The sequence below is a fragment of the Ochotona curzoniae genome, unplaced genomic scaffold (assembly GCF_017591425.1).
Source record: "Ochotona curzoniae isolate NIBS_2020 unplaced genomic scaffold, NIBS_Ocur_1.0 scaffold_4701, whole genome shotgun sequence".
NCBI classification, from domain to species: domain Eukaryota; kingdom Metazoa; phylum Chordata; class Mammalia; order Lagomorpha; family Ochotonidae; genus Ochotona; species Ochotona curzoniae.
This window is the reverse complement of record NW_024467122.1, coordinates 50,474,079-51,004,607: the sequence shown is the minus strand read 5'-3', so window position 1 is coordinate 51,004,607 and position 530,529 is coordinate 50,474,079. Positions and strand designations below refer to the sequence as shown.

The window sequence follows — 530,529 nt, the reverse complement described above, 5'->3', positions numbered from 1 at the left end:
TTGCCAGTATTTATGCCAATTTAAATCTAGTAAGTGCATTTTGGATACTTTGAAATGAAAGACATTAATCTCGGCAGAAAACAGAAAGAACCATAAGGAATTAAAATATTGTTTATTACTTTAGGAGCTTTAGACAGAGATACAACTAATACATGTAATATGAGAATATGCTGTTTACCACTATGGGCTTCACATTTTTCTTAAGATTTATCTACTTGTTGTTTGAAAGGCAAAGTGACAGAGGGGGAGACAGAGAGAGATCTCCCATCTGTTGGTTTACTTCCCAAATATTTGCAATTTTTAGGGCTGGACTGGCCAAAGCCAGGAACTGGGGGAATCCATCCCTGTCTCTCACAGGAATAATGGACCCAAGTAATTCAACTATCCTGTGCTACCTTCCCAAGCTCTTTAGTACAAAGTTAGAGCCGCTGGAACTGAAGCTGCCACTCCTAGATGGTTCACAGGTAGTTTCAAGCAGTGACTTAACCACCTGTGGCATACTTCAAGCTCCTGTAAATTTATTTTTTTAATTCCTTTTTTCCATGATCTTTTTGAAGCGTTTTCATTAAAAGGCTGAGGGAATGTTAAAATCAGGAAAGATTATATCTTTGGAAAAGAATGAAAAAAATGCTTAAGGAAGTATCATATAAAGGAAGTGTTGTGTTGCTGGCTGGTGGAAACTTTGAATTGTGGTAAAGGGAAGCCCTGTCTTTCTTTCAGAGCCTAGCTACGTGAACTAATGCATTAAGGTGAGAAAGTACAGGGCCTGTGGAAGAGATGGTGAATATTTCAGATTGCCTGCGCCTAGCTTTGTGCCTAGAAGAATGGCCTAACTGGACAAGACCCTTGGCTTGAGCCACATTTTAAAATGCCTCTGTAAATATTAAAAAATGAAGACAGCAAGCTTCGCTTTGGCAAGATGGATCTGGCAGCCGCACAGACAGAGTAGAGGTGTGACAGAATCCTGTTGGGAGGAGACTGTTATGATACAAGTGTTACCAAGGCCCAGAGCGTGATAATCTGAGAGTGTGACATTGAGATTAGAAAGGATCAAATGTAAAAACCGTTAAGACAGAGACCACAGAACTTGATGGTTGATTGGATATTCAAGGGGAAAGGGGAACATTATTCAACATTGGTGCCAAAATGCAGAACCCTAGTGGCTGAGAGCCAGAGTATGTGTGGAGACAGCATAGCCCTTAGCAATGCAGTATTTTTCATTTTGCTTGATGCACCACAGGAAAAATTTGGGTGGGTATTTTCAAGTCAAAACTGAAAGATACAATAGAGATGACCTCATTTAAAACACAGGCAGTGGGATATAGGCAAAATGCATTTGGAAAGACTTTTGAGGAGACAGATAAAAAATTTTTTTGGAAATGTAGTACGAGAGATTCTGCCATAAGTGGTAGGGATAGACACATGATTAAGGTATTCTAGACAGGACAAACAGGGGTTAACACTACCCAGGCCAGCACTCTACTGCTGCCGAGCACTTCCTTCATGGCACTCAAAGTGAGTAGAGGCAGAGGATTTGTTTAAGGGGAATTAATGATTTTCAAAGGAAATACTGCTTTGACCAGCTGTGTACTGAACTGCAGTTCAGTGTAATCCATGTCTCCCAGGTCCTGACAGACAGTGATGAATGGATTTCTAGTTTCCTCGGAAGAAGTGTTAGTGGAAGCAGAGTGTTCCTTCGGGATGGTGCTAAGTAATCACCGCAAGCTGGAGCTGCTCAGACGAAAGGTTTCTGTGTGATCAATAAGACAATAGGGAAGAAAAGTTCCCTAAGAAAAGTGCTTGCCTGACACTGATGCTGAACTCTATGCTTGGTATATGCTTGCAATGAAGGAATCTCAACTGAACTTACACTGTGGTTATGCAACAAGGTGGAGGAATCTACCATGGGGGGAGGGTTTGGGGAGGGGTGGGGGGAATCCCAGTGCCTATAAAACGGTGTAACATAATGCAATGTAATTAATTAAATTAAAAAAAAAAAAGAAAGAAAAGTGCTTGCCTGAGAACAGTGTGCTAGAGCTTTTACAGTGAGGACCAAAGTCCAAAGCCTTGGGACCCTAAACCAGCATGGAAGATCTAGGAGAGGCTCCTGGCTTCTGGCTGCAGATTGACTCAGCTCTGGCTGTTGCCAGCAAATGGGGGATCTTTCTCTCTGTCTCTCTCCCTCTCTGTAGATCTGCCTTCCCAATAAAAAGAAATTAAAAAGAAATAAACCTTTAAAACACAAAGTGCAAAGAAAAAAATAGTTTTGGGTGTTCTGGAACATCCTCTGAAAAACAAACTGAAGCTGAAAGACTGAAACCAGTACGCTACACTATCCTAAATATTTTTCTTTTTTTTTTTTTTTAAAGATCTACTTATTTTTATTGGAAAGGCAGATTTACAGAGAGAAGAAGAAACAGAGAGAAAGATCTTCCATGTGCTGATTCATTCCCCAAGTGACTGCAATGGCTGAAGCCGAGCTGATTCAAAGCCAGGAGCCAGGAACTTCCTCCAGGTCTCCCATGCAGGTGCAGGGTCCCAAGGCTTTGGGCCGTCCTCAACTGCTTTCCCAGGCCACATGCAGGGAGCTGGTTGGGAAGTGGGGAAGACAGAACATGAATCTGCGCTCATATGGGATCCCAGTGCATGCAAGCTGAGGACTTTAGCCACTAGGCTACTGCCCTGGGCCCCCTTGCCTAAATCATACCCTCTTGATTGCACAAGCTAGCAGAAATTTCCCAGGAAACCCAACTCACCCTTGAACTAAAGTCAAGGGAGAATTTATCACTTGGACATTAAACGTTAGAGCCAAAAGTTTGGTTTGTGATTTTCAAAAGCATAAGATGTAGCGGGTTGGGCCCAGCGCGGTGGCGCAAGTGGGTAAGTCCTCGCCTTGCATGCCCGGGATCCCATATGGGCGCCGGTTCTAATCCCGGCAGCCCCGCTTTCCATCCAGCTCCCTGCCTGTGGCCCGGGAAGGCAGTCGAGGACGGCCCAAAGCTTTGGGACCCTGCACCCGCGTGGGAGACCCAGAAGAGGCTCCTGGCTTCAGATCGGCATAGTATCAGTCGTTGCACTCACTTGGGGAGTGAATCATCAGACGGAAGATCTTCCTCTCTGTCTCTCCTTTCTGTATATCCGCCTTTCCAATGAAAAAATAATAAAAATAAATCTTAAAATATATATATGTATATATTTTATTTTTATTAGAAAGTCAGATATACATATTGGAGAAGAGACAGAAAAAAGATCTTCCGTCCAAAGATTCACTCCCCAAGTAGCTGCAACAGCTGGTGCTATGCTGATCTGAAGCCAGGATCCAGGAACTTTCTCCAGGTTTCCCACATGGGTGCAGGGTCCCAAGGCTTTGGACCATCTTCAATTGCTTTCCCAGGCCACAAGCAGGGAGCTGGATGGGAAGTGGAGCTGCTGGGGTTAAAACTGACATCCATATGGGATCCCGGGCATTCAAGGCAAGGACTTTAGCCGCTAGGCCATGGTGCCACTGAGCACCGTAAATTCTTGTGCAAAAATCTACATGGAAGTTACCTTCTTAGGCATTTTAAAGGATCCAGTTAGATGGCACACAGTAGTCATACTGTCTTGGCAACTGTCACCAGCATCTCCAGAACTCATCATCTGAAACTGAAACTCTGTAGCCATTAAACATGAACCCTCCATCCTTCCCACACCCCTCCCAGGCCCTAATGAGCACCATTGTACTTTCTGTTTCTGGGACTTTGACTCCAGATAGTCAGATATGATTCATGGAATCATGCAACTTCTGCTCTTTACATCTGGCTTGTTTCACTTACCCTAATGTCCTTGAGGTTCATCCACATTGTACCACATGCATTCCAATACATGCTTGGGGCCCTGGCCACAGCCACTGCTACCACATGGTTTGTGAGTCCTAGGCGGGCAGTGTGCCAGTTGGTGCCAGGCTCCTCCTGCTGGCTGCCCAGTGCAAGCTCTGGGGTCTTGGGGATGTATTTTTGCTGCCTTGGTACATTTATGAATGAAGCTACTGTGTGTGTTGCTGAGGAATCAATCCTGTGGGACTCTCAAAGACAGGGTAACTTTACTTGAAGGTAAGTGAGGGTAGTGAGACCGTGAGGGTAGTGAGACCTGGTGGTTTGGAGGAGAGAGTCCGGATGATCTGTATGGGTCAAACTGATATACCAGCTTACATGTGAGTCCTGTGTAGGACTTGTTACCACTGAACAATGCTGACCACCACATGCCAGTCCATGCAGAAGCTAAGACTGGGGGCTCGTCTAGTAGGGCTAGATTCTAGTACCTGGCAAAATGTTGGATCAGGGAAGGTTCACATTAGGCAGGGTCATGCAACTAACATGGAAGAACAAGGTTGGGGGATAGATTCTGTGGGGGATATTTGGGCCCAACCCTTTGGAAATACAAGTTCCGCTGGTTAGCTCAAGACTTGGGATGGTGATGGGCTGAGTTAGGTGTGACCATGGAACCTTCCATCACTCACGGGTAAGGGGACTGACAACAGTCTGGGCAGGTCCAGTCAGCAGCACCTGCATGTGCATCCAAAAACAGGGTATGGGGCTGGCAGGGCCGCAATGTTCACCAGTTCATACAAGGCCAAGATGGAACAGCAGGCTATGCCTAACACTGGCCTAACACCTGCTGGCATCTATGAGATTTGGGTCTGGGAATGGATCAATTGGGGGAACTTGGGAAACTCCCCTCATTGGTCATAACTCACTGACGATCACATGGTCTAGGCCTGGGGGTTGGGCAAGCTGGGCAAAGTAGCTCTAACTGTTGGCTATTATGTGGGTTAATTGTGGAAGGAGATGGACCAAGCAAACCTTAACTCACCAGCAAGAACAAAAATCAGGCTGCAGTACAGGTCATGCTGAGCTAGGCAATTACACCTACTGGTTTACATAAACCAGGGATGGAAATAGACTGAGCAAGGCCAGGTTCCATCACCCACAAGTGAGTATCAGGACTGGGGACAGGCTGGGTCAGGCTAGGTTACAGCATCTAAGGCAAAAGCCAAGACAGGTGAGGGGCTATGCCAAGCTGGGTCAGAGCAACCACTGGCACATGCACGATCTATGGCTGGGAACAGGCCCAGTTGGGGAGCTAAGGGGATACCCTGGCTGGGTTGGGGTTCCCACTGACAAGTGCGGGTGCCAGAGTGGGAACTGTGTTCTGGTCTAGATGTGGCTGCAGTGGCCCTTGGCACAAGTGTGGACTGGGCTGTGGTGCACTGAACTGGGCTAGACTCCAGTGCCAAAAGGTGCCCTGGAGGACCAGGGTAGGTGTAGGACAAGCTAGGCTAGGTCTCTATCCCCACTGAGCCATGTGTGAGCTATGTCTGGGTGTTGACCAGCCTTGGCTGGGCTGAAACATCCAACAGTAAGAACCAGAATGGATTGAAGGCTAGTCAGGAAAGGACACTGTTCCTGCCAGGAGAGGAGGTGGATAAAGTAGGGCTGGCCCATGGACCCACCGGTATGTGCGAGATGTGGAATAGGGAGAGGTTCTGAAGAGGAGCTTGGGAAACTCCTCTGTTAGGACACAGTCCCTGCAGATGAGCGCAAGAACCAAGAAGGGGAGCCACTCAGCCAGGCCAAGGAACAGTACCCACCAGCATACATCTGGCACGGGTCAGGGGTGGACCAGGCTGTACTGTTCACATCACCCACTGATGAATCTGAGTACCAGAACAGAGTGTGGTTGAGCCAGGCATGGTCGCAACACATACCAGTACATGTTACAGCTGAGACTGGGTGCCTGCTTGGCTGGGCTAGGCCATAACACCCACCAGTGGGAGCTGGAATTGGGAGTAGGCTGGGCTGGTCCGGGTCAGGCCAAGCTACAGCACCCACTGGCAAATGCTGAGGTGAGGTGGGTCATACCAGACTGAACCTCAGCATCCAACCAGCACACGTGAGAACCAGGGAGGGAGGGGACAAAGCTGGTAGGGGGAATGCAGAGGGCTCCCTTGCTGGACCACTACTCCTACAGAAAAACATGAGTTAGGATGGGGATAGACCAAACCAGTCACAGCTACAACACCTGTGAGCCTCATGTGAGCTAAATCAGAGAAAATTCAGGTTGGATTGACTGTTCCTACTGGTGCAAGCATAGATCAGAATGAGTGAGGGTTGGCAAGGCTTTGCCATAGCATTAGCTGGCAGATGCTGGCACAGGGGTCTAATTCTGTTAAGTCAAACTGCAGAACTACCTGGAGAGTGTATGATCTGGGAGTGAGAGCGGGCCCAGTAGGGAAATAGTGGGCCCCTCCCTCTTGGGTTACCACTCCCACTGGACAGCGTGAAAACCAGGGCTGGGGCAGGCATGCCTGGACAGAACGGCACCCACCAGCATGTGGGTGAGATGGATAGTGGGGCTGGTTGGGCTGAACTAGGTTTCTGTGCCCATTGACATGTATGAGAGCTGAATGGGATGTGGGAGAGACTAGACCAGTCTATGGTACATAGTGGCAAGCATGGGAACGAGGGAAGGGGGTGAGCCTGGGGGGGGGTTATTGGGAGTCACCCCAATTAAGCTACAGCTCCCACTGGTTTGCATGGCCAAGTGTGTGGCGGACAGGATTGGGTTGGGCTCCAACACCCATTGGTTCATGTGGAAGACAGGGCTGGAAACAGAACTGAGCCAGCAATTGCAACCACCAGCATATGCATAAACAGATTGGGGTGACGGACTGCACTGGACTCTGTACTGGCAAGCACACACAAGAATCAGGTCTGGGATCACCTCAGATGAACTTTCTTTGGGGATCCCTCCAGCTGAAATGCTGATCTCAGAACCCTAACCATGAAGAGAAGTGCGGGTTCCATGGTCTGACCATGGAGTGCATTTGTCAAAACTGAGCCTCCTCAGAGGCTCAGACAGAGCAGTGGACAGCATATCCAGGTGCACATGGAGGCTATGGCAGATCATAGAAACCTGCAGAGGACACCTAGTACCAAAACAGAGGATGGAAAACAAAACAAATCGATCATCTATCCCAGCCATGTGTTGGCAGTGAAAATCTGGACAAACAGAGACTGTAAGATAGACTATGTCAGTCAGTGGATTCTGGAGAGATTTCATTGTGCTAGGAATGGCGAGATCGGCAGCAATTCAGAACTGTTGAATTATCAAAACCACTTGAGCGGTGCCTTCAGAGCATGCCCCACGTCAGGGACGTTGGGATGGTTGGGAGGTCGGGTCGGTTTTCTCCCTTTTTCTACCCCCTTACCCCAGATACAGAAAACGGAGAGAGAGGGAGGAAGAAAGAGAGAGAGAGAGAGAGAGAGAGAATGACCTTCCCACTTTCCTGCAGCCCTTGACCCTTTGTGCTCTAAACAACTATGTAAAGATTATCAAAATATAATGATAAAAAAGGACAGAACATTTCTTGCCTCCTGGGAGGCAAGAAACCAATATAGAGCTCCCTTATGGGTGGCTAGAACCCCACTTTTTTTTGGCAAAGACAGATATACAGAGAGAAGGAGAGACAGAGAGAAAGATCTCTGTCTATTGGTTCACTCCCAAAGTGGCCACAACAGTCGGAACTGAGTCCATCAGCAGCTAGGAGACAGGAGCTTCTTTCAGGTCTTCCATGTGGGTTTCGGGTCCCAAGGTTTTCGGCTATGCTCTACTGTTTGCCCATGCCACAAGCACGGAGGTGGATGGGAAGTAAAACACCTGATAAATGATCCGGCGCCCATATAGTATGCAGGTGGATACAAAGCAAGGACTTAGCCACTGGGCCATTGTTCCAGACCCATTGAATCCCACTTCTATTTTTTTTATTTTTATAATTTTTATTGGGAAGTCAAATATACAGAGAGAGGCAAAGACAGAGCAGATCTTCTCTCTGATGACTCACTCCCCAAGTGGCAGCAATAGCCAGAGCTGAGCTGATCTGAAGCCAGGAGCCTCTTCCGGGTATTCCACGCAAGTGCAGTGTCCCAAAACTTTGGACCATCCTTGACTGCCTTCCCAGGCCACAAGCAGAGAGCTGGATGGTAAGCAGGGCTGCCAGGAGTATAACTGAAGCCCATATGGGATCTTGGTGCATGCAAGGCAAGGACTTTAGGCACTAGGCTACCATGCTGGGCCTGAGACTCCACTTTTTAAAATAATATTTATTTTTTAATATTTATTTATTTTTATTATAAAGTCAGATATACAGAGAGAATGAGAGATAGAGAGAAATATCTTCTGTCCAATGTTTCACTCCCCAAGTGATTGCAACTGCCAGTGCTACATTGATCCAAAGCCAGGATCCAGGAACTTCTTCTGGGTCTCCCATGTGGGTGCAGGGTCCCAAGGCCTTGGACCGTCCTCCATTGCTTTTCCAGGCCACAAGCAGGGAGCTAGATGGGAAGTGGAGCTGCCGGGATTAGAACCGGTGCCCATATGGGACCTCGGCGTGTTAAAGACGAGGACTTTAGCCATTAGGCCACCGCGCTGGGCCCAGATTTATTTATTTTTATTGCAAAGTCAGATATACAGACAGGAGGAGAGACAGGGAGGAAAACCTTCCGTGCAATGATTCACTCTCCAAGTGAGCGCAACGGCCTGTATGTGAATTGTGTTAGGGGGCAAGCCAGGCTGGGCTAAGCAACCATATCCACTGGTACAGGCATGAACCAGAGCAAGTGCAGGCTGGTTGGGCTTTGCTTCAGCATCAGCAGGCAGGTGCTGGGACTGGTGGCAAATACTGTCAATCTAGATTGCAGGACACCTGGAAAGTGCAAGATCTGGCACTGGGAGTGAACCCAATAGGGAAATTATGGGTACCAGAGTTGGGGGTGGGCCCTGGTTAGACAGGTGGTAGCATTGAGTGTGGGCTGTGCAGTGGGATTGGTTGTGTTGAGCTAGGTTTCAAAGCCCATTGAGATGTGCAAGAGCTGAATGGGATGTGAGACAGACTAGACCAGTCTGCTGCACATACTGTCAGGGTCGGGTGTGGGCCTAGTGGGGGTTATTGGGTATTTCTACAACTAGGCTGCAACTCCTGCTAATGTAATGAAGGCCAAGTGTGTAGTGGACAGGCTTGAGCTCATCCATTGGCTTACATAAGAGACATGGCTGGAATCAGAACTGACTCAGCAATTGCAACTACTAGTATAGTGTAAGTTGATGAGGTTGATGGATACAGCCAAGCCCATTATGAGGAAGCAAACACAAGAATCAGGTCTGGAATCATTTCAGACAAGTTACCTTTGGGGATACTCCAAACTGAATCACAGTACTCAGATATCCAACCATAGAGAGAACTGCAGGACTGGTGGACTGAATGTAGACTGCATGTCTACATTGGGCCTCCTCAGTGGTTTAAACAGAGCAGTGGATGGCATGCCCAGATGTACATGTACAGACTCTGTGGGGACTGCTCATTGCTTAACTGTCTGTCTCCAGCAATGGCATAATGTCTGGCAAAGAGTAGGCACTCAGGTAAAATTTAAATAAATTTAAAAGGATCTCCACAGGTCCATTGGAGCCTGCAGAGAACATGTTACCATAGCAAAGGAAGGAGGGCAGAACAAATCGGATAACTACCCCAGCCAAACATTGACAGCAAGCATCTGGGCAAATGGAGATTCTAAGGTGGACTATGTCAGCCAATGGCCCTTGGAAGGATTTCCTCATCCTTGGATCAATGAGATTAACAGCATTTCAGAACTATTGGAATCATCAGAGCAGAACCCCCAGAATATGCTCCACATCAAAGACCCTGGGATGATATTGGGTAACTGTTCCCTCATCCCTGAGTATGGAGGCACTTGGGAGGCTGGGTGTGGCTTCTCTCCTTGTCTCCTCACTTCCCCCAGATACAGGACGAAGAAAGTTTGAAAGCAATGGTCTCACCCATTTTCCCCTAACCCTCCTCCGTTCCCACCCTTATCAACTATATAAACATCATTGGGCCTGGTACGATGGCCTAGTAGCTAAAGTCCTCGCCTTGAACATGCCAGGATCCCATATGGGTGCTGGTTCTAATTCGGCAGTTCCACTTCTCCTGGAGGAAGAGAAACAGAGACCAATGATTCACTCCCCAAGTGAGCACAATGGCCACAACTGTGCCAAACTGAAGCCAGGAGCCAGGAACTTTCTCCAGGTCTCCCATGCGGGTGCAGGGCCCCAAGGCTTTGGGTCGTCTTCAACTGCCTTCCCAGGCCACAAGCAGGGAGCTGGATGGGAAGTGGAGCTGCCAGGATTAGAACTGGTGCCCATATGGGATCCCAGCATGTTCAAGGCAAGGCCTTTAGCTGTTAGGGCACTGTGCTGGGCCCTGACTCTATTTTTGCATTTTCAGTACCCACTTGTGGAGATGGCACAAGTGTTGCCTTACAATGTTATGACCACTGCAATGTTCCAAGAGATAGAATCTTTTACCCGCAATATTTTCTTGGGACTACTGTTGAATATTTGGTCCATCATTGACTAGATACCATGCAGTGTATGACATCTTTATAAAATATTTAGCACAAAAATTTTAGGTGAATCATTTAACATGACAAATATGAACTTTGTTAACATATAAAAATATTAAAGTACACATTTTCTTTGACCTTTTAGATTTATTTGTTTGTATTGGAGAGGGAGATATACAGAGAGGAGACACAGAGAGGAAGATTTTCCATCTGTTGCTTCACTCCCTAAGTGGTTACAACAGCTGGAGCTAAGCGAATCCAAAGCCAGGAGCTTCTTTCGTTTCTCCCACGGCAGCGCAGGATCCCAAGGACTTGGACCATCCTCCACTGCTTTCCTGCCATAGCAGGAAGCTAGGTGGAAAGTGGAGTAGCTGGAACATGAACCAGCCCCCATTTGGAACCTGCAAGGTCGAGGATTAGCCAATCAAACCATCACATGGGCCCAACATGTGATTTTTCTTAGAAAAGCTTATCTCAAGGACAGTTGTTGTGGCACAGTGGTTCACATGACCAGACATATTTCAGAACAATGATGTCAGGACACCAAGAGGGTGAATTCAAGGGAGAGAGTTCAGACTTCTTTAGGAAGGTTGCTCTTCTCCAGGTGGGATAAGAAACAATGAGGATTTGTAGGCTACATAGGCACTGCCTTTATCTACCCAACAAGAAAACCTCCCAGAGAATATGGGCATTTGAAATGTAATTACCCAGGGGTTCTCACTGTGACCTTATTAGGATCACTTGGGAGAAGTTTAAAAAAAAAAAACCTACTCAGACCACACTATTTTCTAATGAAATAATAATCACTACAGTGAAGCCTGGCATTGGAATTAAAAAACAAACACACACAGAAAAACTTGCCACACAATCCTAATGTCCTAATGTGCTGAAAACCTTCATCACAATCCTTAAGTGAGAACCTAAGATGACCTGAGTTTGGAGTATGGCTGCCCCGACGGAAGGGTACTCTGGGAGAGCAAGTAAACTAACTTAGCTACTTCATTTGTTAATAATGCTTCACACTGGCCATTGCCATGGCTCAGTCCCATATGGGTGTGTTTGTGTCCCAGCTGTTTTCACTTCCACGCAGTTCCCTCCTTATGTCCTATAAAAGACTGGCTCATTTATGGCAGTTGTGGCCACTTGATGAGTGAACCAGCAGATGTCTCTCCTGGCCCCTGTAACTCTGCCTTTGAAGTAACATTACAAAAAAAATAGTGCTTCAAACAATAAGGTGTCACCCACCTCACTAAAACTACCAAAGACTAAAGGTGATTTTTTAAAAAAAGATTTATAATTTTTATTGGAAAGGCAGATATACAGAGAGGAGAGACAGAGAAGAAGATATTCTGGCCGATCCGAAGCTAGGAGCCTCTAAAAAGTACATCTTTGGGGCCCGGTGCGGTGCAAGTGGTTAAAGGTCCTCGCCTTGCACGCCCGGGATCCCATATGGGCCGGTTCTAATCCCGGCAGCCCTGCTTCCCTTCCAGCTCCCTGCCTGTGGCCTGGGAAAGCAGTCGAGGACGGCCCAAAGCTTTGGGACCTTGCACCCGCGTGGGAGACCCGGAAGAGGCTCCTGGCTTCGGATCGGCATAGTATCAGCCGTTGTGCTCACTTGGGGAGTGAATCATCGGATGGAAGATCTTCCTCTCTGCCTCTCCTCTCTGTATATCCGCCTTTCCAATAAAAAAATAATAATAAAAATAAATCTTTAAAAAAAAAAAGTACATCTTTGCATAAGAACCAATGAAATTTGCAATGGTACTCTAAATTAGGCCGAGCTGTAACCTACCCCAGACTGTCAGCCTGCTTCCCAGTGTTCAATGAATACACCAGAAGGAGCTGTGACCCAAGACAATTCAGGTGCAGCCAATAAGGAAAACAGAGGGAATTATTCCTAAACCTGTGACTCCACAAGCAGGGGGCCAACAGGCTATTTTTTTTGTCTGAGGGCTAAAGGAGTACACAAGAGCGAGAATTCTTGTCATCACATGCAGGAGTGGATACAAGTTCGCACAAGATCAGCCCAGGAGTATGTTAGGACACAGGATGAGTGTTATTAGTAACAAGGTCCCTGCAGGGAGCTTCGTATGCAGTTGACGCAAACACTGTCCTAGGGATACTTTTTAACTCATCTCTGCCCGGGCCTTGGGACAGGTTGACTGCCTTCCTCCCTGAAACCTTATCAGGTTGCTCACAGGGTCTTTAGAAATAAGTCACAAAGATTTTCGACATATCTTCCTTCTACCGACCAGAATGACTAGGCTGCCAATCCCTTATGGCGTTGTATACCCCTTCCCCCTTTGCCCCTCAAATAGCAATAAAAACAAAACTGAGACTTGGGGCTTTCTGGTGTCTGCCTGTGCCAGTGCCACGGACTCGGCTCTCGTACCTCGTGGGTGCAACAGACTGGTACCGAAACAGGACCTACCCGCGGCATCACGACAGACACAGACACACACATACAAAAACACACACGCACAGGCGAAAACCCCCAACCTCTGCAAGTCGGAGACGCCCGCTTCCGGGAAGTAGACCGGAAGCCGCGCTCGATTCGGCGTCCGACGCGATCTCAGGGGCCGTCGTAAAAGTGTCGCCCTTCGCCTTTCGGACTTGGCCACAGGTTTCCGCTCGCCTCCCGCCGCCGGGGGTCGAGCACTGCGGGCGTCAGTTTCCCTCAAGATGGCGGACGAAGAAGTCGGTGGTGCGGAGAGGATGGAAGTCAGTACCGACTTGCCCCCGACCCCTCAGCGACTGGCATGTGTAAGTCCTTCCGACAAGTTCTTTTTGTCTTCCTTCCCCCCAGCCTCCGGTCGCTCCCTGCTGCTCCGTGAGGCTTCAGCTCTTGGAGAGGCTCTGGGGGAAGATGGGAGGGGGCTGTTCATGATTGATCTGGAAGGAAGACACAGAATAAAAGTTGGTCGTCACCCGCATTTCCTGCCAGCTGACTCTCCTGCGTGGCATGACTTTGCCATTTATAAGTCTTGACGTGCACAAGCGTGCGTTTCTTTTAAATTAAAGTAGAAAGGACTGTTAATGTCCTTACATGGTGAAGTGTGGGGGCTGTGGAGGGCTTGGCGAAAGCCATTTTCCGGTAAGATGCAGTGCTAGCCCCCCTCTTGGGGCAAAGGAAGGCAAGATGCAGCACCTGCTGGTGTGTGGCACAGCTGTCCAACTTGGAGCCCCAGGGTGGAAAGGGAGAAGCTGGCCCCTATCGAGCCCTGTCAAGCCTTGTGGTCCTTCATCCTAGCACACTTTGAGGACCCCAGGTGTGGACCTCTTTGGGTGGGGGGTGAAACCTGCCCTCTGACTCTGCTTTTTAGATCTTTGGCAGGGTTTGCTTCTGCATTTTGAGATTGCCAAGGCAGAGATCGCGAGCAAAAGTGAGGCTACAGGACAAAGCTACCTCTGGAAGATAAGGAGCAGAGTACTGTGTTAGGGAATGTTCTGGGTGCCTCTTGAGCATCTGGAGGAGAGCTGTGTAGGAAATATTCCAATGTCTGTCGCTGCAGGATCCCTTATCTGCCCTTGCAGCTGTTGCATAGAAAAAAGCATGAGAGGTTTTCCTCTTTGAGATACTTCTTTGGTTTTAGTTTCAGTAAAAGCCTTCTTGAAGTACTTTAACCTTGCAGACACTTTAGCCTTGCTTTATGAGCCACAGAAATGAGTCAGTATTCAGGGACTGGCGAGACTGGCTTGGAGACAGGGAGTTGGGATAAGGGTTTGGCCACCCACTAGGTCAGTGCTTGCAGTCTTTCTCCATCCAAAATAGCAGTTCAAACTCTCTTCACTGTTGGAACTGAAGGAGGATGTATGTGTGAGTGCTTGACATGACAAGGAACTATGATAAAGGTAGGATGATTTTAGAACCAGCTCATTTTCATGGTAGCTTGTGCTTTTTTACATGTTGAAAGGGAGATGGACTGGTGGCGTCTAGTTAGTAAGGCTGTGTCTGTCATGACAGCGTTCCATATGGGTGCTAGTCTTTGTCTTGACTGCTCCACTATCAATCCAGATACCTGCGAATGATCTAGAAAGCAGTGGAAGATGGTCCAAGTGATTGAGTCCCTGCCACATATATGGGAGACTCGGAGGAAGCTGGCTGTTGCAGCCTCTTGGGGAGTGAACCATTGGATGAAGATCATCTCTCTGTAGCTTTCAAATAAGTAAATAAATCTTTAGGAGAAATGGAGAAACTGTGTGTGGTGATCAGAAAAGTTGTTTTCATTTTGTATTGCAAAAGATGACTGAGATTTATTTAAAGCTTTGGTGTATTCTTTCCAGATGGTACAAACTGTCATTCTAGTCTACTCATTTGGGATTACAGATAATGGTACTGGAATTTTTAGAAATATTACAGCTTGAGTGCCTCTGATCTGAAAACTTAAATGAAGAACTTTAAAATCCAGCACTTTTGAGCACTGGCATGATATCATAGATAGAAAATTCCACACCTAACCTCATGTGTTGGGTCATGATCCAAAAGCAAGTGCATGAAGCATATTGTATGAAGTTACTTTTAGGCTGTGTGTGTTAGGTATGTATGTTATCTGGCCAGCAGAGCCAGTCACGTGGACAGGGAGAGGGTCTGGGGATGAAGCACAGACAGGAGACCAGTGATGATTGAAATCTCTGGGAAGTCTCTCTTTATTGCTCCTTCACCTCTCCTTATATACTCTTCCCCCCCAAGTCCTAATTTAGCCAGGAAGTTGGATACAGATGAGTCCAATTATTCTAGGTGGTTTTAGTCACAAGCCCAATTCCTGTTCCTGCCCATCCCAATGCTAATCAACTCCTTAGCCCACAACATATATGGACATAAATGAATGTCCCGTTTAGATTGCAGTACTGTCCCGATATGTTTTTTGATGTGTGTGCAAGTGTTCCAGAATCCAAAAAAGTTTTACATTTGAAATACTTCTTGTTCCAACAATTTTGAATAAGGGATGCATGACCTGCATTAGGTATCTTTGGGCAAGGCTTTGGGATTTTGCAACTAGCAGGCTGATGGTGTAATGTAGCCTCAGGGAACTACATTCTGATGGCACAGATAAAACTAGTGCTCAAAGAATTTTTTAAATAAATTTTTTTTGTATGTGAAAGGCAGAGGAGCATAGGGAGAAAGAGGAAGGATCTAAATTGTGGTTTAGTGCCCAAATGGCCACAGCAGGTGGTGCTGGGCCAAGCCAAAGCCAGGAGCCAGGAACTAAGAATTCCATCTGGGTTTCAGATGTGGGTGGTAGGAAACAAAACCCCCGACTGTCTTCTGCTGCTTTTCCATGTGTGTTAGCAGTGAACGGAACTGAATGTGAAGCAGTCCAGTCCAAAACTGACAGTTGATATGGGATGCCTGTATCCCAAGCAGCAGTTTAACGCACTACATACTGCTAACTCTTAGTGTCCAAGGAATTTTAACTCAAGATAGGGTCACGAAAGAGTCACTGTTAAACCTCATAACCACTCTTGTTGGATCTCTTGATCTAGTGGAGGATCCCAGAAATCATCCTACCTTACTTTTTAAAACTATTGGGTTCAGTTTAATTCTGGGGCTGGAGTAAAATAGTTTCCAGTACTACTTCTTTGCTGTTAAAATAAGTTCAGTTTTTTTTCCTTTTCATTGAATGATTCATATTTTAAATTAGCATTGGAGACAGAGAATAAAATAATAAAAGCAGAATAATTATGGAGATTTGAGAAGTTTTATTGGTCCAAATAAAGTCTTATCCTTGGTTATAGTTTTTGATTTTTTTTATGATTTATTTGTTTATTGGAAAGTCAGATATACAGAGAGGTGGAAAGACAGAGAGGAAGATCTTCCGTCCTATGATTCACTCCCAAAGTGAGCGCAACGGCCAGTGCTACGCTGGTCCGAAGCCAGGATCCAGGAACTTCTTCCGGGTCTCCCATGCGGGTGCAGGGTCCCAAAGCTTTGGGCCGTCCTCGACTGCTTTTCCAGGCCACAAGCAGGGATCTAGATGGGAAATGGAGCTGCCAGGATTGGAACCAGCACCCATAGGGGATCCCAGCACGTTCAAGGCAAGGACTTTAGCTGCTAGGCCACGCCACCAGGCCCTAGTTTTTTATTTTCTTAAATCAGGTTAGCTTCTTGGATTCTAGGTATTTTTCTGTCACACTGCTGTCACTGAGCATGAAGACTGTCATATTCGCAAATATCACCAATGTGCAATAAGAGTGAAATAATAGGTATTAATTATTGGACATTTTCAAAAGTTATTGCTCAGAATAACCAAGGGAGTTCTGTAGATTTAGAATGAAGTTTAGACATCTGTGTTTTCACATCATGCAATGCTGATTCTGAAATCATGCTTCATGGAACACACTTTGAATAACATTTAGGTTGATATTTGGAAATTCTAAGTGCAGAATTGACAGTTGTGGTTGTAGGAATGGGTAAGAGCCCTGAGGAGGAAAATGTATGTGTCTTGTAATTTTCTGTTTTTTTTTTTTTTTTTTTTTTTTCCTGTCGTTGATTGTGGTTTTTCATTTAAGGGGATGTATAGTAACTGTGTAATGGAGACTGTCATATCCAGATGTGAGGATACAATACAGTATACATCTTTACTTTCAGATCAAAGATGGACTCCCAATGAAACCGTTTACTGTATCTTGACAACAGAATGCTGGACTCTCTGCCACTGTCTATGCCTGCAATGATGGACATATGATTGTTTATGATGAACTGTAGTAATAATATGGGGGAGCTCAGTGGAGGGGGAAAAAGGGACTTGGGGAGAGGGTAAGGAAAATCCCAGGGGGAACTGTAACATAAAATGATAATGGTAAAAAAAAAATAAGAGTTGAAAGGATGGGGATGGGTGTGAACTTCTTTAAGGAAAAAGACACACAATTTTTAAAATACAAATAGGTATGAGTTGAAAAAAATCACAATAAATTATAAATAAAATATATTAACATCAATTAAAAAATGTATGTGTCACAGGGGGACAGTAACACACACACACACACATACACATGCACACATATAGAATGAGGAAGTGGACAGATGACTCAGTTTCAGTTGTGGGAAAAGGAAGAGAGGAGGTAAGGACCTTTAGAAATGGACCAGCCAAGCAGGTGGGAGGTGCGTAGTTTTGAAGGTGCTTTGTTGGGTCCATGGGAGTGAAGATGGGACGACAAGATTGTAGTGACAGCAAGCAGTGGAGTGCGTAGTTTGAAGTGCTTGTTGGGTCCATGGGAGTGAAGATGGGGACGAACAAGATTTGTAGTGACCTAGGGATTTCTACTGATGGAAGATAGAAGAAGGCAGGAGGCAGTGAGGGAGTGCATTAGCTGTATCTCCAGGACCTAGCACATTGCTTCAGAATTTTTAATGAACAAGCTAAAAAGACCATCAGAAATGGGATTAAGTAGATGTAATAGCAGTTGAAGAGATTAAAAGATAGGCTAAAAATTTGTTTAGGGAGAATTAAAACTTAACTTTGTTGAGGTATAATTCATACAGAATAAAATGTGGCTATTTCATACATTGACTCCGTAAATTTTTTTTTAAAATATTCTCAGCAACTATCTTTTTTTTTTAAAAGATTTATTTTTATTTTTATTGGAAAGGCGGATATACAGAGAGGAGAGACAGAGAGGAAGATCTTCCGTCCAATGATTCACTCCCCAAGTGAGCACAATGGCTGATGCTATGCCAGTCCGAAGCCAGGAGCCTCTTCTGGGTCTCCCACACGGGTACAGGGTCCCAAAGCCTTGGGCCGTCTTCAACTGCTTTCCCGGGCCACAGGCAGGGAGTTGGATGGGAAGCGGGGCTGCTGGGATTAGAACCGGCACCCATAGGGGATCCCGGGCGTGCAAGGCGAGGACCTTAACCACTTGCGCACTGTGCCGGGCCCGGCTGGGTAAATTTTGATAAATGTATACACTTGTGTGACTAACACCAAATCAGGATTTATAGCATTTGCATTACTGCCCAAAGTTGTGTTACGCCTAAATTGAGGGGTTATTATTATTTTTTTTTGTCAAGGAGAACATAATTTTAAAAAGTTTGGTGTTTGTTATAATGAGTAAAAGATCTTGAAAAGATAATGTGTTTTGATGAATAACCTTTAAGCATTGAGACACAGAAGCTGTGAGAAAAGGTTCATGACTTCATTCTAGGTGATTTCCCTTAAGGAGCACAGCTTTCCAGTGCTTTGTACACACTTTATAGTTACGAAGTTAGGTATCTTGCATACTAGCTGCAAGGGCTTTGTTACCAGATCTTAGGGCTAATTTTAGCCAGGGCCCCTTGTTTTTCATCATTTTAATTTCTCGGTGGGCAGTTGGGGGAATTCTGATTTTCAGTATTAGATTCTGTACAATTACCTGTGAAGTTAGATTTTGAAGCCTCTGGTTAAAGCGGTTTAGTCTGACTGCTTGGAAGAGGCTAGGACAGGGACAGTTGTTGAATATCTGAAACTGTCTTGTGTTTAATGGCAGACATCATCCTGGAGATAAAGAGCTCTTGTCCTCGATGCCAGCTAGGGAATTAGTCTGGATAGATATTTGTGTGAGACAGTAGGATGAGCCTCAGATTTCTCTTGCCAACACCCTATCCATTTCTGCATCTGGATTGTCAGATGCCATACTCTGAAATCATTTCCCTGAAGCTTTTAATCCATTGCCTTAGATGTTAACACAAAGACTAAGACCTCTTTAGTTCCGGGCAGTTTATTATGAACTCTTATGTGCCCCTCCAGGGCATTCTGAGTTAAGGTGCTTCTTTTTGAAGAAAAAAAGAAATAGTAGTTACTTAATGTGTGTTTATTTCCTTTCCCCCCACCAAAACATTTGGTATGGTTTGTTTCGGTTTGGTTAAAAGTTATACTCCTGGCTGCCACTGTGGCTCAACTGACTAATCCTCTACCTTCAAGCGCTGGCATCCCACCTGGGTCCTGGTTCATGTCCTGGCTGCTACACTTCCAAACCAGCTCCCTGCTTATGCTCTGAGAAACCAGTAGGTGATGGAACAGGACTTTTGGACTCTGCAGCCATGTGGGACACCCAAAGAAATTTCTGGGTCCTAGCTTTGGATCAGCCCAGCTCCAGCCATTGTGGCCACTTGGAGAGTAAACCAGCAAATGGAGGCTCTTTCTCTGCATTTCCTTCTCTCTGTAAATCTGTCTTTTTCAATAAAAATAAATAATCTCTTTTTTGAAGGTGATATTATACTCCTGTAATGAGGTGAGAGCTTATGGGAATACGTAGTACTGAACATTACTGAGTGACTCTGGATGAGTTACTGTTTTGCCCTAAGTACTCAGTACTGGCACAGTGACATAGGTTCTGTCTGCAGTGAAGTTACTCATGTGAATATCGGTTTTCTGCCAACGGTTTACTAGTTACTAGTCTTCAGAATAAAGTCTATTTAATTGTTTATTTGGAAGAATGAGGCTGTAACCATTTAATGTGTCTTTATGGGCTATTTTAAAATGCTTTTGAGCTTTTACTATTTGTAGATAAGCCAGAAATGACTTTAGCCACATGCAGCATATGTTGATTTAGCTATTGATTTTTAAAAAAATCCACGCATATGCTTTGCCTTGTTTAAAAAAAAAAAGGAATTTCAATTGCTTTACAAATACATATGTCACACAGCAAAAAGAGACAATGAAGTTTGTACCCTGAAGTTCAGGAGAGCCCAGAAACTTGGAGTGTCACCTATGACCAGTGATGAAAATGGAAGAGCATAGCTTAGGAACAGAATACTTGCAGAAACTAAGTTCTGACAGCATGCTTATACATAATCTCAATAGTAAAAGAGGCCTTGCTTATCATGTAGCTCTATATTTAACCCTATTATTTAATCATTAATCAACCTGCTTATCTAATCATTGCAGAAAAGACAGAGAAAACTTACTTTTCGTGTTTATAAATAGCATAAGGCTGAAAAGGATAACAAACACAGTATATGATGAAAAAAATAGACTGAATATTGCACTAAAGATATTGAGGTGAAACTTAATTGAGATCAAAGTAACGTCCTCTGTGTAGTTTCATTTGTATGCAGGACTGGGTCGCATGTGATTTAGTTGTCTGCATGTTCACCAACTTACAAGTGTGATGTGACTGCCAAAAATACTTTTTTTTTCAAGATTTATTTATTTTTATTACAAAGTCAGTATACAGAGAGGAGGAGAGAGAGGAAGATCTTCCATCTAATGATTCACTCCCTAAGTGACTACAATGGCTGGTTGCCCTAATCTGAAGCTGGGAGCCAGGAACCTCCTCCAGGTCTCCCATGAGGGTGCAGAGTCCCAAAGCTTTGGGCCATCCTCGACTGCTTTCCCAGGCCATAGCAAGGAGCTGGATGGGAAGCAGTGCCCACATGGGATCCCAGGGCGTTCAAGGCGAGGACTTTAACCACTACACTATCGCACTGGGCCCTGTTTTGTTTTTTAACAGCAGTTTAGTGGCTAAGATAAGGAAGGTAGTAAAGTGGTCTCAGTCCTCAATATAAGGTCATATTATGTATGTTTCATAACAGAGTAATTATTGTGGAGAGTGGTCTGGATAACCTGTCATTAGCGATAGGCAGAGTTCTGTGGACTCTTCATTCCAGTTTTCCTGAATGAGGAAAATAATGAAAGATAATAATTACCTTCACCTAACTGAAAGGCTGGTTGGTGGTGCAGATTTATTATCGGTACTGTAGGATAGGAATAGCAGGGGGGTAGACTGTGTATTCATTTTTTGCAGTAACAATGGCAATTGGCTGTAAGTATTCAGGTAGGTTTAAGTAGTTTACCACGAGAAATGATACAGAGGTATTTTGTTCTTTTTTGTTTGTTTTGTGGTAAGCAGGTAAATTAGAGTTGTCTTTTTTTTTTTTTTTTTAAGATTTATTTATTCTTATTGGAAAGGCAGATATACAGAGAGGAGGAGAGACAGACAGGAAGATCTTTGTCTGATGATTCACTCCCCAAGTGGCCTCCATAGCCAGAGCTGAGCCAATCCGAGGAGCCAGGAGCTTCTTCTGGGTCTCCCACGCGGGTGCAGGGTCCCAAGGCTTTGGGCCGTCCTCGACTACTTTCCCAGGCCACAAGCAGGGAGTTGTATGGGAAACAGGGCTGCCAAGTTACAACCTGGCGTTCAAGGCCAGGACTTTAGCTACTAGGTTACTGCACCAGGCCTGGACTGGAGTTGTCTTTTTAAACTTTGAATCTATCAAGTGGGATTATGAGAAAACATTGTATAGTCAAAGATTTCTTGGTGTCCGAAGTTGTGAAAATTTCTAGGGCCTTCAGATTTTGTTACCACTTTGAATAAAGAGCAATTAAGAAAGTAATTACAAGGATTCTAAAGTCTGTAGAGGTTCAGCAGTTGTCTATGCAAGGATATGTTCTGATTTGAAGAAAGAATCTCACATACCTACGTAAGTTTTGTTTTCAGAGTGATGTTCCCAGACAGGCATCCAACTTCCTGGGTCAGAGCTGTGAGCATATCTTTTAGTCTCTGTGGAGATGAAGAAAATGTTTGGAATGTTTGGGAATTGAAATGTTGTGGGGATTTTTTCCCAGAGCAGTCAATTAGGAAATGTTGACAAAAAAATTCTTTTTTAAATAGACATTGAAATTAGAAGTTTTTTTTTTTAAAAAGACATATATGTTTTTATTGGAAAGGCACATTTCCTGAGAGGAGAGACAGAGATAGATCTTCCACCTGCTGATTCACTCCTCAAATGGCTGCATCGGCTGGAGCTGAGGAGTTAGAAGTTTTTTCCAGGTCTCCCACGCAAGTGCAGGGTCCCAAGGATTTGGGCCATCCTCGACTGCTTTCCCAGGGCACAAGCAGGGAGCTGGATGGGAAGCAGAGCAGCTGGGCCATGAACCATGTCCATATAGGATATCTACAGTTGCAAGATGAGGATTTAGCCACTGAGCCATTGCCCTGGGCCCTCAATTTTCTTTATAATCACAAGCTTAAGCATCCACTAAAAAAAGAATTCAGCAAATATTAAATAGAAAAAAACCGCCACTGTTTCTCAAGAGTATAAGCAAGGACTATAAACAGTCTAAAAATAGCAACTTTACACATCTACGTGACATTTCATTGTCCTCTCTGTATTACCACAAATCATAAAACGTATTTGTCTAGTGCAGATAATAAAGGAAAAAATAGACAAATAGGTTAATATTAAGGTAAAAATGCTTCTGCATAGCAAAGGGGGCACTAATTAAGTGAAGAGGCAACCAACAGAATGGGAGAAAATAATTGCAAACTAGGCAACTAATAAAGGATTAGCATCTAGGACATATGAGGGTCTGAAAAACTCAATCCAGTTAAGAAATGGGCTAAGGATATGTACAGGTATTTTTTTTTAAAGATTTATTTTTATTATGTTTTTATTGGAAAGGCGGATATACAGAGAGGAGAGACAAAGAGGAAGATCTTCCATCCGATGATTCACTGCCCAAGTGAGCGCAACGGCCGATACTATGCCGATCTGAATCCAGGAGCCTCTTCTGGGCCTCCCACGCGGGTGCAGGGTCCCAAAGCTTTGGGCCGTCCTCGACTGCTTTCCCAGGCCACAGGCAGGGAGCTGGAAGGGAAGCGGGGCTGCCGGGACTAGAACCGGCGCCCATATGGGATCCCGGGCGTGCTAGGTGAGGACCTTAACCACTTGCGCCACTGCGCAGGGCCCTGTACAGGTATTTTTTTTTTTTCTTTCTTTCTTTTTTTTTTTTTTTTATTGTTGCTTACATTGTATTATGTAGTACAGTTTTATAGGCGCTGGGGATTCCCCCCACCCCTCCCATACCCCTCCCCCCATGGTGGATTCCTCCACCTTGTTGCATAACCATAGTTCAAGTTCAGTTGAGATTCATTGCTTGCAAACACATGCCTAGCATAAAGTTCAGCGTCTTGTTGTCCAGATAAGTTCAGTGGCCTCTTGGGGAGACCTTCTATGGTCTGAAGATAGGTCTAACAGAGTAAAGATCCGGTCAGTTAAAAGGCCCAACAAGGTCTCAGTATCAATATCCTGTACAGGTATTTTTAAAAAAGATTTATTTATTCTTATTGGAAAGTCAGATATGCAGAGAAGAGGAAAGACAGAGAGGAAGATCCTTCTGTTTAGTCACTCCCCAAGTGACCGCAATGGCCAGAGCTGAGCTGATCTGAAGCCAGGAGCCTCTTCTGGGTTTCCTGTGTGGGTGCAGGGCCCAAGGCTTTGGGCTGTCCTCGACTACTTTCCCAGGCCACAAGCAGAGAGCTGGATGGGAAGTGGTGCCAAAGGAACTAGAACCTATGCCCGTGTGGGCGTGCAAGGCGAGGGCATTAGCTAGGTTACCAGACCCTGTACAGGCCTTTTTACATTTAAGTTTTCGTATTGTTTACCTAGATGAAAGGGATATATGCCATGACTCAGCCATGCCATTCCTGGGATTTGCCCTAAGGAAATGAAATCAATATATGAAAGTTATCTTTTCTCCAATGTTTATAGCAACCCAATTCACAATGGTAAAGTTAAAAATTTTTAATTTCATTCCCATCTGAAATGGGGGAAAATGTTAAATGTAATTAAAAAAAAAAAAATCAAATCCACTCCAATCACCAATTGTAATTCCTGAATGTGTTATCCAGTAAAATAAATGTGTAGTTTTTCTTACCTGTTAAAAAGAAAAGCAGCCTATAAAACTGTACTACATAATACAATGTAAGCAACAATTAAAAAAAAAAATAAGAAAAAAAAAAAAAAGCAAAAGAAGGTTTAGTTGAAAAAATTTCCAAAGTTGTGGCAATAATGGAAAATCTTTTGAAAGAGTATAATTATGTTCTATTTCTTGTAAGAATTCTTAAACAAAGGTGCAGAAGGCTTCACAGTGCCAATTTTCATTTTGTGCCCTCAAGCAAGAACAAAATAACATTTTAGCAGTTACCAAGAACTTTAGTTGTATACCTATCCCAAGCCTATAGGAAAACTAGGCTTTTAAACACAAAGTTTCTCCCTTTATGGTACTTACTATATAGTGAGGAAACTTGTTGGATACTTTTATCTATTTTAACTTTAATTTTATTTATTAGAAAAATAGAGAAACTAAAATCTTTATCTACTGAGTCACCCTCCAGATGCTTGCAACGAGAATAACAAAAGGATCCAGTGCAATGGCTTAGTGGCTAAATTCTAATTGCACTCCCAGGACCCCATATGGGCCCTGGTTCATGTCCAGCTACTCTTCTTCCCAAAGAGTAGAAAAAAAGTTCAACACAAAAGGGGCATGTTGATCTTAGTGCCTTTGTCAAAGGCTTCCTGATATCAATGATTTCTTTCTTTTTTTGTTTGTTTTAAGATTTATTTATTTTTATTGGAAAGTCAGATATACAGAGAAGAGGAGAGACAAAGGAAGAATTTCTTTCTGATGATTCACTCTCCAAGTCACTGCAATAGCTGGAGCTGATCAATCTGAAGCCAGGAGCCGGGAACCTCTTCTGGGTCTCCCACGTGGGTACAGGGTCCCAAAGCTTTGGGCCGTCCTCGACTGCTTTCTCAGGCCACAAGCAGGGAACTGGATGGGAAGTGGGGCCGCCGGGATTAGAACTGGTGCCCATCTGGGGTTCTAGCATGTGCAAGGTGGAAACTTTAACTGCTAGGCTACTTCACTGGCCCCCATCTTCTTTTTCAAAAAGAAATATGCATATGCAATGTTTGACCACTTAATATAGCTTTTGAAAAGCACAGAGAGAAATCCCATATGCTGGCTTATTCCCTAATTTTGTAGAGCTCAATCTGACTGTGGTACTTAGGTTGTAGGGACCCAAGTACCTGAGATAAAACTTGCTGCCTCCTTGGGTGCATATTAGCAATAAGCTGGAATCACAAAAATTGCCAAGATTTGAACCAGGTGTTCTGACCTAGGGTGGGGCATTCCAAGCGAAGTCTTAACCATATGCCTACTTCTTCCTGCTTCTTTTTTGTTGTTGTTGTTGTTTCTTATTATTGGTGATATTCAATAGGTAACTGCAGGATTTCTCTGCTTTAACTGCTTTAATGTTAACTTCCATTCTTATAAAAGTTACTGTCTTGGGCCGGGCGGCGTGGCCTAGTCGCTAAAGTCCTTGCCTTGATCGCGCCAGGATCCCATATGGGCTCCAGTTCTAATCCCGGCACCTCCACTTCCCATCCAGCTCCCTGCTTGTGGCCTGGGAAAGTAGTCAAGGATGGTCCAAGGCCTTGGGACCCTGCACCTGCGTGGGAAACTGGGAAGAGGTTCCTGGTTCCCGGCTTCAGATTGGCGCAGCATTGGCCATTGCGGTCACTTGGGGAGTGAATCATCGGACAGAAGATCTTCCTCTCTGTCTCTCCTCCTCTCTGCATATCTGACTCTGTAATAAAAATAAATAAATCTTTTTTAAAAAAAGTTACTATCTTGGAGGATTTGCTTTGATACTAAATAGCATCATCTTAAATGTACATAGTATGTAGGTTTTTAAAAGTTCTTCTAATTGCAAAAGTATTGACATGTTTCTAACAGTCAAACAGGATAACATTGTTTCAATTAAAATGTGAAAATACCTAGAGTCTCTTCATAGTCCCTTTTAACACTCTCATTCGTTGGTTGTTTCTCCTTGTAGAACCTAGTCCTCATTAGGAAAGCATATATTCAGAGTTGTAGTTGTACATGTGTTGAATTGCAAAATTCAAATTTTAAAGTTTTAGAAGCATGTATAATTTTAACACTTATACAAATGAAATTTAAACCCTGACAGTGGCTCTTGCAGTGTTTGACATACCTCCGTAGGCTTTCCTACAACACAGCCTCCATCAAAACTCCAACAAAACCAGACTGACCAAACTTCTGGGAACAGAAATGTGTACTTTTACACCAAGAAGTTTGGGCAGGCAGCAGAATCTGCCGACTGAGAAGGGTTCGTGCTGCAAGATGTGAAGTACTGATGAGGTTTATCTAAGACAAAAAAACATGTCAGTAGGGCCTGTGGTGGCTTCTTGTGTGCGAAATGAGTGTGTCAGGATCAAGAGGGCTTTCTTTGCTAAAGAGCAGAAAATTGGTGTCAAAGTGCTTAAGGCACAAGCACAAAGTCAGAAAACTTTCGAGTAATTAAAAATTAAAAAAAAATTTTTAAACTCACTTTTTCTACTTAGCAATTTTATGATATTCTAGCCATGTAGAATGGTTTGGTTATACAATACTGCTTATAATTATCTGCAAATTGCCTTTTAGAAAGAATGGGCTATTTTAATTCCTATAGTAATATCTAATTCAACATATTTTTCTGCAAAGTATTATTAAGTTAATTTGTAGATGGAATATTAAGCTTTGTAAAAGCAAACTGAAAAAAAAACAATGAAACACCTACCACTTTTCTTTAGAGGCCTAAGATGGAATCATATCTAAAATGTTTTTAAAATATTTATTTGAAAGATAAAATTATAGAGTGGGAGGGACGGAGGAAGAGAGAGTAAGTGAGTGTTTTAGTCACTGATTCCCTCCCCCAAATGCCCATAACACTTGGTGCAAGGCCAAACTAAAGTTGAAGAGCCAGGAATTCCATCCAGAAACCCACTTGAGTAGCGATCCGTTGCTTTCCTGGCTGCATTAACAGGGAGCAGGACCAGAAGCAGAAGAGCTGACACTCCAGCCAAGCGTCCTGCTCTGGGATCTAGGATTCCCAAGTAACTTAACTTACCCATCAGCCATGCCAGTATCTAAAACTCTGAATCCAGTTATATCAGCAGTTTATAAATTTTTTTGGATGAGTGCTAGAAATTTGTTATGGTTAAGTAACATTCTAATTTCTAATTTCTAATTTCTCTTTGCCCTGAAAAAAAAATTTTTTTTTAACATTCCAAGGGGGGATTTGCTTACTTTGTCTAAACTTTGTGTGATTTTATAAATATTGTTCATTTCTGTTTTTAAGATTTGTTTTATTAAAAAAATTTATTTTTCTATTGGAAAGGCAGATTACAGAGAGAAGGAGAAACAGAGAAAAATCTTTCTTCCACTGGTTCACTCCCCAAGTGGCTGCAATGGCCAAAGCTGAGCCAATCCAGAGCCAGGAGCCAGGAGCTTCCTCCACGTCCCCCCGCAGGTGCAGGGTCCCAAGGCTTTGAGCCATCCTCCACTACTTTTCCAGGCCACAAAGCAGGGATGGAGCAGCTGGGATATGAACCAGCTTGCGTATGGCTTCCCAGCAATGCAAGGCAAGGACTTACCTTGCCTTCTCTTCTTCTTCTTCTTCTTTTAATAGATTGAAGAGTTCTCATTTTCTGTCTGTCACTTTTTATAGGATTCCTTTAATCCCTTGATGATTTGCTTTAACCTATATAATACTTCCCAAGGGCTCTGAGCAGTCAGCATGATAGGACATACAGCTCGAGTCACAGGTTTTCTTTGGCTAAAAGGGCCTGTGCTTCATAGACGGCTTGCATGTGTTTGCCATTGTTGAGTAGGGTTAGCATATTGGTTGTCTCTGCTCTTCCTTTTCACAAGTGTTGTTGCACCCATAGAATTAAGAAATAATAATAAGAAAAAAAGATTTAAGTAGCAGAGACAAGTCCATTTTAATATACATAAATTCATAATATACATAAAGTTCACCTTGATTATTTGGTTGAACGAAAAATTTGAGAAAGGCTCTGTGGAGTAGAATTGGATATTACTTACTCATGTTTGTTTTGAAGAACAAAAGTTTTAAAATTCTGTGTAAATCCAGTGTATCCATTTTTTTTTATGATTAATGCTTTTAGTGCACTGTCTAGGAAATTATTCTCCCCCAAGAATATTAGGCATTTCCTTCATAATGTTTTATAGTGTGGCTTTTATACATAGGTTTGTAGCCTGTTTCAATTTTTCGTGTGTATGAGTGTGTGAGGGTCTGGATTCTTTTATTTATTTTTTTGAGATTTATTTATTTCTATTGGAAGGACAGATATACAGAGAGGAGGAGAGACAGAGAGGATGATCTATCCGATGATTCACTCTCTAAGTGACTCAAACGGCTGGAGCTGAGCCAATTCAAAGGCAGGAGCCAGGAGCTTCTTCTGGGTCTCCCACACTGGTGCAGGAACCCAAGGCTTTGGGCCGTCCTCGACTGCTTCCCCAGGCCACAAGCAGGGAGCTGAATGGGAAGTAGGGCCACCAAGATTAGAACCGGCGCCCATATGGGATCCTGGCACATTCAAGGCAGGGACATTAACAGCTACACTATCATGTCTGGCCCTGAGTCTGGATTCTGTTTCCGATTCCAGCATCCCACTAATGTGTACCCGGGGGAAGTAACAGGTGATGGTTCAAGTACTTGGGCCACTGCCACTTTCATAGGTGACTCAGAGTTCTAGGCTCCCAGCTTTGACCTATCCCAGCTGTAGCTATTGTGGCCATTTAGGGGGTGGGATAGGGAAAGAACTTCCTCAAATGCCTGCCTAATCTGGAGGTAGGCCATGTTGAAGCTAGGATCAGGAACTCCAAGAGATAGCCCTTGTGGGTGGCAGAAACACAGTTGGGGCATCCTCCCTTGTCTTCCCATGCATATTAGCAAGAAGTTGGGCCAGAAGCAGAACAGTAGGGACCTGAACTGGCACTCTAGTATGGGATACTGGGACATCACAAGCAAAGACTTACTCTATTGTCCTGTAATGTGTGCCCCTTAAACTCACGTGTTATGCTTAGTGGTCACAGGAGAGAAACTACCCTCACCCACTGCCTTCCCCTGCCTCCCATCCACCCTCTCCATCCTAATTGAAATCAAAGACCCACTTGGGTCTGTAACACATTTCAGATCAAGTGTTAATTGAATTTAATTGGAAGGATCTTATTTGCAACTAAATTTCCAGTGGCTAGATAGTAGACAACCATGTCTGTTTCCCTTGCCTCTGTTTGCTAGAGCCTGCTTGCAGATTGACATTAGTAATAGTAGCTTGCTTGGGTGATTTGGGAACATTCAAACCTAATATTTAAGCCTGAACTGCCATTGGGTAATTTTCAGTTACTTAATTTTATTCAAAAGGTTTATTTATTTTTATTTAAAAGACTTACAGAGAGGAGAGAGAGAGAGACAGAGACAGACAGAAAGAGGTCTTCCATTTTCTGGTTCATTCCCCAAATAGCCACAATAGCCAGAACTGAGCCAATCTGAAGCCAGGAGGCAGGAGTTTCCCCCAGATCTCCCACGAAGGTGCAGGGTCCCAAGACCTTGGGCTGTCCTCCACCGCTTTCTCAGGCCATAAGCAGGGAGCTGGATTGAAAGTAGAATGACTGAGACTTGAACTGACATATGGGATGCCAGTGCTGTAGATGGAGGATTAGCCTGTGGAGCCACTGTGTTGACTCCTTAAATATATTTTTTTAAGGTTTATATGCTTTTATTGGAAAGGTAAATTTACAAAGAGAAGGAGAGACAGAGATAAAGAGCTTCCAGCTACTGGTTCACTCCTCAAGTGGCTGCAATAGACAGAGCTGAACTAATTTGAAGCTAGGATGCTGGAGCTTCTTCTGGGTCTCCCATGTAGGTGCAAGATCTTAAGGCTTTGGGCCATCTTCTACTGCTTTCCCATGCTACAAATAAGGAGGTGGGTGGGAAATGTAGCAGCTGGGACATGAACTGGTGCCCATTTGGGATCCCAATATGCAGAAGGTGAGGATTTAGCTGCTGAACCATTGCATTGAGCCCTCTTCAAATATTTATTTTTATAAAGCAATACTTGATACCTGGAAAGCTGCTTTTTAAAATTGAAGAGTGAATGATGATGTTAATGAAATTTGCATGAAGTATTAAACCCACTTATTGTGGGACGCAGAAATTTGATACAAGCAGACATAGGCTTTCCTTGATTTTAATGCCTTCTACATCATTCCAACTGGTAAAATGCCTTTAGTTTGACTTTTTCCATAATGGCTCATTTTGAGATTATCCATGATGTTGTTGTAATAGCAGTTCATTCCTGTTATTGCTAAGCAGTATTCCATGGTTGCTTATTCCACAGTTTATTAATTTGCCAGTTGAAAGGAAATTGGATTGTCTTCAGTTTTGAGTGATTATAGATACTATAACATTTGTGTCTTAAGCTTTAGTGTGAATGTAAAATTTTATATCTTGGGTAAATACCTAGTAGTTTGATTGCTGGTCATATGCTAAGTGTTAAATTTTGCTTTGTAAGAAAATGTCATTCATGTAAAGGGACCTTACTGTTTTGAGTTTCTGCCAACAGCTTCCTTTCACGGATTTTTCTGTATCCTTGTTGACTTTGACTTTTTTCTTTTCTTTTTTTTTTTCCTTTTTCCTTTTTTTTTTCCCCCTTGGAGAGGGAGAGGGTGAAGGGAAAAAAAGGGAGGAACAAGCACACTTCCCAACTTCCTGTAGAACTAGCAGGGACTGGCCCGGGGCTGTAGTGGGAAGCTGGGAGTTCCCACATGCATGGTGGGAACCAGTTATTCCAGCCATCACTGCTATCTCCCAGGATCTACATTAGGGAGTAGCTGGAGTCAGGAGCAAGAGACAGAAGTTTCACCCCAGTACTCATATGGGGACATGGGTATCTTAATGGCTAGGCCAAATATCTACCCTTTTTGGCATTTGAAATTGCTTTTATTTTCTCTCTCTCTTTTTTTTAAATTTTGGTCAGTTGTACAGAGGTATCTCTTTGTCATTTCAGTTTATATTTCCCTGATCACTAATGACGTTGAAGCCATTTGTAACCATTTCTTTTGAAGAATGCATGATATTGCTTTTGGTGAGGTCTACTTATTTTTGTATATATGTTCACACACAAGATATATGAATATATATGTGTATATATATGTATGTATATGTATAAATACATATATGTATATATATGTATAAATACATATATATATACACACATATTTGTTATCTAGTTTAGCAGGATGGTTCCTTGAAACAGTTAAAGTTAGAGGAAAAGTTTTGTACAACCTAAGATGATTGTGGAATCACTTAGCAAGAAGTGCTGATTCCAGAATGGAAGGGTAATTCAAAAGTGGAGAGACAACTGCTATGATTGTTTTTTCCAGTTTTCTGTGATATATGCACAATTGCTTATATGTTTTTGAAATACCCACTTTCTTTTGGAATTATTGAAATATAAAATATAGTGTAATCACTTTGGAAATATTATGCTATTGCTTGTGCCTCTAAATCATTCAGAAGGAACTTGTAGGAAAGTCTAATCTTCATCTTCATTTTTTTTTTCAGTGGTGGGATCAACATATTGATTTTTATACTGCTTTTATGCAACATTTGGCACAGTTGGTACCAGAAATTTATTTTGCTGAAATGGACCCAGACTTGGAAAAGCAGGAAGAGAATGTACAAATGTCAGTATTCACTCCCCTGGAGTGGTACTTGTTTGGAGAAGATCCAGATATTTGCTTAGAGAAATTGAAGCACAGTGGAGCATTTCAACTTTGTGGGAAGGTTTTCAAAAGTGGAGAGACAACATACTCTTGTAGGTAAGAGTTAGAAATTCTAGGATTGATTATAATTATGGATTTGTTCTTTTGTACCAATTTCATGATTTACTTTTCCTTATTTACAATATGTTTAATCCTACATAACTTCCTTTTATTATACATTTTTAAATCTGTTTTTGCAAGTACAGCTGTTTTTTGAATGTGTAATTCCTAATTAAATAGTACTTTAGTCTTTGCTTACTGTCCTTCAAAAGCTAAGTTGTTTATAATATAGTCAACATACTTTTGTGTGTAACCCTAGGGTCAAGATTCTAGAATCAGAGTTATTTATTAATATCAAGTGAGATTTGGTACCAAGGACTTACAAATACAAAAGCTTTTGTCACAGGACATTTTGGATATCAGAATTGTGTATCAGGGATTATGGACTGGAAGGAATAGGCATAATTTAGTTGAATACAAGAGGATGGATGAAGGGAAACTAGGAGCAGTTTTAGGATTTTTTTTTCTGTAAATCAGTTGCCTTAAATGTGGTGGCACAGAGAACTTCTTTAATTTTTAACCGTGCTTGAAATTTCTATCTTAGCTCTCAGCAGCACTTCTCATTATCTTGCTTTATTCAAGGTAGCTTAAGTTAAGATTGTGCATTTTTTTTTAAAGATTTATTTTTATTATTTTTTTTTATTGGAAAGGCAGATATACAGAGAGGAGAGACAGAGAGGAAGATGTTCCGTCCGATGATTCACTCCCTAAGTGAGCGCAATGGCCGATGCTATGCCGATCCGAAGCTAGAGCCTCTTCCAGGTCTCCCACACGGGTGCAGGGTTCCAAAGCTTTGGGCCGTCCTCGACTGCTTTCCCGGGCCACAGGCAGGGAGCTGGAAGGGAAGCAGGGCTGCCGGGATAGAACCGGTGCCCATGTGGGATCCCGGGCGTGCAAGGCGAGGACCTTAACCACTTGCGCCACCACGCCGGGCCCAAGATTGTGCATTTTTGAAAAAAAATTTATTTATTTTTTATTGGAAAGGCAGATTTACAGAGAGAAGGAGAAACAGAGAGAAAGATCCTTTCATCTGCTGATTCACTTCCCAAGGGGCCGCAACACTGGAGATGAGCTCATCCAAAACCAGGAGCCAGGAGCTTCCTCTGGTCTCCCACACAGGTGCAGGATCTCAAGGCTTTGGGCCATCCTCTACTGTTTTCCCAGGCCATGAGCAAAAAGCTGGATTGAAAGTGGAGCAGCCAGGAGGCGAACTGGTGTCTATATGGGATCCTAGTGGTAGAAGGGCAAGGCTTTAGCCACTGTACTGGATCCAAAAGTTCAATTTTTAAACTTTAGAAATATGGAGAAATGCTTTTGTTTCACTATTATTCCTGGCTTCACTGATTTCTGTATCACTAGTTGTTGTTAAGAATGTAAATTTTTTTAAAGATTTTTATTTATTTATTGGAAAGCCAGATATACAGAGAGGAGGAGAGACAGAGAGGAAGATCTTCCGTCCAATGAATCACTCCCCAAGTGAGTGCAACGGCCGATGCTATGCCAATCCGAAGCCAGGATCCAGGAACTTCTTCTGGGTATCCCACAGGGGTGCAGGGTCCCAAAGCTTTGGCCTGTCCTCAACTGCTTTCCCAGGCCACAAGCAGGGAGCTGGATGGGAAGTGGAGCTGCCGGGATTAGAACCGGGACCCATATGGGATCCCGATGTGTTCAAGGAGAGGACTTTAGCCGCTAGACCACGCCACTGGGCCCTGTAATTTTTTTTTGTCCTGTTCTTTTCTCTGGTGAAAAATTGTTCCCATGTTTTATGTACTATTTTGTTATACAACATAATGAAGCTTATTTAGCCTCTCCCATATTTTCAGCTAAGCTCTAATCAACTTCAACTAAAGTATAGGAACCTTTTGTAAACCTCATGTATCCAAAAGTTTCATGGAGACAGTTTTCATTGTTACAACTAGGGACTGGTACTAGCATCTAGTGGGTAGAAGTTGAGGTTGTTGTATGGCCATACCACCCTGAATGCTCCTAATCTTGGAAGCTAAGTTGGGTTGAGCTAGGCTATTACTTGGATGGGAAAAGACAAGCTTACTGCTAGATATCCTGCAATGAATAGGACAGTTCCTTGTACCCCTATAAAGTAATTAACTGGTTCAAAATGTCTGTAGTATTTGTAAGTATTGTCCTAAAAAGTTCAAAAGTCATATGTATTTTAAAGAATATTATTAACCAAACTTTCCTGTTAACTAGCCTTTTTAACATTTATTTCAAAAATTTCTCAATGTTATGTGTTCATCTTGAACAACTTGAAAAGTTAATCTTGTAGTTTGTGCTAATTTGTATTGCTCTGAATATTTCCCTGGATATGTTAAATCATATACTTAAAAAGTTACTAGTAATGAAAAAAAGTAAGAGAGATGAATTTTTTTGTCATTCATTTGATAAACAATAACCACTGTGTGCCAGGCACTTTTTGAGGAGTTTGGGTTTCTAATGAATTTTGTCTTTATTCAAGCAACATTTGATCAAGAAAATTGTCTTTATAAAGTATGTTTACAAATTTGATAGAATAAGATAAATGAACAAAATTGAATCTTTTCATAAAATTGATTTTGAGTTATAATTTAACAGTGTGAAGACATGTGAAGGCTAGACTTAGGAAATACCAAATATATAAATTTGCAACTAAAATGTATTTGAAGTGAAGCTGAATTTATGCACAATGTTGTCTTTATTTAAAAACATTTTTAGAATTCTGCTTTTGAAGCACTGTCATGTTCAGTTTGTATGCCATACAGGAAACTTACTCACTTGATATTATTGTCATATCGTGAGTATCAGCAGAGTCTTCTAAATTTGCAATCTGATTGTCAATCTATTTCAGAGACTGTGCAATCGATCCAACATGTGTACTCTGTATGGACTGCTTCCAGAATAGTGTTCATAAAAATCATCGCTACAAGGTATGAAAATATATTCATTAGGATCCTGATAACCATCTAGTCCAAATTCTTGACCAATACTTGACTTCCTGCTGTAACAGAGCTTTGATGCATGGACTTTTTAGCTTCTATTTAAGCATATCACGTGATAGAACATCTACTATTTCAAGAGATAGCCCTCACAAATTTTTGGTGAGCTTTATCTTTTTATTTTTAAGAGCAGAGTTGGAAGCTATTTTTTTAAATCTATTTTATTTATTTTTCTAAAGACAGTGTTACAGAAAGAGAGACAGAGACAGATTTTCTATCCACTGGTTCATTCTCCTAATGTCATAACAGCTGCAACTGAGCCAATTTGAAGCAAGAGTCAGGAATTTTTTTTTTGGGTCTCTCACATGGGTGTTCGAGCCCAAGGACTTGAGCCATCCTCTGTTGCTTTTGCAGGTTGTAAGCAGAGGGCTGGATGCATATGGTCAGCCAGGGCACACACTGGTGCCCATATGGGATACTCGCACCACAGGCAGAGGCTTAAGCTACTTTGCTATGGCACAAGTCCCAATATATAATTTTTTTTAACAAAATATTGTATAACAACTGTGAAATAAGCACTTGCATAATAGATACTCAGGCTGGGAAATAACATTGCCAAATCTTAGAGTCTCTCCCATCCCGAACTTGTAACGCTTCTGGATTACAGTTGCAGCTTCTCTCCTGTATCTGTGATAGTGATACCCTTGATTTTTATCTTTATATGGTCTGCAACCTAAGTCATAGTAAATGGTTTTTATCTGTTTTGGAACTTGTAATTATATTATATAGGTGGTGTACTATGATGCGTGTATAGTATAAAATTATAATTTTTTGATTGTTTAGTAGCATAATATATGTAGGTATAATTTATTAGCTTTTATAATAACCCTTATCTTCATTCATTTTCCTAAAAATGGGTATATAAGATTGCTTCTAATGTTACATTTTGGTACACATGTAAGGGAGTTTCTCCTAGGTACATATTTAAAATAGAATTGCTGAGTTCTAGGGTATATATTGATAATATATTTCATAATGTCAGATTTTTTGTAACATGATTATATTAATTAGCAGCTTTTCAGTTACATATGAAAGTTATCTTGAGTTTAGATATATTTTTCAAATATAGTGCTGGTTCTGTATTCTAGGTCTTAACCAGACAAGATGGTTGATGTTTCTCTGTATGTACGAGTGTAGCATACCTAAAGCCCTGTGTAAATGGAAATAATATATTGAAGCTATGCAGACCATTGAAGTTGCATAAAAGTTGTTTTAGTAGTTTTGGGCTGATCTCAATATTAATTTATCCATCTGAGGAGGTGATAGGCTGTAAGTTCAGATTATAGGTATCGTTATGCACAAGAAAAAAGGAGATTGGAAACTTAAGAGAAGTTAAAATGTTCCAAGATTGCAAAGCTAGCCCATCACGATGGCTAAGTAGCTAGATCCTCACCTTGTAGGTGTTGCGATCCTGTATGAGCATGAGTTTGTGTCTGGCTATTCTGCTTCCCTTTCATCTATCTCCCTGCTTGTGGCCTGGGAAAGCAGTAGAGGATGGTCCAAAGCCTTGGGACTCTGAGTCCATGTGGGAGATCCAGAAGAAGCTCTGGCTCCTGGCATCGGATAGGCTCAGCTCCAGCTATTATGGCCATTAGGGCAGTACACCAATGGATGCAGAATTTTTTTTTCTCTCTCTCCATCTCTTTGTAAATATTATCTATATTTCCTATAAAAACAAATAAATATTTTTTAAAAGATTGCAAAGCTAATTATTAATAGAATTCACAAAGTTTGTTGTTAGCGATATTCTATATTTCCTGATCATTTCTGTGAGTTGTAATTTTCTTGTGCTGGAGAAATTCAGAAATAATGCTAGAAATAGAGACAAGCAAAAGGTTAATAATTTTGTCTTATTTCTGCTTTGGGAGACTAAAGAGAAGAAATGCTGAAGGCTCAACATCAAATTCCTTAGATATAAAGACTCCTAAACATATGTTTCCCAAGCTTTGGGATATTATGGGACAATTTCAGAAAACTCTTGAGTAATACCTAAGGGACTTTGAACTTTTTATCAACCAACGAAGTTGAATTTTAGTTTAAAAAATGAGGACAAGAGGAGAGGAAAATGAACAGTAGCTTAAAAAATTGTGCCATCTGATATGTAATAAAGGAAAACATATTTTAATCCCGAGAAAGTATTATAACCTCAGAATAAAGAGTAAGCCCTTTGAATACATGCAACACTACAAAAGAGCTTACCATATTGTCACCCCCTTCTTTTTTTCTCATCTAATTTGTGTTAGTTTCAGGAACCCCTTCATTAACTGCCTTCATTTATTTAAATTTATCGGTCTCCATCTCTACCACAAAGCGACCTTAGGTTTCCTATGTTTAGATTGTTGCAGTGCCCTCCTTATTACTTAGACAGCCTGTGCATGAATCAATACTCATTAGAAAAATGAGCCATTGTGTGGAATCTGAAAAAAATTATATTTATAAATTTAAAAAGTATTACTCATCAGAAATGTGTGTGAAGAAAATGGAACATTTTTGGTAGGTGAGTTAAGTTGATATGAGTGTGCATGTGTGAGTTTTGGAGGAAAATGAAGGAGTGATTCCTAAGTGAATAGGTAACCTCGGAGGCCGTGTGTCGGACTCTGGGTGTCCACACTGATAAGCATCTTCAGCAGTGTCGGTCACTCTCTCAGTTTGGCTACTGGGTTCATGGGTGTTTATTGTATTGTTATTATATCTTGTAACTTACCTATATGTTATATTCTCTCATTTGTATAATAAAACACTCATAAGAGAAAAAATTGAAGTTATTAATAAAAATTAAGAGATAGGAAAGTATTTGTGTTGCTTCAGAGAAAGGTGGAAAAGATTATAATAGCATTGGGAAATTCAAAATTGGATATTCTATAAGAAAGGACCAAGAAAAACCTTTAGTAGCAAAATGATTCAGTGAACCTTTTTTTTCCCGTTTCTAAAGATGCATTTCTTTATTTGAAAACCGGACAGAGAGAGAAAGGGAAATTTACTAGTTTACTCTCCAAATGATCTTAACTGCCAGGGTTTGGCCAGGCCCAAGCCAGAAGCTTCTTCCAGGTCTCCCACGTGGGTGCAGGGACCCAAGGGCTTAGGCCATACTCCATGGCTTTCCCCAGGCACATTAAGTAGGGAACTGGAAAAGAAATGGATCAGCCAGGACACCAGGACACAAACCGGTATCCATATGAGTTGCAGCCATTGCAAGTGATAATACAAAGTACAAAGTATCTAAAAGCACATGCAGGTGTTTAGCCATTAAAGTGCCAGATTTTGATGCCTGTGAATGGCTCCCAATTCCAGCTTGCTGCTAGCTCAGACCCTGGGAGGCAGTGGTGATGGCTCAAATATTTGGGTTCCTGCCATCTGGGTTGAATTTCTGGTTCCTGTCTTTGCCTTCATCCATTAACAACTGTTGCAGACATTTGGGGAATGGCTAGTAGATGGGAGCTCTCTGTTTTTTTCGTTTGTTTTTGTCTTTTAAGCTATAAGCTCCAAACCCACTCTTAAAGATTATTGGATTATTTTTTCTGTGTGCATAAATGTCTTTAATGTGCTATTAAGTGAGAAAAATGAGTTATAAAAAATATATTCAATTAGTGATCTATTCAGAAAAAATTAATTTTAAAATGAAATTTCAGTTATAGAAGTTATACTATAAACAAAAACATAAAATTATGCATTTTTGGTGTTTTTTTAAAACATGACTGTGCTATTTAATCATAATTTATGTTCACATTTTTCTGTTAGTGGGAGACTTTGAGTTTCAGTTTTCTTAAAATGCTAAATTGTTATAGTAAGCATCATTATATGTACATCATTTTTGTATATGTAGGATTTTTCCTTTGGATAGAATCAAAAGGAATTACTAGATTAGAAGTATAGAACTTTAAGAGAAGTCAGGTTGCGCGTTGAATGTTTTTAAGATTTATTTTGTTTATCTGAAAGGCAGAGCTACAGACAGAAGGGGAATGATAGAGAGAACTTTGTTCTGCTGGTATCCTCTCCAAATGGCTACAGAGACTAGAACTGGGCCAGGCCAAAGGCAGAGGCTTCTTCTGGGTCTCCCATGTGGTTACAGGAGAACAAGGACTTGGGTCATCTCTTGTTGCTTACAGTGCATATTAACAGTGGATTTGAAGTGGAGTAGCCAGGACTCAGACCAGTGCTCATTTGGGCTGTCGGCAAGGCAAACCTTGGCTTAACCAGGTTAACCTGTTATGTCACAATGCTGACCATGTGATTTTTAAAAAATCTTTAAAGTCTGCTAGTTTTACTGGAATATTTTGTAATCATACTGTTTACTTATTTATTTTAAAGATTTATTATTATTTGTTGGTATTATTGGAAAGACAGATTTACAGAGAAGGAGCGACAGAGGGAAAGATCTTCCATCCACTGGTTCACTCCCGAAGTGGCTGCATTTTTTTCTGATTCTGCTTCTTCATCTCATTTGTGTTCTCATAAAAGCTTGTCCTGCTATGTTCCAATATTAACTTTTCATTTGTATCTGGTACATCTTGTAATTTGGAATTCATTTCTCATGTGTTATTTTTCATTTCTTTTTATTTTTTCCCTAAGTTCAATTGAATCTTTGTCTTTTGTGCATTTCTGTTCTGTTTTTTTTTTGCCAAGTAAAGGTGTTTTAGTCCAATTAAATTTTTTTGATATCCCCAATTGCAGGTTTTGAGGCTGTGTGATTTAGTTTGGAACATCATGTTACAGTTTTCTAAAGTGTTATTTGTGTTTTGACTACTATTACCCTGTTTTGTCTGTTGTCATTGTTACAGTATTTATGTGAAGATGGTCTGCTTTTTTTTCTTTTCTTGTTCATTTCCTGGAGCTGAGTCACAAATGCTGTCTGTCAGTTCTGATCCCTCTGTGTAGCAGTGATTGGAGGGGAGCGTTTGGCGTGTATTACTTCTCTCACGTTCCTTAATTTTCCCTTGTTTATTTTCTTTTTTTTTTTTTTTAAGTAAATATGGGGATCAGAACATTTTGGATCTATTTGCTTTTCCCCTAAAGAGAGCATTTCTCTGAGGCTGCCACTTCTGGTCCTCCTCATTCCTATGAGCCTCGTGTCCCAGCCTGTGTTTAGATTTTTATCTTCGTTTTAGGTTTTCCCATTTTGTCTGTTTCTCTGTACTTCATTTAAATCCTCTGTCTCCCTTACTTTTTTTTCATGGAGTAGCTTCACTCTCAGATTTGAAATGATAATTAATGGGAACTTTGTTGGAATAATTTCTATGAAAGGTTGTGGTATTTCTATTTTGTCACTTATTACAGTAGAAATCTTGGATCATCTGATTCAGTCTTTATTGTATGGTTTAAAGGAAGAAATTTTGGGGAGGATTAAAAATATCAGACTGCTGGGCCTGGCGTGATAGCCTAGTGGTCCTCACCTTACATGCGCCAGGACTCCATATGGGTGCTGGTTTGTATAAGCTGCTCCACTTCCCATTCATCTTCCTGCTTGTGGCCTGGGAAAGCAGTAGAGATTGGCCCAAAGCCATGGGATCTGAAAGAGGCTCCTGGCTCCGGGCGCCTGTGTCAGATCGACACAGTTCCAGCCATTGCAGCTGCCACTTTAGGAGTAAATCAATGGATGGAAGATCTTCCTCTGTGTTTCTCCTCTTTGTGTATCTGACTTTCTAATAAAAATAAAATAAATCTTAAGAAGATTTTTTTGGAGTGACCCAAATCATTTTTGGGTTTCAGTTTCTATTATACTAAAGGCAATTAAAATTGAAGTATTAGTTAAACAATTGTTATCTGAGTCATTTTTGTCTTTCTTGCTTTCTTTGAAATCGAGACAAACTCATTTTTTGTTTATCAGATGCATACCTCTACTGGAGGAGGATTCTGTGACTGTGGAGACACGGAGGCCTGGAAAACTGGCCCTTTTTGCTTAAATCATGAGCCTGGAAGAGCAGGTACTGCAAAGGAGGTAAGAATGTTGTTTTTAAGAGACAGCTAGGTATTTTAACCTTGTTGAAATGGGATGATAATACATGTTACGTGTATGGATTATGTTCAGTATCATTTAGAATTTTAGTATTTTTGTTTTAATGTTTTGTGTAAGGAGTTTTTTCCTCCTTCAAAGAAGTTAAAGATTTGATAATTTCTTAAAAGAGGTGATTAATTCACAGAGAAAAATGGATATCCAGGCTCCTTTTTAAAGTATCAACTTGATAAGCACAAATGAATAAAGGAAAATAACTGTAAGCAGGTATGAGAATTAGGAAACAGTATAATTGGCACATAAATTCAGTAACTGCAGTTCTTAAAGAAAAAAGTCAAATTTATTAAATAGATACATGCTAATCAAGAAGAAAATTACAAATGAGAATAGGTGAATAACCTATGGAGCCATAGAAACAAAGAAATAAAAACAATAATAAAAGACTGAATGAATGTGTAAGTATATTTGAAAACGGATTGCTTTGTTATGATGAAGCAACAAAATTTATTCAAGAGCAGAAAAGTTGGGAGGTAATCATTCAAGAAATTAGAAAATTGTCAAAAAAAAAAATTTCCTCCAAAATGCCATATTCAAATAGTTTCACAGGTAAATCCTTCAAAATTTAAGACTTACGTAGTTTTTATTCTCTTTAAATTGTTCCAGATTCCCTAATAACAGTGAGTACCGCTGGGTCCCAGGTGTTGATCTCTTATGTATCATTTCCCACTAAAAAAATAAGGCTTTTGCTGACTTAGTTGGATAATTGGAGCATTATCACTGCAGGATTAAATCACAGTGACCATGTAAACACCAGGCGTTTCTAATAGGACTTAATGAGAGTTAAGTAAAGCAAAACTTCTGTGTCACCATGCCAGTACATAGTATATCAGTTCCTTGGTAGTTAAAAATTGGTGACTAAATGGAATGAAATAAGCTTTTATTCTGCCTTTTTTGTAAGAATTGTTTTTCATTGTAACTAGGTATTCTGTTTTACCAGGAAACTTCTATCAGGAGTAACGTTAACTAAAGAAGGAAAAATAGAGTTAAAAAAATTTTGTTTTAAAAGATTTATTTATTTTTATTGGAAAGGCAGAGAGGAGGAGAGACAGAAAGGAAGATCTCTCTGATGGTTCACTCCCAAAGTGACCGCAAAGGCCATTGCTGCACCAATCCAAAGCCAGAAGCCAGGAACTTCCTCTGGATCTCCCGTGCGGGTTCAGGGTCCCAAAACTTTCTGGCAGTCCTTGGCTGCTTTCCCAGGCCACAGACAGGGAGCTGGATGGGAAGCGAGGCTGCCGGGATCAGAACTGGAAACCCATATGGGATCCCGGCGTGTTCAAGGTGAGGACTTCAGCAGCTACGCTATCGCGCAGGGCCCAAAAATCCTTTTTTTTTTTTTTTTTAAGATTTATTTCTTTTTATTGGAAAGGCAGATTTACAGAAATAAGGAAAGACAGAGAAAGTTCTTTCATGCACTCGTTTACTCCCCATGTGGCTGGAGATGAGCCAATCTGGAGCCAGGAGTCAGAAGCTTGAAGTCTCCTCAGGTCTTCCATGCAGGTCCCAAGGCTTTAGGCCAACCTCTGCTGGTTTTCTATGCCACAATCTTGGAGCATGTGGCAAATAGAGCAACCAGGACATGAACCAGTGTCCCATGGGATTCTGGCACTTTTAGGTAGGCAGAGGATTAGCCAATGAACTATCATACTATCCCTGAGAGTTTGAGAATTCTTTTTGTTTTTTAAAGATTTATTTTATTTTTATTGGAAAGGCAGATATACAGAGAGGAGAGACAGAGAGGAAGATCTTCCGTCCGATGATTCACTCCCCAAGTGAGCGCAACGGCCAATGCTATGCCGATCCAAAGCCAGGAGCCTCTTCTGGGTCTCCCACGTGGGCGCAGGGTCCCAAAGCTTTGGCCTGTCCTTGACTGCTTTCCCAGGCCACAAGCAGGGAGCTGGAAGGGAAGTGGAGCTGCTGGGATTAGAACCGGCGCCCATATGGGATCCCGGGCATGCAAGGCTAGGACCTTAACCACTATGCCATCGCGCCGGGCCCGAGTTTGAGAATTTTAAGGAAACATTTGATTCAGACAAGGATCACTAATGGATGCTAAAACTGTTCAGGCTTCAGTTGCTGAGAAGCAATATTCATATGGTTCTTATTTGCTGGCTTTTGAGCTAAAAAAATGAAACTTTAACACAAAAATATTCTCCTATCACATCAAACTGTCATAAATAAACTCCTTATATGATATAAAATGAATTATTGCTTTTGGTATCCCTTATCCAAAATATTTCTGAAACAAAAATGTTTCAGGTTTTGAAGTTTTTCAGATTTTTAGAATATTCGTGTTGACTTTACAGGTTGTACATTTCTTCCATGCATTAAATATTTCAGAATGTTTGGGGTTTTGACTTTTTGGATTAGGGTTGTTCAACCTATAAATAGTCTTAACTCTTGAAAATTTATCAGTGTCATATACCATACAAGTAGAATCAAAGACAAAACCAGATTGTGATCTCATCAGATGCAGCAAAGGCCTTAAAACATTCAGTAGACTCAAGAACAGCAGAGGCTCCTCAACCTGGTGAAGGTTATCTTTATTCATCAGTGTTTTTTGTCACAACTAAATACGTAAGATAACAACACTTTCAAAGGAGAGAGGTTTATTTTGACTCATGGTTTTTGGAGTGTCACAAGGTTCAGTGAGCCCCATTGTTTTTGCTGATCTAGTGGGATTAGAGGATGGCGTTGATGAAGCATGTGCAAAGAAATGATCATGTGGCAAACTAGAGAGCCAAGAAATACAGAACATACTTACATCTATGCATTCTTACCTTTTCATTTTTCATTTTACACCTTACACCTAGAGATGGCTCCCCACCATAATACCTAACCGTCTAAGGCAAACATGCGTGTTCATCCCGTCCAGTGCATTCAATATTGTTTGATTCTTTTTTCTTTTCTTTTTTTTTTTTTTATTAGAAAGGCAGGTCAGATATACGGAGAGACAGGAGACAGAAAGATCTTCTGTCTGCTAGTTCACTCTCCAACTAGATGCAACGGCTGGAGCTGAGCTGATCCGAAGCCTGGAGCCCAGAGCCCGGAACCTCTTCCAGGTCTCTCAGATGGGTGCAGGGTCCCAAGGCCTTGGGCCATCCTCTACTGCTTCCTTAGGTCACAAGTAAGGAGATAGAATGGAAATAGAGCAGCCAGGTCATGAACTGGTGCCCCATGGGATTCCAACACTTGTAAGGTGAGGCTTGCCATTGAGCCATCACACTGGCCCAATATGTTCAATATCTTACTAGAGATTCTGCCAGACCAGTTAATTAAGAAGAAGTAGCTAAGGCTGCCTAGATTAAAAAGGAAGAAGCAAAACTACCTCTTTGGTTGGCATGATTTGATATATGGAAAATCCTAAGGAATGTGTAAAAAAATTACTGAGACTAATAAAGTAACTTGGCAAGATTGAGGATACAAGCGAATTAAACAGAACTTACTTGTGTTTCTACGAAAAGCACAAGAATGAAATAAGAAAATAGATCTTTAATATCAAAAAAGCAAACTATTTACAAATAAATTTAACCAAAGAAGTATAAACTTTTTTCTCTGAAAAGTATAAATCACTATTGAAAGAAATTAAAGAAGATCCAAATAGATGTCAACACATCCTGTTTCTGGATCAGAAGCTTAATATTAACATGGTAATGCTTCCCAAATTGATGTATAGATTCAATCCAATTCCTGTTAGAATCCCAGATGAGATTTTTTTTTGTTGTTGAAAATTAACAGTTATTCTGAAATTTATGTCCAGTTACCAAGGACCAAAAGTCGCTACAATAATCTTGAAAAAAGAACATAGTCAAAGAACTCATATTTCCCTGTTTTAAAACAAAAGAAAACAGAAGTGATCAAGACAGAGTGGAACTGGTATTATAATAGACATAAGTTGATGGGATAGAATTGAGAATCTAGAAATAAACCGATTTATCTGTAAGTAACTAATTTTCAATAAGGGTATCAAGACCAATGAATGGTGAAGGAGTACTGTTTTCTCCAAATGTCGCTGGGTCAATTGAATATCCACATATATATATTAAAAATAATAATAATATGATAATAGGGCCCATTACAGTAGCCTAGTGGCTAAAGTCCTCGTTTTACACATGCTGGGATTCTGTTGGGGTGCCAGTTGGTGTCCTCACTACTCCATTTCCCATCCAGCTACTTGCTGGTAGCCTGGGTAAGCAGTAGAGGGTGGCCCAAATCCTTGGGACCCTGCACCCATGTGGGAGACCTAGAAGAGATTCTGGGTTCCTGGCTTTGTATTGACTCAGCTCTGGCTGTTGCAGCTACTTGGGGGAATGAACCACCAGACAAAAAATCTTTTTCTTTGTATATCTGTCTTTCCAATAAAAAAATAAACCTTAAATATATATTTACATATGTGTGTATGTGTGTGTGTAAGCAGCCGATAAACTCACTATTGTCATCAAGAAAATGTGAATATAAAGCACGGTGCGCTATGTCCTCCCACCAAATGGGCTCTGTAGTCAAAAAGATAACAAAGAAATGTTGGCATGGATATAACAAAATTAGAACCTTTGTACACTGCAGTAGTGTACATGTTGCAGCTACATTGGTAAATGAAGCAATGTGTCAAAACAGTCAAATGTAGAGTTACTACGGAACTCAGCAGTCCCACCCCTACATGGGAGGATATTTCAAAAGTTCAGTGACAATAGAATTAAAAGACAAGTTTATCTTGACACAAAAGACTTGGAAAGCCTTGCATTGTAGGGTCTTCAAAAAGCATATTGTGAAAAAGCTATGCATGGATTTAAAAATTGTAGGCCCTACAGGAAACTTGTTTTAATTCCCTTTTCCATGAACTTTTTCAAGTACACTCACATACTCTCAGTTTTATATAGGTATTCATATGTTAGGACACAAATGTTCATAACGATATTATTTATGATAGCCAAGAATGTGGAAGCAACCAAAATGTCCAAATGATAGATAACTATACAACCTATGTTATATGCATATAGTGGAATGTTCTTTGGATAAGCACACAAACTTTGAAAACATGGTGAGTGGGCCTGGCACCATAGCCTAGTGGCTAACGTCTTCGCCTTGCATGCACCAGGATCCCATATGGCCGCTGGTTCTAATCCTGGCTGTCCCATTTCCCATCTAGCTCCCTGCTTGTGGCTTGAGAAAGAAGTTGAAGATGGGCCAAAATCTTGCAATCCTGCACCCACACAGGAGATCTGGAAGAGGCTGTGGCCTCCTGGCTTTGGATTGGCTCAGCTCCAGCTGTTGTAGCCACTTGGGGAGTGAATCATTGGATGGAATATCTTCCTCTCTGTTTCCTCCTCCTCTCTGTATATCTGACTTTGTAATAAGAATAGAATAAACCTTAAAAAAAAAAAACAACCACATGGTGAGTAAATGAGCCCTTTGCAAAAGATATAACATAATTAGATAATCCACAGGCATAAGATTAGTGTGACCCTGAAATGTAGGCCTTTTAACAGAAAGACTGTTGTTTCTATCATTAAGAATAAAAGGCTAAGGGTAAAACTGAGCTATATATACTTAGATGTAAATAATTCAAGACATGCAAGTAAAATGCAGTATGTGAGATGGGGGTGCTGTTTGCACTTAGCAGTAAGCATTTGGCCTCATGTTTAAGACTCCTAGATTCTCACCTCGTATCATAGTCCTTTTTTGGGGGTCCAACTGCTAGCTCAGCTCCCAGTTTCAGTCTAGTGCTAATATGTAGAATCCTTGAGGGCAGCAGTGCTGGCCTGGTCCAAACATAGGTGATACAGCCATTTGAAAAGTGAGTCAGCAGATGGAAAATCTCTCCAATTCTCTGCTCCCCCAACTCTACTCCCCATCTTAGATCCACTCTCCAAGGAACTAAATCTTTTAAAAAAAAATCTTTACATTGCATTTTAAATTTTTTCATTTGCTTTTTTTATTTGGGAGGTGGAAAGACAAGATGAGAGACGGAGTGTTCTCACACGCTGCTTCACAGGCCAAATAACCTCAACAGCCGGTGCTGGGCTTGGCTGGATCTAGGGGCTGAGAGTTCAATCTAGGATTCCCGCATAGGTAGCAGTAACTTAATTATTTGAATTGTTACTGCTGCCCCCTAAAGGTGCACATTAGGAGGAAGCTGGAATTGGGACAGAGGTGGGAGTCAAACTAGAACCCAGGTACTACAATATGGGGCACTACAATGAGAGTCCTAAACACTAGGCCAAATGCCTGTCCCCATTAAGTCACTTAAATCATTTACATACAAATATATTTCCTATTTCCACTCTCCTCTTTTATTCTTTTTATTTTTAAGATTTTTAAATTTTTATTTATTTATTTAATTGCTATTTAAGATTTATTTATTTTTACTGCAAAGTCAGATATACTGAGAGGAGGAGAGACAAAGAAGATGTTCCATCTGCTGGCCCACTCTCCCCAAGGGACCGCATTGCCAGTGCTGTGCCAATCCAGTCAGGAGCCAGGAACCTCCTCCAGGTCTCCCGTGTGGGTGCAGGGTTCCAAGGCTTTGGGCCGTCCTCCACTGCTTTCTCAGGCCACAAGCAGGGAGCTGGATGGGAAGCAGGGCTGCTGGGATTAGAACCATCACCCATATGGGGATCCTGGCGTGTTCAGGGTGAGGACTTTAGTTGCTAGGACACTGCACCAGGCCTTCTGCCTTTTTTTCTTAGTGATAGATATAAGACAGTATTTCTTTTAAAGATCTTGTATTCTAAATTTACTTTTTTTAAAAAAGATTTATTTTTATTATTTTTTTATTGGAAAGGCGGATATACAGAGAGGAGAGACAGAGAGGAAGATCCTCCGTCTGATGATTCACTCCCCAAGTGAGCGCAACGGCCGATGCTATGCCGATCCAAAGCCAGGATCCAGGAACTTCTTCCCGGTTTCCCACATGGGTGCAGGGTCCCAAAGCTTTGGGCTGTCCACGACTGCTTTCCCAGGCCACAGGCAGGGAGCTGGAAGGGAAGCGGGGCTGCCGGGATAGAACCGGTGCCCATATGGGATCCCAGGCGTGCAAGGCGAGGACCTTAACCACTGAGCCATCGCGCCGGGCCCTAAATTTACTTTTAAAATGTTTTAAAATATTTTCATTTATTTGAGAGTGATGTCTGCAATGACGAGGGCTGGGCCAGGCCTAAAGTTTGGAGCCAAGAATTCCTCTTACCCTGTCAACCTGGATTGAGTTTCTTGCACCTGGTTTTGGCTTGGCCCAGCCCAGGCTTTTGTGGGCATTTGATGAATGAAGTTGCAGTTAGGAGATCTCTGTCTCTTGATTTCTCTGCCTTTCAAATTAATAAATAAGTATTTTATTAAGATGCTTTACTTGAAAATATACATAGTCAATATAACTCCACCTAAGAACCCTGCTATTGATACAATATGGAAATGGTGTTTTTAACTCTTCAGGCTCTTTTTATGAAGAGGCTAAAGGAAACTTTGAACCAAGAGTGGAGTTTGTAAGGGGATGTGTAGTTAACAGACGTCTGAGCAAAATCTCCAGAAGAAACTGTTAGTTGAAGGAGTAAAAACTACAGTTGTAAAACTTTGTGTAAGGAGGCAAAATAGGTGATCGAGAGTAATTGAATGTGTTAGTGATTTTGTGATCACAGAATGGAACAAAGTTCATTAGCTCGTTCTATAAAAGTTAAGTTAAAATATAACATTTGGGCCTGGCAGTGTGATGGCTTAGCACCTAAAGTCCTCGCCTTTAATGCACCCGGCTCTCATATGGGCACCAGTTCTAATCCCAGCAGCCCTGCTTCCCATCCAGCTCCCTGCTTGTGGCCTGGGAAAGCAGCCGAGGATGGCCCAAAGCCTTGAGACCCTGTACCCGCGTGGGAGACCCAGAAGAGCTCCTGGCTCCTGGCTTCGGATTGGCTCAGCTCTGGCTATTGAAGTTACTTGGGGAGTGGGCCAGCAGATGGAAGATCTTCCTCTCTGTCTCTCCTCCTCTCTGTATGTCTGACTTTCCAATAAAAATAAATAAATCTTTTTAAAAAATTTAACATTAAAAGCCTTGTACACCATTTTATTGAATTTTATAAAATATTTATTTTTGTCGGAAAGTTTACAGAGAGCGAGAGACAGAGAAAAGATTTTTGTTTTAAAGATTTTACATTTTTATTGGATAGGCAGATTTACAGAAAGAAGAAGAGACAGAGAAAGATTTTCTATCTGCTAGTGCCTTCCCCAAATGGCTGCAAGAGCCTGAGTTGAGCCAGTCTGAAGCCAGGAGCTTCCCTGCGTCTCCTGAGTCATTAGAACTTGCACTCAAATGGGATCCCGGTGCTTTCAAGGCGAGCAATTAAGCTGCTGGGCTACCATTGCCTGGCCCAGACATTTTTTTTTCCTATTTTGGTTCTTGTGCACTGTTCTGCTACAAACATTTATATAAAATTTTATATAAATTTAGTGTGAATGCATGTTTTTATTATTCTTCAATTTATACCTAAAAGTGAAATTGCTATGAAGTATTATTAACTGTGATTAATATTTTATTTTAAAACTATTTATGTATTTTCAAAAGATTTATTTATATATTTGAAAGACAAAGAGAGAGAGAGAGAGAGATCTTCCTTCTACTAGTTCACTGCCTAAATGGTCATTAAGTTTGGGACTGGTCAGGCCAGGCTAGGAACCTGAATTCCATCTGGATCTCCCACATGGGTGGCAGGGACCTAAGCACTTGGTCCACCTTCCGCTGCTTTCCTAGGTGTATCAACAGGGATTTGGATTGCAAACGCAGCTGTTGGGACTGGAACCAGTGCCCAAATAGGATCAGCTGTACCTAGCTGTGCCACAGTACCTACTTCTGTGCCTAACATTTTAAGAAATTGTTTACTTGGGAGGCAAGGAGATATCACTTATCCACTGATCCACTCTGCAAATGTGTATAGCAGCTAGGGCTGCCAGGCCAAAGGCAGAACTCAATTGGTTTTCTAGCTATAGACAAAGGGCTGAATGAGTAAAATGTCATGCATTGTTTGTGAAACAAAATTTTCAAAAAAATTTATTTGATTATTTAAAAGGCAGAGTGACAGAGAAGGAAAGTTGGAGGTGGGGTGGGGGGTGGGGGAATCTTTCATTTGTTGTTTCAATCCTCAAAGGCCAGCTGGGACTGGACCAGGCCAAAGCCAGGAGCCAGAAACTCCATCCAGGTCTCCCACATGGGTGGTAAGGATCCAGGTACTCTGCCTTTTAAATAATCAGATACATTTTTTTTTGAAAATTTTGTTTCACAAACAATGCATGACATTGAATTTGCTGTATTAGTTATTTTGTGGGTGCATTTTGGTATTGTAAGTATGCATTTACCTTGAGTGTAGCAGGTCCCAAGGACATTTTACTCATTCAGTGCTTCATCTATTCCCACTAAACACTAATTCCCCCTCCTTTAAACCCTTGGCAGTCAACCTTCTTCTTTCCTTTCTGTAATTTGAGTGAGTTGCTTGAAGGGAACAGAATCATGGGATTTTGTCCATTTATGACTGGCGGAGTTCCGTATCTTTTAAGTGGCATTGATATCTGTTCTCCTTTCTTTTGGAGTAGCCATAAGGATCTGCTGAAATAAATTACCAGAGAAGTTTTTATAAACTATAAAACAAAAGCAGTTGTGAGGATCTGGTTGTGCGCTCCAAAAGGCAGAGGAAACATCCAGAAGGGTTCTCCTTGGTTCTGTCTTTTTTCCTGTTATCTGTAAAACAAATTTGGCCATGAGGGTAACCAACAGTGAAGGGAATAGCAGTTCTCTTGAATTCAGCCATGAATCAACTCCTGGAGGGTTTTGTAATGAACTCAGTAAGATGATTATTTCAAGTTTACAACATTATCTTCCTCATCCATTTTTATATACAGTCTTGGTTAGTATAGTATGTTTTTCTCTACTCTATTACAGAATTCACATTGTCCGTTGAATGAAGAAGTAATTGCCCAAGCCAGAAAAATATTCCCTTCAATTATAAAATACATTGTAGAAATGACTATATGGGAAGAGGAAAAAGAACTGCCTCCTGAACTCCAGATAAGGTGGGGATATTGTCAAAATGGATGTGTGATAGTGATGAATATTCATATTGCAAAATAAGTGTTTGATAGCTTTTTTGTTATCTACTGGCTAATATTATTCTGAAAAATTTAAAGGGAATTATATTTTGAGAACATTTATTTAGTTAATTTTTAAGGCAAAATTATACAGAGAGAAAGAGAGGGAAAGAAAAAGACATCTTTCATCTGCTAATTTACTCTGAAAATGGCCACAATGGCCAGGGTTGGGCCATGCTGAAGCCAGGAGCCAGAAATTTCATTGAGGTCTCCTAAATGGGTAGAGGGGCCCCAAGAATTGTATCAACTTCTGCTGCTTTCCCCAGGCCATTAGCCAGGAGCTGGATTGGAAGTAGAGAAGCCAGGACTTGAACTGTTACCCATATTGGATGTCACATCAGATATCAGTTTTTTAGGCTCTGACCTACCCTACTTTGTCACAAGGCTGATCCTTCTTGGGAATGTTTTTTAAACTGTACGCTAGATACTATGAGTATGGAAATTAGGCCAGAAGAGGAGCCTGTCAGGAGCTTTTGACTTTCTTGATATCCTTTTTTTAAATTTTTATTTTTAATATTTAATTATTATTATTGGAAAGTCAGATTTTATATAGAGAGGGAAACACAGAGAGAAAGTTTTTTGTCTGCTGGTTCACTCCCCAAGTGGCTGCAACAGCAGGAGCTGAGCCGATCCAAAGCCAGGAGCCAGGAGCTTCTTCCAGGTCTCCTGTGTGGGTGAGGCAACCCAAGGCTTTAGGCCGTCCTCCACTGCTTTCCCAGGCCACAAGCAGGGAGCTGGATGGAAAGTGGAACAGCCAGGTTAAAACCTGGTACCCATATGGGATCCTGGCACATGCAAGGTGAGGACTTAAGCCACTAAGCTACCGTGTGCTGGGCCTCATACACCATGGGCATTTGTTGAGTGAAATAGTTGGTGAGAGTTTTTTCTCTCTTTCAAATAAATGTGTTAAAAATCATATTAAAACCAATGAAAGACAGCCTGGTGCGATGGCCTTGTGGCTGAATCCTTGCCTTGCATCCACAGGGATCCTATATAGGTGCTAGTTCATGTCCCAGTTGCTCCACTCCCCATCCAGCTCCCTGCCTGTGGCCTGGGAAAGCAGTGGTGTTTTGCCCAAAGTTTTGGGACCCTGTGCCCATATGGGAGACCCAGAGAAAGCTTCTGGCTCCTGGATTTAGTGGTTGTGAACATTTAGGTAATGAGCCAGCAGATGGGAGATCTTTCTCTCTGTCTCTCCTTCTCTGTAAATCTGCCTTTCCAATAAACAAACAAACAAGCAAACAGATAAATAAATGTAATTTTAAAAAATAATAAAAGCAGTTAAGTTACCTGAGTTCCTGTAGCTATAGTGGGAAATTCTGACAGCTTTTCAACTCTGTACCTACTATTTTCTTTAAAATTTAAATATATCTTGATAGCAATATTACTTAAAATAAATAATATATGGGGTTCAGGTTGATGACTCATTGACTAATTGTCTACATGCAAGCACTAGCATCCTGTCCGGGCACAGATTCATGTCCTGGGTGTCTCACTTCCCATCCAGCTCCCTGCTTGTGGCCTGGGAAAGTAGTGGAGGACAGCCCAAAGTCTTGGGAGCCTGCTCCTGTGTGGGAGACCTGGTTGGAAGCTCCTGGCTCCTGGCTTTGGATTGGCTCAGCTCCAGCCATTGCAGTGATTTGGGGAATGAACCAGTGGATGGAAGATCTCTCTCTCTGTGTCTTTCCTTCTCTCTATAAAATCTGCCTTCTCAATGAAAAAAAAATCTGAAGAAAAAAATTAGTATATAGACATGAAAATCAGTTTGTTAAAAACTAAATGTTAATAAAATCTGATTATCCTTGCTCACCTGAAGAATCTGAATATGTGGCTTATCTCCGCTTGTCAAAATGGGAGATGAGTATTAAGCATATTGTTAAGAACATACTGCTTCTAGGCTGCAATTGAAAGTAATTGTAAAAATTGGAAGTAAAACCTAGAGAAGGTCATACTTGTTTCAGTATTTTAAAATTCTCTGGCACTGTACTATTTGGAATCTTTTCTTGTGTCAGTATTTCAGTGTTGTTTTCTCAAATCTAGGAAGCTGCATGGTACTGTTCCAGTACAGATGTTGTATATTGTTTTTGTTGTTTTCATTTTAAAATTTTATTTGTTGCAGTGTCTGAATATATCTTTCTTTTCAAAACAGGGAGAAAAATGAAAGATACTATTGTGTTCTTTTCAATGATGAACACCATTCATATGATCATGTCATATACAGCCTGCAAAGAGCTCTTGACTGTGAACTTGCAGAGGCCCAGTCGCACACCACTGCCATAGACAAAGAGGTATGTGGTCTCCAACTGACTTACGCTGTTGTCCAAGCATCAACTTCCTTGACTGTAGGCTGTTGACCCAAGTACCTGTCAAGTGACTGAGTACATGTTAGGTTCAGCCATACTCTCCAATTTTTCCCTGTATCCTAGGTAAATTAGCTAGGATTCTGATTTTGTTTGTGTGTATTTCACAGGTATAGATAGCTATAGATTTTGTCTTTTATTCTAAATAATTAGAAAGGTAATGGATATATTTTACAAAGTATAGTAAGACTGTCAGCTCAAGTTTAAGCTTTCCTCATTGTCATTTAATGAATGTGTGAATTGTTATCAGATTTTTTATTTATAAGTTTTTAGCATAGTTTATTTAGAATATTTCCAGAATAATGTTAATCTATCATTGAGCTTTTATTTAATCTCCAACCAAAGCAAAATTAATTATTCAGGTGAATACAGGTCCCTGTGTTTCTTTTTTTTTTTTTTTTATTGGAAAGGCACATGTACAGAGAGGAGGAGAGACAGAGAGGAAGATCTTCCGTCCGATGATTCACTCCCCAAGTGGCTGCAACAGCCGGTGCTGCGCCGATCCGAAGCCAAGAGCCAGGAATTTCTTTCCTGGTCTCCCATGCTGGTACAGAGTCCCAAGGCTTTGGTCCATCCTCAACTGCTTTCCCAGACCACAAGCTGGGAGTTGGATGGGAAGTGGAGCTGCCGGGATTAGAACCGGTGCCTATATGGGATCCTGGTGCATTGAAGGCGAGGACCTTAACCATTACACAATTGCGCCAGGCCCAGTCCCTGTGTTTCTTATGGATGTCTTAAATAATTACAAATTGTTGTTTTGAAGGGTATTTATTTATTTGAAAGTTGGAGCTATAGAGAGAGGTCTTCTGTCCACTGGTTTACTCCCTAAGTGGCCATAATAGCTAGGGCAGAGGCAGGCCAAAGCCAGAAACCTAGAGCTTCATTCATGTCTCCCCGTGGGTACAAAATCTCAGTGATTTGATCCATCTTACAGTGCTATCTCAGGCACATTAGCAGGGAGCTGGATGGGAAGTGGAGTAGCTGGGACTTAAACCAGCCCCCATATGGGATACTGGCATTGTAGGTAGTGGTTTTACCTGTTAAGCCATAATGCCGCCTCCAGAAAATTAGTAGATTTTTTTTACAAGGATAAAGGGATGAATTACCAGGAAATCCTCTTGGTACCTACTTGGCCACCTCCGGGCTGAAGGAATTAGTAGCCTGATTATACCCTCAACACATTAGTGGATCACAAAAATGTTGCAGAACACATTGAATGTACTAAACCACATAGCAGCAATTTAGTAAACAAATCTAAATTATTATCTGAAATAAATACAAAGTCCACCACAATAAATAAAGAATTGGCATCCTTATTAGACAAGAAAGTTGATATCCTAAATTAGAGCAGTTGTTTCCTACAGGTACTGAATATTTTGAGGCTGCATAAAGGTATTTAGTATATATGTGTGTCTGCTAGGTACTGTCCTAGAGTCTTAGAATTTTTAGATAGTCAACTGTTGATTTAGTATTGAGAGTTCATTAGGACTTTGGGATATTAAGAATGTTGTTAAGGACTTGCTGCCTGTTGTTATTTACTGATTGTGGTTATTGTTCCATTACCTAATTCTTATCTTTTTCTTATATCAGGGTCGTCGAGCTGTTAAAGCAGGTGCTTATTCTGTTTGTCAGGAAGCAAAAGAAGACATCAAGGTAATATTACAGGTTATGAGGGACAAAAAGATAGTTGAAAGGCCAAGTTACAGAGAGAGATGGAGAGAGAGAATTCTTCATTCCTTCTGCTGGTTTGTTCTTTAAATAGCTGCAGCAGCCACGGATGGGCCAGGCCAAAGCCAGGAGCTGTGAATCCTACTCTGGTCTCCCGTATGGGTGGCAGGTGCCCCAGGTATTATACCATCTTCTGCTTTCCCAGGCAGATTAGCAGGGAGCTAGATTCACAGTGGAGTAGCTGGGACTTAAACTGGCACTCATGAGATGCCAGCATTGCAGGCAGAGGCCTAACTTGATGTGTCACAACACTGGGTCCAAAGAGAGTTTTAAGAAATATGTACATGAACAGGCCTGGCGTGGTAGCCTAGTGGCTAAAATCTTCACCTTGCATGTGCTGGGATCACATATCTGTGCCATTTTGTGTCCTGGCTGCTTCGCCTCCCTTCCAGTTCCCTGACTGTGACCTGGGAAAGCAGTAGAAGATGGCCTAAAGCCTTGGAACCCTGCACCCGTATGGGAGACCTGGAAGAAGCACTTTCATTTTTGCCTCTAACTTGCTCAGCTCTCGTGGTTGCAGCCACTTGGGGAGTGTGCCAGCAGATAGAAGACCTTTTCTCTGTCTCTCCTTCTTTCTATAAATCTTACTTTCCAGTAACAAACCAATCTTTAAAATAAGAGAGATAAATGTGTACATATGGAAGCTTATGTAGAAGGATTAGAATGATCATCTTGTTGAAGTAGTTTGACATCCTAAAGATAGGATTAAAATAGATTCAGGGAGTTAGAACTGACATGGTTATATGATTTCTTTCTTTGTTTTTCAGAGATCATTTAGTTAAAAGTAAAATTGAAATACTAATTTTGTTTTTAACGTCTGTCATTTGTAGAGTCATTCAGAAAATGTTTCTCAGCATCCACTTCATGTAGAAGTATTACACTCTGATGTCATGGCTCATCAGAAATTTGCTTTGCGTCTTGGCTCCTGGATGAACAAAATTATGAGCTATTCAAGTAAGCATGTAATTTATTTTTAGTATTTCTCATCAAAACTATGATTTTGTAGCAAAATTTAAAAATGTTAGTGTGCATAAATCAAAATTTCTTTTTTTGCTTTATTTGGATCAATATTCAGGATTAGATTTAAATATACATATTATCGAATCATTGTTATTTGCCTCAAGTTTACTATGTTGTTAGAATTATTCTTGACATTAAGCATTGGAGAGTTAGTTTTGATTTTTTAGTATGCTATTGCAAAACAGGTATTTTTAGAAGAGTTTACTTCTTGTGTTTGTAGGTGATTTTAGGCAGATCTTTTGCCAAACATGCCTTAGAGAAGAACCTGGCTCTGAGAATCCATGTCTCATAAGCAGATTAATGCTTTGGGATGCAAAGCTTTATAAAGGTGAGTAGATGTTTGCTTATGCTGCTTGCCAGGAATCAAAAGATTATAACCTTCTTGTAGAACTGTGCCTTCTTCCTTTATAAACTAATGACATATCTGTGATCTTGATTGATATAATACTATATGTGAGGCTTAAGTTAAATAGTCAGCAAGTATTCTACCTTTTAATTTCACTTAGGTTCCGTTAGAAGAGTATGTATGTATTCATGGATTATTGCTGTTATTAAAGCTATGCTAGCTTTTGCTTTAAAATCTAAATGAGCAATAAGTAAAAGAAAGATTAAAGCGTATAGAGAAGAAAATAACAGTCTTAGAATAGTTTTAAGTGGAATAGAATGAAAACAAATAAGGGTTGTGGGAGGGTAAAATTAAGGACGACTACGTGGCAGGAAGGATACAAAAAGAGGGAAAAGGCAATTGAATGTATGGATTTAGAATGCTACCTATTAAATGTTAATGCAATACATGCTGTTTCTATTTTAGAGTCCTTGAAGTATATTAGCATGTAAAATGTTTTCATGGTATCTTGCCTTGCGTAACAGCTGGTATTTTGTTTTTTTCTTGATGCTGCCTCCCTCATTCAAAATGATGTGTAGGTGCCCGTAAGATCCTTCATGAATTGATCTTCAGCAGTTTTTTTATGGAGATGGAGTATAAAAAATTCTTTGCCATGGAGTTTGTGAAGGTAATTGCTTTGTATAAATAAATAAAAAAGTAGAAATGAAAACCAGTTTTTTTTTAAAAAAATATTTATTTATTTATTTTGTTGGATTGTCAAATTGACAGAATGAAGTAGAAAAATCCTCTATCTGCTGATTCACTCCCCACGTGGCTTCTCCTACCTGTGTGCAGGGTCCCAAGGGTTTGGACCACCTTATAACTGCTTTCCCAGGCCACAAGCAGGGAGCTGGATGGGAAGTGGAACAGTCAGGACACCATCCAGTACCCATATGTGATCCCAGCACATACAAGGCAAGGACTTTATAGCTACTAGGCTACTATGCTGGGCCCAGGAAACACTTTTTATTAGTGGAATAATCATGAAGACAAGGGATAATTATGAAGCAAAATAATTGGATTTTATGAGTAATTTCTTTATCCAAAGTCTATTATTTTGAGACCAATGTGGTACAATGGATAAAGCCATCACTTGCAATACCAGTGTCCCATATGGCACAAGTTCATGTCTCAAAATGCTCTGCTTCGGATCTAGCTCCCTGCTAGTAGCCTGAGAAAGCAGCAGAAAATGGACCAAATGTTGGGGCTCCTGTCATGGGAGACCCTCACCAAGCTGGCTTCAGCCTGGCGCAGCGCTGGCTTGCTGCAGCCATTTGGGGAGTGAAGGAGCAGATGAACCGTCTCTCTTCCTCTAACTTTCCCTCTCTTTAACTCTGAATTCCAAATAAATACATCTGTTGAAAAAAGAAGTCCATTATTTGTTTTACATAAAGGCTTTCACAAGCAGCTCTGGTTAATGTAGGAACTATCAGTCTTAGGAAATGTGTAGAAGAGGACATGTTCACCCAGCATAGAGAAAAGGTAGATTGTCACGTTCACAAAAGTGTTCATTCTTTCTAATTATTTGCCAGTTATTCAAATTGTAATGAGTAGAAATGCTTAACTGAAAGGCCTAGCAGGAAGCAGAGTTAGATACCCCAGCTAAAGGAACATAGAAATTAGGTAGAGGTAGTCAAGAGTTATATTTACTTGATTATATTGTTAAAAACATGAAGTTAAATCTTAAAGAAAAAGTACTGTTTTGTTGTGTGGTATGCCCGTTATGTTTTTGTGTCTTTTTGTCTGTGTCACAAGTTAGATTGCTGGTTACAACATGATGAGGATTTCTTTGAATCTTCCACTTTGCCTCATACAAAATATCCAGTAAATACAAGGGTATTCCAGAAAATTGATTGAAGGACTGACATTGTGGCAGTAGTAAATTAAGCCATACTACCTGCCATGTCAGCATCCCATATGAATACTAGTTTGATTCCCTAATGTTCCACTTCCCATCCTACTCCCTGCTAATCTGCCTGGGAAAGCAGGGAAAGATGCACAAATACTTGAACTCCTGCCATCTTCATGGGAGACTCAGAAGGAGTTTTAAGCTTCTGGATTCTGTCTGGCCCATCCCTAGCTTTTGTGGCCATTTGGGAAGTGAACCAGCAAACAGGGGAAAAAAAAAAAGAAGAAGAAAAATACAAAAGAAAGGAAGTTTGTAGAAAATAGAATTCAAAGTTATATTCATTGTAGTGCAAAAAATTTTGAATCTATGCATGTTGAGGCATCTTTGAAAAATTTGTGAAACATGCATATTATGAAAAAACTTCATTGGTGGACCTAAAATAATTTCTTAAACTAAGATAAACTTAACTTTTTGTTTTGTTTTCCAAAAACCTGTTGACCTTGTACTTGTTGGGTTCCTCTGACTGAGTCATAGGAGATGTGTCAGATATAAGACTGGGCAGAGATGGGTGCCAGGATACAATTAGAGGCAGAGAGAGAGCAATGCTTGTTACCGGCCTGGAACACAATGGGCTGAAATACCTACAGCCCCTGAACTTTGTAAGCAGATTACTAAAAGTAACATTTGCAACATATGTGGTGCTGGCAATTCATAATGTCAACTGTTCTCTGACTCTTCAGAAATAGAATATTGGGCCATATGTATGATCTAGTACAGAATTAATTATGTTTTCTTATGCAAAAGCTATATGCCTTTAGATTTTATTTATTTGGCTTTTTTCCTTAGTTTGTGTACCATGGTTTCCTCTTAGACTCTGAGAATTGTGCACAGTAAAATTAGATACAAGTGTCCAGTGCTGCTTATACAGAATAAATATTTCCAACATCTATTTTTGTTATTTTTGTTCTGCTAACATATCAGGCTTGCTTTTCATTTAACTTTGTTCCAGCATAAATAAGTGACTAGAGAAAGAATGAACTGCATTTTGTGATTTTTACCTGTGTTTTCAGTTAACTTTCTCTTTAGAGTTCCACAAACTTGACTGGATCAGGCAGCTGAATTTATATTTGGTCTAATCTGTTACTCTTTCTAGGATATTTCTGTTGACAATGATATCTTCCTTTAATTGGATTTTTGTTACTATATAACAAATATAAGCATTTTACAAATATAAGGAGACTTGAAGTTACTAAAACTAGACTTTAGAAGTTATGAGCAATAATTTGTGGTTGACTTTCATGTGTGTCTTTCAGTATTATAAACAGCTGCAGAAAGAATATATCAGTGATGACCACGACAGGAGTATCTCTGTGACTGCACTCTCAGTTCAGATGTTCACTGTTCCTACTCTGGTAAGCGTCAGGTATTTCCTTTCAGTCTTTCTAAGTAAGACTTAAAAATTTCACTTAAAGATTGATCAAGCAATAATTGAGCACTCTCTGCATGAGAACAATACTTTGATGCCTAAAGGACTAGATAATTAGGTGTTACTTTTGTCTAAAGGTCCCAATCCTTACAGCTTACATCCACTGTTCTCACTTTCTGGCTCCACTTTTTTCACATCAAAGCTTAAAAAACAAGCAAACCCCAAACTGTCCTGTTGTTCTTTATTTATTGTTGCTGGAGGGCAGCGGGGATCAGTAACATAAGATAAAATTAAGAAGGGACTGCTGTGCCTTTCAAGCATCTGTGTGAGATGGTGCTGCACAGGTCTGTAAGAAGAGAGCGGGGGTTTCTTTTTCCCTTTGTTTTTTTTTTAACTGCTTTTTGATATTTATTCTGGACAATTTGATAAAGTGCTTCTCCTTCCCCTTTTCCATATGTGAGAGAAATGATGAGAAGGGAAATTGGTTGAGGATGAGAAGGAGAGGCTAAGAAAGATAGTATGTTATGGAAATCTTTCTTTGTTTTTCCTTGCATATATTATGATTATGATGATAAACATTTACTAAATAAGCTGTATAGTCTGGATATGGGGTATCCAGGCACAAGATTTTTTTTTTACTTACTGAAAAGGACAGAGTTTTTCCCTTTAGAAAGTGACTATTTAGTAGTTGATATTTTGTGAGACTAAGCACTGTTTAATGCTCATTAAATATTTATTAGTAGATACCTACTGCCAGTCAGATGAATAAATAAATAAAGTTGATAGTATAATGTGTCAATCCTTAAAAATAATGTTCTTGGAATATTCTACAGGCTCGACATCTTATTGAAGAGCAGAACGTTATCTCTGTCATTACTGAAACACTGCTGGAAGTTTTACCTGAGTACTTGGACAGGAACAATAAATTCAATTTCCAGGGTTATAGCCAGGACAAACTTGGAAGAGTATATGCAGTCATATGTGATCTAAAGTAAGTTGTTGGAGTCAAAAGTGAGGGCACCCGTTTAACGGTGTGCTTATTTCAATTCAGAGTAAACCTTGTAAGTGAGTGAAGAATGATGATTGTTTAATGTTTTATTTCATTGCCTCTTCGAATCCGCAGTCTGCTTCCATGGATCAAAAATATTTGGAAAAAAGAATTGCATCTGTACTAAATATGTACAGACTTTTTGTTCCTGTTCTTCCTGGAATAGTACAATAAAACAACTATTTATATAACATTTACAATGTATTAGGTGTAATAAGTAGTTTAGAGCTGATTTAAAGTGTATAGGATAAGGTGGGCATTTTGCATAGCATTTAAGACACTGTTTGGGATGACTGCATATTGTCTCAAAGTGCTGGTTTTGGGTCTAGACTATAAGTAAAACAGTAGGATATACATAGTTTATATGTAACTGCTTAGAAACACAGCTCAGGCATCCTAGAACCAATCCCCACAGATACTAAATGGTACTGCATATGTGTTAAGGGAAGAATTCTTACTGAGTTATAAAAGTCAACTTAATAAGGAAGATAATGAGGGTGCCTTCAAAGAACTATGAAAAAAATGTGCATAGACTCAATATTTTCATACCAAAACACACTTCTTTTAATTTTTCTGTGAATTAAAAATCTTTTTAAATTTTACGTAAATCGGAGGACTAGGTTTCACCTACTTTTTCACTCTCCAAATGCTTGTAATGTCTGGCCAAATCAAAGCTTAGTGTCAGAAAATCAGATTTAAGCCAGGAACCCAGTCATTTAAGCCATCATCACTGCCGCCTGCAGGAAGCTAGAGCTGGGAGTTGGAGCTGGGTGTCTAACCCAGGTTCTTTGATGTTTGTCACAGGCATTGTAACTGCTTGGCTAAATGCCCGAAGCTTCTAAGGTATATTTGTAGATACCTTTTGTGACATGAACATGGGGACACCAAAGTATTCTGAGCAACCACTCAGTAGATACCATATAATTCAGTCTCATAAAGATGCCATGGAATTTTTGGGTGGGCTGCTGTAGGCCGCAGAGTCTTGCTTATTTTATCTCATTTAAGTCTTGATTATAAGGTAGGTGTTAAAATATTGATTTGTAGGTTATAATTACTGAAAAGTCATAAAAATAAGGGCAGAACTGGAATTTGTGCCCGGGGACTATTTGCCTGTCAAATTCATAATCCTTTTATAATACTTAAGGTAACCCTCACAGAAGACATAGGAGTGTACTCTGAAATATAGCCTGAAAATTTGTCAGAAATACCTTTGTTTAGCAAATAATTATTGGGCCCTATTTTATTGTTTTGTAGAAACTTTGCAGTCACATCTCATTTTTCTCTAATCACTTCTCTCATTGACTATTTCTTCTTGAAAACTAATTTAAGGGCCCAGTGTGATAGTGTAGTGGTTGAAGTCCTCGCTGTGCATGTGCCAGGATCCCAAATGGGTGCCAGTTCTAATCCCGGTGGCCCTGTTTCCCCTCCAACTCCTTCCTTGTGCCCTGGGAATGCAGTCAAGGACAGTCCAAGGCCATGGGACCCTGAAACCTGTATGAGAGACCCAGAAGAACTCCTGGCTCCTGGCTTCAGATCGGCTCAGCTCCAGCCGTTGCGGTCATTTGGGGAGTGAATCATCAGGCGGAAGATCTTCCTCTCTGTCTCTCCTCCTCTTTGTGTATCTGCCTTTCCAATAAAAATTAAAAAAAAAAAAAAGTAAACTAATTTACGCAAGTTCACAATCACCACTAATGCTTACTGTATTTTAGACTTCATAGTTTTCTGTAGTCAGCCATCTATTCTACTTCTCTGAATTGACTATATCTCTACAGGAGATATGTTTGTTGGTACTAGCTTATATTCTACCAGGAGACTCAGAGGAAGCTACTAGCTCCAGCCTGACCGAATCTTCCTGGCTGTTGTGGCCATTTGGGGAGTGAGCAGGTAAAGGATAGAGAAAGGGGGCAAACAGAGAAAGACTCTAGTTTTTCTTTCAAATAAATAAATAAATAAACTTTTAAAGTAACTCTCTTTCTATATATATATAATTTTTTTTTTTAATTGGGAAGGCGGATATACAGAGAGGAGAAGATAGAGAGGAAGATCTTCCATCCGATGGTTCATTCCCCAAGCTGCCATAATGGTTCGAGCTGAGCCAATCCGAAGCCAGGAGCCTCTTCCGGGTCTCCCACGCGGGCGCAGGGTCCCAAAGTCTTGTGCCGTCCTCGACTGCTTTCCCAGGTCACAGGCAGGGAGCTGGATGGGAAGGAGGGCTACTGGGATTAGAACCGGCCACCATTTGGGATCCTGGCACATGCAAGGGGAGGACTTTAGCTGCTAGGCTACCATACCCGGCCCGTAACAATATATTTCTAACACTCTAACCAGTTCCTGTGTCCCATTTGTGAAAAGTATGTGTTTTCTAAACCAAATTGCTCCTTTACATTCCCTCTGGGACTTAACCATATGCCTTTCTTACAGACTTTAGTGCTTGGCATTTGATTTCAGTGTCCACAATAGGTGTCTGTTTTCTCTGCTACACTTGGAAATTCAAGCACAGAATGAATCTTGTGCTTGTTTATGTTCTCAATATCTTATATAAGAGCCAAGTATTTTGATTGACTACAAATTAATTTTTCATAATTGTTAATGAATGCTTCCTAAGAAACAATCCCATGATAAACATTAGATGTGAAACCAGTCATTGTTTTTTTGGCCAAAAGAAATATTGATCTTGGGTGTCTCTCCCTCCTTTTTCAAGAGGCACCTCACCTCCTGGCTTTCCCTCCGGAGGTGCTTCCCCTTCCCTCTCCCTTCCCTGCTCACCTGGTCCCTTCGAAAATAAACTTTACTGTCTGCAACAGAAAAAAAAAATATTGATCTTATAAGTTGTAAGCTGAAATGAGTCTGTTTATCCTCTGAAGCTAGTATAGCCTGATGTGCAAGCCAGGGTGACATAGTTGTTTAGATCCTTCCAGGTACAGAGTCATGAGAGCCTGGAGGTAGGAAACTGATTCCAAACCCAGGGCTGGAAGAACTTGAGCTGGGCCTTTGAATGATGGGAAGTCTGCACTGTGATTTCCATGATTAGCTATGACAAGATGGGTTAGTTTTGGGTTCATTTTATCAAGCTAACTTCCGAGAACATAATGTGTAAGGAAATCAGGCTTAGCTTTGGTGTCTATTCCTTGTAAACCATTCACATTTTGTTGTTTATTTAAAGTAAAATAGACCAAAGGATTCTAACTCTGCCCAGAGAGTCCTAAGAAATTAGAATTTGTAATTTTGATAAATTAGCATTGTCTGTAACCTGGGAATCTTAAAATTACCTCAAAATAATGGAAGTGTTTCATTCTTTCTTGAAATAATAGATATATACTGATCAGCAAGCCCACAATATGGACAGAAACACTAAGACTGCAGTTCCTTGAAGGTTTTCGTTCTTTTCTGAAGATTCTTACTTGTATGCAGGTATGATAATTCTATATCAGTGAGAAAAATTTATTTTGAAAAATTCAAACCTGGTCCTTTAAATCCTTTAAGCCCATTGTATGAGCTTTATGTTATTTATTATACATGCCCACCTGTCACAGCAGTGTCAGTATTGGAACTTAGGCTGTGTAGAGAATGATAGCATTTGTGTTTTATGAACTGGTTGTTGCTCTGACGTTGGCCCTGGCCTCCCCATCGCCTTCCTGATGCCCAGTGTTTGGGAGGAGGCTGGCCATGACCTCCTTCCTGTGATAGAACCTCTTGTGTCCCTCCTTGGAGTATTTGAGGCAGTTTGTTGGTGCCTGGATCTCTTTGCCTAAGCAGTGTTGCAGTGTGGTTGGGAGACCAGTGCCTCCAACTGTCCGACCCAGCAAGACTACCTGTACTTCTCATGTGGGATGGCAGAGTCTGTCTCTCTGGACCTTGGAAGCTGCCTGCCCGCCTGGGCTCTTACATTCGTTTTCTTGGTTTGGAGGTCATGTGTGTGCCAACATTGCCTTGGCCCTCCAGTCTGTCCTGCTGTGTGATGAGGAGCCCCCCAGCCCTTGCATGCTGTATCATAGTGTCCGTTTCATGCCTCTGAGCAGTGAAGCTTTCTGCACACGGTGTCCTAAAGCTGTGTACATGAACCTGTGGAAGCGCAAATGCCGTGTATAGGTTTCCTAAGCTGTTTGTCATGGTGAATGCATTTTGTAACTCAAATGATGTTGTAGACTTGCAGTCTTTTATTTATTTTGTACCAGTTTATTTGTAAATTCTGTAGTTGTTTTTAAACTGTTTTGTTTGTTCTATTGAGATAAATTATCTTTCTGCTCAAAAAAAAGTTTAAACCTGGTCTTCTTTGAAATCTTCTTTTGAAAACAAGTAGGTTTTTTGTATGAGGAAGAATTTATCAAGCAAAGCAGAAATAAGATTGAAACACTGACCTGCAGCTGCTTTCATGTATTTTCCATATATTTTAGTTTACTACTGCTGTTTATGTGTCAAATGCTCACATGTGATTAGGATGTACCAAGCATTTTACATGCGTTTTCACTCTTGATCTTTTATGGCAACCTTATTCTAGTTATGGTTATTATTCCCTTTTTACTTACAAGGGAACTAGAGCTTAGATGTATTTCACAGAAATAGCTAGAAATTCCAGCTGGGAATTGCGATCAGATGTTCTACTCCTGAGCTGTACCCCTGAGAGCTGGGAATTAAATTCTGGGAATTAAATTCTACATATTCTGACCTGATGAAACAGCCATGTTTAAATACTTTGTATATGTAAATGTGAATCCTGGCAGTTTTGCATATTGTCAGTAGAAAAGTAAAGAAAATGGGCCATATGCATTCGTGTTGACTAATCTTTTCTTGTAGGGAATGGAAGAAATCAGAAGACAGGTTGGACAACACATTGAAGTGGATCCTGACTGGGAGGCTGCCATTGCTATACAGATGCAACTGAAGAATATTTTACTCATGTTCCAAGAGTGGTGTGCTTGTGATGTAAGAATTTGTTGATGGGATTGGTGCCTTTTAAATGCTGTAATAGTTTTTATAATATAATTTTATGTTGTGGCTTCTTTCATGAAAACTTTTATTTATACAGTCTCATATTTAAAGCTAGTCTTATCTGATTTTTAGGCAGAAAATCTAATTTCCTATACCTAATTAAAAGTAATGTGTCTCGCAGTAATTTTGCTTATTTTGAGGAATTGGTCTGAGTTAAAATAAAAACATGTTTATAGTCACATGCACATTTGTTTCTTGGAAAATGAATATTAATAATTATTAATGGAAGTACATGGACTTTTAAATATTTGAAGAATGGAGAGGAATAGATACATATTGAGTCAATAGCTTTGTTATATTGTCAATCCATTGAGGAAATTAATTTCAAAATACAGAAGTAGCAGTGGACCTTTCATGTAGTGATTAAGACACAAGTTAGGATAAGATGCTCATGTCCCATGATACAGGGTCTGGGTTTGCTACTGGATCAACTCTTGACTCTAGTTCTCTGCTAATGTGGGACCTGGCAGGGAGCAGTAGTGGTTCCTGCTACCCGTGTGGGAGACCTGGCTTCAGTTCCTAGCTATTTTTTTTGGCCCTAGCTGGGGACTGTTGGCAGACGTTTGGAGGATGAACCAGTGGATTGAAGTTCTTTCTTTCTTTCTTTCTTTCTTTCTTTCTTTCTTTCTTTCTTTCTTTCTTTCTTTCTTTCTTTCTTTCTTTCTTTCTTTCTTTCTTTCTTTTCTTTCTTTCTTTCTTTCTTTCTTTCTTTCTTTCTTTCTTTCTCTCTCTCTCTCTCTCTCTCTCTCAACTAAACAAAGGTTTTTAATGTATTTCCTTGAGTAGTTATTTTAGACCATAACTCTCTAAACATAATCTCACTTCAGCTTCCCTTTTGAGAAGGTGATCTCATTAATTTTGTTTTACAGAAAATTAAGATGATCTGAGTGAAATTCCTTTTAGATTCTCTGTACCTGGACCATAATCTGTTCATTGACTATGTTCCTCTGTCCTTAAGTGTTGGTCTCGTTTTTGTGTCTTTCTAGCACAGCATCTGCCTAGACTCTTGGTTCAGCTGTCACTATGCTTTTCTTGTACTCTGCCTCCTTAATTGTCTTCACTTAGGTTTCCTATAAATGCACAGAATTCCTCTTTCCTTAAAACACCCGTCACAAAGCTTCCTTCCTTTATCATCTGTGAACTGTCTTCTCTCTCTTTTTCCATCCCCTTCTGCTTTGCCACCAGCAGTCAGTCACAGATTCAGAGTGGTAGTCTGACAGGTGCAATGTGCTTGAAAGAAAGATTGTCTAGTGATTACAGTATGTGTTTTTTCCTTCCCTTCACCCTTGTTAGGGACACACATAATTGCTGGAAGAGGGGATGAAGTGTTTATTGTTCATATGCACATCTCCTAAAGCTTCTCAAGTCATTTACATTTACTGTCTTCACTCACTAGCTCCGAATATTTCTTTAGTGTCTGATTCTGCCCTTAGTGATTGACAAATTATGTTTCCAAAAGAATCTCAAGGGATCCATTTAATAGCCGATTTTTTTTTCATTCTTGTATTTGACTTTCTGTAGCCTTGCGTTCAGTAAAATACATTCACCTTCTTAAACCCTTTTCCCCTTTAATTGTGACAAATCTGCATTATCCTAATCTATCAATGGTTAGCCATTTCAGTCAGTAATGCTTCCCCATTCTTCGTGCTTGCCAAGTAAGACATTTCTTTAATATTCTTTTCCTTACAGATCTTTTGTTTCTTGCACTAAGTGAAGTCTTCAAGAAATGACTCTTCTAAGCTGTAGTATTACTTCTGTTTGTAGTCCTACTCAGCTCTTAAACTAATTTTTCAACCTCAGAATGTCTTAAATTGATTTGCTCCCATTTCCTTTCATTTCCAATTTGTATTTTCTCATTGACTTCCATTGTTCTAATGATACTATTATTAATACATCTATTCATACAGGAAATCTTAAAGCTGCAATGTTTTGTATTTGATATCAATAGAAGTTTTGAGAGGAAAAAATTTCTTGTAAGGTTGGGAAATTTAGGATTGAACAAAACAGAATCTTTCTAGGCCACTATATTTTAAGTCCTTTAATTAGTGTGATAATTCTAAGGAGAATGTTCCAACATGTATTTGAACCTGGGATTCTTTTTCAAGGTAAAAACCAGTGTGAAGAATAATTTTCTCAAGAGAGTGATTTTTTTTTTAAGAGAGATTTTATTTTTGTTTGAAAGGTAGCGTTTCTGAGAGAGAGAGAGAGAGAGAGAGAGAGAGCGCGCACGCGCGCGTGCGCTTTGTATCTGCTGGTCTACCTCTCTAAATGGTCTCAATGGCCTGAACTGGGCTGGTCTGAAGCTAGGAGCCAGAGTCTGTTCCAAGTCTCCTGTGTGGGTGTAGTGGCTGAAACACTTACGCCGTCCTCTGCTACTTTCCCAGACCATGAGCAGGGAACTGATTTGGAAATGAAGCTGCTGGGACTCCAACGCAGTGTCCATATGGAATGCTGGTGCTGCAGGTGGAGGATTAGCGTGCTACCACACTGCACCGGTTCAGAGAGTGACCTTTGACTCTTCTTTCTTCTGTCATACTTACCCAAGTGTGATACTTCTTAAACCAAAACTTACTTTATAATCCTAATTTATTTTCTGTGAACTCATTAGTTACTATCCTAATTGTTTCACTCTAGTTTTGAGTTTTAGCCCTCACATGTACATTTTATAGTAGAGTTCTATAGATTTCCTATCTTCTAACTTCAAACACATTTTTGAAAAAGTGTGTTGACTGTATTATCACGTTAGACACCATCTGTGTACTCATATCACAATTCCAAAGAAATATTTCTACGTTAATTGCTGCTTAATTCTATCCCTAAATTCTACAACTTACCTAGATTTTATTCTTTCTACTGCCTGATCAGGAGTTGTGGTTTTTCTTATTTTTAGCTTTTTTCTACACATCTACTTTGCTGTAGTGCTACCTTTTTCTTGTCTTTCCCTGACCTGAACTTCAATTATGTATATTTTTTAGAACCCACTCAAAAGCTACTGAAACATTTTTCTAATTGTTTGTGATCCTTTTCTTTATCTTGTTAAGGCAATTAGTTTATGCTATTTAAACAATACAAAATTTTACATTGATTATATGTGTATGTTTCTTATATTTCCTGTTGCTTTGCAGATCCTATCAAGGTAGCCCTAGCTTTATGTAGAATAATTTTGTGCTCATATTTAGTAAGTATTGAATAATCAGTGGTAAAGTAGGTAACTTGTTCTCTTTTATTTTTCCTTTTTTTTTTTTTTTTTGCCTTTTTTATTTTCCTTTTAGGAAGAACTGTTACTAGTGGCTTATAAAGAATGTCACAGAGCTGTGATGAGGTGCAGTACAAGTTTCCTGTCAGGTAGCAAGACAGTAGTGCAATTATGTGGTCATACTTTGGAAACTAAGTCCTACAGAGTGTCTGAGGATCTTGTAAGCATACACCTGCCACTCTCTAGGACTCTTGCTGGTGAGTTTTATTTTTTGCTTTGTGTGTATTTCTGGTTGCTTTGTTTTCCACATATTCTGAGTGGTAAAATCACTTCTGTTCTGGTTCTGTGCTTACTTTGTGCAGACATGCTTATTCCAGGCAGAAAACTGTAGTTGCAGCTGCCACCATCCTAATAGCTGTCACCAGATGGCTGTCTAAGGATGCTTGTGCACCTAAAACTTTTTAGTCTGGTCCGCTAATGGATCGTTACAGTCTGCACTTTAGGACTAATGTAGTAACTCATCTCTCACTCAGGATTAACTGATCAAACCTTGTGACTAGATTCTGATCCTGCTTCCTACCTAGTGTATTGTCTGTGTCACTGTTTCTTCATCATTAAAAGAATGAAATCATTGATTTTCTTTAGGCATTTGAATTTCCATATTAGTTGATCCTTCATCTGTTGGTCTTTCTTTTTTTTTAAATAACCTTATTGAATGAAGTATTTTTAATGGTAAAATATATATAACAAAAATTACCTATTCATCTCTTGAGCCTTTTCATCTTCCAAAAATGAAACTTGTAAATCTTAAATATATTATTATTAGTAATAATAACGATACCCTGCTCCTCCAGTGTACACACACCACCTGTGGCAACTAACATTCTATTTTCTGTCTAAAGATTTGACTACTGCAGTACCTATTACAAATTACCTATTACTTATTACTTTTTTTTAACCTTAGTTCACTTAGCATAGCATTCTCAGCTCTGGTTTATGTTGTTGTATGCGTATTAGAATTCTCTTTTTAAGGCTGATAATATTCCAGTGTATCTATATGCTACATATTGTTCCTTCATCAATTGATGGACACGAGTCATTTCCACAATTTGGCCATTGGGAATAATACTGCTAATTTAATTCCTTTGGATGTGCATCCAGAAATACAATTGTAGAATCATATGGGAATTCTCCTATTTTATGGATTGCCTTTTTACTATACTATGTTGGTGATATTCTGTGATGCACAATAATGTTTGAAGTGGTCCAATTATTGCCTATGTGTTTGATCTAAGATATCATTATGAAATTTAATGTCATAAAGCTTTTTCCTTTGTGCTTTAAGAGTTCTATAGTTTTGGCTCCAGTTTTTACATCTTTTATCTATTTTTTTTAATATATTTTTATTTTGATATCTGAAATATGTGGTACACTTTTATGTAGGCTGAGATTCCCCGTTTTTTTTTTTATTATCTATAATTGCTATTATGACTTTTGTGTTGCTTCTATTTTTATTTAAAAAAATCTTAGATTTCATTTATCTTGATTCTTAAGAGCAAAGTAAGCATATTTTAATGGTGGAATTTTTTTTTAAGATTTATTTTATTTTTATTGGAAAGACGGATATTCAGAGATGAGAGACCGGTAAGATCTTCCATCCGATGATTCACTCCCCAGGCGGCCGCAACTGGCCACAATAGCTGGAGCTGAGCCAGTCCGAAGTCAGGAGCCTCTTCTGGGTCTGCCATGCGGGTGCAGGGTCCCAAAGCCTTGGGCCGTCCTCGACTGCTTTCCCAGGCCACAGGCAGGGAGCTGGATGGGAAGCGGGGCTGCTGGGATTAGAACCGGCGCCCATATGGGATCCCGGGCGTGCAAGACAAGGACCTTAACCACTGCACCATCACGCCGGGCCTTTTTTTTTTTAATATTATTTTTATATAATATGACCATACCTGGCACAATGTAAGATTTTAAATATTAGGAGATTTCAAAAGAAGGAGCTGGTGGTGTTTGGCAGAGCATCTTGGAGTGTCCACGTCCCATATGAAGTGTCTGGACTGTAGTCCCGCCTCTGCTGCTCATTCCAGTTTTTTGCTAATACATACCCTGCAAAGCAGCAAGCTCAAGTCGTCGGATTGTGTCCTTCACGTGGGAGACATAGATTGAGTTCCATGCTGCAGGCCTGAGCCTGGCCCAACCCAGCTTTGGCTATTCCAGGCCTTTGGGGATAATGTAGCAGATGGAAAATCTCTCTCAGTCTCTGATTTTCAGAGGAAAATAAGTTTTAAAGTTCATGGATAAAATAAGGAGTTAAATTTATTTTCATCAAAAAAATTTTTTAATATCCCTGGATAGTTTTTTCTCTTCATATGCATTCTTGGTGAACATTTTTTAAAAAAACAAAAACCTGTTTTCATCTTCTTGGGAAGGAGAATGACAGAGAAAGATGAAAAAAGAACTCGTCCATCCTCTGATTTCACTCCCCAAAAGACTGCAATTGCCAGGGATAGGTCTAAGTATGCATTTAGAAGGAAGATGAATCAGAAACAGAGCAGCCATGATGCAAAGCAGCATTCTGATAGGGAATGCAGGTGTGTAGAGTCACAGCCTAACCTGCTATGCCACAATCACAACTTACTTCCACCCCCTCCAAACACAAACTTTTTGAACACCCCTTGTAGATTGGTAATATATTTCTAAATCAGGTGTCATTAATTTTGCATTTTAGAATGTCATATCATATATTCAAATCACTCAAGTTGTCATATTTGTTCACTACTAAATTGAGTAAGTTTAAATGTTTTCTCATGTTTTCCTTTTTGAATTTAGGTCTTCATGTACGATTAAGCAGGCTGGGTGCTGTTTCAAGACTACATGAATTTGTGCCTTTTGTAAGTGATTCTGCTAATTGCTGATTTGCTTTAACTCTGTTTCTGAGTACTTCTTAGTTGATGACTGGGAAAGAAAATATTCTGAAACTCGCTGAGTAATTGTCTTTTGCATTTTCTAGTCTATCTCAATTATAACTGCATATGATACATTGAGCTTTGAGTCCCAAGGACTTGGAAGACATTTAGGTCAAGCCCTTCAATTTTATAGAGGAGGAAACTAGGAAATATGTGCTGGGGTAACTGAGACACACCCAAGTTCTGTAAGAAATGATGAAGTTGGCCTCACTCTGTTTCAGGAGGACTTCCAAGTAGAGGTACTAGTGGAATATCCTTTGCGTTGCTTGGTGTTGGTTGCTCAGGTTGTTGCTGAGATGTGGCGAAGAAATGGACTGTCTCTCATCAGCCAGGTATACTAAGGTCTACTGTTTATATTTGTCAGTGTGTTTTGTCATTTCCTAAACATTTTAGATGTAATTTTACCCTGAAAGCATTTTGCTAAGAATTTATTTCTGTTCTTTAGAATAAATTTTTAGATGTAAAAATTCTGGGGATCCTATAGCCATTTCTCCTTTTAACCTATTCACTTGAAGGTCTTTACTCTTCCCATGTAACTCAGTCAGATGCTGGCTTACAATTTTTTGTCAGAGCTTTTCTCAATAGGTAGAAAAGCAGAACCTGTAAATTACTACTTAGAGCAAAAATGGTGTTAAGAATTAATATAGAATATTACTTACTTTTTATTGGGAAGTATTTTAAATAAATACTTAAATAAATAAAATAGGAGTAAATAATTCCCTTAGGTTCTCATCTTTCTCATCTACCTTTTATTTTATAGGTGTTTTATTACCAAGATGTTAAGTGCAGGGAAGAAATGTATGATAAAGATATCATCATGCTTCAGGTACCCCATCAAGTTACATTAAAATACTCTTTTTTTTTTTAATTAATTAATTTTTATTGGAAAGGCAGATATATAAAGAGGAGGAGAGACAGAGAGAGGAACATCTTCACTCCCCAAGTGACCACAACGGCTTATCGGCTGGAGCTAAGGCAATCCAAAGCCAGGAGCCAGGAGCTCTTCTGGGTCTCCTACGTTAGGTGTAGGGTCCCAAGGCTTTGGACCATCCTTGACTGCTTTTCCAGGCCACAAGCAGGGAGTTGGATGGGAAGCAGGGCCACCGGGATTAGAACCAGCGACCATATGGGATCCTAGCTTGTGCCAAGGCGAGGACTTTAACTACTACACTATTGCCCTGGGCCCTGAAATATTCTTTGTAATAAGAGAGGATATTGTATTAATTTTTATATGAAATTTTCTTTCCATTAAACTGAAAATATGAGATGCAGTACTACTATATTATCTTCTGAAAATTTATTACTAATTTTCTTGCAGTGTTAACAGAGGCAAAATGTGTCTTCATTTAGTACATAGAAAAAGTGATGCAGTATTTTTTTTAAACAGATTGGTGCCTCTTTAATGGATCCCAACAGATTCTTGCTATTGTTACTTCAGAGGTATGAACTTGCAGAGGTTTTTAACAAGACCATATCCACAAAAGATCAGGTAAGCAACAGAGATTTATAGGCAAATTAATTCCAAAAGAAGTGTTAAAGTTTGTTTAGTAAACTTCTAAAAAGCATACAAATGTTGTAGGCATTGTGGCATACCCGGTTAAGCCACTGCCAAGGGCTCCCCACATCTTAAACCAGACTGTCTTTTCAAGTCTTGGCTGCCCTGCTTCCAATGCAGATTCCTGTTAACGTGTCCTGCGGTGCAGCTGTTGGCTCTCAAGGGCTTGTGTCCTTGCTACCCACATGGAAAATCTAGACGAGGTTCTAGGCCGCTGGCTTTGGCCTGGTGCAGCCCCAACTGTGGTAGGAATTCCTTTCTGTCTCTCTTTCTTCCTCTCTCTCTGCACTTGTAATAGATGAAAAAATAAATTTCTGAAACCTCATATATACTGTATCATGGATATTTTAAATATGTACACACATTTTTTATACTATAAAATTAAAATATGTAAGTTAACAGAGAGGAAAAGAAAAAATTACATAAATACTCTTTAAAAATAATCACATTTCCAAGTTGCTGTCTTTTTTTTAAGCAGGTAATTTTTTTTAAGGTTTATTTTTATTAGCAACATTGACAGAGAGAAGGAGAGACAGGAAGCAGGTTCCATCCGATGGTTCACTCCCCACATGACTGCAGCAGCTGGAGGTGAGCCCATCCAAAGCCAGGAATGAAGAGCTTCTTCGTGTCTCCCACATGTGTGCAAGGTCCCCAGGCCTTTGAGCCGTCCTCTACTGCTTTCCCAGGCCATAAGCAGGGAGCTGGTTGGGAAGTGGAGCAACCGGGATACAAACTGGTGCCCATGTGGGAACCTGAGACTTTCAAGGGAGAGGATTAACTAATGAGTCATCATGCCGGGCTTGTTGTGTATTATTCTGTGTATACTATTTTGTAATCTGCTTTTTGTACAGAATTCAGATTCACAAATTACAGATTCACAGAATATTGTCATGGGTTTCTTTTAGTCATTAAGTAAGTATTTTTTGCTTTTTTTCTAAAAATACAGAAGTCTTATTTTAATTATTATTTATTGATTATTTGAAAGAGTTACAAAGAGAGAAGGAGACAGAGGACAAGATCTTCCATTAGTTGGTTCACTCCTCACATGACTGCAGTGGCCAAAACTGAGTCCGACCAGAGCCAGGAGCCCAGAACTTCTTCCAGGTCTCTCACATGGATGCAGGGGCTCAGGCTTTTGAGCCATCTTCTGCTGCTTTTCCAGGAGCACTGGCAGGGAATTGACCGGAAATGGACCAGTTGGGACTGCCACAATGCTGACCCCAGCATCATTATTTTTACGACTATTATGTGCTAGTCTACTATTGCTGAAGATTTCTCTTAATTTGGTCATTATATGATTATCTGTACCTTATGGTTTTTTTTATTTTTAAGATAAATTGTTAGATTAATTGGGTAAAACAGCATGTTCTCATTTATGGCTGTCAATACATATAATCTAATTGTTTTCAGGAAAGTTATTTCTGTTTAACCTCTCTTTATGCTGTGTGTCCATCTGTAAGAACATGGTATTTTTAATCTTTTGATCTAACAAAAATAATATGTTAGCAGTTTATTATTAATGAAGTTAATCATGTTTTCATTATCAGGCTAATTTTTTTCCCCCTGTTGTCATTAATCATGTGTTCATGTTCCTTACTTTTTTCTGGTTTTGGAAAAACGTCTTTTTTTTTAAGACTTATTTATTTTTTTTGGAAATTCAGATATACAGAGAGGACGATCTTCCATCTGATGATTCACTCCCCAAGTCGCTGCAACAGCCAGTGCTGCACCGATCCAAAGCCAGGAGCCAAGAACTTCATCCAGGTCTCCCATGCAGGTGCAGGGTCCCAAGGCTTTGGGCCGTCCTTGACTGCCTTCCCAAGCCACAAGCAGGGAGATGGTTGGGAAGCAGGGCTGCCGGAATTAGAACTTGTGCCCATATGGGATACCAGCATGTTCAAGGCAAGGACTTTAGTTGCTAGGCCTCAGCACCAGGCCTGGAAAAACTTCATCTTTAGAAAGGATACTAACTCTATACTTAACTGCATTTGTTAATTTTTTTACAACTTGTGATTTGTTTCATGATAATGGTTTTATTTGTTTTAAAGATTTTATTTATTTATTTGAAAGGCATGGAGACAGAGAGATGAATAAGTAGAGAGAAAGAAATGTTTCTGCTGAATCATTTCCCAAATGGTCAAAACCACTGGAACTGGGCCAGGGGAAACCTAGGAGACTGAACCTCCATTCAGTTCTCTCACATGTGTCGCCGTGCTGCGACACTAAAATGACAAGGAATCTCGAGGCCTGGAACCGCCACCACAAACGGCACACACACACTGAACGAACACTCGAACTGGATAGGCCGGTAGAATCGCTAGCCTATCCCTGTGACTTCCTGTTTACCTGCTGGGAAGACAAATCCCACATCCTGGCCCTCAGCCAGGCGCCATCTTGCTGCGGCCCCTCATACACGTGGGGTCAGATGCTCCCCACAACATGGATACCAGGAACCCAGTGCTTTCCCAGGTGTTTCAGCAGAGAGCTAGATTGGAAGTGCAGCAACCGGAACTGGAACTGGTGCTCTAATGTGGAAGACTATGGTTGCAGACAGTGGCTATAACCTGCTGGACCAAAAAATCTGCCCCTGTTTTAATATCTAAAATACCAGCCTAGGGTCCGGCACAGTGGTCTAGCTAAAATCCTCACCTTGAACATGCTGGGATCCTATATGGGTCACCGGTTCTAATCCCGGCAGCCCTGCTTCCCATCCAGCTCCCTGCTTGTGGCCTGGGAAAGCAGTCAAGGACAGCCGAAAGCCTTGGGACCCTGCACTTACGTGGGAGACCTAGAAGAGCTCCTGGCTTCGGATTGGAGCAGCACAGCGCAGCACCGGCCGTTACAATCACTTGGGGAGTGAATCATCGGATGGAAGATCCTCCTCCCCCTCTTTCCTACTCGCTATATATATCTGACTTTGCAATAAAAATAAATAAATAAATCTTTAAGAAAATACCAGCCTATAAAGTAGGTTTTTAACCTGTGAAGTCACATTACCGTTTTAGACTAGAAGCTACCAAATAAAGACCAAAAATCAAAATGAAATAGAAGCTAAATTTTAATTTTAATCCTTAGTGAAATTAGTGAAATTGAATATCTGATACGATAAAGCACTTAGATATGTGTTAGGGGTCAGTACTGTATTTGAAGTTAGTTTCTCACTAACTCAGGTAAGAGGGAAGCCAGCAGCAGAGGAAGAGTTAGAAATTAGAATTAGTTTATTGGCTTAAGACAAGTGTGTGGTGAAGAGTGAATACAAATACAATGACAGCATGTGCTGTTTATTGCTGAGTTCTTACAGTGTGTTAGGTATTGTAAATTTTGTTGGGTTTGATGTCAAAAAAGAAAGCTATCATATAACTATCTATTGCTGTTATGAAAGAAAGTCCTGGACTGGATGGACCACGAGTATGATCCAGAAATGCATGATTTATGAAAGCTTTTAGTTCTTATGTAACTAATTTTTTCTTTTTCAATTCTATAGGATTTGATTAAACAATATAATACGTTAATAGAAGAAATGCTTCAGGTCCTCATCTATGTTGTAGGTAAGATTAAAGCAAAGAAAATGTTTTGAAACAGTACATGGGTTATTCTTTATAGAGAACCTTAATAGTTACATAATTAATAGTTTTGTTCCTATTTCACATACAGCATAGAATACTAGTTAGAGGTTAATGTGATAGATAAAATTAAAACTTAGCCAGATCTTACATCTTTATTTTTTGTTACTTGATTTGTAACTTTTGGACTTATTTGGAGATCTGGTATTTAATTATCTCAGACAGAAATGTGTATTTTAAGAGATTTCATTTAGTGCTAAAAATTTTATGTATGTTTGAAATTTAAACATAGCAGTTCTAAGGAAAATGTATCTCCAGTGTGTCATTGTTAAATTACTTGTCCATTCTTAGCTTAATGATTACTTAGAAAAAGGAAAAAAGAATGTTCGTTGCCAAAAAGATTTTTCCTAAGTTACTTATGGCATTGCCCATTAGACATATGTTTTACAATTCAGGTGAAATTAAGTGTTTATTGAAGAAACAGATTCTAATGTATTGTGTCCCAATATACACCATATAATAGCATCTAATGATTTTATCTGCTGGGCATAATCTTTTTTTGCCATCATATGTTCTCAGCTTCTCATTCTTGTTTTTGTTATTTACTTTACTGAACCAGACATTTGTTTTAATTCCTAGTAAGGATTTTACCCATTATCTAAATCTGTAAAGATTTATTCATTTTATTTTATGTTCATTAGAGACATTTTTTATTTACTACCTGCTAATTTAGGAGAAAGTATAGTAAGTCTTTATTGCTGTGTGAGACAAAATTTCCAGGCTGTTAGTTCTTTCTGTCAGAATGTTCTAGTAGGAAACTGAAGGGGAAAAGATGGATATTTTTAAAATATGTGGAAATTTTTAATGCTGATTGTATACTTTATTGAAATATAAAAAATAGAGAACTTTTATGTTTCTCCTTAGGAAATTATATGAAGAGTTTCCAATTGTACTTTAATTTTACTGTTTTTACTTTTTTTTTAAATTCATTTTATTGGAAAGTCAGATATACAGAAAAGAGAAGAGACAGAGAGGAAAATCTCCCTTCCAATGATTCACTCCCCAAGCAGCCACAATGCCTGTAGTTGAGCCAATCCAAAGCCAGGATCCTGGAGCCTCTTCTGGGTCTCCCACATGGGTATAGGGTCCCAAAGATTGGGTCATGCTCAACTGCTTTCACAGACTACAAGCAGGGAGCTGGATGGGAAGTGGAACTGCTGGGATTAAAACTGGCACCCATATGGGATCCCAGTGCATCCAAGTGAGGACTTCAGCTGCTAGGCTACAGTGCCGAGTCCAACTGTTTTACTTTTTGCTATCTTACTATGGCTACTATTATTTTACTATTTTTGGGTGTCTTCCATATGGTTTGATTTTTTTCTTTTTAGTTAACATTTGGTAGATTTCAGTGTAAGTTCAGATTTGTCTAAAAGAATTTTAATATATGATTTTTTAAAAAAGATTTTATTTATTTTTATTGGAAAATCAGATTTATAGAGAGAAGGAGAGATGGAAAGAAAAGTTTTTCATCCATTGGTTCATTCCCCAAGTGGCTGAAATGGCTGGAGCTGAGCCAATCTGAAGCCAAGAGCCAGGAGCTTCTTTTGGGTCTTCCACATGGTTGCAGGGTCCAAAGGCCTTGGGCCATCCTGCACTGCCTTCCCAGGCCAGAACAGGAAGCTGGATGTGAAGTAGAGCAGACGGGATAGAAACTAATGCCCATGTGCAATCCCAGTGCAAGCAGGGTGAGGACTTTAGGTAGTAAGCTATTGCACTGGGCCCTAATATCTGATTTTATAATGGTAAAGACATTAAGTAGAAAAAAATTTAGATTAGGAATTAAGATCTAGTCTTGGCCATGTTGTCACTATCAAGAACATATGCCACTTGAACTGTTTGAGCTTTAGATTCCTGATTTATAAAATGTAGGTGTAATCTACATAGTCCCTAAGATCCTTCCAGCACTGAAATTCTAGTAAATACTGCTTCTGACCCAAGAAAAAGCTATTGCAAAGTACTGTACAAATATAAACATGAGTCTTGGAAACAAGGTCATTTAACTACATGATTATTTGACAGATTAGTACTATCAGTGAAGTCTCTTACGCAAGGAGTTTCTTTGTAACCTGCTCGTAAATATCATAGGTGTTTGTACAAATGTTGTAGGATTGAGTCAACATAAAGCCAGGTGTTGTATTCCTTCTCGAGGCACTGAGAATTAGGTGATGTCACCACTAAAATTCCCTAAATAATGATTTGTTTCCTAACTTCATTTGACAGTTTATTATTATGATTTTTTAAAGAAAATGAAAACTTGACCATAATAGGCAATTTGGCAGCACTATTCCATCCCGATACATATGACTGTTTTGATATTTAACCCATAAGGACATTTTTTCAGTAATTTGTTTTTTAGTTTTCATTTTGTTTGTTAGAAAACAAGTAGAGACATAATTGAAAAAGATCTTGAAAGGAAAGTTATTAAGTGATGGCCATTGCTCATCAGATGCTATCTGTATTGCTTCTGGATTAGGAAGGAGCACATGCTAATTTAGTCGAGAGGCCTTGTCTGTAATATCTGAGCATGTGTATGTGTTTATAAGTAAGACATGGAATCTTTCTCAGGTCAATTCAGCATTCTCCTTTTGTCTGTCAGCAGATAAGTTCTTATTCAGATTTAGGAACATGTCTAAATACTTTTCCATCTCCTCTCATAGACTTAATTTACTGCACTGTTCTGTATATGTATATTCCTGGTGGGAAGATGTTTAAATAGAAAACAATTTCTTTTTCTTTCCATTGTTTGTATTAGGTGAGCGTTATGTGCCTGGGGTTGGAAATGTCACTAAAGAAGAAGTCACAATGAGAGAAATTATTCACTTGCTTTGCATTGAACCCATGCCACACAGTGCCATTGCCAAAAATTTACCAGAGAATGTGAGTCCTGTGTTATTTTTTCTTTATTCACCCTGAGATGGCATGGTTTTTTCCTTAACTGGAAGATGCTTCAGATTTCTGACAGAGTTTGTCTAACCGAAATCCCTATGTTGCTACCTTGTAGATGTAATGCAATTACCTTCATCCTGTAGTCATATAAGATTTTTTTCTGAGTGAAACTTCTTTACTTTTTATATTCTTAAACTAAGATTTCTCCAAAGAAGCAGAGTGCTGCATGAAATAATGAGATTGTACATATAGTGCATTAATCTGGGTGTTTTGAGAAGAAGATCTCATGGTTAAAGCATTAAAATTTTATTAGAGAAAATTATGGGACAATAGGGAAACCTATGGTAATGAAAATACTGTTGAAGTTCAAGTCCTGGTGAAACAGGGGTGATTAAATGGAAGTGTTTCAGACTGTTGGACATTGGCAGTTTCCTCTGTCATGCTGCGTGAGCCTATATTTTATCTGGGTGTAGCCCTTAAGAAGATTGGCCTGGGGCCCAGCGTATTGCCTCAGATGACTAATCCTTCACCTCTAAGCACTGGGATCCCATATGGAGGCTGGCTTGTGTCCTGGCTGCTCTGCTTCCCTTGCAGCTCCTTGTTTATGGCCTGGGAAGGAAGTAGGGGTTACCCAAAGCTTTGGAACCCAACACTTACATGGGAGACCTGGAAGAACTCCTAGCTCCTGGTTTTGAATGGGCTCAGCTCCAGCCAGCCCAGCCATTTGGGAAGTGAACCAGCAGATGGATACTGCTTCCTCTCTCTCCCCACTGTAAATCTGATCTTCCTTTCAAAAATAATAATTGTTTTTTAATATTTAACTTTTTCAAGATTTATTTATTTTTATTGGAAAGTCAGATATACAGAGAGGAGAGACAGGGAGGAAGATCCTCCATCCGATGATTCACTCCCCAAGTGGCTGCAATGGCTGGAGCTGAGCCAGTCCGAAGCCAGGAGTCCCCTCCAGGTCTCCTAAATAGGTACAGTGTCCCAAAGTCCTGGGCTGTCCTCGACTGCTTTCCCAGGCCACAAGCAGGGAGCTGGATGGGAAGCAGGGCTGCCGGGATTAGAATCTGTGCCCATATGGGATCCTGGGAGTGCAAGGGGAGGACTTTAACCATTACATTACCACACCAGGCCCAAAAATAATAAATCTTTAAAAAAAAAAAAAAGATTGGCCTCATTGTCACCAGAGCACAGCTAATGGCACATGGTAATTTACTTTCCCAATGAGAAACTACAAGGTGGATTGTTATTTTCTTTTAGTGATTTAGTTATTTTTATTGCAAAATCAGATATATGGAGAGGAGTAAGACAGAGAAGATCTTCCATCCGCTGATTCACTCCCCATGTGGATGCAACGGCCAGAACTGAAGAGCTCTTTGGTCTGAAGCCAGGAGCCAGGAACTTCCTCTGGGTCTCCCAAACAGGTGCAGGGTCCCAAGGTTTTGGGCTGTCCTCTACTACTTCCCTAGGCCACAAGCAGGGAGCTGGTGGGAAGTGGGGAAGACAGAACATGTACTGGTGCCCATATGGGATCCCGGTACGTGCAAGGAACCAGGGCTGGCACAAAGTTGACTCTAATAGCCAGCACATATAGTATTTGTTTTTATATATGAATACTGAAGTGATAGGCCTGAAGATTTGCCTCTTGTTTTATTTGAAAGACAGAGTTACAAGGAGAGATAGAGATATATCTGCCCTCTGTTGTTCCCTTATCAAATGGCTACAGTTGCCAGAGTTGGTCCCTATCAAAACCATTGGTCTCAAAATTCTTCTGGTCTCTGATGTAGGTAGCAGGGGCCCAAGCACTCCATTCATTTTCCAGTTCTTTCCCAGGTCCATTATCAGGGAGCTGCATTGGAAATAGAGCAACTGATATTCAAACTGGTATTCATCTAGGATGCTATCATTGCAGCAGTAGCTTAGCCCACTGTGCTACAATGCCTGCCCAGTCCTAACAATTTTTTGCATCTCATGTTTTAAACTTGAAATTTGGGTATGAATTAGAAAGTTTTATTTTGTAGGGAAACAATTACACTGCTGTTGTTAAGGCATTTCAGAAAGCTGAAATAGATATATGCTGTAACTTCTGGTCATATCTGTCTATTCCTAGATTATTTTTGTCTTTTTCCAGTTTAACTGTTAGTAATTCTCAATTTATAGTCATTTGGCATATCACCTTTGTAATGTTTGCTTAGCCATCTCACACATTATAAACAAGGCCTCTCAACTAAATTAGGTTTTCATTACCAATTACATATTTCCCAGCATAGCTATGGAGTAATAATCTAATTTTTTTGATAATACACATAAAAACAAACTAATTGTTAAAAACGTTTAATAAGTGTGACTTTGAGATTCCTAAAACAGTTTCACATATGACTGATGATATGTATATCATACTATGCAAAAAACAAACCCCACCAAAAAGTATTAGAGTATACTCAAACTTTTGTTGCTTACCTTGTGTCTGCTATTTTAAAAAGGTGGTTAAATTTCCTAATTTTTGCAAGACTATTACATATCTATCAGCTTACTCTAACTTTCATCCTGTTGTCAACTTTGCTTCATGGCTTTGTATTTAAAGGAATGTATAGTAACTGCGTAATAAGGACTATCATATCAAGATGTGAGGATGCAGAACACTATGTATCTCAACTTCTAAATCAAAGAGGGACTCCCAGTGTGACTGTTAAATGTATCTTGACAGTGGACTCTGCTATTGTCTGTACCTACAATGTCATCATCTACTTAAATGGCAGAATGCTGGACTTATGAATGTTCATAAAGGACTATGCATCGGGCCCGGCGTGGTGGCGCAGTGGTTAAGGTCCTCGCCTTGCACGCCCGGGATCCCATATGGGTGCCAGTTCTATCCTGGCAGCCCCTCTTCCCTTCCAGCTCCCTGCCTGTGGCTCAGGAAAGCAGTCGAGGACGGCCCAAAGCTTTGGGACCCTGCACCCACGTGGGAGACCTGGAAGAGGCTCCTGGCTTCGGATTGGCATAGGATCAGCTGTTGCGCTCACTTGAGGAGTGAATCATCGGACGGAAGATCTTCCTCTCTGTCTCTCCTCTCTGTATATCCGCCTTTCCAATAAAAAAAATAATAATAAAAATAAATCTTTAAAAAAAAAAGGACTATGCATCATGATGAAAGAGGAGAAGTCAGTGGGGGTGAAGGGACTTGGTGGGGGAGGGGGACTCACAGAGCTTATGGAACTGTATCATAAAATAATTTTTAAAAAGATAATTGATGACATAAATGACAAATTTATAACAATGTGTTGTGCGGGGGGGTGGGGGGGGGGAGGGAAACTCCAGCATGATAGCCAAAAAAGAATCTAGGCTTACTCTAGTAGCTTGACTAGGTTCTTATCCTAATTAAATTACCTCATAAAAAAATGTTATTTGGTCTTCAAGGAAAAAATCAAGTCAGTCACAAAGAAAAATACATGAGAATATCTATGGATATGTTTTGCCATAGATTACTATTTGAATCCTGTTTTGAGTTATGTGAGTTTTAAGGGTTAACTCAGAATGTGCATGTCCTTAAATAAGGTGCATGGTGAGCATGCTGCATGAATACTTTGCTTTAAACTGTTGGTAATGCTCCAGAAGCTGTTGGGTAGGGGAGGGTTATAGACAAACATGAAAGCAAATTTAGATTATGTTTCCTTCTTGGGCAGTTTTACTTTGGTCTTTTCTCTTAAGAAATGAGTCCCTCAAAATATACCTGCTTTGATGTAGACATGATTTAATACTAGAATGTTTTTTTGTTGTTGTTGTTGCTATTGTACAAAAAATTTCAGAGATGAAGTTGAAACTGTATTTTAGTTTGCTTAAAGAGAAAGTTATTATGAAGGCAAAAATAACAAAAATATTGTTTCAACAGGAAAACAATGAAACAGGCTTAGAGAATGTCATAAACAAAGTTGCCATCTTTAAGTAAGTGCCTACTACTTCTGTTTATTCTAAAGTAGATGATTGTTGTCTTTTATTTGGGTAATTTTTGAAAGCTCTGAATTTCTTGCCAGAATTACCAAGAATAGGAAATGAGTACAGGTTAGAGAGAGTATGGGTGAAGGGAAACTTAGTAGGCCCTTAGCACACATTAGTTGAATATATGAATTTTTCAGATAAGAAAATGAGAAATATCCATTTGTAATAGTAGATGAGTTACATAATAAGTAACTCTTCCCAGCAGTCTTTTTTCATTAGTTCAGAGCCATGACTTCCTGTATTCTGTAGCATTTACTTCATGTGCCAATTTTAGCTGTGTGAGTCTGAAAAGGAATTATTTTATAATCCTTTCTTTGAGACATAGATTGCAATGAGATTTTAATTGGATTTAACTTTCAAGATTTGAAAAGTTAATACAGTGATAAATTTCTATTTCTGATAGTACTTTATTAATAGAGAAATCATTAGTTTAAGTAACAAAGTGGTGTGTAGCTTACATTCTGACAATGTTGAGTGTAATATTTGACAAAAAAAAAGGATCAGATTTTTTAAAGATTTATTTATTTATTTATTGGGAAGGCAGATTTACAGAGAGAAGGAGAGATAGAGCAGGTTGTCCATCTGCTTGTTCACTGCCCACGTGGCCCCAACGCCCAGAGCTGAGCTGATCTGAAGCTGGGAGCCCAGCAACTCTTCCAGGTTTCCCACATTGGGTACAGGTCTAGGACTTAGGCCATCCTTCATTGCTGTCCCTGGCCATCAGTGGGGAGCCGGATCAGAAGTAGAGCAGCCAGGATACGCACTGGTGCCCATATGGGATGCTGGCTCCACAGGGTGAAAAATCAGCATGTTGAGCTATGGTATCAACCCCCAAAATCTTTTGAATGTTTAGAACAAATCCAGTGTACTCTTGACGCTTTTCTTTTTTCTTTTTATGATTTGCTTATTTATTTGAATGACAGAGTTAACAGAGAAAGAGAGATGTTCCATCCACTGGTTTACTCCCCAGGTGGTCAAAAATATGTAGCTAGTCCAGTTCAAAGCCAAGACCCAGGAACTTCTGGAGCTCCCACACAGATGCAGGCACCCACATGAGAAGCTAGCACTGCTGATGGGGGTTTTACTCACTATACCACGGTAGCAACCTCGATCATTTTAGTAGGCTAAGCCTCCACCTGCTGTGCTGGCATCCCATATGGGCCCTGATTCGAGTCCCAGTCCCTTCCTTCAATCCAGTTCCCCGCTAATGCACCTCAGAAAGCAGTGGATGCTGACCCAACTCTGGGCCTTTGCACCCACATGGAAGACTGCAGAAAGCGTGTGCTCCCAGCTTTGGACTGGTCCTCTCTGGCCTTTGTGGCCATTTGGAGAGTGAACTAGTAGATGGAAGATTCTCTCTGCCTGTCCTTCTCTCTGTGAAAATATGCATTTCAAATAAAAATGAATAAATCTGTTAAATAAGAAAATAGAAATTGGATTTAAAAAATACTTCCATCTTTTAAAAATGCTATATTTTTCATTCAGAACTTGCTGAGGATACGATCTCTTACTGCCTTTTTAGACTAGACCTTGTACAGTGTAGTGTGCTGTAAAAGAAGTCTTAGGATTTAAGTAGTAGGGGAGGTGTTAGATCTAAGTTGTATAAAATGAACCTCCTCAGATTTGTTTTTCATAGATTTTATGAAATGTAGCTGAATGTTATCAGAACTTTGCATTTACAGTGCAGCTTTTCAGTTTTACTATTTTAATGAAATTTATCACTTTAATTTAAGAAAAGCTTAGAGTTTTAGGTTTATGATTTGTTTTTATTCTGTATTTCAAAAACGCTCATCTGTGTATTTTCCCCCTGCTTAGGAAACCAGGTGTATCAGGTCATGGAGTTTATGAACTGAAAGATGAATCATTAAAAGACTTCAACATGTATTTTTATCATTACTCCAAAACACAGCATAGCAAGGTAGGAAAAAGTATCTTCTTCAGTAAATAGTGTTAAAATGCTTTATCCTAACTTGTGCCATAGAAAAGTTCTTTATTCTTGTGTATTTTCACACTGGTTCTTACTGGTGGGAGGAGGACATTATCATAGTCAAGGAGTAGAATCAATAATGTTTTATGTAGGCAAAAATCAGATGTTTCCAATAACATCAAAATGTCCCTTTTAGCCACCTTTGGAGGAATAGGTTACAATCATACAACTTTAACTTACTAATCAAATGTATTGTTTGCTTGTCGTGTTTCTGTAGGTTCTTTATTTTAGGATAATTCTTTTTTGGTTTTTTTGTTTTTAAGACTTATTTATTTTTATTGGAAAGTCAGATATACAGAGAGGAGGAGAAATAGAGAGAAAGATCCTGTCAAATGATTCACTCCCCAAGTGGCCACAACAGCCGGTGCTGTGCTGATCCAAAGCCAGGAGCCAGGAACTTCCTCTAGGTCTCCCTCATGGGTGCAGGGCCTCAAGGCTTTGGGCTATCCTTGACTGCTTTCCTAGGCCACAGGCAGAGAGCTAGATGGGAAGCAGGGCTGCTGGAATTAGAACCAGCACCCATATGGGATGCCAGCGTGTTCAAGACGAGGACTTTAGCTACTAGGCCACCACACTGGACCCTAGGATAAATCTTTTCCTAAGGTGACAATGATGTTTCTAGGACAGGGCTGCATTCTAAATATATACTACTGTATATAAAGTCTTTATAGATGGCTGATTCTTTCTTGACTTCATTTGTTTCAAGATTTCTGAATAGTCTATTTAATGCTTTTTTTAATAGGCCGAACATATGCAGAAGAAAAAGAGAAAACAAGAAAACAAAGATGAAGGTAAAATGTGAGATTCTGAATTGACTCATTTTGACTTTTTTTTTTTTTTTGAAGGGCAGAGTTACAGAGAGAGAGACACACAGAGAGGTCTTGCATCCTCTGTTTCACCTGCATATGACTGAAATGGCAAGAGCTGAGCCCATCCAAAGCTGGAAGCCAAGAGCTTCTTCCTGGGTCTCCCATGTGTATAGGGCCCAAAGACTTGGGACAGCTGCTGCTGCTTTCCCAAACAATAACAGGAAATTGGATAAGAAGTACAGCAGCCAGGACTGGAGCTGGTGCCATATGGAATGCCAGTGCCACAGGCAGAGGCTCAGCTTACTATTCCAAGACACCAGCCTCTCATTTTGACTGTTGTATCTGGTTTTGTGTCAGTACAGCATATACTGGTTTGTTTTTGTTGGATTTTTTAGAGTAGAGAACTAAAAGGAAATGCACAAAGCCTTTTGCTGCTCCACATATTAAAATATGGCCTACATCAGTGACGATGAGATTTTATAATTAATAGCAAATGGAGTTTGAGCAACTGACAGTAAAATAAAAATATAACTGCTAATTTTCTTTTCCCATCCATTCTATGCCACTGTAGCATTGCCACCACCATCACCTCCTGAATTCTGCCCTGCTTTCAGCAAAGTAATTAACCTTCTCAACTGTGATATCATGATGTACATCCTCAGGACCATATTTGAACGGGCAGTAGATCCAGATTCTAATTTGTGGACTGAAGGGATGCTGCAAATGGTATGTTTATGTGGAATATTTTCTCTACATGGATTCCTACAGTTCTTGGGGACCTAGAGAAGATCTTCACTCTAACATTAGTTGGAACTTATCTAGAATACCCGTGTCTGGTACTGATTTCTTTAAGTGGCACATTATCCTGGTGCCATTATTCTTATGCTTGTGACCCATCCATGTATCTATTTTTAAAAACATTTATGTGTTTATTTGAAAGCGCAACAGAAAGAGAAGGGAAGACAGAGAGAAAGGGATCTTTCATCTGCTAGTTCACTCCCTAAATGAGCCAATGGTTAGGAACCAGGCCACAGCCAGGAGCCAGGAGCTTCTTCCGGGTCTCCCGTGTCAGTGGCAGGGACCCAAATGCTTTCCCAGGTGCGTTAGCAGTGAGTTAATTTAACTTGAAAGGCAGAGTTACAGAGAAAAGGAGAGACAGAGAGGTCTTCCAGTCGCTGGTTTACCCCCAAAATAGCTGAAATGACAAGAGCTGAGCCCACTCAAAGCTGAAGCTGACAGCCAAGAGTTTCTTCTGGGTCTCCCATGTGTGTGCAGGGGCCCAAAGGCCTGGGACAGCTTCTGCTGCTTTCCCAGGCCAATAACAGGGAACTGGATCAAAACTGTTTGGAAATGGATCAACTGGGAATTGAATCGGCATCCATGTGGGATGCCAACATCACAGGTGGTGCCTCTGGCCACAGCGCCACAGTGCCTATCCCAAAACCATTCATGTTTTTTTTGAAAAACTCACAAAAGCAAGGGAAGATCCAATGATGCTAATGAAAAGCTGTCATATCATTATTGTATCATGATTTTTCATATTATATTTCATATTAACATAAAAAATGTGGTAAAGACTTAATGGTGAGTCTGGGACCTGTAAGTTCTCCCACTTCTACTTATACAAAGTAACAATTTACTCATCAGTAAAAGGCTATGAGAATTATTTCATAGAGTTGTTATGAGAATTAGCTTGTGGACGCAATTGTTTTTCTTTACACTGCTGTAAATAAATTACTTCATGTTAATACTTTTAGTATCTATTACTGGTTATTTATTTAACAACTGCCTAACCAAATTATCTTTTTTCCCTTGGATATTGTTATTCTGGATGTGTACTTTTTGTTATAACCCTAGTAAATACAACACATGCAGTATTAAAATGTAAAATCAGCTGTATTTGAAATCATGTTGAACTTTTTCTTTGTTCTTTGAGTGGCCTGCATAGCGGATAAACACTATTGCACTTTTTTTATATTATAGATATCATTCAACAGTAGCAATCGCTATCTACTCTATTCCACTGTATGATACTATAATGTATTTATTTAGTCTAATAATGGACATTCAGGTTGTTCCTAGGACTTTGCTGAAATGTTAGAGCAGGAAGATGAACATCCTTGTACAAATAACCTTGTGAATTTAAGTGAATATATTTGTCATTCATTCTTGGTGCTGGCTGTATCATTTTATGCTTTTAATAGATTTTTCTGATCGACCTCCAAAAACGTTAACACTAGTTTGTTTCCCCATTACCAGTGTGGCAAGGAGTGCCACTTTCGAATACCTTTGTCAGTTCTGTATTTTACTAACCTTGAAAATGTTTCACACCAGTAAGTGAAAAATTGGTTAATCTTATTTCAGATCACATTTCTTTACCTGATCATTTTTCCTATCTAGATTCATTTCCACTTCTGTGAAATACATATTTTTAACCTTTACATAATTTTACCTACTCAGTTGTTTATTTTCATACCTCCATTTGAAGTATATTTAAATGAAGAAGCACAGTTTTAAAGGTCTCATATTTTTTTGTGCAGGCATTTCATCTTCTGGCATTGGGTTTGCTAGAGGAGAAGGAGCAGCTTCAGAAAGCTCCTGAAGAAGAAGTGGCATTTGATTTTTATCATAAGGCTTCAAGTATGTTTGAATTTCTGTTTGCACGCTGTTCTGTCTGGCTACGCATTTGTAATTGAAAGTTCAGCTCTTAATAGAGTTTTAATCTGATAGTCCTTAAAATGTAGAGTCTGGAAAAAATTTTTTCTAGCATTGTTAGTTTTTAGTGTTTCCCAGTGGACATATGCAAATGTGTTTTTCAAAAGCAAGAACTGTTTTGTTGATTCCAAGATTTAATCAGTTCTGAGTCTGACCGTTGTTTTATTGCCACCCTTCTCTTCCTAACCACCAAGTATAGATCTGACTCTCAATTTGGGGAGATTTTGCACTGCAAGGACATTTGGCAATGTGTAGAAACATTTTTATTTGCCACAACCCAGGAGAAGAATACAGAGTGAGCATCTCTAATCCAAAATTACAAAGTTGGAAATATATAAAATCCAAGGCTTTTGAGAGCTGAGATGGCACCACAGTTGGAAAATTACGCACTGTAAAATTTTCCCATGCACCAAATAATTATTATTTTAAAAAAGCTATTATTATTTCTTATTGGAAAATCAGATATACAGAGAAGAGGAGAGCCAGAGAGGAAGATCTTCCATGTGTTGATTCACTCCCCAAGCGGCTGCAATGGCCGGAGCTGAGCCAATCCAAAGCCAGGATCCAGGAGTTTCTTCTGGGTCTCCCACATGAGTACAGGGTCTCAAAGCTTTGGGCCATCCTCGGCTGCTTTCCCAGGCCACAAGCAGGGAGCTGGATGGGAAGTGGAGCTGCCAGGATTAGAACTGGCACCACATGGGATCCCAGTGTGTTCAAGGCGAGGCCTTTAGCTGCTAGTAGTTTTAGTAGTGGTTAGTAGTGTTGCTAGTGGTAACTGTGTGAGAGAGCGAAAATAATTCAAGAGTTTCTCACACCATTTTAAAATGTAGCCCTTAATAAATATATTGTAACTCAGTATTTTATGTAATTGTGATTTTGTTGAAAAAATAATGTGGTTAAAGGATTCTCCAAAAATTAGGTATAACGTGAATAATACAAATGTTAATTTCTGCATCATTATGAAGGCATTTGTATTTATTTTATGTAATTTTGTGTTTTAAAAAAGGATTGGGAAGTTCAGCCATGAATGCTCAGAATATACAAATGCTTTTGGAAAGGCTCAAAGGAATTCCTCAGCTAGAAGGCCAAAAAGATATGATAACGTGGATACTCCAGGTAAATGAGCACAGGAAACCATATCCTGATTTTAGTACAGGCATCTGTTGCTTAATGAATTCCATCATTAAGTGATTTTGTCATTCTTTGAATATCAGATTATACAAAACTAGATGAGATAGTTCAACACAGATGTAGTCAAGAGACACTGTAAATGTTTGATGTCTGAGAATGTTACTGATATAACATTATGTAATACTTTACAAAGAAGTTTTTAAAAACTATTTCTTTTGTTGTCCTAACGTTAAGCTTTTGTGTTTTATTTTTGTTTTTATATTCACTTATTTCTATGCAAAAGACAAAGATACCAGGGCATGCAGAGGTACTCGATCAGCTGGTTAATTCCCCAAATGCATGCTACTGCTTCTAGGAGCTAGGAACTCAATTTGGTTCTGAAGTATTGGTAGCAGGGACCCAAGTACTTGAGCCATCCCCTGGTGCCCTCTGCACATTAGCAGGAAGAGACAGGAAAAAGCAAAGCTAAGACTCAAACACAGGAAGCCCAGTATGGTATGCAGGAATTCTGTCAAATGCTTCAGTTGCTGTGTCAAATGCCCATCTCAACTTTTTAAATAAGTAATAAGAATATAGTGTAAAATAATAAATTATAGTAGAACAAGTATATAAAATATTAAGTTTTTACTTATCAAATATTATGTATTACACATAATCATACATGCTGTTTGTGTCATATCTATAATGTTGAAATGATTTATGTCAAAGACATTTGGAGACATAATGAGCAAATCAGATGAGTAATTTTTAGTGATCCTTTTAAGTTTAACCAAATCTTTTAGCATTTCATTTTTTTTTTTCATAGATGTTTGACACAGTAAAGCGATTAAGAGAAAAATCTTATTTTATTGTAGCTACTACATCGGGTTTGGAATCCATTAAGAATGATGAGGTAATAACTGAAATAACTGTGATATTAATCTCTAACTTTGATGAAGCTTGTTGATTTAAGGAAGTTGCTGCTTTTTGTTAAAAGGAGCCTGTTTATTTTAAAGCATGTGATATCAGTCCTTTTCATTATGCTTTTGTACTAGGAACTAATAGTACTTGACAAACAGTTATTTAGTATAACTTGTATGTTTTACAAAGACAGAGGAAATTGATATACAGTGGTCCTCTATTGGAAATATCATATTTTATTCATTTTTAAGATATCTTACTGTCTGAAATTGGAATGTGTTCCACCACCTACTAATTTCCATAATATACTGAATCATTTTGATAACTTGGTATTGCAACTATTTTTCCTGGAGGAACAATACAATGCACTGAAAAAAATATCAGTAACATTGTTGAAATTCCCAGTGTTAGGAATAAATTTATTAGTCTTAGAAATTAAGTTGGTTTAAATTGTTTGTTGCTAATTAAGCAATTGAAAAATTATTTTAAATTTTCTTGTATGAACTTTTTGCTGTATCTGCACTGTGTATGAAAAGTAGTTTATTTGGTATTTATAGTGCTTGGCCTTTTGCATAAGTAATTGGGATAATCAGAGGGAGCACAATTAGTTGTGTGATGTGATGCAGCTTTTAAAGCTAATTTGAAACATTAAATTGAATCTAGGCATTATGTGATCATCAAGTTTTTCAGACTTTCACTTTAGGAGATTTTCCAATTGAACAATATACAAATAAGCATCCTTAAAAAATCAAGACTGGCAATGCTGTGGAATTTGAAACTGATTACTTATGCAATTGTTCCTAAATCCAAGATCTGAAACAGTTTTGGTTCCAACAGTTTCGGATAAGAGCTGTTTGACCTGTAAGTATGTTTTTAGCAACATATCTTCCCTCATGTTGTGGTTTCTTCATAACCCAGATTACTCATGATAAAGAAAAAGCGGAACGGAAAAGAAAAGCTGAAGCTGCTAGGTTACATCGTCAGAAGATCATGGCTCAGATGTCTGCCTTACAGAAAAACTTTATTGAAACTCATAAACTGATGTATGACAATACATCTGAAATGTCTGGGAAAGAGGACTCTGCTATGGAGGAAGAGAGGTAAAGCCAAAACCTAAACCAAACCGGAAACTAGCAGCTTAGTTTTTGAAGGAAAAATGTTTACTTTATTATTTTTTTTCTAAAACATTTTATAAGAGAAATTAAAGGTCAGAATGAAGATTCCAAGGTGAAGTTATTGAAAATATAGTTTTGTTTGATAAGTGGTTCAAGTATACAGTAAAGTTGTGTTGGGAACCATTATGCTCAAAAATATATAAGGATAGACAGATGAAAGCCATGAAGATAGAAACCCTCCCATTATTTTAGATTGAATGCATGCTTTTGGGTACTCATGCATCCCAGTTCATGTATTCTGCAGCATTTTTATGATGTCAATGAAAAATGACTCAGTTTCTGCAGATTGAAAACAAATTCGTGGGCCCAGCATTGCAGCCTGCTGGATGGGAAGTGGGGTCACCAGGATTAGAACTGGTGCCCATATGAGATCCTGGTGCATGCAAGGCGAGGACGTTAGCTGCTAGGCTACCGTGCCAGGCCTATAATTGGGTGTTTTTAATACTTAGCAGTACAGAATCTAGTTTTTAGTAGTGAATTTTCTGATAAAAGCCTGAGAGGACAAGGGGAGCATTAAGCTAATATTGCTATGAATATTATAATTTTTATTGCGAAAATTCTTACCTATAATTAAGAATTACCAAAATATAAAAAAATAATGAAAATATGTGTCTTTATTTCTGTTCGTTTGTTTTGGTAGCATCCCAACAAGCAGTGACTACTCTAAAATTGCTTTGGGTCCTAAACGGGGTCCATCTGTTACTGAAAAGGAAGTGCTGACATGCATCCTTTGCCAAGAGGAGCAAGAGGTGAAAATAGAAAATAATGCCATGGTTTTATCGGCTTGTGTCCAGAAATCTACTGCCTTAACCCAGCATAGGGGAAAACCCATAGAACTCTCAGGGGGTATGTATTGTGAACATATTGTTTCATACCTATGTACTAAAGAAATTTACTATTTGGAAGAAGTTTGGAAGTGAGGTTGAATTTATTCTCATTAAGTCAGATCACAATTTGCCCATATATAAGATAGATCTAGATATTTACGTGCCATTTCAGATTTTTTAAAATTTTTATTTCATTACTCATTCTCTTTTTCATTTTTTCTTCCTGAACAATACAGTAAAGTGTAAGCATCATGATGTTTCAGCCCTAAAATTTCACACATGCATTTTTTTTTTTGCATTTAAGAAAATTAATAATAGTTTAGGAATATCATCTGTTTTAAAATTCATGTGTACATAGTGGTTCTCAAAATTGCTTTAATAACTGACCTTTTTTTTTATAAAAAGCTGAATCCAATCATATTTCATGTGTTGCTTTAATTATGTTTTTTCTAGTCTGTTTTAATCTAAAGAAATTCCTTGCCTGTTTTTGTTGTTGTTGTTGTTATTGTTGTAGTTTTGTGGAATTTTTTTTTCACTCTGATGATATCATGTTTGAAGAATATAAGCCAGTTGTCTTGTCCTGAGTATGACTTGTGAATTTGTTTGCTGCCTCGGGACTAGATTCATATTAATCTTTTATGTTGTGGTCAGAGACATAGATTAGGTGGAAAAGGTTGCATTCCTTGTATCAGTAGTTAGCTGATTCATTTTAAGGATAGTGTTGACTGATAATAATGATAATAAAGGCTAACATAAAAAAGCATGCCCGAGGCACTTTTTACATGCTTTTTGAATATTTGTTTACTTAATCTTTACAACCACTGTAGAAGTTAGGTGCCAGTATTGGTTCCGTTTTATAGCTAAGAGGACTGAGCCACAGGGAAGTGACTGAGCCAAGACCACAGGTTATAATTGATAAAACTAAAATTTGAAATCTCTATTGTATGCTTCTTTCTGCTAAGTTATAATGCCTCTGTCACCCCAGTCAGATATTCTTAAAATGATAAAAGTAAAAAAAAAGGTAAATGGTGCTCAAATCATAGAAAATTACCACAACAACTAAGATAATGTAGCTCTAACCTGATGTTAAGAATCAAAATGTTGGGCCTGGCAGCGTGGCCTAGCGGCTAAAGTCCTCGCCTTGAATGTGCCAGGATCCCATATGGGCGCCGGTTCTAATCCCGGCAGCTCCACTTCCCATCCAGTTCCCTGCTTGTGGCCTGGGAAAGCAGCAGAGGACTGCCCAAAGCTTTGGGACCCTGCACCCATGTGGGAAACCGGGAAGAAGTTCCTGGATCCTGGCTTTGGATCGGCATAGCATCGGCCGTTGCACTCACTTGGGGAGTGAATCATCAGACAGAAGATCTTCCTCTCTCTCCTCCTTTCTGTATATCTGACTTTCCAATAAATAGATCTTTAAAAAAAAGAATCAAAATGTTAATCAAAGAATGGATTGTACATACTAGTTTTGGAATCACATCTGAGATTTATGTTTAAATTTCTCATCCCCTCCCCTGGCGTTTTTTCTTGTTTTTAAAAATATAGATCCTACTGTCATGGTGTTGTGACATTTTATTATTCATAAAAAAGCTTGTGATTAGAATTTTAGATCTGATAACCTCTTCTCTCTTCCTCTCCTTTTTTTCATGTTCTTTTTGTTATAAATTCATAAGATATAAATATATACTTCTTATTTTTGTCTTCTGTACCAGAAACCCTGGACCCACTTTTCATGGATTCAGATTTGGCCTATGGAACTTATACTGGAAGCTGTGGTCATGTGATGCATGCAGTTTGCTGGCAGAAGTAAGTTGTCCTGAGGTGCTCTTTTTTTTATACCTTTTTTTAAAAGATTGATTTTATTTTTTATTGGAAAGTCAGATATACAGAGGAGGAACGACAGAGAGGAAGATCTTCTGTCTGCTGATTCATTCCCCAAGTAGCCCCATTGACCGGAGCTGCGCTGATCTGAAGCCAGGATCTTGGCGCCTCCTCCCGGTCCCCCGTGTGGGTGCAGGGTCCCAAGGCTTTGGGCTGTCCTTGACAGCTTTCTCAGGCCACAAGCAGGGAGCTGGATGGGGAGCAGGGCCAAAGGGATTAGAACCTGTGCCCACATGGGATCCTGGCACATGCAACACAAGTACTCTAGCCACTAGGCTACCATGCCAGGCCCATGACATGTTCTTGAAAGAGACTAAGAGTATTGATATTTAGTGGAGACCACAAAAAGGCATGTTTTCCATGTCTTCCTTCCTTTTTTCTTATTTGAATAATTAAAACAGTCTTACTAATTGTATTTACATGATACTATTGTCAGCTTTAGACTTTGGAATATGAAGTTATCAACTTTTTAAGATTTCCTCTTTCCTTTATGCTTCCTGTCTATAAACTAATGAATTGTTCTTCAGTGTCCACAGGAAAAAAATAATAATCTTCATAAAAATTTAATTTCCTTCAAAACACGCAGTGTTTGAGAACGATAAGATAATCTTTTTCTTTATCTGGAAAATTTAAAAATTTTAAAATGTCATTCCCAAGAATAGTTTTTTTGTGTATGTGTACCTTAACCTGTTTAGTATTGGATTAAAGTACCTAATTTTCCTGAGATAGTCCTCACTGCACTATTTGGCTGTTAGAAACTGTGTAGAGTCCTTATTGCACTTCCATCCTCTTGAGGCAGCAAACAGGTTATGATCCAGTAAGTTTACTTCAAGTTTATACCTTTTCTGAGATACTCCAGTCTCCTCTACCATGGTCACCCTACTTCTTCTATAATAATAACATATAGATTTTGTATGTAGGTACTGAAGATTTTTGGGGAGGTGGGAGGTGACCCAAATTTCAGATTTTTAAGCAAGATTTATTTAAGAGATCTTCCATCCACTGATTCTACTACCCAAATGACTGCAATAGTTGCAGCTGGGCCGGGCCAAAGCCAAGAACCAGGACCTTCATCTGAGTGTCATGTAGGTACAGAGGCCCAAGGATTTGGCCATTTATCCCTGCTTTCCTAGGCACGTTAACCAGGAGCTAGATCATAAATCCGGACTCGAACTGGTGTTCATATTGGATGTTGACATTGCAGGTGACAGCTTTCTTTACCTGTTATGCCACAACAGTCCTCCAGAATTCCAGATATTTAAACTTGAGCTAACGATGCATCTATAGTTCTAAATGAACCTGTGTCTTCTGAGTGTTACAGGTATTTCGAAGCTGTACAGCTGAGCTCTCAGCAACGCATCCATGTTGACCTTTTTGACTTAGAGAGTGGAGAATATCTCTGCCCTCTATGCAAGTCTCTGTGCAATACTGTGCTTCCCATTATACCTCTGCAGCCTCACAAGATAAACAGGTATGTTGGAATTGACGTTTTCACTCTTCAAAGGGCTTAACATTTTTTGTTTCATAGCTTATATCATACTGATAATATGTGATTGAAAGCCCAATGCTTGGTCTCAGAGGATTTGAATCTTCCTTTACTCAAATATTTATGTTGTATAAAGACCAATGAAGCAGCAGAACTGTGACCTCTTAGCACCTATGGAACAAAATAAGGTGCAAAATAATCCATTCCTATGCCCTTTGCTACCACTGCAGTCACTGTTTGAAGTTTCATTGTGGTTAAAATCTTTGTGAAATTTTTAAAATTAGATTTTTTTCTGGGGCCAGCATGGTAGTACCTCAGGCTAGTCCTCCTTCCTGTAGCATTGGCATCCTACATAGGAACCAGTTTGGTTCATGTCCTGGCTGCTCCACTTCTGATTGTGTTCCCTGCTTACAGCCTGGGAGAGCAGCAGCGGATGATTTAACAAGCTGCAGTAAACCAGTAAATATAACGTGTTGAATAATGAGAAATGCTTTGAGAAAATTAAAGCCTCAGAGTAAATGGCTAAGGACAGACTGGGGCAGACAGGTCCTTGTACACAGGGTTGTTAGGGAGTCCTCCCTGAGATGATCAAGACCTGAATGGACTGAGAGACTGCAATGCTCCTGTCTGGAAGCTTGGAATTCCAAAGACAGGCAGTGTCAAGAGCAAAGGCCCCAGTTGAGGAACACAGTTGGTATGTGTGAGGTACAAGAAGGCACGGAAGGGTTTGTGAAACTAATGTAAGTTATTTTGTATGTGGTAGGAAGCCACTGGAATGTTTTGAATACGGAAGTGATATGAGCCAATTTATATTTTTAGAATATTCCTCTGGCTGTTGTATGATGAATTTATGCTTAATAATGAAACACAGGAATAAAAGCAGGAAGAACAGTTAGGAGTCTGTTGAAGTAGTCCAGGTAAGGGATAATATGATTTGGACTTGGGTAGATAATTATAGATGTAGAAAGAAATTATCAACAATATATTTAGAAGGTGAAATCTGTAACAATAGCTAATAGACTAAAATGTGTAGGGTATCAGGATATCAGAAATGAATAACAACACCTAGTTTTTGTCTTGAACCACTAGAATGTTAATTCATTATTACTGGCAGATCTATTACTTCTGGGTGATGGGCACATAGGGGTGGTATCTTATTCTTTATAATATTTTTTATTTCCTCTCCTTTCCCCAAAAGGTACTCTTTAGAAATATTTCTGTGACGTGGAAAGTTAATCTGGAAAAATATGTCCTTTTTGTGTAGCCATTTACGTCAGGGAGTACTACTCATTCAACTTTTCAGTTTGATTTTACAATTTTTAACAATTTTTAAATCTCATTTTTTCAGTGAGGATGCAGAAGCTCTTGCTCAACTTTTGACCTTGGCACAGTGGATTCAAACTGTACTGGCCAGAATATCAGGTTATAATATGAAACATGCTAAAGGTTTGCTTAAAATATATTTTATGTTACCTATATGAGAGTTATATATTAGGATCTTTAATATTCTTAAACTAATTATAGTAAAGAGTGATTCACAAGTACAGATTTGTTGAATATGTGAAAATAGAATCTTTTAAAGCCATTATTATTACTAAGTTTGGCTTCAGTCATGTACAGGTAGAGATTAACCTGGAGTCAGACCATCTGATTTTGTATCTCTGATCTGGGGCAGGTGTTGTGTCACAGCAAGTTACACCACTGTTTGGGATGTCACCTTCCCATATAGGAGTACCAGTTCAAGTCCCAGCTGCACTACTGTTCTCATCCAGCTTTTTGCTAATGCATCCTTGCCATCCACGTGGGAAACTCCATCTGACCTTTATTTTTGGGGGATTTGTGAGGATTGAACCCACAGATGGAACCTGTGTGTCTCTCTTTCTTCCTTTCATCATACAGTATTTCAAATTGAGAAAATAAGAAAATTTAAATAAACAAACAGCAAAGAAATAAATCTTAGTTCTAAGACCCATAAAAAAAATCAGTCAGAGGGGCTGGTGTTGGCATGGCAGCTAAGACAATTGAGTCCCAGCTCTTCTCCCAGTTCCAGTATCCTATCAGTATCAGCCTGGAAGGAAGTCAGTAATGACTCAAGGAGTTAGGTACCTGAAAACCATGTCTGATACCTGACATTGAGCTCCAGGTTCCTGGCTTTAGTGTAGCGCAGCCCCAGGACCTACAGCTAATGAGGACTGAACCAGAATATGGGACTTATTTCAGTGTGTGTATAGGTCTGCTGCTCAAATGGATAATTTTTAAATTAAAAAAAATGATGTAGTCATGAAGTGATTACGATTTTTTTCCAACACCAGAAATATGAGGAGATAAGAGGTGGTGACGAGAGGTAGTAGCTATAGGTGTTGATAAATTGCCTCTAAATGTTTTTAAAATCACTAATTGGAGAAAAGAAATAGCCTACAGATTGCAAAGGAAGGATTAAAAATTAAGAATATAAGAGTTTATGGATATTATGAGGTTAGTACATAAGAAGGAAAACATAGTTAATGGATTTGGTTTATTTATTTTCATGCTATCTTGTTTAATGCATAAAGAGATTTAAAAGCACAGTAATAGTTGCCTCAGGTCAAGGTACATTGGGCAGAACAAATGTTTCAAGAGAGCTGCTCCTTGCTATCAGCGCCTAGGGATGGGGACAGTCATTAGATGCCACCTTGGTGATCCTTATGAAGGAAGAATGTTCTGAGGATGTTACTTGAGTGTTCTTGACAGTTTTGAGACATTGTCAGCTTTGTTGCACCAAGATTCAGAAAATTTTTCCAAGTTCTGTTGGCTGACCAAGTCCACCTTAGTGCATCCACAGACACAGACCTTTGCTGCATTTTGGCCAGGACAAGCTGCCCAACGTGGTATGCCCTCTGTCCTCTGACAAGGCATTTGAAGTTCTCTGCTGGACTAGATGAGCTGGCTATCATGTCCCCTGTGTGCATCTGAGCATGCTGCCAACTGCTCAGGCATTATCAAACTGATAAGAACAGATACTACACTTGATCTTAACCCAAAAGGCCGAGAAGCGATGCTCAGGCATTATCAATTGAGGAGACCCAGTCCCAGGACATGCAGTAGGTTGGATTTATTCTAAGAGTACAATGATACATTGAGAGTTTTTATATTAGCAAGTTAAACAGGAAAAATGACATAGTAATTGTAACTTTGTTTAAAAAGATTTATATGTTTTTATTGAAAAAGCAGATTTACAGAGGGAAGGAAATAGAAAAAAAATCTGTCCGATGGTTCCCTCCACAGATGGCTGCAGTAGCCATAGCTGAGCTGATCTGCAAGCAGGAGCTTCTTCTGGGTCTCCCACATAGATACATGATACTTAAGCTTTGGGTCGTCCTCTAATGCTTTCCCAGGCCACAGGTAGGAAGCTGAATGGGAAACGAGCACCCATATGGGATCTTGATGCATGTAAGGCAAATATTCAGCCACTGAGCCATCACAGAGAGCCCTCGTTGTAACATTTTTTAAAAAGATATTTTATAAAAGTCAAGGTCTATTCCTAATGAATTCCTAATAAACACACTTTCACAGAAAAAAGTCAGAATACCTAAAGATTATGAGAAGTGAATAAAACAAGTAGATTCAAAGAAAGCCAGAATGTAAAGAATTGAAGCCATAGGCAATGGATTTCTTGTTTTAAATTAAATTTTTTTCTTCTTTCTTTATTTCCTAGTGTTAACCCAACAGCTATCTGAGTTATAAAACTTTGTATAGGGCATAAACAACATAAAATTCAAGAGTGATGCTCTGTTTCCTGTTCAAAGAAAAAGAAGCCTAAAAGAGCCAGAGAATAGAATGAGAATCTCTCTGTTATTTTATTTCTTCTTTGGCTCTTTCCCAAGAGGTAGAGGTAAACTACCATGGTACCCATGGAGATACCCAAAATCTCAAGTGAAAATGAGCTTCTTTGACAAGGAGAACCTGCAAAAGGATTTAGACCTAGGCTACTTTTTTCAGATGTTTTAATATCTTTATTTTTCATATACTTTAAAGAAAGATAAATATACCCCCCCCAATCCACTGGTTTACTTCCCGAATGTGCCCATAGCAGAGGGGAGAAGAAAAGGAAACAGGAATGAGGAGAGAGAGAGGTTTTCCATCCATGGGTTCACTCCATATGTAACTGTAATAATCAGAACTGGACCATACTGAAGCCTGGAGCCATGAAATCATCCAGTTCTCTGACGAGGTGGCAGGGACCCAATCATTTGAGGCATCCTCTACTGCTTCCCAGGATGCATTAGTAGAAAGCTAGATTAGAATCAGAGTAACCAAGGCTAGACCAGCACTCCCAAGACCTGCCCCAGATCCTTCATTCTTGTTCTCGATACATGCTGCTGTGCTGAGAGGATACCTATGCAAGTCTAATTATTAAAAATGGAAATACAGAGGGGGATTTACTGATATGAGAAGACTATTAGGTGAAAAAGCAAGATGCAGAAGAATATATAATGTCTTTTTTTTAAAAAAAACCAATATAAGTGGTCTCAAAAATTTTATGGAAAATGTGTATTATACAAAAAAATGCAGATTTCAAGATTTTTTTTTATGCTTCATTTATTTTTTTTCAATTGCCCATGAACTTTTTGAAGTGTCCTCATGTGTGAACTATTTATATAGAAAACAGAAGGGTGTTAACTAAATGCTTTTTGTTTGTCTTGGTAGAGAAATTTCAAGTTCTCATTAATTGCTTATCAGCATTTTCTGACTTTTCTGAAGTAATCCTAAGTGATTTAAAAAATCTAGAAAAACAAAATCTCAAGATGATCCCATTCATGATTTTTTTTTCCTTCTATTAGGAGAAAACCCAATCATGCCTGTCTTGTTTGATCAAGGAATGGGAGATTCCACTTTTGAGTTCCATTCCATACTGAGTTTTGGAGTTCAGTCATCGTAAGTATCTAAGTAGTTCACAGAAGTTTGTGAATGGTGGTGGAAATAAAAGTGAGAAATATCCTTACTTTCTTCTTTTGTTCCTTTTATTTGTGAAATCGTTTATTTATTCCATTTTTTTAAAAAATCTTGTTCCCTACTTCCTGGAGTTTTATTTTTAATCATAAAGTTAATCTATGTTAGGGTAAATCAGACCTGTACATACCCATTTTGACCAACAAAAATGCCAATTCTGTTTGTTCCACCCTGCAAAAAGGCTAAAATTTAATTGATTTTTATTAGGATCACTTTTAACTTGCTCTGTGACTTTTTGAAAATCTCAGTTCGTATAGTAACAACCCTCATTAATTTCAACCCTCATAAAATTAAGACTGTGGCTGCCTTCTTTTTTCTTTTTTAAAAATATATTTGTTATGGGGCCAGAGTTGTGGCATGGCATGTAAAGCTATCGCCTATGATGATGACATTCCCAGCTTCTGGCTTTGGCCTGGCCCAGCCTTGGCTCTTGAGGCATCTGAGGAATGAATCCTCAGCTGGAGGATCTCTCTGTTGCTTCCTTTCTACACCTTAAAGAAAATACTTGTTACAAATAGAAGTTCCTAAAGCAGATGTTATCATCCCGAATACATAATATTACAGATAGACACAACACACCCACAGGCACACACACAGACACTTACTCACCCCGACGTGAAGCACCAAAGCCTGTCAAGTCAGATTGTTTGCTCTGAATTTTATTCCTTCTCTGTCTGTTCTATCCTAATCTGGACCTTTCCAGATGTGATAATTTGCTTCATCTGTACAAAGCATGAGGTTATTTGGCTCATTAATACTTTGCAAGATGTATTTCTGTACCTTTAGGAGACACAGTTCTGATTTTCCTGTTTTATTGAATAAATCATCAGAGTGATTTGGTAGAAAGCACTTCACTTATGTCAATGGAGTTTTTTATTTTTGTTGCTTTAGTATCTAGTTGAATGTCTCGGTAAGTGGCCCTCTTTCTAAATCATTATTTAAACCTTTTCATTTTTAGGGTTAAATATTCTACCAGCATCAAGGAAATGGTCGTTCTCTTTGCTACAACCATTTATAGAATTGGACTGAAAGTGCCTCCCAATGAGACAGATCCTCGCGTCCCCATGATGACCTGGAGCACGTGTGCTTTCACCATCCAAGCAATTGGTAAAGCATCTAAGAACACCTGTTTGAAGGCTTCGGTGAAACAGCACCATTAGTTGGCTAAAAATTGCTGCTTCTTGCTCTGATGGTCCAGAACAATTTGACTAATTTTGAAGACTGCTAGTATTTTACTTTTCTGAGATGGCCTGATGCCAGTTGGTCTAGAAATTTATTTTTTATTGATCTCTTTTTAACTATCATTATGACCATGTGGTGTTATAATGTAGTGGGTTATACCCCCATCTGCAATGACAACATCCAGTATGAGCTCCAGTTTGTGTCGCAGTGGAAGATGGCTGCAGTGCTTGAGCCCCTAGTTACCTATGTGGGAAACTTGGAAGAAACTCCTGTCTCCTGGCTTCAGGCTGGCTCTGTCCATTGTGGCTATTTGGATGGGGGGGCCAGGGGTTGATGGGGTGCAGCAGGAGGGGAGTGGTTGTGAGCATTAGATGAAAGACCTCTCTGTCTCTTTCTGTAACTCTACCTTTCAAATAAATAAAATAATTTTTTTTTAAAAAAGTACATCTAAAAATTTTTTTAAAAAGAACGTCTGATACAATCAATATGCTATACAATTTTAGGATTTAAGATTTATTATTTTTTTGCTTTCTTTATTCTTTGAGAAAACCTACTGGGAGACGAAGGAAAACCTCTGTTTGGGGCCCTTCAGAACAGGCAGGTATGTATATTTCAATGAGAGATAAATAACTCATGGGTTTCTTATTTTGTTTCAGTTTTTAGTAATTTCATAGTTTATCATTTTAAACAAAATCTTTACTCTTTTTCTATATAAATTAGCAAGATGCTGTAGAGCAGAAAGAGGAGCTCCTTTAGTCACATAGGAAACTGAAAGACCAGTGTCGCATGCTTTACAAAGTTTAGTCTCTGTGTTTAATTATATTTCCCATAGATTTCAGGTGATATTTAATATCCCCTTCCTTGTTTATTGCCAAATCAGAAGCTTGACATCTCCTCCACTTCCCACCCCTCATCCCTCCCACCACCCAGTACTAATTTTGCATCTTCAGATAACATTGAGTATTAATGCTGGCTTAGCTGTAGCTGATTCATCATACTAAAATCAAGAGGAAAACTAAGCCAAAACTTCTTGGTGGACAGATCCTGATACTGCTTCAGGACTGTATTTCTGCCTGCCCCAAGCTTCCTTATGTCGGTGACTCTAGAAAACGGTACTCAGGAAAGATGCTCAATTACTCTGTGAAAACGCAAGGACCACCCATCTAAGAGGCCCTTCCCTCCCTCTCCTGATGCTTGGTACAGGGGACTGACTGCTCACAGTGTGTTTTCCTGTAACTCTCATCCTGTCATTTGGGAAACAAATGATCTAGTTCAGTGGTTTTCTGCCATTTTAGAATTTCTAGAAATAGACTTTCACAGGCCTCAATAGAATAAATTAGGCCAGACTTTTAAAAAAAAATTAGACTCAAGAGAATTGAGTGTCTAACTGGGAATTGAAGTGATTATTGCCTTAGTATCTCTGTGTCATGGGAAAATCTATTAGAAATCTAGTAAGGTCCTGAAAACTTTGTCGGTGTTAGCATTATGACTTATTTGTAAGAAATGTTAAGTAAATAATGAGTGTGCAGCCTCTGCCAGATTTGAGTTAGTTTTGCTGTGAATGTTTTAAGTCTATCATCACTTTTTCTTTTTTCTTCTCTAATGATCTAGCATAATGGTCTGAAAGCATTGTTGCAGTTTGCAGTTGCACAGAGGATTACCTTTCCTCAAGTCCTGATACAGAAACATCTGGTTCGTCTTCTATCAGGTAGAATCTTCAAATGATTTTGTTCTTGTTTGGGTGCTTTCCCCCCCTGCATTTCTGACTAGTTGCTACATCAGGAAACAACAGACTGTACTAATTATGAATATTAACTAATCAAATGCTACTATCTAAAGCAGACTGACAAAATACAAATACTGTGCTAACATACTTGCAGTCTGATTTATTTGAGAGGCAGAGAGAGAGAGGGGGGAAACGAGCTGTCATTCGTTGCTTTAGTTCCCAAATAAATGCTTGCTACAACTGAACGGGGCCAGGCGAAAGCCAAGATTCAACAACTCAGTCCTAGGCCAAACACCTAACTCTGTCTAATTTTTTATGAGTTTTTTTTTTTTTTTACAAAAATATATTCATTATTTACCATGATTTTTGCTTCCCTTCCTCTTTTTCCCTCCTTTTTCTCGCCCCACTATTATTCCCCAGATTATCACAGTGGCAGAGTTCCTTAGTAACAATTACAAAATAAACTTTCTAATAGTTGCTGTGATAAAACTGTGAATGCCTGACACAAAAGATGATTGCTTGATGGGCTTTGTGCTTGTTCACATCTTTGTGTTTATTTGCAACTCATTATTCATAATTTCTAAGTCACTCTCACTGAGAGAGAAAAATAAATTCCTGAGCCACACACACACAAAAAATAACAAACTTTCTGCTCCTTAAATATTGTCATGATATGGTAGAAAATCTAGTCTCATAGTTGAATGGCTATATTTACATGTCTCAAAAAGGGACTCCTACTTTTATTCAGGAACAGAGATATGTACTGCAGTGTAACTTTACTGCCCAGTATGCTAGTATCCATTATACCATTCATCCATGAGAATATGTGTAAATACTTGATCACCTGTATCTGTTTATTTTGCAGTTTTCCTAAAGGCTGTCTTAATATCAGAGAGAACACACAATATTTGTTCTTTTGGGACTAGCTTATTTCACTAAGCATCATGGTCTCCAGTTGGGGCCATTTTGTTGTATTTGTTGTTTTTTTTTTTTTAAGATTTATTTATTTATTTATTTTCATTGGAAAGGCAGATATACAGAGAGGAGAGACAGAGAGGAAGATCTTCTGTCTGATGATTCACTCCACAAGTGAGCGCAATGGCCATGCTGATCCAAAGCCAGGAGCCTCTTCTGGGTCTCCCACGTGGGTGCAGGATCCCAAAGCTTTGGGCCGTCCTCGACTGCTTTCCCAGGCCACAGGCAGGGAGCTGGATGGGAAGCGGGACTGCCGGGATTAGAACCGGCGCCCATATGGGATCCCGGGCGTACAAGGCGAGGACCTCAACCATTGCGCTATTGTGCCGGGCCCTGTATTTGTTCTTGAATCAGAATAAACAAACACTGATATTCATGTATCTTAAGTGTGATTAGCAAAGGAAAAAATGGGGGCTGGTATGGTGGCATAGCACATTAATCCTCCACCTGCTAGCATCATGTACCAGCTGCACCACTTCCTGTCCAGCTCTGGGTTTGTGACCTGGGAGTGTAGTGGAGGGTGGCGCAAGGTCTTGGAACCCTGCATCACATGAGAGACCCAGCTTCAAATCAGCTCAGCTATGGCTGTTGCAGCCATTTGCGGAGTGAAGCAGTGAATGGAAAACCTCTCTGTGTCTCCTTCTGTCTCTGAAAATTATGCTTTTGAGTAAAAATAAGGGATTATAAAAAGGGAGGAGAAAAGGGAGGAAGAATGCCATGCATAGGTTATTCTAAGATATAATTAGTTTTGGGCCCAGCACAATGGCTCAGTGGCTGAAGTCTTTGTCTTATGAGCACCAGGATGCCATATGGGTACCTGTTTGTGTCCCAGCTGATCAGCTTCCCATTCAGCTCCCTGCTCGTTGCCTGGGAAAGCAGTAGAGTATGCCGTAAGGCCTTGAGACGCTGCAACCACGTGGGAGACCTGGTTCCTGGTTTTGGATCAGTTCTGCTCCGACCATTGTGGTTACTTAGGGAATGAAGCAACAGATGGAAGATCTTTCTCTCTGTTTCCCCTTCTTTGTAAATATGATTTTCCAGCGAAAAATAAATGAATCTCTAAAATACATATATATATATATATATATGTGTATATGTTTAAAATAGCTTTGTTAGTGTATAAACTAATAAAAATACCAGGTGTGCTAATCTGAGAATTCAGGCCCATGCGCTTTTATTTGAGAACCAGTTATAAACAGCTAGTTTTCTCAATCTAACAAACTAAAGATTTTTTTAAGATGTATTTATTTTTTATTGGAAAATTAGATTTACAGAAAGAAGAGGAGAGACAGAGAGAAAGATCTTCCATATACTGGTTCATTCCTCAAGCAGCCATAATGACAAGAGCTGAGCCGATCTGAAGCCAGGAGCTTCTTCTGAGTCTCCCACATGGGTGCAGGGTCCCAAGGCTTTGGGCTGTCCTCGTCTGCTTTCCCAGGCCACACACAGGAAGCTGGATGGGAAATGGGACTGCCAGTATTAGAACCGATGCCCTTATGGGATCCTGGCATGTTCAAGGCGAGGACTTCAGCCGCTAGGCCACCACACCGGGCTGTCCTTAGAATCATGATCAGGGGTTTGAAAATTAGTCTGAGGAGAGTCTTCTGATCTTTGTTTTATAAAATAACTGATTTACTGAAAAATTATTCATTCCCCCACACAAAACCATTCCTGTCTTTATGACTTCTTTATTTCACTTCCTTTCTGACCTCTAGATTGTTGCTTTTCCTTAGAGACTGACCAAATTATAAACTTAATAGCTTTGGAGCTGTCTGTATTTCCTCATGGTCATTCATCTTTATAATCCATTATCTAATTTTGCTCAGGAGAATTTTCTACAAATCCATTTTACCCATACTGCTTTGTGTGCTCTCGCTGCTGCCCTCTCAGGTGTAATCACATATCATGTATTCTAGAACATGTGAGAATATACAGTTGGGGGGGAAGTGATCCAGGGAACATTGTATAAAAGCAGCTCTTCCTCATTATTCAACACCTGTTTATTGAGTAATCACTGTTTCACTCAGCCTGGTTCATTTATCTCACCCTCTTGAGATCTCATCTTGTAACTGTAAATTGTGTACATGGTTTTAGGAACCTTTTCTCTATTTGTCTTTCGTTCCCATTCCCATATCTTAAAACTGTGATGTTCTAGTTTCTGTGTTTTAAAAGCATGTTATGTTTTTGTTTAGATGTTTCCTAGCTTTCATTTTAACTGCATTGCTGTCTTGTTGACTGAAGTACATTAACTTCTTTTTATTTTTATTTATTTTTTAGTTGTTCTTCCTAACCTAAAATCAGAAGATACACCATGTCTTCTATCTATAGATTTATTCCATGTTTTGGTAAGTGTTCACTACAATTTTTTTCAAGTTACTTAGGTTTGCAATTTTATGTGCTTTTCTCTTTCAAATTCATGCTCTGTTCATGAGAAGTAAAGTTTGCTCTCTTATGTCTTCTGTTGTCTTCTGTTTGTAAATAGAGACAGAGTAGATTGAGGCTATTAAAATCACTAAAAAATAATAGCATATTTACCTTGAGCTTTGTAACAATTCTTGTTGTACTTGTTTTTAATAGCTAATGTTTATATAAGCAAAATTTTCTGGGCCTGGTGGCATGGCCTAGTGGCTTAAGTCCTCGCCTTGAACGCCCTGGGATCCCATATGGGCGCCGGTTCTAATCCCGGCAGCTCCACTTCCCATCCAGCTCCCTGCTTGTGGCCTGGGAAAGCAATTGAGGACAGCCAGAGCTTTGGGACCCTGCACCCGTGCGGGATACTCGAAAGAAGTTCCTGGATCCTGGCTTCGGATCGGCATAGCATTGGCCGTTGCGCTCGCTTGTGGGGTGAATCATTTGACGGAAGATCTTTCTCTCTATCTCTCCTCCTCTCTGTATATCTGACTTTCCAATAAATAAATAAATCTTTAAAAAAAAAATAAGCAAACTTTTTCTAATCGAATATTATCCTTTCTCTAATCTACATTTTTTGAACTACATTTTCTTATTTATATTATAAGTAGTGAATGACTGTGAGCTTTCTTAAAATTTATTAATAAATTAATGTTAGGGTCTCCATGCATGCGTTTTGCCTTTCTCAAAAACCTATGAATAGGTGACAACTGTTTTGAAACCTACCTTGCTTTGTTTCTTTCCTTTCCTTTTCATTTTCTTTTTCCTTTCCTTTTCCTTCCTTCCTTCCTTCTTTTTTCCTTTTTTACGATTTATCCATGCACTTTTAAGATAACCAGAAAAAGAGAGAGAGTTCTGTCTACTCATTTACTCCCCAACTGATCACAACTGCTGTGAGTGTACCAGCCAGGAGCAAGGGACTTCATCTTATTCTGCTATGTGGCAGGAACCCAAGTGTTTGAATCGTCTTCTTCTGTTTTGCAATAACAAGGAGCTGAATTTGAAATGGAGTATCTCAGGCCTGGCGGCATGGCCTAGCGGCTAAAGTCCTCGCCTTGAATACACCAGGATCCCATATGGGCGCCGGTTCTAATCCCAGCAGCCCTACTTCCCATCCAGCTCTCTGCTTGTGGCCTGGGAAGGCAGTCGAGGATGGCCCAAAGCCTTGGGACCCTGGACCTGCGTGTGAGACCTGGAAGAATTTCCTGGTTCCCGGCTTCAGATCGGCACAGCACTGGCCTTTGTGGTCACTTAGGGAGTAAATTATCTGACAGAAGATTTTCCTCACTATCTCTCCTCCTCTCTGTATATCTGACTTTGTAATAAAAGTAAATAAATTAAAAAAAAAAAGGAAATGCAGTATCTCAGACTTAAGCTGGTAGTGATATGAGATGCCAGTGTCACAAGTAGCAGCTTAATACGCTGAACCACAACACTGGCTGGCCCTGGTTTGTAATTTCTTGTAGAACATTTCCATTCCTTCAAACTAAGTTCTGTTCAGAAAGGGTTAGTGGTATAGGGAATATGGAGTTTGTGACTGCATGGCCAACCATCATCTCCATCCTCATTACCCAGACCTTTAGAACCCAGTGGTTGTCAATCTTGTCGTTTGCAATTTTCTGGGAACTTTGAAGGCTATGGGTCACTAAGAGTGATTTAGTTGGAATAAGATGTGGTCATGTAATTTGAAGAACTCCCTGGTGACTGTAATGGTGAATTTTCTGAAGCACAGTTGAAACCACCACCTAGCCCCAAAATAAGTAGGCCCAGCAAGAGTAATTTGTTTGGTAATAACCTTTGTCTTCGATTCATGAATATGCTGATTGTCTATTGGATAACTAGTAAAAATATAATGGTTATTTAAAAACCCCATTGTGCAACATCTGGTACCCTTTACATTTAGCTATTAATTTGTGTTGGTCTTTTGCTATTACCCATGTTGATGTCCTTTTTTCTATCATAGGTAGGTGCTGTATTAGCATTTCCATCTCTCTATTGGGATGACACAGTTGATCTGCAACCTTCATCGATTAGTTCTTCGTACAACCACCTTTATCTCTTTCATTTGATCACCATGGCACACATGCTTCAGATACTTCTTACAATAGATACAGGTAAAACTTCTATGTGCATGTTGATCATGAATATTTAACCATGCTTTGTTGCCAAAATTAAGTGTATTTGTGGTAAACCATTTTATGCATGTCTGATTCTATTTTGTCTTTTGCAGAATAATTACTCATTTATTTCTTTATGTTTACTATTTAAACGGGGAAAGGTAGAATAAGCTCTGAAAGAAGTAATTAGCTGAAACCATTAGATTCCCTCACTAATTTGTAACCGCCTTTCAATTTGGACCTGCTTTTCCCGATTTGTTTATTTCTTTAATTCTGCAGTCTGAAGCTCTCTCCTACCTGAAGCTTATTCCAGCCTGGGAAATTTGATAAGCCTGTCTTATCAAAAACACAATTCTCTCTTTTTTGGAAGATTTATTTCTTTTTATTGGAAAGGTAGATTTACAGAGAGAAGGAGATACTGAGAGAAAAGATCTTCCGTCCACTTGTTCACTTTCCATCTGGCCACAATAGCCAGAGCTGACCCAATGCAAAGTGAGGAACCAGAGCTTCTTCTGGGTCTGCCACATGGGAGCAGGGTCCCAAGGCTTTGGGCCATCTTCTACTGCTTTCCTAGGCCAAAGGAAGGGAGTTGGAAGGGAAATGGAGTAGCTGGGATGCAAACCAATACCCTTATCAAATCCCATATCAAATCCCAGCACTTGCAAGGTGAGGACTTCAGCCGCTAGGCAACTGTGCCAGACTCAAAAGGAGCCATTCTTGATTCCTCAATAGTTTTTGTTTGTCTTTTAGTATTTGTTTTGTAGTTATTGTGGGTATATCTCGCTGTTTTTTGCCTTTCCCTATTCTTCCTCTTCTCTGCTACTGTATCACCAATGTGGGTTTTTTGGTGGTAATAAACACTCCAATTCAGACTCTCTGTTTTACTAAGTACATAAATGCTCATTGAATGTTTTTTTTATAACTGCTTATTTGAGGGTTATTGAGTAATATGGCATCATGAAATTATAGTATACTTGTCCTTCTAAAGTCTAGTCTTTAGAAAAGTCTTTAGAAAAGTCCTGATAGTATAGACAGTTTAGAAGATAAAGAGATAATCAGAATAAAAGATAGTAAAATGACATATGCATTTATCATTCCACTCATCAATTCCACTTTGAAGAATCTATCATAAAGCTTCATGTGAAAAAGCATTTGAGGGCCTGGCATAGTAGCCTAGTGACTAAATACTCACCTTGACATCCGGCAGGATCCCAAATGGGTAGTTGTTTGTATCCCAACTGCTCCAGTAGTCATCCAATTCTCTGTTTGTGGCCTGAGAAAGCAGTAGAGGATGGTCCAAAGCTTTGCGACTACCCCTCTACCTACATGGGAGAGCCAAAAGAAGCTCCTGGCTCTTGGTTTTGGATTGGTTCAGCTCCAGCCGTTACGGCCACTTGGGGAGTGAGCCAGTAGATGGAAGAAATTTTTCTCTGTATATCTGGCTTTCCAAATAAATAAAATAAAATAAATAAATACATAAATAAATAAAATCTTTTAAAGGAAGAGAAAGCATTTGAAATTATACAGTCACAATATTCATTATGGCATTGTTGAAGTATCAAAAAGTACCAGCATCTCAGCTAGTAATTGAGGACTGGATTGGTCTGTCCATACTGAAATACTATACAGGCAAAGGAATAAACAAGATCTTCTAATATGATGTCAGGATATATTGTTAAGTGAAAAAAGAATAATACAGAATACAGGTTATTATATAGCATTTATTACAAGGTGTTTCAGCAAAGTATATATATATAATATATATACTCACATAGATTCATATTTGTGTTTTATAAGGAAAAATTAGAAATGTAAACAGCCAAAGATAGTTGCCTATAAATAAGCTAAAGATACAAGGTTAGAGCAAAAATTTCAGTGAATAGCCTTTTGAAATAAAATTTTGATATTGGTACCCAATAAATATTTTCTTCCTCTTCCCCTCTCCTAGAAAAATGGGGAAGATTTAAAAAATTTGAAAAAACAGATGAGTCTGATTAATAAAAATACCAAGCATATCAAGAAAGTGATTGCTTTAAGTGACTTTAACCCACAGGATTTCAGGGCAGGGCTTGTGGCACAGTGCAGTATCCCATAGCAGAGTATCACTTGCAAGGTCTTACCACTCTGCTTATGATCCAGCCTTCTGCTAATGTGTCCTGGGAGGCAGCACACGGTGGCTCACATGTTTGGGCTGCTGTCACTCACCTAGGAGAACAGGACCGACTTCCAGGCCCGTGGTGTTTGCCTGGTCCAGCCCTGGCTTTTTGGAAGTGAGCCAGCAAATGAAAGATATCTCTCTAGCTTTTACTGTCTTTCTGCTTTTCCAATAGATGAAAAAGTTATCATTAAAAACAAAAGAATAAATAAAACATAATATATCAATGACATTTCCTTTGTAGAATGCGTTTTGACAAAGAATTACCGCCTCTAGATCATCGTAAATTGAAATCATTAATTTTTATTTATTTTCAAAGGCATTTTTGTTTTTGTTTTTTACTTGTAAGAGTGAGAGATCTTCCATACTCTGGTTCACTCACCAAATGGCTGCAATAACCAGAGCTGAACTGGTCCAAAGCCATGAGACAAGAGCTTCTTCCAAGTTTGCCACACAGGTCGGGGGTCCCAAGGCTTTGAGCCATTCTCTGCTACTTTTCCAGGCCACAAGCAGGAGTTAGATTGGGAAGTGGACCAGCCACGGCACAGATTGGCACTCATATGGAATAACAGTTCTGCAAAGGGAAGAATAGCCTGCAAAACAACCACTTCGGCCCCTAAATTGACATCGTTTTAGTGGTACTAGTATTAGTTAATAATTAGGGGATACACCCAGTAAGTAATGTGTTAATGTTACTTGGAATCAAGATTTTTGAATGTAAGAGGGAAGAGACTCAAAAGTAGAATCAGAAAAATTAGGTTAAAAACTCAGTAGTCTCTCCAACAAAGTTCCTACAAGGCATTTTGTGCATACTGACAAACTGATTGTAAAGTTTATACAGAGAAGAAAAATACCCAGAAGATCCAGCTGAGTACTGATGGAAAAGAACACAGTTGTAGGGCTGACACTACCCTACTGCACCGGCCAGCAGAGCCAGCGAGGGTCTGGGGATGAAGCACCGACAGGAGACCAGTGGTGGTGGAAGTCTCTCCAAAGCCTCCCTTTATTACTCCTTATATACTCTTTCCCCCAGGCCCTTTAATAGAACAATAGGATGCCAATGCGTCTGATTAGACCAGGGGCAAGCCCATTTCCTGTAGTGCTCAGCTTAAGGACTGCTAATCAACTCCTTAGCCCACAACACCCTACCTTAAGACTTCCTATAAAGCTATAATAATAATATGTGTTACTGGCAAAAAAAAAAAAAAAAGATGTTAGAACATAATAGAGAACCCGAAAGTGGATACATATAGATGTAGTTAACTCATCTATGACAAAGAAACAAAAGCAGTAAAATGGAGTAAGAAAACAGACAATTGAAAGTATATAAGGGCCCGGCGGCGTGGCCTAGTGGCTAAAGTCCTCACTTTGAACACGCCAGAATCCCATATGAGCGCCAGTTCTAATCCTGGCAGCTCCACTTCCCATCCAGCTCCCTGCTTGTGGCCTGGGAAAGCAGTTGAAGACAGCCCAAAGCCTTGGGACCCTGCACCCGTGAGGGAGACCTGGAAGAAGTTCCTGGCTCCTGGCTTCAGATTGGCATAGCACCGGCCGTTGCGCTCATTTAGGGAGTGACTCATCAGATGGAAGATCTTCCTCTCTGTCTCTCCTCCTCTCTGTATATCTGACTTTGTAATAAAATAAATAAATCTTTAAAAAAAAAAGTATATAAGATTTTGCTCTTCCGGGATGGTGCTTAGAGACACCCAGGGTGATGCAGTGCTTGACCTACTGCTGTAGGCTTTCCTACAATATAGCCTCCAACAAAACCAGACTGTCCCGAATTCCTGGGAACAGAATTGTCTACCTTTACACCAAGAAAGTTGGGAAGGCGCCAAAATCTGCATGTGGTATGTGCCCAAGCCAACTGCGAGGGGTTCGGGCTATGAGGCCTAAAGTTCTGATGAGGTTGTCCAAGAAGAAGAAACATGTCAGCAGGGCCTGTGGTGGCTCCATGTGTGCTAAATGTGTCCGTGACAGGATCAAGCGGACTTTCCTTATTGAGGAGCAGAAAATCGTCGTGAAAGTGTTGAAGGCACAGAGTCAGAAAGCTAAATAAAATCATGACACACTTTTTAAGTAATTAAAAGTTCAAAAGATTAAAAAAACAGTATGTAAGATTTTAAAGAATCTCTCACTAAAGAAGGTAGAAAAGATGCCTGTAATTATGTGTAAAGGTATCTAGCATCTATATGTCATTAGGTAACGGCATATTAAGATACCACTGCACACTTACTAGAATGGTCAGAAATCCAAAACACTTGAGGCCGGCACTTTGATGTAGTGGCTAAAGCAATTTGCCTGTGGTACTGCTATCCTTTATGGGTACTGGTGGGAGTCCTGGCTGCTGTACTTTGAACTAATTCCATAATACTTAAAACACTACCAAATGTTGGTGACAGTGGGAACAGTACCAACTCCTTGGGTGGGTGTTTGGCAAAGTACCTAGTGCAGACCCTGAGAGATAGCAGTGATGGCTCAAATGATCGGGTTCATACCATCCATGTGAGAAACCTGGGTTGAATTCCCACCTGCTGGCTACACTTCCCACCCTCACACGACCCCTAAGAAACCCTATTTTTTAAAACGAAAAAAAAAATAATTAGTAGTATTCATCTATAAGATAAAATTACTCAAGATAATTTTAGTTGTGACCTTTCAGATGAATTAATGCATAAGCAAAAGCTTTGCTAAAAGTTATTTTTAAAGCAAGAGAGCACTGCTAAAATATGCTGTAATCATCCCTCACACAAATCTACAAACAGGCATTTTAAAACAGAGGTATCTATTTCTTTGACAGGCAGAGTGATGGGGGAAAGGTGAATGGGTGGAGAAAGAGAGATCTTCCCTCTACTGGTCCACTTCCCAAATGCCACAACAGCTGTGGCTGGACCAGACTAACACCGGGAGCCAGGAATTCTATTCATATCTCCAGCATGCTTGTCAGGGACCCAGGTACTTGGATCATCAACCACTGCCTCCCTGACACGTTGGCAAGGAGCTGTATCCGAAGCATGAGTAGACAGGACTTGAACAAGGCACTGTAGAATGGGTTATGGGCATCCTTAGCCACTGCACCGCAAGACCTACCCCAACAGTGGGCTTTTTTATTTCCCCTTTCAATCAAAATTTAAGAGATAGAGGTGACCCATCTGTTGCTTTGCTCCTCCAGAGCCTGAATAGCTGAAGTTGGAGCCTATAGCCAGTAACTTAGTCCAGATCTCTCACATTGGTTGCAGGTATCCCACTACTTGAACTATTATCTGCTGCCTCCCAAGGTCTGCATGGGAATGGAACCAGACATTGAACCCAGGCACTCCCTTAAGGAATGTGGAATTTTTTTTTAAGATTTATTTATTTTTATTGGAAAGGCAGATTCATAGAAAGAAGGAGAGACAGAAAGATCTTCCAACCACTGGTTCACTCCCCAAGTAGTCGCAATTCCCAGAGCTGAGCTGATCCAAAACCAGGGGCCAGAAGCCTCCTCTGGGTCTCCCACATGGGCATAGAACCCCAAAGACCTGGGCCATCCACCGTTGCTCTTCCAAAGCCACACTCAGGGAGCTGGATGGGAAGCAGCTGAGATATGAACTGGTGCCTATATGGGATACTGGCATGAAGAGGGAAGGTTAGCCAGCCAATTGAGCTACTGTACTGGTCCCAAAATGTGGAAATTTTAACTAGCAACTACTAAGCCAAAGACTTGTCCCTCATCCTCTTTTGATAAAATAAAGTTCAGAGAACTTTAGTAGCTTACTCAGAGCCTCACTGTAAGTAGCAGAGTTCTATAAGGATACAGAAAGGTTTGAAATGTTCCTGAGTAAGGATAGGTCAGTGTAGGAAAATGACCTCTCAAGATTATTTACATGGGCCTGGCACAATGATTCCATTGGCTAATCTGCCTCTTTCAAGTGCTGCGTTCTCATTGGGTTACAGTTCATGCCCCAGCTGGTCCACTTCCCATCCAGCTTCCTGCTTGTGTCTGGGGAAGGAGTGGAGGATAGCCCAAAGCCTTGGAACCCTGTACCCACATAGGAAACCTGAAAGAAGTTCCTGGATCCTGGCTTTGAATCAACTCAGCTCAGCTCAACTCCAAACTTTGCGGCTAGTTGGGGAGTGAACCAGTGGATGAAAGATCTTACTCTGTTTCCTCTTCTTTCTGTAAATCTGACTTTTCAATAAAAAATAAGGAAATTTATAAAGAGAGGTTGTTTACATGGAGCTGTTAGTTTGAGGGTGAATGCAGAAGATAAAGACAGAATAACTTCTTTGTAGACATTGAATTTCCACTTGCTAATTAAGACTACAGGAATGAACCCAAAGCAGGTAGATCACTAATTTAGGAAGTAAAATTTTAAAAAGCAAAACAAAAGAAACAAAAAGATTTGTTTATTTGAAAGGCAGAATGACAGAGGAAGGGAGAAGGGAGGGGAAGAAAGGAGAGACAGAAAGATCTTCCATCTTCCAGTTCACTCCCCAAATGATTGCAACAGTCAGAGTTGGTTCAGGTAGAAGCCAGGTTCCCGTCTGGCTTGCCCACATGGGTGGCAGGGACCCGAGGTCATGGGCCATCAAGTGCATTAGCAAGGAGGTGGGTGGGAATTAGAACATGTAGCATTTCAACTAGTGCTGAGATGTGGGATGCTGGCATCACAAACAATGGCTTAACCTACTGTACCACAACACTAGTTGCTGGGAAATAAATTACAAACATCTTTGTGTTATGTCAGTCACTATTTGATAGCCATTATTAGGTGGTTCTGCTTTGTTTCTACAGCTAGTGTACAGATGAAGTTTACATACATTTTTAAATATTGAGAGGCAATTATTTAGATTGAGAACAAGGGAAAGAACTTTCTTTGAATCAACGTTATCTTGGAACCATGAAAATAAAGTATAATTTGTAAATTGCATAGTAAATTCACAAATCTACCTTGTGTCATTTCTTCCTCAGATCTCCCCCTAACTCAGGCTCAGGAAGACAGCGAAGAGGCTCGTTCTGCTTCATCTTTCTTTGCAGAGATTTCTCAGTATATAAGTGGGTGAGTAGTAGTCCATTAGTATACTCTGCTTCGGTATAACTGTGTTCAAAATTCTACTCCTGTTCAGTTGTTTTGCGGGGTACTGTGAATAAACATTTTAATTGCAGTTTTATAAAATAATTTAAAAGCTGTTTAGTATGTGATTTTGTTCCAGCATAGATTACAGGTTTTTATAAAAAATGACATTACTTTGATATAAAAGTATGTTGGGGTCCGGCACAGTGAGATGCAGGCTATTTCTGCCGCAATGTTGGCATCCCATATGGACGCTGGGTTCATGTCCCAGCTACTCCATTTCCAATCCAGCTCTCTCTAAGGCTTACAAAAACAGCAAAGGATGGCCCAGACCCACATGGGAGATCTGGAAGAAGCTCCAGGCTTTGGATTGCCTCAACTCTGGTCCTTTGCAGCCATGTAGGGAGTGAACCAATAGATGGAAGACCTCTTTTTGTCTCTCCTCTGTAAATGGACCTTTCAAATAAAAAAACATTTTTTTTTTAAAGAAAATGATATGTTAGAATACATTATCTAGTTGTTTATAATACCAGATGAGTTCACTATACCATTCTTCTTAAATTATTTTGAGAACACAGGCAAAAGATGGAATTTTAACATATGGCGATATTTAGAATTTACATAAATGTAGAAAGTAGGTTGTTCTTTTATAGCCACTCATGCAGTTAATATACTTGATTCACTTAAAAGGTTACATTTGCCTGTCACATTGAAGTTTTGCATTTTCGGATTCAACCAGCCACAGATCAAAAATATTGTTTCAAAATTGCATCTCTAATGAAATTTTTTTCTTGTCGTTATTTCCTAAGCAACACAGTATTAGAGACTAATAGCAGAATGTTTATATTATGTCTAGTATTACAAACAATGTAGAGATGATTTAAAGTATGCAGAAAGGGTTGGGCATTTGGTCTTATGATTACAATGCCAGTTATAACACTTGCATCTCACATCGGAATACCTGGGTTCCATCCTGTCCCCATTTCCTGATTCCAGCTACCTAGCAGTGTACAGCCTGGGAGGCAGCAGGTAATGACACCAGGAGTTGGGTCCCTGCCACTCTTGTGGGAGGTGAGACTGAGTTCTTGGCTTCTGCCTTCAGCCCAGTTTTGTCACAGGTGTTGCGGGCATTTAAGGAGTGAGCTAGTGGGTAGTGGATGAGAGAGCTATCGCTCTATTTATCTTTGTATTTGTCTACCTCTGCCTCTCAATTTTTTTTATTATTAAGAGATTTAAACTCTAATGTTATTAACTACTTAAGTGTTTTGTTCTATGCATTTAAAAATTAAATGGATAAATGGTTAACTGTGATTTTGAAAGAGGATTTCGTTAAAAATCTAGGATTTTAGACTGACAAGTGTTCTGTTCTATTCTGAAATTCAAGTCTCAGCTGCGCTGGCTGTGGTATCCCTGGCTGGTATCTGTGGGTCTCCTTGAAGAATGGCATCACCCCTTACCTTCGCTGTGCTGCATTGTTTTTCCACTACTTACTTGGGGTGACTCCACCTGAAGAACTGCTTAACAGTAAGTAGGAAAATAAAGTCACAAAGCAGAAAATGGAAGATGTTCTTTTCCTAAACTTCAAGCTCCAAAACACACACTAAAGCAGGCAAAACTACTTCTCCATTTCCCACATAGTTCATCTGTGCTCATTTCAAACTTGTGGGCAACTGCCCTGGTAGAAGTTAGTGAGGCCAAAAGCCAGATACACCTCATGTTCAGCAAGACCTACTCTTCGCTATTCATGTGCTTGAGTTTTAAAGTGTCTGCCTGCAGGATAGAACTAATAGGACGATAAGAACTGGAAATATTTTTTGCCTCTAGAGAATGGCATTGTTTAGCTGAAGTAAGGAGTACACTTGATTGTATATTTCATTATTTGAAATTCAACATATGACTGTTAAAGAATTAAAATACTACTGGGAGATATCTGTGGTAATCAACCTAGGCCACATACAGTTAAACAACAGAGTCATTTTCTTTATTACTTATTCACTTCTAAGTCCAAAGCTAAGTAGAGAAGGCTAAAAATCAGAATGTTTGTATGATTTTGAAAGTCATCAAAATTGTCAGATTCTTGTTTTTTGAAAATAAACTGAGATCACGTTTACTGTCAACTTCTTTATCTAGAGCTCAGTTGATTGGGACTTACCTGATCCAGGGTTGTCTTGAATCTATACAGAATAGGATAATAATGATAATAATAATAATAGTAAGGCCTGGTGCGATAGCCTAGTGGCTGAAGTCCTCACCTTGCACGTGTCAGGATCCCATATCGGTGTCCATTCATGTGTCCCAGATACTCCACTTTGTATCTAGCTCCCTGCTTGTGGCCTGGGAAAGTAGTAGAGGATGTGTCCAAAGCCTTGGGACACCCCACCTGCTTGGGAGATCCAGAAAAAGCTCATAACTCCAGGCTTTGGATTGACACAGTTCCAGTCATTGTGGCCACTTAGGGAGTGAGCCAGCAGGTGGAAGATCTTTGTCTCTCCCTCTCTTTCTGTATATCTGCCTTTCCAATAAAAATAAATCTTTAAAATGATAATAATAATAATAACTCCATAGGATGCTACTATCTTACTGACTGGTACAGATCTGATATTGGCACATCCACAAAACTCTTGTTTATTCATTTCCTAGATGGTATACTGTGGCAGTGAATGTCTTCCAAATATAAGTAAACAGAAAAGTTTCTATACTGTAGGTGAAGTGGTGAAAAATGCTACAAAGAGCAGTAGAGCAGAACATGTGAATAGAGAGTGCTGGAGAATAGGGAACTCTTTGGCATGTAGTCATGGAAGGCTTCTATGTGAGGAGACATTCAACAGAGAGCTGCACAAATAAGGTCATGCTGCACAGGCAGTTGGCAGAAGAGTATTTCTAAAAGGAAGGAATAGTAAATACAATAGCATAATTTGGCATAAGTAAAGAAGAGTGAACGGCCCATGCCTTGGAATAGTATCTCCACCTCTAGGGTTAGCATCCCATATAGGCATCAGTTCATGTTCCGGCTGCTATACTTCTGATCCAGCTCCCTGCTTGTGGCTTGGGGAGCAGCACAGGATTGCCTAAGTCCTTGGCCCCTGTACCCATGTGGAAGACCCAGAGGGGCTTCTGGCTCCCTGCCTCAGATCTGCTCAGCTCTTACCACTGGAGCTATTTGGGAGTAAAGCAACTGATGGAAGCTCTCTCTCTCTATTTCTGTCTCTCCTCTCTGTAACTGTCTTTCAATTAAAAATAAGATAAATCTTTTAAAAAAAGAAATATAACAGTGAAGACATGAAGTGGCTAAAACCTAATGAACAGACAGAAGAAGAAAGCAGGTGGTTGATCCTGGAGGCAATCAAATGCAGCTCACTTAGGGTAACGCATTTTACACTAAATGTGGTGGTTAGACATGGCAGTCATCTCATCAGGAGAGTGAATCAACCAGATTTGTCTTCCAGAAGGATCTCTGTGGCTTGTTTTCCTCCCACAATTTTATCAAGTACCAACTGTAGTTTCTTTATATAGGATAGCAAGCATAACAATGAAACAATTCTATTGACATATTGACCAGGTAGAATAGTATGCTTACTGAATATATTTTTCTTTCTCTTACAGATTCTGCAGAAGAAGAATACACTGCACTCTGTAATTATCTGTCTTTACCCACAAATTTGTTCCTACTTTTCCAAGAATACTGGGATACTATAAGGCCTTTGCTGCAGAGGTACTATGGGGGCAAAATATGTCATTGTTGGGCTCCTATCTTGTTTGAAAAGTCTAAGTTAACAATTCTTTTCTAAGATGTTAGGATTACTGGCATTATTTAAAGGGATAGCCAAAGTAGAGGAGAATCCTAATTTGCATACTTCAGGTTAGGAGAGGGGAAGACTGGCAGCAGTAAGCAGTTGCTGCTTGTCTACCATGGAAAGCATACAAGCGTTTCTCATATTTCATTCCAGCTTTAAGTCAGAGGTCGGGGAGGAGGCCTGTGACTAGCTGATATAAATCGCAGTTCAGTATCAAAATCACCCAGTGGGATCTCATTTGGCAGCATACATCTTAGGCAGGTAATTGGGGATAAGGGAGAAGTCATTTGGCAGATGAAGGATGTAGCAGTGAAATTTCCCAGAGGAAAGTTTGTCTTTTCAGAAGAATTTTCCCTGTTTCTCACTGGCCTTCTTATTCAGTAGTGTTAAGTCTCCTAACCTCCAGCCTCCCAATCCTGTTTCCCTGTATAATTTTCCATCAGTTCTATAATCACTTTCCACTGTTACTCTTGCTTTATGTCCCTCATGGTTCTGTTTAGTCTCCTTGTTTTTCTCATTTTTCTTTAATCCATGTTCATTTTTTCGATACCACAGACAGGACTTGTGGCAGCCTCTTTCTCCTGTCATCCTTCTTATCTCTTAGCTTTTTTTCTTTGCCTCCTTTACTTCTCATGTGGTATTCTGAGTTCTAGTATTACCCAAATGAATTATTAAAAAATCAACATTGTGTGTTCTGATGAACATCAACACAGAAGGTTGTTCTAATTATACTTTTATATTCCTGGAGTACTTGAATTTTGGACTTACGATGTAGTTTAATTAAAGTTTGGAGGCAGATGTTTGGTGTGGTGGATAAAAGACCACCTGGGACACCCACATTCCTTATTGGAGTGTCCAGGATGAACGCCTGAATATCCTCTGTATTCCAGCTTCCTATTAATATGAACCCTGGGAGACAGCAAGTAATAGTTCAAAAAAACAAAATCCCTACCAACCCCTTTGGGAGACCTTGCTTGAAGTTCACCCAATAGGCATTTGGGGAGTTAACCAGTAGATGGGAGATCTCTGTCACCAAGTAAATAAAAAATAAGTTAATGAACTTAAAGGAAAAATGCTCTTATTGAAATACTTACAATAAATTCTGTTTTTCTAATAAGGCTTGATTGCAAAAACTCTTTTTTTAAAAAGAGAGGAAAAAAATACAGTAAGAGTGTAAGTGTCATGAAACAGCTGGTTAAGCCACCACCTGCTTCATGAAATCCTGTTCATGAAATCCTAATTGTCTCACTTCTGATCCAGCTCCCTGCTAATGCACCTGAGAAAGCAGTCGAATGTGTTGCAAATACTGGGGTTCCTGCAACTCACATAGGAGACCTAGATGGAGTTTTGGACTGCTGATTTTGGCCTGGCCCAGCCCCAGCTGTTCATAGCCCTTTAGGGTATAAACTAACAGATAGAAGATCTCTCTCTCTCTCTCTCTCTCTCTATCTGTCTCTCTCTCAATCTACTCCTTTTCTTTTTGTACTGATTTTCAAATAATAAATAAAATAAATTTGAAAAAAATAAGAAAAAAGTAGCAAGATGTTAAGAGCAAATGAATATTGGATGAACACAAAAGGAAAGAAAGAACTGGAGACAAGGACTTGTTGAAAGTTATGCTGAAGTTGTGTTAATCCCACTTGCATCTTCTCTTGACTCTACATATAGGTGGTGTGCAGATCCCGCCTTACTAAACCATTTGAAGCAGAAAAACACTGTGATCAGGTTGGTTTTACTGTTTGATGTTTTCCTCCATCCGCATGGTGTGGTTAGCTGCTCAGTCCTGTCTAGGCTGCCTGTTCTTTCTCAGTACATTGCTTCCTACATCTTTTGCTAGGTCTTCCCCAGAAATCAAATTTTTCATAGAATTCTTAAACTAGCTATCCTTTCCCTCTTAAATTATTAGAAGCCACTGGCTTGTTCTGAGAGAATCTTCACTAAGCTGGTGTTTGCCGTCGAAAGACAAGGCAGGAGACAATATCTTGAAGCTGCTGATATGTTAAAATCAGAGGGGAGTAGTTTATACTGTTTGTAGAAACCCCTTTTTCTTTAGAGGCCAAAGATGTAACTAAAACTCTCTCCTGCTTTCCTTTCACGCCTGTATGTCTGGACTACCCAGAAACTAGTCTTCAGCCCTTCCTGACAGTTCCAATTTTGACATATTATGGTTCTGTCAAAGTCTGTTTTTTGGAACCGGTGTTGTGGTGTAGCTGGTGGAGCTACCACTTGTGATGGCAGTGTCTCGTATCAGAATGTCCATTTGAGGTCCGGTTACTCTGCTTCCAAGTTAGATTCCTGCTGATGTGCCTGGTAGGTATCACTTCATGGCAGAAGCTTGGGTTCCTGCCAACCACAAGGGAGATTCAAATGGAGTTCCCGGCGTCAGTCTGTCCTAGCCCTGAGGGGTGAACCAGCAGGTGCAAGACATTTTTTCTCTCTCTCTCTCTTCCTCTGTGGCTCTCTCTCTGTACATGTGTGTATATATCTTCTTTCCCTGCTGCTCTGCCAGTCTTTCAAATAAATGAACTTATCTTTTCTTAACAACAGCAAAAAATGTTTTAATTCTTCAGGTATCAATGCAAATGCAGCCTCCACTGTGAGGCCTTTTTCAAATCTGTATCCCCCTGTGCACGTGTCTATATGTGTAGCTACTAGTACTCTGCACCACCAAACAGTAAGTTCAGCAAGGCTGAGGACGGTATTCTTTCAGCCTGGTTTGTATTATGCAGGGCTTCTTTAGATTCAGATTGAACTGCATCAATAACCAAGCAGAGAAACTGATGCTTACCTATAAATACGCACATTAGTAAAATTTTTCTGTGGATAAAGCAAAATTGTGAGGCAGTGTACATTTGCCCCCCTGTCTTGCCATCTTCTGTCAGTCCTCAACCTCATTTCAACTCACTGCTCTACGTTACCTTTCCCGACACTGAGGAAGCCCATAGAGCGCTTTCCGTCATCACCGGCTTCGCTGATTTAGAAGTCATAGTTCCGCTCTGGTGCTCAGTGTTAGTCACATCACCAGGAAAAGAAAGATCTTAGAACTTGGGAGGACAGAAAAGTTTAAGATACGAGACATACTTTTGTCTCTGGAGTCTCAGTTTTTCCTGGATTTCAAGTCGATGTGTGCTTTCTATTTCCCCAGCATGGTACTGAAATAATGGCAGACTTAAAGGAGTTAATACGTACAAACTTTTGGTCATGGTAATCTATGCTTTACTGATTAACATGAAACCCAAGACATAACATACAGTGTAATGATATATGGGATATACATTAGCGCAATAGAAATTGAAAGAGATGTGCCTGGTACAATAGCCTAGTGGCTAAAGTCCTCGCCTTGCACATGCCAGGATCCCATATGGGCTCCGGTTTGAGTCTCAGCAGCTCTGCTTCCCCGCCAGCTCCCTGCTTGTGGCTGGGAAAGCAAGAGAGGATGGCCCACAGTGTTGGGACCCTACACCTGTGTGGGAGACTCAGAAGAGCTCCTGGCTCCTGGCTTTGGAGCAGCTCTGTTCATTAGGCCAGAGTAGATGGAAGATCTTTGTGTCTCATTCTCTGTAAATCTGACTTTCAATAAAAATAAGTAAATCTTTTTAAAATTTCCTTGTTTATATTACTCAGTTTACCATTTTTTTAAGTCAGTATGAAACTTTTAGTTGATAAGTTCATTTAATATAATATTTCTCTTTTTACCCCCTGTAGATCTATTAATACATTGATGGTGTGCCTATTGAACCCTAGTATATATGCAAGGATACAGTAACAGATTAAGTTCAGAGATTTATCAAGTGTCAAAAAAAAAAGATTTGTAATTAGCTTGTCTGACTTTAAAAGCTGAATTTTAGCCACTATTTTGTGTCACCTTTTTAGAGAGTATAGAAATCAAGCCAGAACAGTTAAGTGTTAGAAATACTGGAAGTTAAGTTGGGAAGGTAACCAGCCAATGAAAAATTTGTAATTCTAACTTGATAAATGTAGATTAATACAGTCAGTTGGGAGATGGAGGGTGCTATGGTCCAATGACTCAATTAGCTAGTCCTCTACCTCCAAGTGCAGGCATCCCATATGGATGGATACCAGTCTGTTTCCTGGCTGCTCCACTTCCCATCCAGCTCCCTGCTTGTGGCCCGGGAAAGCAGTAGAGGACAGCCCAAAGCCTTGGGACCCTGCAGCCATGTGGGAGACCCAGAAGGAGCTCCTGGTCTCGGTTCTTGGCTTCAAGATCAGCTCAATTTCAGCTGTTGCAGTCATTTAGACAGTGAACCAGTGGATGGAAGTTCTTTGTCTCTGTCTTTGCTTCTGTCTGTAAAACTGCCTTTCCAATTAAAATCAATAAATCTTTAAATATATATCTTTATATATACACATATATATCTTATATATATTTTTATATATATATACACACATATATAGTCAAATGTAGGAATTAGTTTGTACTATAATTATTGATCTTTCGATTATTTTAAAGATATTCTATCATCTTGGCCAATTTTTGATCTAGGCTTATTGACTCATAAATAAAATTGCCTTTTAAATTATATTTCTAGGTACCCTAGAAAAAGAAACAGTTTGATTGAGCTTCCTGATGACTATAGCTGCCTCTTAAATCAAGCCTCTCATTTCAGGTAAGAAGAGAAACTCCGTATGTGTGTGTGTGTGTGTGCCTGTTTGAGCTTATAGTATATAAACAATACCACTAATAAAGCTTTTCAAAGGTAACAACTGAACATCCTCTCTAACGGTGACTGTCAAACTTTTTAAACTGATGTGAAACTTAAATAACATACAATTAATCATTATAATGTTTTAATTTAGTTCACAGATTGTATGTGTGTCACACAAATTGTAACAACCATGTCTCTAGTTTGACAACCTTTTTTTTGGTCACCCCAAACGCCTCGTACTAATAATCATCCCCTGTGTTCTTTCATTGGTAACTAATAGTCTGTTTTCCTCTCTGGATTTGCCTTTTTTGGATATATAAAAGATATCCTACAGTCAGTGATCTTTTGTGTCTGGCTTTCTTTAGTCTGAGGTTTATCCAGAGTGCAGCATGTGTCAGTACTTTGTTCTTTTTTGGGTTAGCTAATGCCCTATTGGAAGGATATCCCACAGTGTAATTCTGCTCTAGCCATGAGAAGGGGCTTTCACTATTGTGAATAGTGCAGCTATTCACATTGATGTACAATTATTTATGAAGTTTTGTTTTCATTTATTTTGGATGTACATCTAAGGGTGGAATTATTGGGTCACCAGATAATTCTGTGTCACTGTTGGAGGAACTATCAACCAACCTTTTTTCACAGTGGCTGTGTCATTATATATTCCTGCCAGCAGTGCAATGTGTGAAGCATCCGATTCCTGCACATTCTTGTTAGTCCCTGTGTGAACTACCAGACAAATCTAAATTTATAACCCCAGTTATTGGAGGACAGGATCCCTGTTGCCCATACTGACACAAGCAAACCACATCAGGAAAATGAGCCACTACGTCTGTATCTGCCTCTTAGGGCTGGGACAGAGGCTGGGTGCTGGCACATAGAATGCCAAAAATCACCAGAATTTGCCAACTCCCTCCTTTATCACTCCCTTTCCTGGATGCAGCAAGTGTTCATCTAGGCTGAGAGTTTCTAAATTGTTGCTTTAAATGATTCCTGTCAACTCATTGTTTTGTTAGAGTGGCTGGTTCCTGGATCTCCCTGTCCTCCATCCGTTGTTTTCCTTAAGCCCTAGGAACTCTGATTTCAAATTAAATCTTGTGTGGAAGCCCTTTATACTCATAGAAGCCAGTAGGACAGTAGCACTGTGACTCGGGCCATGCCTGCATCCTGGAGAGAAGAGTATACACCTTTAGACTTTTCCGGACCCATGTCCTCTCCCACATCGGTCACAGTGTGTAAGGAGCAGGCATCTAGGGCTGTGGTTAGGATGCAGACACATGTGAACCATATCAGAATTCCTGATGTGGTCCCAACTGATACAGTCTCCACTCTGCTTCTGCTGCCCATATCCTACTGATACAAACACCTTGGGGACTGGTAGGGAATGGCTCAAGTGATGGGGTCCCTGTTTCCTGTATGAGAGACCCACATTGAATTTTGGAATTCTGGTGGTCAGACTATTGTTGGCATTGGGAGAATGGGCTATCAAATGGGAGAGTGCTTATTTTCTGTTGCTTGTCCTTCCTCTTCCTCTCTCCCTCTGCCCCTTTCCCTGCCCGTGCCATGTCCCTGCCTCTGCCTGTCTGTCAAATAAATTTTAAAAATTGAGGGAAGAAAATGGGCTGGCCTTGTGGCACCATGGGCTAAGCTGCCACCTACAACTGTGGCATCCCATTTGGGTGATAATTAGAGTCCAGGCTGTTCTACCTCTGATCCAGCTCCCTGCTAAAAAATCTGGGAAAGGCATAGGTGGTGGCTCTACCACTCATTTGGGAGACCCAGGTGAAGTTTCATCCTCCTGGCTTCAACTTGACATAGCCCTGTCTTTTCTGGCCATCTGGGGAGTAAACCAGCAGATAGAAGATTTATCTGCACAATTCTGCCCTCCAAATTAAATTTTTAAAAAGAAAAAGAAAAGCAATCCTAACTTTTACAATTCTACAATATCTCATGGTTGTAAGAAAAAAAATGCAGTGGTTACAAATTTTAAGAAAATAAAAACAGTGGTTCTCATTTTATTTTTATATCTGTTTTTGCAAATCACTTTAACTGGAAAAAGAAATACATGATACCAAAGATTGATGATACACACAAAATTAATTACAAAATACTCGATATGCACAATACCTGTTCATTACTTTTGTAAGAGAAGAGCACAAGCTTAAACGTGATTTTTTCAAGATTTTTTTTATTGCAAAGTTAGATATATAGAGAGAGGAATAGAAACAGGATTAAATGTGATTTTATCTGATAAAATAATGTACTATAAAGTTGAAAATTTTATCACATTTACCTTGTTTTAATGTAATGTATGCTGTTTAAATAGCATAGAACCAATGATCACTGATGAAGTGTTGTTGGAGAACTGTCATTCATGTCTGCTTCAGCCATTGCAGTATGAATATTTCATACTTGAATCATAATGTACTTTGTCTTGAGAATAATAAAGCAAAACTTCTTTTGATATATTTATATACTGTGGACATTCAAATGGTGTCACGTCACCAACAGAAAATCCAATTGATAATAGTGACACGCAATTTGCAGTTACTTGTAGTTAAAAGACAAGAATCTGAGCAGTCTGAAAATTACAGCCTGTGTAAGACTTCAATAATTGTAACACTAGTAGTTGATTGCATTAATCCCTGGAGTTAGCAGGAGCTTTAGTAACCCACACTGCGGCCTGTTACCAGGCTGAATTGACTTGAATGTTTTAACTCTCTGGCTAGTCAGCCAATTAAAGGAATGGTTGAGTCAGAAAGTTAGCTAGATAGAGGCTAGTATTATGGCTTGCTGGGTTAAGCTCCCACTTGCAATGCCAGCATCCCATATGGGTGCTTGTTTTAGTCCTGACTCCTCCATTTGCATTCCAAATCCTTGCTAATGCACCTGGCCCAAGTGCTTGGGCCCCTGCTATCCACGTGAAAGACCCAGATGGAGTTACTGACTTCTGGCTCCAGCCTGGCCCCAGGAATGGCTGTTTTGTCTATTTGATGAGTGAGCCAGTGAGTGGACAATTTCTCTCCAGCTATCTATATCCCTCTCCCTCTCTCTTCCATTCTGCCATGCAAATACATCTATTTATTTTTTAATAACTAGATGTTTTCAAAGATTGCAGCTGCTTATAAATTCACTGATTCTCTTACTATTAAGGCTCCATTTCTACCACAGAAGCCTGATAAAAGCAGGTGTTTGGTGCATCAGTTAAGACACTAATTGGTAAGCCCAGGCACCATATTGGAATGCCTGGAGTCAAGTCCATTTCTTCTCCCAATTCCAGATTCCTGCTGATGTGCACCTTGGGAAGATTTCTGCCACATGTGTGGGAGATCTGGGTTGGGTTCCTTCCTCCCAGTTTTGACCTGGCCCACATCCAGACATTGCAGGTGTCTGGGGAATAAACTTGCAGATAGAGCTGTGTCCGTCATTTCTCCTACTCTTTGTACCCCTCAAATATATAAATGACATTTTTAAGGAAAGATTCCATAGAGGAGTCTCAGTGTTAAGGAATCTAATTGTCAGACTTTGTGAGAATTATCAGGATGCCTTATATTTAATAATAGATTTTCTTACTGTGAAGGATTGCAGTTTTTTGTTTATTTCCTCAGGGAGAAGTATTAAAGAGGAATCGTCTAATTAAGTGTTTCATTCTATTTTGAGAGTTTTTGTTGCTGGAAAGGAGCAAGTAGTGAAAAACGTGCTTCATTATTTGCTGGTTTATCGTGTTCTGTTTTTCTGCCATTCTGAATATTTCCTTCCCTTTTGAGGTGCCCACGGTCTGCAGATGACGAACGAAAGCACCCCGTCCTCTGTCTTTTCTGTGGGGCCATCCTGTGTTCTCAGAATATTTGCTGCCAAGAAATTGTGAATGGGGAAGAAGTCGGAGCTTGCATTTTTCACGCACTTCACTGTGGAGCAGGAGTCTGCATTTTCCTAAAGTGAGTCAGTATTACTGATTGCATTTTCCTACATCAGCAACAATGCAACATCGTTTGCTCTTTTATTTAGACAAAACTCTTTTTCATCTGTTTGTCTATGTTTACATTATCTCTGCACTAAATCCCTAGCAGATATAGGCCATGGCTTTTCTCTAGAATAACTGTACTACAGTGCTTATCATACATTTATCATACATTTAATCATAATTCCTGGTGTAAAAGATTAAGCTACAGCTTAGCACACCACATCCCATATTTGATTGCCTGAGACCGAGTCCCAGCTCTGCTTGAAATCTAACTTTCTATTAATGTGCACCCTGGGAGGCAGCAGATGATTGCTCCAGTACTTTGATCCCTACCATCCAAATAAGAGACTCAGATGGAGTTCCTGGACCAGTCTCAGCTTGCAGGCATTCAGAGAGTGAACAAGTAGGTTAATGAATGGAAGGCATTTCCCACTTGCCTTGTATCCCTTGTTCAGCTGTTCAAATAAGAAAGAATAGTAGGGCCCGGCGCGGTGGCACAGTGGTTAAAGGTCCTCGCCTTGCACGCCCGGGATCCCATATGTGCGCCGGTTCTAATCCCGGCAGCCCCGCTTCCCTTCCAGCTCCCTGCCTGTGGCCTGGGAAAGCAGTCGAGGACGGCCCAAAGCTTTGGGAACCTGCACCCACGTGGGAGACCCAGAAGAGGCTCCTGGCTTCGGATCGGCATAGTATCGGCCCATTGCGCTCACTTGAGGAGTGAATCATCGGACGGAAGATCTTCCTCTCTGTCTCTCCTCTCTGTATATCCGCCTTTCCAATGAAAAAATAATAAAAATAAATCTTTAAAAAAAAAAAGAAAGAATAGTAAACTTTTTGTAAAAACCATATTTTCTCTGTGTTGTGTTCTTTCCTTCAGAATCAGAGAATGCAGAGTGGTCCTGGTTGAAGGTAAAGCCAGAGGCTGTGCCTATCCAGCCCCTTACTTGGATGAATACGGAGAAACAGACCCTGGCCTGAAGTAAGATTTTTTTTTTCTTTAATTGGAAGTTTCCATTCTATTATTAATTACATATTAGTCATGATAGTGTATATGAATGGTAGAAATTTCTTTAAAGGCAAAAATTTTCTTCCTGTATAAATTTTGAATGCTTTTGTAAAACTTTAAAGACACCATCCTAATTTTTGAATATTTTTATAAAACCTTTCTTCAGAATTAATTAAGTTTGGCAGTGAGTCTACGAAAGAATTTATAGTGTCCACTGAAAGAGTTTGGTTTAGAGTGAGCTTTCATTGTTCCTATTGCTGTACTGAAGGTTTATGTTAGTGGCTATTAGTGGCTTTGTGACTTCTGAGCATTAACAAAATGTTCAGGATTCTTTTTGTTCCTTATTCCAGTAGTAGGAACTGGAACCCTACTCATTGCTTTTGAGAAAAAGAAGGTAGATCACATTAGCAATGGTACACAAAGTACGTTTAAATAAGGATTTGATCCTGTTAAAATAAACTGTTTCTTTTCATGCAACTAAAATTTTGTTATTTTAACATGTTGCTGATATAATGAATAGATTCCTTAGGTAGGACTCAAGATCTCTGCATCGATCATACAGAAATTTGTTGTTGTTGTTGTGATAACATTTGACCTACCTTTAAGTGTTGGACCAAAAGGAAAAGCAAAACTGACAGGATAATTTGAATTGGTCCAGAAAGGGACACAGAAGCAGAGCTGTAAAATTAGTTAGGCTGTTTGAAGATTTTTCCAATCAGCCGAGACATTTGAATGCTTCATGAGATGAAATCACACTTTGTTGACAAACGCCAAAAGTTAGTCAAACTGCAACTCAAGAATGGCAGTGACCTTACTTTCTTTAAATGTCTGCTAATCACCAGCAAGTTTGTTGATTCATAAGGACAATTATAACCAAATATTTGTGAGGGTTTAGTGTTAGGTCTCAGACATAATCTATACTGTGTAAAGATCATAAATTGAAGCTGTATAAATTCTAAAGGGCAAAAAACAAGCAAAAAATACAGCCCCATGTAGGCTAAAAGAAAATAGTGCTGCTTCAAGTTACAAACTGCACTGACTATTTAAATAAGGTCTCATAGTATCTGTGGGTGGGCTTTGTGACCTATTTTCTGAATAAGCAACCAGTGGATTTCTGCCTCATTACCTGAATAACCTGTCAAGCTCTGAGTGACCAATGGAGAAGGAAAGCTATCCCCTGTTACACTCTTTTTCCCGGTTCTAGGAACTTTTCCAGATTGCATACTAATTTAGACCATAAGGTCATGACAATTATTTGATTCAAGCTTGCTTGTCTTATTTTGCTTTTTTCCCCTGTAAAGGAGAGGCAACCCTCTTCATTTATCTCGCGAGAGGTATCGGAAGCTCCATTTGGTCTGGCAACAGCACTGCATTATAGAAGAGATTGCCAGGAGCCAGGAAACTAATCAGATGTTATTTGGATTCAACTGGCAGTTGCTGTGAGCTCCAACTCTGCCTCAAGACAATCACGAATGGCTTCAGAAAAAAGACTGATTCAAAATTACGGAGACCTTTCTAAGGGCCGGGGAAGTATTGGAGGGTTTTGTGCTCCATGTCCAGATTCACGTACATCAATAAAATATTCCTTAATGGAGCATTGTTTTTGATTAGCAAATGTATACTTCAAGGGAAAGAAGACCTACATTAATCTATTTTATGTTCTAGAACACTAAAAAGATGCTTGTTCACCCTCAAGAGTCTGATTCTGCTAGTATTTCCAGGAAGTTTGTTTCCCTTCATAATCTGTCCCATTTCATTTCATCCACCTTGTGAATGAAGTCACATCAAGCAAGCTGTGGACAACAAGTTTGTGTCTGGCGTTTGTTCCCGCAAGTTTAGTCGAGCTGCCGTTGGATCCCTGACAAGAGCAATGATCTGTGGTAGTCTTCCTTACAGTAAGAGAAAAATTACAGAAAACATGCACAGAGTTCATTTGAGGAAGACTTACAAAATATAAACTTGTTTTAACAAATACCCCTATTGATCCACCTACTGTTTTAGCCACAAATTAAGCTAGATGGACAAATTGTATGTAATTTCAGCCAGTCCAGAAAGTGTTGTTTTTTGGTTTGGGGCTTTTTTGGTTTTGTCTTTTTTTTCCCCTTGTAGATCCCAAGAGGAATTAGGATACTGCTTCTATTATTCACTTTCCATTTCCCAATAGCAAATTTCTACAATAATATTTTGCATCTTAGTTATGGCACCAACCCTATCTGACTCTTAGAAACCTGTTAGGATTCTGATGCAAACTCTTTGTAGAATGAAAATGAGACAATTTTCCCAATGAACAGAGCATGACAACTGTAAATTAAATCAATCAAATTTAAGCCAATTCTACTTCCTATGACTTTGTAAAAGACAAATCCTTGAATTTTGTCCTATGTGCAACCTTTTCATAAACTCTGGTTGTGTGGCTAGTATAAACAGCTTAAAACAGCCTTGTGGCCAGTAATCTACACCCTCGTTATAAACATGCTGTGGTTGAGCCGTCTAGTTTATAAATATAGAGCTCTCCTGAATTTGTGCACACATTTCTTGGTTCTTGGCTTTAACTTTTTTATACGTCAAGAACTTGTGATATAAAGCAAAAGACAGAAGATAAATTGAAACCTATTTTTAGCTTCTGTTGTCTATGAGGTAATATTAGATGTCTGAAAGATACTAAGACTGTCTTATTTTGACTTGCTATTACTGTCTTACATGTGTAAGTATTTTCCTATCTTTTTGCTCAGCAAAGGCAAGCAAGTGAAAATACATTTGCTAAATGGTGAATGCACATTGGGGCTAGGGTTTTGTTGTTTGGTTTTTTGTGGGGTTTTTTGGGTGATATTTTTATGTAGAGAAAAAGTGGATTTCGTGATCAGGATTTGGCATGAGTCAGTCTCAGAATCACAATCATGAGTTTCTACTTGAATAATTGCTCTTCAGAAGATATCAGGAAATACATACAGCTCGATGAACTTGTAACAATCATCACAAGGATCAGAAAACTTAGTATTTACTTCATCAGAATTGCCAATTGAAATGATATGAACATTTCCTTTTGTTTCTTGTGTCATTTATCTGGCGGTTGGCTTGGGAAGTCTGGCCTAATATAAGCAGCAAGAGAAGCTGAGATTTGCCCTGAGTGGCCCCAGTTTTAACAAAATAAACTGACTTTCTGTCAAATCTTTTTATATCTGCTTCATAAATCCTGGAGTTAAATTCTCAAGGTGCCAGAAGGACTTTTCCAGCACTGGGCAGCCAGACATAACCTGCCAAAGGACCCATTTCTTGCTGAATTCTGCTTTTGTTGAGATGGATTCAGATCTCTGCATCATAGGTGGACCTAAATCTCGGCATCAAGCCCAAGCCCAAGGGATTTCTCATCATACTCAGATGTCCCAGTGGTTTGCCTTCATCATTGCAAACAATTATGCTTATAACGTTTACTTACAAACAAGCATCCAAGTCACTTTATTTTCTTTAACATAGTAAATGAAGGAACAGATTCAACAAGTCAGCTCCAAAACTGTGTTTCTCTGATATTTGATGAGGGGCTGGCAGGAATTTTAAGGATACAGTGAAGAAAAACTTATATCTGTATAATTAATTTATTATGTTGATATATGGGCTGTGAGTTCACCTTTTAGTGGTCATTTGTCATTTCATAGTAACTATGCATTTTTGGTTCACTGTGATGATGATTATATTTAGTGATTGCAACATGTTTATACCACTGATTCAAATTCCATCCATGATGAAGTTATACAAATAATGCATATATTGATATCTTTTATTGCAAAAATGTAAATTTAAAACTTGTATAATGTTCCTGTGCTTTTTGAAATAAAATGTATGTGTATATTTAAAAAGGAAAAAAGGGACTTATGTTTGGGGATTTTGATTTAAAGTAAAAATTCATTTATTTTTTTAAAGATTTATTTATTTTTATTGCAAAGTAAGATATATGTAGAGGAGGAGAGACAGAGACAAAGATGTTCCGTCCAGTGACTCACTCCCCAGGTGACCACAACAGCTGGAGCTGTACCAATCCAAAGCCAGGAGCCAGAAGCTCTTCTGGATCTCCCATGCAAGTGCAGGGTCCCAAGGCTTTGGGCCATCTTCAGCTGCTTTCTCAGGCCACAAGTAGGGAACTGGATAGGAAACAAGGATGCCGGGATAAGAACCTGTGCCCACATGGGATCCTGGCACATTAAAGGTGAGAACTTTAGCCACTAGACCACCATGCTGAGCCCTTGAAGAATAAAAGTTTATAACAAGCACAGAGTTCCAACTAAGCTGTGACACCCAGTAGTAGGAATTGGAATGGGTGTGGGCTGGTTGGGCGGTGCCACTGTTCCTGCTGAGATAGTAGGTGACCAGGTCAGCCTAGGAGAAGGACCAACCAGTGTGCATGGATCTGCCACTGGTAGGAAACTTGGTAGAAGAGCTTGGGAATTGTTCTGTTGGGATGCAGTCCCTGCAGGTGAGCACAAGAACCAAGGTAGGGGTGAGGAGGGGCAGCCCAGACCAGGCCAGGTTGCAGCACCTACAAGCATGCATGTGGGTAAGGTCTAGAGGTGGGCCAGGTTGGGCCCGTTTTTAACACCCACTGGCAGATCTTCTGAGAACCAGGACGGAGTGCAGGACTGGTCAGTTCACATTAAGGCAGGAAATGGGGGCTGGCTGTGCTGAGTTGGGCAGCAGCACCCACCAGCATGAGCTCATGGCAGACCAGACCAGGCTACAGCACCCTCTGGCAAATGCCGAGGTGAGATAGGCTATGCCAGACTGGGCCACAGCACCCACCAGCACATGCGAGACCCACACGGCAGAGGGGGAGGGCAGATGGAGTGAGTCTGGGAGGGGAGATAGGCCTCTGCTGGGCCACTGCTCCTGCTGGTGAGTGTGAGAGCTGGAACAGGGGACAGACCAAGTCGCACAGGGCTACAATACCTGTTGGGCAGCATGTGACCTGGGTTAGGAGGAGAACCAGGCTGGAGTGACTATCCACTGGTGCAGGCATGAGCCAGAGTAAGTGCAGGCTGGTTGAGCTTTGCCACAGCATCAGCTGGCAAGTGCTTGGACTGGTGGGGGAGGGAGGCATGTCTTGTCAAGTTAGACTGCAGGAACCACCTAGAGAGTAAAAGACCTGGGGTAGGGAGTGGGTCCAGTAGGGAGACTGTGGACACCTCTCTGATAGGCTGCAGCTCCCACTGGTGAACACAAGAACCAGGACTAAGGGTGGGCCTGGCTAGGCAGGCAGCAGCCCCTGCTGGCATGAATAAGGGCTGCTCAGCCACGAAGAATGGGGATTCAGTCAGCAAGCCCTGGGGTGGCTCTATTGCTTAGCCTGTCCAGGCAAATTTTTTAGAAAACATAGATATTTAATGTCAGTGGGATCTCCATGATTTTTGACCATAAATTCCATCTGTAAGCAATTTCTAAGTATGCATACCAAATATATGTATCAGTACATATATTTTGAGTTTATGTAGTACTGTACTACTGTATATTCATGAGAAACAGCACAGAGGTGGGCTTTGGCCTCAGCAATTATGACCCAGATTGGGGCACTCACCTCTTGTATGGATATACCTGAGTTTATGTCTGGATTCTGTTCCAGATATTTTCAGCTTCCAGCAAATGTGCACCCTGGGAGACAGCTCAGGCAGTTGGGTTCCTGCCACCCACAAGGGGGACCTGGATTGAATTCCTGGTTTCTACTAAAGCCTGGCCCAGCTTTGACCACTATGAACATTTGGGGAGTAAACCAGTGAATGAGAATGTTTCTCTCTCCTCTAGTAAATAAAAATAGTTTTTAAAAATATAGCTCAAGGGAGGGTGGAAGGAGAAATCCCTGAACCTAAAGAACTGTATCATGAAAAATAGAGAATAATAATAATAAAGTACAAGGAATGGAGATGAAGCAGTCACTTAAAACAGAAATAGATATTTCACTCTATTCCCAGGGAATCTTTGCATCCTTTTGTGTATGCTAACCTTGTTGGACACACCTGTTGGGCCCCCACTGCCCTGAAAAACTCTGCAAGATGGAAACGTTTCGGCTTTGCATTGCAGGATAGTGGTCACTATCTTTGCGTTGCTATTCAACACCTTGAATGTGACTAGTGCAACTAAGGACCTGGATTACTGATTGTATTGACTTTAGCTAAATTTAAGCAGTCATGTATGTGTTAATGGCTGCCATCTGTATGGGGCATTGCATGTTTAGCAATTGGTTCACAAACTGCACTATTCATTAAAGGCACCTCAAGAGTTCTAGCAGATTCTCAGTTTTCAACCTGGGGCTTGAATCTGAGTTTGCTGAAACTGAACCTTAAGCTAATCAGGGGGTGTCCTTTACCTTTCAAGTCACAACTCTACACTGGGATGAAGCTTGCTTCATTTGGGTTCAGTATTGTTTCAGACTAAGCAGGTGCAGGGACCCAAGCACTTCGGCCATCTCTGCTGCTTTCCCAAGCACATTAATAGGGAACCTGCATCCTTATGGGATGCCAGCATTCCAGGGCATGGCTTAAATCACTACACTGAAGTGCTGGCCCCCCACTATTTTACTTTTAGTATTTAAAATACTCTAGGAATTAACAACATAGAAGGTAATGAAGAAAGGCTTTCTTTTGGAAAGAGGATGAAAACATAGGGCACTGGTAACTGAAAGAGAAGATCACTAAGGAATTTTTGCCATACTTACCTCACCGAACTTGGGCACTACTAGGAAAATCGGATCATATACTCAGACATACTTATAACTTACAATAAAAATGTAAGTTATAATCATGTTACAAAAACTGCCATTGATAAAGTTCAAAGGCATCCAGAAAGAAATGGCATTAGCACATTAACAATATAGTCTCTCCCCACAACTTTTTCAAAAAACACACCATCCAGGATTGCAAAGAAATAAGCCCAAGGTTGATATATCCAGCAAAACTGGACACAAAAGAATCTGTTGTACTCAAGACATCAGCAACGGCAGACATTGTGTGATGGCAGCGGAGGAAAGTGTAAAGGCGTCTACTAACAATCAGTGGCAGAACTGAAAAACTGCTAGTAAATAACCTACCCCAGCAGGGACCTCACGCAATAGAAATGTGGGCAGTCCGATCTGAGAATTACTAGGAATGCTAACAGAAGTCATCACAGAATTTAAATTGGAGGGAGGTGAAAAAATTAGTCTTAAGAGGATCAATATGGAGGCATTTGTAAGTCCTCTAGGTTCTTATAAATTATCATTAAATACTGCTTTCATTAAGGAAAGAGCCTCACGCTGTGGGAAACTGCTATAAAACAAACCAAATTGAGAATAGCAGGAATGCTGTGTCTAAATGAAGTTTAGATTGTGTGATCATTTATGTAAAGTAATAGATTAACAAAATGCAGCATTTGAAGATGAAAGTACAAGAGAGTACTGTGACTGATAATACCAGCAGAGGAAGTGAGCCCTGGAGCTGTGAAGCTGAGAACACTTTCTAGGGGCCAGCATTGTGGTATTAGAGGTAAAGCTGTCACCTGCATCCCATATGGGCACTGGCGTGAGTCCCAGTTACTTCACTTCCAACCTGGCTCCCTACTAATGTCCTAGAAAGCAACAGAAGATGACCCAAGTACCTGGGCTCCTATGTGCGTGTAGAAGACCCAGAAAAAGCTCCTGGCTCCTGGCTTGCTCCTGGCCCAGCGCCAGCCATTGTGGTCATTTGGGGAGTGAACCAGCAGATGGAAACACATACTGTCTGTCTGTCTCTCTCTCTGTAACTCTGCCTTTCAAATAAGTAAAATAATTTTTAAGTAAGTTTCCCTCACCATTTCTGCTCATGTAATAATCACCTCCATCTAGTGGTCCAGCACATCTGTCTCATTTATTTCCTTACTTTCAAATTTGTACTTCTTTGAAAAACAAAGTTCTCCTTTTGCTGATTCGCTCCCTTAAATATCTACAATAGCCAAACTAGAAACCAGAACTCAATCTGGGTCTGTCTCACATGCAAGCATTAAATGGTACAAGGATTGCACAATGGCAGTGTGGACCCTGAGAAGTTACACTGATGCCTCAAAAAATTTGGTTCCTGGGCCCAGTGAGGTAGCCTAGCCACTAAAATCCTTGCCTTGAACATGCTGGGATTCCATATGGCTGCCAGTACTAATCCCGGCAGCCCCGCTTCCCATCCAGCTCTCTGCTTGTGGCCTGGGAAAGCAGTCGAGGACAGCCCAAAGCCTTGGGACCCTGGACCTGCATGGGAGACCCAGAAGAGGCTCCTGGCTTTGGATTGGTGCAGCTCCAGCTGTTGCAGCCGCTTGGGGAGTGAATCAATGGACAGAAGATCTTCCTCTCTGTCTCTCCTCTTCTCTGTATATCTGACTTTCCAATAAAAATAAAAATAAATCTTTAGAAAAACAAACTGGGTTTCTGCTAACCACTTTGGGGACTTAGATTGAGGTTGTGGCTACCAACTGCTGCCATTGCCCCATCCTAGGGATGACCCAGTGAGTAGGAGAGCTCTCTTTATTTCTCTGTGTGCCTCTCAAATAAATATCAAAGACAAAAAATTAACACAACCACTCAGAATTTTAAGTGTTTGTTTTTATTTTCTTTTTTCAAAATTTAGCATGGAAAAAGAACTTGCCAAGAGTGCTTGCCTTGTTTCTGTTCTAACTTTCCTAAGCTTTAGCAAATTCTTACTTTCAGACTATAGTTACCCTGTTACACTGAAAAGCTCCAGAAGCAATTCCTCCTAACTGTGTTTTATTTATTTATTTGTAAGGTAAGGTTATACAAGGGGAGAGAGAGAGCGAGCTGATTCTCTAAATGGCTGCAATGGCTGGGGCTGGGCCAAACAGAAGCCAGGAACCTGTAACTCCATCAAGATCTAATATGTGCAGGGACCCAACCACTGGAGCCATCCTCTGCTGCTTTCCCAGGCCACAACCAGGGAACTGGATGGGAAGCAGGGCCGCCGGGATTAGAACCAGTGCCCATATGGAATCCCAGCACGCTCAAAGTGAGAACTTTAGTCACTAGGATACCACGCCGGGCCCCATTAATATATTTTCATGGATGAACCATGTAGTTGAATTCGCCTTTAGGAAGGGACCTCTAAATACAGTGTGTGTGGTAGGGGAAGAAATAGGGAATGAAAACTAAGAGCTACATCTGGATCACGCAGGAGGGTTGCAGGGGCCCAAATACTTGGGCTGTTTCCCATTGCTTTCCCCAGGCCATTAGCAGGTGCTGGATCAGAAGTAGCTGGTGCCCATATGGGATACCAGTATCTCAGGCAGCAGCCTTATACACTACTCCACAATGCCAGTCCCAAGAATTGATTTTTCAAAGATAAAATATGTGCCCACTTAGTCCACAGAAAGCGTGCTTTGAGTAAGTCAATCAATAAATAAATACAGGCACATATTTTAAGCCATTCTGAGAAAGACAGACATTTTCTTTAGGGAAATTCATTTCCAAAAGCTATTTTAAAACTTTTTAATATGTATTATCGCACTTGGCAAAAAGCACTGGACAGAGATGAAACAGGTTCAACGTAAACCATGAAGTAAAAATAATGCAAAATCAATTATTGGAATTTATTTTCTTTTTTTCTTTAAGTGTTCATTTGTTTTCATCTACTTTATAGGCAGAATTACAGAGAAGAGAAAGGTTTTCAATCTGCTGTTTTACTTCCCAAATGCTGCAACAGCTGGGGCAGACCCCAACTGAAGCTAGGACCTCAGAATTTCACCCATATCTCCTGAGTGGATGGTAGGGGCCAACTACTTAAGCCATTATCTGCTGCTTCCCAGGATGCATAGCTGGATGGATGTAAGTAGCCTAGACTTGAACTATCACTTCAAAATGGGATGTGGGCTTCTTAACCTGTGTACCACACCCTCCATTCCTAGAATTCATATTACACACACACACACAATACATATATATACATAAATACATATATATATAATACATAAATATAACATATATTTATTTATTCATTTGAAAGGCAGAATTATATAGGGAGGGAGAGACAGATCTTTTGACCTCTGGTTCACTTTCCAAATGGCTACAACTGCAGGGACCGGATCAGGCTTAAGTGGGGAGCCAAAAACTTCATCCCAGAGGCACTCTGAATTGGGGTACAGGCATTGCAGATGGTGGCTTATCCCACTGCACAACAATCATACCAATTTAGAATAAAACACGTTGTAATCAAGAGCAAAGATGACAAAAGCAGAAATCGGAATTGTGCAAAGAAACACAAGCAAGTGACTTTTTAGAGAATGTAATACACTTAGCTTATATTGACCCAAAGAAAGTGTTCATAACTTTAGAACTGCTGCTGTCTCCTCTGCCTCCTTTACTTTTTTGCCCTGGAGCCCTTTCTTCATCTCACTTTCTCAGTGGATTCCCCACTCCTTAGAGCTTGTCACAGCCTCAGTTTCGTTTTAGCTAAAAAATGTTCAAGTCTTTGAGTCAGTCCTGATCTGAAACTTACATTTCCAATTTTCTACATGCTGCACCTTATTTTGTAGAGTTCAAAATCAAACTTAGAACCTGTGTTGTCATGTGGCCAGTTAAGCCACTGCATATAAGGCTGGCGTTCCATATGGGACAGTGAGTTCAAGTCTCCAGTCCACCTGCTTCCCTTCCCATTCAGCTGTCTGCTTCTAGCCCTGGGAAGCAAGCAAAAGATGGGCCAAGCAAATGAGCTCTTATTATCCATACAGAGATCCAGATGGTGTTCCTGGCTAGCTTCAACCTGGCCAGGCCCTGGGTTTTGCAGCCATCTGAGGAGTGAAACAGCAGATGGAATATCTGTGTGTGTGTGTGTGTGTGTGTGTGTGTGTGTGTGTGTGTGTGTGTGTGTGTATCTTGATCTATTTTCCACACACAAAAAAAATATTTTTAAGAAATAATCAAACTCATCTTGTGCTCCAAACCAATTCTTCCTGTCACCTGTTTCAGTTAAAAATACCACTGTTGGCCAAGTCTTGCAGGTTTAACATCTATTTTGTCTTTCCACAGTAAATCAACTTGTCAAATCCCATCAGTTACTTCTTGAGATCACAGCTGCTACCATACTATCACCACCCCAATTCAGGTCTTCCTCCAGGACAATGGCAAGAGCTCCTGACTGGCCTTATAACCTCCAGTTTCTTACTTTGTTAGACTAAGTCTGCACATTGTCACAAATTCATCTTCCTGAATGAAATTCATCTTTCTTCATCTCTTCTACATGAAGAGGCTGCCTTGTAGCCTTCCCTGGTCAGAGGCTTCCAGTGGCTCCTGAGACACAAGGATCTTCTAAAACATGGCTCTAAAGTATTTTTCTGGAATTTCTTCCCATTCTCTTGCAAGTATCTTTACTCTTTTAGACAATGTATAAAAACAGTATTAATAAGTATTTAAAATTTCCCACTTTAGTTTTTTTTGTTTGTTTGTTTTGTTCTGTTTTTAGTATGGACCATAGGTGATGGCTTTTTTCAAAATCAGAATGAAAGGGTTGAGGGTAGCGGCAGGGAGATATTTTACAGTGGAGAAAACTGACAAACATAACATCAGCCAACTACATGAGCGAAATTGCTGTATCCCATGGCCTCTCCTCAATTCCGTCCCTCCATCTGCTTGGCTTCCCTCCAAGTTCCAGTCTTTCCCATTTGCCTTCTTGCCTCCTTGACTCGTCTTCGGGGATTCCATTTATCAAAGTCATTGATTGTAAATAGGGCCAGCATCAAAGGATGAAAGAGAAAAACAGAATAAAGCTATTTCAAAGGGCAGCCAGTGTTGTTAGAAGCTTAGCTTCATGGTCTATGAGGGTTCAACATTTAGATGGGTTGGTACAGTTTAAAGATAGGGGGACCCCTCTATATGTTCTTAGTTTCTCTCTTCATTTTCTCGTGTATGTATGTGTATGTGTGTGTGAGACAGACAGACAGAGACAGAGACTTTGGACTAGATGCTGTGCATAGATTAATAAATTTATTCCTGCAGAGTGGGGCTTTATCATTTGAAAAAGCCCAACATAACTGATATTCCGTGTATAAAATGGCACTTGGTTAAATGAATTGGAGGAACATAAAAATAAACATGCCTTGAATCATTTTTTTCTTATACTTCTTAGAAAGAAACATACAAATCATTAGAGATTTACAGCCAGTTCTTAAAGGAACCTTCAAGTTCTAATATAAAATTAAATGATTGATGCAGGAATGACAGAAGCAAGAATATACAAATGAATGTTATGAAGGCAGATTGAAACTTGCAAGAAAATTTAATAATGAGCTCCAGTATTTTTTAAATGAAATTTACCTTTAACAAATTTTATATTTGTTTGAGAGGTAGTGAGAAAGAGAGAGATACTCCACTCACCAGGAACTCAGTTCAGGTCTCCAAAGTAGGTAACAGGCACTCAACCACCTGAGCCATCACAGCTGCTCCCAGGGTCTGCATTAATAGGAATCTGAATTTAGAGGTCAATCTGGAACCCAGGCATTCCAGTAGGCCCATTATACACCTCAAATTAGGCATTTTTTTTTAAGATTTATTTTATTTCTGTTTGAAAGAGAGACAAAGATCTTTTATCCACTGGTTCACTCCCCAGATGTCTACAATGACTGAAGCCAGGAGCTTCTTCCAGGTTTTCCATGTGAGTGCAGGGGCCTTAGGCTTTGAGCCATCTTCCACTGATTTCCCAAACCATTAGCAGGGAAATGGGTTAAAAGACAGAACATATAAGACACAAACTGTTGATCATGTGGGATGTTGACACTGCAAGCAGAAAATAAGCATAATATACCAGCACGCCAGCCCAAATTAAAGGTTTAATGCTGTTATTATTTTTTTTTGCCAATAAGTAATATTTTGAAAATATACATGAGCAAGACAAATGAAATTTCAGGTTACTGCAAAAAGAGAAAGATGGTGCCTTTCTGCAGGAGTATAAACGAACACTCATCTCCAAGTGTGTCTAGATAGTTCCCTATATGCTTATAACCCTGATTTACAGCAAGCTTAATGTACCAACCTGCAATAGGATACAATGTTAAGAATAGGTAGAAATGCAGCCCCAGTGCAAAGACCTAGTGGCTAAAGTCCTTGCCTTGCATGTGCCAGGATCCCATGTGGGCACAGGTTCTAATTCTAGCAGCCCCACTTCCCATCCAGCTCCCTGCTTGTGGCCTGGGAAAACAGTTAGGGACAGCCCAGAGCCTTGGGACCCTGCACCCATGTGGGAGACCTGGAGAAAATTCCTGGCTTCAGATTGGTTCAGCTGCCAGCCATTGTGGCCACCTGGGGAGTGAGTGAATCAGTGGATAGAAGATCTTCCTCTTTGTATATCTGACTTTTCAATAAAAATGAATAAATCTTTAAAAAATGCTTTTCAGATGCTTTGGTGAATGAATTGACCTGGGAATCTTAAAAAGACCATCTTTCTGATTCTGTGCTGTAATCACCACCTTCAAAGTTGGTTGACTGGAATTACTCTTTTCTGAGGTTTTCATACTGTGGGATCTGTATCCATGGGTATCAATATTCTCAATATTCTCTCTCTCTCTCTTTCCAATGACCCTTGCTATGTTTCTGGTAAGAGGTGAAGAAAATTGATAAGTTTTATAGGTGCACTTTAAGAGTTCACTGAAAGGCTAGCGTTGTGGAGCAGCAGCTAAAGCTGCATCTGTGACACTGACATCCCACATCCCACATGTGCTGGTTCACATCCCAGATGTTCCACTTCTGATCCTGCTTCCTGCGGATTGACCTGCAAAGGCAGCAGATGATGGCCTACATGCTTGGGCCACTGCCACATGTGTACAAGTCTGGGATGAAGTCCCTGGCTCCTGGCTTCAACCAGGCCCAGACCTGACTGTTACAGCTATTTGAGGAGTGAACCAGCCACAGAGATCTTTCATCTTTTTTTTTTTTTTAAAGATTTACTTATCTTTATTACAAGGGCAGATCATATTTACAGAGGGGAGAGACAAATGCTGTGCCACAATACCTGCCCATATTAATGTACTTAAAAGTACTTATTGGGTATATTTAATATTTACAAGGTAAAAAAAGTAGGGGAATTACAACAGTATAAGAAAGCTCCACATTACAATATAAAATAAGTGGCAGGTATTAAAACTAATTTAAACTAGGTAGCAGGTGTTTGGTACAGTGATATCCCATATTTGAGTCCCTGGTTTCACGTCTCAGTTCCATTTCTGATGCAGCTCCCTACAGAACAGGTACATGCTGAGAGAAAGCAGGGGATGGATTGAATAGTTCAGTTCCTGCAACTCAGGTGAGAAGCCCGGACTGAATTTCCGGATTCCAGCTTTGGCTTGGTCTACCAGCTCTAGTTGTTGTGGGTATTTGGAGAATTAAACAGCGAATGGAAAATCTTTCACTCTGCCTTTCAATTTTTAAAAACATAAAATATATAGGAAACTCATTTAATATTCCTTAGTATATCACTAGTAATGTAGGTATCGATACATTTTATTTTGCAGAAAATACTATGCCTAAATAACATCATCAGGAAAATATTTTTGACACTTAATCATCATCATGATATCTAAAAATTGCATAAACCCTAACCCACTGGATCATCTGCTTTGATTAATTAATAATGAAAATGTGAGGTCATGTTTCAATACATATTGCAGTGGCAATCTATGGTCACTAGAGGGCTCTACTAACCTTGTCAGCCAGTCATTCATCTAACCAGGCAAGCCTGAACATCCCAGAAAGCTTTCTGTATCACATTTGGAGGCACTAATCCCTGAACCAGGTTGATGCTGAACTTTTTGCATAATGTCACAGGCATGTTAGGCACAACAGCATACCAAAAGCAAGCCTAAAAGATAAATACACAAAGAATTTACTGTTCTAATAAGACTTGGAAAAAGTCAACTGTTAACATTTAATGGTGTAATTATTCTGTATTTCACAAAAATTAGGAATAAATGAAAAGCAGACCAAGAAACTGTCAGTTTCTACTAACGTCCATTTTAATCATTATCAAGCACAACTGATAGTCAATGGGTAAAAGACAAAAACTCAAATGCCCCAAATTTCTCACTTTGCCCATTCTGGTCCCCCAAAGTTGTATCTAATTTTTGTGCTCAATTGATTAAAAATAATGCTTTTCACTACAAACGAAAGGAGGAAGTTTAAAAAACATAACACTGAGAAAATGACTATATGTGATTTGAATGCATTTTTGCCAGATTCAGAAAGCAGGAGAGAGTGTTTGGTATGAAGGTTGAGAGACTGGGATTCCTCAATACCAGTTCAGAGTGCCTAGATTCAAGTCCTGGTTCGATCCTTGACTCTTTGTCAGTACCCTGGGAAACAGCAGGTAATGGCTCAGGTAGATGGGTCCCTGCCACTCATATGAGAGGTCCAGATTAAGTTCCAAGCTCCTGGATTTAGTCTGGTCCAGCCTTGACTGTTGTGGGCATTTTGGGGGAGTGAATGTTTTATCCAGTTATTCCTAAATCTAGTGCTTAAAGCAACAGTAAACACTTCTCACAGTCTGTGGGTATGGACTTGGGAGTGGCTTCCCTGGCTATTTCTGGCTTAGAGTGTCTTCCAACAGGAAGGGTGGTGGTCAAGATGTTAGCTGGTCCATTGATCATCTGAAGGTCTAAATGAATCTGGAAAATTCTTGTCCAGGAATCACTCACTAACATGGATAGCAAGCTGGTACTGGTTAATGGTGGTGGGGCCTCTGGTTTTTGCCAGACCTCTCCATAGGGCTGCTCCAGTGTCCTTATGCTATATAGTAGGTTTCCCTCTACGTAAGAAATTCAAGAGAGTATAAGGCAGGAGCTGGCATGTCCTTTATGACATAGTCTTCATATCCACGCACCATAATTTCTTCAGAATTCTACTGGTTACACAGGCTAGCCCAATTCAGGATAGGGGAGAATACAAAAAGGTGAGAGTACCTGGAGCCAGGGGTCATTTTCAAGGCTGGCTTCAATATCTATTTCTTTTTAAACATATTGATCCGTCTCAAGGGGAATTCCTGAATTCTAGTGCCAGCTCTTGAATAATATATGACCTTGCCATTTATCCTAACTGGAAAAGGATCCCTGGGGGACAGACCCACAATTGTGAAATGGAAAAGATGAGAGAGAAATGGAGACTTATTGGAACCTATTCAATGAATCCAGACACACTTCTCCATAAATTGCCTTGATTTTAAAGAAAAATATTTGCAGGAACCCTAGTCTTTTCTTGTTCAAGTGACACATCTGGACAATACCATCAAATATTTTCTGGCAGATGAAGTAATGGAAAAAACAATTTGTGCTTTTAAATTGTAGAAAGAAAAACAATTTAGCAACTTCTTTACGTTTGAGTACAATAAGATGAACTGCATCATCAGTTGCTTTTTATGTACATTTTGTCCTGCCTTTTAATCTAAAAATCAGGACAAGACAGCATAGGCATCTGCTTTTTTTTTCCTTAAAGAATATCAAGAGGGTGTGGCATTTCCCGAACGAGCAGCAGCAGATTCTTGTAGGAACAGTTCTGAGACTGAGTATAGCATTTATATTTAACTTTTCTACACCCTTAATTGGCTTTAACGATTTCTCCGGAAGTTTTTTTTTTTTTTTTAAACGATTAAAAGTGGAGCTCATTCGTCCCTGTATCTCTTCTGCCCATGGCAGACCTCTGGGCGTGCTGTGATTACCATGACGGAAACTGGGGGACCCAAGTTTTGCTTCTGTCACGAATCAGCGTCAGAGCTTCGGGAAAGTTGTGGAACTGGGGTTTCCCTTCTACACACACGGGGTGGGGGAGAAGACCGGGCAAGGTCCAGATCTGAAAGGTTTTCTTTCATCCAAGGGGCGGACACGACGCACGCCCAAGGCCGAGGTATCCCGCAACACCTACTGCTCTGCCCACTTCGTTGTCAAAGTCTGGAGCGGCTCCCGCACACTCCCGCACACTGCCACTTGGAATCCCACAAGGTCCGCCCCGGGGGTTTGCTGACTGAATCCTCGTTCTCCCGTGGGCCGAGCAGCCGCAGGGCCACTCCGGCTGACGTCCTGCGAGGACGTCCCCGAGCCCTTTCCTCTCGGGCCTTTCCCGGGGCTCCCACGGCGGAGACCCTGACGGCTTGAGCTCTGAGGGGGATGCGAGGTTCCCTCAAGCCGCGAGCCTGCCTCACGATCCGGGGCCCGTCATCGTAACTGCCTCGGTGTGAAAATTCATTTCGTGACGAAACAGCTTCGGGTTTCGGTCAAACAACTCAAATTGTGGCGTCACATCCACGCCTCTCTAAATCCACTGCTGAGGTGGGAAGAACACCTTCCCGCGTCCATCCTTGAGCTCGGCAGAAGCCCGACCTCTCTCCGCGGGCGCGCGCGGGCGGTTGCAGCTCAGGCTGGAACTACGAGGCCCAGAATCCCCATGCGCATGCGTGTTGCTATTGTGATGCTCCTTTCCCGGTAACTCGCCCTCTCAGGCAAACGTGAAGATAGCGGCAATTCTCCGGTGGGGGGCGGAGACGCTCTGCGCCCGACTCTCCGCCCCCTCCGTGATAGGCAATGGGAACAGCCAACCGTGGCTGCGGGTTCGGAACGCATTCTCCAATCAGCACCTGCGGTGGAGAGGTGGGCGTGCGCACTGGCGGGGCAGGTGGGCTAGGCTGTGCTAGGTTGCGAGGAGGGGGGAGAATAACGTCGGGTCGGGTCAGCGGGCGCTGCAGTAGTCGCCGCAGCGGCGATGGGAGCGGTGGGGACTAGGCGGCGGCGGCGGCGGCAGGAGGAGGAACAGGGGCTGGCACTAGAGCAGCGGCTGAGGGAGGCCAGCAGCCACAGTAACGGCAGCAGCAGCCGCCGCCGCCTGTGAAACGCGGACGGTACCTGAGGGGGGACGATCCAGCCGGCTGGCCCTCGAAGCCGCGCTCGGGTCCCGCCGCAGTCGGCGGCGGGGGATGGGCAGGCGGCGACGGTCCCGCCTGCAAAGGGTTGTCCCCTACCGGTCCTGGCCCTGACCTGGACCCGAGCCCTCCGCCCGAAATCCCTGCGTCCGCCACGGCCCAGGTAGGACACACCCCCCACCCCCTGCCCGTCCACCCCCAGGGAGCCCTTGGGAGCCCCGACTCCGCCCTCCCCGAATCCTGACCCCTGCCTCCAAGGGCCGCACCCCTCGCCCAGTGGCCAGACCCTGGAGTAAGGAGGGGATGGGGACCCCTCCCCAACCCCGAGGCTCGGAGGTCTCTGCCCACGCCTCAGACTTGGTCACTTTCCAGCTCTGAGACCGTTCTGCTTTCTCTTCCCCTCATTTCCCTTCCTCACCCACCCCGAGGTTCTGGGTGTCTTCCCTGAACTTGGAAGGGTCAACGAAGCGCCGTTCTGTTTCTGTCTCTGGGTGACCCACATATCACCCAGACTGGAGCCAGGACCCAGATTGCCCCGTGGATTCTGAGGCAATAGGAGCGCGTCTTTCCCAGCCCGTTGGAGCCTGGTGGGAAGGGGGCCTGGGACCGTGCAGTCCGTGTGCCGTGTTGTGGGTGTTGTGGCGAGGTACTGGAGTAATGATCCGAGAGATTTGTTCGTCATTCGCTTCGACAAAGATGATGAAGTTGACACCCTGGGATGCCGTGGGAGGGACAAAAGCCTGCACACACATCTCCTGTCACATCAGAGAAGTCAGCCAGCCAGGGAAAGCCAGGGTGCTTTATCTTACCAAGGAAGTTAATTTTGATTCAGCTGTGGCTGCGTTCGAGGTAGAATGACATTGAGTTGTACTTTGCTTTGAATTAAAGTTGAGAGGAGGCAGCAATGCTGGGATTGACTCTTCTCTCCCCTAGCTTTAGAAACGTGCTTTTCTTGATGTTCTTTGGAGGAACACTTTTCATCTATGGAGGATATGAAGGTGTTTCTTATTTGGTAAAAACTGTGTGTGTGCGTGAGTGTGAGATTGTGAATGAGCACGGGTTGTGCCCACTGAGGATCCACTCTGGTTTGTTACAGTGTTGATTGACCACTTTGTAACAGTTGCATTGGTGTCTAAACACTGATTTGCCAGGGAGACCTGAAAGGTGTTTGTTCTGTTCTCTTTTAGCCAAGTGGAATACAGTGACATTCATTTAGTCAGGGAGAAAGGGGAGTGATTTTGTAGAGATTGAAAGTTGTATATTACTTCCTACCTTCCCCTCACCCCCCATTTAAAAAAAAAAGCAAACAGTATTGATGGTGAATACAACTTAATGTCACAAATATTGAAGAATTGTTCCTTTGTTTATGCATTTTTGAAAGAGACAGAGAGAGACAGTCAAAGAGAATAGAGAGACCTCCCATTCACTGGTTCACTCCATAAACAGCCAGGACTGGGCCAGTCCAAAGCTAGGATGCTATAACTTCATCCTTGTCTTCCTTGTGGGTTGCAAGGGCCCAAGTAGTTGGACAGTCTTTCCCTGCTTTTTCAGGTACTTTAGTAGGGAGCTCAGACAGCAGTGGGCCAGCCAGCCAGCATTTGAGCTAGAGCTCATCTGTGATGCTTGGCATATCAGGTGATGGCTTAACTTGGTGTGTACCATGTTGCCTGTCCCTGAAGAACTGTTTTTATATCTAAAAATGTTTCAGTGTGTGTACTTGGATGGCATATTGTAGTTTATTCAAACTGAACAGAATCTTTAGCTTATGTTTTCTTATGTGATACATTTTAATGAAGGTACTAAAAGGGATGCTTGGGATAATAGCTGTAAAGGAAAGGTTCATTTATTTTTTAAAAAGATAATTTATTATTGGAAAGTCAGATTTGCGGAGAGGAGATACAAAGATGTTCTATCTGTTGGTTCATTCCCCAAGTGACTGTAACAGCCAGAGCTGAGCTGATCCGAAGCCAGGCGTCTGGAGCTTCTTCTGGGTCTCCCACATGGTTACAGAGTTCCAAGGCTTTGGGCCATCCTTGACTGCTTTTCCAGGCCACAAGCAGGGAGCTGGAAGGGGAAGCAGAGCAGCTGGGATACGAACTGGCACCCATATGGGATCCCGGCATGTGCAAAGCAAGGACTTTAGCCACTAGGCTACTGTGCTAAGCCAAAAGAAAGTTTCCCTCATATTTTTCTCTTAGGAATCTCAGGATATTCTTTTTCCTCTTAGTTTTATACATGTAAAAGAAATGGAAGTTTCTGGCTTCATTAATTTAATTTATAGTATCAAAACAAATTTGATCATTAGTTGGGGGCTGACTAAAAATAATGTAGCTTGCTCATCAGATTGTACTATAGTTAATACATAGTTTGGTGAATTTCCTAGTATTATGTTATATATATCTTTAGATATTTGTGGTTTAAAAACTTTTTTTGAAATAGTGATTATTTAAATGCCTTAGAAGCCTCATGAACTTAGAGCCCATTTGCTTTAGCAAATTGAACTCAATTATGTAATGCTTCAAGTATCATTAAATGAAATGTTAGAAGTTAAATTTGTTTACTCGGTATTTTACATCTAAAATGCATTAAAATACAAGAGTGATGTGTTGTTGCATTTCTCAAAGTAAATGAATACTACAGAGCTGAGTTATATGTTGCTATGGCATTTAAATTTGATGGGTGAAGGCAATTCATTTAAAAAGTAATATAAACAGAGGACAACTTGATTTCAGCTCATGAGAGTTCATGAGCTGCAATCATCCAGCTAAGACACGTCCAGATTTGTAATCTTCGGAAAGTATGAAATAATGAATGTTTGTTGCTTTAAGAAAAATCTGTAATAAGGGAAAATGTTTAGTGACCATTATAGAACTAGTGGAGGCCAGGCTGACCAGAAAAATGCAATAACCCTTGAGAACTGGTAGAAAGTATAGCTTTATTCCCTCTCCACTTTTATCTGTTTTTTATTTGAGATGCAGAGACACACAAACACAAGAGTCAGTTCTCATCCTCTGGTTCATTCCCTAGCCAGAGGTCAGAAGTGAGGACCAGTAGCCCAGTGTAGGTCTCTTGTGGGTCACGTGGACCCAGCCAGCTGAGATATCACCAGCTGTCTTCCAGGGTGCACACCTGCAGGAAGCTGGAATTTGAAGCTCAACTAGGATTTAAACCCAATAATCCAGAATGGGATGTACGTTTTTCAAGGGGCATCTTAACTGCTGGACCTTCCACTTAAAACAAAACAAAACAAAACAAAAACTTCGATAAGGAACTTTTTTGTATACCTTTTTAAAATTACTATTTTATGATACAGTTCCATAGGCTCTGAGATTTCTCCTCTAACCTCCCCAAGTCCTCTGTTCCCACCGATTTCCCCTACATTACTACAATACTATAGAAGGCACATTTTTTTAAAGTTTTATTTGAAGGATATGAAAGAGAGATACAGACATGGAGACAGACACTGACTAACTTCTGGTTCAGTCTCTACATGCCTGCAATAGCAGGTGCTGAGCCAGGCCAAAGCCAGAAGTTTAGAACTCAATTTGTGACTCTCATGTGCTGATAGGGACAAGTTGCTTGAGCCATCACTCGTACTCCCAGGATGCACATTAAAAATATTGTTTGGAAACAGTATTGTAGTATAACAGATAAAGCCACTGCCTGCGATGCCAAAGAACAGCTGTTCATATCCTGGCTGCCCCACTTCCAGTCCAACTCTAAAACCAGTAGAAGATGGCCCAAGTATCTCTCACATCCACATCTGAGACTGGAAGAAGTTCCTGGTTCTTGGCTCTGTCCTGGTCCAGCCCTGGCTGTTGTAGCTATATGGGAAGTGAACCAGCAGATGGAAGATCTCTGTCTCTTCTCTCTGTAACTCTGTAGACACACACACACACACACACACACACACACACACACACACACACAGGTTTATACACACACACAGGTTTATACACACACACACATATATATATTTAGATTTATTTATTTTTATTGGAAACATTTACAGAGAGAAGGAGAGACAGAGAGGAAGATCTTCCATTTATTGATTCACTCCCCAAGTGATTGCAATGGCTGGTGCTGTGCTGATCCAAATCCAGGAGCCAGGAGCTTATTCCAGGTCTCCTGTGTGAGTGCAGGGTCCCAAGGCTTTGGGCCATCCTCAACTGCTTTCCCAAGCCACATGGCAGAGAGCTGGAAGGGAACTGGAACAGCCAGGACACAATCCAGCTTGCAAGATGAGGACTTTATCCACTAGGCTACTGTGCCGGGCCCTAAATATGTATTTTTTTTTATTTTATTTTTATTGGAAAGGCGGATATACAGAGAGGAGGAGAGACAGAGAGGAAGATCTTCCATCCGATGATTCACTCCCCAGGTGGCTGCAACGGCTGCAACAGCTGGAGCTGAGGCAATCCGAAGCCAGGAGCCTCTTCTGGGTCTCCCATGCGGGTGCAGGGTCCCAAAGCTTTGGGCCGTCCTCGACTGCCTTCCCGGGCCATAAGCAGGGGAGCTGGATGGGAAGCGGGGCTGCCGGGATTAGAACCGGCACCCATATGGGATCCCGGGCGTGCAAGGCAAGGACTTAACCACTATGCCATTCCGCCGGGCCCTAAATATGTATCTTTAAAGATTTATTTGTTTTGCTTGAAACAGTTACAGAGAGAGGGAGAGATCTACATTCTGTTGTTTCACTTCCAAATGGCTGCAGAGGCTAAAGCTAGGTCAGTCTCAAGCTGGGAACCAGGAGTATCTTTCAGGTCTCCCACGTGAGTGCAGGGTCCAAGGCCTTGGACATTATAAGGGAGCTGGATTGAAAGTGGAACAGCTGAAACTTGAAGCAGTGCCCACGTGGGATGCTGGTACTGCCGGTGGAGGATTATCTTGCAAGGGCACTGTGACTATGGCAGCTCCTAAATAAATGTTTAAATAATTTTTTTTTTAAGCAGAAACACACACACAAGACACACAGAGGGTGAGGGAGAGAGAATCTTCTGTCTATTGGTTCACTTCCCAAGTGGCAAACAGGACTGGGCTAGTCCAAAGCTAGGAATTTCATCCAGATCTCCCATGTGGGTGGCGTATGCCCAGGTGCTCGGGTCATCATTTGCTTTGCCGGGATCCAGCAACAGAGGAGCTTGCCAGGATTGCAAAACTTGGCTTAACCTCCTGCACTGCATGCAGTCCTGTCCTCTTGCCCTGCTCCTGAGAGCTGTGTGATCAGGAAGCTGGAATTGGAAGTGGAGTGGGGTCTCAAACTCAGGCACTCTCCTGTGGGGTATGAGTGACATGGTAACTGCTTTACCACAGTGCCCGCTCCCAGAATTTCTTTTGTGCATATGTGGCAAGCGGGCTTTTAAATCAGGCAGTGTTTTTTGGAATTAGTGTAGTCATGCATTCTTTGTTACGTTTTTGTTACATTCTTCGTTGTTACATTCTCAAAGCTGAAGCTATTTGTGCTTATTTACTTTGATTTATCTTGTTGATATTTCAGAATATCTTCAATGTTTTTAGATTTTTGCAATTAAACATATTTTATGCTGTTTTACTTCCTTGCCATCTTATCTGGGTTATCCACTATATTCTAAATAATAATGATAGTTGTGATAGTTTTTTCCTCTTAGCCACAGAGAATAGACTCTTTGGTGCTGAAAATACCCTGTGCTTTTAAGTTAAATATCTTATTTCTATATTTGCTTAAAAGGAACCTTTAAGTTCATTTGAAAAAAGTTGAATTTGGGGGGGCTAAATTTTGGTTAGAAATATAACCAATATTATCACTTAGAAATAGTTTATGTCCTCATTAGATTCTACTAATTCTTGATTGTAGGTTTAAAACACTGATTGAAATTGTTATGAGAATTTACATAATGTGAATATTTTGTCAGAAAATTTTATCTTCTAAGTAGATGATTTTTAAAAAAGATTTATTTGTTTTTATGGGAAAGGCAGATATACAGAGAGAAGGTGAAACAGAGAGGAAGATCTTCCATTTGCTGGTTCCTCCCCAAGTGGCTACAATGAATGTCTGCAATGTCCAGGAGCCAGGAACATCTTTCAGGTCTGCCACATGGGTTCAGAGACCCAAGGATTTGGGCCATCCTCAACTTCTTTCCCAGGCCACAGGCAGGGAGCTGGATGGGAAATGCTGCATCTGGTATTAGAACCGGGGCCCATATGAGAACCCAGTGTGTGCAAGGAGAGTTGTTTAGCTGCTAGGCTACGGTGCCTGGCCCATAAATTGATGATTTTTGAAAAAGATTTTGTGTATTTGAGAATGTGTAAGTACTAGTTCACTCTCCAGAAGCCATCAATAACTAGAGCTGAGCTGAGCTGGGCTGGGCTTGGCTTGGCTTGGCTTGTCTGTACTGGACTGGGCCAGGCTGGGCTGAAACCAGAACCCCAGAACTCATCTTGGTCTCTCATGTAGATGGCAGGAACCTGATCACTTAGCCATTATCACAGCCTTCAAGAGCCTTGCGTTAATTAGAGCCAGTGCTTAACCCAGATATTCTGGGTTGCTGACATTGCAGCTGGAGGCTTAGTGTGCTATACCGTAGCACATGCTTCACATCTTGGATTTTTTAAAACCTGTATATAAGTTCCTTGGTGTTTTTGAGATGTTGTGGTTGTTTATTGTTGGATTATAGGAATTTATTTTCTTTTCAACTAAGGGAAAACTTCCCAGGGTAAATATTGGCTGTTACTTGAAAAGAATCTAGGATTTAGTAGTGTCTTCCGAAGAATAGGAGGTAGTAAGTAGCTTCTTGGCTCTGTTTGGCAAGTTATGAAGATTTAACCTAACCATGTTTTTTTTTTTAAAGATTTATATATTTTTATTGGAAAGGCAGATATACAGAGAGGAGGAGAGACAGAGGAAGATCTTCCGTCTGCTAATTCATTTCCCAAGTGGCTGCAATGGCCAGAGTTGAGCTGATCCGAAGCCAGGAGCCACCTCTGGGTCTCCCACGTGGGTGCAGGGTCCCAAGATTTTGGGCCATCCTCAACTACTTTCCCAGGCCACAAGCAGGGAGCTGGATGGGCAGTGGGGCTACTGGGATTAGAACTGGCAGCCATATGGAATGCTGGCGTGTTCAAGGTGAGGACCCTAGCCACTAGGCCACCAGCGTGGCCCGGAACATCTTCTCCATCTCTCTTCCTCTCTGTACTTCTGACTTTCCAATAAAAATAAATAAATCTGTTAAAAAATCTAACATATTAAGACAAATCTAGTTCTCTGTTTAACTTCCTTAGCTCTATTAGTGAAAGCATTACCAATTAATTAGACCTAGGCTCAGAATTCTTAAAAAAAATTTGTTTAAATATGTCCTTTGTTTCTCTCAGTTCTACTTTTATGAAGCCTCTTTCCCTTTTCCACTGCCTTAACTCAGCCTCCCAGCCTTTGAACTACCGCGTGGATCATCTGTTCACTGATTAAATGCTAGTTAAGTATCTACTGTGTTGCTGTATTTGGGGCCAGAGATTCAGCAGTGAGCAAAAGAGAAATAACCTCCTCACTTTTGGAAATATAAGATAGTGGAAGAAGACATTTATAGAACAAGGAATTACATACGTTCCCAGCATTTTGAAGGAAAAATACACACCCGTGCATCTAACAGACCCAAGAGTTAAGAGGAGGGTTCAGGGAAGACTTTCCCTGTGCTTTTTTTTTTTTTTTTTTTTATCAGCCATAGTTTGTTCTGTGTACTCATCAGATTTAGAGGTTAATGATTGTATTACAGGTAGAATTAGTTCAATAATGTAAAAATAAATGTTCTAAAATTGAAAAAATTTATAAAAACTGTGTTCACACCAGTGCAAACGCAGTTTTAGACACGTTATTTCAGATTACCAGGCTGCTGTGAAAAGTTTCATCCCAGAGAGTCCACCTGTTTCTTCAAAGTGGGTTTCAATTTTGGGTTCTTCCAGGCTTCAGTTACTTAACCACTGGGTTCAAACTATCAGGAGCTAGGACTAGGTATTACCAATAGCAAGGCTGGATGTGGTTACAAGAAAAAGGTGTTCCAGCAGTTACCATGTCTCTGTAGCTAGGATAGTCCTTATAGGTGATGCATTAAATAAAAGTACAAGTAATTAGGATATAATTTGAATTTAATATCTTTGTATGTCAAAAAATAATCATAAACCTATGTATAGACACACACATATATAAGAGCCTATTACACTCTTACACCTGATTTGTAATGTAGAAAATTGAATTGGTACAATAATATCTAGTGTATTTTTAAAAAAGACATTATATTTTTTTTAGATTTATTTTTATTGGAAAGACAGATGTATAGAGAAGAGGAGAGACAGAGAGGAATATCCTCCATTTGGGGAGTGCTGATTCATCCCCCAAATATTCACAACGGCCAGAGCTAAGTCGATTCTATGCCAGGAGCTTCTTCCGGGTCTCCCATGTAGGTGCAGGGTCCCAAGACTTTGGGCCATCCTATCCTAGCTTCCCAGGCCACAAGCAGGGAGCTGGATGGAAAGCAGGGCCACCACGACACAATCCGGCACCCATATGGGATCCTGGAATGTGCAAGGTGAGGACTTTAACCACTACACTACCGTGACAGGCTGAAGACATTGTATTTTGAAAGTCAGAGTTAGAAGCTAAAAAAAAAAAAGAGAGAGATGAGAGAGATCAGCTTTTCATCTGCTGCTGTTATTAACTCCCTGGGTGACTGCAGTGTCCAGTGCTGGGCCAAGCTGAAACAAGGAGCCAGGAGCTTCAGCGGGGTCTCTCACATTGGTGGTAGAGATCAGGACACTTAGGCCACCTTGCAGTGCTTTTCCCAAGCTGTTTCAGAGAGCTGGATCATAAGTGAAGCAGCTAAACATGAGCCCTTGTCCAAGTGGGATGCTGGTGTTGCAGGTGGCAGCATTAACCTGCTATGCTGCAGTACCATTCCCTATTTACCATTTCTTATAAAAACTAAACACATTAGCACAAACTGTTTATTGGCATCCATATGAAGGCAGAATTTATTTTGATTTCCTCTGAAACTTATCATAAGACTTTATATAACTTGAATTTTCTTTGCCTGATCTTTTTTTTAAAGGGAAATTAACTTAAAATCATTTTAGGGTGAAGGTTATCATAGAATAGGTTCTCTATTTTTTAAATTTGTCATAGTGGGAGGGAGCATCATAACATAAAGCTGTATTTTGTTGATTTGGTTGCAGTCGGGTTGCTCAAGAATGGACTAGCTTAGAGTTTTCTATATAATCCACCCATACAAATTGCACTGTACTATAAGGGAAGAATTTGTTTCTGTGTGTTGTTAGTATGGTAGTCAGGGAGAGAAGAACTCCATTGTTTACACTCTGTTCTGTTGTTAGTAATGGTAACCATACTGACCAGTAAAGTTTGTATGCACTTTAAAATCTAGTTGTTTTATTTGAATGGGAGAAATAGATACATAGAGAAAGGCAAAGAACATCTCCCATGCAGTGCTTCATTCCCCAGATGCCTGCAGCTGCTGTGGCTGGGCCAGGTGAAGCCGGTGCTTGGGAGCTGCTGTGGGAGGCAGGGACCTGAGTATTTTGAGTCATTACCTTCTTTTCCCTTCTCACCTCACGTACCCCACCCCTGCCTCAAATATGGACATTAGCAGGAAGCTTCAGTTGAGGGCAGAGCTGGGAATTGAAACCAAGTACCCCAACATGGAATGTAGGCACTTCAGGCAATGTCTTAACTGCTGTGCCAAATGATGGCTCCCCTCTTCACTTTAAGAGCTATTTAACTTGGTTGAAACTAGTTATTGAGGTCAGGGATATTCCATGCTATTTAGAAATATAATTTAGAGTGATAGGCTGGCATTGTGGCATAGCATTTTAAGCCACCACTTGTGATGCTAGCATACCATGTAGATGTTAGTTTGAGTCCTGGGTGTTTTCCCCTTCCAATTAGTTCCCTGTTAATGCTCCTGGGAAAGCAGCAAAACCTGGTCAAAGTACTTGGGCCCCTGCCACCCATGTGAAAGACCTGGATGAAGCTCTGGCTTCTGCCTGGCTCGGCCCAGGCTGTTGTGGCCATTTAGAAGGTGAACCTGCAAATACGAGGGTTCATTCATTCTTTCTCTCTTTTTCCAGTTCTCTTTTTTCCTATCCTCGTTTTCTTCTTCCTCATCCCTGCGCCCTGTATTTCTCTCCCCCTCTGTAAATCTGCCTTTCAAACAAACAAACAAAAAACAAACAAATAACTTATTTATTGAGCATTTGAAGTTTAGGATAATTCACAAATCTTTTCATTGACTCTTCAAAGAGGCTTTTACTAAGACAAATGGGGAACAATGAAAATGTCAAATTCCATTGAATTTTTTATTCTTTAGTCTTATCTTATTTCTGTTTTTCATATATTAAATGCCTTGAAAAATTTAGCTGGTCTTTATAAATTTGTGTATATAGCCATCTTGTTTTATCTTAAATGTAATGTTTTAGATACTTTTATAACATAAAAATGTTTTAATTGTAAAATTTATTTTGCATCTTAATACATTTTAATCAAGTTTAAATATATATGTATATATTTTTCAGTACTATTTATATAATAGATCATGGTTAGTTTGAAAGCATCCTGCCTCTTGCTTTGATAATTGGAGGCATTTGATGAATAGTTTTTAACACATTTAGAAATATGATTTAGACATGCTTTTTTTGTTCTTAAAGATTTATTTATTTACTGGAAAGTCAGATATACAGAGAGGAGGAGAGACAGAGAGGAAGATCTTCCGTCCAATGATTCACTCCCCAAGTGAGCGCAACGGCCAATGCTATGCCGATCCAAAGCCAGGATCCAGGAACCTCTTCCAGGTCTCCCACATAGGTGCAGGGTCCCAAAGCTTTGGGCCGTCCTCAACTGCTTTCCCAGGCCACAAGCAGGGAGCTGGATGGGAAGTAGAGCTGCCAGGATTAGAACTGGTGTCCATATGGGATCCCAGGGCGTTCAAGGCGAGGACTTTAGCTGCTAGGCCATGCCGCCGGGCCCGACATGCATTTTTTTTTTCAAAGCATGAAATCTCCCTGAGCTTTATAGATACAAGTAGAAAATGAAACAATCTATAGAGAAACATCTCAAGACAGTATGGGTGTAACAGCCACAAACTAAAAGAATAAACAGGATAAAAGTACAAACAATTTTTGTTATTTTTATTTATTTATTTTTATTGGAAAGACAGATTTACAGAGAGGAGAGACAAAGATCTTCCATCTGCTGGTTTACTTCTCACATGGCCGCAACAACAGCCAGAGTTGAGCCAATCTGAAGCCAGAGCCTCTTCCAGGTTCTGCCGTGTGGATGTAGGATTCAAAGGCTTTGGGCCATCCTTAACTGCTTTCCCAGCCTCAAGTAGGGAGCTGGATGGAAGTGGATCAGCTGAGACACAAACCAGGATCTTTACGGGATACTAACGGTGCCAGGTGGAGGATCAGTCAGTTGAGTTGTTGCACTGGGCCTTAACAACATTCTTATCTTCTTTTGGTACTCAAATAACATAAAGGAGGGTGCTTCAAAAAATTTGTGAAAGTCTGTGCTGTGGTTGGTGAAGCACGAGCATCCTGTATGGTTTGGTTGCTGCTTACTTCACTTCCGATCTGGCTTCCAGCTTCCTGCCAGTGCTTCACAGAGGCAGCCGACGTTGTCCTAAGTGCTTGTGTCCCTGCTGCACATGGAAGAGACCTGATGAGAGTTCTTTTTTTTTTTTTTTAAGATTTATCTTTTATTTGAAAATCAGATATACAAAGAGACAAAGAGGGAGATCTTCCATCCATTGATTAACTCCCCATTGGCCGCAGTGTCTGAACTTGGCTGACTCAAAGCCAGGAACCCAAAACCAATTCTGGGTCTCCCACAGGGGGTGTGGGGTTCCAAGGCTTTGCGCCGTCCTTCACTGCTTTTCCAGGCCACGAGCTGAATGGGAAATAGGCTGCCAGGATTAGAACTGTTGCTCATATGAGATCCCGGTGTGTGCAACGTGAGGACTTTAGCCAATGGGCTACCATGCTGGGCTCCTGATTAGAATTCTTGGCTCCTGGCTTCAGCCTGAACCAGTTCCAGCCAATGGGAATATTTGGGAAGTAAATCAGAAAATGGAAGATGTTTCTCTCTTTCTTGCTCTCTATCTTACCACATGAGCCCAGGGACATAAGGACTTGAACAATCCTCTGCTGCTTTCCCAGGCCATAAACGGAGAGTTGGAGTGGGAATTGGAGCATTTGGGACACAAATTTGTATATATACTGACTCTGCATATGGAAGATTAGTATACTGTGCTACCACCCAGCCTTTCAAAATAAACCTTTTTTTAAAACTTAGTGTGTTACACATGGTGCAGTAGCCTAGTGGCTAAAGTCTTTGTCTTGCACATGTCGGAATCCCATATGGGTGCCAGTTCTAATCCCTGTGGCCTCACTTTCTATCCAGCTCCCTGCTTGTGGCCTGGGAAAGCAGTCAAGGACAGCCCAAAGCCTTGGGACCCTGCACCCATGTGGGAGACCTGGAAAAGGCTCTGGGCTCCTGCCTTCAGATCGGCTCAGCTCTGGTTATTGAGGTCACTTGGGGAGTGAATCAAACGGATGGAAGATCTTCCTCTGTCTCTCCTCCTCTCTGTATATCTGACTTTCGTGGGTGGGATAGGGGGCGTGGTGAGGGTTGATTACGGTGGGTTGTGAGACGAGGGCGCGTAAGACGAGAGGGTTATAACTTGATTCCTGAGAAAAAAGTCAATCTTAAAAATCAATAAACATCAAAAGACTCAACCCGCGTCTGCGTGTGCCAATAAGTGGCTAAAGTCCTCACCTTGAATGTCCCGGGATCCCATATGGGCACCGGTTCTAATCCTGGCAGCTCCACTTCCCATCCAGCTCCCTGCTTGTGGCCTGGGAAAGCAGTCGAGGATGGCCCAAAGCCTTGGGACCCTGCACCTATGTGGGAGACCTGGAGGTAGTTCCTGGCTCCTGGCTTTGGATCGGCATAGCATTGGCCGTTGCGCTCACTTGGGGAGTGAACCATCGGATGGAAGATCTTCCTCACTGTCTCCTCTCTGAATATCTGCCTTTCCAATAAAAATAAATAAATCTTTTAAAAAAACTTACTGTGTTCATAAGAAGTTAGAAGTTGTATATATGTGCAGGTAGGACTATTTCTGTACTCAATCTAAATTTCTGCCTATTTGCAACTCTTGGATTAGCTGTGTTTTTTTAAAGATTTATTTTATTTTTATTTCAAAGATATACAAAGAGGAGGAGAGACAAAGAGGAAGAGCTTCGTCCAATGTTTCACTCCCCAAGTGACTGCAATGGCCAGACCTGAGCCAATCCGAAGCCAGGAGCAAGGAACTTCCTCCGGGTCTCCCACGTGGGTGCAGGGTTCCAAGGCTTTGGGCCATCCTTGACTGCTTTCCCAGGCCACAGGCTCGGAGCTGGATGGGAAGTGGAGCTGCCGGGATTAGAACCAGCACCCATATGGGATCCTGGCACGTTCTAGGCAAGGACTTTAGCCACTAGTCTATCACTCCGGCCTCTAACGTGCTTTTTAAAAAATACACCTATCTTTTTTTTTTTTTTTAATTTGAATGGCGTGGAGTGAGTGGTTAAAGGAAAAGATTTTCTGCTTACCTAAATCCTGCAGTGGCCAAGGCAAAACCAGGAGCAGGAATCTCAATCCTAGTTTCACATGTAAGTGACTGCTCCTGGTAACGTTTTCTGCTGCCTCCTAGTGTGACAGTGATAGGAAGCTGGGATCAGGATCAGAACGGGGGCTTGAACCCAAGCTCTGCCATTTGGGGCACAGACACATCAAATGACATCTCAACTGCCGTGCCAAATACGCACCCCCATTTTGTGATTTTTGTGTTCATAATGTTCTTGCTTTTCTTTATAGATTATCTACATTTGCCTACTTAACATAGTTTGGTTTATTGTTTTTTTTTTGTTTTTTATTTTTTAATTTTTTTAGTTTTATTTTAAATTTTATGTAAATAGATATTGTGTAAATTCTTGTTTGCCCTTTCCAGGGTTGTCTGTTTGATTCATTAATTTCGAATAGTATAGCAGTAGTTTCTTCAATATGATAATGTTCCCGAAAGATTTTTGTATTCTAATCCATGAAACTTATAAATATGTTAACTTTATGACACAGGAGGGATTTTGCATGTGTGATTAAATTAAGCTATTGAGATGTGTCTTTCTTGATCATCCAGGTGATCCCGTGCAATTCCAACAGTCCTCATAATAGGGAAGATGAATTACTGTATCAGAAATAAGGAGATGTGACAGTGGAAGCAGGGGACAAAGAGGGCGGGGAGAGACAGAAAAGAGGTTTGAAGATGCTATGCTGCTTGGCTTTGAAGATAGAAAGATGGAGCTATGAGCAAAAGAATGAAGAGGGCTTGTAGAAGCTGGAAAAGACGAGGAAGTAGATTCTGTCCTAGGGCTTCCCGAAGGAAAGCAGCCCTGCATTGCATGACTTGAGCCTAGTGCAAGGCCAAACTTCTGTCCTCTAGAACTAGGTTATAACTTGTACTGTTTTTGCTGCTTAGTTTGTCTTAATTTTTATGGCATCTATCCTTGCTGGACATTTAGGGTGTTTCTGTTTTTGCTGTTTATGGTTTGTAGTGTATGCATATTTTCAGCTTTGTTTTATAACACAAAGTTATTTTCAAAATATATCCCTAACAATAGTGTTGTACAAGAGATCTCACATTTTAAATTTTTTCAGTTACTTCTTTGATATTAGCTGTGTTGATGCTTCCTTTCCTTATGTAGGTGGGTACTTGAAATTTGCTTCATTTCAGAGCACATTTTGAACTAATTTTTACTCTTTTCAACCTAGACTAGAAATAAGATAGTGACATTGGTTTAATGTTCTTTGCTTTTTGGTGAACTAATTTTGTTAATTTTAGAAGCAAATTGTAACATACAAATGCTGTAATTTAATTTGTAATCATAATTACAGAGTAATAATTTTTCTCTTGCTGACAAGAACTTGTTTTAAAGGTTATTTATTTAAAGATGTATTTTATTTATTTGAAGGGCAGAGTTACAGAGAGGGGAAGAGAAAGAGAGAAATCTTCCCTCTGCTGATTGACTCTCTGAATGGCTACAACAGCCAAGGGACCAGGATGAAGCCAGGAGCCAGGAGTTTCTTCTGGGTCTTACACAAGGATGTGGGATCCCAAGCACTTTCCATGTTCCACTGGGTTTTTTGGGCTATTAGCATATTAGCATATTCCACTGTATTTCTACAACCATATTCCACTGTTTTTCCCAGGTTATTAGCATATTATCAGGGAACAGGATCAGACATTGAGAAGCTAGGACACAAATTGGAATCTGTGTGGGCTGTTGGCATTGCACATGGTGCCTTAGGCCGCTACACCACAGACCCGGGCTCTGACAAAAACATTTTTTGTATGAGTTTGGTAAGTAGTTGTATTATAGGGTTCAATCTTGGACATTTAGGCATACATGGTAATTTCCATTTAGCAGCATGCAAATAGTACAGGGATTGTTCTGAAGTACGTTTGGCTATGAATGTGACTGTTTCTTCTGTTGGCTGAGGACCATGTGAAGAATGACTATTTGGCCTAGCAGTTGTGTCCCACATTGCAGAGCCTGAGTTCAATGTCCAGCCCTGGCTCCTGATTCTATCTTCCTGCCAGTGCAGACCCTGGCAGGTTGGGTTCCTGAACCCACATAGCAGGCCTGGATTCCAGGGTGCTTGGGACTATTGTAATATGGAAGCTTTGTCTGTCTCTTAGCCTGTCCAATATTTAAATAAAAATGAAAAAAGAGAAACATGAAAAATAAACTAATTATTACTATTATTTATGAGGGTTCTTCCAAAAGTTCATTAATAATGGAATTAAAAGATGTTTATTTTGATGCCTAAAACACTGAAATCTTTGTCTAGTTTTTTCAAATAACTTGTATTTCATGAACTTTTTCACATAGTGTACATTAATACTTTTAGTCTCAGTCTTTTTCTATTTAGCAAATATTTCTGGTTATTTTTTTTTCTTACCACATATTATTTTACACTTACAAATTGAATCTCCATTTAGTGTGTCCTATTCATATTTTGACCTTCCTTCGGATTGTTTGGCAACATTTCCAGGTTTAGCATCATTATCAGAATTTATTAGCATGACTTTTACTCCTATTTTAAATAATTATGGATATTGCCAAGCAAGAATTTTTAAAATTTCTCTCTAGCGATAAGACCATTTAAGTAATTAGTCTTACTGAAAAAATGAATCCAAAATAGTTATTGACAATATTGGTAGTATATTCAAGTTTTTAAAATGTTTTAGATATAGTCCATGTTGTGGAATCATGAAGGAACCTGTCTGTGGTCAGTTATAACTTGGAGGAACTGTTACCCCATACTCATGAAGCCTGGTGTGTAGTTACCTATTGCTGCCTAACAGAGGTCCCAAATATTGTTGTCTGAAAGCCACAGTTTTTATTGTTTCTCAGTATCTTTGGATAATGATTTTAGGTGTGACTCCCATGGGTGTTCTGTTTTTGGGTCAGTTATAAGCTGCAACCATCATGAGATCCAGCTGATGGAGGATCTTTTTGCAAGCTTCCTCTGGTGGTGGTTGGCAGGATTCTTGTATGTGGTTGGACTGAGGGCCTTATTTCTTTGAGAGCTGGATGATAGCTGTTGTCAGCTAAATCATGTTCTAGCAGAAACTGCTTTAGTTCTTTGCTGTTAGTCTTTCCATGGGGCAGTCTGAGAGCTTCTTTCACTAGAGCAAGCAAGTACAAAGATTAGAAAGACAAAATACAAGCACAGATGTCACAGGCATTTGTAACCTCTCTAGTAGAGTATGTTTTATCACTTTTACTTTACTCCCTTCATTAGAGGCGGGTCACTAGATCGCATAGCTTCCATCGAGGAAGGGATCGATTTCAGGAATAGGGATCATGTGGAGCCATTTTAGAAGCAATTTACTTTACCTGGATATCTCGTAGTATTCTGGGCCTTCTTAACTGGGACAAGTCTATTCTTAGATATATTTCAGTGTTCTGAAGAACTCCCCAGAATCTGTTTCCAGACTTATTCTGATGTTTATTCTGGGATTCAGGCCTTGTGTTTTGTTGACTTGAAGATCCCAGTTCCATGTTAGCTGTTGATACTTTTTTTTTTTTTTTAAGATTTACTTGTTTTTATTGGAAAGGCAGATATAAAGAGCAGGAAAGACAGAGAGCCCAGTTCCTTGCTAGCTGTTGATACTTTTTAAACACTTATTTGTTTTTATTGGAAAGGCAGATATAAAGAAGAGAGACAGAGAGAGATCTTCTATCCGCTGGTTCCCTCTCCAGGTGGCCACATGGCCAAAGCTGAGCTGATCCAAAGCTAGGAGCCCAGAGCAGCTGATGATACATATTAAAAGCTAAGTTATATATTGTAGCAGAAGTTGCCTCAGTTCTTTGCCGGGTGGAACTTTTCCCAGTCTATCCATATTGTGAGGTAATAATCATTGTTGTAAAACATAAGTTTTGAGTTCTTTGTTATGTAGCAGTGGGTAAGTATATATACCAGGCTTTGTAGGTATAGGGCAATAGTTCTCAAAGTTACATACAGCCAACTTCCATTTCATTCTATTATATTTCCCCCTGTTGATTTAGCGTGATATAGTGAAAATTATTTGGCTTTTATAATTACATCAGAGGTTATGTAAGACTGTTTTAAATGCACTTTGCTATTAAATGTATTCACTTTGTTGTATAGCCATTATTACTGTCTAACTCCAAAATTTTTTTACCTGCCAGATGGAAATTCTTTGTCTTTTATAGTCTAACTCCTTATTTCCTCTCCTCTCCCCTGTGTCCACCATTCTACTTTTTATCTCTAGCAGTTTGGCTATGCAAGGTATCTATTATAAGTAGGTATCCTTTAAGCTGCCTTATTTCACCTAGAATAATGTTTTCAAGATTCATTCATGTTATGTTTATGTAGTATGTCTCATAATTTCCTTCCTTTAAAGAATATTCAATTTAATTATATATTGTATTTTGTTTATTCGTGTTATCATGAATGTGGGTATACATATATCTGAGTGAATCCTTGCTTCCAGTTCTTTGGAGTAAACTCCTAGAAGTGAATTTACCTTATGGTAATTTGATAATTATTTGAGGGCCCCCTGAAACTGTTTTTCACAGCAGCTTGTCACATTTTATATTCCCATTAGCAGTCCACAAGGCTTTTAGTTTTAGTTTAGTTTTTTTTTTTTTCTTAATTTAAAAAGCAGAATACAGAGAAGACAGACAAGAGCATCTTTCATCCACTGGTTCACTCCCCAAAAAGCTGCCAGAGTAGGGGCACAAACTTAAGCCATCCTGTGTTGCTTTCCCAGGCCATAAACAGGGAGCTGGATCAGAAGTGGATCATCTGGGACTCAAACCAGTAGCCATATGGGTTTCTGGCACTACAGGCTAAGGCTTAGCCTACCTACTCTATGATGGTGCCAGCCCTAACTTCTACTATTTACACTTTTTTAAAAAGAAGATTTATTTTCTTTTATTGGACAGGCAGATTTACAGAGAGAAGGAAAGACAGGACTTTCATTTGCTGGTCAGGAGCTTTTTCCTGATTTCCTACTTCTGTGCAGGTCCCAAGGATTAGGGCCATCCTCCAATGCTCTCCCAGGCTATAAGCTGGCAGCTGGATGGGAATTAGAGCAGCTGGGACACAAACCGGTGCCCATTTTGGATGCTGGCACTTGCAGGCTGTGGATTAGTCAGCTGAGCCATCATGCTGGCCTGAGGCCTCTATTATATGGATAGTGACCCTTGATTTACAAAGTTTTAAATTTGGTGAAATCCTGTTTGCTTTTAATTTTGCATGTTTATTTTGATGTTATATCTAAGTAATTATTGCCAAACCTGCTGAAAGACCAATGTGAAGCCTTCAGGTGTCTCAAGCCTGTCAAGGCAGTAGATAACAATAGGATACGTGCTGCCTGAACTTATTTTCCAGGAGAAGGTCACTTAGAGTGTGCCTGTGGTTGAGTCTGACAAGGAAGACCAGCCCATTAGAAGATTCTAAGGAGTCTCTTTGATGGCCACTTGAGGTCAGTTGTGATGCAGTATCCCACAAAGAGTATGCTTAGTACCTAGAAGGGGGTCAAGTCAGTACTCAGCCTCAAATGCTTCCTAATCCTTGTGTCTCGTGGTGGAGTAGGGGATTCTGGGGCTCTGGAAGCTTTAGCTGAGGCTTGGTCCACATGGAGGGGACATGTAAACAATATTAGAAATAAAAATAAAATAAACCAAAAAACCAATCAAAGCAAAACAAAGCAAAAACCATGGAGAGGACGCTATGCAGATGGAGCTCGCTGAGCCTGCTGAGCGCAAGGATGTGGCCGTCCAGGGAGTGAGGTGACAGCAGGGTGGAGAGGAGGGAAACTGCCTGGAGATAACTGGAGTTGGGGTACTGTTGAGATTGGTTGCAAGGGCCAGCCCCAGTGCTTTCTGTATGTAATATTTTTAAGACATGAAGAAAAACTTTAAAAAATCTGTGTTATATGTTTCATATTTATTTTCATCTGCTGGAAAGGCAGAGAGAAAGACAGAATGAGAATCTTCTGTCTGCTGTTTCACTCCCCAAGTGCCTGTAACCAGGAGCCAGAAACTCAATCTAGGTATATTATGTGGGTTTTGGCAACCCAGTTAATTGATTCCTTTGCTACTAGTTCTACCAGTGGCAGGAAGCTGGAGTTTGGAGTAAGAGCCAGGTATTAATCCCAGGGCTCTGATTGGGAACATGATTGTCTTCATTGCTAGCTAAGTGCCCATCCCTAGTAATGTTATATCTTAATTTGATTAGGCCAGTATTCAGTTTTGAGTTATTATGACTCTATGAAAATGCTTTTAACATCTATGCAGTGATATGTAATGGGAGTATCTGTCTTTCCCTTGCTAATTTTTATGTTCCTGGAGTTAGTGATAGTCAGGTTAGCTTCCTGATCACTAATTTATTTCCAGACTTTCCGTTGGTTACATAAATCTCTACTCAGTGCATTCATGTTCATGAGGGTGTTTAACCAGTGACATTATGTTTAAGAAACCCTCTCTGGAGGTTTGTGACTTCTAGTGTACAGTGCTGTTCAGCTGGACTGTTGTATATACAGCTGCCCCCTTTGTATATACAGCTGTCCCCCTTAGCTTTCCCTTTGCAATTGCATTTGGATTTGTTTGTTTTTTTTTTTTAACTCTCCTGATGTACTCTTTACTGCATGGGGTTTGTGTAATTTTATTTCTTATTTATATCTCTGGATGGAACACATTCTCAGTATGGAAAATAAAGATATTTAAACCATAGATATCTGGAAATATCTGTATTCTTTCTTCACACTTGACTGAGAGTTTGGCGAGTGTAGAATTCTAGATTCGAAATGGTTTTTCCCTTAGAATGTTTGAAGGTGTAGCTTTTTTGTTTTCTGACACCAAGCCTTGCTGTTGAGTTGCTTGTGATCATTCTGATTCTTTATGTGAAATGATTTTTTTTTTCTTTCTTTTTGGAAGTTTGTAGAAGTTTTTTCTTGAAATTCTGAAATTCTTCTAATGGATCTCGGCATAAATCTCTTATGCTGGATACCTGATTGCTGAATTAGGAAACTTGGGTGTTTCAAGTTGAAAAAATTTCTTGAGGTTCTTTTCTGGGGGGAGGTTATTTGGGAGGCTATTCTGTGTCCTTTATCTGATCTTTTATTCTGAAGTTGAGTCTTCATGACTACTCCTTTGACTTGGTCGTCTTTTTTATGTCTTTATCTCTACTTTCTCAGTTGACAAAAAGGTGGGCATTTGATGTACTGCTTAAGATATCACTTGGGATGTATGTGTCCCATATTGTTTCAAATCCTGACTGCTCTATATCTGTCCCAGCTTTCTGCATATGCACATCCTGGGAGGCAGCAAGCAATGGCTCAGTTACTTGAACCCCTGCTGTCCATATGGGAGATCCCTGATGAAGTTCTGGGCTCCTTGCTTTGACTTGACCTGACTTGGCTATTGAAGACACTTGAGGAGTGAATCAGCAAGTGGAAGATGTGTCTGTTGTTACTGCCTTTCAAATAAAGTAGAAATACTATTAGAAAAAGATAACAGTAAGAATGCAAAACATGTCATATTGTTCTTATGGATTCAGTATCCATCTTAGGATATCAGTGAGAGGGTTTTTTTTTAAGGTTGTTTTTTTTTTTTTAACTTTTCACCATTCGTGATTTTATGACAAATACTTTACACCCTTGATTCTTTCCAGTCAGAAGTTCTTTGAGACGATGCTGTTGACTTTGGCCAATTGGAGAATGCAGCCATCTGACTCACCTATCCTGCGAGTGGTCCCACAGATAGTGTAAGTTTCAAGCTAGAAGGAGAAAGCTGAAGTTCTTTAATTAATATAAAAAATACATTTTATCTGAAAGGCAGAGCAAGAAGTGGGGGAAAGAAAGGGAGATAAAGAAAGAATGAATCTTCCATTTGTACATTTTCTCCCCAAAAACCCTAATGCCTGAGCTAGGCCAAGCTGGAAGCCAGGAACTCCTTTTCGGTCTTCAATATGGGTGGTAGAAACCCAAGTTCATGCGCCATCACCTGCTGCAACCCGAGGAGTGCTTCAGCAGAAGGTGGAGTAGATTAGAATCAGAAGTAGAGTAGTCACCGATTTGGGATACAGACACAATTAGCCACAACTTAACTGCTGTGTCACCTGCCAGCCCTTAAGGATTTTTTCTTTTTAAAAAAATTTTTTCTTAAAAACACATTTTCCTTTTATTAGGTCATAGTATCAGAAGTGGAGCAGCTGAGATCCAAACCTGGAGCCCATATGGGATGCCAGCACTGCAAGCAGAGGCTTAACCTACTAGGCCATATTGCCAGCCCTGAAGTTTTACTTAGACTGTTTCCTCATAGTTTTGCAGATTTTTTTTTTTTAAGTTTTGTTTGTTAATCTGTGGTTATCTGTTTTTAAAAGTGAAGCTGTGGGATTTTTTGGTAAGTGTGTGTGTGTGTGTGTGTTCTGACAGTATTCCTCTTTATAGCCTCATTTGTTGACTGACTGTTCTCTAGTTTTCCCTAGGAGTGCATGGGGGAGAAGGGAATGAAGTACACTCTTTAAGTTTTACTTTACTCAGTTCCTTTCTTTTTGGTAGAATATGTTCCCTCGGGCCTGGTGTGGTAGCCTAGCAGCTAAAGTCTTCCTCACCTTGCATGCACTGGGATCCCATATTGGTGCCAGTTCTAATCCCAGAGGCCCTGCTTCCTATCTAGCTCCTTGCTTGTGGCCTGGGAAAGCCTTGGGACCTTGTTCCCGTGTGGGAGACTTGGAGGAAAGCTCTTGGCTCCTGGCTTCAGATTGGCTCAGCTCTGGCTGTTGCAGCCACTTGGGGAGTAAACCAGCAGATGAAAGAGCTTTCACTCTGTCTCTCCTTCTCTCTATAAACCTGCCTTTTCAATAAAGAAATAAATAAATCTTTAAAAAAAGATAAACTGATTTCAAGAAAGTATATGACATTTGAGATCACTAGCCTGTCTTAAAAAAGTTGCGTATTATTTCGTTCATATGAAATTCAGAAAAAGCCATAACTGTAGTGACAGAGAACAGATGAGGGTTAGTAATATTCTGAAATTAGATTGTGGTTGACAGTTAGTCTTATGAATCTGCTACAAAACACTGATTCAAAATGCTGAATCTTGGGGCCAGGTGTGATGACTTAGTGGCTAAACCCTCGCTTTGCACATGTTGGGGTCCCATATGGGCACTGGTTCATGTCCCGGCTGATCCACATCATATCTAGCTCCCTGCCTGTGTCCTGGAAAAGTAGTAGAGGGTGGCCCAGGGGCTTGGGACCCTGAGCTTGTGTGGGAAACACAGGGGAAGCGCTTGGCTCCTGGCTTCAGACTGGCTCAACTCCAGCCGTTGTTGCCACTTGGAGATTGAACCAGCATACAGAAGATCTTTGTCTCTGTCTCTCCTCCTCTCTGTAAATCTGACTTTCTGACAGAAATAAATATAAAAAAAATCCAGAACATGCGTTTAAAAAAATAGAATGGTGAATCTTGTGATATCTGAATTACATTTACGTGAGAAAAGAGCTTCAAATTAGTTGGCCATATTTGTGTGGCTCTACTTCAGGATTTTTACACTTGATCTTAGCCAAAAGACCGAGAAGTGATACTTCAGGATTTTTAATTCCGATATCTCTATGTCCCTTTCCTGATAACTCACTGTTTTGATTGCTATGTGTATAATAAGTCTCAAAATAACTTAATGTAATTCTTGACATTTTTCGTATTTCAAAAGTATTTTGGGTTTTTTTATTCATCATGTAAGTTTTAGAACAAATAGTCCACAGAATCTAGGCTGGGGATGCTTTTGCAGTTTTTGTTGTTGTTAAATATTGTTTACATATTTGAGAGGGCTGCATGCCAATGTGGATCTCTGAAGGTGGGAAGGATCAAGACAGGAGAAAGATAGGGGAGGCAAATGTTTCATTTTTTTTTTGCTCCTGTGTCTGCAGGGGAAATGGGAAGGTGTCTGCTTTGGTGTCAGACGTCATCAACACCAGGGGTTGAAGGATAGTGATGGGAGACTCCAGTGTGGGGAAGAATGTTCTGTGGGTGTTACTTCAGTGGTTTTGATAGTTCTGAGACATCATCAACTTCATTGCACCAGGGTTGAGAAATCTTTCCAAGGTCTGCTGGCTGACCAAGTCTATCTTAATGATTCCTCAGACCCAGACACTTGCTGCTGTCTCTTGTGTGCGTATGGACATGCTGTCCACTGTGTAGGCATCAGCAGCTGAGGAGGTCCAGTCCTGATACATGCTCCCCAAGTTTGGAACCATATATATATTGTGATTTTTCCTGGGCCAGGATTTGAGTCCAGCCATCTAGTTGGGGAGGTACCTCAGCAAACCTCGGCTGGGGTGTCCCCTCAGACTTGACTTTTGTGTGTGTCAACCAGTGCAGGATCAAGTTTGGTGCTTTATCTGCACCAGCCAGTGCACATACTGGTGGATGCAACTACCTCGTCAGTTCCACCCTCCAGGCCCATTTCTCACACCAACTGATAGGTGCTGCAGCTTTAGCCCAGCCCAGCCAAGGCTGCCCACAGGCCTGATCTTCACACATACACCAGTAGGCAGGCCTTAGCCCTGATTTTTAAATGTGCCGGCCTATGCTACTGCATAGCCTGATCTTTCTTGTATTCCTTCTAATTGTAGTGCACACCCAAGGATGCTGAGGTTTAGCTCTGTCCACCCCACCCCCAGGCTCACCCACACATACATAGATGGATACTGCTACCTTGACCAGCCTGGTCCGTCCCCAGCCCTAGTTCTTATGCTCACCAGCAGGAGCTGCAGCCCAGAAGGGGATTGCCTACAGTTCCCTTATCAGGCCTGTTCACAGCCCTGGATCTTGCTCTTGCTAGGGGGTACTGCCCCCAGATAGGTCAACCCACAATCCTAGTTCTGCTCACCATTGGAAGCAGTGGCCCAGTAAAGGAGTCACCAAAGTTCCCCTAACAGGCTTGCTCCCAGCCCTGGATCTTGAGCATGCCAGTGGGTGCTGCAGCCCTGCTGAGACATCTGAGATGCCCTGCCTCCAGTCTTGGCATTCACCAGCAGGTACTGCAGCCTGGCTTAGTCTGGCCTGCCCCCAGTACCAGCTCTCACTGGTGGGTGCAGCAACCTAGCCCAGCCTGGCTTACCCTCTAGCCCCCATGCAAAGTGGCAGGTGTTATCCAGCCTGCCCTGGGCTGTGCCCAGTCATGGTTCTTGCTCATGCCTGGTTCTCATTCATGTCAGGACTGGCATAGCCTGGCCCACCTCCAGACAGAGTGCATATGTATGGCAATGGGTGCTGGTTTGGCCTTCCCCCAGCCCTGGCTTCATGCCCACTAGAGGGAGTTGTAGCCTAGTAGGGAAATTCCCCTAGTTTCCCCTACCAGGCTCCATTCCTAGCTCCAGATCTTATGTGTGCCAGTGGGCACTGGAGCCCAGTCTAACATAACAGCCCCCACTTCTGGTACTCTCCAGTGGGTACTGTGGCCTCGCCTGACTAGCTTACACTCGTTCTGGCTCTTGCTGGTGAGCATTACAGCCTAGACCAGCCTGTTCCATGTCCAGACATGGCACCCATTCTGGTTCTTGTGAGCACCAGCAAGTGCTGAAGCCTAAACCAGTTTGGCCTGTCCCCAAACCTAGCACACACACATGCTGATGAGTGCTGCAGCATTGCCTGGCCTGGTCTAGCACCAGTTCAGCCTAGTATACCCCTAGCCCTAGCTCTTACCCTAATCAGTAGGAACTGTAGCCTAACAGGGAAATCCCCAGAGTTCCAATATCAGGTTTGTTCTAAGCCATGGATCTTACACATGCTGGCAGGTGCTTCAACCCAGCCTGGCATGGCCCACCTGCAGTCTCAGCTCTTGCTGGCAGGTGTTGTAGTCTAGCCAGCCAGGCACAGTCCACACCTTGTCTGGACTCTCTCTTATATGCCACTGGATGCTGTGGCCTAGCCCAGCCTAGCCTGCCCCTAGATTCAGCCCACACAAGTAGAGAGGAGTTCTGCAGCCTGGCCCTGCACCTAGCTCTGGCTCTTGTGCTCCGCAGTGGGAGGTGCAGCTTAACATGGGAGTTGTTCAAGTTCCCTCAGCAGGCCCGCTTCCAGCCCGTTTTCACATGGGCCACTGGGTGCCTAGCCTTGCTTGGCATGATTTGTCCACATTCCTGGCCTTTTCTTGTGCCTGAAACCTGCCTGGCTCAGCCTGGTACCCTGCCAACCCCAGTTTCCATGAGTATCAGGTGAGTTCCATGTTCCAGCCTGTTTCAGCTGTTACCACTCCCAACCATAGTGTAAATTGACAGGTGTGCAGTCCCACAAAGGTGACCCATATAGAACCTTTATCTGGTTCTCTTGCGTTCTGGTAGGTGCTGTGACTTAGTCTGACCTGGTCTACTCCCTACTGTGATACTCACAGGCAGGTACTGTGGCCTAGTCAAGCTAGGCATACCTCTCTGCCTCAACTTTTGCTTGCCCCAGTAGGCAGCAGGTGATGCTCTTAAACCCAGCCCAGGTCTTCCATGTGGGTATGTGTCTTGGCCTACCCAGACTTGCTCCCCTGACCTCCCCTCCCTAAACCACTCCATCTCAGCTTCCTCGCCTACCTGTGAATAAAGTGGCCTGGCTTGTGGAAGACCCCTGAAGCCATTCCTCCCTTATCAAATATGACCTCAGCTGCCCCCAACTCCAGTATTTCCTCAGACCCTTTTCCTGGGGAACATGAAGTCCTGCGCCCCCTCTTCCACCTGACTGCTGGGGTGGTGTGTCCTGGCCTGGTACTAGAAAAAGGGATAAATGGAGCTGCCAAGACATTAAATTGGCACCCATATGGGGGACACCACAGGCCATAACTTTAACCACTATGTCACAGCACTTACCCCAATTTATCCTTTTTTCTAGTTTTCGGTTTCAAAGATTCTATTTTATTTAAGACATTTTTGACAGGTAATTGTACATATTTATGGGGTGCCATGTATCATATATTTTTTTAAAGACTTGTTTTTCTTGGAAATGCAGATTTACATAGAGAAGGAGATACATAGAGAAAGATCTTTGTCCAATGGTTCACTCCTCAAATGCCGCAGTACCCAGAGCTGAGCCGATCTGAAGCTAGGAGCCAGGAGTTTCCTCTGAGTCTCCCACACAGTGCAGGGTCCCAAGGCTTTGGGCCATCCTTGACTGCTTTCCCAGGCCACAAGCAGGAAGCTGAATGGGAACAAGAGCAGTTAGGACATAAACCAGCACCCACATGGGATCCTGGCACGTGCAGGACAAGGATTTAGCCACACTGAGCCGTTGCCCTGGGCATCAAATCATAGAATATTTAGGTTGTCTTTCATACCAGACATTTGTCATCACCTTGTGTTAAGAACATTAAATTTTTTTTTGCTGTTTGCAATTGTATGATGTAATATTGGATATAATCAACCTTCTGTATAATAGAATACTAGAACTTATTCTTCATATCTGGCTTTGAGTTTCTTCATTTTTTAAAAAAATCATTTTATTTATTTTTATTAGACTGATTTATAGAGAGTAAGCAGCAATTTTCTATCTACTGGCTCATTCCCCAAATGGCTGTATCAAACAGAGATGAGCTGATCTGAATCCAGAAGCCAGGATGTACAGGGTCCTAAGGCTTTGGGCCATTCTCTACTGCTTTTCCAGGCCATAGTCAGGGAGCTGGATGGGAAGTGGAACAGCTGGGACATGAATGACACCCATATGGTATGCTGGCGCTTTAAGATGAAGATTAACCTGTTGAACCATAGCACTGGCTCCATTTTCCCTGTTTCACCTATCCTCCCCAGCCTGTAATAACCACTCTTGTATTTATTTCTTTTTCTTTGATTTATTTGTTTATTTGCAAGAGTTGCAGAGAGGTTAGGAGAGATGAATGAAAGAGAGAGAGAGAGAGAGTGTGTGTGTGTGAGCATTTTTCCTTCTGCTGGTTGACTCCCTAGATGCACAAAACAGCTAGGACTGGGCCAAGCTAAAGCCAGGAGCCAGGAACTTCATCCCAAATTCCTACATAGATGTCAGGAGGTCAAGCACTGGAGCCATTCTCTACTGCTCTTTTCAGGCCATAAGCTGGGAACTGGATGGAAAGCGAGGCAGCCTATGTTTGAATTGGTGCCTATATGGGTTGGTAGCATTGCGTTCGGTGGTTTTAGCCACTGTGCCACAATACTGGTGCTTCTGTTCTTTTATTTATATGAGCTCAGCTTTTTTCAGATTTCACATACAAGTAAAATAATTTGTCTTCCTTCTTTTGGTTTATTTTACTCACATCATATTATCTAGTGGATCAACGTTACTATAAATTTTGTCCTTTTGAATGTCCAGATAGTATTCCATTATGTTCTGTATATACTACCTTTTCTTCATTCATCTGTTGATGAGTATCTAGGTTGATTTTATATCTTAGGTATTAGTAATGCAGGTGTCTCTTTATACTGCTTGCATTTATACTGATTCCATTTCCTAGTGATGGGATTGCTGGATCCTGTGGTATTTCTGGTGGCTTTTTTTGAAAAGGCAGAGACAAGAAGAGAGAGAGAGAAAAGGAGGGGAGAAGGGAGAGAGAGAAAGAAATGAGCAAAAGAGAGAGATTAGAGAGATCTTTCATCCACTGGCTCATTCCCCAGAGAGTTACAGAAATATATGGTCTGCAAAATGTAAGATATTTACTTTCTGACCCTTTAGAAAAAAGTTAACCAACACTTGTGATATGGAATAACTTTTAAATCACTTTTTTACTTACTTTTCCTTTTTTTCCTTCCTTTTATTAAAAGTAAAGTTAATGGCTAAAGATACTCAACAGTTGTTTTCCTTTTTATGCAAAATGTAGCATGTTATAAAGGTATTACAATATCTCACTTTTCACTGAATGGTGTATCCTGAAAATCATTCTGTGTCAATATATCTTTCATTTCTGGACCAGGTTACAGTTTTTATCTCTTTCAGGTTATATTTTTATACTTCCTTTTTAAAAAATTATGCTGTTTATTTTATTAATATCCTCTTTGTTGCATGTTTTATGGGATTTGATCAACAGTCTTTTTCTATATTCATGTCAATTTTGTATACATTTTAAAATTTTAGTATTTGTTGAATTTACTTGGGAGAGAGCGCAGAGAAGGAGAGAGTAAGAGATTTCCTGTCCTCTAGTTCACAACCCCGAATCATGCGAAGGCTGAGGATAGGCCACACTGAAGTTGGAACGATCCACTTGAGATTGGTCTCCCATACAGGTGCCACCCAGCTGTTTAAACTATCACTTGCTTCCTCCTAGGTCAGGCATTAATAGGAAGCTAGGACTCGAATCCAGGTACTATTGATTAGAATACAGACATCCAACCAACGCTGCATCTTAGCTCTACATAAAACGCCTATTACTACCTATGCTTTCTTTTTTCTTTATTGTCTATGTTTTTAAGTGCATTTTCTTTTTTTTTTTAAAGATTTATTTTTTTTATTTTTATTGGAAAGGCGGATATACAGAGAGGAGAGACAGAGAGGAAGGTCTTCCTTCCAACGGCCGATGCTATGCTGATCCGAAGCCAGGAGCCTCTTCCTGGTCTCCCATGTGGGTGCAGGGTCCCAAAGCTTTGGGCCATCCTCAACTGCTTTCCCAGGCCACAGGCAGGGAGCTGGAAGGGAAGCGGGGCTGCCAGGATAGAACTGGCGCCCATATGGGATCCCGGGCGTGCAAGGCGAGGACCTTAACCACTGCGCCACCGTGCCGAGCCCTTTAAGTGCATTTTCTAACATTAAAATACTATTAACTCTGCTGGTGATAAACTCTAACTTACAACAGTTAAACTCTAACCTATAGTAATTTAAGTAACATATCGTTCTTTAGTACTGTGTTATATTAACAATATTGATTTGTCTGTGTTGAGTGCCATTGACACTATGTAGTCCAGCAATCTGTTACTCTAAATAGTATCCATGCTGAGACAATGACTATATTATTTAGCTGTTCCACTACTCATTTGTAATGGAGAGATATATCTTTTAAAAATGTGTATTAAACTGGTTAGGGTACTGAATTTTAAAAAAGTTTTTTTCCCTTTCCAACAAAGTGGCCTAATATAATATATAGCAACAGCAAGGTTCCTGGTGCTGGAATGTTATTTGTGTTAATTAGTAGCCCTAATGTGCTGCTGTTTCTTTTGTTTTAGGTTAAATGGAAGCCACCTTTGGGAGCTGGATGCCTGTGTAGCTGTTCTGCCACATCAGTGTATTGCAATGAGTGGGGGAGGAGAACAGCCAGATATCCTCAGTGTTGGAATCTTAGTCAAAGAGAGATGGAAAGTGGTGAGTGTATATCTCAGTGTGTATCTGTATAATCATCTGGAGAGTAATTTTTTGTATCGTGGTTAAAAACAGCAATTAGGAAATAACATTCACATTGCTTATATGACCAGGTTATTTTCTGTAATTAAGTTCAGTTTATATTCTCTCTCTTTTTAAAGATTTTATTTATTTTTACTTGAAAGGCTGAGTTACAGAAAGAAGGAAGACAGAGAGGGAACTTCAGTGTACTGGTTCACTCTGCAAATGACTGCTATGGCAATGGCTGGAGTCTGGCCAAAGCCAGGACCCTGAAGCTTCTTCTAGTCTCCCACATGGGTGCAGGGACTCAAATGTGGGCTGTCTTTTACTGCTTTCCCAGGCACATTAGCAGGGAGCTGGATGGGAAGTGGTGCAGCTGGTACTGGAGCCAGGGCCCTTATGGGATGCCAGCACTGCAGGTAGAAGCTTAATTTACTAAATAATGGAGCTGGCAATTTGATGGAGCTGTAATTTTTTTAAAAAAATTATTTATTTTTATTTGAAAGTCAGATTTACAGAGAGAAGAAGTGGCAGAGAGAAAGATCTTCCATCTGCTGGTTCACTCCCTAAGTGGCTGCAATGGTTGGAGTTGCGCCAATCTGAAGCTGGGATCCAGGAACTTCTTCCAGATCTCCCATGTGGGTATAGGGTCTTAAGGTTTTGGGTCATCCTCTACTGTTTTTCCAGGCTATAAGCAGGGAGCTGGAAGTGAAGTGGATCAGCTGGGACAGGAACTGGTGCCCATATGGGATCCCGGTGCATGCAAGGAAAGGATTTTAGCCACTAGGTTACCATACCAGGCCCCTATAATTTCTTATTCTTGCTTCGTGTAGTACTAAACTTTTCTAACTTCTAATAGCTTACATTTAGCAAGGCAAATAAAACATACTTAGGGAAAGAAAAATTAGAGAAATATGTTCTTAGGGGAAAAAGTGAAAATATTGAATTATTCTTTCCTTTTAGGCTCTTTTAAGATAATTTTAAGTATATATATGTAAAGAGTGATTTAATGAACTTCAGTATACTCATGTCCCATCATAAACAGTCATAAACTTTAGTTAATCTATTTATTTGAAAGATAGAGGGACAGAGATCCTATGTGCTCTTTTTTTTCATGGTAAATATATATATATATATTATAATTTTTTCCCCTGTATCTGGGGTCAGAGGAGAAACAAAGGGAAAAGCCCCACACAGCCTCCCACCCATCCCTGGTCCCCAGTGTGAGGCACGCTCCGAGGGTCCTCCTCAAGTGGTTTTGATAGTTCAGCAGGTTTGGATTGCTGCCAATCTCGCTGTTCCAGTCACAATGAAACCTATTCAGAGTCCTGGCTGACATAGTCTCTTCATGGTTGGGGTTCTGAGTCCAGCAGTTCAGATGAAGCGATCTCCAAAGAAACGTCATCTGAGATGATCCCAAACCTGATTCTTGCATAAGTTTGCCAGTACAGGGTCTGGCACAGTCCTTTGCGCCAATGAGCTTATGCACATGCTGGCCGTTGCAATAGCTAGGTCAATTCTGTTTCCAGCCCTGTCTTCCACTAGAACCAGTGGGTGTTGTAGTCCAGCTCAATCCTACCCCCTTCATACTTGGTCCTCATGCAGACCAGTGGGAGCTGCAGCCTAGCGACTCCCCATAACCTCCACGAGGCCTGCCCCAACCCTGGTTCCCATGCATGCCAGTATGTACCACAGACTTGTTCAGGCTGTCCCACATCCCATTTAGCTCTCATACTTGTCAGTGGGTATTGAAGCCTAGTTCAACCCAACCAACCTACTATCCAGCCCACACACATACTGGCAGGTGCCTTTCTGTTTAGCCATGGCTGCCCCTGTCCTGTTTTTCGTGCTCTCCAATGGGAGTGGTTACCCATGAGGGAGGTGTCCACTATCTCCCTACTAGGCCTCTCCAACTTCTAGATTATGCACTCTCCAGGTGGGTCTGGGATTTGACTTAACAGAATTAGCCCCCAGTGCCAGCCTCTGTCAGCTGATGCTGCAGCTAAGCCCAACCAACCCTCACCCACTCTAATTTTTGCTTGAACCAGTCAGAACAGTCAGCCCACCGTAGCCCTTCCCTTATCTAGCTTACATGAGGCCCACAGGTGTTATAGCCCTTCCCCCATCCCAACTCATGTTCTCCAATGGGAGTGGTTGTCCAGCAGGGGAGCCCACATTCCCCTGCTGGCTTTACCTCCTCCCCCTTGGTTCTCACATGTGCTATGTGGGTGCTGCAACCATATCTGGTACGGCTCACCTCACCTTGGCATTCCTTAATATGTACTGGTATGTGTTGTGACCGAAACTGGCCTGACCCACACTCTGTTCTGGTGCTTGGATTCACCAGTGGGTGATGTGAATGGGTTCAGCCTGGTCTGCCTGCCACCTATGCCATATGTATGATGGTAGGTATCTTTCTCTCGCCTGGTCTGGGTTGCTCCGTATCGTGGTTCTTGCGCTCACCTGTAGGGGCTGTTTTCTGACAGAGTAGTTTCCCAAGCTGCTCCTTCAGAACCTCTCCGTATGCCAGGTTTTGCGCGTACTGGTGGTTCCCTGGGCCAGCTCTTATTGCTGACCTTCCATCCATTCCAGTTCTTGGTGTTAGCTGTTTCACCCTAGCCAAGGTTTGTCCATACCCAGACGCTGTTCACCTATGGCTCAGTAGTGGCAGAGACCCAGCCTGGTCCGTCCTGCATCTACCCAGGTTCCCCAGAGCGCCAGATGGTGCTGGCGTCTAGCCAAGCTTGGTGTGCCCAGCCCCAGTCCACATTTGTGCCTAGGGAGATTGCAGCCATATCCAGACCAGAATGCAGCCCCCACTCCAGCCCCCACACCTTCCCGTGGGAAACCCAACCCAGCAAGGGTATACTCTCACAGCTCCCCAACAGAGTCTGTTCCCAACCCTCGATTGCACGCATGTCAGTGGGTGCTCTGACCCAGTTGGCTTAGCCCTTCACCTGTCTTAGCCTTTGCCCTTGATGCTGTGCTGTAGTATCCCTGCCTCATGAAGACCAGTTGGGGTAAAAGCCTAGGTTGGAATGACATGTGCTCCATCCTGATTTGTGTTTTGTGAGTTAAGTTTTGCTTAGCCCTGCCCGGTCTGCCCCCTTCCAGTTGCAGCCCAGCCCACCCCACATCCTGTTTTAGGATGCACATTCGGGTGGTGCTGTCTTGACCTGTCCAGACTGCCATCGATTCCTTCGCCTGTAAGTGATGACAGGTGTCATGTTCACTCCTAGCTTAGCCCATTGCCACCCCAGCTTGCGAGCTAACCAGGGGGACTTTTATTTCCACACGGTTGGATCCACACTTCCTCCATAGAGTTTACCCCCGGACCAAGTTTTCTTGCGTGCTGGTTAGTGTCTTGCCCCTGCCAAATGTGACCAATCCACCACTCTACCACCCAATCAAGTATTGGTACCTAGCCCTGCCAGACGGGCCCCCATCCATAGCTTTGGTGTGGACTGGTGTGTGGCAGTCAGTGATGCTCTATGCTAACAGCCCATGTAAGGATTCCTAATTTAGCTAGTGAATCTGTCTGGCCCAAATAGATCTTATGGACACTCCCTTCAAACCATCAGGTCTCAGTCCCCACACTTGCCTGAAAGTTTCATGACCCTGTTACTGGGAATCGCCCAGAATTCATCTCTTACTACACTAAAACTGGCCTTATTCATGGGTGTCCCTAATCAGCAATTTCATATCCTAAAAACCCCAGAGCTCGCCGCTGGGTGGCCTGCCGGCAGAGCCTGGCACCATTTGGTGCACTACCCGCCCAAAACCAAGGACTCAGTCACTGCCTTTCGGGAGTGGTTTTGGCCTGAGTCCCCAGCCTTGGATCCGGCCTGGCCGAGGCACCCCCCAAAGCCACCACATGTAGGGAACTGCAAACCACCGCCAACCCCAAGGCCTGGACCCCTCCCAGACTCAGCCTCCTGTGTGCTCTTTCACTCTTCAGGTACCTGTAGTAGCCAGAGCTGAGCTGTGCTCTAGTTGATCTAGATTTCCCAAGTGGGTGGCAACAACTAAGTGCTTGAGCTGATACCTCCCAGGATGTGCATTAACAGGTAGCTGGAACTGGGAGCAGAGCTAAGACGCCAACCTAGGCATCCTAATATGCGGTGTGGACATCATGAGCAGCATCATAGCCACTAAACCAGTGTTTACCCCATAGGTCATTTTGTCTCATCTCTTTTATCCTCTAGGATTGTTTAAGATTTACTTGAAAGTTGGAGTTACGAAGAGATAGAGACAAGGAAAGGAGGGAGAGTTTGAGAGAAATAGATCTTTTATCTCCTGGTTCACTTACTCCCCAGATGGCCTGAAGGGCTGCAGCTGGGTCAGGCCAAAGCCAGGAGCTTCATCCAGGTTTCCCATGTTTGTGCAGGGACCCAGACATTCGGTCCATCTTCTGTTGCTTTTCCCTGGCCATTAACAGGGAGCTGGATTGAATGTAGAGTAGTCAGGACTTGAACTGGCACCCATATGGGCATGCTAGCATCATAGGCAGTGGCAGCCAACAATGACACTGGCCTCTCAGAATGTTCTGAAGCAGTTTTTACCCCTATATTTGGTTATGTACTTTGCTATGTATCTTTAAAAACTCAGGAATTTTTTTTTTAAAAAGATACTATTATTATCACACTTAAAATGTCCAGTAAGTTCTTAATATGACTATATAGCCTCCAAGTTTCTACATTTCTCTTATTTGTAGCTTGTTTTTGATAGTTTTGATCAATATCAAAACAAGATTTGAATTCTAGAGTTTGTTGACATCATTAGTGTTTCCTTTAATTTCTGGGATTCTCTTCACCTATTCCTATTTTTTTTCTTATGCTTTATTAAACAAAGAACCTTGGGTGTTTGTCTGTGGAATTTGTCATTTTTGAGGCCTGAGCTGTGGCATAGAATATTCATCTACCATCGTCAACATCATTGTTGAGCCTGGTTCCAGTTGCCTCTGGTTCAGCTCTGGTCCAGCTCCCTGCAAAAGCAGTGGAGAAAGTCCCATGTGGATGCTTGGACATGTGCATTCCCATGGGAAACTTGGCTTCAGTGTGGTCTGGCCCTGGTCAGTGCAGTATTTGCAGAGTGACCCAGGAGATGGAAGATCTCTCTCTCTCTTTGTAACTCTGCCCATCAAATAGATAAAATAAATCATTAAAAAAAAGAAAAGGGAGGAGAGAAAAGTAGAGGGGAGGGGAAAGATGGGGAAGATGAGAGCTTTGAGAAAAGGAAGGAAAGAAGGAAAAAAGTAAGCAAGGAAGAAAGAAAGAAGTGAGGGAGGCAGGGTAGAAGGAAAGAAGGAAGGAGGACTGGTGTGCTGGCTTAACAGGCTAATCCTTCACCTCCAAGTGATGGCATCCCATATTGGTGCTAGTTCATGCCCTGGCTGCTCCACTTCCCATCCAACTCCCTGAATATGACCTAGAAAAGCAGCAGTGGATGGTCCAAGTCTTTGGGACCCTGTACCTCCTATTCCAGGAGACCTGGAAGAGGCTATTAGCTCTCAGCCCAGAACAGCTCAGTTCTGGCCATTGCAGCCGCTTGGGGAGTGAACCAGCAGGTAGAAGATCTTTCTGTCTTTCCTCCTCTCTGTATAACTCTCATTCAAGTAAAAATAAATTGATCCGTTTTTAAAAATGAAAGAAAGAGCCCAGTGCGGTAGCCTAGTGGCTAAAGTCCTCACCTTGAGCGCACTGGGATCCCATATAGGCACTGATTCTAATCCCGGCGGCCCATTCCCCATCCAGCTCCATGCTTGTGGCCTGGGAGAGCAGTAGAGGATGGCCCTTGGGACCCTGCACCCATGTGGGAGACCCAGAAGAGTTCCTAGCTCCTGGCTTCAGATTGGCTCAGCTCTGGCCATTGTGGTCACTTGGGTGGTGAATCATTGGACAGAAAATATTCCTCTCTGCGTCTCCTCTTCTGTCTCTCTCTATAAATCTGAATTTGCAATGAAGATAAATAAATCTTTTAAAAAAAAAGAATGAATGAATATGTCATTGTTTGCATTTTGCTGATTGCTTCCATGTAGTATCAACATTTTTTTTTTTAAACTAATACCTCTAAGAATGGCACTGCAGTGTTGACTTAAGTCCAGCTGCTCCACATTTTTTGTTTGTTTGTTTTACTGGAAAGTCAGACATACAGAGAGGAGGAAAGACAGAGAGGAAAATCTTCCATCTGCTGTTTTACTCCCTAAGTGACCATAATGGAACTGTGCCAATACAAAGCCAGGAGCCCAGGAGACTTTTCCAGGTCTCCTGTGCTGGCACAGGGTCCCAAGGTTTTGGTGGTTGTCAACTGCTTTCCCAGGCCACAAGCAGGGAGCTGGATGGGAAGCTGGGCCGCTGGGATTGGAAGTGGTGCCCATGTGGGATGCCAGTGCATGCAAGGCCTAGCCACTAGGCATTTTAGCCACTAGGCCACCATGCTGTGCTGGTATCAACATGTTTTTGTGTCTTATGTGTTTTGTGTAAATTGGCAGTCATGACTACAGATTTGATCAGATCAGTTTGATTTTTGAGTTGGAGAATTATTGCTCCTTAAATGATAGTGTGAACTTTTACTGGGAGGCATATAATTTTTCATCATTAGTAGCTATTTATGGTATTTCCTAGGTCTATTAATTAATCTTACATTGCAAATTGATGAAATTCTATTATTTTTCATTTATTAATTGAAAAAGATCCATAAAGAAAAATTCTTGTCATTAGCTACTTGATTGTATTGAGATACACTATTGTTAAGAAACCAAAATAGGCTCCAGCACAGTGGCCTAGCGGCTAAAGTCCTTGCCTTGGGTACTCCAACATCCCTTATGGGCACTGGTTCTAATCCTGGCAGCCCCACCTCCCATGCAGCTCCATGCTTGTGGCTTGGGAAGGCAGTAGAGGATGGGTCAAAAGCCTTGGGATCTTGCACCCACGTGGGAGACCCAGAAGAGCTCCTGGCTCCTGGCTTCGGATTGGTTCAGCTCCAACCATCATGGTCACTTGGGTAATGAATCACTGGACCAAAGATCTTCCTCTCTGTTTCTTCTCTCTGTATATCTGACTTTGTGATTAAAATAAATAAATCTTTTTTTTAAAAAAAAAGGAAACAAAAGTAAATGCTTGCTTTGCTTTATTTATTTATGTGTTTGGAAAGTCAGAATTACAGAGAGGAGAGACAGAGAGAAAGAAAGATCTTCCTTCTGCTGGTTCAGTCTCCAAGTGGCCACTATGGTTGGAGCTGATCTGAAGCCAGGAGCCTGAAGCTTCTTCTGGGTCTCCTACGTGGGAACAGAATCCAAAGGCTTTGGGCTGTCTTCATCTGCTTTCCCAGGACACAAGTAGGGAACTGGATGAGAAGTAGAGCAGCTGGGTCACCAACCAGCACCCACATGGGATCTTAGCGGGTTCAAGGCGAGGACTTTAGCTATTAGGCTACTGTACGGGGCCCTACTTTGCTTTTTTAAGAGGATTTATTTATGTATTTGAAAGGCAAAGTTACAGATGCGGAATGAATAATAGAGATGGAGAAGGAGTTCTTCCATCCATGGTTTACTTCCCAGATGAGCATAATAGTCAGAGCTAGACCAAGTCAAAGCCAGGATCTTCACGTGGATGGCAGGGACCCAAGCTCTTGGACCATCTTCTACTGCTTTTCCGGTTATATTTGCAGGGAGCTGGATTGGAAATGAAACAGCTGGGGCACAAACTGTCACGCAAATGGGATGTGGCATTTCCTGCATTGGCTTAACTAGCTATGCTACAGTGTTGGTTTCTTTTTCTGTTTCAAAAATATTTATTTATTTACTTATTTGAAAGAGAGGTATAGAGAGTAAGAGATAGAGACTTTTTCATCTGATGGGTCACTCCCTAAATGACTGCCAAAAACCAGATTTGGTCCAGGCAGAAGCTGGAATCCTGGAATTTTATCCTCATCCCCACATGAGTCACAGAGGCTCAGGTACTTGAGCCATCTTTCACTGCTTTCTCAGGCATATTAGCAAGATTGTTTCTTAACTTGCTGGTTTTCAAAGTCAGGAATTGATTCCCAGATATTCCTCAAAGTTTACCAGTGGTAAGATTTCATGGATTTAAGTGTACTTAATGTGTTTTAATTTTTGTGCTCTTTTTCCCTGTGGATTAGGGAATATCCTCTAAGTTGTCTGTTGAGTTCATTTGACATAGTCCTAATAGCCTTTCTTTTTTTTTTTTTTTAAGATTTGTTTGTTTTTATTGGAAAGGCAGATATGCAGAGAGAAGGAGATACAGAGAAAAACCTTCCATCCACTGTTTCACTTCCCAAGTGGCCACAATGGCCAGAGCTAAGCCAATCTGAAGCCAGGAGCTACTTCTAAGTGTAGGTTCCCAAGGTTTCCTGGACCATCCTCAACTGCTTTCCCAGGCCATAAGCAAGGAGCTGGATGGGAAATGGAGCAGCCAGGAAATGAACCATCTCCCATAACAAAACGAGGATTTAGTCATTAGGCATTTTCACTGGGACTGCTCCTAGTAGTCTTTTAATGGCTTTCTTGTCCTAGACTTCAAATCTACTATCTCAAAAATTCCTTCTTTCTTATAGGAGCATTTTCATTTGCTGTATGCTTATGTTTAAATATTTTTATTGGGCCCGGCGCGGTGCGCAAGTGGTTAAAGGTCCTCGCCTTGCACGCCCGGGATCCCATATGGGCGCCGGTTCTAATCCCGGCAGCCCCGCTTCCCTTCCAGCTCCCTGCCTGTGGCCCGGGAAAGCAGTCGAGGACGGCCCAAGGCCTTGGGAACCTGTACCCGCGTGGGAGACTCGGAGGGGGCTCCTGGCTTCGGATCGGCATAGTATCGGCCGTTGCGGCTCACTTGGGGAGTGAATCATCAGACGAAAGATCTTCCTCTCTGTCTCTCCTCTCTGTATATCTGCCTTTCCAATGAAAAAATAATAAAAATAAATCTTTAAAAAACAAACAAACAAAAAAATGAAATAAATATTTTTATTGCTACCCAGTCTTTGACAGCTCTGGCTTTGTTCCAGTAACAGGTTTCACCAACCCATTTTTGTAGTTCCTTCCTCTTCCAGCAGATTGGTACAGGGTGTTCTACTGATTAGATAAGTCAGCAGGCTCTGAGATTTCTTGGACCTAATTTAAGAAATTAACATGTCATCTTCCTAAGTTGGTGCAAGATCTTTAGCGGTTTGTAATTTTTCTGTGAGTCAGACATGAGTGTTGGTTTGGTGGGGGCCTTGTACTAAGTAATGTTGGCCATTCTTCAATAAGCGTATGAAAAGGTGACAGATAAAATTCTACTTGGCACACTTCCTTTCTGATTATTAGAGCTGAGTATTTGTGGGACTGATGTGCCAAATTTGGGAATATATTTGGTAGTGATATTTTTGATGTGTAGTCATCACAGATTCATTATTAAGGATACTTATTCATTGTTAGTTACCTATTTTTATGTAACAAAGTAAATAAAAATTAGAGATTAAAACAAGTATTTTAGGCACAGTTTTGTGGATTAACAATTTGTGAAGAGTTTCCTAAAGTGATTGTCTCAGCTTTGTAGCACTACCAGAATTGATTAGGTTGGAGAATTCACTTCAAATTGACTTCTTTACTTGCTTAGCTAGTACCTCAGGCTCCTTACCTCTCTCGTATACCTCAAACCTGGTGGGTCATTGTTAGGACTTTTCCGTATGACTTTGGCTTTTTAATGCAGTGGCTTATTTTCAGGAGGAAGAGGAATGACTGGTGTTGTGGTACAGTGAGTTAAGCCACAGCTTATGACATTGGCATCCCATATGAGTGCCAGTGTAAGTCTTGGTTGCTACACTTCTGATCCAGCTCCCTGCTAATGTTCCAAGTGGAAAATGGTCCAAGTGCTTGGGCCCTCTTACACCAGTGAGCAATCCAAAATGAAGTTACACCTTCCTTTGGCCTGGGCTCATCCCAGCCATTGTGGTCATTTGGGGAATGAACCAGTAGAGGGAAGATCTTCCTTTGTCTCCACCTCTCGGTCCTAGTAACTCTGTCTTTAACATAAGCAGCTAAATCTTTAAAGAAGAAAAGGAAAGTATCAGGCTCACTAGGGGCTATATTCAGAACTGACAGAGCATCTCTGCTGTGTTCATTTGTTGAAAGGAGTTCTGAGATCTACCCAGATCTAAGAGAGTGGGAAAATAGACTTGGCTCCTTAATTGGGGAGAAGCAAAGATTTCTTTCTTAAATGTGAAAGGACTTTAAGAATGGGTGGTATTATTTTGGCCCTCTTTGGGAAAACATAATTTTTTAAAATATGTTTGTTTAAAAGGTAGAGTGAGAAAAATGGACAGAGAGAAAAGGATCTTCTGACCACTGGTTCATACCCCAAATGACTGCAATGGCTAGAACAGAGCCAAGTGGAAGCCAGGAATCAGAAACTATATTCTGGTCTCCAACATGGATGGCAAGTTTTCTAAGTATTTAAGCCTTCTTCTGCTTCATTCTCAGACACATTGACAGGGAGTTGGATCAGAAGTGAGGCCACTAACTCAGAGCCGTAGGGGGCTGGCTAACACTGGCTCTGAGCTCCCAGGCGGCAGGGCTTGGGCCAGGTGAGTTGGTTTGTCCCTGGATGTGGCTCGGATCTGGAGGGAGGCCTGGGCCTGCCGTCCCATCATGTGTTCATACCCAAGTGGGTCAGTTTGTCCTAGGGCAGGGCTTGGGTCTGAAGACATGAGCCTTTTGGCCTGCCAGGAGCTTGGAGCTGGAGTAAACCAGCTAGCCCCAGCTCTCAGCTCCTAGGTGGCAGGGCTCTGACTGGGTGGCCCAAGGGCTTCATCTAGCACCATTGGCATCTGGGATACCCTGCGATGGGAACTTGAGGGGGGAATTGAGGACCTTTAAGGTTCAGACAGAAGCACCCACCCACCTGGGATAGCAGAGCTGGGGTAGTTAGTATTGACCAATGCCAAATAACACTCACCGGTGCACTCTAAAGCTAGGGCTGGGGGCCTACCTGGCAGGGCTAGATCACAGTACTCACCAACAAGAGTTGAAATAGATTGGTATATGTTAGACTGGGCCATGACACCAACCAGCATGCAAGAGAACTGGGTCTGAGGGCAGATTTTCTGTAGGTGTGTGGACCTACCCCTATGACCTGCAATTTCAGCTGAATTGCTTGGAGCTGGGAATGGTTATGGGCTGAGCTAGGCATGACCAAGGAACCACTGACACTCATGGGTATAGACAAGTCGGGTTGGTCCAGTCTGGAGCACCCTCAGACACACCCAAGAATATGGTGTGGAGTGGGCCGGGCCACAATATCCATTGCTCTTATATATGTAGGATGGAGGGGGTTGCCTATGACTGGTAAGGGCCTAGCACCCACTGGCATGGGCAAGATCAGGGTTTTGGAGTGGGTCTGGTGGGCGAACTAGGGAAACTCCCCTGATGGGCCATTGCTACCGCTGGCGAGCAAGTGACTCAGGCTGGATGTTAGACCAAGCAGGGTAGATCCACCTGTCTGTACGTGTGAGGTGTTTTAGAAGGGGGTAGACCAGGCAGAGCCAGGTCAGTCTTAGCTCACTGGGAAGTGCAGGAGCCAGGCTGGAAAGTGGGGCATGCCTGGCTAGGCTATCATACCTGCTGATTTACATAAGTCAGGGATGGGAGCAGACTGGGCAGGGCCAGGCTGTAGCACTTACTAGCAAGAGTTGGAACTTAGTTTGGGCAAGGTCAGCCCAGGATGTAGCACTTGATGGCAAAGGTCATACCACCGTATGTGTGGCTTGGGTATGGGGGCGGGCCAGGCTAGGCCAGTTCATGACACCCACTGGCAGATCTGAGAGCCAGGATGGGGTGTGGGACAGGCTGGGTCTGGCCGTATCACCAGCAGTTCACATGCCCAATGATGTATATGAGATCTCAATAGGATGTGAGGGCTGACTGGACCAGTCTGCTGCACATGCTGGCAGGGACAGAAACCAGAGCTAGGGGACCAATCTAGTGGGGATTATTGGGGTCACTCTGATTGGGCCGCAGCTCCTCTTGTGATACATGGGGGCTGAACATGTGTTGGGCAGAGCTGGACTGGGCAACAGCAACCATTGATTTGCTGAGAATGGAGGACAGAACAAGTTGACCAATTACCCCAGTGAAGCTTGACAGCAAATTTCTGGACCAATGGAGACTTGGAGATGGACTATGACACCCAATTGACCTTGGAAGGATTTCTCATTCTTGGAGCAGCAAAGTATTGAAACCACATGAGCAGAACCCTCAGAATGTGCTCCACAATGAGGAACTTGGGGTGACACTGGGTGGCAGTTCCCTATCCCCCAAGTAATGCAGTGGTTGGGAGGTTGGGTTTGGTTTCTCCTCTCCCACATTTACCAGAAGTAAAAGAAAATGTGTAAACAAGGGTCTCACCCACTATCCCCTGATCCCAGATCCTTCCCACCCTGATCAACTATATAGTGCATGGCACAGTAGCCTAGTGGCTATAAGTTCTCGTCTTGCACGTGCCAGGATCCCATATGGGCACCGGTTCTAATCCCGGCAGCTCCACTTCCCATCCAGCTCCGAAAGCATTTGGTCCAAAGCCTTGGGGCCATACACCCACGTGGGAGACCTGGAAGAGGATCCTGGCTCCTGGCTTCGCATCAGTGCAGCTCTGGCCATTGTGGCCACGGGAGTGAACCAATGGACGGAAGATCTTCCTCTCTGTCTCTCCTCCTCTCTATATCTGACTTTCAAACTTGAAAAAAAAAACTTAAAAAAATAATTAAATTAAAGACATAGACACCCGCACAATTCTTGTAGGCGATCTCAACACACCTCTAACAACAATGGACCGGTCTACGAAACAAAAACTCAACAAAGAAACAACAGAGCTCACACAAACAATAGAACAACTGGACTTAGTAGACATATATAGAACTTTTTATCCTAAGGCCACAGACTATACATTCTTCTCAGCGCTGCATGGCACCTTCTCCAGAATCGACCACATGATAGGACATAAAGCGAATCTAAACAACTTCCAAAACATTAGTATCATACCATGTACCCTCTCAGACCACCATGGGATGAAACTGGAAATCAACAACTCAAAACTCCCCAGGAAGTATAGGCACTCTTCCGGCACTCTTGGAAATTGAACAATATGCTATTAAACGAACAATGGGTCAGAGAAGAAATTAAAGATGAGATCAAAAAATTTATGGAAACCAATGAAAACTCTGATACAACATTCCAAAACTTGTGGGACACCGCCAAAGCAGTGCTACGAGGTAGATTCATCGCAATCGGAGCGCATGTCAAGGCCCAAGAAAGACGCCAAATACAGGAACTAACCTCACACCTCCAGGATCTGGAAAAACAGCAGCAGAAGAGTCCCACGCACAATAGGAAACAAGAAATCATCAAAACAAGGGAGGAGATAAACCAAATAGAAATCAAAAAAACTATACATAAAATCAACAAATCAAAAAGTTGGTTTTTTGAGAAAATAAACAAAATAGACACTCCACTGCCCGATTGACCAAAAAAAAACAAGAGAAAGTGAGAATCAATAGCATTAAAGATGAAAAAGGCAACATAACAACAGACACTGCAATCATTAAGAAAATAATTAGAAATTACTACAAAGAACTGTACTCCCACAAATTTGAGGACCACCAAGAAATAGAAAAGTTCTTGGACTCCCACCACTTACCAAAACTCAGTCCGGAGGCAACTGCAGAATTAAATAAACCCATAACCGAGGTAGAGATTGAAACAGTCATCAAGGATCTCCCAACGAAAAAAAAGCCCAGGCCCAAACGGCTTCACTACAGAATTCTACAAAACATTCCGAACAGAACTAACCCCAATCCTCTACAAGCTCTTCAAAACAATAGAGGAAGCAACCCTCCCAAACTCATTCTATGAAGCCAACATCACCTTAATCCCCAAACCGGACAGAGAACCATCAGAGAAGGAAAACTACAGACCTATTTCTCTGATGAACATTGATGCTAAAATTCTCAACAAAATCCTAGCCAATAGAATTCAAAAAATCATCAGACAGATCATTCATCTGGATCAAGTAGGATTCATCCCTGGAATGCAGGGATGGTTCAACATTCGGAAATCCATAAATGTTATAAACCATATCCAAAAACTGCAAAACAAGAACCACATAATAGTTTCAATAGATGCAGAAAAAGCTTTCGACAAAATCCAACACCTCTTCATGCTAAAAACTCTAGCCAAAGTAGGCATAGATGGGAAAATCCACAACATAATCAAAGCAATTTATGAAAAACCCAACGCCAGTATCATACTGAATGGAGAAAAGCTAGAACCCTTCCCACTGCGATCTGGAACAAGACAAGGGTGCCCGCTATCACCACTGCTATTCAACATAGTCCTAGAGGTACTTGCAGAGGCCATAAGACAAGAAAAAGAAATCAAAGGCATACATATAGGAAACGAAGAAGTCAAGCTTTCACTATATGCAGATGACATAATCCTATACATAGAAAAACCAGGAGACTCAATACAGAAACTGCTAGAACTTATACGAGAGTTTGGCAGAGTGGCGGGGTACAAAATTAACGAACGAAAATCAACAGCCATAGTGTACGCAAATAACACCAAGATGGAAGAAGATCTAACCAACAGGATACCATTCAAAACAGCAGAGAGAAGTATGAAGTATTTGGGAATAAATCTAACCAAAAGCGTAGGAGACCTATTCGAAGAAAACTACAAACTATTTAAAAAGGAAATTGAACAAAACCTCAAAAGATGGAATAACATCCCGTGCTCCTGGATAGGCAAAATCAATATCATTAAAATGTCTATACTACCACAAGCAATATACATTTTCAATGCAATTCCAATCAAATTGCCCAAAACATTCTTCACGGAACTGGATACAATGATTCAAAAGTTCATCTTGAAACACAAAAAACCACGAATAGCTAGAACCATCCTGAAAAATAAGAAGTTAGCAGGGGGAATCACAATCCCGGACCTCTGGACATACTATAGAGCAGTGGTTATCAAAACAGCCTGGTACTGGCACAAAGACAGAAAGGAAGATCAATGGAATAGAATAGAAGCACCAAAAGGGAACCCACACAAATACAGCCAATTAATCTTTGACAAAAAGACCAATGACAACTCAAGCAAGTGGGAAGGCCTCTTTAGTAAATGTTGTTGGGACAACTGGCTGATAGCCTGTAGAAACAAAAAGATAGACCCACGTCTATCACCATACACCAAGATCCAATCTACATGGATAAAAGACCTAAACCTACATCCAGAAACCTTCAAACTCTTGCAAGAAAATGTAGGAAATACCCTGCAAGACCTAGGAGTAGGTCCCGACTTTCTAAGAAGGACACCAAAAGCAATAGCAGTTGAGAACAGAATAAACAAATGGGACCTCATCAAACTAAGAAGCTTCTGTACAGCAAGGGAAACAATCAACAAAGTAAAAAAGCAACCCACAGAGTGGGAGAAGATCTTTGCACACGATATAGGCGATAGGGGGCTAATTTCCAGGATATACAAAGAACTTCAAAACAACCAAAAAACCAAAACAAACAAGCCACTCAAGAAATGGGCACGGGAAATGGGCAAACATTTCACAAAGGAACAAGTCCAAATGGCAAACAAACATATGAAAAAATGTTCCAGCTCCCTAGCAATAAGGGAAATCCAAATTAAAACATCGATGAGGTACCACCTAACACCAGCAAGATTGGCCCACATAAACAAGAACACCAACGACGCTTGCTGGCGAGGATGCGGGGAAAAGGGAACCCTACTCCACTGCTGGTGGAGCTGCAAATTGGTACAGCCTTTATGGAAATCAGTCTGGAGAACACTCAAACAACTCAAAATCTGCATACCATATGACCCAGCAATAGCACTCCTAGGAATATATCCAAAACACCTGTTTTACGACAAACCAACATGCATCCCTATGTTCATTGCAGCACAATCAGTAATTGCAAAAACATGGAAGCAACCAAAATGCCCATCAGCAGAAGATTGGATAAGAAAGCTTTGGTTCATCTACTCCATGGAATACTACTCAGCTATTAAAAAAAACAAAATGCAGTTCTTTGTGGCTAAATGGGCACAACTGGAAACTATAATGCTAAGGGAAATGAGCGAATCCCAAAAGATTAGATACCACATGTTTGCCTTGATTTAACCTGTAATTTTTTGTTTGGTTGTTTGTTATTTTTTGAACCTGTCATTGATACTGTCTCAACCCAGATGTTTCGAAGAATGGAACTTGCATTATTTTTAACATATTGTTTACCCAATACTATGTCAATTAATTCCATAATGTTGTATATTGATACTGAGGCCTTGTTGGGGCTTTTAACTGACCGGATCTTTACTCTGTTAGACCTATCTTCAGACCAGAGAAGGTCTCCCCAAGAGGCCACTGAACTTATCTGGACAATAAGACGCTGAACTTTATGCTAGGCATGTGTTTGCAAGGAATGAATCTCAACTGAACTTGAACTATGGTTATGCAACAAGGTGGAGGAATCCACCATGGGCGGAGGGGTATAGGAGGGGTGGGGGGAATCCCCAGCGCCTATAAAACTGTACTACATGGGCCCGGCGCGGTGGCGCAAGTGGTTAAAGGTCCTTGCCTTGCACGCCTGGGATCCCATATGGGCGCCGGTTCTAATCCCGGCAGCCCCGCTTCCCTTCCAGCTCCCTGCCTGTGGCCTGGGAAAGCAGTCGAGGACGGCCCAAAGCTTTGGGAACCTGCACCCACGCGGGAGACCCGGAGGAGGCTCCTGGCTTCGGATCGGCATAGTATCGGCCCGTTGCGCTCACTTGGGGAGTGAATCATCGGACGGAAGATCTTCCTCTCTGTCTCTCCTCTCTGTATATCCACCTTTCCAATGGAAAAATAATAAAAATAAATCTTTAAAAAAAAAAAACTGTACTACATAATACAATGGAAGCAACAATTAAAAAAAATAAATAATTAAATTAAATTAAAAAAAGAAGTAAAATAAAAAGAAGTGAAGCACCTTGCCCATCTGGGAAAATAAAATCTAACAGAGACTTCACTTCTATTCCTTCTCTAATCTATATACCTTCATTGTACTGTCTCTTCATGCCATAAACATAATGTTTTAGGGCTTTAGCGAGCCAGTTTAGGATTATAGCTGGCTGTCCCACTGCTGCTTCTAACCCCCTACCATAGCAGGCACCAGATTTAGTGAGCCAGTTTAGGATTATAGCTGGCTGTCCCACTGCTGCTTCTAACCCCCTACGATAGCAGGCACCAGATTTGTTCCAGGTAAGATTTCAGTTGGCAGAAGGATTTTCAGGTTTATAAAGTGTGAGGACATTCATCTGGCACACAGTTAAGCTGCCACTTGAAATGCCCATAGGTTATTTTGGACTGCCTAGGTTCATCACTTCTCAGCCTTTGGCTAAGATCAAGTGTGGAGTGCCTAGGTTCAAGTACCTACTTCATTGTGTGCCTGGTATGCCCCTGGGAGGTAGTAGTGATGGCGTAAGTACTTATGTTCCTGCCAGTATGGGAAACCCAGATCGAGATATGGGTTCCTGGCTTTAGGGCCCTGATTTTTGCAGACAGTGGGAAGTGAGCCAGTGGATGGCAGTCTCTCTGCTTTGTCTCTTTCTGGTTCTGTGTTTCTCTGCCTTTCAAATAAATCCAAAAATAAAAATGAAAATAAAACAATTTTAAGTCTTCAAGTTGTTGCCTTCAAATTAAAATAGTATAGGTGATATAGAGTGGTGTTTGTGGCAAATGATTCTTACAAATACCATGCTTTTTGTGTAATTTTTGATAATGGCTGTGAACCAAATTTTAGAACTGTAACTGAAATTTCATTGGTTTTTATGAATAAACTTGTAGAAAAAAGCCTTGATTTATTTACATGCATGTATTTTCTTCACACAGATAGTTATTGAAATATCCTATCATAAAATAAGAATAAAACTGTAGATAATTTTCTAAGTTTGAGAAATGAATTGGTTTTCAGTCAGAATTTTCTAGGAATTTAAAATGTGTGTGTCTTTATTTTCTGTGCAGTTGAGAAAGATTGGGGGCGGTGGTTTTGGAGAAATTTACGATGCTCTGGATATGCTCACCAGGGAAAATGTTGCACTGAAGGTGGAGTCGGCTCAACAGCCAAAACAAGTTCTGAAAATGGAGGTTGCTGTTCTGAAAAAACTACAAGGTAAACTGCTTTGTATGATACACACAGTTTATATTTGCGTGAGAATGTGGTATAATTTATTATCCTTCTGAACACTTTAGTGACTAACTGAATAATATGCTGTCAGCCAAGGATAAACATGTTGAGCCTTTTCCTCTAGGAAGTTTTATCACTAGTTACTAGTAGTGGAAGGCATGTTTTATAACTCAGAATAATTGGAGAGAAGAGTGAATCAGCAGAAAATTCTGCTGCTTAAGAAAGTATTGTCAGATATGGTAGAAATGACCTTCTTTGTTTTTCAGTTGTAACTGCTTCTGAGTTGTTCCTATCCATGTCTTTGGAGACAATCATGCTTTAATCATATTAAGAAAACTGCTTTCAAATAACATTGGAGGATGGTTTAAAATAATATTATTCATTATGCATTTTTATTGACTATGGTTTCAGAGAATGATCGTATTTTAAGTCTGCTTTATTGCTTGGATCCTTTGTTTTTACTACAAGGACAGATTTTTTTTTCTGACATTGAATATGGTAATATGAAACCATGAACACAATGTATATATTGCTAGTTTGTGTCATTTTTGCATTCTCAGCTTATTGATGTACCCTGATATTACTGTCATGTAAATATTTGATGTGATTCACAATTAGATAGGAGTGGTTATTATTCTTGCCTTGAGCTTTCCAATTATCTAAGTTTGCCGGTTTGTTTATTTGATTAAAGCATGATGTTAATAAAATTACCAATCTGTTTAGCAGCTGTGTTTTATCTCAAACTTAGCTTTCCTGCAATATGGTAAGTCAAGAAGACAGTCATAACTAGAAAAACATGACTGTAGAAGGCAAAATCAGAGAAAAAGATGACCTTTCCTTGTCTTTTCTCCTTTTGCCCTTTTTTCTTGAATTGTTTGCGCTCAGTATTATGTTGTGTGTCTCATTGCTATAGAGCTCAGAAGCAGGCATAGCAGAAGTTACCAATTCCCAGGATTGCAGATTACAGGGTATCTCTTCAGCTCTTTGCCTAGCTTGTAAAGAGTCTGCATCAGCTTGACATGGACAGTGTTCCTTCACTTATCTTTCTCCTGTGTGGCCCTGAGATGATGCTTCTAGATAGGGCACTGTAGAGCTGTGAATCTGTAAATCCAATCTTCATTTCAAGTAAAAATAAATAAATCTTAAGAAAAAAATAGAAAAAGAGGACAGATTTTACAGAGAAAAGGAGAAACAGAGAAAGATCTTCCATCTGCTGGCCCATTCCCCAAATGACCACAGTGGCCAGAGCTGAGCCAGTCTGAAACCAGGAACCAAGAGCTTCTTTCCAGGTATTCATGTGGGTACAGGGTCCCAAGGACTTGGACCATCTTCTTCTGCTTTCCCAGTTCATAAGCAGAGAGCTGGATTGAAATTGGAGCAGCTGGGACACGAGCTGGTGCCCACATGGGATGTTGGCACTTGCAGGTAGAGGATTAATCTGTGGAGGCACAGTATTTGCTTTGTTCTCTCTCCGCCTCCGACCCAGTTTCTTGAGCTGAACCATCACTTGTTGCCTCCAAATGCATTATTCAATAATGTTTGGTTCTCGGACTTGAACACAGGTACTCTAAGACAGGATGGAGCTAACCCAAGTGGTGTCTTAACCTGTAGACCAAATGCCTGCACTTTTGTGGTTGTTTTTTCATATTAATTAGTTGTTTGAAAAGCTGAAAGAGAATCTTCCATCCACTGATTTTCTCCCCAGATGGTCACAACAACAAAATATGCTGCTGCTTTCACAGGCATGGGAGGCAGCCAAGACTCAAACCTGCACTCTAATATGGGAGGACAACATCACAGTTGATGGTTTAACTTGCTGTGCCACCCAACACCAACTTCGTTGACATTCAGTTTTTGATAGCTGGTATTAAGAGTTTGTATTGAGGGGTTCGGGCCTTGGGGTTGGGGGCAAGTGCAGCTTCCTGCAGTGTGGCAGCTGTTGGGGGTGCCCCTGCCGGGTCGGACCCCATTCTAGGGACTCAAGCCAAAGACACTGCTGGAAGGCAGTGAACAAGTCCTCAGCCTTGGGTGGCCAGTGCACCAAGTAGTGCCAGGCTTTGCCTGCTGGCCGCCCAGCGGTGAACTCTGGGGTTTTTAAGATATGTAGTTGCTGCCTGGGGACACCCATGAGTAAGGCCAATTTTAGTGTAGGTGAGAGGTGAATTTTGGATGATTCGCAGTGAGAAGGTCATGAAAGTTTCAGGCATGTGTGGGGACTGAGACCTGATGGTTTGGAGGGAAGTATCTATAAGATAATTTGGGTTAGTCTGATTTACCAGCCAAATTAGGAACCCAGAGATGGGTTGGTAGCATAGAACATTACTGATGGCCACACACCAGTCCACACCAAAGCTATGGATGGGGGCCTGTTTGGCAGGGTTAGGTATCATTGCCCGACCTGATGGTGGATTTGGCAGGGTCAAGACACTATCTAGCACGCGAGAGAACTTGGTCTGGGGGTAGACTCTGTGGGGTTGTGTGGGCCCAACCATGTGGAAATACAAGTCCCCCTGGTTAGCTCACAAGCTGGGGTTGTGATGGACTAAGCTAGGTGTGACCATTACACCTGTCATGACTGTCATGACTCACTGGGTAAAGGAACCCATGACAGTCTTGGCAGGTCAAGGCAGCACCACCCGAATGTGCATCCTAAAACAGGAAGTGGGGTGAGCCAGGCTGCAACTGGAAGGGGCAGAATGAGCATGGCCGAGCAAACCTTATCTCACAAGAAACAACAGAAATCTGGTTGGAGCACAGGTCATGCCAAGTAGGCCCTTGCCCTACTGATCTGTGTGAGCCAGGGACGTTAAGCCACAGCATCAAAGGCAGGGGCCAGGACAAACTGAGTCAGAGCACCCACCGGCCTGCATGTGAAATAAGGCTGGGATTAGGCCCAGTTGGGGAGCAAAGGGGACACCCTAGCTGGGTTGAATTTCCCACCAAGGAGCGCATGGACTGGAAGGAGGGCTGTGTTCTAATCAGGATATGGTTGTAGTCTCCCCTGGCACAAGTGTGGACTGGGACTAGAAGCACCAAACTGGCCTAGACTCCAGCACCATCTTGTGCTCTGGAGGACCAGGGTAGATGTGGGACGGACTAGACTAGGTCTCAGCCCTTACTGGACCATGTGTGAGCTGTACGGGGGTATGGAAGAGCCGTAGCTGGGTTGAAACATCCAACAGCAAGAACCAGATTGGGTTGAAGGCCAGTCAGGAAAAGCCACTGTTCCGGCTAGGACAGGAGGTGAACTGAGTAGGGCTGACTGATGGACCCACTGGTGTGCGTGAAATCTGGCACTGGGAGAGGTTCTGATGGAGGAGCTTGGAAAACTGCTCTGGCAAGACATAGTCCCTACAGGTAAGCACAAGAACCACAATAGGAAACAGCCCAGAACAGGCTATGGAAATTATCCCATTGGCATACACTTGGCATTAGTTGGGGGCAGACCAGGCTGAACCCATTCACTTCACCCCCTGGCGAATCCAAGCACCAGAACAGAGTGTGGGTCAGGCCAGGTTCGGTCGCAACACATACCAATGCACATTAAGGAATGTCAAGGTGAGGTGAGCCGTACCAGATATGGTTGCAGCACCCAAATAGCACATGTGAAAACCGGAGGGAGGAAGCAAAGCTGATGGGAATGTGGGCTCCTCTGCTGGACAACCACTCCCATTGGAATGCATGAGTCGGGATGGGGGCAGATCAGACTAGGCAGGGCTACAACACCTGTGAGCCTTACGTGAGCTAGATAAGGGAAGGGCTACAGTGGTCTGACTGTTCTAACTGGTTCAAACAAAAATTAGAGTGGGTGAGGGTTGGTTGGGCTTAGCTGCAGCATTCGCTGGCAGAGGCTGGTAATGGGATCTAATTCTGTCAAGTAAAATGCCAGACCTACCTGGAGAGTACATAATCTGGGAGTGGGAGTGGCCTAGTAGGGAGATAGTGGACACCTCCCTCATGGGTAACCACTCCCACCAGACAGCACGAAAACCAGGACAGGGGCAGGCATGGCTAAACAGAAAGGCACCTGCCAGTATGTGTGTGGGCTGGATAGTAGGTTGGTTGGGTTGAACTAGGCTTCAATACCCACTGACAAGTATGAGAGCTAAATGGGATGTGGGACAGCCTGAACAAGTCTGTGGTACATACTGGCATGCATGGGAACCAGGGTAGGGGCAGGCTTCGTGGGGGTTATGGGGAGTCGCCCCAACTAGGCTGCAGCTCCCACTGGTCTGCATGAGGACCAAGTATGAAGGGGGTAGGATTGAGCTGGACTACAACACCCACTGGTTCTAGTGGAAGACAGGGCTGGAAACAGAATTGACCTAGCAATTGCAACGGCCAGCATGTGCATAAGCTGATTGGCGCAAAGAACGGTGTTGGACCCTGTACTAGCAAACTTATGCAAGAATCAGGTCTGGAAACATCTCAGATGAAGTTTCTTTGGAGATCCCTTCAGAACCCCAACCATGAAGAGACTATGTCAGCCAGGACTCTGAATAGGTTTCATTGTGACTGGAACGGCGAGATTGGCAGCAATCCAGACCTGTTGAACTATCAAAACTGCTTGAGCAGGACCCTCGGAGCGTGCCTCACACTGGGGACCAGGGATGGGTGGGAGGCTGTGTGGGGCTTTTCCCTTTGTTTCTCCTCTGACCCCAGATACAGGGGAAAAATGATAATATTAGTGTGGAAACAATGGTATTACCCACTTTTACCTTGTAGCCCTTGACCCTTTGTACCCTAATCAACTAAGTAAGATTATTAAAAAATAATTTTAAAAAATAAAAAAAGAGTTTGTGTCTTTTTAAACATTTTATGATGGATTTAACTGACACTGAAGTGTTGTTCCTTTTAATAAGTCAGTTCCTCTTCTCGAAATTTATATAATGTTCTTGTCTCTGATTTCTTCAGTTCTCACAATTTCTTATAATCTCTCCTGTACTTAATAATTCAAGATTTCTTCAGTTCATGCAAAACTTTAGCTACTGCCATGTTTCTTTCTCATTGTTCCTAAAGTGTGTATCTTACTCCATGTTTTCTTGTGAGTATGCTTTCCCATGCTACTACTTCAGAATGTTCCATTTTTAAAACTTCCTGAAATATTCTGGAATCAATATGCAGTTCTCTGTTGGTCCAAGCTACGTTCTTCAACTTACTTAGGTTTTACAATGTATTCTAACATTTTAGTCACATGTAAACTGAACTATCTCTTTAGGTGATACTCCTCCCATATTCATTTATTGTTTTCCTCAGTGTTCCTGCATCTATCTGTTTTACATTACAATATTGAAATACTTGAGGCTGGGTAACTTATAAAGAGTAATTTATCTCACTGTTCTGGATGTCAAAGGGTATGTGCTATTATGAGTTAAGCTGAGCTGTGGGCCTCATTGCAAGTGATGTCATGTTAACAGAAATGTGTGTGGGTGCATGCACACAAGAAAAGAGACATATCACATTGCTAGACAAGAAGCCAAAGAGCCATGGGCATGGCCAGGATTTTTCTTTATAAGTTAATTATTGTAAGATCTAACTCAAGGATCTTGCAAAACCCACTTTAATATCACTTCTGAGCGTCTAAGGTCCTCCTAGTGAGCTTCATTGTTGAAAGATTCCACCACCTTTTTTTTTTTTAAAAAAGATTTATTTATTTTACTACAAAGTCAGATGTACAGAGAGGAGGAGAGACAGAGAGGAAGATCCTCCGTCTGATAATTCACTCCCCAAGCGACTGCAATGGATGTCACACGCGGGTGCTGGATGGGAAGTAGAGCTGCCGGGACCAGAACCGGCGCCCATATGGGATCCCGGCAGGTTCAAGGTGAGGACTTAAGCCGCTAGGCCACACTGCCGGGCCCCTCCACCTCTTTTCATTTTGCCACACTGGAGACCAGATTTCTAGTTCATGAGTCCTTGAGGTCACACTCAGACCACATCCAAGCCAGAGAATCTTTTTTAAATATATTTTTTAAATTTTATTTTTTATATTGTTTACATAATTAAGAGGGCTGTGTGCCCATCTGGGCCTCTGATAGGGTAGGGAGGATCAGGATGTGGAGGAAAGTAGGGGGAACAGATATTTCAGTTCTTTTTTCTTCTCCTGTGTCTGCAGGGAGGGAAGGGAAACAGGCTGCCCCTGCTGGCAAACCACATCAGCAACAGGGGATGGCATGGTCATTTGATGATACCTGATGAGAGGAAGAACATTTCGAGTGTTTGACTTGAATGGTTCTGATCATTCTGAGATGTTGTTGGCTTTGTTGTGCCAGGGTTGAGAAAATCTTTCCAATGCCCATTGGCTGACCAAATCCATCATAGTGGATCCACAGACCCAGACAATTGCTGCAGAGCTTGGCCAGGAGTGTTCAATCTGTCCCACTTTCCATCCTCTGATGAGGCGCTAGACTTTCTGTGCTGACATGGATGAGCTGGCTGTCATGTCTACCATGTGCATCTGAGCATGCTGTTTACTGCACAGGTGTCAGCAACTGAGGAGGTCCAGTCCCAATACATACACTCCAAGGTCAGAAAATCTTTTGATTTTCTCTGTGTCCAGGAAAATCGTAGTAACTTACATTCTTCAACCCTGATATAGACTCCCCCCCTTTTTTTCTGGAGTTTTATTGTTAATTTTCCAGATTTTCTGCATAATTACTCCTTTTATTAATAAAGAAAGACAGGTTTTTTCTTCCCAATTAATATGCTTGGTATCTGTCATCTGCTGGCTCCTTCCTCAGATGCCCAACTCAGCTGGAGCTGGGCTAACCTGAAGCCAGTAGTTGAACACTCAGTGTAGGTGTGGGTAGCAGGAACTCAACTCCGTGAGCCATCCCTGTTGTATACCCGGGGTATACCTGAGCATGAGGCTGATATTAGGGAACAGAACCAGTCCCCAAAGCCATGTTCTCTGATGTGAGATGTTATCATCCAAGTGGTCAGTATCTTAACTGTAAGGCTAAATACCTGCCCATGGTATACCTTTTATTTCCTTTTCTTGTTGACTGTAGCAGTTAAGTCTTCTAGGATGTTGAAAAGAAGTGATGAGAAAGGATTTCTTTGTCTTACAGTTTTCTCAGGAAAACTTCCAGTTTCTCGCCATGAAACAGAATATTAACTGTAGATGTTTTGTTATTCTTCATTGAATTATAGTAATTTTCTTCTATTCCTAGTTTTCCATTTTTGTTTTAGTTAATAATGATTATTGAATTTGTTTAGTTGCTTTCTCCATGTTAATAAGCACTTGAAATTTAAGATTTATTTACATGTTGGAAAGGCAGAGAGAGGAAGAGACTTACTTTGCATCTGCTGGTTCACTCCTAAACTGCTTGCAGTAGCAGGGCTAGGACAGGCCAAAACTTGGGCCAGGAACTCCATCTGGATCTCCCATAGTGTTCAGCAGGAATTCAACCAAGTACTTTAGCATCACCTCCTGCTTGTTGGGTACATTAGCAGGAAGCTGAATCAGAAACATGGAGCTCTTGAGTAAGGCATTCTACTATGTGATGTATGTGACAGTTTGCACAACACCCACTTGAGATTTTCCTTCCATAGCTACATGTGATAACATTACATTAATTGTTTTTTGAATGTTGTGTCAACCTTGCACACCTGGAATAAATCTAAACTCTTGCTTTTGGTATATAATACTGTAATATATTTTCTAAATTCAATTTGCATTTTGAAAAGGATTTCTGTATCTATGAGCATAAAACACCTTACTTTTTAGGTCTTATCTAGATCTTTCTTCCTTTCTTGTTTTGTCATTGTCTGGTTTGGGGATTAATATTGTCTCAGAATAAAGTACGAAGTATTTCCTCTTCTGCCTTCTGAAAGATACTGTATAGAACTAGTACGATTTCTTCCCTGAATGCATGGTAGAACTCACAAGGTAAGCCAAATACACTTAGTATTTTATGTTGTGGAAGATTAATCTCTTAACAGATGTAATAGGCTTCTTTATTAGATTTAGATATATTCATACAAGTCATTTCTTTTGTGAATTTTGATAGATTGTATATTTCAGATAATTGATTAATTTCGTCTGTTATACAATTATGGACATAGAATTGTTCATAGAATTCTTTTAATATTCCTGTTAGCTTTAGTTGTTCCATCTTTCCGTTCTAATATTAGTAATTTGTTACTTTTTAAAGATTTATTATGTAGTTTTATTTGAAAGGTGGGTTTTTTAAAAATTTATTTTATTAGTTTTTATTTGAAAGGCAGAGTACAGAGGGAAAGAAAGAGCTTCTTTTGGGTCTCCCACCTGGGTGCAGAGGTGCAAGAATCTGATTCATCCTCAACTGCTTTCCCAGGCTATAAGCAAGGAGCTGGTTCAGAATTGGAGAAGCCAGAGCATGTACCCATATGGGATGCCAGTGCTGCAGGTAAAGGCTTAGCCTACTACATTGAAAGGCAGATTTTACAGAGAGAGGGAGAGGAGCAAAGAGGTGTTTCATCCACTGATTCAATCCCCAGAGGGCCACAATGGTTGGAACTGGGCTGATTCAAACCTAGGAGCCTGAAGTCTCCCATGTGGATGCAGAGGCCCAAGGTTTGGCCAGCTTCCACTGCTTTCCCAGGCCATAAGCAGGGAGCTGGGTTGGAAGTAGATGAGCTGGGACTGTAAAATGGCTCCACAGGTGGAGGCTTAACCTACTTCTCCATGGCACCAGCACCATATTAGTAATTTGTATTTTTTCCCTTTTTTTCATAGTTAGCCTGGCCTAAAAGCTTATTGGTTTTATTGATCTTTTTAAAGAGCCAGCTTTTGATTTCATTGATTTTCTCCCCTGCTGTTTTAATTTTATTGACTTGTGCTAATTTAGAGTATTTCCTTTCTTATGCTCACTTAGGATTTATTGTCTGGCTTACTAATATGATAAATTAACTTATTTTAGGTCTTTCTTCTTTTATGATGTATGCATTGAAAAGTATGAAGTTTCCAAGCACTGTTTTCATATCTTATGAACTTTGATAGGTTCTTTACTATTCATTTAGTGCAAATATATTTAAAAATTTCTTATGAAGATTTCTTCTTTGAACCATGTATTATTTAAAATTATGTTAAATTTCCATGAACTTTAGGATCAGTTATATTCATGTTGTTGAGTTCCAGCTTAATTATGTTAAGATTGCTAAACAGATTTGATTTCTACCTTTTTAAAACTTATTGAAGTGTATTTTCTGGCTCAAAATCTGTTCTATCTTGATGAATATTCTGTTTGAGCATGAGGAAAGTATGTATTCTGTTGTTGGATGAAGTAGTCTACAGATGTCAGTTACATCCAGTTGCTTGATGGTGATGTTGGGCTCAGGTGTGCCTTTAGTGATTTTATGCTTGCTGAATCTTTGTTTCTTATATGAGGGGTTTTAAGCTTCCACATAGATAAGGTATTCATTTGTTTATCTTTGCAATGCTGTTTACATCGTGCTTTGTTGTTAGGTACATACACATTTTTAAAAGTATTATGTGTTTCTCTTATTTGAAAGCTTAGTGTCACATACACAAATGTGCGTGTACGTGCGCACACACACACACACACACACACACACACACACACACACACACACACACATAGAGAGAGAGAGAGAACGTGCCTGCTTTTCCATCTTCTAATTCTCTTCAGTTGCCTGCAGCAGATAGGACTGGGACACACTAAAGCCAGGAACGTGGAACTCCATTCAGGTAGGCATTGTCTGGGTACCACCAATGTTCTTTAATGTTATCCTTGTTTTCTTATGCAACAAGAGGTTTCAGGTTTGCATAAACTTCCTTTGTGCCATAGTTGGCATCTTCAGTCTTGTTTCTGTAAGGAACTCCATTTCTTTGTAATAGTACACAGTTGAGACCACAATATGTCTAGTAGTACACGGTTTGCTATTGGGCTAAAACATTTCTCTCAATAGGTCTTAATACTATACCTTGCTTGTTTTTTTTCAACATGTGTACTTTTTAGTAAATCTGTGTATTGTTTTAAATTGCAAGCCTCTTATGGGTAAGGATTATTTATATTTAGCTTGAAATATTTATTCAGTTGAAAAATTAATAGTTTCGAATTTAGTGATAGCATACACGTTTAAATGATCATGAGTGAAAAAAAAACAGCACTTATAGGAATAACATAGATATAACACCATTTTCTGTTTTCTTCATAAACCTTGCTGTTGATGTTTTTTAAAGTAAGAAAAAGAAAAGTTCTAACGTATGTGTTAAACAGGGGTGTAAGTACCAGTTGGTAAAAGTCACCTTAGGATGATGAGGGTTGCCTTTTAAGATCATATTATGTAAAGGTTCAGCTCTGCATTGTAATGGATATAGTCACTGGGATCTTCCAGAAAATTATTTGTTTGATTTAAGAATTTGTTTGGATCCTTTTACCTTTGCATATATGAGTAGATGTAATGTTTGGTATTAATAATATTATAAAATTACTATTATTTATACTTAGTGTTATCTTTTAATTAAAATAAGTTGTTTTAAAATCTTTAAAAGTTGGCTCCCAGCTGATACTTAAATATCATTAATTTTCTCTTTTAACATATTCTGTAGTTCTAATATTTCAGTAATTTTTGTAATCTTTCTGTAATGTGTTCGATCTAATGACATTTGTTGCATTTGAAGTTCACTACTTCAGTTAATAAGTGACTAGAAAGTTGTCCAGCATTTCCATACCATTGTAGCCGCCTCCTTTATGTTGCAAACGATCAGCATCATCTTGTACTCTGTAGAGCACTAACTTGAGTAAAACTGGGGCTTTTTGTGTATATATCCCTTTGGATGAGAAGGTAATTGATGCATTATTTCATTTAAAATTTTTCTCCTGTTTCTTGGTAGCAAAGGAACAGCCAAAGTAAATACAATTATTTTGTAACCAAATAATGATTAGTTTAGAAACTGGAAATACGTTTATATTTCCCCATATAAATTCAGGGGGAAAATGCATTTTACCTTTCATTTCATACTTCTATTTTTGTGTTGTTTTTTTCAGGAACTTTTAAAAAAATTTATTTGGTGGCCCCAGTGCAGTAGCCTAGTGACTAAAGTCCTTATCTTGCATGCTCTGGGGACTCATCTGGGTGCTGATTTCTGTCCCAGTGGCCCTGCTTCCCATCCAGCTCCCTGCTTGTGACCTGGGAAAGCAGTTGAGGATGGCCCAGAACCTTGGAACCTTGCACCATGCGAGAGACCTAGAAGAAACTTCTGGCTCCTGACTTTGGATTGGCTCAATTCTGTTACAGCCACTTGGGGAGTGAACCAGTAGATGGAAGATCTTTCTCTTTGTCTCTCCTTCTCTCTGTAAATCTACCCTTCCAATAAAAAGAAGAATAAATCTTTTAAAAATTTTTATTTGAAAAGCAGGGTAACGAGAGAGAGAGAGAGAGAGAGAGAGAGAGAGAGAGAGAGAGAGAGATTGTTCATCTGCTGGTTCCTTCCCAAATGGTTGCAACAACCAGACCAAAGCTGGGAGCAGGAACTCCATACCGTTCTCCCACATGAGTAGCAGTGTTGAAAGTGCTTGGGTCACCCTCCACTTCCTTCCCTCCACTTTCTCCCCAGGAAGGAAGTGAATGAGAAGAGCATCTGGAAGCTGAATCAGAAGAGCAGCTGGGACTTGAATTGGCACTTAAATATGAGATGCTGGGTATCATGAGATGTAGGTTAATTTTCCATGTCACAGTGGCAGCCCTAGAGACTTTTATTTTAACCCTGATATGTTAGTGCTGGATTTTGTTTCTGCCTGCTAGGCTGCAGCGCACTAGCTGAGAGGAAGATAGGTTACTGTTACGGAAGAGCAGCTGCGTCTATTCTGCCTTCCTTGCTTAAAGTTTCAAGCTACTGCTGCAAAGTATAATAACTTTTCCTTTCCTCAGTCTTAAGAATATAAAGTTACTACAAAGGGCTCTTTTATGGGAGAGCACTGGAGTTACATTCTGGATCCTGAATAACTCAGGGATATACTACTACCCTTCATTAACTCCTGTATGTTTGCAGACCTATTAGCTGCTCTTTCACTTTTTCGAAGTATGCATTTTTTTTTCCTAGAGTAATTTCACTCTCATTGATGTTCATTGTTCTGTCAGAGGGTGTTAGGAGGGTCAAGGTGTTCATTTTAACATTTCCTTACATGGAATATTTATCATTGTCTGTTTGCCTGGGAATTTCTCTATTCATTTCTCTGAATGGAGTTAGAAGAGACACATAGGAAACAGGTGAGTTCCATTTGCTTGAAATAGACTATAGTGTATGTGTGTGTATATTTGTACATATACACATATACAGCTTCTGTGTAAGGCCTACCATTTACAAACGTTCTTAGGAATGTAAGTATTAAAAAAATTTAAAAATTAAGCAGAACATAAAAATGAAAAATATCTTTTCTTAGCCCTTTACTTTTTTCACTTTATCTAGCACTTTTTTCTTCTGGTATACCCTAGCCTGAACTTAACCACTATTGCTGGTTTTTTATGGCTTTTTAAAAAATGCTTTATGTACTTTTCAATAATGTCTGTGTATCTATCTGGTGTGTACAGAAATGAAAACACATATAACTTATTTTTAAAATTATTAATTTTTTTATTTTTGATGATTTTTACGTAGTTGATTAGAGTGATTAGGATCAACGGCTGCAGGAAGGTGGATGAGATCACCATTTCCATATTCTCTTTTATCCTTCCTGTATCTGGGGGAAGAGGGAAGACAAGGAGAGAAGCCACACCCAGCCTCCCAAAAGCCTGTGCACACTGGGATGGAGGGCACTCGACACCACCCCATGATCCCTGATGTGGCGCATGTTCTGAGAGTCCTGTTGATGAGGTTTTGATAGTTCAATAGTTCTGAATTACTCACACTCCAAGAACGATGAAATCTCTCCAGAATCCAGTGGTTGACATAGTCTATCTTAGATCTCTGTTTGCCCCGATATTCACTGCCAACACTTGGCTGGAGGAAAACACATATAATTTCAAATACACAAAACCATATCTCTGTGTGTTTTGTATTATATAGATGTACGTGTGTATATATATGTATACAAATATATATATGTATGTATACATACATTTATGTGGATGTGTAGATTCTCTCTTACCTCCCTCACCAAAGATTGTATGGGATCGTAGTATATATACTGTTGTATAGGTTCATATGGCCCCTTTGTTCTCTGAGTAAGACTCATTTTCTTTCTACCTGAGTGTTCAGCAGCAGGAACGATCTTTTAAATACATAGATTCGATATGTTACTCCCCAATCCCTTTTTTTATATCTAAGTATAAACTGTGGTTTTATTATAAAAACAGGGTTTTATTTTTCTTCACTACAAGCAATTACCTAATTATAATACAATGTCTCATTTTTTAAAAAATTTTGATGATCTTTACATAGTTGATTAGGGCTGAAAGGGTCAAGGGCTACAAGAAAGTGGGTAAGGTCATTGTTTCCACATTCTCTTTTTTCTTTCCCGTATCTTGGGGAAGGGGAGAAGCGATGGGAGAAGCCACACCCACCCTCCCATCCATCCCAGAGTCCCCAATGAGGGGCATGCTCTGAGGGCACTGCTCAAGGAGTTTCGATAGTTCAAATGTTCTGAATCACTGCTGATCTAGCCATTCCAAATACAATGAAATCTCTTCAGAATCCACACTGGCTGACATAGTCCACCTTGCCCAGATATTCACTGCCAACACTTGGCTGGGGTAAATGATCAGTTTGTTCTGTCCTCTGTTTTGGTACCAGGTGTCCTATGCAGGCTCCAGTGTACTACCATATCCTCCATTTGCACCTGGATATGCTGTCCTATGTTCCATCTGAGCCACTGAGGCGGCTCAGCTTCAACACGCGGCTCCATAGTCAGACCATGGAACCTGCAGTTCTCTCCATGGTTGGGGTTCTGAGTCCAGCAGTTCAATTAGGGGGATCCCCAGAGAAACTTCATCTAGTGAAGTGATCCAAGACCAGGTTCTTGTGTGTGCTTGCCGAAACAGGATCCAGCACAGTCCATCACCTCAATCAGCTTATGCATATTCTGGCGGTTGCAATTGCTGGGTCAGTTCTGTCTCCAGGCCCATCTTCTACACAAACCAGTGGGTGTTGGAGTCCATCCCGATCCTGCCCACCACACACTTCAGCCCTCGCACAAACCAGTGGCAGCTGCAACCTAGTCAGAGCAACCTGCAGTAACCCCCTCCAGACTCGCCCCCTGCCCTGGTTCCCATGCTTCCCAGTTTGTACAGGAGACTGTTCCAGTCTTTCCTCCATCCCATTCAGCTCTCATACATGTCAGCGGGCATTGAAGCCTAGTTCAGCCCAACCAGCCCCACTATGCAGCCCACACACGTGCTGGCAGGTGCCACTCTGTCTAGCCGTGCCTGCCCCAGTCCTGGTTCTCATGATCACCAGTCAGAGGGGCAGCCCAGGAGGGAGGAACCCACTGTTTCCCTGCTGCCCACTTCCACTTCCAGATCATGCAGTGTCCAGGTGGTTCTGCAGTTTGGCTTGACAGAATTTGTCCCCCATGCTAGCTGATGCTTTAGTAGAGCCCAAGCAACCCACACCCACTCTGACTTATACTTGCACTTATGCAGTGGAAACAGTCAACCCAGCCTGGCTTTTCCCTGATCCAGTCCACATGAGGCCAACAGGTGTTGTAGTCCTACCCAGCATGGTCTGCCCCCATCCCAACTCACAGTCTCTATGGGAGTGGCGCTCCAGCAGGGGAGCCCCACACAGCCGGCCTACCAGGTTTGCACACTTCCCCCAGGTCTCACGTGTGTGTTGGTTGAATGCTGCAGCCAGATCTTGCATGTCTGCTTCACCTTGGCATTTGCCAGTGGTTACTCTGCAGTTTTTAACTGAAACAATCCAAACTTTCCTTATGTGAAGTCCACTCACCTTGACATGACATTTAAGACTCTGAACTGATCCCTTGCTCATTTTCCTGCCTTTTCTCCTGAAACTTTTGAGCTTATACTTGGCATGCTGATCATTCTGAATATATTTTGTTTTCTTTATGTTTATAGCTTCTCTCCTCCAAGCCGCTTCCTTCTATCTCACACTTTGGACAATTCTTAATATTTTTCATTCTTTAAAAAAATGCATAATAGTCTTTGTAGAAATCCAAATGTAGAACAGAATTCAGAGAAATAAATCAATGTACAAGAACCTCACTCTTTTAATAAATATACAACATTCCAAAAGATTTGTATGTCTTAAAAAATGTAATCCAACCAATTTGCTTTTTTCTCAGTAGTGGCTTATTATAGAATTTATTTATTTTTAATTTCTTACAAAGTTATACAAGTGGTTTAAATCACCATTTCTACAAAATTTATTTTGAAAAACATTAGTCCAGGTTCTAGTTGCAGATATGAAGGAGTAAGCACACTTCACCCTGTCTCTCCCACTGAATGCAGCTGTAAAACCTGGACAGAATGCTTGGAGTTGCTATTTGAGGACTCTGAAAAGTAAATAGTAGGAGGCAGATTGGGGAAGAAGAACAGAATTCAAAGTTCCACTGAACTGGCGGTGAGTTTACCATTTTTTACTTCCAGTATGCCTCTGCCTGCATGTAATATGTTCTGAAACTTGAAAATGAGGATTTACATGGACAGAAAAGGCACCAGGAAAAGTTTCTGTTTCAGACACAAGGGGCAGAAAAGGGGTCTCTTAGTACCCAGAGAAATGTAGAAATTCCCACATATTTCTCTGTTATCCATCTGTTTTTCCTTTTCTTCATTCTCTTGCACTCAGGCCATGAGAGTGACTGCAGTGACCTCAGAGGAGAGACCCTCTCAGACTGGAAGAGCTATGGTCTGAAAAGAGTGGGACAAATCCTCATTGCTTTTCCTCTCTCTTTTACCTTCTGTTGGGTAGCCCAGATATGGGCATAGTTATGGAAATTACTCTGGAGATTGATGTTAATTAAACGTCAGCTTTCTGCTGGGAGGCTAGAAAAGAGAGCTGAAAGGTTGCACAAGAGGCATGGACTTTGGAAACTCACAACTTAGAATTGTTTGTGAACTTTTGAATTAACTTCCATGTTGTGTATGTGTGTGTCTCATCCTAAACTACATACATAGACATTGAAAATTAAGTAATGGGATAGGTCACTGTCCACTTTCCTGCCTGAACACTGTGGGAAATTACAGAACACATTCACTATGACTGCAAAAATGAAAATTAACTGATGTTAGAACTGCAGTCCACAGCATGTGGTTCATAATTTGAAGACAGACCTCAACTGGTTCAACTACTCACTGTAGCAAATATATCAGTATTCTCAGTGAGATTTAATTAAAACCTAGAATCTCATCATATTTTATTCAAAATGTCTAGAATACAATCTAGAATCACTTAATTATAAAAATAAAACCCGGAAAAATCTGAAATCACATAGAAAAGGACCAAAAAGTAGTACCAATGCCAGGATCACCCAAAATCATTGCAATAAGACTTTAAATAAGCTGTTATGACTCTGTTCTAGGCATGAATGAAAAGATAGAAAGTCTCAGCAGAGGAGTAGAGGATATAAACAAGAATAAATGGCTCAATGAAATTTTTAGAACTGAGGAATGCAGTAATGGAAATGAAAGCCACATGGGTTTAGTATCAGAATGCAAAAGAGTTTGAAAGTCAGTGAATTTTGTGTTAGACAAACAGAAATGGTTGAATTTAAACAACAAATAAAAAATATTTAAAAATTAATAGAGCCTGTTATATCGATGGAAAATGCAACAAAAAATCTAATATTTGTTGCCAGGGACTCAGAACAAGAAGAGAATGAATGCTGCAGCAAAAATATGCAAAGAAATAATAGCTTGCAGATCATAAAGGAAAAGATAGTTAGTTATTGAATATCACATGAAACTTTATGTAGACAATTTAAAGAAATCATGAATTCTCACAGTAAAGGAACTTTGTAGGTAATATCAAATGATAAAAAGCAATCTTGATTCTATATATTTACAATAAGACATTGAATACTGAATTTAAAAACATAATGGTTTCTGAAAACTAAATATTCAGGTATAAATGAAACAAAATATATATAGGAACTCTATGCCAAAAACTAAAATCGTAGTTAAATAAATAAAAGATTTCAGCGTGTGGAGTGAAATAGGATATCCATGGATTGGAAGATTCACTATAGTAAATTTAAAAAATTTTTTCTCAATTAGACCCATAGATCTAATACAATAATAATTAAAATCAAGGCCAGTGTTGTGGTGTAGCACTTTGAACTGTTCCCTGCATGGCCAGCCATCTGCTAATGTTCCTGGGAAAGCAATGAAAGATTGCCCTAATATCCTGCCACCCACAAGGGAAACGTGAATGGAATTCCAGGTCATATGTGGCCATTTGGGTGGTGGACCAGCAGTTGGAAAGTCTCTTTCTTCTCTTTCTCCCTCCATGTGTCTCTATTCTTTTTTTTTTATGATTTGTTTATTGTTATCAGAAAGGAAGATGTACAGAGAAGGGAGACAAAAAGAGTGATCTTCCATTCTCTGAATCAATCCCCAAAAGATCTAAGTGGGGCCCAGCGCCATGGCCTAGCGGCTAAAGTCCTCGCCTTGAACGTGCCAGGATCCCATATGGGCGCCAGTTCTAATCCCAGTAGCTCTACTTCCCATCCAACTCCCTGCTCGTGGCCTGGGAAAGCAGGACAGCCCAAAGCTTTGGGACCCTGCACTCGCCTGGGAGACCTGGAAGAGGTTCCTGGTTCCCAGCTTTGGATCGGTGCAGTACCGGCCATTGCACTTACTTGGGGAGTGAACCACTGGACGGAAAACCTTCCTCTCTGTCTCTCCTCCTCTCTGTATATCTGACTTTGTAATGAAAAATAAATAAATCTTAAAAAAAAAAAAAGATCTAAGTGACCAGAGCTGAGCCGATTTGAAGCCAAAAGCTTCTTCTGAGTCTCTCACATGGGTGCAGGGACCCTAGGATTTGAACCTCCCACTACTACTTTTCCAAGACAGAGGCAGGGAGCTGGACTGGAAGTAGAGCAGCTGGGACACAAACCAGCACCAATATGGGATGCTGCAGGTGGAGGATTTAAAAAATAAAGTCTTTTTGAGCCTGATGCTGTAGCCCAGTGGCTAAAGTCCTTGCCTTGCCTGAGCCAGGATCCCATATGGGTACCAGTTCATGTCCTGGCTGCTCCACTTCCAATTCAGCTCCCTGCTTGTGGCATGGGAAAGCAGTAGAGAGGATAGCCCAAAGCTTCAGGATCCTGCTCCCTTTGTAGGGAGACCTGGAAGAAGCTCCTGGCTCCTAGCGTTGAATCAGCTCAGCTCCGGCAGTTGCAGCCACTTGGGGAGTGAACCAGCCAACAAAACATCTGATGCAACTTTTTCTGTATCTCCTTCTACCATTAAACCTGCCTTTCCAATAAAATAAATTTTTAAGAAATTAAATATTGAAAATTATTGAAATATTTTTAAATAAATACATGTTGGTATCCTGAGCCTCTTTCTTTCTTTCTTTCTTTCTTCCTTTCTTTCTTTCTTTCTTTCTTTCTTTCTTTCTTTCTTTCTTTCTTTCTTTCTTTCTTTCTTTCTTTCTCTCTCTTTCTTTCTTTCTTTTGCTTTTTATTTGATATATGTATTTTTAAAATTTATTTTTGATGATTACTTGGTATATCAGGGTGGGAAGGATTGAGGATTGGAGAAAAGTGGGTGAAGTCAATGTTCCTGTAATTTCTGTTTCTTATTTCTGGGAGAAGGGGATAGGTAAAGGGGGAAGTCACACCCAGTCTCCCAAATGACCCAGGGGTGGAGAACTGCCCTCCAGTCCAATTGTGGTGCATGTTCTAAGGGTTATGCCCAAATGGTTTGTATAGTCCCTGAAATGCTGTCGATTTTGGTGATCCAAGTGTGAGGCAGCCCTCCCAGTGTCCATTTGTTGACATAGTTGATCTCAGGTCTCCATTCACCCAAATTTTTGCTGTCATCAATTGGCTGGGGTAGTTGTCCCATTTTTTTCAATTCTTCCTCTGCTGTGATATCCAATGAGCTGCCATATTCTCCATGTACATCGAGGTCTGTATCCACTGCTCCTCCTTCTTCACTTGTAGGTGGGCCCAAGGACCTGGACCAGGCGAATGAGGCTATGCTGTCTCCACTGTCCTGGGTGATCATGAACCCAGCACCTACCTCAATGGCCCTCAGTGGTGGGCCCCAGGGCCTGGGGATCCTGCAGTGCTTGGGGATCCCCTGGGGCTCATGAACCCAGTACCTAACACACAGGCAAGTCGAAGAGATCCAGGCCAGGTGACCCAAGCCCCTCTGGATTTCCCTGCCTCTGGGGCTCAGGAACCTGGCATGACTCTCGCATGTGGGCCAGGGACCTGAGCCCTGCTTTGATCCCTTGTTCCCTGGGCTGAGCCCTTTTCTTAACTGAATTGTTTGTTTTGTTGTTGTTTTCTTCGACATCAGGATTCAGGATACTAATCCTTTATCAGATGTATAGTTACAACTGTTTTCTCCCATTCTGTTGGTTGTCTCTTCACTTTGTTGTGCGTTTTCTTGGCTCTGCAGAAAGTTGTTAACGTGATGTAACCCCATGTTTTTGTTTTTGTTGCTTGTGCTTCTGGGGCCTTATCTAAGAAATCTTTCCCATGCAAGTGTCTTACAGTGTTTTATGTATGTTTTCTAGAAATTTTATGGTTTCAGCTCATAGGTTTGTATTCTTGATTCACTGTGAGTTGGTTTTTGTATAGAGTGTAAAATAGGGGTCTTGTTTCATAGTTCTGCATACAGAGATCCGGTTTTCACAACATTATTTGTTGAAGAGACTGACCTTTCTTTAAAATTGAATTTAGCTTATTTGGCAGAGATCAGTTGGTTGTAGATATGTGGATTGATTCCTGAGGTCTCTAATATGTTCCGTTAATCTACTTGTCTATTTTTGTGCCAGCACCAGGCTGTGTGTGTGTGTGTGTGTGTGTTTAATTGTAACTACCACCTAATTTTAAACAGATTTCAGTGTCTTAAAATCTGATATTACAGTGCCTTCAGCTTTGTTGGTATTGTTTAAGATTGCTTAGCTATTTGAGGCCTCTTATGTTTCCATATGAATTTTAGGGTTACTTTTTGAGAGGAGAGGCAGAGAGATATCTTCCATCCACTGATTCACTCTCCAGATGGCTAGCATAGCCAGTGCTGGGCCAGGCCAAAGCTGGGAGCTTTATCACCGTCTCTCAAATGGGTGGCAGAGGCCCAAGCTTGTGAGTCCTTTTCCACAGGTTTCACCAGGCCATTCATTAGCAGGGAGCCCTGTCAAAAGAGGAACAGCCTAGACTTGAACTGATGCTCATATATGTAGCCAACATTTCAGGCAACAGCTTAAACCACCATACTACAAAAAAACAAAAGAAACACCACCATACTGCAGTGCTGATCCCATGTGTGTTGATTTTATATCCTGCATTTTTCCTAAACTCTCTTATGAGGTTCGATAAACTCTTAGTGGAGTCTTTTGTTTCCCCTGTGTGTAAGATCATGTCGTCTGCAAACAGGGAGAAATTAACTTCCTCCTGTTGATTTCCCTTTAACTTCTTTTTCTTAGCTTATGGCTGTTGTTGAAACTGCCAGATCTATATTGAATAGCAATAGTGAAAATGGGCATACTTTGGTTTTATTTAAATATATTTTTATTTTGAATTTTGAATTATGTGGTACAATTTCGTATAGGCTGGGATTTCCCCCAAATTTCCACATCCTGACAGATTTTCCCCATTTTACTACAATGGTGTAGTCCTTCATAAGGAATCATAATTCTATCAGTCTCTTATTTAATTGTACCCCGACGTTGTTGGAACAATTTCAGACAGTACAGCATCCCTTGTCTACACATGTCCATCAGTTTCATTGAGAATGAAAATGGGTGTACTTGTTCCAAATCGTAGTGGAAAATGTCTATAGCTTTTCATTCAATATGGTACTGGCTATAAATTTGTACTACTCTTTCCTTGATTGTGTTGAGGCATGTTCCTTCTATACCCAATTTACTTAGTTTTTATTATGGAAAATTGTTGCATTTGTCAGTTGCCTTCTTAGCATTTATTAAGATAATCATATTTTTAATTCAATTTGTTAATTTGATGGATCTTCGTTATTGATTTGTGTGTATTGAGCCATAACCACCTCCAGGTCATAAATCCCACTTGATCTTGGTGAGTGATCTTTCCTGTCTTGTTGCATTTGATTAGCTAGTATTTTGTTGAGGATTTTAGCATGTATGTTCATCAGAGATATAGGTTTATAGTTCTCTTCTTTGTTACTTCCTTTTCTGGCTTTGAAATTGTTTGCTGATCTCATTCAAGGGGTTTGGGAGGATTACCACCCTTTCAGTTGTTTTGAAGCTTAAGAAGAATTGGGATTAGCTCTTTAAAAGTTGTTAGAATTCAATGCAGGACCAGTGCTGTGATGCAGCTGGTAAAGCTGTTGCCTGAAGTGCTGGTGTCCCATAACGGTGCTAGTTTGAGTCCTGGTTGCTCCACTTCCCATCCAACTTCCTACTAGTGCCTCTGGGAAAGCAGCAGAAGATGTAAGTCCTTGGGACCCTATACTGTTGTAGGAGACCCTGAAGAAGTTCCTGCCTTCGGACTAATGCAGCTTTGACAATTGTGGCCATTTGAAGAGTGAACTGGCAGATGGAAGATCTCTCTGTCTCTTCCTCTCTCTCTAGCTCTGCTTTTCAAATAAATAAAATCTAAAAGATAAAAAAGAGAAAGAGAGAGAGAGAATTCATCAATGAAGCCACCCAGTCCTCGGCTTTTCTTTTTTGAGAGAGTCTATTACTGATCAGTTTCCACCTTGGTCTGTTTAGGTTTTCTGTGCCTTCATGAGTTAATTTTGATAAATTATATGTATCTGGAAATCTAGCCATAATTTTCTAGATTTTTCCAATGTTGGAATATAGCTGTGTTTTAGTAAGCCCTGATGATTCATTTTATTTCTGTGGCATATGTTGTAAAAACTACTTTTTCATATCTGATATTAAATTTGGCTCTTCCTCTTAACTCCCATTTGTGTGGTTAGTTGGACCAATGATATATGAATCTTGTTTATTAAAAAACCTAGTTACTCATTTCACTGATCTTTTGATCATTTAGAAAGTTTTCCCTTGTATTTTTTCCCCTAATTTGAAACACTTCTTTCCTCCCCTGTCCGTGGAGATAGCCATCCTGATCCTGGAGCAAGCCACCAGCCGGACAGAGGTTAATTACTGCTCGTTGGCAAGCCAAGTGAAGCACATCTGCTGGAGTGATGGGAGGGGTGACATGTCCTGGTTTCATGGACCCATGTGGGTGCTTTGCCCGCTCCCAATTCTCTTAAGTCAGACTTAGAGTCAATGTGTGCCAAGAATTTATCCCTCTAATAAAATCCATCATGACCCATTGGCCACAGTAGCTTTTACTTGCCATATTAAGTTGGCATTTCCTCCCTGCTGGCCAGTAGACTCCTTGGTTGGGTGAGGGGAAGGAAATCAAGTGCTCTACCTCCATGAAATTAGGTGGGACTCTGCCCCTTGTCAGTCCTTCAGGTTGGACTCAAAGTCAGTGGGGATTGGGAAGTTCTAGGTCAGACAGTATCACTGGTAGCATGTAGGCTGCCACATTCTCACCTCCGTTTGAGAAGATGGTGTTCTTGCCAGCTGCCTCTTAGTTATATTAACCCCACTGCTCCATGGAATCTCTTCTTTCTGTACATCCTTCCCTGCAAACTTTTCTCCAACTTTACATTGGGAAGGAATATTTACAGAGAGATGGAGAGACAGAAAGATCTTTCTTTTGCTGATACACTCCCCAAATGGCCACAGTGGCTGGAGCTGAGCCAACTTGAAGCCAGGAGCCAAGAGCTTCTTCGAGGCCTTACTCATGGAGGCAGAGTCCCAAGGCTTTGGGCTATTCTCTGCTGACTGCTTTAGCAGATCATAAGCTGGGAGTTGGATGGAAATTGGAGCAGCTGGTACCCATAAGGAAACTGGTACCCATAAGGAATCCAGGAGCTTGCAAGGTAAGGATTTAGTCATTGAGCCATAGCATCAGGCCTCAATGGTTTTTTTGGTGTGTGGTGTGTGTGTGTAAAGATTTATTTATTTTTATTGAAAGGGCAGATCAAATTATGGAGAGAAGGAGAAACAGATTTCTAACCTAACTTTTCATGTACTGTAAGTGAAAAATTCACGAGTGACATCATTATCCTCTCCCATCTGCTAAAGTTTTTGTTTAATTTTCTGTTTATTTGAAAGGCGGAGAGACAACAAGAGACAGACAGATCTTCTGGCTGTCTGGTAACAGCTTTGAGTAGTAAATTGTTTTCTCTACATCTGACTTAGAGGCTGTATACCAGGGATCCCATGAGAACCTCCTTGGGTTTAATTTGTTTTTAGGCTTCAGCCTTCCTCTCTGGTCAGCTGTCCTCCAGCATATGTATATTTGTTCAGAAACCCAGAAACTTAAAGAGTTTTATACAGCTTAATTTCCATCCCTTTGCCTCTCCTTTCCTGGAGGTTGTTGATAAGGACTAAAAGTTACGATCCTGTAATTCTTTAAGTCACTTTGGTTTTTCTGGTGAGCCTGAGTGTATCTGTGAGCTCTACTTTAAATCTCCTTAGCCCAGCACGGTGGCCTAGTGGCTATAAGTCCTCGCCTTGCACACACCAGGATCCCATAGGGGTACCAGTTCTAATCCCAGCAGCCCCACTTCCCATCCAGCTAACTGCCTGTGGCCTGGGAAAGCAGTCAAGGATAGCCCAAAGCCTTGGGACCCTGCGCCTGCATGGGAAACCCAAATGAAGTTCCTGGCTCCTGGCTTTGGATTGGCGGAGCTCCAGCCATTGCAGTCACTTGGGAAGTGGATCATTGGATGGAAGATCTTCTCTCTGTCTCTCCTCCTCTATGTATATCTGACTTTGCAATTAAAATAAATAAATAAATAGCTTTAGTGTAAATTCAAAAGAATCACATGAATAACAAAAGATATTCCTCTCTTACTTAAGAAATGCCAGTGGTTTTAGGAGGTAGGAGACAGGTAACAGAAAAGATCAAATATGCCATCAAGACTCCAACTATATTGAATATGTAAGATATTTTTCTCACTAGTATTACCTAACTAATACAATCAATATAACAACCACATACATAACATTTACATTGTATTAAATATGATAAATTATCTAGAGGCGATTGGAGATATAGGAGAGCATTGGACGTTTGACCCAGAAGGTGAGATACTCTTTAGAGGAGTTAGTGTTGAGGCTTTGAAAGTAAAGTCACTGCCTGTAGTACCAACAGCCCTTATAGACACTGGTTAAAGCCTGTTTCTCCACTTCTGATCGAGCTTTCTACTAATGTGCTTGGGAAAGCAACAGAAGTTAGCTCAAGTGCTCAGACTGCTGCGCCTGCATGCGACATCTGGATAAAAATTTCTGGATACTGGCTTTAGACTAGACCAGCTCCCACTGTATTATCCATTTGGGGAATGAACCAGTGGATGGAAGATCTCTCTCTCTCTCTCTCTGTCTCTCTAACTTTGACTTTTAAGTAAATAAATACTTTTAAAATAAACTAATTAATTAATTAATTTAAGCCATTATATTTTTGTCATCTCACATCAGAATACCTCAATTGGAATCTCAGATATGGTTCTTAATTCCAGTTTCTTACAGATGTAGTTTCTGGGAGACAGCAATGATAGTTTAAGTTGTTGGATTTCTCTCACCTGTGTGAGAGACCTAGATTGAGTTCCAGGCTCCCAGGTTTGGCCCCCTGGCCATTGTGAGCATTTGGGGAGAGTGCCAACATATGGAACTTTCTCTGTGCCTGTCTCTATTTCTGTCTCCCTGACTCCCAAATAAATAAAATTTAAAAATTGTTGGGGCCAGTACCATGGCTCAATATTCTAATCCTCCACCTTCAAGCACTGGTATCCCATATAGGCACCAGCTGTGTCCCAGCTCTTCCACTTCCCATCCAATTCCTTTATTATGGCCTGGGAAAGGAGTAAAGGTTGGCCCAAGTCTTTGGGACCCTGTACCCACATGGGAGACCTGGAGGAAGCTCTTGGCATCTGGCTTCAGATTAGCTCAGTTCTTGCTGTCGCAGCCACTTGGGAAGTAAACGAATGGATCGAAGATCCTTTGTTGTCTGTGTCTCCTCCTTTTTGTAAAACTGACTTTCAAATAAAAATACATTTTTAAAAATTGCCTAGAAATAATAAAGTGTACAGTGGGATGTGTTTAGATTATGTACACTTCCTCCACTCTTGCTTGGAAAGCCTTCTCTGTATCTAATAATATCCCTGCAGAAGAGGGAATGGGGTAAGAAATGATGGACCCACACTCATAAAATCTCTAATCTGAGGGCAGATTGGGCACTGGGTCTTTGCTGAATAGTCTATCTGATGTATTCATTTCATAGCAAATAGAGTTAGCACGTTTATTTTGCTGCAGAAATGTTTGAAATGCATGCATCTGCAGTATCTTAAGTTCATGGAAAAATGCATGTTGTAGAAACTTATGCTAGACTGTCATCACCTACTCTTCCCTGAATTTTTGGATGTTTCCTTATATAAAGTGCTTGAGCATCTGAGGATGTTGATCCTGGAATCAATTCCAATGTACAACAAGTAACTACTCTATTTCATATTATACTGTAGTGACATGCAAGACTTTACCTTAAGGCCAGCGTTGTGGCCTCTACCTACAATACTGGCATCCCCTAGGAGCACTGATTTGAGTCCCAGGTCTACTTCCAGTCTAGTTTCCTGCCTATGCACCTGGAAAAGCAGCAGAAGGTAAGCCAAATGCGTTGACCCTGGTACTCATGTGGAAGACCCAGATGAAGCTCCTGACTCCTTGCTTTGGACTGGCTCAGCCTGGTTTTTCTGGGCATTTTGGAAGTGAACCAGCAAATAGAAGATCTCTGTCTCTCCCTTTATGTTTGTAAGGCTGCCTTTCAAATAAATGACTGCATATTTTTTTCTTAAGAATTTACTTTTTTTTTTTGAATCATCATGTTACACACATCCACCTACCTTACCCTTATTTTATCTCATACATCCTGGGTTAATCTATTCAACCTCAGAAATTGCGGAAGCAAAAGAACATTTTTTTGGAGGTAGTCTTGTTACTGAGAATGACTGGAACAGACATTCTTTCCTTCTCATAAGAAAATAATTGCAGGTGGGAGGGATCTGACAAGCCATGTAGGCAGCTCATGAAAGAACCTCACACCCAGTCTCCATTCAGAGTGGAGTTTTTAAGGGTGTGGGCTCACCGTTTCCCTTTCCCCTTACCTCTTCTTTGGGATATGGCTGACCAGAGGGCTTTCTTGGAGTGGAATTCGTGAAATTCTTCTCAGGGAAATAGACCTAATACCTCCCCTTGGCACTGTGAGAGGAGTATTTCCCTGGAATATACTTATGAAGGGCTGAGACCCACATGCAAGTCTGTAAGCTTATCACACAGGGTAGGACTTTTTTGGGGGGAGGTAAACAATTCACAGCCATATCTAATTTATTAATAAGGATTAGTGAATTTGTAGAGGGTGGCAAATTTTTGATGTGTAAATGCTGGGTTGCTTTCAAGATGTTCATCTAGTTCTTTCCTTGTGCAGTCATACAAGTTTCCTTTTTTTTTCTTTTAGCCCTCTCACACACACAAACATATGTATTCTTACCTAGTAGTCTTAGAAATTGGGAGACAGATTCAGATAGGTTTTAGTGTTCCATTGGAAACAGGGAAAGTGGTAACTTATAGATAACCAGCACTAATATATTTCAGAATTGTAAATTTCTTTGTATCTCATGAATGGTGAGAAAGAACAATGATTATATGTCTGATTAAAGAAAATAATGTGTGAATATGATAAAATGTCTATAAGCCCAAAGTCTGATTATATTTTTATAATTATTAATTTAAAATTTTCATTTTATTTGCAAGGCAGAGGAAAGCAGGTGCTCCATTTGCTGTTTTATTCTTTAAAGACTGCAATAACTGAAGTTGGATTAGGTCAAAGCCAGAAGCAGACCTTCTACATGACTGTCAGGGACTTGAGTTATTACCTGTTGCCTCTCAGGGAGTGTGTTAACCCAAAAGTGAATCATAAGCAGACCTGGGACTAAAACCCAGGCTCTCCGATGTGTGGTGCTGACACTACACCAACCATGTTCTGGGGGTCTGGTAACCTTTTGACATATATCTGGAGTCTCTGGACACAGTGTAATTATTATAAATGTCTGCATTTCAAAGGGTGAAGGTGACTGAAAGTTCACACTCCAAGAAGAAACTCAAGAAGTGCCTAAGTCCTATACTCTTTTTTTAAAAATATTCAATTCTCTTTATTAGGGCTGATTTTTTTTTATTAATTACATTGCATTATGTGGCACAGTTTTAAAGGTACGGGGATTCCCCCCACCCCTGCCTAAACCCTCCCCTCATGGTGGATTCCTCCACCTTGTTGCATTACCCAAGTTCAAGTTCACATGAGATTCTTTCATTGCAAGCATGTACAGAGCATAGAGTCCAGCATCTTATTGTCCAGACTTAATGGATTCCCAACTCAATTTTGAAAAATATTGTCATTGTTAGTTATCATTGTAGTCTTGTTTTCATATCTATCAACTCTGTGAATTATCTTTCTATATAATTTGATTTCTCTTTGACTGGGTCTCTCTTAAAATAATCTTATACATTTAAAATTTGTTGCATTAACTCTCATGAAGCCTAATGAGCAAAATTTTTTGAGTCTTGTGTATTTTTTTCTGATAATTTTTTTATTTTTTGATGTTTTTTCATAGTTGATTAGGGTGAAAAGGGTTAAGGGCTACAGAAAGGCAGGAAAGACCATTGCTTCCTCATTCCTTTTTTCTCCTTCTAGTATCCAGAGAAAAGGGGAAGGTAAGGAGTGAAGCCACACCCAGGGTCCCTCCTGCCTCTGTTCCCTGGGATGGAGGATAGCCACCCGACACCACCCCAATGTAGGTCCCCATGGAAGGACATGCTCTGAGAGTCCTGCTAAGGAGGTTTCAACAATTCATCAGTTCTGAATTACTGCCAATCTTCCCACTCTAAGCATGATGAAATCTCTTCAGAATCCATTGGTTGACATAGTCCAGCTTAGAGCCTCTGTTTGCCCAGATATTCACTGCCAACACTTGGCTGGGGTAAATGATCAGTTTGTTCTGTCCTCTGTTTTGGTACCAGGTGTCCTATGCAGGCTCCAGTGTACTACCATATCCTCCATTTGCACCTGGATATGCTGTCCTATGTTCCATCTGAGCCACTGAGGCAGCTCAGCTTCAACACGTGGCTCCACAGTCAGACCATGGAACCTGCAGTTCTCTCCATGGTTGGGGTTCTGAGTCCAGCAGTTCAATTAGGGGGATCCCCAGAGAAACTTCATCTAGTGAAGTGATCCAAGACCAGGTTCTTGTGTGTGCTTGCCAAAACAGGATCCAGCACAGTCCATCACCTCAATCAGCTTATGCATATTCTGGCAGTTGCAATTGCTGGGTCAGTTCTGTCTCCAGGCCCATCTTCTACACAAACCAGTGGGTGTTGGAGTCCATCCCGATCCTGCCCACCACACACTTCAGCCCTCGCACAAACCAGTGGCAGCTGCAACCTAGTCAGAGCAACCTGCAGTAACCCCCTCCAGACTCGCCCCCTGCCCTGGTTCCCATGCTTCCCAGTTTGTACAGGAGACTGTTCCAGTCTTTCCTCCATCCCATTCAGCTCTCATACATGTCAGCGGGCATTGAAGCCTAGTTCAGCCCAACCAGCCCCACTATGCAGCCCACACACGTGCTGGCAGGTGCCACTCTGTCTAGCCGTGCCTGCCCCAGTCCTGGTTCTCATGATCACCAGTCAGTGTCCATGATCACCAGATCATGCAGTGTCCAGGTGGTTCTGCAGTTTGGCTTGACAGAATTTGTCCCCCATGCTAGCTGATGCTTTGGCAGAGCCCAAGCAACCCACACCCACTCTGACTTATACTTGCACTTATGTGGTGGAAACAGTCAACCCAGCCTGGCTTTTCCCTGATCCAGTCCACATGAGGCCAACAGGTGTTGTAGTCCTACCCAACATGGTCTGCCCCCATCCCAACTCACAGTCTCTATGGGAGTGGCGGTCCAGCAGGGGAGCCCCACACAGCCGGCCTACCAGGTTTGCACACTTCCCCCAGGTCTCACGTGTGTGTTGGTTGAATGCTGCGGCCAGATCTTGCATGTCTGCTTCACCTTGGCATTTGCCAGTGGGTGCTGTAGCCTGGCCAGACCTGGCCTACCCCCAATTTCGTCTCACACCTGTGGGGGCTAAGACCTAGCCCAGCCTAGGCAGCTTCCTGTCCTTGCCCACATGCTAACTGGCTTTTGTTGCATCCCAACCCAGCCTGACCCACACTCCATTCTGGTTCTTAGATTTGCCAGCGGGTGATATGAACTGCCCCAGCCTGGTTTTTGCTTGTACCAAATGTATTTCATTGGGTACCATAACCTGGCCTGATCTAGGTTTCTCCCTGTCATGTTTCTTGCACTCACCTGTAAGGACTGTGTCCCAACAGAATTTCCCAAGCTCCTCCATCAGAATCTTTCCCAGTGCCCGAACTCGTGCCCTTCAGTGGGTCCATTGGCCAGCCCTACTTAGTCTACCTCTTGTCCTAGCAGGAATATTGGCCTTTCCTCGCCAGTTTTCACCCATTACGGTTTTTACTGTTGAATGTTACAGCCCTGCCAAGCCTAATCTACCCGCAGACGCAGCTCACACATGGCTCAGCAGGGGCAAAGACCTAACCCAACCTATCGTACATCCACCTCGTTTTCATGAGCACCAGTGAGTGCTGGAGTGCAGCCCAGTCGGGTGCACCACAGCCCCAGGCCATGCTTGTGCCATGGGACACTGCAGCCATGTCCAGACGAGGCAGTAGCCCTCACTCAGGTCCTCAAACTCACTAGTGGGAATCACAGCCCAGCCAGGGTGTCCCCTTAGCTCCCCAACCAGGCCTGTTCCCAGCCATAGAACTTGCATGTGACAATGGTTGTTCTGATTCATCTTGGCATACCCCCTTACCTCTCTTGGCCTTTGCCTTTGGATGCTATAATCTGGCCTGACCCAGCCACCCACAGTCCCAACTCTCGCTGGTGGGTGCTAGAATGTGGCCATGCTCAGTCTGCTCCCATCCCTGGCTCATGCAAACCGGTAGGTGTGATAGCCTAGCCCGGCATGACCTGCACTTCAGCCTGGCTTCTACACTTGCCAATGAGTTAAGGTTTGCTGGGTCCTGCCTGGCCTGCTCCCTTCCAAAACCAACTCACACATTTGCCTGACCCCCAGGCCTGGACCACGTGTTCACCTTGGGAGTTATGACCGACCAGGGAAGTTTCCCAAGTTATCTTGTCCAGCCCATTTTCATACATTCAGTGGATTCTAGGCCCTTGCCTGGCATAGCCCGCCCCTCCATCTTGGCCCTTTATGGGCTGGTGCATTCTGCGTTCCTGTCCACCCTACACCCTGTTTTAGGGTGCACATGTGATTGCTGCAGCCTGGATCTGCCCAGACTATTCTTAGTCCCTGTACCTGTGAGTATTGGGGGTTCCACGTTCATACCTAGCTCAGCCCATCACCCCTCCCCCCAGTCTTGAGCTAACTAATGGACTTGCATTTCCACAGGGTTGAGCCCACATATACCCCGCAGAATTTACCTCCACCCCGGACCTGGTTCTCTTGCATGCTAGTTAGTGTGATGACCCTGCCTAATGTGACCCCATCCCCTGATCCAACATTCAGTCAGGTACTAGAATCTTTCTCGGCCAGACAGGCCCCCTAGTCTTAGCTTTCATGTGGACTGATATGTGGTGGTCAGCTATGTTCCATTCTAACAAGCCCAGCTGGGACTCCCATGGGGGCTGGTGCTTCAGTCTGAGCCATACAGATCTTCCAGTCTCTCCCTTTCAAACCACCAGGTCTCAGTTCCCTTGCTTACCTGCAAGTACAGTGACCCTGTCATTGAGTGTCCCTCAGGATTCATCCTTATGCATATGTGCAATGGCCTTATCCATGAATGTCCCTAGACAACAATTCCACACCCCCAAGACCCTAGAGCTTATAGCTGGGCATCCATCAGATGAAGCCCAGTGTTTTTGGTACTCTGGGCACCCACAAGCTCAGGATTTGCCCACCACTTGGCAGTTGTACATGGGTAGCTAGGATCCCCAGCAGGGAGCCTGGCGCAGAACAGATTCCCCCAGCTACAGCTACGTGGCTGGTAGAGTCAGACAGGTATGCCTCTGAGCAGACTTATCTGGATTCCAACCACCAACATGGCAGTGCTGGGCGGAGCCATGATCCTGAGCATGCCCAGAGCTATCCGAGATCTGTCCACAGCATGATCAATGTGGATAGAGAAAATTCTCAGACCTTGGGCTTGGACAAACTCAGGATTTGCCCACCACTTGGCAGAGTGGGGAGCAAGGATCCCCAGCAGGAAGCCTGGCCTGGCGCAAATTCCCCCAGCCATAACCATGTGGCTGGGAGATTCAGACACCTACACCTCTGAGCAGACTTATCTTGAGTCTTTTGTGTATTTGTTGCAGTTTTTATATAAAACTATAGAACTCATCATACTGTATTGCATGTTTTTATTTACATATCTAGGGATAGAAAGCTTTTTCAAGATTTATCTGTTTTTATTTGAAAGGTAGATTTACAGAGAGGAGGGACAGAGAAAGGTCTTTCAAGTATTGAATCATTTCCCAAATGGCCAAAATGGCCAGAGATGGGCCATTCTAAAGCCAAGAGCCAGTAGCTTTTTCCAGGTCTCCCATATGGGTACGGGGTCCAAGAACTCAGGCTATCTTACACTGCTTTACTGGACCATCAGTAAGGAGCTGAATGGGAACTGGAGTAGCTAGGGCTCGAACTGGCACCCATAAGGGATGCTGGCACCACAATCAGAGGCTTAATATGATGTGCCGCAGCACCAGCCCCAGAGAAATGTTTTTTGAGGATTTACTGTGTTTATTTGAAAGGTACAGTAACAGAGCGAGTGCTCTTCCATCCACTGGTTACTTCTCCGGATGGCCATAATGGCTTGAGCTGGGCTAGGCTGAAGGCAGGAGTCCAGAATTCCATCTTGCTCTCCTTTGGAGTGACAGGGGCGCAAACACTTAGGCCATCTTCCACTGCTTTCCTAGGGTGCCTCAGCAAGGGAGCTACATCTGAAGTGGAGCATACGGGACTTAACACCGTTTCTTCAGTATAGCATGCTGGCATTGCAGGTGGTGACTTAGTCTACTGCAGAACTCCTTAATTGCATGAATTTTATTTATCTTGTAGTTTTGGTAATTTGTTTAGTAGTCAGCGTACTATAGGTATTGTAAAGTTCTGGCACAGTCTTGTTTTTCCTGTTTTGTTATTGACAATGTGCTACTTGAGTTTAAAATTTAAAAAAATATTTCTGGCATAATGGTTATAAAAGAACCTTTGTTCTTTGGTCTGGAATTGAACTTTGTTTTTCAGCTGTATGATTTTGGACAAAATAATTAACTTCATTAATTCTCCATTTCTATATCTGAAAAATAAAGTAGTACATTGTTGTGGCAATTAAATGTGTGCAGAGCACTTGATATAGAACCTAGCGTTAACTGCTTCTATATTATGTTGCATATTGTGCATATTTTATTAGCTATTATGGTTTCTGTTAAATTTTTTGTTCACAAATATTGATTGTTTCACTCTTTGCTAGGGCTTGGACAAAATGATTCCTATTCTCAAGAGATGGTGTTTCAGTATTTCCTAGTTATTATGAAAGTTGTTTCAATAGTTGTTTCAAGTAGAGTTGAAGAGTTACTATTGTAATTATATTGTAGTTCTCTTGTGCCTCTGAAAATTTGAACTTTTTAATTGAATTAACTCTGTTAAGAAGTTTTATTAATTGTGTACGTATAAAACTTAAGAGGAGTACACTGTTCCATAAAATATGGACTAGGGACTCAGTAAATTCTTACCTAAAGCAATGAAGATGTATTGATAAACCTTGAAAATGTTTGCCAAATTTGTGTTTTGATTCCCAATAAAAGCTCTACCATTTATTTAGTCTTTATATTTTTTTATTATTTAAAAAGATAATGTGACTTCCTCCTTTCCTATTTGTAGTCCTTTGATTTATTTCTCTTGCCTAATGACTCTGGCTACAACTTACAGAAATGTGTTGAATAGCACAGTGGAAGTGCTCATCCTTGTCTTGTTTTGGATCTGAGTGTAAATGCGTTATGTTTTTCTGCATTTAATACGATGCTTGACTATCGGTTTGTCATATATGGCCTTGATTTTGTTGAGGTATGTTCCTCCTATTACCAGTTTGTTTAAAATGTTTGTCATAAAACAATGCTTGTCAAATGCTTTATCTATGCCTGTTGAAATACTCATATGGTTTTTAATTTTCAGTTTACTAATGTAATGTATCACATTTGTTGATTTGCACAAATTGAATCACCTCTTCATACCGTGTATAAATTCTACTTGGCCTTGGTGAATGACGTTTCTGATATGCTGTTGGACTATATTAGCTGGTGTTTTGTTGAAGTTTTTATATCTGTGCTTATCAGGGATAGAGATCCATAGTTATCTTTCTTTGTTATTGCGTTTTCTGATTTTTGAAATTAAAGTGATGCTGCCTCACAGAAGGAGTTTAGGAGGATTCTGTCCCTTTCAATTGTTTTGAATAGGTTGAGAACAATATAATTACTTCTTAAGATTTGTTCATTGGAAAGGCAGATTTACCGAGACAAAGAGAGACAAAGATCTTCCATGTGCTGGTTCACTCCCAAACTGGCTGCAATGGCCAGAGCTGAGCAGACCTGAAATAAGGAGCCGGAACTTTTCCCAGGTCTCCCATGTGGGTGCAGAGTCCCAAGGCTTTGGGCCATCTTCCACTGTTTGCCCAGGCCAGGACACAAACTGGCTTCCATGATGAATGTGCTGCAGAGTGGAGGAGGATTCACCTACTCAGCTGCAGCACCAGCCCATGTGTATAGAATTTTAATCCACAGTTATGTTTTTGAATTGGAGAAATTAAGTGGGGAGTATATCAATATTTTTTTAAAAAAAAAATCTTTGTTTACACAGTTATACTTCTCCCATATTGTAAATCCTAAAATTCTCAGGGAAATCTTTAGATTGGAAGACAAAGCATTTAAGCATAAAACCATAATTGTTTTGTTAAAAGGATAGCTCTGTGAATCTAATTTCTTGGTAGGTTAAATGTGGTGGCAAAGGAGATAGAGAAATGACCCATGTGGCATCAAGTAGGGAAATGATAAAATTTAGGAACAACTGAGACTAGGCATTTGAATAGACAGAACATCTCCCTCTCCCATTCCTGTTGAGTGAGATGAAGGAGAGGGTATAAATAGCATATGTGGGCAGATACAAAGCAAGAAGAGGAGGCCCAAAAGACCTAGGTAGTGAGTTTGAAAGAAAGCTTGAATTAGCCTTGGTTTCTTATAAGATACTCCTAATGGCACTAGCTTAGTAGAATGGACAGTTGTATGGCTTCACAGAGTGGACATTTCCTTGAGATTGATAGCATGCCTAATGCCATTTTCCCTGTTTCACTGCCAGCTTATTCTACTGTGCAGTCTTGTAGCAGTGAGCATCCTAATTTCATTTAATTATTAGATGCTTGCTTGTTCATGTGAGGCAGAGATGTGGCTAAAAGCAGAGAAAGGCTGAGTTGGCCAGGTTAAAAGGAAGTGCACAAGCCTCCCTCCATGAGATACTGGCAAAGAGACTAGGCTACTACCAGGTAAAGTAGAAGAGGTGATCTAAGTAGACTACATACAGAGGATTCCTCAGGATGAGGTTGCTCAGGATGTACTGCTGCTCTCATTTGCTTCTCGTGACTGTACCAAACACATTACCTGGGAAGGATGGCTAAATCAGAGTTCCTTGTCTGCACAAGAAAAGCATTTTAGACATAAAAAAAGAATTAGTAGTAAACATGCTGGGAAAAATTTAATAAGTAGAATACACCTGAAAGACCAAGATGCCATCTCAGTGAAGAACTGAGAGCCTATTTGTATTTTTTTTAAAGATTTATTTATTTTTATTGGGAAAATATATATATACACAGAGAAGGAAATACAAGGGGAAAGATCTTTCATCTGCTGATTCACTCCCCAAGTGGCCACAGTGGTTGGAACTGAGCCGACCTGAAGCCAGAAACCATAGCTTCTTCTGTGTCTGCCACATGGGTGCAGGGTCCCAAGACTTTGGGCCACCCTTGACTGCTTTCCCAGGCCATAAGCAGAGAACTGGATGGAAAGTAGAGAAGCTGGAATACAAACCAGTGCCCATATTGGATCCCGCCACATGTAAGGGAGGATTTTAGCTTGCTAGGCTACCGTACCTGGCCTGCCTATTTGTATTTCTAACATAACTCTTACTTATTGCTCCTCTGTGCTGCCAGATGTATTATTTCTGGGCCAGGTAATTTAACATAAACTCAGTATTCCTCTAAATAAATTGCTGTTTGTTTCCTCGTTTGTTTATTAATTCAGAGACCTTTTATTTGACTACAAAAGGAAGCAGTACATGACCTGGGAGGAGGGCCCAAGACAATGTCTCAATAGCTAAATCCTCACCTTGCATGCGCCACCAAGATTGCATATGGGCTCTGGGATCACATTGGGCCCCTGCTGTTCCACTTCCATTCAGCTCAGGGCTTGTGGGCTGGGAAAGCAGTGGAGGATGACCCAAAAACCTTCAAACCCTGTACCCACATGGGAGAGCAGAGGAAGCTCTTGGCTTCAGATTAGTTCAGCTCTGGCTGTTGTGGCTATTTGGGAAATGAACAAGTGGGTAGGAGATCTTTCTCTCTGTCTCTCCTCTCTGCAAATCTTGCCTGTCTTTCCAATAAAAATAAATAAGTCTTTGGAAAAAAATGTCCAGGGAGTAGAAGGAATGGGCCAAAAATTAGAGAATAGGGCTAGTTGAGATGCTACTTGGAATGCCTACATCCCATGTCAAAGTGCCTGGCTTTGTGAATTCCACCTCTGCTTCTCACTAATTTGCACTCTGAGAGGCAGCAGTTAAGAAGTTGAGTTTTTGCCACTTCTGCGAGAGATCCAGGTTGAGTCCAGCTCCTGCTGTTACAGACATAAGGGAAGTGAACAAATGAATGGAAGAGTTCTGTTAAATAAACTTTGGAAAAGGAAAATTTGATAAACCTGTCTTTAAGGTATCAAGATATTTTTATATTCAATCAAAAATATTACATAGAAAATAAATTATTAGTATTGTTCAAAAGAAAAATGGTAGTATATCCTTTGTCTACTGTGTTCTTTCTTTTTTATCCAGGGAAAGACCATGTTTGTAGATTTGTTGGCTGTGGGAGGAATGATCGATTCAACTATGTGGTCATGCAGTTACAGGTAGGTTGCCTTGAAAATGTATCTGTTTTGATCTAAATGTACCCAGTTTTGACTCATCCTTCATCACCTTAAGGATTCCATTTTTCTCTTAAGAAGTAACCTTAACTACAAGAATTTGTAAGCATTTGCCTCTGTTTTTCTTTCAGTTAAGGTATCTCTGTTCCCTGTCAAGTAGATGAGGTTAAATTGGGTTGAAGGAACAAAGAAAAGAAATTCAAAAAGGTAATAATGGAGTAGTGGCTTGCACTAGGGATGAGAAAACCATTCCATTTTCTGTCACTGCCTCAGCTCTTGAAGACAGCACAACCCTCCACTATGTCACTCTCAGATTTTTAGTATATGTGCTGCCGAAGTGAGCACTCACTCTCAACATTTTAAACCATGGTACACTTTTCTGAGTATCTCCTTTCATCTTTATAAGCTTTGTGTTTTGGGTATTTCATTAGTTTGGATTCTTTCCAGTTTGGTGTATTTCAAATTACCTACATCACAGTGACTTCAGAGTGATGGATATGGCCTGAATGCTTCCAGTCCTCATCAGAAAAATCTGTTTGTTTCCCTCTGCTTTTCTATATCATTTGATGTAAATGTGAAGTTAATGTTATCTCTATAAACTATAGCTTTAAAGTCTTTTGTAAGTTACGTGACTATTTCTTTAGTTGATGTAAATTTATTTTTTTAAAGATTTATTTATTTTAAAAAAAAAGATTTATTTATTTATTGGAAAGTCAGATATACAGAGAGGAGGAGAGACAGAGAGGAAGATCTTCCATCCGATGATTCACTACCCAAGTGAGCGCAACAGCCGTTACTGCGCCAATCTGAAGCCAGGAACCAGGAATCAGGAACCAGGCACCTCTTCTGGGTCTCCCACACGGGTGCAGGGTCCCAAGGCTTTGGGCTCTCCTCGACTGCTTTCCTAGGCCACAAGCAGGGAGCTGGATGGGAAGTGGAGCTGCCAGGATTAGAACTGACGCCCATATGAGATCCCAGCGCATTCAAGGCGAGGACTTTAGCCGCTAGGCCACGCCGCCGGGCCACATGTTTTCAATAGTATGGTATTTTGTATGGTATCTCTTTCTATGATATTTTGCATTTTCTGGATTTCTCCTGTCTTACTGACTCTTACTATGCCCTTATGGGGAGGAGAGGACCAGTTTTAGCCCCAGTTTGCAAATAAAGAAGCTGAGTTGGATGGGTATTAAAGGTTGGAGAAAGCCTGATGCCAATATTGTTACTGTAACATTTTTAAAAGTTTATTTGTTTTTGTTGGAAAGACAGATTTTTGCAGAGAGAAGAGAGGTCTTCCATCTGCTAATTCATTCCTCAAATGGCCGCAATGGCGAGAGCTGAGCTGATCTGAAGCTAGGATCCAGGAGCTTCATCTAGTCTCCTACTTGGATGCATGGGCTGCTACTTTCTTAGGCCATAAACCAGAGAACTGGGTCTGAAGTGGAACAGCAGGGGCACAAACCAGCAAAATGGGGTGCTGGCACTGTAGATATAAGATTAGCTTGGGGCCCGGCACGGTGGCACAGTGGTTAAGGTCCTCGCCTTGCATGCCCGGGATCCCATATGGGCGCCAGTTCTAATCCAGGCAGCTCCACTTCCCATTCAGCTCCCTGCCTGTGGCCCGGGAAAGCAGTCGAGGACGGCCCAAAGCTTTGGGACCCTGCACCCGCATGGGAGACCCAGAAGAGGTTCCTGGCTTCGGATCGGCATAGCATTGGCAGTTGCGCTCACTTGGGGAGTGAATCAGACGGACAGAAGATCTTCCTCTCTGTCTCTCCTCTCTGTATATCTGCCTTTCCAATAAAAAAATAAAAAAAAAAAAGATTTGCTTGATATGCTACCACAAGAGCTCCCATTTCACACATTTAAGTTATTTATTTGTTTATTTATTTGAGAGTCAAAGAGTCATATGTAGAAACCAAGTTCCCATCCTGACTCCTCAAATGCCTGCAACAGCTCTGGGCTATCCCAGGGACTAACGCTGCTGGGAGCTAGAACCTCAATCAGTCAGTGGTAGGAATTCAATCACTTGAACTATCACTGCTGCTTGCTAAAGTCTGCTGCATTAGCAGGAAGCTGCAGCTGCATATCCAACCCAGGTGCTTTCATATAGGATGCTGGCATTATAACGAGTATCTTAACTGCTAGGCCAGCTGCCTGCCTCCCACATTTCTTTTTTCTGTTTTACTAGCAAGATCTCATCTAATAACCTGTCATTATTGAGGTTTTAGATGAGCATGCTTAGGTAGACAAAGGGTAGTATTTTGTGATAGATACATCCTCCACACACTAGCTCAACCCAAATGACCCATCTATGTAGCCACACTGATGTCAGTGGGTGCTACAAAATGTCTCACCAGGCCTACCACCTGCCCTGATTCTCATGCTCACCAGAAGAAATTGCAACCCATCAGAGAGGTGCCCACAGTTTCCATAACAGGCCCACTCCCAGATGCAGATCTTGTATTCATCAGGTGGTTTTGTGGTCTTGCCTGACATGACTTTCCCCAGGTCACAACATTTGCAAAGTGATGCTGCGGCAGATCCTAACCAGCCTACACTTACTTTGACTTATGCCTGCCCCCATGGATACAGTCAGTTAGCCCATCCTGGTTCTTTCCCTATCCCAGCTCACCTGCAGACCAACAGGTGTTGTAGCCCTGCCTGGCCTTGTCTTCTCGCCAGTTCCAGGACTCATGCTCAAAAGTGGGAGCAGTGGCCCAGTAGGATAGCCTGTCACAGCCCACCTGCCAGACGCACACTGCCACTCCTGCACCCTGGGTCTTATGTGCACTAGTGGGTACTGAAGCCCAGTCTGACATGGCCTCACTTCAGCATTTGTCGACGGGCACTATAGCATAGCCCTGCCTGGCCTGGCCCGGCCCAGCCTGTCCCCCATTTGAGCTCATGCTGGTAGATCCCCCCTACTCAGCTAGCCTAGCCAGTCCCCAGTACTAGCCCTAATGTGGCCCAACTTGACCTATCCTGCATCCCATCCTTGTTCTCAGATCTGCCCGTGGGTGTTATAAATTGGCCCAGCCTGGTTCACCCCAGACCTGACCCACACGTATGCTGGTGGGTACTGTAACCTAGCTTGCTCTGAACAGCTCCCAGACTTGGTCCTTGTGCTCACCTGCAGGGACTGCATCCTGACAAAGAAGTTCCCCAAGCTCCTGTATCAGGCCTCTTCCAAGTGGCAGATCTGAAACACACTGGTGGGTACTTGGCCCAGACTGACTTAGTGTACCACTTGGCCTGGTCTTGCCCACACCCATTCTTGTTCTTACTGTTGGGTGTTACAGCCTGGCCACACCTGGTCCACATCCAGATATAGCTCTCACATGATCCAGCAGGTTCCAAGACCTAGCCGAGCCCCCTCTGGCTTTCATGACCACCAAAGTCTAGCCCAATCTGGCATGTTCCATTCTAGTCCACATCCATGCCAAAGAATACTACAGTCATGTCCAGCCCAGAATGCCACCCCCATTCCAACTCTTGTGCTCACCAGTGGGATCCACAATACAACTGGGGTGTCCCCTTAGCTCCTCCAGTAGGCCTGCTCCCAGCCACAGATCTTGCACATGACAACAGTTTCTCTGACCCACCATAGCATAGCCCATCCCCTGTCTTTATCTTTGCCACCAGATACTGCAGCCTGACCTGTCCCAGCCTGCCCCCGTCCCAACTCTCACTGGTGGGTGCTGGAATGTGGCCATGCTCAGTCTGCTCCCATCCCTGGCTCATTTAAACCATATGTATGATAGCCTACATGACCAGCACTTCAGCCGACTCCTGCACACAGCAGAGTTAAGGTTGATCTGGCCCTTCCTGGCCCACCCCTCTCCAGAACCAACCTACACACTTGCGTATGAATGGAGCTTCTTTGCCCAGCCCAGCCAACACCCTGATTCACATGCTCACTAGCGGAAGCTACTGTGCATCAGGGCAGTTTCCCAAGTTCCCCCACCTGGCCCAATTCCAGACCCAGATCTCACATGTGACAGTGGATACTAGGCCCTTGCCCAGCATAATCTGTCCCCTCTGTTCAGGCTTTTGTATGAGCTGGTGAATGTTTTAGCCCAGTCACATCCTATTCTTGGGTGCTCATTCAGGTGCTACAGCCTGGACCAGTCCGGTCTGTTACCAACCCAAGCACCAATGAATGTCAAAGGGTTCCATGATCATACGTAGCTCTTAAACAGACCAGTGGCCAGTTCCACAGGGGTGGGCCCTCATATCCCCTGTAGAATCTGCTCCCGGACCTGGTTCTCTCAAGTGCTGGTGAGTGTCATGGCCCAGCCCAAAATTACTCATCCCCTGTTCAGACTCTCACTGGCAGGTGCTGGGATATAGCCCTGTCTGGCAGACCCCCAACCCTAGCTTTAGTATGTGCCAGTGAATGGTGGTCAGCTGTGATTCATGCTAACTATCCCAGCTGAGATTGCCCATATGGGCTGGTGCATCTCTCTGACCCATAGAAGTTCCCAGGCTTTCACTCTCCAAATGCCTCAGTCTCAATCTCCTCATTTACCTGCAGGTAGGTACAGTGGCCTTGTCAATGGAAGTTCCTCAGAAAGCTTTCCTCACCTGCAACATATTTCCTCAGCAGTCTTCTGCCCTACACATCTCCTTACCCCCTTCCTTAATCTGTGGACCCACATGTGGGGAAATCCCCATTCTGACTCTGCCTGCCTGAAAACAAGGACCCAGACCCCACACTCCTCCCAGCAGCATCTCCCAGGGCCACGCTGACCCCCTGCTGTGGGCAGCCAGCCACATCACAAATTTATTTATTTAAAGATTTATTTCATTTTTATTGCAAAGTCAGATATACAGAGAGGAGAAGAGACAGGAAGATCTTCCATCAGTTAATTCACTCCCCAAGCAGCCACCATGCTGGAACTACGCTGATCCGAAGCCAGGAGCCCAGAGTCTCCTCTGGGTCTCCCTCATGGACGCAGGGTCCCAAGACTTTGGGCCATCTCCCACTGCTTTCCCAGGCCACAAGCAGGGAGCTGGATGGGAAGCTGGGCTGCCGGGATTAGAACTGGCAACCATCTGGGATCCCAGTGCATGTAAGAGAGGACTTTAGTTACTAAGCTACTGCACTAGGCCTACAAATTTATTTATTTTGATGCATAGTTTTGCATGATACAATTTTCCATGAACACTTCAAAATCATTTGTATTCCAAGACTTACATTAGATGCTGATTTTGCTTCAATTTTATTTGAAAGGATACTTCAGAGGTGAGTTTTGTGTTTCCTACTATGTTACATTATAAGGCAGTAGCTGGTTCGCTTGGTGATGTTAAGGTTGATTATTGGGCTTAGGAGCTCGCACTGTGATCCATCCATTTTAGAGTTGTCATTGATTTCTATGTTAATGGTTTTTCAACCCTTTAATAATTGTCTACATACCTTCTTTTAATGGAGGCTATAAATATACTATTGTATATTGTACAGTATACTATTGTACAATATACTGTTGTATTCTTGAGATACTTTTTTAATAGGAAAGAATAGAGTAATGCTTAATTTTTTTTACTTATCAGATTTTGTGATAGCATTTTGTTTCCCTCATAATTTCCTGAGGAAGACTGGGTATTGTGGCTTGGTGAGTTAAGCTGCTGCTTTGGATTGTAGCCCTGCTCTCCTCTTCAGATGTTTGATTGTTTGCATAAGAAAAAAGGAAACATCTAGGTGAAACAACACTTTGCAAAAACATTGCAGGAAAGAATACCTTCAGTTCAACATAAAGTTGGAAAGTAGCTTTAACAGGTGAATGCTGTTTAACAGCCTTGAACCTGTTTCTCTACTTGTTAAAACAGAAAGAGAAACAGCTTCTATTTAGGGTGCTATGAAATGCAAGCAAGAATACAATCTGATGCTGGCTACATAACATCTTTTGCTTTTTCAAAAGTTATTTATTTGAAAGGTAGAAATAGAAACATCTTCTACCCACTGGTTCACTCCCAGAAAGAGAAGCTCTTTCTCTGTCTCTCCTTCTGTCAATTTGCTTTTACAATAAAAACAATTTAATCTATTTTATTCACTTATTATTATTAACCATTAATTTATTAATAAAATAATAATGACTTATGAAGACCATTAACAAATCAATTTATTGATCATTGTAATTTATTATTATTATTAATTTGTTAATACATTTAATATTTACTGTTTTGTCAAAAGGCAGCATTACAAAGGGGGTGGTTGAGACGTTACCTATCCACTGGTTAATTCCTTCAATGACTGTAACAGTTGGAACCAAGCTGGTCCAAAGCCAGGAAGCTTCCCTAGGTCTCTCAAATGTGTGCGAGGGCCCAAGGAATAGATTATCTCTCCATTGCCTTCCCCAGACATGAGCAGGCAGCTGGATTGGAAATGGAGTGTCCAGAACATGAATTGGTGCTCTCTAGGTATGCCAAGCACTGCAGGTGAAGGATCAGTATGATACACTGCTGTGCTGGTCCCTATCCATTGCTTTTTTTAAAAAAAAAATTATTTATTTATTTATTTTTATTGCAAAGGCAGATATACAGAGAGGAGGAGAGACAGAGAGGAAGATCTTCCGTCCGATGATTCACTCCCCAAGTGAGCACAACAGCCGGTGCTATGCCGATCCGAAGCCAGGAGCCAGAGCCTATTCTAGATCTTCTATGCAGATGCAGGGTCCCAAGGTTTTGGGGCATCCTTGACTGTTTTCCCAGGCCACAAGCAATTAGCTGGATGGGAAGTGGAGCTTTTGGGATTTGAACCCGCGCCCATATGGGATGCCAGTGCATGCAAGGCGAAGACTTTAGCCACTAGGCTATTGTGCCGGGCCCTCCATTGCTTTTTATTTTCCTCCATCTATTGCTTTTTCTTTGGCTAGAAGTATGCTTATCGTGTCATATTTTATCATGATAATACTGTTTACTTATGTTGAGAACATACTGGGTAGCAGACAATACCATACAAATTTCATATCAATCTGTTTTGTCCACACAAAGCTCAGAGGTAAGTAACATTCTTATTTTGTGAGGAAACTGATGCAGGAAACTAGGAAGCTTCTGTGGAACATATGTTAGATAAAAATTGAGAAATTATGCTTTTGTCTGTGTATTTTAAATCTTCTAGAATAATCAGGTATTTCAACATCACACATGAAGGGAAACATTGACATGCTAAAAAGCAGATTATTCTTAAATTTTAACACTCGTTATTAAGTGAATCTGTTCTGTTGAATGGGAATCATAGTTTAGCTTAAATTCCTATTCTGTTAGTTGAAACATTTTCAGTGGTGAGTATTTTCCAATTCTTCTTTTAGCCTTAGTACCATATTTGAAAGCCTTGATTTGGTTTCCACAGGGTCGGAATCTGGCAGATCTTCGCCGTAGCCAGGTCCGTGGCACATTCACCATTAGCACTACTCTTCGGTTGGGAAGACAGATACTGGAGTCTATCGAAAGCATTCATTCTGTGGGATTCTTACACCGAGACATCAAACCGGTAGGGGCCTCTTCCAGCCAAAGCTGTTTGGTACTCCATTTGACACAATGAATTACACGTAGAGCTTTGTGCTTTTGTGGTTGAATACAAGGTATTATTTTTGTTCCCACATAGGACTGGAAATAAAAATGTTATTTTTCCCTCTAGTTTTTTTTTAAAGTGATAATTACAAACTAAAATTTATTTTCAAGAGCTTTTCTTAAACAATGAACATATTCTTTGAGGGTCAAATTAAAAATGATTTATGTTTGTAACTATCATGAGTGTTAACAATGCTAGTTACTTATGGTAAACTGATGGTTACATTTTGAATTTCTTTTTCCTGATATTGGTTTTAGAAATATATCTATTTGCTTTTAGGTGTTTGCATTGTCTCAATTTGTCTTTTTAAGGAAACCATCATTAGAACAAACCTTCTCCTAAACGCTATTATGGAAATTTTGTGCTTTGTTTTGTTTCTGAAAGTTTCTTTTTTTCTTAGACATTATCATTTCTATAACTAGGAAATATGCATTTTTTCCTTTTCGGTACCCTGTTATGCCTGAGGGGAGAAAACCCATTTTCAACATACTGTGTGCAGTATAAATTTATCATGTGCCGGAGAGGGTGAAGAGTATAATTCTCTGTCGTTACATGCTTTCTAACATTAGTGTACATGAAAATTGACAACAAAAGTACTCTAGTAGAGTCAGACTCAATGTGCAGCAGCCTTTAACTTGCTTTCAGTATATGTGTGTGTTTAAGAAATGTGGTGATTGAAAGTTTCCATTTTCATGAGGCTGTTAAATAGAATGTTAAGTGGAATGTTATTCTAAAAGAACAGGTAACCATTCTGTAATAGTTTGCTTTTTTTTTTTCTGCTCACATATTCCCTTACTTATTCATCTTTCAAGTTTGTGGTCACTTAGCATCATAGTGATTTTTACTAAGAATACAAAGTATGTTTTACAAAAAATACTATCTCTGTTAGATTTAGTGGAGTTCCGTTTTGTTGTGTTTATGGAAATTTTTTTTTGTTTTAATTTTTATTCATTTATTTGAGAGACAGAGAAACAAAGTAAGGCAGGGAGCACCCTTCTGCTAGTTCACTCTCCAAATGTCCACAGTGGCTGGCACCGGACCAGAGCAAGCTGGGAGCTGGGAATGCACCCCAGGACTCTATGTGGGTGGCAGCAACTTCTTTACTTGAGCTGAGCCTTGGTCTCCCAAGGTCTGCATTAGCAGGAACCTAGAATCAGGAAGCAGAGATAGGAATCAAATCTAGGTACTCTGATGTTGGATGTAAGTGTAATAGCTGCTATGCTAAAGGTCAGCTGTTTAACAATTTCTGAGCTATGAATTGTTTTTGACCCATATTTAGCCTATCTTATTTCAAAAAGTGGGAGTTAGATTGCTGTTTAAACAGTGACTGTAGGAGTACAATTTCAAGAAACATAGACTTCTGAATTAAGACAGGGTTATGTTATATGTTGCTTTAAATAATTATTTAATTTCTTTTGCATCCAAAGTCCACCCAATGCTATAATTTAACACAATCCACAACTAAATTATGAGTATCTAGTAAACCCCCTGGACTAAAATAGCACATTTAGAACGTGCGTTTTATAGTTTCAGTAGAACTACAATTCAGATTTAACAAAGATAAGGACTGTTTTATAAAAATCCATGTATTTTCCTTCTTTATTTTCTAGTCAAACTTCGCCATGGGTCGCTTTCCTAGTACATGCAGGAAATGTTACATGCTTGATTTTGGCTTGGCTCGACAATTTACCAATTCCTGTGGTGACGTCAGATCCGTAAGATTTTTCATATTATCATTAAATATTTGAAAATTAACTTATGATTTATACTGCTACTCCTTTAAAAAAAAAAACAGTCGTGTGAGGGTGGCTTTTCTTTCTCTGTTTCTCCTCTCTGTAAATCAGCCTTTCCAATTAAATTTGTGAATAGGAACAATACTAGGCATCTGTGTGACATCCCGTTTTGGGAGCTGAGATTCCTTAGGTTTGCCAGTAGTGGCATAGAACCACATCTCCTTGGCAGGGGGTAGTGCCTGTATTCCAAAACTGGAAATGTCAGAGAAAAAAAAAAACTTATTCATGATAGTTTTGTTTTTAATATTTATTTATTTCACAGATATATAGAGACAGATGTTGCATATGCTAGTTCACTTCTCAAAAGGCATTGACGGCTGGGTCTAGGCCATGTCATAACCAGGAGCCAGAAACTTCATCTGGGATTTTTTTTTTTTAGATTTATTTCATCTTTTTTATCGGGAAGGTAGATATACAGAGAGAAGATGCAGAGAGAAAGATCTTCTGTCTGCTGGTTCACTCCCCAAGTGGCCACAATGGCTGGAGCAGAGCTGATCTAATTCTAGGAGCTGGGAGCTTCTTCCAGGTCTCCCTCACAGATGCAGGTTCCCAAGGCTGTCTTTGACTGCTTTCCCAGGCCACAACAGGGAGCTACATGGGAAGTGAAGTATTCTGGACATGATCCGGTGCCCAAATGTGATCCTAATAGATGTAAGGCGAGGACTTTAGCCACTGAGCTACTATGCCCTTTGTCTGGGTTTCTTACATGAGTGGCAGATGCTCAAGCACTGGGGACCATCGTCTATTGCTTTCCCAGGTGCATTACCAGGGAATTGGTTTATAAGTGGAACAGCTGGTATGTGAATCAGAGCTCATGTGGGAAGCCAGCCTCATCAGGTGATAGCCCAACCCAATGTGCCACACATCAGGCCCCATGATACTTATTAAAGAAAAATAACTCTTAATGGAGAATTTTATAATGGTGTGTTTTTTAGTAGCGGAGAGAGGTGGGCTTAACTAAAAATACAAGACAGACAAGTGGAAATTTATAGCTAAAGAGCAAAGTATGAGTCTGTGTGGAAAATCTCTGATTGGGAGCATTTGATGTATGAGGGATTCTGTGTAAATAAGGTCTCGAGGAAGGGGATAAGGGATTTCTTCTGACTGTCAAGTGTGATCAAGTACCCAGAGTGGAGGATTCTTGCTAAACTGACCCAGCAGGACTGGTAAAACTGACCTAGCAGAGACAAGCAGAGATGCCCACAAATCAAGGACTACTTTCCATGATAGCACCTCTGGAGAGCAGAAAGAGGCAAGAGACAGTGCTCTGACCAGCATTCCCTTTTCTGGGGTAATGGATGGTGCTCACTTGGGATTGGTGGGGATTTAGTGCGCATGAGGTTTTCTGGGAGCTTCATGGTGTCTCCACATGGGGTTCAGCTTACATGTATTCATCATGGCTGTCCTTCTTTCCAGTCCTGGGAGAATGACAGGTTGCATCATGCGCCAGGAGTTGTACTGATGTGGCATTTAAGGGGATGAAGTTAAAGTCCACAACTGAAAAGCAGGAATTATGGAAAAATGTTCCAGCTCATTTCCTAAGTGCCTGTCCATTCTCTATATCGAAGAAAAAGTCTTTGCCAGAGGTGCCGTGCAAGAAGAGTGCTTCTGAGGCTGGCACTATGGCATGGTATGTTAGATTCTTCTGCAGTGCTGACATCCTATGTGGCCACGGATTTGCATCCCAGCTGCTCCATTTATAATCCAGCTCCCTGCTTGTGACCTTGGTGGGACTGTGGGAAAATGGCCCAAGTCCTTTGATTCTTGAACCTACATGGGAGACCTAGAAGAACCTCCTGGCTCCTTACTTCAGATCAGCTCACCTCTAGGTGTTAACAGCTATTTGGGGAATAGACCTGTGAATGAAAGATCTGTCTGTCTTTCCTTCTCTCTGTAACTCTGCCTTTCAGATAAGGATGGAAAGAAATCTTCAAAAACTTTTGAACTATCAAAACCTCTTGAGCCAGAACCATCAGAGCATGCCTCAGGGGACCCTAGGATGGCATCAGGTGGCTGTTCTCCATCCCAGGGTGCCTAGGTGGTTGGGTGGCTCTGTGTGGCTTCACCCCTTATCTCCTTCCTTCCCCCAGATACAGGAAAGAAAACAGAGAATGGAATGATGGTCTCATCAGCCTTTCTGTAGCCCTTGACCCTTTATGCCATAATCAACTATGTGAAAAGCATCAAAATAACTATGATAAAGAAAAATATAAAATAAGTAACACTGAAAAGTAAAAAAAGAAAAGAAAGAAATCTTCAAAGAAAAAACAAGGGTGTTTCCCTCACTTCACCTGAGTTTGCCAGAACGTGGCTTTCTCAGGATAATCAGTTGGATACAAGAAGTGTTGTAGTCTTGTCCTGGAAAGAAAGCCTTCTAGTCTAGAACTGAGGGAAAAAAAATCCCTGTGTTTTTGGCTGTAACCATCTCAGTGGAATCAGTCTGGCTGCACTGGGAGTGGGGAGAGAGCAGCCTCACTTAATGAAGTTTCTGAAGTTTTCTTGAGCAGATACTTCTCATTAGTTGTTTGCCTTTATTGTCATTTTTAGAGGCTTTAACCAATAATTTTAAAAGCTATTTTAGCAGTTTCACTAGAGAATGAGTCAGGAAACAGCACACATTCTCACACTGGCAGTCATCTCCCACTGCAATCCTTCTGACATTTTCTATAATTTATTTGTTTTCATTTGGTTGAGAGACACAGAGAGATCTTGCACTCACTGCTTTGCTCCTCAAGTAACTGCAGGTAACTACAAACAGCCAGAATCTGCACCCTTTTGGGTCTCCCACATGGCAGAGACCCCAGTGCTTAGTCATCACCTGCTGCCTCCCAGGGTTTACATTACCAGGAAGTGTTAAGTAATTATGGGACATCTGTTCAGCTCTAGTGATAACATTTTGTTAATAGATGGTAAGGCATCTAGATAATGAAGTATAACTTATTAGAATTCAGTACATTTTGGGAGTCCCATTTTTTTTCCCTCCTCTATTTTATTTTTACTTTTATGGTACAATTTCATAAGCTCTGGGATTTCTTCGGCCCCTTCCCTGTTTTCCCTCCCCCTAACTTATTTTCCCCATATTATTACAACAGTATAGTTCTTCATAAGCAGTCCTAAGTCCGTCATTCTGTTGTTTAAGTGTGTTCTGGCATTACTGGTACAGACAATGCCAGATGGTCCAGCATCCTATTGTTAAGATAGATCCAGCCGGGCCCGGCGCGGTGGCGCAAGTGGTTAAAGGTCCTCGCTTTGCACGCCCGGGATCCCATATGGGCGCCAGTTCTAATCCCGGCAGCCCCACTTCCCTTCCAACTCCCTGCCTGTGGCCTGGGAAAGCAGTCGAGGACGGCCCAAAGCTTTGGGAACTAATCCCGGCAGCCCCGCTTCCCTTCCAACTCCCTGCCTGTGGCCTGGGAAAGCAGTCGAGGACGGCCCAAAGCTTTGGGAACCTGCACCCTCGTGGGAGACCCGGAAGGGGCTCCTGGCTTCGGATCGGCATAGTATCGGCCCGTTGCGGCTCACTTGGGGAGTGAATCAGACGGACGGAAGATCTTCCTCTCTGTCTCTCCTCTCTGTATATCCGCCTTTCCAATAAAAAAAAAAAAAAAAAAGATAGATCCAGCCGTTTCATTGAGAGTCCATCTTGGATTTAGAAGGAGAGACGCCTACTGCAGTGTATCTTCATAACTGGATATGATAGTCTCTATTGCGCAGTTACTATGCATTCCCTTAAATGATAAACCATAAAACAAAATTAACAACTGGAATAACAATAAAACAAAAGATTTTCAGAACCATGGAGTGAAATTACATGCTGCTGAATAATCAGTTTGTTGAAGAAGAAATGAAAAAGTAAACACAAAAGCTTCTGGAGGGCCCGGCGTGATACTGTAGTGGTTAAAGTCCTCACTGTTAATGCACTGCCGCTGCCGAGATCCCATATGGGCGCCGGTTCAAATCCCAAAAGCTCTACTTCCCATTCAGCTCCCTGCTTGTGGCCTGGGAAAGCAGTCAAGGACGGCCCAAAGCCCTGGAACCCTGAATCTACATGGGAAACCCGGAAGAAGCTACTGGCTCCTGGCTTCAGATCAGCTCAGCTCCAGCTGTTGTGGCTCCTTGGGGAGTGAATCAGTGGACGGAAAATATTTCTCTCTGTTTCTCCTTCTCTCTGTAAATCTAGCTTTCCAATTGAAATAAATCTTTAAAAAAATGAAGAGTGAAAAAAAAGGGAGTAGTTTAAAGGGGGAAGATTTATCCATCCCATCTTGGTAAGTATTATAACATGCTTATGTGGAGCCTGGCACAATGGCCTAGCAGCTAAAATCCTCTTCTTGAACGCATTGGGATCTCATACGGGCGCCGGTTCAAATCCCAAAAGTCCCACTTCCCATCCAGCTAACTGCCTGTGGCCTGAGAAAGCAGTCAAGGATAGCCCAAAGCCTTGGGACCCTGCACCTGCATGTCAGACCCAGATGATGCTCTTGGCTCCTGGCTTTGGGTCAGCACAGCTCCAGCCATTGCAGTCACTTGGCGAGTGAATCATCGGACAGAAGATCTTCCTCTCTGTCCTCCTCTCTATATATCTGACTTTACTATAAAAATAAATTTTTAAAAATAACATGCTTCTCGTGTAACCTGGCATTGGGAGAGGTTCTGATGGAGGAGCCTGGGCAACTCCTCTGGCAGGACACAGACCCGGCAGGTCAGCGCAAGAAATATGATAGGAAACAGCCCAGAAAAGGCCATGGAAAGCTACCCACTGGCATACACTTGGCAGATGTGGGGGCAAGACCAGGCTGAATCTGTCCACGTCATCCACTGGCAAATCCAGGCACCAGGGTGGGTCGACCCAGGTTCGGTCGCAACAAAGACTAGTGCACAATATGGAATGCCGAGGTGAGGTTGCCTGTACCGGAGGGGACCGCAGCGTCCAACCAGCCTGAGAACAAGAAAGGAAGCAGGCAGAGCCAGCAGGGGAATAAGGGAGGGTTCCTTTGCAGGATAGCTACTTCCGCAGGAGAGCATGGGCTGGGATGGGGGCAGACCAGACTAGGCAGAGCTACCACACCTGTGCGCCTCATGTGGACTAGATCAGGGAAAAGCCGGGCTCGGCGGATTATTCCTACTGGTGCAAACAGAATTAAAGTGGGCGAGGTTTGTTTTGGGCAGCTGGAATCTGGGAGTGGGAGAGGCCTGGGAGGGTAATAGTGGGCTCATCCCTCTTGGGTTACCACTTCCACGGGAGGACATAAAACTAAACAGTGGCTGGGGTGGAATGGGGTGTGGGACAGACTAGATTACTGCTACACTTACTGGCAAACCAGGGTAGGGGCGGTCCTGGTGGGGGTTATTGTGGGTCGCTCCAACTAGGCTGCAGCTCCCACTGGTTTAGGTGAGGGCCAAATATGTGCGGGGCAGAACCAGGCTGGACCGCAACACCCATTGGTTCCAGTGGAAGTCGGGAGTGAAAACAGAACCAACCCAGCAATTACAACCACCAGCTGATTGGAGCGATGGACTGTGCCTGGCCCTGTACTTGTTAGCACATACAAGAAGTTTCTTTGGAGATCTTCCTAATCTAAACGCTGGACTCAGAACCCTAACGAAGAAAAGAGAGAAGACAGAACAGGTCAACCAACCATCTCAGCTATGATGGACTATGTCAATCAGTGGATTTTTCAAAGACCTCATAGTGCTTGGAGTGGCAAGATTGACAGCGATTCATAACTGTTGCAATATCAAAACCACTCGAGCAAGAACCTCAGAGCATGCCCTACACCCGGGACTTGGGGAGGGTGGGAAATTGGGTGGGCCTTCTCCCTCAATACCCCCCTTTTAAACACGAAGGTAACAATATGGAAAACATACTAATATTATCCACTTTCCTGTAGCCCTTGAACCTTCTTACTCTAACTAAGTATGTAAAGAATATCAAAATAAATTTTATTAATAAAAAAAAAAAAAGAATCTCTCCCTAAAAAAAAAAAAAAAAAAAATAACATGCTTCTTTGTCCTGGTGGTAATGATCCAGGAGATGTGACAAACTGATAATGTGGCACAGAACAGGAGCCACGTTTTTCTAAAGCTGATAGGGGATGAAACCCCACTGTAATTGGGAAAGTTAGCTCACAAATTACACAAACATTCCTTCCACTGTTAAATGAGAGAGGTAGAGTTAGTAGACATATGAGAAAGTAGTGGAACGTGGAGTAAGTTCACATGGATTTTATATTCTCTATGAAGAAAAGAGCAAGGCCTTTTGCTGAAAGTAAGCAGTGTTGCCTGAGGTTGAGAAGCTCAGTGTACATATGGAAAGGAAATGATTGAATTCAATCCTGAAAGATTAAACTCATTAAGGAAATGGAATAGGATTGCTGGGCTGTGCTGAAAGTTCATTCAAATATTTGGGTAATTTAAGGTATGATAGTAGAGTTGTGTGTTTTTCCCCCAGCTGCTTTTAACTGTTTGTTTAGAGGCGCAGTTTAGTCCAAGAATTGGATTTCACTTGGGTTGAGGTCAGGTGGCACTTTGGAAAAGAGAGAAGGTGATTGAGAGAATATGTAAAAGAATGGTTATTATGGCAGGTCATGGCCTAAGCTGTGTAGAAGTTGTATTAGCTTTTCATTACTATAATCAGAGTGAAGGAAAGAGGCTTATTTTGACCTACATATTTGGATATTTGCAGACCAAAATTGGCAGCTACAATGACTTGACATCTGGTAATGTAATCTTTTTCACCCTTCTTTTTTTAAATTAAAAAAAATGTTTTTTATTGTTTGGATTTTTAAATATACATTTTTATATGCAGGGTTACCGAGAGAAAGAGGGAGAGAAGGTTCTTACATCCAATGGTTTGCTTCCCAAATCCCCACAATGGCCAGGGCTGGGCAATCCAAAGTCAGGAGCCAAGAGATTGTTCTAAAAAACTCATAATCTTTAATCGTGATAATACTAAGTGTCACTAGGAAAAAGAACATAAGAGAGTTATTTCATCTGGAGTGCAGATATTTCTTTCAATCTCTCTCTTGCTCTGTTGTTTAAAAAAGTTATTAATTTTTGGACCTGGCGGCATGGCCTAGCAGCTAAAGTCCTCACCTTGAACGCACCAGGATCCCATATGGGCGTCGGTTCTAATCCCGGCAGCTCCACTTTCCATCCAACTCCCTGCTTGTGACCTGGGAAAGCAGTTGAGGACGGCCCAAAGCCTTGGGACACCCTGCACCTGCATGGGATACCTGGAAGAAGTTCCTGGCTTCTGGGGCCCGGCACGATGGCGCAGTGGTTAAGGTCCTCGCCTTGCACACCCGGGATCCAATATGGGCGCCGGTTCTAATCCCGGCAGCCCCGCTTCCCATCCAGCTCCCTGCCTGTGGCCCGGGAAAGCAGTCGAGGATGGCCCAAAGCTTTGGGACCCTGCACCCGCGCCGGAGACCCGGAAGAGTCTCCTGGCTTCGGATCGGCATAGCATCAGCCGTTGCGGCTCACCTGGGGAGTGAATCATCGGACGGAAGATCTTCCTCTCTGTCTCTCCTCCTCTCTGTATATCTGCTTTTCCAATAAATAAATAAATATTTTTTAAAGTTATTAATTTTAATTGGAAAGGCAGATTTACAGAGAAAATGTTATGGGATGTAAGCAAGAACACACCAGACATGTCTAAGGTTTATTAAGGAGTCTTTATTAACGAAGCTTGGTGATAATAGAGCACACTAGGAATAGCAAATCCCAAGTCCATATGGCAATTCAACCAATCATAATCCAACCAAACATAATTCAACCATAATCCAACCAAACATAACCCCAAGAAGAACAAATGGTCATTATCATTAAGTCCATCCGTTAAGCTGAAGACCTGTGTCTCAGCTTCCCAACAATATAAGTTATCCTAAGAGACATACAACAAATAACCTTGACACACTTACAAAGCTGCAGACATTTACCTTTCCCTGGCTTCTCTGCCCACTTTCCATCACTGTTAGGCCTCACCTGTCCTGGAACTCCTGATAGTATACAAACCAGAAATAACATTGCTATATCCATTGTCCCGTCTAAGCAGTACACAGGGACCAGGCTCAGTGGATTACCTGTGCTGGGCCAGCCAAGAGTTGAGGAAGCACCTGACCAGAAAGAGCCGTCTTTATTTTTAAAAGCCAGTTTCTGTGTGACATTGTTAAAGCCTATCATCTTAATTAACACTTTTTTGGGTAGCAAAATAGTTTCCTTGTCATTGTAGATACATTTTGGTTGACCAGGAAGGAATAATTGATCCATTGGTTGAAAAGGGTAGTTAAGAATGGGATTTATATGACATATATGTAAACTGACATTTTTTTGTATTTTTCTTTGTTTAATAATAAATCATTTTACCTAGAAATAGTTTATGACTCACAAGAAGTTGCAGAAATAGTAGTTACTATGTTAAATTAATTTGCCTTGTCTCAATGATCTTACATAATCATAGTACATTGATAACAATGGGAAATTGATGTTGGTATTTTGTTCATTCAAGCCTAGAGTTCAATCAGATTTCACTAGTTACTGTAGGTACGTATTCTGGATTGGAGGAATGATACAGAGTCTACAGCCCTCATAATCTGAACACAAAACTATTCAATCACCACCAAATAAGATAACTCCTCTGAACTGAGTTGTTTTGAGAGTCTCTACTATTAGCACCTTTAAAAAACATTTTATTTATTTGAAAGGCAGAATTACATAGAGAGAGGCCTTCCATCCATTGATTCACTCCCCAGATATCTGCAATGACTTGGGCTAGGCCAGGCCAAAACCATGAACCAGAAGCTTCTTTCATTTCTCCTACACGGGTGCAGAGGCCCAAGTGCTTGTGCTATCCTCTGATATTTTCCCAGGCATATCAGAATGAAGTTAGATTTGGAGTGGAGCAACAGGGAGATAGATTGGAAGTGGAAAGAGGAAGATCTTCCATCAGCTGATACCTCCCCAAGCGGTCACAGTGGCTGGAACTAAGCTGAGTTGAAGCCAGAAGTCATGTGTCGGGAGCTTCTTCCAGGTCTGCCATGTGAATGCAGGGTCCCAAGGCTCTGGACCATCTTCTGTTGCTTTCCCAGGCCACAAGCAGGGAACTACATGGAAGTTAAGCAGTTGGGACATGAACTTGTGCCAGTATGGGATGTTGTGCTTGGAGGTGGAGGATTAGGCGGTTGAGCCAAAAGGCTGGCACCTAAAATATTTAAGTCTTCAAAACAAAGAGCCTGGCATGGTGGGCTAGCATCTAATATCCTTGCCTTGAACACGCCAGGATATCATATGGGCGCTGGTTCTAATCCATGAGGCCCTGCTTCCCATCCAGCTCCCTGCTTGTGGCCTGGGAAAGCAGTCGAGGATGGCTAAAAGCCTTGAGAGCCTGCACCCACGTGGCAGATCCGGAAGAGACTCCTGGCTCCTGGCTTTGGTTGCGGCTACTTGGGGAGTGCATCATGAGGTGGACAATCTTCCTCCCTGTCTCTCCTCCTCTATATATATCTGACTTTCCAATAAAAGTACATAAGTCTTATTTCTAAAAAATTTAAAAAAGAGAATTGAATGCCAGAAGAAATAGATAGTTGTATCATTTTTTCTTATGTTATAATATTGTAGCATGATTATTTTGACCAGAATTGTTCTGATGAGCTTGGGATTTTTGTTTACTTTAATTGTATTTATTCTAATTTTATTTGAAAGGCAAAAAGACAGAAGCCTTTCATCTGTCGATTTACTGCCCAAGCACTCATAAAAACTGTTGCAATGGGTTTGCTGTGATGGCTTAGTGGCTAAATTTTCACTTTGCACATTCTAGGATTCCATATGGGTGCAAGTTTGTGTCCTGGCTGCTCTACTTCCCATCCAGCTCCTTGTTTGTGGCATGGGAAAGCAGTCAAGGATGGCCCAAAATGTTGGGACTCTGCACCCCATGGCAGACCTGGAAGAAACTCCTGGCTCCCAGCTTCAGATGGGCTCAGCTCTGGCCATTGCAGCCACCTGGGGAGTGAACCAGCGGACGGAAGATCTTTTCTTTTTATATTTCCTTCTTTCTGTAAATCTTCTTTTCCAAGAAAAATAAATAAAGGAAATAAAAAAAGGAAAGAAGAGGGAATCAAGATGGCAGAATAGGGTAAGGACGTGTTTAAACAAATGGAGAAACATTAGCCAGTGTGAAGCAGAGGGGCACATTCCTGGAAATTGGAGAGGACAGAATGACAGCAGAGGGGCACCTGGAGACTGACAGACATGGGAATGCAGCGGACACAATGGTGCGGTGCTGCAGTGACTGATACCATAGCGGCATTTGGGATATGAACTGCACCAACAGCCAAAACTCTACCATCAACAAGGTGTGAAGAGGTGGACGTTCACTGGCAGTACAGGAGGTGAACCCAAAGAACTACCCGTCCTGCTAGTCTGATATGACTAGGAGCACAGACAGAGCAGCAGGTCTCAAGCAGTGCAGGAACAGGGTGAATTTCACAGCCGAGTCTGCCCCCAAGAGCTGAATCTAGCACCATATTGTGTAGGGAGACAGACTATGGGACAGGACTGTGCATGCACTGAGCTGGGAATGAACTCATTTCTGGCTTAGTGAACTGCAACAATGTGGCATCCTACAGATTCCACACAATATAGGTCTGAGTAACCCTCAGACCTGACGGCCAGCAGATCAAGAACCATAGTAGTAGCACATCAGGTGCCGTTTTGTATGGTGTGGCAAGGCTTTAAGACTGCAGGGACAATAGTAAGTTGTGTATGCGCTATGCTAAGAACAAACTCACTGAGTTCAGTGCATTGCACTGGTCCCCCAGGAAAATAATACCGACTTTGGCATTGTACAGGTCAGAATAGGACCATGTGACCTGCAGACCTAATGCAGGCCATCAGGTTCTGGCAAGATCACCACCATCAACAGCCTAGTCACATAAGACTCTTGGTGTCTCCCTAATCCTGTGATCTGCTCCAACTGAAAGTGGGAGAAAGTTTGTGCGGACAACGGTGTAGCCTCAGCATGGTATCACAGGAGGGTGGAGAGTGGTGAGCCAGGAGCTGAGGCTAAGGAGACAGTGGTGGAAGTTTAACATAAGAACCCAGACCTGGAACTTGCTGGAGTGAGTGGCACGAGTGACTGCAAACAAAGAGCCATGTACCAACTGCAATAAGTAAAATTGAATTATAAACCTGTGGGTGACACAGCTTAGAAACCTGCTCCAAGGAGAAGACTTTGCTAACCAAAAGTACAATGACAAAGAGCAAAAGAAGAGACAATGTGCAATAAGTATTACTGAGATTCCCCTTCAAAGGAGCAAAATAGAGAAAATGGGCGATATAGAGTTCAATACACTTGTTATAAAAATTCTTATAAACAAGGAGAAGCATGTAATGCAGGAGTTCAGGAATTTAAGGATTATGTCACACTGGAAATGAATCCATGAAAACTGATATATCAGAAATTAAGAATACGGTGGAGCAAGTTAAAAGTACAGGGGAGAGTCTCTAAAATACAATGAAGCAGGCAGAAGAAAGAATCTCAGAATTGGAAGATATTTCCTGTCACCAGGTGGAAACAAACAAAAATCTAGAAGCAGAGCTGGGTCAAGCTAAAAAAAGGTGTTCAAGAATTAAGACAATATTAAAAGGCCAAATGTGAGTTATGGGTCCCAGAAGATGCCGAAAGAGAAGCTGGGTTTAAAAATGTATTCTAGAACATTAAACAGGCACTCCAGTATGGGATGCATGCATTCCAAATAGTGTTTTAACTGTTGTACAAGATACTCAGCGTTTGTGAGGATTTTTAAAAATAACCATGACTACTTGTGATCTTAATTTATTTGTTACCAGAATCTGAATAATAATGTAATTACTGTGATTCTAAGTGTATGAAATCATTTAATGTTCTCTTATGTGCAAAGTTCATTATGTGTCACAAAAGACACTGTGTTAGTGTAATTAGAAAATAACAGGACTAAAACAAAAGTAAAGCCAGAAGCTTTTAAAAAGATTTGTTTTAGAGATACCCTTTCTGAAGTTGCCCATGATTTTACAAAGGTTAGAAATTTAATACAGTCTTATTGTAACAGTAAAGAACGTATTTCTCCCATTTGCTTCATGGGCTCCAATATATTGAGCTTGTTGCTGTTTGAAGCTTATTTATTTGTTTTGCTTTGTTGTAGCCTCGAGCTATGGCAGGTTTTCGAGGGACAGTTCGTTATGCGTCAATCAATGCTCATCGGAACAGGGTAGGTATCCAAACTAGTTGAATCTATAAAGCATTCTTATAGGTTGAACATAACTTTTTTAAGTATTTATTTTCAGTTTACGTGCATGAGAGACACAAAGAAACAGAGAGCCAGGCAGACGTGTTCTATCTTCTGCCTTACTTGCCAGCTGTAGACCAAGTGGAAACCAAGAGCCCAAAACCCAGTGCAGGTGCTCCAGAAGGGCAGCAGGGACCCCAGCACTTGAGCCATCATATGCTGCCTCTATCGTGCTTATCAGCCGGAAGCTGGATTGGAATCAGGACTTGACCTACACCTGTGATACTAGATGTAGGCATGCCCAGAGGCATTACAACCACTGTGCCAAGTGCTTGCTCCTACATTAATTTGAAGATACTCAAAATGTTTATGAAAAAGCGGAATTAAGAGATAAGATTATTTTGATTGCAATTTTGAAATTCTTGTAGTTTTCCTTGATTTTGTCTGATCTTTTTGAAGACGCCTCATACGAAGGCATCAGATGATACTTGGGAGCAGAGTATGGATGTATAGAGTCAGATGGAAAATAAAACTTCCAGGGTGGCAGGGTGCGGGGGAGGGGAAAAGAAAACTTCAGAAAAAACAACAACTAAATATATTATGACTGTAGAAAATATGTACCCTTAATTATATATAATATTTAAAGCAGAGTTTTTGGGCCCGGCACCAAGGCCTAGCAGCTAAAGTCCTCACCTTGAATGCACTGGGATCTCATATGGGTGCCAGTTCTAATCCTGGCAGCACCACTTCCCATCCAGCTCCCTGCTTGTGGCCTGGGAAAGCAGTCAAGGATGGCTAAAAGCCTTGGACCCTGCACCCACGTGGGAGACCTGGAAAGAGGTTCCTGGATCCTGGCTTTGGATCGGCATACCACCAGCTGTTGTGCTCACTTGGGGAGTGAATTATCGGATGGAAGATCTTCCTCTCTGTCTCTCCTCCTCTCTGTATATCTGACTTTGTAATAAAAAATAAAATAAATCTTTTTTAAAAAGCAGAATTTAAAGAGATTTCAAGAAGTTATTTGTGAATATCATGCCATCCATATTTTATGGAATGTTTTATCTATAATTTATATTTAATATGAGATTTTATACCTATCAAACCTTTCACTTTTTTTTTTATTGTTGTTTACATTGTATTATGTGGTACAGTTTTATAGGCGCTGGGGATTCCCCCCACCCCTCCCATACCCCTCCGCCCATGGTGGATTCCTCCACCTTGTTGCATAACCATAGTTCAAGTTCAGTTGAGATTCATTCCTTGCAAACACATGCCTAGCATAAAGTTCAGCGTCTTATTGTCCAGATAAGTTCAGTGGCCTCTAAACCTTTCACTTTTATAAAGATTTATAGTATATACAACTTTAAACTTTTAATTTTAGTGAACTATACCTTTCCTCTTGTTACGTTATTAAAAATTGCAATCTTTTGGCCCAGCGGCATGGCCTCGTGGCTAAAGGTCCTTGCCTTGAATGCCCGGGATCTTATATGGGTGCCAGTTCTGATCCTGGCGGCCCCGCTTTTTCATCCAGCTCCATGCTTGTGGCCTGGGAAAGCAGTTTAGGACGGCCCAATAATTTGGGATCCTGCACCCTGTGGGAGACCTGGAGGAGGTTCCTGGCTCCCAGTTCCGAATTGGCACAGCACCAGCCGTTGCGCTCACTTGGGGAGTGAGTCATCTGATGGAGGATCTTCCTCTCCGTCTCTCCTCCTCTTTGTATATCTGACTTTGTAATAAAAATAAATAAATCTTTAAAAAAGAAAATTTACAATCTTTTTCTCCCTTTAGTAACTTTGATTCTGTTATTCTGCTGTGTTTTTCTTTTTCCCATTGCTGGCTTTTAATTATGAGTAAAGGCGATGGGCGTTGTACAGATTCTCAGTCTATAGACTTGTTGAAAGGATTTTCAAAATGTAAAAAGTAGCTCCTTAGTAAAATAGAGAGAAATCTTACCTGTTCCTGTTACATGAAGCTAAAATTACTTTAATGAAAATTTGGCCCCTGATAAAATATAATACGAAGAATATGCTAAGCTCTTACTTACATGCTTTGCACCAGTTATTTTGTTATTTAAGAGTATGTTTGTAAATTGAAAATGGTAAAGAGATTTTTTTTTTTAAGATTTATATTTATTTAAAAAACACAGGGTGGGGAGAGTGAGAGAGAGAAAAATGAAACGAATCTTCCTTGTGTTAGTTAGCTCTCCAAACGGCCGGCATGGCTAGGCTGAAACCAGGAGCCTGAAACTTCTTCTGGGTCTCCCATTTGGATGTGGGGGCCCAAACAGCTGGGCCTTCCTGTGCTGCTTATTCAGACATAGTAGCAGGGAGCCGGATCAGAAGTGAAGCAGCCAGGACTGAAGCCAGTGCCCTTATGGGATGCCAGGTGGAAGAATGGTGCTATCGGTGGAGGTTTAACCTACTGTGCCACAATGCTGATTTTAGTAAAGACATTTTTATCAATGTTAGCACTCTACTAAACATCTCATTTGGTTTGATTCACTGTTCTTTCATATCCAGTCAGTTATTCTTCCTTGAAAATTAAGTTCTGTTATTTCCTGGATAGATTCTAATAAAACTTTAGACATAGTAGGTTTTTTTTTTTTTAGGGGGGGGTGGTTTTTTGGGGTTTTTTTTTAGTTTATTATATTAAAGAATGAAATCAGCATTGGAATATATCCAGTAAACATTCTGAGATGCTGAAACATTTTCAAAGGTTACAATAACCATATATTTCCAAACTAGCCCTAGATATGGTTTATACACATTATTTTTTCATCCTAAAGGGAAATATTTTCAAAATACCTCTCCAGCATCAGTGTTGTAACAGTTTTTGTTAGCCTGATTCTTACTTGTTATTCATCTAACATTTGGTAGTGTGTAGAATAGCAATGGTTGTTACTAAAAATTAATTCATTTTGGGCCCAGTACAATGGCCTAGTGGCTAAATCCTCGCCTTGCTAACACTGGCATCCCAATTCTCAAGGCAATTTTTAAAAATCTGCTCACTTGGGCCTGATGTGGTAACCTAGAGGCTAAAGTACTCGCATTGTATGTGCTGGGATCCTGTATAGTCACAAGTTCGTATCCTGGCTGCTCCACTTCCCTTTCAGCTCCTAGCCTGTTGCCTGAGAAGGCAGTAGAGGACTGCCCAGAGCCTTACTACCCTGTACCCACATGGGAGACCTGGAAGAGGCTCCTGGCCTCAGATGGGCACAGCTCCGGCCATTGCAGCCACTTGGAGAGTGCACCAGCAGGTGGAAGTTTGCTCTGTCTCGCCTCTCTCTGTAAATCTGCTTTTCCAAATAAAAATAAGCAAATACTTTTTAAACTATCTACTCATTTTACTCCTTTAATAGTGCTTAAATATAGAAATTAAGTCAGTACAGTGGGGTGTACATAGAAATTGCTGTGCTTATGATATGTCCTTAGGGTGGCAGGAGTAGGATAATTAGTGTTATTTCCTGTGCTGGGTAGTAGGGCAATGGGCCTTTCACTGTCCACTTCCTGGTTGATTAAAGTTGTAACATACTCTGTTTTTTCTTCAGATCGTATAAATCTTTTGCATTTTACTAAAGTTGTGACAAATGCCTTCAGAATAGCCACAGTTTTCACATCAGCCTTTTCTGATATAAAGATGCCAATTTTACAAAAATTTTGGCTCTTAGGATTTCCCTTCTTAATGAACTCTTATTGTTAATTATATTATTTCTATCATTTCTGGATTTGGGGATGTTCTTTCATATCAAAAAGGGTTTATTTTTATTAGGCAAATTTACAGACAGAAGTATATACAAAGAGAAAATCTTCCATCCGCTAGTTCACTCCCCCAGTGACCATAATGGCCAAAGCTGAGCCCATTCTGAAGCCAAGAGCCTGGAGCCTCTTCAGGTCCCCCATATGGGTACAGTGTCTCAAGGCTGGGCCATGCTCTGCTGCTTTCCCAGGCCATAAACTGAAAACTGGATTGTGAGGGGAATAGCCAGGATATAAACCCTGGCACCCAATATGGGATTCTGGCTCTTGAAGGCAGAGAATTAGACAATTGAGCCATCATGCCGGCCCCCAGCTTTTAAATTTGTGTATTCTGCCATATAGATTGCTTTACAACCATGTAGATATAAAGACAAACTTACCAGGTCATTTTTATGGGAAATAAATTTACAGACATAGATACAGTAAGTTTTTAGCCCTAATGGATTACACTCACATAGAGCAAAGAATGTAATGTGATTTAATTTTTTTTTTTTTATGAAGGAAATGGGAAGACACGATGACCTTTGGTCTTTGTTCTACATGTTGGTGGAGTTTGTGGTTGGTCAGCTGCCTTGGAGAAAGATAAAGGACAAGGTAATTTTAGAAATGTCATTTTTGATTGGAAAGTATTTTTTCTTGAATGAGCGTTTTTATTGAAAATTTATAGGATTTGTAATCTGAAGATACTGTCACTGTATCCCAGTATTTGATTCTTTTCTGTGTGCTAATACTGCTTTTTTATGTTCATGGAGAACAGGTTAATTTTAGTCATTGTTTCGGATGTTTATGTCCCTTTAAGCTTTTTAGAAGTATTTAAATAAATAATCTTTTTATTTAATTTGAAAGCTGGATAGAGACAAATACTCAGAGAGATCTCTCATCTGCTGGTTCATTCCCCAGTTGCTCATAAAAGTCATGCACTGGGGTCAGGCCAAAGCCAGAAACTCCATCAGGTTTCCTGCATGTGTGACATGGACCCAGGCACTTGAGCCACCACCTGCTGCCTCCCGGGATGCACATTAGCAGGAGGCTAGAATCTGAAGTAGTCTCGACTCAAACCCAGACCCTCTGAAGAGGATCCAGGTGTTACAAGTGGTATCTTAACTGCTGTGCCAATCGTCCAGCCCTCTGTTCTACTCTGCATTCAACTTTATTAGTTCTCTCTTTCCCCTCCCCATGGTAAATGAGCTTTTAGACTTTTTGTCACACCCTGAGTGTTTGGCTTGAATATTGTGAACACTTATTGACAAACAAAAGGTGATCAGAACTCTTTCTTTTACAGACTATCAGTTCCCTGATACAGAGCTCTCTGCAACCCTTTTCATTATGCTTCACAGCTTCCCTCCACCCCTAGCAAAAGCACTGTGCATTAATGCTACTAGGCAGAGCTCAGTTCTTGCCTTCTGCTTAATTACCCGCTATCTATTACCTACTATATACCCTGGAGACAGTTACTAAGAGCACTTAATGCATAGCTCTCAAGAAAAATTGATTATGGTTCCTTTTCTCTTTCTCTCCCAGGAGCAAGTAGGCTCTATTAAGGAGAGGTATGACCATAGACTCATGTTGAAACATCTCCCTCCAGAATTCAGCGTCTTTCTGGACCATATCTCTTCTTTGGATTATTTTACAAAGCCGGACTACCAGGTAACCATCTTTGTGAGTTCTTTAGGTTAATTTTTCTTCATCTCTGTCTTCACTCCTTGTAGCTGTGAGTGTTATAAATGTATATGGGAAGTCCTTAGATTATTACTGTTTTAATTCTTCCTTAGAAATTGAGGGAAATTAACTGCTAGTGACAGAACCTTTTTGTTTGTTTTCTCCCTCATGGACAAACTTACTGCATTAAAGTTTTAGGTTTGTTTGTCATGTAACACATTCTACTGTTCCTTTCATGTTTTATTTAGTGTATAGAACCCATGAGAGTTCAGAGTATATAAATTGTGTAGCTATTTTCTTGAGCAGAAGGAAATGTCTAGCTAGGAAATGTGTCTGCCAAGGGCTTAAGTGCTGCATATCACATGTTAATGTACTGTACTGCGTCAATCACTGGAAATTATTGGCTTCCGGTTCATTGGTTGTTACTGAATCATTTCCTTAGACTATCAGTTAATGAGGCCTTCTAGGGGTCAACAAAGTTTACCACAAATTGCATCCCTAACCCCAGCCAGCTGTGTTTCAGAAGATTCTGTTAGTCATAGGAAGAACTTGATTAGCACTAGATGCGAAATAATTCTTACTGCAGAAAACATAAAGCCACATATAGGTTAACCATAATTAGATGTTTTACTGTATTATTTGTATCTACCACACATAGACATTATTGCCTGTTAATAAAAGTTTTAAAGGGTTATCAGTGTTGTCCAGTCACAAGATTGAGTATCTATAGCATAGTGCATTTATTTGCATATAGTAGTTATTTATTGGTTAATCTGCAGCTTTTCTGTAAGATAAAAACCATGTATAATCAGAGATACATTGTGCAGCCCTAGGTCTTTAGAGACCTTAAGTGGCAAACTCACCTTTTTCGTCAAATAGCTAGTTTTATAAATAGCTTTATAAATTATAAGGACTATGTAACATACAAGGAGAATATATTGTATATGAGTTGCTTTGGAACATGCTCTTACCTGTACGTTTATTTGTATTTTCTAACGCATAGAGTTTCATTAAAGAATTATAATAAATAATAAAGTTATACCTGTAAAACTAGATTCAAGAAGAAATACAAAAGATTCCAGCTTTGTTATTTTGAGTGTTAATTTTTTTTTTTTAATTGGCAATGTTTGGTTGTGGGCAGACTTTTTTTTTTTTCAGGAGTGTTACAACCACTAAATGATGCCTTTCCAGATGTGTGGGCAAACCTTTTTGAATCCCGTCACCTCTTAGTTATAATCAATCCAAGGCAGACTGTACACCAACTGAAAATTTTTTTTTTTGCATGTTACCAATTGAAATTTGAAATGTAGTTCTGTAATTAATTTAGCAAATTATTTAAATTTTTTTGTCTAGCCATTGTCTTCAGAACTTCTCTATCGGGCCCGGCGCGGTGGCGCAAGTGGTTAAGGTCCTCACCTAGCACGCCCGGGATCCCATATGGGCGCCGGTTCTAATCCCGGCAGCCCCGCTTCCCTTCCAGCTCCCTGCCTGTGGCCTGGGAAAGCAGTCGAGGACGGCCCAAAGCTTTGGGACCCTGCACCCGCGTGGGAGACCCGGAAGAGGCTCCTGGCTTCGGACTGGCATAGTATCGGCCCGTTGCGCTCACTTGGGGAGTGAATCATCGGATGGAAGATCTTCCTCTCTGTCTCTCCTCTCTGTATATCCGCCTTTCCAATGAAAAAAATAATAAAAATAAATCTTTAAAAAAAAAAAAAGAACTTCTCTATCATTTAATAACAAAGTGTGATAATTGTCCTTTTTTAAAAGTAGTTTTTTTTATAGAGTTGGGGTAGCAAGACAGGAAGAGATCTTCTACCCTTTGTTCCATCCTAGCAATGGAATTCATTCCAATAGTGGGCCAGGTTGAAACTGGTAGCCAGGAGCTTCTTCCAGTGCTCCCATGTGGATGGTAGGAACCCAAACACGTGGCCATCTTCCACTACTTTTCTCAGGCATTTAATGGGGAGGTGGATCCATGTGTAACAACCGAAACTTGAACTAGCACCCATATTTTTACCCTCTTTGTCACAGTGATGACCGCTTATTTTGGGGAGAGAAAAAGCAAATGTAACATTTTCTTTGTTGAAGCTTTTATACCCAGAGGGCAGGTGTGTAGGATCTTTGGAAAAAAATGTTGATGTGATTGGTGTGATCTGGTGTTTACTATGAGGCATTAGACTGCAAAAAGGTTTGGTCTTTGCATTTCTGTTTCTTGCTTCCTGCACAGAGCCTTGCTACCATCTTTATTTTGAGAAAAAGTATTCTACATTAAGTGCTCCTGTGAACTGTCCAGATAGTTAGTTCTGCAATTTTAAATACATTCCTAAATTTGGTTTTAGTTACTGTTCCTTCAAAAATTTAACTTCATTATTGGATGACTAATTAAGTTGAAAACAACCAGCCTTGAAAGCCACAATTTGCACATTTACCTCAGTTTCCACAATAAATCAATGAGGAATTTAACCACATTGAGTTAAATCTGCTTGCATTGATTATTTCTTCTGTCAGATATAAGCTCCGAATACAGGATTGTGTTTTGTTAACATTTGTATTTCTGTATTCAGTATATAAATGAATTAATGAGAGAGTTGTATATTACAGGATACAGTAGAGTCAGAGAACACTGTGCTTCCTTGACAGCAAGAGAGAAAGCCTTGACTTCTGTACCTCTGCCTGCTCTTTGGCTCACTCAGCATGTCCTGTGGTGCCACTCATGGTATTCCCTCAGCAATAAAGTGGCTCCAAGTCAGGGTTACCATATATGACTCTAACGGATGAAAGAAAATCCTTTTTCCCTTCAATGTTACCACTAAATGAAGCAAAAGAATGCAATATTCTCTCTTTTATGGACATCTTAAGGGTTTTATAGTATCAGCTCTGCGATGTTTTTGCCTTGCCTGCTCCGTGGATCTAACCCTACCAATATATAGTGGTAACAGCCTTGTGTTTAAAAGATTTGTGTGCAGTGGTGCTTTGCTGTACACTATTTGTATGACCTTTCTTTCTAAAATTCAATTTTGTGAAATGGTGGAAATACTTCCTACGCAGTATTTGTAAGATTTTAGTGAGATGACTGTGAGAATGTTTTATAAATTAGAAAACATAATGTAAATGTCAGTGGTTTTACATGTGCCTCAGTGACAGTGCACTTGCATGTAATTATCTAATTTTTTTTCATTTTAAATTCTATTCAGCATTACATCATGTTCCTTGGTCTTACTAAGGCAGTGAGAAAATTGTTTACCTTATAGAGTAATTGAGAACCTGAAAGAGGAGATGTTGAAATTAGCCCCTTTGTGAACAAATATGCTGCCTCTCACAGCCTCAGATACTGGGACAGCTGACCCTGGGGACACTCCTAACTCACTCCTTTAACCTGAGCTGAATGGTGAAAGAGTGAAATCTCTTCCACTCTTTCTCTATTTGATCTCCAGTGTTTACTGGTTATGTTCTACAGAGATGGATGCAATGCATTTTTTGCCCTCTAACACTTTGGGCAGGAATCTTCCAGAAGAACAGAAAAATCAGGAATATGTGTGTGTTTCCTACCCTTTATTGAATCTGCTTATCCCTGAAAGGATGCCTTTTTTTTTTTTTTTTTTTTTTTTTTGCAGTTAATGGCTATAAACTAGCCAAGCCAGCATTGCCATTGTACTTTCCAGGTTAAGTAGTTGTTTTTTTAAAAAAAAAATTATTATCAATCCATTACTTTATCACTTATTAACTGAGGATTCAGGAGTGGACATTCTCAGTGAGCGTTTATTATTACATTACAAATGATTCTTACATTCTGCAAAGGCTGAACTTGTGTTTTCTTTGAAAGGGCAAATGAGGATTTCATTTTGAGGAAAATAGAGTTATTAATTGCATTTTGTGCTAAGGGTAGGAGGAGTATTTGGGGGCAGAACAGTAGTGTAACAGGCTAATCCTTTTCCTGTGGTGCTGGTATCACATGTGGTTGCTCATTTAAGTCCTGGCTGTTCCACGTGGAAAACCCAGAAGTTCCTGCCTTTAGACTAGCCCAGCTGTGGTTGTTGTGGCCATTTGGGGCGTAAACCAGCAGATGGAAGATCTGCCACTCCTCTCTTTGTGCAACTGCCTTTCTAATAAAAATAAATTTATCTTTTTAAAAAGAAACAAGCAAACAAACAAAAAAATAGAACTTCTTCCCTCGGGCTCTGTCAGTACCTGAATGTTATCAAGAATAAGGACATTTCAGGTGGTGGAAGCTAGCACCAACCATCTTTGTGGGTAACCTGGAGTTAAGATATAGTCAGATTATTGCAGATAATACATAATTTTTAAATATCCATTTATTTTGTTTTTTTTTTAAAGATTTATTTTTATTATATTTTATTGGAAAGGCAGATATACAGAGAGGAGATACAGAGAGGAAGATCTTTCGTCCGATGATTCACTCCCCAAGTGAGCCGCAACGGCCGATACTATGCCGATCCGAAGCCAGGAGCCCCCTCCGAGTCTCCCACGCGGGTGCAGGTTCCCAAAGCTTTGGGCCGTCCCCAACTGCCCTCCCGGGCCACAGGCAGGGAGCTGGAAGGGAAGCAGGGCCGCTGGGACCAGAACCGGCGCCCATATGGGATCCCGGGCGTGCAAGGCGAGGACTTAACCACTTGCGCCACCGCGCCGGGCCCTATCCATTTATTTTGAAAAAGTTACAGAGAGGGAGAAAGAAACAGAGACCTTCTGTCTGCTGGATCACTCTCCAGATGGCTGCAATGGCCAGCACTGGGTCAGAAGACGGGTAGCAGAAGTCCAAGCACTTGGACCATCTTCCAACTGCTTTTCCTAAGCCCTTAGCAGGGAGCTGGATCGGAATTGGAGCAGACTGGACACAAATATGAGATGTTGGTGTCACCTGCTGTGGCATAACACTGCCCCAGATAACACATTTTTTTTCTGGTTAAATTCTTTCTAGTTATTAAGAATAATGCACAGTCATTATAGAAGTTTGCAGTTACATAAAGTAAAAAGTTTTTCAGAGTCTCATTACCTATATGAAGTAAATGATTTTCAATACTTTTTAGTATTTTGAATGGTTTGCTTTTAAAAATTATTTTATCATATTTCCCCATTGTAATTCAGTTTCTTTTTTGTGTGTAATTCAGTTTAAGATAAATGGATAGCTTCCTCTTCATATGTGTAAGTCAAACAGACATTAGCACAAATAATTTGCAATAGTTTACAAATAGAAGGCAGTGCTGCCTTTTTTGCATGCCCCTACCCTCTTCAAGCTCTTCCTTCTCTTTTCTTTCCCCTCCCTTCATCCATTCAGAGAGGGTTTCCCTCCCTGGTGATATTGTGTTTCCTGTGTGTCTCACACTGTTTTATCAGTTACATTTCTTGGCAGCAAAATGTGAGTGTTCCTCAGAAGGTCTGGAACTAGTCTTAAAGTATCAGCCACAAGTTCAGATTTCTTTGCTTTCCTCTGATTTGTTTTAAGGTTCATGTGAAATTTACTTCTTGTGTTCATTATCTTCGTTTTTTAAGATTTTTTTTAATTTAAAAGTCAGATACACAGAGAGGAAGAGAGACAGAAAGGAATATCTTTCGTCTGCTGATTCACTCCTCAAGAGACTGCAATGGCCAAAGTTCAGCAAAGCCAGGAGCCAGTAGCTTCTTCAGGGTCTCCTACGTGGGTGCAGGATCCAAAGGCTTTGGGTTGTCCCCCACTGCTTTCCCAGCCCACAGAAGCAGGGAGATGGATGGGAAGAGGACTAGCTGGGACATGAACCAGCACCAAAATGGGATCATGGCACATGCAAGGGAGGACTTTAGCCGCTAGGCTACTGAGCAGCCACCCTTTTTTTTTTTTTTTTAAGATTTTTTTTTTTTAATTGGAGAGACAGATCCACAGATAAAAGGAGAGACAGAAAGATCTTCTGTCTGCTGATTCACTCCCCAGTTGGCTGCAGTGCCTGGAGCTGAGCTAATCTGATGCCAGGAGCCAAGAGCTTCTTCCAGGTCTCACATGTGGGTGCAGGGTCCCAAAGCTTTGAGCCGTCCTCGACTGCTTTTCCAGGCCACAAGCAGGGAGCTGGATGGAACCTGGAGCAGCTGGGACAGGAACTGACACCTGTATAGAATCCCAGCACATGCAGGGTGAGGATTTAGCCACCAAGCTACCATGTGGGGTCTATGTTCATTGTGTTTTTTTTTTAAAGATTTTTTTTTTTATTGGAAAGGCGGACATACAGAGAGGAAGATCTTCCGTCCAATGATTCACTCCCCAAGTGAGCGCAATGGCCGATGCTATGCCCATCCAAAGCCAGTAGCCTCTTCCGGGTCTCCCATGCGGGTGCAGGGTCCCAAAGCTTTGGGCCGTCCTTGACTGCTCCCCAAGTGAGCGCAATGGCCGATGCTGTGCCAATCCGAAGCCAGCAGCCTCTTCCTGGTCTCCCATACGGGTGCAGGGTCACAAAGCTTTGGGCTGTCCTCCACTGCTTTCCCGGGCCACAGGCAGGGAGCTGAATGGGAAGTGGAGCTGCCGGGATTAGAACCGTGCAAGGCGAGGACCTTAACCACTGCACCGCCGCGCCGGGCCCTGTTCATTGTATTTTAAAATAGTATTACAAATGCCATTCTCTGAGAAGATTGTTCAGGAAAACTGTGCTACAGTTGTCAGGTGACTTCAAATTGGCACATGATTGTTTCTCCTTAGGGACATGTTTTCCCTAGTTTGAGAAATGTGGGCTCTAAATGAGTTTGCATTTTCTAAGAATATACTATTAAATAAAAGAAATATGCGATTTGAGTATGTACTAGATTTGCAACAATTACCAGTGGAGGCCTGTGGGAAATACCTTCATAGAAGAAGTCTCAGAATCATCTGGAAGACTTTCTTCAATTTTATTTTGCCTTTTTTCTAGTTTGAGAAACTATCATAGTGAGCCCTTGCTCTGATGGAAAAATGTTTTTTTTTTTTTTCAGTAGTGTTGCTGTAGATGAGGCCTTTGATTAGGCTAGATCCAGGTTCTTTTCTCACAAAGACTTTGAGGAGTAGATACAGGTAAGGGTGAGCAGGAAAGCAAGATTTATGTATGGGTAGAGTGAAGGTACACACTCAGAAGGAATGCTGGCAGCCTCATGGGAGAGTGCTACAGTTGGCTGTGTTTGGGGTTGCCCTTTTCTTAGTGTTTAAATTATTTTTAACAGTCCTCATAATTTGTATGTAAAATTTTACAAACATAATATTCCCTTCTTCCTTCTCTCCTTTCCTTCCTTCTCCCTCTCTGACTCCTTTTTTTAGCTTTTGAGATAGCATATTTTTAGATTTACATTGCAGTGAAAAGCTTAATGCTTTACAGTTTAACAGATAAAAATCAAAACGTTTAGTAATACTTTAAATAATGGCAATAAACAATAATTTGATCCTTTTTGGATTTGGTGTCTGGAATAAGACTTAATTGAATACACACAAGGGGGCAGAATTTGAGATAGGGCTTGAGTACTGCCCATTTCTATGCCTCTGAAGAATTTTTATAAACCCAGAGGTATTGTGGTATCATGTGATAGGGGTACCACATGCGGGGAAGTCCTGCAAATGTCATTATATAGGGTGTATAATAGGATTGGGATTCAGGTTCGTGATGGGAGTGGTATGCTAATCAGATCATTTCATTATCATTGTGTTACTAAACCTTCAGCCAGGTTGGATATCTAAGCTGGCAGAATCCTAGCAGCCTTGTTTGCATAACCAGTTGGGCATAGCACTCACCTACCTGCAGCAGTCTTTATTTCCTCTTCCCTCAGTATTCTGGTATAAAAAAAAAATGAGGACCGTCATATATACACACATGTGTATGTGCACACACTACTATATTATGAATGACTTAATAGTGATGTAGTAATTTATATTACTCTCACCTCTATTAGATGAGATGTCATGAATTCAGTTATCAGAAATGTGAGTCCCTGTCTTGTTTCTACCATCCCAATTTGATGAATGTTAAGATTTTTTGTCACTCTGAACCTCAGTTAGGAAGTTATTTTGCTAAAATAGAATTGTCTTTAAGATATCTACAGAAATCTGCTGAGTATGGGCATTTTGTCCCCACCAGAGTGCCTTAAATGCTGGAATACGTTTAGTCTTCGCTCCTATTTTTTAGATATGTCCTTCACTTTTTCCTGTTACTGGTCTAGTATCGTCTTCACAGTAATGAATTGTGTTTGATTTAAGGCTGATGCTATGCAATACATTTTCTAAGGTATATAATACTCTAATAAATGTAATTCCATGGTAAAATGACATTTGACGTAGGATTGTTTTGTTGCAGACAAGGACTCGGCAGTGGCAGTCTAAGTGCTGACACAGCAAGATGGGTGCTGTCTTGTGGATATGAACTAGACCTGCCAGCCAGGTCAAGTCTCACTCTGTGAGAACCTGGACTCATTCAAGAGAGGGGGTCTAAGTTCTGGTCCTGTGTCCTGGGTCCACATCTATCTTCCTGTCCTCTTTCACCTTTAATGTTTTGAGGAAGTCTAAAGTGTATCATAGATCATTTACATAAATAAAATGCAACAAAATAAAATTTCTTAGATTTTTATACCATGCCGTTTCTAACTCCTTACCTTTTTAATTTCCTTTCCTGCATTTGTGACACTTTTAGCAAATGTTATAAATATTAAAATGTTTTAATGGTACCTATTGTGTTTTAGCACCTGGAGATGCAGTGATGAACAAGAACAGAGGGCACTGGCTTCTTGGTGTCTGAATTGAAAGGAGAAATTAATAAAACACTCAAAAATAATAGTTGGTAGCATTTGAACACCCTACTTGTTGAAATGGTTTTCTCACTTGTTGCCTAGAACACCCCGCTGTTTATTTTCTTTCTTCCTTGGCCACTTTTTTTTTTTAGTCTTGTTGAATCTTTTTTTCAGCCCATCCAAATGTTGAAGTACTCGGGCTTAGATCATGGACACCTTTCCTACTAGCTGGTCCTATGGTTTTAAGTAATACCTCTTGATATCTGTGTGTTGATAATTCTCAAATTTGTGCCTAGATTCACTGTTCTCCCTAAATTCCATAAAATGTAAATAGCTTATCCCAATACTCACTGCTTTCCACCTCACTGTGTTGACCTATGGTTCAGGACAGAAACCTAAGTAATATTATATTACTGTTTTCATCTAATCCATCACCAAGATGCGGTGACTGTATCTCAGGATTAGGTTCCTATTCTTCCTCTTAGCATCTTTACTGTCACCATGCTGATGCAACTGACAGCAGCCTCCTAACTGTTCCTGACACCCTATGAAGACTAAGAAAATACCAATATTAATTCAATATAGTTATTCAGATGCAGTCCTTTTTCTGATTTCCCTATTTTAACTGTCAGTTTTTAAAGATGATAGTAGAGTTATTTTATGCTTCGGAAGTGTTTTGTTTTGTAAAAGAAGGTTTACTATTGGCTTACTTTTTTCTTCTTTTTTTTGTGGCTTAGCTTCTTACATCCGTGTTTGACAATAGCATCAAGACCTTTGGAGTAATTGAGAGTGACCCTTTCGACTGGGAAAAGACTGGAACTGATGGCTCCCTAACAACCACCACTACTTCCACCACTCCTCAGTTGCACACTCGTTTGACTCCTGCTGCAATTGGGTATGTCTCGAATAGAACATTTGTTGTATCTCTCCTGAAACTTAAAAAAAAAAAAATGTGTCTTTTTTCACCCAGATACTCTCAGATGATGAAATGCTAAGACATACAGGAATCCCACTGGGTTTCCTTAAGTTCACATTGCTCTTGTGTGTACCTTGGAATTGCTTCTGTTGGAAAACCCTAATAGATCATACTTTGAAATAGGGCTAAGTGCTTTTATGATTTGGTGATGTCAGATTTACAGTGAGTTTTCTTCAAAATGAGAGAGCACATAGTAAGTTGTGTTTCTAAGGATGTGTGAAACCCTGGAAAGAATGAGCCTGAGGTTACATCTGGGGGGTGGTTAAGTTTAGTGGGAAACAGAACATGTAGCATGCTCCTCTCCAGGAAACAATCTGCTCTTCATATGTGCACTATGAACTGCTAAGGGTGATTTCCGTGATCTTCATTTTTAGTTTTTTGGTGTTTCCTCATCTACATTTATTCAGTATAATTCATTTTGGTTTTTGATTTGTCTTTGTTCCTTTATCTCCTCTGTTTTATCTTGCCTACAAACACTGACCATGGTAACAATACATAAACATACCAGGCCACTTACAAAAGTTTTTGAAAGAAGTTTTATTGAGAATATGAGTTTATTTCTGTGCAAAAAAATTTTGAAACATTTCTGAATCATAATATTGCCTCATTTATTTTCCATGTACTATGAAAAAATGTTTATGTACTCCAAAAGTTATTATATTTTCATTTGTGATTTGAAAGGCAGAAAGAGACAAACACTGGCAGAGAGAGGTCGTCCATGTACTTTCACTCCCCAGATGCCTACAACAACCAGGTCAGAGCCAGCAGCTAGGGACTCTGTCCAGGTCTCCCTTAGGGGACGAGGGCTCAAGTACCATTACCTGCTACTTCCCAGGCTACACATTACTAACAACTGGAATTGGGAGAGGAGCCATGAGTATGACATAGGCACTCTGATGTGAGATGAGGGCTTCCTAAATGACGCTTTAACCAAAAACCAAAAATCCAGTCCAAGAGTTTCATCTTTTAGCATTGATCCATTCAGGCTAAAATGGCCATGAAAGTCAACACATCGGGTAGAAAAATTCTCTAAAACATCACTAGTCTTCCTGTAAGAATTTGAAGTGCGTACTTCATCTGAACAGGGCCTGATTGTTGTCTTAGAGTGATTCACCAATAGAATGCCTGACTTGCCAGTCACAATAATTACATGTCAGTATGTCTGGTGGGGGTTATGGGGAGTCGCCCCAACTAGGCTCCAGCTCCCACTGGTTTGCATGAGGGTGAGTATGAAGTGGGTAGGATCGGTCTGGACTACAACACCCATTGGCTCAAGTGGAAGACAGGGCTGGAAACAGAACTGACCCAGCAATTGCAATGACCAACATGTGCATAAGCTGATTGGTGCGATGGACTGTGCCAGACCCTATACTGGCAAGCACACACAAGAATCAGGTCTGGGATCACCTGAAACTAAGTTTGTTTGGAGTCCCCTCCAACTGAACTGCTGGCCTCAGAATCCCAACCATGAAGAGACTATGTCAGCCAGTGGATTCTGAATAGATTTCATCGTGATCGAAACTCCGAGATTGACAGCAATCCAGACCTGTTAAAATATCAAAACTGCTTGAGCAGGACCCTCGGAGCATACCCCCCATTGGGGACCTGGGATGGGTGGGGAGGCTGGGTGGGACTTCTCCCTTTTTTTCTCTCCTGACCCCAGATACAGAGGAAAAAATGATGATATTAGTATGGAAACAATGGTATTACCCACTTTCCTTGACCCTTTGTACCCTAATCAACTAAGTAAGATTATTAAAAGAATAAGAAGAGAATTTTTCAATAAGTAAAAAAAAAAAAAAAGAAAGAAAGAAAAGAAAACATAGGGGCTAGCATTGTAGCATAGCAAGTTAAGCTGCCGGCCCCAACTACAGCATCTTATATGGGTGTTGATTCATGTTCCAGTTACTCCACTTCCAATTCAGCTCCCTGCTAATATACCTAAAAATGCAGCAGAAGATGACTCGAGTACTTGGACCCCTACCACCCACATGAAAGACCTGAATGGATTTTTCACTCCTCTCTTTGACCAAGCCTAATCCTAGCCATTGCAGCCAACTGAGGAGTAAGCCAGTGGAAAGAAAGTTGGTCTCTCTCTATATATATATTTCTCTCTCTAGCTCTGCCTTACAAATAAATAAATGAATCTTTAAGACAGATTAATTTACTACCTGCTTATTTTCTTATGGAGCTTAACACTCTTCTGTCTGTAATATTTTATTCTCTAAGAAAAATTGTAAATAACGTAAAATCATATGATTGATGAAAATTTCCTAGAAATAGACCAACTTTTTTTAAATAATTATCATATCTGTGAGTTATCATAGTAGAATTTGTATCTCTAAATCATACAGAAAATTCTGCAGTTTTTAAATTTAAGTTATATTTTATAAAATTGGCATGACTTAAGTTTTCAAGATGTATATGTGTGGGTGATTGGTTTAAATTCTCATGATTATATATGGACCTAATAATTTAAATCCAGAGGCAAAAGATACAAGAATCTCAGTTATTTTTTATTTAGGCCTCCTAAAGCCCTGCCTTTTTTTAAATTCTCATTTTCAGAATTGCCAATGCGACTCCCATCCCAGGAGACTTGCTTCGAGAAAATACTGATGAGGTATTTCCAGATGAGCAGCTTAGTGATGGGGAGAATGGTATCCCTGTTGGTGTTTCACCAGACAAGTTACCTGGATCTCTGGGGCACCCTCGTCCCCAAGAAAAGGATGTCTGGGAGGAGATGGATGCCAACAAAAACAAGATAAAGCTTGGAATTTGTAAGGTGTGTATTTGTGGTCTAGGAAGTGATAGTCTTTATATGGTGTCTGGTCAGGTCTTCCGTTTTGGCTTTCTTGCTTTGTTTTCACATTGGGGGTGGGATGAGGTCTCTTTTGGGCCAGTTGTATAAGCAGTCTGATCATATTCATGAGGATTCTGTCTTACCGTTTCCCAAAGGGTGCACCTTCTGATACCATCACTTTGAGAGTTAGGATTTCGACATAAATTTTGAGGGGAAATAGATGTTCAGACCATAGCATGTATATACTTTGAATCAAGAAAGATATAACAATGTTCTCTGCACAGAGGTGATACATCATAATGTGGTCTGAGTATTGTATAAGCACTCTTTCTACTAGTAATAATTGAATGAAAAATGAAAAGTAGATACTAAGCGTCCGAGTTTTATAATATCAACTGTGCTTGTCTTTCTGGCATAAAAACAAATTGTTCTTACGGGGAAAGTCACTAGTGTTATTTTCAGTTGCCAAAGCATGTGGCTGTGTATTTAAGAGATTGAAATAATTTTGGACATGTAAGAGCTTATTAGTTTCATTTTCTGTCTCTCATTCATTACCACTACTTATTCTCAGTGAAATTTAAGTGGTAAATGGTTTGTTCCTAAGCACTACATACACCATTTATTATTATAATAGTGTATACAGGTTTTTCTTTTTCTCATATTCTTTAAAAGGCATAGAAAGAGACAGATCCTCCATCTGGTGGTTTCCTCTCCAAATGCCTGAACAACCAGGTCTGGGCCAGCTAAAGCAAGAAAGTGGGACCTCTGGAACCTACATACTGTCATCTACTACCTGCCAGAATGCACATTAGCAGGAAGCTGAGTCAGAAGTATGATAGCAAGAACTGCATGTCCTTTCTCTGTATGAATAGTGGCCCCCCCTTCATCCTATTTTCTGTCTTGGACTTCAGTTAATTTTATCTTATACCTTCTTATTCTGTATATAATATTTCTTTTTCATATTTTTCTTGCTGCATCTCTTTCTAGTAATTTCTTCAGTTGTGCCTTCCAGTTCACTAATTAGTAGCTGAGCTTTTTTTTTTTGCTAGCTGATTTGCAGTGTTTAACATGTTAGTTGAATAATTAATATTAGATCAGTTAATCTCAAAATTACCCTTTGTTGATTTTTGTGACATTTTTTTAATCACTCTATACAAATCTATTTTATATCTGCACCATTGTAATGTCTTTGGAGCATAAAAGATTTTTTGCAGTTATTTCTACTGACTCTTGATCATGATGGCATACCTTCTTGTGTGTTTGATTATCTTTAGTTTTGTGCTTATTAATTGGCGAAGACCTAATTTGGGAATTGGAGAGCCTCATTTTAGAAGAGATTAGCCTGTGTTTCTCCCGGTAGCCAGGAATATACCTCTCCTGTGACATCAGCTGGCTGTCTTCCTGAAGTTGTAATCCAAGTCGATGTCTTAGATTTCCTCTCCCAACATACTTTTGGTGCAGAGCTGGACTTTCCTGATAAATATGCTGCTCTATGTATCTGTCCTTAAACAATCCACCTTTTTAGGCTGTCTGCTTCTCAGCTTCCTGGTCTGCCTGAGGTCTTTGTGTTCTCATATTTTTATTGTTTGTTTCTTAGAGATGAAACAAAAATAGTGCACAGGACATCTAGGCATGATGATCTCTTCTACCTCTTGTTGACCACCCATACCTCCAAGAGAATGTCCTTTCAGGGGTTAGTTCAGTGTAATATGATCCTGCAAGTATCTAGTCAAACAGACAGAAATGCCAAGGTTGTTGAGTGTTTTGAGATTATTTATACCAAAAGTATTTTTTTCAGATGTGACTGAAACTGAGTGTAAATTTTAAAAACTCATTTAATAAAGGATTAGTGAACAAAAATGAAATGAAGCAAATGTAAAAATACCCAAATCTTTGGAAATCACGTCTATTACATTATTTTTAAAGGCTTTACTGACTCCTCTCGTGTGTAGTTGCAGGAATGTATTTCATAGTCTTGTCTTATATTTTGTCTAGGCTGCTACCGAAGAGGAGAATAGTCATGGCCAAGCAAATGGTATGCTCAACGCTCCAAGCCTTGGTTCACCAATTCGTGTCCGCTCTGAGATCGCTCAGCCAGACAGAGATGTTCCACTCGTGCGGAAGTTACGTTCCATCCACAGCTTTGAGTTGGAAAAACGTCTGACGCTGGAGCCAAAGCCAGATACTGACAAGTTTCTTGAGACCTGGTATAAAATAATTTTTCTTTCTCTTTGAAGATACCATTTTCCTTATTTTTATTTCTATTTATATTATAAAATTTTTTCAAATAAAAATTTCTTGCATTTCATAACATTGATTCCCTAAAGTTGTCATTTTCATCCGTACTTTTTAATTATTGTAATCCTGATTATTAATGTGAATTGTCTTCTTGGATCACAAATGGCTTTGGCTTTTGGAACGGAGCATTGGAACTGGTAACTTTGTAACTATAGGTGCAAGTTTAATGAACATTTTTGCAGTGGCTTTATTTAGGCCGTGATCTCTTCGAAACAATTGTGAGTTGGAGACAGCATGATAACGGTAACTTTAGGCAGAAACAAGAGGAATGCATGAAATTCATACAACAGGGAAGCCAGTTCAAGTTGGTGAAGCCCTTCTTTTTTGTGTGAAATGCAGTAAGAAAACATTTATTTTTAAAAAAAATCATTTTTGTTCCCCTAAGGGTCATAATGTATGTAGAGAGAAGATAAAACCTTGGGGTTCTATGTATAGATAATAACTGTAATTTCTGGTTACCAGGAACATTACCCTACCACAAAATTTGATGAGATGGAAATGAAAGTTCACAAGCAGCTTGGGACATGTTTTTTAGTTATAAAAGTCGTCAGTAGTATTGAGACCTGAGTTGATAAGTCATGCCCTTCAGTTGTACTTGTCAGCTGGTTACTGTTGCCAATGAATGAAATGTTAGTTTAGAGGGACCGTGGATTTGATTATCTTGGTAGTTGCTGTGTCCCAAGAGATTCAGCCACTTTGGTCCTAATTTAATTCAGCTTCCATTTTAAACAGTCTTGGAGATATGTGTTTATTATCATCCAGTAGTCATTCAGTCCCATAACTGTGTGATATAAGCATATTTTTACCTGTTGGCATAATGTAAAAGAGGGACTAGGGTTAAGACAGTTATTTAAAAATTTTTCTTTGTGGCCAACACGGACTAGATATAAGAGTTCCATTGGGACAAAAGTTTAGTGTGGCAAAGAGTTAGGCTAACAAAAGTAGCTAAAGAGAGACCCATTCAGGTGGAAGCACAAGCAGGACTGACTGTTAGCGAGGCAGAAGAGAACGCTGTCAGCCCTGTGTGACCCTCCTTATGTCTTACACATATTGTATGTTGGAATGAATATAGTTTTGTGTAAAGTTAAAGACTACATGATACATTTTTCTGCTAGGACAATTGAATAATTGCTCTCCATTCCCTTCAGCCTGGAGAGAATGCAGAAAGATTCCAGCACAGGAAAGGAGTCTGTTCTCCCTGCTCTGCATCACAAATCTGGTGTTCCTGTCGTGTCCCGTGGTGATCACATCTGGCACTATGATGAAGAGTATCTTCCTGATGCCTCCAAGCCTGCTTCTGCCAACACCCCGGAGCAGGCAGATGGCGGTGGTAGCAATGGGTTTATAGCTGTGAACCTGAGCTCTTGCAAGCAGGAGGTTGATTCCAAAGATTGGGTGATTGTGGACAAGGAGAAGGACCTTCAGGATTTTAGGACAAATGAGGCTGTAGGCCATAAAACAACTGGAAGCCCTTCCGATGAGGAGCCTGAAGTGCTTCAAGTCCTGGAGGACTCGCCTCAAGACGAAAAACTCAGATTAGGGCCCTGGGCGGAAAATAATCACCTAAAGAAGGAAACCTCAGATGTAGTATTAGCATTGTCCACCGAGCATCCTGCCACTGCTGCTGCAGAACAGTACACTGATAGGCTGGAGCTCCAGGTTGGAGCTGCTGGTCAGTTTCTTGCGGCAACACCCACAAGTCCAATGGAAGCTCAAGCTGAAGGACCCCTCACAGCGGTAAGAGATCTGTTTCATCATTTCTTTTTTTTTTTTTTTTTTAAGGATTTTTTTATTGGAAAAGCTGATTTTACAGAGAGGAGGAGATACAGAAAGGTCTTCTGTCTGTTGATTCACTCCCCAAGTGACTGCAACGTCTGGAGCTGAGCTGATCTGAATTCGGGAGCCAGAAGCTTCTTTTGGATATCCCATGTGCGTGCAGGGTCCCTAGGCTTTAGGACATTCCCTACTGCTTTCCCAGGCCACAGGCAGGGAGCTGGAAAGGAAGCCAGACTTCCGGCACAGAAACCGGCACCCATATGAGATCCCGGTACATGTAAGGCAAGGATTTAGCCACTGGAAACTGTGCCAGGCCCTCTTTCATCATTTTCTATCTTCTATTCAAGGAGCTATTAACCAATTAAGTTTTCAATTCTGTGAATATTTCTGTGATATAATGTTTATTTCACAGTTAATGTGATATATTTATTGTTTAATTTGAGTGTTAACAGGAGTCATATATAATGAATCATGGAACCTAATAGGTTAAGAAAGGACTAGCTATTAATCAACTAAGGTTCTTCAATAGAGTTATGGGCTTTACAAAGGGCATAGAGACTGCATCTATATTATTGTAAAGTTCAGTATGAAATTTTACAAAAAGTAAAAATCTTTTCATTAAATCAGTATATGTATGGAGTGTTCGACGACTTGTAAATTTATACCTTTCCACTCAGGCTTGTTTCCTTTTTTGTAATGACATGAAGGAAAAATACACTGTTATTGCAATCTATATAAATAAGGAAAGCAAAAGTTTTAATATTTATTTAACAATATGGTTGGAATATTAAACTAGCTCTCTAAGAATATTAAACATTCATTAATTTTTCTTTGAAGTTTTTTTGTTGCTGTTGTTGATTTTGTTTTTTTGAGAAGAGAGAAAGCACTACCATGTGCTGGTTTGCTGTTCCAGTGCCTGCAACAGCCAAGCTTGGGATGGCACTGAAACTGCAAGTGAAGACCCCAATCCAGGTCTTTTTTGTGCATTGCGGAGACCCAGCTTCTTGAGCCATTAGCTGCTTCCTGCCAACCAGGGTCTCCATTAGCAGGAAGCCAAGTTAGAGGCTAGATCTGGGACAAACCCATTCACTCTGGTGTGAGACACTGAGATATTTACCAGCGTATTAGCCACGAGGCCAAACTCTAGCCACCTCTTGATTTGTTAGTACAGATTTATCAGCTATGAGCCTTAAGAATTCCCATTTCTGTGCATGTGATACTGCTGATTATCAAATAAGCTTGTGTATTTATTAAGCTAATTTATTTTCTTAAAAATATATTTATGTATTTCGAAGAGTTACAGAGAGAAAGGGAAGATTGGAAAGGACTTTAATCTGTTGTTGCACTGTACACATAGCCTCAACAGCCATAGCTGGGCTAGAGTGAAGGCCGAAGCCAGGAGCTTCGTTCTGGTCTCACATATGGTGAAGTAGCCCATGTACTCTGGCTGTTCTCCACTGCCTTTCCCAAATGCATTTGCCAGGAGCTGGATCAGAAGTAGAGCAGCTGGGACATGATCCAGCATGCATAGGGAATGTTGGTGATTCAGTTGGTAGCTGAAAGATGCCAACTCTGTAGGTAATGTACTTTTAAAGACACATAAATTTGCTAGATTCAAAGGAAATTTGTTCAGAAATAGTTCTGGAGATTAGATTTTCCCCTAAAGTACACATTAATGAGGTTTGCCTTCTATCAATCACTTCTAAAAAGACACTAAGCAATAATAGACTTACAGGAAGTAAAATAAGACCAAGCTTTGAGTTATCGAATAAACATTGCATTTTAATTATTGAATAATGAGGCTAATTTTATCTCTGACAAAAATGAACAAGTATAGAGAAGAAAAAAATAAGTTTATTTACTTCCAAATGAGGTCTGTGTGTGAGCTAGCCTAGAATAGCAGTAACTGTAGGATGTAATATGACTGCATCTGGGTGGTATTGAGTGATCACTGCCGGAGAGAGAAAGGATGGGCTGGAGTACTGATACTGCAGAAATGAGACTTCATTGTGGAACATCGAGTCAGGTTGTACTGTATGATCTTAAGTAGTCCTTTAGAAAGTCATTACCGCTTCATTTCTTAATATTACCTTTAGAAGCAGCATAGGGGCCAGCATTGTAGGTAAAGCTGCTGACCTCCGTATGATGTTGATATTTCTAAGGCCTCTGATTCAAGTCCTAGCTGTTCCACTTCTAATCTAGCTCCCTGCTAATGTACTTGGGAAGACAGTAAAGGGTGATCCAAAGCCCTGGGACCCCGAATGGGTACCTGTTCATGTCCCAGCTACCTCACTTCCCATCCAGATCCCTGCATATGGCCTGGGAAAGCAGTGGATGATGGCCCAAAGCTAAAGCTCTGCACCCACATGGGTGATCCCAACAAACTCCTGGCTTCTGGCTTTGGCCTGGCTCAACCTGGCTGCTGCGACCATTTGAGAAGTAAAGTAGGGGATGGAAGATCTGTCTTTCCCACTCTCTCTGTAACTATGCCTTTCAAATAAACAAATCTTTCAAAGAATGATAATAGAACAAACAAATACAAAAGTGAGTGGCAGGAAACCAAGTGTCTCAGCCATTATCTGCTTTTCAGGGTGCACATTAGCAGGGGAAGCTGGGTCGGAAGTGGAATGGCTGACTTGAACCAGTCACTCCAAGATGGAATGTAATAATTTGCTAGTAAGTTTTTTCGCTATAATCCCATACTTGAATTCTGGCAAGAAATAAATAGCACAGGTGACTTGTAAAATAAATATGACAAAAGACGTCTGAGTAGCGATAAGAGTCAATAGGACCAATGATCGAGGGAGCCATTCCTACCATGAATTCTGAAAGGGTGGAGTAATGGACTGTTAGCAGAAGTGGTTGAGACTCAGAGCTGTGGGAGAAAAGCCACAAGACAGGAGCTGCGGCCAGGATGGTAGGGAGCCACTATCAATGCTGCCGTCCCTCAGGGAGACATTAGAAAGAATCATTACTCATTCATTCCTGTACATTGTTGGTGACCCCACTGGAAAAAAGCAACCAGAACTCAGAAATTAGAGAAGCCGAAATGATGTCATCTATAGAAATCAGTCTTCCAGGGCACAGGGCTTGCTAAACAAAAGACAGGAGGCTATTCTGAACAGTGCCTTGCGTGTAGGGAAGCTTGAATATCTTTCATTTTTGTTCTGATTTGCTCATTTTTATATGAGTTGAGCAGACCTCCAACATCTGTGGTCTCATAAGTTGGAATTTGAGGTGTTACAAATCATGAGTCTTCACTGATTTTCAGGAAATTGCATTTTAATTTTTATTTTTCTTCCCTTTCCAGATTACAATTCCTAGACCTTCTGTAGCATCTACACAGTCAACTTCAGGAAGCTTTCATTATGGCCAACAGCCAGAGAAGAAAGATCTTCAGCCCGTGGAACCCACTGTGGATCTTTATTCTCCGAAGGAGAATTTCTCTGGCTTGGTTGTGACAGAAGGTGAACCTCCTAGTGGAGGAAGCAGAACGGATTTGGGGATTCAAATAGATCACATTGGTCATGACTTGTTACCCAATATTATAGAGAGTGACAGATCTCAAGACCTAGGACCAAAAGATCTTCCTGACCAAAACAGACTAAATGTCAGAGAATTTGAGAATCTTCCTGGGGAAACTGAGGAGAAAAGCATGCTAGGGTCAGACAATGAAGATGAGAAATTAAGTAAAGGACAGCATTGTATCGACATCTCTTCTCTCCCAGGAGATTTGGTAACCATGGAAAGGGATCATTCAGCTACTACTGAACCTCTTGATGCGGCCAGGACACAGACTTTTAGTGTAGTGCCAAATCAAGACAAAAATCATGAGATAATGAAGCTGCTGGCAGTTGGAACTTCAGAAACCTCTCCAACAGTCATTGACCCACATATTGAAGGACAGATAGGCCAGATGGCAACCGGGCATAAAAATAAAATAGGCAAGGAAGATGACATCAAGAGTGAAGACTTGCTGGGTCATCAAGGAGACCTCTCTACTTTATTGCATCAGGATGGTAAGAGGGAGAAAATTGCCCCTAGAAATGGAGAACTATTTCCTTGTGCTTCAGAAAATGAGCATGGTTCTTCAACCCGGAAGGATGTTGTTAGGTCATCCTTTGTAACTAGACATAGCAGAATCCCTGTCTTAGCACAAGAGATAGATTCGAGTTTTGAATCATCCTCTCCAGTCTCTGCAAAAGAAAAGCTCCTCCAAAAGAAAGCTTATCAACCAGACCTGGTCAAGCTTCTGGTGGAAAAAAGGCAATTCAGGTCTTTCCTTGGTGACCTCTCAAGTGCCTCTGAGAAACTGCTCGAGGAGAAACTAGCCACCATTCCCCCTGCCTTTCCTGAGGAGGAAGTTTTCACTCCCTTTTCAAGACTGGCAACAGATTCTCACCTGAGTAGGTCAGCTGAAGACAGCTTTCTATCACCCATGGTCTCCCAGTCCAGAAAGAGCAAAATCCCAAGGCCGGTTTCGTGGGTCAACACAGATCAAGTCAGTAGCTCCACTTCATCGCAGTTCCTGCCTCGGCCACCACCAGGAAAGCCACCTTCAAGGCCTGGAGTGGAAGCCAGGTAACACTGGGTACCCTCTGTGTTTGGTGTGTAGCATCTCTTAATTTGTTTCACTCTTCTATGATGGTGTCACTGCTTTGTTGTTTGGGCACCTACAGTCTTCCCTGATTTTCCCAGGCCTTAAAGTATAATGCCATAGAAGTAGTCTCATTGGTTTAGGTTAATTCTTTCTTTTCCTCTCTTTTTTTTTTTAATTGAAATTAACACATAAAAGTTCCCATCTAAAGCACTTTTATATGCACAGGTCAGAAGTATTAAGTATATTGATTTTATTGTGCTTCCATCAACACTATGCATCTTTAGAACTCTTTTTATTTTATGGAACTAAAATTTAATATCCATTAAACATAGTCCTGATTCTCCTTCCTCCTAACCCTGGGCAAGTACTAACCCGCTTTCTAATTTTGACTGCATGTATAAGTATTGGTACAGTCATGCTACATTTTATTTAGTATAGTGTCTTGAGAGTCCTTCCATGTTGTGGCCTAGGTTAAAATTTCCTTTCTTTTTTTGATTGATAAGGAATTGTTGACTTATGTCATTATGGTAGTTATTTTTTACAGGATATACTGCGTTTTACCCCTCATTTTCTGTGTCTCTTGTCTTTTATATTCAGCTAACTTTCTATAGCAAAATTCCCTTGTTTCATTTTGTGTATAGTCTGTAGCTATTTGATATATTGTTCCTGGATGTCCGTCTTCACTCTTTTCATTTGTTGTCATAAAATTACATCTTTATATGTGTGTCTCTGAAAACATACACTAATAATTTTTAAAATGCACTGGTCTTTTTTTTTTAAGATCTATTTTATTTTTATTGGAAAGTCATATGTACAGAGAGGAAGAGAGACAAAGAAAAAGATCCTCCTCCATCCATTGATTCCATCCCCAAGCAGCTGGAACGGCTGGAGCTGAGCTGTTCCAAAGCCAGGAGCCCAGAGCCTCTTCCAGGTCTCCCACATGGGTGCAGGGCCCCAAAGGCCTTGGGCTATCCTTGACTGTTTTCCAAGGCCACAAGCAGGGAGCTGGATGGGAAGCAGGGCTGCCAGGATTAGAACTGGTGCATGCAAAGCGAGGACCCCAACCACTAAGCTACCGTTCTGTGCTCAAACTGCACTAGTCTTAAGTTTTGTAAAAAACAGGGGGCACTGCAGTGGCACATCAGGCTAAGGTTTCGCCTGTGGCACTGGCATCTCATATTGCACTGGTTTGTGTTCTGGCTCTACCATTTCCTGTTCAACTTTCTACGGGTAGCCCCTGGGAAATCAGTGGAGGATGACCCAAATCCTTGGGCCCCTGCACTCTTGTGGGAAACCTGGAAGAAGCTGCTAGTTCCTGATTTCATACTGACTGCAGTTGTTGGGACCATTTAGAGGATGAATCAGTGGATGGAAGATCTCTGTCCTCTCACTATAACTCTGCCTTTCCACTGGTTCACCCAACACCTGTTTGGGGTATCAGTGCTGCAGGTGGAGGATTAGTGTACTACACCTCTGCACTGGTCCCCCATCTTCTCATCATCTTACTGAAGTTCCTTGTAGATAATGAGTTACCTCACTCCTGCTTCTCTTAAGATTCTCTGTCTTTGATAGTTTTATTACAGTATTTCTTGGTATTGGGCTACTAGGATCATTCTACTTATAGTTCATTCAGTTTATTAAATATTATATTCATGTCTTTCATTATATTCAGAGAAATGCCAAATCTTTCTGCAAATATTCTCTCTCTTTCTTTCTCTTCTCTCCTGAAATTTCCACAGTTGCACATGTTACCTCTCTTAATGGTCTCTTACTCTTATTTTCTTTCTCCTTTGGAAAAAAAAATAAAAATTCACAGCATTTATTGTTCTCTGCTAATAACAGAGGGTAATCAAAATAATATGCAGTAATGTTTTACAGCTGTACTCCCAACAAAGGGACACTTTAAAAGAAAAGCAAAACCCTGTTGCCTTTTCAACAGTTTTTTACTCCAATGATCTATTAGAGATACTATACTCTATTTATTTAAAAGGCAGATTGTCAGAGAAGGGAAGCTCTTCCATCTACTAATTTACTTTTCAAATATCAGCAATAAGCTGGGCTAGTCCAGGGTGAAGCCAAGAGCCAGCAGTTTATCCAGGTCTCCTATGGGTGGCAGGGACATCTGCTGCCTCTCAGGTGCATCAGAAAGAAAGCTGAGCAGAAAGAGATAGATCTTGATCCCAGCTGCTTTGTTACAGGATGTGGGTGTCACAAGTGGCACCACAATGCCCACTTGTAGTTGGAAACATTATAGCAGAGTAATATTATCTCTTTCTAGTATGATTTGATGTAATTGTTTTCTTGACTTTGATTTTAGAGTGAAATCTTTTCTATGTCATCCAATACAAGGCTCATGACCTCATCAAAATTAATGGTACTGCCCTCTCTCCACATATTCACACGCTCGCAGGAATTGGGGCTCTCATATCTGAAAATGAGGCTGATTATTACGCTTCCACCCTCTGCACTCTGGCCCTGCCATATTGTGCCATAGTCTAAATTTCACAGAGACCACACTGAAACCCTAGGGCACCTCTGAAAGTTATGTATTTCCTTACCTTTAATCTGTTTTCTTTCTGTACCTATGATTCCTATTATCATATCTTGAAGTTGGCTGATTTTTATGCCTGGTTAAATCTAGGTTTTAATCCCCTTATGAATTTTTTATTTCAGTAATTCTACTTTTCAGTTCCAAAATGTTTTTTAAGTTTGTTTTTAGGTTTTCCATTCTCTTCATAGGGATTTCCATTTTGTTCTTACATTGTTTTCTTGATTTTCTTCATGTCTTTATTGAGTTCTTTGAGCATCTTTAGGACAGCCACTTTAAAGTATTTACCTAGTAAATTTACCAAAGGTGTGTATCAGGACATTTCTTTTTATCTGTATTTGTTTGAATTAACGATGCCTTCCTATTTCTTTTCCCTTTATTATCTAATTGAAAATTGGATAATTGAATCTAATAATGTGATCATTCTAGATTCGATTCCACCTTTCTGCCAGGATTTTCTGTGTTGGTTGTTGAATGGTCACAGGCTTTCTCCACTCTGAGGACCAGCCTGTAGGTAGAACCTTATGGTGCTCTCGGGTCTTTTCTGAGTCTGTGCCTTCCCCAGGGTATATGTGGTGGCTTTACTTCTGTCATTTAATTTCATTTATTTTTACCTGGATTTCCATCCTGGTCTCTGATAGAGGGGTGACAGGGGCCCACTCCTGTTTCCCAGCTACATTAGCCAGGAAGTAGATTAAAAGTGGAGCAGGCAGGACAGGAACCCATGTCAGTGGTTCACTGTGTTGTGCCCCAACTCCCCACCCTACTCTCTGTGTGCTTTCTTATATTCCCTATGGTTGTGATTGCTTTTGGACCTCCTACTCTTTAATTCCTGGCTTCTAAAAGAGGAAACAAGAAAAGTGAATCGGGCAGAAAAAGTGCAGTGGCTATTTAAATCCTCAGGACTTGACCTCAGCTTGAGGAAAGGAGGCGTGCAACATGGGAGATTTAAGAACACTGCCTCTCTCTGTGTGCCCTTTTGCAGTCAGAGCACAGATCGGCAGTAATGGGAGGACCAGAGTGTGTTTTGCTAGTGTGTCTCCTGCAAGCCTTACTCAAGCTGTTCCCTGAACAAGTGTACAATTGTTTATCATGGGGTTGTTGGTGTGGGTTGAGGAACTACTGCTATGTTCAGATCTGAAAGTTTATAAAATTAAGTCTCGTTTATAGGCCAAGCTCTCCCCCAGAAGTTACAAGCCTTTAACATACTCTAGATTTTCAAAATATTTCCATCAGAGAGATTCTGTCAGTCAAATGGGAGAAACTCACCGCTTGGGGCATCATCTGCTGCCACCCAGAGTGTGCATTAGCAAGAAGTGGGACTTGGGCACAGTGCCCTGTTCAGTCCCAGGTGCTGTGATGTGTGAAATGTGGGCATTCAAACCATTGGTTTAATCCCTGACCCAAATGCCCACTCCTAAAGATGTTTTATCATAGACTGCTATTTGTCTTTTAACTTGGGGTTCTGGTGTCTTTTGCATGATAGAAAAACTTAGTGTTTATGGGAGTGAATTTCTTTTATGTCTTCTGTCTGTACTATAAAATTTTGCATATTGTGTATAGATTGTTTAATCAATGTTTATTACTTTATATGATATGAGGGTTTTTTCCAAATAATGATATCCTAGCACTGATTTCCCGTTGTTTTGGATTTAATGTTCTCTTCCATTTGCTTGCTTTTTTGTCATATATTTTTATTTACCATAGTTTATTTACTGCATAATTAACTATTTCCATCAAAGTCCTCTTTTAGTCTTTTTTTTTTTATAAAGGTATCATATATCTTTATAAATCCCATCTTATTGGATTCCCAGGCCAGTCCTGGCCAGAAACAAGGTTAAGGCAGAGAGGACATTGCTATCTGTATGAACATCCTTGAGGAGAATGCGGAGACATCAGGTAGTGGAAGAAGGCCTGTCAGCCCCACACTCACCCCTCCTGAGTCCAAGGCCATCGATGAGCAGAAACTGAGATCCAGAGAAGTCAGCCACTACTCTTTTCTTTCACAAATTATCAAATGAGGTCAAAATGTACTGAGAAAAGTTCATGTTGTAAATGTATATTGTGAGGTTTAATATTGCAGAATTCCTAGTAGTTTAATGTGATATGATTGATTCTGTCCACATGCTAGAACATAGTGGGTTGACCCTAAAATTGGAAGAGCAAGACTTCGTGAGAGGAAGGGAGCCAGCTTTAGTTAAGTGCCAAGTTATTGACATCATCTATTGGGTATTCCGGTGAAAGCCAGGAGAGATTACAGAATTTGCCTAAGCTAATATAACTAATTTGTGAAAGAGTAGTTCTGAGTCCTGCTATTGTGTCTTTTGTCACACATTGTACGCATGTTGATTTAAGAAATAATGAAATGAATTAAAATGGAAATAATTCTCTATTCTTTTAAGGCTGCGCAGATACAGAGTCCTAGGGAGTAGTAACTCAGACTCAGACCTTTTCTCCCGCCTGGCCCAAATTCTTCAAAATGGATCTCAGAAACCCCGCAGCACCACCCAGTGCAAGAGTCCAGGATCTCCTCACAATCCAAAAACGCCACCCAAGAGTCCAGTTGTCCCACGTAGGAGTCCCAGTGCCTCTCCTCGAAGCTCATCGTTGCCTCGCACTTCAAGTTCCTCACCATCTCGGGCTGGACGGCCCCACCACGACCAGAGGAGTTCATCCCCACATCTGGGGAGAAGCAAGTCACCTCCTAGCCACTCAGGATCATCCTCCTCCAGGAGGTCCTGCCAACAGGAACATTACAAACCCAGCAAGAATGGCCTAAAAGGATCCGGCAACCTCCACCACCACTCGGCCAGCACAAAAACCCCTCCAGGAAAGAGTAAGCCAGCCAGTAAACTCAGCAGATAGGAGCCGGGCTGTGGCTCTCGGAAAGGTGTGAGATGTTTCTCCTAAGCCTGATACATGTGTGTCCCTGTACTGTCTGTTTAAAAAAAAAAATCAGTGTTGATCTTCTCTTGCAAAAGAAAGTAACATATGACCAGTTATTCATGATGAAGGCAAAAAATGCAAGGAATGACGTGTGCACCACAGGCCACAGGCAGATCAGAAACCCATGCCTCTGTGCGCCAGGGACTGTCTCCACGGGAGAAACTCACTACACGAGCGCACATTTATTAGCTGCCTTTGAAACAAAGGAGTAGAGTGTAGGACACAGAATGGAAGTTTCAGGGGTTTCACCTAGTTTTTTTAAGCTTCTACTGAAAGATTATATAGCAGAAGTGAAACTTCTTGTTGATATTTTCATTCAAAATTTCCCAACCTAAAAGTCATTACTCGAATACTAGAGTATACAGGAAACCCGTTGCCAGGGACTGACTCTCCTGGGGCTCGGCTTGTCTGTCTAGTTAGTATGTGAGAATCTAAACCTTCACTTTGCCTCATTCCTTATACCCTCCCTGATTTCACATTTTTAAAAACTAGCATTTCCCTCCTGACACAGATTCTCTTATTTTAACAGGACATCTCAATGGGATTTTAGCACACATGCTTAAATTTCAAATCCATTTATTCCCCCAGTATTTTTCTTTGGCATAACAATTTACTTGCTGTGCCAGATAAAGCTTTATTGTGCAAAATAACTGAGAAACATAGATAAAGAAAAGAAAAGTGTCACTAGAACTACTTTGCAGGCTTTGATGTTTAGGGAGGGAGGGATGGAAAGTGGAGTGATAACATTTGAAGACAGAGGCAAGCCTGCTTTGTCCCTGTTGAATTTTGTTCCTGTGGAAGGAAGCCCAGAACAGACTGCTTCCTTCAGTCTCTTAGGGACCAGGTACGTCTGTGTCTGTCTCTAAGATGGTACCAGGGAAGCACAATGCTTTGGAATGTGTCTTTATGCCCATAGAGGTACAGAAAGGAAAAAGAGAAATTAAGTATGTTATTGGGGCTTTTATAAACCTTATACTTCGTATTTTATACATTTTGCCAATAAGGAATGTGTATTTGGGGAAATAAATGTAGGCTGAGTTCCCCCACACCCCTTTAATGTTTTATTATTTGTTTCTCCTGCGCTTTTGGGCTTTTGGGGCCATGTGAAGCTATAAGGAGAATCATAGTTATTCTAATGTCACTCTTCTGCTAATAGGAATCAGGCAAAATTAAAGCATACTAGACTTTTCTGCTCTGTAGGTGTTTTGTATTGTAAAGACCTTGAAAGGTCAGGTACATTGGTCAGCTTGCTGTTGAAATTTGCCTTCTAGCAAACATCTGTGCTTTCTCTTTGACCTTGTCTTTGCTGCCAAACCTGCAATGGTTGAATTGGAAAACAAAAAAAGGAAGAAATTATTTCCTCACCACATGAACTTATTCTAATGCTGCATCAAAGCTGCCCTGAAGCTGCACTGAACTATTCTTGTTCTCTATATCTGTGTTAAGCTTTTTAAAAAAATAAACTCAAAACACTATTGAGGCATATAAGGTCTCCCCTAAGAAATGTAGCTTAGTGTGGAATCTTTAATTCTGTCCAGTTTCAAGTACTACAGAGGAATGCAATAGATAAGACATATTTGCTGTTTATCTAAAGCAACTGTAATATTGGAAGACCAGTCCTTCTGTATTATATTGTAAAATAGTTGTTGTAACACTACTTGCATGTCTTCATGGTAAATTATATAAATATTTATAAATATATAGAGACTTATGCTTATATAAACTCATCATTTCTCATTTTCCATTTGTAATTTCAAGATCACAGATGGTGAAATTCCTTTTCTATCGTGTGCCTAGTGTACACTTGGGCCTTGCCTGTCTTCATTTTCTAAAATATGTTCTTGGCATGTGACACCTCAGAGTCGTCCTGCCTTCCTTGTGCATAGTACGAGGGTTGGCAGACTCTAACAAGCCAAGATGGGTTATTTAACTTTCATTTAAAAAGTTTTTACTAGGGGGAAAAATCACTGGGATATGCTTGTACTACTGGTTTCACAGATTCATCATGTTAACCACATAGTTCTGTCCTTAGGGTCAGAGTGGATGAACTAGAATGATAATCATGGGTCTTAACATAAATTGTTTTTTTTTTTTTTTGAACTTTTCTTTTAAAACTTTTCTTTTAAAATGCCGTCCTTTCTCCTGTTTCACCTCACTTTCATTTTGTTGGGGTGTAGGGTTGGGAGCTGATTAAGAAAATATCTTCTTCTTTGTGGTATTAGCTAACGTGTGCTGAAATAGCTGCTTTGCGTCGTGACTCCTCTAGACAGTAATGTCCCGAGTAGTAACCACTGGAAAAGCTGATGAAGCAACAAGTGTGGTATGTGTTTATTTCCAAAGGGTATTTCTCTGCAGGCAGTCAAATCATCGGTGATGACAACATGACAATGAATGTTTTTCGTCTTTCTGGCCCCTTCCATTTTCTTCCCACCTTTCCACTCACCATGTTGTCCCTTTTTCAAAATTGCACAAAATTCATGAAGATCCAGACAAACCACCTCATTGTGTAATAATACTTTGTGTATAGAGGAAACAGTTAACCAAAGATGTTTCTGCTTTGATACTTTGAAAAGAAATAGACTAATTATATCTGTGTATCAGTTCCTCCCTTTTCCATTACCATCCTGTATAGGTTTTACTTTGTGGCTTTGTAACAGCATGCTTAGTGCTTTTCAGTGTCACTGTGTCTCAGGTTAAAAATAGTAGTCAGCAACCCTAAGCAAGCACTTTGGCCTTTTGATTTCTGTTTTATCCTAAGGTATAATACAGAGACTCCAGTTTTTCTTTTTGTTCATTTTAGTTCTTTTTTAGTGATGACATATTTGAGATTACAATAAGATAGATCATCCAGATAATTTTAAGTTTGGTTACTTTATCTAAGATGAGTGATGTAGCCGAAATTAAAGTGAAGCTAAACTATAGTAAAAGTAGTATGAGACAGAAATTGATTATGTTTTGAAGGTCACAGTAGCTGCTGGTCTCTCCTGTCACTACAGAATGGCACACTTGGCCTTGCTCTGTCTTGCACAGTTCCTGCAGTTACTTAGAGAACAAGGAAAAATAAACAGCAGCTGAGTCTGATACAGTAGCATTCCTCCAGGTCTATGCTGCCATATCTTCCAGAATCTATCAATTTGGTGATATATGAAAATTCCATAGTAACCTCTTTTATATTTTAATGTATCATGAACTAAGAAAGAAAATAGGGTCATATGACAGTTAACATTAAAACAGATAAATACCTTGGAGATAGCAAGCCGCAGGCAGGCAGTCTCAATCTCAACTCTGTCAGCTGGCCTTACTGACAGTGGCATCCTTACCTCTCCTGGTTTTTAACTTGCATGTTACTAAGTGAATACCTTTTTTTTTTTTTTCTTTTTTGGTAAATGTTGTGTTAATCAAGTCCTACAGTAGCAAAATGGAGACCCACCATAGTCATTATCTATTTGACATTATTTTCTCAAAAATACTAAATAACAAATAACTCCCTACTTGCTGACTACTCAGTGTTCTAGGTGTGCGGTGTCTGTGTTGATCTTGCCGCTATGGGAATGTGGGTTTCCACAGCAGTCATCAGAGGTACTTTCCAGACCACGGATTATTATGCTAATGTTTGTTTCCGCTGGGAAGAAGTGTACGTTTGTGCATGTCTTATAAACCCAGACACAGACAGTTAAAAACATAGTTTTTCTATGCCTAATAAGCTATGCATTAAAAACAGAAGCTTTTATTCCCCAAAAACAGATTATCCTAATCTGGCATTAGGAATTAGTGATAGGAAAACCAGGATCGAGAATTCAGAATTGTAGTGGTTTAGGAAGAAAAAAAAAAGGATGCATCTTGCTCTGGCTACTTGAAAATATATTTATTTGTGGATAAGTCTAAATTTAGTCTTGCAGATAAATTTTTTTGTGTTTTAACGACATCATCCTTTTATATCTCTCAGAACATGGCACATCTTAGAGAACCATTGCTTGTGTTGCACCATATTACATTTGTAATTAAGTTGTCTGCATTCACCCTTTTGAAATCTGCCCATTTCTGTTGTGCGCATTTCACACAGACGTGCAGGGGCCTAGCCTGAAGGGAGCGATATGCTGACACCTCTATCACTGAGGCTGTGGTGGATGGTTTGGTACTATAGACAGTGTATTGGCAGAATAATTGCTTATTTCCATAATTGAACACACAAAAAAACTACACATTAAGGTGTGTAACTACAGTGATCATCCTACATGTCAAGCTATACCCAAGTCCAGAGACCTCAGGTGCATTCTCACAATACCGTAACTTCGAGAAGGAACCTGGAGGTGCTTCTAGTGCTCAGACCACACAGGACAGCTGAGGGCAAGGACATCCCAGGTGGCTGTCAGGGCGACCCCCTTCTCCAGCCTTGTCCAGGAAAACCTGAATGTGTTCCTGTCATTGGGCAATCTCAATATGGTGGCTGTCCCTCTGGAATTGAGAATGTGTTATCCAACATTGCAGGAAGAACTGCAGGATGTACCTGGGGAAATCCTATAGTTCTTAGGATTGTTCAGGACCTGGGACAAGGATTTTTGTGCCCTTACGGGGTTATTCAGGTGGTGTTCACCACAGTCCCTGTGTAGTCTTTGGCCAGACATGCAAAGATGACCTTAAAGTCTTCACCCATCAATTCATTTTTCCATTTCTTCTACTTTTAAAATAGGTAGGCTTAATGTTGTTATTTTCCTTGAACTAATTTGACAAGATTAACTAGAAAATCCATGCATCTCAGGACTGATGATAAAAACACGTACTCTGTACTGATATATTTAAGAGTTACACAGAGAGGGAGAGATTTTTCATCTGCTGGTTCACTCCCCATATGGCTGCAAAAGGAACCCAGAGCTCCTTCCACATCTTCCAAGCATTTGGGCCATCTTCTACTGCTTTCCTGGGCAGATTAGCAGGGAGCTGATTTGGCAACGGAGGAGCCAGGGCTCAAACTTGTGTCTGTGTAGGATGCTGGTACTGTAAGCAGTGGCTTAACCTGGGCTATGCCACAACGCCTTCCACCTCCCTCCACCCCTACCCTCCCATCCAAGGGTAGCTTGGTCTTAAGGAGACTTGGGAAAGAAATGAAGCCTTTTTTTTCCCTTCATTGCCCTGAGCACCTGACCAGGTTTCTGCCTCCCTTTTATTTGGAAGTGACCATGCGGACTCTGTGTCCACGGATGCTGCTGGCCTGCATCCCAGAGACTCGGGGTACCTTGTCCTGGACAGCAGCAGTAGATGAGACATATCTTGGAATCCATGGAATGATCATTTGCAGACAGTATCACTTTACACAAAAGATAGTTTTGTCTTAAAATGTTTATTATGATTTCATACTGTGTACATAGACTGCCCTTGCCAGATGTCTTTTCCCTCTTGTTGAAATCTCTAACTCCTGAGCAGTGCTTACCTTCCCTGGACTGCGGGTGTTTTTCACTCACGAGGAATAAACAAAGTTACCACAGTTTGGATGAGATTGGCTTTAGGGAGCTACCCAGGGAGGGGAAAGCCTTGGGGACTTTTATCTCACTTTTGTTTTTTGAACTATCCATCAGATACTTCAGCTCATCAAGATAGGAAGTTTTCAGAAATACAAAGATAGGAAGATAAGAGAAACTCAGCAGGGTTAGGTTGGGACTTTGAAGACTGAGGGGACCCAGTTAAGGTGGAGGACAGATGACTGCGGCTTGAGACTGCCCGACTTCTCCTGATACCCGCGGTTCCTCATCTCCCTTCGGACTCCTTTCCTAAAACAGCCAGTGCCTATTTCATCGGGTTATTATAAGTTCCAGCTCTCAGGAAAAAAAAAAGTGAAGGGAAATTAATTTTGAATTAAATCTAAATCTCTTTACTTACAAGCTTTTGGCAGCTGTTAATCAGATTCAATCTTAAAGGGAACCAATTCTATTTAAAAACAAAGATAATTAGGGGACTGATCATTCCACTTTTCTCTCTCCAGGAACTCAGAGAGCTGAGCGCTGCTCTCTGAAATACCTCCAAAGTGGTGTCCCTTTCCCTCTGGGCAGCTCCCTTCCTGAATTTCGCTCAGGCACCCAAGGACACAAAGTGTTGGCAGAAACAGAGTGCTTTTGTATAGGCCATCTGTACATAAAAAAAAAAAAATGTAATTATTTATTTAATTTTCCCATTTGTACCATATTAAAGCTTTGTACAGCGTTTTAAGTTCTGTTTTAAAATTATTTTGTATTTTATTTTTATAATCTAGTAATAAAATATTCATTCCGCATGCAAACTCTAGTTCTGTTTGTGTGGTGGTTTGGCTTTCAAAAGTGGGAACTATTTTTTTTTTTAATTTAAGTTACTGGATGCACCAGTGGGTCACTAGAGCAACGGGAGGCCGACAGTATGACTGACTGTTTACGAAAGCGACGTAGAAAAGGCAGCCTGCTGCGAACCAAGCTTGGGGACGCGAGGAGATGGTTCTCCTATTTTCTTCTCATCCACAACCTCTGCCAACCCTGACCTTCCGGCCTCCCGGCTTCGGTTAGGCCTGGAATGTCAGCGCCACCTGTGTGTGTGTGTGTGTGTTTTGTTTAGTGTTTTTATCTTTGTGTTGTTTCCTGAGCTTGGCTTCCCTCTCTGTCACCGAGCAGCAAGCAGCGACATCTAAAACGCTGTCAGGTGGAAGAGACCCAAGGAGATGAAGTGACTCACGCCCCCGGGGGCTAATCAGGAAAGTGCTTGAGGGCAGCGCAGCTGTTCAGAACTTGAGCCCGCGGTCCCGAGGACCCTGCAGCCCTGCGGCGTAGTGAACGTCCAGGCTAGCAGGTGGTGACGCCTTCATCTAGCCAACTGCTATCTCCTGAGAGAAAACAAGGTACTTAGGGCAGAGGAGGGAGACTGGCGTGTCTCAGGAAGGTCCACCTTGACCGTGCGGCCACTCCCCCGGGCCCGGCTCTCCTCAGCCCAGTCAGTGCCTTTGTCCCCGCTCGAGCCCCGGCGAACCGGCCCAAGGACGGCGCAGCTTCACCTGAGCAGCCCGGCGGCCTGGGGAGCGCCGACCGCCGAGGCCCCGCCCCGCCGAGGTCCCGCCCACACCCGCGGTCCAACGGCCCCGCCCCGCCGAGGCCCCGCCCACACCCGCGGTCCAACGGCCGCGCCCGCTGCAGACCCCGCCCCTCGCAGGCCGCCCGTGGCGCGCCGGCGCCTGCGCAGTCGGCCCCGAGCGCCCCGACCGGGATGGCGGCCGTTTTGGAGTCGCTGCTGCGGGAGGAGGTGTCGGTCGCGGCGGCCGTGCGGTGGCTCGCGCACAGAGCCCAGAGTTCTCAGGTAACCGCGCCGGCCGGCTCGCCCTCAGGGCTGTGCGGAATGCGCTTCTCGCGGGAGACGCCACCCCCCACTCCCTGTTCTCCGGGGTCGCTCCTGGAGGCCAGCCCGGGCCGAGTGCGCTCCTAACGGGCGCCGCTGGCCGGGCGCAGCCCCGGGCTGCCAGCTGAGCCTCTCGCCCCTCGACCTCTGCTTTTTCCCTCAGGAGAGCCCCGGGGAGGCGGCCGTGCTGAGCTCACTCGGGCCGCTGCGGAAGGAATTCGTGCCATTCCTGCTGAACTTCCTGAGGGAGCAGAGCAGCCGTGTCCTCCCGCAGGGTCCTCCAACCCCCGCCAAGGCGCCCGGCGCCTCGGCAGCCTTGCCGGGGAGGCCGGGGGGTCCGCCGCGGGGCGGCCGCGGGGCGCGCAGCCAGCTCTTCCCCCCGCCGGAGCCCCCGCACGCCGCGGCCGAGGCCCCGGTGGCTCGCCGCGGGGGCAGGAGGCGGGGCCCGGCGCCGGCCCGCGAGCGGGGCAGCCGCGGGGCCGGGGGCCCGGAGGAGGGGGTCGGCGGGGAGAGCGTGCCCTGGGCCGGGGCCCGGAGGCTGCGGGGCTCTGGCAGTGCCGCCAGTCCCAGCCTCCCGCTCTGGGATCCACCAAACCTCAGCAACCTGGAGGAGTTCCCTCCCGTAGGCTCGGTTCCCCCCGGCCCCGCAGGGTGAGAATCCGCCCTCGCCCGGGACGGGGGAGTCGGTGACTCCCTTGGAGTGTGGTTAGGAGGCTGGGGGTGGTGCCGGGAGACCCTGCGAGGGGCACAGGTGCCGGCGTGGAGCGCGTCAGGCGGGGGTGGGAGGGCAGGTGCTGCCAGGTGAGAGTCTGAGAGAGCCCTGTGGCTGCCCCTCAGCAGGACGAAGCCTTCACGCAGGATCAACCCAACTCCGGTGAGCCAAGAGCGGTCACTCTCCAAGCCCAAGACCTGCTTCACCTCACCCCCCATCAGCTGTGTCCCCAGTTCCCAACCCTCAGCCCTGGACACTAGCCTTTGGGGCCTTGGCCTCCCCCCGGGGTGCAGAAGTCTGCAAGAGGAGCGGGAGATGCTCAGGAAGGAGCGGTATGGCCTTGCCGCCCGCCGGGGTGTCCGCTTCGCTCTCCCTGTGGGGACCTGCAGGGCCTTTCCCTAGAACTGACCTTCCTTCCCGGGGTACTCTGGGTTTGTCTCTCCCGGGCTGTGGCTGTCTGCCCTGAGTGTGTGTGTGTGTGTATGAGTACGTGTGGGGTCAGAAAGCCAGGCTGACCCTCATACCAGCTCTGTGTCCCCATAGCTCCAAGCAGCTGCAGCAGTCACCTATCCCCACGTGTCCCACCCCAGAATCCGGGTCTCCTCTCCCCAGCCGGCTGGGAAGCCTCTCAGATGAGCCCGCTGACCCCAGCCGAGTGTCCTCCCACCGCCGCCTGGAGTTGGTGGCCCAGGTGTATTCTGCGTGCATTGCTGGTGAGGATGGGGGTGCCCTAGGAGGGGACTTCAGTAAATTCATGCTTAAAAGAAGAGTTTGTTCTGATGCAGCTTTTGAAATCCATGCACCCTGCATACCTCCCATAGTCCATGCTACGGACTAAGTTCTTTCGTAAGAGAGATTTTTAGCTTTTTGAAGACCCTCGTAACAGCAGACTGAGGGAACGGCTAAAGTTACAGAACTGAGCCTTGGCTCCAGGATAGTGCCATTATGGGTTTTTTTGTTTTGTTTTTGCATCCAGAAAACCTGGTCCCAAACCTCTTCTTGGAGCTTTTCTTCGTCCTTCAGCTCCTCACCACCCGGAGAATGGTGGCTGCCCAGGACAGAGACTTTGAACCAAACCCAAGTGTCTTAGGTCAGTGAGCAGGCTTCCTCTGGGGGACAGGGCTCTGGAGATGGGTGCACCCTGACTGACAGCGTGTACTGTCTGTCCAGAGCCCCTGGAGAGCCCCCTCTTCCAGAGCGTCCATGACTGCGTCTTCTTTGCGGTGCAAGTGTTGGAGCATCAGTTTCCGTAAGTGTCGTCTGTTGTGGCATTGGTCCGATTGGCCGCTTCGACACAGGTGCGCTGGCCCTGGTCCTTTTCCTGTCAGTAGCCTTTGTGTGAAGATTCTGTGGCCCCTGGAAGCATCCAGTGGAGCAGTGTGGTCCTGGTGGCTGGCCCTTCTGTCTGTGTCTGACATGCTCTCTGGCTGCTTTTGTGCGGCCCCACTCCCTCCTGTTCACCTCCAGCATCTTTGGTCCTTGCCTCGTGACCCTGTGTAGGTGTTTGAGCTCACAGCTTCCAGCTCTGCCCTGAGTGCTGCATAGGCAGGCTGTGCCCCCGCCTCAGTCGTGTGTGCTCCTGTCCCCACAGGGTCCTCTGCTGCCTGGATAAAGGCACCTTGAAGCTGCTGGCGGAGAACGAGCGGCTGCTGTGCTTCTCCCCTGCTCTGCAAGGCCGCCTCCGGGCCGCCTATGAGGGCAGTGTTGCCAAGGTAGTGACCCCCAGTCAGATGTCCAGCAGCCTGTTCCGCCCCTTGTCAGCCACCATGCAGCCTGTGGGGACAGCTGTGAGTGTGACCCCTCGTCATTCCATGTTTCAGGTGTCTCTGGTGACGCTGCCCTCGGCCCAGGCTGTCTCTTTTCAGCCAGAAACTGACAATCGTGCCAACTTCTCCAGTGACCGAGCCTTTCATACATTTAAAAAGCAGAGGTGACGAGAAAGGGGAGTTTCTGGGGAGGGAACAAGGTTGCGCTCTCTCTGGGATAAGCAGTTGTCTTCACAACCTGGGGGTTTGGCAGTGGCCAAGGGGTCAGTATCACCAAGCTCTTCCCAGCCCTTCCACACACACTGCGGTCACTCTGTTGTGTTCCTGTGGACTTGGAATTCCAATGGAATCCCTGAGCTCAGCCAGCCCCTCACAGGGCTTTCATCCCAGAGTTCTGGACAGGATCCCCTTTGATTGTGCACCTAAGTGCATAAGCCTGTGGTGTGCCATGCAGCATCTTAGCTGGCATCCCCTAGCCGACTTTGTAGGCTAAGGGATGTGGTTGGCCATCGTCCTATCCCCAGTCTTCCAAGCAAGGGCAGGCACATGGGGAGGGGTTGGTGGCACCCATGTCCTAGCTGACCGTGAATTCTTGTGTGTGTGTCAGGGATGTGTTTTATGAGGTGCTTCGAGAGTGGGAGGATCACCATGAAGAGCCCGGCTGGGATTTTGAGAAGGGCTTGGGCACCAGGATCAGGTAGGTGCTCGCTGCTGGTCACTTTGTCTTTCCTGCCAATGTGGGCAGCTCTGTGACGTGTGGGTAGCTGATGGCAGGAGCTTTCAGTCCTCCCATCTGGCCCAGAGCCATGCTCCCCACCGCTGCTTGGGAGACGCTTGACTCTACAGGACCCCGTGCTTGTTGTCCAGTGGCAGGTACCAGGGAGGAATCTTGTGGTCCAGGCTGCTTGTTTTGGCCCAGATTGCTGGGCAATCCCCTGGAGCCTATGTTGTCTACACCATCTAGTTTGAATGTCTGGCAGTTGGCCTGGGTGGGTGGGCTGCCTTATAGAATTGGTGCAACCAGGACACTCGCTGGCCTCGGTGATGGCTACAGATCTGTGGGTAGCTCACTGGGTCTGCGTGTCTCTAGCCTCACAGACCCAGGTGCCGAGGGCAGTGCCCCTTTCCTTGCCTGTAAGCAGGGGCAGGCCCACGTGGCACAGGTCTGCTTGCGTATCTGCTGAACAACCCGGGGCTAGCCTGTTTTCAGCTCCTTCCTGTCCACTCCCGTGTCTCATTCCTTAGAGCCATGATGGGTCAGCTGTCCGCGGCCTGCAGCCATAGCCACTTTGTTCGACTTTTCCAAAAACAGCTTCTCCAGGTAATGCCCTGCAGGAGGTCACTCTCCAGTGAACACTAGGTACCGTAGATGGACATAAGCAACAGCTGGCACTTTGGGACAGGGAAGATAGGCGCAGGTCCTGGGCTGGGGTGGATGGGGGGGTCTTGCTTCCTGGGTGGCAGTTGTGACTTGGGTGGGAGGACATGTTCCAGCCCCACACTCCCTTCTTGAGGTGTGCTGTGGTGGGAAGAGCCCTGGTTCCACATCATAATTCAGGAACCCCAAGCAGTCTCTCTCTCACAGCAGGCCTTGAGGCACCACAAAGCTGGCCTTTTGTAGACACTTTCCTTGTCTTATTCCACTCAGCCTGGATCTCCCACAAAATGGTTCTTGGTTTCCTCCCTCCCCCTACCCAGATGTGTCAGAGTCCAGACGGGGCTGGGGGCACTGTCTTGGGCGAAACCCCAGATGTGCTGAGTATGCTGGGAGCGGACAAGCTGGGGCGGTTGAGGCGCCTCCAGGAGCGGCTTGTGGCCCCTCAGAGCAGCGGGGGGCCCTGTCCGCCCCCCACCTTCCCTGGTTGTCAAGGCTTCTTCAAGGACTTTATCCTGAGCGCCAGCAGGTTAGCAGGAGGGCCCTCTCCTCTCCCTCTCCCTGGGGCCCCCTCACTCTGACTCCAATGCCACTTTCCATTGTCCCCTGCCTCAGGGGCTTGCTGCATCCCAGCCTCCCCATCTTCCCTGCTACCCTTCCCGTCGGGGTTGCTCTCCGTGCTGGTTTTGCCTGCAGCTGTTCCACTGCCTTTTTGTTCTTTTCTGCCCTTCTTTCCCCTGCAGCTTCCAATTTAATCAGCATCTCATGGACAGTCTGAGCTTGACTATCCGGGAGCTCAACAGCCTCCCCCTGCCTCCACACGAGCCCAGTGATGAGGATGGGGAGGCAGATGTCGACTGGCAGGTGAGGAAGCAGAACGAAGGCCGAAAGCAACAACGTGGGAGATTGTGCTCCAGGAACTCTTGAAAGCAAGTGTGGGATCGTACAAGAAGCCTTGGGTGGAGACATTTTCCCTTTGTTGTGTACAGGGGGAACGGAGACAATTTGCTGTGGTGCTGCTGAGCCTGAGACTTTTAGCCAAATTCCTGGGCTTTGTGGCTTTCCTGCCATACCGTGGGCCTGAACCACCCCCAACCCGTGAGCTTCAGGACTCGATTCTGGCCCTCAGGAGCCAGGTGAGGGTGTGGGAGATCCTGGTGGAGGGATCTGGGAGGCCTGGGAAGGCTTGGACACTGCTTGGGCTATTCTGGAATCCTGACAGGCCAACAGGGGTTACCCAACCCCTCCAGGAGCCTGCCCACTGACCAGCCCTGCCTTCCCCAGGTCCCACCAGTCCTAGACGTGCGAACGTTGCTGTGGCAGGGGCTGCGGGCCCGCCGGGCCGTGCTCACGGTGCCCTGGCTGGTAGAGTTCCTGTCCTTCGCTGACCACATCGTCCCCTTGCTGGACTACTACCGGAGCATCTTCAGTCTCCTGCTGCACCTGCATCGGTGAGGGGAGAAGAGCTGCGGCTGGCGAGCAGGGTGTGTGCACTGTGGGCACGATATGTGATAGAGCGTGCCTGCTGTGTGCTCTCCCCGCTGGCAGAGATGTAGAGGGGAGCGCAGAAAGATGCCAGCTGACCCCCAGGAGCAGTCCCTCTTGAGTTCTGCTGTCAGGAACCTCCTTGCAGCCACACCTGCTGTTTACCCTACCCCTTTCCTGGCCCCGCCTCATGCATGTTCTCATGCCCTACAGGAGCTTGGTCTTGGCACAGGAGCGTGTAGGGGACATGTGCTTCCTCAACAAACTGCTGCTGCTTGCCGTCCTGGGCTGGCTTTTCCAGGTGGGCAGAGGTGGGGATGAGGATTGGAAGGAAACCTGAACAAACAAGGCAGGAGCCCAAACACATGGTGGGCAAGTCGGCGGCCCAGAGGAAGGTTGCACTGAACTTGCAGCCTTCAGGTAGGACATGTGCTGGAGTGCTGCCTGCGGTTCTGACAGCCTCCTCTCCCACCAGATCCCCACCCTCCCCGAGGACTTGTTCTTTTCAGAAGAAGGCCAGCCAGATGCCCTTCAGGTGGACACAGTGTCCTCAGAATATGGCTTGGTGAGTATGGGGTTTTAGCCATCATCCTGGGCCAGCCAGGGAGGCCCAGGTGGAGAGCATGAGGGAGGGCTTGTGTCTGCTCCTGGGCCCGCTGGGGAGGGAGGGAGCTGCCTGCCTACGCCGGCCTCTCCCCCAGGACAGTGCACCCGTGGTGGACCAGCAGCTGCTCTACACCTGCTGCCCCTACATCGGTGAGTGTCCTACACCTTAGTCTACCCCAACACTGCCTCTGCTGTGGGGTCTCTATTCCACACATACTGGGGGGAGGAAGGATTTTTCTGGAACTAAGAAATCAGATGTTCCTGCTGCAGGAGAACTCCGGAAACTGCTCGCACTGTGGGTTTCAGGCAGCAGTGGGCGGGGTGGAGGTTTCATCAGGAAGATCACCCCAACCACCACCACAGGGCTGGGAGCCCAGACTCTCCAGAGTAGCCAGGGGCTGCAGGTAAGGCTGAGCAGAGGGCAGAGGGTGGGGGTGGCCCTGGGGGAGGCTGAAGGAGACCCTCATCATGTGGCTCCCCTGGCCCCACAGGCACAGCTCGCCCAGGCCTTTTTCCACAACCAGCCGCCCTCCCTGCGCAGGACTGTGGAGTTTGTAGCAGAGAGGATCGGCTCAAACTGCGTTAAACACATCAAGTGAGAGTGCAGCCAGGGTCCTGATCCCTTCCCTTACCATTTTTAACTCTTAGCACCCTGCTGTTCAACGAGGAAAGTCAGCCAGAAGGGGTGGGGAGCAGGGCAAGGCTACAACTGCTGATGTGGTTGGAGGAAATTCGGGAAACCTTGAATTTGCTGCCTCTGTAATTCACCCCTCCAACCTTTTTGTCCCTGCTGCAGGGCCACACTGGTAGCAGATCTGGTACGACAGGCTGAGACGCTTCTCAAGGATCAGCTGGTGGCACAGGGCCAGGAAGGGGGTGATGCAGCCCAGATGGTGGAGATGTTGTGTTCCCAGCTGTGCCCGCATGGGGCCCAGGCACTGACCCAGGGGCGGGAGTAAGAACTCCTGTTTGGACTGTCACCTCCTCGGGCCTCTTAGCGTTCCCGTCTTGCCCTTTCCTGTTGTACACTGACACCTGCGACTCCATCTCCTCTCCCACGTGCTTTCCTGATCCTTCCCCTTGCTCCTCTGCGGGTTTTGAACCTGGGCTATGGTATTTCTGTGGCTCGGGAGGGCTGCTGCTTGGGCCTCTTTCTGCAGCATTAGGTCAGGCAGGAGCGCGGTGCTGGCCTGCCCTGCACTGAGCCGAGTTAGCGCCTCCATGCTGCTGAGGCTCATGTGTCTCCTCACAGGTTCTGCCAGAGGAAGAGCCCTGGGGCCGTGCGGGCACTGCTTCCTGAGGAGACCCCAGCAGCTGTATGTAGGGGGCTCTGGGGTCAGCAGGCGCCCAGAAGTGCTGGCCTGTGTGGGTGTGAAGCCGCTGATGGAGGGTACGTGGGCAAGCCCTACCCCTCCCTCGGCTCCTGAGCCTGCCGTCTTTCCATGGCACAGGTGCTGAGCAGTGCAGAGAACATTACTGTGGGGTTGGCCATCGAGAAAGCCTGCACTTGGCTGTCAGCCAACATCACAGGTGAGGTCCCCACACTGGAAGGACAAACCAGGTTTTTGTCTCCTGGGTAGACAGGGACTCAAGGTACTTGGAACGTGGGGACACAGCCAGCTGGAAACAGTGACAGGCATGGGTGGCCTGGTTAGCCCCTGAAGATGCTTCCTGACCCCTCTCCTCTCCTCTGTCCCACAGCGCTGATTAGGCGGGAGGTGAAAGCTGCCGTGAGTCGCATGCTTCGAGGCCAGGGTCCTGAGCCAGCTGCCCGGGGGGAGCAGAGGGGCTGCTCCCACGCCTGTGAGCACCACGCTCCCCTCCCCTCCCACCTCATCTCCGAGATCAAAGTACACAGCTCCCCTCCTCCCTTTGGCTACCCTCCTCCCCATCCCTGCTGTTCCTGGTTTCTTTCATTCTTGCATCAGCGCCACAGTGTTTCTTTGTAGGAGCTTTCTGTGTTACCTGGCTGGTCCCCGCCTCATCACTTAGTGGGATTAGGTAGGCAGGCAGGGAGAAATTGGAATTGCTTGGTTCTTCTGGGTGTTACTTTCGGACACTGGTCCATCATCTGAACAGGCCAGGGTAGGTAAATCTGGACTAGAAGCCTGTCACCCAGGTGCGGGACAGTTCCCACAGGAGTCCCCCAGGTATGCCCTCCTACATGGAAGGATTAAGAATTAACCTGCTTAATTCTCTTAGTTTGGTTTGAAAAACACAGAGCCTGTTTGGAGCAGAGTCAGGGTCAGCTGTGGGCCAGATTGTGCCCCCTACTTGTTTTTGTAGTTGTAGTTTTATTGGAATACAACTACTTTTATGAATTGTGTGTGACTGTATTTGCACTACCAACAGCAGAGATGAGTAGTAGTTGGGAGTTGGGACAGAGACCTTACGGCTCAAAGTGTAGAATAAACCCCCTATGGCCCTAGGCTGCAAATTAAAATGTAAAATAAGAACTAAGACGTGATTACATACAGGAGAGAGAATAAGGCTTGTAACCAGACGCTGGTTCTCAGTGTACACAGGACTTGCGTATGGAAACTGAACTCTTCTAAAGGTGGAAAGGATAGGAATTGTTAAAACTTAGGGTAGGTACCCACAATCCAGCTTCCTGCCAGCATGTGCCCTGGGAAGCAGCAGCTTATAGCTCAAGTAGGTGGGTTCACCACTCTAGTGGAGAATAAAGGGAGTCCTGGCCATTTGGGCAGTGAACCAGCAGGTGGAAAATCTTTGCCTTTCAAATAATTGAAAGTTCACTTAGAACATTAGAACTGTACCTGACAGGACACTTGCCTTCATGCTGTAGCAATCAGAAACCGCTAGAAGTTGGTGGGTAGTTTTGTCCCAAGGAAAACACCGTCCCTCAGCTGACCTGCAGCCCCTCTGCCCGCATTGGTTATTGGTTGTGTGGTTGCTTCTCCCGACGTGCTGTGGCCCAGCTACCTCACCACCTGGGGTGCGTGTCCTTTCCCTTTGCCCTCCTCACTGCTGAGCGCCACCCCTCCTGGATCCTCTGGCCCCCACAGGATGTGCTCTCCCTGGCTGTGGGGCCCCGGGATCCTGAGGAAGGCGTTTCCCCAGACCATCTGGAGCAGCTCCTAGGCCAACTGGGCCAGACTCTGCGGTGCCGCCAGGTAAGAAGGAAGGTGTGCCTGTGCACATTCTTATCTAGAGCCACGCTGGCTGGCTCAGGGCTAGTCCCAGTAGGAGCAAGGACACTAATTCTTGGATCTCCCTCTTTTTCCCACAGTTCCTGTGTCCACCTGCTGAGCAGCATCTGGCAAAGTGCTCGGTGGAGCTGGCTTCACTTCTTGGTACAATTGTTTTCTCAATCACTTGTGCCAGGTGCCCACAGCTCAGTGTTGACTAAGATTAGTAGCACCTTCCTCCACTCCGTTTTCTCACAGCTCAACTATGCTCTCTTCCTGTAGTTGCAGATAAAATCCCCATCCTAGGGCCACTGGCGCAGCACAGGCTGGAGAGAGGGCAGGCCCGGCGGCTTCTACACATGCTGCTCTGCCTGTGGAAGGATGACTTCCAGGGGCCAGTACCCCTGCGACTACTGCTGAGCCCCAGAAATATGGGGCTTTTGGCAGACACCAGGCCAAGGGAGGTAAGTCTGAGATAAAGGACAGTCCCCTCTTAAATGCCCACCACCCACATGCCATTTCCTGGTTTACATTTTTGTATTTCTCCTTTCCTGTTCCAAGCTGAAGTGACCTGCGGATTACTATTTTGCAGTGGGATCTGCTGCTTTTCTTGCTACGGGAGCTGGTGGAGAGGGGTCTGATGTGCCGGACAGAGATAGAAGCCTGCTTGGACAGCCTTCGTGATGCCCAATGGCCAGGGGTAAGGAGCCCTCATCTCCCTCTTACATGGAGAGAGAACAGGTGTCATGTATGCCAAATGTCCTGAAAAAGACTTTTGTCTAAGGTCTTTAAAACCACCCTGAACATGTTGGCCTCCTTCCCTTATAAGGGAATTTTAGAAAGTCCACGGAAGAGTGTAATTAAAGGTAAGTTTATTTGGAGGCAGAAGCTTTTTCAACTCTGTAGTTTCTTCACCATAGTTATTCCTCATGAGGGAGTGTCAGTGGAGAGGCAGGCAGCATGGCACAGTGAGTGCTGGCTTTTAATCTCTGCTCAAAGCCATTAAAGTATGCATTTTAGACTAAGTGATATTACTTTCCTTATTCATAAAATGGCACTAATAATTGCAAGATGGAATAACATGCATTTACTGTCCCTGTGGTAATTCAACCTTTCTCAAGAACCAAGCATAGGGATTAGGGATCCTGATTTCATTGCACAGAACAGGTCAGAACAAACAGCACAACCAAGTTGTTCCCCAAGTTGTTAACTGGGATTTGATTTTGGGGATTGATGGTTTAAGATTTTGAGGGCCTGGCATGGTAGCCTAAAGTCCTCACTTTGTATGCACTGGGATTCCATATGGGTGCTGGTTCATATCCTGGCTGTTCCACTTCCCTGCTAGCTCCCTGCCTGTGGCCTGGGAAAGCAGTAGACGATGGCCCAAAGCCTTGAGACCCTGCACCCGTGTGGGAGACTCAAGAGGCTCCAGACTTTGGATTGGCACAGTTCCAGCTGTTGCAGCTGCTTGGGTAGTGAATCAATAGATGGAGGATCTTCCTCTCTGTATATCTGACTTCAGAAAAAAAAATATTGGAGTTTCAGACTGCTGGCTCACTCCCCAAATTAGCCTTGATCACTGACTGAATCTGGACCAAACCGAAACCAGGAGCTTCTTCCAGGTATCAGTGGATGCAGGGGCCCAAGTAGGTCATCCTGCCCTGCTCTCTCCAGGTGCATTAGCAGGTTGTTGGATCAGAAGTGGAGCAGGGACCAGCACAGCAGCTCAGCAGGCTAATCCGTCACGATGCTGCGCCATATCCTGTATGGCTCCTGTTTATGTCCCGGCTGTTCCACTTCTGATCCAGCTCCCTGCTTATGGCTGGGAAAGCAACAGAGGATGGTTTAAGTCCTTGGAGAAACTCCTGGCTTCAGATCAGCTCAGCTCTGGCTGTTGCATCCATTGGGGAAATGAACCATTGGAAGGAACATCCTCTGTCTCTCCTTCTCTTTGTGAATTTGCCTTTCAAAGGGGAAAAAAAAAAATCTTAAGGTGGAGCTGTCCAGAAGGATTCACCTTCTCAAAGTATTTTTTCTTGTTCCAGGACTTCTCTGAAGAATTAGCAACCCTATTTAATCTGTTTCTAACTGAGCCCCACTTGCCAGAGCCCCAGCTACGAGCCTGTGAGTTGGTGCAGCCAAACCGGGGGACTGTGCTGGCCCAGAGCTAGGGCTGGGAAGCAGCCCTATCGGGCATCTCATTGGAACCCTAACGCCCTGCCCACCTGTGCCTCAAGAGGAAGGAAGCCAGGAGCCCACTGTGGATCCTCACTGCGGTGTGAGGAACTGAATCTGGGACAGACCTCCTGCTCAAACATGAAGGGCTTCATGGCACTCCATCAACGAATGGCAAGCCCTCCATCCGAATCCTAGAGGCCGTGTGATCCAAGATGGTGTTGGAAGGTCCTAGAGCAGAAAAGCAGGCGTTCATCACATGGATGCACAGTAGCTGAACATGAGAGGGCTTGCCAGCACGAGCTTCAAGCCTCACTGGCTGCAACACCAGCATCTCTCACAGTCTGTGCTTCTGGATCATGAAAGCAGCAAAAGACTGCTTGTAACTGAAAGTTTAAACATGGATTTAGAAATCTCCATTTTCCTATCACAGGAACCAGGAGCTTAAAAATGCACATCAGATAAGGTAGGGCCCACCTGGCTGAAACCTGGCTTCATCCCTTGGTCTTCCGCCTCTGTACAGGCCCTGACTCCATCCAGGGGTCAGGCAAGGGACAAAACAGTTTTTAAAATATAAGCTGTTTGCTTTCACAAGGGCTGAGGTCTAGTTATTTCTACCTTTTTCCCTTTAGAAGGTTGTGAGGTCTCATATGGGCTTTGAGTTGCCAGCCATACAATTCCCTTACCCTTCAGGTCCCTGAAGCAGTGCTTTTAATTTATCACCCATAATATTGACAGCTCTTGTCAGAGCGGGGGTGATTTGCAACTTGTCTCAGAACAAAACATTCTACTTGTTTTCAAGACTGCTTCTGTACAAGTGAACCACTGATTCTAAGAAAGCATAACTTTGAAAACTTTGTGTTTAAGCAATATGAGAATTAGGCAATTTAGAAGCAGAGTGCCTTTATTAGGGAAAAATTTATAGCCGCTTGAGGGTCCAAGCAGAATTAATGCACTGCGCCTACAGGCATGTACTGCAACAAAGCTGAGAACATGCATCAATACAGAAGGCGATTTTCAAAGGCTTTTCTCTGTCCTTTAAATCCAATTTAATACCTAGGAGTCTAAGTGATGTGAGCAAATGCTTTCTCTTTAGGACAGAGCAGCATTCAGTATGGCTGCATCACAGCGTTTGCTCAGCAAGCTGCAGGCTGTTAGCTACTTGGCAAATTTCAGGAGAGCCTGCAGGTACCGGGGTGAAAGGCTGGGCCGTACCCAGGCTTGACTCTTTGTCTACTGCTTTGAAACCAAGTTCTTGCAAAATAACTAGAAATCAAACATGTTTACCACAAAGGAGAGTTCCTGCAGCCTGCTGAACCCTTAAAGGCTACTCTGTGGCTCAAGCAGACAGGCAGCAAATGCCGCACCAACTCACCAGCCTGCACTCTGGATCGGGGCTGTACAGATTCTCAGTGGTCCTCACAGCGGTGGCCTGGGGGTTACCTGTGTCAGGTGCCTTTCCACATCTGCTGAGTCGGAAATGTGGGGTAGGCCCAGCCTGGGGTGTAACAGAGTCTGTAATTCATACACAGGCTAAAATTGAGTACCACCCATCTAAACCAAAGTCTGATTTTACTTTCTCCATCTGTACAGTCCCCTCTCAGAATCCATAAGAACTCTAAAACATCTGCATAGAACTTATCTCCATCCTCTCAATTACATATAGATTAAGAGAATATAAATGCCATGTGTAGCTGTTAACACTATATTATATGGTGAGTAATTTTTTTTTTTTGAATGGCAGAGAAACACAGGGTAAGCTTTCACCTGCTGGTGCTCTTCCCAAATGCCTGCAACAACCTGAGCCAGGAATTCAACCCACCTAGGTCTCCTAAGCAGGTAGCAGGGGCCATTGTTGCCATCACCTGTTGCCTCCTAGGCTGCACATTAACAGGGAGAACAGAGCGGCCCCAAACCTGGGCACTGCATTCTGTGATGCCATTGTCCTAAGCACCACACCTATAGCTTGCCCTTTTCTTCCCACCCCTACAAAACACTTTCTATCACAGAGCCTGCAGATTCAGAGGGCTAAAGTTACTCACCGTTTAGCTGGTGTGTGACTCGTCTGCCAGGTGAGAGAAAACCATCCATGGCACTGTGGTCACTGCTAAATATGACGGTGACTGCTGGAATTCCCCCTTCTGTTATTTAAAGTTCTAAACTAAATCTGGTTGTCGAGGACTGCAAAGCATCCATGTAAGTCAAATACAGGAGCCTGAAACTGGACCATGAACTAGGCCATGACTCGAGAGCTAAACTGTGCCATGCTGTAGTGACACATATAAGTCTGTTCCAAGATAATGTCCACTGTTGAAATACACACAGGACTTTAATTCTCAAGTATTCTTTTTGAAAAGAGTTGGGAGTACATATGTAGGGTGTCAACTTTAAAAAAAAGCAATCAAAGTATTTAAAAAAGGTTTAAAATAATATATAAATGACGTAAGAGTAAAAAACTAAAAACCCTGAAAACAGAAAAGTAAAGCTTTGCTGCAGTGTCTAGAAATTTACTTTTAAAACATTCTTTCAATTGCCAATGAAAGTCCTGACACAAAAACTAAACATGGGTCATTCCCACCTCTTAACACTTCCCAGGAGTAGGCGGGGCTTGGAGCAGTGTGCACAGCTCCAACCAGTCGTCTCAAGGAGCTACCCTCCCTTTCTCTTCAGAGAGGAACACCAAATTCCTCCTGCCTTATCAGCCACCAGCAGCTGCTGCCTCACCCAGTCCCCAAAGCTCACCCCCATCCCTGCCTCTGACCTCTCAAACCTGCCATTACTCTTTCCCCAGTGACCCCCAGTTCTGAGCCCTTAGGACTGCTGACTGACACAAAACCCAATTGTCCCATCCTGGGGATAAAAGGAAGAGCTGGGAAAAGAATGAAAAAAATATAATTTGCAAAAATCAAGAGGCAGAAAAAGTTCTGAGTCAGTGGTCTGGTTTGTGCAGTTATTTTTTTTTTTTAACCCATTAGTCTGTTTTGATGTTTTCTTGACGCTCCATCCCAGAGGATCAGGATGTGGGAGGCAGATCCGGAGCAGAGACTTGGCCAATGGCCGCTGACTTTGCTGCTAGCCTGAGAGCTGGACTGCCCAGAGGAAGCCCCTTGCCGGAGTGCTTCACTCTGCTCTGCTGCCTATGCCCTCCTGGTCTTGGAGCAGAGCCTGCTGCTGGTCACGGAGTCTTGGAGACAGAAAATAAAGGCGAGAATCCAGAAGTTGAGGTGAACTTCATTCACCTCACACAGCCAGGGTCAGAGCTTGGTCTGCAGTGGCACCAACTATGTCCAAGCACAAGCTGGGTTTTGCCAGCAGTCCTGGCCTGTCTGCCCAGTCAGCCCCAGCCGTGTGCCTCACTGCTCACATCAGGGTATACGAAGGGGGAGAGGGGGAAGGGCAGCCACAGCATCTCTGGAGCACCCTGGGCCTGCGTCTCAGCAGCACCGTCTTGACGGAGAGATGCTAACTGCCAAGGAAGGAAGCCAGTCTGGCTATGACCAGTGGCTGCTGTTTGATAAAGGAGCTCAGCAGGTGAGGGGGGAAGCCGGGAGCACCAAGTTCTACCTGGAAACAGAGGAAAAAGTTGATGGCGGAGACTGATGTGAGAGTGTCAGGGTTCGCTTTGGCCCCTGGTAGCTACTCTGAGCTGTGGTAAGGGAAAAGGCATCTCAGACTACTGGCTTTGTGGTTTACAGGTCCTGAGTCCTGCCGTTCACTTGGAAGCGTCAGCTCTCAGCGCCCACTGACAAAGTTCAAGGCAGAGCTGAGAGGGGACTGCTCAGCCTGGCCAGTCATCCTGTCAAGCTGTTTTATTTTGTTTTGTTTTTTCCTTTTACTTTGTATTGACTTGTCTGTCTTCAGAGGATCCTGGGATTAGCCTCAAAATGGGGTCACTAGGCCCTTGTTAAGGGCAGGTTTAGAGAAGCCTGAGCAACCCTCAGTTCCTCCCATTTGACTCTCCTTACTGTGAGCCCAAGAAACACCCTTGGATCTTGAGTTCTCAGGCCAAAGGACCTGGGCACTTACGGATGCTGACCAGCTAAACACTCTGTGGGGATAGTCACAAGGCGAGTGAGGAAGTTGGCTACAAGGAGTGTCTCACCTGGGCCAAGTAGACGACTCTGGTGATGCCCTTTCCTTCCACAGTGGCAGGCTGCAGGATCCAGGCACTGGGTAGGATTTCTCCTCGGACCATATTTTTGCTGGGTCTTGGCATGGTTCTGTCATACACAGACTGAGCTGCCATGATAGACAGGGCTCCCTGGGGACAGACATACATGAGTCCTGCCTCTAACGTGGACAGCACAGGAGGTGGCTCCCATGTGCTATAGTGGGAGACAGCACTGGGCCCATCCCCAATTTGCCTTCCGCCCCACTAGAGGATCTGTCAGCCACTGGTTGTGTCTCCCAATACTCAACTCGGGTGCACAATTCTTCCCCTACAACTTTCCCACCAACAGGGCAAGCACCTCTTTGGCTTCCACACAGACACAACAGAAGTCCCGTGGCTGCTTCAGCACACATGTGGCAGTGTTGCACACCAAGTAAACTGCAAGGCAGGGAGGAAAGGGAGTCAGTGGCAAACCTGGCTCTAAGTCCTTCCTGGCCCAGCAGCTGCTCCCACCCCAACGCCCATAAATCCACACCCTGCTAGGCCCAGGATGAGCAAACCTGCCCACCAGCATGCCATGGGCAGAGCAGGATCCAGACAACCCCAGCAAGCCTGCCTTATCTGAGCTTACCCAGGCTGATGCTGTTGGTCACCCGCTGATGCAGCCTTGTTGTCTGGATGGGCTTATGAAACAGGGGCCATAGCGTGGGGTCACTCACAGCTGCCCACACATGTGACACTGGCTGTGGCACCACACCTGCCCCCAAGAAGCCGTGCCGAGTAGAAGAAAACACCTTGTAGTAAAGCTGCACTTCCTGCTCCTCGCCATGGTAGCTGAGAAAGAGGAGAGTAAAGGGAGATGAGAATGCAGCTCCACAGATGCCAGGGAGATGCAGGGCCTGAAGGAAGAGGAGTTTAGGAGATACAGGAAGACAAAAGGAGCTTGGGAACAATTGTCTCATCTATTTTCCCCACCCTAATCGGTGGTCTACATGAGCATGCATCCTTCAACTATGTAAACAGCATCAAGGTTAAAATTGTTTTTTAAAAAGTGGAGGAGGGGAGGGAAGGGAAGCCAAATGAGGACCGAGGTGTTGCAGGGGAACTCACTTCCAGCCAGCTGCTGCCTGGCGGCTGAAGAGGTTGTGCAGGTTATCAGAGCAAGCAGCCATTACCTGGGGACACAGTGAGCAAAATGAGGCTCCTGGCTGATGCAGTCTGGCCAGCGCTAGCAGATTTCCTTGTTCTCAACATGGAAAATGCCCAAAGATGCCCCCAAACTTCACTGGCCCCCATCTGCCTGGCTCTTTTCCTCCTGGCTCGGCTGTCCCCCTCCGTGCTCTACCCCCATCCCTGTCTGCATCTGGTTAAAGCAATGGTGGGATGCATAGGAACAGTTACATCCGCCATAGAAGTGTCCACGACGTGTTTGGCCAGATCCTGGTAGGAGGAGGAGGAGAAGCAGGTCGCTGGGATGGAGAGGCTGGTTGGAGAACAGCAGCAACTGCTCTGGGAAGGTCGGCGCTCTACAAGACAGGCAGGCAGGCAGGCACTGAGCCCTAGGGCCTTGTGACAGCAAAGCAGGGACAGACATGGGGCTGATAGCCACGGGCCTAGGACTCCCTAAGATCTAGCAAGCGTCCCACCCCAGATCAGACAGGGACTCATGACACCTTTGGCCATCACTCACTGTAGGCAGATTGGGCCAGATACGGGTGGCTGCTCCTCTGGGCAGAACGCCCTCGCTCATTTTCCAGCCAGATGTCTTTGGAATCAGACAAGTTTGTGTCCCCCTGCAAGACAGGATTCTCAGTGAAGGCTCAGGACTAAACCATAAAACAGGTGCATAACTCTGAACAGCTTCCATTGGCATGTGGGATGGCAGCTTGGCGGTGTGTCTTCTCTGCTAAGATCACAGGGAGGCAGGATGCTGGTCAGTGTGCCAGGAATCAGCCCCTGCACAACCTGCCCTGGCCCTCCAGAACCACAGGCTTGAAGGGAGTTTGTGAGAAGAGCTCCTACAGGACACAACAGGCTTGGGGGCCTGTTGCCAGCCTGCCAACCTGGGTGTCAGAGGGCGAGGCTCCTTGGCACCACTGGCAACAGAAAGAGGGCTTGCTGTGAGTAAAAGCAGCCAAAAGAGAAGAGGTTGGTGATAAGCCGACTCCATGGACCCTGCCGCCTCAGGCACTGTTGGGGTCTGTAGGACAGTCACCGCACCTTCTCAGCATCTGGTGACATGAGGGCGCATGGAACCTACACCCCCGGCATCACTTCCTGACCCTCAGCTGCTTTGAGGGAGGAAAGGGCAAGCAGACAGCCCTCCCCCACCCCAGCACCCCCCTCTGGGGACCTTCACTCCTGATCGTCTCTTCATCTCTCCCTCCTAATTGGCCCTTTCTGGTAAGCATGTAGGCACACAAACATGTCTTATGTCTTTGAAAACCTTCCTGGCCCACTTTTTCCTCCTCCAGGATGACCTCCCCTCTGCTGCTTGAGGCTGCTGGCTCCTAGCTTCAGATCAGCTCAACTCCAGTCATTATGGCCATTGGGGAATGAACCAGCAGATGGAAGATCTGTGTTCTCCCACTCTGTAACTCTGCCTTTCAAATAACAAATGTTAAAAAGACAGTGACAAAAAAAAAAAAAAGAAAAAAGAAAAGAAAAAGAAATCAGGGACCAGTACAACAGCAATACAGGCTAGTCCTCCACCTGTGATGCTGGCATCCCATATGGGTGTCATTCTTAGCTGCTGCATTTCCCATCTACTCCCCTGCTTATGATCTGGAAAGCAGTAAAGGATGGCTCAAGTTCTTGGGCACCTTCACTAATGAGGGAGACCCAGGAAGAAGCTCCTGGCTCCTGCCTTCCAATTGGCTTAGCTATTTGGGGAGTGAACCAGCACTCTTTTCATAACATTTTTTTGTAAAAAGGTTTTCCATCTGCTGGCTTACTCCCCATACGGCCACAATAGCTGGAACTGAACTGATCTGAAAGTAGGAGCCAGGAGTTTTTTCTGTGTCTCCCATGTGGATGACTCAAAAACTTGAACCAACCTCAGATATTTTCCCAGACCATAGGCAGGGAGCTAGATGGAAGTGGAGCAACTGGGACTCAAACCAGCCAGCACCCACAAGGGATGTTGGAACTTAAAGGTGGAGGATTAGTCAGTTGAGTCATCGTGCTGACTCCAGATCTCTCGTCTCTCGTCTCTGTAAATCTGATTTTCAAATAAAAATAAATAAATCTTTAAAAATTGTTATTTTTTAAAAATGCAGAAGTTTTCAAAAATTTTGAAAGTCTCCACAACTTTGGAATGGATAATACGTTTCTGTTTATTCAGAACCTAAACACTAAACAACTTCAAAACAAAGAGATTAAGATACTGAGAAAAAATATCTAATGCATATCAAGCAAAGGACTATTCTTGCTAATACATATATAAATAACAAAACAAACTGGTAACCAATAAAAGAGATAAGCAAAGGATGTGAACAAATAGCTCATGAGAAAGAAAACAAATGATTTGAGTATATGTTTACAAGGAGATAGTACATATTTTTGTTAGCAGAAAATCCAAATCCGTGATAACATGTTGGTGAGAGTATAAGGAAGAGAAGGGAAATGTCTTAATATGTTACTATCTTTTAAAATACATGCACAAGTCTACTTGTGGGAATTTATCCCATTGAGCAAGTACACTTGTCTGAAACCCTCGACACACAAAAACATTCACCAGCACTGCTGGCAGCACGTCCATAAACAACCCAAGCTGGAGTACTGGTTAGACAAACTACATCTCTAGAACAGAATTGTGGGCATAAATAAACTAATTCTTCCAAATATTCAAAGAGAAAGAGTGCCAAGAAACACTGGGCAAAAAACAAAACAAAACAAAACCAAAACAAAACAAAACCTATGTATGTATATGTCTGAGGTGTAGAACTGTGCTCTAATAAGCTTTGCTTTGCATGCATGGAGACTGCTAAGAAGATCCATCCCAAAACAACACTGTGAGGGCAGAACGGACCTGACTGCTACCAAGCCAGTTGGGCTAGCAGTGTCTCACACTGGACTGCCAGAGTCGGGGGAACTCGGTTCGGACTCTAGTTTCCTATTAATGCAGACCCTGAGAGGCAGCAGATGGTAGGTGCTTGGGTTCCTGCCACCCCTGTGACTGACTTGGACTGAATTCTTTGTTCCTAGCTTTAACCCAACCCAGCCCAGCCCCAATCACTTAAGGCATCTGGGAAGTGAGCCACTGGATGTCACTTTGTCTTAAAATATACAGCAATTCTTTTTTTCTAAAAAATTAAAGACAGAGGCCAGTGTTGTGGTGGTATCGGTTAAGCTGCCATCTGCAGTGATGGCATTCTATGTGAGTGCTGGTTCAAGTTCTGGCTGATTCATTTCTGATCCAGCTCCCCACTACATGGGAAAGCAGAAGTAATCTGGCACCCGGAGAACCACGTGGGAGACCTGGATGGAGTTCTTGGCACCTGGTTTCAACATGGAACAACCCTGGCCATTGTGGCCATCTGTGGAATGGACCAGCAGAGGGATGATTTCTGTCTCTCACTCACTCTTGCTCTGTCAATATGCCTTTCAGATAAATACACTCAAAAATTAAAAACCAAACAAAAAGATCCAACAGTGCTTTCGCATGGAGAGAATAACTAGGTTGACAGCAGTTAAGCCTGAGTATTTCCCTATACACCATTACATACGGATATATTTTTGCCTTTTCTATAATACAAATATACAAAACACAAATAAGAGCAATATTTTAAAACATGCAAAAGCAGATTTTAAAAGACAGTATGCAAGTGTTAAAAAGAATGAGTCAGCACTACATTTACACTATGCAATGATGGCCAAAAGCTATTTTTAAGGGCTGGAGGTTAGCACTGTGGTACAATGGGTCATCTTCCGTTGTCTTCCCAGGTGCTTTAACCCCCTGCATCCACTCTAAAGAGAACCAGATGGGACTCCTGGCTCCTGGCTTCAGTTTGGCCCAGCTCCTGGAGCCTTTGATGACTGACCCAAAGGATGGATGGTCTCTCTGTCTCTATCTCACCCCTCTCTGATGTTATGCCTTTCAAATATCTAAAAACATCTTTCAAAAATATTTAAGATTTTTTTTACTGGAAAGACAGATCTTACCGAAAGGAGAGACAGAGAAAGATCTTCTGTCTGCTGGTTCATTCCCCAAGTGGCCACAATGGCTGGAGCTGTGCCAATCCGAAGCCAGGAGCCTGGAGCTTCTTCCATGTTTCACACATGGGTGCAGGGTCCCAAGGTTTGGGGCCATCCTCAACTCCTTTTCCAGGCCACAAGCAGGGAGGTGGATGGATGGGAAATGGAGCAGCTGGGACATGAACATATGGGATCCCATACGGGATCCCAGTGGATGCAAGGCAAGGATTCAGCCACTAGGGCACCAGGCCCTAAACATATTTTTAAGGAAAAAGCAAAGTGTCAAAATGGATCTAGTATGCCTCCATTTATGTGCCCTAAAAAGACACCCATCATCTTAGGGATGAACAGGGTGGCTCTGGAAATCAGCACCAGACACAGGCAGATGCCCATTTCTGGAGAGGGCAAATAGGGGATGCACCTCACTCGATCTGACATTTGCCACTGTTCGAATATCACTCTTTACTATGTAAAGTCTTTTTTCTGAAGCAAGTTTCAAATGTTTAGTTCCTTACTCTTTAATCTTGCCTCTAGGCTCTGGTTCTGTGTTTCATTTCCAACCTCATTCTACACATTTCATTGTATGTGGGTTTCTCACAGACACCTTTAACCCAGTAGGCAGAAAACAAACTTCCACTCTCCTACCCAAGACTGTGTTTCTGGTTATTGTAAACATCATCATCCCTTCTGTTCAAGTCAAAAGTGTATGCTGCTCCCTTTCCCATCTTCCAGCGCCCAGCCTGTCACCAAGAGATGCATTCTTTGCTGCACTCCCTTCTCTACTGGCAACACCCTAATCAACCAATAACCATTTCTTGCTCAACATTAAGGTCACCCAACAGGTCTCACTATGGCTGTTCTTGCTGCCTCCTCTTGCAATCTGATCATTGTACTCTATTAAAACTTTCTTCTGCAATCTCCTTGCGTATGTGACAAACATCTAAAAATAATTTTATTTAAAATTTTTAAAAATAAAGTTTCTAGGGCCCGGCGCAGTGGTGCAGTGGTTAAGGTCCTCGCCTTGCACTCCCAGGATCCCATATGGGCGCCGGTTCTATCCCGGCAGCCCCGCTTCCCATCCAGCTCCCTGCCTGTGGCCCGGGAAAGCAGTCGAGGATGGCCCAAAGCTTTGGGACCCTGCACCCACGTGGGAGACCCGGAAGAGGCTCCTGGCTTCAGATTGGCTCAGCTCCAGCATTTGCAGCCGCCTGAGGAGTGAATCAATGGATGGAAGATCTTCCTCTCTGTCTCTCCTCTCTGTATATCCACCCTTCCAATAAAAATAATAAAAAATAAATCTTTTGGGCCCGGCGCGGTGGCGCAAGTGGTTAAGGTCCTCGCCTTGCACGCCCGGGATCCCATATGGGCGCCGGTTCTAATCCCGGCAGCCCCGCTTCCCTTCCAGCTCCCTGCCTGTGGCCTGGGAAAGCAGTCGAGGACGGCCCAAAGCTTTGGGACCCTGCACCCGCGTGGGAGACCCGGAAGAGGCTCCTGGCTTCGGATCGGCATAGTATCGACCCGTTGCGCTCACTTGGGGAGTGAATCATCGGACGGAAGATCTTCCTCTCTGTCTCTCCTCTCTCTGTATATCCGTCTTTCCAATGAAAAAATAATAAAAATAAATCTTTAAAAAAATAAATAAATAAAAAAAAATAAATCTTTAAAAAAAAAAAAGAAATAGAAGTAAAAAAGAAACTCCAGAATTTAGAAGATGCTTGTGATGATATCATGCTTGCAGATGACAACTGCTTAATGATTCCTTATCAAAGTGGTGATGTTTTCAATAGCCACTCACAAGAAGAGACACAGGGTATGTTAGAAGAGGCAAAGAAACTGACGCCTTAGAATCCAGACTGGAATCAATTCAATGGGTGTTAGTGGATTTGTAAGTTCAATTATATGCAAAATTTGGGAGCAACATAAACCTTGAAGCAGACGAAAGTTAAACATTTTATAAAACCTTTTTAAATTTGTTTAATAAACTTGAATAATGTTTTAAAATAATAATTTCCCTTCTTCAAATGAAATGGAAACTTTTCAAAAATTTTTCATTTAATGGAAACCTGCCTATTTTCACATGTCTTGCTTATTTATTTTATATTTTCAAAAGAAGACAGTATTCATCTATGTATTTTACATAAAAATTATATAAAGTCTGGGGCTTTATGTTATTAAAATCAGTTAAGCACCAAAAAAAAAAAAAAAAAAAAGAAGAAGAAGAAAAGAAAGAAAAGTACCAAATGGAGCCAGGCATTGTGGTAAATCTGGTTAAGCTGCTGCTTGGGACAATGCTCCCCCAATCACAGTACAGCTCCACCCTGACTGCTCCACTCCCTGTGCCCAGGAGCCCCCCATCACCCTTGGGGAGATGCAGATAGAGGTCTGGGCTCCTGGCTTCCACCTGGTACAGCTCCAGCTAATGCAGGCATGGGATTTAGGGGAGTGAAACAGATGGAACAATGTTTCTCTCTCTCTTTTTTAGCTTTTAAGTAAATGAAAATAAAATTTTTTTTTAAAGATTGGTGAAAAAATCAGGATACCAATTTACTTTTAATAAGTAAATGTTTTTATATGGTCTGCATGATTTGCCCTTTTCCTTTTTCATGTCATTTTCCCACCTACAATCCAGTCACACTAGCCTTCTAGTTCCTCAAACTCTCCTTTCTCAAGCCTTGACATGCTGGCCCACATCTCTCAACAATAGCATCACTAAACTTCAGCTTTCTTAACTGCCTCCCATCCTTCTGGTTTCAGTTGAAAACATACTCTCCTCAGAATACTTCTATTGACCTTCCAGGCTAAGTAAGACCCTTGATTTGTATCAGCTTAATGTTCCCTCTTCAAATAACTTACCAAAACAGTAAACAGAGATGAAAAATTACTCAGTTCATTTCCATAACCTGAAATTGTCACTACCAAACATTTGTTGAATGAATAAACAGACACAAAGATGGGCAATGCCAAAGAAAGTGAAGGCCCAAGGCCAGAGTATGTGAGAAGGGTCATGTCAGCTAACCTGTCCAACCTCTCCTGGCCCCTGGCTCACTGCCAGCCTCTGCCTACTTACCACACTCTCCGGGGACTGCAGCTGGCCTGCTAGCGCTGGACTGCTATTGTAGCCAGAAGTGATGCCAGAGGAGACACTTCCACTGGAGCTGGAGCACGGGGAGCTAGAGTTGGCCAGTGTGTGCAGTTTGACCTCTTCCTGGGAAGAGCATAGCACAGCACCAAAGTCCGGAATGCACCCTCAGCACTCAATCCCAAGAGCATCTCCTGGGCCTCCCTGCCTTAGCCTCCCATCCCCAAGCTTCCCCAAGCCCAGTCAATCCCCCACAGCCTCATCCTCAAGACCCTGGCCAGAGGACAGCAGCCAGTTTGATAAGAATAGACACAAAGGATACCAGAGCTCCCATGCCTCCCTCTAAGGGATTTATCCCAAGACTCAGAGGCAGTCACCATGAAGGTTGAGCCAGTCTGAGTTCTGTCCCAGGTTCCAGGCATAATCCCAAGTCTCCATCACCCTGTTCCCTACCCTCAGCAGCTGTGAAATGATCCGTTGGCGGATTCTCAACTTCTCTTGTTCTGTCTGCTCCCGTAGGCGGTCCTGGGCCCGAGCAATCTCCACCTTGGCCTCCTCACGGGCCCGCTGGTATTCTTGCAGCATTAGCGCTATGTCAGAAGGCGGATGCACAGCTTTTAATGCCGACTCTGAGTTCCTGGGAAAGATTACAATGAAAGCTAGTTAACTTTCTGGAGGGTGGCACTGTGGTATAGAAGATCAAATCTCCGTCTGCCATGAGTACAGGTTCAAGTTCCAGCTGCTTTACTTCCCATCCAGCTCCCTAATGTTCCGGGAAAGGCAACAGAAGATGGCCCAAATCCTTGGGCCCCTGCACCTACATGGGAGGCCTGGGTGAAGCTCCTCACTTTGAACTGGCCTACCACTGGTTCTTGGGGCCATGTGGGGAGTAACCCAGAAGATCTCTTTCTTTCTCTGTAAATCTGCCTTTCAAACAAACCAACCTTTAAAAAAAAAAAAACTAAATAAATCTTGAAAGAAAGGAAGGAAAGGGGAGGGGAGGAGAGGGGAGAGAAGGGTAGAAAACACACTTTTGTTTTTTGAAGATTTATTTTTATTGCAATGGCAGATCAGATTTACAAACAGGGGGAAAGAGTTCCTGTCCATTGAATCAAGTGGTCGCAATGGCCAGAGCTGAGCCAATCAGGAGCCAGGAGCTTCATCTGAGTCTCCCACACAGGTGGCAGGGTCTCAAGGCTTTTGATCCATCCTCCACTGCTTTTCCAGGCCACAAGCAGGGAGCTGGATGGGAAGTGGAGCAGCCAGGACACAAACTGGTGCCCATATGAGATCCCAGTGCATGCAAGGTGAGGATTTCACCATTAAGCCATAGCATCAGGCCATTTTCTAACATGGTGTGTGGGAGAGAGCCCTAGCCTGCTCTTTTTAGGCCATTACAGCACCATTCTCTTCAAGGATCTGTCCTCTCTGTGCCCACATGGTCCTGAGCTCAGTTTTATGGTTTTATATCCCCAAGAAAGGTGCTAACCAGACAGAAAGAGACCCTTCTGGGCCATCAACCTGTAGACCCACACAGCGCATCAGCACCCTCTGTCCTTCCTCTCCTTTAACTCCTCCTGCTCTCCCTCTCCCCCCTACAGCTTCTGTCCACTTGCTCCCAGCTCCTACCTGCACTTCCACTTGCCCACAGCCATGACAAACCCTCCAGGGTGCTAAGACCACGGCCCTGCTTCCCACATTCTTCTCCCACAGGGCTCTGGGCCCACCACTACCTGGTGGTCTCCACGACGTCTTTCCTCAGTTGCTGCAGGTATTCTCGGCGCCTGCTGGGCAACTCCAGGTCCTGGAAGGGAAGAAACCTGCTGGGCAGGAGACTCAGCTTTTTCTGCGGGCTGAGGCTCCGTGCCCGCCGGAAGTTCTCAAGTCGATCAGCCTGCTGTCTTCTGAGGGTTTCGATGGTTTTCTTTTGCCTGGGAGAGAAGATGGGACTGATTGACTGAACTGGGTCCTAAATGTCCTTCAGTGTGTTCTCTAATCCCATGGAAGATTTCAGAGCAATGGCAGAGAGAACAGCCACTTACTGGCTCTCTCATGGTTCTCTTTCCTCTCAGCCCAAACCCTGCCCTCCCAACTCCAGGCTGGGGACACTTACCGAACATGCAGCTTCTCCCAGGTGGACATCACGGGAGCAGCAAGAGTAACTGCCTCCCCAGTCTCACTCTGCAATGCATGAAGCAGAGCATCCGCCTCTCCAAAGCCGTGGTGTAGTTTTGCTTCTGCAAGTTCTACGCTGAGTGAGACGGTCTGTGTTCCAGTCTGCAGGGGGATCAGATCCCTCTGGGACCAACCAGGATTCCAGCTCTGGTCATCAGGAGGGGGAGGCCTCTGCCCCTGCTCTCCAGAGCCAAGGTCACAGCTGGCCCCAAGCTCTACAGTCACACTCAATCCCCCAGAAGAGCCATCCTGAACCCCATACCAGTTACTAAACTTGTTATGCACTGGGATGTCCCCCAGGCTGTGATGCTGGGGCTCAGGAGACAGACACATCTTGGAACTGGGGCATAATAGCCCTTCAGGTTGGCTGGCTTGAAGTGGGCCCAAGGTGGGACTGTGGAGCCCTACTGTATCAGTCAACTCAGAGTCAGGACAGGGGTTGAGGTGTGGGAAGCCTCCCCACGAGGAAGAAGCATCTAGAGTGGGCTGCTGTTTTATCAAAGATGCCGGACTCTCAGCCCCATTTTCTGGCCTGCTCTGCTGGCTTGGCTCCTTACTGTTCGGTGGGCTATGCTCTGGAGAAGCCAACAGCACAAAGCTGTCAGCCCACCTCTGGCTCTCATGCCTGGGTGGCGGAGGTGGGCATCTGCTTGGTATCCTGATGTCACTCTGAGGCTGAAGCTGTTGGGGGGCCTGCTCTAAGCAACTAACTTGGAGTCCTGGGCTCTGCTGTGGGCTGTCCAAGGAGTTTAATTCAAAGAATAATTTCCCACTACTCCTTTCTGAGAGATTTGTGCCTTCCCCCAGAGTCTCCATTCTCTGGGAAACCCCTGACTTATCAGTGGTTTGAGAACAATTATCCATGGCAGCCCTTGGGGCACTGAAAGGAAGGTCTGGGCTGCAGTCCAGCTTTTGGTGACTTTCCAGAGGGGGAGGTGAGGGAACTGAAAGTGTTGGAGAGCCCCGGTGGAGACCCAACTCATGGGTGCTGACACTAAAGATTGGGGAAGAAGCTCTATCCACCAACAAGGCACTCATGGGGCTCAGCTGCTTCTGCACGCTGGGTTCTACACCAGACTCTGAAGGACTGGGGAAGGACACTGGCAACTGAGAGATGATGGGGCTGGGGCTGCTGTTAACTACACAAGAAGATTCCTTTGGCTGTGAGCTGGGCCACAGGGAAGCATCCAGAGAAGCTGGGGAGCTCACAGAATGGAGGTCCTGCCCCAGGGGGGACTTGTAAACCCTCAAGCAGGGTGTAGGTCCTGGAGGGCTCTGGGCCCTGCAGTGAGCACTTTCTTCCTGAAGATCTGGGGACCCCACTGCTGCTTCTCTCTCTCCCTTCTGAAGTATTCCTGAGACATCTCCTTTGTCTTGAGACACAGTCTCAGTCTCTGAGCCCAACACTTCGAGGATCATGTTGGCTTCCTGAACTTTGGCCTCTTGGTTTTGCATGCACAGAGCAGGTAAGGCCAGGTCAGTCTGGCTGCCCTTATCTAGAGTGGTCTGAGTAGAGCCGTCCATCATCAGGGCCAGGGAGGCCTTTTCAAGGGTGTCCTTCTCCGTGTTGTGTTGTTTTTTGGTCACACTTGGCTGGGAGAGACTCCTGAGCAGCTCTGAGGTACTATGCAGGAGCTGTGAGAGGTGGACAGACAGGTTATGCATACTGGTCCAGGAGGCCAGATCAAAGCCTGACATGGTACTGGCTTCAGGCTCAGTAGAGGTGAGCTCGGTACGGCTCCAGGGGCACCTGCAGCTCACGGTCTGTGTGCTCTGCTCAAAGGTGTTCATCCTTCCCAGTCCCCCAGGGTAGCCTGCCTCTGATGTATATAGCAGCAGCATCTCCTCCACTGGACCTACAGTACTTTCTCCAGCCATGGGGAGCTCATGCTTCAGGCAGCCCACCTCATCAGGGCAGCCCTTGAACTGAGCTCTCTTGTCAGGATCCAACGTAGGGGCTAGTCCTTCAGGGTCAGTCACGACATTGGGTTCCCCATCAAATGAGGAGGGGCATACTTGGCAGGCCTCATCTGAACCAAGGGCATTCTCAGTGGTGTTGTGTGAGCCCACCAGGTCCAGGGTTTTGGCACAGGAGCAGGGGTGGGAGTAGACCAGCGAGTTCTGGTCTTCTGAACCATTATCCATGCTGGAGGACTGGGCCAGGAGTGTATTATCTGATAATGTGAGGCCCTGAGGTTTCTGGCTACAGGAGCTATCAACCACACTGCCAAGCATATGTTGCTTCCAGTTGATGCCCACAGGCTCTTCTGAACACTGTGGCAGGACAGGGGGCTGGATGCCACTGGAGGTCACGTGTGACATTCCTTTGATCACCTGAGAGTTCCAATTACCTGACTCATCCTGTCTCTTTGGCTTTCTTTGCTGGGTTGGTTCTAAAGAAACAGACATCCTGCTGGTCATAAAACTGGTGGCTGGCATGCACAAGGCAGTGGAAGAAGCTAGATGAGGTGGGATGTCAGGTTTCAGAAGCAAGTGACCAGCAGGGTCATCAGCCAAGTCAGACGAGGATTTCTGACCACAGTCCTCAGCCTTCACAGATGCTCTTGGTACTAAGCTCACAGGGAAAGCACCCTCACCCCGGAGATGAGGGATCAACAATCTGTTAGCCTTCTGCATGTCTTCATCTGAAGAAGAAAGTGGCCTCACGCTCAAATTAAGCTCCTGAAGAGATCGAGAAGAGCTGACCACAGAGAACTGTGGTCTAGGGGAGGTCTTGGAGTGTCTGGGACCACAAAAGACTGCAATCACAGGAAGTGAGCTTCTGTGGTGGGCAGCTGGTTGCAGGGCTTCATGTGGTCTGAAATCTGATGAGAACAAGTTAGATACAGGAGACTCCGTCACAGCTGCCTCCTTTATCCCACTACCTCTAACCGGGCCTTCTTCAGAAGGTGTGGGATCCTCGCCATGAGCAGGCTCTTCACCGCCACCTAAAGCCTCGTCCCTCTGCTGCTCTTCCTCCTCCCAGGTACTTTCTGCCTGAGGACTGTCCACAAGTTTTAACCTGGTTACAAACTTGCTTTGGGAATTCAAGCAACTTTGATCCTTGGCCTCAGTGGAAAGTCCAGTTTTTTCTGAAAGGCACATGGCAGTATTTTCTAAACATTCATGGTGTGGCTCTACCACCAGCTCACTGTCAAGAGAGTCCCCACTTACATTCATGGGGTGTGATGACCCCCAAGTTGCAGGAGGTGGTTGTGGCACAGTATGAAACGCCTGTGTGCTCTGGCCACCTACAGAGCTACGCTGAGATTTCCTGAGTGGCTTAGAGCGCTTGTCTTCATGGGTAGAGTCAGACCCAAGTTCTGTGATGCCTTTCTTAGCAATCTTTTTCTCAGGATTCCTTGGTAGCCTTGAGCTTTCATTAGCACCCAAATGGCTAAAGGAATCTGCCCTAGCTTCAGGGACAGAAAGTGAGCGGTCACCTTTTGCAGTTGTAGTCGAGGGCTCAACAGCAGTGCTGTCTGCTGGCCCACATTCCATATTGACACCTCTCAGCTCAAGGGTATATGCCAAGAGCACTTCCGGTTCCCTGTAGGAGCTCTGACCTTTCTCATTCATGTCACAGGTCCTAGAATGTAGTACATGGGGTGAGTGAACAGTATGCAAAACAGCCTTGGTCCTCTTCTCTGGATCACCATCTCTGTAACATGAAGAGTTGGAGGAAGAAGAAGGCCAGGCATGAACAGCAACGGGTTGAAAATTGCATGGTTCTCGACAAAGAGTTTTGTTTTCTTCCCCTCTAGATGGGCTGAGTGTCCTGCTGCCTTGCGCGCTCCCTGAGAAAACAAAGCAATCTAGTTTCCTTTGGGTATCTACAAGGGGCCTCCTCCCTCACTCCCCCAGTACTTATGCTAGGTCTTTGATCTGGCAATAGAGGTGGTCTAGGATGTTTGTTGCCAGCCCTGAAGGTGTCAGTCCAAACCCAATACGCTGTTTCCAAACCACATACCACTATGTAGGAGATAGTTCAACTTCACTCAGGGATCCTGGGAGAATAGCATGTTGTTGGGGACATGCCTTCCCTTCTAACCCAGTGGAAGACTCAGAGTATTGGACATGATCTTGCTTAGGGGCTAAGAGATATGCAGAATTTTGAACATAACAGGCCACAGGCTGATTTTTTCAAAATGACCTTCTTGTACAGTCATTAGAAAGTTACCTGGGGCCTGGTGGTGGCCTAGCACCTAAAGTCCTCACCTTGAAAGCACCAGGATCCCATATGGGCGCCGGTTCAAATCCTGGCAGCTCCACTTCCCATCCAGCTCTCTGCTTGTGGCCTAGGAAAGCATTAGAGGATGGCCCAAAGCCTTGGGACCCTGTACCTGCGTGGGAGACCTGGAGGAGGTTCCTGGCTCCTGCTTTCGGATTGGCACAGCACCGGCCATTGTGGTCACTTGGGGAGTGATTCATCGGATGAAAGATCCTTTTCTCTGTCTCTCCTCCTCTCTGTATATCTGACTTTGCAATAAAAATAAATCTTTAAAAGAAAGAAAGAAATTTACCTGAAAGTTCTCCATATGCAGAATCCACAGTTCTAGGTTCCTGGTGCTCTGGACTGCTGTTCTGCCTGCCAGGATACATGTCTTCTGCATGCTCCCATGCAGCAAAGTGACTCTGTCTACATGGAATCATTTCAGCATCGTCACAATAAGCCTTAGGAGATAAGGCAACCATGGCTTTCTCTGATATGTATCCCCTGACTCCTTCTACAGCTCTTGCAGAAAGAAAACTGCCCAAGGCCAGAGGATCAGCAAAGGTGAGTGTTCTTGCCTCTGTCTTTCTCTCCGTGGTTTCAGAAGAGCTCAAGCAACCCATGAACTGCTTGTCTCCTCCCAGAGAAGGCTTTAGTTCTCTAGTACAGCATTCTTTGTCTGCAAGAGAGGCGGGAGGAGAGGAAGCGTGTGAAGGATGGCAGGGCCCTCTTTCAGATTCAGTGTTGGGCAGAATGTGAAGGCTGTCTGCAGCAGTGGGTATGATCTGGCCTTTCCTCTTGTTGGTTGCTACAGATGGACATGACATGGGAAATTCCTGCACTTCACCCTCACTTCTTGTCCTGTATAACACAAGATGATCCATTTGTTCATAGTAAGATTGGCCAGCGGCCCTTGAAGAGAAGTCAGGTAAAGTTTCACGATGAGGCAGGGCAGTCTCCTCTGCTACAAAGTCACTGAGCTGCTTTCTTTGGGCCTTTGCCTGTCTGATCTCTTCCAAGATAGCCAGGCACACAGATGCATGGATAGAAGGTTCCAATAGGCTGGGCTCTGGATTGGGCACTCTGGGCAAGGAAGCAGATGTTAAGAATACACCACTGCGTTCAAGATCCTCAGCCTCCTCCTCTTCCCTCTGCCTTGACTGCCTGCCTTGGTCATTACCATCATCTAAGGTGAAATGGACCCTCTTTTCAAACTGCCTAGAGATCCTGTCCAAAGTACTGGTTCTTGATTCCTGTTGTAGAGAGGCCTCAGTCCTGGAAGTAAAACCTTCCCTGTCACTGAAACCCACTGAGGTGATTCTGAGGTTTCTTTCTAGGTCCTGGGGACTTGTGCTTGATATCTTGTCCTCTATCCCTAGAAGAATATCCCCACAGCTCAGAGCCATGGATATTGCAGATGCATGATAAGCAGTGTGCTCCACAGAGAAGGCCCCTCTAACATTTTCCTCATGGAAATGGATTCCAGTCTCTCCATTCTGGTCCTGATGCCCTGGTACCAATGGAGTCTCATGAATTTTCAATCTTGTGGGATCCAGCAAATCCAAAGAAGCATCTGTAGTAACAGGGGCATGGAGATGGTATTTCGGTGGTCTTGGAGAAATCAAGGGTGATGTATCACTTATGCCCAGGGGAGAAGGAGCTGCGGTGAAGCCTGTCTGGCTCAGTAACGGGCAAATAGTCTCTGGGCTGAAAGATGTGCTCATACAAAGCTGGCATGGACCAGGAAGTTCCTGGACTAATGAGACCACTTCACTTTCTTCCTGAAGGCCTCCATCGTTTCGCACAGCCATCACTCCAACACGGTCTTGAGGTTTTGATTCTTCTGGCTTGGAACTACTCACGTGGTTGGCAATGTGGCCTTCGTTAAAGTCTTCCACAGTCTTTAATTCCTTTTCCAAGTCTGAAGGCTTTTTTCCAAGCCTGAGACTGGGGCTCACTGATGCCTCTATTGACTTGTCACTCTCAAAAGACCTCTCAGGCCTAGACAGCAACGGCAGAGCTTCAACTAGTTCTTTCATTCTCCTTTGGTGAAAAGAAGTACTGGTGGATTCTCTGTGACCTGGGGACATCCCTAAAGAATCACATGTGTCCCTGGTGGGTAGGTCTAATCTGGCAGGGTGGGTGTGTGCTCTCAATAATTTCCCTTCTTGTGTATACTCCCAGGACCTGAAGGGGCTCCTGGTAATTTTCTGGGCCTGGGGATCATTTGCAATGTTACCGTAAATCTTTGTTTCTTCAGCTTCATTATCAGTAAAGATCCTATCATCTACTTGTCTGTACTGCTGGTCCTTGAAGATCAAATATTCTTCAGGACTGCCTGTCGTCAGGACATGGCCAGTTTTCTCCTGGTCCTGGAACAAAACCTCTTCATCAATTCCCAATGTTTGGGAAGCATGAAGCTGCATATTCTGCTTGGATCCAATTTCTAATATGCGACTCTCCAACTGCATGACACTCTCAATTAGCCTAGCCATTTCCTCTGCACTACTAACACTTTTACTCTCTTCCTTTCCTGAGGTTTCTTCTTTAGGGCATAATATTTCTTGGCCAGGGCCCTTGTGTGCACCAAGGTCTCTTTCCTGAGAACACGTAACTGGCTGGCATCTGTCATAAACAGACTCTGTCCCTGCAGGTTTACTCTCCTCTGAGCTGTCTTTGAGATGAAGTGTTTTTACCTGAAGCCCAGTTCCATCCTTCCCTTCCCATTTGCAGGCGAAATTCTCTTCCTGCACCATCACTGGGCTGCTTTCTCTATGGTGTAGTGTTCTGGACTTCAAAGAAACCATACCCTCCCCTGGCCTGGCCTTCTCAAGATCTGATCTGGGGGGTTGATAGATGAAATCAGACTTGACAAACTGTCTGCCTGTATCATGGGTCTGGGTCTGACTTAGGACTGAAATCTGATCCTGCTCTTCTTCCCCACCTGTCTCAGATTCACAAATGAGTAGTAAAGGCTTCCCAGACCCAGAGCTGTCTGAGGAAACATTACCACAGCACTGGGCAGCAGTCTCTTTTCCCTCCATGCATGCAGGAAGATTATACTTTTTATTTAAAATGCTAACTTGATTCTCAAATTCACATACTTCTGTGCTTGTAGAAGAGATAAAATGTTTGTCTTCAGCAACAAAAAAATTAATGGAATCCGAGTTACTGCTTTCTTCTTTAGCACTTCCAAGGTATTTCCCTAATTCTCTGATAGTTTCCCTGGCTTTCAGATCAACTGATACCTCTGCTGTCACCTGCTGAGAGGAGGCAGTCTTGGCACTCTGGTTTCCTGACAGCACTGACAAGTTATTCTCTGAATAAACATTCTGGAGGTCTTGGTGGTCATGACGAAAGCCCCAGGCTTCCCTAAGGGGAGGGGAAGGCACCCGCAACTCTCTGTAAGCTGGAATCTCCAGGGCGGTCTCTGTCAGGGCATCTCTGCTTTTGGTCACATAGAATGTTTCCAAGGGAGGTGGCTGCAGGGAGGACGGGAATGAATTCCAGGGGGCAGAGTGGAGGAACAGCTCTGGATCCAAGGAAGCGGCAAAGGAAACATCTGTCTGTCTCCCAGCTACTTCCTGAGAGCTGTCCTGGCATTCTGCCTTCTCTTCCTGCAGGGAACTGTGGCTGTCATGACTTAACTGCTCTGACTGGATGATGCTAGGTTTCCTGAGAGGAGTCCAACTGTGGTCCGCTTTGGCGGCTATGGTGATGTAATTATGACAAAAATTCTTTTGAAAGAAATACTCACGAGAGGATGTTATCAATCCAGATTTCCTACTACCCTGAAAGCACTCTTTAAATTGGTTCTGTTTGATGTTCTTGTTCTCTGCTGCAAAGATCTGTGCCTTTGTAGATCCAGAAGCCAACGACTCTATGTCGGCTGAATAGGTTTCATTGTAATTCACCCCTTTCTCACTAGTGCTAAAGAAATCTGATGTACTTTCTAACTTGGCATTCAAACTATCCTGTTCTTTCTCTGCTCTTAAATGTCTAATTTTGGATTGATGGATTTGAAAGTTGTTGAATACTCCAGAACTAGGTGCCATAACAGAACCTCCTCCTTTGCCAGAAGCCTCTGCCAGGAAACTAGAGTCTTTCCCAAGGCAAGGGAAAGCTACCCTGGATTCTCCTATGGCTTCAACGACAGGATGAGAGAGTTCAAGGAGGTACTTTTGCTGAAGGGCAACCCAGTCCCTTTCGCAGGTGTTACCTACATAAGTAAATGAGGCAGCAGAGGCAGCCAGCACACTGGACACACTGGAGTTCTGGGAGGCTTCAGAGTTGCCCTGCTGGGTCACATCAGCAATGCCTCCATCCTGAAGGACACCTTCAGCTCCTGGTTGACGCTTTTCTTCTTCCCAAAGAGAGAGCTTGGATGTATCAGTGGTAGAGGTTGTATAGACATTTCCCAACTGGCAGGGTAGCGCAGCACTATCTTGGGAAAGTTTGGAGCTGCATGGGAAGACTGTTTCTGCACCTGCTGACTTTAGTTCTTCAATATTTAGCCAGTAGCCAGGCCTCTCCCTACCACAGGGCTGCACTTCCTGCATTTCAGGACTTGGACATGAGGAACCCACCATTGCTGGGGGGCTGCTGGGACTGATCTTGGAGTCACAGGAAAACCAAGAATCCTTTGACACCAATGGACTCTCTCTTGAATGTTGCATGCCTTGCAGAGAATTGACTCGTTCAGAGTTACTTGCCTCTACTTCTGACTCAGGCTGCTCACAGTGGGGCTGGACTTGAGGATTCAGGTCAAATGAACTTCTCACTGGCATCTTGGTATCCAGTCTAGCTCCTGTTTGGTGGCTGACAGGACCAAGCCTGCAGATGGCCTCCTGCTCTACTACCGGCCGACTGGAGTTCTGCTGGTGCCAAAACGTTTCTGCAGGCATCTCGTCAGTTGAACCAAGGAGAGTCCCTTTTTGCTGATCTCCCTCCAATTCTTTCTCAGCATCCATCAGGCTATTCAAGAAAAAGCTTCTGTGAGCCTGGGCAAGTAGGCCACTGTCTGAGGACACAGTGGTGAAGTGGCTCTTGGTGGCTATATTTCTAGTCCTAGGGTGGCCACGGTCACTGGTCGTATGCTTGGTCCTTGGGCTGTCTTTTGAGCTTTGGTACCTCTTTCCAGCCAGTGAGTCCTCGGATATTTGACTGTCATCACTTTCGGAGTTCTCTATCCCTGGGAGATCCCACCTCTTCTCCTTAGAGTCCTCCGGGTTCAGTGGCTCTGTCTGGGCTTTGGCACAGACATAGCTGAGAGAATCCTCCGAATAACTGCTATCTGTATCAGAAAAATGACGGTCCTTTCCTCTTGTGTGACGCATTCCAGGGCTGGAATCTGTGAGTGGGGCCATGATGTCTGGGTCCCCTGTAATATACTGTCTCTTTGAAAGACTACCACGTGGCACATGAGAGGATGTTCTGGCAAGGTCTTTGACCCTAGCTACCAGAAACTTTTGATGCCTTTTTGATGCCCTGCTTAAAGAAGGTAGTTTGGATTCTTCCTGAAAAGCCTTGACTGCCTTTCCATGGCCAGCTGCCTGCTTGGGGACATGGGGATTTGGGGAGCCTTTCACTGGTCTGTGGGTTCCAAGCTTTTCTTCTTTTTGCCACTCAGCTTGTGAGGGGTTGGTCACTTCTTTAGTCCTTCTGGTCATGGTAGGTGTGCGGACTTTGGGCTCAGTCTTCAACTTTATCTTTTTAATTGATTGGCTCAGAGAAGTTAGGCCCTGGGACACCAGCTCACGGGGCTGCTTACCCACTCCCTCCCTTTCGACAAACTTGGGGCTCACAGTGAGGTGTGTGCCTGGAATTGGGGGTCCCTTCCTGGCCAAGACGCCTCTGGCTGCAAAAAATTGCTTCTGGCCTGGGAACCGGAGCCTGCTCCTATGGAGCCGTACTGTTCTGGCAGGGTAAGCAGCAGCCTTGGGGAAATGTTCTTCCGATGGGGTTTTCTCTAATACTTGGTGAGTAGGATTAGGCATTGGTGGTAATATGGTGGACAGATCCCAATTCAGGAAAGCACTGTGGAGACAAGGAGAGTGATTTCAAAAACAGTCAGCAGTTCCTGTAGGTTTCAGGATCAGAGAAGATTTATAGGTACAAAGGGAAACTGTGGGCTATGGCCCTAGTTCTCAGAGAAGCCCCAAGTACAATATGTCCCTTCATTTCTCTGACAAAAATTTTGAATTCAATTTGAAAATATATGTAGAGAAAACCTTCAACAAAGCAATGTGAGGAAAATAGGAACAATTTAAATAAGAAATGAAACACATAAACTTATAATAGATTCATTCAATAGAACTGATGTGCTTTCAATAATAAACCAATAAAATGAACAGAAAAAATAAAACACAAACAATGATTAAAATTGGGCCCAGCATGGTAGCCTAGTGGGTAAAGTCATTGCCTTGAACGCACCAGGATCCCATATGGGTGCTGGTTCTAATCCCGGTGGCCCCGCTTCCCATCAAGCTCCCTGCTTGTGGTCTGGGAAAACGGTCAAGGACGGCCCAAAGCCTTGGGACCCTGCACCCACGTGGGAGACCTGGAAGGGGCTCCTGGCTTCTGGCTTTGGAGTGGCACAATTCCGCCTATTCTGGCCACTCCCATTGGGGAGTGAATCAGCAGATGGAAGATCTTGCTCTCTGTATATCTGACTTTCCAATAAAAATTAAAAAAATCTTTTTAAAAATACAATGATTACAATAAGTTTAAAGGATCATCATTTCTTTTTTAAGATTTTTATTTTATTTTTATTGGAAAGTGGATATACAGAGAGGAGAGACAGAGAGGAAGATCCTCCGTCCGATGATTCACTTCCCAGGCGGCCGCAATGGCTGGAGCTGAGCCAATCCGAAGTCAGGAGCCTCTTCCGGGTCTCCCACGCGGGTACAGGGTCCCAAAGCTTTGGGATATCCTCGACTGCTTTCCCGGGCCACAGGCAGGGAGCTGGACAGGAAGCGGGGCTGCCGGGATTAGAACCGGCGCCCATATGGGATCCTGGGCGTTCAAAGTGAGGACCTTATCCATTGTGCCATCACGCCAGGCCCTACAATAAGTTTAAAACACACTATCACATCCGGTTTGCAAACATTATTGGACCTTGACTTGACAAAACAATGTAAATAGATACTTTTGAAGCAATGAGAAAATTTCAAATATGACTTGGGTTTTACATCATATAAAATTATTAAACAGCTTTAAAAATATTTCAAAAGTCAGAGTTACAGAGTGAGGGTAGGAGACAGAGATGTTCCATCCACTAACTCACTCCTCACATGGCCAAAACAGCAAGCATTGATAAATGTGCAACGACATTACAATTATAACAATACCTGTATTATTATTTTTTTAGATACACAGAGAGGAGGAGAGACAGAGAGGAAGATTGTCCATTCTATGATTCACTCCCCAAGCGGCCAAAACAACCAAAGCTGCGCCGATCCGAAGCCAGAAGCCAGGAGCCTCTTCCAGGTCTCCCACTTGGCTCCCACTTGGGATTAGAATCAGCGCCCATATGGGATCCCTGCGCCTTCAATATGAGGAGTTTAGCTGCTGGGCCACAGCGCTGGGCCCAATAAAATGGTTTTAAAAGCCTGCCTAGGGCCCGGCGCAGTGGCGCAAGTGGTTAAGGTCCTCGCCTTGCACGCCCGGGATCCCATATGGGCGCTGGTAATCCCGGCAGCCCCGCTTCCCTTCCAGCTCCCTGCCTGTGGCCCAGAAAAGCAGTCGAGGACAGCCCAAAGTTTTGGGACCCTGCACCCGCGTGGGAGACCCGGAAGAGGCTCCTGGCTTCGGATCGGCATAGTATCGGCCCGTTGCGCTCACTTGGGGAGTGAATCATCGGACGGAAGATCTTCCTCTCTGTCTCTCCTCTCTGTATATCCACTTTCCAATAAAAATAAAAAATAAATAAAAATTTAAAAAAGGCTGCCTAGCACCCTAGAGACTCAAGAGGTGAGCAGACATAGCACATATTAACAGATAATAACTGTGAAGTTCCTGCACACAGGTTCCTGGGATACACAGAGGCTCTACAGCAAGGGGTCAGAGGCTAACTGACCTTTCCCTTGACTGCATAAAGGCATGAAGGACCAGAAAGGAAGACAGGTTGCTTATTCACCAGGCACAAACTGGAGTCTGGAAGCTTGTGGCAGTTCAGGGAGGAGCTGGCAGTGTACAGGAACAGGTTCACTGCAGGCCTTACGGGGGCAGTCTGGGTTTAGATTTCAAAAAAATGAGGTTGAGATCCTTGTTCATAAGAAATCACAAAAACCACAAGAGTTCATAATCTGAGAAGGCTGAATCTGAAAGGATATAGAGAGAAAGAAGAAAACTGGAAGGGAAAAAAGTAATGAGGAAGAAACATGTAAACCTATTCCCATTTCACAGACTGAGGAATAACAAACACTGCCTGGACACCAGGCTGTAAACAATCGGCAAGTGCAACCAGAGGACTGCTTCTGGGCTGTACCTGTGTAGCTGGGGCAAGTGCTGGCTGCAGAGATTTCGGAGGCTCAAAAAATTGTGACTTGCTGATTTGTTTCGGCACTGAAGCGCAGGGACTGAGGCATCAGAACTGGGAATCCAGCGTGAGGGCTTCTCGGCGCCTCCATCCTGGAGCCAGGACAATGCCCTGAGCTGCTCCAGTCTCCTCTGGGTCTCCAGGAGCCTTCGCTTCTTGATGCCCCTTGCCAGCTGGAATGAGTCCTTCTTACGTCGACTGCTCCCCTCTGCTGCCCGAATAGCGTGTCTCCACAGGAGCAGCAGTGGAGCAACCTTCTTCTGGCTTCGGACCAGCTGGGATGGTTGACGCTCAAGATCTGTCCGAATCCAAGCATCAGGTGTGACAAGAGCCTCACATTCTTTCTGTACTCCACAGCTTTCTTGCTGCTGTTGCTGGAAGCCCCCCAACCAGGTCTCTTCTCTGAGCAGCCACTGCTGGTCTAGGAATCAAGAACACCAGGGCAGAAGATCAGCATCCCCCTTTACTGTGGCTGTTCAGATTCAGACACCTCCAGCTACAGTTAGATCTGAGTGGAAGGGAAGGGCCAGCCAGGGTGATGTGGAAGGATGAGGGTTGCAGGGCCCTGTTATCTCAGGGGAGGCAAATATACATCTCCAGGCCTCAGTACAACCGAGGCACATGGTAGAGCTAGCAGTCAAGCATGGGGAAGTATGTCAGGGAGGCATTCTGAAGGGCCAAAAGGAAGCTTCCTTCTAGCTTCCAGGACCCTCCTGTAACAACCCCTAGTTGCTCAAAGAAGGGAGAGAATGCCTAATACCAAAGATTCCGCCATGTCATAAAGGGACCAAGAAGAGAATATGGAAGACTGGGAGGCATAAAAATGAAGGAATCAGAAGACAGGCATACACCTTCAATGAGGAGCACCTACTGTCTTTAACCAGCTGGCTAATGCAAGCCTTGTCAAGTCCCAGGACCTTCTCAGCTCTAATCTGTTCTGCTAGGATTTGGTGCCTCAAACTCTCCACATAACACGGCTGCTGCAGAATGTGGGCTCGGTGGGAAGTGTCTCCATCCTTCAGCAGTTGGTGGTTCTTGCCGCACTGCTCTTCTAGCACTGTCCTGTGACAGAAGGGGTCGGTGTTATCCAAGCGGGAGGAAAAACCAAGCTCAAGACAAACGGGTGACAGTCTCAGCCCCTCCGAGAGAGCCCTGCAGTTCACCGGGGAGCCAAGGCCTCAGACTTCTGGCAACCTGGGACAAACAAGCCATGTCACAGTCACCAGCTCATGATGTCACAGTGCAGGAGGGGAAGACGGGTACCAGTCTAGCAAATTCTTAATCTGTGGGTTTAGCAGGAACATAAATTCATTCATGTTTCAGAAAATCACTAAGAAAGTAATACAAATGTCTCAAAAGAGGGAGGGCCACTCTTAAAAACTCAAGAGCTCCAGCCTCAGTTCTGAGCCCTTTGATATTTTCTACTGTTTCACTTGCCCAGACTCATCTTTTACTTCATGGAGCCCAATACCAGGAGCCAACACTCACTCAACACCAGGATCATCTGGCCCCTCGCTGCTCTCCCATGAGGACTTGCCTGTTAACAGGTCCCTAAATTGTAGCACTTTTGCACCCAACATCCTGTACCACCACAGACCTAGTACCATCATCATTTGCCATCAGGCACTGCCGGCTTGAGGAAGGAGTAGCTGGAGCCTTCTGAAGGGAGTAAAAGGCCACCACAACCCCTCTCAAGATACTTCAGGGACAGCCCTGCTCTCAACGTACTTATCAGGCTCCTGAGTATGATTTCCATAGGAAACCCCTAAGGCATTTTTACTTATAGGAATAGAAAAAGTCACAGTACCAAGCTCATACACATTTAGGCCTGGGAAGAATCACTGTGGAAACAAATGAGATATGAATGTGAAATAGAAAATTGGTTACCATCAATCACAGTTAAACTGTGACTCAATGTTCCATAGTCGATAGTGGGTATGACAGGGCAGAACCCCAAGACCTTTTCAGTTTGCTTCTGTAGTTCCTATGCCTCTTACGCATAGTTCTGGATTATTGGTTATCAGAAAAAAGTAATTCTCATTAAACTTATAAGGCTCGAGGTGTTCAGAACCAGAAATCCACACAGAATACAGCTCAGCTTAAAACAAGCTTTACTGGGGGTGAACCTTGGCTAAGTTCAGTGGTCTGCAGAGACAGCAGGCCAGGGAAGTCATGCCCAGGGGATGTGAGGGGTTGTTTTTATTAAGGGGCTTTAAAGGTAGGGGTGGGGGGACAAAGAAATATGCCTTATAAGGTGCTAGAGTGTTATATATGCTCTCTCTGACTCAGTGAATCTGTACGTCACTGCTGGCCAAGAAAGGAGCTGTTTTCTCCCAGTGCAGCCTTATCAGCCACCATTCTCAGCCTCCTCCTAGGCTGCCCCTCACCCGCCCTGGCAGAGCCTTAGAACACTATCTTTAAGAACACTATCTTGGGCCTGGCGCGGTGGCGCAAGTGGTTAAGTCCTCGCCTTGCACGCCCGGGATCCCATATGGGCGCCGGTTCTAATCCCGGCAGCCCCGCTTCCCTTCCAGCTCCCTGCCTGTGGCCTGGGAAAGCAGTCGAGGACGGCCCAAAGCTTTGGGAGCCTGCACCCGCGTGGGAGACCCAGAAGAGGCTCCTGGCTTCGGATCGGCCCGTTGCGCTCACTTGGGGAGTGAATCATCGGACGGAAGATCTTCCTCTCTGTCTCTCCTCTCTGTATATCCGCCTTTCCAATGAAAAAATAATAAAAATAAATCTTTAAAAAAAAAAAAAAAAAGAACACTATCTTTAAGGTATTGTAGTAAAATGGAAAAAATTTGTCAGGGGGTAGGACTTTGGGGGGGACAAAGCAAAGGGAATTGTAACATATAATTCAAAATTCAAAATAAAAATATATTTAAAAAAAAGAGCACAGAGACAGCCAAAATTTCTGGAATACACAATCTGGCCACTTAGGTAGGCCAGAATTAAGAGAAACACACAGCAGGTAAGTTACAAGAAATATCAATGGTATCTCCAAACACTTGGCAGTTAGACACTGCTGACACAGCAAAGTGACAGCATGAGTGTCAAATGGGACACCTCTTATAGTAATGAAGAAAGAAGAAAAAACAAAGAGGAAATAAATAAGGGCCGAGACAGCTCCTCAGTCAACTCTAAGCTCAGCAGCTAGTCCAGCATCTTCTGACCACTTGCCCAAGTTGCTTCAAACCTGGCCTTGTTTAGTCCTTGGCTGCTGCAGTAACCACCACCTTACTCCACGTGGTTACCAGGTTAAGAAGCCACATTAGTATCAGTATAAACCATTTCTCACCTTTTTTTCCAAAGCAAAGGGCAGACACCCAGATGGGAGGCAGTGACATCTCCACCCAAGTCCAGCCATTCCAAAGAGCCACTGCCACCAACAGGCTCTCCAACCTGGAATGAGAAAGAAAGGACAGAAGCCAGCTGTCTTTATCCCCAGCCCAACAGAACTGGACAAAGCTCAAGCTTCTCTGTCAAAGAGGAGGAAGAATCAGGCCAGCCGAGAGCTGGAAAACACAGCTGTGCTAACCTGCCTCCGCTGCCGTAGGATAGCAGCCTCTGCTGGGTGGTTGAATCGGAATTTCTGTGCTTTCCCCAGGGTTATGACAGCTCCTACAGCAGACACAAATGGAAACTCAATCAACAGATCACATTTGGATAACACATCACGCACAGGGAATTCTGTGAGACAAAGTCATGTCCCCAACTAATTTACAATTCAGCTGACTTGATAGGATACATATTAATTATATAACTCATACCATATGTATTAAATTAACAAACAGGCGTGAGGAGCTTTAGTTCTCCAAGGACAAGCAGAGTGAATTCCAGGCAGAGTTGTCAAGGAAAGCGTCACAGAAGAGAAATCCTAAGGTCAGCCTCGACAGATTTTGAGTGGACAGAAGAGAACAATAGGGACAGTGACACAATAAAAACAAATATTTACAAAGTACCAAACATACTGTTGCAAGTTTTGTAAGAGTAAGATTCATTCAATCTTCCTAATTCTATTATTGTCTCCATCTTACAGATGAGGAAACTGAGGCTCAGAAGTTTTTCCAAGAGCACAGCACACACACACAGAGGAACAAATGACACTGGGCCATCTTCAGATCTCTGGATACAGAGATTGGCTAATCCATCTGTAAAGGTTGCTACACTGGGCTCTAGATCCACGAGATTAGAACAGGTCCATACTTCATCCTGGCATAGACAGGGCTGTTCACACAGTCCTACCTTGGGTCAAGCGGCAGGAGGCAGTGACCTCTCGGCCATTGACTGTGCAGCGAGCTCCCTGGACGGGTCGGAGAATGACTACCCCACAGGCACTGGTGATAGTACAATGATCTCTCTCGATCCACTGACCCTGCAGGACTATAAAAGAGGTGGTGGTCACTAGGGTGTGGGAACAATCCTGAGCAACATTCCCTCTATGCTTTCTATGGGATCAGAGTCCAACACTGGATGAACTCACATCACAAGGCAGGAGGAGTCATGATGGGAAACTACTCAGCCAGAAAGCTTCCCCTCCCAGACCCAAAACCTAACAGCAGAAAATAGAAGCAAACTCTTCATATTTTAGAGTCCCTTCCTCTCAGAAAACTATCAAATCATTTGGAATAAACACTGCAGGCACAAACACTTGTAATAGGGCCAGATCCAGGTTCTGTCACTTACCAATGTCCTGTTCCTGATCTGAGTCAATCCTTCCTATCTTTGTTGTCCCTTCCTAAAAAAAGGAATGGATGCCATTTTTAATGAGAATAAATGGCATGGTGCTTACCCACAAGTGACTCTTATCACCACCCTTCCATCCCTATCCCAGGTTTTGCAGTAACTTGTTCTAACTTTTGTCCAAGCTGTCCTGACCCTCTGCCACACATCCTGCACCCAAGAAGCCTCTGATAGGACAGAGACTCTCTCTATATGTGTTATTTGCAAAGTCCAACCAAGTTTTGGAAAATACCTTTCTGTCTCACATCCAGAATTTAGGGAACATTGGTCAGAAATTCCTTAACCTGAAGATATTGTCATACAAATGCAGTTTTTCCCGAAGGGGCTAAGATAAGCACATTACAAGTTTAACCCAGGAAGTCACAAACAATTATTTTATGAGGACTTATGGAAACCCAGAATTTTTACCTTTTGGTCCACAGATGAAGTTTAATAGATATCAGATTCTAAGAAGGCTAAGGCATTTATAGGACAAAACACCTGGACAATCAAAAGAACCAGAAGAGAGTGTGAGAGGAAAAGGAAACAGGAGTTAGTACAAATGCATTGCTAGGTTAGCAGCAGACAAGGGTTTCTGTTCTTGGGTTTTGCTAAATTTGCCTCAGACCACAGAGCTCTGTCTGGGGAAGGTGGCAGCCTGGCAACAGAGATGCTGTTTTTTATAGCTGTATCATTCACTAAGTAACCATTCAGTCATTATGTCCCAGGAATTATGCTGAGCGCTTTACAGACATCAACTTAATTTAATCACTTAAATACAGGCAGGCATCATTGTCTTCTTTTTATAGATCAGGAAATTGAAGTTAACAGAGCATAAACTGCTGAAGAAATATGCTTACTAAATATAAGATCTATCAGAGTTTTACTCTCCTGGATCCTAAGCTCATGCCTCTCCAAGCTCACTACACCACTCTTCCAGTAACGGATGGCTTTCAGAGTGACTAGTTTCCCTCGCATATTCACTGTCAGCAGTCAGAGCAAGGAGATCCCTTCATGCCCAAAAAGAGTTTCTAAGAAGGAAGAATCCTGGTTGGTAAAGAATGAGGCTGTGATTTTACTACTGCTGTGTCTCCCTCCAACTATCCTGCCTATATACACCACACCAGCAGCCAGAGCCTGTCCTTCTCTGCTCAGACAGGACCAATGAAGAGTAATGGTTGGAGCCTCCATAAACACAGTGAAGCAGAAATCAGAGGGCAATCTAAGGGAAGGAGGTCTAAGCCTTTAGTGTGTGTTTAAGAATAGCCTGATAGGAACATTCCTTACAAAAGGAGAAAGGCCATAGCAGAGGACAACTCCTGTATGTGCAGGGCATAAAACTACCAATAAAAGTGATGGCATCTGAGATAACAAGAATCTGAGTTGTGTATCTATGTTTATTGCCTACTCTGCCCCTTTATGTAGAGAGAGTTAGCAGTACAAAAGCAATTCTTAGGACAGAAATCTTGCAGTATGCATCTCTACTTCCAATGCAAAGATGGAATCCAGGTGAAACTGTTAAATATATATTGTCCATATCTGCAATGTTGGGATACACTGGACAAACAGAATGATGGACTTATGACTGCTTATGAAGTAACAGCATAAGGGAAATCAGTGAGGGGGAGGGAATTTGGGGAGAGGGCAAGGGAAATCCCAGAGCTATGGAGTTACATCAAAAAATAAAACATAAAATTTAAAAAAGATAAAATCTTACTGATATAAATATCAGTACCCTATGTTTTATCCAAGCTTCCTTCTGCTCCTTTCTTAATCAAGGATCTTTAAAAGGTGATCTATGGGAAAATAACTTCCAGAGTACTGCCAAGGAATAGGTACAAATCTGTAACCAAGTTGGTGAAGTTAAAAAAAAAAATTCAGACCGTAGGTACTATACGGCAGCAGGTAAGACACTACTTGGGATCTCCTCATTCCGGGTTGTGTGTCCTGGTTCCTACAATCCAGAACCAGCTCCCTGTTGATGCACCTTGTAAGGCAACAAACAGCCAAGATATTTGGATTCCTGACACCTATGTGGGACATCTGGAAAGAATTTCTGTCTCTTTGCTTTAGCCTGTGTCAGTCCAGCTGTTATGGTATTTCGGGAATAAACCATTGGGTAGAAGACCTCTCTCACTCACTCCCTACCTCTCTAACCCCACCAACCCCCTTTGACACTCATTCAAATAAATATTTTTAAAAAGGCACATAAAGGAACTGGCATGGTAGCCTAGTGGCTAAGGTCCTCGCCGTGCATACACTGGGAATCCCATGTGGGCACCAGTTTGTATCCCAGCTGCCCTGTTTTCCACCCAGCTCCCTGCTTGTGGCCTTGGAAAACATTCAAGGATGGCCCACAGCCTTTCGACCCTGCACCCGCGTGGGAGACCAGGAGGAAGCTCCTGGCTCCTGGTTTTGGATTGACTCAGCTTTGGTCACTGTGGCCACTTAGGGAATAAATCAGCGGATGAAAGATCTTTCTGTCTCTCTTTCTCTCTATAAATCTTCCCAATAAAATGAAATAAACATTTTTTAAAAAAGGAGGGGGTATATAGCATACAGGAATGCTAGGATTAGAACCAGGCTAATGGGCCTGGCACAGTGGCCTAGCAGCTAAAGTTCTCATCTTGAACACACCAGGATCCCATGTGGGTGCTGGTTCTAATCCCGGCAGCTCCATTTCCCATCCAGCTCCCTGCTTATGGCCTGAGAAAGCAGTTGAGGTGAATCATCAGATGGAAGATCTTAATCTCTGTCTCTCCTCTTCTCTGTATGTCTGACTTTGCAATAAAAATAAATAAATAAATCTAAAAAAAAAAAAACAGGCTAAAACTTCATCAGTTTGGTCTACTGGAAATGACACAAATAGAGAACAAAATCCTCACTTTGCACTCCCTAAGCAATGAAAATCAGCATGCCTATATTGAGATGAGGTCATCCCTTGTCTCTAGTCACACCCATTAATCTGTGCTATTCTACTGGTCTACCACTTAACTTCTAGGTTTGCTTGTCCACTCTGCATCCAGGCAATAAACAGATCAGTTCTACCTAAATACTGACCATTTTCACTAATCTGGTCTCTTTCTGACCCCCAACTTCCTCATGTGATTTTAGTTATTGGAAAAATCTTCTGGTTTACAATTTTTGTTGCTAAGGTAAAAGGAGACGGCCATTTCTGTCCAAAGCATTGGACTGAGATGATCTGTGTGCAGTGTGCCGAAAAACAAGCTGCTTTGACTTTCTGTCTCAGTGGCTCAATCTCTGACAATTTCCCTAACATCTAGAAACACAGAAGAGTTTTGCTAACATCTCCTTAGCCTATGCTCTGCAGCATTAGGTGTTGGGATTTCTTCAAGGATAATATCAACATTACATATACTCTATAAACTGCTTTTCTTATAAAATACCAGTTGTCTGTGTGCGCATACACACACACACACGCCAGCACAGCAGCATAGCACATTAATTTTCCATCTATGACCTCAGTTCGAGTCCCTGCTGCTTTGCTTCACATTCCAGCTCATAGCCCTGGAAAGCTGCAGAGGATGACTCAAGTCCTTGGGCCCCCACACCCATGTGGGAGACCCTGACTTAGTTCCTGGCTTCTGGCTTTGGGTCAGCTCAGCTTCAACTTCTGTGGTCATTTGGGGAGTAAACCAGAGGATGGAAGATATCTCTCTCTCCATAATTTCTTCCTCTCAATTTACAGAAATAAATCTTTATAACAATACTAAATATCAGCTGGGGACAATTGTGAGAATGGAAATTGGGCTTCCTGTGAGCACTAGGATGTTGGCTATGAGAAGTTATGTTCCACCCACCATGGAAATTGCTCTTCCATGGCAGAGTCATCTGATGAGAACAATTGCCATTGATTACTAACGTGCAAAGTGACTTCATTTACAAATGATGACCTGTCAAAAGGCCAGTGGAGGGCCTTAACTCCACTGTTTTTCTAAATGGAATGTGCAATCTCCCTACCCAACACCACTCCAGCTCTTAGGATCCTCCCTCATATTTCAAGCTTTATCTAATTTCTTTATCTTCTTTTCTAGGTAAAGGTAGCAATGAAAAAGTGGGAGGTGCATTCTTAGGTTAATTTGTAGGTTAAATGAAACTGGGTAAAATTCTCAGCTCATCTGAATTACTGAATTAGAAGCATTGACATATTTGAGGTTAGTATTGTACTCCCATGAGTTCTCCCTTGTGCTTCAGAAGGCCAAAGAAGAAACATCACTCTTATTTTAAAATGAGGAAATTAAGGCACTGTGAACAAAAGTTATATTAAGAACAACAATAACAGCAGTTGAAAACCAAATGATGTTCTGATTTATATTCTTCTGTTTCATACTGATCACAACTGTCAACCAAACCCATTTGCTGACAGCAAACCTGAAGGCAGCTCTGTGGTCTCTGTTCCAATTCACAGAAACATGGCTGCTGCCCCGGTTTTCTGTCCTTGATCCCTGGGGCCAGTGGCTTAGGAAAAATGAGATGCAAGGAGCCTCCTCACCTTGAGATGATACAGCACAACACCTGTGCTGAGCACATCATCCTCCAAAGCCAAAAGGTGTGGCAGGCTAGAGTCAATCATGACCCCCGCCCTCCTCCTGTTGATGTCCACACTGTAATGCTCCATGACAGCCTGCCAATCATTCCACTTCTCAGTCCAGTCTTTAGTCAGCTGGTCTATCTGCGGAAGTACAAAAGGCAATCTTGGACACTTAGCATGGGGAGCAAATTAGAGGTCAGACCTGGCCTTTTTTTCCCCACCAAACCATTAGCCTGAACCCTAGAATAATGATAGGACATCAGACCCACTCCCAACGGACACAAACTACAACTCACCTTCAATTCATTTTGGAGAACTAGCTCCTTCAGATTTCCATCCTTTTCACTGTCCAGCCAACAGAAGTTCCTCTGCACAGACAGAAATATGCTGTGACACTTCCTTGGTGTGAACTTCACCTGGGACACCCTTACACTCACGGAGAAAGATGAGGTACAGATAAAGCAGACTTTATCATTAAAATCAGCAGTCATACTGATACAAGGGAGAAAAATCAAAAGAAATGTTTCTGGAAGACCCCATGTTCCATATCTGCCTGCACACAGAGTTAAGGCCCATTCAGGCAAATGCCCTTTGGACAAGAGATGATGCAACAAGAGGACGCCCACCCTTTCTGAAGCTACACAAAGAAATCAAAATATCCCTGCCATTGTCTAGCCCTGTTTTTGCTCCCCAAGTGTCACACTGAACCGACAGAAGCAGGAGGACTTAGACTCTGAAGATGAGAAAAGAGGTTCAGGAGGGTAAGAGAAAGTTCTGATTGCCTGTATACCAGTTCAAAGCTCAGCAACATGGCTTTCAGTCTCTCAATCTCTTCCCTGAGTTCTCGGATGAGCTTTATGTTCGCATCCTGAAATACAGAGAACTTGATCACCGCTGATTGATATGCAGCACTATATGCAATTAGCTAGGAACAAGATTACTTCTTTAGAATAACTTACAGAGATGTTCTCAAAATATGGGACCAGTAGTATTAACTTCACCTAAACATTTGATAGGAATGCAAATTCTGTCCAGAAGTACAAAACCAGCCATTCTTGAAGACCAGAATTTCACTGTATTTTTAACAAACTTTTCAAGTGCTACCTACATGCACTGAAGTTTGAGAATCGTTCCCGTGGGGCAATGATTAGGAGGTCAGGCAGGTAACACAAATTCCACCTTATATATCAGCAAAAAGTGCTAATTGTTTTTAAGCTGGATACCTTATTGCATGGCTTATGGTATAGTGAGGTAAGCCATAGCTTGAAGAGTTGGCATCCATATGGGCACTGTCCTACTTCTGATTCTATTACCTGCTAATGTACCTGAGAAGACAGCAGAGGATGGCCCAAGTCCTTGGATGCCTGCACCCAATTGAAAATCTACAAGAAGCTTCTGGCTTTGACTGGCCCAGCTCCAGCCACTGTAGCCATCTGGGAACTCAAGCAACAAATGGAAGATTTCTCTTTCTGTGGCTCTGCCTTTCTGATCATTCAAAAATTAAAACAGACTATGTGTCTGGTCACTAGTTATTATCCTGTTCCAGAATTTTTCACTAAAATTACCAAAAAAATTAAGAAATGCTTAGGTTGTGGGTGGAATCCCAGTACCTATAAAACTGTATCACATAATACAATGTTATTAACAATCAAAAAAAATTTTTTTGCACAAAAAAATGCTTAGGTTAGTCTCATTATGATTAGGCTTTCAAAATGAATTCCTTATAAGCAGAGTCTTCAGAAATTCATGGAAATGCACATTAGGAAAAAAAATTATCCATAGATTTTAAAATTAAATCAAATAAGTTTGTCTTTTAAAAATTATTTGAAACATTCTAATAGTCCATGTGTCTTAGGACTGAGAAGAATTTTGACACTACATATAAAAGTTTGAAGCAATAAATTTAAAAAGTCCTGTTTTCTAGGATGGGGGGAGTGTCTGAGAAGCAGAGACACCAAAAGGGGCTGAGAGCAGCACAACTCACAGCTGTGAGCTCCCATCTCTGTACCACTCCCTAATCAGCAATGGCCAGCACCGAGCCACGCCAAAACCAGGAACTCAATCTGTCTCCCCTGTGGGGCCATCACAGCTCTCTCTCAGGTTCTAGGTTGGTAAGAAGCCAGAGCCAGGAGCTAGAACTAAGTATTAAATCTAGATACTCCAATTTGGGGTTCGGTAACCTCAATTCCTAGGGCAAATGACAACTTTTAATTCCATTTTTCCATGAATTTTTTGAAGTATATTCATACTCAAAACAGAAACAATCGTTAAATTGTAAATCTTTATAAATAAATAAATAAAACCACAGGCATAAATGAATATCAATTCAAAACAAAAGTAGCCACTACAGAAACTTTTTAATGCCTTTCTTGGGAGTACCAAGGATCTGACTAGAAATTATCTCAAACTAATACCTAAAATAAGTTATTCATAAAAGTTTACTGAAGGAATTCAGTATAGATGTCAGAAAAGAATGGAGGAAAGAATGATATTGGAAAAAATATAATTCCCTCACCATTTGAAGAAAAAATCTGACAAGTTGAAGTGAGTATAAAGCAAAAGAAGTCAACAAGAGGAAAAAAAAGTTTGTGTAAACTATACCAGACGAGGATTCCTAATGATGGTCTTACCTCATTCACCTGTGGCTTGTTGATGATGTTTTTGGCACTGGATGCATACCTCAACGTGCTCATGGTTTCACTGTAGCTAGTATGCGCAGGAGACACAGCTGAAACAGAAGAAAATTAGACAAAAAAAGCCCTTCCAACCTAGCCCTTCATCCCCCTTGCTACTGCCCCAGGGACTGATGAAGTGGTCTGATCAGGACACTCACTGAGGCACAGTACAGTTCCACAAAGAGCCCGCCCCAGCAGCCCACTTACTGGCCACCATGATGGTTTTGGAGTTGCCTCCCAGGCTGTCCTTCAGCAACCAGGTCAGCACAGAATCCCGGTATGGGATGTAAGACTGCCTCCGCGGGGCCCTCCCTGCACTGGTCCCCCTGCTGCTGGCTACACAGCTGATGCTCTGGCAGCTGCTCAATCCTTGGGAGTTCTGGGCTTAAAAAGTTTAAAAGAAAAGTGAAAGAATGAATTATAAAGTAATATATTAAACAACTATTAAAGGGCACAGACTTCAGTATCATACTAATCCCTTCTGTATGTGATGGATGCTTTAAGCAACAAACTTGAATTAGACTTTGGACTCATGACATGCAACATTTGAGTCACATAATTTTTTAGTTTCTCCTCTTTCAGAAATGACAGAATTGGAGTGATGGTCACATGGTGCTCTAAAACTACAATTACAAAAGTTTAATGTCCTAAATAAGAAGGTTATCTTACCCAAGAGTACCTTGGGTACCATATTTTCGCAAAATGAAATTAGTGAGTTATTTTCCAAAGTTTCTCTCCCACTTTAATCATCTAACTTATCGGCAGGGTACCTAGGGTGGAGATGACGATCCCCAGAGTCACAAGGGATTTGTTGATGTTGGCTCCTTCAGTAATCCGGTCCTTACAATAACTGGGATCTGCTCTTTCACTGCAACAATGAAAACAAAAGCAATCACAAACAATATGCTACTCTTACAATGCTGTGGAGAAACTAGCCTTTACTTGGTACCATGATGTGAAAGAGTCACATGATAAATCCCTTTTAGTAAAAGATTCATCTTCACCAAACAATGTTAATATCGAAGAACTGTGATGCAGCAAGTTAAACAGCTGGTTACAGCACCGGCACCTCCTATGGACATTACTTAAAGACCCAGCTTCTCCGCTTCCAGTCCAACTAATGTGCTTGGGAAAGCACTGGAAGATGGACCAAGTGCTTAGGCCCCTGCCACCACCTGGAAGAACTATAAAGAGGTTCCTAGCTTCTGACTTCCTCTGGAGCCAGCCTTGGACATTGAGGTCATCCAGGGAATGAACCAGCATATAGAAGATTCTGTCTCTCCCTCTAACTGTGCGTTTTAATTAATAAATTTTAAAAAATCACTATCTGTTAATGAACTACTTCCTCAGGCAATAAAATCAAATGAGTCATTATATTTCTGGTTTGATTTTGGTTAGTAAGTGCTTTAAAAGTAATGTTCCCATGTAAAGAGTAGAAAGTTGGGATCAAAACTACACTTGATAGACTATTTTACTACAAAACACAGGAACAATGGAGGGGAGATATTATATCTCATGGGTTCTAATATCTTTGTTTTTATCTTCATTTCTTCAAAAAAAATACTTTTCTTACTAATTTCTTCAGTGAATCACAGGTCATGCAGTAGCATCACTTTCCTCGGGAAGCTTTTTGATTTTTGTTTCTTCAGTGACATACTGATCACTCAGCAGCATGTCATTTAACTTCATGTTGTAAATTTATTACTGTTCCTGTTGTTGATTTTGGTTTATGGCTTTTCATTGAAGTATAGTAACTGTGTAATGGAAACTATCATAACCAGTTGTGAAGATCCAATGCAGTATGCATATCTATTTCCAAACCAAAGATGAACTCCCAAAGAAAACTGTTAAATAGGTCTTGACAATAGGATGCTGGACTCTCTGCCATTGTCCATGCATAAAACATAAAGTTACATCTAAATAGCAGGATGGACATTTGACTGCTGGGGAGGGGAAGGAGACTCCCCAGAGCCTATGGAACCACACTGTAAAATTATAATTAAAAAAATGTTTTTGAAAGTAATGTTTCTTTACTATAGTGATATTAGTAATGCTATTTGTTAATTCAGTTCTACTTATCTATAGTATTTCAAATTCACTTATGAATGGCTTTGTGTTATGTGTGTTATTACCTGTCAACCAGGTCAAACATTTTTTAAAAACACATGGGAAATACCAAAAGTTCATAGATCTGACTGGCTGTTACAATTGCTTTCAGATAGCACTTATTTCCTCAGGGAAAACTGCACCATATTAACTGTTTACAAAATCTGAAACAAGAAAATGTGGGGTAAGCACTGTGATGTGGCAGGTAAAGTCTCTGCCTGCAGTGCTGGCATCCCATATGGGTGTCCCCTTCAATGCAGCTCCCTGCTAATGTGCCAGGGAAAGCAGAAGATGGCCCACATGTCTGGACCACCAAACTCATGTGGGAGACACAGAGGAAGCTCCTGGCTTTGGACGAGCCAAACTCTGACCACTGCAACCATCTGGGGAGTAATCAGTGAAAGAAAGCTCAGTCTCTCACCGCCCCCATCTTGCTGTTTCAAATAAATAAATCTGAAATACATACATACATATATATATACATAAGAAATTTATAAAAGAAAATATGCCTTACTGTATCTCATGCTTTGTGTGTGTGATTATTCTCAGTCCTTTCTATTTTCTAGATACATCTTCAACCATAATTTGTTTTTCACTTTACTTGAGGTAATCTTTTCCTCAAATCCATATTTTTAAAACTTTGTAGAGGAATATACAGCTGTATGAAATAAATTATTAAGTCTAGGAAAAAAGGTGTGTTAACTCAGTTACTTACGGTTAAAGAGGTTCTAAAAGTTGTCCTTACACTGGAATATCTAGGAATTTTATTTTTATTAAAATTTCTTTGAAAGGCAGTAAGAGAGAACTTACCTTTCATTTGCTGGTTTACTTCCGAAAAGGTCGGGCAATAGCCAGGGCTGTCCTAGGCCAAAGCCAGAAGCCTGGCACTATATTTGCAGCTCTCATGTGGTGATACAGGCCCGAGCAATGTCTTAGGTACTATGCCACACTGCTCCTCCTTCAACCACCACAAGATTTTAAGGGGCAGCTAAATTCGAGAACTGATGCAGAGTAGCTATTTAGCCCCATGAAAAACTTAAACTTCTTAACCTTACACTCATGTGTTTCTTTTGTAATTTTCTTAGGATGACTAAAATTTGAAAAAGACTAGAACAAACTTATCTCTTATAAAATGAGCAAGAACAAGGTCATTGTCAAGGGAGCATTTCCCCTTGGCTTTGAAATCCTAATTACCTGCCTGCTAGGTCCACAAGGTTGATCTTGCTAGCAATCTCAGAGGGGAGGTTGTTCGCCAGGTTTGCCTAAGATAGAAAACACATTTAAAGCTTGTCAATTGGAACAAATCATATGTTCTTCCTTGGATACTTTCCTAACCAAGGTGATATTTTAAGTTCCTATCCAATTTACTCATGATATCTCTATTCTAATGCACTGTGAGTTCTTAATATCTGATAGACATAACCAGAAAGCCTGGACCAGCATGTCGTTAAAAATACTAGTAGGATTTTAAGTAGGACAATTCCTGATAAGTATTCTAAGAATAATCTACATGGGAACCAGGAAATTTAGTGCAATTTACCAGGCAAATTCTATTCCTCCCATACATTAGCTTGCTAGTGCAGGTACTTTGCCTCTCTATATTCTTTAAGGCAAACACACATTTACTTTTCCCTTACCCAATTAGCGTAGGGATTTTTGTTACTGTTTTGTTTTGTAAAATTTTAATGTTGCCAAGGATGGACATAATTGCCAAGGTGGTACTCTGATACAACATGCAAGCATTTGGCTATGCCACAACATTCATCCCTTACTTAGGCTACTTTGTAATATCACAGTTGTTCAGTCTTAGGGATTCAATTGTGTTTTTCAATAAATTAGGGTAGTTAGAAGTTCTCCACTTTTTTTTAAATTTTTTTAAAGATTTATTTTTATTATTTTTTCATTGGAAAGGCGGATATACAAAGAGGAGAGACAGAGAGGAAGATCTTCCGTCCCATGATTCACTCCCCAAGTGAGTGCAATGGGCCGATACTATGCCGATCCGAAGCCAGGAGCCTCTTCCGGGTCTCCCACGCGGGTGCAGGTTCCCAAAGCTTTGGGCCGTCCTCGACTGCTTTCCCAGGCCACAGGCAGGGAGCTGGAAGGGAAGCGGGGCTGCCGGGATTAGAACCGGCGCCCATATGGGATCCTGGGCGTGCAAGGCGAGGACCTTTAACCACTTGCGCCACTGCGCCGGGCCCTCTCCACTTTTTTTTTTTCTTTCAATCTGGAAATGTTCTGATTTTATCTTTACTTCTGAAAGACAATTTTGGGGCTATTGATGTGGTACAGTAGTTTAAGCCACCACTTGCAGCGTCAGTGTCCAATATCGCAGTAGCAGGCTCAAGTCTTGGGCATTCCACTTCTGACTCAACTTCTGCTGAGGCAGAAGATGACCAGAGTACTTGAGCCCTTGCTACCCAAATGGGAGACTCCGAGGGAGCTCATGGTTTCCGTCTTTGGCTTGGTTCACTGCTGAGATGGTGGCCATCTGAGAAGTAAGCCAGTTCTTTCTGTCTCTTTCCTTCTCTCCAACTTTGCCTTTCAAATAAATAAATATATATTTTAAAAATCTAGTTTTGTTGCATATAAAATTCCTTAACAGTTTCATTTTCTTTCAGAATTCTGTCTTCTGTAGCTAACTGTACCTACTGAGAAACTAGTATTTAATAATGTAACTGTCCTCCTGTATATGATGAGTCTTAAGTATAATTTGTGTAAATGGAGAGGTCCTTGTTTAATTGGAATCCTTGAACTTCTTATTGGAATCCTTGAACTTCTTATCTATAGATTAATAATTTTCAACAAACTTGGGAAAACTCTGGACATTACTTTTCTATTTTTTATATCCTCTTTTGTCTTTCTGGGATTCCCACTACACATATGTTGATGCTGTTTCCACATTTGTGTAGCTCTATTCACTTTTAATATTTTCATCGTCTCTTTTGCAAACCAGATATTTTCTTTTTATTTTTTTTTTTGACACAGAAAGAAAAAGATCTTTTATTAATTGGTTTACTTCACAAATGCCCTAAAAGCCCAGGCCTGCAACAAGTTGAAACCAACAATCAGAAAATTCCACATTAGTATCAGAGTCCCAAGTATCATCTTTCTAAATACACTAGCAAGGTGCTAAATGAAAAACAATGTAATCAGGACTTGAACTGGCACTTTGATATGGGATGCTGGCATCACAAATAGAAGCTTTACACACTAGACCACAACATCAGGCCATTGAACAAGATTCCTATGGAAAAAAAAAAGTAAAGCACATAGAGATGGAAAAACATTTTAAACTAACAGACTATTCAGACTATTCAGGACATCACAAAATGATGGCTAAATAAAAAGACGTGAAAGGTAGAGGCCTAACACTTTTTTTTTAATTACATCTGTTTATTTTTGCTTTATTTTTTTTTGCCTTTCTTTTTAAAAAATTATTATTAATTACATTGTATTATGTGACACAGTTTTATAGGTACTGGGATTCCCCCTGCCCCTCCCCTAACCCTTCCCCCATGGTGGATTCCTCCACCTTGTTGCGTAACCACAGTTCAAATTCAGTTGAGATTCCTTCAATGCAAGCATATACCAAGCACAGAGTCCAGCATCTCATTGTCCAGATAAGTTTAACGGCTTCTTGGGGAGATCTTCTCTGGTCCCCATTCAGCTGGTGGTTGCAATTGCTGGGTTGGCAAACCAGATATTTTCAATGGGTTTGTCTTCCAAGTTAACTAATTCTGCCATCTCAAATATATTAACAGACCCACCAACGATTTTTCATTTCAGTTACCTTAATCTCAATTCTAGAATTTTTGCTTTAAGACTTCCTTTCTTAAAGATTCTCTCTATGGAGTTATTGTGATCAGGCTTTACTTATTTCATTGAAACACAGAGTTACACAGAGAGAAAGAAAAAGTGTGAGTGAGAGAGCAATACTCTATCCACTGGGTTTGTTACCAAATGCCCACAGTGGCCAGGGCTGGGCCAAGCTGAAGCCAGAAGCCTGGAACTCCACCCAGGTCTCCCATGTGAATGCAGGGGCACAAACACGTGTGTGGTTCATCTTCTGCTACTTTCCCAAGTGTTTTAGTAGGGAGCAGGACTGCAAGTGGAGCAATGAGGACCTGAACTGGCATCCAGAAGAGATGCTGGTGTAACAGGCAGCAACTTAATTCTCCGTACTACAATAATGGTGCCTTTTTAATTCTTTCAACATGGTTTCTCTGGCTTGTTTTTTTTTTACATAGATTGTCTTCACTGAAATCTGAGTTTAATCCAATATCTGAGACACTCAAAGTCAATTTTCACATACTTTTTCCCCCTTACAAACGGATCACATGCTCTCTCATTTGGTTTTGTATGTCTAATAATTTTTGATTGAATAGTAAGACATTTAACGAACATAATATATTAACTTGGAATTCTGATTTTTCCTATTGAATGTGGTAGTGGTTTTCACTGTTTGTTCAGTAACTTGTGTAGATAAAAAGTAGTAAGTCTACATTATCCCACAATATGCAGCTGAAGAAGTCCTTTTACAGTTTTTCTTTAGTTGTTTTTAGTTTTAAGCTTAGCGTCCTAGAGGCTGCCCTGTGTTTGCGTATTTAATGTATAACCAAAGATGAGTCAGAAGGCATAATTAAGCACCTTGACCCAGTAAGATTTCCATTCTTTGTTGATGAGTCTGTGTGGGCAAGGAAATGCATTAGAGAATCAAGCTTTTGAGGTTTATCCCAGCATTCACTAGCAATAGCATCTTCTTATGCCTCATCTCTGAAAGATAGGCACATTCTGATGGGTGCTTTACGTGGATTGGAACCAATTAGTGTCTGCTTTGTATGTACACATATCCCAGTATCCAGGATATGTGCGGATCTTGTCAAGGCCATTATGGTTGTATTACATCCCTGAATCCCCTTTTAAACCTGTACATCATCTGCAAGTTTGTGGCTTGTTCAGGCACTGGATCTCCCTATTCCTTTCTCCATTAAGGTCACTGCTTTAATTGACACTGATTTAAATCAAGTAGAACTCTTTAGTAGTGGCAGCAGCTGAGTTGCTGATTTTTCTATCCTTTCCTTCCTGATAGAAACTACTCAAATAGCTGGAGATGCATGTACAGATGGCAGCAATTCAAGGCAACTGCCACTGAGCGTAGTTTCAAAATGAAGGTTTTGCCCACCTTCATAGCTGCTTTGTGGGACAGCATTTGTCAAACTCCTTTCTCCATCAAAATGAAAATGAATTTTCTACTTTCTTCTTTTAATGTGAATTTCAACCTTAATTTTCATTAAAAAATGCCCATAATTGATCACACAGAAGTGAAAGTGATTCAAAATTTAAAAGTACAACATAACTAGAATGTTGATCATTTTTTGCATTGCTTCTACCATTTCTCAAAGCAAGCTTAATAGATTTGTGTGCACATCCTCTTGATAATATTAGATCATAACAGAGAACATATAAGTAGAAGAGCAGGAAGGAATTTGAGAAAGTGGTAAAAGGGACAAGGAGAGAATGAAACCCACCTGTGTGTAGTGGATGGTGAAGATGGCATGGGACCTGCTGCTGGCCTCATGAATGTGCGTAGCTGCTGTGATTCTGTACACAAAGGAAGACAACAAAAGGATTGTTTATGAATGCTGTGTCCTCAAGGATCCAACGCAAACAAGACATGCTAGCTACAGATTTCATATATGACAATCACAAAATATTTCATATTTGATCAGGCACAATGAACAGAAAAGTACAAAGAAGGCAAGAGCAGCACCCTAGGAAGTAGTCTCTCACTAAAGCAAATTGAAGCAGTTTTTAAATCACAGTAAACAGGGGGGATACCAGAGTGTTAAGCCACCTGGAAAACAGCCCAACACAGACCCGCAAATGAAGGTAAAGAGCCTTGAAAGAATTCTGAGAGAAAATCATGATTCAACACAGAACATTGCTCTCAGAATGCCAGGCATCTGGGATGGGATCTTAAATCCCATTAATGGCTTGTCTGAGCCACAGGGAATTCACGGTTTTCTTTAGAAAGCCATTCCAGTGTCATTGTAAAAGGCAGGAGAGTGTTCGCTTTACCTAAATCTGAACCAATCACTCTTCCATTTAAGACCATCTCAGTGACTTCTGTCATTGTAACTGGAGAATTGAAAAACAGGGTCGAAATTCAAAGTCCAGTCTTGTAATTTAAGGATGAAAAGGAAAAGATGGAGCAAGTGCACCTAGGACATCATGATGATATCCCAGGAGAAAAATGTTAAATTTATTTTTTTATGTTCAGTTGCTTGGGACTGCTATTAATAGGGTACACAGAAGATTCCAGACCACTTTCTTTTTCTTCCAGAAATAAAAAAAGCTCTCACCACCCCCAGGGATCTGTTAGTAACACTGAGTATTTCAGGGTAACTAAAAATATGAGACATTATCATAATTTAAAATGGCATTTAGGAGAATTTAGAGCATATATTCATTGAAGTTCAAAACAATATTTTGAGGGTTAATCCAAAAAATAATCATAGCTAGGGCATGAAGCTTAGTGGCTAAAGTCTTCGCCTTGAATGCACCGAGATCCCACATGGGCGCCTGTTCTAATTCCAGATGCAACACTTCCCTTCCAACTCCCTGCTTGTGGCCTGGGAAAGCAGTCGAGGACGGCCCAGAGCCTTGGGACCCTGCACCCACGTGGGAAACCCGGAAGAGCTTCTGGCTCCAGACAGGCGCAGCACCGGCTGTTGCGGCCACTTGCAGAGTGAATCATCAAATGTAAGATATTTCTGTCTCTCTTCCTCTCTATACATCTATATTTATATCTATATCTACAATAAAAATAAATAAATCTTAAAAATACACATAGCTAGAAGAAAAATTGATTTTCTAAAGCAGGTTATGCAATACTTGTTTTTGAATCTGGTGAACGGAGGACAATGCAAGCAAATTTTGTTTCTTTAACTAAAACAGCAGAAAACGTACTTTAAGAAAAAGTACAAGGATAGTATAATTCTCTGGCTTTTACTCTCAGTATTATTATATCCAGAATAAATCCCACTTCTTCAACAGAGAGAAAAGCACCGGCCCACTCCTCTGAGAAGGGCCTCCTAGTGGTAGAGGTAGGATATTGCAGACAATGTGAAGTGTCACATATTCCAAAGAGGAATAGAACACGGATATGAAAACCGGGTTTAAACAAGGATAGGAAAATGTAAACATGTTACCTGTTTGCTATTCCCTCCTCCAAGAGTTGGATTACTTGCTTATAGCTGGTAACCAGATGTTGAGATAAGCCTATAGATTTATGAGATGGGAAGAAGAAATTAAATACATTTAGTTTAGACCTACTCTTCAGGACTTCATCATTCCTATTTCATATCATTTGATAGACAAAAATGAAAGAACTTGGTTAAATTCATTCAGACAATAAATTCAACCAGCAAATATTCATTGGAAGCCCATTACTGAGTATGGTGATGACTCTAGACACGTAGGTCTCTGCCCTCACAGAGACATTGGGATACTGTCCAGAATTCATACATCTACACTGGGAACAATTTTTTACAATTTGCCATACAGCTATAATAAATATTCTCACATATTACCTCATTTGACCCTTTAAACTCCTGGGCAAAGCAGGTGATATTATCCTACAAGATGACATCTAAAATATACTGTGTTGGCCCCGGCACAATAGCATATTAAGATTTATTTATTTATTGGAAAGCCAGATATACAGAAAGGAGGAGAGACAGAGAGGAAGATCTTCCGTCCGATGATTCATTCCCCAAGTGAGCACAACAGCCAATGCTATGCCAATCCAAAGCCAGGATCCAGGAATTTCTTCCAGGTGCGGGGTCTCAAGGCTTTGGGCTGTCCTCTACTGCTTTCCCAGGCCACAAGCAGGGAACTGGATGGGAAGAGGAGCTGCCGGGATTGGAATCGGCGCCCATATGGGATCCCAGCGCATTCAAGGTGAGGATTTTAGCTGCTAGGCCATGCTGCTGGGCCTGCTAGCATAATTGTTAAGGTCCTCGCCTTGAACGTTCCGGGATCCCATATGGGCGCCGGTTCTAACCCCGGCAGCTCCACTTCCCATCCAGCTCTCTGCCTGTGGGCTGGGAAAAGCAGTCGAGGACAGCCTAAAGCCTTAGGATCCTACACCTGTGTGGGAGATCTGGAAAGAAGTTCCTGGATCCTGGCTTTGGATCGGCATAGCTCTGGCCGTTGCAGCCACCTGGGGAGTAAATCATCAGATGGAAGATCTTTCTCTCTGTCTCTCCTCCTCTTTGTACATCTGCCTTTCCAATAAAATTTTAAAATCTTAAAATATATATATATATATAGTACATCTGTCCCCTATCCTGCCACAGCTTATAATGGAGAAGTGATAAAAACAGCCATGTGTCAGAGGAAAAGGGAGATCAGAGGAGGGATCAGAATATGGCACATGCAAGAAGTGACACATGAATTTATCCACCACACCACAAGCAGGTCTTGGATGCAGCGAAGAAGAAAACATTAAAGGCAGGAAAGCAAATATTTACTGCTGGCTATTGTTCATATCACAAAGGGTTTTCACAACTGTGCCAGACAGGACAGGGCACTGAGGCACAGCAAGGGAAGCCCCACCCCACCACCACTCCCACGTGCATCCTCCAGGGGCACCAGTTCCAGTCTAGAGTCTTCCTACTGCACTTCCAGTATAGTTCCCTGCTAAAGTCTGGAAAAGCAATGAAGAAGGACCCAAGCCTTTGGGCCCCTTCCATCCACAAGGAAGACATAGAAAAAGCTCCTGGCTCCTGGCTTCACATTAGCCCAGCTCCTGCCACTGCAGCCATTTAGGGAGTAAACCAGTAGACAGAACTGTTTCTATCCACTCTCTGTGTGTAGCTCTGCCTTTCAGATAAAAAAAATAAATTTTCAGGGGGAAGAAGTAGAGTTGGTACAATGGCTCAACTGGTTAATTACTAGGATGCAAGCAGCTGCAACAGTCAGAGATGAGCTCACCCTCATCTAGGTCTCCCATGTAGGTGCAGTGGCCCAAAGCCCTGGACCATCCTCCACTGCTTTCCCAGGCCAATAGCAGGGGCTGGATTGGAAGTGGAACAGACGGGACTCGAACCAGTGCCCATATGCAACCCATGTGGAATCCTGGTGTTACAAGTAAAGGATTAGCTTGCTAAGCCACAATACTGGCCCCCTGAATGTTTTTACGAAAACTTCACACATTTTTTAAAAAATATTCTTTAAAATAACAACACAGGACCCAGTGTGGTAGTCCTAGACACTAAAGTCTTCACCTTGCACGTGCCAGGATCCCATATGAGTGCCAGTTCATATCCCAGCTGCTTTACTTTCCATCCATTCCCTGTTTGTGGTCTGGAAAAGTGGTACAAAATGGCCCAAAGCCTTGGGAACTTAGACCTGCGTGGGAGACTGGGAAGAAGCTCCTGGCTCCTAGCTGTGCATCAACTCAACTCTGCCCATTGCGGATACTTGGGGAGTGAACCAGCAGATGGGCGATCTTTCTGTATCTCCTTCTCTCTGTAAATCTGACTTTCCATGCCCGGCAGCGTGGCCTAGCAGCTTAAGTCCTCGCCTTGAACGAGCCCGGGATCCCATATGGGCGCCAGTTCTAATCCTGGCAGCTCCACTTCCCATCCAGCTCCCTGCTTCTGGCCTGAGAAAGCAGTTGAGGACGGCCCAAAACCTTGGGACCCTGCACCCGTGTGGGAGACCTGGAAGAAGTTCCTGGATCCTGGCTTTGGATTGGCATAGCATTGGCTGTTGTGCTCACTTGGGGAATGAATCATCGGACGGAAGATCTGCCTCTCTGTCTCTCTTCCTCTCTGTATCTCTGAGTTTCCAATGAATAAATAAATCTTTAAACAAAAACAAAAAAATTTGACTTTCCAATGAAAATAAATAAAACTTTTAAAAGAATTATCTGTAGATGACCTAAAATCTGGAGTTTGCCTCAAAGTATTATAGGATGAGGCAAAGTGGACAAGAAGTCTTTTTATTTTTTATTTGAACTCTTTTTTGCTGGATTCATTAAACCCTTAACTAAAGTATAAATAAAATTATCCCTGAAAGATAAATAAGTTGAAGAAAAAAAGAATGTATATATACAGCATCAGCCAAGTCTTAACTATTATTGTGACTGGATGACAGATACTTGAAGATTCCTTATACAGTCTATTTGTGGCATTTCAAAAATTCTCCATAAAGAGTTATACAAATTTAACCAAGGATGGAGACTTCCACTTTTGATTATAGCAAATGAGATAATACAGACCAACCATTTGCTTAAACACTACTTTTTTAAAAGCAAGCAAACTAGGAAAAACAAGAAAGATATCTGCTTAAAGGCAGAAGGACATAACCAGGTAGCAAAACTGTCCAGGCCACATGTTGGGAAAACACAAAGGCCCAAAGAGAAAAGGCCCACAACCGCCAAACACTGAGAATTCACCAGATCTTGGTGGGAAGCAGCTTTCTCAGCATAGTTCCAAGGATGAGAAGCCAAAGATTTTAGTCCTGAGCCTACCCAGAATAAGTCCTTTGGAACTTCACCACCCGCCCCCCGCCAAGATTTATTTATTTTTATTGGAAAGGCAGATTTACAGAGAGCAGGAGAGACAGAAAGATCATCCATCTGCTGGTTCACTCCCAAATGGGTGCAAAGGCTATAGCTGAGCCAATCCAAAGCCATGAGCTGCTTCTAGGTCCCCATGTGGGCACAGGGTCCCAAGACTTTGGGCCATCCTCCACTGCTTTCCCAGACCATCACAGGACACTGGATGGGAAGCGGAGTAGCTAGGACATGAACTGGCACCCACGTGGAATGCTGGTATTTGCAAGGTGGAAGATTAGTCAGCTGAGCCAATGTACTGGCTCCAACCCTATTTCTTTGGGTTGGAAACTCACATAGCTACAGTGCAAGAGTAAGTGGAGTTTGAATGAAACAAGCTTTTGATGGGACTTCAGCTCTGCTCTGAATATCCTCAAACCTTAAATTGAACTGAATGATTCTGGATCACTCACGTGTACAGGAACCTCGTAGAGTAAAAGTTACAGAATTCAAGGAAATGGTCTAAAAATCTGTAACTGGAATTCCAAAGACAGAAGAGTGAATGTAATGAAATCAGTATTAGAAACTGCAATGACTATTCACTTTCTTTGAAAAATATTTATTTTTATTTGGAAGACTAACTTACATAGAGGGGAGAGAGAGAGAGAGAGAGAGAGAGAGAGAATCATCCATCTGCTAGTTCACTCTCCAATGGCTGCAACAGCTAGAGATGAAATTATCCAAAGCAAGAATCCAGGAGTTTCTCCCAGGTCTGCCACATGGTTGCAGGGATCCAAGGACTTGAGACATCCTCCCTCGCTTTCCCAGGTCATTAGCAAGGGGCTGGATAGGAAGTAGAGCAGACAGGACTAGAACCAATGCCCATACAAGATTACTGACTTGCAGAACACTACACTGGCCCTGGCTATTGACTTTATAAAACAGATAAAAAGATACAAAATCACAGGGTTGATGAGTTCAGCATGACTTGGGAGGAAAAAAAAAACAAATTTACCCCTAGATATGAGATAGTGTTGAAAACCAAACAGAAATAAAAAATCTTAAAATGGATTGGCAAAAACATTATTAAAAGTAGGGGTATTAAAAAAAATCTGAGGGCCCGGCACGGTGGCACAAATGGTTAAAAGGTCCTTGCCTTGCACGCCCGGGATCCCATATGGGCACCGGTTCTAATCCCGGCAGCCCCGCTTCCCTTCCAGCTCCCTGCCTGTGGCCCGGGAAGGCAGTCGAGGACAGCCCAAAGCTTTGGGAACCTGCACCCACGTGGGAGACCCAGAAGAGGCTCCTGGCTTCAGATCGGCATAGTATCGGCCCGTTGCACTCACTTGGGGAGTGAATCATTGGACAGAAGATCTTCCTCTCTGTATATCTGCCTTTCCAATAAAAAAAATAATAAAAATAAATCTTTAAAAAAAATCTGAGGCAAATGAAATTAAAAGGTAATTTCTTTGTGTAAAAAAAGTTTTTAGGATCTGGCATGGTAGCCTAGTGCTGAGGTCTTCACCTTGCATCCACTGGGATCCCATATGGGCACTGGGTCTAATCACAACAGCCCTGCTTCCCATCCAGTTCCCTGCTTGTAGCCTGGGAAAGCAGTTGAGGACAGCTCAAAGTCTTGGAACCCTGCACCCACATGGGAGACATGGAAGAGGCTCCTGACTCCGGTCTCCTGGCTTTGAATCTGCTCACTTCTGGTCATTTTGGCTATTTGGAGAATGAATCAGTGGACAGAGGATCTTTATCTGTGTCTTTCCTTCTCTCTGTGGATCTGACTTTAAAATTAAAAAATGAATTTTTAAAAAAAGTTTTAAGATACGGAGCCAGAGTAGTGTATTAGCAAGCTAATCCTCCAGCTGTGGCTCTGGTATCCCATATGGACGCGGGTTTGTGTCCCAGTTGCTCCACTTCCAATCCAGCTCCCTGCTTGTGGCCTCAGAAAGCAGTATAGAATAGCCCAAAGCCTTGGGCACCTGCACCCATGTGCAGTGAATCAGCAAATGAAAGATTTCTTTCTCTGTCCCCTACTCTCTCTTTCTCTCTCTTTGTAATACTTTCAAGTAAAATAATAATAAAATTTTAAAGAAATTTCAAAATCTATCCAGTTTAGGTTATAATATACACTTTACATTAAGTTTTGAAGATCTAGATAATTATATTTTAATTCTATTTTCTATAAAGTTTTTGAAGAAACCTCCTTCACAATAATAAAAGTAGCCAATTCATGGGGAAGATTTAACCATTTTAATTCTATAAAAAATAATAATGAAGCTTCAAAACATAAAACAAAACTTGACAGAATTAAAAGGAGAAAATACAGTGAAGGAAAAACAGCAAAAAAAAAAATGGTGTTACAGATTTGGACACATGAAGCAAATATGATAAATGATAATAAATAACTTCCTTGTAAAAACTACAAACATTTTCAAGCACTCATGGAAGATTTATAAAAATTGACTAAATCAAATTACCATGTTTATCTTAATTAAAATTTATTTTTTATTGGAAAGGCAGAGAGAGTTGGAAAAATAAAGATCTGTCATATCTGCTGGCTCATTCCTCAAATGCCTTCAACAGTCAGGGGCTGGTCCCGGCTGAAGCTAGAAGCTAGTTTCCCACACTGGCTCCAGGGACCCAAGTGTCTGAGGTATCATCAGCTGTCTCCCAGGTGCATACTAGCAGGAAGCTAGAATCAGGTGCAGAGCTGGAACTCGAACCAGCCACATTGATACGGGATGCAGCAGGCATCCTGACAGTTATTAGTGTGCCTGGGCTTGGGGCTCATCTCCTCTAATTCTGACTCCAACTTCATGTTAATGCAGCCCCTGGAAAGTTCCACTGGTGGCTCAAATAACTGTGTGCCTGCTTCCCACACAGCAGACTGGACCTTTAGCCCAGCCCAGCCCAGTGCTGGTTGTCATAAGAATCTGGAAAGTGCACCCAGTGGATGGAAGAAAGGTTTTTCTCTCTTCTTCCTCATCTGTTATTCCACCTTTTAGATAGATAGATAGATCTTTAAAGACAATCTTTCAGGGTTCGTTGTGGAGTAGTGAGTTAAGCCACCGCCTGTGACGCTGGCATGTCATATAGGAGCTGGCTCAAGTTCCTTTCAGCTTCTTCATTTTAGATTCAGCTCCCAGCTACTGTGCCTGGGAAAGCAGCTCAGTCTTTGGCCCAAGTCTGAGCCCCTGAACTCATATGAAAGATCTGGAAGAAACTCCTGAAGAAGCTTCTTGCATCCATATGGCATAGTCCTGCCACTGCACCCACTTGTGGAGTAAAACAGCAGACAGAAAGCTCTCTCCCATTCCCTTCCCCTTTCTGTATGTCTACCTTTCAAATACATTAAAAAATTTTTTTCATAGAAAAAGAGATTCACTTCTCACCTCATTTAAGGAAACATACGTTTATATATATATAAGCTGACAAAGGAGAAAAGAAAAATAGAGAAGGAAGTATAAAAATGGAAGGGAAAGGAGGGGCAGAGGAAGAAGACTGAAGACTATGAAAAGGAAGCAGATGAGCATTAAAAGCAAATTAAACTAAAAAACTTTTGCACTAAAATAAATTTTCAATTCCACAAACTTTCTCAAGTTCCTTCGTAAGTGCCAAAGCCCCAAATAAAATATTAGAAATCCACATCCAGCAATATATAAAAATAAGAACATATCACAACCAAGTTGAATCTATCCTAGCATTACAAGAATAATGTAATATCTTGGCTGGTGCAGGCAACAAAATTAATCTGACCCTGCACTGGCTGGAGTACACTAGAGTCAAGACTGAGGTCACCCAGGCAGTTTCTTAAGGGACACCCCAGCCACAGGGAAAATAAAAAACAATAAAAAACATTGGAAGGTGTCAGGACTGGGCCTCCTCAGTTGCTAATGCCTGTGTAGTGGACAGCTGTCCAGATGCACACAGAGGACATGACAGTCAGCTCATCTAGACCAGCAGAGGATGTCGAGTGCCACAGCAGAGGATGGAATGCAGAACAGGTTGGACCACCATCCTTGCCAAGCTCTGTAGCATGTTCCTGAACCCGCGGATGCACTAAGGTAGACTTGGTCAGCCAGTAGACATTGGAAAGATTTTCTCAACCCTGGAGCAATGAAGCAAACAATGCTTGAGAACTATCAAAAGCATTCAAGTAACACTGTCAGAACACTCCTCCCCACATGATGATGTCTCTAAGGCATCATCAAACGAGTGTCCTCCAACTCCAGGTGCTGATACAACTTGCAGCAAGGAGTGGCTTCTTCCCTTTCCCTCTCTGCCAACACAGGAGAAAAAAAAAAATTGAAACATTTGTCCTACTCACTTTTCTCCAAGCTTGAACCTTACCACCCTAATAGGAAACCCACACACATCCCTCTCAACTATGTAACCAATATTAAAAATAATGTAACATCCAGAAATCAGCATATCTCACCTTATTAGTAAGATAAAGGACAAAAAAAATCCGTAATATAGAAAAATACTTGTAAAACTTCAGTTGTTCTTCAAACTAAAGATTATTTTCTTTCCACTTTCCTGAACAATTTAGTCCTAAAGTCATTAGGTTGGGCACACTAAGGCAGGCAACCATGTCAGGGTGACCCACTGTAGGGGGTTCTGAGCTTGAGACAGATGAACAGGGCATCCACATAGGTAAACCCAGTAGGGCAGAGTCAGAACAGGGTGAAGAGCTGCCCAAGCAGAGGGGGGTCCTGGCAGAAGGTAAACCCAGTAGGGCAGAGTCAGAACAGGGTGAAGAACTGCCCAAGCCGAGGGGAGTCCTGGCAGAAGGGTGGAACGAGGAGGGTGACCATAGGTGTGATCACAGAAAGCACCTCATCAAGCTTGCAATGTATTCAATGGGTTATCTTCTGTTACCATATTTTGTTTATTTCTGTTGGTCGAAACACCTAATTTAGTCAATGCTATCCTGCTTCAGTTTTAACATGTCACAATAGGATCCAGTTTGAGGCACTAAGAATGAAAAGAGCCCCTGTCAAAAGACAAATTGTCAAATGTTAGAAAGACAAGTAAAGAATGCTAAAGACAATGAATGGAAAGACTCAAGTCACATAAAGGGAGATCAATTAGATCAACATCAGACTTCTCAGTGGAAACTCTACTGGCTGGAAGCAAATGGGATGATATGCTCAAGATCTCAAAAGAAAAAATTCTATCTAAAAATATCATATCCAGGGCCCGGCGAGGTGGCCTAGCAGCTAAAGTCCTCACCTTGAATGTGCCGGGATCCCATATGGGCGCCATTTCTAATCCCAGCAGCTCCACTTCCCATCCAGCTCCCTGCTTCTGGCCTGGGAAAGCAGTAGAGGATGGTCAAAAGCCTTGGGACCCTGCACCCACGTGGGAGACCTGGAGGAAGTTCCTGTCTCCTGGCTTTGGATCGGCACAGCACCAGCAGTTGCGCTCACTTGGGGAGTGAATTATTGGACGGAATATCTTCCTCTCTGTCTCTCCTCCTGTGTCCTGTGTATCTGGCTTTGTAATAAGAATAAATAAATCTTTAAAAAAAAATCATATCCAGCAAAGCTATCTTTTAAAAGTGAAAGAGACAAAGTATTTTCCAGATAAGCAAAAACTGAGAGAATTCACCACTATCAGGTCAGTCTTACAAGAAATTTTGAAGTGTGTCTTACATTAGAAATAAAGATGATAAAAAGTCACAATGAAATTCACCAACAGTGATGGTAGAGTCATTATCCACTCAGCAAAATGGCAGGCCTTAGCTCTTATCTCTCAATACTAACCCTGAAAGTATATGGATTCAATTCACCAGCCAAAAGACTTAGCTCAGCTGAATGGATGTTTTAAAAACCCACAATCCTACCATATGCTGCCTACAAGAAACTCATTCCACAAAGATACACAGAGTGAAAGTGAAGGGTTGGATAAAGATACGCCAGGCAAATGGAAATCAAAAGTGATCAAGATAAAACAGACTTTAAATGAAAAACTGTAAAATAAATAAATAAATGAATGACACTACATTGAACTTGACAAAAAGTTCAACTTCAACTCAGCAAGAAGATATAATCATCATAAATATTTATCACCCAGTAGAAAATCACCCAGATATATAGAGAAAATACTATTAGATTTAAAGGGAGAGATACACTCCAATACAATGATAAGGGGAGACTTTAATATTCCACTCTTGTCAAGGAACAGATCATCCAGATAGAAAAATCAATAAAGATGCATTGGAATTCAATTATACTACTGAGCAAATGGGCTAAGAGACATTTGCAGGACATTTCACCCAACAGCTACTGGACACATATTCTCAACAGCACATGGAGCAATTTCAAAGGTCACAAATAAAGTTCTCAGAAAATGTGAAAGAAACCCTTGGCAAATGCCATTTATTTCTCAAACCATAAAAGAATACAACTAGAAATCAACAAGAAAAAAACGCATTACTAACTGATGAGTGGGTCGTCAAAGGAATTCAGGAAATCAAAAACATTTTGAAATAAGTGAAAATTAGATCACAACATATCACAGCCTGTGAGATACAGTAAAAGCAGTATTAAAAGGCAAATTTTAGCTCATGTTTAAAAAAAGAAGGGAGAAATGTCAATAGACAGTTCTCAAAAGAAAAAATAGAAACACAGCCAAAAAAAAAAAAAAAGAAAGAAAAGAAAAAGACTGCTCAGCATCACTGATCATCAGGGAAACGCAATTCCAAACCAGAATGAGATACTATCTCACCCCTATCTGAATGGCGGGAATCCACAACACAGGGTGACAAACGCTGCTGAAAGTGGACAATGGGGAACACACACACTCTTTTTGCTGATGTAAATTAGTGTAGCCTCTATGGAAAACAGTGTGTAGCCATCTTTAAAAACTAGAAATAGACTTACCATATGATCCAGCAACCTCACTACTGGATAAATACCCAGATAACTTGAATATAATGACTCAAAGAGATACCTGTACAATCATGTTTATAATTTCACTATTTATAATAGTCAAAATTTGGACTCAACCAGGATGCTCATCATCAAATCAATGGATAAAGAAAATGTGATACACACAAACACACACACAATGGAATACTAGTCAATTATAAAAAAGAATGGTATTGGTCCACTTGCAGCAAAATGGACTCGACTAAAGGACATCACAGTGAATTAAATAAGTCAAAACTCAGACAGACAATTACTGCATGTTCTTACATGTGGGAGCTCAGAATTTTAAAAAAGACAAAAAAAGAGAATGAAAGAAATGTCTATATATACCAGCAGAATAGCAATACAGTTTTCTAAAACTTTGTTTTAAACCTTTAGCAAGATTACTTTGTAATTTACTATATATGGGTAAAATGGTCATTTTCAAAATTTAATTATTGTTCATAGCCATTGTATTTCCACTAAACTAATATCCTTTTGCTTTTTGTTAAACGTATTCGGTGAAGTATTAAACGTCTTACTGTGATGTAAGTCTAGAGTATGTTCTGTCAAAGAGTAAAAGATGCTGGAGTAAGGAAAGGAGGGGAATATCACTGGAGGAGAATGTCACTGTGTTCTCAGAATTGCATCTCACCTGTTGCATATTAATTAAAAACTAAAATGAGAAGTTAAAAACTACATAATACTAAAAGAAAGCACTTTGAGAAATAAAGTTTGATATAACACAATTCCTTGTGATTACTTCAGCTCCTAGCTACACTGTTTGGTCATGGCTCCCTCAACTAAGAAATAAAAGAGATGCCTATCATATTTGTGACGTTTGAGAAAGTTCCAACTTTAAGAAACTTGTAATTCAAAGGACTTAACACTTTTTGCAAGCTCTCATCAATACTCTATCCAACATTCTCCTCCCTCAAGGGTTTACATCATGGAGATATTCCAAAGAGTCTTAAGACATCATTAGCATTGAAATTTATACTTGACACTGTTGCCAACTTTGGATATATGACCCAAGCTGTACAATTTCATCTAAGTTGATATTTTCTCTAGGGTGCAGATACTGTACTGACCACAGTCTAGAATCCTAGGATCTGTCAGATTCTCAATTACAGGCCTTTATTCTAATACTCTCTTCAGTTCTAGACCAGGTTCCAATTCCACCCCTCCTAGCTATGGCACCATGGGCATGTCCCATAACATTTCTAAGATCTCACCTTTTCTTCTACACAATGAGGACATTTGCACTATGTCTGAGGTCACTTCTGGTAAACACAATTTAAGAGATTGGACACAATTGAATGAACTCATGAAAGGTATATCCATAGATGTTTACTAAGGAAACTCAAAGTGACTCTGAATACTGTAAGCAGTGTTGCTATTGTTTCCAGGTTGATACTTATGACTAAATATTGTGGAGAAAAGAAAACAAAACAAAAAATTAGGTAGCAGATTCAATGGCTAGCATAAATATTGGGTCAGCCACTGGCCATGACCCAATCAGAAGATATGTTTGTATCAGGATTTAAATTAGCACACTGCTGAAAGAACATAAATATAAACAAATTATATATTTGTTTATATTATATCATCTAACTATTTTGAAATGATAAGAAGTTAATTCACAAAAAAACCCAACTTTTTCTGCTTAGTAGCAGGATCTAGCCTAACGAAATAGCACCAAAAACCAACTCTCAGTTCTTCATGAGCAAGTATACCTGAGTATGTCTCATATGTGACATCACCCCATCTCTCCCACCCTCCCCTCTATCACTACCAATGGAAGAGAAAGTACCCTGGAAATGAGACCTGTTCATCTGGGAACCAGCCAAGGCCCAGCCAGATTTGGTACCCACCCAACCTTACTCCAGACTGTTTTCCCTGTACCCACCAAGCAGGTGTCAGGTTTCCTCTCAAGCATCGTAGCTGTTGCCACTTCTCTTCATGAAATACCACTCTCCTTACTACACCAATCTTCATATGATTGGTTCCTATGGTCAAAGTCTCAGTTTATATATGCTCTCCAAAGAAAAGCTGCTCCTAACCACCCCTCCCCCTGTAGGAGGGTGACCTACACCCCATAATACTCTTTTCCAGCACCACATCTATGTACTTTTTTATTAGCCATTATCACAACTTGCAGTTAAGCATTTCCTTTCTGACTCATTTACACTTGATTCCAAGCTGGCCTCTTAGAGCACAATCATGTTTTCTTTTAATTAGGACACATTCAAGTGTCTAGGACTATAGTTTCCACATGACACTTGTTAAACAAATGTTGAGTGACTTGGTGAACACTGGCAGCCCCCCAGGTTTGAGTCTTGTCTGATTTCTAGGAGTAAAGGAGCTTACCTTGTACATAGGGACCCATCTCAGGGTGCTCTCGGACCCGCAGGGTATAGGACTTCCTTTGACCAGATTTTGTCAACAGATCCCGTACTCGTTCATTATAGATTTCCAGAAAACTAGAGACAAGTAGAGAAATATAATCAGATTTTGAAAAAAGCAGGAAAAACAGGCAAGAACCAGAAGGTTCTAATCCCTGTTCCAGTTCTACCTCTGCCATTGTAAGACTAGGACTTCTTGCTTCATAGAACCCCTTTAAAGGGTCTTTCTCTGCATATGTACAATAGTTTTGAGCATGGTCATCATTACTTCACAGTTTTAGGTTTAGGTACTGACTCAAGTTAGCCCTCAAGGCACATTTTCAGCATGCATTGTAGCATATGCTAGTATACACTGAACCTGCATCAGGCCTCTGTATGAGGGAGTGTAAAATGTGTATATCCAAAATGAATCCAAATGTGACCACTGATCTGTAGCATTCTGTGAAGGGCCACTGCTGAGCTATGAGGGAAGCTAAGTGAGAAGGTTATAGGTCCTTCCTCAGTTTTTAAGTAAACCAAATCTCACTTCATCTGCTTTATACATTGGGATTCCATATTAAATATGCAGTACCTTATAGATATTTGCGGTTAAGTTAGTCCTTATGAAAAACAACTAGGGGGCCCGGCGCGGTGGCGCAAGTGGTTAAAGGTCCTCGCCTTGCACGCCCGGGATCCCATGTGGGCGCCGGTTCTAATCCCGGCAGCCCCGCTTCCCTTCCAGCTCCCTGCCTGTGGCCCGGGAAAGCAGTCGAGGACGGCCCAAAGCTTTGGGAACCTGCACCCGCGTGGGAGACCCAGAAGAGGCTCCTGGCTTCGGATCGGCGTAGTATCGACCCGTTGCACTCACTTGGGGAGTGAATCATCGGATGGAAGATCTTCCTCTCTGTCTCTCCTCTCTGTACATCCGCCTTTCCAATAACAAAATAATAAAAATAAATCTTTAAAAAAAATAAATAAATAAAAAAAAAAAAAAAAGAAAAACTAGGGAGTCTGTAACCGCTGGCATCCCACTTCCCAACCAGGTCCTTTCTGTGGATTGGAAAAGCAGCAGAAGATGGCCCAAAGTCTTGGTTCCCTGCATCCACATGGGAGACCCCAAAAATGTCCTAAGCTCCCAGCTGTAAATCTCAGATCAGCTCAGCTCCAGCCATTGCGGCCACATGAGAAATGATCCAGTGATTGAAGATCTCTTTTTCTTTCTCTCTCTTCTTTTTTTTAAAAAATTTATTTTTATTATTATTTTTTTAGATTTATTTTTATTATTTTTTTATTGGAAAGGCAGATATACAGAGAGGAGAGACAGAGAGGAAGATACTCCATCCGATGATTCACTCCCCAAGTGAGCGCAACGGGCCGATACTATGCCGATCCGAAGCCAGGAGCCTCTTCCGGGTCTCCCACACGGGTGCAGGGTCCCAAAGCTTTGGGCCGTCCTCTGCTGCCTTTCCAGGCCACAGGCAGGGAGCTGGATGGGAAGCGGGGCTGCCGGGACTAGAACCAGCGCCCATATGGGATCCCGGGCGTGCAAGGCGAGGACCCTCAACCACTTGCGCCACCACGCCGGGCCCTTTTATTTTTTTTATTGGAAAGGCGGATATACAGAGAGGAGAGACAGAGAGGAAGATCTTCCGTCCGATGATTCACTCCCTAAGTGAGCGCAACGGGCCGATACTATGCAGATCTGAAGCCAGGAGTCTCTTCCGGGTCTTCCACGCGGGTGCAGGGGCCAAAGCTTTGGGCCGTCCTTGACTGCTTTCCCAGGCCACAGGCAGGGAGCTGGAAGGGAAGCGGGGCTGCCGGGATAGAACCGGCGCCCATATGGGATCCCGGGAGTGCAAGGTGAGGACCTTAACCACTGCGCCACCACGCCGGACCCCTCTTCTCTTTTTTTAAAGACTTACTTTTATTGGAAAGGCAGACATACAGAGAGGAGGAGAGACAGAGAGGAAGATCTTTTGTCCTCTGATTCACTTCCCAAGTGGCCACAATGGCTGGATCTGCGCCAATCCAAAGCCAGGATCCAGGAACTTCCTCAGGGTCTCCCACGCAGGTGCAGGGACCCAAGACTTTGGGCCATACTCTACTGCTTTCCCAGGCTACAAGCAGGGAGCTGGATGGGAAGTGGGGCCACCGGGATTAGAACCAGTGCCCACATGGGATCCCAGAGTGTTCAAGGCGAGGACTTCAGCCACTAGGCTACCAAGCCGGGCCTTCTCTCTGTCTTTACAATAAAAATAAATTTTCAAAAATACATCTTAATTCTTTAGTAAAACATGTGAAGTGCCGGGCTTTGTGGCATAGCAGCTCACGCTGACGCCAAATGGGCACTGGCTCAAGTCTAGCTGCTCCAATTGCAATCTGGCCTCTGTTAGTATGACAGGGAAGGAGCGACAGATGATCCAATCCTTGGGCCCCTGCAACCACAGGGAGATCTAGAAGCAGCTCCTAACTTCACCTCCATCCAGTCACAGCTGTTGCAGCCTTTTGTTGTTGTTTTTGTTTTATTTATTTTTTACTTTAAAAAATGTTTGTTGTTGTGGAATGAACCAGTGAATGAGAGATCTCCGTCTCCTCCCAGTCATAATGTCACTTTAAAAATTAACAAATATAAATAAAGCCTTTAAAGGTTTTATTAAATAAAGCAAACTTCCCATGGAAAGTTTTTCCTTGCACAGAGCATAGATATTGGCCAATGGAGGCAGAGTCACAATACACGTTTCAGCTCAAAGCTGAACTATGTTCACAATTGTCTTCTCACATATGGACACAGGGAGCCAAGCTCTTTCCCAAAATAATGGTTCTGAGATTTTTTGGAGAGTAAAACATTTGGCATACATATGGTACATTTATATATTCATTCATATATTTATGGTTCCTAAGATTTATTATGATTATTATTTATTTCAAGGGTAGAGTTAGAGAGAGAGAAGCAGAGACAAAGGGAGAGAGCCTCCATCCACTGGTTCACTCTCCAAATGGCAACAATGGCCAGATCTGGGCTGACCCAAACTGGGAGCCAGCAGCTTCCTCCAGATTCCCTACGTGGTTGAAAGAGTCATCCTCTGCTGCTTTTCTAGGCTATTCGCAGGTATTGGAAATAGAACATGAACCAGTGCTTATAGGGGATGCTGGCTCTAGCATGATACACCAGCCAGCTACACCATGATGTCAGTCAGCAAGTGTTTTTTATTAACCTAAAAATATAAAAAATATTCACAGTCGGAGCCAATATGGTGGCATGACAACCTAATCCTCATCTGCAAACACTGGCATCCCATGTGAACAGCGGGTTGAATCCAGAATCTACTTCCCATCAACTTTCTGCTTATGGCCTGGGAAAGCAATGGAAGATGGTCCAAGGCCTTGGGTCCTAGCACCATGGGAAGTTTAGGTGAGCTCAGCTTTGACCATTGTAGTTGTTTAGGGGAGTGAACCAGCAGATGGAAGACCACTCTGTCATACCTTCTCTCTGTAAAACAAAAATGTGCCTTTAAAATAAAAATTTTTAAAAATACACATTCATGTGACCCGCAGAATGCTCCAGAATACCATACTGGCACCAGTTCACATCCAGCTGCTCCACTTTGCATACAGTTCATGCTCGTGGCCTGAGAAAGCAGTAGAGGATGACCCAAAGGCTTGGGACCCTGCACCCGCATGGGAGACCTGGAGGAAAGTCCTGACTCCTTAGCTCCAGCTATTGTGGTCACTTGGGGAGTGAACCAGTGAATAAGATCTTTTTCTTTTCTTCTCTCTGTGTATCTGCCTTTCCAATAAAAACAATCTTTTAAAAATACATATTCACAACCATTTACATTTTAAAAGGACATTTGTTCTTTCTGCAGTGATGAAAATGTTCTGGAATTAGACAGTTATTATGACTGCATCACCTTGCAAATGCTTTGAGTATATTTTATTATAAATCAATTACATACTAATTTTTATTATTTTAAATGTTTATATATGTATATAGGCAGGTTTGTATTTTAAGGGCAGAGATGATATCTTCCATCTGCTAACCCATTCCTCAAGGTCTGTAACAACTGAGACTGAACCAGACAAAAGCTAAGAGCTGGTAACTCCATGCAGGTCTCACATATATTTGGCAGGTACCCAAGTACTTGTGCCATCATTTGCTGCCCTCCAGAGTGAGCAATAACAAGAAGCAAGAAAAGTGGCAGCAAAACCGCATCTCAGGCATGCTGATAGGGGATGTGAATACTTCAAGTGGTCACTTAACCCACTGTGCCACAATGTCCATCCTCATATTAATTAAAAATAAGTAAACAAGCAAACAAAACCACACAGCAGGTGCCAGTGTTTTGGTGTAATGGGTTAAGCTGCCACCTGCCACGCCAACATCCCACTTGGATACCTACACAAATACAGCTTACTCTACTGCTGATCCAGTTCCCTAGTAGCAGAAGACAGCCCGGGCTCTGGAGCCCCTGCACCCTTGTGAGAGATTCAGATGGAGTTCTGGCTCATGGCTTCACCCTGGCCTGGACCTAGCCATTGTAGCCATTTGGGGAGTGAACTAGGGAATGGAAAAATCTGTCTCTCCTTCTTTCTCCACAATTATACCTTTCAAATAAATAAATAAAATAAATTTTTAAGATGATATTTTTATTGGAAAGTCAGATATATACAGAGGAGGAGAGAGAGAGGAAGATCTTCCATCTGATGATTCACTCCCCAACCAGTTACAATGGCCAGAGCTGAGTCGATCCGAAGCAAGAAGCCTCTTCGGGTCTCCCACATAGGTACAGGGTTCTAAGGAATTGGGCTGTCCTCGACTGCTTTCCCAGGCCACAAGCAGGGATCTGGATGGGAAGCGGGGCTGCCAGGATTGGAACTGGTGCCCATACGGGATTCTGGCGTGTGTGAGGACTTAGCTGCTAGGCTACTGCGCCAGACCCATAAAATGAATCTTTAAATGAACAATTGTAATGCCTACAACCTGTATCTGAGAGTCCTGGCTGCTCTGCTTCCAACCCAGCTTGTTGCTAACGTGCCTAGTGAAGTACTTGGGTCTCTTCCACACGTGGGATCCCTTCCGACTCCCCCTTGTGCCCATTTTTCACTCCATCGCTTTGCCTTTCAAATAAGTGAACAGCTAACTTAAAAGAACACTGAACACCAAAACGAAAACAATAACAAAAAATAAAGAAAAGAGGGAGGCTGACTACTATTGTGGTAGAGCAGGGCTGGCTGCTACTTACAATGTGAACATCCAATATTGGTGTGCCAGTTCAATTCAAAGCTGCTCTGCTTCCAATTCAACTGATAATGTACCAAGCATTTGGTCCCCCTTGGCATGCCTGTATGTGGTTCCAAGGTTCCTGGCTTTGGCCTGGACCAGCCCTAGATTTTGTGGCCATCTGGGGAGTGACCAGCTAATGGAAAGGTATCTTTTTCTCTCTCTCCTTTCTTATCACTCTTTTTTAAAAAAAAATCTTACCTATTTGAAAGACAGAGTATTTTTCATCTACTGGTTCACTCCCTAAATGGTTACAACTGAGATAGGGCCAGGTCAAAGACAAGAGCTTCATCCAGATGGAGCTTCTGGCTCATGGCTTTGCCTCGTACAGGTGCAGAAAAGCAGACTTGAGCCTTCTTCTTGTTTTTAATTTTGTTTAAGATTTAGTCATTTTGATTGGAAAGGCAGATTTACAGAGGGAAAAGACAGAAAGATCTTCCACCTGCTGGTTCAGTCCCCATGTGGCCACAACAGCCAGAGCTGATACAAAGCCAGGAGACAGGAGCTTCTTCCTGGTCTTCCATGTAGGTGCAGGGTCCAAAGGCCTTGGTCCATTCTCTAGTACTTTCCCTGGCCACCACCAGGGAGCTACATGGGAAGTGGAGCAGCCAGGACATGAACCTGCAGCCATATGGCATCCTGGCACATTCAAGGGGAGGATTGAGCCACTGAGTCATCATGCTGAGCCCACTGGGCCATCTTCTGATGCTTTCACAGGTGCATTAGCAAGGAGTTTAACCCGAAACAGAGCAGCCAGGACTCAAACCGATGCCCATATGTAATGCCAGTGTTGCAGGAAGAGACTGAATGCCCTGTGCTACAATGCCAACCCTATATAATTCTGCCTTTAACCAAACAAGGACTAAAAACAAACTGGCAACCTTAAACCAACATTTTCAAATAGTTTCAGAATTACTGACCTAGAGAACATCCCAGGACCTTAAAAAAAAAAAGCCAATATGAAACTGAAGAGAAGTGAGGGGGCAGGGGGAAAAGCAGACAGCCAGGGTAAACTGAGTCACAGAAGAACTTTGTTCATCTATGAGGTAGAGAATTCGATTTTCTACAACTCAGAGAACTAAATGTTCCTCTCAATCCCTTTGGCTTTCTCTATCCCTCTGTTGATTCCAGATGCAAAGAGAGGACAAATGAACATACAATAGAGTTTGGAATAGCAGCAGAAACATTTCAGGGACCATAGCTCAGTATTTCTTACCTGACTTGGATCTTACAGGAAGAAGGCAATGAGGGGTAGTCTTCTTCCCTGATGAAGAGTCCCTGCACAAACCAGAGAAATGAGAAGTCACTGAAGGCAGTGGGCACAGGAAATCTACTCAGAGAGGAAGAACAGACCCAGAACAGAATCTATACCTCACATATCCGTGGCATCAGCCCCATGGAGGCCTGGAGAATAAAAGAGCAAAACTATTACTGTTTATTCAAAATAATGGTCTCTCCTACTCAAATCCCAGATCTCAGAGCCCCAGGTTCAGCACTGCGGATGGACAGGTTGGTTCCCTGTGCTCTCCTCTTCATATTGGGCAATTTCTCTGAGGGTATATAAAAATCCTAAGGCTCTTCGGGGTTTAATACAGAAGTAACTATTCAAAGTTTACTTTTCAATTTAAGTACTTAAAAAAAAGGTACTTATAATGTAAAATAAAAGGCTCATTACATCTTGATGTAGCAGACTGTCTCACAGTGGTAAGGATGGTACATGATGCAGGATTGCTGTGGTGTTAGGGAGGTGGCTCATTACTCATACTCACTGGGGTGCCCAGCATGGTGTATGTCTTCCCAGAGCCGGTCTGGCCATACGCAAAAAGGCATATGTTGTAGCCTTTGGTAGCTCCAGAGAGTACTTCCGTCCCCAAATCCTGGAACACCTGAAAAAACAAAAGCAGAGTACATGACACTGTGATCCTTTTTCTGCTAGCAGATTCAGAATTATTATTTTTCTTTTTACATTTGCTTTTATTAACTTAGTAGCTTACTTTTTGAGATAACATTTTAAAATTTATGTAGTAGCTGAAGACTTAATGATTCTAATAAATATGGAACTGAGCAAGTACAAACACCATAGTCTAGCAGGAAAATAGGCAAAGATTACAGAATTATTATTGCATTTTTTAAAAATCATAGAATAGTCAAACATTTGTGACTATAAATTTCCTACCATTTCACAAGAATCTGTTCAGTTTCAGAAAAAGACCGATTCAGAAAACACATTCAATCATTCAGATATTTTAAAAAGTGCCTACCACATTCTAGGCACAACACAAAAAACTAAAGATAAACAAACCGTATGTGCTCTAGTGGATTTGTTTGTTGTTTTTGAAGATTTATTTATTTTTATTGGAAAGGCAGGTATACAGAGAGGAGAGAGAGAGGATCTTTCATGCACTAGTTTATTCCTCAAGCGCCCGCAACAACTGGAGTAGAGCCAATCCAAAGCCAGAAGCCTCCTCCCGGATCTCCCAAGTGGGTGCAGGGTCCCAAGGCTTTGGGCCGTCCTCTATTCCTTTCCCAGGCCACAATCAGGGAGCTGGATGGGAAATGGAGCAGCCAGGACACAGACTAGCACTCAAATTCAATCCTAGCACCTGCAAGGGGAAGATGAGCTATCATCCTGGGCCTGATTTCCAGTGTTATGGCAAACAAAGTCTAGGAGAAGGAAAAAGACATTCAAGTGAAATAGCTTTCCTTTCCACAAGACAACGTTTATATGGCTGATCAGAGTAAGCTACAGTGAAATACTGCCAGCAACATACAAAATCAGGATTTTGAGATACCACACTGTGCCTACAAAGGAAGGATTTTCCATATGGACCTATTATCTACATACCTGCTTCTCAGACTGAACCTAACAACTGGTTCCATGGGTCATCTAACTCTGTGGTGAGCCAAAAACAGCTAAAGGTCCTCATGTGAAAACCCCTGTGCTTTGTGTGCTGCCCAAACTTTCTACTGAACTATTAGGCAAATCGTGGTCTCAGGAAAAAAACAGCCATATGTTCCCATTCATCCAACCCTCAACAGAAAGTCACATTTACCATAACCTGTCCTTTGTATTGCTGGCGCCCACCACTGAAATACTCTTCCAATCTGAAGGGAATCTTTTATTGTATCTATCTGGTAAAAAGCAGAGCCCAGTCCTCTGATACAGAAACCAAACAAGCAAGATATTCCACTCTACTTTTGGCAGCTAGAACACTAGTGCTTGAAATGAGGCACATTATCCACATGCACACTCCAGAGTCCAGCAGCATTGCGTGCTGCACATACAGTGGTAGAAATGTCAACTGCGGTACACAGACTATTTTAGGAAAGATTTATTTCTTTGTTTACTGGAAAGGTAGATTTACAGAGAGAAGGAGAGACAGGCAGAAAGAGCTTCTGTCTGCTGGTTCACTCCCCAAGTGGTTGCAATGGCCAGAGCTGAGCCAATCAAAAGCCAGGAGCTACTTTCGGGTCTCTCACACGGGTTCAGGGACCCCAGGCTTTAGGCTACTGCTTTCCCAGGCCACAACAGGGAGCTTGATGGGACGTGGAGTAGCTGGGACATGCACCAGCATCCAAATGGGATCCTGGCACTTGTAAGGCAAGGATGTAGCCACTGAGCCATCCATCACACAAGGCTCATATTAGGCTTTCGTAACATGATGTTGTTTGGGTCTCTGCTAACCAGGGTCTCTTGCTTTTTTACTCATTTTTCAACCTTCCCTTCAACTCCATGAATCATTTGACATGGCTTCAAATGTTCTCACAATTTAAAACTACATGACAGTAGTGGAAAATCTTTTTTCTGCCAAGGGCCATTTCGATATTTATAACATCACTTGTAGGAAATATAAAGTTATCAACTTGGGCCTGGTGCAGTATCCTAGTGGCTAAAGTCCTCACCTTGCATGCCAGGATCCCATATGGGCACCGGTACACTAATCCTGGTGGCCCCCCCGCTTCCCATTCAGCTCCCTGCTTGTGACCTAGGAAAACGGTCTAGGACGGCCCAAGGTCTTGGGACCCTGCACCCACATGGGAGACTAGGAGAGACTCCAGGTTCCTGGCTTCAGATCAGCACAGCTCTTGCCGTTGTGGCCACTTGGGGAGTGAATCAGCAGATGGAATATCTTCCTCTCTGTCTCTCCTCTCTGTATATCTGACTTTTCAATAAAAACAAATGAATCTTAAAAAAAAATTACCAACTTAAAAATTAGCCTGATAGATTATTTTGAATGTCAAGTCTCATCCATGTTTGCCTTGGCAGGATCAGACCAAATTATTTTGCGGACCTCATATGGCCTGCAGGGCCATGTTCCCCAGTTCTGCTGTATAGTATTGGGCAAGTTACTTAAATCTGCTAAGCCTTAGTTCCTTTAGCCATAAATCGAATATTTTTGTATCTTTATAGATTATTTGTGACCATTCAGATAATGCATTTTGTTTAGCACCTGCAGTCATGTTTCTTGACCAGTGAACTATTTATTTTGCTTTGCTTTGTTTTTTAATGCTTCCAACATTCATTCAGGCACAGGGCCATAAAAACACAGAGAGCACTAAAACACTTGAATGTTGCATGAATCCCACTCCCTTCCCTAATCTCTGGCAGCTCTCTCCATCCCTTAACTCTTTATTGGCAAAGCTAAAAACTGGGCAATATTCTTTTTGCCTCCTGAAATCTTAAGTCCCCAGAGATTGAAGAGGCAAAATATGTGGCTATTTCTCATCATTTAACCAGTTCACTTGGCTGTTGCCCTTTTAGTAGGCAGAATGCCTTTGATGAAACTCCACCTTTCTTTCTAATGCCCCAGGAGGTGGAGAGAGAAAGGCTGTATGTAGAGTTATTTCTTTCCACAGTGTATGCACAGATGAGAAGAGTGGGCTCAGTGTAAACTGAGAGAAAAATAAGACTGTTAATTTGCCCATGTCTTTAACTAAACTCAAATAATTGACTGGAGGTTTCATGAAAATATCCTTGAAGATATCATTTCACTAGATAGTAAATATGACATCGGGCAAACTGTTATTACTAAACCCAAGGTTGGTGGAAGTTCTTTAAGGTTCTATAGCATTCTTCAGGAGCTGCAGGGTTTAGGTCACTGTAAATTCCAGGGGTGGAGGATTACCTTGGAGAGGACCCCAGGGTCAGAAGACACCATATTTTACTCCCACCATGATAATATGAAGCAGATGGAAATGAGTTACTATGAAAGCTAAGAACTGTTTGAAGGCTACAAGTCACCAAAAGGCAATCTGCAGCTGGAGGATCAAGCCCAGGCGGAGACAGAGGCAGTAGGATATTTTCCTAGAGTACAATTAGATGAAACACATTAAACAGATTTTATTAAATAAAGCACCCCTGACCTTTTAAAGTATTATCTAGATAATGGACGGCTCACTGGGTGGTGCTGTATATGGGTTCTCAAAACCTGAAGGACTGCTAGCCAAAATATACAAAGAACTCTTAAAAACTCAACCACAAAGTGAAAAAAAAAACCTTAAAAATAAGCTAAGTATCTGAACAAATGTTTTACCCATAAGACACTCAAATGGCAAATAATATGAAAAGATGGCCATCCTACGTCATTAAGATACTGCAAATTAAAACAACACCTCTACTAGATTGGCAAAAATCCAGAACAGCAACAATGGTTGGTGAGGATGTGCAGCAGCAGCAATCACTTTGAAACACAGCTTGGCAGTGTTTTACAAAATTAACTATGTTCTGACTACTCCTTGGGACCTAGCAAGAATACTCACTATCCACATGAAAACCTGCACATGGATGTTTATAATTCCTGTCAAACCTTGGAAATCACAAGTCATACTTTAATAGGGAACTTAATAGAAAATCTGAGTTATATTCAGACAACAGACTATTATTTTGTGAGGCTGAGACTGGGACTTTAACCTACTGGTTCACTGCCTGAATGCTGTACAACAGCCAGTGGGAGTTGCTGCCTAGTCAGGGATACTCCACAGAACCCCCACCAAAACCGCCGCCCCCCGCCCTGTTTCCCATGTTTACCAGTATATACAACAGACTGGTCCAGTTTGTCCCACATCCCGTTCAGCTCTCATACATGTCAGTGGGCGTTGAAGCCTAGTTCAACCCAACCAGCCCCCCATGTGGCCCACGCACATGCCAGTGGAAGCTATTCTGTCTAGCCATGCCTACCCCAGCCCTGGTTCTCATGCTCACCAGCAGTAACCCAAGAGGGAGGTGCCCACCAATTCCCTGCGGGGCCACTCCCACTCCTGGCTCATGCACTCTCCAGGTGGTTCTGGAATTTAACTTGACAAATTTAGCCCCCCATGTCAGCCTCTGCCAGCTGATGCTGTGGCAAAGCCCAACCAACCCTCACCCACTCTAATTTTTGCTTGCACCAGTAGGAACAGTCAACCCAACCTGGCTTTTCCATGATCTAGCTCACATGAGACCCACAGGTGTTGTAGCCCTGCCCAGTCTGGTCTTACCCCATCCCAACTCACAACCTGGTTCATATGAGGGTCAAGTGTGTGGTGGGCAGGATCAGCCTGAACTGCAACACCCAATGATTCATGTAGAAGATAAGGCTGGAAACAGAACTGACCTAGCAATTGCAATCAGCAGCATGTATATGTATATGTATATGTATATGTATATAAGCTGACTGGGGCGACAGACAGTGTCAGAACCTGTACTTCCAAGCACACACAAGAATCAGGTCTGGGATCACCTCAGACGAAGTTTCTTTGGGGATTCCTCCAACTGAACTTTTGGACTCAGAACCCCAACCATGAAGAGAAGTGAAGGTTCCATGGTCTGACCATAGATGCATGTGTCAAAGCTGAGCCACCTCAGTGGCTCAGACAGAGCAGCGGACAGCATATTTAAGTGTAAATGTAGGATATGGTAGTCCACTGGAGCCCGTAGAGGACACCTGGTACCACAACAGTGGATGGAGGAAAGAACAAACTGACCAACCACCTCAGCCATGTGTTGGCAGTAAAAATTTTGGCAAATGGAGATTTTAAGGTGAATTCTGTCAGCCAGTGGATGCTAGAGAAATTTTATTATGCTTAGAATGGCAAAATTGGAAGCAATTCAGAACCACTGAACTATCAAAACCACTTGAGCAGTGCCCTTGGAGCATGCCCCACCCCATGTCAGGGACTCTGGGATGGTTGGCAGCCTGGGTGGGGTTTCTCCCTTTATCTCCCCACTTCTCCCAGACACAGAAAGATAGAGAGAATGAATGTGGAAACACGGTCTTAACTTCTGTCCTGTAGCCCTTGACCCTATGCGCCCTAATAAACTATGTAAAGATCACCAAAATAACAATAATAATAGGGCCTGGCATGATAGCATAGTGGTTAAAGTCCTCACCTTGAACATGCTGGGATCCCATATGGGCCTTGGTTCTAATCCCAGCGGCCCTGCTTCCCATTCAGCTCCCTACCTGTGGCCTGGGAATACAGTCCAGGATGGCCCAAAGCTTTGGATCCTTGCACCCATGTGGGAGACCCAGAAGAGCTCCTGGCTTTGGATTGGCTCAGCTCCAGCTATTGCAACCACTTAGAGAGTGAACCATCGGACGGAAGATGTTTCTCCCTGTCTCTTCTCCTCTCTGTGTATCTGCCTTTCCAATAAAAATAAAATAAATGTTTAAACAAATACTACTAATAATAAAGACAACAGACTATTACTCAACACCAAACAGAAATTAGCTGAGCATAATGGTCTCTAGTTGGGACCTTCTAGTTGCAAACAGTGTAATTTCACTCTTTTTAACGGCTGAGTAATATTTCATGGAGTAGATGTACCCTAAATAAACTTTTGTTATTTTAAGACAATATACTTTGGATGTTTGCTTTAGTAGCTTAATTTAGCTACAAACAACAGAAGCGAGCTTCACCAGCCTCAACGCTATCTTTGCCAAGGTCAAATAGACACTCTCATCCAGAAATGTTTCAAATGCTGAGTCTGTGCAGATCAGGACCCACCATGATGACACGTCCCAGCCACAAGCATGTATAAAAGCCCAGTGCTGTGTACTCCGGGTGGCCATTTCCCTCATGGATCATCCTGCCACGTGGAAGCAGTCCCCAACTGTCTCCCACCAGGGAACAATCTGTCAGACTTGCTCCGTCTCCTCCCACCGCTTATCTCTCTGCTACCTCCTCCCCTCATTCCCCAGTTGCAACTTCCCTGGCCTGCTGTCTGCACTGGACCAGTGAACCTCACCAGGGAGCACTGCCGGCAAAGCTTGCTTTGAGCTGAAGAGTGTTTTGTGTGGAGCCTGACTCTGAACCCAAACTCAAACCTTACAAAGACTAACACTAACATTTCAGGAAAAGCTTGTTTCTGGCTGAAATTATATGTGAGAGGTTTCTTATTGTTTAGTTTCCCTAGGATCCAAGCGACAGAACCAACATCTCTCCCATGTCACTGACTGTGACAACACAGAAAAGAAGGTTTCAGAGAACAACATGCTGTGCAAAACCAACCACACAGCTTCCCCAAAAAGTGGCGCCAGGAAGGGAGATCATATCATGCACCAGAAAATGAAGAAATGTGAGAAATCATGGGCAGCATGAATGACCACCACACAGCAACAGCAGACCACGTAGCAGTAGCACACTTTGACCTCAACAATCATAAAATGAGGGTCTTACTCAAAAACATTTTGCACAGGGCCCGGCGGCGTGGCCTAGCGGCTAAAGTCCTCGCCTTGAACGCCCCGGGATCCCATATGGGCACCGGTTCTAATCCCGGCAGCTCCACTTCCCATCCAGCTCCCTGCTTGTGGCCTAGGAAAGCAGTCGAGGACAGCCCAAAGCTTTGGGACTCTGCACCCGTGTGGGAGACCTGGAAGAAGTTCCTGGATCCTGGCTTCGGATTGGCATAACACGGCCATTGCACTCACTTGGGGAGTGAGTCATCGGACGGAAGATCTTCCTCTCTGTCTCTCCTGCTCTCCGTATATCTGACTTTCCAATAAATAAATAAATCTTTCAAAAAAATTTTTTCATTACCTGGCTAGCCAGAAACAATCATCACCTTCATTTAAAGTAGGGTTTTAACAATAATAAACTAAAAATAAATAAGTAAATAAAATAAGGTCTCAAGTTGCTCTAGTTCAAGTGACTAAGAACTTTGAAATTGCAGAGAATCTTCTGACCAACAGTGCCTTCTACTGCACATGTTCACAACACACTGAGAGGAGGGGCTACAGGAAGGGTTCAGATCACGTGGGAACTTCCAAAGCCTTCCTCAACCTTGGACTTATTGAGGCAGAATGACATCATAGTGGGGAAAGAAAATGGCATTTCCTTTTCTTTCAGCTTTCAATATAGTCTTTGTCGCCCTTCCTTCTTCCTCCACAACTATCTCCAGCAGCAGATCAAGTTCAAGAGCAGCAGTCCGAGGAGTTGGGTGGCTATACCCATGGGTGACCCTGGTTGACTATCAAGCATACTCTGGCAAGCCCCCTAGGAACTAAAAAGAAAGGAGAGCATCAAACATCTAAGGTTAAAGTTAGGACATGGCACACAATACAGAGCCAGTTAACACTGAGCAAATGAACATGTAACCTATGGACTCAATCAAGAACAGTCACAAAAAGTGTGTATTGAACAAAATTACATTATAGCTTTCTCTGGGTATTCTCTGAATCTTGCCTCCATTAATTTCTACATATTTGATTTTCACCCAGGATGGCCATCACCAGGTCAGCATAATCCACCTAGCACAGTTTTCACGTTCATTCGCTTTATTCACAAAGACACCTTGTTGCCTTTTAATAATGGGTTCAACCAGGCAATATCTTGAAATAGGTGGAGGACAAAGTGGCTTCAAGTTGTTTTTTTTTATTTTTTTTTTATTATTATTTTTTTTTTATTGGAAAGGTGGATATACAGAGAGGAGAGACAGAGAGGAAGATCTTCCGTCCGATAATTCACTCCCCAAGTGAGCGCAACGGGCCGATACTATGGCAATCCAAAGCCAGGAGCCTCTTCCGGGTCTCCCACACGGGTGCAGGGTCCCAAAGCTTTGGGCTGTCCTTGACTGCTTTCCCAGGCCACAGGCAGGGAGCTGGAAGGGAAGCGGGGCCGCTGGGATTAGAACCAGCGCCCATATGGGATCCCGGGCGTGCAAGGCAAGGACCTTTAACCACTTGCGCCACCGCGCCGGGCCCCTTCAAGTTGTTTTAATCACTAATATCTTTATACAAGGAAATAAGTATGAAGAATGGAGTTCCTGTTTTTAACACTCATTCTGCCTACATGGAAAAAGTTTTCCAACAACCATGTTGCTAGGAGCAAATTTCCTGTTTTGAATATTGTTTAGTCTGAATGGGTCTCTAGAGACCAATGCTCAAGAAGTAAAGTGAACTGTGACCCCCAAGACACTTCCGGTTTCATAGTTGGATTTGGCCAGGGCAGCTGAAGCTTCTAGAGTTCTCAGCAATTCATGGTCTAGCTGAAGGTTTAGTTTTGCATTAATATGAATAACATCTGCCTCAGGCATTCCCAAGCCATAGTAGCTTCTTCTCTTGACCCATATTTCCCTCCTCCAAAACTAAAGAATAGCTTATAGAACAGAAGCACTGCATGTTACAGTCACAAAATGGGCAACCTCACTGGTCTAGCGGTACTTAAGCAACCCCTGTCAAGTTTCTTCAACAAATTACAAAAAGCCTGATCCCAGTTTTAGTCAATATCCCTGAGCCAAAGGCACTTTTCAAAATTGTCTCAGCTATTTACTAAAGGGCATGCAAAAATATTTTTAAAAATTTGAGAGGGAGGAGGGTTAACAATCACTTGCTATTGACAGATTAAGAGAATTGCTGACAAGAACCTGATTGGTTTGTGACATGTGTGTGATTTTCAATGGAGTACACATATTAAACCTCTAAAACTCCTGACTGAAAATACTCAGGAGTTTCATTTTTTTCTCCTGTATAAATACTTCCAGATGGAAGGTACAGATCTGAGGTGGTTCGTTTTTGCTGAAAAAAAAAAAAAAGAAAAGAATACTTGGAAATTAAAGCAGGTGGAAAACCATACAGTATTTAATTTAATAACATGTGTGGGTAGGTACTGTGGCACAGATACCTGCATCCCATACTGCAGTGCTAGTTTGAGATCAGGTTCTCTGTATCCAATCTAGTTTCTTGCTAATTCATCCTGGGGGGCAGCAGATGATGGGCCAAGTGCTTGGGTGCTTGGAGTTAAATGGGATGTACTCCAAGGATGTACTTTCTGGATCCCGGTTTCAGCCTGGTCCAGTCACGGCTGTAGCACGTATTTGTGTAATAAAGAGAACATGAAAGCCAGCATGCACACTTGGCTTGCGTTGACTCTCATGCTCTCTCTCTCTCTCTTCCCCACTGGATGTCTGTGTGTCTTCCTGGATTTATTCAGAAAGCCCCGAGTTCATTCCTATGCTCCAGAATATGAAACTGGACTCCCCAGGGACACTCCACAGGCGACAGGGAGATTAGTTAGAAAAGCATGGGCCCGGCAGCGTGGCCTAGCGGCTAAAGTCCTCGCCTTGAATGCACCTGGGATCCCATATAGGTGCCGGTTCTAATCCCGGCAGCTCCACTTCCCATCCAGCTCCCTGCTTGTGGCCTGGGAAAGCAGTTGAGGACAGCCCAAAGTTTTGGGACTCTGCAACCGTGTGGGAGAACCAGAAGAAGTTCCTGGATCCTGGCTTGGGATCAGAATAGCACCAGCCGTTGCACTCACTTGGGGAGTGAATTATCGGATGGAAGATCTTCCTCTCTGTCTCTCCTGCTCTCTGTATATCTGACTTTCCAATAAATAAATAAATCTTTCAAAAAAAAAAAAAACCAGGTACAAAGAAGTACTGATCTGTGCTGAAAGCAAAAGGAGCAAAGTGGCACAGAGTTACTGGGGAGCCCATAAATCTTTTCATGGACACCCCTGGTTACCTTTGACCACTTATATGTAACTATTTTTTAAAATTTTATTTGAAGGGATAGGACTGAGCACAGTAGCCTCGTGGTTAAATCCTTGATGTTTATGCACCAGGATCCCTAAATGGCACCAGTTTGTGTAGCAGCAGTTCCACTTCCCTTCCAGCTCCCTGCTTGCAGCCTGGAAAAGCAGTAAAGAATGGCCCAACTCATAGGGACACTAAACCCACGTAGGAGACCTGGAAGAAGTTCCTGGCTTCAGATTGGCTTGGCTCCAGCCATTGTAGCCACTTGGGGAGTTAACCAATGGATGGAAGAGCTTTCTCTCTCTCTCTCCTTCGCTCTGTAACCTGACTTTCCAATAAAAATGAATTTAAAAAATTATTTCAAAGGCTGAATTAGGGAGAAAAAGGAAACACCAAGAGAGATTTCTAACCACTAGTTCACACCCTAGAAGACTGCAACTACTGAGTACTGGGCTGGGCTATAGTTAGGAGCTTTAACTGGGTATGCTATGTGGATAGCAGGGGTCCAAGGACTTGAGCCATCTTCTGCTGCTTTCCCACATACATTAGCAAGGAGCCTGATCAGAAATGCTACAAACAGGACTCAAATCAGTGATTGTGGGAGAAAGACATTGTTGCAGACAGCAGCTTAACTCACTAAGCCAAAAAATGCTCTCCAACTGCAAAGTTGGTTCTCATTTTACCACTTACAAAATATACCTCACAAAAAAAAAAAAAACAAACACTTCAGGGTCCAGCACAATATTCTAGTAGCAGAAGACCTCGCCTTGCATGTGCCAGGATCCCATATGATCCTGGCTGCTCCACTTCCCTTTCTGCTCTCTGCTTGTGGCCTGGGAAAGCAGTCGAGGACAGCCCAAAGCCTTGGGACTCTGAGCCTGTGCAGGAGACTTGGAAGAAGCTCCTGGCTTCTGGCTACAGATTGGTGCAGCTCTGGCCTTTGTGGCGACTTGGGGAGTGGCCACTTGGGGAGTGAGTTGACAAACAGAGGCTCTTCCTCTGTCTCTCCTCCTTCCTGTATATCTGCCCTTCCCTACCCCTCAAAAAATAAATCTTTAAATAAATAAATCTAAAAAAAAAATACATTTCAAATACAGGTCAAACATATCCACTGGTGCATGCATGAGCCAGAATAAGTACAAGCTGGTTGGGCTTTGGTAGGGCTTTGACATAGCATCAGCTGGCAAATGGGGACCAGTCCTGTAAGGCCAGACTGTAGAATCACCTGGAAAGTGCAAGATTCAGGGCTAAGAATGGGCCTAGTAGGGAAACTGTGGGCGCCTTTCTGACAGGCTGCAGTTCCCACTGGTGAGCATGAGAACCAGAGCTGGGAGTGAACCTGCTGGACAGGTGGTAGCATCTGCCAACATAAATGTGGGCTGGACAGTGGAGTCAGTTGGGCTGAGCTGGGCTTTAGCATTCACTGGTGTGTATGAGAGCCAGATGGGATGCAGGACAGACTGGGACAGTCTTCTGCACATACCGGCATGCTTAGAAACTGGGGCTAGGAGGCCGGCCTGGTGGAAGTTAATGCAGGTTGCTTCAACTAGGCTGCAGTTCCTGCTGGTGTGTATGAGGGGTGAGTGTGTGGTGTGCAGGGGTAGGCTGGGCCACAACATCCATTGTTTTATGTAAGAGATGGGGCTGACCCAACAGAGCTGACCCAACAACTGCAACCACCAGTGTATGTGTAGGCTGATGTGGTGACAGACTGAACCTTCTCACACTGGCTGGCATATAAAGAAGTCAGGCCTGGGGTCACCTCTGATGAGGTTTCCTTGGGGACCGACCCCCTTAACTGGACCAGTGGACTCAAAACTCCAACCACAGGGAAAAACCACATGATGTGTGGTCTGACAATGGAATGCATGTATCAGCACTGGGCCTCCTCAGTTGCTGAAGCTGGTACAATGCATGGCATGCCCAGATGCACATGGGGGACATGAGAGCCCATTGAGTCTACAGAGGATGTCTAGTATCATTGTGGAGGATGGAGGGCAGAACAAATTGGACAACTCTCCCGGCCAAGCTTTGACAGCAAGTATCTGGGTGAATGGAGACTCTAAGGTGGAGTAGGTCAGCCAGGGGACCCTGGAAGGATTTTCTCATCGTTGGAGCAACAAAATCAATAGCATTTCAAGAACTATCAAAATCATTTAAACAGTATCCTCAGAACATGCTCTACTTTGGGGATCCTGGGATGATATTGAGCGGCCATTCCCCATCCCAGGGCACTAATGTGGTTAGGATGCTGGGTGTGTCCCACTCCCCTGCCCATCCACTTTCCCCTATTCCTCCACCCTTCCCACCCTAACCAGTGCTCCACATGGACATGCATCCTTAATTAAGTAAACATCAAAAATAAAAAACGCCTGGTCAGAATGGGCAAAATGATATATTCATTTGCTATGAAGTATAAACTACTTCTATTGTGTCTCAGAAAGCACTGGATTAATTAAGGATATTCAGAGTTTCAGAACAAAGCACATGGCGTGCACCCACCGGTTAATGGTGGTTCCTTACCTGACAGAAGTTAATAGGGAAGCTTAAAATTACATTGTTCCTTTATTCTTGACTTTTGTTTCTTTTCTATGGCAAATATTTTCTATGTGCCACCTAATTTACAACATACTTTAAATTTAGGAGATAAACACAAGGTTAGGAGAAGCGGTGAGTTCACACAGCACTTAGCAGGGTGTGGCAGAAAGACCAAGAGCTTTGGCGACAGTACATCTGGACTTAAGTCAGCTCCACGGCTTACTAGACTGACTATGGACAAATTATCTAATCCAGTTAAACCATTTTTATATCTCCAAAACACAGATAACAATAATCAATTAACAGGGCTGCTGTGAAGACTGAATGAGGTAAGTACTGTAAATCCAGAACCACTGAAGCCAGGTGGTTACATACAAGTGTCAAAGTGAAATGTATTTTTCCAAACTCTGAAATTGAAATTCATAGAATGTTTCTAGATATTTACTGAAGAAGAACCCATCTATATTTTCTTAAATTTCTAATCTGGGGGCCTGGTGCAGTGGCCTAGTGGGATCCTATATAGGCACTGGTTAGTCTCTTGGCTACGACCACACTTCCCATCCAGCTCCCTGATTGTGGCCTGGGAAAGGAATAGAGGATAGCCCAAAGCCTTGGAACCCTGCACCTAAGTGGGAGACCCAGAAGAGGCTCCCAGCTTTGGACTGGCTCGACTCTGGTCATTGCAGCCACTTGGGGAATGAACCAGCAGTTGGAAGATCTTTCTGTCTCCCCTCTATAAATCTACCTTTCCAATAGAAATAAATAAAGCTTTTCAAAAAATCTCATTTGGGAGAAAAGGAAAAGCAATATTGACCAGAGACCACTACATGGTTTGCACTTCAAATATCACCCAACACAACCATGATCAAGATGGAGTTAATTTAATAGGAAAAATAATTAAGGTAAAGAAATAATTGCCCAGTTCTAAGAAAAAAGGAAAATGAGGCCAAGTACACTCTCCCCTTTACCGTTTTCACACTGAGGACCAGCTGTCTCAGGACCTGTTTATACACCTGATTTTATGGACCTCAGGTCATGGTTTCTGCCCTGAGATAAATTCTCCACGTAATTTTGCATTTTACAACTTTTAAAAAAGATTTATTTATTTTTCTTAGAAAGTCAGATAGGCAAAGAGGAAGAGAGACAGAGAGGAAGATCCTCTGTCCATCAACTCACTCTCAAAGTGGCCACAACGGCTGGAGCTGCGCCAGTTTGAAGCCAGGAGCCTGGATCCTCTCTTGGGTCTCCCACAGGGATGTAAGGCCCCAAGGCTTAGGGCTGTCCTCAACTGCTTTCCCAAGCCACAAGCAGGGAGCTGGATGGGAAGCAGCACCACCAGGATTAAAATCGGTGTCCATATGGGATCCCAGCGCATGCAAGGCAAGGACTTTAGCAGCTAGGCTGTCGTGCCGGGCCCACATTTTACAACTTTAAAAGCCAGACTAGAGAATGCCTGGATACATCTGGTCATCATTTGATTTCAGACTTCCACTGTGTTCAGTATGTGGGGAGAAATAAGCCTATAAATAGCTTATGCTCCTGTCTCACATCTGAAAAATAGGAAGCTGTCAACTCTGCCTTTCTCATAGGAAGGAAAGAGGTTTTCATAGAATATTACACAAATGAATCCAGCTCCTTCCGTAACAATCATACATCATTATCAATAAAATATGCTAAGAAGCCACCCTCAGTCGAACCACTCAAACAGCTATATTATTCACCTTTTAGTATTAAATGACACCCAAGGACAAACTCCTAATTAGAACTAGTGAGTGATTCATAATGATGCTTCACAAGTCTTTTGGTCTTGTTGAGATACACCAAGATCTGAGGTTAAACCTTGTGTGAGAAACACAACCTTCAAGTCTTGTAAAGAAATGCCCCTCTAGCCTCTGAAAGATAATCTGCAAATATAAATCCTATTTCATTCTGAATTGAGCAATTATACTGTGAATTAAGTTCCTGACAAACTCTCCTCCCATTTACCAGCAAAAAAACCTTATTTTCCTTTTCAAATTTTTTCAAATATTTAGTAGGAATATTTGAGTATTGTAATATTTACCAAAATGAGCTGTATTAACTCTTTGGTTATATGATTCAAGAACTGTTAACTCTTATTGTTTCTTCAAAAAAATTCTTCCTTTAGCATTTTCCTAATCTGAATATTTGAAAAGCAAAGAAACAGAAAAATCATCCAACTACTGGTCCATTCCCCAAGTTCTGTAACTTCAGGGCTGGGCCAGGCCAAACTGAACTTAACCCAGGTCCCCTATGCAATCAATCACTTGAGTCTCCACCTGCTTCCAGCATTAACAGGAAGTTAGAGTCAAGTACAGAACTGGGACCTGAACCCAGCAGTCTAATATGGAATGTGGACAATCCAAATGGCTTAGTTGGCTATTCCCAAACTTTGATATTTATCCCAAACCCACCTTAAACAATTAGCTTTTATTTAAATTTTTCAAATTTTGTTATTTATTTGAAAGACAGGAAATAGAAAGTTGGTTGGGAACAGAAGTGGGGGAAGGTTTTTTTTTTAAAGATTAAAATTTTTTTATTATAAAGTCAGATTTATAGACAGAAGGAGAGAGAGAGAAATGTTTGTCCCCAAACATGGGTTCACTACCCATGTGGCCACAATGACTGGAGCTGAGCTGATCCGAAGCTATGACTCAGGAGCTTCTTCTGGGTCTCCTACAAGGTATAGAGTTCCAGGCTTTGGGCCATCCTCCATTGCTTTCCCAGGCCACAAGCAGGGAAGTGGAGCATCTGGGATTCAAACCAGCACCCAAACGCGATCCTGGCACATGCAAGGCAAGGACTTCAGCCATGGGGGCAGATCTTTGATGTGCTGATTCACTCCATGAATGTCTACAATAGCCTGGTCTCAACCAAGCTGAAGCCGGGCAGGAACCCCAGAACTTGAGCAATATCCAATGCCTTCCAGGTAATTAACAGGAAGCCAGATCAGCAGTAGAGCAACTGGGACTTGAACCACTACTCCAATAACAGAATGTTAGCAAACATCATCTTAACCTATCATACCACAGTACTGACATCACAATTGGGTTTTTTTTTTCCTACTTGCGATGATAATAATCAGGGATTTTATTCTTTTGAAGATGTAATTAGAGGAATTTGGATTCTGAGCATGAGAATATCAGAGTAACAAAATCATACCTCTGTGTTAAAATAGTAAAACTAAGTTTGTATTATTCTAGTGAAAAGTGTGCTGAGATATTGACCTCTCAAGAAGGCATTCTAGGGCCCAGCACAATAGCATAATGGTTAAGGTCCTCACCCTAAAGCCACTGGGATCCCATATGGGCACCGGTTCTAATCCCGGCAGCTCCACTTCCCATCCAGCTCCCTGTCCAAAGCCTTGGGACCCTGCACCCGCATGGGAGATATGGAAAGTTCCTGGATCCTGCCTTTGGATCGGCACAGCCCTGGCCGTTGCAGCCACTTGGGGAGTGAATCATCAGACGGAAGATCTTCCTCTCTGTCTCTCCTCCTCTCTGTCTCTCCTTCTGTGTATATCTGCCTTTCCAATAAAATAAATAAATCTTTTTAAAAAAAAAAAAGCCATTCTAGATCTTGGGGATCTCAAAATAATTTCCCATAGGGTCATCCATTGGTTTTGGTGGGCAAGACAAACATCACAATTTTCTATGTATGCTAAGATGTGAAAAACGCAGAGGATCTGGTAACATTCTAAGTATTATCATTCCAGTTTAGAGATAACAGTATGGGCTCAGGGGGTCAGCATTCCAGCATAGCAAGCTAAGTCTCCACCTGCAATGCCCGCATCCCATATGGGTGCTGGTTCAAGTCTCAGCTGTTCTGCTTCCTACTCAAATCCCTGCTTATGTGCCTGTGAAAGCAGCAGAAGACGACTCAAGTACTTGGGCCACTGTCCTCTTATGGAAGACCCACATGAAGCTGCTGGCTTTCAGGTTTGGCTTGACCCAGCCCTGGTCTTTTTAGCCATTTGGGGAGTGGATCGGCAGATGGAAAAATTTATTTTTCTCTTTAACTCTTTAATATTTTTCAAAAGTTCTACATTTTAAGATTTATTTATTTTCATTGGAAAGTCAGATATACAGAGAGGAAGACAGACAGAGAGGAAGATCTTCCGTCTGTTGATTCACTCCCCAAGCAGCCACAGTGGCTGGAACTGCACTGATCCAAAGCCAGGAGCCCAGAGCCTCTTTTAGGTCTCCCACGCAGGAGCAGGGTCCCAAGGTTTTGAGTTGTCCTCAGCTGCTTTCCCAGGCCACAAGCAGGGAGCTGGATGGGAAGTGGGGTTGCCAGGACATAAACTGGCACCAATATTAGACCCCAGCACATGCAAGATGAGGACTTTAGCCACTAGGTACAGGGCTGGGCCCCTAAATGTTTTTTTGCTGGGTTTTTTATTGTTATTGTTGTTAAGGTAAGATGCCACAACCAAAGTCATGCAAGAAAAGGACTTGTGAGCCCTTCCTGATGGTACACTGCTTTCCAAGTAATTTTGTAATAGATTTTTATTTTGAATTTTGAATTATGTGGTACAAATTTGTATAGGCTGGGACAACTAGGTTAAAGGAAAAATATACTGTGATCACGTTGGCAGCACAGATATAAAAGAGCAAATATATGACGCCCAATTTTTGCTGGCTATTTCAAGGATGTAGTACAACTTTCGGCATATATTTTTAACTATTTATTTGATTTCTTGAAAGGCAGAGCTACAGAAGAGACAAAAATCTTCCATATGCTGGTTTACTTCCCAAATGGCCACAACAGCTGTGGCTGGGCCAAGCCAAAGCAAAGAACTTCATCTGGGTCTTATACAAAGATGCAAAGATGCAAGTACTTGGGCTATTTGCTGCTGCTTCTGAATCAGGCTCATTAGCAGAGATGTGGATAGGAAGTGGAACAGCCAGGACTCTAACCAGTGCACATATGGGATGCCACTACTGCAGGGAGCAGCACTGCTTGCTACACCACAATGCCAGCCCTATCTTGGCATATTTTTTAGTAAATGCAAATTGAATAAATGAACAAGAGAGAATAATCATGAAATTAATGAGTTTTTACAAACTAAACAAATGCTGATCATAATGCTCATTTAAGAGAAAGTTAAGAAAAAACACAGCCAATCAATCAGAAATAGAACAAGTGAACAGAAATGATTGCTCCTGGGCCCAGTGTTGTGGCATAGTGATAAAGCCACCATCTTTAACACCAACATTCCACACAGGTACCAATTTGTCTCTGGTTGCTCCACTCCCAAACCAGCTCCTCACTAATGGCCTGAGAAGAACGGCAGAAGATGTTTCAAGTATTTGGGTGCCTGACACCCTAATGGGAAACCAAGTTGAAGCTCCTGGCTCTTAGATTTGGCTTGGTCCAGCGCTATTCATTGTGGCCATTAGTAAAGTGAACCAATGAATGGAACATATTCTGTGTTTCTCTCTCTCCCTCTTTCTCTGTCTGCCATCATGTGTGTGTCCCCCTAGCATTTCAATAAGTGCTCACTCTCACACCTGCTCACAATTCTAAACAAGCTATTTTTGCCAGAAGCTGAGCTTATAAAATGCATAAATCACAGAATTAAAGCCACTGTATTGTAATGAATACCTCTGACTTTCAACCTGAAAACAAAATAAGGCCAAACTCTTACTCCAAAAAAATAAATAAGCAAAAAAAAAAAAAATATATTGGTTCAACATTGTGGTCCAACAACTTAAGTTGCATGTGCAATGCAAAAGAGCAATCATTCAAGTCCCAGCTGCTCACATACAATCCAGCCCCCTCCTAACACACCCAAAAAAAGCAGTGGAAGATGACCGAAGTGCTTGGGCCCCAGCCCCACATGGGAAGCTGGGATAGAGTTCCAGGCTGCTAGCTTCAGACTAACCCAGCCTTGGCCAATGTAACTATTTAACGAGTGAAACGATAGATGGACGTTTCTTTCTTTTTCTCTGGCTCTCTTGCTCTCTGCCCCTTCACTCTCCCCTCTCCCGATCCTTCTCCCCTTAACTCTGCATATTAAATCAATAAATAAGACTTCTATAAAAATTAAAAGCATCAAGTATAAGAAATGATCAAAATTGGTTAGGTTCAAAATCTACACCTGGAACTATTTGAAAATGTTTCATATTTAATAGCCAATTTTGGCTGTTTCACTTTAAAAGTAAGTGTCTTTGACAATGCTCTGAAAGCCACAGAATACTATCTACATTCCTCATTAAAGGTTCTAAGTATCTTTGGGCTTGGGACAAATGCTTAATTAAAATCCAACCTGGGGGCCCGGCGCAGTGGCACAAGTGGTTAAAGGTCCTTGCCTTGCACGCCCGGGATCCCATATGGGCGCCGGTTCTAGTCCCGGCAGCCCCGCTTCCCATCCAGCTCCCTGCCTGTGGCCCGGGAAAGCAGTCGAGGACGGCCCAGGGCTTTGGGAACCTGCACCCGCGTGGGAGACCCAGAAGAGGCTCCTGGCTTCGGATCGGCATAGTATCGGCCCATTGCGCTCACTTGGGGAGTGAATCATTGGATGGATTATCTTCCTCTCTGTCTCTCCTCTCTGTATATCCGCCTTTCCAATAAAAAAATAATAAAAATAAATCTTTAAAAAAAAAAATCCAACTTGGGGCCTGGTACATTGGCCTAGTGACTAAACTCCTTGCCCTGTACGCGACTGGATCCCTTATGGGTGCCAGTTTGTACCCCAACTGCTCCACTTCTCTGCCAGCTCCCTTCTTGTGGCCTGGGAAAGCAGAGGAAGATAGCCTAAAACCTTGTGACTCTGCGCCATGCGGGACACCTTGAAGAGGCTCCTGGGTCCTGGCTTCAAATAGTCAGCCACTTGGGGAGTGAACCAGCAGATAAAAAAGCTTTCTATCTCTCTATAAACCTGACTTTTCAATAAAAAGAAAAAAACATCTTTTTTCATCTGACTCAGAGGCACCAGTTTGTGTCCCAGCTGTCCCATTTCCCATCCAGCTCCCTGCTTCTAGCCTAGGAAAGCAGCCAAGGACTTTAAAGCAGTATAAGATGCCAGTTCTGTAGCATAGCAGACAAAGCCAGCATTCCTTATAACAACCAATTAGTGCACTGGCTGCTTCATTTTTCTTTTTTTTTTAAGATTTATTTTATTTTTATTGGAAAGGTGGATATACAGAGAGGAGAGATAGAGAGGAAGATCTTCCGTCCGATGATTCACTCCCCAAGTGAGCGCAACGGCCGATGCTATGCCGATCCGAAGCAGGGTCCCAAAGCTTTGGGCTGTCCTCGACTGCCTTCCCGGGCCACAGGCAGGGAGCTGGATGGGAAGCGGGGCTGCCGGGATTAGAACTGGTGCCCATATGGGATCCCAGACGTGCAAGGCAAGGACTTTAACCACTTGCGCCACCGCGCCGGGCCCTGCTTCATTTTTCAATCCAGCTCCCTGCTAACGGCCCAGGAAAAGTAAAAAAAGATGATCCAAGTGTTTGACCCCCTGCTACACATGTGGGAAACTGGGAAGAAGTTCCTGGTTCCTGGCTTTGGTCTGCCCCATCCTGGCCCCTGTGGACACCTGGGGAGTAGAGCAGCAGATAAACAATCCTTCCTAGGTCTCTCCCTCTTGCACTATAACTCAAAATCAACAAACTTTTTAAACAGTAGTGTAGATTTATGCATGTATTTGGCAATAGTATAATATAGCACAAAAAGATCAATGGGAACTGGTGGCATGCCTACATCGTGTGGCAGTAAACCATGGCCTGTGACAATGACAATGTCAGAAGCCCATATGAGCACACTGGTTTGAGTCCCAGATCCTCCACTTCAGATCTAGCTCCCTGTTAATGCTCCTGGGGAAAGCAGTGGAAGATGGCCCAAGTCCCTGGGTCCCTGAAGTTACATGGGAAATCTAATAGAAACTCTAGGCTCCTGGTTTCAGTTTGACCCAGCCCTGGCTGTTTTATCACTTGAGGAGTGAACCAGCAGATGGAAGATTCTCATTTTTTTTCTGTCTCTCCTTTTGTAAACCTGCCTTTCAAATATATATTTAGGTAAACAGTCAGTGAAGCAGAATAGTACTTTAAAATAAATCTAGAACTTGCAAGTCACCACTTGGAATACTTACATCTCACATGAGAGCACCTGGTTCAAATCTTAGGCCTGCCTCCGATTCAGCTTCCTGCTATACAGCACATCCTAGGAGTCAGCAGGCAATGGATCAAGTAACAGAACCCTGCCACTTACATACAAAAGCAGAATGCAGTTCCTATTTTCTGGCTTTGCCTGGACCGAGTCTGGCTGGCATGGGCATTTCAACAATAAACCAGCAGGTGGAAGAGCTCTGCTTTTTAAATTGAGAAAATAACTAAAAATATAAGATCTTAGTACAAATTATTAGTACTAGAACACTTAACCTGTTTGGGGAAAAAATGTTACTGTACCTTTACTCCTGAGTAAGATTTCCAATTTTACTTTTAATTATACTTCTATGTTATGTTATTTTCTTTCTTTTCCTATTCTTGCCATATCATGATACATTTGTGTCAGAAAGATAGCTTGCAAGTGACATCAATGACTATGCTATGTAATAATTTGGGGCAAATAATAAGAGGGGGATATAAGGAGGCACAAAGAGGAGGACCCCCTATGCTTCTAAATCTGTATCATGAAAATTAAGAAATCTGTCTTGGTATGGTAGCCTAGTGGTTATATTCTCGCCTTGAATGTGCCAGGATCCCACATGGGCACCGGTTTGTATCCCAGATGCTCCATTTCCCATCCAGCTCCCTGCTTGTAGCCTGGGAAAGCAGTCAAGGATGGCCCAAAGCCCTGGGACCCTGCACCCATGTGGGAAACCTGGAAGAAGCTCCTGTCTCCTGGCTTTGGATCAGCTCAGCTCCAACCATTGTGGCTACTTGGGGAGTAAACCAGCAGATGCAAGATCTTTCTATATCTCCTTCTCCCTGTAAATATTATGATTTTGCAATAAAAACAATAAATCTTTAAAAAAATCTATGCATGTTATATAATTTTTTAAGAAATAGGGGCAAGCATGGTTACACTGTACCTCCATCTACAGTGCAGGCATCCCCTATGGGTGCTGATTCGTGGCCTCAGCTGCTCCACTTCCAATCTAGCTCCCTGCTGATGGCCTAGAAAAGCAGCCCAAGTTCTTGGGCTCCTATACCCATGTGAGTGACCCAGAAGATGCTTCTGGCTCCTGGCTTTGGATCAGTTCAGCCCCAGCCATTGAAGCCATTTAGGGAGTGAACTGGCAAATTGAAAATTTCTTTGCCTCTCCTTTCTGTAACTCTGCTTTTCAAATGAAATATAAATCTTTTTTTAAAGATTAATGTATTCTTTATTGGAAAAGCAAATTTATATGCAGAAGCAGCAGAGGACAGCCCAGAGCCTCTGGACTCTTCAAGAACCACATTGGAGACCCAGGGGAGGATCATGGTTTCACATCGGCTCAGCTCCAGCCATGGCAGCCTCTTGGGGAGTGAATCAGTGGGTGGAAGATCTTCCTCTCTGTCTCTGCTCCTCTCTGTATACCTAACTTTTGAAAAAATATATATAGCTTTTTAAAAAAAATCTTTAAAAATAGTAAAAGAAAAACAGAAATTCTCTCACATGAAAAATGTTTTAACTCTATTTCATTTCTTAAACAAGAAAATGTCAATGGAATCAAATACATAATAAAAAGACAAACCCAGGGGCAGGCACTGTAGATTGTGGGGCAGTGGTTGGTAGCCTGCATTCCGTATCAGAGCCCTCTCTCTCTCTCTCGTACCGTGCCTCGGATGCAGAGGATGGTTTAAATACTGCCAATTCCTGCCACTCGCACAGGAGATCAGGATGGAGGTCATGATTCCCGCCTTTGGTTTGGTCCAGCCGTGGCTGTGGCAGGCATCTAAAGAGTGAGGCAGTGGATAGAAGACATTTCTCTGTCTCTCTCTCTCTCTTATTCTCACTCCACCTTTCAAATAGCTTTTTAAAAATGCATTAGCATGCCAGAAAAAGAAATGGACAAACCTTTGCATACACACAGACATCTCTACGTATAATCTCAGAGAGACTTTATAAGTTGAACACACCAGGAATCCACACAGAAATGCTGATAAATTTGACAGCATTTTTAAGAAATTATATATGCAAATAAACCAAAATAATAGGGTTTTATCAGGGAAAATGTTTGCAATATGTGACAGGCAGTTAAATTTTCCTATTTTACTAACTCCTCTTTATAACATCGTGAAAGGACCAGATGCAATCGCTTAATTGGCTAAATCCTCACTTTGCAAACTAAGGATTCTCATATAACCACTGGTTCATGTCCCAGCTGCTCCACTTCCCATCCAGCTCTCTGCTTGTAGCCATTGAGGACAGCCCAAGTACTTGGGTGCCTGTCACCTGTGTAGCAGACTCGGAATTTCCAGCTTCTAGCTTTAGCCTGGTCTAGCCCCGGCTGTTGCTGCAATTTCAGAGTTAACTAGCAGGTTAAGTAAGTTAAGCTTCCACCTGCAGTGCCTGTGACCCTGTCCCCACTTAGGAGACCAAAAGAAGTGCCAGGCTCCTGCTTTGGATCAGTGCAGCTCCAGCAGTTGTGGCCATTTGGGGAGTGAATCATCAGATGGAGGATCTTCCTCTCTGTCTCTCTTCCTCTCTATATATATCTGACTTTGCAATGAAAATAAATCTTTAAAAAGTGCCAGGCTCCTGCTTTGGACAAGCCTAGCTCTGGCTGTGGGCACTTGTAAAATAAAGCAGCAAATAGAGAATCTATATACCTTTCCCCTGGTGGGGGGGGTGTGTTTATCTTGTTCAGTCACTATGCCTTACAAATTAATAAAGTGGGGCCCAGTGCAAGTCCTCCCTTGCACGTGCCATGATCCTGTATGAATGCTGGCTCATGTCCCTGGCTGCTCCACTTCCCATCCAACTCCCTGCTTGTGCCCTGGGAAGGCAGTCGAGGATGGACGGCCCAAAGCCTTGGGACCCTGCACCCAAGCAGGAGTCCTGGTAGCAGCTTCTGCCTCCTGACATCAGATCGGCTCAGCTCTAGCCATTGGTACTGCTTGGGGAGTGAAATCAGCGGATGAAAACACTTCCTCTCCTTCTCTCCTCTCTATATCTGACTTTCTGATAAAAATAAATATTTAATAAACAAATAAAGTGAGGGAATAATAATACAATGATATCAAAGAAAATACAGTGTTTACCTTTAAAAAAAGGTGAATGGAGAAATGTTGTTTTCTACTTTCTACTAAGCACAGAACTAAAGAGAAACCAGTTCCACATCTTCCAATCCTTTTGTGAGGACATTTAGAAGATGACTTTTGTTGGTCACTTCACTGGCTACCAAGAGGGTGCAGAGGAGTCCTTAGACAGACTTTCTGTGCAATGTGTGGGAAGAAAACTTAGCACCAGGTGAGACAAACAAGGTGCTTTCCAAGAATTTTACCATTACCAAGCTGTTTGTAAATGTTTGTCTTCTCTGTCAAATACAGAGAGTTCCTCTCTAAAATGCTACGTTTGTTTTTCCTCTTACTTGGTTAATTTTGCCTGTCAGTTTTTGTAAAAGAAGAGCTTTCAAGGTAATAATTGCCATCATACTTCACCTCATCAAGCATTTAGCTGACAATCCCCTTCAACTCCAGGATAAACCAAGCGTAAGGGGAAGAGTGAGAGTATCAGGCAATTTCTCAACATTGGAGCCATAAACAAGACTATCTGGGTAATGTCAAGGACAACCATCTCAGGAATCCCATATCTCTCTTGGATCTGCAAGCGTCTATTAAACATGGGGATGACTCCCCTATAGGTAACTGCTCTCACCAGCTTAGGTCTCAAGGGCTCCAGCTACCACCTTGAATTCCTGTCATGCTGAGCTGACAATGGGGAAAAAAAACCCAAACTTCTACATTTTAAGATTTCTTGGGGAGACCCTGCTCAGGCTCCTATCTTTGGACCAAGCCCAACTCAAGCTGGGGAGTTAACCAGAGGAGAGAAGATCTGTCTGTCTCTCCAACTCTACCTTCTGGATAAATAAATAATAATAATTTTAAAAAGAGAAAACAGGGGTCAGTGCTTGTGGCCAGTTAGGCCACTGCCTGTGGTGCCTGCATCACATTTGGGTGCCAGTTAGAATCCCAGCTGCTCCACTCCCAAACCAGCTCTAATATGCTTAAGAGACCAGCGGAAGAGGGTCCAAGTGCTTGGGCCTCTGCACCCACGTGGGAGAGCAGGAAGAAGTGCCTAGGCTTTGGCCTGGCCCAACCCTGACCATTGATTGCAGTCATCTAGAGGATGAAACAGATGGAAGTTCTAACACGTGTGCACATTCTCCTTCGCTGTAACTCTGCCTTTCAAATAAATTAATCTCTTTTAAAAAAAAAACAGAAAAAAAGATTTTTCTAATGTCTTATTTACTTCTATACAGGCAACTGACACCAGCAAACACTGTGTCAAAGGGCTCTGACCCTGCAGACCGTCATACAGCATGAAAATGACACTTTTATGATTCAGTCAAATTTACAGAGAAAGTGTTAGATGAAGCCAAAAGAATGAGCTTACTCCTTTAGAGTCCAGCCCCTGGATATGCTTATGGAGTGAGCAGCTGTGCTGCTGGCAGAGGCAACACACTGAAATGAAAACACTCACGGGCATCGCCCTTCCCCCGACTCGGCTACAGGGCCCCATCCAATTCTTGCACAAAAAGGCTTTCTCTTATGAATTTCTGTCTTTCTACTTGGTCTGTCTCCATCTTGGTCTGAAAGAAACAGCACTAGTAATGGAATGCATACAGCTCTGCAAATATTCATGAGAAAATGCCTGGACACCCACACACACCCCAACCCTCCCCTCCGCCGGCGCATACATGCGCCACAGAAAGGGGAAGCACAGAGAAACTCAGCATTCTCTCACTCAGGCAAACAAACAAGCAGAAAAACTCAAGAAGGAACACTCCATACCATATAATAGCCTTTAATTGATCATTTAAAGTGTATACCACTAGAAATAGGAGGACTAGAGCCTTCTGTGATACAGGGTTTCAGAGCTTAAACTCATGAACTACACAGTCAAGGATCTGACTAATGGTTCCATCTCCGAGTTGCATGGCTTTAAGCAACCTATCTGACCCCATTTCTATCCCTAAAATGGAAATGATAATGCCTACTGCGTGAAGTGCTATGCTCCTAACAGCACTAGCCCCTTTGAGAGCTCCCACATTCCTCCTCACCTTAATTTCTTCTCCATGTTTCCCTCTTGCTCCTCCCAGGACAATCTCCAGTTTCAATAACTAGCTTCTTCACTCCTCTCCCAAAGCCTTCACTCACATCCCCACATGCAGGAGGCACAAGAGAGGTGAGGCTCCTACTCTTCTCCCACTTCACTACACTTAATTGCTAAGGCAGCAAATAATAGATCGCTGGTCTTCATCTTGTCATGGCTTGGGGTCCCTGCACAGAAATGCTGCTTCAGTGGTAGCAGCCGGTCCTACTGGATAATAACAAGCACTCAATACTGCCCCATGCTACTAGATGACATATTGAATTTATTCATTTCCATTGAGCACAGAGCCAGAAATAGGTCTAGTCTAAGGAACAGGTTGTGGGCGCTTGGCACAATGGTTAAGAACATGAGAGGCCTGCATCTCATGAAGATATGTCTAGGTTTGAATCCTGGCCTTGCTTCTGATTTCCACTTCCTGCTGACATGCAGACTCCTGACTACGGTCTGGCTCAGCTCTAGCTGTTGGGGGCATCAGGAGAGTAAACCAGTGGATAGGAGATCACTGCCTGGCATTTCTCTGACTCTCAAATAAATTAAAACAAATTTTTAAAAGTGGAACAAATGTAAGATCTTTGCTTGGAATTCTGCTAGCAGCACTTTACCTGCCATGCTGGATTTTTGTATTACTGTTCGTGGCACGCACCACTAGAATAAACAATAGACATTTCTCTGCAACAAGAACAACTCTGAATTGTCCAAAAATGAAAAGTTTTTCTATAATTGTCTTTGATGTTTCTCCAGGCCATGGTTGCTAACATAAGAATCATAAATGACCTCTACAGCATTTCAAGTGAAACCATATAGCACGATTCAAAACTCTGTGCAAGTCACTCTTCTGTCCTAATTACTACAACTCTCCACAATGGAAGTGAAATCCTGCACTTCATCCTAATGGAGCTGAAGACCAGCCGGTTCATACATTCCACGGTGACCTGTCATACACCATGATCACTTCTGCTTTCTATCTCTGGACAAACACCTCATTAAGTAATCACATGCAAAAACATGTATGAGGATTACCACCTAACAGGCTTTCCTTGAGGTCCAACAGTTTATTTTGGGGAACACATCTGGCTTCCCTCTGACACTTCTCCAAGTCCCTGACAACCTCACACTGAATGAAGCCCAGGACTAAGGAAAACATTTGCCAAACAATCTGCAACTCTTTTTCTCTCTCTCAATCAGGGCTGTTAGAAGACAGGCAGCCGTCTTGTTTTGCTCAATGTTTTGTGGATACCAAACAAATATTACAACAAAAAATAATATTATTAGTATTATTTTACTGATGGTTGGGGGAGAATGGAATCTCGCTACTCTTATAATTCTTTCTCTGGAAAAGCGAAAAGCATTGTGGATGCTGTCCTTTAGCCAAATAAACAATTTTAAAACAAATTCCCAGAAGAATAGGAGCAACTGCTTTCCATAAAGGGCTGGGCTGCTCTTTGTTCTTGGACATGGTTTTTGTTGATTCAGTCTGCATTTGTTTTGAACAGCCACTCACAGTCCTTGGTGGATAAAGTGAGCTAATGTTCCCAACGGAAAGTTTTACAAACACACCATCACCCAAACGCAACACACTTAAGCAGAGCACTCCTGCTCCAACACATGTTTCCACCAAAAGAAAAGACGATGCTTTGGTTTTCCAAGCAGAGTGCACAGGCCAAGAGGGATCATAATCAAATTCAGAAAAAATATTTGCTGCTGCTGCTTCTTTCCCTACCCTGAGGCTGCACCTCATCTCCTCCTCCTCCTTGTTCTTCTCCTTCTCTTTCTCTCTCACTCTCAACAACTACTTATTTGAAAAGCAGAGTTAAAGGAGATAGAGAGAGAGGGATTTTCTATCTCTGTTCATTCCCAAGATAGGTAACAAACCAGGGCTTCTCCAGGAGCGTCATCTAGATTTTCCACATGGTTGGGAGGGCCCAAGTACTTAGACAAGCCTCTTTTGCCCAGGCGTAGTAGCAGAAAGCTGGACTAAAATTACTGGATTTGGGCCCAGCAATGTAGCCTAGTGGCTAAAATCCACATCTTACATACAACATAATCCCATATGGGTGCCAGTTCTAATCCCGGCAGCCCGACTTCCCATCCAGCTCCCTACTTACAGCTAGGAAAGCAATCGACGTTAGCCCAAAGCCTTGGGACCCTGCACCCAAGTGGGAGACCGGAAAGAGGCTCCTGGCTTTGGATCAGTGCCGCTCCAGCTGTTGCTGTCACTTGGGGAGTGAATCATCAGACGGAAGATCTTTCTTTCTCTCCTCCTCTCTGTATATTTGACTTAAAAAAAAAAAAGATTTATTTATTTTTATTGGGAAGTCAGATATACAGAGAGGAGGAGAGAGAGGAAGATCTTCCATCCAGTGGTTCACTCCCCAACTGACAGCAACGGCCAGAGCTGAGCTGATCTGAAGCCAGGAGCCAGGGGCTCTTCCAGATCTCCCACGGGGGTACAGGGTCCCAAGGCTTTGGGCCGTCCTTGAGTGCTTTCCCAGGTCACAAGCAGGGAGCTGGATGGAAAGCAGAGCAGCTGGATTAGAACTGGCACCCATAGGAATCCTGGCGCATGCAGGGCAAGGACTTTAGCTGCTAGGCCACCACGCTGGGCCCTGTATATTTGACATTCCAATAACAAATAAATAAATCTTTAAAAAGATTACTGGAGCCAGGACTTCAGCTGGCATCCGCATGGGATGTTGACATTGCCTGTGATGGCCTAACATGATGTGCAACAGCACGGCCACACAGAAGAGATATTCAAATCTTAGCAAACTACATGAACTCCAATTCTCATTTATTATAACTTTAATCAGAATAGGAAGTCACAGCACTCTTGAATTGCTTATTGAAATCCTAGGTGCTAAGTCCTGTGTAAGACACTTTACATAATTCTGTTCCTTTTCACAGTAACTCTTTAAGGAGTATGCTATATTTGTTTTAGAGTTGCGGAATTAGGATATTGAAAGGTTAAGTAACTTGTCCAAAAAACAGCTTATGAATGAACAGACGTGCCTGAATTCAAATCTAAGTCTAACTTCAAAGAAGTAAAATGACTTGTATACAGAATTAACATGAGGGAAACAAAGGCTAATTGTGAAGAAAACCTTTGGCTGCAAGTCCAAATATTAGCAAAGACTGAAAACACATTAACGGTCTGCTCTCAAAAGAATGTGAAGTTGGTGCAATGGTATGACTCCCATACTACTCCGTACACTCTACAGTGAATTCTCTGTTTTCCAAATTTTTTCTTTCTTTTTAAAGATTTATTTTTATTGGAAAGGCAGATATACAGAGAGAAGGAAATACAGAGAGGAAGATTCTCCATCCACTGGTTCATTCCCATGGTGGCTGCAATAGTCGGAGCTGAGCTAATCCAAAGCCAGTAGCTTCTTCTGGGTCTCCCATGCTGGTGCAAGGGTCCCAAGGCTTTGGGCCGTGCTCGACTGCCTTCCCAGGCCACAAGCAGGGAGGTGGATGGGAAGTGGAGCAACTGGGATTAGAACCAGCGCCTATATGGGACCTGGGGCATGTAAGCGAGGACTTTAGCACTATGCTACTGCATAGGGCCCAAAACCTTTTCTGTCTTTTAAACACTTATTTTTAGAACTAGGTGCAATGGTTCAACTGGCTAATCCTTCCCCTCAAGTTCCGGATTCCATAGGTGCCAGTTCATGTCCTGGCTGCTCCACTTCCCATCCAGTTCCCTGCTTGTAGCCTGGGAAAGCACTCAAGGACGGCCCAAAGCCTTGGGACCCTGCACCCCCATGGGAGACCTGGAAGAGGTCACTGACTTCTGGTTTCAGATCAGCTCACCTCCAGTTGTTGCATCCATTTGGAGAGTGAACAGCAGATGGATCATTTTTCAATCTCTCCTCTCTATAAATCTGTCTTCCAATAAAGATAAATAAATCACCGGAAAGGCAGATTTACAGAGAGAAGGAAACAGAAAAAGCACACCATTTAAAACGTCAGCTCTGCAGGCAGAGGCTTAGCCTGATACACCACTGTGCTGGTCTCCAAACATTTTATCTGTTCCTTTTCCCACATTCCATTTTTTCCTATCTTTTTACAGCATAATAAAGAATATTAATCTTTGCATCTTGATGATTCTGTGTTTGAACTTAAAATTCTTTTATTTTTAATTTTTCAAAATTTGTTTTATTTGAAAGACAGAGATCTTTTATCCATTGATTTACTCCTCAAACACCTACAACAGGTGAGGCTTGGACAAGCCAAAGCCAGAAGACTGAAATTCTGAGTCTCCCATATAGGTGGCTAAAACTGAACTATCAAAACCAAACCAGCTGCTTCCCAGTTTTTGCATAAGCAAGAAGCTGGACTCAAGTGGAGGAGATTTCTTGGAACTGGAGACACTGGATATGGAATGCAGCTATTCCAAAAGGCATTTTAACCACTGTGTCAAAGGCTTACTCCATGACTCATTTCTTCTTTCATGACTTTCGCAGATCATATGTGTGTTTAAACCTACATTTTCTCAGCAGAATAATAATAAACTCTTCAATTTTTTCAGAGTGTCTGGCTTCAACTCTCCACTGTGCTTCTGATCCAGCTTCCTGCTGATACTCGCCCTGGGAGGCAGTAGGTGATGCCTCATATACTCAGGTCCCTGCCAACCACATGGAGTCCTGGGTTCCCAGCCTCAGCACTGGCCAGGAGCAGATACTCCAGCCATGATCTCTCTCATCCCCTCCATTATGCTTTCAAATACATTAAATACATATAATTTTAAAATAAACCATCTCCCTTTAGAGTTCTAAAGAATTTAAGCCAGATATTATATGACCAGATGACCTATGACAGGGGTTCCCTTCCTTCCCTCTCATGTCTGACTCTTCTTGAGACCAATAAGGGATTCACAAAACAAGCCACAATAAACCACAGGAGACGCTGGTTTTATCTCTCTGCACAGGCTTCCTGTTTGGATTCTATTTGATCTTTCTAGTAAAGTTCCAATCAGGAAATCACCAGAAATTATTCTTCTCTGTGACCTTTTGGATTTATATAACTCTTTATAAAAATTAAGCCACATTAATATAAAACATAAGCTTCAGACCAAACTCATAACCTAGGCTCGTTCATAGAGTGCAGATGTTCACACAGCACCTGAGTTCTCACTTAGGATACCGGCATTCCAGATCAGCGTGCCTGTTTTTTGGAGTCCTGACTACTCCACTTCCTATCTAGCTCCCTGGTAATGCATTTTGGACTCTGCTACCCATGTGAGAAACCCAGATCGAGTTTCTAGCTCCTGGCTTTAGCTTTGTCCAATACTGTCCATTTGTTCAGTGAACTAGCAGATGGAAGATTCTCTCACCTTCTCTATCTGTAAAATCTGCCTTTTGCATTTTATTTTGGAAAGATTATTTTTAGCCCTGGCACAATAGCCAAGCAGCCGAAGTCCTCACCTTGCAAGCACCAGCATCCCATATGCACACTGCTTCTAATCCCAGCAGCTCTGCTTCCCATCCCATTCCTAGATAGGCAAAACTCCGGCCATTGTGGTCGCTTGGGGAGTGAATCAATGGACAGAAAGTCTTCCTCTCTGTCTCTCCTCTTCTCTGCTTATTTGACTTTCCAATAAAAATAAATCTTAAAAAAGATTTATTTATTTTTACTGGAAAAGCAGACCAGCTCTACAGAGTAGAGAGAGTAAAAATCCTCCATCTACTGGTTCACTCCCTAATGGCCATATCAGTCAATACAAAGCCAGAAGACAGGAGCTTATTCCAGATCTCAAATGTGAGTGCAGGGTCAAAGGCCTTGAACCATCCTCTATAGCTTTCCCAGGCCACAAGCAGGGAGATGGGTGAAAAGAACAACTTTTACACAAATCAGTACCCATATGGGATCCCAGTGTTTCCAAGGCGAGGATTTAGCCACTGAGTCATTGCACCAGACCCAAAATTAGTCTTTCTAATGAAAATAAATAAATAAATCTCTCTCTTTTTTTTAAAGATTTATCGGAAAGTCAGATATACAGAGACAAGGAAATAAAGACCTTCCATCTGCTGGTTTACTCCACAAGTGAGTGCAACGGCCAGAGCTGAGTTGATCCAAACCTGGGAGCCAGGAGCCTCCTCCTGGTCTCCCACGCAGGTGCAGGATCCCAAGGCTTTGGGCCATTCTTCACTGCTTTCCCAGGCCACAAGAGGGGAGCTGAACGAGAAGCAGAGTAGTCGGAACATGGACTGGCACCAATATAGGATTTCAGCACATGCAAGGCAAGAATTTAGCCACTAGGTCATGGCACTAGGTCGGAAAATAAATAATATTTTTTAAAAATTAACTTTAAGGGTAGACGTACACAGCATATTCTAATGGCTGCTGAGGGGCCCAGCGGCGTGGCCTAGCGGCTAAGACTTCAACGTGCCAGGATCCCATATGGGTGCCGGTTCTGATCCCGGCAGCTCCACTTCCCATCCAGCTCCCTGCTTGTGGCCTGGGAAAGCAGTCAAGGACAGCCCAAAGTCTTGGGACCCTGCACCCGTGTGGGAGAACCAGAAGTTGTTCCTGGATCCTGGCTTTGGATCGGCATAGCATTGGCCGTTGTGCTCACTTGGGGAGTGAATTATCGGACAGATGATCTTCCTGTCTCTCCTCCTCTCTGTATATCTGACTTTCCAATAACTAAATCTTAAAAAAAAAAAACTAATGGCTGCTGAGAAGATGGCTATCTTCTGTGGTCAACCAAAAGATGAGGCAAGGCTTATTGGCAATCATGGGAAATAAATGCATGACACTTTACAACACCCAAACTAGGACAAAATTTTTGCTTCGCAGAAACAGAGCAGTTCTGTAGACCCACTGACCTTACACTGCTAACAAACTGTCAGACACAGACCAACAGCTTCAGCTGGGAAGACCCGGATCCACCCTCTCAACCTACAGACAGGTCTCCAGCAGAACCCACTTTCCACATAGCTTGGAGGCCAACAGAACACCTGTCTCTCTCTACCTAGGAACACAAGGACAAGCCTAAGGCTCCCAGAAAACAGCAGCCCCTCGCATTCCTGGGACTCTTGCTGCATATTACACAAGGCCAAGTTTAAGGTGAACCCATTCACCCAGCACAGGAACAGAACACAACCTGAATTTATAATCGCATCAATCATGCTAAGGGCCAACTCTAATTGGACACCAGAAAATTCCATCTCTTTTGCACTTTCTGGAACTGATGATTCCCACTACCATATCTCAGACCAAAAACATATTTCTGATCAAAATATGCAAAGTAAGAAACAGCCAGGACCTGGATCCTATGCTAATTTCCCCATAACTATTCAATTTGAAGAACTAAGGCAATACATGAAAAAAATTATCATATTTGAAATTTTCTTTGGTTAACACTACTATGGAAATAACTAATTGAGAAGGCCAGTGGTCTCTTGATGTGAAGCCCCTATGTTTCAAAAATCTGTCAGTGATATTTAAATGTTCTGAAGATTTAAAGTGTCAATTACAATACTTCCAATCTGCACAAGTGTCTCATATTATGCTTTAAGTATCTTCATAATAAACTGTTACATAACAATAAAGTAATCAGGACAGTGAAGATAAAAAAAATACATGACATTACCACATCCTGCGAGGCATACTGAGGGTCCTCTGGATTGACTGACCAGTAGCAGTAATCAAAGTCAAATGCCAAAACCTTCTCCCGAGAGTCCCCAAAGCGATCTGCTCGACTGTCCACCTGAAACAAAACAGGATTCAGTGTCTTTCATCCATAATGTGTCAGAATCTGATTATTCTTCACCATGGCAAGAGAGAAGTAGACCGGTCATGATACTATTTGGATGAAAGGCAGCCTTTGTTTCTATCTCATCAGGTACAAGTAAAGCACTAAAGGATTACCTGTGTCTATCATATTATCAGATCTGCAGATCAACTGCATAAAATGTAGGACAGCCCAGGAGAAAAAGCCTTTCCCTATCAGGGCATCTTCTTTCCACTACTATTATTTTTTTCTATGAGTATTTATTCAGAGTCTACGAGTAATACACAGGAAGTTTAGCCCTGGGCCTGACAGGCTCCATCAACCTGAGGCTTTCTTTTTTTTTTTAAGATTTATTTTTATTTTCATTACAAAGTCAGATATACAGAGAGGAGAGACAGAGAGGAAGATCTTCCATCTGATGAGTCACTCCCAAGCAGCCACAACGGCTGGAGCTGAGCCAATCCAAAGCCAGCAGCTCTTTCCAGGTCTCCCACGTGGGTGCAGGGTCCCAAGACTTTGGGTCATCCTCAACTGCTTTCCCAGGCCACAAGCAGGGAACTTGATGGGAAGTGGAGCTGCCGGGATTAGACCTGGCGTCCATATGGGATCCCAGCACGTTCAAAGCGAGGACTTTAGCTGTTAGGCCACACCGCCAGGCCCCAACCTGAGGCTTTCACTGGGCTTCTGGCACATTCATCCTCACTGAGTCAAAACCATTTTGGGTAAAAGAGCCAGGAGCAATACAATAGTTTAAAGTAGATGGGGGTAGAGTTAAAACTTAGAAGTGAACCAACCGTCAAGTATGAAGGAGAATGTCATAATTCGCAGGAATGCCTCACCTTACTACTGCACTAGGAAAGACAATTCAGGCGCTGGCTATCATAAAATACCCACGAGCGAGGCTTTCAGAATGACCAAGAGATTCTTAAGAGACAAGAGCCCTCAAGGAAGTCAGCATGCAGGGAGGTATGCAGAGGAAGATTACAGTTTGATTTTTATCAAGGTTAATTCTTCAGAATCAAAATATGAGCTTTAAGAGCAAAGCAGCTGGGCCCAGAGCGGTAGCCTAACTGCTAAAGTCCTCACCCTGCATGCATCAAGATCCCATAAGAGCACCAGTTCTAATCCTGGCTGCTCCACTTCCCATCCAGCTCCTTGCTTGTGGCCCGGGAAAGCAGTTGAGGACAGCCCAAAGCCTTGGGACCTTCCCCCTATGGGATACCCAGAAGATTGCAGCCACTTGGGGAATTAATCAACTGACAGAAGATCATCTCTTTCTCTCCTCCTCTATCTAATAAAAATAAATAAATCTTTTTCTTTTTTAAAAAAAAGATTTATTTTATTTTTATTGGAAAGTCAGATATACAGAGAGGAGGAGAGACAGGAAGATCTTCTATCTGTTGATTCACTCTACAAGTGAGTACAGTGGCCGGTGATGCGCTGATCTGAAGCCAGGATCCAAGAGCTTCTTCCAGGTCTCCCACACGGGTGCAGGATTCCAAGGCTTTGGATTGTCCTCGACTGCTTTCCCAGGCCACAAGCAGAGGGCTGGATGGGAAGTGGAGCTGCCAGGATTAGAACCGGCGCCTATATGGGATCCCAGGCGCGTTCATGGCAAGGACTTTAGCCACTAGGCCACGCCGCTGGGCCCTAAATAAATCTTTTATAAAAAGAAGAACAAAGTAGCTAAGATGATTAGGCAACATAAGTAAGAGATGTCTGAGAATTAAAAGTCCTTAAGTCCTGAGAGTCTATATTCAAAGTTTGGCAACTTGCATTCATTTTATTAAGAGAGCTACCAACAAAAGGAAACACATTACATCACAAAAATAACATGGAAATGGGCACAGCCATGACACCTGGGTCCAAACAATCTTCCCTCTTGCCAGTCAACCTCAGTCTGCAATCTTGAGTACCACATGCAAGCTGACTCTAGCAGTAGTCACCTGGCCAACCTCCCCTTTCTCTAAGCACTCCTTGAGGTCCAGAAACGAAGAATCTTTCATCTTCTGTTGGCCTGATGGATGGAGGAAATTAGCCCTTAGACTGGTGAGGGAATTCCTTGTGTGTCAAATTGTGACTCAAACTGGGATCTGTGAAAGAATTTGTAACAAGTCTGAGGCTAATGACTGGCTCTCTTCCAGGATCAGAAGAGTATTAACTGAACCAGCATTAGCAGGTGCATACTAAAACCCCTCCTAATGCCTAAAGATGAGGTGATATCACGTGAGTCTAAATAGTGGTCAGGTGAGGCTAATACACATGAATTGCACAGGTGTTTTAAGCCTACCATGGCTCCTATTCATATCCCCTACACTTATTTTTAATTTAGCTACCTTCCAGTTGCCAAAAACAGCAGCACCCTATTTGACAGAATTCAGGCTGCAACAGCCACATCCCCTGCTCCTGTTTCTTGGTTTATCTGCTTGATGATTAGTCCAAACTCTTTCCACAACTTCCCTTACATGCTCTTCCCTCTGCCACTTCACCCTTAGCACGTTTATATACACACACTTTTGCCCTCAAAACCCCTATAACTCTACTAGTGCCTTAGGGACAAGAAACCGGAAAACAATTTCAGGCTTACCTTCAAGTTCTTGATTTTTGCCACTTTGCCATCTACTTCCACAATAATTCTTCCTCCTTCTTTGGTCTCCCTAGAAACAAGATCCAAACTCATAAGAAACATTGATTTAAAAAAAAAAAATCAGATCAGCTTTATGAGACAAAAGATTTCCCCTCTATGTTCTGTAGACTATCTCCAAAAAAAAGTTGTAAGCATCATCAAATAAAGCAGAAAAAGAGAAAGAGAAAGAATAGGAGGGAAGGAAGAGGAGGGAGGGAGAAGGAGAGAAAGAAAACAACCCCCCCCCATGCAACAGGTTTCCATCTAGCAAAGATGTGGAGAAATGAAAACCCTCAAGCCTTGAGCCACCCCATCCAGTTAATGCAGAAGCCAGAAGGCACCGGCCATTTACAACCAAAATACAGTTCAATCACTGACTGCTTTCTTTCCTCTTTCATTGTACCTTGTCTTTTTATTATTCCCTTTTGGCCTTTTTTTTCTTCCTATCACTTTTGTCATTGTTTTGTTTGTTACAAGTCTCTTTAAAGCCAGACACCAATATATATGGATAAACACAATCCTATCAGTGCCAAATTTTATTATGGAAAACAACTGTCAAATTCTGGAAATTTAACTTTTCAAATAATTTCAGTATTATTTTCTGGTTCCAAACCATTTTCTGGCACTTGTGTCTCTGATCACTCTATCCACCAATCTCCCTCCCCACCACCAATTAAAGTCACCTGTGTTCTCTAACAGCCCAAGCCCTTCACTCTTATTTTTAAATTTACCTTTTTTTTTTTTAAAGGAAAGTCAATTTTATACAGAGCAGGACAGAGAGTAAAAGGTCTTCATCTGCTACCCCACGCCCCAAGTAGCTCCACAGCCAGACCTGAGCTGATCCTAAGCCAGGAGCTTCTTTCGAATCTCCCATGTTGGTGCAGGGTCCCAAGGCTCTGGGCCGTCCTCGACTGCTTTCCCAGGCCACAAGCAAGGGAGCTGGGTGGGAAGCGGGGCCACCGCGACACAAACTGGTCTCCATATGGGATGCCACCGTCAGACTACCAAGCCCGGCCCCTTCACTGTTTTTAAAAAGTTTTTTTTTAAGTTTATTTAAAAGGTGAGAGGATCACATACACACGTGGGGACATATTTAGAAGAATCATTGACTCTTGTTGGTAATAGAACACGCTCCATGCGTTCTCTCCACCTGTCAGCAAACTCTAATTACTTAACAATGTTTTAATGCAAATCCTTCAACAAAATCTTCCTTCATTTCTAAACATGGCCAGTGGAACCTTCCAGGGTTGAGAGGTGCAGCATGAGAAAGTGGGCACTAAGGATGATGAAGGAAGATCCCTAATTTAGTTCCACCCTTCATCAGGTCAGATGTGGAGTAGAGGACGAAGTCACACCTGTTAGTCTCGGTTTCCCCTCACATCTGCCTTTTACCACATCTTGATGCACCCAGGAGCCCACGCTGTACTGTCTCGGTTCTCCACAGCGAGGTCACTGCCCTCTGCCCTCCTAGCTCTTCTCCAGGGCCTGGCGGGAAGAGCCTCAGCCCGTGCCTCCAGACTCCCGCCGGCAGGACGCCAGAGACGCGCAGCCGCCAGTCCTTCCCTGACACCTCAGGGAACCGCTATTCCGCAGCGCACGACGCCAGGGCTCGACCAGAGGCCCGGTCCCGCCAGGCCTGGGGCGGGGGTGGGATCCCGACCCTGAATCCCGCGGGTCACTTCGAGTCTGACGTCCCGGCGCCCGTGTCTCTCGAGGAACCGCCGGCTCGCGCTCCTCTCAGCCCACTCGACGCCTCCCTCAGCTCACGGCGCCGCCTCCGGCCCAGACTCACCTCTTGCTGAGAGGCCGGACCCTCACCGCCACCTGCACGTTCGCCATCTCTGGGCCACAACCCAAGTCCGGCAGGTGAACCCAGAGGCGGCATCCCGGGCCCGAGCCCCAATCCCAGTTCTCGCCGGCCCCGCCTGCCGCACGCGCCTCCGCCCGCGCGCTCCCACAGCCGGAACGGGGCGGCGCCCGCCCAGCCCGGGTCCTCCTCTCGCCACGCCTCCGAGATGCCCCCGCCCAGGGGCCAGTGGGGCGGTGCCTTCCGACCCTTGGCCAATCTCAGCCAGATAGGCAGGAGGATATTTCTTCCGCCCCGCTCCCACCCCAAGCGCTTCCAGGGGACGCTCTGGACCCAAGGGGTACTACTGCTCGGCCCCACCCCGGGGAGGTCCCTGCTTAGCCTTGGCCAAGCCTGGACCTTGCTTGGCTAAAAGGCGAAGGATAGCCCCGCCTCATCCCGGTCCATCCCACGCAATTCCCGCCCAATCGCCTAAACCCAGCAGGCAAGAGAAAACTGAACCCGTAGTATGACTTTTGTTTTCATTCTGTGTCCGTGATTGTCAAGTATATCCGTTAAGTTTTGATTAATGTCGAAAGTTTACACAATTCGCTATTTTTACCCAATGTGTTTACTACAGCGGCCAAGGCCGTGGTTAAATTTTAGGAGCTAAAATGTAAACAGCTGAAAGCCTTTACACCCAGCACTCTGAGATGCAGCTTATCTTAACTGCTGAGCCAAATGACTGCACCTGATACACAAAACATTTTAAAGGCAAACAGAACGTCAAGTGAACAAATAAACGCCACAGATGGTTGTAGTACTGCTACAAAGTATATCTCTGAAGCATTTGTATTAACACACGATTTATTATTATTATTATTTATTTGAAAGGTACATTTAGTTACAAAGAGGGGAGGGGAAAACAGATATTCCATATACCCAATCACTCTCCACAAAGCTGCAACAGCCATGGATGGACCAGGTCTTCCACACTAGTAGCAGGAGCCCAAGCACATGGGCCATCTTCTACTGTCCTACCAGGTACATCAGCAGTGAGAGTGAGCTGGATAGGAAGCAGATCCAGGCCCATATGGATGCCGGCTTCACAGGCTGCAGTCTAAGTTGATATGCTACTACATGGTGTGCACAAACATCTGAAAATAGTCAGCATTGCTCAATGCAAACCTTTAAACCTTTACCACAATGTGCCTTTTCCTTCATTTGTTTCAAACCTTTTTTTGCACATTCCTAAGGCTGCCACTGAATGGCTTGCTACTAGGATTCACACAAGAAACAAAACAGCAAACAGAAAAGGTACTTGGGATGAAGTTGGGAAAAACGAAGGTCCTCCAACAGGGGAATCACAGCGGACATGCTTCATTCCCCCAACAAAGGGACTATGCCTACTGCTGTTTATTCTGCACATTAGGCGACCACCCTGTAAGGAATAATCATCGTAAACATTTTCAGACTCAAAGAAAACTTCCAACTCAGATACATTCATTTTTCTAAAAAGATGTAACAGAAAACCTAGCCTCTGAGAGATGGTTAATTCACTTGTGGTCATTAAATCATCAGGCAACATTTGATTTTGCAGTAGCTTTACAGAAGCACAGGATGGAAATTATGAAAAACAAAGGAAAAGTTGATTTGGTTCTCATGAACCTGAAATCTTGGTACTTCAAGATAAAAAGGACTCCTCCCATCTTGTCAGCAGCAAAGCCTATAAATTCAGCTTCATGTGACTTCATGGAACTAGGCAAAAGTAAAGCTGAAGATCACTTGGCATTAGTAGTTTGGCCATGGACATTAGAAATTAAAAGTGAAGAAGGCATCATGAGGTCATGTTTCTAAAGATGATTTTCTTCAGCTAATATTCTGGGAATACTCAAAGAAATTTCCCTTTGTTGTTCTCGCCATTTGAGGATATTCTCTGCCAGTTGTTCTGTCTCAGTCACCAAAATATCCATCTTCGCTAAAGCCTGGCTCTGTAGCATTAGAAAGAAAAGGAAAATGGGAGCAATTACGTCTGCCATCAATTTATTAACATTATATTTCAAATAGGTATGATACCAAAAGCTAAGAAATGAGCTTTATCCAGCTGATTGTAAAAGCTCCAAGTAGGGCTCTCCCACTTCTTGAAATACATACCTCCTCTTTGTGCGTTCACCTTTCCTTGTCTTGAATTATCCTCTCAGTATAGATATTCTGAATATGTTATCAAATCTAACCTGCTTCTTAACATTCAGCCCCATATTTGAGGCTTTAGGCAGTCACCATTCAGATGGACATTCAGTATCTCAAAATCAATTTAACAAAGTTTAGCAATGATAAATATTTACTACACAAGCAAGATTTGTAAAAACAAACTATTCTTGCCAGCATTCTAATGCACTGGGTTAAGATATGCGCCCCCACCCCCACCCTGCCAGCGCAGTACAGTAAGCCCAGTGGCTAAAGTCCTTGTCTTGTATGTGCCAGGATCCCATGTGGGTGGCCCAGCTGCCCCACTTCCCCTCCAGCTCCCTGCTGTGGCCTGGGAAAACAGCTGAGCATGGCCCAAAGCCTTGAGACCCTGAACCTGTACAGGAGACCCAGAAAAAGGCTCCTTGCTCCTGGCTTTGGATCAGCTCAGCTCCAGCTATTGCAGCCATTTGAAAACTAAACCAGCAGATGGAAGATCTTTCTGTCTCTCTCTATAAATCTAACCTTCCAATAAAAATAAATAAATTTTTTTAAAAAATGCTAACATCCCATGTGGGCATCAGTCTTCCAATGTCTCCAACTAGTGTTCTATACTTGATGTTAGCCAAAAGGCCGAGAAGCTATTCCAACTAGTGCTCTAACTGGGAGCTGACCAATCTTCAATGTGCACAAGAACCAACTGAGGAACTTGTTAAAAAAAATAGACTCTGATTCTGTAAGTCAAAGGTAAATAAAGTTTGCAGTCCTGCAATTCCAACAGGCTTGCAGGCTTCCAAGTGATGCTGATGTTCTCTGTCCAAATGCACCCTTTGCGAGGTGCACCCTTTTTTATGCAACTTTTGCCTCATGATTAAGGCACAGTCCTGATCAAGTTAATTCTGAGTCTTTCATTAAAAAAAAAAGAAGAAAAACAGAGAGCCCAGTGCTGAGACTCAAAGGCTAATCCCTTCTACCTTCAAGAGCTGGTTCATATGTCGAGGCACACTTAACTAGCTGACTGATGGAACTGTAACTCCTTATGAAGAGCTGCGACATTATGGGAAAAATCAATCAGGGAGTGGAAAAGGGGAGGAGGGGAATCTCAGACTATACAAAATTATACGATTAAAAAAAAAAAGAAGAAGAACTGGTAAATATTATGGCTGCTCCACTTCTGATTCAGCACCAGACGAAAAGCCTTGGAACCCTGCACCCACAGGGGAGGCCAAGAAGAAGCTACTGTTTCCTCAGCAGCTCAGCTCCAGCTGTTGTGGCCACTTGCAGAGTGAACCAGAAAATGGAAGATCTTTCCCTCTCTCTCCTTCTCTCTGTAAATATGCCTTTCAAAAAAAAAAAAAAGTAAATAAACCTTCACAAAAAAAGAAAGAAAAGAAAAAGATGGACCCTTCAATAGCTCTCCAGTATTCAAACAATAATGTCTGGAATGTTTTGACATTCCAGGGCCCAACGTGGTATTCCAGTGGCTAAACTCCTCACACTGCACACCACGGATCCCATAAAGGCGCTGGTTCTAATCCTCCTTACTTTGCTTCCCTTCCAGCTCCCTGCTTGTGGCCTGGGAAAGCAGTAGAGGATGGTCCAAGGCCTTGGTACCCTGCACCCACATGGGAGAACAGGAACAGGCTTGGGATCAGCTCATCCCCAGCTGTTGATACCACTTTGGGAACAAGTCAGTGGAGAGAAGATCTTTCTCTCTCTTTCCTTCACTTTGTAAAATCTGACTTTCCAATAAATAAATAAAAATCTTTAAAAGACATTCCATGTACTAGCTCTGAGTTCATCTACCCCACAGTGGCTTTAAATATAAGCCAAACTGGAAAACTACTTGTCTTCCAAACTATGCTCTTTGAACTTTCTTTTCTTTCCTCATTGTGGTTTTAGGCAAACTAATCTCTAAATTTCACTAATTCTTCAAGGTTTGCTTTTATTGAAATCTTTTTTTAAATATTTTTTTATACTGGAAAGTCAGATTTACAGTGGAGAAAAAGGTTAGTTCATAAAATCAAACATTAAAAGTTAAATAAGGAAATCACACATTCAAGATTTTAATATAAATAACTAAATATAGCTATATTAAAACTTACCATTTTCTTTAGATTTGCATCTACACGAGGGATATTTCTAATTGTTTCAATATGGGTTTCTAGTTTCTCAATGAAAGTCACAGCTAACTCCATCAAATGTACCATGGACCTGAAAGGAGGAGAAAAAATTCAATTCTTTTTTAGTTTAATTGTTTTGGGTTGCTTCCTTTAATTAAACTTTGAATTAAAGACCTAATGAGCCAATAACACCTTCCTGTATTTATACAAAAAGTCTGCAGTTTTTTTTAATTAGTCCTCTTTCACTTTTTTTTTAAAAAAGAATTTATTCATGTGAAAGCAGAGTTACAGACAAAGAAAAATATTTTATCTGCTGATTCACTCCCCAAAATGCCTATGACAGCAGCAATTGAATCAGGCCAAAGCCAGAAACCTGCAACTTCACCTGGGTGTTGTACCTGGGTGCAGGGTCCAAGCACTCTGCCAGCCTCTGCTGCTTTCTCAGGTGCATTAACATGGAGCTAGCCTGGAGCGTCACCTGGCACTAAAACGGGATGCTGATGTCACATGCAGCAGCTAACCAGCTAGGCTATAACACTGGTCCCATCCACAAACATTTTAAGAAAATTTGTCACCCAAACTGAAAAACAGAGACAACACTGATCGTATCTGAACACATCCATTGTTATGCAACTCCCAATGGTGATAAAACAAACAAACAAAAAAAAGTATTTCAGGGCCAGTGTTGTGGTACAGCAAGCTGAGCCATTGCTTGGGACAACAGCATTCCATATCAGAGTGCTGATTTGAATCCCAGCTGCTCCATTTTAGATCTCACTCGCTGATATGGCACCTGGGAAAGCAGCAGAGGATGGCCCATGTAACTTGGCCCCTGCCTCAAAAATGACAGTCTAAATTCCAGGCTCCTGACTATGGCCTGGCCCAGCTTCAGCTACTTAGGTCATTTGGTGAGTAAATCAGTAGAAAAGGATCTTTTTCTCCTTCTGTCATTCTGCCTTTCAAATAAGCAAATAAATTTTTGTTTTAAAAATATTTTCCTAGACAAACCCACATTCCATGTCAATTTATTAATCCTCAGTGAAAACAATGTATTTAATGAAAATAAACTATATACAATGCCACATCTTTGAATTTGCAAAATGCTTTCAAATCAAATCACTAAATTTTTGATGTAGTATATTTACTACATATTTACATTTATGTATTAATACATTAATTTAATGAAAATAAATTAATCTCTTGATTTACATATATTAATGGCAATACACTGAATACAGCCACAAAAATAGAGATACTATATTATCTTACTGCAAAACAAAACAAAAATCTAACATTTACGCAAATACTGATTTGCTCAGGGACAAATATTGATTTGAAGCCGTGGTGAAGAAAGTCAACAATCAGATACTTCTTGTTCATCATTTGCTACTTGTTATTAACAGCTTGCTATATCTTCAATTCGATATATGAAATAAGCCTATGAGGAAGATAGCAATAAAAAAGGTTCTGATTAGGGACTGGCATTGTGATACAGCGGGTAAGGGCATCACCTGCCATGCTGACATCCCACATGGGTGCTGGTTGTGTTCCAGCTGCTTCACTTTTTTTTTCTGAAACATTTATCTTTTCATTGAAAAGGCAGATATACAGAGAAAAGGGCACACAGAGAGAAGATTTTCCATCTCACTCATCAAGTGGCCACAATGGTCTGAGCTGAGCTGATCCAAAGCCAAGAACCAGAGGCTTCTTCTGGGTCTCCCACATGGGTGCATGGTCAAGGCTTTGGGCCATCCTCTCCTGCCTTTCCATGCCACAGCAGGGAGCTGCTGAGAAGTGGAGCAGCTAGGACACAAACTGGCACCCACACAAACTGGGATCTCAGCACATGAAAGGTGAGGATTTAGCCAGTAGGCTATCCCACTAGGTCCGCTGCTCCACTTTTAATTCAGTTCCCTGCTAAAGGTTTGGGAAAAGCAGAAGATGGCCCAAGTGTCTGGAGCCCTGCCACCCACATGGGAGACCTCTTGGATGAATTTCCTGGCTTGTGGCTTTGGCTTAATTCTGGCCATTGAGGCCATGTGGGGAGTTTAACAGTGAATGGAAGATCTCTCTATGCCTCACCTTTTCTCTGTAACTCTTTCAAAATAAGCAAATAAATCTTGGGGTGATGGGATCCCCATTCTATAGATTGGGAAACTGAGGCAAAAAAACTGCCCAAGTCTTTAAAACATACAGACAGTAAAGATGAAACTAGAATAAGTTTTTTTCTTAGTTGACATTGTTTTCACTTGTCTCTTAAATACATCCAATAAAACCTATTTATATTATTTATATATAATGTATATATAACATTAATTCAATACATCTATCTCACAGAAAAGTCCATACATAATGGAAAATGATTTTTACATGTTACTGTCATAGACCTAATTTCTTTCACCAAAGTCATAACTTAAAATTTCCAAAATATAATGGACAAAATGAAATCCTTTTTCATCACAGCTATAATCCTTTAAAAGCAAAGGATTTTCTTTCTAGATTAATGGATACTAGGATTTCTAATGTTAATAAAAACTACCACTACCGTGTGTCAATAATTATGTTATAAAGTAACTGCCAATCTAAGCACAGACTCCTGTCAGAAAACATTGGCAACTGTTACTTTCTACTTTTCCGTCTAACCTGTGGTAAACAGCTTCAATAGGTAAGTTTTCCTGGCACATGGGTTTCAACAGTCTTTGCCTTAGAGATCTCTTCTCTTTTAGTACTGCTTCCAAATGATTATTCATGCTTTGCAGAGAGTGACACTTCTCAGCTACACAAACCAGAAACAGTAATTACAGTTAGCAACAGAACAAGCTTGGGATCATTAATAATTTATGCTTTGCTTGGAGACTATCAATGACTGTGTGAGGTGAGTACACTGATGGCTCAAATAATTGGTTCCTGCCACCCACATGGGAGATCTGCACTGAATTGCCAGCTCCCAGCTTGGGCCAATCCGGTCTCAGCCACTGTGGGCGTTCTGAAGGAAAACATTGGATGCGAGCTCTGTCCTGTTTTTATGCCTCTAGAACTTAAAGAAAAAAGAGCCCTTAATCTCATCATTCCCGTCCCTTTGCTATTTTGATAGCAATACTAATTTCATTTCTAACTACTTTGTTATTTTTCATATTGGCAATCACATCTGTTAAATTTTTTCATTTTTTTAAGTTATTCCTTTTTTCTTTTTAAGACTTATATCTTTTTATTTGAGATGTACATTTATAGACAGATAAATATTTTCCATTTATTACAAATGGCCACAACAGCTAGCACTATGCTAATCTGAAGGGAGGAGCCAGGAACTTCCTTTGGGACTCCCATGTGGGTGCAAGGGCTCAAGGAACTTGAGTCATCCTCTGCTGCTTTCCCAGGCCACAGCTGGGGAGCTGCATCGCAGCCTGTACCTGAACCAGCACCCATATGGGAAGCTGGCACGATAGGCTGAGCCACAGCACTAGCCCCAATCATGTTTCTTAAATCTATCTCTTCTTTCTCAGTTTGCACAGCTAGAGCCATTTTCTTCATTTAAAATTTCTTTCCCTTGCCTGATATTTTACACGGGCACATGATAAAACATTTTACAAGCTATTTCTGATTTTTATTGCAAAGTCAGATATACAGAGAGGAGGAGAGAAAGAGAGGAAGATCTTCCATCTGATGATTCACTCCCCAAGTGACTACAATGGTCAGAGCTGTACCAATCCAAAGCCAGGAGCCAGAAGCCAGGAGCCAGGAGCTTCCCTAGGGTCTCCCACACGGGTGCAGGGTCCCAAGGCTTTGGGCTGTCCTCTGCTGCTTTCCCAGGCCACAAGCAGGGAGCTGGATGGGAAGTGGGGCTTCCAGGATCAGCACTGGCACCCACATGGGATCCCAGAGCATTCAAGGCAAGGACTTTAGCTGCTTAGGTCATCACGCTAAACCCAGCTATTTCTGATTATCTCAGCATTTTCTCCAGAATTCAGTTAGTGACTGCCAAAATATTCGAGCTTACAAAAGCTTCAAGAAAGTTCCCATATAGATTTTACCAAGACTCAGTAATTGTTAACATTTAGCTATATTCTATTTTTCTCTTCACAAGCACACATACATAACTTTAGTTCTCTACAGGACTCATTTGATAGTAAACTGCAGATAGCATGAGACTCTATTCCTAAAACTACAAAATATATTTCCCAAGAATAGGAGTATTTCATATAACACTACATTTAACAAATTAAACATTTAATATCAACATAATACTACCAACATAGCATCACCCAATGTGTATTTTATAGCAAAAAAAATTTTTTTCTGAGATCGGAATCATGGTGTAATGAGTTAAACTACAGTCTGTAATGCCGGCATCCCATATGGGCATCAGTTCAAGTCCTAGCTGTTCCATTTCTGATTTAGCTCTGTTTATGGTGCCTTGGAAAGCAGTGAAGGATGGCTGAAGTCCTTGAGCCCTGGTACCCACACGGGAGACTTAGGAGAAGCCTGTGATTTCAATCTGGTCCAGCACTGGCATTTGTAGCCAACTGGGGAGTGAACCAACATGAAAGATGTCTCTGTATTGATGAGTAAATCTGCCTTTCAAACAAATAGATCTTAAAAAAAAAAATTCTGATCAAATATTCAATTCAAGATTATACAATGCTTTAGTTGTCTTGTGCTTTTGTGTCTCAAACTCTTTTGACTAAGGAGTCAGTTTGGTCCCTCTCTCATGTTATTTGCAGTAGTTAAGCCAACAGTACTTCTAATGCGGATTAAAAAATCATTTGTCACTTTAGGGCAATACTTGGAAACACTATGGTATATCAGAATTTTTCTACCTCATATTCATTTACACAATCTAAAACAAAATGTTGAAATTCCAATGATTAAGTCCTCGTGTTGCATGAGCTGGTTTGTGTGCCGGCTGCCCCACTTCCCATCTGGCTCCCTGATTCTCGCCTGGGAAAGCAGTAGAGGATGACGCAAACCCTTGGAACTTTGCATCCACATGGGAGACCCAGAAGAAGCTTCTGGTTCTTGGCTTTGGATCAGCTCAGCTCAGACCATTGTGGCCACCTGGGGAGTGAACCAGCAGAGACATCTTTCTGTCTAGATCTGACCTATCAATAAAAATAAATAAATGTTAAAAAAAATAAAAAACTTCCAATAACATTGTTAATCAAGCTACTTACCCAAAAACGAAGGATGGACAATATCTGCTGTATCTTTTTCTAATTCTAACAGCTCAATTTCCAAGTTTTTCTATATTAGGAACAAAAGTAACATTGATTCACTCATAAAATATTCTTAAAGGCTTCAATTTTTTATGTAAACAGCTACTAAGAAAACATTCCTTAAGTCTGACAGGAGGATGATCTGTTTGAAGAGTCCCAAGCTTTACAAAAGCTCTCCATTTTAGTATTCTTTTCTTCCTGCTGCTGTTACGACTGCTACAAGCAAACACCGATCCAGGTTTATTCTAAACACTGTTCTAAGCGGAAGAAATTTGCTGTTTGAACTAATCAAGGTGGGTTGTGTTTTTGTTTCGTTTTTCTGTATCAGAAGCAGAAAATTAAAAGATCAACATGATTTACCTGGTAGATTTCAGCTTGAAGATTTGTGATCTTCTGCAGTCTAGAGAAGTTCACAAAGCAAGGGTCTGTTTTCTTAGATATGTTTAACATCTCCTGCAGGTCGTAAATGAACAAAATGAGCAGTAAAATGTGACCATAATTTCTACATACAATGTAACAACATGCCCATGCATCTACTATGAAAATGTATGTGCCCAGCATGAAAAACAGACAGAAGCAACATGTATTACCTGTTGTTGTTTTTTTAAAAGACTTATTTATTTTTATTGGAAAGTCAGATATACAGGGAGGAGGAGAGACAGAAGATCTTCCATCCACTGATCTACTGTGCAAGTGGCCACAACAATCGGAGTTGCGCTAATCCGAAGCCAGGAGCCAGGAGCTTCCTCCATGCCCCCCACATTGGTGCAGGTTCCCAAGTCCTCAAACCATCCTTAACTGCCTTCCCCGCCACAAGCAGGGAGCCAGACAGGATGAGGGCCCACCGAGACATGAATTGATACCCACATGGGATCCCAGGTGTGCAATGTGATCCCAGCTGCTAGGTTACTGTGCCAGGCCCATATCCCCTGTTTCTAAAAGCTTCAATATCTCAAATCCTTTGCCCAAACATTTAAAAAACAAGACAAACAAGACAACCACTTTGTACGATTTCTTAGAGTACCTACACATTAAATCTGCATTACTAATAGCTACTCAAGAGATTCCAAGGCTGAGAATCTTTGGATGCTCAACCCAGACCATTCCAAATGACTCAGGTTAAGTCATAGCAAAAACAATTTTTTTAAACACCTCTCACGGGTTAAATCTAATTCCCCTCCACAGAATCACTTACCTGAGTAACTAAATAACCTCAACTGGTTACAAATCATTCATCTAGTTTGCTCACATTCCTACTCTGTTAAATGAATGTTTGGGGTTGGTGTTGTGGCAGCACATGAAGCTGCCACCTGTAACGGTCCTATCACATATGGGTGCTGGTTCAAGCCCTGGTTGCTCTGCTTCCAATCCACACCCTGTTAATGTGCTTGTGAAGGCAGCAGGAGATGCCCTAAATGCTTGGGCCCCTGTGGAAGACCTAGATGGAGATCTAGGCTCCTGGCTTCAGGTGGTCTAGCTCTGGCTGTTGTAGCCTTTTGGGAAGTGAACCAGCAAAAGGAAACTATGTTCCTCTGCCTCTAACTCTGCCTTTCACATAAATAAACAAGTAGCCTCAGAAGAAACAAAACAAAACAAAGAAAAGAATTTTTTGTCTAGGCAGTTACTACTCTTAAAAAGCTACCTTTTCTTTTTTTAACTTTTTTTTTCTATTGATCTGTTACACTATCAACCTAAGTTGCAGTTTGCCTCATTATACAAACAATATCTTATCTATCCCTTAACATCATCCTTTACTTCCATGGCCTCCTTTTTTCTAGAGACTTGGCATAACAAAAAACTTAGGAGATCAAACAAGCCCAGAACTGGGAAACTGTGCCCATGAACTAAATGTAACTCACTGCCTGTTTCTGTACAGCCTATCAGCTGAAAATGTCCCTCATATTTTCAAATGTGATTCATCAAAGAAAAGTTGTATTTGTAATGTGTTACAATTACATGAAATTCCAATTTCAGGTCTAGAAATACACACTTAAACAACTTCTCACATCTACTTACATAATATCCCTGCTTGCTTTTACACCACAACTGCTTACAACTGCTTAGTTGAAAGGCTGCAGTCATGAAGTCTCAAATGTTTACTCTTTGGTCCTTCATGGTAAAAGTTTGCTGACCCACAGTGATCAATTTTACAAACATTTGTCAGGTTAGGTAATGGAAGATACAAGGATGAATGACATAAAATCAGCACATCCAAGAAGCTCATGGCAGATTAAGGGGGAAAGACACTTATTTACTAAATTTTACTTATTTGAGAGGCAGAGAAACAAAGTTTCCATCTTCTGCTTCACTTCCCAAATGCCCACAACGGCTCAGGCAGGGCCAAGGTTGAAGCCACAAGCTGAGAATGCGACCCAAGTCTCCACACTAGGAATTCAGGTAACCATCACTGCTGCAACGACCAGAGCTCCACCAGGTCCAAGTCAGGAGCTTCTTCCAAGACTCCTGTGAAGTGGCAGATGCCCAAAGCTTTGGCAATTCTTCCTCAAATCATTAGCAAGGAGCTGAATTGCCAGTGGAGCAGCCAAGAAACGAACCAGCACCCACAGGAATAAGGCAATGGCAGGCAGTGACGATGCCATGACACAGACCCCAAGTATTAAGTTTCTCAGTTTAAAAAAAAAAACCTCAGACGTTTCTAACGACACTTTGAAGTACAAAAACCCTGCATATTTTTTTTTCCCATAAATCTCCCATCATACTTGGGCTGATCATTTCTGCTGCCATACAGGTTGCTAGCTTTTTCTCGACCTCCTTTTCTAGCAAAATTCCTCAACTTTCTCTTCAAGTCAAAATTCTTCCAATCTCAATGGCCTTGATTCCACCCCCATGTCCCTTCCATCACTTCTGCCCTCCCTGTTCACCTGCTCCTTCTAGGGCTCCACTCCCTGGCCTGGGATCATGCTCTTCTCGTCCCAAACTACCATCCTCTGAGCTAATCTCTCTTTACTACGAAATCAAGCCGTCCTCACACTGCACCGGAAGGCGCTGTCACTAGATTAATTACTTAAAAAAAAAAAGTGGGGAAACACTGTTTTATCTCCGACTCATCAGTCTGTATTCATTTGCCTCTCAGTCCACTGCACTCATTCAAATACCCCGCTTTCAAGCAACCCACTGGCCGAACGGCCTGACCGTGGTGAGAGAGCAAGCGAGCGAGCAAGCGGTTCTGCGCGCCTCTTTCTCCACTACGGCTCCCAACCGGCACCCTCACCACCTCACAACTGCCTGCTGTCGCCACTGTAGGATCCCTCTAGGTGACGCCGTGGCCAGCCCCACGCACCTCCGTGACGATCCCTGACGTGACCAAGTGGTTCAGGAACACGCCCGCGGCGCTGGGCTCCGACGCCGATTTCCACGGGCTGGCTGCAGCCATGGTTCCGACGCGCCTCCCAGGCGGGCGCTGAGCGCCGACGCGCGGCGCCGCTCGATGACGTCACGGGGCGGTCTCGCCCGGGCGGAAGCCCCGGGAGAGCATCTCAGACCTGCTCGGGTCTCACCGGCTCTTCCCCCGCGGAGTCGACCCGGTGCTTTGCTTAAGTAGGAGGCGAGTCCTGTCCTCCAGAGGTTCTCCGCGCCTCTAGAGGCTCCCAAGGGCTCCTAACCTCCGCACAGCTGCAAAAGCGGCCAGGGCATTGGTAGCCGGGGTGTCTGTCCTTCCCGGTCTTCCTTGCCGGTCTTCGGCTGGAATCCCCAGGATCCAGGGAACAGCACGAAGTGACAGCTAGGGCAGGAAACCCAAAACGGGAGGCTGACGGGGGTCAGTGACAGCTGGCTTCCCCTCCTGCAGGAACGTGAGCCTCGGCTGCGCCAGGATGGGGAACAGTGCCCTCCGCGCTCATGTGGAAACGGCGCAGAAAACCGGTGTTTTTCAGCTTAAGGACCGTGGGCTGACCGAGGTGAGACGGGGAGGGAGAGGGACGGCTGGGGCGGCGAAGCTAGTCGGGCAGGGCCTCTCCACGCCGTGAACTCCTTTCTGCAGTTCCCCGCTGAGTTGCAGAAGCTGACGAGCAATCTCAGGACCATCGATTTGTCCAACAACAAGATCGAGAGCCTGCCACCTCCACTGATGGGGAAGTTCTCCCTGCTGAAGAGCCTCACCCTGAACAACAACAAACTGAGTATGACTTTGGCGCCTGGGAAGCTTCTCGCTGACGATAAGCCTTGAGGAAGGGTGGTTTTCTCTAACCCAAATTGATGTTTTATTATGATACCATTCGGAGGGCTCCAGAGGAACGATGTCAGGGTCCCTGAAGCCTTCTTCCTCTTGGGATGCCTCCTTGGGCGACACGATGATTGTTACAGGGTTAATTTGGACATGGAAGAAAAGAACATGAGCATGTGATGTAAACTGAGCTGCCTCACATTTGGCAAGGGGGCGGAATGGAGTGCAATGGGGGAGGATCTTCCATGTCTCACAAAAAAATCGATATTGGTCTGTGCCAGGGGCCCTTTACAACAGGCCTCCCTGCACCTAAAGACGCTCCTCCCTTTGGATGGCATCCTCGCCTGAACACCGTGTTGGCAAAATACAGGCCCTGAAAATGGCATAGGTGAAGTCCTCCACATATATTAGCAGGAGGCAAAACATGCTACCATGTATCATGCAGGCCTTACACACTTCATCACAGGTGTTATTCAACTCCATCAGATTCAGGTTTTTCACTGTTTTTCCTTTGCCAGCTGTTCTGCCTGATGAGTTATGCAATCTGAAAAAACTTGAGACACTAAGCCTCAACAACAATCACCTGAAAGAGCTGCCATCCACCTTTGGGCAACTCTCTGCCCTCAAGACCCTGAGCCTCTCTGGAAATCAACTGGGAATCCTACCACCTCAACTTTGCAGCCTTCGGCACCTCGATGTAGTGGATCTCTCAAAAAACCGGATTCGGAGTATACCCGACATCGTGGGAGAGCTGCAAGTCATCGAACTCAATCTCAACCAAAATCAGGTTTAGAACTTAAGGTTTTTCTCTACAACTGTGTTTGTGGTCCCTGATAGAGACTAGGTGAGAGGTATATTCTATAGGCTGAACTAATTTCCAAGCTCAAAGTGCCAAGCAGTTAGCTTAGGACACGGGGTATTGCTGCAGTAGGAGGGTGCATTGTATTGGGGGAGGGTGAGATAATTTCCAAAGTCAATTACTTTCAAGTCTTCAAATTCTTATAGTTGTCTATGAAACAAGGAGCAACATCAGGAATATAGAAGGGAAGTGCGGTTTCAGTGTACAAAGCTTGAGAGTGGGGCATCAGGGGTTACTCCAGGATTTTTATGTTAAATGTGCTATGTTAGTGCTTTCTTAAGCGACAGGCTTTCTGGAGGCAGCCCATTTCTCTGTTACCTTAATTGTATTTGAATTGTTTGCATTACTTTGGAAACTTTCTGGCAATTATTTCTCTGTCTGGGGAAATAATCCCCGGTTCAGGCATAAGGCTCAAATGATGAAGCAGTGAACACTGAGATTGTGTGGCCTTTAGTTTTTCTACCATCTGTGCTTCTGGTTCTGCAGGGGTCTATCTAGCACAGTAGCTACTAGCCGCTTGTGGTTATCACTACTCTAGATTATAATGAACTTAGATAAGAGTCAGTCTTTAAGAAGACTGGCCTCATCTCTTCCTTAAAGTTGGTATTATATATTCTTGGAGGAAAAAAGGTCTTGAATCAGTTAAGTAACATATTAGGACTTAACTACATACTCACCTTGCTCATGCCTTAGTCAGTGGTTCTGACTTTATTGTGCATGAGAATAATCAGGAAAACTTAACTTATTTAGAGGTCGCTAGATCTTCATCCTGTTTTCCACTCAGTAGTTCTGGAATGAGGTATGCGTATTTCCCAATCGATGGTCTGAGAATCAACAGATTTTGGTAACTTGAAACAAAGATCAGAAGAGGTGAGAATCAGACAATTTGGTTGGTATTGGACCTGAAGACAAAGAAGGAGTGGTGCTAAGGAGACTAGAGATGCTGAAGTGATTATGGTGAATCATATCAGTGGAAATGCTTTATTGAAAGTTGAAGACATAGAATGGAATAAAGATGAGTAGATGAGAATGTAGACCAGGATTTTGTTGTCATAACAGAAGGAATGGCTTCAAGAATAAATTAACTTCCTAAGAAAAAGGTGACAAAGAAGATATATCAAAGCAATAGGGATTACTGCGTGAAGAGAAGCCAAATATCAGATAATTCAAAATATAGGGGGAAAAAAATCAAGCACTTATGCAAAGGACATTTCAAAGAAAGGATGAGTACTTTACTCGAATGCAGCAAGGATTGATCTTTGACTCTGACAGTACTGTCGTTATCATCTACAAAAGATTGGCAGGAAAATGTACCAAAATGTTGATGGTAGCTATAGCTAAGTGAAGGGCAATAGGCAGACTTTTCTTTAACCTAATATGATTCTCAGCATTTCCACAAAGAACATACAGTGCTTTATTATCTGAAAATTTTGTTTCTGAAAAATAGTGACCTTCAAAATGTTTTTAAAGTGGAAAAGCAATAATAGAAGCTATGTAACAGACTTCTGTATTGAGTAGGCCGTGAGAAAATGGAGGTGGTTAAAAGGAGAACAAAGACAAATCATCAAGATAAAATTTTGCTTGTATGTTTGTTAAAATCATAATCATTATAATTATGCTTTCTCCTATTATTCTTTGGCTGTGAATATTCAACACAGATATCTCAGATCTCAGTGAAAATATCTTGCTGTCCACGTCTCAAAGTTCTTCGCCTGGAAGAGAACTGTCTGGAGCTCAGCATGCTTCCACAAAGCATCCTCAGTGACTCCCAGATCTGTCTGCTGGCTGTGGAAGGCAATCTTTTTGAAATAAAGAAACTTCGAGAACTGGAAGGCTATGATAAGGTATGTCCTCAGGTACTGCTGCCATTTGTAGCCATAACCTCAGAGAAAACAGTAGCAGAAATAATCCATATGAATGTTAGAGCTGTTGTCAATGGGATCTGACAAAGCAGCCAAGTTATATTGTGCCAAGACAATTTTTTCTGTATAGATGGCATATTGTAAAACATCGTTGTCTTGTTTTACTGCCAAAATAAAATTCTAAAATCTGTTTTAAATTTGCGTTTTGAATAGGTAAATTTTGTAAGAAATGAACCACTTCCAATAAAAATCGAAAAGCAGAGTTCAGCTTCTATTTGCTCATTACAAAACACCCCATGTCTATTCTTCTTTCCCCATTTTCAGTACATGGAGAGGTTTACAGCCACAAAGAAGAAGTTTGCATGATATCCTCCAGAATGATGGAAATCTCACAGGACACTGATGGGGAACCCAAGAATCTGGCTGAATCTGAGGCTCCCATTGTTGCCAGGCGGATCTGCAAGAAGGAGACAACACTCCAGGAGATTGTTTCACTCGATGAGCCTCATCCTTTTCAGGGCTTGTCCCAAGTAAGCCAAAGGAAAAGGAATGAAGAGACAGGAAGAGTTCTCCATTTTGGCATGGATAGTAAAACCACCAGTAGTTTGGCTTTATGAGACCAGTAGCTAAACTAGTTACTATTTATATGGTGAGGGAGGTGCTGCCTGGTAACAGAACAGCTCCATACTACAGCTTGAATTTCATTTAGCTTCAATATGTGAGCTTTCATAAAGTCGGTTGTCATTCCACCTGTGTTAACACCAGATTTTATGAAATTCAAATAATTTTTGAGACTGTTATGCTTAATCTAGGAATTTATGATTTTATTACAGCCCTTCATTTCAATTGCAGTGTTTATACTATGAACTTAGGATGTAAGCAGATATGACTGTATGTTGAATGAAACTGTGCTTTGTCAGAGAAGCTCCACCATAATGCTAAGATGCTCCCCAAGGCTGCAGTAGCAAATTCTTAACTATTGCAGGTGCCTTATTGGTAGAGGACTCTGAAGAGCTAAAATTCCATATATGCAACATTTGTAAGATAAAAGGGATTTTAATAATCAAGATTTTCCTGAAGCTTTGGTAGAAATAATGTCTTATTTCTGGTAATGTTTTCCCTTTTTGTATTTATAACTCTACTAATCAAATTGTCTATCAAGAAACCATTGCTATAATATTTAATTTTAAAACTATATGTTTATCAAGTGTGTTCTCTGAATGAGAGAATATACTAAAATAAAGAATTTTTAATGAACTGTGGCTGAAGGCACTGTTTATCCACTAAAGGAAGAGAACAGGAACTTGACCTGAATATGGCCCTTTGTTTCTTTGAAAGAAGACTGACTAGAGAGATGTGTTCCAAATTCTTGTTCAGGTTAGACAAGCAGTAAATTGCCTTCATGTGACTGATGATAAAACACTTCACAGTAGTGGAACCTTGCTTTCTTGGACTCAGAGTACCAAGGCACATGTAAGATCATCTGACAAGAACATTTAGGAAGATAACTCTGGTGATTTTCTGTTTTATCTTAGCCAAGCAGCTATTATTAATCATTATTGACAGTTCTCAGTAATGGTTAAACCTAGCTCAGCCAGGAAGTTGAGAGCATAACACCTCCTCTTTAATCTGTAAATACTTCAGGCACTGGCACAATAGCTCAACTGACTAATCTTCCAGCTGTAAGCACTAACACCCAATATGGGAGCCAGTTGTAGTCCCAGCTGTCCCACTTCCCATCCTCTCCCTGCTTCTGGCCTGGAAAGCACCAAAGGATGGTCCAAAGCCATAAGACCTGGCACCCACATAGGAAACCCAGAGGAGGCTCTTAGCTCCTGGCTTCAGAGAAGCTCAGCTCTGGCCTTCACAACCATTTGAGGAGTGAACCAGCGAATGGAAGATTGTTTCTCCTTCCCTGTGTAAATCTGTCGTTCCAGTAAAAATAAATCTTGGGGGGGGGGGGGGGAAGGTACTTCAAAAAGTTCATGGAAAATGAAATCAGAAGATAAAGTTTGGAGCAAAACATTTTGAAATCCATAGTTTTTTCACTATACACATCTTCATGGACTTTTTGCATTCCCCAAGGTTAGTCAGCAATGCCCTCTCTACGTGCTGCTTCTCTGTGTCTAAGCTCCTTTCCCTAAGCCAAATTAACTGCTTGCCCATCTGTTCCTAGAGCACCTTCATAGTTCTCTCATGTTAGACTGAATGACTTAAATGCACAGGCTCAAAACATCTACAAAGTTACAGAGAACAAGTTTAGACTTAACCGGGGGTTAGCAAAGCAGACTGACTTGTGTTCTGGAGATCCAGATTCGAGTTTAGCACCAGCCCTAAGCCCCCTTTCGAGAGGCTCTCTTTAAGTGCTTTCCCCTTCCTTCTCCCTCCCGTTAACCCGGTCCCGTCGCAAATAAATTTTTAGGTCTGCAACATAAAACAAAAACAAGACAAAAAAAAAAAACACCTTAAGAGTTGGGTGTGGAAGTCAGTGTAGTGTACTGAGTATGATCAAGGCCTGGGAAGTGAGATCCATTATGAATACTTTATCAACTTAAGCAATTTTCTTTCATCTGTAAATATAGGCAATACTTCCTGTCTCTCATATTTGCTATTAGAATATGGTGAAAAGGACCATAACACCACTTAGCATAGTACCCACAACAGAGAACACTCAAGGAATGCCATTTATCTCATCTGTACAGCATTTATCTCCTCTGTATAGAAGCTTGAGGCAGAAATTATAAACAATGACAAGATGATAAGGAACTTGTGTAAACATCTTTTTTTTTTAAAGATTTTTTTATTGTTATTAGAAAGACAGGTACACATATAGCAGAAGAACAGAGACAGAGAGGAAGATCTTCCATCTACTGATTCACTTCCCAAATGGCCACAACAACCGGAGCTGAGCTGATCCGAAGCAGAACTGATCTGAAGCCAGGAGCCTCCTCCGGGTCTCACATGTGGGTACAGGGTCCCAAAGCACTGGGTCATCCTCGACTGTTTTCCCAGGCCACAAGCAGGGAACCAGAATGGAAATGAAGCAGCCAGGACATGAACTGGTGCCCACATGGGATCCCAGCGCATACAAGGCGAGGACTTTAGTCACTAGGCTACTGTGCTGAGCCATTTATTGTATTTTGAAGGCAGAGACCGAGACAGACATCAATTTTCTACCCACTCATTCGCTCTCCAAATGCCCACAACAGGCCAGACAAAAACCAGGAACCAAGAACTCCATCCAGATCTCCCATGCAGGTAGCTGGGACTACTGAAATCCTTGAGCCATTACCTTCAGTTTCCCAGGGTGCAAATTAGCAGGAAGCTAGATCAGAAGCAGATTGGAAATTCAACCCAAATACTCCAATATGGAATGCAACTGTCCAAAACAGTGACTTAGCAACTGCACCACACAGAAGTCCCAAGGAGAAGAAACTTCATATTAATAATCTAAGAAAAATATGACTAGGAATATAATTGATACAACCTTGAATTTTAGTAAGATGGTGACTTAAATGAAATAGCCCTTAAAAGCAAATTCTAAGTGCAATGAGGATGTAGATGTTGAAATTAAAGTAGGATTCATAATCCATGTGACACAGAAAGATCTAGAGTTGAAATTTGGAAACAAAAGATGAAATAAAACCAAAGAAACAGGAGCCAATATAGTTGTTTTTTGTTTTTTTAACTATTCACAGCTTAATAGTAGCCTTAAGGATACATAACTAGTAAATGAGCGAACCAAAATTTGAGTCCAGGTGGTCAAACACTGGTTACTACCTTTCAAGAGTAATGATAGCAAGTTTCCAGACAATTTAACAGCAGAAAAATCAGAAAAGGCTTTAAGCTTGGATTTCTAACACATGCATGGGTCTGATTCTATGGCTTCACTTCTTTCTGGGCAGAAGGAGCTATGAAAAAGTTTGTAACCTGGGATCTGTGGAAGAGATGACTCATGACTCATTTTATGACACTCATTTTATGTGTGATCCATATCAGTGTTCCTGTTTCTCTGGGAAAAGGGCTGTGCTTTGATTCATCAACTCCACAAAGGCATCTTTAACTAAATACAGCTTCACGCTGGAGAAAATAACAGCTACCACATACTATGCTCTGACACTCACCAGGCATTTTTAAGTGCTTTACATGCACTACTGCTCTATACAACTCCAGGACGTAGTAAATATTAATCCCCACTTATAGACAGCAAACTAAAGAACACAAATGGGATTACAATAATTCCATTCAGCAGGTGACAGAGCTAGGGAGTAAATCCAGACAATTTGGTGATTAACTCACACTTCCACCCTGGTTTCCTCAGAACTGTTTCCTTTAGGCACAACGGTATTAAGTTTTTAAGTGCTCTTAGGAAGGGTATTAGGAATAGTACAATCCTTACGTCTGTGTCTATTTGCCATTACAGGCAAACCACTCAGCCTTACATGGATAGAGCATTTCTATTCTAGATAGCTAACAGAGTCTCTTTTATTTTCCTCTTCAGCATTTGAAAGTTCTCATGTTAACTGTGTCTTCTCCAGTAAGGAGCTTATAATTCTAAGAAACAGTCTTTCAATCACTACTGTATTTAAGATCAAATGAATAGAAGACTGATGATCATGATTAAAATGAAACCAGGAAGGTGCCAAAGGCAGCTTTCTGCTGGAACGCTCTACGACTTAAGGACCTTTGCTTTACTCAGTTTGTTACACAGCAGCCAATGAAATCACCGCCTTCAACATAACAGTCATAGAAATATATTACCTTATTCAAAGAAAAATATCACTATGCTAGTGACACAATTTAATTATGAGGATCAAGCAGCCATTAATAGCCAACCCAAGTCACACTCGTGGCTATGAGAAGTGTACATGTTCATTTTTAAACAAAGGTGACAAATAGCAATTAGATTCTCAAAACACTGTTCAGGATCTGTATACCCTTGACTCTACAGAGTTTTAATACACAAGGTTAAGAGACTGACATTTCAATCACCAACAGTTAACCAAGGGTATAATTTTCCAAATTACATTTTGTAAGACAGTAAATTCTAAACTTTTTTTAAAGTCTAAAGTTACTTAAAACTCAATGCAAACTACTTTCAACCTGAGATCAAAGTTAAGTTTCCTTTTCCCTATCTAAACATAATTCTTAGAATTGAGGTAAATTTGAATTCACTCTTGATATACCTGACAAACTTTTTCAAAAAATTTTAAACCCTATTTTACGAAATTCTCACACTATATATATTTACATATTGTTTTCCTCAGAGACTAATAATATATTTATGAAGTTAATACGCCAAGTATGGGACCATGACATACTAATAATATGAAAATAAAAGCCATTCATTTATACAAAGTGTTCCTGAATAGTGCAATATGAAACAGAATCACAAAATCTATGTACATATGTGAATCATTTAGAATTTAGAAATTAAGCTCACTTTAAGAAAATTCACACTATTCTCTTTGGAGCAGAGGTTTCAAAATTCTACTTGCATATGACAAAAATATTGCAAGAGCTCCAACACCAAATACCAGCACAAACCAGCAATTACTGCAACTTAAATTAAAAATTATACCCAACTGTATCTTTACTGTGACTCTGCAACATTTCGCTTCATGGCCTGCAGGTGTTTAAGGAGATAACAACCTCTATCTCTCATCTCTTCTTCCACCAATAAACGAAAAGCAAAACCAACTAATCAAAAAAAAAAACAAAACCACCTCTTCAGCTGCCTTCTTCATGGGTCTTTGGCAATGCTTCCAAATCTTGAAAGCAAGAGAACATGCTGAAGTAAATGAGAAGGATAAAAACACTGTATGTGACAAGACCAACCTAAGGATGAACTGAGAAAATACTAGAAGGTTGGAGCAGCAATCTACCCTCAAGGAAAACAGAAAACGAAAAACCTGGGGGCTGTGACTCTCTTGGCCCTTCTTTTGCATTATGTCCCCATTACAAGAGCATAGAATCAAAATGTCAAACTATGGAAAAGCAATGACTTCGGAGGAGGTGCCAGAGAAGTGAATAACGATCAAGAAGTACAGTAAGTAGCTTTAGCTGTTAATGAGTTTCTTTGCTCTGGCATTGGCAATGTCAATTCGATCTTTGTTGGTGTCAGCCTGGAAGAAAGAAACAAAGGATCAACATTACTTCATCAACATTTCTTCACAAGGAAAACCACTCTAACAAAAACTAAACGTTATACATTGAGAAAATTCAAGAAATACTTGAAGTCACATTACTCAACTAATTTTGGGCAAGAAGTGACCAAACATGAAATTCATTTGGGAAAAACCTTCATAAATAAAATTTGACCCAAGGTAGAACAGAAGAACCTGCCAGTATCTCACAAAATCTATGCCACATTTTTCATAGTGTAACAAGTCTGAAATCTGGATGAACCTGATAATTCCTGGCATTACTGATACAACAGAAAACTGCCCTCCTCTGTTACAGACCTGGACTTGAATGAGAGTACATAGGATTGAATCATGGAATGTCATGGCTACTCAAGGGCTAATCCACACAAAATGAAAGCATCTTATGTATCCTTGTTTGCTTCAGTAAAAACTAGCAAAAGTGATACAACAGACAACCAGATTTAAAATCACACCATACTCCTTAAAGTACTCTGTTTAGTGAAGTATGGTTTTTAAATATTTTTTAAGATTTACATTTATTTGAGAGGCACAATTACAGAGAAAGGAGAGATAGGAATCTTCCATCCGCTGGTTCACTCCCTAAATGGCTGTGAGAGCTGAGCTGATCTGAAGCCAGGAGCTTCCTATGGGTATTCACATATATGCAGAGGCCCAAGCTTTGAGTTATCCTCTATTGATTTTCTAGCCATAAGCAGGAAGCTGGATCAGAAGTGGAGGCCCTGGGATGAATCATGCCCATATGGGATGCCAACACTAAAAATAGAGGTTCAGGGTGCTAAGCCACCACACAGGCACAAAAGTACGGGTTTTTAAATGTGACATAATCAAACACTACAAATAATTTCACTTTCAGTATCTTTTATATTATGTGAAATAAAAGAAATAAAATACAGGTTTGGCGCAGTAGCCTAGTAGCTAAAATCCTCGCCTTGCATGTGCCAGTTCATGTCCCGGCTGTTCCACTATGCATCCAGCTCCCTGCTTGTGGTCTGGAAAGCAGTTGAAAATGGCCCAAGGCCTTGGGACCCTGCACTTGCATAGAAGACAAGGAGGGGGCTCCAGACCCCCGCCATTAGATCAGCTCAGCTCAGCTCCAGACACTGTGGGCACTTGGGGAGTGAACCAGTGGATGGAAAATCTTCCTCTCTGTATCTCCTTCACTCTATATATCTGATAAAAAAAAATAAATAAAATAAAGGGGGAAAAAATAAAGCTGTTTCAGCAAAACTAAATCCTATGAGGTCAGGATCTGCTCTAATTATTTCCCACCACTATACAGTATAACTGTCCACTAATAAAACAACTTGGATATCTCACTTTCTTGTGGCTATTAATGCTGGGATCCGTGCAGTGGGTGTAGATGATACCAAGGTGTGAAGAGAGCAGCTCCCCTGTTGGCAAGGCTATGAGGAGCTTCCAGCTGTATGGCAAGACCTGGCAAATGTCTCTCCAACCACCTTGACACAGTCTCACCCCCTTTTGCACAGACACACAACCACCACACTAAGAATTCTGTAACCTATTGAGGCATTGTTGATTGCCTCTGTGAAATGGCTTTTGCAACTGATGTGAGCTTGGGAGTTAATGTGTACTGATAATGCCTCAGTAGGTGGGCCTTTAATAATCTGCACACAGGAGTACAATTAACCTCATGCTATTACTGGACACCTAATTGTGTGCCTACCCACTGCCCTGAAAACTGGCCCAGACATGTAGCATACTTTCTGGGACAGAGCTTGAGAAGAATCTTACAAACTAATGGAAGTGATGGGAATATGAGCTGAAACTGCTATGGCAATAAACACAGTTGCTGTGACCTTAAAGGCTAGCCTGTCTTTACAATTTCTTTGGAGCATAGGAAATGTATCTGTTTTGGCTGCTTATAGATTTTTTGCCTAGAGGAATTAAAGAATGCTTTTAGTAATATTATAGATACGCTTTTAATTATTGTTTGACTGTTTATGGGGTTCTAGAGCCTGTATTTGTAGGGGGATTTAATATTTGAAACTTTTGTTTTGGATTTTAATGTTTTTTCCCTTGTGAACATATTTCTCCCATCAAGTGATCAGCAAGTTGTGGAGATAGAAATGTAGTGGGAATGTATTACTGATTAGTAGACAATCTTACGTGCCTTGGCCTTGGAGTCCTGGCTGTCGCCCAATGGCTACTACTGAAGAATGAATATTGGCTTCCTTTGAAGGAAATTATCTTGGTAACTTACAGAATTATCTTTAAGAGCACCTGGTTGACCATGAAGTAAAAAATAAAACAACCAAACACCTGTGTATACCCACTTAGTCATGAAGTAAAAATAGAACAATCAAATGTTTGTGCAGAGGCTTGTGATGTGTCTGAATAAATAAAAAGGACAGTTTCTTGAGGTGTTAAGAGAGGGCACCAAGTGACAGTGTCCATGTCTTTCCTTATGGCCGATTCCACACCCCCTTCTTGAGCTCCAAACTCAGCTGCAGCTGGCCTCCAGCATATCAACATAATCTTTTACCTTTTCTGTGATCCGGTCTATTTGTCGATTTTGAGCTTCAATCTCATTACCCATGTCCAGGGCCATGTTCTTTAGATTTCCCAGGATACTTCCCACTTGAGTCAGGTTCTCCTCCATTTCATCTTCTCTGGCATCATTAGTGATACTACGGTTTAAAAAAAAAGAAAAAAAGTAGTTATGCCAGTTATTTCAGTTCCATTTAAATGATCTAAGCCTGGATTTAATTTTTATAAAAATAAATAAGGACAAGTACATTACTATTTTTGGAGAATATTCAACAACAAAAAATTGAAAAACTAATCAAGGAGAGCACACTGTATTAATTGCATGTAGGGGAAGATCAGAAAACAATTACAGAACAGTATTTCCCAAAATGTGGTTCCCAACATTACCAGGGAGCTTATGAAACATGGGATCATACTAACTCTTACACTCAGCTTCCAGTTCTACTAAATCAGAAATAAGTGAACCCAATAATCTATGGTGTATCAAGTCTCCGATGATATTAATGGAGCTTAAATACAATGAGCCACTACTCTAAAAGACATATAAAACTATGGCTCAAAGGCCAAAACTGTCGAGCCACCTGGTTTTGTAAATAGTTTATCCACGTGCCCTGGTATAAGAGGTAAAGAAGCACTTGCAACACCCATATCATCTATTAGAGGGTCTATTCTTTGAATAGACCCTGAATCCTGCATTAGAGTGCCAATTCAAGTCCCTGCTGTTGTTCTTCCGATCCAGCTTTCTAATGTGCCTGGGAAGCCAGCGGATGATGGCCCAAATGCTTGAGTTCTAGTCACCCATATGGTAGACCCACTTGGAGTTCATGGCTCCTGGTTTCAACCTGGCCCAGTTCCAGTCACGTGGCCATTGGGGCATGAATGCATTAGTACAGAGGTTGACTGCAAGTGGAGCAGCCAAGACTCAAAATAGGCTGCCATATGGGATACCACCATCACAAGCAGTGGCTTAACCTGATGTGCCACAAATCCAAACCCCAAAAATAAATTTCAAAAATAAAACAAAGCCTAGTAAAATGGCTCAATTAGCTAATCTTCTACCTCTAACTGTTGGGATTCCATATGGGTACTGGTTCGTGTCCCAGCCACAACACTTCCCATCCAGCTCCATGCCTGCTAGCCTGGGAAAGCAGTAGAGGATGGCCAAAAGCTTTGGAACCCTGATCTCGCATAGGAAACCCCCGGAAGAAGCTCCTGAGGCTTTGGATCACCTTAGCTCCAGCCACTGCAGCCACTTGGGGAATAAAACAGCAGACAGAAGATTTTTCTGTCTCTCCCTTCTCTCTGTAAGTCTGACTTTCCCATAAAAATAAATACATTTTTTAAAAATAAATAGTTTTACCCAAACATAGCCATGTTTATTTAGTTAGGTATGATCTACGGTGCCACACTACAGTAACAGAGGTGATTAACTACAAATGCTGCTGAATGGCTAACAAGTTTCACATACTAACTATCAGGTCCTTTACAAGAATACAGTCAACCCCTACTCTAGGTGACACATACACTTTCCTATTTATAGAAGTAAAATATTATTTAATAGCAAAAACATATTAATCCTATAATTCACAGGCAACAATGTCAGTCAATGCTTTGTCAAAGGCCAATTTTGAAATACATTTCAAAACTAGACAGGGCTGGTACAGTGGCTCAGAGGCTAATCCACCACCTACAGGTGCTGGTATGCCATATGGGTACTGGTTCAAGTCTCAGCGGTTCCATTTCCCATCTAACTCCCAGTTCATGGCTTGGAAAAGCAGCAGAGGATGGATGGCTCAAGTCCTTGGGCCCCTGCACCATTGTGGGAGTCCCAGAGGAAGTTCTTGGCTCCTGGCTCTGGCTTCAGATTGGCTTAGCTCTGACAGTCATCTGGGGAGTCAACCAGTGGATGGAAGATCTCTCTCTCATAACACTGCCTTTCAAATAAAAATATCTTTCTAAAATGAAAAATATATATTCTATATATGCTAAATTAGATTCATGTGTGAGGAGGTTAGAAAAGTGTAGAAAGAATGTGGAACTGGCATACCGTTTAATGTATCCCCCGCTGGCAGCCCCAGTGCTTGGCTGCTGAGGCTGACCGTTGGTCACCCGGCCTGGCTGCTTCGACACCACACCATCAGGTGACCTCTCTCCGCTCTCTCCCCATGTGCTCTTGTAGGCCTTACTAGACTCAAAGTTCTTTGTCCTGTATAACAGTCACAAGTACAGAGACACCAACAAAGCAGGAGAGGGAGAGTTAGGATGATTTGTACTGCTCACTTTGAGGAAATCCCTAAAATCTTTGGCAACAAAGCTATGTACTAATAAATCTATGTTACACTTCATGGTCACATGAGATAGGAAAAACATAAATTTAGAAACCCAGTGACATCAAATCATTTTGTTTTAAAGGTACAAACATCACATCCATCCAATCTTCACTGAGCTGTTAGTAAGTAGTAAACTGCAATCCACTGATTTTTTCAGATTCCCTTTGCCTCCAGCACTCAGAGATGCCTTAAGAGGCTCCCTGGGGACATCCCAGAGGTGAGTGAGGCATGACAGCGTAAGGCTAAAGAGGCCACACTTTGACCCCAGGTTCCTACTCTTACCGGAACCACAGTTATTCAAACTGATTAGGTTTTCTGAATTAAAATTTTGCAGGATATTTTTTTAAGAAAAACTTTCTAAAAATTATCACGAAAGACATGAATTATCTCCAAACTGGACAACTAGTGAATGGTTGTCACACTGCCTTGGTCACATGGGTGCCAGTCACAAATTCTTAGATTAAAAGGCTTTTTTCTTTTTTCTATTCCTCAGAAAGAAAAATTTTTCCTCCCCTCTCCCCACCCCCTGCCAGGAAAAGAAGGTTCTAAATCTAGAATTATAAAAGCATACAATTTATATGCAACTCGCATGGTCAAAATCAGTCAATGGCAGAATCTTAGCATTATATTTACTACTCAAACTGCACAAACAGGAGACAAAAGTTGAAAACACTGATTCTCTTTTATAAGCATCAGGGGATTCATTTTCAGCCAAGCTATAACTGGATCTTTAGTCATAACTTAATGCTACAGAAGGGATATTACCCTACTCTTTCTGTAAGAGCTCTGCAAAAATAAATTTATAAACACCAGAAAAAAAAAAAACCAATTCTCAATTCTCATGCTGCCTTTCTTGGTTCTTTAAGTTGCAATTATGTTTCCTATTTATGTTGGTATGGTTGATGTATTTATTAATAAATCATGTTAATCATTCCTTGGAAAAGGTGGGACATACATTTTTAAATGACTACTGTGTTTTTTAGATTAGGGATTCCTGCTAATACAGACCCTGGCAGGCAGCAGTGATGACTCCAATGACTGCGTTCCTACCACTCACACAGAAGAACCTGAACAAATGGATTGAATTCCCAGCTTTTCTTTTTTGGGAAAAAAAGGATTTATTTTAAAGTTAATGAGGAGGAAGGGCAAGAGGGAAAAGAGAAAGAGATTGAGACTAATTTTGATTTTGAAATTAATTCACCTTTCTCTCAAGAGTCTTAAATACTTTAAAGGTAGGTTATTTTCCAAACTTGACTAAGGATCAGAGAAAATGGGTGCTTTTGAACCCAGAGATGCATAGCTTACTTGAAGATTCTGGCTTCGAGCCCAGGGATCTTTTATTGTTGTTGAGATCAAAGGGTCATTTCATTACTACAAAGAAGCAACTTAAGATTAGTCTGGTAGTATGCCTAGAAATACTGATAGTTTTCATACTAGAAGATTGGAAAATTCATATGGAGGAAGCAAAAGGATACATTGGAATATAAACCAAAACAAACAAACAAACACAAAAAAGGCACAGGACCTATATCAGACCGAGAACAGTTATTCAATAGCTATAAAATCTTAAGCAATTTTCATTTGCCAAGCACCCTTTTCCTTACACATAAAATTAAGACAGTAAGAACTCCTCATAAGGTAAAGAGACAATTTGCTAAGATTTGGCTTGCTAAACATTAAATAAATATTTTAATCCACTAGCCTCAACTTTCTCCTCACCCACGGTTAACAATACATGTCTGTGGGCCTGGCACTGTAGCCTAGTAGCTAAAGTCCTCACCTTGGACGACCAGGATCCCATACGGGCGCTGGTTCTAATCCCGGCAGCCCTGCTTCCCATCTGGCTCCTGCTTGTGGCCTGGGAAAGCAGCTGTAACAGCCCAAAGCCTTGGGACCCTGCACCTGTGTAGGGGACCTGGAAGAAGCTCCTGGCTCCTAGCTCTGGGTCGGCTCAGCTCCAACTGTTGTGGCCATATGGGGAGTGAATCATCAGACAGAAGATCTTTCTCTCTGTCTCTCCTTCTCTCTGTATATCTTGACTTTCCAATAAAAAACTGAATAAAACTTCAAAAAAATAAAAGGAAACAAAGGGTGTAAGTCAAAAACATAATTTTAAGCCTTTAATCATAGTCTTCATAATTTTCATGAAGAACCAAATTTAAGTAGGTAGGCCAGTGGTGTGGCCCAGCAAGCTAAGCTACTATTTGTGATCTATCATCCTGTTACTGATCCTGATTTGGCGTCCTGCTATTGAGCCTGAGAAGGCAGTTGGTCCAGCTACTTGGTTCCTTGCCAGCTATGTGGGAGAGCTGCATGGAGTTTCTGCCTCCTGGCTTCAGTTTGACCAAGACCTGAATGTCATGGCCATCAGCAGAGTGAAATCAGTGGATGCAAAACATCTCTCTCTTTCTCGCTATGCTTTTTCAAATAGAATAAGATAGAAAAATTGATAGGTAGAAACATAATCCTTTATCTACTCATTCACTCACCAAACAACCACAATGGCCAGGACTTGGTTCAGGGCCACGTTAGGAACTAAGAACTACTTCCTGATTACCATATCGGAGGCAGGGGCACAAGTACTTGGGCCATCTTCTGCTACTTTTTCAGGCACATTAACAGGGAGCTGGATTGGATATAGAGCACCTGGGACTCAAACCAGCACATTCATATGGGATGCTGGCATCAAAGACATCAGCTTCACCTGTTGTACCACAATGGCATCCCCAATACACAAAGTATAAAAATTTTTTAAAATTTTTAATTAAAAATGTTAGATCTAATAAATAACAATCTGACTAAAGGGTTAACACTCATGAAGAATTAAGACTAGACAGTGCCACAGAAATTCCACATGAAATCATAACAAGCTAATATGTGAATTAATAAAAATCATGCAATAGATTATGACATACATAAGGGGAAAGTGACTTTAATTTTGAAAAAGAAGATAAGAGGCAGGTGTTTGCCTAGTGGCCATGACACTGGTTAGGGCACCCACACTGATGCCCAGTTCTGGTTCCTGAGTCCATCTTCCTGCTCAGACAGATTCATGAAAGGTAACAGTGATCACTCAAGTAGCTAGGTTCTAGCCACCTGGAAAGGAGATCTGAACTGATTCCTGGCCTGGCCCCAGCCACTGCAATTTTCTTAGGGGTGAGCCAGCAGATGCGAGCACTCTCCTCAAATAAATAATAAAACAGGGCCCAGAGCGGTGGCCTAGGGGCTGGAGTTCTTGCCTGGAATCCCTTATGCTCCACTTCCCATCCAGCTCCCTGTTCATGGCTTGAGAAATCAGTCGAGAACGACCCAAAACCTTGGTACCCTGTACCCACGTGGGAGACCTGGAGGAAGTTTCTGGTTCCTGGCTCTGGACTGGCACAGCACCAGCAGTTGCACTCACTTGGAGAGTGCATCATCGAATGGAAGATTTTCCTCTCTGTCTCTCCTCTCAGTATATCTGACTTTGTAATAAAAATAAATCTTTAAATAAATAAATAATAAAACATAATATTAGACACTGTAATATTGAAAAGTTTATATACTACCTTGTTCCAAGACTGGCAATTAAATACTTGGGTTGATCATGGCCTAAATCCTGGGAAATCTAAATCATTAGAGGCAACACTTTAATAAAGTAAATTTTGATTCAAGAACCAGAAAGGAGTAGAGGAAATATAATGTAGGACAAGATGCTAAAGCAAGTCCTATGAAGAAAAGGACACATTTAGTCTGAATTGCCTTGCCTTTGATTGGAACTAACCTGAAGGAGCTGTCTACAAAGTTGAGCCTATTTAAAATTTCTTAAGAAACTTCTGTAGCGTTTCTGTTTCTGTAATAATCTTGAATATTATTCAGTCAGAACTTAATTATCAGAGGTACTCATCAAGGTCCTACACATTAAGATTCTTTTGTCAACTCCACTTTTTGTCAGCAACCATGAAGAACAAATTCACTTTAGAGGACACACCACAGCACAGGTTTTAAGACAGTTTTCACCACTCACAATATCCATGCACATGCACAGAAAAGCCATTTGAAGCATCACCTTTAGACAGCAGGTTAGCAGCTCAAACTGCGCCACATGACTGCAGCTTAAGGTTCCCTTTGAGCAGTTACTGAGCCCGGCTTCTGTTGTTAGATCTTCATTTTTAGTAAGCAGATTAGAAAGGAAGAGGTTAGGTGAGAGAATGAAATAGAGAATGGTAAACACCAACCAAACAGAACAGATACAGTATAAGAGTTTTAAAAACACAATGCATTTAAATTCCTGCCTAGTTTCACAGAAACAATCAACATTTGAGAAACTAGTTAAAAGGAAAACGAGAAAATCATTTAAACCAAAACACAATTCATTGTTCCTCATTATTCTTTACTATGATTATAAAATTTAATATGAGAGGCAATACTAATTGAGATGTGAAATTTTCTTGCTCCTCAATGACTACAGATTTCTCATAATTACTTCTGTCACAAATTTTATTTGGATTATAATTCTTAAACTTATTCTTACATTTCTAATTCTCCCACCAGCTAACAGATTTCTTAAGGACAGTCAATCAGCAAATGTTTACTGATTACCTATTACATATCAAATAACATGTGAACCAGAAAAAGATTAATGACAAATAAAAAAGCACCAGCGGTATATCTCTGTATTTCAATAAGATTGAGGTAACATTCAGCTGTTAAAGAAAATACTACCCAATATACATTAGACATTCACAGCTTGGTTTAGACATTCACAGCTTGGTTTTCACACATCAGTATCACAAATGGTTAGAATAGCAGAAGACCTCCAACACCTATTTTGAGTTTCCTTGGTAAGGTGTCTGAAATACCTGTTTGTCTTCAAACTATGGTTCTTGGCTCTTTTTTAAGAGCAAGTTGACACATAAGAGTATCTTGTGAAAACATACTTAAACAGGGGCATCTGGCAGATGACTATATAGGGTGATCAGTTTTAGTTGATCTCATTTAAACTCTTGCTAATTAGAATTATAACTTACCAGTTATCATGTAACATAAAGGATTTTTTTTAATGGTACGGTTATTGTACTTACAGAATTCCAACGTAGTAAACTATGGTACTTATTTATAATTTTAAATTTTAAATCTGGTTATCTGTTGTTAAATTCTACTAGCTGATTCTAGTTTTGAATCAGCTCTAGTTCTTTTAAGCACAAAGAATTTCCATGTCTTATTAAAAAAAACAATTGTATGATCTGATTTCCATTAATCCTATAGAACAAAAGAAATATCAAATAATAAATCTATGTAAGCATTTTCTAAACAGCAATATATCCAACAACAGCAACAACAAAAAAGTGAGGTCTCTTCTTGTCAAAGTCAAGCAGTGTAGCATGTAGCCAAGAGAGCTGGCCAGTTCTGGATCCCAGCTTTTCCATTTGCTAAGCTAGCTTCTTTGTAACTGTTTCTCTGGGAGTAAAACCGTGACAATAAGAGCATGGCTCTTACACAGAGGTTACTGTTAGAGGATTAAATTTGAAATATTCAGAATGGTAGAGTAAATTAATACGCAGGTCTACAATTTTTATCTAAAACACTTGGATACAAGATGTTCTCAGGATCACAAAATCAAATAAATATTTCTATAGTAAAACAAGTAAATATTTGCACTAAGTATAACAAATAAAAACTATAAATGTCTTTACTTCAGACTATATTTCACAGTTTAATGAAATGTAATAGTACTCCAAAAACAGAAAATCTTGGCTTTAGTGTTTTTAAGATTTCTAAGTGGTAAGTCAGAGATTGTTGTGGAACTGGGCTGTTACTACTATTCCTATCAAGACTGAATGCTAAGTGTATATAAAAAGACTGAGATCCTGTGTCAGCTTCTGAGGCTCATGATTGGACTATTTGTATGATAAGTATAAGTGAAATGCTGACTAGCATTAAGATTAAGACACTAGTAGGAAAACAAAGGCAGAGTTGAGAACAAGAGCCATCACAATGGCCAAGGTTCAATGACATAAAGAAGAGAGAAGATAAAGAAAGGCAATACAAATCAGACATCCTTAAACTGACATTATTCTCGCCTCAGGAAGTGACTTTTCTGTTACAGCAGCCCCTTGATTCCATTTGTTAGGCAGCATTTCCTCTTAACCCACTGGGAAAAGACTCTGCTGAGGTTAGTAGCTAAAAGACGATATTTTACCTTCTCTGCCATCAGTGTCAAACAAAAGCTTTTCTATGCTAGAATCCATTCACAAATAAATAAATAAATAAATAAATAAAATGAATACTTTCGTAGAGCCATTCCCTACTTCATGTAATCTTAGGAGTCACTGCTCTTCCTATTCAACAAGCCATGACTGAAGAGCTGATCTAGTTCTAGATGCTGAGACAGACTTCCTCTTTGCTTTTCCTCTAACATCTGATCTCAAAGGAACTGACCTACATGCTTTCTTCTCCACTTTTCCAAGGACTACACAGAACACTGGTTAAAAGGCACAAGTTTGCAAAAACATACTTATAACCTAAAAACAATAATTTGTGCATTTACACATTAATTTCCCTAAAGTAATCTGCTAAATCTCAAGGGAGAAGTCAGTTACTAAAATGTGGGCCTTCAGAGAGTCAACCAAGGTCAAAACAGGTCTATAGTGTTATGTTAGAACAGGAAGCAATCTGAAAAGACTGGCAGAATACCGTCATGTCCAAATTCTTGGCCAAAATACACACTAAAGTTGAAGCAACTTAACTCTATTTTCTCTGGCAAAACATTGCAAAAATGCTGTCACATGAGAATATGACAATATAACAAAAACACCTCCATTCCTAATTCCTTCGAAGAGCTAAAATGCTAAGAAATCTATAAATCTTTGTATGTCACTCTTTGTCTGTCAGACCAGCTGAGACAACTGAATGGAAGTACAAATATTTATGAAGTGCTTTAAAAATGAAAACGTTGAGCAGTAAGTATAGTCATTCAATCCTTAGACAACGTCATTTCAGCTAAAAGTAAGTTTAAAGTAATTTTGCTAATCACTTCTTACAAAAAAAAGGATGAACCCTTCTATCAGAAGGAAAGACCATGGTTAACCGTCACAATAGATGCAATGTTTGTCAACATCACATTTTGCTTTACCAAGGATAAGTAGAAAACCTAAATACTCGGGCTGGCACTATAACGTAGTGGTTGAAGTCCTCACCTTGAACGCACCAGTATCCCATATGGGCGCTGATGGCTGCCCAGGGCACTGGAGACTAGGGTCTGGTCTGCCCCGCCCCCACATCTCCTAGGCTCCAGCCTGGAACAGGAGGAGGGGCCACAGGAGCCAGCTACTTCACCTACCTGGCGGGATTCCAGGTGACCAATGGCACACCTGAATGGACATTCCTTGCATAGTTGGGGCACAGACAGCCCCTTTGCCTTCCCATGTGTCTAGATGGGTATAAAACTCCTCCACACGTATCTCAGACGCCTTTTCGCTTCCCTCTTCCTTCCCCTCTGCGCGAAGGGGGCCCAGGAGCGGATTTTCCAATAAAGCTTCCATCTCAACTCTGAACAACTTGCCGATATTATTTCACCAAGCGGGCAGGCGGTCGGTGGCCATCATCTAACAGGCGCTGGTTCTAATCCCAGCAGCTCCACTTCCCATCCAGCTCCTTGCTTGTGGCCTGGGAAAGCCATTGAGAACAGCCCAAAGCCTTAGGACTCTGCACCCACGTGGGAGACCTGGAAGAAGCTTCAGGCTCCTGGCTTAGGATTGGCTCAGCTCCAGCCGTTGTGGCTGCTTGGGAGTGAACCATCGGACGGAAGATCTTCCTGTCTGTTTCTCCTCCTCTCTGTATATCTGACTTCCCAATAAAATTAAATAAATCTTTAAAAAAAACGTAAATACTCACAATGGAGTTACCAAAAAGAACAAATTCTGAGTCAAGCAAACAGAATCTCAAACATCATACATGAGTGGCTTGAAGACTTTTCATTAGCCTATTTAACAGACTTCCCAGTCTTTAGTCTGCCTTTTGTTTCACTTACAATCATTTAAAATAAATTTTCTTGATTTACACTCATTTCTATCCTAAATGATAGAATCAAACCTCACTGCCTTAATACATAGCAAGTTTTTAGCTAGTTTCTCAGATATAATCATATATTCCATTCCAATCTCTCCACTCCTTCCATAGTTTGGAGTTCAAGTTCCTTTTTTACTTCTTAAACATATCGTATTTTTTGCTTCTCATGTCCATGAATCATACAACTTTCTTAATCTTTGTTTATTTTGAACCTTACACAGTCAATGCTTTTCCCGTTCTTCAGATTCATCCTAATTCCTTCTATTCACTGAAAGGCCAATTCATGTTCCACCTCTTCTATACGACGTTCTCCAGACGAAGTTTTATTAGTTCTGTTCCCCTATTTTTCATTGATATGATAGGATATAACACTAGACGTCCACATTTTTTGGTTTTTTTTCCTCCTAGTCTCAACAGCAGGACCCCCATCCTTCACTCCTTGAGCCTATCACAGAATACATATTCATATTTTATTAACATTCCTTGTTTAAGGAAAAGGCACTAATCCTAATCTGCTCTGCATTATCCACATGTGTGTTTTCCAAAATTGCTCTATATTATACACAAATTAAAACTGGGACTTGTTAACAGGTTTGGGGAAATTTAAGCCATAGTTTTCGGGGACAAGACCTATCTTTACATGAAAAGCTCAATCTGCCAAAATAAGAAATATTTTAAGTTTGTCTAGCAAAGTTCCTCCTGTAGCATTTGGATCCTTATCTGGGAGAAGATGCTCTAACTGATTGATTTTAAAAGTCTTAATTCATCCACTCACCTATTACATGGGCAGACACAAAGGCCACAGCATTTGTTGAGTTCTGTTAAAGTCTTCTCTGCCTCCCTCATGTCTTTATTTATTTGGTCCATGCCTTCTTCTATGCGGTTTAATTGCTCTAAGAATAAAGCGTTGAGGGTACATTTTCTGTTATATTCACAGTATTAACAAGGAAATGTGATTGTGGAATAACAAACTTCAAAATCTACCCAGAATATACCACAGGGAATAAATCAGTATGAGAAGGTATTACAAACTGCAACATAAGTCTTTTACCCATGTTGACAATAGCTTCTACTTGTGTAAAGATCTGTTCTAAAGACATCTGAACAAGTATATATGAAGATTTAGGGCTGCCCCTTGCAAGCAAGTGTACTTTGACCAGACCAGATCGCCAGCATTTCTGTCACATTATAGGTTCAAAATCTGAGGGTAATCACAAGACTAATAAAAACAAACTAGGTTTCTCAAGGCCAACTTAAATCAAATGTTTCCAAGTTCACCTGAATCTAAATCTGTTTTAGGACTAACCTTTGATTTCTAGAGTGAAGAAAGAATATACAGAAGCCCAATGCACACGGTAAGCCACATGCTGGCCTGATATAAAAGTGGTATGTAGTTGTGTACTCCCATCCTAACCAGGCAATCAACATGATGTCATTCAAATCAGAAGTAACCACATCTTCATCTTACCAAGGAGAGGCACTCCCAAAGGCTGCAATTTATACATGGCTGATGTGATAGGGCTTTTGGGCACTGGGAGTCAACTGAAGAATTTCTGCCAATGATTTCAACTCACCTCCTTGTTCATCCAGCATTGTGATGGTCTTGATTCCTGCATCCTGAGACTAAAAGAAGGAGGAAAAGACCAATAGTACAACAAAACAAACCTAAAGCCATTAAAAATAAATCCTACAAGGACTAACAAAGGCAAGGCTAGAATCAATTAGCAACTCATCCTCAGAAGACTGGAATTACAGAGACAGTATTTCTAGGGGTTAAAGTCAAAGGGAGTGCGGTTGAGATGAGATTTTAGCTAAAAGGACAAGAGCATCAAACAGCTCCCTGAGAAACTCCATCCACAGATGCATAGCAAGGCTCAGTGTGCCGGTGATCAAAGGCTACAGCTAAAGTTCCAGAACTAGCATTCTTAAATCAACACACACTCCAACATATTAACCCCCAAAATAAATAAGTCAAAAATTCACAATGAATTCATATTCTCTGTCACATTCCAATACATTCAAAAAGGGAAAAACAGAAGAGGCTAGCTAGCGTGTGGTTTGATGGTTTCAGTAACTGCAGGTTTCAAACAAGAAAGTATATTACTAAACTGTGCTTCAGCAGCGCTGCCAGATGGTGCCAGCAGTAACCTTTCTACAAGCTTCTATATTTAACTTAAGGACTAAAATGCTTTCTTACCTCAATGGCTAGACCCAGGATTCTTCTTGTACTTTCCAGAGACTAGAAAAAACAAATATATATAAATATAAAGCTGTGTATATATATACATACAGCTTTATTTAAATATTCCAAAATGTGTAGCATAAAGTCATATTCATAATGCTACTATTTCTAACTTTTTAAAAAGATTTTTATTTATTTTTATTGCAGGGGCAGATGTGGGCCTGGCGGCATGGCCTAGCGGCTAAAGTCCTCACCTTGAACGCGCTCGGGGATCCCATATGGGCGCCAGTTCTAATCCTGGCGGCCCCACTTCCCATCCAGCTCCCTGCTTGTGGCCTGGGAAAGCAGGACGGCCCAAGGCTTTGGGACCCTGCACCAGCGTGGGAGATCCGGAAGAGATTCCTGGTTCCCAGCTTCAGATCGGCGCAAAGCACTGGCCATTGCACTCACTTGGGGAGTGAAACATCGGACAGAAGATCTTCCTCTCTGTCTCTCCTCCTCTCTGTACATTTGCCTTTCTTTTTTTCTTTTTTTAAGATTTTATTATTTATTTTTATTACAAAGTCAGATATACAGAGAAGAGGAGAGATAGAGAGGAAGATCTTCTGTCCAATGATTCACTCCGCAAGTGACCACAATGGCCGGTGCTTTGCCGATCCGAAGCCAGGAGCCAGGAACTCCCTTCCAGGTCTCCAACACAGATGCAGGGTCCCAATGCTCTGGGCCGTCCTTGACTGCTTTTCCAGGGCACAGGCAGGGAGCTGGATAGGAACTGGAGCTGCCGGGTTTAGAACCGGTGCCCATATGGGATCCCAGTGAGTTCAAGGCGAGGACCGTAACCGTTACACTCCCTCGCTGGGCCCTACTGTTTCTAATTTACAAGCCTATATTCCTCCCTCCCTTTAAAAAAAAAAAAAAGAAAAGTTGATCACTATCTTTTTAGCTTTTTCTGCTTATTAAAACCTTTAAAAGCAAAATTTGGGGCCCAGCGAGATAGCATAGTGGCTAAAGTCCTCACCATGAACGCGCTGGGATCCCATATGGGCACCAGTTCAAATCCCAGCGGCTCCACTTCCCATCCAGCTCCCTGCTTGTGGCCTGGGAAAGCAGTCAAGGATGGCCTATAGGTTGGGACACTGCACCCACTTGGGAGACACCAAAGAAGTTCCTGGCTTCATATCGGCTTAGCATCAACCCCTGTGGTCACTTGAGGAGTGAACCATCAGACGTAAGATCTTCTTCTTTGTCTCTCCTCCCTTTATATATGTGGCTGTCAAATAAAAGTTTTAAAAATCGTTTAAAAAAAAAAAAGAGAAAATTTGGGCACAGGCTGCTGCAGTGTAGCAGGATCTGCTGTCACCAAGCTTGGGCAATAAAGACTCCTCCTGGGCCCAGCATGGTAACCTAGTGGTTAAAGCCCTCACCTTGTACCAGGATCCCATATGGGCGCCGTTTCTAATCCCAGCAGCTCCACTACCTATCCAGCTCCTTGCTTGTGGCCTGGGAAAGCACTGAGGAGGCCCAAAGCCTTAGAACTCTGCACCCACGTGGGAGACCAGGAAGAAGCTGGCTCCTGGCTTCAGATTGGCACAGATTCAGCCACTGCAGCCACTGGGAGTGGTCAAAGGACAGATGATCTTCCTCTCTGTCTCTCCTCCCCTCTGTATATCTGACTTTCCAATACACATTAAATAAATTTTAAAAATTAAAAAATAAAAGACTCCTAACATAAAAAAATTTGGATAGATTTAAAGGTGTTCATAACAATGTACTAAAGATAGAAATATTTGTGCTATACAGAAAGCAAGAATAAATAAGAACCCAGCAATCATTATCTGAAAAAAACCCAAATTGTTTTCACTTACTTAATCTTTCTGCTAAATTGATGAACAGCATAATGGCACTGAGAGGCAAATGTATTCTTTCACACAAACAAACAAGGGAGATCTGTCACTGTGAAAACTGCAACAGGATTAGTCTCAAGGAAACATTTACCTCATCAGTAACCTGGTGAGCCTTCAGCTGAATTTCTTCAGACGTCAGATTATCCATGATGACTCAAAACTTTCTCAGGAGTAGGAATGGAAATGAGGATATTCTGTAAGAATAAGCAAACAGATGCTTGAACAAAACAAAGAGAGCAGGTTTATGAAATTTAAGTGCTTTCGGAAACAAGGTAAAACCTATCTTAATCAAGTCATCCATCCATCCAGATAGCTGAACAAAGCAAACTGGATATTTAATGCTGGTTAGTACCAAAGAGGAACACCTGAGCCATTAGCAGGGCGTTGGATCAGAAGCAGAGCAGCAAGGACACAAACTGGCATATACACGGGATGTCACCACCATGCCAGCCCCTCATCTTTGTATTTTTATTATCTAATAGGACCTGACAGTAAGCATCCCAAAGATGTCCGTTTAATAAACAATTAAGAAAAAGAGGCCGTACTCTCAATTTAAGTGACTCTTAGAAACAAAGCTACATCATGAGCAAGCGCTGTGGCATAAGAGGTTAAGCATTTGCCTATGGAGCAGGCATCTCATATGGGCAATAATTTGAGACCAAATTATTCCACTTCCTATTCAGCTCCCTGCTTAGGGCCTGAAAGGCAGTGAAGGATGGCCCAAGGCTGGGCCCTTGTACCTATGCAGTAGACCCGAAAGAAGTTCCTGGCTCCTGACTTCAGATTAGCTCAGCCCTGGCCACTGTGGTCATCTGGGGAGTGAACCAGTAGATAAAAGATATCTCTCTCATTTCTCTCCTTCTCTCTGTAACATTTCACCTTTTAAATAAAAATAAAATAAGAAAAGAAACAAAGGTACAGGTAACAAAAACACCACATATCCACCAGAACAAGACTCAAAACTGCCACTGCACGTGTATGATCTTGAACAACCTGTTAATCTCAATTTTAGTAGAATCATCTTAAGTAAGATACATGTTCCTAGTATAGGAAGGTACCACAGTTAGAACTATTTATAATATTACTGTTATAGCTGGCTGAGTTTTAAGATTAATGAAATGTATCTTAACTACAAATATTAACACTCAGAGAAAAAAAAATCCAAATTCCCTATATGTAGTTCAGGCAAAAAGATCATGTGCTAAAATATACAATCACGATATGAGGAAGACCCATTCTTGAGTGTACAAACTGTTCAGTCATCATCAGATATTTGCAAAAACAAAACTGTGTATCTTACTGTTTAGGAAACTTTAGATTTATCATATTTTTGTCCATGCCACTATTCCTCATTAGTCTTTCATAGTTAAACTACAAAAAGCAAAATGTTATCTTCTGCAAATCATGATTTCCAGGTATCTACATGCCTTTTTCTTTCTGTACAACCCAGCCTAGCCGCCAAAGGAGTCAGGCTTCACTATCACTCCAAGAACCCCAAGTGAGATGCCTCTCCAAAGCCTGCCCTGCCCAGGCCGTGTGCTCTAAAGTTATCTGTCCCTCTGGCATGGAACTTTTCAATGCCCAACAGAGAAAATGGTGTAAGAAAATTTTAGGGCCCGGGGCGATGGCACAATGGTTAAGTCCTCGCCTTGCACGCCCGGGGATCCCATATGGGCGCTGGTTCTAATCCCAGCAGCTCCACTTCCCATCCAGCTCCCTGCGTGTGGCCTGGGAAAGCAAAGACAGCCCAAAGCTTTGGGACCCTGCACCCACGTGGGAGACCCAGAAGAGGCTCCTGGCTTCGGATTGGCTCAGCTCCAGCCATTGCAGCCGCCTGGGGAGTGGTTATCCTTTAACCACTTGCGCCACTGTGCCGGGCCCTATTTTATTTTTTTTAAAGATTTTTTTTTGGGGGGGGGGGGCCCGGAGCAGTGGTGCAGTGGTTAAGGTCCTCACCTTGCACTCCTGGGATCCCATATGGGCGCCGGTTCTATCCCGGCAGCCCCGCTTCCCTTCCAGCTCCCTGCCTGTGGCCTGGGAAAGCAGTCGAGGACAGCCCAAAGCTTTGGGACCCTGCACCCACATGGGAGACCAGGAAGAGGCTCCTGGCTTCGGATCGGCTTAGTATCCGTTGCGCTCACTTGGGGAGTGAATCATCGGACGGAAGATCTTCCTCTCTGTCTCTCCTCTCTGTATATCCGCCTTTCCAATAAAAAAAAATAATAATAATAAAAATAAATCTTTAAAAAAAATAAAATAAGATAAGATAAATAAAAATAAGAATGATAAGCACTAACCCCTCAGCACCCTGGTAATGACACTCCTCATCAAGTTTTTGCACACAGGGTATTGCAGGTAGGGTAATAGCGTCAAGGTAAAGAAGCCCAGACCTCTCAAGTTGTGTAATTTTGTGATTCCATTCTTAGGGGTGACTCCTGCCAATGAAGGTATGTGCTCTCTTCCTGGTAAAATCAAGCCAAACATCTTGTGTGTTCAAAGAGAGGCTTGAATGCCCAATTAACCTCTGTCAATATCTGAGATTGCAGGCATTCCTTCTTCTAAACATCAAGAAAAGCAGATGTTGGGCCCAGCGGCACGGCTTAGCGGCTAAAGTCCTCGCCTTGAACGCACCATGATGCCATATATGTGCCGGTTTTAATCCCGGCAGCTCCGCTTCCCATTCAGCTTCCTGCTTGTGGCCTGGGAAAGCAGTTGAGGACAGCCCAAAGTATTGGGACCCTGCACCCATGTGGGAGACCTGGAAGAAGTTCCTGGATCCTGGCTTCAGATCGGCATAGCATCGGCCATTGCGGTCACTTGGGGAGTCAATCATCAGAAAGAAAATCTTCCTCTCTGTCTCTCCTCCTCTTTGTATATCTGACTTTCCAATAAAAATAAATAAATCTTTAAAAAAAAAAGAAAAGCAGATGTTGCTGGCAGGTGAGCAATCACTCCTGACACAGCTGTGAGGGTGTTTTGAAGGACACACCCTTTCAGTGACTTCAGTTCTGCTTAACACTTCCCCCACCTCCCTTGTGTAGATGACACACAAGAGAAGAATCAAGCATCTGTAAAACTCGGACGCCTCTGGCATGTTGACATCAGGAAGCAACTGCCCCAGATTTCTCCTCTCTGGATTCCTGATGGTGTTGAGTGCAGGATTATAGTATGTGTAAGTAAATCACATGGCACATGTACAAGGAAGGACAAATACAGACATGGAATAATACTCCTCAGGCTAGTGTTGGCCTGCACACACCTCGTAGGAGGCATCCGATGGCGATGGCATGTTATCTAAAGTTAGCTATACAGCCTGATATTATCATATTCAGAAGTGTTTCTTGTGGAATCAAGAAAAGATAAGGGGCTGGTGCCATAGTGTAGTAAGCTAAACTTCCGCCTGAGGCATCAGCCTCCCATATAGGCAACAGTTTGAGTCCTGGCTGCTCTATTTCCCGTCCAGCTCTCTGCTAATGTGCTGGGAAAGCAACAGGGGATGGCTCAAGGCCTTGGTCCCCTGCACCCACATGGAAAGAAACTCCTGGCTCTTAGCTTTGGTTAGGGTCAGCTCCAGCCATTGCAGCATCTGGGGAGTAAACCGGCACATGAGATACCTCTCTATCTCTCCTTGCTCTGCAAATCTGCCTTTCAAACAAAATAAAACTTTTTTTGTTGAAGGGGGGGCCTTAAAAAAAAGCCATTCAGAATTTGGGATAAAGAGAACAGGTGGGACAAATGATAAACAAACATCACTTGACACAAAGATGCCATTAAATCTACTTTTCTCTGATTTAATCTAGCACATTAAATATTTGTGTTCTTTTACCAAAGCACCTAGGAATTTAATCTACTTGGCTAGTTGCATAAGTCTGAGAGGAAAGCCAAGGATTTTTCCTCAGGCTTTTTACACCCTGCTGCTCTTGCTGTGGTTGTGCTAGAATACTCCTAACTTGAGTTTCCTAAATTTCTTTTGCTTTCAGTCCTGGACGTGGGAAAATACTCAAAGAGTGCCTATTCTGTATCATCTACCCTTTATTCAGATAAAGACCACTTTATTTTACTGTATTGCATTTTTTGTTTTTAAAGACTTACTTATTGCAAAGTCAGATATATAGAGAGGAGGAGAGACAGAGGGGAAGATCTTCCGTCCGATGATTCACTGCAATGGCCAGAGCTGAGCTAATCTGAAGCCAGGAGCCAGGAGCTGGGTCTCACATCTGGGTAGCAGGGACCTCAGCAGTGAGCCATGTTTTGCTGCTTTCCCAAGCCATTAGCCAGGAGCTGGGTCAGAAGAGGAGCAACAACATTTAAAAAGGGGAGAGGGGGCATAGCACCATGACATAGCACATAAAGCCACCACTGCCTGGGACACAAGCATCACAAATGGGTGCCAGTACAAGTCCCAACCACTCTATTTCTGATCCAGACTCTGATAATATGTCTGGGAAATCAGTGGAGGATGACTCAAGTGCTAAGTTTCCTGCTACCCATATGGAACACCAGACACAATCTCCTGGAAGGCCCAGTGCAATAGCCTAGTGGCTAAATTCTTGCCTTGAATGTGCCAGGATCTCCTATAGGCACCGGTTCATGTAGCAGCTGCTCCTCTTCCTTTCAGCTCCCAGCTTGTGGCCTGGGAAAGCAGTCAAAGGCAGCCAAAAGCCTTCAGACCCTGTGCCCACATGGGAGACCTGGAAGAAGCTCCCATCTCCTGGCCCCTGGCTTTGGATCAGATCAGCTCCAGCCATTGTGGCCACTTGAAGGGGGAACCAGTAGATGTAGGATCTTTCTCTATCTCCTTATCTCTGTGTATCTGCCTTTCTCATTTAAAAAAAAAAAAAATCGGAGCCCAGCACAGAAGCTTAGCAGCTAAAGTCCACCCTGCACATGCTGGAATCCTATATGGGCGTCAGTTCATGTCCCGGCAGCCCCATTTCCCATCTAGCTCCATGATTGTAGCCTGGAAGAGCAGTGGAGGACAGCCCAGTCTTGGGATGCTGCACCAGAGGGAGACCCAGAAGAGGCTCTTGGCTCCTGGCCTCAGATTGGCGCAGCTCCTGCCAATGCAGCTGCTTGAGGAGTGAATCAACAGATGCAAGATCTTCCTCCCCATCTTTCCTCTTCTCTATATATCTAACTCTCCAATTTAGAATAAAAAGAATCTCCTGGTTTCACACTAGTACAGTTCCAGCAGTTCCAGCTACCTGGGGAGTAAACCAAAGAATACAAGATTTCTCTGTCTTGTTCTCTTTTTCTGTAACTTTGCCTTTTAAATAAATAAGTGAAATTAAAAACAAAAAAGGGAGGGTCAGTACAATAGCCTAGTGGCTAAATTCTTGCCTTGCACACCAGGATTCCGTATGGGCGCTGGTTCTAATCCCAGCGGCTCCGCTTTCCATCCAGCTCCCTGCTTGTAGCCTGCAAAAACTGTGGAGGATGACCCAAAGTCTTGACACCCTGCACCTGTATGGGAGACCCGGAGGAGGCTCCTGGCTTCGGATCAGCACAGCTCTGTACACTGCGGCTGCTTGTGGAGTTAATCACCAGACAGAAGATCTTCCTGTCTGTACCTGACTTTAAAAAAAAAAAAAAGCTACTGGCTCCTAGCATTGTACCTGCCCATCTCTAGCTGTTGTGGCTTTCGGAAAGTGAAGCAGTAGATGGAAAATCTCTGTTTCTCCTTTCTGCAACTCTGTCTTTCCAAAAAAAAAAAAGAGAAAGAAACCTATGTTTCACATCAGAGTGCCCACACTTACCGCTGCAAATGCAAATCCTAGGAGAGAATGCTCACGGTTTAAGGAATTAAATTCCTGGGAGCAACTCTAGCCAGCATCTGCACTGTCAGACATTCATACCAGTTCCTAGCTGCTCTGCTTCCAATCCAGCTCCCTACAAACATGACTGGGAAAACAGCAGAAGGCAGCCCGAATGCTTGGGTCCCTCTACCCACCTGGGAGACTTGGACAGAGTTCCAGGTTCCTGACTTCAGCCTGGCACAGCCTCCACGGTCACAGACCTGCTGAATGCACCAGCGGATCTCTCTCCTTCTCTGTGTGCAACTCTGCCTTTGGAGACAAGGACTGAGTCACTAGCGCCTGCCTTTGCAGTCTGGCCTTGCCCTTGCCTTTGTAGACATTTTAGGGAATAACCTAGACAGCGGGAGCTCCTTCTCTTTTCTTCTCAACCAATCCAGGCCTGACTAAGTACAAAGGTATTTTCAAAAAAATTATGCAGCAGTGGATATTTGGTGTCACAGTTAAGATGTCACTTTGGGTGTTAAAACTCCTCTGCAGCAAGTGGCAGCTTGAGATATCCTCCCATCTCATTTCATCTTGAACTGAGGCTTGTCCCTGCTTCTGATCCAGCTCCCTGATAATACATACCTGGAAGCAGTGGACGAAGCCCCAAACACTGAGTTCCTGCCACGCACATGAAATACTCATACGGAATTCTTAGCTCGTGGCTCTGCCCAGCCCCAGCTCTATGGGCACTTGGAGAATACAGCGACAGACAGAAGCAGCTCTCTATTCCTTTGTCTTTCTCTGTTACTCTGCTTTTCAAGTAATAAATTAGATAAAATTTTTTGAAGGTTTTACTCTTACATATTTTTTCCATTTTTCTACAAATCTTTTCCCAAAATTTTTACTTAAAACATTAACCATACAAAAATAAACATCATATGGGTGCCACATGACATTCCAACACATATATACATTGTGTAATGTCCAATTAGAGTAAATACAGCTACTTTCACAAACATTCAACATTTATGGCCCACGCATCCTATATCCCGAGTCTTTTACATATATTTAATTTTATTTATTTTTTTTTTAAGATTTATTTTTATTATTTTTTCATTGGAAAGGCAGATATACAGAGAGGAGAGACAGAGAGAAAGATCTTCGGTCCGATGATTCACTCCCCAAGTGACCGCAACGGCCAGAGCTATGCCGATCCGAAGCCAGGAGCCTCTTCCGGGTCTCCCATGCGGGTGCAGGGTCCCAAAACTCTGGGCCGTCCTCGACTGCTTTCCCAGGCCACAGGCAGGGAGCTGGATGGGAAGCGGGGCTGCCGGGATTAGAACCAGCGCCCATATGGTATCCCGGGCGTGCAAGGCGAGGACCTTTAACCACTTGCGCCACCACGCCGGGCCCCGATATATTTAATTTTAATAACACATGCATGCATACACACAAAAACACACACACAGGTAGAGAATCCCTTATTCAACATGCTTGGGGTAGAAGTACTCAGATTTTGGAACATCTGAATAGAATCCACTAGTTGAGCATCATTCATGTGAACATATGAAATCAGACAGGTTTTGGGCATCAAGTTGTAGAGTATTCTGAATTTAGTGTTTTCAGATTTGTGATGTTCAACTTTGTATATACATATGCACGTTTGACTCTACAAGTATAATAAATAGCAGGCCTTCCAATCCCTCTACTACAAATGGAAACCTGCTGCCAAAACTCTCAAGACAGTAATTTTCAGTAGAATCACTTCTCCATCCTGGTTTTAACTGTGATTTTTTTTTTTTTTAAGATTTATTTATTTTTATTGGAAAGTCAGATATACAGAGAGGAGGAGAGACAGAGAGGAAGATCTTCCATCTGATGATTTACTCCCCAAGTAGCCACAACCACAGGTGCTGCGCCAATCCGAAGCCAGGAGCCAGGAACTTCCTCCAGGTCTCCCACATGGGTGCAGGGTCCCAAAGCTTTGGGTCATCCTCGACTGCTTTCCCAGGCCACACGCAGGGAGCTGGATGGGAAGTGGAGCTGCTGGGATTAGAACCAGCGCCCATATGGGATCTTGGTGCGTTTAAGGCGAGGACTTTAACCACTACGCTATGGTGCCAGGCAATTAACTGTGAATTTCTAAGTCACATAGTTACAGAGCTATTTCTTCACATATTTCAACTCCAGATAACATCTATTGATTTTCTTTCCAAAAAAAAATTATTTATTTATTTATTTATTTGAAAGGCAGAGTAACAGAGAGACAGACAGATGGTCAGAGCTGTGCCAAGTCACCCAAAGACAGGAGAATAGAACACCATCTATTTTTCCCACAAGGATAATCAGGGCCCAAGCACTGCGGCTATCTTCCAAGACTTTCCCAAGCATATTAGCTAGGAGGAGGATGGAAAATGGAGCAGATAGGATGTGAACCTACACTCTGACACGGGATGCTAGTGTTACATGCAGTGGTTTAACACTGCACCCCTATGCTGGCCCTGATGTCTGCTGACTTCCTACAGTTCTATTTAGATTACCATATTTAGTTCTATTACCCTCCCATCTCCTTGTTCGAATTATTGATCAGCAAACTGTAGGTTAGCAGACTAATTAAATTCTTTACTAGAAGTGACAAGTGTTGAACAGTAAAGAAATCTACTCCACTCTGGTTGTTCTAGTCAAACCGTGAGGAACGACTGCAACTCTAAAGCCCGTGCCTTCCCTAAGTCTAGGCCTCCTTAAGATTCACCTACCTCGGGCCCAGTCCTTTGGCCTAGCAGCTAAAATCCTCGCCTTGAACATGCCGGATCCCATATTGGCGCTGGTTCTAATCTCAGCAGCTCCACTTCCCATCCAGCTTCCTGCTTGTGGCCTGGGAAAGCAGTCGAGGACGGCCCAAAACCTTGGGACCCACAAGGGAGACCTGGAGGAAGTTCCTGGTTTCCGGCTTCGGACTGGCGCAGCACTGGCCATGGCAGTCATGTGGGTAGTGAATCATCTGATGAAAGATCCTCTCTGTCTCTCCTCCTCTGTATATCTGACTTTCCAATAAAAATAAATAAATCTTCAGCTTTAAATTCTGTTGTCAGCTAATCCACTGTAACTTTGTAACCCTGTTCCCACCAATCCACTGAAATCTCATGGTGCTGTTGGCCCTCTCCACTAACCCTCAAGGCCCCTGCCCCTAACCCCCACCCATTTACCAATTCCCTGAAGCTCCGACAATCCTACCTACCACTCCCTCATGGCCCCGTGACACCCACCTCTAGCCACAAAACAGGCACATTCTCATGGGTGTTCTCCCCTTGGCGTGCTGCCCCTTCCCCTGCCCAGACCTTCCCCCATCCTCATTCCTCTAGCTCTCCTCTCCCCACTTCCCTTACAGCCTCCTCCTACCTCCTTCCCCCCCCCTCCACTCTCATCCCTACCCTGCTGGAAGAAAGGACTTCCTAGGTGCCTTGCTGTGTCTGGTATTTCAGTTTATTGCAGCAAACTTCTCCCAAAGAGAGATCAGATGCCAGAAAGGACTAACACCATCAAATCCTTATTCCAAAGAACCTTTTTATTTATTTCAGAAAACCAGAGTTTCATAGAACAATATTTGGAAGTCACTGGTCTATAGAGATTTCTGCTTTTCGCTCATACTGATTGATAAACGTGTCTGTTTTGGGATCCAAAAACTGCTCAAGAGTAATTAGGACCATGGGGGAAGGGTGGGGAAACAGCCATTGTCAGTAACTGAAAATTCTGTCATAGACGCATTAGATGAGATAGGAAGAGATTTGGGGCCACATTCCTAATCAGCAGGAAGAGAAGATATGACACTTCATCCTTCAGCAACCCTTAAGACTAAGGGAATGATATGGTTTTAGGCAGCAAGTTCAGAGTCATGAGTTTGGAAACCACATCTCCCCAACTTATATAATCCTTTCTGCTCACATGTGAGTCAAATGATGCTCACCTATCATTACCAAGGCCCTTAAAGTCCATGTGGGCGGTGGGTAGTGGTAGTGGTGGTGGTGGTGGTGGTGGTGGGTGTGTGTGTGTGATGGTCTCTCACTGTCTTCATTGCATGCCTCATTGAGAAAGTGTGTGTGTGTGTCACTCTCTCCATTGCATGCTTCATCACTCGGGCTCTTGGCCTCTCCAGTAACTGCTTACTCTCCTGCTCCTGAAAGAACAGAAAGTAATGCCTCTTATCCTTTCCCTTTCCGGCTCACTATCCCTAAACATAGCCCATGTATGTCTGTATTCTTCACCTTTTGAATAAACTCTACCACTTGCTTAAGCTGTGTCAGTGCTTGTACTTAAAATGCTTTTTAAGCAAGAGGCAAGAAGAGCCTAAGTAATAAATATTCGGCCCAACATAAGACCACACATTTTAAATTTCTTTTGTACCTTCATCCCAGAAAATTGTCTCTGATGACAAATAGGCCTTAGAGATCATCTAAGCCACGCCCTAAGACTAACAGAGAAATATGCAACTCTCTGGCTCTTCCTACAAAACTTAATTCCTACTTGGAAGGGTGGGGGTGGAAATAGGAGGGTACTTCCTGAAACAGAACTGATAGTAGCTAAAACAAACAGCAGTCTGTAGAGCCTGCAGTATTCTCAAGGGCAGGCCAGGTCAGGGTGCAACTGAAGAGGGGAACTACAGGCTAGGACTGTCAGAAAAGGACCTTATGAAAACTACCGCTTAGAGATGGTGAAACCTCCCAAGACGCTGAATCACACCTGCAGATGGAAGGCACTGAGAAGTTAGTCAGCAGCCCGCTTATGCCAAAGGCCTGGCAGAAGCCATGAGGCCACTCCTTCTTAATTCATTTCACAATTAACTCATCTCACAAATATTCAAGTACCAACTATCAAGTAAAGAATCTTTTTTTCAAGCTATTTTTGCTAGAATGTAGAAAAAAATAAAAGACTCCTCTCTATTCCTCCAAACATATTCTCTTCACTCCATTTGCTACTTGTTTTATAGATGTCAGTTCCTGAAAGATAATTTCTAGTAGTCTACTTACTACTAAAACCAATGTGAGTCACTCTGAAGACCTCCTTGGGCATGTATGGCTTCAGTTATTACTGGCTCTTCCAATACTAAGCTTATTTCTAGACAAGGTAAGAAAATACACTTTAGGGACTGGTGCGGTAGCCTAAAGGTTAAAGTCCTCACCTTGCACGCTCCGGGATCCCATATGGGCACCGGTTCCAACCCCGGCAGCCTCGCTTCCTATCCAGCTCCCTGCTTGGGGATTGAGAAAGTAGTTGAGGACAGCCAAAAAACCTTGGGACCCAGCACCCACTTAGGAGAGCCGGAAGAAGCTCCTGGCTTCACATCGGCGCAGCTCCAGCCACTGCAGCCACTTGGGGAGTGAATCAACAGACTGAAGAGCTTCCTCTCTGTCCTCCTCTGTATATCTGAGTATATCTCTGTATATTTTTATTTTTCAATAAAAATAAATAAATCTTTAAAAGAAAAAATATTTGTGGAGTTCACTCTGTAGCCTCACAAGTAAAGTGCTGACTGTGGTACTGGCATCCCATAACAGCAGGAGTTTGCATCCCAGCTGTTCCACTTCCAATGCATCTCCCTCCTAAGGTGCCTGGGGAAGCAGTGAGAAAGGCTAACATCCTGGGGCCCATACATCCACATGGGAGAGCCAGAAAAATCTCCTGGCTCCTGGCTTTGACATGGTCCAACTCTGGCCAATATGGTAATCTGGTGAGTGAACCAGATGATGGACAATCTCTCTCACTCCCTTGCTTTTTCTGTTCTGTTCCTCCCTCTGTCTGTAACTCTGCCTGTGAAATAAATGAATAAATCTTAAGGAAAGAAAAAGAATAAATGTGTTGTATGACCATAAAGCAGCCATTGGTAGCACATATTCTGATCACTGCCAGATCCTGGATTCTTCCTATCCCTGATATTCAGATGATTTTCTTCAAGCTATTTAGGTTATAATTTTCTCATTCATTAGGTTCTACTCAAAAGATTGTTTCAGAAATAAAATGAACTGAGGTCAGCATTTTGGTAACAAAGGTAAACTGCTACTTGAAATGCTAGTGTCAGTTCAAGTCTGGGCTTCACTGCTTTCCAGTTCAGCTTCCCACCAATATGCCTAGAAGTCAGGGTCAACACAATGGCTCAATTGACTCCTCCTCTCCCTACAAGTGCCAGCACCTCAATGGTCACTGGTTCGTGTCCCAGCTGCTCCACTTTCCATCCAGCTCCTTGTCTGTGGCCTGGCAAAGCAACAGAGGATGGCCCAAAGCCTTGGGACCCTTCACCCACATGGGAGACACGGAAGAAGCTCTTGGTTCTTGGCTTCAGATCAGCTCATCTCCAGCCATTGCGGTCATTTGGGGAGTGAACCATCAGACGGATTTCTCATGTCTCTCTATAGACCTGCCTTTCAAACACAAACAAAAAAGAATACATGCCTTTCCTTGAAGGCAATAGATGTGATGGCCCAAGTACTCAAGTCTTTTAACACAGAGAGACTTAGATGGAGTTCCTGATTTTGGCCTAGCCCAGCCCTGGCTGCTCTAGTCATCTGCAGAGTGAATGAGTGGATACATTATCTTGATAACTCTCTCATGTACTCTGACTCTCAAAGAAATAAATCTAAGAGAGGACGAACAGACTTGTTCTTGTACCCAAAGTGCTGCCAGTGTATGTTCTCAGTTTATGCACTCTTTCTGTGTTACCTGACTTCCAGTATCACAGTATTTAAGAAACTAAGCAGATTAGAGCAGACAAGAAAGGGTCAGCTTGGACCCACATATGCCTAACTAGGTAGGACACAAAGATTAGTTACTCCTCGCTAAGGTATTGAAGATTTCTCTGCACACCCCATCTAAAACTGTCTGGACCTCAATTGTTAACAAATGCTTTGTTAGAGTTATAATCCTCTTTGGACTATCCTCAAACTCACCAAGTTCAGTTAAATCATGCTTCAGTGCTACAAGCTATTAAATATAAAAATGAAAATAGACACAAGAAAGCTGAATAGTACCTTATAGCCACTTTAAGAAGTATAGCAGCCAGTTCTGTATATAAACTAAAACTGAAAAGTCAATGAAGTAGTCAAAGGTTGTAGTTAAGAACTTGCATTTTCTAGCATATTGGTCACTCAATACCATGTCAATTAACCCCATAATGATGCAAATTGTTGTTGATGTTATGTTGTGGCTTTTCATTGGACGGGATGATATTCTGCCAGCTCTGCTTTCAGATCAGAGATGGTCTCCCCAAGAAACTGTTGAATTTATCTGGACAATAAGAGGGTGGACTCTATGCATGGAACATGCTTGCAATGAAAGAATCATGACTGGATTTAAACTGTAACACTGCAACAAGGTGGAGGAATCCACCATGGGGGGAGGGTACGGGGAGGAGTTTGGGTACTCCCAGAGCCTATGAAACTGTGTCATAAAATGAAAAAAAAAAAAACGAACAAAGCAGAAAGTTTCAGGATGAACTTGTAATAACAGCCAACCTGGATGGTTTGGGTGAATAATGCATTTGAGCAGGTATCATCTCCCTTGTCCTCTTGTTTTCATCCCTGAAATCTCATGCCCCAAGTTATTCCAGATGTCTACTCCAAAGATGTGCTTACTTGAATATTCTAAAGTTGAATGGTAGAGAACAGATGGAATAAATAGAGATTACACAAAGTAAATCAAAAATTTAGATAAACTATGATTCACAAGCAAAATTCATTTTTCTTTTTTTTTTTTTTAACATTTATTTGTTTTTACTGGAAAGGCAGATTTACAGAGAGATGGAAAGACAGGTCTTCTGTCTGCTGGTTTACTCCCCAAATGGCTGCAATGGCCAGAGTTGAAATGACCCAAAACCAGGAGCCAGGAGCCTCCCTGGGTCTCCCACATTGGTGCAGGATCCAAAGATTTTGGGCCATTCTCTGCCGCCCTCCCAGGCCACAAGCAGAGAGACAAACAGGAAGTGGGGTAGCAAGAACATGAACTGTGCCCATTGAGGATCCTCACACTGAGGGAGGATTAGCCAATTGAGTCATTGCACTGGGCCCACATTTTTCTCTTTGGGAACCTATCTTTTGCTCCTAGATTTCATTCCTAACCTGAAATGTTAAAATTATTCACGTACATACTTCAAAAGCTGTAGTATATGTAAACTATCTATACAAAGTACAAAGTTTTGAGTATTTCCAAAATCTCTAAACATTCCAGTTTAGGCCAAAAAGAAACTATGCTGTGATTGGGAAATCTAATGCTTTCCTGGAGTCATTTAGATGAGAGTCAGTTTCATATGAAGGATAGTTTTCCACTTTTACTTCCTCTCTCTCAAGCTCCCTCTCCACCTCCTTCTATGTGAACAACTTTAGGCAGTCTTTATGTAAAGGCCTCAAGGCTATGCAAATAATAAGTTATCACAGAATTCCATCTATTAAACATCTTGGTTTCAAACAATACTGAAGCAAATGATTTCAGATAGAAATCATACTGACTGGGAAAGTACCACTAAAAATAAGAAGCCCAAAGGATCAAAACTTCTACAACATTTGCACACAATCTGTTATTATAACTTAATTATTTTGTGTCCAATGCCTGCTCTTCAACTCTCTGTCTACCTTGGAATTTCCACAACTCCATAATAAGTGACCTTGGAGCAATCCTGGGGAAGTAGACGTAGGTATAACAAATGATTACATTAACCCTGTCTAAAGGAAGGGCTGTGCAAACTGAAAAAGAATGTTCTACATGAAAGATGAGAAAAAGACAAGACTTGAAAGCTGACAACCAACAGAGGAAACAGAAATGGACCATCTGGCAGTATGACATAAGCCAGGCAAATTGAGGAGTGGGGAATTGGCAAGGTTTCACTCAGCCTGAATGAAACAGTCACCCAAACCATTCAAGTATTATATCTCTGATTCCAAGCTCACATAGAAGCTTTTAGCTAGCTTCTCAAATATCCTGAGATATGGAGCCAGAAGCCAGATACAGACAGTATAAAAACCTAAGTCCCTGGATAAGATTATCCCCTACATTTCTGTTTATGCAAAAGAGACTATAGTCTAAAGTGCCCAAGAGCTAGAGACATAATGGCTTCAAATCCTTACTCCGCTTAACTTTTCTGTTTCAGTTTTCCTGTTCAGTGAGAGTAATGCTAGTGATGCTTACTTCAAGTGTTGTCACATGGACTGTTAATTCATGCAAGGCACTTAAGCAGTACTTGATACATAGCACTCAATAAAACTACAATGATTTTTTCATAATAATTATTAAACATCTCTCACAATTTAAATGTGTGAGTCAAAATCTGTGACCAACTTTAACAAAAAAAAAAATGATTATCAAAGAAATGCTTTAATATAAGGCCTCAATGGTCAGGCAAGAATATAAAATGTGTGTATGTACTGGGAGGAGCTCAACTCGAAGAGGCAATCAGGATGACACCTGCAACCCCAGAATCCTGTATTAGTGCTAGCTAGTCTCCACTTCTAATCCAGCTCCCTGCCAACACCCTTTGGAAAGCAGCAGAAGATGGCCCAATTTCTTGGACGCCTGTAATCATGGTGGAAATCTGGGAAAAGTTCCTGGCTCCTGGCTTCACACCCTCCCAGATCCTATCATTGCAGCCATTTGGGGTATGAATCACTCAATCTTTCAAATAAATTAAATATAAACAACTTTTTTTTAGGAGGCAAACAGGAAATAAATCATGAATGCTTTGTATAATACACCAAGAACTTTGAAGTATGTCTTATAAGCATGAAGAGGTACCCCGAAATAACTTCAACTGTCAAAACATTATTAAAACAAATTTAAAACTGACAAAACTTGCAAAAATATCAAGGAGAAAAATCCAGAAAAAAAAAAAAAAACAATGCTCAGTGATTTAAATATTTTCGTTGCAACACAAGGTAAATTGAAACCAAAACAGAATGTAAGAAACTGAAATAAGTACAAACAAGCCCTATCCCCAGCATTCTCTATTTTTAACAAAGGCACAGTGCTCCTGTTTCCTGGCTCCATTATCCACTTCCTCCAATTGTTGAAGGCCCCAAATTCATCATTTTCAAGTTTCTCTCCTCCACAAAAAAAGAACAGACCAGTCCCTGTCACCTGCTCCTCTGCCTATAGATCCACAAACAAATGTATCCTAGTATAAAGAACTCAAGGTCCTTAGGGGCAAGCAACATCAGACGCTGCAAACACCACAATATATACATAGCACAGAGTGCAAACAGATAAAAACACATTTCCAGAATGGCTGAGACACGGGAACTAAATGAAAAAGATTTAATTCAGAAAACAGGGGTGAGGGGGGAAAGCTGATGCTTTCACAAAAATCACAAACAGCAAACATCTCTTTTGCTATCTGAATCTGCTTGCACCCGAAATAACCAGATACATTTTTGAAAACTGTGTCACAACAACAAACACTACCACAGGGTTCACAGAATTCTCAAGCTCCTGGGCCTTAATCCAATTTTCATATATTTTAACAATGTGTCCACTAAGCCCAGAGTTCTATTTCCTCACATGCAGAGTAGAAACATGATTTTAGCTGTCACATCAGGAATAGCCAATTAACAGTTATACAATATGATAATGCAAATTAGGGAAGATATAAGATATACCAAACTCATTATTTCGCAGTTACTGCTTTGAAAAAAAGGCAATATTTGTTTTTTCAAAATCAATAAAAATATGAAGTAAAGAGACAATAGCAAATGGCAAAAAATTATCACGGTAGTGTGACTTCTTGGTGAAGCAATGACAGCTGTCCTGTGAGCACAGGATATGGCTGTGATTGACTGTTTCCTGGTTCTAGGTTGTGTTCTGGAATGATTAGGAAAAAATGTGACCTTTAGTTAACTGAGTTTGTATGCTGCATTTAAGTTCATTCAGAATAAAACAAACACAGCATCATGCATACAGAAAACCTACCACGTACAAGGGAAAAACGCAATATTTTTTGGAAAAAAAATCAAAGCAAGTCTGTCATTCCTCTTCTGGAACCAAGGCAGCAATTTTCTGTTGTAAATCTATTGAGCACAAGCACCTAAAATCAAAAAAGCCTAGCAAGATGGGCAATCAGTACCTTCTATGATCACTCCATCTACACCTCACGTGTCACAGGAGCCCGGTATCAAGAGGTTTTTCTGCCATTTGTTAGCATTTGTATCATCTTATTCTTTCTCATCAGCTCTCACCACTTTTAAAGAACAAATGATAAGGGGCCAAAAGATGCCTTCTACATCCACTCAGCTGGTGACAGAAATAACTTTTCTTATTTTCCTAAAAAAGCTTTTTAGATGAGATCTCAAACCATTGTAGCTAAAGACATCTCACAAATTTCAAGCATTCACTTTCCGGGTAGGCAAGCCCGTGGGAGAACCACTTTTACCTGAGACATCTGAGAACCAGCCTTGGCATAGCAGGAACTTTACAGAATCCTGTCTCTGCCAACCCCTGGACCACCTGCTGGACACTCTGCACACGCACTGTCCGAAAGCTACCAACATGGGAAGATCAACAGCAAAAAAATCCAGTGATACTCCGTCCTTTTTCCTTCCTCAAACAGGGTCTCTTTCGGTTCCCTCTATCAGCAGCTGCAGCGGCAGCACTAACACTGTGCTGACTAACGACTAAGGACGAACAAAAAGGATGAGGTGAAACAACACTTTACAGGGCTCTCCCTCCCACCCCCACCCTTCCTCCGTCCACCCCGAACTGCACTCTGAACTCTGAGCCTTTGCTTCGCGCGTCTGCAGTCAAGCCAAGGGTGGACCCTCCTAGTCCACTCCTTGGAGCAATTATGTCAGGGCCATCTCACCCGTGTGGTCACCATGTAGTCCATTAACCCCAACTACGCAATGTGGGCGGCAGGCAAAGGGCCCGGGGGTGCTGATGTCCGCTTAAAGCGCGGCAACTACGAGCCCGACACCCCGCCTCCGCCAGCCCCTTTCACGGTCCCCCCTTATCGGGCCCAACCTGCTGGTTCTGGGCCAGAGTGTCCCCTCCTCTCTTGAAGCCCAACCCGCCAACTTCTCAACAGTCACAATACACCGTTTCTTCTCAAGACACCAGCCGCACCTTCAGCTGCCTCAGCACCCCCCTGGACACTCACCAAGCTCCTCCCGACCACTGGTCTCTCTGGCCGCGGCAGCTGTTCGGACTCTCCAGCTCTGGACTTGGAGCTGCGCCCTGGTCGCGCCTGCGCGCGCTGGAGTCGCGAGGCTGCGCACTTCCAGGGCGCCGAGGCGGCGGACACACCCCTACGGCCGGAGCCAATCACGGAGCGGGGGTGTTAAATCTCCCTTGCCACGCAGGCCTGGAGCCTGAGAACTCACCCGTTAACCCGACGGCTTCCAGTCCCCCCCTCGCAGATGGGCGAGCCGTGTGCCCCGCACGGTGCGGGGTCAGCCCTGAGGGAAAGGAGGCAGCTGGCTGGGACGCGCCGAGCACTGTTCAGGGCCAGCCCTGAAGGAAAGGAGGCGGCTGGGAAGGGCTCCCTGTGCTGCGGGGCCCCGTTGAGCGACCCACAGACCGGACGGAACACACATGGGAGCACGCAGGAAATTCGAGGCGCCTGCGGCTCACCATGAACAAGGCCTTTTGATCTTAGGAGTATCTGTAAGTGTTCCTGGAGGAAGTGACTTTGGAGTCGTGAAGGATAAATCGGATTCTTCGGAAATCCTTAGGGAGGAAAGTCAAATTTTGCTGCCTTTGCAAACAGCATATACCAAGAACAACATGGCGCCTTTGGAAATCAAGTTTATTCTTGAGAGAGGGCTTAGAGCCTATAGTACATCCCTGAATGACGGGACAACAAATAAGCTCTTGTGAAAAGACTGGCACAGCCAGACCTTGTGGAAGTCTTAAAGTTTTGGAAACACCTTGACCACTGAGCACTTGTTGGCTATTTTAAACCATTTGTTTGAGGAACTTGCCCCTTTAAGAATAAGATGTTCTCACTTTTCTGTCTTTGGGTCAAAAAGGAATAATTTGTTCCACAGGGATCACAGATGATTCAGAACTAAACTTTTTAATTTCATAACATAGAAGGCAAAAGTAATCATTCTGAAAGCTGTTTGGTAAAAGGAAGGGATTGAAAACTAGGCTACCAGCATGGTAGCTAGTGGTTAAACCTTCACCTTGTGTGTGCCAGGATCCCTTATGGGTTCCAGAATGTGACTCAGATGCCCTGCTTCCTATCCAGCTCCCTGTTTGTGGCCTGGGAAGGCAGTAGAGGACAGCTCAAAGCCTTGGGACCCTACACCATCATGGGAGACCTGAAGCAGGCTCCTGACTTTGGGTCAGCTCAGCTCCAGCAGTTGTGGCCACTTGGGGAGTGAACCAACAGATGGAAGATCTCTCTCTGTCCCTCCTTCTCTCTGTACATCTGACTTTCCAATAGAAAAAAAATTTTTTAAAGTTAAAGCCTAGATGGCAGGACTGGCTTTGTGGCACAGGGATAAATCACTGCCCACAATGCCAGCATTCTATATAAGCAATGCCTGCAGTCCTGGCATTTTTAGTTCCAATCCAGCTTCCTGTTAATGCAGTAGGGAAAGCAGCAAAAAGACAACCCAAGGCACCTGCCATCCACACAGGAGACATGAATGGAGTTCCAGGCTGCCATTGTGGCCTTTTAGGGAGGGGACTAGCAGATGGAAGATCTGTCTCTGTGTGTCTCGCTGTAACATTCATATTCAAATATTGCAGAAACTTCTTCAGGGTCGGCCGCATTGGTTGCAAATATTTGGGCCATCTTGCTTCCTTAGCAGGGAGCCAGATGAGAAGGTAGAGTAGCTGGGGCATGAACCAGTGCCCATATGTGATACGGCATCACAGGAGGCAGCTTTACTTACTACACCACAATGCCAGCCCTGTAAATAAGTCTTACAACAACAAAAACTAGATTGCAGTACTTTGGAGATGGAAGAGATGCAGAAATTCAGACGGCTTATGGAATACTTTTTGAAAGTTTGATAGCCAGTTGAGAAGTGAATCAGTAGATGGAAGATCTCTCCATCCCTCCGAACCCCTTTCTAAAACTCTGATTTTCAAGTAAGCTAAATAAATCTGTAAGAAAAAAAATTTTTTGGTTTTGAGGAAGAGGAAAGAGAGGATGCTAAAAGGTCAAGGCTTTTTTAAAATTTGAAACATAGGACCTGGCACGATAGCCTAGCGGCTAAAGTCCTCACCTTGCACATGCCAGAATCCCATACAGGGAGTGGTTCTAATTCGACTTCCCATCCAGCTCCCTGCTTGTGGCCTGAAAAAGCAGTAGAGGACAGCCCAAAGCCTTGGGACCCTGCACCTGCATGGGAGACCAGGAAGAGGCTCCTGATTCCTGACTTCAGATTGACTCAGCTCTAGCCGTTGCAGCCATTTGGGGAGTGAATCATTGGACAGAAGATGTTCCTCTCTGTCTCTTCTCCGGAAGATCTTCCTCTTTGTCTCTTCTCTTCTCTGTACATCTGACTATCAAATAAAAATAAATAAATCTTTAAAAATTTAAAATATAAAAGTTAAAAACATGTCTATGGGGGCCCGGCGCGGTGGCGCAAGTGGTTAAAGGTCCTCACCTTGCACGCCCGGGATCCCATATGGGCGCCGGTTCTAATCCCGGCAGCCCTGCTTCCCTTCCAGCTCCCTGCCTGTGGCCTGGGAAAGCAGTCGAGGACGGCCCAGAGTTTTGGGAACCTGCACCTGTGTGGGAGACCCGGAGGAGGCTCCTGGCTTCGGATCGGCATAGTATCGGCCCGTTGCGCTCACTTGGGGAGTGAATCATCGGACGGAAGATCTTCCTCTCTGTCTCTCCTCTCTGTATATCCGCCTTTCCAATGAGAAAATAATAAAAATAAATCTTTAAAAAAAAAAAAACATGTCTATGTATTTGAAAGAATTAGAGAGAGGCAGAAAAATCTTGCATCCACTTCTTCACTCCCCAATGGAATAGAACTGCAACTCTCTTGAGTGAGTGGCAAGGCAGTATGCCACAATGCCAGCTTCCGATGATACATTTTGAATTATTGTTATAACCACGAGAAATTTGAACATGGTACAGAAGATCCATCTTAGAAAAATAGAAGAGGAGAAGTGATAGGATTTGGAGAGGGTAAGAGCAGAAGCAATTCAAAGCCCTGGTGGTTAAGGTTGTAAAATTGGCAGCCTGTAATTGCAACAATTGCAGTTGCACCTGCTCAACTTCTGATCCCACTCTCTCTGCTAATGTGCCAGGAAAGCAGTCAAACTTTGCCCAAGTGCTTGGGCCCCTGCCATTCCTCTTCCTTTAGCCTGGCCAACCCAGGCCATTGCAGCCATGTGAAGAGTAAATCAGAGGATGGAAGGTCTGTATGTCTCTTCCTCTCTCTCTCTCTCTCTCTCTCTCTCTCTCTCTCTCTGTAACCTGCTGACTTTCAAATAAATGAATCTTTCTTTGAAAAAAGAAAAAAGAGAAAGAGAATGTGCCACTGATGGCAGAATTGGTCCTGAAGGGGAGAGAAATGGGGTATCTCTTCATCATGAGAGAGGAAGCATTTGTAAAATTGTATGTTTCGTAAAAGGAAGTTAAAGAATTTCTCATCTGATGACGTATTTTCTTGGTGAAGTAACAGAGCTTTGTTCTATTGGTGAAGAAAGAGTTGGTGTTGGGAGTGTCAAAGTTGAAGTTTTAACATGTTTTAGTAGAAAGTAGTGGAGCCAGTTGCAAGAGAAAAGCTGTGGAACTACTCAGCAGTGTTGAGGAACTGTTTAAAACGAATGATAAACATGAACCCACCAGTCCTTGTGTTCTTAAGCAATAATCGCTTTTAAGAGCAGAGCTAGGGACTGGCACTGTAGCCTAATCTTCCACCTGCAGTACTGGCATCCATGTGGGCTCCTGCCGTTCCACTTCTGATCCAGCTCACTGCTTATGATATAGGCAATCAGTGGAGGATGGCCCAAATTCTTGGGCCACTACGCCTACGTGGGAGACTGGAGGAGGCTCCTGCCTCCTGGCTTTGGATCTGCTCAACTCTAGCCTTTGTGGACATTTGGTGAGTGAACCAGCAGATGAAAGATCTCTCTCTCTCTTTCCCTCCTCTTATTTCTCTTTCCTCTGTTTCTCTTTCCTTCTCTCTGTAAATCTGTCCTTTGAATCAAACAAATCTTTAAAAAAAAAAAAATAAATAAAAGCAAGGGGCCCGGCGGCATGGCCTAGCAGCTAAAGTCCTCACCTTGAACACCCTGGGATCCTATATGGACACCGGTTCTAATCCCAACAGCTCTACTTCCCATCCAGCTCCCTGCTTGTGGCCTGGGAAGGCAGTTGAGGACGGCCCAAAAGCTTTAGGACCCTGCACCCGTGTGGCAGACCCGGAAGAAGTTCCTGGATCCTGGCTTTGGATCGGCATAGCGTCGGCTGTTGCGCTCACTTGGGGAGTGAATCATCGGAAGGAAGATCTTCCTCTCTGTCTCTCCTCCTCTCTGTATATCTGATTTAGCAATAAATAAGTAAATCTTTAAAAAAAAAAAAAAAGCGGCTAAAATGTAAAAAAAAAAAAAAAAAAAAAAAGCAGAACAAAATTTAAAAATAAAAGCAAAGATGGGGAAAACAAGGATGAATTCACTTAGGGTTGGCACAGTCTTTCATATAATACCCCAATTCTCAACCCAGGACATCTGGAAACGTCTCAAGATGTTCCTGATTATTTTAATGACAAGGAGGAAGGCACAAGCAAGGTACTAATGGCATCTACTTTCCAGGGATACTGCTAGCCTTTAGAATGCACAGACCCTGGCAACAAAAAATTATTCCCAAATGTGTATGTTGTAAAGGTTGAGAACCCCTGAGCCAGGTTACCTTGATCTTCTCCAGTATGTGACTTTGGTCTTCTATAGGCTTTTGCTTGGATTATGGCCATGAGCTTGTCAATGAAGCAGTTCTTCCATTTTGTGCCTTTAAAGGAGCCTAGAACGAGAGGCATACCATAGACCTTGTTTCAAAGACTTGTGATGTCACAAATATAGAATTAGAAGACTCATAAATGAAGGTAGCTGCTTCCTTTTATTGGACACATTAAACATGTGGTTATACAAAGGCATTATTATGATTTCAGTAATATAGAAGGGTAGCACTGGGACAGGAGGCAGCCAAACATTAACTAGGAAAGGTAAGAAAGGGAAATTCCTAAACTTTTTCATAGTCTGTTTTTCACAGTCTCTGCTTCCCTTTTTCAAAACCTTGTGGCAGGGCCTGGCACAATAGTCTAGTGATTGGATCCTTGCCTAGTGTCTGCTGGGATCCCATATGGGCGCCAGTTTGTGTCCCAGCTGCTCCACTTCCCACCCAAGTGGCCGGTAAAGTAGTGGGGGATGGCTCAAAACCTTGGGACCCTACACCTGCATCAGGGACCTGGAGGAGACTCTAAATTTCAGATCAACTCAGTCCTGGCCATTGTGGCCAGTTGGGGAGTGAATCAGCAAAGAATCATTCTCTGTGTGTGTCCTCCTATCTGCTTTTCCAGTCAAAATAAATCTTAAAAAAAAAAAAGAAAGAAAAGAAAAGAAACCTTGTGGCAGGTGACAAACATAATGGGTAACTGGGGGAAGCTAGGAAAAAAAATTACAAGCTTAAAAAAAAAAACCTTCCCTTAAAAGTTGTAAAGATATAGATGGGGCCAGTACAGTGTACTAATCCTCTGCCTGCAAAATCGGCATCCTATATGGGTACTGGTTCTCATCCCAGATGCTCCACATCTGATCTAGCTCCTCGCTAATGCATCTGGGAAAACAACAGAGGATGGCTCAAGTGCTTGGCGTCCTGACCTTATGTGGGAATCCCATAGGAGGTTCCTGGTTTCTAGCTTCCAATCAGCTGTTGTGATCATTTGGGGAGTGAACCAGTGAACAGAAGATTCTCTCTCTTCTCTGTAAAATTGCCTTTCAAAAGAAAATGAATAAATTAAAAAAAAAAAGCTGTATGTACAGACATGACAATCGCCAGATGGCCTACACACCAGGAGACTCCCAAAACTAACAGCCCCTCACTCACTGTAAACTATGAAACCACAGGCCAATTATCTTTGGGGCTTCCACCTGAGCTTGGATTATTACTTTCTACTCTTTTTTCCCCCCAAAGGTTTATTTCTTTGTGTTCTTTTTTTTTAACTATGCAATTCCACATAGTTAGTAGGCAATAATATTTTTTAAGATTTATTTTTATTGGAAAGTCAGATTACAGAGAGGAAGATCCTCCATATGAAGATTCACTCTCCAGGTAGCCATAATGGCTAGAGCTGAGCCAATCTGAAGCCAGGAGCCCAGAGTCTCCTCTGGCTCTCCCATACAGGTACAGGGTCCCAAGTCTTTGAGTCGTCCTCAACTGCTTTCCCGGGCCCCAAGCAGGGAACTGGGTGAGAAGTGGAACAGCTGGGACATGAACCAGCGCCTATAAGGGATCTCAGCGTGTGCAAGGTGAGGACTTTAGCCACTACGCTACTGTGCCCGGCCCAGGCTTATTTATTGATTTGAAAGTTAGAGTTACAGAGTAAAGGGGAAAGAACTTCCACTGCTGTTTCATTGCCCAAGTGGCCACAGCCCTCACAGAAAGCCAGGATCTAGGAGCTTTATCAGTCTCCCAATGCTGGGGTCTGTGCAATGGGTGTGGATGACACCAACGTGTGAAGAGAGCAGCTCCCCGTTGGCAAGGCCATGAGGAGCTTCCAGCTGTTTGGCAAGGCCCGGCAGATGTCTCTCCAACCACCTTGACACAGTCTCACCCCCTTTTGCACGGACACTCAACCACCACACTAAGAATTCTGTAACCTATTGAGGCATTGTTGTTTACCCTTGTGAGATGGTTTTTGCAACCAGTGTCAACTTAGGAGTTAATGTTGCTAATCATGTCTTGGTGAGTGGGCCTTTAATAATTTCAAATGGAGTACAATTAAGTCCATGCAATTACTGGACACCTTATTGTGTGCCTACCCACTGCCCTGGAATCTGGCCCAGGGAAAGGGCTTGATGAGAATCTTTTTTTTTTTTTTATGGTTTTAACAATGACTTTTCCCCCCATTTTTTTTCTCTTTATTTTTGACAATCTTTACATAGTTAATTAGGGCACAAAAGTTCAAGGGCTACAGGAAAGTGGGTAAGACTATTTTTTTCAACATTTTTTTCCTGTATCTGGAGTAAGGGGGGAGGTAAAGGGAGAAGCCCCACCTGGTCTCACACTCATCCCAGATCCCTGATATGGGGCATGCTCCAAGGGTCTTGCTCAAGTGGTGTTGATAGTTCAGTAGTCATGAGTTGCTGCCAATCTTGCCATTCCAAGCACGATGAGGTCACTGAAGAATCCACTAATTGACATATTCCATCTTAGAGTCTCCGTTTGCCCAGTTTCCTACTGCAGACGTGTGGCTGGGGTAGTTGACTGACTTGTTCTCTCCTCTGTCTTTTCATGGTTAGGGTTCTGAGTCTGGCAGTTAAAGAGCTCAGCTCGGGTCCCTCCGTCCCCAAAGCTTGTGCACTTTGCCATTAGACTTCAGCTAGGTTTTGCCAGGATGCAATGGTTTGGAAATTTACCTTGCAAAGGGATCACTGCCTAAGGTGGGGGACCCAGGCAGAAACGAGGCGCCAAGACAGAGGCCCGGAAAGCACAAACAGGGTGAAACAGGCACGGGACAGGCTAGACCACCGGACGCTGCACAGCCGCGGGGCTCCAAGCATGCTGCCCTGCCTTTCTCCCGTAAGCCTCTTACCCTGTGTCCGTTGTTCACGCCCTCGTGTTTAAATAAAGCTAGGTTATTGAGAGAGGCGGATTGAAAAGTAGGGAAAAAAAAAAAAAAAGAAGTGCGGCTGCGCGCCTGCGCGCTGGCGGCGGCGGCGGCGGCAGTGCCCGGCGGGGAGCGGGTCCGGAGCTGGTCGCCGGACCCAGAACTGGGGGGGTCTGTTCGGGGCGTGAGGGAGCTCCCTCGCCGGGCCGTTGGCGGCTTGATGGAGTAAGAGGGGTCGTCTGTGGATGTGAGTATCGGAGGACTGGCCTGCGTTGTGCGTTTGGGAGCCCGAGGGTCCCGATGGTCTGTTCGTGCGCCGAGCTGTAGGGCTGCGGGGTTGTGGGACGGCGGCCGGCTCTGCGCTCCCGCCGGCCCGGCCGACCCCTCTGCTCGAGCCGCACGGGCTTCCGGGCTTCCCGACAGCCAGTGCTCTGGCTTCGGGGTGCAGATTTCTCGCCGAGGCGTTCCGACTGTGTCCTTGGCCCCCAGAAAGAGACGTGACTCCGAAGCCCTTAACCTCCAGGGAAGGCCGCTGACCTTCGGCCCCGGGAATCCACAGACCCTGGTGCATGAAAGCCGGGGGGCTCCTCCTGGGCCTCCCCTGCCTTACAGTCACTCTTTCCGTCGGTTGGTTTCCCTTCCTTAGACGTGTTGATAATAGCAACTTATGGAGTGTTTACTATGTGTCCATTTAATATTGAATACTAGTCTTGGTGTTTTGTTATGGCGGGGAGATGCTTCCGCTGCCCCTCCCCCATCTATTCAGTGTAATTAGCTAAGATTAAGCCATCTTGGAAAGTTTGAGATTTCCACGTCCCGTAGCAATTTAGGACCGCCGTCCTAGTCAAGGAAGTTCTCTTTGCAAGTGCGTCTTCTATCCACCATAATGGTCTAATAGTGAGTTGTTTTTATAAACCACTAATGACTTTTGAGTGCTTACTGAGATTGGGATACTGCTTCACATCCCATGGGAAATCGTAAAAAAACAAAACAAAATTCTTTGAGCCCTGGTACCCACTTGGTGGTGGAGTGGAAGAGAATATTTAGATTCACCTAGGCATTATTTAGCATATGCTACACGTGTGTCCATCGCACTCAGGTGTCACCTAAACTGAGATAATTGTGATGGAAGACGATCTTTGAGCAGCAGAGTCAGATGGGGTTGCTGAGGTTCTGAAGGTGGTTTGTTGAAGGTAATGTAGCCATTGTAAGTGGCGAAATTGTCTGATATGATGCGGAAGCTCGTGTTTTTACTGTTACGGTGGTTTACATGTTCCAACTACTTGTGCTGGGAAATCATACTGTTACAGTTTATAAACTCGGGAAAATGGTAGGAGCTTTTAATTAACGACACTTACTAGAGGTTTTGTTGGAAGAGAATTTAAAAATTAGAAAATGGTCTGGGAGGCCCGGTAGGATGGCCTAGCAGCTAAAGTCCTCACCCTGAGCGTGCCGGGATCCCATATGGGCGCCCGTTCTCCAGCTCTCTGCTTGTGGCCTGGGAAAGCAGTAGAGGACGGCCCAAAGCCTTGGGACCCTGCACCCGTGTGGGAGACCTGGAGGAGGTTCCTGGCTCCTGGCTTCAGATCAGCACAGTATGGCCACTGTGGCCACTTGGGGCGTGAATCATCAGACGGAGGATCTTCCTCTCTGTCTCCCCTCCTCTCTGTATATCTGACTTTCCAATAAAAACAAAATAAATCCTTTTAAAAATGGTCTGGGAAGGAGGTTGAGGACGGAAGGAATCTGATCTGACTAGCTCAGAACCGGTTGCTTTGTTGAACAGGAAGATAATTAAAAGCTGTGCATGGGGATTGTTGTACCTCTAGGAGAGCACACATGAAGTGAAGGCTGCTGTATCGAGGAAGCAAGGATGCTGGAGAACTTGGTTCTGGGAAGTATTTCGATTGTGTGTGTTGTAGTTGGAGTATCTTAATGGGAGGTTACCAGTGAGCGAGTGAATTAGGGTGTGTGATTTTGATTCTGAAAGAGACTGTCAAATAAAGACAGTTCCCCATTCATCAGGAGACGGCTGGTTAAAAAATGTGTATGTTTATAATGAGCTCACTAATGTACTAATACTGGGTATGCAAAGCAGACTGTTTTCTAATCATTATGGTCTTAAGAAAAAAATATGTACTGCATATACAGACTAGCATTAGAAATAGAATAATGGTTGCCAGTGACTGGGTTTAAAAGAAATTGGGTCTAAAAAAATGGGTGTAGTTTTGTTTTAAAGATTATAATTTGTTATTGACTAAACTTGTAGCAATCACTAGAGCTTTGATGAGAAGTCAATCAAGGGCCTCCCAGGTCCCTTTTCCCCCCAGAGGCAGTTTTTATTGGGCACTTTCTTAGATATCCAGTTAGAGATACTATATATTGATGTTTCTCACCAGGGTAAATCTTGACTTTAACAGATGCAAGCATTTTAATAGTATAATAAGGGTGGGAAATATTGGCCTGCTGGCCCTATAAGGCATGTGAAATTATTTGGGCTAGCAAGTTTGGACTTGAAATTCAGCAAATCTATGCAATGCTGATTTTTTTTTTTTAAAGATTTATTTAATTTTTATTGCAAAGGTGATATACAGAGAGGAGGGGAGACAGAAAGGAAGATCTTCCCTCTGATGGTTCACTCCCCAAGTGGTCACAACAGCTGGACCTGAGTCAATCCGAAGCTAGCAGCCAGGAGCTCTTCTGGGTATCCCGCGTGGGTGCAGGGTCCCAAGGCTTTGGGCCGTCTTCAACTGCTTTCCTAGGCCACAAGCAGGGAGCTGGATGGGAAGCGGGGCCACCAGGATTAGAGCTGGTGTCTGTATGGGATCCTGGGCATGCAAGGCGAGGACTTTAACCACTACACCATCGCGCCAGACCCTCAATGCTGATTTTTTTTAAAAAAGATTTATTTTATTTTTATAGGAAAGTCAGATATACAGAGAGGAGGAGAGACAGAGAGGAAGATCTTCTGTTCTATGATTCACACCCCAAGTGACCGCAATGGCCGGTGCTTGCGCCGATCTGAAGCCAGAAATCAGAAACCTTCTCCTCCAGGTCTTCCTCACGGGTGCAGGTTCCCAAGGCTTTGGGTCATCCTTGACTGCTTTCCCAGGCCACAAGCAGGGAGTTGAATGGGAAGCGGGACTGCTGAGATTAGAACTCGCGCCCATATGGGATCCTGGTGTGTTCAAGGCAAGGACTTGAGCCACTGGGTCACACACTGGGCCCAAGATTTATTTTTGTTGGAAAGTCATATCTACAGAGCGAAGGGGAGACAGAAAGATCCTCTGTCCACTGGCTCACTACCCAAGTGGCTCAGCTGCTGGAGCTGAAGCCGAGAGTCAGGAATGTCCCCCAGGTCCCTCATGCAGATGCAGGGTCCCAAGGCTCTGGGCCATCCCTGACAGCTTTCCCAAGCCATAAGCAGGGAGCTAATGGCGAAGTGGAGCAGCTGGGACATGAACTGGCACCCACATGGGATCCCAGCACAGGCAAATTGAGGACTCTAGCCACTAGGCTACTGTGCCGCTGGGCCCATAAGGCTGACTTTTAAGTTAATAATCTAGTATGGCCTACAAATGATGTTACAAATACCCAAATGGCCTTTGGCGGAAACATGGTTTCCTCCTTTTGTATAATTACGATAATGCTGTTGAACATTGTACTCGACTTTTTGTTACTTGTTTCTATTCTAGACATCTGTGCTAATTTGTTCTACAAATAATGGATGCCTAGTCTAGATGACTTTGCCAAGTAACAAAAATAAAATGATGGATAAGAAGACATTCGTACCAGTCATTATGGAGTGTATATTCTGCTGGGACAGGCTGTCATCAAACTATCATACTAATCATTAAGTACGTTTAAGATTTAGTAGGTGCCTTCTTTAAATGGATTTACTAATTTATTCCTCACAGTAGTGCAATAATGTGGTATTTGATCTGTGTGGAAACTGAGGCACAGAAATTAAACCACCTGCTCAGAATTAGAGTGTGCTGTGTGGCAATTTGGTTACCCTAATGCAGTGATTTACATTTAGTTTAGGTTCATCATCCAAAGAGGTGCAGAATTTATTTATTTGTTTATTTATTTATTTTGGATTGTTTTCAAAATGTTTAGAAGGATAGCTTGGCAATGGATTAGATATGTGGGATATTGGATATCCTGCTGTATAAAGGACTTCGTAGAGTGAAAAAGTTGTTCAGCTTCTTATCACTTTTCTGTTTTTAGAAAGTTAGTTTTTAGAGGGCTGGCATTGTGGTGTGGCAGGTTAAGCTGCCACTTGGGACTGTTGTCCTGTATTGGAATGCTGGCTTGAGTCCCAGCAGCTGCCTTGATTCTGATCCAACCTCATGCCAGTGTGCCTGGGGAAGCAGTTGCAGGAGATGGCCAGAACACGAGCCCCTGCTGTTCACATGGCAGGACTGGATGGAATTCCTGGTTCCTGGCTTAAGTCTGGCACAGCTCTGGCTGTTGTGGGTGTTTGGGTAGCAACCAGGTAGATGGAGGATCTTTCGTTTTCTGTCACTCTGTCTCTCAAGCAAATCATGTTTTTAAAATATTAATTTTAAGCTGAAAAATTACATATATTGTGTACAGCATAATACCTTAAAATATTTGCTTATTGTAGAGTAGCTAGATGGAACTAATTAACCTATGCATTACCTTACATCTCACTTTTTATGGTGAGAATGTTTAAATTTTGCAAAGCTTTCTAACTTCCCCCAGGATATTCATGTTGATGAAAAATTTGTTTATAATTATCTGAGCCTAGATTCAAAGCTGTTTTACATATACTGTGTTTTTTGCATGAAACCTAGTTTTGTTATAAATCAAGATATTATGGGGGTTGACTGTGGCACCGCAGGCTAATCCACTCTCTGCAATGTTGACATCCTCTATGGATGCTAGTTTGTTGTCCCGTCTGCTCTACTTTCGATCCAGCTCTCTGCTAATGTGCCTGGAAACAGTGCAAAATGGGTCCATGCACCCACTTAGGAGACCTGAATGAAGCTCTTTGCTTCTTGCTTTGGTCTGGCCCAGCTCCAGTTCTTGCAACCATTTGCAGAGTGAACCTGCAGATGGAAGATCTTTCTTTGTTTCTCTGCCTTTCAACTAAATAAATGCAAAGTAAATCTTGGGGCTAGTGTTGTGGCAAAACGCGCTAAGCATCAGCCTGTGATACCAGCATCCTGTATAGTGTCAGTTTATGTTCTAGCTGCTCTGCTTGCTTTTTAAGAAAAATATATTAATATATATTTAAAGGTTTATTTTTTTTTATTGGAAAGTCAGATATTACAGAGAGCAGAAGAGACAGAGAGGAAGATCTTCTGTCTGTTGATTCATTCCCCAAATGACCTCAATGGCCAATGCTGAGCCAATCCAAAGCCAGGAGACAGGAGCTTCCTCCAGGTCTGCCATGTGGTGCAGGGTCCCAAGGCTTTGGGCCATCCTTGACTGCTTTCTTAGGCCACTAGCAAGGAGCTGGGTGGGAAGCTGGATCTCCAGGATATGAACCGGTGCCCATATGGGTTCCTGGCACATGCAGGATGAGGATTTTAGTGGCTAGGCTACCATGCTGGGCCCCTCACTTTTTTGTTTTAATATTTACTTATTGGATGATTTACAGAGAGAAGAAGAGACACAGAAAGATCTGCTGGTTTACTCCCAAATGGCCACAGTGGCTGGAGATGAATCAGTCTGAAGCCAGAGCCAGGAACTTTTGGGTCCCCCTTGTGGGGGAAGGCTCTCCCATGTGGGGGAAGGGTCTCAGGGCCTTGGGCCATCCTCTGCTGCCTTTCCAGACCATTAACAGGATCAGAAATGGAGGTGCCCATATGGGGTAGTGGTGCTGCAGGTTGGCCCTTAGGTGCTACACCACAGTGCCAACCCCCATCAGTCTGCTTTCATAGTCATGCCTTTTATAGACTTACATCTTCTTCCAAGCATTAACCAGGACTGACCCTGCTTAGCTTCTCAGATCAGATGCGATTGGGCATGTTGACAGTGGTATGGCCATGGACAGACTTAGTTTTTTGGTTTTTTTTTTTAAGATTTATTTTTATTATTTTCCCATTGGAAAGGCAGATAGACAGAGAGGAAGATCTTCCGTCCGATGATTCACTCCCCAAGTGAGCGCAACGGCCAGAGCTATGCCGATCTGAAGCCAGGAGCCTCTTCCGGGTCTCCCATGTGGGTGCAGGGTCCCAAAGCCTTGGGCCGTACTCGACTGCTTTCCCGGGCCACAGGCAGGGAGCTGGATGGGAAGCGGGGCTGCCGGGATTAGAACCGGTGCCCATATGGGATCCTGGGAGTGCAAGGCGAGGACCTTAACCACTTGCGCCACCGCGCCGGGCCCAACAGACTTAGTTTTGTCAAAGCATTTGTTGAGGTCCATGCTACGTAATGATAAAATTATTTCCCTATTTTGTGTTATTAACACATTATTTTGATACTTATTTTGGTAGTATTTTTTGGTTCTTATATTGGTAGTATTTTTAAAATTTTTACTCATTTGAAAGAGAAAAAGAGGGTGATAGAGACCTTTCATTTGCGTTTTGATTCTCCAAATGCCTGCAACAGCCAAGGATAGGCCAGGATAAAGCCAGGAACTTCATCTGGCTCTTCCATATGGGTGAAAGGATTCAAGTACTTGAGCCATCTCTCCCACTTGTATACACTGCTATCTGGATTGCTGACTGCTCTGCTTCAAATTTGGCTTGCTGCTAATTTCCAGGAAAGTACTTGGATTCCTGCAACTGGTTAGGGACACCTGGCTGGAGCTCATGGCTCCTGATTGGCCCAGTGCAGCTCTGGTTGTTGTAGCCCTCCAGGAGAGCAACCTAGTTGCAATAAAGATCTCCTATACAGATAAAGCTCTTTTAATGTATAGACAGATGGCTTAAATTAATGCACTGGAGAATTATGCCATGCAAACAGTGCAAAAAGGGTGGAATGGCTCCATTTGTATCATATAAAGTAGACTTCAAGATAAAGAATATTGCTAAAGGGTTCATTTCCCAATGATAAAAGGATCGATTCAGGGCACAGCGCGGTGGCACAAGTGGTTAAAGTCTTCGCCTTGCACGCCCGGGATCCCATATGGGCGCCAGTTCTATCCTGCCAGCCCCGCTTCCCATCCAGCTCCCTGCCTGTGGCCCGGGAAAGCAGTCAAGGACGGCCCAAGGCTTTGGGACCCTGTACCCGCATGGGAGACCCAGAAGAGGCTCCTGGCTTCGGATCGGCATAGCTCTGGCTGTTGCACTCACTTGGAGAGTGAATCATCGGACAGAAGATCTTTCTCTTTGTCTCTCCTCTCTGTCTATCCGCCTTTCCAATAAAAAAATGATAATAATAAAAATAAATCTTTAAAAAAAAGGATCGATTCATCAGGAAGACATAATAGTTACAAATTTTGATGTCTGACGTGTGTGTATTAGGACTAAGCTGGAATTGGAGTAGACTCCAACCCAGGCACTGTGACATGGGGTGTGGGCATCCCAGCTGGGTTCCTAACTGCTGTGCCCAGTGCTCACCCTTCTTGAACACATTTTGGCTTAGTATGTTTTTTGTAATGTGTGATTATTGGTTTTTACAAAGATAGACTGGAGCTTTGTGTAAACTCCAACATTCTCTCCCTCTTTTTAAAGATTTGTTTTTAACCTGAAAGGCAGATTTTCAGAGAAAAGGAGGGACAGAAAAATCTTCCATTTGTTGATTCACTCCCCAGTTGGCCACAAACGGCCAGAGCTGAGCCAATCTGATACCCAGAGCCAGGAGCTTCCTCTGGATCTCCCATGTGGGTGTAGGGTCCCAAGGCTTTGGGCCGTCCTCCATGACTTTCCTAGACAAAGCAGAAGTTGGATGGGAAGCAGGGCTGTTGGGATTAGAAGCAATGCCCATATGGGATCCCAGTGTGTATGAAGCAAGGACTAGCCGCTAGGCTACCGTGCCAGCTCCTTTCTTATCTTTTTTTTTTTTAAGGATTTATTTATTTTTATTACAAAGTCAGATATACAGAGAGGAGGAGAGACAGAGGAAGATGTTCTGTCCGATGATTCACTCCCCAAGTGACCACAATGGCTGGTACTGCGCGTATCCGAAGCTGGGAACCAGGAACCTCTTCTGGGTCTCCCACGCGGGTGCAGGGTCCCAAGGCTTTGGGCCGTCCTCGACTGCTCTCCCAGGCCACGAGCAGGGAGCTGGACTGGAAGTGGAGCTGCCGGGATTAGAACCGGTGCCCATATGGGATCCCGGGCATGCTCTGGGTGAGGGCTTTAGCTTGCTAGGCCACGTCACTGGGCCCCTTTATTTTCTAATGCTTCTATTGGTTAGGGTCGCTATTACTCCAGCCTCTTTCCAGGTTATCTTTCTCTGTAGGGCATACTACTTGGCCAGGTTCTGTAACTGAGTAAATAATTGGAACCTGATGCTTGTTCATTCTGAGCTGTTCTACCACATTTTCTTGTCTCAGGAGGCTGGGTTTCTGTTATATCAGGAATGCCCTTTCCTGAGTCACATCCTGAACTTCCTGTTTGCTTGTGGTCCTGTGCTGGCTATAGGGTGGTTGGTAATTGTCTTGCTGTGGAGTGGATGGTACACACAATCTTGCTGGAGATTACGGGGGGGGGGGGCAAATTTTCGTGAGTAAAATGCCTATAAATTTACCTTCAAAGATGCTAGATTCTGGAAACCCTTAGTCACTTGCCTTTGGAGGGAGGAATCTGCCGTTGTAGTAGTAGCAGGTGCGGGAACACGGTGTGATGGCCTAGTGGCTAAATCCTCATCTTGCATGCGCCAGGTTCCGATATGCACGTGGGTTCTTGTCCTCGCTCCTCCACTTGCCATTCAGCTCCCTGCTTATGGCCTGTGAAAATAGCAGAGGATGTCCTAAACCCTTGGCACCCTGAACCCATGTGAGAGCCCTGGAGGAAGCTTCTGGCTCCTGGGTTCTGATCAGCTCAGTGTTGGCCATTGTGGCCACTTGCAGAGTGAAGCAACAGATGAAAGATCTTTTTCTCCGTCTCTCCTCTCTATAAATAAGCTTTTCAATAAAAAACAAAAGAAAAAAAAAGCAGCAACAGCAGGTATGGGAGCTAACCAAGAATAAGCCTTTGAAGTTCTGGGTTTGAGCTAATCTCAGAACTACTTCCTAACGCTTTGGTCAAGTTTTCCCTTAGCTAGGAGTCTTGACGTTTCATGATCAGGCTGACTCCAGCAAGTGAAGGCCTCCCACAACTGTAGGTCTTCTTTTTGTTTCTCAGCCTGTCTGCAGCGTAAGGGCACAGACAGCACCTGTCAGAACCCTGTCTCCCTGTTGTCCTGTCCTGCTCACCAGAAAAATTTAAATTTTCTGTCGCCTTTTAAGATGGAGGCATATACAGTGGAATTCAAACCCAGGTAACACTCCCCGACATCTCCTCCCCCAGCCTCCAACAACCTCCACCAGACCAATAATTAGCCTTTGTTTTTCAGTGTTTGACACTCTGCATTGGTCAAAGTTTAAATTTTGTATGAACCCCTGAGATACTGAATTGAGATATAATATGCAAAGTGACAGATCCTTTCCTTAGAGTAAGGTTAGGGGAATCACATATAGTTACTTACCATTAACTAGCCTGTTTTTACTTATTTTGTAGGTCTTAACAGTAGAGTGTGATAGTGTGGTAGTGTTTCAGGTACAATTCTGTGACACCAAAAGGTATTTTTAAGCCTTTAGTTGCATAATAAATGTTTGGAAAATAGTCGTTGATGTTCCAGATGGACTACAAGTGCCATGAAATAGTGGTGACTTGGAACTCTGTTGCTGCCAGGTTTGAGCGACATCCGAGATGTGAGCCCAGGAAGACTGTACTGAAGCACGGGATGGTGTCTGGAGATCCCAACGCGGTGGCTGCACTTTGCCTGCCTGCCGCTGTTCCCTGTTGATTGATAAGCCAGTCTGGATTTAAGGTTTTTTTTATATATTGGAGGTCAGAGTCAAGGCAGGAAATGAGAGTAAAGCTGTTGGACGAAGACTGAGCAGATGTAAAGTCATGCATGCTTGTCACACTGGAGAGTGGAGTCACAATGACAGTGCTGCCAGGACTTGCTGACTTAGCATGAGCCTGTGGAAGAAAAGAATAAGACACGACATGATGTTAACCTAGGGAAGACGGTAATTAGGACATTGAGAACATAATTTTGTAGGATTTTTAGAATATTGGGTTCAAGAAAACAACTGTTGTTTTTCACAATTTGGAGGAAAGTTGCAAGATTTCTTAGTCAATGTTAAGAATGGGTATGAAGGCAGCCCGGTGACGGTGAGGGTGGGAGTCCTTGCATTGCTTGTTGACTTTCTCAACTTGACTGTAACCTCTTAGTCACCTTGGTTGAGATCCCTGATGTTAGAGGCTTGGTATTTCCTTGACTTCTAATCTCTGTTAAGACCTGTAATGGGAGCACTATTTCCCGTTTGAAAAGACTGAACTCATTTAGTTGTTACTGGAACGCATAATGCAATTTTTTAATTTATGCAATTTATGGCCATGCAAATTGGAGTTCGTTCGTTTTGGGTTGGAATCCACTTAGGACTTATATACTAAGTGTTCTGTTTTAATTGAATACTTTGCAAGCAGTTACACTTGCTGATTTTTTTTTTTTTAATAAGAAAGTGAAGGCCACTGGATCTGCACTGGTCCAGCTCTAACCATTGTGATCTTTCGGGGAATGAACCAGCAAATGGAAGATAAATTGATGGAGATCTCTCTCTCACTCTTAACTTTCTGGCGCTCTCTCTTACTGCTTCCCTCCCCTTTCCTCTTCCTCCCTCCTTGTCTCTCTTTATTACTCTGCCTTCCAAATAAATAAAGCTTAGAAAGATAGTATCAGAAATGTTTAAAAAATTTCAAGTTATTAATCATCAACTCAAAATACAGAAATTCAGAAATAAATAAATGAAAGGAATTAGAAAAGCAAATATGCTATAAATTTTAACACCAAAGTGATTTTATGTTAATTTTGTGATCTAGGATTTTATTAGTAATCCTTGAAAGCATATATAATACTGTCCCTGTAAAGTTAGCTCTTGTTTTAGTAGCTTATTGGCATTCAGTTTTCTCAGCAGTCCAAATTGTTATTATATATTCCTAACATTTTAAACTTTATTATTGAGTGACATTATCTTAACCATCAGTATCATTTAAAATGTAATTTCAGTAGCCAGGCAACTGCTGAGTGACCACAGAAGTGAATCCATTGGTCCTTTTACAGTTTTGTATAAGAGTTAGAAATGAAAGCGGAGTATCTCGGAAACTCACGATGTAAAGCCTTGAGGTCTCACAAGGAATAAACCAAATCCCCTGTGTAGAAAGCAGGTGTATCTGTTAGAATCTGGTGTCGCTGTCTAGAGGGTGAAACAGTGCTGGCTGTAGTAATGGTTTGAAAATCTTGTGTAGCGCGTCTAGGACCAGGGGGACTCAAGAAAAAGGTTGGAGCTAGAAAACCTTTGGGTCTTCTTTCAAAATCCAGCGCTTACCCAACCAGGTCACTGAATGTCACTTCCTCATTGCAGGTGTGAAGTTGAGTGCTTCGGATCTGGTCACTATGGTACGAGAACGAAAATGCATACTGTGCCACATTGTGTACAGCTCCAAAAAGGTAATGGAGGAGGCTAGTCTGGGGCTTTGTAACTAATTGTGTTTTCAGAGACATGTTGTTAATAGATGGGTAAAAGTTTCTAAAACTCTTGTTTATGATTTTTTTCAAAACTGTGGTCCCTTTCCACTGGTTTGTTTCTCATTAGTTTCCAAAAAAAATCAGTAGCCATATTATTTAACTTCTACTCAGATTTTGAGGTTACCCTAAGATAAACAGTACAGAAAAACATAAGTAAGCTGTTACAGAGACAATATTAGGTTGAGTTTATACTATTTTCAGAGATTTTTAAAACCAGGTAGTTTTTGATAAGCTAAGGATACAGCGTGTATTATACAAGGGCACTGCCAAAAGTTTGTGGAAAGATATAGCTAAACGGTTAGCTTTATTTTGGCGCAGAAAGCTTTGAATCTATTCATAAGTTTATTGTAATATATCTTCCTTGAAATTTTTGAAGATCCCCACTTATGTGCCTGCGTGCTTGTGAAGTACAGTACAGCAGAACGATAGTGACAGTATCCTAGACGTCCACAAGATGGGGCTGTTGTCCAAAGAACAGCAGACCCTTTTCTTGCATAAAAGAATTTTATCGGTACTTTAAGAAAACTTTCACTTTTTTGCCTTGTCTTTTGTTTGCTTTCAAAGTGATGCTACTAGGTTGAATACGGAGGAATTATTTTTGTATGATTTTAAGATGCTCTGGATTGTCATTGGAAATTCGGAGAACCATGGAGCCTCACAGACTTCGATTAGCCAGGGAAATCAGATGGGATAAAGTGAATCTTGAAAGACTCCTAGCAATAAGAGAGATGTTTCAGATCTATACAGAGACCCTGGTGAAATGGAACAGAGGGGTTATCTGATTCTTGGGAATCGTTAGACTATGATGAGTAATGAAGTGAAGAGAGTCGGGCTCTCTTTGGGCTAGGTGGTTATGAGCCATACAGTAGGATGAGGTGAAGACTTTTCCCCCTATTTAGGATTTCTGTTGGTGATGAAAAAAGCCCATTGGAATTCTAGAATTATGTTTCATATGTATTAGCTCCTTTGTGCAAAGCTGATAGAACTGCCTTTCTAGTTTTTGATTTTTCCATCAAGGTTTATGCAAATTGTCAGCAAATCAAAATTCCTATGACTGCTTTCAGGCTGAAGGGAGAAGGGGACAAAGTGAGAGATGGGTAGGCTGGTTCTCAGAGGTAAATGATAGCAGCCTTTTTGTAGAGTTGTAGTTTTGTAAGACTATGATTGTGCCCTTTTGAATTTGGGGGCATTTCCTCCTGTTCTGGTTTAAAGTATGCTTGGGGAGGGGTTTCTTGCCTTGTGACTTACTGGGTTAAGCCACACTTTGTAAACCTGTGCAACTGAAAAAATAGATGATGAGCCGGTTGGGCCCCTGCCAACCCAGGATGAAGTTCCTGGTTTCTAGCTTCAGCCTGGCCCAGACCTGGGTCATGGTGGCCACCTGGGGAGTGAACTAGCAGATTGGAGATACCTCTGGTTCTCGCTCTCTTATTCTGCCTTTCAAATAAGTAAATAATTTTTGTCATCTGTGTAATTCAAGAACCAGAGTTGGTCACCTCTGCTTTAGGGAAAGGAAATTATAGGTTTCTAAGCAAGGGAATGGTATGATTTAAGTGAATAAAAAGGTTTAAGAAATTAACGAATTGGTTTGGTTGGAAAAACAACTGTGGTGTTTTTAGTAAACTGAACAATTTATGTTGAAGTAATACTTTCCTCTGGTTTCTCAAATTAATGTAACCTTGGTTTATGCAAACGCTGTGTAGGAGAAATGACAGTAGGGTGTCTGGTTGGGGGAAGCTGTTTACTACATTCCTTCCTCGCTGATGTCCATTAGTGTATAAAACACTGAAGAATAATGGAGTTTGTTTTTGTTTTTTAGAATTACTTGTTTTTTTTCCAAGTTTGTTTATGAAATCTTTCCTCCCTTAACAACATAATGCTGATTAATCTTTGAGGAACTAAATAGAAGCCTGTTATCTGAGAAGATATGCATTTGGGACTGCTACCCTAAGACTGTGTCTATGGGTCTTTTCCAATTATTTTGAAAACTTGCCTATCTCACTAATTCATTCCTTGGGAACAGGATGGAAGATCAGCTTTTGCTTGTAAATTTAGCAAAAGATTCAATGAATTGCTTTAATAAATGAAAAGTCATGTAAAAAATAGTTTTAAGGTCCCAGTGTAATGGCATAGTGGTGAAATCTTTACCTTGAATGTGCCGGAATCCCAGGTGGGCACCTGTTCATGTTCTAGCTGCCCTGCTTTACATTCAGCTCCCTGCCTGAGGCCTGGGAGGGCACTGGAGATTGGCATAAGACCTTGGGACCCTATGCCCTCACAGGAGACCTGGAGGAGGCTCCTGGCTTCAGATCGGCTCCAGCTGTTGCGACCACTTGGGGAGTGAACCAGCAGAGGGAAGATCCTTCTCTGTCTTTCCATCTCTTTGTAAATCTGATCTACTTTTCCAGTGAAAATGAATAAATTTAAAAAGGGGGGCCCCCAACTTTTAAGTGATAAGTTTTTTTTTAAAAGATTTATTTTTATTTGAAAGTCAGATATATAGAGAGGAGGAGAGACGGAGAAGAAAATCTTCTGTCCAATGAGTCACTCCCCGGCTGGCTGCAGTAGCTGGAGCTGAGCCAATTCTGAAGCCAGGAGCTTCTTCTTGGTCTCCCAAGTGGGTGCAGGGTCCCAAGGCTTTGAGCCATCCTTAACTGCTTTCCCAGGCCACGAGCAGGGAGCTGGATGGGAAGTGGAGCTTCTGGGATTAGAACCGGTGCCCATATGGGATCCTGGCATGTGCAAGATGAAGACTTTAGCCACTAGGCTACTGTACTGGACCCAAGTGATAACAATTTGAAAGAACTGGATATAGGATCAGTTTTCATATCACAGAATAACCTAGGTAAGAATTGTTTTGATCACGAACAGTTTGGTTATGAGGAACAAAACCCATTATAATGTAGCTTAAGGAAAGGGATTTGCCTTGTAACTCCAAATCAAGGACAGACTGAATCACAGGAAGCCTAAGGACTTGAGGTATTACATATTCTTGGGGTTTTTTTTTTCTTTCTGTATTCTTTCATAAACCTGATGCAACTCTGTTCATTCTAGTTAGTGGCGTATTATTGGCAGCTCAAAGGGGAGGCTTGCAACGAATGAAACATTTGAAGAGATAGGAAGGAAATCATGGTCATCTTTAGTAAAATTGCCACTTAAAGGAAGTCTTTTTGAATCTTAGTTAAAGTAATAATGAGTTGTTAGGCTGTACTGTTTTTAATACATGAACCGAATGTAATGAAAAATATTAATGTGCTAGATGCTTGCAAGTGTGATGTGTCTGAAACGTTGGCTTTGGTGTCAGAGCTGTCTGGTTTTGAGACCTAATTTGGTAACTTTACTATGAATCTCAGAAGGCAAAACTGAGTACATTCATATGTGTTCCTTCAGTTCCTGGCACTGTACTTAGTACGTGATAAGTATTTTTGATATTGATAAATATTTGCTAAATGAACAGGTTCACTTCTCTTCATCCTTGTGTCTATGAGGTTGATACACCCTCAGCACTATGTGGTTCAAGCAAGAAAATATTTGACGCACTTATCCAGGGCGTAATAGTAATACTCAGTAGTGTGGAAGTCCTTTTTTTTTTTATTACAAATGTAAATAAATATTATCTCTTTTTTTCTGTTGTTTTAAAGATTTACTTATTTTTTATTGGAAAGTCAGATATACAGAGAGGAGGAGAGACAGAGAGAGAAGGAACTTCTGTCTGGTGTTTCACTTACCAAGTGGCTGCAGGAGCCAGGAGCCAAGTAGTTCCAATGGCTGGAGCTGAGCTGATCTGAAGCCAGGAGGCAGGAGTTTCTTTCTGGTCTCCCACATGGGTGCAGGGTCCCAAGGCTTTGGGCCGTTCTTGATTACTTTGCCAGACCACAAGCAGGAAGCAGGATGAGAAGTGGGGCTGTCGGGATTAGAACCAGCACTCATATGATTTCCTGCATATGCAAGGCTCTGGCTTAAGCTGCTAGGCTACTGTACTGGTCTGTCTGTTTTTGTTTTTTTCTGTTGTTGTTGTTTGTTTAACTTATCTATTTGAAAGGCAAAATGACAGGGAATGAGGGAGAAAAAATTTCATCCATTGATTTTATGCCCAAATGTCCCCAACTGGGGCTGTGCTGGACAGAAGCCGGGAGCCAGAAACTATGTCTCATGTCACGTTGGTGACAAAGGTCCTGGTCCTTGAGCCACCAAATGCATTAATTAGAAAGTGGATTGGAGGTGGAGTGGACCAGCATGGATAGGTGATGCTGGCATCCCAAGGAGTGGCCTAACCCACTGTACTGCAGCATTCACCCCATATAGACACTATGTTATGACATTTGACTATTTGGAGTGAAAGATGGCAGCTTTTTGAGATGTTTATGTGCAAGCACATGCCCAAGTGTGTTCTCATGTGTACATGTTTTTAGGTGACAACTTTCTCCACAAATTTTATTTACTTCCCAATAATGATGAAATGAGGGAATGAGAGAGGATTCTATTAATTTTCTAAGTTTTCGATAGAATCAAGCAGATCAGTTGGGTCACAGGGGGAATGGACAGGGAGGATAATGCAGGATAAACGTCCTGATCTGCTGTAGAGAATTTCTGTTGTTTGTAACTCCTACTAGAATCGAGTTGTTCATTTACATTCATTCAACAAATATTTATTTCTTAAACTTTCAGTAGAATAGGGAGAGCATGATAAACGTAGCCAAATAGTTGAAAAGTGATTTGTGAGGTTTTTGTCTTTAAGAAAGCAAGTTCTTTATAAGAGGGTATTATTTAACCTAGTTTATTTTAAATCTTTTGCCTCCTCAAGACAATAGCTTTCAACCATTTTAGAGAAAGTCACTTAAATATATCTAAGAATTTATTTTATTCAAAAATTAAATATGTGAAAAGCAGCCAAAAGTGAATTATTTTTTTATTTTTGTTTTCTGGGGTTACTTTGTATTTCTTTCTTTCTTTCTTTCTTTTTTTTTCCCTTCTATCTTATTTTTAGTTTTATGGTAACAGTTCCTGGGATTCTGGGATTTTCTTTATCTCCTCCCCAAATCTCCTCCCCTAACTTATTTCCCTCATATTATTAGAATACTGTAGGCCTTCATAAACAGTCGTAAGTCCATCATTCTGCTATTTAAGCGAGTCCTGACATTGCTGGTGCAGACAATTGCTGACAGTCCAGCATTCCATTGTCAAGACACATCCAACAGTCTCATTGTGTGTCCATCTTTGATTTGGAAGCAGAAATGCATACTGCACTGTATCTTCACATCTGAATATGATAATCTGTTACTCAGTTACTATACATTTTCTTCAGTGAGAAGCCATAAAACAAAATCAAGAACAGGAATAAAGTTAAAAAAATATTTATAGCACCATGGAATTAAGTAACATGCTACTTAAGTAACATGCCAGTGTGTCGATGAAGAAATGAAAAAGAAAACACAAATGCTATTTGGAGAAAATGATGCTACTGTGTAATCGATTAATCAATGAAGAGAAAAGGAACTATTTTGAAGAAATGAAAATAAAAACGAAAATAATAAAACCCATGGGTTGCAGCAAAAACAGTATTGAAAGGGCTGTTGATCTTATAATTTTCATGAAGATTGCCTTCTATCAGAGAAAACATACGTTATTTGTCCTTTTGGGATTTACTTATTTCACTGAGCATAATGATCTCTAGTAGGGACCATTTGGTTGCAAATGGTAGAATTTCATTCTTTTTAATGGCTGAGTAATATAAAAAAATTATTTAGTAAAGAACTGATTCATGTTGAATTGAGAAGACGCTGCAAAAAAAATTGGGATGCAGGAGCTTGTGCCTCAGTTGTTATTAAGTAGAAGCAGGAATGGATAAAGCAGTGGCCCTTAGTTTAACCTGCTTTCTTTAATTTTGAAGGAGATGGACGAACACATGCGGAGCATGTTGCATCACAGGGAACTTGAGAACCTGAAGGGCAGGTATGGGGACTGCTCTCTTCCATAAATTTGTAAATATTGGGGGTGGGGGTCTGAGTGCTGATGGTTTGATTTCTGGTAATCCATGGTAAAGGAACTTTGTCTTAGGACATTGAATACTCACTTAGAATTAGTAATAAATATAGCAAACTTCTGGCATTCAGAAGGAATAAAGCCTGTTTTCTTTGGCTATCTCAAATGTGTAGACATAACAACCCTTCAACAAGTAGATAACAAGCAAAGTGAGTTGGAATCAGCTAGAACTTTCATTAGGAAGCTTTCTTATTACGCAGCAACCTTGCAGCCAGTCTGGTTCATATTTTGCTGTGTTGTGTTCCAGATAGTTCATCCCACAAACCTCGGGGTTTGATCTGAGAAATCCCAAGTCTTCTAATCACAGGAACTCTCCGTAGTGTAAATTGTAAACCTGCAGTGTATTTATGAGTGTTGTGTTATAGTTTAAAGCTTGAGATTTTTAGGGAAAAACAATCTAATAAACACCTTTAAAAATGAAAGCTTCTGTGTTTTTGTTTTTTCCCCCCGTCTATGATTCCTTTTTCGGTATTTTTAACTACTACTTTAAAGTGTGGAAAACGGGAGAAAATATTAGGAAACGGAGAGACCTAAATTGTATTTTAATTCCATGAGTAGAAACCTAGATCAATTGAAATGGTTTGTATCTAACTCATGAAGTTGTAGATGTTGTGGAAAAATTAGTGTGTGATTCAACTTTCAGCATCTTCTCCTTCCAGTTTTAGTGTATGTGCTGCCGAAGCGAGCACTCGGCATCTTTTCAACACATTAGTGCGATTTTTTCCTCTCCAGGATCTCAGTGAGTGATAGATCTTACATTCACTTTACCTTGGTGACTGCCAAGTGCCACGTGCCCCATGTGCAATGTAAAATAAAACTAAGTGAGGTTGGTAAATCTGGTCAGTAGGAGGGAAGCCCATTGATTTCCAAGGCTGGGACCTTAACGGATTCAGAGATCACTAAGCAACCATTCAAAACTTTTTTAAAAAACAAGTTTTGATTATTTAAGATTCATGTTCACAATAAAGATCACACCAAAAAAAAAAAAAATCCTCTTACTCTTTCTCCCTCCTCACCCTAGGGGAGAATCATATCCGCTCTTCGTCGTGTTGAGAACTTTTGTGTGTGCTTACATGGACTTATGTTAATGCTTACATTTTGTTTTCTTGTTAGTATAACTGAGCAAGATGTCAATATGTGTTGTTCTGTAGCATGTTCCTCCTTCCTACTTGGAAACAACATAACCGTGTCCCTTTGTTATTTGGGACAGTAGATAATGAGGAAAAAAGCATTAAAAGTTTTTGATCCTCCAATATAAATTTCAGCTTGAATATCCAGACTATTCAGAAGAGAGTAATTTTGTGCTTACTCATGTACGGCATATAATATATGAATATTTTAGATGAATGTTGAATACAATATACTTGCTTATCTTAAAAGGTTTATTTATTTTACATGAAAGGAGAGTTACAGAAAGAGAGATCTTCCATTCACTGGTTCACTCTCCAGATGTCTGCATCTGCCAGAGCTGGGCTGGTCCAAAGCCAGTTGCTTATTCCGGATCTCCCACATGGGTGCAAGATCCCAAAGACTTGGGGCCATCCTCTGCTGCTTTCCCAGTCCATAAATAAAGAGCTGAATCAGAAGTGGAGCAGCCAGAACTCAAACCGATGCTGCAAGTAGAAGATGAGCTTGCTATGCCACTGTGCCTCACTTCTTATAGCCACAGTGGTTGGGCTGGTTCATACTAAAGCTGAAAACCTGAAACTTCATCTGGATCTCCCACATGGAGCCATCTCCCTCTGCTTTTCTGGTTGCATTAGCAAGGAGCTGGATTGGAGGCAGAGCCAGGACTTGAGCTGATATTTTATGGGACACTGTCATCGCAAATGGCAGCTTAACTTGTTATGCCATAACAGACCCCCTTACCTTTGTGTTGGTTGCCTACAAGCGCTTTCCTTACAGTCTTTCACATAGAGTGTAATAGATAGTGTTTAGCACAGTGAGACAGGTATAGCTAATGTGTTTGATGTGGTTCCCTGAACTACAACAAATTACAAGGGAAAAGGCAAGCTGATAATAAGAAAAACAACTGACAAAATGGCTTTCTTAAAAAACTGTAAAATCTCAGGGCCTGGCATGGTAGCGTAGTGGCTAAAGTCTGCCTTGAATGTGCCCGGAATCTCATATGGACGCTGGTTCTAATCCCTGCAGCCCTATTTCCCATCCAGCTCCCTGCTTGTGGTCTGGGAAAGCAATTGAGGATGGCCCAAAGCCTTGGGACCCTGCACCCACAAGGGAAACCTGGAGGAAGTTCCTGGCTCCTGGCTTTGGATTGACACAGCTCCGGCCATTGCGGCCACTTAGGGAGTGAATCATCGGATGGAAAAATCTTCCTCTCTGTATATATGACTTTAAGACAAAGCAAAACTATAAAATCTCAAAATTTGATGACTTGGAGTCGTCACTGTAAGGACAGTCATCACCAGTTTGTACCATGTGGTCAGGTACTTACCAGTCATTATTTCTTTTCCCTGATGCTTTCTCTTTTTGTTGTCTTCTCATTCCTTTAGATTTCATGCTTAGCTATTAGGTTTAAAAAACAAACAAAAGTATTACTTGAGATGAAAGCTAGAACTTTCACAAACTAGTTCATTCCAGTGTGGGACATGAGCTTAAGGTGAATGTCCGCTACTAAATTTGCTTACTGATGTTAGGGGTTTATCTGTTTTTACAATTGTGTTTATGGTTGTTGTTGGTTGTGCTTTGGTTTAGAATTGAATATCTGTGTTTAAATTTTGAATTACATCTTGAATGAAAAGTTACTGTCCTGTTGGTTACATAGTTACGGACCTCCAGAACTGTCTTCCCTTTTTGCTGATATACTTGTTCAGATGTGCGGGCTATAAGTAGTTCTCCTGATAGATGCTATTCGAAAAGCTCAAACCTTTATTTATCCAGCAGCTGTTGTGGGGTAGTTAGAACAAGCTTAATAAAGAAGCCCTTCTGGAGCGAGTATCTTAAGACTTTGCCTTTCACACAGGAGAGGAAATTGTGTGGAGCAGGATGAGGCTAATTTGGGCCCTCCTGTAACCTCCCCGGGGACGGTCATTGCCTTTATTAGCTAAGAAGCAAAGCATAATTTTTTTTTTATATTTGTATAAATTAGTTCTTATATAGAATGTAACAAATATATTTAGAAAAAATTTTAAAAGAAAAATAGAAGACAAAATGAAAAAAATTTGAAAATAACAAAAGTAAGTTATTTAATTTGCTATGAACTTTTAAAAGCATATAGCTTTTCAAATGTCATATGTGAAGTCATGAATTCTTACGGCATTCAGAACAGGAGTGATAGTTACCTCCAATCACATTTGAATTTTCATAAAATGTGGTTTTTATAAATATAGATTCTCTCTTTTTAAAATATCTTGTAAAGTTTATCTCTTTTTTTAAAAAACTAGATTTCGTTGATAAGAAAAGCATTAGTGATATCTGTTTTTAATTTTTCCTTTGAAAGGCACACACAAGCATCCGTTGCCTGCCCAGTTTACTTTCCAAATGCCTGCGACAACCAGGACTGGGCCAGGTCAAAGCCAGGGTTAGGAACTCTGTGCAGGTCTCCCATGTGTATGGTAGAAACCCAAATGATTTGGGCTATTGGAGGGAGCTGGATCAAGAGTAGCCTGGACTTAAACCAGGTGCTCCAGTGTGGAGTGTGGCATCCCAAGCAGCCCATTAACCCACTGGGCTACAACACCCTTGCAAAAATATTTTCTAATTTATTTTGAAAAATTTTCACTATATATATATATATATATAATTTAATTTGATTGGAAAGGAGGAGGAGTACCAGAGAGGAGAGAGAGAGAGAGAGAAGAGATTTTGTGCACTGATTAACCTCCAAATGGCCTTGGTGGACTGACTGAAGCCAGGGTCCAAGATCTCCACATGATTACAGGGCCCTGCTTTCCCAGGGCAGCAGGGAGCCTCATGGGAAGCAGAGCAGGGGCTCCTACAGGTGCTCTGAGATGGGATGCTGGTGTCACTGCAGGTGGCGCTGTAACTTGTGTACCATGGCTTAGACTTCAACAACAACAACAAAAATTTTTTAAAGATTTATTTTTTATTGAAAAATCAGATTTACAGAGAGGAGAAACAGAGAAAGATCTTCCCATCTGCTGGTTTACTCCCCAAGTGGCCACAGTGGCCAGAGTTGAGCCAATTTGAAGTCAAAAGCAGAGATCTCCCATGTTGGTACGGGGTCCCAAGGCCTTGGGCCATCCTCAATTGCTTTCCCAGGCCACAAGCAGGGAGCCAGATTGGAAGTGGAGCAGCTGAGACTGAAACCCATGTCCATATGGGATGCCAGAGCCACAGCTGGAGGATTATCTTCCTGATCCACCATTCTGGCTCCATATCTTAAAAGTTAAAAAAAATATATATTCATTTTTTTATTGGAAAGATCCAAAGAGAGAAGGAAAGACAGAGAAAAAGATCCTGTGTTCACTGGTTCATTCTCCAAGTGGCCAAAATGGCCAGAAATGAGCAGATCCAAAGCCAGGAGCTGCCTCCAGGTCTCCCACGCGAGTTCAGGGTCCCAAGGCTTTGGGCCGCCTTTGACTGCTTTCCTAGGCCACAAGCAGGGGGCTGGATGGGAGCGGAGCAGCTGGGACATAAACCAGTTCCTATATGGGAACCTGATGCATGTAAGGCAAGGACTTTGGCCACTATGCTACCACACTGGGCCTGGATTTTACCTACTTTAAAATTCTTTCATTTAAAAAAATCAATTGTGTCTTTAGGGAGGGAAGGTGTTTTTCTGTTATTTTAGAGCAACTTTGAGCCCCTGCCCTACTTCCGCTTTCACTCTGGCATGATTTTAAGTACAGCAGTTTAACAGGCTTGTTTATTTACTTGAAAGATTTAGAGGGAGAAACAGAGAGGTCTTCCATCCACTGGTTCACTCCTCAAATGGCCACAATGGCCAGAGCTGGGCCGGTCTAAGGGCAGAAGCAAGCAGCTTCTTCTGAGTTTCTGGTAGGGGTGCAGGATCCCAAGGACCTGAGCCATCCTCTGCTGCTTTTCCAGGCAATAGGTAAGGAACTGAATTGGAGGTGGAGCAGCCAGGACACTAACTGGAATATATCTGGGATGCCAGCACCACAAGTGGTAGCTTTGCTCACTGTGCCACAAGGGTTACCCCAAGAGAGGATTCTTGATTCTTAGAATTCTGATATTTTGTACATAGGGAAAATTCTCTACATATTAGATATAGGGGTAAAATCAGGAATTTACTCTTTATACGTTACATTAAATTACCACTAAGAATGATGATCTTGGTACTGCAGTATACAATGTAGCATTTTATAGATCCTGAGGGGAACCAGCATGATGGTGCAGCAGCTTAAACTACCACTTGCGGTGGCATTCCATATGAGAGAGTGTCTCTCCAATCCTGGCTATTTCTAATCCAGCCCCCTATGAATGTTCCTGTGAAGGAGGCAGAAGATGGTTCCTGCCCCTATGTTGGAGAGCTGGATGTAGTTCTCTGCTCCTGAATCCGAATCCTGATGCAGCCTTGGCTATTACAGGCATTTGGGAAGTTCAATGTCACTGTCTCTGCCTTGCAAAGAAATAGAAGTGAAATAAGCATTTCACGTTTTTTCTGCAACATCAGACTTTGAGTTTGCAAAGCCCTAAAAACAGGTAAAAGCCTAAAAATTTTCTCTTTGTGAGGCAGTCTTCGTGATCCCCACAAAGTACGAAACAGCTTTGTTTTTTAAACTGACTAGGTATTATGGAAGTAATTGCAGCACTGACCATAATCTTAGCATAACTTCTGGAATTCTGTAGTTGCTTGGTAAGTTGTTGTTGTGTTTTGTTTTTTGTTGAACACTTGGGTAATGTGTAATGATGGTCATCTTCTGCTAAATGAGGTGCTGAGTTTTGAGGGTCTCTTCTGGTTAATTCATACAAATTCTGCCCTTGTGTTGTTTGGCTGAATGCGAGGGAAAGATGAAGAGATGTGCATGTATGGCTATCTGGCCGAAGACAGATTGTCTTTTGTTATTGTTGTTATAGATTGGCATAGAAAGTGCAAAAATGTCACGAGTGTGAACTCAAGATGCATGATGCAGACTTAAGGCGGCTAGCTAGTTGGATTTGAAATGGTTACTACTGTTCTGTAACTCTAGTGTTCAAATATTCCTCCTGAACGACAGCCAGTCCACGCAAAGGATTAAGGAACTTAAAAAGCAGTTGTTATTATTATTATTATTATTTACCATAACTCTGGCCATGATTCTAGACTGTGGCCAGTTTGAGATATACCATTTAATGTATTAAGAAAAAAAGATGTCTGCCCTGTTTACCTGAAAACCTGGTTTTACTTTTTTTTCTTCAAGCTTTCTCTTTTCTTTCTTTCTATGGCATTTTCTGAAACTTGAGAAAAAACAGTTGCCTGACAACAGCTGTTCGCCTCCTACAACCGAAATGCTTTCCATTCTCTTTAAAATAAGCCCTTCTGAAGCAGCATGTGGATCACATGTATCATCCAGACCAAAAAAGTTTGCTTGGGTCTATCAGTTGCCCCTGGTCCGGAATCTTGGCATTCCAGGCAGAGTTCCAGCTGTTCAGATCGAGTTACCCCCTCGGGATTGGCCTTGCCACCCCCTCTGTTCTCCACCCCTTAGCTTTGACTGGATGGAACCGCCGCAGCAGGAGATGAAAAGGGAGGCCTTGTCACCGGGCCCTTGAGTGCAGCTGGCATCATGGGTGTGCTCCAGGGCAACTTGGGTTTGCTCTGAGCCCCCTGCCCTGCCTCCCCTTTCACCATGTTTCCTCTGGCAAGATTTTAAGTACAGCAATTCAAGACGATTTCTCCTCCCCAAGTACTACCTTAACCTCAAGCGTATTGCCTCTTGATTGCTGGAAAATAATCTTGAATTCATTTCCAAAGTAACTTCTCAAACAGTTTATTAAAAGTGGATGAAAGGAGCATTGGAATTGGCTAGCACTAATTTTTCATTGCATCCAAGGGTGCAGTGTATTTCAGAGGAACCTGTAACAGACCTGCTGAGTTTGCCATGCCAGTGGGGAGGATTGAATGTCCTTCATCTCCCTCTTTCCCTAGGGACAGCAGTCATGAGTGCCGCGTGTGCGGGGTCACAGAAGTGGGTCTCTCCGCGTATGCAAAGCACATTTCTAGCCAGTTGCACAAAGATAAGGTTGATGCCCAGGAAAGAGAAGATGATGGAAAGGAAAATGAAGAGGAAGAAGAGTATTTTGACAAGGAACTTGTTCAGTTAATAAAACAAAGGAAAGAACAAAGTCGGTAAGTAAGGATTTCAGTTTTCCTTAAGAAGCTCATCTTGTCACAGAACACCGTATAGATTATAGAATACATTTTACATTTTTATACTCTTCAGCATGTCACAGGTAAATTTAGTTATGAGGCGTTGCTTGAGGTTGCTATGCGATGAATAAAAAGGCGGTGGAATGCATTCTCTGTTATTTGAGTACTATTTGCTTAACATTAACCAAAATGAATATTGTCCTTACATAACTAGCTTTAGTTACATATTTGAAAATTTTATTATGTTGTTAACCAGGTTTTGAACTACTTTTATTCTTGTGGAAAGGTATTAGAGTATAAGCCTCATTGAATATGGTATTTCCTATTGCCAAAGTAACATAGCCAAGGAAATAGGTTTTTACTGGATGTGAATTAGCATGATGCTTCTGTCAAATTTAGTTTCTCCTTGAAATCTCAGTGACTTCTATGGTGATTGGTTCACTCTCAATAAATCTATAAATATTTACTGAATACGTTTTTATTTTTGATTTGTGCCAGATGACTGTAGGTTGTGTGGTGCATGATTTCATGTTTACATTTGTACATTCGTGTGTTGGGCACTGTGTTTTGACTGTTTTATAGTCTAAAGAGTTTAATCAAAGCAGACATTTTTAGGTGGAAGTGAAAGTGGGGAAACCAATTACGGCAGAATTAGTTTCGAAGTACTGTGACATGATGATGAGAAATATTTCAAATTCTAAAGTGAAATGTTAGAACTCCTTCTCAGAGAGTGGTTATTTTTAATTAGAGGTTTGGATATACAAAGGAAGTGTATAGTTTTTACTCTGTGTTAAAGTTGTATTTGAACAAGGGTCTGAAGGAGGCTTTTCTGTAGTTTTAAAAACATAGCAGCATTAGTTCTTAAATTATTCAGTTGCTTACTCTTTCACACATTCTCCATGCTTTTAATATAGCTGTATTTTCACTTTGTTCTGGGTTAGGTGCTGGAGCCCCTAGGAGATGAGCTGCTGCTTGTTCTTACCCGCTAGTTCCGTTATTAGCTTATCTGTGTCAGTGACTGGACATTAAGTCAGAGAGTAAAAGAGAATCTGAGTAGATCAGACATTCCTCTCATAGTTACTATTTGAGTCTTTTGATAGGCCTCGGTGACATGTTTATAAAATTGTCTACTTATTTCTTCTTGATTTTTTTTTCCTTAGGAAATTTTAAACTAAGATTTTGGGGGTGAGGGGTGGGCTGTGAGTTTGACTAAATGCTGTTATTCCCTCAGTGTAACCAGTTCATGATGACCTAGAAAATATACTTCATGAATGATTTTTTTTTTTTACCAATTATCTTATTACTAATTATATTAGTATAGCTAAGACAGTGATCTCCTTGGATACCAGAATTGTCCGCTGCTTAGAAATAAAAGGTAAAAGCAATTTGGTTAATGATTTTTTTTTTCTTTACAATCTTGTGGTATGTGTAATAACGTGTTACTTGGGAACAGAAGGTCTCCTGTTGAGAAGTGATTATAACAATTTTTTTTTTCTAAGAAAACAGTTCAAGAGAATATTCCCATGTGCTAGCTCCCTCCCCAAATGCTTCCCAAGCTGAGCCAAGGTGCAGTCTGTGTCTCACCCTGGAGTGTCAGGGGCATAGTTTGTTGAGCTCTCACAGCTCCTTCCCAAGGTCTGCATTAACAGGAAGTTGGAGTCAGAATCAGAGCCAGGTATTTGTGCCAGACACAGGCACTCAACAGGGGACAGGAATCTCACCCACATCCCAACTGTTGGCTGTCTACCCCAGAACTGTTTTCTTTAATTTAGTTCTTTCCAGGTAGAGACAGCTTTTGCATACCCCATGTGCTGGCTTATGCCCGAAATGTGCACTCAGTCCTTGTGCTTACACAAGTGGCAGGAACCCATTCCTTGAGCTGTTACCTCTGTATCCCAGAGGTAGAGGCGGCTAAAATCAGGATGCAGACATTCCACTAGGCTAAATGCCCTACCCTAGAAAGGGTGGTTCTTTGTAGTGTTAAGTGAGTGAAGTTTTAGTTAAATGAAGTTATAATTCAATTTGTAAAAGAAAAAAAAAGCGAGTTAAAGTCAGTGCTTGGTTTAAGGTTTAAATCTAGTTTAGGGAAAGAAACCAAACTAGTTTAGAAGATTCAATTTTTTTTAAGATTTATATTATTGGGCCCGGCGCGGTGGCGCAGTGGTTAAGGTCCTCACCTTGCACGCCTGGGATCCCATATGGGCGCCAGTTCTAATCCTGGCGACCCCTCTTCCCATCCAGCTCCCCGCTTGTGGCCCGGGAAAGCAGTCGAGGACGGCCCAAGGCTTTGGGACCCTGCACCCGCGTGGGAGACCTGGATGAGGCTCCTGGCTTCAGATCGGCATAGCACCGGCTGTTGCGCTCACTTGGGGAGTGAATCATCGGACGGAAGATCTTCCTCTCTGTCTCTCCTCTCTGTATATCCGCCTTTCCAATAAAAATAAAATAAATCTTTAAAAAAAAAGATTTATATTATTTTTATCACAAAGTCAGATATACAGAGAGAAGGAGAGACAGAGAGGAAGATCTTCTGTCTGCTGATTCACTCCCCAAGTGATCACTCACAGTGGCTGGAGCTAAGCTTATGCGAAACCAGGAGCCAAGAGCCTCTTCCTGGTCTCCCACATTGGTGCAGGGTCCAAAGGCTTTGGGTCGTCTTCAATTGCTTTTCCAGGCCACAAGCAGGGAGCTGGATGGGAAGCGGGGCCACCGGGATAAGAACTGACACCCATACGGGATCCTAGCATGTTCAAGGCGAGGTTAGCCCTAGGCTACCATGCTGGCCCTGGATATCTAATTCTATCCAGGTCTAGTGGTTAGGAATGGAGTGGAATCTTCTGCCCAGGACCAAATCTCTAATACTGTGCTGCTTTCCCTAGGCCATTAGCAAGGAGCTGGATTGAAAGTGGAGCAGTTGGGAGTAAAACTGGTGCCCATATAGAATATCAGTGCCTCAGCTTACAACGCCACAGTGTCAGCCGCTCCACGTTTTGCAGAAAGAACTTAAACTGAAATAGTATTTTATTAACTATGATAACTAACCATAGCGATATTGTTTTTATTTTAAGAAAGATCCATGAGGCTGGGAAATAGCCAGTATAGGCCAAGCTGCCACCTGCAATATTGATATCCCATTGGGAGCCAGTTTGAGTCCTGGCTGCTCCACCTGTCCTGGCATGGTCGAGATTTTTAATAAAAATTTAAAAAATCAAAAAGCTCCATAAATGTAAAATATTAGTTGGATTCTTGAAACAACAACAACAAAAAAGCACATCAAAGAAAGGAAGAGGAATGAACATTGGCCAACTTTTAACATAATTGGTGGTACAGGGGAAATAGTTTAAGCTAATGAGTTGAGAAATATAAATTTAACTATCTCATAGATATAAAAATAGGCTCTGTTATGTACTCTTAGCAGAGAGGATGGTAGAAGAAAGGATGAAGGATAATGCCCTTAAAGGAAGCTTGTGAATGCCTTTAAATCATTAATGAGAAACTCTTTTTCTTACAGACAAAATGAACCTTCCAAGAGCAGCCAAGAAATAAACTCTGATGATAGACGACCCCAAAGGAGACGAGAAGATCGACTCCCTTACCAAGATAGAGAGAGTTATAGTCAAGCAGGCAGGCATCACCGTGGACCTCCACAGTGGGATTGGACATGGAAGAATGATGGCTTTAACAGTAACAGGTTAAACAGTTTTTCTCACTTGAGGAACAGTGGAGCAAGAGGACGTTCTGGATGGCATAAGGATGTTTCAGGAGTCTCCCTGAATTGGTTTCACAGCCATAGTAACCCTGGGAGTAGCTGGCATCCAAATAGTGGATTAGTAGATTGGAATCATAATGGATCAGGAAGGAATTCCAGTTGGCATTTTGAAGGAACAGGTGGTTTTTCCAGTTGGCATATGAACAGCAGTAATGGAAACTGGAAATCCAGTGTACGTAGCACAAATAACTGGAATTACAGTGGCTCTAGAGACAGATTTCAACCAGGGTGGAACAGAAACTCTAACTCTCAAAAGGAAGATAAGACCGTGCCATGGAACAAGAAATCTGGTAAGGCAAGCCTGTACGGTCAGGAGAGATATAATTGGCAGTGGCAAGAAAGTGATAAAGTGGGTACAGTTGTTGCATATGGAGGTTCTTCTGAAGGATTTACAAGTGATAAGTATCCTTCAGAAAACTTACTTAACTTCAACTTCGAACAACTGGAAAGCCAAACCACTAAACAGACTGACACTGCAGCTTCCAAAACTGGTGGAAAGAATAGTAATGTAACAAGGGAAAAGCAGCATCGCTGGACGCCATATCCCTCCCAGAAGACTCTGGATCCACAGTCAGCTCTGAAAGAAGTCAGTGGTAACAATTCAGAAAAGACAGATAAACCTTTGTCTGATATTAGTTTAATACCCACAGGAATGCAAGACCCTCAAGCTGGTAAAAGTAATTTCCTAATGTCAGCACAAAAAGAAATACCTACTGGGTCTCTTAGTCACAAAGCCACTTCTGACTGCACCGCTTCCTGTGAGGGGGTGAGAGAGTGTGCTGTTACAGAAAAACCTGAGTGTGAACACAACTCCAATAAGATGCCAGCAATGAAGTCCCCGCCCCCTCTAAGGCCAGCCACTAAATCAGTTCCTCAAAAGCAGGATTCAAAGAATCCCTCAAAGAACACCAAAAGAAATTCTTTTTTGCCCAGAGAATACTTGAATCCCTTGAACAAACCTACTAAGGAAAATAATCATGGTTCTTCCAGTTCCAAATTGCATGGTTCATGTCCTCGTACTTCAAAGGGGAATAAAAGTAAGTGTGGCCCTCCTAAGAAACCCCATGACAGTTTGAATGATACATTACGAAAAGCCAAAGAGGTGCTGCAGTGTCAGGAGTCACTGCAAACTCCACTGCTCAGCAGTTCTAAAAGGACCAAGAACTATGCAAAAATGAGCCGGAACGTAGAGGAGTCAGAAAGAGGGTCTCTGAAGATCGAGCTCCAGGTGCGCGCATTAGGAGACGAAAGTGATGGGGAGACATCCCACAAGGAAAAGCACAGAACAAAGCCTGGATCCCTGGGTTCTTCCACGGCACAAGTTCTATCCTGTAGCAGTCAGGCTTCTGATGAGAAGGAGGGAGAAAACCAAGTCCTGAAGACCCCTAAAAATCTGTCTGGTTCCCCACGTAGCTCCACACCCCTCCAGAAAGAGTCTGAGTTGCCAGTGACTTCCGCACCCAGCCCACACCATAGCTTACTGTTAGACTTGAAAACCTCCCTAGAGGATGCACAGGTTGATGACTCCGTTAAATGTCACAGATCTGACGAAACAGAAGGCTTTGAGATCGCCAGCTTGGACGGAGAGCTCCCAAAGGACGATAGCGGTCAGCCCTCAGGCTCCCTTCTGCCTGAACTAAGCAAGCTTGGCTTTCCTGCCTCACTCCAGAGAGATCTAACCCGGCACATCAGTTTGAAGAGCAAAACCGGAACCCACCTCCCCGAGCCGAATCTCAACAGTGCTCGCCGAATTCGCAACATTAGTGGTCATCGAAAGAGTGAGACAGACAAGGAATCTGGACTCAAGCCAACTCTACGGCAGATCCTCAACGCGTCTCGGAGAAACGTCAACTGGGAGCAGGTCATTCAGCAAGTAACCAAGAAAAAACAAGAGCTGGGCAAAGGCCTACCCAGGTTTGGTGCCTTTCTTCAGTATCTAGTTTTCTTTCTCTCTTGTGTTCTATTAATTTGTAAAATTCTGTTTCATTTATTTGAGACACAAAAAGTTCCACCCATTGGTTCATTCCTCAGCTACCACAATGGCTGGATTCTTTCTTTTTGTTTTTTTCTTTTTAAGTTACCCTTTGACCTTGGGCAACGGAATTCTGCTTGCTTCATTAAGTTAAATGCTTATCAAAAATACCCATTGTAAATGGCTAGTTTTGTTTACTATTAGAGTACTGTTCTATGACAAATGAAATAAAATGTTCACTAGCAGGAAATGCCAGTTAAAATAGAAGCCCCCATACTTCTCAGAAATGCAGCGGAGTTATAGGGGAAAACCATCTAAAGGGGCTAGAGAGAGCAAGTTCACCAAGCAATGTATCTGTGAATCCATATCTTTCCAGGTGTTAGTTTAGGGATGAGTGGTAGGACTTTGAACTGTAACCACTCCCGTTACCTTCTGTCTGGAACTGATGGCACACTACCTTTCTGTTGTTGAAATAATGGATTTGCTCTGCTCCTTTTTTCTTTACTACACTCGTGAGTAGTACTCGAGAAGTATAAAGATTGTTAGCATAATGCCTGGCTTGAGTGTTCAATGAAAGGTGTTTGTTTTTTTTTTTTAATTTGAGTGCTTAACAATTGCTTTTGTTGTTGCTGTCACAGCTTTACAACTGCACTTGGAATCAAACCTACAACTTTTACTCCCTTACCTGTATTCTCATAGCTGTGTAAGGATCTGGGAGTTCCTTGAAGACAAGACCCATCTTAACTTGTTTTTGTGTCCTCAGTATTTAGTGAAGCCTGGCACATTAAATAGTGTGCATCCTCCTCAACCACATCTGGTTCATGTTTTTTTTTTCTTTTCCCTTAAGGTTCGGTATAGAAATGGTACCCCTGGTTCAAAATGAGCAGGAGACCTTAGATTTGGATGGGGAACCTGATCTGTCTGATCGAGAAGGATTCCATTGGGAAGGCATTTCCATCTCTTCCTCTCCTGGCTTGGCGAGGAAGCGAAGCCTTTCTGAGAGCAGTGTGATTGTGGACAGGGCACCTTCCATGTATAGCTTCTTCACTGAGGAAACTGGGAGCAAAGAAAATGAGCCCCAGCAGGTTGTGTCGCTGAATAACTCACTGGCGGCTGCACAGAGTCCTAAAGGAATGCTGCGCCTTAAACAGGAAGCGACGTCTCTGGGCACCACCCTGAGAGCAGATGAACCCAGTGCACAAGTACCCTCTGACCGGATAATGCCCGCAGTGCACTCAGCTGAAGACTTGGGCAGCCAGGAAAGGTCTACACCACCATGCGAGCGTCAGACTGCTCAGGAGAGTAAAAGAGAAAGAAACTCACCATCGGATGCATCCTTAGCCCTGGCAAGCTCCAGCTTAGCGGATGCAGCCACAGACAGCAGCTGTACCTCTGGTGCTGAACAAAACGATTGCCCGAGTATTAGGAAGAAACGAAGAGCCACCGGAGTGAGTACAATTCCTGTGTATTTTTGGTAAATTATCTCTGTGCCAGCTTGGTTGTTTATAAGGAAAATGTACTGTTGAATTTTTCTGGGCATCTGAGATTGACACTCTCCACTCCAGAATAGCAGAATTACGAGGCTCTTTTATCCTACTGGTTGTTTGCATTGAGTAATTCTGCTAAATTCAGTGTAACCTGATATGAATGTACAGTACTAGGAAAATATGAGGTCATCTTTAAAATTAATCTCCAAGCCAGTGGTGGTTTTATCACCTGACCAAGGCTAAGTCTTATCTTCAGCTATAACTTAATGTTTCCATAGCTGCATTCTGTACTTCTGCTGGAGAAAGGAATTCTGTTGTGTTTATAGGACCTGGATGAGCCCCAACTACTAGGCATCGTATTAAGGTGATTTAATACTACTAGAGTACATATCTACGAGCATAGTGTATATATATTTTTAGTCCCTGTAACTCTAGCTTTGGACCATTACACAGCCTGGCCCTTTAATATTTTCCCTCTTTTTTTTTTTTCTCTTCCTTTCTTTTTAAAGATTTATTTTTATCAGAGAGGCAGATTTACAGAGAGAAGGAGTTGCAGAGAAAGAAGGTGTTCCATCTGCTGGTTCACTCCCTGTCTGATGCCTCTTTGTCGTTTATATTGCCTTGCCTTCTCAGGCCCCCTTGCTGAAAAAGCTCTTGGTAGTGATACAGTCTAGATTCTGGTCCTTTGGGAAAATATGTACACGGAGTAGCTAAGAACTTGGCTTCCTCCTGGATTCCTCTGAACTGAATACTATGTAGCAGACATTTTTGAAAACTTGAAAACAGACTTTTATGCTAACAGTTGTCTTATGACCAGAGGATATCTTTGTTTTACCTCACAAATAGTTTAGTTTGTTTTTTAAATTTTATTTTCCACCTTTTTGTTTTGTTTGTTTAGATCAGTACTTTCATTCAAGTAGTACTTCAGTTTGTACCTTGTGTGTGGGACCTGATGAGCAGTGTCTGGCCATCTTGGAACTGATTGTTTTTACCTCTCTCACGTGACAGCTTTTACCTATATAGTATTTTCCACTTGTCTTATCCTTCCAGGATGGATCTTCTCCTGAACTCCCAAGTCTTGAGAGAAAGAACAAAAGAAGAAAAATTAAAGGAAAGAAAGGTATGGTGCGGAATATTCTGGCAGAGCATTGTGTTAATAGCACATTAGCCTTTTTACAACTTGACCTGGAATGTAACTCGCAGTGATCAAACACTAATGATCTGTGTATCGTTTCTTTGAATTATTGCTGCCTGGCTGAAGGGTAGAGAAAAGCTTGATTTCCCACAACATCCATTTATAACAATAGCAGAAATTGGTCGCATACAGCTGTAAGTTACAGTGAATATATCTCGGTTAATACAGTTAATATATTGTAAAGTGAGAAAATCTCATTGGCCTTTTAGGTGGGATGAAAGCAACAGGATATTTAGTATTTTATGCCTCTTAGTAACATATAAGTAGCCGTTTTTCCCATTTTCTGTTTTTGAGGTGTCTTGGTTACCTTTTTAATGGAATTTCAAAGGGTAGATATGAACAGTTTTTCTCTCACTGATAATGCTTCTGACTCTTGACTTTCTGTTGACTTAAATCGAGTTGCAGTATAAGCAGAAAGTGAGTCATGTCACAGAGTGGGGTGGCAAATGGATGTGATAAATGAGGGAGGAGGTGTCAAGGGTGGCTCCAGTTTTAGCCTGGATAAATGATGATACCGTTAGTAGAGATAGAAAATTCCCCAATGGGAGTAAGTTGAAAGTATAGAAAGATGGCAGATTGCCGTTTGGATTCATTGCTTGAAGGACCCTTGAGACACTTAAGTTGGGATATCATAGTTGATGTGTGGGTGTGAAGTTTAGCACACAGGTGTTGGAATACATACACATAGTAGAACATTTAAATGTATTCTATCAAAGCAGTATTTCCTCAGGAAGCTTTCTGTAATAAGCAGAACTATTTTGAGTTAACAGACTGGAAAAATAAAGGTTAGGAGGAGGAGAGAGCCAGCAGCCTAGATCTTACTCTTGATCTAAGCAAAAGCCCTGTGTGAAAAGAATGGCATACCAAAAGAATGGAACATACCACCTCAAAGCTGATTTGCCTAGAACATGGATTTCACCTGTAAAGGTATTTGGTGGAAGGTAATTAGGTAAGACAGTACAGAGTAATAGTGTACTTGAACCTACAGCCTACCAGTTCTCAATTTTTAGTTTCTAGCTTTGATATTACCTTCAATACATGTTCTGTGAAAATCAATAGATCTCTAATATGACCTATTAGAAAGAATAATCAGTTCAGCTCATTTTTTGAGGAGTTGTATTATTAAAGATAAATTTCAGTATTAAACCATCTGATTTCTTGCAGAACGTTCTCAGGTTGACCAGCTGCTGAATATTTCTTTAAGGGAGGAAGAACTAAGTAAATCACTACAGTGCATGGATAACAACCTTGTGCAAGCGCGGGCAGCACTTCAGACAGCTTACATTGAAGTTCAGAGACTGCTTATGCTCAAACAGCAGGTGACAACAGACAGAAGGTGTGATGAAAGTGGATTTGTCTTTCAAGTTGGATTTCAGCATGCTTAACGGAATACTTTATTTTTAGATCACTGTGGAGATGAGTGCACTGAGGACCCAAAGAATACAGATTCTACAGGGATTGCAAGGTATTCAGAGAATGTCTGGTGGGATGGGGCCTCTGTGTCTTACTACAATTTTACCCTGTAGAGCAGAGTAATGGGTACTTACAGATACGTCATGATTTCTGTTCTTCTCTGGTTCTGTCCTGCTCTGGAAAAGCCCATAGACTATGTATCCGCAAAAATGCCTAGCCAGAGAGACAGTGTCTTAAGAGAAGAGCTTTAAATTAGTCATCACAAGACTAGCTTCCACTCTTGGCTTTTCTATGAGTACCTACCTATATGAGATAACGAGATAAATCACTTAAAATTTTGAAGTTTGAATGTTGAAATATGTTCTGACATCTTGATGATAGTTGTATAGGTTATCACATTTATTTAATACATTGATTTAAAACTGTCTTCTAATCTCTAAAAACACGTATTCACTGAGAAACCAGTGGCTTTCCAGATTTTTACATTTGTTTGTATTTCTGGATCCTATTCTAGAAACATATGAACCCTCTGAGCACCCAGACCAGGTACCCTGCAGCCTCACACGAGAACAAAGGAACAGTAGGTCTCAGACATCTGCTGACGCCACACTGCTGCCGACACCTTTTCACCCAGCGTTTCTGGAACCACCATCGTCCCTCGCGTCTCCCTCATCCACGGGAGCCCCTCTCCAAGTCAACACATCCACCTTGCCAGCCCATGGCAGTGTCCCTGCTCCAGACTCATCAGTTCATATTAAACAAGAGCCCATGTCTCCCGAACAAGAAGAGAATCCGAATGCTGTGTCACAAGGCTCTGCCTGCCATGTGTCCAAGGGATTACTGCAAGCTCAGAGTATGTAAACTTTTCTCTAGATGAAGGGTATCCCTGCAGTGGGACTAGGGCAACGGTTTGAGTGGCGTGAAACTATACTTGCCATGAAAAAACAAAAGTTATCCTAATTTTCATTGAAATCTCTTTCATTCAGGGTCATTCTTTTAAAAGACTTTAGAGAATTTAAATATCAGTAACCTCTTCCTGATTTTCTCCAATCTAGTGTTACTGAGTTGACTTTGTATTAACACTTTTATTAGGACACGTGCATGAGTTCGGTTTTTGTGCATGGGGTTGAAGTTATATCCTTTGTGAAAAGTTGGAAAACTGAAATTGTAGATGTTACCTTATTACATATTATTTCAGCCTTTCTTGTGCTGTGTAATGTGTCTTCCAGTATATTTGTATTTCATGAATTAAAATTCCTAGACATGAAACAACTGAGTTAAAGAAAGAGGACATTTTTAAGTCAGCTGGCTTTTTAACTATTAGTGTGTAGCAAAAATTGGATGATGTGTAGGTAAAATGTATAGTGACAAATTGCTAAGACATAAAAGTGTGCTTTAGTCAGGTAAATATGTGTCTCCTAATACAATAGCATTGGCTATATGAACATCTTAAATGAGAAAACAAGATGGATAGAAGCAGTCCTTGTCCACAAGAAGCTTCCATAGGGACAATGACACGCATGTTTTTTGTGGGGTTGATAGGAGAAGAGTAAGCGCTCCAACAGGAGCGTGTCCTGCAGGTCCCAGAGGCCTGTGACAACAGCCCTAACAGCCGTGGTTTTGTGCATGTATCCCCGATGTCTGGTAGAGATCCAGTCAGTGACGTGTTTAGTTTGTGAAAATAAACAGCAAACACAAAAAGGACGCAGTAATTTTTTTCTTCTCGATTCAGGAGAGATGAGCGATAGTTCTCCCGCTTACCCCGTCATGACCGCAACGTTGCCCTTCTCAGGGCTAACAGAAAGTTTCCATGAGCCTAGCCAAGAACTCAAGTTGTCTGTGGAGCAAGAAAGCATCAGGGACAGAGAAAACTCTCCCTCCTCCCAATCGTCTAGTCTTCCTAGTATAAATAAAGGACGTGAAGAACCAACCAAAGGCAACATTGGGTCTGAAGCCTGTACCAGTTCTTTCCCAAGATTATCTTTTACTGCCGAAACCTCGTTGGAGAAGGAACCCCACTCCCCAGTTGACCAGCCTGAGCAGCAGGCTGAATCCACCCTGACATCAGCCGACACAAAGGTGAACAAGAAAAAGAAGAAACTTCGGAAGAAGAAAACTCTGCGTGCCACCCGTGTTCCTGAGAACAGTGACACCGAGCAGGATGTGTTTACCGCGAAACCCGTGAGGAAGGTTAAAAGCGGGAAGTTAACCAAAGGAGGGAAAGTAACGACATCCACTTGGGAAGACAGCAGAGCTGGTCTGGAGCAGGACAGTGTCCGAGATGAGCCCGACAGTGACTCGTCCCTGGAAGTCCTGGAAATTAATAACCTTCCTCTGGAAGTGATACCAATCGAATCCTCTGAGTCTGGAGAGGAGAAACCAGACAGCCCATCCAAAAAGGATACCTGGAACACTACAGAGCCAAACTCGCTGGAAACTTCTCGTTCTGGATGTGATGAAGTTAGCTCTACCAGTGAGATTGTCACTCGCCATAAAGATGGCATCCACGTAAGGTGAGGAGGTTGCATTGGTTCAGTCAGAATAGCTCTCACCAATCCTTTTTTTTCCCCCCCATTTAATTCGAAAGGCAGGGAGATAGAGATTGGTTGTTTTACCACCCAGCTGCTGACAACACTAAGGGCTGGTGAGGCCACAAGGGTGGTGGGAACCCAGACACTGAATCGTCATCTGCTCCCTCCTCGATCAAGAGCAGGGTCAATGTGACTTCAAGTGCAGGCACCCCAAGGGTAACTTAATGGTTATGCTAAAATGCCTGCCCCAGTCTTCTTTAAAAAAACAAAAACAAACAAAGAAAGCTTTTAGTTTTGAATCAATATTTGCTTAGAAATGAGATTTATGTAACTATAGCAGGAGTTATGATATGGAAGAACCAACCCTTGTCGGAAAAGGTTTTACTTTGTGCTAAATATTCATCCTTCCCTTCAGGGAGAAATTTTAATAGAGAAGCTGATCTATTGCCCATTGTTTAGAAAAAAATTTTAGAGTTAGGAGATATTTACTACCTATCCTTTCCACATATATACTAAGAGAACACTTTTGCTATTATTTTTGCAGTGTGGCAGAAACTCAAACAGTAATCACTTCTATAAAAGTATCTAAGAACTCTTCAGGTATTTGTCATTCAGTTTAATTTACATTTAACTGTGGGGAATAATGGCTGATGCATGTTAGAGTCAGGATTTTACTTTATTTGTGTAACCTAATGGGAGGGGGTGGGGGCAGTCCCAAAGGGGATTGTGTTGATGGGCAGTCCTGGCATCCTTAAGTCCTCCAGTCCTGGCCTTGGCAGTTCTTCCTGTCTTATCCGGCTCCCAGCTGTGTTCAGCTGATTAGCATTTAGGTTTCATTGGCTGCAGGGATTTTTGCTTTAAGAAGAAACTGCTTCAGTGTCTTACTCAAGGAAATAACTGGCAGCAAGGGGAAATAATGGCGAGGTACAGGTGCCTCTCAGCTGTCCTTTAGATGCTCATTCTGCAAGGGATTTTCCCAAATTGATGGAAACTTCCATTGGGGGGTGAGGGGAAGATGCTTGGGTTTAAAAACTTCTTCAGCAAAATAAACCTTCTGCATGAAGGCCTGCCATGCTGTCTTTTATTCTAGGATTGTTAAAAATCTTCCAAGGAAATACAGGACTTTGCTAGGAAAACTAGACTGTAGAAGGTCTTTTTGGTTTAATCTGGGAACCTCTGTATGGTATAATGGTTTTGATTGGTAGCCATGTCTCTGAAATCTGTCCGTACTTTCTAGAAATATCCTCAGAGCCAGGAGATGATGATGAGCCCACAGAAGGGAGCTTTGAAGGGCACCAGGCTGCTGTGAATGCAATCCAGATATTTGGGAACTTACTGTATACTTGCTCAGCGGATAAAACTGTCCGTGTGTATAATCTGGTGGTAAGTTCATGTAGCATTTAGAATGTTTGAAGCAGGCTTTAGAAAAGCCAACTCTTTTTTTTTTTTTTTTTAAGATTTATTTATTTTTATTAGAAAGGCAGATATACAAAGAGGAGAGACAGAGAAGAAGATCTTCCGTCTGACGGTTCACACCCCAAGTGAGCACAACGGCTGGAGCTGTGCCAATCTGAAGCTAGGAACCAGGAGCTCTTCTGGGTCTCCCATGCAGGTGCAGGGTCCCAAGGCTTTGGACCGTCCTCGACTGCTGTCCCAGACCAGAAGTAGAGAGCTCTGGATGGGAAGCGGGGCTGCCGGGATTAGAACCAATGACCATATGGGATCCTGGCACATGCAAGGCAAGGACTTTAACCGCTACACCATCACACCAGGCCCGAAAAGCCAACTCTTTCCCTTAAACAACTTGGGGAATTTACTGTCTATCCCAAGGTAGGGGTGAGCCTCAGAATGAGACACTGGAGACCTGATCTCTCTGTCTTTCTATTCTGCCTTCTCAGGGACCACTCCTTTCTAAAAGCTGGTTCCCCTTCTCACAGACAGATGTCAATAGCCACTGTGGTGTTTTGCGCCCCCCCCCCCCCCCCCCCCCCCGCTCCTAATACCACAAAAGCGTGCTAGACTTTATACTGCTGGTACCTTCACTTGCTGCAAAGGAGGTTAAACCCATGCCAGCAGGCTCTGGTCAGTCAGCTGCCACCCCTGGAGTTGGTGTGGGGGCAGTTGAGTCGCTGGTAGGTCACAGAGAGGAGCTCTAAGAAGGCATCAGAGGAGACATTTCCTGACAGCTGCTGAGTGTCCAGGTGACAGGAGAGCAGTCCTTCCCCACTGCCTCACACTTACATTTCTGATCTTCCTTAGTCTCAAAAAAAGAACTTCCGAGTACTTGATATGTGTCGAGATCTGTTTGCTGGCTCTGATAGCCAAGAAATTTTAGAAATGCCGTGTTTTCTGAATAAATAATGCCTTGGAAGTACTACTGAAGTAATTTTTGTAATCAGAAAATTTGAAAGTTAGTTGATGGATCAGGAAAATTGTTTGCCACAGATAACAAAAATGTAACCTCCTTCCACCTAGTGATGGGAGAAGTAATGGGAGGGACTGAAGGAAGGAAGCAGTGTTATAAGGAAATATGAGCATAACAGTTAAATTGCAGAGGGTGTGTGTGTGTGTGTGTGTCTGTGTCTGTGTGTGTGTGTGTGTGTGTCTGTGTCTGTGTGTGTGTGTGTGTGTGTGTGTCTGTGTCTGTGTGTGTGTGTCTGTGTCTGTGTCTGTGTGTGTCTGTGTCTGTGTGTGTGTGTCTGTGTCTGTGTGTGTCTGTGTCTGTGTGTGTGTGTGTGTGTGTGTCTGTGTCTGTGTCTGTGTGTGTCTGTGTCTGTGTCTGTGTGTGTGTGTGTGTGTCTGTGTCTGTGTGTGTGTGTCTGTGTGTGTGTGTGTGTGTGTCTGTGTGTGTGTGTGTGTGTGTCTGTGTCTCTGTGTGTGTGTGTCTGTGTCTGTGTGTGTGTGTGTGTGTCTGTGTCTGTGTCTGTGTGTGTCTGTGTCTGTGTGTGTGTGTGTCTGTGTCTGTGTCTGTGTGTGTGTGTGTATGTGTGTGTCTGTGTCTGTGTGTGTGTGTCTGTGTCTGTGTGTCTGTGTCTGTGTGTGTCTGTGTCTGTGTCTGTGTGTGTGTGTGTCTGTGTCTGTGTCTGTGTGTGTGTGTGTGTGTGTCTGTGTGTCTGTGTGTGTGTGTGTGTGTGTCTGTGTGTCTGTGTGTGTGTGTGTGTCTGTGTCTGTGTGTGTGTGTGTGTGTGTCTGTGTGTGTGTGTGTGTGTGTGTGTGTCTGTGTCTGTGTGTGTGTGTGTATGTGTCTGTGTGTGTGTGTATGTGTGTGTCTGTGTGTGTGTGTGTGTCTGTGTCTGTGTGTGTGTGTGTGTGTGTGTCTGTGTCTGTGTGTGTGTGTGTCTGTGTCTGTGTGTGTGTGTGTGTGTCTGTGTCTGTGTCTGTGTGTGTCTGTGTCTGTGTGTGTGTGTGTGTGTGTGTGTGTGTGTCTGTGTGTCTCTGTGTGTGTGTGTGTGTGTCTGTGTCTGTGTGTGTGTGTGTGTGTCTGTGTGTGTGTGTGTGTGTGTGTGTGTGTGTGTGTGTCTGTGTGTGTGTCTGTGTGTGTGTGTCTGTGTCTGTGTGTGTCTGTGTCTGTGTCTGTGTGTGTGTGTGTCTGTGTCTGTGTCTGTGTGTGTGTACATCCTAAATAGATCTGTGCATATATACAGACATATCATTTAGAATGTTCTCTGTGGAAGTCACATGTAAGCCACTAAAACCTTTGATGAAACCTGTTTTTCAATGATCAAATACATACCTATTCAGGATAATTAGCACTATAGTTTGTATTTGGTCCATATATTAGTGTTGCTCAAGGTAGAGAATTGGCTTCTGTCCTCTCCTGTGGAGGAGTGTATTAAGTGTTTTCTGGTTATGGCTCAGCATCCAGCTGCAGGTACCCCAGACCCTGCAGCCATCAGTTGGGCATTCAGTGAATGGCTAGTTACTGAATACCTTTTGTGTTCCAGGCATTATTGTAGGCACTGAGCAAAAAGTAGTGACCTGACTGTTGTTGCCTCATTTTGTTGAGGAAGAAACACTTTACTTGATCATCTGTACCCTACAAGTGATAACGTGACCTGTGTTTGACTTTAGAGTCGGAAATGTATCGGCATCTTTGAAGGCCATAGCTCCAAAGTGAACTGCCTGCTGGTGACCCAGACATCTGAGAAGAACGCCGCCCTCTACACTGGTTCCAGTGACCACACCATTCGCTGCTATCATGTTAAGGTGGGTGAGTCCAGAGAAACCAGAAGGGGTAATAATGACCTACATCTAACCGTGTTGATTGGGAAGAGTGGGAACTCTGGTATAAATTCAGATATGTATGAGGTGAATACAAACCACATGTTTAGTTACACTGTTAGGTTTATAATACACATGGGTGGAATATGTGTGATAATAGGTACATAGAGGAGATGGAGTGAATGAAGCTGTGTTAGTGTAAGGTTCTGACATCTCAGTGGGAATGAGTGTGAAGTAGATTGCTAAGGACTGATGCTGCTGTTTCACAGCTTCAGTGTACGTTAGATTCATGTGGAAGCCTTGTTAACGCACAGCACTGAACCTTGTCCTAAGCATGTCTGGGAAAGGGCTGAAGAACTTACATTTAGGGGCCACCGCTGGTGAAGCAGAATAAATTGAACTTAGAAAGCTAGTTGAGAAATTAAAATAACATACTTGAAAAATTTAGTATAAGATAAAATAGATTGACAAAAAGAGGGCTCAAATTGGAACAAATTAAAAAAAAAATTCTAATTACATTAAAAGCAAATGAAATGCCATCAAAATCAAAAGACAGATATAGGTAAGATGCAGAAGTAATACCAAATAAAAAAAATAAAACTTTAGGGCCAAGTGTAATGGCTTGATTGGCTAATCCTCCTCCTCCAAGTGCCAGGATCCCCTATGGGTGCCAGTTTGTGTCCTGGCTGCTCCATTTCCCATCTAGCTCCCTACTGGTGGCCTGAGGGAACAGCGGAGGATGGCCCAAAGCATGGGACCCTGCGCCACGTGGGAAACTTGGAAGAAGCTCCTGGCTCCTGGCTTCGAATTGGTTGAGCTCAGGCTGTTGCAGCCATCTGGAGAGTGAACCAGCGGATGGAAAAATCTTTGTTGTTCTTTCTGTTAATCTCTTTCCAATAAAAATAAATGTATCTTTTAAAAAAAGAAAAGAAGAAACACTTTAACGTCAAAGATACAATAGAAAGTAAATTGAAAGCACAAAACACAATACAATTGAAAGTAAAAAAAAATTGAAAAAATATGAATTGTCTTACACAAATAATAAAAAGGGCATAGGGCAATGATGTCAGTATTGGGCAAACACTTTGAGACAGATGTTGTTGGAGAAAGGGGGACATTTCATAATAAGAGTCAATAAAGTAGTAGGTGAAGCAAACCAACAGTATAGAAGGGAGGAATTAACAAGTTTCACAATAATAGTTTATCAGGGTCCCTTGTCCCGCGAGCAAGACCCCGATACGGTAAAGATTCTTTGAAAAGTTTATTTCTGCGGACTTCAAGGGTAGTTACAAAGCAAAAGCAGTTACAACAGTTGTAAGATTTATTGCAGCAAAGCAAAAGCAGCTATAGCCTAGCGCTAGTGATAGCAGCTACAACATAGCCTTGAAGCGATGGCCTTAGCTCTAGCAGCTCTAGCCTTGAAGTGCGCCTGGGAGAATCTCCTCTTAACTATTTTTTACCCAGACCTTTTTACATTACACAAACCAATCCATACACAGCTCCTCACATCATGTGGCAAGCACGCCAATCATGACTTAGGTCACGTAGCTTCCCTGCGTGCTCGGCCCAATCCTCAGTAACTTCCCAAAACCTGTTTCCCACCTTTGTGCAATGGTCAACAAGCGCCATCTTTGAGGCGCGGCTCCGCTCTCCACAATAGTTGGAGACTTCACTAGCCCTCTTCATATGAGAGATCACTAAATAGGAAGACAGCAAGAAGATAAACTGGAAAGTTCATCAACAAATAAGATATAGGGCCCAGTGCAATAGCCTGGCAGTTAAAGTCCTTGCCTTGAACATGCCGGAATCCCATATGGGTGCCGGTTCTAATCCACCTGCAGCACCAGCATCCCATACACCTCCAGTTTTAGTCCTGGCTGTTCTACTTGTGATCCAACTCCAGCTTATTCCCTGGGAAAACGGCAAAGGAGGGTGTGGTCCTTGGGCCCCTACACCCCTATTGGAGACCTGGAAGAAGAACCAGGCTTTGGGGCAGCTCTGCTCTAGTTGTTGCGGTTATTTGGAGAGTGAACAGCAGATGGGAGATTGCGCTCCCCGCCCCGCCCCGCCCCGCCCTCTCTTTCTGTACTTCCTTCTGTAACTCTGCCTTTAAAAAAAAAAAGTTAAAATTTAAAGAAAAAAAAAACTTCCTGGGTAATTATGGCCCAACTAATTTAGCAGCCATTGCGAAGCAGGAATTTGAAGGTGGTTTAATGAATACATTGCAGGAAAGCCCTTATGAATAACATGTTTGCCAAATACACAATTATAAAGCCAGGTTGCAAATGCAGCTTTAATTTTTGACATTTATTTAGAGGGCTCAGACCCAACTCATAGTGCCCCTTTGAAAAGCTTGTACATTCTAAATTGGAGGCATGCATACTGCTATTAGAATATATGTGTATATATTCTATAAATTGGAGGTATATAAATTATATAAATTGGAGGCATGCATACTGGCTATTAGAATATATACATACTGTTATTATTGGAATATATATTAGAATATATATATATATATATATATAGGAGAGAGGGTAGGGGAAATTCCAGGGCCTATGGAACTGTATCATAAAATAATAATAATAAAATTCTCATTATTAAATTTGCTCTCATGGGGAAATTGTTTTCCCATCCCATTTGCTGATAGATGTTGTATGCTTTTGTCAGACCCGAGAGTGTCTGGAGCAGTTAGAGCTGGAAGACCGGGTTCTCTGCCTCCACAGTAGATGGCGAATCCTCTATGCCGGACTGGCCAATGGCACTGTGGTCACCTTCAACATAAAGGTGAGTGGTTGGTGGGGAGAAGACTGAATTCTTTTGCCCATTTGTGTGTGGGAAGGAGTAGCAGACGGGAGGTTTTCTGTTTTCTTGTTTAAGGAAATAAAATTAACCACTTCTCAAAAACAGTTATTTTGTGATGTAAGTGAAATAAGAGCCTTTCTTCTGTCTGCGTAGATGAGATGTACCAGGACCAAAATGTAATGCTACCAAATAAGATCAAGTGTGGCTCCCATTTGACTACCACATTTTCTACAATGAGTAGATTTTAGTGGCTATGCTTGTGGGATAGAGCAAAGTTGCCATGATCTGAAGAGGGAGGGGGTTTTGGTACCCTCCTTCTATATGAAATGGCTGAACAGAACACCATTGCTTGTGATCTTTTATTGCTGTCGTTAAATGTGATAAAACCAAAAAGCTTGACTGATAACATGCTTTACGTGTTTTTCTTCTACACCTTAAACAGAAAAAAATAAGAGCAAGTGTGCCAATTTTGGGCCAAATAATGAGTCACAGGTTAAATTAGTATATCTCATTTTAAGAACCACACCATGAAAGCAGTCTGAATTTTTTTGAATATGATACTGGCGTAATTTGGAACTGATTTAGAGTCTTGTAAAGATGGTCTTAACAAACCTGTACAATGCAGAGATCAATTTACTTGTTGAGCACACCATTAACGGGCATCCGTTACATGCTAGGTCTCAGATAAGGCTTAGGAAGTGCTTGATGGCCTTTGTATTTTGTGAAGGCAGTTGCATTTTTTGTGGTATTTGTATTTAGAAAAACTCACTGTGCAGATGATATTGGGGAAGACTGGTATTCGTAGAAGCAAGGCAGCCATTGGAGGCTTGTGATGAAAGCTGACTAGAAAAGTTAGTGTATGGATGAAAAGAAGTGGATAAAAGAGGTAATCTAAAAAGTGGAATTCATAGATTGGATTACTAATTATTGCAGCATCATATCCCATGAGCCTCTTGTAGTACATGTGTACTTAGAATGTTTAGTGATTTTTTTTAAGTTTGTTTTTACTTACTTGGAGAGCGTACTGGGAGAGCTAGCCAGGCAGACACAGAATGATGTCCCGTCTTTTGGTTCACTCCCCAAGGATTCACAGCAGCCAAAGCTGGCCCAAGCTGACACCAAGAGCCAGGAGCTCAGTCTGGTTCTTCCATGTGGTTGGCTGGGATTCAAGTTCTTGCATCATCTTTTGCAGCCTCCTGTGGTATGCATTAGCAAGAAGCTGGGATTAGAAACAGAGCTGGCGCTTGAACCCAGGCACTGCAGTGTGTGTTGTGGGAACCCCAAGCACTGTTGAAGCCTTTGTGCCAAATGCCTGTCCCAGAATATGTGCTATGTACCATTACCATGTCATTTGTTTGTTATGTGCTACATGCAGCAGTTATATAAAGGATGCAGTAAAATGACATGCTTGCTGCTGTAAGAAGCCTAGGGTAAAAGAATCTAGCACATGTATAATCAGTTGCCAAGCTGACTGCTTGATATGAATAGATCAAGAGAGTAATTTCTGCTCTCCAAGGTACTAGTTTTCCCTGCAGGCCTCAATGATTTGGCTGTCATGTCTGCCATGAGCATCTGGGCTTGCCGTTCATTGTGTAGGCCTCAGCAACCATGGAACCCCAGTTTTGACAAATGCACTCCATGGTCAGACCACATAGCCTGTGATTTTTGCCCATGGTTGGAGTTTAAGTCCAGTGATCCATTTGGAGAGGGGTGTATCCAAGAAACCTTGGCAGAGGTGACCGCAACCAGACTCCTGTATGTCTCAGCTAGTGTGGAGTCCAGTTCAGTTCATCACCCACGTCAGCCTGCACACACATTGGTGGTTGCAGTCAGCATGTCCCCAGCCCCATTTCATACGCAGACCAATGGATGGTGCACCTAGCCCTGATAATAAATTTGAATGGATACATTCTTAATATGATTTAAAAGCTCTAAAAAAAGAGATCTAGAATGTGAGCATCTTGACTTGGGTGTAAATTTTGAAGGTTTCCCCTGGAGTTCCTTTGATTTGCCCAGAATTACTTACCCAGACATGTCTGCACTGAGTCTTGAATTCTAATTATTCTGTGTCCCTAACACTTTGGGAAGGCTTAAGTAGTTTCTCAGCTCTGCAGGCTCCCGACTGCTGATCTCTGCCAAATTTCTGGGAGTTTGATTCCATACACATATTCAAGTAGATGAAAAGACACGAACATTCATTTATCATTTTTTTTTTAATATAGTGGAAGAATTTTAGGGTCTGTTGCCTGGAAAATGTAGTATGGAAAATATTGATTCTTTATTATTAAGGAATATGAAAACAGTCATTTTCTAATTAAGTTGAGAATCATGTGGTTGAAATGATCAATTGATCTGTCATGTAAGAGTTTGTCCCCCAACTAGATCAGGGAAGGGAGAGGCCATGAACACAGCAGAGAGGACTGGATGGAGGTTGGAAGCATAGAAATGTCGAGTGTAGGTCACGGAATTGAGAATTAGTCCTAAAACAGTGATTTGGTTTGTTTTTTAGTTTAGTTTTGTTTTTTTCTAGCAAGGTTGCGTTTACTGAATCTGACAGTGCTTACTTTTCAGAACAACAAACGCATGGAGATCTTTGAGTGTCATGGCCCTCGAGCAGTCAGCTGTCTTGCCACAGCTCAGGAAGGTGCCCGAAAGCTGCTGGTTGTGGGCTCTTACGACTGTACCATTAGTGTACGTGACGCCCGGAACGGCCTGCTCCTCAGAACTCTGGAGGGCCACAGCAAAACCATCCTTTGCATGAAGGCAAGTACAGCGTGTGAGAACAAGAGTGGTCTGGCACGAGCTGAGGGGTTTTGAATAGCACTTTTCAGGTCGTCTGATGCATTATTTAGAATATAATAATCTTTGTGCCTGAATCACCAAATGATACTCTCTTTAATATGTTAACCAAGAAACCAAGTGTATTTTACTGTAGAATGTGGTTATACCCTTCCTCCTCTGCTAGGCAACCTCATGATCACTCTAAGAGTTGTCAGTTCACCAGCACTTCCAATGGTCAGACTTAAGTTTTAGTTGAGATAATTTGGGGAATTCGGTCTAATTCATGCTCGTCTCAGAAGTTAAAATCCCCTTTGTAACAACAAGTTATAAAGGAAACTGAGAACCCTATAGAAAATCTAACTTGCCCATTTATTCTTCAAGGTGGTGAATGACCTGGTGTTCAGTGGTTCGAGTGATCAGTCAGTTCACGCTCACAATATTCATGTAAGTCACTGTGATGTTGTATAAGGAAATTTAATAAAACAGTAGCTAAAGCAAAAGGCTTCCTAAGACCTCTTACATTTTAAAATAAGTCCTTTATCCTGCAAAAGGATTAACAATAATCCTTATTTGTACACTTTTAGACATCACTGAACAGTCTGGAAATTGTGACACAGTTAAAATTTTTAATGGAAGGCAGATTGCCAGTATGGTTTTGTTTACATGCTTCAGTTAAGCTCTATGTAAATTCAGCAGCCAAGGCTTTTCGAAAGTAAATATGATGATTTGTTTAAAACAGTGAGGAAAAACAGCTTCAAGGCAGCTCAGCTTATTGAGGCAGCTCTGGGATGCTTATTTCCTGGTCTTTAGACCTGAGGGTACTGCCATTTGGGAACTCGCTGTCTAGATCCCAGGAGATGGCAAAGTGCAAGCACAGATTCAAAATACCTGGGTCCAAGAGGGTTTCAGATTTTTGCAGTTTTCCTGGTTTGGGAATATTAAAAAAAAAAATGTAGCAAGCTGTCTTGAGGATGGAACCCAAGTCTGAACAGAGAATTTATTTTGTTTTGTATATACCCTAGTCAAATAGAGTGAAGTTTATTTTGTACAGTATTTTTAATGCATTTAGTGTTTTTTATGATCTATCACCTGAGGATGTTGTTAGTTGAAAACGTTCAGATTTCTGAGTGTCTCAGATCATCAGATTAGGAATGTTTGACCTGTCCTTTGAAAGCTGCAAAATAGGCAAACGTGTTCCCCCTTCCCTTCCTGTGACCTCAGCTTCTCTCAGGATCCATTGCATATTTTCTGTATGCATAATAATTGCTTGTGGGAGCCCGTCAGCTGTTAAAATTAAAACAGCTATGCATGTGTCTTGATGGCCTTGGAGTTATGCTTCTTACACTTACAGAATGACAGATCTCCAGAGCAGCACAGAATCTTGGGGGACAGTCTGTTCACCTAACCTTTCTTCTGACGTAGACTGGTGAGCTTGTGCGGATCTATAAAGGTCACAATCATGCAGTGACAGTGGTGAACATCCTGGGGAAAGTGATGGTGACTGCCTGCCTGGATAAATTTGTTCGAGTCTATGAGTTACAGGTATAACTTAGATTGATTATTTTGATTGAATCCATTTTGGAGCACTGATTTTTGGGGGTTTGATTTTTGATGCAATAATGTTGGGAGGGTGGATCCCGGGAATCTGCATTTTCATAAATACTCTAGCTAATTATGAAACAGCTTGCCCATAGATTATACCCTTGTCAGACTGCTCTGAAGATACTGATCAGGCTTGCAGGTGGCAAAGCCTCAGTTGTTCCTGGAGAAAAACTCAGACTCTGAAAATGTCCCCTTATGTCCTTATGTGCAGTTTGAAGTTTGATATTAAACAAGTTGGTTTTATTATTTCTGGTTACCAGCTTCCCCTTTGAGGAATGGAACTTACTAGGCAGATTGCCATTGGAATATAATTCTGTTAACAATGTTCCTAGTGCTTCAATTTAGTGGCTCACGTCTGGTTAAAAACCTCACAAAAGGCCCTCAATGACTGCTTATTGTTAAACACAAACACAGATAACCTCGGTTCTCTCTTTTTTCCTTCTGCCTCAGTCTCATGATCGCTTGCAAGTTTATGGAGGACACAAAGACATGATTATGTGCATGACCATCCATAAGAGTGTGGTGAGTAAAACGGCCAAGTCATAGAATATATTCACTTAAAAGTCTCTATATTGACAGGAGTATTACTGCCTATCACTTTCAGTTTCTGATGTGCCAGCTCATTGAATATCTGTCTCCTGCAGTAATGATGCTGTGAAGTAACTCAATGGCATTGTTGAACATTCTGTTTCCTATTTAATAGCAAATAATATTTTAATATCAATCTTAATATCACTATCAAATAGGAGATATTTAAAAAGTGATCTTTTTTCCAGAGACACCATGATCTGAATGGAACATTGGAATGGTATTAGATTTGGCTAGTGTGGTATAATTATAGCAGACGTATAAGTAAAAGCTAATTCACTGAACTCTGATAAGCCCGATTTTATTTTAAGAAATACCAGAGTTGAACCAAGATGCAGGTTTCTAATGTTTCTGTAGTAGATCCTTTTCTTGCCACGAAACACTGAGTCCATTAGAAGCCCGAGTCATAGCAGCTCAGGTAGAGGCGGCTTTCTCTGAGTCCTGCTCTTGTTCTCAGCCACATTTCCAATGAGGACAGCTTCACGTTGTCAGATGGGAAGTCCTAGAAACTGCTATTCCATATTAGTACTTGGGAGCTGGTCGTGTTTAGAATTATGTCCTCCTATAGCTATTAAAAGTTGTTCTGAGCTCTTATATTGAGGGTGTTGTGCAATTGTGTAGATTTTGGTTTAACCTTAAACCTCTGTTTATAGATTTACACTGGCTGTTACGATGGCAGCATTCAGGCTGTGAGACTGAATCTGATGCAGAATTACCGCTGTTGGGTAAGGAGTGAAGATGTTCTTCTCACCAGACCTTAGAATTGCTTGACTCTAGACCTACTTACAGATTTTCTTTACTTTTAGCTCACCATTTTTACATGTGAGCACCTATTTAATGCCTTCCACTTAATTAAATCTGTTACAAGGTACATGGAAATGTCTGACATACTGTCTCCTAGGTGGTTTGTTTGATTAAAGTTAGCACATGCCTTCAGAAGTTTCAGCAAAATAGAAGTACGTGAAATAAAAAAGTAGATAGTTTTATTTTTATATACTGCTTCCAGTTGTGTCAGAGACTGTAAGCATTGATGGTTTGGTTTATCTCCTCGTCAAATTATTTGTTTTTATTTATTTAAAGATTTGTTTATTAATTTGAAAGGCAGAATTAGGAGAGAGATCTTTCATCACCTGGTTCACTCCTCAGATGGCTAGAAGTAGCTGGATCTGGGCCACTCCTAAGCCAGGAGCCAGGAGCTTTTTCCAGATCTCTTATGTGGATGCAGAGATTCGTGTATTTGGGTCATCTTCTGCTTTCCCACGCGCATTAGCAGGAAGCTAGATTGGAAATGGAGCGGCAAGACTTGACCTAGGTCACATTTGGGATGCCAGCATCACACAAGGCAACTTAATGCATTGTGCCACAACTCCAGTCCCTGTTCTATTCTCTAGCTTAAAATAAATCAGTGAACAAGGGCTTGTTTTTTGTTGTACAGAATGTACAGGCTCCAAGCGAGGGAGGCTCTGACTGCTCGTTGAAGACGCTCTTTAACCTGATCTTGTCTGTCATCCCTCCAGTGGCATGGTTGCTCTCTGATATTTGGAGTAATAGATCATTTAAAGCAACACCTGTTGACCGACCACACTAATCCAAACTTTCAAACTCTAAAATGCCGGTGGAAGAACTGCGATGCTTTTTTCACCGCCAGGAAAGGATCCAAGCAGGTACCTGAGTGGGTTCATAAGGTGTAGATGACTGCTCAATGTGGAGACTGGCAAATCTTTGTCACTTTGTTAAGAATGTACAGAGTTACAATAAAGAAGGAGGGCCTAGAAATTTTTATTATTTAGACACTTGGGGTACAACTTCGGGTCTTCAGTGAAGAGTTGGGTAGTTTTTTGAGAAAAAAACCTAAAATATTTCCAGCTGTCTCAAACCCAGCATGCAAACCTGGAGGTTTATTGCAGAGCTCTTGTGCACAGGCCGGAGCTCACCTTTCAGAGCAGATTTTTATGTAAATTCACCAGGTACTGGTTCCCGACAGCCTTCGCTGTGCAGATCCCAGATAGGCTAGACCCACAGGGCTGCCCTTGGCTTGGACTTTGTCTTGTCTTGTCCTACCACCAATTCTTCTCTCATAGGCTCTTGTTCCTTTTTCCCTAGGATGCTGCAGGACACATTGAACGACATGCTGAAGATGACAGCAAAATCCATCCGTGAAGCTTTTTGCCTCCCATGTTGGGAAGTCATTTGTGGGACTATTTCCAGCTCAGCCCCTTTCACATGCCACTTTTCCCTTCTTGCTTGTAGTTAGGAAGGGGAAAGTGGCGACCAGCCAGGCTTACCACTGACGTGAGTCTGGGAAGCTCTATGGAATGACAGGTTACCCTTTATGTTCTGGCTGCAGATTTTAAACAGATTTAAGTGTATTTTAAGGAATCACACTCCTCCAGGGTGGCGTGAATATTGTAATTTATGCTGCCAGGAATCTCCAGTTGTTTATTAAAAGTTCAGATCTTTATTGGTTACCCAGTTTGACCGTAATCATACCTACATTTTGTTGATTTAAGTTTGTGATTTTTAGCTATGTTCTTATGGTTTAAATTTGTAGTTAGGCTTTTAAGTAAAATTTTGTCCAAATGTTAGATTTTCAGGATCGGTTTCAATGACTCAGAAAAACTGAGCATTTAAATTGGAAGCAAGTAGTTTCCTTCCCTACAATTATGTGCAGTGTGTTTTCTTGCTTTGTAAATGAACGAGCTGTCTAAAACGCTAGAAGATACACTTTGACAGATCCTTAGAGTGAGTGAGTGCTGGCTGTTACAGGAATTCAGGGAGCAGCTCCCGGAGCAGCAGGTCTTCGGAGACAGCCCAACTCCATGGACTCTCAGCGCCCTGGGGGGCCGCACGAAGACCTGGCCCAGGCAGCCACAGTCCTGCTGTGCTCTGACCTAGAGGGAACCTCTGTTTCCCTCTGTAGTTCCTGACTCCTGGAGCCTAGTGTGGGCCTGATGCGGGTTTGAAACCTTTGGGGTTGCTTGTCACCCTGTTTCTCCCCCTGTCTTGCCCTGCCTAGACTGATGAGACCCTCTGGTACTCCTAGATACCAGTAAGGGGTCCACCTGTGGCACCCAAAAGTGGGGAGGGGAGTGGTTGGATGCCTGAGTATAATTTTTAGGGCCTCAAGCATGCTTTCTGGACTTATTTTTGAAGTCCATGTCTTGGCCCATACTTGCCTGCAAATTGGGTAATAAGAATGGAGTGGAGTGAAGGGAATATTTTCCTTGTTTTCAAGAAAAACACCAAATCCTAATGGGACTGCTGTGTTTGGGGATTTTTTTTTTCCTGGACTCTTACCAGTCAAGCAGTGCAGGCATTACTTTGCAGCCTTTGGTTTCCAGATCTGCCAAACTGCAATTCTTTTCCAGAGACATAGAGAAACTCAGGGGAGGCAGCCCTGTGGCTCATCCCAGGCTTAAAGGATATGAGGGCTCCCATTTCCTGGTGGCATACCATCCGGTGAGCCCCACCTTTTACACCCCTCAGTGCCCCCCTCCCTGACTTCTCACAGGTGCTGGGGTAGAAGCCTTCACCAGGGATTCAGGAGCAGGCCTCAGGAAGGTCCAGGAACCCCTGAAACTTCCTACAGGACTAAGTGTGTTCTCTCCAGCCAAGCTCCTGTGTCTCCTGCTACATTCAAAGTAGGTGCAGACTAACTCAGGAGCTGCTGCTGGGTGACAGATGGCCCCGCGTGAGCCACTCTGCTGAGATCTACGGGATGTGGAAGGAAGACCAGGACCTTGCTGCTGGAAGTGTGTCTGTGCCGGTTCTGAATGGGATTTAGTAGCTTTCCAC

The 530,529-nt window shown here is 42.4% G+C and overlaps 8 protein-coding genes, 1 non-coding gene and 3 pseudogenes across 22 annotated transcripts; 9 read left to right on the top strand and 3 right to left on the bottom strand.

Moving 5' to 3' along the window:
• Window positions 1-13,015: 13,015 nt before the first annotated feature.
• On the top strand, window positions 13,016-133,274 carry UBR1 (ubiquitin protein ligase E3 component n-recognin 1). Of its 3 annotated transcripts, none has more exons than XM_040969905.1 (47): window positions 13,016-13,199; window positions 31,629-31,885; window positions 34,731-34,809; window positions 40,703-40,813; window positions 50,802-50,932; window positions 53,157-53,295; window positions 54,958-55,020; window positions 55,926-56,049; window positions 56,336-56,443; window positions 57,040-57,128; window positions 59,663-59,761; window positions 60,609-60,766; window positions 64,135-64,234; window positions 65,618-65,746; window positions 69,085-69,265; window positions 71,838-71,899; window positions 72,196-72,306; window positions 72,735-72,800; window positions 73,362-73,463; window positions 77,014-77,077; window positions 79,905-80,029; window positions 83,934-83,986; window positions 85,856-85,958; window positions 86,770-86,818; window positions 87,408-87,562; window positions 89,377-89,476; window positions 90,558-90,667; window positions 91,488-91,574; window positions 92,501-92,682; window positions 93,398-93,603; window positions 95,297-95,390; window positions 96,787-96,936; window positions 98,300-98,397; window positions 101,772-101,865; window positions 102,899-103,047; window positions 103,668-103,723; window positions 104,734-104,830; window positions 108,101-108,168; window positions 110,196-110,346; window positions 117,459-117,546; window positions 118,952-119,085; window positions 121,165-121,273; window positions 123,024-123,080; window positions 125,906-125,983; window positions 129,787-129,957; window positions 130,858-130,959; window positions 132,288-133,274. In XM_040969905.1, exons 1-47 carry the CDS (start codon window positions 13,119-13,121, stop codon window positions 132,427-132,429), a joined length of 5,262 nt encoding a protein of 1,753 aa, XP_040825839.1. In that variant the 5' UTR covers window positions 13,016-13,118; the 3' UTR covers window positions 132,430-133,274. The 3 variants fall into 3 exon arrangements, with proteins under 3 accessions (XP_040825839.1, XP_040825838.1, XP_040825840.1); XM_040969904.1 differs by having other exon boundaries at window positions 118,940-119,085; XM_040969906.1 differs by lacking the exons at window positions 13,016-13,199; window positions 31,629-31,885; window positions 50,802-50,932 and having other exon boundaries at window positions 118,940-119,085.
• On the top strand, window positions 13,483-26,557 carry LOC121149259 (annotated as a pseudogene).
• LOC121149723 lies at window positions 99,869-99,987 on the bottom strand (annotated as a pseudogene).
• Window positions 114,196-114,598, top strand: LOC121149346 (60S ribosomal protein L34-like). The gene has a single exon (XM_040969907.1). It carries the CDS (start codon window positions 114,219-114,221, stop codon window positions 114,561-114,563), a length of 345 nt encoding a protein of 114 aa, XP_040825841.1. The 5' UTR covers window positions 114,196-114,218; the 3' UTR covers window positions 114,564-114,598.
• Window positions 133,275-148,862: 15,588 nt separating the features above from the next.
• Window positions 148,863-289,424, top strand: TTBK2 (tau tubulin kinase 2). The gene is made up of 15 exons (XM_040968369.1): window positions 148,863-149,028; window positions 178,640-178,775; window positions 196,853-197,000; window positions 233,383-233,456; window positions 240,820-240,960; window positions 242,652-242,756; window positions 255,014-255,079; window positions 259,354-259,446; window positions 260,374-260,499; window positions 269,973-270,130; window positions 272,777-272,993; window positions 275,007-275,218; window positions 276,458-277,046; window positions 280,396-281,666; window positions 286,636-289,424. The coding sequence occupies exons 2-15, from the start codon at window positions 178,707-178,709 to the stop codon at window positions 287,096-287,098; spliced, it is 3,732 nt and encodes a 1,243-aa protein (XP_040824303.1). The 5' UTR covers window positions 148,863-149,028; window positions 178,640-178,706; the 3' UTR covers window positions 287,099-289,424.
• A 4,973-nt stretch (window positions 289,425-294,397) lies between these two features.
• CDAN1 (codanin 1) lies at window positions 294,398-306,385 on the top strand. Of its 2 annotated transcripts, none has more exons than XM_040969276.1 (28): window positions 294,398-294,487; window positions 294,693-295,177; window positions 295,364-295,570; window positions 295,782-295,951; window positions 296,215-296,328; window positions 296,409-296,487; window positions 296,830-296,950; window positions 297,059-297,168; window positions 297,612-297,701; window positions 298,250-298,325; window positions 298,703-298,908; window positions 299,123-299,243; window positions 299,369-299,515; window positions 299,664-299,830; window positions 300,078-300,165; window positions 300,340-300,429; window positions 300,566-300,620; window positions 300,741-300,874; window positions 300,962-301,065; window positions 301,267-301,425; window positions 301,723-301,786; window positions 301,922-302,000; window positions 302,172-302,320; window positions 303,464-303,604; window positions 303,721-303,784; window positions 303,902-304,083; window positions 304,212-304,319; window positions 305,665-306,385. In XM_040969276.1, the coding sequence occupies exons 1-28, from the start codon at window positions 294,398-294,400 to the stop codon at window positions 305,788-305,790; spliced, it is 3,726 nt and encodes a 1,241-aa protein (XP_040825210.1). In that variant the 3' UTR covers window positions 305,791-306,385. The 2 variants fall into 2 exon arrangements, with proteins under 2 accessions (XP_040825210.1, XP_040825209.1); XM_040969275.1 differs by having other exon boundaries at window positions 294,690-295,177; window positions 295,367-295,570; window positions 303,497-303,604.
• A 2,349-nt stretch (window positions 306,386-308,734) lies between these two features.
• Window positions 308,735-412,298, bottom strand: STARD9 (StAR related lipid transfer domain containing 9). Its single transcript, XM_040968442.1, is given in 37 exon segments — window positions 308,735-309,358; window positions 309,897-310,055; window positions 310,264-310,343; window positions 310,537-310,739; window positions 311,016-311,080; window positions 311,307-311,431; window positions 311,596-311,698; window positions 318,169-318,306; window positions 318,634-318,817; window positions 319,914-320,111; window positions 320,294-324,175; window positions 324,177-324,282; window positions 324,285-324,495; window positions 324,498-324,535; window positions 324,879-330,604; window positions 333,057-333,528; window positions 333,979-334,169; window positions 336,406-336,509; window positions 336,646-336,728; window positions 337,353-337,490; window positions 337,794-337,845; window positions 342,343-342,522; window positions 342,678-342,749; window positions 343,172-343,249; window positions 345,012-345,109; window positions 345,264-345,440; window positions 345,827-345,924; window positions 348,357-348,424; window positions 352,694-352,766; window positions 354,377-354,446; window positions 367,026-367,138; window positions 373,537-373,598; window positions 373,692-373,724; window positions 374,090-374,206; window positions 407,693-407,809; window positions 410,421-410,490; window positions 412,252-412,298. Coding segments are annotated over 37 exon segments (13,833 nt in total). The 3' UTR covers window positions 308,735-309,256.
• Window positions 316,776-317,047, top strand: LOC121148983 (annotated as a pseudogene).
• Window positions 412,299-413,111: 813 nt separating the features above from the next.
• On the bottom strand, window positions 413,112-469,778 carry SNAP23 (synaptosome associated protein 23). Of its 4 annotated transcripts, XM_040969697.1 has the most exons (12): window positions 469,678-469,775; window positions 451,904-452,006; window positions 449,924-449,965; window positions 449,301-449,349; window positions 448,502-448,619; window positions 439,395-439,553; window positions 437,406-437,487; window positions 422,129-422,221; window positions 421,727-421,796; window positions 419,199-419,331; window positions 416,538-416,646; window positions 413,112-414,236 (listed from the first exon to the last, which is right to left on the bottom strand). In XM_040969697.1, exons 2-12 carry the CDS (start codon window positions 451,958-451,960, stop codon window positions 414,099-414,101), a joined length of 1,050 nt encoding a protein of 349 aa, XP_040825631.1. In that variant the 5' UTR covers window positions 451,961-452,006; window positions 469,678-469,775; the 3' UTR covers window positions 413,112-414,098. The 4 variants fall into 4 exon arrangements, with proteins under 4 accessions (XP_040825631.1, XP_040825632.1, XP_040825634.1 ...); XM_040969699.1 differs by lacking the exons at window positions 413,112-414,236; window positions 416,538-416,646; window positions 419,199-419,331; window positions 421,727-421,796; window positions 422,129-422,221 and adding an exon at window positions 433,458-434,797 and having other exon boundaries at window positions 437,343-437,487; window positions 469,678-469,778; XM_040969698.1 differs by lacking the exons at window positions 437,406-437,487; window positions 439,395-439,553; window positions 448,502-448,619; ... (2 more) ...; window positions 451,904-452,006; window positions 469,678-469,775 and adding an exon at window positions 425,070-425,202.
• On the top strand, window positions 425,217-429,929 carry LRRC57 (leucine rich repeat containing 57). Of its 3 annotated transcripts, none has more exons than XM_040969702.1 (6): window positions 425,217-425,280; window positions 425,594-425,685; window positions 425,769-425,907; window positions 426,470-426,738; window positions 428,469-428,654; window positions 428,997-429,929. In XM_040969702.1, exons 1-6 carry the CDS (start codon window positions 425,217-425,219, stop codon window positions 429,036-429,038), a joined length of 792 nt encoding a protein of 263 aa, XP_040825636.1. In that variant the 3' UTR covers window positions 429,039-429,929. The 3 variants fall into 3 exon arrangements, with proteins under 3 accessions (XP_040825636.1, XP_040825635.1, XP_040825637.1); XM_040969701.1 differs by having other exon boundaries at window positions 425,217-425,304; window positions 425,558-425,685; XM_040969703.1 differs by having other exon boundaries at window positions 425,250-425,326; window positions 425,577-425,685.
• Window positions 469,779-477,424: 7,646 nt separating the features above from the next.
• Window positions 477,425-529,202, top strand: ZNF106 (zinc finger protein 106). Of its 6 annotated transcripts, none has more exons than XM_040969976.1 (22): window positions 477,425-477,563; window positions 488,868-488,953; window positions 494,922-494,983; window positions 502,149-502,349; window positions 505,882-508,053; window positions 508,959-509,559; window positions 510,649-510,718; window positions 511,958-512,112; window positions 512,198-512,258; window positions 512,721-513,059; window positions 513,939-514,719; window positions 515,282-515,337; window positions 515,975-516,120; window positions 518,809-518,943; window positions 521,629-521,745; window positions 524,335-524,526; window positions 524,926-524,988; window positions 525,967-526,086; window positions 526,597-526,668; window positions 527,388-527,459; window positions 528,252-528,398; window positions 528,838-529,202. In XM_040969976.1, exons 2-22 carry the CDS (start codon window positions 488,900-488,902, stop codon window positions 528,892-528,894), a joined length of 5,673 nt encoding a protein of 1,890 aa, XP_040825910.1. In that variant the 5' UTR covers window positions 477,425-477,563; window positions 488,868-488,899; the 3' UTR covers window positions 528,895-529,202. The 6 variants fall into 6 exon arrangements, with proteins under 6 accessions (XP_040825910.1, XP_040825911.1, XP_040825913.1 ...); XM_040969977.1 differs by having other exon boundaries at window positions 477,448-477,563; window positions 513,999-514,719; XM_040969979.1 differs by lacking the exon at window positions 502,149-502,349 and having other exon boundaries at window positions 477,448-477,563.
• LOC121149688 lies at window positions 521,968-522,107 on the top strand. The gene has a single exon (XR_005882824.1). It is a non-coding gene; the product is annotated as a small nucleolar RNA SNORA29 (small nucleolar RNA).
• Window positions 529,203-530,529: the final 1,327 nt, after the last annotated feature.

What these genes read in the sequence shown, in the direction of transcription:
- UBR1 (XM_040969904.1), top strand. Translation starts at nt 13,119, where the DNA reads ATGGCGGACGAAGAAGTCGGTGGTGCGGAGAGGATGGAAGTCAGTACC. An exon ending in AAGCAAAAGAAGACATCAAG is followed by an intron (nt 55,021 to 55,925) that starts GTAATATTACAG and finishes TGTCATTTGTAG; the next exon opens with AGTCATTCAGAAAATGTTTC. An exon ending in CCAAAAATTTACCAGAGAAT is followed by an intron (nt 80,030 to 83,933) that starts GTGAGTCCTGTG and finishes TTGTTTCAACAG; the next exon opens with GAAAACAATGAAACAGGCTT.
- LOC121149346 (XM_040969907.1), top strand. Translation starts at nt 114,219, where the DNA reads ATGCAGTGCTTGACCTACTGCTGTAGGCTTTCCTACAATATAGCCTCC.
- TTBK2 (XM_040968369.1), top strand. Translation starts at nt 178,707, where the DNA reads ATGAGTGGGGGAGGAGAACAGCCAGATATCCTCAGTGTTGGAATCTTA. An exon ending in TCAATGCTCATCGGAACAGG is followed by an intron (nt 255,080 to 259,353) that starts GTAGGTATCCAA and finishes TTTTTTATGAAG; the next exon opens with GAAATGGGAAGACACGATGA. An exon ending in CTGAAGGACCCCTCACAGCG is followed by an intron (nt 277,047 to 280,395) that starts GTAAGAGATCTG and finishes TTCCCTTTCCAG; the next exon opens with ATTACAATTCCTAGACCTTC.
- CDAN1 (XM_040969276.1), top strand. Translation starts at nt 294,398, where the DNA reads ATGGCGGCCGTTTTGGAGTCGCTGCTGCGGGAGGAGGTGTCGGTCGCG. An exon ending in GTGTTGGAGCATCAGTTTCC is followed by an intron (nt 296,488 to 296,829) that starts GTAAGTGTCGTC and finishes CTGTCCCCACAG; the next exon opens with GGTCCTCTGCTGCCTGGATA. An exon ending in CTCCTGCTGCACCTGCATCG is followed by an intron (nt 299,831 to 300,077) that starts GTGAGGGGAGAA and finishes CATGCCCTACAG; the next exon opens with GAGCTTGGTCTTGGCACAGG.
- LRRC57 (XM_040969701.1), top strand. Translation starts at nt 425,217, where the DNA reads ATGACGTCACGGGGCGGTCTCGCCCGGGCGGAAGCCCCGGGAGAGCAT. An exon ending in AGGACCGTGGGCTGACCGAG is followed by an intron (nt 425,686 to 425,768) that starts GTGAGACGGGGA and finishes TCCTTTCTGCAG; the next exon opens with TTCCCCGCTGAGTTGCAGAA. An exon ending in CCTGAACAACAACAAACTGA is followed by an intron (nt 425,908 to 426,469) that starts GTATGACTTTGG and finishes TTCCTTTGCCAG; the next exon opens with CTGTTCTGCCTGATGAGTTA.
- SNAP23 (XM_040969697.1), bottom strand. Translation starts at nt 451,960, where the DNA reads ATGGATAATCTGACGTCTGAAGAAATTCAGCTGAAGGCTCACCAGGTT. An exon ending in ATTGAAGCTGTTTACCACAG is followed by an intron (nt 416,647 to 419,198) that starts GTTAGACGGAAA and finishes TCCTCCTTTCAG; the next exon opens with GTCCATGGTACATTTGATGG. An exon ending in ATGCAAATCTAAAGAAAATG is followed by an intron (nt 414,237 to 416,537) that starts GTAAGTTTTAAT and finishes CTAATGCTACAG; the next exon opens with AGCCAGGCTTTAGCGAAGAT.
- ZNF106 (XM_040969976.1), top strand. Translation starts at nt 488,900, where the DNA reads ATGGTACGAGAACGAAAATGCATACTGTGCCACATTGTGTACAGCTCC. An exon ending in GATTCTACAGGGATTGCAAG is followed by an intron (nt 512,259 to 512,720) that starts GTATTCAGAGAA and finishes ATCCTATTCTAG; the next exon opens with AAACATATGAACCCTCTGAG. An exon ending in CCAGGAAAGGATCCAAGCAG is followed by an intron (nt 528,399 to 528,837) that starts GTACCTGAGTGG and finishes CTTTTTCCCTAG; the next exon opens with GATGCTGCAGGACACATTGA.